General features: G+C 41.2%; 1 protein-coding gene across 2 annotated transcripts; it reads left to right on the top strand.

The window, feature by feature from the left end:
* The first annotated feature begins 119,828 nt into the window (after positions 1-119,828).
* On the top strand, positions 119,829-370,523 carry KLF12 (KLF transcription factor 12). 2 transcript variants are annotated; one of them, XM_050904115.1, is made up of 8 exons: positions 119,829-119,904; positions 191,476-191,539; positions 219,700-219,789; positions 278,199-278,742; positions 294,665-294,800; positions 307,430-307,489; positions 348,838-348,995; positions 365,992-370,523. In XM_050904115.1, the coding sequence occupies exons 2-8, from the start codon at positions 191,519-191,521 to the stop codon at positions 366,171-366,173; spliced, it is 1,191 nt and encodes a 396-aa protein (XP_050760072.1). In that variant the 5' UTR covers positions 119,829-119,904; positions 191,476-191,518; the 3' UTR covers positions 366,174-370,523. The 2 variants fall into 2 exon arrangements, with proteins under 2 accessions (XP_050760072.1, XP_050760081.1); XM_050904124.1 differs by lacking the exon at positions 307,430-307,489.
* Positions 370,524-576,716: the final 206,193 nt, after the last annotated feature.

The raw sequence follows: 576,716 nt of genomic DNA, 5'->3' as shown, positions 1-576,716 counted from the left end.
TCACTAAAAACAGATTCAAAAGCCTGAGTGCTTTGTAGGAAATCCTCCCCAGGCGGAGGTGACTGGAAGAGCATTTTGGAAAGCATTAAGCTGCCCCTGTGTATGAGCGCAACTTTCTCTGCAGCAGGAAAGGCAAGGATGCTCAGGTGAGAGCAGACACCTGAGCGTGAGGCAGACTTGTCACCTCAGTCCCTGCTCAGGGGTCTTCGCCACCGCCGGTGAATCTGTAGCCGGAGAAAGCAGGGTGCTCCCATCTTTGCCTTGCTATGAGATGGGTGCCAGGGCTGATGCATCTCTGCTGGCATACACAGAAACACAGTGCGTGGCTTTCCAACGGTACTACTCTGAGATCATCGTCAGTCCTCCTCCAGCCTCCCACAGAGCTGGATGTGTGCAGCTGCACTAGAAAGCCTTTCACAGCTGCTAGGGAGAGCCAGTGCCCTCCCCTCCATCCTTTCCCGGAACCCCTAGAAAAACAGCAAGATCTGGCCCTGGATAGCACTGGCTGCCTTGTCTGCTGGATCGAACTGGAGAGTAGGAAATGAGAATTTGGGTAAGCTGTGAGCTTGTAAGTAGCAATACCTCTCTTCTCCATCACACGCTTCCATAGGGATTTCAAAGGTAAGCATGTATAATACCAGCTCATGCAGCAGTACTGTTATACACAGCTGAAGTAATGAGCCAAAGGAAAAATTACATGCTGCTACTCAATCTTTATAGGAAGATTTGTACATGTAAAGCAGCTAGGTGGCAGCTGTTGAGATGGAGTTGGGAAAATGTGCCTTAGCTTGAATTTAGATCCTTGACTTAATACTCTGCAGCTATGTAGTAGACCTCCCAGCCTCCTCTTTTCCCAAATAATGGTCCAAATGTCTGCCCAAACTCCACATTATTTATTGTTGGTTAGTAGAAGGGATCAGCTATCTGTTATTGAACAGAAGAAATCCCAGTTCTTCAGTGGTTTTTGCAGGGGACTTGAAATCTTTGAGAGGTTTTCAGGGCTTTACTCCTCACATCCTTTCACACAGCGAGCAGCAAGAGCAAGTTAATTCTTGTGAGCTCAGTCAGCCAGATATTGAAAAGAAAGTTAGCGAGCACCTGGCTGCAGCTGGACCAGAGTTTTCTGAAGACAAAACTCATCCAACCCTGTTTGAAATCAGAGACTGCTCCAGCAAAAGCTGTCCTGCCAGTGCTGCTGGCATGAAATAAACAGTGCTGTGTCAGGGATATGTTGAAGAATGTCACACATTTTACTGTGGAAAACATTGCATTTTTGGAAGCTCCATAAAATCATGAAGATTAAGGAGAATGCTTTACATTTCACAAAGCTCTGCTCTGTTGGAACATCTAGACTGCTAAGTGGGATTTGTCTTACTAACCTCCTTTTTATGTGGGAGAGTATACAAATCACGGTGTGCATTTCACCTGATGCAGTGGTTTTTGATGTATTGTTCCACAGAACAGTATGGAAATGAAAATCTTTTGGCACAAAAATTATTGTCCTTAGTATTCAGGGTTTTCCTATTCCTCTATTGCTTGAAAATAAAATGCTACTGGGGGATAAAGCGGAAGCTGGATATTCATGAGAGTGCAGAAGAAATTTTTCTGCCATCTCACTTATCTGAAAGACCATGTTTCCCACTATCGGTGATGTAAGGCAACTCTGATTGCCTTAGGTCCTAAAGTTGTCGTAGTTACCTTACAGCAAAGATAAGATAAGGTCTCAAACAGCTAAGGAGTCCATCTGCATGAAAATCAACAGTCTCCACTAAATTCTTATCAGGCAAAAAAATCTGACTTCAAAATCAGTAAGTCCATTCACACTATGAATAATTTTGATCTCTTACGGTGTGATGAGTAGCAAGCCTTGCTTCACTGTGGGAAAACTACCAGCGTTTTGTTTCAGGTGCAAGTTCCTACTGTGACCACAATAAAATCAGATTTTAAGTACTACAGCTTCAGAAGCAATGGAGTCTGTACTGAGTGCGGGAAGGAAGCAAGTCTGAACTACCAGCGTGATGGTGGAAGGCTTTCACAAATTTGGGACCACAGAAGCACTGTATAAGTAAAGCAGCCCTGAAGAGAGTACAAGGGGATTTTAAGCTGACTTTAACTAATTTTCGTTTGGAACCTGCATTTGGGAAGGATGTTTTTTTAATGTTTCATTGATTGATTATACCACAAAAAATTAAAAGATCTGATATAACAATTCAATCTTAAATTGTTGCAGCAGCCCTGTAATAAGGGTGTAGGCTTAAAAAAGTGACATAGCAGTAGCTGGATTCTGTATGTACCATTAAACTGCATGAAGCATCCTTATTTCTCAGCCTCTTTTGAAAGATTTTGACCTCTCTTTCTGTTTCCTGCCTGTATTATACTGTCTTCCAGAGCACAGTTTAAAATTTAATGCATTAATAAATGCCATCAATAAAAATATCCTGATAATTCACATTAGGTGCCATGAATAATTATAAAATCAATCATCAAAATGATCTTCCCTAAAATTATGCATTTTTCCTTTTCATTGCATCATTAATTGGAGGCCTAATCCTGTATACTTTGGCCTTCCAATGCTCCTGCTGATGTCAAGCAGAGCCTCATTAAATTCAGATATTCTGCCCTGATGGTTCGAATTCCAGCTTCAGAGCCTAATTTTTCAGTTCCTCAGACTTCCTTTCTGTTTGTTAAGAAGGTCTGAGGCAACCTAGTTTACCTCATCTAACACAAAATAATCTTGCAGGCTTTTTATCTACAGAAAACTCACTGTTGCTGATTCTGGAACATGCCTCTTCACGAGCACCTCTGGGACGACAGGGAGCAGATGTGTCTTTTTTCACCAGTATTGCCTTCTGCTATTAGTAGAGGTACACGGTGAAATGATGGCCTTCTGTGCAGAAGTAAATTCTTTGAAATACGTGAATATTTTTCAGACCCTTCCTTGCCACTTTGCTGCGGATGCATGAGTCTTTGTTCAAGAATCTTCACATTCAGCAAGGATCAACACAGCACGTGTCACGTGGAAATTTTGAATTCCCAATAACCTCCTCATTTAAAATGACCAGATTTTGGCCTTTTCCTCAGGGGGGAGGGAGGGAGGGCAATAGGTGACAAAACTCTTTCATTTTATGCAGTGTACTTTCCCTCCCTGACAGAGTGGAAAGTTGGTACCAACCCAGGTTTCTCCTGGCAGTTTCAGTAAATAGACCGATGGGCCCCATTGACCACTAGATTAAGGGATCTTCTATAGTTCTTGCTCACTGATTAACTATTTTCCCTGCCCCTAAGTTGCTCTCTGTGTAGCATCAAACCATCCACTGCTTTAAAGCTGAAACAAGAGGTACTGTCAAGTCAAACAAAGACATGCCATGTAAGTTCATTATTAGGTAGATGGGTGTTTTATTTATTTTTGTCAACAAGAACTTCCTAAGAATTATTCTTAATTATGGTATAGGTGGGTCAGAGGGCTCTAATCCTCCATCACAAATTTAGTGCCTATGCTGCTCTCACCCATCCTGCCTCTGAACCACTATTAGCAGTGTTACCCTTCCTTACAAATAACTCGTATAATGTTTTGTTCACCACTCCACAGGGAAACACCAGCAGCTTTTTGGACTTGCTTTATATTCCAGATGACTTCATCTAACTCGAGAGCTGCACTGAAGTCTTCACACATGAGCATTCATGCCAGAAAACCAGAAGAGTCTCTCGAAGAAATGCAGAGAAAAAGCATGCAATTCCCTGCACTGTTATACGAAATACCTGTGTGACTTTATATGACACTTGCATTATCATAGAAATCCTCACTCCTACTGATAAAAATTATTCTGGCCAACAATGGTGAATTAAAATGTAAGCCTTATACAAGAATAACTGTGTTGCTTTTTATACAGAAAGAATCCAACAAAAAATCCATTCTTCATTTGCTTATGGGTGGGACTCATAAATAATGTGAGTTTAGTCATTGATTTAAGAGAGAAGTATTTCTCCCTATTAATACAAAAATGTCATTTTCCAGGTTTTGATATATGATGGTTGGTATATTCCAGCAAGAAAGATTGAGGCCATATTTCTTTAGTGGTTTTCTAGCTATGATTTCAATGATTGAACTGAGTTTGAATCCCCATTTCTGGCACATATGCTAGTTTTTTGGACTTCTCAGGGTGGTTCTGCACCTGTATGTCTCAAGAATAAGACTGTAATAAAATTCAAGAAATAAGCATTTTTTTCTTATATTGATATCACCATAAAAAAAGTTTCTGGTGACCCTTGTTCTGTGTTACAGAAGTATTAATTCTTCAATATTGAGGCTGATTTTACCAGCTTACTACACCACATTAAATGTTTTGCTCTTGCTTGCTCAGCCTGACTTGTAGCTGGCCAGATTCACTGCTTTTACCTGCCGTTCCATCTGTCTGGACGTTTATAAATGTTAATCATGACAGTCCTGTGCTTTGTATCCTCCATGACTAAATGGAGAAATATAACTGGCAGAGCTGTCAGACTGCCACACTCACACATATATTCTATGAAAAATTACACCATAAAATGCACTTTCATTTTTTTTAATCCTTCTAGGACACCAAGTAGATAGTCAGACATCTTCATGATTGTGGTCAATGTAAGATCCTTTATGGATATATTCCCTATTTTAGTTATCTTCTCTAATTTTATTCAGCTGCTTCTCTTGTAATTACAGTAAAATGAACACCAGTATGTTTTCCTTCTTTATTTCTGTTTAGTAATACCTGGATTTATTTTATTAAATAGTTCTCTTGATACCTTAAAAAGATACTCTGCAAAATCCAAGGTCCCCCTCCCCACATACATATCATCAACACAGTATATTGTCCAGAAGTTATGTTTTACAGTTGATCTTTTTACAACTGAAGCATGTTTTCTCTTACATTCAGAGGGTAAAACCCCTTTGTTGTAACTTTTACCATTTTTTAAAAAATAGTAATTTAAAATCATTCTGTGCTGAAGATGATCCCTTTCCCAGTGTCTCCTACCCATATTATTATCTGCATTCTCCTGCTAATGCTCAATCATAAAAGAATGAGTTTCAAAGAGGCACCAGGCAACATCCCTGGTAGAAGTTCCTCTGTCAAGACAATATCAGGCTGATGTTTTTATCACAACAACTCAATTCCCTCAATTTTGAGGCAAACTAATAAGACTGATAAACCCCTAAACTGTTGTACAGCAAGTAGGAATTGCCACGCTAAGGAATACTTCTGTTCCTCCCCACCTGCAAATAACACAAATGAGAGTGTCCTCTTGATTCTTTGTGCCTAATGTTTCTGATAGACAAAGAATTGTCATCTTTCCATTTTGGCCTATTTCTCACTCGTAGAATAGGCCAGGAAATGAAGAATATTACGCAAGGCTTATGATTCCTGGCTTTCTCTGCTGGCAGCGCTTTCTTGGCAGTTGTCATTTATGTCAGAGTCTGATCCCATAGTATTGTCCCAGTGGGGGACAGGCTGGTACCAGCTGAAAGGAGTCCCAGTTGTAGGTTTGGGAAACATCAGATCCAGGCTGCCTTTGAAGCACAGAAGACCCCAGTTCTCTGAATCAAGTTGAGAATAAGGTGACATCTTCACCGGTCTAAAGGTGCATATTGACAAAAAGGTAATGAACATACACCAGCTGCCTCACTGCAAAATCCCGGGGGAAACAGAGGCTTCTAGCTTCCGTTACAACATAATGAGCTACGGGAAGGCTCATAGCATTGACCTCAGCTAGACCTGCCATGTGAAAGGTTTCTGGGCCTTGCCTGTGCTAGTGTTTTGCATGACAGTAACCAGATTGTTAGCTGCTGTATTAAAAACCTCTGCAAGTAGGAAAAACACTCTAAAAATCTACCAGAAGATACTCTCTGTCCCTGTAAAAGCCAGGTTTCTGCAGAACATGGTACCACCGCATGTGGCTGCATTTCTTTTATAACACGTTCACAGTCCTTTCTTCTTTTAGTAAGACTGGTCTTTCCTCCCTCTGGACTTTGGTTGGGTACCATACAACTGACATACATAAAATTAATCTTTATCCTATACCTGGTATCTGTATCATATCTACTTCCCCTGATCTGAAGGGACTTTTCTGGGGGGAAAAATAGCATGGTAGGGAAACTATATTCATATTTAACTCATGGAAAAATAGCTTCATGTGTTGTGCTTCCAGACTTCATAAAAACAGAGGAAAGAGCAACCTAAGTAATGAGTTGTTCCAGTAGGATTATTTATCTTCATCTTCTGCTTTTGTTGTGGATACCCTTTTTTTGTGTGCAGTTGTGTGCATAAGTATGTGCATCCATATACATACAAATATGTGCCAATCTGATATTTTAGACTAATTTTGAGGGGACTACCACGTGCTTTTAAAGGAGACCCCACAACTGCTCTCCTCAGGGAGCTGAAACCGTTTCCTTCTTTCAGTGTGCTATAATGTGCACTACTACATAACCATGCTTGGAATTCACTGCTGCCTGTTCTTGAAGGTATTTCTATCATGTAGAGATACCTTTAGTTCAAAAGTTATTCAGGGATAGTTCTTGAACCTCAAATTCACATGAGACAAGCTCTTAGCAGATTCTCTTCACATGTAATTCATATAATTCATATAGCACAGGAGATATAATAGCCAGCTGTGCGCTTCTGCATTTTCAAGTAGGTGCTTAACCCTATGAAAAATCACATCCTGCTCTTTTTCCTACTTTGCCAATTTTTTTCTGACATTCCTTAAGCACTATTTTTCCAAAACAAAGAAAGAAAAAAATGGGTAAACAATAAGCTCTCCCTGTGTTATAACCCACCACACCCAGCTCCTCTTTTTGCAAAACAAGAACTTGAAGAGACTGTTCCATTCTTTATTAACATGAAACAAACCCACCAAATAAATATTTTAAGGCATTTCAGCTAATTTCATTGGCAAACTCCAAATTCTGAACATATTTTTACCAAGCTTTCCTCCTGAGATGACAGCCTGAACTCGTTTTCTCTCACTCCTTCCCTCGACTCCCCACATTACCTCCCCTGGAGAGGCTGAATGCCGCTGATTGTGCAAATTCAAGCCCATCAGCACTTGTCATCTCTCATGGAATTTACCCTTTGACATTCAGCTTCCACTTCCCACTTGGAGGCAGAAGTTTTATGTTTGCAAAGCACAGAAGTTGTTTCCTTTGAAAAAGCAAGAAACATGTTCTTCTGCAGGGGAAAAAAAGACTCACTTCACCATGGAGATCTTAGGGAGAAAATCCCTACATTATATTTAATTCATGTATTTTTTTGATGGGGAATCTTTTCTTTTTTTTCTAATTTTCTGATAAACTGAACGGCCAATGTCACTATTTTGTCTGGGTCTCCTTGCCCCAGAATCCAAACTTGCAAACCTTAAATAGTGACCTTGCCTTTTAACCCCAAATTACAACCAGTCACCTTTACAAAAAATCATTCCTTGTTTAGTATGTATGGTGATGATATTATCTCACAATAGTAGCCTCTCTCCTGCCTTTAACAGCAGCCAGTCCTGCACATATATACGTTAAAAAAATTTACTACGAGAAGAAGATAGAAAGTTGCAAGGACTTTTCATTCTTGTTTTATCTGACATGAGGAACTCTCAGGTAGGGGCAAGTCTGTTCTCATTTACACCTGTTAAGCCTCATTGAAATCAGTAGGGTTGAGCTAATGTAGCTGATTACAGAGCTTGGCTCATAACCTGTCTCCTGTTAACTCACAACGCTACGTCCTGCAGGTGGAACAAGATGAGATCTGCTATCTGCAGTGCTCCATTTATAGGAATAGTAGCATACCCATTACTTCTCTGCAGATCATAACGTCGGCTGCTTAGCCTGACAAGGAACATATCTCTCAAGATACCAAAATTAGCAGAAATCCTTTTCCTCCTTGTAAATGTGATTGTTTAGTGACATTGTCTACTAATGGATATGGGTACATGAATTTTGGACCTCATTTGCAATTTTTATTTTACTCAGCAAACAGCAGGATACAATTATACTATAAATCTGTGTTAACAGGTTAGCTTTATTACACTTCATTTTCTGTATTGGATGAAATTATTTTGCCTTCTAATCTATAGTTTCTTTATAGAGCTTATTATTTGTTGGGGTTAATGCTTCAAGGGTATATTTGGGTCATATTGTTAATATTATACATTTATCCATGAACATGTAACAGCACTTCTTTTAGTGTGCACTCATAGCCAGGCACTGCCTGAATTGTCACACAATCTGGATAAAATTTTGCTTCAGATCCTGATACAAAAAGTCAATTATCTCCTCCACGTCCGGACAAAAATGCTAAATTCTCAGCATCTCTCTTTCTTGTTGCTATGTTGGACAGCAGAAGCAAGAAGTCGAAAGCAGACCGTTAATGTGAGATCGTTTCTTCTTCTGATGCCAGTCTGGGTAAAGGATGACAGCATTAGGTTCATGTTGTGCCACTGGAGTCTTAAAACCATAACTGCTGCTGACTCTAGAGGCTAGTGGAGAGGCTCAAAATATGCCCAGCTTTGGGTTGCCTTTAGTTTCATTATCCTTCTTATATTAGCATTGCTAAGGATTGCTTAGCACATTGAATTCAAATAACGGGATATACCTGATACTTAGACCTTTGTAGCCTGGTTTTCTAATAAAATAAGGCTTATGCATTCTGTGCAGAGAGAGACCATAGGTTCCTGTAGTCCTGAACCACAAGTTCCTGACTCTTGAACCTGTGAGATACCTCTACATGTCATGGTTATAGTGAGCTGGGCAGGGGAGTGAGCTCAGTCCTCGTTCCCTCAGCCTCAGCTGGGTCTCGTGCACACTGGAGAAGGCATCCGTGAGGCACAAAGCCACGGCAAACCAGACCTCATTAGTTCTACTGTCACTAAACTACCTGTGATTTGGTGCATACCTCATGGACTGGATAAACAAACCTTTCCAGAGTTTAGTTATCTCTTCAGTCTTTGCCACATTACCTGTGGTTGTCTGGCATAATTATGCATCACAGCAGGGGAGTTCAGTGGAGGCAAGTCATAGGAATGCCATGTTCTTCTCTAGGATTTTTTTTCCCAATTTTTTTTCCCCAGAGTTTAATTCAGTCATACTGATTATCCAAACTGCCTTGCAGTTTTTCTTGGAAAATCACAACCGTAATTGCCATGCTGTGCACACCTTTTTGATCACTATGTTCTTGAGCACAATTTGAAAGATAGATTACAGAGAGACTAAGCATTTTTTATGCTTACAACTCAAAGTGGCACTAATAAATAACCATAAAATAGGAGTCTCGCATCTATAATTTTTCATGGCAGATCCTTATGAAATCATTATGTAGTTAATTTCTTTATCAGCCATGTGTAAGTCCAGGTAGGGAAACTGGATGATGAAATATAAGACCAGCTGAAATTGTAACCAACCAAATCTTTTAGAGATACATGCATAAATTTTTTTACTCCTCTAGTTTCCATGTTGTTCTGCCATTATAGATGAGTTCTCCAAATATGAAAGTGGGTCCAAAAATCATGATGTTGAACTTCAAACACTGCAGAAGCTCTGTGGCAGAGTACATTAGCAAGCAGGAAGACATATAATGAAGAATTTCTCATTTTAAAACTGCTAATATTCATTAAGAACTAAATTTTTCTTCATTTGCTGTGTTTCTATCCTTTTGCACAAAACTTTGCATCGGTACTATCAGGCACCAAAATCAGGATTTACTGAACTTAATTTTAGCCATGTAAATCTCAGCTATCCAGCCGAAGTACGGTGTTCAGGTTTCACCCTATAATAAATGGAAAAAGAAGGTAAATCAATGGCATTCTGGTGCCATCTCTCTCTTCCCCACTGCCTGTTGAAGGAACACGGCCATCTGCATTACAGCACCCAGAATGCATACACCAGTGGGCATGATAACGGGGCATAAAGGAGATAGGACACACAGTGACATGTTTGGGTTTTTTTAAATACGCATTTAAGTACAGCTAGATAGATACATATCAAATATCTTAAGTTCGGCCCAGGTATTACCTGGATCAGTTTTTTTCTCTTTTTTTTGGTCTCCCTAAAATCAGAAGCACCACCAATCTTGAAAGAGAATTGTTTTGGTATGTTCTTTGTAGAACATACACATTTATTTAGAGTTATAAATTTCACCGGGGAAGAGTATACAAGGCAATAAAATATCGTGAATGATTAAAAGCTCATGCCGTCTTTTAATAACATTTCCTTCTCCTTTTTTTTTTGCCTTAGGCAGCTTTGAAAGTTCTGCAGTTTCCAGTAGAATTACTTTGATAAAAATAATTTGAACAAATATTTTGCTTCTTAATCTGACCCTGAACTATCTAAATAGATAAAGAAAAATATGCTCAGCTATGGAGAGGCTTGGACTTAACTTGACCCTTGCTTTGGAGTAAGCAGAACAGCAAGGCAAAAGATATGTAGAAATAGGAACAACTTTCATTGGCAAGAGCACTGTCCTCACGCTTTTCCATAGGATAAGCTCACACTGTAATACCAGTGCTTGTTTATGGACTACTGTCTTTACAGAGCTGTGCAGGCAACTCCCCCCACTCATTTGCAACTGTGTAATTATGCAATGCCACATGCAATGTCAGCAATAGGCAAGTAAAATTACTTACTATAGATCTGGCTTTAGCATAATCTAGCAAGAGGTGGAGCCTCTTCAACCCAGTCCTCTGCAGGCAGACAGAAAGTGCTGTATGATCAGTTGAGGAACCATAAATCAGTTTGGAAACCTCAAGAGCTGGACCAAAAGGAATTGCTCATCTTCTGTTTCTGTCATTTCTAAACACTGATATGGAACAGACTAAAAAAAGGTGTTTTTATGGCCATTTGCCATTATGTTCACTCATGAAACTTACCAAAATCAACTAAGGGCAGAACAGGGCCTTTGGATATGTCCTGGCTTGAAATCTGTGTCAGCTGGAAATGCTACCTTCACCACTCCTTTGAGGATCTAGCGGTCCTTGCCGTTCTCAGATTTGGGAATTACGCTGCTGGCATCCCGAATGCTTTACCTGGCTCTTCCATCTCTTTTTCCAGATGTTACAGCCATCATTGCCATTTGTGTCACTTTTCCCCCAGCTTTGCACTAGCCTGTTCTTATGTCAGTGGTAATATTTCTCCATTATTCATACGACATTGAGGTTAGAATTTTTCTCCTTTTTCTCTTTCACTCTTTTATAACATGCAGTTCACCTTCTAGTGCCACCTTTGCTTATACCTTGCTATTGATGCATGACCTAGCTGGCTACAAGAGTCATTTTTTCTGCTGATACTTTAATTCAAATCTGCCCATGGGTGGTGGATAATTTTAATTGCTACCAGCAGGAAGCTGGGCGTATTCCGACCCAGACACCTCTGTCAAGAAATGAGTGGTCATTTGTGACATACTGGAAAATAAAAGTAGCCGAGGGCATTATCTGACTTGAACTGAGCTGACAGATTTTTACAGTGTTATGTCTGGAGCCTAGTAACCTATGTTTAGAAAAATACATAGAATATTACGGGTGAGAAGGGAAAAGGCAAGGAAAGTCACTATATAGAATAAAATGTACCACGTGACCTCCAAATCTCAGGTGCAAAGGGGACATAAAAGCTACATTGTGCCTATGCTTTAGAGATGTATGGTATTTTTAACCCTGAGTAACACCTTTCTTGCATTTACACGTTACTGCATAAACATTTGTAAGCTTGTAATAAGTGACTTGGGATGTGAACTTCATTGTCTTTCACAATAACACTTAGCTTTCTTAAAATGCCTATTTCCAACATAAATGAGCATGTTCTATCAGTCTTTTGGAGTACTATAATCAATGGACCATTCAAATGTAGAGGCTAATTAGGATGAATAAAGATTATGGAATCTAGCCGTAACTAAATCTTTATACACATTTCTCATCAGTGTATACATGCAAGTTAATAATAGTAAGTGCTTTCACTTCTAAAGAGCTCTTCACTGAATCTCGGGAGTCTAAAAGTGGGGGAGAAAACTCATCAATGGAGGATCTGGCAATTTGCCTAAGGTCAGGCAGTAAAGTGGTGTTAAAGGAAGGATATTAGATAAACTTCACGGCTTGACATGGTTTGACATATAAGCAAGTCAAACTCTCACGTGCAGTAAGCTTGTTTGAAATACTTGCTGTAAAACATACACACCACTATGTTACTGTTGTTACAGGGAAGTGTCAAAGAAAGATGACAAGACCTACAGAAGACCTATCCAGATAGACCCATGTGCTGTGAATAGGCTTATCATCTTACAGGTGCAGCATATGTAGAAATAAGCACTGGGCTAAGCCTTGAGGTGTTATTAAAAAGCCAGTCTGGCAGGTGTAAACTACATAAATGAACCCAGGACAGCTCTATGCACTTGCTGGTAAATTAATGTCACAACGATCCCTGATGTAGTGGTACTAGTTTAGTAAAACAGTATAGCCACATTAATACAGTGCTGTATCCAAGCAAATTAGGTCTGCTTCTCATCAGGGCTTTTTAGCTTGGGTCCACCTCTAGTCTGAACAAGTGCTACATGGGCCCCCATGATAAGTATTTGCCACTTTCACATTTCCCCAGCAAAGGCACAGGTTTTCCTGGGCCATCAAAACAGGCTTAGCAGCTGAGTTTTGTCAATATGTTGCACAAGCCAGCTATCCTGCCTCTGAAGCATTCTGCTTGAATATATGGATGTTATTATATCCTGAACCTGGCTCCCCTGACAATTTTGGATGTTGACAGTTTCATAAAATCTTCCCTCCAACCAGTGGTGATATAAAACAATAATAAAAACAAATCCAAACCCTGATTGTATTGCAGCCTAGAGTAATATTGCAGCAGGACCATATTTTCTACACTTAATAAAAACATCCTTTCAACAGACTTTTGTACATCTTAAATGGATAACGTTCAGAAGTATACAGAGTGTTATATGTGTCAAAATCCTCACTGGATGATATTTCTTCTTGTCAGAATGGCAAGAACATCAATGCAGAGAAATCTTTAAAGCCAAGTGGGGCACTGTTTGCTCAGCTACAAACCCACTTTCATCTCTCATAAGCACTCAATGCAAAATATTCTATTGATCTATCAGGGTTTATATGGGTTGCCAAAGGAAAATAAGGGTCGGAAGATAGGGTGTTTGTCAGAGACAGGTAGAACGAGATCAAGATACTCTGCCAGTAGCTGACAAGGCAAAAGATTGTAGGTCAGCACTAATAGTATGCAATTTAGCTCTAAGAAGCCACTTGTCATATAGCTGCAGCCTGAACATTGTCTCTTAATCGCTCATTCTTTGCAACAGGCCCATTTTAGCCATGGTGATTTGAGCGGATGCTCATGCATCAGGCCTGTTAACTGAACTACTGACAAAGCCTCTAACCTCTAACCAGTAAATCATCCAGTTAGCTGAAACAGAATCAGGTTGCTGTTAACAGGGTTTCATTTTCCATTTTGTTATTTACTAGTACAGCTGGAGGGGATTTTTCATGCCATTAAGTTGCAATCTTTGCTAAAGTTAGCCGAGTTGTTTTGGCAAAGAAGATCGTTGCCATTGCTTGCCCTGCTAGACCCTTACATGGACATACAAACCTCTCCCTGCTTAGCTGACCTAATATAACAATGCTGTATCTAGTTCCCCAGGGAACTATTTGTCAGCAGCTATTCCCACATACTCATACTGTGAACTCCTAAATACAAATGAGGAGGGGTTTTTATGCTGCCTGCTCGATTACTAATTTCTTTTTTGTTCTCAGCATGTCCCATCATTCATGAAGTAGACATGTATGTGTACAAACTTCCTAAAAAGATATGAATGGATTACTTAATTTTTTTTTTTTCTGGCATCTTTCCAGTGCTCTGCCATGTTTTAATCAAAATGGGTGGAACACATATTGCACTTGCTCACACCACACTAAATCACTTTAATAAACTCACTACAGAATTCAGTCAAATGTTGCAAAACTTAACTTAATACTGACAATCTGTCAACACTCTAAGGCATTTTGCTCAACAGGATGTGTTACTAAGTACTCTGCCCATTCAGTTTCATTTCTGAATTCCTGAAGAAAAAAAAAATTCCCCTTGTTGCTCTCCTGAGAATCCTCACATATGTCAGTCTAATTAAAAAAAAGTTGTAGCATTATCAAGTGTATGTTGTCCATGTTTTCTCAAGGATCAGTACAGTTGCAAACCCGTTCTGCTCATTTACAGTACCATTTTTTTCTTAGAACAAAAGTCTACCATTCTGCCAAGAAAGGAGAAGTTATCTTCTGAAATAAAAACATGTTAAATGGGAAAGGTATTTTAAGGAAGGGCAGCTCTTCCCCTCAAATTCTAAATTTAAAACCTTGTCAGCTAAAAGGTTCTTGACTGAAGCTGTGTGGATGCAATAGGCGAATTAGTGTGAACACACACGCAGTGACTGGCGAGTTCCCTCTGTAATGTTGACGTTATCTTTGCATTCATTTTCAATGCTGGTTTATTCTAGCAAATTCATTGCCATCCATACTTTTAAAAAACTCAAAGTTTTTCCCATGAGTACTCACTGCAAGATTAGTGTCCCCTTTTGTTTTAACTACAGCTCAATAAACTGGGAAGACAACTGCTGGGATCTGGATGTGAGCCTCGGGGAGTGACAATTACATAGTGTTAGTCTCTCATCTTGCTGTAGACAATTGATCAACACAACTCCAATCATGTCTGCTAAGTTGCATGCAGAAACTGTACATGATCTTCTGAGTATGACATATTCTGAGAAATTACAATCTTTCCACAAATATTAGGTCAGCAGAAAAAGACGTCAAATTTGCCAGATAAACTGCAAAGTGTGAAATATTAAATCAGCTTAACTTAATATGTATATACCATATATAAACTATTGCTGTCATTCAAGCTGCGAGTGGATCCTGGCACCCAGGCAGACTCCCACAGAAGTGAATGGGACTATACACAGGGATATTACTTGTAGGATAAGATTTTTTTTTTGGTATTTTCTAGCATCCTCAGTATCAGCATGGCGACTAGCAAGATATTAGAAGAATAAATCACTTACTTAAAGAAAACCTTGTTCCAAATTACCATAGCAGTCTTAAAATATTAGTCTGTTCACATGCTTGCTCTTTCAGAAGTCTACTGAAATGGATATTACTGTTCATTTCTCCAAACCAGGAATATTCACTTCCTTATGACATCCTCTAAGAACAATAGCCTACCCTGCAAATTACTTCAGATAATTTTTTCCTAGGAGGCTACTCAGTGCAAACACCCCAGAACACGGTGTTTCTTGTTGATGTAGACTTACACAGTTCAGCAGCTCTTATAAATTATAGGATTTAATTATGTGCATTAAAACTACTTGAGGACCTAATAAGGGGGCACCAACTAGACCTCCATGGTTACACCTGTTGTTGCAAAAGGCCAGGGTCCACTTTACATTCATTCACATCTCACAGCCCCGTTTGCAGAAAATCACCTGTCTATGTAAGAGATATACGCCTGAAGAGGTCCACTGGCCTCTCTAGTGAAATGGCTGTGGAAAATGCAGTGTTTGCAGAAAACAAAACAAGGTCCATTTATTTCTCTTTTAAAGTCAGTGGGAGTCTTGAATCTAAAATCTCCAGCAGTGTGGAAAATGTGACTTGCATAGAGACAGTTGCCATATGGTTACTTCTACATTTACCTGCTGTTGCAGTACGCTGTGGCTGCCCTCTCAGCTGTGCATTTGAGCATCCTTCCCATGGAGGTAAGGGCAAGGGCTGAGGCCACCCTAGGTATCACATTCACGTGTGGCTACGGTACACAGCTGGTACTGCTCAGACCACAGTTGTATCCTCAACATTCTTTGTTATGTTTGTGGGCCTTTTTCTTTAGGATTTCTTGGACACTTCCTGCCCACAACGCAGCGCTGGCAAGATGGATGCCATCCTCCAGCCCAGGGTGTGGTACTGCTGGCTGGCTCCTGCCCCACTCAACCCCCCTGCCTGTGCCTGACCGCCAAGCTGCAGGATGCTCAAGGGAACATGGTCTCTCTCAGACCTCCCCTCTCCCCAGTTGGCACCAGCAGCCCCACCTAGCAGCTTTAGAGACTACCACAAAACTGACAGATTCTCCTTTCAACGTTCCCTGGATGCTAAATGAATTAGCCAGGACACCATGCTTGGGTATTCAGACCCTCCTGTCCAATTTTTTCAGTGGCACGAGTGAAAGCAAATGCACGAACTTCTTGCAGGCTGACCTGGGTCTTGCTGCTTCTTAAACACATAGGCACTATGCATGCCCCTATCCACAGTTTCCTAGAGGCCTTCCTCCCATTGCACTGGAGTGCTCTTTTAGGTCTCTAGCTCCCAGGGTCTTTCTCCTGAGGCTCAGGACTTCTCTCCAAAATTGCAAAACTTCTTAGGTCAGCTATTTAGTCTAACTTTACTTCACCCTAAATGTAAATCCAAGCTTCAGATTTCCCTGTGAAAGCAAACCCACCTAATTCTTTCTCCACCTCAGAGCTGACTCTGTGTCTTTCCAGGTTTATATTTCACCTAACTCACATATGGCTTCATTTTGCTGTGTCTGGGAATTTGCCGCTCCCAAGCCACCACACCCAGCAGAAAGGCTTTTCAGGAAAACTTTTTGTAGGCTTCAGCTTCCCTGATGTGTTTTTCTTCAGTCATTAATGTTTTACAATTGATTTTTAACCCAAAAGTTGTCAAAGAATGGTGAATTTGTATCCATTAAGAAAGTTAATTATACTTTTTTTGCATTGATTTGTAGTATCAGCCAAATCCTTAGATTATACATAGACAGATTTGCCAAATCATCACGCAGATATGACTGTGGGAATCATGTCAGCCACCTGGGGCTTTCTTAAGAACCAGATTCTGATTTTTTGTGGTATTAAGAAGATCTAAGAAAGCTCAGAGCAAGGAAAGTGCCCTTCTTAATTCTGATGGGGCATGTGAGGCATTTGGCTACAGACTACTCACTACTTTCATAAGCAAGTTTAAAAGTCAGCCTAAGCAACGAATCAATGTTTTGGGCACTCACATAATTTTCTGCCTCATTATCAGTGTCTGTTCTCTGCTAAAGACAACACTGTTTAGAGGTCTTCACTTATGTGTAACAAATTACATTGTATTAAACAAAAAGATGATTTATTCAATGACAAAGACTTTAAAAAATAATCCTGAGAGCTGTACATTTAAGTTAAATTAGCCCATGTTTTGGGTTTGTTTGGTGTTGTTTTCCAACAGCATATAGCATGGCTCAGATACAAGACCCTGAGCTCCATTTTGGATCTGCCTTTCAGGCTCTGTTAGACATAAAGGGAAGTAATTACAGTAGAGGACATTGCAGAGACTAGAAAAAGGATCAATACATGTATTCCCCTAAGAGTGTTCAGCCATTAAACCAAAGCAGGAATTTCCTGAGAGTTAATAAAGGCTTTCTGTTTTTACCTAAGAATACTTCTAATTTTCCTGTGTTTCCTCCCAGCTCGCTAGCACAAACCTTTTTCATCATCATGTTCAGTAACTCCTAATATTAAAGGCACAATTTGGCTTCCCTTTTCTGTATTCAAGGTATTGCTTCTATGTCACAGAATCATAGAATCATAGAATGGTTTGGGTTGGAAGAGACCTTAAAGATCATCTAGTTCCAACCCCACTGCCATGGGCAGGGACACCTTCCACTAGACCAGGTTGCTCAAAGCCCCATCCAACCTGGCCTTCAACACTTCCAGGCACGGGGCATCCACAACCTCTCTGGGCAACCTGTTCCAGTGCCTCACCACCCTCACAGTAAAGAATTTCTTCCTAATATCTAATCTAAATCTACCCTCTTTCAGTTTAAAGCCATTACCCCTTGCCCTATCACTACATGCCCTTGTAAAAAGTCCCTCTCTGGCTTTCTTGTAGGCCCCCTTTAGGTACTGGAAGGCTGCGAGTAAGGTCTCCCTGGAGCCTTCTCTGCTCCAGGCTGAACACCACCAACTCTCTCAGCCTGTCTTCATAGGAGAGGTGCACCAGCCCTCTGATCATCTTTGTGGCCCTCCTCTGGACTCACTCCAACAGGTCCATGTCCTTCTTATGTTGGGGCCCCAGAGCTGAATGCAGTACTCCAAGTGGGGTCTCACGAGAGCAGAGCAGAGGGCAGAAACACCTCCCTCAACCTGCTGCTCACGCTTCTTTTGATGCAGCCCAGGATACAGTTTGCTTTCTGGGCTGCAAGCGCGCATTGCCAGGTCATGTTGAGCTTCTCGCCAACTGACACCCCCAAGTCCTTCTCCGCACGGCTGCTCTCAATCCACCCTCCGCCCAGCCTGTATTTGTGCTTAGGATTGCCCCGACCCATGTGCAGGACCTTGCATTTGGCCTTATTGAATTTCATGAGGTTCGCATGAGCCAACCTCTCAAGCCTGTCAAGGTCCCTCTGGATGGCATCCCTTCCCTCCAGTGTGTCGACCACACCACACAGCTTGGTGTTGTCGGCAAACTTGCTGAAGGTGCACTCAATCCCACTGTCCATGTCACCGACAAAGATGTTAAGCAGCCCCAGAACCAATAGCGACCCCTGAGGAGCACCACTCATCACTGCTCTCCACTTGGACATCGAGCCGTTGACCACAACTCTTTGAGCACGACCATCCAGCTAATTCCTCATCCACCAAGTGGTCCATCCGTCAAATCCATGTGTCTCCAACTTAGAGACAAGGATGTTGTGTGGGACAGTGCCAAATTCTTTGGACAAGTCCGGGTAGATGACGTCACTTGCTCTTCCCTTATCCACCAAGGCTGTGACCCCATCGTAGAAGGCCACCAAATTTGTCAGGCACGATTTGCCCTTAGTGAAGCCATGTTGGCTGTCACCCATCACCTCCTTATTTTCCATGTGCCTTAGCATACTTTCCAGGAGAATCTGCTCCATGATCTTGCCAGGCACAGAGGGGAGACTGACTGGCCTGTAGTTCCCCGGGTCTTCCTCTTTTCCCTTTTCAAAAATGGGGGTTATGTTTCCTCTTCTCCAGCCAGTGGGAACTTCCCTGGACTGCCATGACTCCTCAAATATGATTGATAGTGGCTTAGCCACTTTGTCCGCCAGTTCACTCAGGATCCGTGGATGCATCTCATCAGGTCCCATGGACTTGTGCATCTTCAGGTTCCTTAGATGGTCTCGAACCTGATCTTCTCCTACGGTGGGAGGTTCTTCATTCTCCCAGTCCGTGCCTTTGCCTTCTGCGCCTTGGGCGGTGTGTCTGGAGCACTTGCCAGTGAAGTCTGAGGCAAAAAAGTCATTAAGTACCTCAGCCTTCTCCATGTTGCGGGTAACCAGGTCTCCCGTTTCCTTCCGGAGAGGGCCCACATTTTCCCTAGTCTTCCTTTTATCACCAACGTACCTATAGAAGCTTTTCTTGTTGTCCTTGATGTCCCTGGCCAGATTGAATTCTATCAGGGCTCTACCTTTCCTAACCTGATCCCTGGCTGCTCGGACAATTTCTCTGTATTCCTCCCAGGCTACCTGTCCTTGCTTCTACCCTCTGTTAGGCTTCCTTTTTGTGTTTGAGTTTGTCCAGGAGCTCCTTGTTTGTCCATGCAGGCCTCCTGGCATTTTTGCCTGACTTCCTCTTTGTTGGGATGCATCACTCCTGAGCTGGGAGGAGGTGATCCTTGAATATTACCCAGCTTTCTTGGGCCCCTCTTCCCTCCAGGGCTGTATCCCATGCTACTCTACCAAGCAGATCCCTGAAGAGGCCAAAGCTTGCTCTCCTGACGTCCAGGGTAGCGAGCTTGCTGTGCGTCCTCCTCGCTGCCCTAAGGATCTTGAACTCCACCATTTCATGGTCCCTGCAGCCAAGGCTGCTCTTGAGCTTCACATTCCCCACCAGCCCCTCCTTGTTGGTGAAAACGAGGTCCAGCATAGCATCTCTCCTTGCTGGCTTCTCTATCGCTTGGAGAAGGAAGTTGTCATCAACGTATTGTAGGAACCTCCTGGATTGCTTATGCCCTGCTGCGTCGTCCCTTCAACAGATATCGGGGTGGTTGAAGTCCCCCATGAGGACCAGGGCTTGTGAACGTGAGGCTGCTCCTATCTGTCTATAGAGGGCCTCATCCACTCAGTCTTCCTGCTCGGGTGGCCTGCAGCAGATCCCCGCTATAATGTCACCTGTCCCTGCCCTCCCTTTAATCCTGACCCATAAGCTCTCGGTCGGCTCCTCATCCCTCCCCAGGCGGAGCCCCATGCACTCCAGCTGGTCATTGACACAGAGGGCGACACCCCCTCCTCATCTCCCCTGCCTGTCCTTCCTAAAGAGCCTGTATCCTTCCATTCCAACACTCCAGTCACAGGCGCCATCCCACCATGTCTCCATGACACCAATAAGATCATAGCCCTGCAGGTGTGCACATGCCTCTAACGCCTCTTGCTTATTCCCCATGCTACATGTGTTTGCATAGAGGCATTTAAGTTGGGCCTCCGATGAAGCCTATAGAGCTTGACTCCTGACTAGCCTCACTATTGCCAGCAAAGGCTACCAACTAATTTCTCCAATTAAATTTGGAGTTCCTGGTGACTTGCCATGCTTTGGAAAGATGCAGACCTCAGGCAAAGAGTAGTTATAAAATCAACAATTCTTGAGCAACAATTCTTTAACAGATTTCCTTGGTTTTATATATAAAAAAGGCCATGTCCAAGTCAGGGAATCAAACATAACCATGGTTCCTCCCCAGCTTTTTGGATGCTTAATCTGGATGTCTCTAACATGGTATACATGCCAAAAAAAGCCCCCTAAAATATTTAATTCAAATCCAGACATTTCTGTTGTGGCTGCCAGCCCAATTGTGCTAACGTTAGGTTTAGCCATGATTAGACACTGATTTACGCATTCTAATGCCTTCTTTTTACAATAGCATCATGAACCAAGTGACTTGGGAGGAGTTTTCAGAGGGGAAATTGCACTGGGAATATCAGTTATTACTGAAAATGTAATGAGGAAGTCTAGCAAGAATGCACTCTCAGCTCTGAGGCTACAATAGGCTCATTAAAAGTAAAAAATAACTTAGCATTTAATGATGTTTTGAAACTGTTACATTTAATCTTCAGTAGAAACATGGCCATGGAAATAGTAATGTATTTCTGTCAGGCAGTCTACTGAACACTGCCTGCATACTGCTGTTTCCCTAGTTTGGGTAGGAAACCTTTTACAATATTGCTCTATTTTTGATGAGTTGTGTTCATGGAAAATTTATGTCTCCAGCATTCTGTATCCCTGGCACACTCATTCTTCCACTTTTTTGTTTATCCCAATGTTATTTATTCTATCAAATTAAACGATGATTAAGGCAAAACATTTTGAAAGAAATACTTCCCTTTGTATACTATTGGTTTAGTTCCACATATAGCTCTATAGGGACCTAGTGGCATAGTAGTTCAAGCAACTTGCTCCACATCCATAGAAAGAGTAAGTAAGTAAAAGTCTGAGGTTTGGGATGAATGCTTATGGTTGCTTGCAGTCAATCCAGATGAAGAGAGGTTATCTGGGCATTTGGACTGGAAAGCTATAGGTGTCCAAACACAGTGCCATGCATACCATTCAGCGGTGTTTAAGATGAGCTGGACTTTTGGTTTTGAAAAGGCCTCATTAAATCAGTGAAGGTCATGTGAAGAAGGCTGAATCTGTTGGGCTCACACCGTCAAAGGTGCTGTGGTAGCCCTGGGGTCCTGCCAGCCACTGCAGGAGGCCGCTCCCTCTGGACCAGGCATTCCCACTTCTGTGGAGACTAGGACGTGAGACCGGTGATCCTGGTCCCAAGGGTAGAGATCTGTCTGAGATGCACATGTGCCTACAGACATAGTCTCAGAGCACCAGGAAATGAGAGAAGAAGAGCAAACAGCTTTAAAACCCCCAGCATGTCTCTGTAAAAAAACAACAGGAGAACAGGGACTAGCCATGGGTCTTGCAGTATTTCGGGGCAGGTTTCCATTTCTCAGCTAACCCTCATCTTTACCCACAGCTGAAGAGACAGAAGTGACAAAGGGATATCAAGATGGGATTCAGTTGCAAATTCAGAGACCTAAATAGGAATCCAAAACTTACAAGTGTCCACGTTATCCTAGTATCTAAGCTCTTAGAATCAATGGAGATCTGGTCAAAAGAGCCAGCTGAGGTCTGTTCGGCTGACCAGACACAAGTGTCTACTGCAGCATGCAGTGAATAGCTCCCCATAGTCCACTGGCTGTACTGACTAGATCTTCATCGCCTATAACAGCATTGGACCCTGACTCACAGTTGGATCCCTGAGTCTGGAACTGACACCCTCAAGGCTCAGACTAACAGAGGCAACTTGGAAAATCTTGACCAAAGCAGAGTCAAGTGTCGCTGCTGGGCTGGGCAGACCAGGCTATCAGCTTGCTAGAAATATTCTAAAGGATGAGTTGAGAGAAGATGGCTTTGGGTTGCAGCCTGCTGGAAGCAGTCATGCTGCAAAATTCATCACTGGAGCTGGTTTTTTTAAGAAGTTGAATACTGTTTTATCTAATAATAACACCGTCACGTGTGCTAAGATAAAACTACTCAAATCTCATGCTTCGTAAAATTAAATTTTTGCTGCTGGGATCAAGAACTATATTTTTTAAAATCATAAAATAGGTCTGTATAGTTGGTCATATGAATTAGAGATGTTTTTATCTTTCTTTATACTGTAGTCACACACATTGAGGCAGGATATAAGGTTTGACAGCCTCTAGTAGTAAAGAACCTTCTTGGATGTTGATGTTTGTATTCTGGCACATGAATAAAGTAACAAGGCAGTTAAATCAAAATCATAATTTTTCCACAAAATTCCCCAAAACTAAGTATCTTATATATGTGTTTGCTTACCAACATTAAATTATTTAATCTCTATATCAGAGTCAAAGATCGATTGCTATCAATAAGAGTAATAAGATATTTTTAGCACTGAGGGTGTGCAGTAGAGTATGTGATAAGATCACTGGAATGATGAGTGTCTCAAGACAATGCTTCACTATTAAGTGCATACTGGTATCCCCTGTTATTTAATTCCCATTAAAGTGAGATGCAAGTAAGCTAATAATGCCTAATTTTGCAACATACCTAGATTTCTTTCTTCAAGACCAACTTTTGTTAAAAAAAACTATGAATATGATATGAAATTCTAGTTTCTTTTATACCAAGAATACAAAGCCATAAGGGTGAAATGCAAAGAATTATCATGGACTGGAAATTTAAAAAAAAAGAATAAACAAAGAGCAGGAAAAAACTAACTGAGGTTATCGAAAAACTCCACCAAAACAGGATTGTATGTGAGAAAAACACAGAGAAATTTTAAAATAAATAATTCTAAACACTTTTAAATTGTATATTTATAAAATACACATTCAGCTGAAGTATCAAGTATTAGTTTAGTACCTAAACAATAATGTCAAATTTCCAACTAGGAAAATTTATTTTAACCAGAAAGATCTCTAGAAAGGTGCTGAAAGTAAAAAAACAAGTGTTGGTTTCTCTGGTGAAAACATGACACATTGTCATTTAAAATTTAAAACTTTGGTGGGGAGGAAGCTGAGAGGGTAGATCCCTTAAGAATTTAGTAGGCTTTTGTGTTGGGTTTGTGTAGCGGGGGAGGGGCTACAGGGGCAGCTCCTTTGAGAAGCTGCTAGAAGCTTCCCTGGCCCCAACCCGGACCCACCTCTGGCCAAGGCTGAGCCAATCAGCAACGGTGGTTGCAGTTCTGTGATAGCATATTTAAGAAGGGAGGAAAAAAAAACTCTGGAGGTGGTATGAGGAGGAGGAGAAGAAGAAGAAGAAGAAGAAGAAGAAGAAGAAGAAGGAGAAGAAGAAGAAGAAGAAGAAGAAGGAGAAGAAGAAGAAGAAGGAGAAGAAGAAGAAGAAGGAGAAGAAGAAGAAGAAGAAGAAGAAGGAGAAGAAGAAGAAGAAGAAGAAGAAGGAGAAGAAGAAGAAGAAGGAGAAGAAGAAGAAGAAGGAGAAGAAGAAGAAGAAGAACAGCAGCAGCAGCAGCAGCAGCAGCAGCAGCAGCAGCAGCTGTTACAGTAAAGAGAGCAGGAGAGGAAGAAGAAGATGGAAGAAGAAGAGGAGCTCCAGTGAGGAGAGGAGTGGGATGTGAGAGAAACAACCATGCAGACACCAAGGTCAGTGAAGATGGAGGAGAGGGAGGAGATGCGCCAGAGCAGAGATTCCCCTGCAGCCCGTGGTGAGATGGCAGGCTGTCCCCCTGAGCCCATGGAGGTTAACAGTGGAGCAGAGATTCCCCTGCAGCCCATGGAGGACCCCACGCCGGAGCAGGTGGCTGGGCCCGGAGAAGGCCGTGACTCTGTGGGAAAGCCCACACTGGAGCAGTTTGTGGAGTACTGCAGTGCGTGGAAAAGACTTGCTTTGGAGAAGCTCGTGGAGGGCTGACCCCCATGGGAGGGACCCCACGCTGGAGCAGGGGAAGAGCGTGAGGAGTCCTCCTCCTGAGGAGGAAGGAGCGGCAGAGACAATGTGGGATGAACCGACTGCAACCCCCATTCCCCGTCCCCCGTGCCGGTGGGGGGGGAGGAGGTAGAGGTATTGGGAGCAAAGCTGAGCCTGGGAAGAAAGGAGGGGCTGGGGGAAAAGTGTGTTTTTAAGATATGGTACTATTTCTCATCATTCTACTCAGATTTGGTTGTTAACAAATTAAATTAGTTTATTTTTCCCCACAGTTGAGTCTGTTTTGCCTGTGACCATAACTGGTGAGTGATCCCTCCCTGTCCTTGTCTTGACCCACGAGCTTTTTTTGCTGTATTTTCTCCTCCCCATCCTACTGGGGTGAGGAGTGAGTGAGCAGCTGCGTGGTGCTTTGCTGTTGGCTGGGCTTAAACCACGACAGCTTTGAATTAGGCTTAAGGGGAAGCAAAGATTTTTTTATTTTATTTTATTTTTTACCAAAGACTAGAGTAAGATACAGAAATGGGAAGGAGTAAAGTCATGAATCAATAACATGTTCTCATCTTGAACAATGCATTTGGTTCTGGTCAACCTACACCTAGAAGTGTAGAGCAGAAGCTCAGGGGCTCTGAGATGGGTGATGAGTGTGACCATAGATGCATGCTATGGGAAAAGATACCACTTTCCAGAAAAACTCCAAAGATTGGGGCCATTACTTCAGAGGAAAGGCAAGGCAAAGTCTGACTGATGCCTGAGCATCGGGCATCTGGCCCAATGCTGATCAGCATCTGGCCCGCTGACTGATGCCCAAGCAGCGATCCGCACCTCCTGGCCAACTCCCCCCTGTTTATATACTGGGCATGACGTTCTAAGGTATGGAATATCCCTTTGGCTAGTTCAGGTCAGCTGTCCTGGCTATGCTCCCTCCCAGCTTCTTGTACACCTGCTTGCTGGCAGAGCATGGGAAACTGAAAAGTCCTTGACTTTGCATAAGCACTACTTAGCAACAACTAAAACATCAGCATGTTATCAACGTTATTCTCACACTAAATCCAAAACACAGCACTGTACCAGCTACTAAGAAGACAGTTAACTCCATCCCAGCCAAAACCAGGACAATATCCACCCCTTATTCTATACCATTTACGTCATGCCCCGATCCCACACTTTCTGATACAATTCCAACTGATCATCACCACTTTTCGTGTCTTTTAATATATACACACCGATATCATTCCCGCAGCCTATGGGCCATCTCTATCAACTGTCTGTTGAGTTCATTCAGTCCATGACTTTGGGCTCCATTGCTCATACTAGTCTGTCTGGGCAGGAGGGATGGTGTGTAGTGTTGGATTGTTGCATGCTGAAGTCAGTCCTGGTTCCATCATGACTGCACTTCGCTCAGTTTTATCAAAGTTCATTCTTCATTAATCTAATTCTTACTGTAATATCATCTGGGGGTTCATCCGGGATCTGAACCCAGGACCTCTCACAGGGAAGTCAGGGAAAAGACAACCTTAGAGAAGGTGACACATGTAAGTGACACAGAGACTACACTACGGTATTCAGCAGAGCACAATAAAATACTCCTACAAGACTATACAAGGATAAAGGGAATGCCAGTAAAATCAAAAGACAACAACATTTAGTGGACTTACTTTGAGCTAAATATTGTTTTCCCAGCTGTGAGGAGCCAATTAGCACAACATGTATTTGAATCCAAAGCACAGAGTGTGCTCTTATGGATAATTAAAACATGCTGAGCTCTAAGTTCAAAATTTTAGGTATGGTATCAGTCCCTCACACATCGAGGTACATGCAGATATCGAAGTGGCAAGAGAAAGCAATTTAGCCTCCTGGCAGATAGTTAAATAGCTGCTTGTTGACTGTTGTTTGAAAATACGCTCGCAAAATCCAGCACTGGTAGGTGGGAGAGTGCCCCCTGAGCTTGCTGGGTTACTGGCCCGATCTGGTACTGCAGTTTCTACAACCCGCTGCCCCACAAGGGCACAACAACTGCTGGAGCAGCTGCACTGCAGCCAGGGGCTTGGGCAGCCTCCACCATTTAAAAACTGCTGAAAATGTGATCAAGAGCTAAACTCAAAGTACAGGGAATTAGGTCCCCTTAATCCACTTGTTTTATAGGCCATAATGAATCATTAAAAACATGAAAGAAATTTTTGGAATGAACATAATTGCCAACATATCCTCACATGAAATGTGAACAACAACTTGTTAATCCTAAGACCCTATTCAAAAGTGAAACTCTAGTGCACTTGTTCAATTAAAAATAAATATTGCAGTACCATTGGCAAATCCTTGCTTCATTCTTTGTATGTAGTGGCTTAAATGCTCTTGGTCTACATTTTACCCAGGGTAAAGTAGTCAATAAAGTATATTCTGCCTATGGAGCAACTTCTTTCCACAATATGGTCAACAAATTATTAACAAATGATGTGACTACTCATGCATATATGAACGGTTGTAAGTATTTAACATTGTCCACTGCCCTAGTGAATCATTTCAATGGACCCAATTCTCATCTACTATAAATTGGTATAGTCTCACAAAAAATCATGATGTAAGTGTATAAGGAGATGTGAATAAAACAATTTTGTATGCAGAGATAGGGAAATGCACTTTATATTGCAGAAAAATATGTGCCCAGGAAAACATAAGCATTATCAAACATGCAGAGAAACATACAGTTGTTTAATTCGTGAACTGTTGAGGCTTTAATAACAAACAGTATATTTTTGTCATAATTCAAGTTTTATTGCAACTCTTTTGAACTCCAGACAGCTGTAATTTCCTTTTGTCTATCAGCCAAAAGGAGTTTTACCTCAGTTTGGTATTTTGCAAGGAGTAAAAGAAAGAATGACTCAGATAATTGTATTTGAAGCTGCTGGGTAAGGCTATTTTCACTCCCTAGAGGTAATGTTTTTTATGCCAAGCTTGAAGTTTTGAACTACAAAATAAAAAGTGTGCTAAATACTGATTTTATTAGCCCTTTAACCATTTCACTTTGAAATAATGGAAGGAAAGATCATAATACTTTTATATGTGTAATAAATCAGTTCTAGAAAGGGAGATGCAATGCAATGCAATTATTTAATATTAGTAGTTCTCTTGGCCTTCTTGGAACTTGTTTCTATGGGAATAGTTTGTGTTGCTGCCATCCTATGTACTGTTAGATCGCAAAAGTTCATATCACCCCCATCAACACAGTTTTAGAAAAGTCAGCAGACTGCAGAGGCAGAGTCAAGGAACTGAGAGTCTCTTTCAGTGATCTTTATATCAGAAACATATTCCCACCCTATGATAAATGTTCTATATTCCATGAACAAGAACAGCCTATTCATCTGCACACCCCAACAGGAGCGGCACAAAGAAGGGGTAACGTAAAAGAAGGTGAGAGCTCCCTAAATCTTTTTTAAACCCCAAAAAATTTGCCCTGCCATCTAAAGATGAACAAGGCTCCTGGCCAGTTCTTACTTAACTGAGCTAGTTTGTCCATGCCTATTAGGTACTGAAGATTAGGAAGAGCCCTTTCAGTTCACAGAGTTATTAGAGAATAAAATAGGCTGCCAAGGGAAGTAGTTGCAGCAACAAGCACCAGAGCCTGGAACTGATGAGCATCTAGGGACTCTTACAATGCTGGATGTATCTCCTGAAAGGGAAGGGATGAACCAGATGAATGGCTCTCACCATCCAAAAATCCCATGCTCCACACCTCTCAGCCAGCATGGCATCTTTCCTAAACAACTCTCCTCCCTACTCACTTCCATAAGCTGTTTTAAAGCCTGACAGTCTCACCAATAGGGCTAATTATCCCAGTGAAGCAAGAATACCTGCACACTGTGTCAATTCAGTGTGTCTTTACAGTGAGGAAAACTAAATTTTTCAGCTGGAGATGGTTACACAGAAAATATATACACTGTGCAATAGTGTATGTAAGTTTATACCTGTGTGTTTGTTCACATACATGCATCCATGGACACCCTCACACAATTTATTTCTACCAAAGGTAAATTTTAATCCTTTTGTTGACTGTATTTGTATTGAGTGTGTCTCTGCTAATGTGATTCTTGCAAAGCACCTGTCACTGCATTTTTTTTGGGTCGTTTACGTGACAGGGTGGCTTCAAAATGAAATTCTGGCAGTGCTGCAACTACTCAGCCGCCCACAGTCTTTGCAGGTGCAGAGGTAATTGTGGCTCCTTTGGCCCACCTCAAGCAGCCTTTTTGTTCTTACTTATTAAGGAGTGGCACATCTCATTTCAAAAGGTCTGCTTAGCACTTATCTTCCCCGCAGTGTTAGCTCAAGTTATTTACATGCAGGTTAATTCCTTGAATCAAATCAGCCGAGTTGTAAAACACCACTTGAAGAACACAGAACAACACGGTGCTGCTGGAACCTGACTGCATGCTGGCATAACTTCACCTTGAACTCATAGCCCCTGACCAGCTGGCCAAGTTCAGACTAGACTGTGAACAAGATATCTGGGAGGAGAGTGGGGAAGATCTCAGGGAAATGTAGGAATTGTGCAAGGGCCACCACTGCAAGAATACGGTTGCATTTAGTATTTGATCAAACACAGCAACAAGCTTTAAGAATACATCTAATTAGATGGTTTTTTTCCCCCCCTGTTGAGATAAGATTTTTTAAGGGAGTTCAGGCGTAGAATGAAATAGTCATATTCTTTCGCACACCTCTAACCTTCCTACTCCTTGGTTGCCCCTCAGGGGAACAGCAGTTTCTTGTATTTTGCCTTTGACCCAGTGTCCCAGATCTGGAAGGTTTTAGCCCAGTTTGCCTCCTACCATTAGTTTGTTTTTCTTGTGCTTTAAAAGTAGTTGATGGGGAATTTCCTACAAACTCTTGCTGCTAAAACTGCCGTAGTAATAATACTAATAAGATGCAAGACAGCCAAATAATGCTTCAGAGACTCATGAAGCTTTCCTCTACAAAATATTGGAATACAATATGTGGAAAGCATTATACATCAAATTGATTTTTCATAGAAAAGCTTAGTGAATCAATCCCCTACTCATAAATAAGATGGGATAAAAGAGCTGGAACTGCTCCTAGAAAGTCCAGAATTTTTCCTGAGCAGGTAATTGGTGCTGCTTCCCATAATGCATCTGTTGGGCAGATTCAGCTGCAGCTGTTAAAAAATGCACCCTAAGAAGACCATGCAGGAGCCATTAATTTGTGATGGTCTGGTTATGTCTATCCTTGGGCATGCTCGATAGTTCCCAAGAGTGCTTCAGCCTCCCAGATTGACCTGAAGGTCACAACTCCAGAAAAGTTTAATGTGTCATATACTTTCTTGGTGACATCAGATAGTTGAAGGGAAACATCAAGAAGATGATGCCATGGAGAGGAAAGAGACTAATAATCAAATACCACAGCTTAGAGCCTGGGACAGAAGGGGCTTAACTAACCATGTAAGTAACTTGATTAAATGCACAGGTGATTTTAACATTCATTTTCACTTGTTACTCAGTATTGTTAATCTTAAACAATAATTTGTTTTAAGAAGGTTACATGAAGTTGTATTTACTACTGGTTACAGCTGTAGAAGAACCCACCTGGACACACTTCGCAACTATAATTTCTGCACAGTGGACTGGAAGCCCAAAGCCCAGGCTAAAGTAGAAAAATCAGCTATTTAACCCCAGTGCATTAAAGACTTTGGCCATATGAGATCCCACAACAATTGAAGAAAGACTAAAAAGGTCTAACTAATTGTGCAATAGTGACAGTGGTTTTAGGTGAATCTTCTCAGCAGCAGAAACAATTTTAAAAGCCCTCTGAATCAAGTCATTGATCTGATTCAAGCTGGTGTATCGTTCTATAAAGAAACAAAAGGGACAGATGCAAAGGTGGATAAAGGGGGTAAAGCTAAATTATATTTTTCCTTAGTTCAGGTGGGATTAAGATTTTATCTTGTAATTCACTGGCTGTTAGGACTCACCATTCTATAATTCACAGCTTTATTACATAATTTTTTCATGCATGTGTCCAATGTAGGAGATGGCATGTTTCAATCAGTTACAATCGTTCCCACTTTTTGGGAGATGCCATGAACTCATCTGAAACACTGACTTCTTTGAGCTTAAGTACTTTCCATGAGTTTCAGGCCCCTAATTAACTAACCCTTGAAGTTCATATTTGATATTTGCTCATTCTCGTAAGCTTACAAAGTCTGTACTGCGGAAAACACTTCTGAGAAAACATGTGGCAATAGCTACAGTAAGGAGGAAACAAAATCCAGACTGGTAGAACTAAAATCTTTCAGTATTTAGAAACCCTAGTGTAGAAAAGCTTCCACGCAGTCTGATACCAGTATGTCTTCTAATATTTATCAGGGAAAGTATACATGATGGTTCTGAGAGCGGGTAAACAGCCAATAAAGGGTTTTAATATTTAACCATTGTTAGCAACTGTTGGGAAAATTACAAACATTTCTGTAGTGTAAGAAACCACTGTTTATAGACTAAACATGTTAATCACTGCAGGTACAAGAGAGATCGCTTCATCCATGAAAACTTGCTCCGTGCTTAGCAGTTACGCTGCTACACTGCTTTTGCAGGAGAGTACTGCCCACCACGCTCCATCCACTCCCTCTTTCTCTCCCCTTGCATCCAGCCTACATTACAGGTGGCTCAGAGATCAATGCCCTAGGTTTGCAAAGGTTTTTTTCCAACATACAGCTAACGGAATGACTGGCAAAGCTGTCAATAACAGTACCTTCTGAAAGAGAAGATTTCATGCAATTAGAAGAACTCACAGCTCCTTAGATGTGTTTGCTCAATTCCTTTTGACTTCTTTAATTTGCTTTCCTCAACCAGTTTTACTAGTATCGATTGCACTACAGCATGATAGTATGAAAGATTATCTGCCAGTAGACTCGCAATTTAAGAGGCTATACGAAAGGTGTACTTACTTTAGCATTTTACATTCTTAGGCCTCCATTTTTGTTCATTTTTATTGGGAAGTATTACAGTAGTAGCTCTGTAAGTCCCTCTTTGAGAAATGCTCTAAAAATTTAAACTGATAACTAGAGACCAGCTAGAGCTATCAGGCAGCTAAAACTGTGACAGTAAAATTGTTCTGATAACTAGTGCAAATAAAACCAGTGTGCTGGTTTTGGCTGGGGTAGAGTTAATTTGCTTCATAGTAGCTGGGATGGGGCTATGATGTTTTGGATTTGTGCTGGAAACAGTGTTGATAATACAGGGATGTTTTAGTTACTGCTGAGCAGTGCTTACACAGAGTCAAGGTCTTTGCTGCTTCTCACACCACCCCACCAGCGAGGAGGCTGGGGGTGCACAAGAAGTTGGGAGGGGACACAGCCGGGACAGCTGACCCCAACTGACCAAAGGGATATTCCATACCATATGATGTCATGCTCAGCATATAAAGCTGGGGGAAGAAGAAGGAAGGGGGGGATGTTCAGAGTGATGGCGTTTGGCTTCCCAAGTAACGGTTACGCGTGATGGAGCCCTGCTTTCCTGGAGATGGCTGAACACCTGCCTGCCGATGGGAAGTGGTGAATGAATTCCTCTTTTTGCTTTTTTTGCGCACACAGCTTTTGCTTTACCTATTAAACTGTCTTTATCTCAATCCACAAGTTTTCTCACTTTTACTCTTCTGATTCTCTCCTCCATCCTGACACAGGGGGAATGAGCGAGCAGCTGTGTGGTGCTTAGTTGGCGGCTGCGGTTAAACCACGACAATCAGACAGGAGAACTTTTGTGCCACCCTAGCCTGGCCTGACCAAAGCTTTAAAGCTCTGAATCTTCAAACTGCTTGAAAGCATAGTGTGATACCCTCCCTTTGGCCCTTATAGAAAGTACCCCAATATCTGACTGCATGTTAGAGAAACTCCAATATCACCTGTAGTGACTAGAAGAGACTTCCATCTCCCTGTATCGTTGTCGTGCCAGATCTACACATTCCCGTAGAGTTCAGACAGCTCTGTTACCATCTGGGTATAGCAGAAGATGTAGTGGGAGGCAGAGCTCTTATTAAAGTGTCCCAAGACTTTGGTGTATAGATATGCTCCATCCAAGAGGAGGAATGCTTTGATGTTGTGTCCTTCAGTGCTTATGGCCCTAAGTCAGCTTTAAACCAGACTAAGGTAAAATGCAAATACAAGCCTTTATTCATTTCATTCAAAAGAGCACAGTTACAAATGTCTATAAAACATGCAGGTGAATAAATGAAAGAAAAACTATGCTTTATTCACTCATGCTAAGGTTATTTCTAAAAAATCTCTGTTGCTCTTCTTTATTCAGCTGACTTGCTCTCCCTCTTTTGAAATGCTAATAGTCTGGATTTTAAGCCTTGCCCATCCTTTTTGTCTTTTGAGTGAAGCAGCCTGTCGCTGCTAGGAAACAGCACTCCCCCAAAAAGCACTCTCAGATAGATTCAGATCTTAGATGACCCCTCTCTCCTGATTCTCTCTAGATGGACTGTATACCATAGCCCATATGCCAATGGCCTGTTGAAGTCTTCTAGAAGAACAGGTTTAATCTTCTCTCTGGAAACTCTTATTTCCTCCTTAACTGACTACTCTCTCAAGTCAGATAAATGTTGTTTCCCTTCTTTATGCACGAAAATGTCTCTTTGTTAGATTAAAAAGGCATCTCTGGCACTTAATTACAACTCTTTCTACAAGAGAGAAAACTCTTCCACCCTCCGCCCTTCTTGGTATTTATTTGGCACAGTTCCGTGAGGAATCTGCCTTTCACTGTACCCACAATCTATATCAATCTGTACATTAAAAATATACATAAAACAAACATGCAAAGTAGGAGCACAGAAATTTGGGGTGAAAGGGATCTCTGGAGGTCTGGTCCAATATTGCCTTCAATGCTGCATGAGGTCAGCCATAGATAACTGTGCTTTGCACACTGAGGGCTCTTGACTTTTATCAGACTTTTATCGGGCAACTTTAAAGTAAATACTTTAAGAACAGTTTCAGGGAAACTGACCCACAACACTTTCCTCTTAGGCTTACCATAGTTTGAAGTTTTGGATTCAATTTCACAAGCATTGAGCACCAAAAGCTTTGATGGAAATAAATGGGCTGTATACTATCACAGAGTATTTGAAAGTTGTTTTTTTCCAGTGAGACTTTTTTACCTATGAGTATCTGATGCTTTACAGTGCTACTGATAAAATGACATTCTACCCTTGTTGTAGGCATGGGTAGGCATAAATTGAAGAGAGATGGAGAAGACTTTTGCATTTCCTATTGTCCGACTTTCAATAGCCAGTGGGAGTGATCTCCAGGAAAACAAATAACCATGAAATCGGTCTTTGAAATGGGTGTAAATAGAAGTATTTTCTTTGAAAAACATTGAAATGTTTACTGCTCAGCAGCAGCAGATTAGGTACTAGATGCCCGAAGTCTAGTACAACTTCTTTTCTTTATACCTGGAAAGATTCAGTTTGGTTGAAGGGTATTACCAGGTTACTTTATATGCCTGAGTTTGATATGAGTCACGGAAGACTTTAGGTATATCATGACTTAGAGCCATGGAATTTAAAGCCATTGGTTTCATTAGGATTATTTCTGACTGTGTTTGTGTCTCCCTCGGAGGCTGCAAAGTATTAGAAAAAGCAATGTATATCAAAACCACTTCACTTTTTCCTGAGGGTTGGGAGGGCATGGAGAATCTGCTGTAACTACAGGATGAATCAGGATAGCTGCTAACTGCCTGCAATTGCTGGTTGATGTTACCTTCACAGCAGGAACAAATGTTGGCACCTCCAACAAGATCTTAGTCTCCATTCCTAAAGAAGAGTTGAGCTGCTGCAGTCTCCAAGGATTGCAAAGATGAGTTAGGATAAAGACACTTTCAAAAGAGGTCAGGGAATAAGTACAGAGCCTTACAAAACACTGGCAGGACACAATGATTTCTGAATTTAGCCTAGAATTTTATTTACTTTTCCTTTGTCTTTTTGAAATAAATCCTCTTCTATTAGAAGTGTGAAGTGATGAAAAATTTACCATGTTCCAAATCTGAAAGCTCCTACGTTAATCAGTGGCTTCTGGTAGGACAACCATTGGCATATGATGGGTAAGATAAGCTTTCGGAATGCATCTTCAATGCAACAATAACTTAATGTGCTCTGTAACAAATTGTTTATATATGGATGATGGAAATTGTATTCTTTGGTATCTCATCACTAGTATACCTCTTAAACTACATCCATACTTTATATTTACTGTGAATAAACTTATAAACTCATGGCAAATGAAAGTGAAGTCTATGTATTACTGTTATTTATTCATTAGTCTTCTACGGATTTAATACCCAGAGACAGTAGATACTTTACACAGTAAGACAAATGCCTGTCGGAAGACTTTAGCATCTAAATAAGTAGCAAACAGAGAGAAAGGCAGTAATAATATATTCCTGTTTTCTACTTCATACTATGCATAATAGGTTTGTATATCTTATTGCAAATCTAAAGCATAATAGGTTGGTACATGACACCAGGGTGCTAAAATGAAAATACAGCTTAATTATATATAAGGTTTCAAACAATTTGTTAAGGTGGAGTAGCACAGGCTGACACAGCAGTCACAGTAGCTCTGCAGCAGTGTTATACTGTCAACAAGGGCTAACAATTTATTCCAGCATCTCTGTGCTTTTCTGTGCATTTCTGAAGGTTCTCTCATCAGCCTCTTTGTAACTCCTATCATGTTTCTATCACATACTGTCTACAAGTAAACATGTGGGATCTTCGGAAAATATCTCTTGCAGTCCCTCATGAAAATTTAAATCCAGGTAACCTTTTTCTCACCTAATAATTCAAAGTCTTTTTAAACAAAGGCTTTAAAGTATGATATAATGTATAAAACATGTGACAAAGTCGGTTTTTTTTTTTCTGCTTAGCACAGAGGTTGGGTCTTAACATAGTTTTAAAATGTTGGTTTTGCTTTTGCTTTAACTGTTGTTTTCTTCCTGCAGTGAGGCTACAATGACAGAGGTACGAGCTTCAAAGTGTTAGTACACGCCTAAGGAGTGGCTTGAGTTACTGCCAGCAGATGAAGAAGTCACAGAAACCTGTGCCTTGTGCTCTGTCTTTTTAAGCAAGTTAATTTGTTCCTTGTACCTCCATAATGAATTTCATCTCATTTGCTTTTTCAGGAGACAGATGTTTGGCTATGAAACTTGCCTACCTATGTCAAGCAGTTATAGGTACATAGCAGAATTATTACACTTTTAAACCTTAAACCTGATAAATATATGCACTTTATAAAGAACTGTAGGGCTGGGAAATGAGCTAGTCCTTAGTTAAATTATCTGGAGAGGGAGGGGGAATGACTCTTTTTCTCTGCTTCAAGTTAATGCTGAAAGAATCCATTTCCTTCGAGAAAAGTGGCAACAGAACTTTTTCTGCATAGGAGAGATTTCTGAAGTGAATATTTAGCACTTAATGCAGAAATATTTCCAGTCCTTTAAGTGCTCTGTTAAAAGGTCTGTAGATAAACTTCCTGAAGAATTTTAGTAAGAGTTCAACAATTCACTTCCATAACAATTATTCTAAAAAGCTGCAGAGTATAAAATGTGATTTCCTTTCTGTGGGAAGAAAATTCAGTGGTATAAAATACCTTACAGAGGATGCACTAACACAATCTTACAAAATGTTACACAAAAAATACAGCAAAATTATAATTTCCCATTATATCTTACAGGCCTTCTGTTTCCAGAAGAGCTATATTTTATAATGTTAGCTTCAAACACAGTGGAAAGCCTGCAGAATGGGAAAGTGATTTGCTTAGTCTGAAGGAATGAAAACATTTCTAGATCAGTTGGTAGCATCTGCCACTAATAGAGAATTAGGGAGCTAATTTCCTCAAGGACAGATTACTTCCTAATTGTCCATTTTAAAGGTTCTTCTTTATGGTTGGCATTTATGCTGTGGTAGTTCCTACAGATCGAACTAGTACTGCATGCTGAGCAGACACACAAGAAATAACTAGTGGCAAAAATAACAAATAATCAAAATAACAGGGTACTGGATGACAAGGAAAAATGTTCAGATCTATGGTATAATTTCCATCACATTTATTTCTGCTGTAAAGTATGAATGGAGCCAGCTAAATGACTGTTAGTAAACACTGGCATTCTCTATAGCTTTTCATTAACTGCTATACTAGAGCCTCAGTCACATGAGTTTTTAAGAGCTTCCAGCTTTCCTCAGTGCCTCAAATAATGTGTGAATTATTTTGGAATAAAATATCACTTTCTCCTTTTTAAGTCAAAATTTCCAAGAAAGAGGGGAAATACCCACTCTCCATCAGATGAAGAATATTTTATGCTTAAATCTCATATCAGAATTTCTTTTCTCCTACTACACCTTCTTTGCAAAAATCCATCAGAGGGAAAATTTTGAGTCACTCTACATGGAAATAAATACTTCTTTTCTTTCAGTGTTATTTATGATCTTGTTCTGATCCAGGAGCAAATGATGGAACAAACATAATAAACTAGGTCAGCTAATTATATAATCACACAAATAACTATAAAAAGTAACAAACAAGAAGCATAAGGGTAAAGGGTTATGTACGCATTGGTGCATTAGGCCATAAAAGGTATTTTCCACTATGCCAGCCAGCAATACTGCAAGTGTCTCTTCAGACTGATCATATTAAACTGAAGCTAATACGCAAAATGAGAGAGGAATAGAAGAATTTCTCTACATAGCCTACAACTGGAGAGTGTAAAAACTATAAACACAAAGTTTAACCCCAAAAATGTTCTGACAGTGTGTTAAGAATGGACAGTCTACGTAAAAAGGAACAATCAAAAGAGAAAGTGTGTTGCTTATTTTTCTGCAGAGCAGTATTTAAGAACAAAGGGTGAATGCTATGAAACAAGAGAACAGTTCGTTGTTGCTGTTACTAAATTTCCTGGGTAATTTTTACTTTGCCTCATGAAACATCACTGTAGCTCTGGGCTTTTTCTTTGTAGTGGCCGTGCTATTTTGAATGCCTGATCTTGTTCTTTTTCTTGGGCCCTTCTCCTTTGCTTGCGGGAGTTTTATTATAAAGGGAGATGCACAGGAAAGATTCAAAGAGGGAAATGCTGACGTTCCCAGAAAGAGTGGTGAGTACATGCCACAGGAACATCATTTTCTCAGCGGATCATACATCATATCCTTGCTCATTTACAGCGATGTGCTATAATGCCCAGTGTGTTAGGCTGACTTGCAATGGGTTTGTCACTCCTGCACAGCTCTGTTCGAGTATTCAGGTTTCCATTTAGTATCTTTGTTAAACCTAACTTTAAGCCTGTGTTTTACTTTGCCTTTATTAAGAAAAAGGCTTCAGCGTGTGTCAGTATTGTGCTGAATCTATACTTCAGTGCATGCCTAAAAGTGTTTCTTTTTTTTCCTTTTTTGAATTAGGGTTGCCTCAGACTTCCTGCAGATGGCACAGGTTCTCATTTCAGTTACCTCAAGGCATAGCAAAACATGTTGTTCTATATTTTTTCTCATATATCATACTAATGTTAAATAATCACTACTATACTTTGATCCAGAGCCTGCCAAGCTTCTCATGGGGGTGCAGAAAGGAGAGCAAGCAAACTTCCTTCACATCCTTCAAAGTCTACGTAAAGACAAGGGAATGCAAGATCTGATACTGTCTCCCGTCTGTGCTTCTGTCAATATTTTAGTAAATGATGCAGTGAAAGTATTTTATAACTGTCCTGGGAATATTAATGCTATTTACTCCTGGGCACGGAGCGTGGCATAAAAGTAGCATTTTAAGACTTTTGGTTCAATACACTGTATTTTACTGAGACGACTTCAAAGTGCTGGGGCATGGTACTCACCTTCTGTTGAGCTAATAATAAAAATACTCCTTTGACTAGCTCATTTCTTCAGTTTTTACTGCCAGGGATTGAGCCTTGTTTCTAGTGTATGTTCCTCCTTCCCACTGAGTTCAGTGTTATCCACCAAATCAGAAGCGTCCCTGCCAAAATTTCTTTGCGTCTCTTCTAATGCCAACATTTTCTTTCCGATTCTCACCTTCATTAGTTCCACACAGCTTTTCAGTCTTCAGAAACGATAGGCAATGGGTGTGACTTGAAACTTTATCTGAGCTGGAAAGGATGATCAACAGATCTGTTTCCTTTCGGCTCCCATGTATTCTGACAACTGTTGTATGTTTTGTTTGATTTTTCTTTTTTCTTTCTGGCCTTCTGACTGAATTGCTCATAATATAGTATTCAGAGATCTTCACACTGCAGGTTAGGTGCTTTTCAGAAGCTCCTGCACAGCCTGCTTGATTGCTCATTCTTCATGATCTCTGTCCTCTGCTTTTGGGGTTTTTGTTTTGTTTTTAAAAAAGGCATTAACTCCTTCTGAGGATTTGCTTTCTGATATTAAGTTTTCGTTGTCCAAGCTCAGCTGTCAGGCTGGCACGTAAAAGCTGTCCAATAATTCTTTTCTTCCTTTCTTCAGATCGCTTAATTTCAATTATATAATTCTCCCTAACTGCATATAGGTGTAATATATTAGAATATTGCCATAGAATCTCACTTTTCATTCATTCCATTTTGCTTGCTGCTTACAATCAGGGCACTCAGAATTCTTTTAATGTACTTATTCTGTATGCAAAACTGCATGTGGTGAACAAATTGCAGTAATTGTATCACAAGTTTCAGGAAGGACTATGCAAAATCGCTTTTTTCCCCTGATATCTGAAAGGATTTGATTTCCACTCAGAATATTTAACCTTCCTAAGCCATGTCTGCATGTTTTACATAATGATTATAATTCTGTAATGTTATTTTTGTGTAGACATTATACACACCACATGTTCTAATAAAAAACACTGGCTGTAGCTGAATATCTGCACCACTTAATTTTTCTGCTCTTGTAGGAACAATGCTTGCACTGTTTTACTACATTTTTTGTGTGTGTTATGGTTTAACGTCTTTGACATGAAACATGTATTGCTGTTGTTTTCCATTAGAAGCTTTCTTTTTCCATTGGCTATTTCTTCAATCTTCTTATCCTTTACTATTCAGGGTTAAATACAGGCAAAACAAAAAAAGAATTCAATATGTTGAAACTGGAAGAGTGTAGACTATCCTTTTTGGGGGGGCAAATGCTTTTCCCCACACCTATCAAAGCCTATTGGTTTACACGGACTAAAAACCAGGTAGCTACAAAAGCTCTGTTGCCAGGTGAGAACTTTCCCCCTTGTGAGAGTGTAAACATCCTTTGATGACTCAGGACAACCTAGAGAGATGTTGTGCCCTCCCTGACCCAGTGAGGTGACCCAGGGAAATGGAGGGGTGTAGATTTCCTCGTCAACAGCCAACCCCTTTCCTACTGCGGGCTGATCTCACACCACCAAGCCCCTCTCCGTAGCAGCCTTTTTCTGCCGTAGTTGTGTCTGGGTGCTGATGGGATGTTCAGGCTCCTCGCACTTTCAGTAGGTCAACACTGTGAAACGAGGAGGCGATGGGACCAGTTTCTAGCCCTTAGGAGCCGTGGCACAACCAGCTCTCTCCACAACATCTAGTACAGCAGGTTTGTCTTGGGGTGAGCTGGTCTGCAGCACCACCCGGGAGTGGGCTCGCCATGAGGATCAGGGTTCAGTGCTTGAGCTCCAGCTCCTCTGTTCAGCAGTGCAAATACTTCCATCTGAAATGGAGACAAAATGGGGACTGTGTTATGCAACCTGGAGCTAGAGAGGCTGGGAGGTATCATCTCCTGTTTCTCATATGTAAAGTCAGTGTTGTAATGATATCTGTCCAACTCATCAGGAGATGACAGAGAGACTGCAGGGATAATTTTTATTTTTCAGTGAAAAATTGGAGGTTCAACATTTTCAGTCACACCCCAGAAATGTACAGATTTCACCCAGAACTTGTCATGACTTGATGGAAAGATAACATTTCCTGGCAACAGATCTGCTTGATACGAAATTTAACTATTCAAATTTTCACTGAGACTTTACTGAAATTTTTCAGATAGTGTTTGTTTTTAGATCTACAACTCTATTCAAGGTGAATTAAGAAGACATTCTTAAGAAAATACTGCATGAGTTGCTTTTTTTTAAATATTACTTGGGTTTACCTAAAAGGAGCTAACGGCTTTATAAAGTAATTCTTTGTGACTTGATGCTATTTAAACATTTGAATTTGAATTTAAATTTGGGATCTTACTGCAGTTCAGTTGCTCAGCCTTTGGCAGGTCAGTGGAGGAAAAGCTCTGTTTCATCCAGCTTAACTTCTCATTTAGAGGTGAAAAGAGACTGGATTCTCTCAGTCTGGCCTTTGTGACACCAGGCAAAAAGAGTTTGGGGCTGGGAAATGAAACTCTTTACATCAGTAAAAAAAGCCTAAGGAAAAAGTGTGTGTATTTTCTAATAGGAAGGGTGCTGTACCCCAAACAGTTTCACAGTATTTTTTAAAAAAACAAACACTGGTTTGGAGCAAACACATTCGTTAACCGTCAGCTTCTGGAATAGGTAGATTAACAGGCTGCAGCTCCTACAGAGACGTCATTAGAACTGTGTCTGCTTCAGAGGTCCAAACTCTTAAGTCAATTTTTGCAAGCTAAAATTTTACCTGATATAACCCTATGGTTCATTTTTTGTGTAACATATAAGATGAATTTTTCAGAAGAGGAATAACGTTGGGGGAGAGAAGGGAGAAAGGAAAGTGTCTTTGCTGTCACAAATTCCTTTGGACATCAGCAAACAGAGGTGAGGAAAGGAAAAAGACAGGAGCATTGATCATGCAAGTCTTCGGCTGTACAGCTGAAGAACCAACCAGAGACTGATGAGCACTAGAAACCAGCTAAGGAAGCCTTGCCATTAACTCCAATGTGTTTCTAGATCTTCATGGTACTGCTCTGCCATACATTTGTTGAAGGATACTTAACTCCAAAATATCTTGGGTAACATATACTCTATATTGTCATCTATTTCCATGAAGCTAAAAACCACCAACCTTTTGTTTGTGCAAATTATTTCTGAAATCCAGAATCACATGGCGAGACTTATAAAAATATCCTATGACTTACTTAATGGAATAACAACTGAATCCAAATAATTTCTTTGGCCTACAGTTCAGAAAATGAGTGTATCTGGTGTACACCCAGGACTCACCGTAACAACTATGTCCACCTTTGGAACTACAGAAACAAATGGCAACTTAACAATGCAGTTGCTCATTTTTAATCAGAAAATATTTGGTTGGGGGTTGTTTTCTTGGATCTGGTTTTTTTGTGGTTTTTTTTCTTTTGCTTTAGGCCTTTCTTTTTCATTTAACTCTTGCAAATCATACTGCATCCTCTTTTATTTCAAGCCTCATTTCACTTCTTTATGCACAAGGTCAAAGAGTGTAAGGCTAATAAGTATAGTAGTGGTTTGCCCTGTGGATATGGAATACGTGCACTTGTGCTCTTGTCTTCCACCCCTCAGCTTGCTTTCCAAATGGCACCCAAGAGATTAATATCCATTTGAGTTAATGCTTAAGTTAAAACTCCAGTTCTGGCTTCTGTACAATAGAACTGTGTGTGATACCATGGAAGCTGATAGTCCAAGCATTAAAGATTTTTATTAGCTTTCACACATGGATTGTTTGCTATATGGGGTTCTTAAAAGATTGGTTTTATTTTCTTACTCGATTCTGATAAAAGAGCATAAAATATTTCATAGTTCAGAACAAATCAGCAAATGGCTTTCAGTGGTTATATTCTGTACAGTAATTACATGGAAAGCACAGTACACTGAAAACCTAAAGAATATCATGATAAATAAAAAAATGCCAAAGTTAAGATGAGAAAAAATCCTTTCTTTGCTCACTTTAAATATTACATGATTATACACTACTGTGCTGATTATCTATCTGGTACTCCATGTGTATGCTTTGCAGGACTCTGGGTAATGGGTTAAATGCCTGTGGGGGCACTGTGTCTACTTAATGTCATGCAGAAGACAATAGGACAAGAAGAGGAAAGGATGTAGTGATGTTAAGCTATATTTCATCCCTTTATGATCCTGGGCTACCTATAGAACCAAACATATTTTTGCAGCCCTTGGCTGAAGTGTCCATTGCTGGGGGATCTGCGGGAAGCCTTAAGGCTACAGAGAATTTCACCAGTGGCATATGCTACACCTCCAGTCTCACGTAGCCTTCAAATGCCCACTCCTACATCCGATCAACAGAGTTATTCTTTATAAACAAACAAAAAAATTATTTACAATAACTAGGTTTGGTGGTTACAAAACAGCAATGCTTATTACCCCACTTCCAGAATAGAAATAGGAGAGCTTTGCAAAAAAAAAGACAATTTTTTTTCTGAAACAGTGTATGAAATATGATTGAAAAGGGATCCAAATTTTAATAAAATAAAGAGAAATTTGGGGTTGGATCAGCTCCTCCAATACCATAAATGGAAGGTTTTCCCTCAGGTGGAGGAGGTACCTAGAGACAGTGATCCCTCTAAGTAGGCCACAAGAAAGAACAGGCATATGAAGCTGAGCTTAGTTTAGGGAGAGGGAGAGAAGTCCTGAAGGGAAATGAAGGCTGAAGTAGACAAGTAGAAAGAGAAACTTGATTTCTAGAGACTTGGCACTAAACGTAAAGGATTTTTTGCATACATATATTTAACTGCTAGACATATGAATCCTAAAAAAAGTAACTATGCAAGGTATCTTAGAGGAGTCCTTACATTTATCCATATTAAAAGCATAGCATAGATGCAAATGATTTTTTCGCACTTTGCAGTGGGGGATTGGTTTTGTTTGCAACATTCAGTGGTGACCATTAGTGGGCTAAATGGTTGCTTCCCCAGTTTCCTCCTTTCCCATTAAACTTATGCTAATACTGCTTTATCTGCATTAGAAACTCTGGTAGGAGTTGGCTAAAAAAACAGTTTGTGGGCTAGCACTGTACAGTGGGCCAGGTATTAGCTTATGGCAAGAAAAGAACTTCTTCCTTTCCCCTCCTGAGGGCCAAATAATCTCCCTGTGCCCGTCCTGTGTGCTTTGGGGTATGGTTAGTAAGATAGTTTTCAAAGAAACATTTTTTCACCTCTAGGTGCTGATTCGCAGAAACCTCTATGTTCACAGTAAAGAACTGGCTTCAAGAAATTTCCCAGTTTATAAAAATGCTGGAAAAAAGATCAAAACTCTCAAAATGGAATGTATTAACAACTGCAAGACAAAAGGTTCTTTTCAGTTCAAGCCAAATTTTTGCTTTCAAATGTACATTAATTTAGAGGAATAAGCACATTAAAGCTCAGACTGGAACAAAAATGTCAAATTATTGAACCAAAATTTTTCAGATTACTAGATTTTTATTTGAAAATTGAAATTTTCATGACTAATTTTCACTCCAGTTCAAGACTGGATCTGCTTTTCTATCTGTCTAATAGAAGGAGAAAAAAAATCTTCTTTCTTCTCTAGCTGTATTATCCAAATCACCTTTTTTTAATAGCTCTTTGTAATTAGGCATCACAGAAATTAATTATTTTCTGGCATTGCTTCTTTTTTCAAAGTAGCTTTTAGTTTTTATATTCAGTATGAACTCTACCTCCATTGGGTCATGGGATATTTCAGCTTTTACTTAAAAGCACATACTGTACGTCTTTGCTCTTACTAACAAAGTTTCACTGTACTTTGTAAGTGAACATTATAATCACTGAAGACAATACAACTCAACAACCAACAACTAATACAACTTTACAAACAGTATACAGGCCATGCTGCACAGTATATTTGTATGGTAGCATTCAAATGAAAACCCCCACCTTTTCCTCCTACACAAGTATTACATTGTGCAGTGGAGCCATGACTCCAATTATTGTAAGAGGAAACCAAGGTATTCACCTCTCAAAAAAGATTAATTTGTTAATAACTTTCACTGTTTTACTTTTACTTTATTTTTATCTCATTTTTCAGTAAAGCCAGATATATGGATCAAAAGGCTTACAGCTGCCTGTTTTGCTTAATGCCCTGCAACAAATGCCCTGCTTGCCTTTATCAATTTACTGCACATTGTAGAAGACTTCTCTTTTTAAAAATAATTAGGCAAAAAAAAAAGAAAAATGGCCCCAACTGAACATGCTAACATGCCTCCTATTGAGTCTATCTTCAAGCAGCTTGCATAATTACTTTCATTCAAGCTCTTAGAGTATTTTAGAACAGAATGGTTCATTTGAAATATGTGTCTGTTGATGGATCTTGAACCTCCAAGTTGCACCAGGTGAGAGAAGAGAGTGCTTAGCACCTCGCTGAGTGAGGCTGCACTACTGAAGCAGTCATTCAAACTGTTCATTTTCACTCAGCCATGTATTCTTGATATTATTATTACTGTTATGTATTTATTATTTCATTATCAGTTATTAAGAGGAGAACAGAATGGACCGTATTTCTATTTCCCTGCCATTGGGCATAAGTGTGCTTCTAATCCCACAGCTACCTGAAGCAGCCGAAGTTTTCTCTGTATAGACTCCCTTGCTTCTTTTTTTGAGGGTGGGAGTTTTGGTTTTGTTTTCTCTCCCTGATGAGTTATCACTGGTTTACAGCCAGTGTATGCTGGAGTCTGACATTTAATTGACATGAGATGTAAAGAAAGTGGTGCTGTACCCCATCTCAATGTGTAGTAGAAATCTCATCTTCATCATCTAATGTTAAAACTTTCTAGGGCTAAAGTAAATGAAAGCAGATGTCTGGATTTCACTAACTTACTATTAGCAGCATTTTGGTTATTTTCATTGCAATAGTTACAGGAGGCCCCCTTGTTGAAAGCCCAGTGATACTAGCTGCTCTAAAACCTTAGAGTGAGGGACTGAGCAGTTCTAAATACATTACAATCTCCAAAGATAAGACAAACAAATGTGGTTTTAGCCCCTATAGATTGGTGATTTGGGCATCCTGTTGAGAAATCCCATTATCTGCACTGGTACTCTCCATGCAACTATTTCTCTCCTCTAGGAAACCATGTCGATGGCTAAATATTACACTAGACTTAGAGATAATGCATCATCTACATCTCTTTTTTGTGGACCATTCTGTAAGTAACTTATCAAAACTCAGAGAAGACTCCGTAAAAAAGCCAAGATTTAATCTCAGCGTCCTAAACGCCAGTTCACTGTCCTACCAAATAACAGCTTCCATGTTTACAAGAAAGAGAGCTAATACATTAGGTTTTAATTCTACCATATGTTTATTTAAACTGCAGAGATAGCTGTGCCATGTGATATAAATCTCAAGTGTAGGCACAAAAAGCATTAAAAGTATCTAGGTGCATTTTTATGTACAGAATTTGCCATGGCCCCATGAAAGGCTGACCTGGGAGCAGCTACAAGTAAGCATGTAATTAATGAGGACAAACATAAAAATTTACCTGTACTTCAAGTGAGCTAATTATAAATACACCATACATGCAGTAACAATGACTGAATCTTCCTTTTCAGCCTTTAGTTTAATTAAAGAGGTATCTGTGTTATAAACACACTCTAGTTCGGTACTTTACTTTATGAATCCATTTTTGAAGGTGAGAGTAACACAATATGGTCCAAATGTATCACATTTTCAGTGACATAACAATACCTCTTTCCTTCACCAGATAAGAAAGTGAATAAAATGTGAAGTGAAAGGTGAGATGGACTCATGGATCCACAGTGGACAGTTTTTCAGCAACACGTCCACAGAAAATGTGAAGAGTCCCCGCAGACAGACAATCAGAAAACAACCATAGGGCAGCAGTGCTTAAACTCAAGATATTTCAGTCTTGGTCTGAGCTTCCTTAACACTAATATGATGAGCAATAGTGTGAAGAGAAGATGCAATTCTGAAAATTAAAAATTGTTCTCCTTTTGTCGCTTATCAACAGACATTTCCTTAAGCAGCCTTTTTAATGGAGGTAGATGTATTGGGTTTGCATGGAAAGGTTTTGGTAGTGGGGGGTCTACAGGAGTGGCTTCTGTGAGAAGCTGCTAGAAGCTTCCCCTATGTCCGATAAAGTCAATGCCAGAGGGTTCCAAGATGGACCCGTCGCTGGCCAAGGCCGAGCCCATCAGCGATGGTGGTAGCGCCTCTGGGATAACATATGTAAGAAGGGGAAAAAAAGTTACTGCACAGCAGCAATTGCAGCTGGAGAGAGGAGTGAGAAGATGTGAGAGGAACAACTCTGCAGCCACCAAGGTCAGTGAAGAAGGAGGGGGAGGAGGTGCTCCAGGCGCCGGAGCAGAGATTCCCCTGCAGCCCGTGGGGAAGACCATGGTGAGACAGCAGGCTGTCCCCCTGCAGCCCATGGAGGTCCACGGTGGAGCAGATATCCACCTGCAGCCCATGGAGGACCCCATGCCGGAGCAGGTGGATGCCCGAAGGAGGCTGTGACCCCATGGGAAGCCTGAGCTGGAGCAGGCTCCTGGCAGGACCTGTGGACCCGTGGAGAGAGGAGCCCACGCTGGAGCAGGTTTGCTGGCAGGACTTGTGACCCCGCGGGGGACCCACGCTGGAGCAGTCTGTTCCTGAAGGACTGCACCCTGTGGGAAGGACTCACATAGAAGTTAGTGGAGGACTGTCTCCCGTGGGAGGGACCCCACGCTGGAGCAGGGAAGGAGTGTGAGGAGTCCTCCCCCTGAGGAGGAAGGAGTGGCAGAAACAACATGTGATGAACTGACCGCAACCCCCATTCCCTGTCCCCCTGCACTGCTCGGGGGCAGGAGGTAGAGAATTCAGGACTAAAGTTGAGCCTGGGAGGAAGGGAGGGGTAGGGGGAAGGTGTTTTAAGATTTAGTTTTTATTTTCTCATTACCCTACTCTGATTTTGATTGGCAATAAATTAAACTAATTTTCCCCAAGACGAGTCTGTTTTGCCCATGATGGTAATTGGTGAATGATCTCTCCCTGTCTTAATCTTGACCCACAAGCTTTTCGTTGTATTTTCTCTCCTCTGTCCAGCTGAGCAGGGGAGTCATAGAGTGGCGTCCAGCCAGGGTCAACCCACCACAGTAGAGTATGTGCCCAGTTCAAAAGACTCCTCCACACACTCTGGATGAAAACTTGTTATGAGTTTCCAGTTCACCTTCCTTCATATGCCGTTCCCAAGAATGGGACACCTCAGACACCTTGTGGTATGAGATAACTCAGAATGAGATTAATTTCATGTAACTTTGGATATCTACAACATAGAAAGCTGGATATGAACTAGTTATTTGTGATCCTGTAGCGACAACAGAGAAATAAACACTACAGCATGATTCTGCTATTGAAAATGTCTAGTTTAGGATGAAATAAATAGCATGCCCTAAAGGGCTTGTATCTCTTCAACGACTCTATGGGGGGTCACCAATGACGAGCTTAGATGCAGACATCTACTTCTGCGCAATTGAATTCCACCCCTGCATAGGTTGAAGGAGAAAATCTAACCTTACTCTCTCCAGTTAAAAATTAAAATGTGCTCTTGCAGTAATGGAAGGTATTATTAATAGATGAAACGATTACCAGAATCTTCCTTTATTTCATTAGTTAGGTTGCAAGGTTGCCTAATCTACAAGCTACCTCAGAGCTGGCATATTCTGAAAAGCTCTTGAGAAACAAGTTTCTTCATCCTGTTACTGAAAGCAGCAACTCTATGGTCTGGAGCTGAGGTTCTGAGTATTTTTTCCTTTTCTAGTTAAACTGCAAACCCCCCCTCACAGATTAAGAGTGTTCCTCCTGTTAATCATTTAAATGCCTGGCCTCTCTCCCCAGTTTAATGTTACTCATCAACTATAAAATGTGTATAGCAATATTCACCCTAGTCTTATTGTGAATATTAAGAAGAAAATCTTAATATGTAGACATGTTAATTCTTAGCACATCTACATTCTCAAAAAAGTGCTTGAATAAATGTGAATGAAACAGTCAGAGAGGAGAGTTAGTGGATCCAGTGGTAAGAGCCATCATTTATTAGACTCTTTCTGAGACAGGATTTTGTCATCTGGAGTAGGCTACCTTTAAGGCGTAGACATCTTATTTTGAACCCACCTAACTAAATGCATCCTTCCATTTTCCTTCACCTAAAACCATTACAGTTTGTCTTTCTTAATCTCTAATACGCTGTGTAACTGTCAAACTTCTTCTACCTTCACGTTATACCAACCAACCACTCTCCCTTCAATCTCTCTCCCCTTTGCTGCCAGCCTTTCCAGCTGGAATTCCTTGTTGTATGTTCACTTGTCTTTCGATCCCTTCTGCAAAGGTCAAAATCATCATCTGACTTCACAAAGTCAACACAGATTAGTATAAAAAACTCAGATATCTTTCACAGTCAGTTACTTTCCACACCATTATACATCTTTATTTGTTTAAAAAGAAAACATCCCCAGCATGTCACGATGCCCCTCCAGAAGAGTACTGTAAGAGCCTGAAGTGTGCAACCCACTCTCTCCTGGACTGATGAGGGGCAGCATGTTCTCATCATTCATCAGCCTCCTCTGCTCAGTGCACTAACTCTACCTGTGAAATGTGCTACCATGCACTCTCTGCTGCACACCAGAGAGAGCAGGACACCATGCTCAGGCACCATGCACGCAGTACTGTGAAATCTTCTCCGTCAGCTTTCATTTCTGCAGCTTTAAATGGGTTAGTATCATCAGCAAGCTTTGTCATATCGTAAGTATGTTTCGTCATTTCTGCCTTTTCTCAGTTATTTATGGATGGATATTTATGCAGACCATGAAAGAGATCTTTCCTTGTGACCTCCCACACTAAGAAACTGGAAGAACTGAAAACTGGCAATTTATTTCAACTTTCAACTTCTGATCTTTTAACCATTATTTACCTATCAGATGACCGTCATCATCCTCTATCTTCTTTAAATGCCTTTGCTGAGGGCATTTAACAAAAGCCTTTTTGGAAATCCCACTATATCTACCCAAGCTCCCATATGTTTGTAATTCCTTTAGAAAACTGATTGATAGATTTCCAATGCCTGACCACATCTTCCACCTCTGCTCTTTATGAGAGCCTCCACCAGCCTGCCCCGTACAGACACCAGATGTTGTTCTCTGCAGTTCCACAGATCTTGCCCAGACTTCTTCTCTCACATTTGCACATTCCTCTGGCAGTTTTAAACAATTAATGGTTAAATATTTCATCCTTGAATTCTTTTAGGGATCTAAGGTGAATATGGTAATGCCTTGGTTATCTGTGAACAGCAGTTCATTTGTTGTTCTGTTCAAAATTTCTTCTACAGACATTTCGACATGACAGAGATTTTTGAACTATCTGCCATAAGGATGGTTTTCTTTGTGTGAAACAAACTTTTTCAGCTCCCCCATGGCAAACACAAATGTCAAGAGTTCATTCATTTGTTCGGTCTTCTCCAGGATAAGTGGTCTACAAGCACACCGTTTACACTTTGGCCATCTATTAGCCTTGCAGCCAACAGCTTCTTGGAAGCTTCCTGTACATCATGTGTTTCCAAATGATTTATTTATTAAATTGCATTTATTTATTAATTCTCAAGCAAGTCATTACTCAAAATCTTTTTCTTTTGATCTGACTGCATTTTTATATTTAATTTGCCATATTTTATGTTCTTCTATAGTTCCTTATTTGGAGAGGACATCATTCAGTCTTTGAATGATGAATGATTCATTCTTTGCATGAGAATATATCATTCCTGGAATGATATATAGTTATTTTGAATAGTCTTTTTACCTTTTAAGTCACTCCTTACTCACAGTGGCTTGGATTTTATTGGATTTTATCTTTTCTTCATTGCTTTAACAGGATATTTTTTAAAGTATTATGTGCATTTCCTCTGAGACTCCAAGATGATATTTTTAAACAAAGCATACCTGTACATATATATCCTTTTGCTGCGTCTTTTAATTTCTTTTAAGCAAGATTCCTTTTTTTTTTTTTTTTTAATTTGCTAGTTTTGGAAATTACAACACTATGATGGTGTTTGAGGGGCTTCGTTTTATTTTCTTTTGGTTTTGTTTTTTTTACGTTTGTTGTTCCTGCAGTGATGTGCCTTATAGTCACTGGTACAAAGTAGCCCTTGGACAACACTGCTTTGAACCAGGACCTGCATGCAGATCAGGATGACCAGTTGTGCATTTCCTCACTAGCTGCCATTTGCTGCAGTCATTAACGAACATTTGGCTAAGAATTTAGTCTCAGCATCACACTCCAAAGAAAGATTTATCCAGATCATACAGCGGTAATTAGCATCTTTCATTATTACTGTCTTTCTGTCCTGAGAGACCCTCTGATCTCCTAAAACATGTCACATGTCACAATCAGGGTTGAGAGGTACAGGGATCAGCGAAACAGTTCAAATGCAAGACATTTCCCAGTTTCACCTTGGAGCTTCAATCCATGCAGATTCTGTGCTATTTACTGGAAGTCAGAAGTTAGCATAAATTATGCAGTCTTTCAGATAGTTGGCTATGAAGAGCTGCCTCTATTAATTCTTCATTCATCTTGCCATATGTACGATTTTTTGCTAATTCAATCTTCTCGTATTTACGCTAGTGAAATTAAGCCCGTTCAAAAATCATACAGCAACATGGCACAAAATCTTTAACAAATTCTTCTTTTTCAAGAGTATCTGAGAGATCTTGGATCATTAATGGATCCAGTTTCCCACATTGCATGACAATTACAGAGACCAAAGATACTCCAATTAAATCAATATAAGGCTGTCACAATTTTTGTAAAAAGAAATTTCCCACCTTCTATATGCCATCTTGAGATCAGCTACTGTGTTAACAACTAACATCAACATGACTTTGCTCATGAAAAAAATGTGGCAGACAGAGAATTTGCTTAGCACAGGGAAACAGGAGAGAGCTGTCTCTATTTTCAGGGACAGCTATTTGATTCATCCAAGGACAGGCCACACAAATCATCTGGCTTTTCCAAAATATTGCGTGCAGATATCCATGTAGATTTAATCAAAGCTTGATGCTCAGTGTCAAAGTAGTAGAGAATGAGCAATTCAATAAGAATTGTGGAAGAGTCCTCCCATTTTACATATTAATCTAAGTCTAGTAGAAAACAATTTCTAAGAGATACTTCTGCTGCAAAAAGATTAATTTTAATGGCAGGAAAAATTTCATCACTCCTAAATCTATTCTAGTTACCAGAATAACAGGCTGTTAGAAATAGCTAAATATAAATAATAATAATAATAAAAAACTAACAACAAACCAAACCAAAACTCAATCAATGTAAAACACATATAGAAGATTTTATGAAACCACTTTATGAAAAAATACGGCCACCATTTGGTGAATGATATGCAAAATATTCATATAGGACTCCTCAAAATGAATTGTTTTGAGACCATTACTGCTGCACACAGCTTTAATTGAACTATTTTATTAACTTTCTCTTCTACAATGCCTCTTATAAGCAACATACAGATAGGTCTCCTGCATCATGACGTGTTTTGCAATTACAAATATACATAGTAAATATACAAAGCCATACTGCTTTTCTTGCCTTGTCATACACACATCTTTTTGTCTTTTTATGGATCTGCTTTTGTTGCATTTATTGTAAAATCAAATTTGTTAAAGGTCATTATATTTAAAATAACAACACTTCTCAATATATTCATTTAAATCCTCCTTAAGTATAGAAATGAATGAGAGACATCTGGTTCCAACCGAGACAGGAAATGTCTTTTTGCTGATGTGGGATCATATTCATTTCAAAGAAGTCTAAGGGTGATCTTGGGAACTACAGATGAATATATTTAATAAAGTATCAGACAAACTGGTAAAAAGCTACAATAAACAACAGAATAGTAGGAAAACAGATAAATATGGTATATTGGGGAATAATTCTCTTGCTTGTTTTCTTTCCCCAAACATCTCTGGTTGTACAATGGCCTAAGTAGATGGGTAACATGCTGTTTCAACAGCAGCAGAAGCTAGCAAAGCCTGGTTTCCTACGGATTTGTGTCCTGTGTGTCCATATTCTCCTCTACCCATTTCCTAATCTCCTCCCTCACACCCCATATCCTAGCTGCTATCCGTGACATAGACCACCAGAGCTCTGCAGCTGAAGCCACAGGGTATGTCCCTGCTGGCTGGCCACTCAGCAGGTGAAACAGAGCCGTTCACTGCCGAGCTTGGGCTGAAGCACTTTCCTGGGGCTGTCCTTCAGCAGTCTTTCTGAACAGCATCAGGTGGCCCTGCCACTAGAAGAAGCAGGACCTTCTTCCTTGCTACTGCCCTCTTCACATGTGCCCGTGTAAGCTCTGATGTATTTTTTCCCATTTTTTTGTCCATTTATTTTTTTTTTAGTTGGCTTGGTTCCCCAGTCTAGTTCACTACTAGTTCAAATGGAGGGAAGGAAGGCTTTCAGTGATATTGTCAGCTAATGTCAGCTTAAAATGAAAATGCCTGTCAAAGTAGAGGCTCAGTTTAAGTGTCTACCAAAAGTCAACCACCAATAGTTGTGAAATGCATAACTTTTCTGAGATCATCACCCCTGTGTCAAATTTGGTAGTGCTCAATCAATTTAAACATTTAAAAGTTATCAAGAAGAAACTAACAGATGGATGAATTGGCAATTACAGCACATAAGCCCACTTCTTTAGGAAAGTAAGCTATAAATTATATATATTATGTGTATATACATACATATATATGCACGCAAACATGAAGACACATCTATCTGTATGTCTATACATACACTTAATGATAGGCTGGAAGGCTGTGGCTAGAAGGTGGGTATGCTTCATGGCACACCATGTAGCTGTGGTGCCCAGCCTGTCCTAAGCAGCAGTTCAGCTGGAGCTCCCTCCTGGAGCTCCTTGTCTACCTAAGTCATGTCTGGGAGAAGGGACACAGGACCAGGGCATACACTGGGCCCAGTGACTGACTGGGAACCTTCTGATTCCTTGGTATAGCTATAACCTGAAGATTTTTTCATACTTAATAAAGAAATTTTTGGAACAATTTTGGACAGCTGACTAAAAATACCAGCACAGTACCAAATAACGCTGGGGAACTATTAGGGATATACACATTCCAGGTACAGCTGTCTCCTGAACAGTACATGAAACTCTAAATCCCTTCCTCAGTGAGGATACAGCAGAATGTGAAAAGTATAGATAAAGCTAACAAGGATGACTGGGGGCAGGAGAAAGCTTACATATGGAGTAGGACTGATAAAGATTAGGATGCTTCAGCTTCAAAAAGAGCCATCTGAAGGTGACACACAGTAAAGGGCCTTATTTACAGTGCTGGAAAATGTTTTGCTGCCTGTGGTGTGTGGGGACACGTCAGACTGAATTCCCGCGTTCCCTGGTGTACTAAAACACTCTTGCGGTCACCTCCAATAGCAGGATGCTCAACGCAAATACCAACCAGCTGGTTTCTTCCAGCCTTAAGTTCTACGTAATGAGGCAACAAGCTGAAACCAAAGAAAAGGGTGCCCACATAGTTACATTGTGGAATTTGCTCCCTCAAGAAGGCTGGATGCTAAAGCTATGACAGATTCCAAAGAGCATCAGACATACTCATGCTTCCACCAGTGACAATTAGGTGCAATGGGCTTGACACATAGCCTGCCTCAGGATATTCCTAAAACACTGGTGAGACACCACACTCAAGATGGTTCACTCTCATTCATTTTTAAAAATTATTTCCCTAAACCTCTGGAAGAAGCAGTATACTGGGTGACATGTACCTAAGGTCTGACTTTGGTATGACCATTGTCATTTTCCTACAGTTGTGTTGAGGAGTGGGAAACAGAGAGGTTTGTCTCTGGTGCACACTGGTGAATGGTGTGTCATGAAGGAGACAGATATAAATGGTCTACATTATCACTCTCCAGTGCTGGCTACATAAGAGAAATGCACTGCCACTTTGCCCCTAGGAAAGAGCAAGAACCCCACTGTGGTTTTCAGAATTACTCAATTACTGGATTTGACACTCCAGTTCCTTTCTCTCTCTGCTTCCATAAGGAATAATACACACAAAGGGCTTAACGGCCCACGCTAGACATCCTTTCTGCTGTCTCAGATAGGATCACCGTTTTCAGAGAGTCTGGACAAGACCTAAGCCTTCCCCTTTCTCCCTGTAGCCCTTGTAGCATTGGGACTCAGCTGCACTGAACAAGGCGGTGGAAAGAGGAGGTTTCCCTTTTGCGTACATGGCAGGGTAGGCAGATGATTCAAAATTTAATCATGTATATAAATATGTACATATATATGTACGTATAAATATATATACACACTTTATGCAGAAGATCTATTAAAATAATGTTAAGGTTATGAAGAAAGGCTCTTAAAAGTTAGAAAATTCCATCATTAATTCTGCACAATGTTTACATTGTTCAGTCCTTCACAGGAATTAAAGATAGGTTCATGGGTTTTTTCCACAGGATCTTGCCCCATTAAAGCAGATGGTTGCTTTAAAATTAATAAGCAGTTATTTGTTCAATACTTACAGTTCAGTCTCTTGCCCTGGGCTTTATTTATGGCACACTACACAAGCACTGCCCTGAAAATTTATTAACTTCCTTCTGGGTAGAAGCAGTTGAAAATCTTCCAATAAAAAAATACCCTTTTGTCAAAAGAAAAACTTTCTATGGCAGACTTTCAGCATAAAGAAATTTCATTCTGAAAAAAGAGAGAAAGAAAGACAAAAGGAGAGAAGGAAAGAAGGGAAGAAAGGAAAAGAAGGGAGGAAGGGAGGAAGGGAGGCAGGAAGCCCTGTTTTAAAAGCATTTTGATTATGTTGTGATTTTTTTATATTTTCAAATGGAACATACTGTCTTTTGTCATTAAAGACAAAAAGTACTCTTGTATACATATACTTATAAATTAAATCCATCTCCAAAGATTTGACTTTTACGACAGAAAGAACACTTTAAGCTTAAAATTTTTTTTTCAAAACATTTGTTTCACCAGAAGATCAAAATTATTTTATTTTTTTCTAAATTGCAGTGGGGTGAAGCTAACTTCCAATTTTTATTTTTTTTCCCACGAACCAGTAATTCCCATAGACCTTTATTTCTTGGTTTTATGGTGCTTATTGCCATAGATCCTGAGTGTTTCACCCTATTAATTAATTTCCACAGTGCTTCTATAGGAGACAGGGATTTTTTGAAGCCTATTATTTTATAAAGGGTCAAGTAAATGAAGGTGACAAGGGATTGAGATACAACCTGAGTGTGTAGGATGAAAGAGAAGCTTGTAAATGTGAAGACTATTTAAAATTACCTCATAATAACCAACATGAACATTTTCCTAACTGTAATCACTTTTCACATACTGGCTTCAATGATAGCCAATGAAGCCAGCACCAGCTAGAAAGAGAATTTATTATTCCCCCCACTCCCTCCATGGACTACAGCATCATTAAGAGAAGAAATAGTGCAGAGAAATGTGAGGCAGTATTTCTGCATTAGGTCACAGCAGAACAGCAATGCTCCTCTTGCAAAATCAAAATGGTAACACTTTGGTATTTGTATTCAGTAAATCCAGTTTGAAGAACAAATGGAAATATAAACTGGAACAAGCTCTGTGATTGGCCTTATTTTGATATGAAATAAACTCTCAACTTTTCATGCAGTTTGCTGCAATGTTTGGCAGTGGATTGTGAACTGCATTTGAAGAGAAGTGACATTACTGTTAGATCTGCTGAAAAGCTTCATCAAACCTAGCGCTTTCCCCTTCTACAACTCTGCAGTGCCATACACCTTTAAGCTGCACAGCTAGTTTGTTTAAGTAGCTTTTCAACAGCACTTTTGCAACAGAAATACATAAATGTTCACATAACACTGAGTTTCATTGGAATGCTGTAGTTAAAGGGGTATGCAAAATGGGTGTTCGGTCCCATCGACTTGACATAAACAATGACAATACCACAAGGACAAACATGTTAACGTGGAAATCGTGGCTTAGTGAACCAGGAGCAAACTGCTTGCAAATGGATTTATTATGAAACAGTAGCACTGATTGCTTCATAGATTACTCTGTGTAGCTGTGTTTTACTTCGGATAAGCACTGCTGTCTGGAAAAGCGATTAAGGATTGCTGGATTTTAAACTGTTAATCTATCAACAGGAGACACATCCGCTTATAGTACCATGCATTCAGAACATCTACTGAAGTCTACGGGATCAGGCATAGAAGCTGAGGGCAAAATATTGTCCTACTTGCAACCGGTGGAGAAAGAGAAGCCTTGTTAGATGTTGTAGCAGAGGTTAGAAAACAGCTTCCTTGCCTGGGAAACATGCTTTGCAGTGGTGACCTGTTACAGTGCACACTGCGGCAAATGAAGCAGACAAAACTGCAGATATATTAAAATGTCTTTTCCAGCTACAAAAGAAAGTTCCACAGCGAATCTGGTAAAAGTTTTCACAGGATGGTGGCGGATGTTTAATTGCCAAGAGCCGCAAAGGCGCTGGGAAGCCATCTCATCGCTACGATTAGTCACTCTGAATCAATTGTGACTGACAGGCACAAAGAGGATGGAAACCAATGAAGCAAGAAGTTTACGTGGTTTGCTGAAGAAGTCGGGGGGAAAAAAATTGTTTCCTCTCATTTCACATAGATTACCTTTCAGCCACTGGGAGATCATCCAAATCTTTCCAGTCAAACAGTCTTTATGTAACCTGGATCATCACCAAACCAAAAGCAGAAAGCAATTACAGACTGAGAGATGTGAAGGCCAAATCAAAGGAAATGTAACATACAATGCTCGGCCTATATGGTGTCACTGCTTCCTTGCTCTTGCTGAAGTTGTCGATATAAAACATTCCCTCTGCGGCATCTGTGGCCGAAGAGAAATTTTACCAGATGATGTTGTCTGACTAGAGGCCTGTTATCAAGTTACATACAATTCCTGGTATAGCACAGATGACTTGTTTTGATACACTGCTATCATGGAGAAAAACGTAAGATATGCCAGGAACAATTTCCAGCTGATTCCTCACATGCCCATTGCCTTGATAATTTTTATGAGTCCCTGAAGTGTTAGAAATGTCGACCTCCATCCTCCCACCAGGAATAAAATCAGGAACGTATGAGCATGGGTTTCTCAAGGCCAGTTTATTTAGCTAAAGGACACAAAACACCCCGTTTCTGTGGTGACTGTAATCCTTTGCAGTGTTGTTCTCTCCTTGGTTCTTGGAATTTGCATTCTCAAAACAGGAGAATAGCACAATGGTAAAAAGTTGAGTATTGTACAATATCTATATTGTAATACTAAGACGACATAAGGAAGGAGACGGTCATTCAAACACGTTAGAAAGAAAGATTTCTAGGTAATACCACAGAAAGAAATAAATAGCAGGAGCAATAAAAATAATAGTTGTTTATCATTACGGATGAATGCCATTACTAGCCCAAAGCTAGTCTACATTTTTCATGAAGTTGTTGAAGGCATTAAAAAAATCCAAGATTTTCAAGCAGATACAGATGTAATTTCAGTATGACAGAAATTACTGATCCATTGGTTTTCCCTCTCTTAATGAGGGAGCTTGCTTTACAACTTCCTAAAACTCAATGAACTTTGTAAGAGCCTGAAAGACTTCTATTAATAGCTAAGATGTCTTCAGGTACAAGGTTACGATATTCATATCTGCACACAAAGCTTGTGGGGAAAATTCACCCGGGGTATATGCTTGGGTATATATCAATTGTGGGCGCACTGTTTGATCAGCCAAGTGAGTCGTGAGATACAGCAGAACTCAATTACAAGCAATTGATTCCCATCCCCACAATTCCCCGGCCTCCTGAACATACCTCGCAATCTAGTATGAAAATGGCCTGGAATTCAGCAGGGCCCGGGATCAGTGCCAGAAACCACAGGATACCCATCCATATGGAAATGTGCAGCCACCAATGCAGCACAGAGCGGTATAGATGCCTGGCATAAATCATAGGTAACATCTAACAGTGCAGGCACAACAGTGGGAGCGGGCAAAGCAGAGATACATCGGTACAGATACACTGATGTAATTATTATTCCAGAGAGGATTCTGAATGTAAGCAAGCCATTAGATGTGATGACAGCTTCTTTGTTTTTTCTTACAGAATTTCACCATAATATACAGGCTAAATTTGATTGGAAATGGCAGGATATTTTTTTCTGACGATCCCAGGCGTTAAATCATCGTCCTCTGCGTGTGTGTGTGGTTTCTTCTACATCATTTTTGTGGATACTAAAGAAAGATATGGATAAATTCTGAGTTAAAATGTAGGAATATATTTCTTTTTTCTTCTTCATCAGATTTTTTTTTATTTACAGCACAACAAACTGTAAGTTACGTTTGATTTTTGTGGAAATTTCTATGCATGTTGATCACAGTATGATTTAGTAACGGTCTTTTCTTTCTTGTTTAAAATACTAATTTTCTGTTTTGTATTAAAGTTTTAGGGTCTTTTCAACAATTCTCTACAGCTTTCATGAATATGGGTTCCAAGACTATTATCTACAGGCATCCTCAGATATTAAACAAACACTGTGAAAGTAACATAGATGACTATGTATACACTTAAAATTTAAGAAGTTCTTCCAGCTAACAAATTAACTTTTAAGTAAAATTTTCCTAATTGTTTTCACTTATTGTCTAATGTGCTAACATAGTATCAACATTTAATAGGTGAATCAAGTACCTTTTAATACTGTTTCTGAATTTCAGCAATGGAAAACTGTAGTAAGTAGAAAATGGAAAAAACTGCACTAAATGTATTATGATGAAACTGCAGTGATTCACCTGTCCATTCCCCAAATAGTCCCTAAAATCCTTCTTTAAAAATTAAAGACTCTGGTGTTTAATTTGCCCATAAAGTATTGGGGGGGGGGGGGGGGGGCAGTTTTCACTCAGAAATTCTATAAAGTTATTTAAATAGGTTCGTTCTGCCTGTGGCATGGAAGCCTTCCTCTTTTGTGTTCAGACCAAACTTCATTCTTCCAAGCCTGCCTATGTGGATAAATCATAATATGGGTTATCTGTTTCCTTATGAACTTTTCCAACTTCATAGCATTCTTCCTCTCTTCGTCTTTGTAACAGTATTTTTCCTGTATGAATTCCTCCACATTTTACATTTTAATATCTGTATTTCCTCCTGTAATCAGTTACCTTCTGATCTTTAAACTTGGCTGCAACTACATTTGATTCATCTTTATTTTCAACTTCTTAAAACCATCTTAATCTCGCCTTTCCTCTTTTTTTTTCAAAATAGAAGTGCAACTTTATTATGATTATTTATGTTGAAGTCCCAGTAAAAATGCAACCTTGCATTGCATAAATATAGAATACAAAACAGTATTTCCTTATCTCAGTGTCCTCCACTGAACATATCCAAGACTCTTATCCAAGACTACTTAAATTTGTACGTTCTTCTTTTAGTGGGAAAAAAAACTTCATCAAATGTTTAATTTCTTAAAGCAGCCTGCATTTTTAATCCCCCCCTTCTGCAACTTTAGCCTCGTTTCTCTCACTTAAAAGTCTCTTCTGTTCCCCACATGGACATTTAGCATCACTTGAGTACTCACCTAGCCTCCAGCTGCTGGACCAGAAGGGGCAGGGGGCTCCTCTAGGTCCTATCTATCTTATATATACCACTCCTACATGGGTGGCTCAGATAACCTAAACAATCTCAATTAGCTCTAGTCACCTATGTTCAGGCAACTGGGCATAAGCTCCTACAGTCAATGAAACCTGGGGAGCAGTTCAGTCTTGGGGAAGTCTTGGGGAGCCTCAACTGGCGGCTCAGTTCAGTCTCCTGGCCTGGTGTCTATTGTCATTTGAAATGTCTTATGTTACTCTGCCTGGCCTCCAACTGCCATTCAAAAGAGTGGCCATCTCTAGTAGGTCCCATGCCACACCTGCTGGCTCCATGAGAATGTCTCAGGCACCCTAGTGCATCTCAACATTCACCAGTGTTTGGGCCAGCTGAATCAAGCTCTACACATCACCTTTAGGCTTCATTCACTGCACTGAATAGACTTCACCTTCCTCAGTTAGAGCTTAGATACCTTGGGCTCAATTCAGTCTCTTAAAAAAAGGCATCTAGCGCCTTTTGAGATGTCCTGGAGTATCTGAGGCATTCTCGCAAGGCTGGCAAGTATGGCACGGGACCTATGGGAGAAGACCCACATGCTTCTGGAAAAGATACTGGAGGCCAGACAGGTCATCTCAAACGGCTGTAAATGCCTATGTTTAGGTGACTGAACCAAAGAACAGTTCACATGAAGACATACGATTCTAGGATCTGTGATCTGAATCTCACGTCTAGAATGGGATTCATTCATTTCTTAACTTCACATACAACATCATATCTGAGGTAATCACCTACAGTTCTTTCTGCTAAAAAGAAACCAGTGCTTTTTGGACAGCTATTTTCTCATCCTTAGGTGAGAAAATAAATTAGGTGAATCATGTCATAGAATTACAACTTCTGGTTCAGGAATTCCCTGCTCTGGAATATCCTGGACATTAATAAAGTATTATTTAAAGATTTCTACCATGCATTTGACATCTCTTTTACTTTCCCCAAGACATCTGGTACTCACCACTGCTGGAGACAAGATATTGGACAATTCAGGTTTCTGGTCTAACCCAGCACAACGTTTGTATGCTCTTACATTAACTTTTATCTCTGTAAATCTGCTCATTTCCACCCCTGAAACACTGTCATCTCTAATCCTTCTGGAAGCCTGCTCTAGTTCCTATGACTTCTGCCATGAGTATTGCATCCTTTTCCTGTTGCAAGCAATGGCTTTCTACAGCATAAGAAAAGAAACAGTCCCTTCCTCAAAGAGGCAACATATATGGGTTGTAAAGAGTAAGTATATTGGGTAGGCATAGCTCTTGAGAATACTTTACTCTGTAAGACAAACACACACTTTCATGGTTTGTTTTACAACACTGCAGAAAGTGGTTATGAACTGGAAAAGGCTAGCAACATCAATTCCAGCAACACTTGTATATGTATTTTTTTTCTTGGTTAAGGAGATGGTATTATGAAAATAATACATAGTACACAATGCAAGAAGCATCTGCACTTGGATTAAGAACTTCAGCAACCTGATCTCTGCACTGATGGAACCAGTTAATTTCAGCAAACCTCTAAAGTAATCCAAGGTATCTTAGTAACCATGTAATTACTTAAGCACTCAAAATACCACAATGATGAGTGCTGTGGTGAGTTAAATGGTTGAGGTGACCCTTGTTGTGGACCCTTCACACACTGACATCTAGAAAAACATTGCCCTAATTTTCAGCCATGCTGAGATACCGTACTGTGAACTGAAAACCATGAGAACTGTAAATTCTCAGCAGCTCTAAAAAACACCCCCAGGTGAAACAACTTGTGAATCTCTCTCTATATAGCATTAAGGATGCTATGTCAGAATACAAATTATTTGAATGTGGATTGTGTTTAGAATCCCTGCTATCTTTTGCCCTGCTACTGATTTAAAACCTAGAGAGCTGGACAAGAGACATTCTAGCATAAGGCTAACAATCAACAGCTGCTCAACTGTGATTATCCTATCAGCACAGAAAAAGTTCGCTATCATTCAGGCAAACACCAGTTTTTCCAGTCTGAACTCGAAGGGACTGGCAATTTACAAACAGGTGATAGACTTCAATCACCTGTAAAGAAAATGTTATGGCTGGGCATTTGACAAAGAGAATTACTGCCTATAAGAAAAGGGATAACTGGTAATTTTAATGAGTGAATGAATGAACATACTGCATGAATGGTAAAGGACCCAAATTACCAGCAGATGTATGGAGTTACTCCATGATGTAGGTAGGTAGGCATCTCATGGAAGGAAATTTACCGTACACTGGAGGATGTTGATCAAATCCTCCAAAGAATGCCCACGAGTGGTAACAAAATTAAGTCAAAATGGCATACATTAATCTTATTGTTTTATCTGAGTCCATATAACCCTTGTGCTTTCTAATTAAGGGCAAATAGGCTCTCAACTTTTTTAAAATTTGTTTTATGTACTTAACTTTTCCCTTGAGAGGTAAATTATGCCCACCAGATTAAAGTTCAGAGAAAGGATGTGATTAAATGCTTGAGGCACTATAAAGTGTCAGTACTGGTGCTAATGCCAAGGAAAGATAGATCGTAAGTATCCACTTTAATGAAGAAATAACACAGAGTTTGAATCCAGCAAATGGACCAGAAGGGACAAAGGAAAAAGTCAGTGCTGGAATCTATTCAGACTCAGGAAGTTGAAAAGCACACGCAAGTTGAGATTAAAGTAACCCTTTTAAAAAATCCAGTTATTGCATAATTAAAATAAACACTTTGGGGTCACATTAAACTTTTTGACTGACCCTGAGTTATCACTCTAATTACAGGCATTTCTAACAAAGGGAAGTGCGATATCCTCAAGAGCTTGCATTCATACGACACAGCTTTAAGTATCTGGACACATACATTAGAAACCTATTTCAGCTGCACTTCCTCTAAGGCTGGTGGAGCAGCTCAGCAAGAATCTGACCAACCAAGAAAAGCTGAATAGAATGATCCTGACTGAGACTATACACATCATTTACAAAATTTATAAAAGTAATGACACCCTTATACTGCATACCCTGTCTAAGAGCTATAGAGATAAGGACGTTAACACCTTTCATGCCTGATTCAGAGCAGCCATTTGAACCTCCTGGGAAATATCCTGACTGGTCTTCTTGATGGCTTTCCGGCTTAGACTTTCTAGTTCTCTCCGTTGAACATTTCACTGTGCACAAATTAAGCATTTACGGGCGTGTCAGCACTCAAAAAGGCTAGGAGTGCCCTCAGATCAAGCAGACCTTTGGTTTGTTTTACAAACCTTACAGCACATTTTAGCTCCATCGTTATAAAAACTTAAATAGTTCAATTTTTAATTATCTAAGCGATGAGGTGCAACTCCTTGATTTTGTGAATGGTAGGTATTTAATTTTTTTGATCTGGCTTGAAAAGACAAAATGTATAGAAAATATACTCTTTTCATATGTTTGCCATTTTTAACATGAATTCACAAATATCTAAGGACATCCCATTGTTGTCTTTCCTTTGAAGGATAAACAAGTAAGCCTTCAGCAGGGCTATAAGGGTCATAACAAGTCTTTGGTTTAAAAAGAAGCCCTTCGCACTAAAGTAGTATGGTGTGAGGGATATACAGGCTGTATACACAAATCTACGTATGATAGGAACTCTCAGAAACTTTCAATGTTTTTTAGTCCAGCTACTCCAAAACAAATATTAAGACCATGAAATACAGGATTCGAGAAAATAGCGAATGAATCCACTGTGCTATTTGCAGCATCAGGTTTGAAAGCTGCTCGCCTCTAGATCTCTAAGCTCTGTATCTGTTGTGTCAGATGGGAATACAACAGACTATGCAGTAAAAGGAGTGGTCATACAGGCACAGTATGTACTTCCCACTTACTAGGCCTGTTCACTGCACTCTTCCCATCTGAACACAATAGTATAGAAAATATTTATGGGGCGGTAAGTAATTTTTGTGGATTCTTCCCATTCCACATAGCCCAGAATACTCTGAACCAGCTCCAGGAAAACAGGAGCTTGCCAAAACATTAGTTCAAGCAGGTGGTTCCAATTCATAGGACCTTTACCTTCTCTATGCTTCAGAGGTTCCTGGAACAACAAAAAACCTCACATCCCTGTGTTGGCAAGCATAAGATTTGAAAGGCAGATGTTATTCTCACATCCACCCATCGGAATCCTTTTGCCAGATTAGCTAGTATCAGAAGTATTGCTTAGCTTTTGAACTGGCCACATGGGAGGGCTGCTATAATAGGGCAGCTACAAGCCATGTGCTGCCACTTATCTTTATGCCTCTTACTGCGAAAGAAAGAAAAAAAAACAGGAAAAAAAGAACGGAGTCTGAAGAACGGTAATTTCTTACCTGCTAATTTGTTTCTCCACATGCCCTAATATGCAAACCCAAATGCTAGCTAAAACTCCTCCTGTCAGCAGATGGACACAGGGAAAACATAAAGCCCCTGGGGTGTCGGATTTGAAATGCAGAGGGATGATCTGTCTGGCTAAGTTCAGATTCAAATTTCTATAACAATAAAGGGGAAAATGCCATTTCAGAATGTGCAGTAGAAAATTTTCAGAAAGATAAATTCTTCAGAGAGAGAAAACAACAGTTAACCAGTTGAAAAGATACTACAATTTTACAGGTTATTACTAATTCCAAAAGCAGTATCAGCTGAAGTGATTACTTAAGTAAACCGTGGACAATTGATAAATATTTTTCTTCTGTTTTCTGTGTGTCTGCAAACATTTGGATTACAAGGTTGGTCTGTGCCCCTCCAGCTGGGACTGATATAGGGCTAACAGTGGAGGATTGTTATCCCTTGATAATTTCTTATTCAGATGGATGCACATGACATGCCCAGCCCACCCAAGTAGGACTGGTAACCAAACAGCTGACCACCTTGTAACATGATTAAAGCTTATCACAAAGTCACATGGCAATGAAAGATGACTGGCCATCTATGACATGATCAAGCCTGATCAAAGCAATATCTCCTTTCATTGATTTGAAGGAGAGAAGCATGTGCTGGAAGAGGAAAAACTAGGGCAACATTTCTAACAAAAACAGTTTAAGAAGGAGTAGATACAATGTGGTTTGGCCACTTCATACTTACATGCAGCAGCATGTCCATGCTTTTGCCCTCAAAACCTACGTTAAGCTCCTACTCCCCAGGCAGGAATCCTTAGGAACCTCTCACCGATGATCTCAAACAGCCAGCACACTGAGTGAGGAGCTACTGAGAGCCAGAGAGTAAGAAATACTGACAACATGAGCCTACCTTACATCCATCCCTACATAGAATTTAGATTAGTCAGGACTATAGAAAAGTTCCTCTGTCTTTTGAAGACGCGATATCCTGATTTTTTCTTGAAGAAACATAACAGAACTCATGCTTTTTTGTTCCTGTTGTTAAAATGCAACCAGAAGTGGTGCCAACACCCACTTTTAACATAAGGTGTAGTGTCCACACCTCAATTGGAAGGTTCAGGTTCCATGTCCTCCCAGCAAATGGTTCAGCTCACATCTCCCCCCTGACAAATAAGGGTCCTAATAATCAGCCACATAACTAACTAGGATGGGCGGACTTTCTGTCCCTCTGTACAGTAAAGGAGGGGAGAACATTGATAGATCATGACATTGTAATCCAGAGGCTATGGTGATCAGCAGGAAAGCGACATTTGTAGGCTTTGGTCCTTGCTTCTAGCAGAACTCTAATATTAAATGAGTTAAAGGTAGTCAATGTCCATTGAGTTTTTCAGGCTGAGAAGAGTGTTACATTCCCCATTTCTGGGGGTGAGAGTGCCTTGAAAATTTGGTGCTGTATCTGGTGTGCATGCGGGCGCGTATGTGTATTTGGCATGGAAGCACTACTGCCTCCTCTTCAGCTGTGTTTCAGGGGAAAGCATCCATTGCATTTTTGTGAGGCCCAATCCATTAGGCATGCTCCAAAAATATCTAACAGATTGAGTCCCTCAAGCGTTTGTAGATGGAGCATAGCCTGCTTTCCCAACCTTCCCCTTACTTTAGACAAATGAAAGGTATTGAGTTCTTTAATTTGGCTGTAAGTGTCTCAAGAACTCCACAGTCCTCCAGGAAGGCATGTAATCAAGCCAGGCAGCAGAGGAACAGCTGGCTTTTGGATCATCAGTCCAGGCTCAGGCAATGCAATTCCACTTAAGTCCTCCTGTGGATGCTTTAACTCTTTTATTGGCTTCAGCCCCGTGATGGTATCTATAGCAGCTGTGACTTCAAGTTGATATTGATGTGAAAAGGTGAAAAGGTTGGAGGATGTTCAAGTGGCTGGCTTAAACATTTCACCAGGAAAAGTGCATTCTCTCTTGGCACAAGAGCATAAGGTTGAGTCGCTTCTCTCTCAGTCCTAAAACTTAAAGAATCTCTAAAGCCTGCCAAGCTTCTCCGAAAATATTGAAAAGAATAAAAAGATGACCTGACTTTCTGTCACATAAAAAAGTCCTCTGAAGGCAGAGGAAGTCTTTTCATTTTCAGAGGAAAAAAAGATGGAAGAATAAGAGAAATTCTGGAGCTAACTGTGAGAATGTTTCTCTGAGGGAACAGAAATAAAGAAGTGGTAGGGGATCTCTGCAACTGGGGATGGGTCTTCTCCCACCCTTCTATTCAAATGAATGTTAAGCTCAATAGTGAGTAATCTCTGAGAGATGTGTCCAATGTGTATCAGATTTTCTTTCTCTGCATTGCCACCTTAGAAAAGCGTGTTTGCTTGTTATTTTTCCTGGACTTCTTCCCAATGTTTGTATACTTGTTTGGTTTTGCTGTTACTCACCTATGTATTACACCAGTTTTCCTTTACCCTTCTTCACTTCCAGTCCTTTCCTGAACGAAATCACTCAAGTTGAATGCTTTCAGCCCTCTGTCTTGTAAAGGTGTTCATCAACCTTTAACTTCACAGAACAGCAAGTTTTCAGCCACTCACACTTTCCAGTTTCTTAAATGGCACCCAGGTTCCCTTCCCCACCCTTTTTTCCCATCTAACAAGGGTCTGCTTTCCATAGCAATAAAGATTCTGGAAAAGAAAGGTCTTGTTTTATTTCATTAATACTTAGGCTTAGACAGCTCTGAATTTCTAGAGAAGATTGAGGCTGTATATAAAACTTCTTTGTGGGCAGAAAAAAGGAAACTTAAAGAGAAAGGTATTTTCTCAGAAAACGTTTGAAGAATTGAGTTTTCAGAGGTGAGTTTTCGCAGAAAAAGAGCTTCAGACAAGCTGAATGCATGGACTGGCTGCCACTCCAAAAGATGCAGGTCTTCCTTAGGTCCTATGTGATAACTGACAGTGCTGTACAGCTGTCTCAAACAATGCTGGTCACAAGCATTTAGTCAAGTAAATTAAGCCCGCAGGGATAGGATTCAACACCCAAATTTAAGATCCGGAGCACAGACACCTTGGTGTGAGCTAGGTGTCCAAGTCACTATCATGGCCATTACAGGTCTTGTCAGTGCAGCCAGTGGAGTATGCAGACTTACTCAGCTGACCAAATGGAAGTACCTAGGTTAGGGTGCAAAACCCTTTGAATGTATTGGGTTAACTTCAGTCGCCCAAATAGGCATCTTGTGCCATTTAAGATGTGCTGGCTAATCCTGCCTGCCCTCCAGTTGTCTGTCCAGAAGTCACATTGTGCTGTATCCGAAGGCCCCCTTTCAGTGTACAAAAGCACAAGGTTCAAATGGCTCCCGTGGAGGAACCTGAATCCCACCCCCACTGTCTGCAATGGAAAGTTAAGATACCTCACTCACATTCTCATAGCTAAATTTCTGTGCTTGAAGCCAAAGCTGAACTTCACTCTAGGGGACTGCCTTTGAAATGCAGTGTACAGAGAAAAGAACTAACCCCCTTTTAGAGTGGAAACATTAAAGACACTCTCAAATACCTTGGGAACCAGAGAGTATAGATAATTCATTTTTTTACTTATTTCTCAGACTTAAAACCCCATTTTGAAATGTTGGGGATAAGCAGTAGGTCTCTGGTAAGGCTTCTAGATTCTTTCTCACTTCTGTTTCTCTTACAACCCCATCAGCATCCTGGCTGGACCTTCTCTGAGTTTCTCTGAAACTTCTTCTCCAGGCAGTGCTCCCCCTCCCCACCACACCCACACATATTCCTATTACTCCCCACGGTAATATCCCCTTTTTACAAAGCGTCATGGAAAAAAATTACAGGCATGGCAGGTCACGATTCGCTTGACAAAAAGACGTGCTTTTAACAAGTACCTGTTCCACAAAGGAAGACTACCCCAGCTTCATGAATACTGACTGAATACTTACTCGGTGTTTTTTTTCAAATATGCTTAGCTCTTAGGTGGATACTCCACGCTACACTTCAGATACTGTTGTTGGCCAAGAAAGTGGTGAGAACAACTGCATTTATTCAAACATCAAAGATCACTTTGTTTTATGGGTGCCTTACTAAAGCAGCATGCCTTACTAAACACTGGCTCCACCTGCACAACTTGGTTTACCTACAGCAGTTGTTTAAGCTGTTGGAGAGAATACGGTGAGAGAAATGGCAGTGCAGAACTGAAAGTCTTTTAAAATTCCCAGTGCCCTTCTTCAATCTTTGCCTTTTGCCGTCTTTCATTCATTTTGTACGATAGCAACCTTGTGAAGTACAATAGGGATACATTGCTAAGTACAACCAGAAAGCCAGCTGAGAGTAGTTTTTTTGAATACAAATGATCCCTGAAATCATTTACTTAGGAAATCAGACAGTGAGGATTAGCCGGTATCACCCTCCGTAAATGCTTAGGATCACGTATTTAAACAAACAGCAATCTCTTAAGAGAATTAGTATTTTGGGGTCCTTTATGTATTACGTAATGTAAATGACATGATACACTAAGTCACAAATACAATAAAAGCACACAGGAAAGCAACGCCACTCTTCCAAGTGTCAGGACTTCACTTTAATTTATGACTGCACGTACATAACACGATTCTTTCAAAGGGTTAATAGCCCACTCTTAGACTAAACTGTTTATTGCTTTTACAGTAGCACAATTCCTAAAGAAATTAATTTATGCTATTTAGCCTAAGTCTTATTTTTGCTGACTTTCAGCTTTTAAAAAAAGTACTGTTTAATCTCCTATAGTCTTTTATTTTTCTCTCCAATTTCATGTTAACTAGCTTACCAAATCAAAACCTATCCCACAAAGGATCTCATGGGAGTGGAGAATCCAGTTCATAAGTGGAGTTCAGCCCAGATATTTTTCTGCTCCCTCCTGCTTTATTTTTGGTCTGTCATGACAAATCTTAAAGGAGAGAAAAAAAAAAACCCCACACAAAACCCAGCAAATATTATATAACTGTATAAAGCTGGCAATTTAACTCTTTCCAGCAGAAAATTGTTTCTAAATACACTGTGTCTGGAGCTGAAAAACCTCAGTATGGCAATCCAGCTCCAGGACTTCTCAACGGAGAGTGCAGCAGCTCTCCGAGCAGATGTCCACACACAGTGAGTCACTGGCAAGGGCTCAACCTGGGATCATCGGCACCCAAGGACAGCCGCCCTCGGTTTTCAGCTGAAAGAGCAACTCTGCTGCTCGTCCCTTACTCCGCGTGCAGGGCACTCAGCTAACCTGAGTAAGCTGGGGAAGAGCATCGAGGTGGTGCAAAAACGTCTGGAGATGTGATTTTTCTGTCAGTCCTCCAGTCGCATTAGTGAAGTGGCGTTCAGCAGCATTCAGCTGGGGAAAGGGGCAGCAAGGTTCTCATCGCTTTAACCTAGAGCGGGTACAGAAATGGACACATGCAGGGAGCGGCCTGCTGCCTGGCCCCCGCTGCCTTCCCCGGGGCTGGGCCGCAGCCTCGGGGCGGAGGGGACGCCTGAGCCTTCCCCGATTTCAGAGAGCTCAAGCGAACAGCTCGCAGATGCTGGGGCTGCAGGTTTCGACAGGCGAACCGGAGAACGGCACTGAGCACATTTAGTTTCATCGGGGGGGGTGGGTGGTGGTGGTGGCGGGGGTGCTCCCAGGGCTTCCCTTCCCGACGGGGCTGGGCAGGCAGGGCAGGGCGGCAAGCCGCCCCGCAGGCCCCGCCGTTGCCAGGGCAACCCGCGGGCGGGCCGCCTCAGGCCCAACGGCTGCCTGGGGTCTCCGGGCGGGCCTGAGGGAGGAGGCGGGAAGGGAGGAGGAGGAGGAGGAGGAGGAGGGGTCGTTGATATGCGCGGCGCCTCTCCGCCGCGCCGGGGGTGCGAGGGCGGACAAAGGCGGGCTTCATCCGCCAGCGGGGCCGCGCACACAAGTCGCTCTTGTGCCGGGGTGCAGATGTTCGGCGGGGCGAGGCGAGGGGTCGCGCCGCGGGCGAGCGGCCGGGAGAGGAAGTTAGGGAAGCGGCCGCCCTCCCGTCTGCTGGAGGGAGGGAGGAAGGAAGGAACGCAGCGCGGCGGCCCTAGCGCGTTTCGCTGAAGCCCCGCGCCCCGGGCGGGAAGGCCGCTTCCCCCCGGGAGGGAGGGAAGGAAGGAGGGGAGGGAGGGAGGGAGGGAGGGAGGGAGGGAAGAAGCGAGCTCCTGCGCGGTGGCCCTGGGCTCGGCGCTGCGAAGGGGCCCGTCGTGGCACGAAAGCCGGCGGCACATGGGCTGCCCTCTCGCCAGCAGGTGTCACCGGGGATGTAGGGGAGTGCCCGCCTCCTGGGGTTGGGGGACGATTTAAAAAAAAACAAAAACAAAACTAAGAGTATTAGCTGTACTTAATTTAGAAGCAACATGAGGTGGTTTGGTGATTTTTTTTCCTTTTCTTTTTCCCAGTGGCCAGAAGCCAGAACTCTCCTAGTGAACGCCTCTCGCTGAATGGGAAAAGCTGCCTTGTTTAATTAATGTTAGTCCTTTTCCCCAAGAAGAAAGGAAAAATATTATTTTAGCTCTGGAGAAACCTCAGATCTTTAAAGAGTCACGGAAGACATACTGAGCCCAACCCTCTTTTCTTCCTCCCCTCCTCCCTCCATTACCACCGCACATAGAGGCACACAGATACACACAAAAGGAAAAGGGGGAACAGAAAAAAAACCTGAGCAGTTACCTGAGAAACTGGATACAGTGCTATAGGGCACCACGGCTACACCTATACTGCGAGGAATTAAAATTGCAGAAGTAACCTCTGCTGTAACCTCTCTCTGAACCACGCCTCGTTTAGTACACTAATCCACCCAACACTGAAATATATTTGTCCAGAGCATGCACAGAACAGTTTTGGTAGCATTTGTAACACGGTGGAATCCCGTATTCAGAAAATCACATGGTTGTGCATAAAGATGTTAAAATCTCACTGTAACGTAGATTATATATCATTCTCTCTAAATGCACAAAAATAGTGATAGCTATAAACCAGATAGTAGGTCAACCCTTTTTTCAGATGTCTGCTTTCCTGTTTCCTGTTCCTACACTGTTTTAAAAATAATAGTTTGCTGTAAGGAAAATACACAAAGCTCTGTTAGACTGATGTAAACATATCAACGTTCCCACCGATGTTTGGAAGCACAGCAAATGTGTTTGTACTAATTGTAGTCGTGAAAGCATTCTGATGAATAGTGTATAGCCATTTCGATGTTTTAGGGCATTACTTTTTCGTTCACTACTAAGATACGAGTTCTGTCTTTCCTTTAAAAATACTCAGTTTTACTGTACCCTTGCTTAGGTGCAGATTTGTGGTGTGACTGAGAGCCTGTTTTTAAAAGAATTATTTTTCATGTTTGGGAAAAAGTCTGCTGCAAGTTGTAAAAAGACGTCACACTTCTTTTTTGACCTTTGTTCCATTTACACCTTTCTATGCACAGATCCTGTGATTGTAATCTATTATTCTGATCAAATTTGTCTTAGATTTACAATGAAGCTAGACGTGCGTTTAGAAAATGTTCTAGCAATGTATTAACATGGAGATGTGGTTCCAAGTAGTAGGAACACAGTGATCACACGCAATACTTGGTGAAGGAAATCACTGTGTTAAACAGTATTGAGACCCGGACCATGTCTTAATTTCACAGTCCCTGCTTAAGTGTTAGGAATTTTCAGACTGAATTATTTAATAGACTACCAGGTCTGAAGATGAAGTCAGAATTTGTAAGGGAGGATGCACTGTTCGCAGCACAGCACTTTTATTTGACACTTAATTATGAAGCTGTGCACAGAGAAGCCTTTGAGATTGTTGCCATTAGAAACTGAGCCCTAGTCGCTCGGGTTATGGTCAGGCTGCCATCTCCACCCCCGCCTTCCTCCTCTGCCCTCCTGCTCCGCTGACTGACCTTGCCACGCTTGGCTGAGCTGAACCTTGAGGTGCTGCGGTGTTTTACATTGCTGCACGGTAAGGTTTAAGGTGCGAGCATGCAAGGGGTGGTGCCATCCTCAGGGACAGGAGTATTTTCCTTTGCTGAAAACCTACCAGCTGTCATTTAATATCACTGAGTATCATATAACAAGTATAAAAGCTACATGACAGTGCGGACGTCTCTTTTGCTACTCGTCTAGGCTGGAACACAGCAAAGTTTCCATTTACTTCTAGCTATTGTGAAAGGAAAGCTCTGTTGACCTATTCTGACACTCAGCCGGGGAAGTGACTACATCAGTCAGAAGCTGACAATTTTTGTTTCCCAACTCACCCACCAGAATTTTAATCCTATGCTTTGTTTGAACTGAAAGGCTGTCATTTCAGTGCTTTTACTCACCATTGATCTCAGCATTATGTATTTTACATGGTATTTTGGAGATATACTATTAGCCATCATTATAATATTCTCTGTATAAAATTATTGTGTGTGTAAGCCTGAAGAAAATCTCCAGTGAATTTTCATGTTACACAGTGGCACTGAGCAATCTTTTGTGCAAAGATATCACAAGTTTGCTCGTTTGTATCCTCTTCTTCCCAGGGAGACTCTGATCCTTCACTGCACAAGGCATTTGAAGTTCTGCAGTTGATTTTTGCGAGACCAGGAGCCGGCCTTGAGGTCTCCTAATTCTACCTGTCACTGAGCATCTCCCAAGTTGGGAGCCAAGAGCATGCAGGACGTGGCGGGATCAGATCCTGAATTAATTCTCCTGGGAGTAATTGATCCTCAGAATGATTTCCACAGGCACAGCTTCCAAAGGTGCCGAGTGCTGATACACGGCAGCACAATACCGGCTTTGCAGACCAGCAAAGGAGTGGTCACTCTAAGCAACAAAGCATAGGAAAATGTTTTGTAGAGAACAATGCATTAGCAGGACATTGCAGCCTTTAATCTGGATTGTCGATAGGTCAAACTGGATCATTGCTGGCACACTGAGGGACTGCCTGAGTTTTCTATGCATCATTTCTGCCAGACGGGATTCCTTCAGGTGGACCTAGCGGCATTTTTGCTATTGTTGTGAAGAGAGAAATTTGAGCCAGGTTGTCGACAATACTGACAGCAGGGGATTTTTTTCCCAAAAGGTATAAACATCAATTAGGCACTGAAGCTCCACTCGCTATCAATCATTCGAAAATCTCCCGCTGCGTGATGCTGCCTGGCCTCAGGGCTAGAGCAACAGCTGGGCACCGCCTTGTGCTTTGGTGGCACTGTGGTCCCTTCGCCCAGAAACCTCCACTGAGATTACCTCGTCAGGGAGGGAGCTCTTTAAACCTTCCATTCATTACCCTTTTTGAGAACCGTACCGCATTCAATTTGAATATGTAACTAAGTCTTGGATTAGAGGACGGGCATAAACTTTGTGCATGGAGTCTTTTTCAAACATAAGTGAATGTCTCAACTGGGATGGGCAGCAGAACCTATAGTCTCTGCCTTCAGTACCTAGAAGAACATAATTTGTGGCTGATGCAGATGTATGTTAAGCAAAGCATGAAAAATAGAATTTATTTTTAAGTTGAATCAGTTACTGAGCAGTGTGAGATAACAGTAATTATTTTTAACATTACTTAAAAACCTGTACTTTAAAGAAAATGTAGGAGTTCAAATATGTTTGACATTTGTGAAAGTCAGAAGAAATACTGCAGATTGATTGACAAAACCAGCAGTTTTACAAAATAATCTTCAAGCACAGTATCTAAAAAATGCTGTGATTATCTGAAATAAATCTAAGCAGAGGGTTATAAAGTTAAAGACTGAAAAGAACTTTCATGGAGATGTGGTGAACATATCCACTGATGTAACTTCTGGTGAGATAAAAGATGGTAAAAAGAATAAGAAAATGCTTACAATTTCAGATATCCCTTTTTCTGTAGCAAACTCACAATCTGTATATTGCCTTTTGCTTTCATGGTCAGAACTGGTATTTTTTCAAAAGAACATCTTTGCACTACAGGCACTGTGTTTACAATAAACGTCTTCCACACATTAACTGTAGCCGTTTGCAATGTGATTTTAAACAAGTAAAACTTTTGCAGTGCTTTGATGTTTCGGCAGACTGTGAAGGCCCATGGTTACATCCCTCCCTTTATCTGAAGAAACTGCAAGCAAGGCACATTAAATTTATGTCCATCTTCTTCATAAGCTTTGTCCTTGGCTATTTAACATACACTGACCAGTATGTTGGAGATATCTCAGATATATTATAGAAATCAACAGTATTATCAGAGCTGCGGTTCACAACTCTGGAAACACTTGGAACCCAATCTGTTAATTTTTTTCAAAGAGATGGCAAGCACATTCTTATCACTTCAGATTGCCCTGCAGTACTTTAAAGTGTAACCCTTTAACATGACTGACAGTTAAGCTTTCTAAGCTCGTAGGATGTCATTGCGTGTTTAATTCATACAATAATCATTAACATACCTCATTTTAAGAGCAAAAACTTGTCCGGTGGAGAGAAATTCAAATATGTGTTTTCCTGGCAGTCCTATCTTTAGGGCACTTGGACTGCCGGCAGTTGGCACCTTCTTCCCTTCGTCATGAAACCGGGCCTTCTCGTAGAATCAGACTCCCGGTTCATCAAGAGCTTTGTCTGGCTGTTCACAGAGGCAACTGAGCATCTCGCTGTCTTCAGGCTCATATTCAATCTGCATTTGAAGAACCAGAGAGCAAAAGAAAGATTTGCTTCCTCTCTCCAAAGAAGATGCAAAATTGCTTGTTCAATGCCGGCTTGTTGAAGTACCTATTTATATGTTTAATGCAGAACTTGTCTTCCCTAGCTTACATATTCTCCAAACAGGATTTCTTGCTTTAAACCCTGTTAAAAGCCTTTCCGGAGCAGTTTACCTACATATCATGACCCAAATGGAGATAAGGAAAGATAGTGACCATACTTCCTCTCCCTATGAGCAAGCAAGGCTGGACGGCTACAAAAAGAGAGAGCTCCATCATCAGCATTTTGTAGCACATATCAGCATGTGCCCACTCAATATTCATAACAGCATTCTTTTTCCAGAGCTCTTGCTAGAGTGTTTAAATGCCCATCGCAGTTTTGTGTCTCTCAAATACAACTAAACCTTCAGAAATAAGTTTTTTGATTATAACAGTAACCGGGAAGTTGACAGGAAAGTAATGGAGCTTGCAAAGGTTAATTTGGATGAAAAAAACTTGTCACGAATCCATGGTACAGAGCAATATTTTCTAATCTGTGAGACTCGCATATAGTGGGCATGTGGTAGGAGGAAGGAAACTAAGAAAGGATGTCTTTCAAGCTGACAGATTTGATCATGAGAAATCTTCGGCTGCAAGTTTAGGTTTTGTTTAAAGTAAATATCTTCCTGGCAAGGCAAGTTTCACAAATGAGGAAGTAATTTTCAGACACTACGCTAATGTAATTTTCTGACACTAATGAATCTGCATCTCTAACATACACCCTGCTCAAATTCTCCTTTACAATACTCAAGACTAGAGGAAGCCTACTGAAAGGTGTGAAATTATTAGGATTTTGCTGGAATACATGAGAACATAACTTGGCCAGCTTAATTACCTGTACCTGCATCAGTCAGTGTGTGCACTATGTATTTTCTGTCTTTGGAGTACAGAACCGCTGTAATAGCCTCATACCTTTTGTTACAGGTGTTCTGAAAGTGCTTGTGAGACACGCTGGAAATTTCTCCATACAGTCCTAAGTTTCATGTTATAGGAGCTTGTCTTTCATTCTATGAGAAGGATCTGCCAAAAGCCTGCAATAAATTATTAACCATGTCAGTGAGCCAGGTTTTACATAGCTTAATTTATATCGAGTACATCTCTATCCAGAGGTGGTATCATTGAAATAAATGGGGCTTGCTCTTCTGCAAGGAGACACAGAGCTTTGAGTAAAACTATCAGAAGCAGGTGCAGGCTGCGCGATTTTTGGAGAGAGATACTATAGAAAGCATGGGATACATTCATGACACAAGATGAGCCAATCAGGAGTCACGCTGGTTGTTTTTTTGTGTTTTTTTTTAATAGGAAGCAGTATTGAATATTAGCTTACACATTTACATAATCAGCTACATGAGTAAAACAAACCATATAAAATAATTTAAAAAAAAATCTCAGAACTGAGATTTAGCTGAAGTGAAAGCTGCAGCTTCTGTAAACTACGACAAGGTAACATGTGGGCCAGTTGTTACCTACAACTGTGAGAGTTAGCCAGGCTCTTCCTCGGCATCAGTCATATATCCTCCAGACAGGAATGCAAAGGTATCGTTGCTCCTCTTTAAAGCAGTCAAGATCTCAGAATGGTCTTTCCCAAGACCCTTTACTTTTGGGAGGGAGAGGGGTGATTTGGCTGAATTAACATGGACATGCCCCTCTGACACCCTTCTTGCCAAGACAATTTCTGAAACACCAAGATGAGAAATTAAACTGGGGTTCAGCAGATTAAGGGACATATTATTATATAAACACCCACAACAGGCAAGAAAAATGTGATTCGATTAGTTTTTGTGATTTACATTAGCTGCCAGATTGTACTTGACAATCTACACTCATTCCTAGTGTCAGCCTGATCTTAATGTTGTGTTTTTATCGCGAGTTCTTGTTGACAACATAAACCACCTGCACAGTAAAACACTGTTATTGTCCACAATCACAAACGGTGATTTTACAGTACATACAGTAGATTGAATGTCATTTGGTACTAGTATGGGTTTTTGTGAAAAAGCTTCATATTTTACAGTTGCTTGTAGTAACTGCCATATTCTGGATCATGAAATTTTGCAAAAGTGTGTTTCAGAAATAATATTATTGTGAATTGCAGTGGAGAAGGCACTTGCTAGCTTTTGTAATAATCAAGCATGAGAATAATTTCTGTTATTGTAATGGATATAGCAATGTACCTAAAAATGTACTTCCCTTTACATACAAACCTTCCTTTATTTTAAAGGGCTTGCTTACTTCCATGCACATATACATGTGCCCTGTGTTGGCTGGAAAAATTATGAATTGTAGGATCAGTATCCTGACTTCCAAAATATCTGAACAATCAGAACTTTAAATTGAAATAGTGAGGACTGTGGGCAGCCAGCACCATCAAAAAGCCGAGTCCTGAAGGATCAAGGAAAAGGATGGGAGAAGGCCTGAATTCAGCCAGGCTGCCAGAAGGTGAGAACAAGACCGGCAGGTTTATAGGAATGCCCAGGAGTAGTTGTTCTCGATAGCAACATATAGACAGAGCGGGAAGCATTTATCACCCTTGATAAGCTGAGGGTAGATTTCATGGGGTTAGTGAAATAATCTTAGGAGAAAGCAGCTGGCTTGCTTGTTGAAGCAAACAGCAAGCAGAAGTAAAGGCCAAGGAGCTGGGCAAGTAATTGGAGATTGACCAGGTGTTGTAAGAGTTAAAGAAGAGAGCCCACATAAGCAACTACAAACAATGAAGGAGTAGAGAGACTAAAACAGAGAGAGAGAGATAACAAGAAACACCAGCTTTGCCAACTTTTTTCCTGCCTTATGTAACAAGGAGGTGTCTGAGGCAGAATTAAAAACAAATACACATAGATTTGGAGCAGAAAGAAAAAAAACAATATCAAGAAATTCGTATCTGACCCATAAAATCTCGACTGACCCCTGAGAGAGAAAAAAATGTGTTGTATTTAGGCCTGTGGTGCTTACCTGAAAGAAAAATACTGTCTGAAACTTTAATATTATTGTTTAACATTCTGGAGAATGTAAATAATTTTAAAAGAAATTTTAAAACATGGGAATTTGTTTCTCCTGCAATAAAAGATAGTGCAACATAGCAATATATATATTGTCTTATAATGTTGTACCTGTAGGTATAAATACTACTGAGCTTCAGAAGAGAAACTTAGATCTGTATCCATTATTGCTAGTAAAAGCTTTTTTTGCCGTTAGATTTTAAATCTCTCTGCAATGATCTATGTATAGACTTAAATTCCTGAATCATCTTGAATGGCTCCAGTTACGTTGCTATAGCAGTGTGTGTGATATCAAGCCAGCTCTATCCTTGGGGGCCTTGGATGGCCCCCAGCTCAGTGCAAACTCTCCCCTTTGTAGAGGTATCCACCTCTCATGGGACTTTTTCCAGCAAGCCTCTCTGTAGCTGCTTCTTAGGGATTCTCAAATGCTTACTGCTCTACAGTAAGCATTTTATTACTTATCGTCTTTCAGCTGTAGGGATCTTTTCCTTTTCTCACTGATAAAAGGTAGCCCATCTCCACAGCTGTTATTCCAGCTGCCTTACGTAGAAGTGAGGAGCACCAAGCTGCAGATAAGACCCATGTTCATACCTTGAGATTAGACACTGGCCCCACGTATATAACCACACACTTAAATTTAGATGCCATAATCTGGAGCTGAGTCCCACCAGTGCTAATTTCACTGTTACTCTGTAGCCTCTGTTTTCCATCTCAGTTGGTGCCTGCCAGCATCAATCGATGGTGATGTGCTGATAATGCTGACAGCTTCTCAATGAAGTGCTCTGGCACGTGATACCATGCTAATGGCCTACCATTTCCCCCCAGTACCACAAAAGCTCAGACATCTGCTCCCAGACCTGCTGAACTCTACATCTCTGCAACAGTAAGGATCAGGGGATGGACCTGCATGGGCAATGTTGTAGTAGATATCCCTACAGATAACTTGATCAAGAAGAGAAGCTAGATGAATCCTTCTTTAGGCAGCTGAAGAAAGCCTCAAAATCACAGACCCTGGTGATTGTAGATGACTCTGACCACCCCAGTATCTGCTGGAAAGGCAATATGGCACAAACAATCCATGAGATTTCTGGACTGTATTGAAAACTGTTTCTTGATGCAGGTGATCAGTTAACCAACGAGGAGATGTTGGACCTGGTACTCAAAAACCAAGGAAGAACTGATTGAAGATCTGAAGGTCGAGGGCAGCCTTGGCTGCAGCAACTGTGAGACTGTGGAGTTTAAGATCCTGAGAGAAGTGAGCAAGACAAATAGCAGAATTACAGCCCTGGACTTCAGAAGAGCAGATTTAGGTCTGTTCAGGGAGGCTTTCATGGGAAACTGTGCTGCAGGGCAAAAGGCCCCAGGAGAGCTGGCTGATCTTCAAGGACAGCCTCCTCAGAACACAAGAACAGCGCACAATGTTCAGAAAGTTGAGCAAGCATGGCAGAAGGCCAGTATGGATGAACATGGAGCTCCTGCCTGAGCTCAAACACAAGAAGTACACAGAAGGTGGAAGCAGGGACAGACTACTTGGGAGGAATGAACAGATGCTGTTTGAGCGTGTAGGAATACAGTCAGGAAAGCCAAAGTGCAACTCGAGTTGAAAGTAGCAAGGGAGGCAAAGGGCAACAAGAAAAGTTTCTGTAAGTACATCAGTAGCAGAAAGAAGACTAATAAGAATGTGGGCTTATTGCTCAGTGGAGCAGGGAATCTTGTGACAAGGGACATGGAAAAGGCTCCGGTACTCAATGCATTTTTTCCTCAGTTTTCATTGGTAAGGTCTGCCCTCTGGCCTCCCAGGTCCCTGAGCCTCCTAGCAGTCTGCAGGTGTGAAGCAGTACCCACAGTAGGAGAAGACAGAAGAATCGGGGAGCACTTAACCCACTTAGACATTCACATGGGACCAGATGGGATGCACCCGAGGGTACTGGAGGAGCTGGCTGATGTCATTGCGATGCTGCTAACACTTTTGAAAGGTCATGGCCATTTCAAAGTGGGGAGGTTCCTGATGGCTACAAAAAGGCAAACATTGCACCCATCTTCAGGAAGGGCAAGAAGGAGCATCTAGGTAGCTACAGACTGCTTAGCCTCACCTCAGTCCCTGAGACAGTTATGGAGCAAATCCTCCTGGAAGCCATGTCTAAACATACGAAGGACAAGAAGGTGATTGCGAGCCGCCAGCATGGGTTTATCAAGGACAAACCATGCCTGACCAGCCTCATTTCTTTTCTGTGATGATGTTGTGCACAAGGGGAGGGCAGTGTGTGCTGTATGCCTTGACTTCAGCAAGCCTTTGACACAATCTCCCATAGTCTTCTTATCACCAAACTGGTGAGATACGGGCTAGATAAATGGATGATAAGGTGAGTGGAAAATTTGCTGTACTGTTGGGCTCAACAGGTTGTGATCAGTGACGCAAAGTAACTTGTATGGTGGCCAGTAACTAGTGGTGTCCCTCAGGGATCAATACTGGGACCAGCACTGTTTAATCTCTTCATTGATGACCTGGCTGATGGGACAGACTGCATTCTCAGCAAGTGTGCAGATGACACCAAACTGGGGGGAGCAGTCAACACACTGGAGGGCAGGGCTGCTATTCAGAGGGACTTTGACAGGCTGGAGAAATGGGCTGACAGGAATTTCAGGCAGTTCAACAAAGGCAAACACAAAGTCTTGCATCTGGGATGGAATAAACTCATGCAACAATGCAGGCTGAGGGTTGGCTGTCTGGGAAACAGCTTTTCTGAAAAGGACCTGGTGATCCTGGAGGACAAGAAGTTGAACATGAGCCAGCAATGTGACCTTGTGGCCGGGAAAGCCAACAGCATCCTGGGCTGTATTAGCAAGACTGCAGCAAACAGCTCTGGGGAAGTGATCCTCCTCTATTTGGCGTTTGTGAGACTGCATCTGGAATAGTGTGTCCAGTTTGGGGATCTCCAGTACATGAAAGACATGGACATACTGGATTGAGTCCTGAGGAGGCCAATAAGCTGCTCTGGAGCTGAAGCACATGGTCTATGAGGAAAGGCTGCAAGTGCTGGACCTGTTTAGCCTGGAAAAGAGACATTTAAGGGGAGGTCTGCAACAAAAAGTTGTGTCTGCAACTACCTGATTGGGGGACGTAAAGAAGACAGAGCCAGACTCTTCCTGGAGGTGCAACTGGATGAGAGGTAGTGGCTACAAGGGGGAACATGGGAGATTTCAATTAGATATAAGATTTTTTTTTTACCGTGAGGTTGGTCCAGTACTGGAAGAGACCCAGAGACACTGTGGGACACACACTCCATCCTTGGAGGTGTTCAAGACTCAACTGGACACAGGTCTGAGCAACCTGATCTGATTAGCCCTGCCCTGAGCAGGGGCGGGGTGGATGGGATGTCTCCCAGAGGTGCCTTCTGGCCTACCTGATTCTGCAAATCCATGATTCTGTGTCACCTGGTCTAATGCTCCTACTATAAAATGCATAATGTGAGGAAGGAATAGGTTTTAAAAACTTGATTTCAAAATTCTCAAGTGTAGATGAAGATATATGTACAACAGCAACATCCAGAAGTCAGCATAGATGGTTACACAGGGTCACAAACCGTAATACTCTAGAAACAGATCCCAAATAGTAGTAGAGGGAGTTCCCACCATGTCATGTAAATCTAATGTTGTCCTACAATTTTTAGTGTTGTGTCCATTGCTGGAATTGTTCCGGCAAACACCTGTGACAAATTACAGACCCTATTTTTATCTGGGTAGCCGGAGGCTCAGAATCCAGTTTCAGCCTCTGAAAATGATTGATACTGAGCCAAAGAGCAGAGATAGCCAACCTGTATATGGCAAATATGCTTATTAATAATGGAACATGAAACTGAACTAAAATAATAACCATAATGATATGCCTGGTCAGTCAAGAAATGCAGAATTTTTTGTGCCATCAGCAATGTTTCAGCCAAAGTATGTAAGAGCAAAACAAAAAAGTGAAGCGTGTCACAAAATTGGGACATTCCTCACATGAGTATAACCCATCTGAAAAGAAATATCAACAATTAAATACTGGGAAAGGCTCAAAACTTGTAACTGTACACAGTGTAGATGATGCATGCTAATTCAATCCTCTGTGAACTGGCATTTCTAGCGAGGCTCTTCCAAAATGTTATTAAGGGCACTGCAGCATATTGCAGAATGTGTTGGCAATGCCAAAAACAGAGGGAAATCAGGAACAGCAAAAACATAAGACAGCTGCCAAACATTGATTTTCTTTAAAGGTGGGAAGCAAAGATACTGGGGCTTTTTTAAGAGTGAGGAAAAAATGTTGGAGTGTTTTTTGCATGTCTGTTCACAAGAGCAGAGGAGGCTAAACGTAGTGGTTGAAATGGGTTTAATGTATTCACGTTCTGTGCATAATTACACTTCAGGGAACACATTTGACAAGAAACCAATAGTAATATATCAGTGCCTGTCTAGGAGAATCTCAGTTGTTACCATACAGCAACTCATGAGCCCTCAGATCTCCACAGTGACTGTCAACAGAACTTATACTTCTGTCCTCCAAAAGCATAAGGCCCTGCCACCTGAAATTTTAAAAAAAAAAGTCCCATGAACTGCAACATGTCAAAGGTAACTCAGAAAAGTGGTAAGTCAAATCCTAGTTTCACTTTTACTGTTGCAACATGATAGTTTTCAGAAACTTTGTCAATGAATGCAAATACTGTGAAGTGAAAAATGTGGGAACCATATTTTATAAGGTTCTTATGCATGATCCAGTTGGGTCACTGGTCACAGAAACTGTACAGAGGATTGTGGCAAGTACTGAAGAGTTAAAATTCAGATGCTGAATGAAGCAAATCTCTGTCAGAGTATTTGGTGCTGAGTAACCACTGAATCACACATGTTATCGGCAATAAAATGAACTAAAAAATTCCCGTAGGGAGAAATGGACCAGCCAGCAGAAAGTCCCACTGGAGTTAAAGCTCTATGAATGTGCAAGACAACTAGGAAAGATTTAAGTAGCTCTTCTCCATTGACAAGTAGTGCTTGGAAGAAAGAAGAGTCAGAAATTAACTTTACTTCTGACAGGAGCTAGCTCAGAATCATTTTATGTTTTTAATTCTTTTCAGTTAACGTTAGTAGAGGAGGCTGACCATGAAAGTACTGTAGAAATTTGAGGAAAATATTACTCCATATAAAAATGAAAAATATGAGTGATATGTTTTTAAACCGAGAATAAAATAAAAAAATGAATGTATAGGCACTTGTGACTGATTTAAGGGCTTTCATTTAGCTTTGCTTAGCAAACAGTTCAGGTACTTCAAGATGTTACTGCTTCCCAGCTGTTTGTTATGGTCTCTTTGTAACAGGTTATCACTCTTTAGCAGAATTGACAGGAGGAAATGTATGCCCATGCGCAACCCCTACTTCAGTACAGGAATTGTATCTTATTCAAGCCCCACTTTGTTGGTGATTTAAGGCTGGCTGTTAGCCTTTGCGTTAGCACAGCAGAGGCACAAGCACACGTTCCCTTGTGCCCGCCCCGCACCGGTGATGGTAATGGAGGTATGAGAAAACTTTTCAACCGCTGCAGCAAGATTTGCTGGATTTTATCTGTCAAAGTCTTAAGTGCACCAAGACAGTCTTGCACTTTTAGAGTTTTTTTTTTCTCTTATTTTGTGTGGGAAGAGAAGTCGAGGGGCTAAGTTACAGGGCTGAGGGGCTAAGTGAAAGGGTAAGTGTTAAATGAGCAACACATGATTAAGATCTAGGACTTAACACTCATACAGAGACTACGTTGGAAAGAAAGGGACAAAAGCATTGGAGTAGGTCTTCCAAGGACTATGGAAGATCTCAGTGGGTTTCAGAACACAGATGAGAAAACCACATTGCCTTCCTTTTGCCACTCTCCTGTGCCCTCCTGTTCAAATTCCTAGGAGAACACCCTTCATCTTCAAATAGAAACTACTTTGGAACAGGACAGAGTTACGGCTCTGCAGGAGGAAAGCAAGTGAAACAGCAGGTAGCATGGGTGCAACTTCCTGGCCAGGGCAGGAAGCACAGTGGAAAAAAGGGTGGAACCTTTCACTTCTGTATAGGTCCAAAACCTGTAAAGTGGGAATGTTTTGCACCAGATTCCTGTAGAGAAGAGTTGGAAATATTTTTCTGCACTTGATGCAAAAGGAAGATAAAGTAGCTTTTTGACCATTTCCCTCCCTATTGGGAAACATTGTTTTTGAAGATCACCACCTGAGTTGTTTTTAATAGATGTTTCACATGAAAATACACCTTTCTGACAGTCTAGAGGTTGTTAAGGTGTACATAGATGAAATTTTGATGTGAGAAAAACAGTAGGTTGACAAGTGACCCCTGGCAGCTTTGAAAAGAGTTAGAGCTTCTGAAATAAAGCAAAAGGAAACAAAAATATAAATTTCATATGGTGGAAATAGCATACCTCATTCAGAAGCTAAACCAACAATTTGTACAGGGAGATGAAGGTGCAGCTGAGGCCATCACCTACCTGCCTTAACAAGCCGAAGGTACTTTCTTTTTTATTTTCATGTTTCTCATAACTGTATTGTCAAAACTAGAGATCACTGCCTCAGAGACGCTAACAAATGCCAAATGGTGATGAGAGCAAATGGAGAGGGACTCTTTGGCTTTAGTAATTAGGTGTAGAAAGTTTTTGTCTTTATTAGCGAGAATGTTATTTATGAGGTGTAGATGGAAGCTAACCGTAAACCACTTCTTGCCATTGCCAAAAGCACTTCACAAACACCCTTTCTACACCTTGGAGAACAGATACTTCTTTTTTTCAGCTATACATATATGATTTCAGATTGAATTCACATCTGGGGAAAAATGCATTGGTTGGTACATTCGCAATAGCAGGGCTCTGCAACTGACAATTTAATCTGGCCCAAAAAGTATTTTTAACATTTCTGAAATGCATTTACGCATTACCAGATATTTAGTCCTGTGAGCTGCTACTGCATCCATAAGACACAGGAAAGTATCGTGAGAGAGCAAATTACAGAGGTTTCCAGAACAGGTATCCAGCCCTGATTCAAAAGGTCAGACATCCCTGGCCTGGAGGTTTGGCAAAAGTGCAACAGAGCAAAGTCTAAAGGCAGACTATGTGTCTGTTCACCTGATAAAGAAAAAATATCAAACTGTCTGATCTCAGATGCAATTTGGATTACTGGTGGGGGTGAGATACTAAGGAAAGTACTAATACTACTGTTGTATTACAATATCTGAAATAAAAATATAAAATAATAATGATATAATAATAGCGAATTCCCAGCTATTGCTATTGATTTATGGATGATCCTTACAATACTAGATGAGATTTTCTCTAAATACGCTAAAATAATGCTTTCAAGATGTTGCACAAAAACTATTTCAAAAGCTACAAGAAGGGAACTTAGGTATTGGCAATATAAGAAATGAAAAGGAAGTATTTTTAAGTTGTTGCATATGCCAAAAATACAGGCCAAGTCAAATGAAAGAGCTCGTATTGGCACCACAGAAATTGTTGGACCCCTGGAGCAAGGTAGGCATAGGTTTGTTTGTGCTGGCTGAAGAAGACTAATATTTGTCCTAGCTTGCTATTTTCACTTTCTTATGATAGCTTTACTAGAAAATATTGCAAGTAAGTAGGCAATTAGGCATAACAAATTATTTTCTGGTGTAGAAAGAATGAAACGCAAGCCACAAAAATTAGTAGATAACTTAAAGAATTTTGTGGGGAGTGGAGTCATGTAACTGCCAAGCCTTGTTATCTCAAATCTAAAGTGTAGTTAGAAAACAATACCAAAATAATAAAGCACTGTAAAATAACCTGCAGAACCAGACTGATCTGTATTTGGATTAAATTACAGAAGGCCAATGATTAAATTTAGGTTGTCATCCATTGACATTTTACTCGACAGGATGCTGAAAACTACTAAAACCCGATGTCTGCTGTATAAAGAAAGGAGTACAGCAGGATAAAAAGCCTGATATGATCTCATGACCCAAGAGCTGCCATCACTTCATAAACTGGTGCTATGCATCAGGGAATAATGGTCTCAGACGACAATGTCATGCTTGTATGAGAGCATCACTCTTCATATATACTGTGAAAGGATGGGTGACCCCTTTTCACAAATGGTAGTAAGAGATACGGATTAGCAATCATCTTGCCCGAAAATGCCATCATGCTGAGGACATCTTTCCTGAGAAGGTCTCTGGCATAAACCAAAACAAATGTTATTTGCTGAGCTTTATGAGGCTGCCGTCCCGGCCCCAAAGGGCCTTACTGGCCTTGACCAGCCTTGCCTGGGGCCTCCCCCCACACCCTGCCCATGGCCCAGGGGCCCCATTTCAGCTCAGCCCCAGGCACCCAGCCCTGCCCTGAGAAACGCTGGAGGTGTCCCTCTGCCCAAACTGTTGCTTAGGCATCCTGGACTGACCTCGCACCTGGCCGGTCACCTCGCAAATGCCTGATGGTCACTGGACTGTCATCTCAACCTGACACTGCTGACTAACACAAAGAAACACTTCACGTGTCAGGTTCGTTTCTCCACTGGGGACTTGGTGTACATGACAAATATATTTGAGCATTTTATGTTTCAAGGCCTCACTCTCATTTCGGTTTCTTTGAATGGTCTGACTTCAAAAGTTCCTATGAATTAATCCATTTCAACATCCAGCTGAGATGCTCTAACTGTGCTTCTGTAAGAAGTATCCGAGTTCCAATATAATAGCCTGCTCATAAGGTTTTTCCCTTTTGCAGTTGAAAGAACCATGTCCTTCTCACTACAGTCAGGTACCTCATGCATGAAAATCATCAGTCGTCATAAGGGATGGGAGCCTTTTCTTGAAGACCCCAAAACTGATGAAATTTCCATCCTATCACTTTTAATTCTGACCATATCTCTGCCACTCCAGTGGAACAGAAAACCTTGCCCTTCTGAAATCAGTGAAAACAGCCCTTTTGAGTCTTCAGAATGTCACACCTTTATTCGTAAGATCAAAGAGCCCATTATTACTGAATTCCTGTTCTTCAGGTAAGTACTTAAGTAATTTTTCACCTGTCTTCAATGTCTTAGTAGTTTATTCCATGAGTTCCATGAAGAAGAATTTCCATTTTAATCATCCTTGAGGACCTTGTCTGTAATGTCTTTGGTTTTTCAAAATCCTTATCAAATTGTAGACACCAGAGCTGGGCTTATTATTCCAGCAGGATGACACACAGCAGTATGTAACCTTCCTACACTTTCTGAGTATAAATTCCTGGGTTACATGTAAGCATTGCATTACCATGGGAGAGCCTGTTCACCTGATTTATTTCTCACAAGCTTCTTCAGATTCATTTCTTCCCCCATTATTTGTAGATGAATGAGTTTTCCTGTCACCATGTTGAAATACAAGTACTTTTATTAAACTGTTTACCAAGTTGTACAAAGTTCTCCATGATACTGACTGGTCACTCCTCTAATATTTTAGTCTTCTACAAACTTTAGGGGCAGTATTTTTGTCTTTTCTTTAGGGGTCTGTGATAACAATTTCAACAGCATAGGGGCCAAAGCCATCTAGGAATGTACCTATTCAGTGAAGAATACTCTCTTACAGTTACTGTTTTGGTCCCATGAAGTAACCATGTTTCATATTGATTTTGAGTTGGTTTTGGTTCTCAGTCAATATTATGTCTTCCAGTCAATTATGATCTTGAAATGTCTTCTACTGTATTATTATACCAAAAAATCTGCCTCAAAATGCAATAATTAAAGCTTCAGTTAGCAAAGGTGAATTTATATGACTACAAATAATCCCAGCTTTACCAGTGACAATTAAGTTTAATGGCAATGTTTTGCAGAGTCATGCAAGATTCCCGGAGTTGATCTTCAGTTCTTGTCTCTTACTCATTCAGGCAAGGGAAAAAAAAAAAAAAGAAAAGAAAAGTGCATCATACTTTGCTCCCAAGGTAGAAATATTTCCCATCATTCAGGGAATGTTTATTACAAACAGCTAAATGTAGCACTGTTGGTCATCTGCCACTGCACTGATGCAATGCAGTCCGTCTCACATGGTGGAAGAAGAGGAGGGAAGAAAGGGAAGAACTGGAAAGCACAGAAGAATGTAGAACAGTTTCCAGGCCCTATCTATCTCACTTCAGCTCCTTAAAACCTTTTCATTAAAATGCATTGTGCAGTATCAGGAAAACAAAGTCAAATTTTGGTGAAAGAAAATGAGATTTGTTTGTGCCTGTTTAGTATCAGCCATGAACATTGGCCATTCCAGAACAGCCAGCCACCGATCCAGAAGAAAAATCTTCAAATAAGAGAATGGTTAATCTCAGCATGAGACATCCCACAATGATAGTGTTTTGATTCGAGACCCTATATTGTAAGGCACAACTGAGAAATATTTAGTGACTTAACTGACCCTGAGGAAGCTGAGAAACGAGTCACTGAAACTAGAACACCTGTTATTTATGCACTCTGTTCGTAGCCCAGCTGCAGGTAGAATAAAAAGGCTCAATTCTAGTTGCAAATGCAAAGTATTTAAACATCTACTTACACATGCATTAAGTAGAGCATAAGCAGTAATCAAATCTATTTATTTATTTTTCAAAATCCTTGGATGCATTTAAAATTATAATTAATTATTCTCCTACAGTACTGTCGCACTGTACTACTTACAAACAAGTCTGAATCAAAAAGTGTTGACACTATAATGTTAATAAGCAGATCCCTGGAAAAGAGATTATAGATTTTTTTGAAAGTAATTAAAGTGCAAGAATCTATGGATACCATTTTAAAAGCCTATAGAATTTATTAAAAAACACATGTCCATAGAGTTTGAAACTAGTTCGTAGAATATAATAGAAAATTTTCTCTTTTGCTGTTTGGAGTAGAGGCCATATACCTTTCTTTGTGTTGGCATTGCATCTATCAAGCTGTGGAATGTTAAAAGAAAATAAAAAAATGGTGCAACTGCAGCCTCGAGTAGTCAAAAGGGCTGTTTTCACTGATTTAAAAAGAGTAAAGTTTTCTGTTCTGTTTTTCTAGTTCTATAGAAGTGTTATACTCAAATGCTAAATGAGTTTTCCAGAAGGCCTATTTTAATATCATAAAAACATATCCAAAATTATACTGGCACATTTATTACAGAAATAAGTATGGGTAGGAAGCAGTTAAAAAAAACGGGCAAGCCAACTCAGAAAAGCTTAAGCCACTGAGCCCCTCTTATGAATAATCTAAGTTTCAGATACCTTTTACTTGTATACCCCTTTTGCTTTAACAAAGAGGATAAATTTAAACTACAGAGCTGGGCTGTATTCCATTTCCCCTCTACTGTTTTAAATAAGATATCCAAATTCTTTCCATTTGTCATGGAGCATTAAGGGCATATTTTCATCGTGGATTATATAGTATCAATTGGTAATACGCCATGTTGTGATGGACCACAAAACATCGTATAACCTGGAGCATATTTCAGATGTATGAAAGAAATTCTAGTTGAACAACAAACCATGAAAATCTAGGGGAAGCTAGGCCTCTTTGACTACAATTAAAGCATGCAGCAAATTTGTTCCACCAACAGGTTTTCTTGTGTTCGATGATAGACAAGGTTTGTTCAACTTCTACAGCACTCTGCGTACTAAAGTTTGTGCATGAAATTATTACCACATGGATTATACAGCTGCTCTGCAGACTGAGAATACAAAAGCAATTAAGCAAATGAGGCAAAACCCAAGGATATAGTTTACATCCCTTTATGTTTATATTTATATTCCTCTCCTTAGCAGGATACAGTACTTTTTTGACCTCCAAATCAGTATTTGATTGAATGAATGTAGTATTAGTCCCTTTGATAAGTCTCAGAGAGAAGTCTTCCATCGACAGGAGATGCACCTTCTTACACTGCCCTGCCACCAGCAGCACCAGACAGTGTCCCTAGCTTTTCCCCAGCTTGATGGCAATGACCAGTTTCTTCTGGGTATTCAGTTCCTTCACCTTTTCTGAGGATCCAGAAGAGTCCTAGGGATGGTTGTGGTTTTTTAATTGTCCTGGTTTCAGCTGGGATAGAGTTAATTTTCTTCTTAGTAGCTGGTACAGTGCTGTGTTTTGGATTTAGTGTGAGAATAACGTTGATAACATGCTGATGTTTTAGTTGTTGCTAAGTAGTGCTTATGCAAAGTCAAGGACTTTTCAGTTTCCCATGCTCTGCCAGCAAGCAGGTGTGCAAGAAGCTGGGAGGGAGCATAGCCGGGGCAGCTGACCTGAACTAGCCAAAGAGATATTCCATACCGTAGAAAGTCATGCCCAGTATATAAACTGGGGGAAGTTGGCCAGGAGGGGTGGATCACTGCTCGAGTATCAGTCAGCGGGTGGTGAGCAATTGCATTGTGCATCACTGGTTTTTTTCTTGAGTTTTACTTCTCCCCCCCCCCTTTTTTTTGTTATATTCTTTTTCATTATTATTATTATTATTATTAAATTTTATTATTATTGTTAGTAGTGTGTTTTATTTTACTTTAGTTATTAAACTGTTCTTATCTCAACCCACGAGTTTTACTTTTTTCCGATTCTCCTCCCCATCCCACTGGGAGGTGGGGAGGAGTGAGCGAGCGGCTGCGTGGTGCTTCGTTGCTGGCTGGGGTTAAACCACAACAGTAATGAAGACTTTCATCCTTAGGGTTTTCACTAAAACTACTGACTTATTTCAAATCAGCAATTAAATTAGAATAATTTTCTTGGTCAGATTGGCTCAGGCCAGACTTTGAATCAGTAGTCTCCGTCTGAAAGGTGAAATGTTATTACCAGCTCACTGGTAGTAGGTTTTCAAACCATCCTAGATACTGCTAAGTCACTTACTCATGGTACTGTCTGTAATGACACAGGAGATGTAAAAAGATGTGCTTTAAGTAGTTGGTTTCTGAATATTTTGTAGCAACCATCTGTTTCTCTCTGCAAGTTTTATGTACATCTAATACCCTCACAAAGTCATGTCTGATGACTTGTATACATCAATGTTGCAGTAGCTGGGGGGGGAAAAATAACTATAGGCCAGTTTCACGGCCAGATTAGTTTTTACTGCAGCCTTGAATTTTTACTGCACTTTGATGATGGAGGACCATAATAATCTGTCACAAGTATCATCAGATGTCAGTATCACTGTATGTAGAGTGCTGGATTGAATTTGGTACAGTGGCTATTATTTTTACCATGAAACAAGCTTACTGCTTCGTTATTAAGAAGCAAGGGAAGAGCAGCATGTGCCTGACCTTTGAACAGCATAGGTGCTTTCAAAAGACACATTCATTTTCAGATTTTCTTTCAGATGGTCCCTTCATCCAGAGTTCCTTCCTATTGCTAGTAATGGCTATTTTTAGACTTTTTTTTTGCCAAAAGGATAAATACAGCTAGGGTACATGTGTAAATTGGTGATCAACTGAAGTAAAAAAATCACTTTCCTGTGTTACACTTATTATACCTTCACTGTATTTGGGCCTATAGGCTGGTATCTACTCAGAAATACAGTGATTTGAGGACAATTGATCTAGAGAAATGCTGAAGAATGGCACAAAACCAATGTGTAGCAGTGCTGCTGAAAATTTGGCCCAATATTTCTGCAGTTGACACATTCAGCATGTAATTAGCCCCAAATATTTCACCTGTTTCTTCCTGCTTTTTATTATATACATAGGCTACACCTTGATCTTACGTGTAGTACAACAGATAACAGGTTCTGAGAGGAATTATAATGATTATAACCATTGTGTCTATCAGCTTTTTTTTCCTGATTCTTGCTGTCATTTTAGTCAGTGGAAGTAGTCCCAGGTCCTATATTTCCCTAACTCAGAAAAATGACGATAACGGAAACCAACTCAGTCCATTTCTATACCTTGAAAGTTCTATTGGTAGCATGCAGCCACCAGCATTGATGCAAACAGTGTGCTCACTGCCTATGCTAATGACATGCATCTTCACAAAACGTCCAAGACATTATGGACAAGTATCACCATTCACTTCCTCGCAATGCCCTGTCTGAGGCATTTTTGTAATGAGCTGTGAAATACCAGTAGTGCACTAAGAGAATTATGAGAACTCAGAGCCAAGTTTGCACAGGCACTTTTATTTTATCTGATAGAATTCAATTTTTCTTGGGTTTTTTTTAGACATTTTAGATATTTCCCTGCACCTCCTCACTCCTCCTAGCATCTCACATGGAGCTCCTCAGCAGACCAGCAGAATTCTTTTGAGACACAGCAGCTGAATGGGACATACCAGGAGAAATTCAGTAACTGCAGCAGCTGTTTGAATAGTGATCAGAATAGGGCAACCTAAGAAAAGTAGATAATACAGATAATACCTGAAAATCACCAGATCTTGTAGGTATTTATTATCCAGAAAGACTACCATGCTAGGTGTGACTGAGCAATGAATAACTATATTTGTGGAATGAACATTGAAAAAAAGGTGTTGTTTATGATAGGGATATGCCCTGACTTCTATTTTTGAGTCTATAAATACTTTTTGAGCACTGTTATGGAGTTTTATGAGCATTAATGGATTAGTGAGATTGTGTCACTAACGTGAACACTGACTGCTCAGAGGAAGGAAGTAAAGCCCATATCTTTAGAGAGACAGGACTTAAGAAAAAAATGTTATGTTTGGGGTTTTTTTTTCTTGGTTTTTTTTTTTTTTTTGGCAGATGATTAACACACTAGCAGTTATTCCTGAGGGGCAAGACTACAGCCTCATAAATCCCTATTCCGGATATCAGGACTACTGCTAGGAAAGATCTGTTTGCTGTACAAGCAAGTACAGGATGCTTTTCTTATGATAAAAGACAAGAAGAGTGATGGGGTGCATCACGACAAAGTTGGCTCTCAGTAAAGAAAATATTACCTTTTTTTTCCTTTTGTGTGTTAAATATGGCATAATATATGTGTGAAGCAAAGAGAGAAACCTGATTACCAAGGTAAAGAGTGAGGTTAAACACTTGATTTTGAACAGCCTGTCAAGATGCTATATAGTTGAAAGCTTCTTTATGGTTTGTCACAATATAGCAATATGTCTTGTACATACTTCTCCCTCTATTTGACTTGCATAGGGATTTGAAATCACTTCTCAAATGCATGTTCTGAATTCTGTAGGAGTTTGCTGGCTTGCTGTCTGATATTTCTGATTTTTGAACATAGATGCATAAATCATTACCCTTTAAAGCCTCTTCTAAAATTTATTGGATTATAATTAACAAGGATCAATTTAATTAAAGCAGGAACACTTTTTAAAACACATTAAATCTAACCAAAATTATTATGACATTTAAGAGCAAAGTGCAAGGTGCTTACTGTTCCAACATTAATCATGTGCCAGTATGGATGGGATTCATTTCACCTCACTATAGCCATCTAAAAATAAGTCATTGTACCTCATCTACTCACCTAAATTCCTATTAAATCAATGGATAGAGACAGGAATCCCCAGGGGGCACACCAGCCCATTCTCAGATAGGTGAGATAAACAGACACCTATTTCTTATCAGTAAATATAGATGGAGCTAGATGATGTGAGATAGGAGCTGCATTTATTTGTCCACAGATAAGGATCTCGTGCCATTTGAGATCACTTATGGTACCCAAGATATCCATGTGGAGGTGGCAGATGTGACCCAGGACTGACCCACAGAAGACCCTTGCACAGTGGCAGCTGGAGGCTAGACAGGTAGACAGAACTGTGGATACTTTGCCATTCCTAAAAGTGCACTAAATATGTGACTGTTGCCTCTGAATCATGTCCAATGAATGTAAAGGGAGCTCAGGAACATCTAAGTACCAACATTTATCTGAAAATATGTATCAGTGCCACACTATCTAAAACTGTTGGGTTTACAGAAGGAAGGAAAACTCAAAACTGAGTGAAAGTTTCCCCGTAAAGATACTCAGAAAAGTAAGGAGGCCGGCATCAAGAGAGGATGGTGCAGGGCCTCTCTTCATCCCATCTGCCTGCTCTGGGACACGTAATGTTGAGCTGGAGATCTATAACCACCAGCTGAAATTATTCCTAGGGAATGAGTGCAAGGATGGTGCAGGGAAGATTGAAAAAAATGTATTATAAGCAGTGGTTACTACTCTTGGTATAGGCTGATGAAGGCAGATTAGCAAAGGAGCTTGAAATCACCCTCGCTTGCATGATCCCAGCAATGGCATCAAAAGAGAGCACCACAAAGTAGTTTTGGAAGAACAGCATCCTGCTGCCTCAGTTGGCTTCCGTTCCTAGTCCAGAAAAGGGTCAAAGACTGTCTTCCTAAACACAAAAATGGGATTGTTAGAGGACAAAAGGGACATTCATGCTTAGAGCAACAGAAAGTCTACAAGCAAAGAACTGTTGTGGCTTTCTAGCTTCCCAGGCCAAAGCAAAGTGAACACTGTGAACCACCCACACTGCCTTTACCACGTCCCTCTGCCTCGGTCCAAGTACCGCAGGAGAGTAAATTGTTCTTGACTTGAGCAATGGGACTTGAAAACCAAACCTCTGCTTTCTGCAATCTTTAATTTACATGCTTATCTGACAAGTTTATCCTTAATGTAGGCTGACTTGGCCCTGGATTGTTTGCAACAATAACTTTAAAATTTTTTGTGTTTTTATATTTATTCTCAGGTATGAGTTGCACCAAAGGTTCTCTTTATACTTATGCCCCCTGCCTCCCACCACCCTTGCCCTGCTCCCCAAGTACATTTTTTCTGGCCATGGCTGAGATTCCTTCCTCCTCGCCGCCGACAGCTCTCCATGACATTTGGGACTACTCCATTGATACAGAAAGTGGCGTTCAGTCACATGCGTGGTCCTGGACTTTCTCCTGTCTTCTCATGTATTCTGGAGGAATGGGTCATATGTCTGTCACTCAGTGTTGCTAGCAATCTCTGTGGTAACCCAGCTTTACAAGTCCTCTGATTATCCAAATGAACATCCCTGTTTACTTGCTTATTCCGAAGTTGCACAGCCCCTGTTAGGAGGCCGAGGACTGGTACCAGAGACTGGCCTCAAATTCAGCCTGAATGTTCTGTCTCCCAGCTGTGCCTGTTTGTTTGCAGAGGTGGCAACTGTGCTCACAAGGGTGGGCTAGCAGGAAGGAAAGCCCATTTCTAGATCATGCCAGCCATTTGAAAGCTGTTCCAGGAATTCCAGGGACAATGACACCCTGGGCAGTAGGACTTAAACTTCTGACAAGGGTAATCCCTGTAGTATATACCCACGGGACTGTGTATTGTTGCTGAAGAGCCATTTTGGGCAACACATGCAAGGCAACGTTTAACGAAGGGTTGACCATGCCTACATGTTGACCCATCTTACAAGTGGACTTCTTGTCTCTTTGAGAACCCAATAAGATAATCTCTCTAGCACCCCTACAACAAGAGCAGGAAGAATAGGAAGCTCCCACAACCTCTGTGATTTCGTGCTACACATCAAGAATAAATTACTCTTGAAGAATCAATTTTTCCCGATAGGCAATACTACTGAGGATTTTGCAATCTTCCCTTTGAGGTATTCCCAAAGGTTGTATTCCAGTGCAGTGCCCACCCCAGCAATGGGCACAGGTAACACTGGGAGTTCTGGTTTTCAGATAAGGGTAAAGCCAGGCTTCTAAATAAACAGTTTATAACCTCAAAGGCATTTTTTTCAGGAAAAAATAATATTCACTTAGTTGCCTTCTCATCTTCCAGCTCAAATTTCATTTTTACCCTCTGTAATATAGTCTTCATATTTAAGTTCTCCAAGTCTGTCTTCCTTTTAGTTTCAGTATCTTAATAGGCGTATACACATTAAATGTGCTTTTATTTTTTGCTTTATCCTTACCAGAGCTGTAAGTGGGAAAAATTATTCCTGTCCATGTCCAAACCTCAAATACTGTTTATTAAACATATGCTGTGTCCCAGTCTGGAGGTAGCTGCACTTCCCTGAGAGGTCAAGTGACAACTGCATGTCTGATTTAAGTACACTTGGGATGAGAAGTGCTGTATATATGTTGTAGTGTTACAAAATGTTAGTTTATACTTGCCTTTTTTTTTTTTTTATTGTAGACTCATATATCAGTATTAGAAGTTGTAAAACAGTTCAGCATACATAAGAAGAAAAATACATTGCCAGTATTACCTCCCTCTCTGGTATTTGATTGTTGAAACAAAGAGGTCCAGTGGAATGTTTGGCTTTTAACATTATGCAGCTATGTCCCGCAGAAGCTTAGCAGTTATGGCAGGGCAGTAATTGTATTTTGCCTGGGAGTTTTTTAAATTATCCGGGCACCAAAAAAATAATGAATTTTTTAAAGTGGTGGATTCAGTTGGGGCTACGCAGGTATGAGCAGTCTCTCTTCGTTAGTGTTTATATCATGTCAGTGCTGAGGGACATCAGCAGTGAGCAGGGCCTGATTGTGCTTGGCACTGTGCGAACAAGATAGTTTGCCCCAAAGAGGTTGTAACCTAAATACATGAGTACCAAGAGGCAAGGAGAGCAGCCCCACATCACGCAGGAGGTCGGGAGCTGAGGCGAGAGCCCCCTTCTCCCAAAGCTGAACCCCTCTAAACCCAATTGCTTCTCTCCTGAAGCTCTTGTCTTCATCTCACAGGTGCCTTTCTAGCCAGCCCAGGGTTTTTTTTGCTGCAAAACCTTTAATGTTCTGCCTGCGAGGTAGACAATATTGATTTAAAAAACAAAACCAGAAAAAGAGCAAGAAGGGTCTGCTTAGAGCTGTCAAGGTTAAACTTTGAAATGATTAGTCACTTGCCATTGCAGTCAGTGCAAACTACCAGCATTTCTTAAACATTTCTTTTAGCAGTCACTTACTTGAATAATTAACTCCCATGACCCTGCCTTGTCATTTACTCGTTAACATGGTCAAATGCTATCATTAACTTTCAGCATTAGATGTGCTTTCTCATACTTTCCACCCGCTGATGCAAATGCCCAGGCTTGAAGCTCACATTTCTAAATGTAGAAGTGCGCGAACTCTTCAGAGGCCTCCTCCTGCGCAGGCAGTTGGCTCTGGTGCCGCGGTCTCCATGTTTGCCTTGTCTTCTCGGGTCCCTTGTTTCTGGGCAGCCGCAGAGGAAGCGTGTCGGGGAGAGAGCAGAGGTTTACCTCGCGGTGGCCCTTCTTTATCAGCAAAGCCAGGAAGCTGCACAAATCCCTGGCACGCATCCACCTTCGGCTTTCTGAGAAGCAGATAGCGTGTCCCAGCCTGTGCTTCATTTAAAGAGGCAGACCGTTTGGGATGAATAGTTAAGAGTACGGAGCACTGGGGCATCGTATTTGCCCGGACTTTTTTTCCCCCATCCAGGGAAAAATGCAGCCAAAGCGATGGTGGGGACTTTGCAGCTGATTGTGGCTAACAAAGTGATAAGGGCTCCTCAGGATGTTACTGAGAACTCCCGAGTTCTTCCCTACAGGACCAAATTTTGCAGGTCTTAATCTGATGGGAAATTTTGTCCTGGAGACAAATACAAGATTTGATCTGAGTGTAAAGTTTTCATTTTGCACTCCTATTAGGAGTAGGGTGGGAAATTGCAACACAGCAAGCTCCCTCCGTCCTCTTGACGCACAGGCAATGGCAAAATGTCATCAATCTCAAAGAAAGATTTATGTTCTTGTCCTTTTAAATCCTTACCTTGCATTACACCATTATCACAATACATAAGGTAGTGGCAAGAGTTGAATGAGTCATGGGATACTTTCACTTAGATTTAATCCAAACTTTAAAAGCTGCCTACTCTGCATTGCCACAGCATGGCATGTTTTTAAGCTACAGGAAATATGCTGCATTCAGCAACATCACATAATGTTAATTGCTGAATAATCTATCCTGTGGTCCTCAGTGTCAGCGCTGTAGGTGATAGGCAGGGTTAAAAACCAAAACTCTGATTATTAATTTTGTCTGTCACTAGCAAAGATAATTCTTTGATTATGGAGTTTATTATGGAGCTTGATTCAGGGACAAAAAAAATGCTTTTAAACTCATCGTAGTGGAAAGTCTTTAAACTGCTCTTTGGTACATTTAAGAATTCCTGTGCTCCCTCTGGGAACAAAATCTAACCCAAAATCTAACATGAAGGGAACAGGTTTGCTCCAATGCCAGGAGTGCTCTAATTAATGTATCTGGTTTTCATGGTGATAGATGGGGTCTGTCAGAGGGTAATAATTAATTCTTAATAATGTGAACTTCTCAAGGTCATTTTGCCCTTAGGTTTTTGAAGAGTTCTCCATAACCAAAACTGATACTGTAAATACACAAATCTTGATTTGCTACACATGTGGTACAGGTATGTATTTGTATTAGTGAGCTCGGCTTCCCTCAAGAAGCAGACATTTCATTTTTGATGCTCTGGCTACTGCCCTCCCACCCTTTGTTTGCACTTACTTATCTGTCTTTGCAAATGGCCGTGTTGACTCGTACTGTCACTGCGAAGCTACCCAGCCTCTTCATAGCCAGGGCTGATCCACAGTCCGGGTTTCATGCCGGCAGCCATTGCGTGGGTGAAACGCGCCCGTTCCTCTGCTTTAATATTCTCACCTCTAAAATTAGGGTCTACTTTGTTGCTGGAAGGGCCTACAAAAAGGACATGAAATGTTAAAATGAGGGGGCGTTTTTTAAAAGCGATTGTAACACCAGGAAGAGAAAAAAAAATTTTTTTTTTTTTTTTTTTGTCCTAAAACACTAATCTCTGTTCTGCATCTGTCTATGCATTTACCCTCTGGTAACACTGTCGGCTCCCCCTTTCCCAACAGTCCTCTCTCCCTCATGGAAAAACTGGGCAGGAAGAGGTCATTGAAAACATTCTTGGGGATTGAGGCTACCAGGGCTTGCTGCTGCACAATTACGCAAGCAGATCCTTTTGAAAACAACTTTTAAGAAGGAAATAGGGAGCTTATAGTGAACAAGTGAGAACAGTACTTATTGTAACTGCGTGCCTAGTACTGACTTTCCGGCCTTATACTGTAAATTCGGCTGTGCTAAGGCGTAGCTGAAGGACATGAAACTGAAGAGAGAAAAAAAAATCAGATGGGTATTTTATGTTCATCATTTTAGCCTTTATTCTATAATTTAAACTCTTAGTAGAGAAAGCTTGGCATTCTATAAAATATGCATTTAATAGTAAAGAAAGCGTAGCTGTGTGAGCATAGGTGGCAGACCCCAAACTTCCACTTGTCATTACACAAGTCATTTTCCTGTGAACACTTTGCACTTTTTTGGTTTAGTTTTTGTTTTTAACATGGGGGTTTTTTGAGGGTTTTGGTACAGTGAACTTAAAGCTGAGCAAGGTAAACACAGCTATGGATCCTGAGTAATCTTTCATTGCCAGTAATGACTTCCTTTCGCTTGCCCTTTTTCTTTCTCTCTCTCACTTTGATTTATACCCTGGAGTTTTGCTCAGTGATTTTTCAGAAGCTTCAGAGAAGTTAAAATAAACATGTTTAGTGCTGAACAGATTCATCTTCTCTTCATATTTTCCCTCCAGTTCTTTGCCACATTCACAGAGCTGCCATGCAGAATCTCTGCCTCTGGATGACAGCCCCTGCCATCCTCTGAAACCGCGGCTGTCCCGTGCAGACACGTCCTTTTGGGGCAAGTTTCTCCTGTGGAGGGGAGGCAGTAATGTGCCCTTAAAATTGCTGCCCTCTGGGTTAGGAAACGTGTCTTATCTAGGTCGCTGGTCAAGTTATCATATCTGTATGCACAACCACCTAGGCTTGGCTGGGGATAGCAGGAGGCTGTGCAGGGACAGGGTCCAGCTGCAAGGTCAGGGGCCGAGTTTGGGAAATACCTCCGCTATTGACTCTGCACGTCACAGATGCACTTCAGGGGAAAAGGATGTGAAATTGATAGCTCTTGGCTCTAGCACGTATTTATTAAATTCTCCTCTCCTTTTTCAAACTCTATTTTTTGGTTTCATGTTTTACCTGTTCAACGCAAGTTCACCAAGCTGGCTGAAAATAATATTACATGTGTTGGATCTTTCACACTGTTCAAATATATGTATAGGAACACTGAAATTTTAAGAAGAACTATCTCATGTTTGCCACTGATGGCTACAATTGCAGCCCACCTTACTGTAATAAACACATTTAAGTCAGAGGGGCTACTTAGCATAAATGAGGGCAGAATTTTAAGATAAAAGCTTAAAATGATCACATTTCTTTTTAAATGCTGTTATCTTTGTTAAGTTTTATTACAAAAATCCAGGGCTAACATTTAATAGACAGAGGGTGCAACCTGCAAGAGTGGAACCATTATTATACTGCGTTTATTGAGGTCCCTGTAAACTGATTTTAGTTTAAGTTTATTTTTACACCACTGCCACTGTGGAAAGCAGGACTTGGAAAAAACAAAACAAAACCAAACTCCTCAGCTACTCACAGCTGTGCAGATGTCCCTAACCAATGCTGCTTTTACGCTAATGACTTTAGATATTAGTACCAGGGAAATCTCCAATAATTGGGTAGCTGCCATGCACCCACATCTGTGGATGCCTCTCTCCTCCTTTTGCTTTGTCTGGTTTATGGCTTCTTCACATTGTTGCTCTTTATCATTAACAGAGCAGTGGCATATTGCACTCCCAGCTGGTACTGTGCTTTCCTGTTTATATGCCTTCATGTAAAAAAACCCACTGAATCGATGCCTTGCCAACGTGTCTAAAGGTTGAAAAAATAACTTAAAAAATGCTGACATGTGTTTGTTTTCTCAAAACAAACCTTGTGCCTGTAATGTTAGAAGCTCTAATTGCCTAGGGAATTTCTTCCTCTGACTGTTTGAAAGTTGACAATAAAAAGAAATCTTCTTACAGGGAAGTCTTTTTCTTCCTCTTCGCCAAATTGTTTCACTATGAATCAAGGTTATAACTAGAATTACGAAGCAGCAAAAGGAGCTGGGGCTTTCATTCAGGCCCTCTTTCACGCTGAGTCCTCAGGGTCTGGCCCACCTCTCTGTTTCCTGGGACATTCCCGCTGCTGCAGAGGCGGTGACAGCTCTGCCTCTGGCTGGGAGGAATCCCCAGGGCCCAGGGCCGACAAGGGTAGGACTCTGGGACAACAAGGATAGGACCGGAGAAGCTGCTGCTGTAGGACAAGGCTGCTGGGGTTAGAAGTGCCTGGAAGGCTTGGGGGAAGATGCCTCCTTCCTTTTCCGTGGGTCCAAAGCAGATGCTGGGGCTTGATGCCAAGCAGGTGTCACTGCAGTAGGACAGAGGGGGAAAAAAGCCTTCATCTAATGCTCCTGTATCAACTAACCCTGCACTGGAATGAAATATTTTCATAAAATCATGGAATCATTTAGATTGGAAAAGACCCTTAAGATCATCAAGTTCAACTGTAAACCTAACACTGCAAAGTCCACCACTAAACCATGTCCCTAAGCGCCACATCTACACGTCTTTTAAATACCTCCAGGGATGGTGACTCAACCACTTCCCTGGGCAGCCTGTTCCAGTGCTTGAAAACCCTTTTGGTGAAGAAATTTTTCCTAATATCCAATCTAAACCTCCTCTGGTGCAACTTTGAGGCTGTTTCCTCTTGTCCTATCACTTGTTACTTGGGAGAAGAGACCCACACCCACCTTGCTACAACCTCCTTTCAGGTAGCTGTAGAGAGTGATAAGGTCTCCCCTCAGCCTCCTTTTCTCCAGACTAAACTTGTCAACTTGTCTTAATCTAAAACAAAAAAAAAAAAAGTAGGTCTTAGAAAGATTTAACTTTCTGGATTGCATCAGAGGAAAGATTGAGACTAAGTGCATATTGGTATCACATTATGCCAATAGCTATATACTGAAATATATACTGAAGCTTGAAAACTGGGCAGCAGGGTCCTCTCCCAGCAGCGTGACTGTGCAGAGGGGGCTGTGCTGCAGTACCACCCTGACCGTAGGCCAGCTCTGGGGGCTGCTGGGAGCCAAAGGGCTTGGCAGCAAGTGATACAGGCAGTGCTGCCACCCCGGGATCACCCCAGCCACTGAACCGAAGCCAGCATGGAAAATGTCCTGCAGGCTTTGGGGAGCCGCTCCTCTGGCATGTATACAGAGTCCCTCCCTTCCGCAGGGCGTTGCATCTGTACCAGTGCTGGCCGGGCAGCTCGGGGTGCCACAGAGAGCTGCCAGTTAGAGCGGGGACTCGGTCTCAGCTGCTGGGTAATAGTGTCTCAGGCCAAAAAGTTACTGGTATTTTATGGAAAGCACATGTGACTTCTTGTGATTTCATCTGAACCCTTGCCGTGCAAGGTCTGAGGTGGAAGCTTCTGTTATTGCTGGTACTGTTCCCATAGGGTCTGACATAAATCAAGAACTGAAAATGAGGTGGGGTACCCAAGGCTTCTAACTCGCTTTGCAAAAACAGGGTGTAATGTGCTGAAGAGGGAGTGTCAGGCTTTGGCTTTCTTAAATTTCCTGGCTATTGTTGATTTATATCAGATCCTTAAAGCTATTTAAACACAGTGTTTTGTTGGTATTTCCTTAGTATAAATGAGTGAAAGGGGTGACATATTTCATGGAAGCTTATGTATGTATTCTTCTAGAAAGACCCAAAGGGTTCTTTTGGCATCAGCACATCCATTAGGCAATTGTTGTTAAGATGCGTAATACGTACCAGGTAGACTTTGTGGCTCCTAGAGGTTTGTCATGCTGTCTTCCCTTAAACAGAAACCTATAGTATTTTGTGTATGGGATATATACAAAATTGTATGTATTTATACTGTATACCAAACCACGCTCCATAAAACTCTCTGGTCTCTCTTATAAAACACTTACTTAGGTTATATGCCATGTGTGGAAAAATTCTGAACCAAATTAGATGTTACGAGTTTTCATGCACGCTCATTTAGATGATTTATCAACCTCACTATCAGGATCTTTTAAGAAAAAAAGATCTTTCAAAGCTACCAAAAGGAAGCATATACCATATGTTTACTGCCAGTGCTTACTTTTAATTAAAACTGCCCTGAAATAAAACAACAATAAAAAATATATGAAAATAAGTACCTTCAGAGTCATTATGCTAATTCTTGTATTTCTTTGTTCTTACTAGAGGCCAGTGACAATTCTGGGAGCAATTCGCAAGGACATCCCTTTTTATCAGTTCACACTTGGTCTAAACTAATGGTCCTTCCACTTTTTTTTTTCAAAGTGATGATAAAAGCACAGAGATCTGCAGGTGAGAGCTGAGTTCAAAGCTCTGCCTCGGTGGCTGGAGACAGCAGAAGCTGGGCAGCAGCCTGGGGCCACGGGGAGTCCCCCCCTCGCCACTCCTGGTGACGGTGATGCTCCTCACGCCACACCGATTTGGCCAGGGGTCAGCCAGGAGCTCAGTCCAACAGCAGGGGCTCAAAAGTGGGGAGGGCAAACCACAGCAAGCGGCTCGGACGGACAGAAAATAGACCACAGGAAGGCTTCTTTTGACTTCTGTCTCGCTCACCTGCAAAACCTTCTTTTCCAGAAAATTCCCCGGGAAAGCACTGCGTTGGCATCATCCTTTGAAGTCCTCGCGAGCAGATTCTCCCTCTGAAGAGCACCAGCCTTCAGCTCAGCTCCTCACATGTGTAGCTTAAAAATGTCCCCATCAAATTACAAGCAGCATTTACAGGGACAGCAACGCGCTGATGCTGTGCAGAGCATCCTCCCCGGCTGCCTCCAAGGGCTGCAATGAAGACTATAAATTCTGGGAGTATTGCTGATTTAAAGAGTACAGCAACCAGACTTCTAAACACAGATTGTCCCTTTACCGCTCACTGGTGCCATCGTCAAATCACTAAGCCCGTGTTACGCTGTGTTTCTTAAACCCAAGCCATGTGCAATGGTAACTCAAAAAAAAAAAGTCCAGAAACAGTAACATGCCAAAAATGTGGGAAAAGGCTCTGTATTTCAGACATCTTTGTTCTTATACTGTTTTTTTTTCCTTCCTCATAATACTAAAAATGAGATTTTTCTCACCAATTAATTCTATTTTTTTCAGGACATGCAACTAAATTATTAGAAATATTATAATAGTCATTTCTCACAGTCTAAAAGAAGTAAAATCCAAGCCATTACATAATACATCCAGCAGCTAGAAAGAAGATGCTGTTTTGACTTGGAGGAGCAACAAAAATATTGTTTCCCACTGAAAAATGATGGCAAAGGCTAACCAGCTAGGAAAAAAAAAATTAAAAATTACTTGAATTATATGGAAACATTGCTCTCTTATTTTAAAATGCACATGCACACACACAGGAGTGGGGAGCTAGGGTGTACCATTTTTGTACATGAGGAAGATTTACCTTTCTCTAAATTGAACAGTATGAATCCCCAATCATATGTCATAGCCTAAATCTCAAATAAAAGTTGCATGGGTTAAATTGATAAGTTATTACAAGTTAAATAACCAGAGAATATTAGTCAAAAGGTTGCTCCCACCAAAGATTTGATATATAGTTTCTGAGAAAAAAAGAGACTGCTCGGTTCTGAAACGGGCCCTGGAGACATTTGGATATTATTTAATAGGAAGAGAGTTTATCCTGGAACAGACCACGATGCGTGAGAGTGACTGTGCAGGATGAAAGACTCCAACAGCAGAAGCACAAGGTGGTATCTATCACTCCAACCTTTTCATTTACCAGCCAGACATATGGCTGAATCTTGTAATTTAAATGCAGATTATCTGTCCCAGCAGGAGTGCCTGAACATCCTGGAACCAGTGTCACATTTCAGTAGGGGTGTCAGTGACTGTTTTGTGTTGCATCGTTTCAAAATATTTTGTTCTCTGCCGAATTTAAATATTTTTCATGCTTTTAAAGGATGGGTCTTCCTTCTACAGATGCTTTTTACTTTTTTAAGGGGAAAAGCATTCATTTTTCTGTGCTACCTGAAAGCTAGTTTGTCTCCTATTTACACAGGAGGAATGAATCTCCCCATTTACGGTACCAAGATGGCTGAACTTCAGAGTGTTTGGCACCTCGGCCTGGGACAGAGTTGCAGTGTACAATGCACAGTGGCGAGCTGTATGCCAAGGGCCTTTTGATGCAGACACGTCATTTAGTCATGCAAATAAATATACGGGTTTCATTAAAAATCAAAGTCGGTAGGTATATGGGTATAGGTGTATAGGTATATAGGTATTAGCACATGCAATTTTGGGCCAGATTTTTTTGAGGAGCAGGAATTAGGAGCAACACATGCACCTTTCAGAATTATACTGGGACTTGGACAAAATCCACGTGCCTAAATCCCAGGGATCCAGACTGCCTACTCTCCAGCACTGCCTAACCCACTAGATGTTTATTCTCCAGAAACATCCTGGTCTGCTGTCAAATCCCTCAAAGAAAAGTTTTGTGCCAGCTCAGATGCAGCCCAGTGTCAGGAAATGCCCCGTGTCTTTTACCTAAGACCTGTCGTGCTCCAGACTGACCAGACAAGATGCCCAACCTCTTCTGAAATTCCCAGAGGGGCCTTAACCTACTGGACTCAGCTTTCAGGGTCTTCCGTGTTATCCATCTCACTTTGGAAATGGGACAGTTTTTGAACTGTCAGGGGTTTAGGCTGCAGCTCCTAAATACCAAAAGAACGCTTAAATCACTGTGCTGGGGATATTTGTAGAGGGAGTAAGCTCTGCTGCTGCTCAAGTTAAGCCACTGTGTAGGTGGCACAGGAAAGGTCACATGGACAGAAGGAGAGCAGGGAAGAGAAAGCCTCTACCTCAGCAGCTGTAACAGAGGGGTGGAAGAGGGGAATGAGATGGATAATGTGGACGTGGGACAGTGGTTGCTCTCGGGGGGGGTATGGATGCTACAGGTGGCACAAAAGGCTGTGTCTGATGTGAAGCTCATGTAGAAAGACACAGGCATCCCCAAAGGCACAGTAACGGTATGGCCCAACAGGTACTTGTTCTCGAGTCACATCCATGCCAGCAACCGGGGTACAGGTCCAAACACTAGCGTGTGATTAGCCACATAGCTAAATTGTTAGTGTGGTCTTCTGGCGTTGTATTAGCAATTGTCACCTGGGGTAAGACCACATCAGGTCTAGGACTGATGTGAAAAATACAGTTGTTGACATGGCAAGGACAAGGAAGTCCCAGCTGCTAGGACTTATTTCCCAAGTGAAGGAGAAATGCCATAAAAAGGCTACTTTTTAAACTGGAAGTAGGCAGCAAATTACAATGCAGGACCCAGGAGAAGTGACTGGATAACACAGCAGAGTGACAGAACAGGATTTAACCTGAGCACTGTAGAGGAAGCCACACTACACACTTGATCTTAATAATCTTTGTATTATGAAATGGTGGACAGAGGAGATAGATAGATAGAAACACACTCTGAGCTTACCTTGATGGAATACCATTACCTGGTATGTCCAATCAATGAAACTTCTTTCTTAGCTCATGGGCAATGAAATAATTAATTTAGATAGAACTGAATCAAATGGGACATATCCCAGCATAAGAAATATTCAAGCTACAGTAAATATATGTGCAGGGTAAAAGATACATCCCTCAGGAAGGTTGTTACTACATTTATTATCTAGATTAGTATGTGTGCTCTGTGGAGGGCAATTGCATGTGTGAAGAATTTACATCCCTAAGAGGTACACAGAAATGACACACTGAGAAGCCCATCAAGACTTATTTCAAGCAGTTGTTGTGATGTCTGTGTGAAGGTGCTTTGTTTCTTCTTCCATTGCATGCTAGAAGAGCTAAATCCTTCCTAAAGACTTGCATGCAGACTGATTAGTGAGCAAAACTGGAGACAAAGGAGAGACAGGACAATGTAGGCTTTTTTTTTTTTGCATTACTGTTCTTCCCACTGAATGTCCAAATGTCTCTTTAGCAAAAAGTATTCGACAGGTTAGGAATCAAGGAGTGTTTCCACATTTTCTGATGCTCATTAGCAATTGGTAGGAGAGAGAGCGGATCAATGTTTGAAAGCCTTCTTTCAGAAGCATAATCCTAAAATATCTGTGTTTTAGAGAGAGATTTTGACGTGCTCATTCTCCAAACCCCTGGCTTTTAGGTTTGTCTTTGCATATTTCGGTTTAAAATCCCAACCAAGAAAATCATCACTTTCTACGCCTTGTAGGCTTTGATCCTTTGAAAATCTGATTTAATGAATTCTGCCTTTTGCCTCTCACCTAGATAAAGTCTTTTTTTTAAAAAAAAAACTAATGCCATCAACAACACTAACAAATGTCCTGTCTCTGAGCGCAATTAGTAAGAAAATAGCCTTAGTGGTGTTTAGCCTGCAGACACTCGGTGGAACTCCACAACCATAGATTCTAATTAAGGGATTGACTTTTCAAGAAAGATTAAAATAACGAAATGCATTTAGCTTTGCTAAATGATGACAGGGAGGGAATAGGAGAACCCTCAGCAACAATAAGAAGATTGTAAACACCAACAATGGACAAGAGCTGTTTAAAGGAACAGAAAGAACACTTTCTTAGGCACCAAGAATAATAAGGAATAATGGATGCGTAAAATAAAATAAATAAGTTCAATGTTGATTATTGGTATTCTTATTATATTACAACTTTTGAATGAACACAGGGATGTTACTTGTCAAGGACAGATTTATTCATGACCAAGGGAAATGGAAGGGCTCTGATTACCTTATTAGCACTGCCAAATGTAATATCTACTTTCCTGTGAGAGGCTGTACCACTGTATGTCTCCCTCATGATGAAAATGTTTGCATCAGGTCTGCTTTCTAGGCGGCCTTTGTAGAAACGTTCACCAGAAATAACATTTACAGAACTGCAAACCCACTTTATCCTTCAAAGGGGCAGTGGTGGAGCCACCACCTTCACACTGCAGAGAGAGGGAAGGAGCGATCAGGAACACAGCGGGGAGCATACAGCACGGTGTGCCTGTGGTTTTGACACTGCATCCAGGGGCAGGAGGTGTTCTGTTTCTAGCATGAACTTGAGCGGTTCCTTGGCTCCAGCATCGGGATTGCCTTTTCAAGTGTCTAACCAGCTTGGTGGAGAAGACTGAAATAAAGCTGAAGTCTTTATAATCTGCTAGTGCTATTCAACCCTGCTGAAGGGATTTCTCCTACTTGCTTCAGAGAGAGACACATTTTGGGGTTAGAATAGCTCCAAAGCCTCTAAGAAAACATAGCTTTTAACTCATATTTAAAAAGCCAGACTCCACATTGTTAAGCATTTCTAGGTTATCAAGATTCAGGCTCAGCCAGAAGTCTAGTTGCAGTAAATGCTAAAGCTAAAAACTCTCATTAAAAACACTGTAGTGTAACCCATCGTGTTTTCTGGGTCTTGATAGTGGAAGTGTATGCTATTATTGCTGAGAGAAGTAGGGTCTTCTAGTTAACCTGGACTGTGTCCATTAAAGCTCTTGTAGAAAAGCATAACCACCTCCACTGAAGTCTTGGGATCCAGAGATGGATACGGAGCCAATACACAGTTCTGGGTGTCCAGTCAGAGGTGAATCCAGCAAGGCTCCGAGATTGCCTTCTTCCTTGGTCACCTGGGGACAGTTTCTGATGGTGCCTCAGAGTGTTTCTTTTCAAACAGAAAAATAATCACTTTTGCCCCTCCCTACTAACATTAAATGCCCTGCTCTTCCTCCGGCACAGGGGCTCACTACGTGAGCACCTTCCCTCCATTCCACGATGTGGACAGAGCTGGGGACGTGTACTATGACATGTCATTCTGATGTGATGTTTTTATCAGCATTTCCCAGCAGTTATTCAGACAGATAGAAAGATAACTGGGGGTTATTTTTTTGTTCCACTGTAGAGGATGCACGCGAGTGTAGCATTACAGTGCCTACCATGCAATTGTGATGGCATGTGATGGCAATGTTTCAAAATAGTCTATCCCACAACAAAAGGTCAGCAAGTAACCACTCAGACAGACACAATGACAGACTTCTTTCTACCTGACATGCAATCTTCCCAGAAAATTAAGACAGAAATTACCAAGTACATTTGTAAAACATAGAATGAGAGGTGTGTGTACAAAACCAATTAAGGAAAGAATTGCTTTTTGCTGCTTTTTTCCTGGTGCACTCTTTTGGAAATTTACCTCCATATACTAATTAACCTCTGGGTGACTTTATGTAAATTAGATGGCATTCTTTGCAGTACTGCTGTGGTAGTGTAAGTGATTTAAAGTGATATAAAGTGCTTTAAAGGTAGCCAACAAAGTTTCTTTTTAATGTATTACACTATAAAGATGTTGGAATGATCAGGCTTTCTTGGAATGAGAGACAGATGAGGAGAAGGAGAAAAGGTGAAAAGTGATGTGAAAGATACTGGGAAGATACACAGAGTTCATGGGCCACATCCTCAGCTTGATAAACATGCCCAGGACCACTAACTCCATGTAGATGTTCATATTGACATCATCTCAGGACCTGGTCTCATACATTGAAAATAGATACTAAGGATGTTAACTGGAGTCCTAGAGCCCTTGGCGATCTCGGAGAAGTAATTTCAACAGATCAGAGAGTGTCACTTAGGAAGCCAGGTGACTGGCTTCCCTTATGATGGCTTGCTGTGCAATTAGTTTTCCTGTGTGTCTGAGACATCAGGGACAAAGAGTCTTGTGAGGAAATTTAACTAAGGAAACAGTGGCCAGATTTATAAAGATCTGTTGTTACACCTAAAAGATTTCAGAGCAGAATTAGCCTTGGTGACCTGGTGTTACCCACAAACACCCAAAGCACTTGGGACAGCAAAGACATGAGGAGTGACCAAATCAGTGTCAAAAGAGCTGGAGTCCACGCTGAAGCCAAGTGTGCTCCTGATGGCCACTGAAGCGTTTGGCACGACAAAGATGTCTGGCGATGCCAGTAAAATTTAGAAACCTATTTTAGGATGAGATGAGTCAGACCCTAAAGGTGAGTATCTTTCTCCATTAGAGAGGGTGCAGGGGTGGTTGGTTCTGATGTAAGTGCCTACAGTCCACATTTAGTCAGAAATATCCCAGTCCCTCAGGCAAGCACAGCTAATACAAGGAGTGGTGCTGGGAGATGAGAGAGGTAGGAGATACATCACCTAGGTGCCTGCTGTGTATTATTATTCATAACATATATATTAAAGCATTATACATTAAAATGTGCTTATTACATACAGTATTACATGTCATATATATATTATTGTCAGGGTTCTGACACATCATTTAAAAAGAAAAAGTGAGCTGATTCAGCCCCTGGAAAAGATGGCTAAGGTGCTCAGCTCGAGAGAGTACCAGGCTGTGACTCCCAGCCCCATAAAGCTACCGAGTTGCAGCCCACACTTAGGCTCCTTAGGTGCCGAGACAGGGGAAATTCTACTACATAACTGGTTTCAGTCATTCTTCTTGGTTAGTTTAAGAGGCTCCCTGCCCAGTACTCTGGTTGTGGCGAATCCCAGGCACCTGATTCTCCCCGTGACATATACAGAACGGGTATTGCACACTGCACAGTATGAATTCAGTACTGGGAGCCTACAAGCCATGTGCGGCGAAACTCGGTATTGTCATGTTGTCTGTGGATGTAAAGTCAGGTGTCTAGAAGTTAAGCACAGTAGCAGCTAGCCTGTAGGCTCACAAATTTTGCTGGATTTAGCCTGTTGTCTGTGAAACGCTCGAACACTTGGAACAATGCCAAACAGCTACCTGGTTCACTGTCTGCATCGAACAGTGGATAGTCAGGCTAGGAGATTTACTTCAAGGCAGTCTGGGGAAAAAAAAGGAAAATTTCAGAGAAATATTAAGGGAAATTATATCATCAATTATATCATAATGGCATTAGGCAACTTTGCATGCTGCTATTAGATGGGGGAGTGAGTTTTCAGTATGATGGAAAGGCAGGCACAGTGATGATGAGGGATTTCCTCCTCAGGGCATCCTGACCATCAAAGTCTCCCCAGTTACTCTGCTGGGAGAGCAACCTGCTTAACATCTCCCCTCTACCCACCCTTTTCCCAATAAGCCTGTTCCTGGGCAAAGTGGGGGCACGTAAAATTCTGAAAGACATCAAAGGAAATTTCTAAGATGCTGTTTCTCTTTGCTACCTCCTTTTTGCTGAAAAGAGGCGTTCAGTCTGCAGGACCTTCGGCACAGCAGCACCAAGGCTGCCGGCAGGGCACTCTCCACAAGAGCCCCTCACTCCACAGTGCGCTTTCAAACCTCCACCCACTGCAGCTGGCGTTTATTCATGTCTCGGTTGCAGAGGCAGGTTCCCCTCCTGGCTCCAGCGTGTAAAAAAGAGGAGTGGAGGTCCCTAATGCTGGGGCTGTGAGATGGTGACGCCTTGCCATCAGCCCCAGGTTTTCCAGATTCAGGGTAACTTTGCATTGCTACAAGAGACATACCAAAGACACAGTGGCATAGGAGGAGCGCTCCTAATAACGCTTTAAAAATGAAAAGAAAGCTTGTTCAGGGAAAAAAACGCGGCAGACTAAGGAAAAGGACGGAGCTGCCTTTTCTCGCTACCCCACGACTGGCCTCATGCTCCGGTGTGTTTCCATGGAGGCTGTTGCTGTCACTGCATGGCTCACGCTGGAGTGTCACATTGGATGGGAGCCAGCTCAACAAGAAAAATAAAGTGAGTTTTTAAGAGGTAATGTGGTAAATGTTCTTCTCAGTCTGGCTACCAATATGTGCTGTCTAGCCCGAGGCACGCAGCACATATGGGTGAAGCTACTGAAGTTTGGTACTTTTAACTTCTTGAGTTACTTTTTACAAAACCAAAGGAGACACATTAGACTAATTGAGAAATAAAAAAAAGATAGGTAAGGACAGGCAAGGCCGAGCGACCTGATCTCAGCAGACTGCCACCGCCCATTTCTCAGTTCTTATTCTGGGGCTTAGAGGCTTTTCCACATACCGGGGGATTTTCCCTGCTGCTTGGGCACCGGCAGAGCGGGCGGCTGTTCACAGCAGCAGGCGGCCGGGGTAGCAAAGAACCCCGGCCATGCTGATGGTGCCCAGGCAGGTGACAGTGTCCAGGGCAGCAGCAGATGCTGGCATTTGGGCCACCTGCTTGGGGCAGCTGTAATGGTAACCCTGCCCTCCCGCTCTCCCAGCAGCTGCTGGAGTAGGCAGCCTGGCTCCAGCTCCTCCTTCCTTCGTGGAAATTCAATTTTACCTCCACTGCTGAGGCACGAATGGGCTCTGGTGCTAGCTGCTCCGCAGAGAATTTGGTCAGCCTGTTTAGGGGGGGCTGTGCTAGAAGAGCAACTTTTAAAGCAAAATACAGGTGATGTCTGCTCTTTGGAAATCTGCTCCTCTCTCACTTAACGGTCTTTCAAGACACTTCAGCAGTCATTTTGCGGTGTGCCCCTGGGCTTCTGGGAGAGCATCACAACCTCCTCCTCTTTTTCCCATCTGTCAGCTCAGTAGCGACAATAGGGCAGACTGGAGTTTCTTTCAGCTCATTCGATTTCTATGGCTAGCATTTGCCAAGTGCTCAACCATTTGTAAAAATCATGTCATCAGTTGTCATTAGAAAGAGAATTGATAACTGGTATTTACTGAGCTTTGCAGTCACTCAAATTAATTCATTCTCTTAGTTTAAAAAACAAAAACCACACAAACAAGCCCAGACATTAAGTAAGCAATTGCTACAATACGATGCTTAGGTTTTTCAGCTGTTCGATTGATACCCAGTGGCACAACTATGGTTAATAATCTGTGAAATTCCCCATTTTAAAAAAAAACTATAACTTATTAAGAAAAAATAATGTACTCATCTGAAATGTGCTATGTACAACTGCGTCCAGATGAAGCCTCTTAATGCTTGTGAGCCATCAACTTTTGATCCAGAAAGCATACGATCCAGAAATCACCACAACCACGGATATGTCCATGATGCCCAGGTGCAAACCCAGGCATTTCAAGCCAACCTAATGAAATAACAGAAGTGTTGAAAAGAACCATTTTCAATGTGTCTCATTTCCAAACTGATTCTGAATCTTTTCCATTCTTGAGGCCAGGTAAATATCTCCCGAATCCAAGAGATTCTGGTACTGGAAAAGCCAAGTTGCGTGGCCTTGAAATCAAAACAAAAGTTATCAACATGAATGCCTTAGTAACACAGGAAAGCATCTGTAAGACAGGGTGGAAGATGGGAAAGGAGGAATGCTGTCTGAGTAAAGAAAAAGCATCTAAGTGCTTATTTGTTTGGAGATTTATTCTGTTGTAATTTATTTAACACCTCCATGGAGAACAAAGAACTTTGCTGATTTAAAAATAACTGGGAAAAAACAGAATTTCTTGAAAATATTTGTTATTTTCAAGAATAACACCTAAAACGTGTCAAGAAAAGCGTGAAAGATTGCTATGATAATATCTGCAAAGAAGACATCCCAAATGTTTTTGGCTGCCTACTAGGTATGAAATCAGGTCCATGAACACCAGAATCAGGTGTTCCTTTGCTAACCTGCCTGCAGAACACTTCTCAGTCCCGTGCACAAACCCCAAGCATTTCTGAAACATTTCTTCTGGCTTTGAAACTGCTCCTCCAGGTCTTTCATGTGCAGAACTTCTTTTGTAGCCTGTGAAACCCATGCACAGGGAACAAATTAGATATCACCAATTTTACAAAGACACAGTGGAGTGCAAAATAACCAGGAGTCACAGAGAACACAACGCAGTGGGAGTTACAGGGAAAATTTGGAAAGATTGTCCCACACCATGTCTCTATCTTACCAAGAGATGTAGTAGCTTTAATGTTCATATGAGAATACAGTATGCCTCTCTTTATAAAGCCCTGTTTAAGAGATCTCTTTTTTTTTTGTCTCCTAAACAACCAAACAACACAGTATTCAATATGAGGAGCTGAGATAATGGAATTGAACATGGAGCTTAAAATGATGTAAGAAATTTTCTCAGGGTGATGTTTAGGTCCATAAATTCAGCTACAGAGTTTTGAAATGAAAATCCAGAGCAACCTGTTCCATTCCTGGGTGTCGAATTGACACAGTGTCCAGAGCCAGGAAGTGCTTGTCTCCATTTTTTTTCTTACAAAAACATTAACCAAACATTGGAGAGATGCAAAAACCAAAACCTCCTTCTTTCCCAGAACATATTCCTTGATGATTTCCTACTCCCTATTAACTTTTGCCAATGTCGTGTTATACTAAATAAGGAACTGTCCCTCCTGTTCTTCTGCCTCTTAAATAAGATCATAACCCTTCAAGAGCTCTTGCTAAAAGAAGGCAAGTTTAAAATTAAAAAAAAATAGTGCATGATCTCAATCCAAGGTTATAGAAAGGGCACAGAGCTTTCGGATTGAGGGAGTGAAGCATTAATACTGTGTGGCCCCACTTTCCTAGAATATGTGTCTTGGCAACATTGCGAGTCTAAATCTGGCAAACTGAATATTTTGATCTCTGTCCCTGGAGAAAAACATGCACCTATTATATCAGATTATAATTTTCATCTTTTGTGCAGTGTAACTGAACTATTCTCCATTGTATGCTTTATTGTATCAGAGAGGATGCATTGTGTACATTAACACTGCCATTTATGCACTGAGCTAGGTTGGTTTTGTTGGGTTTTTTTAAGGAGAGTGGGCTGAAGGGAAGAAGATTTCCTGATTGTCTAAGAACGAACAATTGGTTTATACAAAGTACAGAAAAAATACATGTGGTGTACAAAAGCTCCGATGTTCATACCCAAGGAATATTACTGCTGATGTTTCAGTGAGTCACATAAAATACGATAGTGCTACTTGTTAGTTGTACTTCCACATTTTAGATTGACCATTTTGGTTAATGGCCACCTAGCAGTTGACTATAAACCCTAGCTTTTGATGGCAGAGTGCCGTGCACGTTGAAACACTTTATAAATACATTCAAAGAAACAGAAGCTGACGTCCTTGCCCAAAGAAGTCTGCAACCTCAGGCTTGATGGCAGCTGTCGGATAAATGGGCAAGGCCCATGTTTTCATGTTGAGCTTAACACCAGTTTGAGTGGAGGAGTGGAGGAAGCACTTGGCAGATGATCACAGGCTGGATTGCAAGACAGCAGCCATAGCCGAAAGGCTGTATCTGCTGATGTGGTCAATTCCTTGGCAAAGAAAACCCGTTTATTTGCCTGTATCCAAAAGGGAAGGCTTGTGAAAGGAATTAGTAACACAATCCCTCAACTGCAGGTATTTGAATTGATTATCTGTCAACCCAAAGGTTTCCCCAAGTTCAGCAAATGAACACAATCTGTCTTCTAAAATATATCATGCAATTTGTTAAAGCTTTTGTCTAACCATACATCCCAAATAAAAATGCATTTAGTTTTTGGTTTGGGTAGTAAGGTTGATTTTTCTTTTTCTTAGTTTATTTGAGTTAGAAAATTGAATAAAAGTTGAAATGGAATAAACAATAGATAAGAGTGATTTTTTTGTAACTGGTGTTAATTTAAAAGACAAAATCTCTCAATATTCAGCACATTACTGATTTATTTCAGATGTATCTTTATGTGTTTCAGGCTCGCATTGTTAAAATATGCTATTGATTTTCTGTTTTCTTTTGTTCTGAGGTTCCAGTGTGCTCTCTGCTGGTGATGCCATTCCCCATTTTGAAAAATGATTGATTCATTATGATTAAATAAAAAATAAAACCAAAAGCCAAGACTTAAAACATGCTTAAGTTAAAGGTAGAAGTCGCTAAATTGCTTTCAAGAGTATTATTTATTTGCACATTTGCTGGATTAGGATCTAAGACAAAGTGCAAATAGGACAATGGATATTGAGGAAGAATGTTGAAGGAAATTCTGTATCAGTGGAGGACAAATGTAGAGGAGGTGAGAGGCTGAGGAACATTACGGGGAGATTTTATAGGACCTTCTTTTTGGTAAGTTTTAGGAAACTCCATTAGGGGAAGAACAGCTATAGGAAGACTGGAAAGAGCCATCTGGGATTGTAAGTGATGGGACTCGATAAAAGTGAATTAGTAGTAATGCTTTGTAGGCAATATGGCAGAAGTGGAGAAGGATTATGGAAAAAAGTCTAAAATACACATGTAAACACACTTGTCGGGCTTATGAAAAAGTAAGTAACCAAAAATGTTCTGTGGGCTGATTTGTTCTCCTGGTTTCCAAAAGTATGTTTTTCTATTTTTAGAATTGTATATGGCAATACACTGTTAAGGTTGCTGTTTCAAAGTTTAAGACTCTTGTTTCTGAAAAAATGGCATGCTGAAAAGTCCCATTGATGAATAGGAAATGTGATTAAAGTTCCTTCTTTCAAGAAAAAGATGAAGAAAAAAGAGAACTTTCTAAATCTTTAGACATACTAAATGTTTTCAAAGTATTTCTGTGTTAAAATGTAAGCCAGAACATTTTCACACAGACGATGTATGCTCAGCTTTGTTAAGCTGGATAAGAATGGAAACAGAGGGGTCATGTATATGGAGTGAGCCAAGACGGTGATTTAGTAGGACAGGTTTTCCATAAAAGCATGTGATTGAGAACTACATTTCTCTATAAATCTGTGATATATATCAAATACTAATGTGTAATATCCCTACTTCTGTATCAATCTATTGATATATAATCATGTAATACATTTCTTCTGCGAATGTAGCTACATATTTTTTGCTTTAGATACTGCTCTGCAAATTCATGCATATGGGTAATAGTTCTTAGTAGCAGGCAATAGACCATGTAAACAGCCAACATAGCACATAATGAAGCTCACGGAGAACAAATTTTATCACCAAATGTCAGTCAGCCAACCCCTCTTCTAGATGATTTCCTTAGATATATTAGATAAATGAATAAAATATTTCTAAGTATGACAAAATAAATATTGATGTTTTTAAATATTTTATCTGAAATTCAAGGGAAATGAGCTTCATCTGCTTCTCAGGGCACAGCAATGTGTGTAACATGATGTTTCTCTGTTACGCACCTTATCACACTGCCTACATGCAATCTTCTTCCCGCTATCACTATTCATTTTTCATGTGCCAAGTATTCATTAATCCTTTAACCTCAGGAGGTAGAAACCAGTTTTTCTGTGCAGAACACTCAGCGCTGGGAAATCGTTGCTCCCTGTTCCAAGTGGTTAAGAAGGATGAATGTGAATACTCATGTTTTTTATTGATAAATCTGAATATAAGCTATGCATCTATCCAGTGAATGTTTCCAGCGGTGTTCTGGATATATAGTAGCCTGCTTCCTACGGGATTGCATATTTTATCTTTTAAAACAAGTGTTACAACGTTAACTTTTGACTTGGGTAAAATCTTCTGAAATCTAATGAATCACATATGTAACTTATGGTGAGTTGTTGGAACTGGTTCTGTATCTAAAGCAATAATATAAGGAAATACGCTGCTTGGGTCATTAGACTGTATTTTAACTCTACGCTCACTTTTCTCCAAAGGAAATGATTACACTAGAGGCAAAATTATAATAGCAAATCATGCCTAATCCCCTTTATAGCTTGCGGAGACATATATTTATACAGACTGCGAGGTAGACTTCTGTTTATATCCATTTTAACATTTCTTATTTGGTATTCTGCCTTTTTTTTTTAACCTTGTGCAAATAGAGGTAAGATGCAGGGACAAATAGTGAGGGGGTTATGTTACCTAGACCGTTTATGCCAAAACGTGGCAGAGGACCAGTTACAGGGAGAACACACGAAGCGATGCATAGATGTATTTCAGGCAGCTGGCATGAAATCCTCTAAGGAAACAAACATTGGTTCTGGTTCTTCTGGCTTCCTTGGTAAATACTGTGTAGAGCAGCAAACATTAGTTTGTATTTACTGAAAGTAATAGCGTTTTAGCAGTGATTATTTACCCGAGCTCAGCCTGGCTTTCTGTGTAAATATGCAAGCTATACAGGCTTTTACAAACACACTCACATGACGGGCCAACCTACTAGACAAGGGATCCCTCTTTTTGCATTTTATTTAACAAGTTATTGTTACGAGTGGGATCCTCTGGAGCTCTTGAGCTGAGCTTGAATTTGAGGAGGGGAAGGGGTGGGGACTCATAAAGAACTTGCCATTTTCTACCTGCTCTGACCATGGCTTTTGCCAGGGTCCAGCACGGCACCCTGACTATTCACAAGGCTATTAAGCTTCCTTAAATTGAATCCCCCCCGACCATTGCCCAGAAACCATCTTAGCAGCCAGGGCTGGTCAAAGCTCACCTGCACTCTGGCCACACTCTGTTTACTTCATGCAACAGGAACCGTAGGGGAGGAGGCAGAAAATGTCCACATCAGCTTTACATTAACAAAAGGCTCTCTGAGGCAAGGGAATCCCTAGGTAACCTGTCAGGCCAGCTTAATAGCTTTGACACTGGTCAGGCATGGGCCAGGATCTTTCCACCAAAATATTTCACTGTCTGTTTACACAGGTACGTGTAAGAATGCTTTTGAAAAGAAATAGAGATTTGCTTCTTAAAGTTTAAAATCGACTCTCAGGATTTATATTTTTGTTTCCTAAGGTTTTGAAAGCTCTTCTTTTAAAACATCCATGCAATAAAAAGAGTTTATGTTTTAAACAAACTTTAAGATTTTGGAAACTGTTTCTCTGTATATTGCTATTAAAGCCTTTACAACCCAGCATCTGCAGCCCTTACGTGTGAAATATCTTCCCTTAAAGGAAGTTCTACAGTTCGCAGAGGCGTGACTCAGACTTACGTGCTGACCTCCATGCAAAAAACCCACCTCACATACTTCTCACAAGCTGCAGTGTGCCTATGTGAAGAAGGAAGGAAAAAGAAAAAAAGGAAAAAAAAAAAAAAAAAGAGAAAGGTTTGCAGAGGTCAGCCCCTGCCAGCCCGCCAGGTAACTGCGAGGGCCCGGCCCGGCCAGCCCCACATACGCAGAGAAGCGAAGGCCGCCCCCGCCGCCCGCCCTCCCGTGCCCCGCCGGCAGCGCGGCCCCGGGACGGCGCCGCCTGCTCCGCGCCTCACACCCCCCCCGGCCCGCCCGCCGCCCCCGCCCACTCCCCGGGGGCTCCCCGCAGCCGCCCGTGCCCTGACCCCCCCCCGCGTCCCCCCTGCCCCGCGGCTCCCCTCAGCGTCCCTATCGTCCTGCGTGTCGTCCCCCCGGGACGCCCCTCAGTGTCGCGACCGCCACGTCCCGTCCCCCCCCACCCGCCCGGGGCCCCCTCAGCGCCGCCACCGCCATGTCCCGTCCCCCCTGGAGTTCCCCTCAGCGCCCCCATCGCCTTGTCCCCCCAGGGCTCCTCTCAGGGCCGCCACCGCCCCGCCCCCCTCGGGCCTCCCCTCCGCGCCCCCATTGCCCCGTGCCCCCCCCACCCCCCGGTCTCTCCCATCGCCCCGCACCCCGCCGAGCCTCCCACGGCACCCCCTCAACCTGTCCCCTCCCCCGCCCCGCCTCGCCTGCCCTCAGCATCCCCCGCCCCGGGCCTCACCCCGGCGCCCCCGCTGCCGGCCCCGCCCTGCCCCTCCCCGCGGCGCCCCCGGAGGCCCCGCCGCCCTGCCCCTCCCCACGGCGCCCCGCTGCCCTGCCCCCCGCGGCCGGGCGGGGCTGGCTGGGGCCGGGACCGGGGCCGGGGCCGGGGCCGGGGCCGGGCAGGGGGCGGCGCGGCCGGGCGTTCCCGTCCCCACCCCCCCGGGGCGGGGCGGGGCGGGCGGTGCACCGGGCGCCGGGGCGGCCGAGGGGCGGGGGCGCGGCCCCTCCCCTCCCCCGCCCGGCTGCCGCTGGGGGCGGGGACGCGCCGCATGCCAGCGACGCCACCGGCGCCCGCCGCGGCCGGACCAGGGGCCGGGAGCTGAGGAGGGGGACACCGGTCTGGACCGGACCCTTTGTCTGAGCGGCCGGTGGGCTGTCGCGGCGGCGGCCCCGCCGTGAGGTGAGGTGAGGTGAGGTGAGGCGAGGCGAGGCGGCGCCGGGAGCCTCCACCCCCGGCCCACCCTGCCCCGGGCTCATCATGTGACGCGGGTAAGTCGGCAGCGAGCGCCGCGGTTTCCCGGGCTGCCCCCATTCATTTCCCGGGGACGGCGGCGACCCGGCCGCCGGCTGCCTCCGCCTGTGCTCTGTGTGTGTGTGTGTGTGTGTGAGGGTGTGCGTGCGAGCGACGCTGCCCGCGGAGAGCGGGGCGGACAGACAGACAGACAGACAGAGCGCGGGGACCCTGTGTCAGGGGAAGGAAACAGTTTCTCCTGCTCTGCCGCTTCTGCTCAGGTCTGTGCCGATTCCCTTTCTTATCAGAATAAACGGCTAACGTGTATCTTTTTTGCTGCTGCTGTCCCAATCGGCTTTTTTTTTTTTTTTTAAATAATCCCTCCTATACTGAAGTTAAATAATTTTAAAGAAAAGCGGGGGCAGGGCGCGCCCCCCCCCCCCCTCCTCTTTCCCCAGCGCCACGGGAGCGGGCTCCGCCGCCGGGGCGAGCCGGGGGTTAACGGCGGTGCCGTCCCTCCCTCCGTCCCTCCCGGTGCCCCGGCGGCAGCGATGCCGGGGGCGTGTGTGTGTGTGTGTGTGCAGGGTGCTGGGGGCCGCCCCCGCCGCCGGCCCGAACTTTTCCCCCAACTTTCCCGCTGAGGTTTTAGGGGGGGGCGGTGAAAAAAGCGGGGGGGGGGGGGGGGGGGGGGAATAAAAAGCGATAAGCGAGGAGTGATGAGCAGCGAGCTGGGAGCGCCCAGCCCTTTGTGCTGCCGTCCCCGGGCGGGGGTTTCGGGCGGCCGCGGTGCCCCTGTGCCTTTTGGGGGGGGGGGGTCGGGGAAAAAACTACTATATAAAAATGAATATAAAAAAAAAAAAATCGGAGTGTAACGCTGTATGGGGGAAAAAATAAAAATCACGAGTGTAACGCTGCATTACCTTCTACGAAAATAATTTGTCTTCTATAAAATAAATACTTGCTCTTCCAGAAGTCGGCCGGCATTGCTTGGGGAGCAAACCGCTGGTATTCACGTTAAAAGCCTGTGCCCGGAGCGGCTGCGGGAGATGCGTGCCCCATGGCATCGGCGTCACCCCGTGAAGCCCACTGAAAGCTTTCCGCTGCTGGTGCAGCCGGGTAAATGCGCTGGGGTGGAATTTGGGCTCCTATCCGCCTCCCCCAAATTCCCGCACCACCCTAACGGGCGGTGCGGGAATTTGGGGGAGGCCGATAGGAGCAACCAGATAGGTTATTTTATACTTCTCCCCCCCCACCACCCCCTCGGTTTGCAGGGATGTGATGCTCCACTCCAGACAGCGGGTTTGTGGGGGTTTTTTTTCGGATCTTGGCGTGGCGTTCGCTCCCGCGAACGGGCTTGCGTGGAAAAATAAGAGGTTTTACGCACTTAGGGAGCAGGTACGAGCGGTTTGGTAGGAGGCACCGAAGACAAGTTCACTTGCATCGGGTTTTATATCGAGCTTGTAAAATCCTGCTAGCTTTTGGCAGTCCCCTTCCCCCCTGAATAAGTAAGTAAACCAATTTATTTTTTTTTTAATTATCCATCATGAAATAAATGGTGGTATTCTCCTTCCGTGGTTTTTTTTTTTTTTGCTTTTTCCTTTTTGTCTCGCCGCGGCAGGTAGACATTCGCAGCAACTTTGCGAGGCCGCTTTATATAGCGCTGGCATATGGGCTCCATTTTCTGCTTTCTGGTTGGTCTACAACTCTGAAATGTACAGGAACAGCAAAGTGGTCTTAGCGTGGGATTAGTAACTGTGCTGAATAGGTCACAGATGGGGCGATAGGAGCATTTTATTAATGACGTAAGGCTGCATAAACCGAGTCTTGCTTTTTTTTTTTTTTTTTGGTAATATATTATTCGTGCCGGGGGAGGGGGAGTATCTTTCTAATGGGACGTAATCAACTTGAAACCGCTGTCTGCAAGCCAGCGTCTCACCTATCGTCACAAACCAACCACGCATAGCGAAGGGAACATTGCATGCGGATTTTTTTAAAATTTTTTTTAATGTTTCCCCCCCCGCCCCCCCTTCCCCATGCTGCCTGAGGCTTTGGCAGCCGGTTGGAGCTGCCGCCGCTGCGCTGCCGGCAGGTGCCCGGGCTGGAGCCTGGTGGGATGACATCACCCCCTTGGCGGCCGGGGAGCAGCACCCATGCGCACCCCTCCCCGGGCCAGCACCCCCACCCGGTCGCCCCCGCTGCGTCCAGAGCAACACTGGTGGTATTTTCCTTCTTTTTTTTTCTTTTTTTTTTTTTTTTTCCCCTTTTATTATTTTTTTTCTGCTCTTTCTTTTCCTGTGTCTGGTACCTGGAACTGAGGCGGGGGGGGGGGGGGCAGTCTGGGGAGCACCTTTCTTTAGGCAAACCTTTTCATTAGGATACTGGCAGCTTTACAAGGTGGCTTGGGCTCCCCCCCCCCTTTTTTTTCTCTCTCCCCCCCCCACCCCCCAGCTCATGGAGTAGTGAATAGCATTTAAAGAGGGCTGCGAAAAAATCATACTTCCTCTTCTGTCCCCCAGCTGTGGGGGAAAAAGAGACTTTTTGAGGAGGAGATATGCCATGAGGCATTTGATGAGTGATTACACATGTGCTGGAGGGGCTGGGAAGGAGTTTAGGATGTGGGAGATACAGTTTGGTTTCTGCTTCTGATAGTGAGGCAATATCAGACGTGTAAAGAAGGGGGGATGGGAAATGAGATATTTTTAATTATTTTTTTTCCCCAGCAATACTTAGTGGTAATATTTCCAGGCCTTCCTGCGCTCTCTTGTAGAAAAATCTTTGCTGGAAAGGCCCCTGAGAGCCCAAGAAGACTGTGTGTAACAACTTTTAAAAATAAACTTTAAGATTCCAGGACAGGCTAATCATGGAGTCCTCTGCCAGCTGTTTCTGTCGGGATGAGCCAGACCTGAACGTGCGTGAGCAGAGTTCTACTTCAGACGAGAGGAGGCTGAAACGCGGCGGGGCTGAACCAGCTTTTCTTCCCCCAGGAGATGGTAGAGCGCGGTCAGTGAAGGGCTTGGGCTGCAAAGCCCCGTGGTAGCGACCGTCTTCCTCTTCACCCAGACCAAGGTGGTGCGTGATGGTATCCACCATAATTAAATAGAAACACAGACCATGTTTTTGAGGAAAATGGGTGATGCCTCTCCTGGGTGCTTGGGGAGCTCTCTGCCACACCGTGGGGTTGCAGAAGGCCTGTGTAATTCGGTGCAGGTTTCAGCGCCAGAAGGGTGTCCTGTTGTTTAGATTTTGGGTAGTTTATGAAATAAAGGGAAGGTGTGTGCCTTTTCTCATCACTGGGTGGATGATGCCCACTTACACTAGCCTTCCCAAAGTTGTAGTGCTGTAGCCTCCGTGCTTCAGGCTGCTGGATCACCTCTGTGAGCCTTGCATGGCTGCTGGCGCTACTTTTCAGGATGGCCAACCTCCTTGCTCGTTCCTTCAGTGTCATTTGCGTTGTGTAACAGGTCTCGTCAGTACAAGGTTGGTTTTGACCAAGTCTTTGTTCGAATCAAGTAAAATACGAGACTGTGAACGAGGTATTTATATATTAATAAAGCTGGGGAAATACTTATTTTTACTGAAGTGTTTTGCTTGTGGCTTTCGAAGTATCATATCTTGATTTATTTTGTTGGAGGATGATTGTGGTTTGCCTTTCCTTGACGTAACTACAAAATGAAACAAAAAAATGAATTTCTTGAAATGGAAATTTCATTTTTAGAAAAGCTGAAATGGATGTAGCACCGAGACTTTGACCTTCTCAGCTCCTGACTAGTGGTTGTTTACTACAGCTGCAGCTGTGCGTCTTTGAAAGAGGAGGAGCTGCAAACACAGGCATGCTCACTTTCCCCAGCTAAGAGGAAAACATAATGAGCATGTTGTTTCAAAGTGAGATGTAAAGAAAAGTATTGAGCAGTCAGGTTGTGGCTTTTCCTTTCCTTTTGTGCAAGGTGTGCTGTGCTGTATCTGTAAGATAAATTTTGAGTCTTGGAAGTGCAAATGTGAAAGCATGAAATGACTATGCTTCCTATGCAGTGAAAAAGAAATTACTTTTTTTAAAATTAAATGCATGCTTACGCTAGAAAAGAGAAATGATTTTGCACTATAGTACTAAGGACACTTTCGACATTGATTGTCAGTGGAAAAAGCTCCATGTAATCTTACCCTGCATTCAGTAACTCAGCTTAAGACAGTCCTCTTGCTTCAACTGAATGATTTTTTTTTAAGTTGGTACTAAATGCGGCGAAAAAAAAAAGAGCAACAAGAGTTATATTTGAGGATTCAGTGTCAAAATGATTGTTTTAGTTTATAGCTAGGCATAGAGCTATGTTGACAAACTTGACTGGAGTATTGACTAGACCTAATATATGTATGTGGCACTGTTGCTAAAGTGGGTAAAATTGGGCCAATGTGTGGATAGTTGTGCAGTCTCTTGTGGTTTATATATATTAAAAAAAACCCAAACTGTGCTAGTGGTGCTGTGTTTGCATTTGGAAGCTCTTTTCTGTGCAGAAGGTCTGCTTAGACTCAGTGCCCTAAAATCTGTGAACTTTCTCATAGTTCCGCAAAGTTTGGTGTGACCTGTAGGTTTGAAGTTTATTCTGAGCCTGTGCTCTCATGTTTGCTCTCAAGCAATAACTATAATACAGAAATGGTAGAGTATTCTTTAATTAGTTTTAGTTACCTTTTGGTGGCAGAAAATTCTTAAAATAATACTGAGAGACAGAAGGAAGAGGAAAAATTAACATGGCTTTGCCAAAAAGTCAGTATATCGACGCTGTATGTAACACTGAGCTTGTGTGGAGTTTCCGTTCTTGAGTTCAGTGTAGAATCTCGTGGTATTAATCAGAAAGCATGATCTAGACGTTGGTCTAAACCAAAATCAAATTATAATATACAAATATTTTTTGCATTTATGTCTACTGCAGAATGATGTGTTTTGATTTGGAGAAGACAACTTTAAATTATGGTGTGCCTTGGTCCTGTAACTATTTCTGTCATTTCCTGCATTTTTGGGAAGGGATGGTGGCATGAGCCATCCCAGTGTTTCTCAACTGAAATATACGGTAAAACTTGGGAGTAAATATATGAAGTCATGTGAAATATATTCAGGAACTGTATGCTTCATACTGACTATGTTTCTTCATGCACTCCACATCTGTGCACATCAGCTCCTGTGTCAGAGGAGCCCCTTCAGCTGCAGGTACAAGGGTAGGAGTTGTCTAAGGTGTTGGTTTGCTGATTATTCCTTTTTTTTTAATTTTTAATTTTTTTTTTTAAAGTTCAGTAAAATCACAAGAATGCAAAAGCTAAGGTATGTCAGAACTAAAATTGTGTGTGTTAGGATCAAGGGAGATTTCAAGATTAAAGACTATTAAAAGTGATACTTTTTGTATCAGTGATACTGAATAAAGTTTGTCAAGACCGTTCCACACTGGCATTTCCTACCCTCTGAATGCAATCCTAGCAATGTCTATTTTTTTCAATCTCCTGGTTTGTTTATTTGTTCATAGGGTTTTTTTGTTTGTTTGTTTTTTTCCCCCCTTGAAACAAATGCCTTCATGTGCAATGGTGTTAATCCTGTTGTGGGTTGCTGGTAGTGCTGGCGTTGACAGACTTTGGAGTTGCAGCACAGACCAGCACCACTTGAGTTAAGGAATGTCTGGTTAGCAGTAGCAAGCTTTTGTCCTCTCTGTGAACCAGCCTCCAGGACGGGAATGAAGCATGCTCTTTGCTAATGGCTGGCACAGTATTTGCTACATAGCAGAGTAATGATGGGACTCAAAAATCCGGAGCTTTGTTACTGGCTGTGGGGCGAGTGTGTTCTCGTCGTTTAAACGTAGAACAATCAAATGCATGACCTTGGACATCGGCGCCACAAAGGGGATAATTAATCAGATGATTTGTCGTGTTGGGAGACCTGAGTTCTGGTCTCGGTTTTGTCAGATGTCACCTAGAACAAGCACTGTTACCCTCTCTGTAAGGTGGTAAGCAGAGACCCTAATTCCTAATTGGTGTGGGGCGTTGTCCTGTGGTCAGAGCTGCGAAGAGCAGAAGGTTATGCATGCTAACGCTGATCCTCCCGCTGACTACCTAAATAGTTTCTTTTTCTCTGCCTTGGCCAAGAAGGGCTTTGCCAGTGGTGGTGTTGCATCTCTTTCTGGAGCCTTATGGGTCCCTGGTGGCAATGCGGGAAGCACAGTGATGCTGGCTGGCTGGGTCGGTGCAGGTGATGTGCAGAGAACTCAGACCAGCTGGAAATAAGTTCAGGTCCATTAGCGGAATCAGAGGTGGTACCAGTGAGCTCTGGAAGCCTTCTTGAGCATGGGCGAACTGTAATTCTTGGATATTTTGTTCAAGTCTCGACAGACTGGCATTGACATGGGTAAAGGCAACTATGTAACCCCAGCAGTTTCTGTCTTTTTCTGTGGATCCCGAGGGAGAATCTTTCCAAACAAAATATTCTTAATTATTTTTTAGCTTTTTTTTTTCCACTACCAAAATTGTCAGAAGTGACTGGTGTGTTCTCAAAAACTTTCAAATCAAACTTTGCAAAAGCAGTCACTGAGAATTTAAGCTGAAGTGATTGAAGTTTGTTAAATGGAATAATGCAATATTAGAAATTTGTAACATGAATTTCAAAGAATAACTGTGACTGTTGTCATTTGCCGTGGATGTTAGTCCTTTTTTTCCATGGGACCAGCATTTTCAGATGGTCTGCTAAAAATTGAGGACACCTTTTATAGCAGATGTGATAACACGTCATCATCCGAGGTAGCCACTGAGATATTTAGGATTAATGGTATCAGTTGCCAGTTCTTGCTAGGAAAAAAAAAAAGATAATGGCTGTGAGTATTATGTAGTAACATCTGATATGAATCTGAGCAGGACTTGACTTAAAATCAGAATAATATAGAACTATTTTTGTTTGTGTCTGTCTTTTTTTATTTTGAGTGTGCAATGCTGGCATAAAACAGTCTTCAAGTATTGGTTGGCAGTGCTCTAGAAGAGCATGTAAAGAGCTGTGATTGATGACACTTTAAAATCTTTTTAAGTGTTGGACAGTAGTTGGAGCTCTTCCAGTTCCTTTTTCAGAGAATCTTTCAGTTGCAAGAAAACTTGGGTTAAGTGGGAAATGAAAAGATTTCTCTTAAAAAAACAACAACAAAACCCAAAACCAAAACACAAAGGTGGGGAAAAACAGTCCTTTCCAGTTTCTATAAATCGGTAGCAGTTACAAGGTGACTTTATTTTTCACTGGTTCCATCTAACCAAGGGAATCTTTTGTATATACAGTGCCCTACAGAATTTTGAAAGGAAAAAATGAGCAAAGTGGGTTATTTTTCCCATTTTGAAAGGGAGAGCATGCAAACTCAGTCTAGTTAGCAGGCATATTTGGAGGCTTCTATTTCGGAAAGCATTGCCATTTTCACTTTTACTTTCCAGATCTACATTCAGCTAAATCAACATTTTGCTAAAATGTCTTTGACATTTGTCTAAAGAGTATGTATCAATAATTATGGACCTTCTATTTTGAGCAGGTGATACATTTGTAATTTTTGGTTGTGACTCTACTGGGATAAATTTTACAATAGTCGCATCGAACAATTAAATATAAACATAGCACAAATTAAAAAATATCATGAGATTTAGTACACTTTTTCTTCTTTGCGTCCCAGCCAGTATCCAAGATGGATTTATTTTGTGCTTGCCAGAGATGTGCTCTCCTTTAGGTTTCACATGTTGCTGGATTTAGGAAGGCAATATTTCTTTTTTATTGCGATGCTGAAGAAGCATGTGGGCTAGGCAGGAATGAGAGGCTTGAGTCTATGCATAGCAATCACAGACACTTGCCTAAGTCAGTTCTGGTGGGTAGCTTGAATAAAATATGTTCCTTTCTCAAAAAGAGAAGCCTAGCTCATCCTCACCTCAGAGGCCTGTACTAAAATCACGACACCAGAATCATTCTCATGGTCAAAAGACTATCAGAAAACCTCTCCGTTGGCTGACAGTAGAGGAAGTCTCAGATGTTTAGCTCACACGTAGATGGGTGCACTGTACTTGTTTAAAGATAGGTGAGAGGAGACCCGCTCTGCTGAAATCCTGGGAGAAGCATTCCTGGCCCTGCAGGATTTGGTGGTGGTGAGGAAGGAATAGCAGTTTCCGTGGGCCCTTCTAGTGGCTTTTGTTATTCAGTGTTTAACTTACCCGTTGTGTTGTAAGAGCAGGCACCCCTAGCCAGGCTGTGGTTTCCTACAGTAGGGACAGCACTGGGAGCTTAGTGGTTTAGTACCCAAGTCCTCTTGTGGGTGTAGCCTGAAGTCCATCAGCAGAAATAAAAAATACTTGTACCTTCAGATCCCTCTCAAATATTATGGAAGTTCCACGTATGTGTGGCTTTCATTGACACATCTTTTTCCTTGCCTTAAAAAAAAAAAAAAAAGAGAAAAAAGGGGAATTAAAGTAAAAGGAGAAAGTTTCTTCTTGTGATGAATTCTGACCGCAGTCAATGTTCCACGTTCTCATCCCTGTGCGTTTAGCTATTGCACTGCCTTCTGCCTCTTGCCAGCAGCACTGCCCTGCCGCTCTTTGGGTGAGGAGTGCTGTTCTCTGACATCCTCTTCATCTTGTTGTAAATCTTCTGCTGATGACCTGAATGGAACAGTGTCTTGTCATTAAAAAGCTTCTTTAATTGTTATTTCCAGCCACATTTTCTGGATCCTCAATTACTTTAAAGCTGCCTTCATTTTATGAAAAGTGTAGCAACTTTAACTAGTCTTCCCCCTCCTGCCCCTGCTTTTTCTTAAAAACGTTTCTACTTGTACTGTTGTGCTTTCAACCCATCCGACCGAAGAAGCCAGTGGCCCTTAATGCTATTTATAGCATATATACATATATGCTTAAAATTGCTACTTGCTCTGCATAAGGGATATTTTCTTAGTTGTTCAGTGCCTAACTGGCAAGCCCTCTGAGCAGGGCTGCCTTCCTGAGAGCGTGGCTTTCTGTGGTGGCTTCTGCCTGGCCAGAGAGCAGGGCAGGTGGGGTGAGGATGCTCCCCTGCCTTTGGCCGTGGGTGGTGGAGTGTCTTTCAGCAGACCCAGAGCGAGCCAGGGTCAGTCTCGTGTCCAGGCTGGCTCCTTGGATATTACTGTGATAGCATAAATAGAAACATGAGGGTAGCACGAGAAATCTTCTTTTCGTATTGGTTAAATATTAGAAATATGAAAATAGTCAGTGGAAATATTCTCCTTGTGTTATACAATGTTAAAACTAATTCAGCAAACCTGAAAATTTTTATCTGTATAAAATAATCTGTAAAAGTAATTTTTGTAGGAGGGAGCAGAAATGAGACGCATGCTACGGCAATCATTTGATATGATCTAAAACAGTAATTCCAGTCAGCGTTCGTCAGACATTATAGTGTTTTCAGTTTAAAAGTTGAACGACTAGACCGCAGCTTTTATGAAGCTTGAGGATTGGCAACCGTGTCAAGTACAGGAATTGTGTCCTAAAAGCATCTTGACAGCGCTGCAAGTGCCGTAGAAGAAGCGAAGCCACGAAGCCACATTTAACCAACGTACAAGTTGCAAAGACTTTTAAGGATTTCTGCCTGGATGAACAAGTTTGAATTTAGCCACAGATGCTGAATTCAATTCGTTCTCCCAGTTTGTAATATGAACCCTGTTTTTGGAGACCTGTCTAGTGCTGTATGTCTAGTAGGAGGCTTCCAGCTTGAAACTGAGCTCTTAGTTCAGTGGTTTAGGAGTACTTCTAGGCTGTTTTGCTTTAAAACTGTCATCCTTGCTCTTGGTGCCTGATGCAGGCTTTCCTAGCTCTCTGTACAGCAATCTTCTGCCTAAAGATGAAGACCCATGTTGAGAGGGGGATTTAATTCCCTGTGTTGTAGGCTAAAGAACATATTAGGTACCCCCATAGAATAGCGGGTAAAATACAGTTTAAGTCTGCAATGACTTAGTGAAAAGGCTTTGAAAAGTGTGTGTTTGAGGTCTTAATTGAAGAGTGAAGCTCCATTTTGAGTTCAGTGCCATCCTGAAGGATGGTTTCACGTGATGGCTGGGTCTGTTCAAAGTCTTTAGTTGGTGGTGGACGTGTTGGCATTTAAGTAGACAGCAGAAGGAATGTACTGTAAAGTCAAATGAAGTTATACTCACTGGGGGCAGGACTTAGTGAAGTGAGAAGTAGTACAAGATCTCAACATGGGATCGAATTGTAGATTTATTGATTTGAAGATCAGAAAAGACCATTATGGTCATATAAGTCAATTTAAATAATGCCGTCAGTAGAGTATCACCTTGGCCTGCATGAAGCACGCATGGTCTCTTGGAGCTGGAACATTTTGTGTATACACAGTTGTAATGTAAAAAACTTCATGCGATGGAGAATCAACTGTCATCTTTGGTAAGCTGTTCCAGTGGTTATAATTACTCTAATCTCTATACGTTATTTGTACCCTGAATTTATCCATATATTTGGCTTCCAGCTGCTTAACCTTGTGATACCTCTGTCTCTTTAAGTGAGTGGTCAACGAGTCTCCTGTCAATTCCTTCTCCGTCTTCATTTTCAGAGTTTACATAATTGAACAGTGTTTTAATTTGCGACTGTTGAAGAGGATGAATTGATTTAAATCACTTTGACTTTAAAGTAGCAGGCAGGAAAACTTGATTTAAACAATCAGTTTAAATCTTGTTTTGGTTCTGCAGTTCTTACTGATTTTCCGTTCCCAGTGACGTCTGTTGGGTAAGTGATGTTTAAGCGTGCTGATACGCAGCAGAAGAAATAGTCTTTATGCAGAGTATACTTGAATTTTTAGCTGAGAAATACATGCATTGTATGTATACCTATATATTTAAAAAATTTGTGGAGTTAATGTTCATTTACTGAGTTTTAATTTTTGCATGTTTAGTATTACAAAATGACTGATGATGTGTTTCTTATTTACTAGATGGTTTAATTTTACTATTTGTCAGCTATACTTAGAAAAGGGAACTCATATAAACTGTAGAAAACATCATTGAAATTATTTTTATTAATATTTTGATTTGTTTTTAATGTGCCAGGTTACTTTAAAAATCTTATTAAAAAGTATTTGTGTTTAAAACTAACTTTTATATTAAATAAAGGAAAAATAATACTTGGTTATTAAGAGAAACTCATAGTTTCTGTTTAAAATATCCTTGAGAGTTTTAGAACTAGTAGGCATCACCCTTCAGCATATTGTTTATATTGAAAAACTGGAAGAGAAAAACACATTTACCTAGTTTCTTTTGCTCCCGGTAGATTTTTCAGCTTTTGAATGAGCTATTTATTGGTCTGTGGTGGTTGAATAAGCTGTGAGAAAGAAGATATTCTGTTATGCACCTGCTTATTGATTAGTTTACTACATTTCAGTTTTGTTTAATCTGTGATTTTTATCAGGTTAGTAGTTTGTTTGAAACTTCAGCAGCAAATGACTGCTGCTTGAGCATTGATGAAAGAAGGAATGTAAATTGGTTTCATAATTTCAAATGTAATTTTGTTGAATAATTTAAATAAGAGTCAGAATTTTTCATTAGAACATACAATGTTACAGAAAAAAGCCATTTCTTTACCAGACAGGTTTTGGAGCACTGTTGGTTAGCCTACTTCTTCTACGAGTATTATTGTCAAAAGATAGGAATAGCCATCTATTCTCATTTTGTGAAGCTGCCTATGAAAATAACTTTTTCAAATATTTCACTTGTTCTCAGCTGATGACACTGACACCCCATTTCTCAGGTGCCTTTTCAGACACGTCTATTCAGTGTATTTTATCTAAAGTATGAAATAGGATGCTCGTTGGCTAGAGGTACCAGCTGAGCAGAATCGCCCCGGCTCAGTGTTTGGTGTGCTTACGTTGTGCTGCGCTTCTCAGACCTTTCGTTCTCTTACTGTTTTTTCTTCCTATGTTTTTCCAGGATCACTTCAAATTTAATAATGCTCTTATTTAGTTACTCCATTTTTTTTCCACAATAACTGCAGTTCATCAATCATACCAGTTTTAAAAGAGTGAGTAAGAATACCAGGTGATTTTGCTGAGCTCTGTTCAACTTGGGGAAGTTGTGCTCTTTCACAGTGATCTTATCATTAAGTCCTACTGGTACTCAAACTGGAGCTCTTCCCTGTAATTATTTCATCCTTTTTGGAGACTTTCTTCCATGCTTACGTATATACTGCTCTATTTCCTCAGTCTTCTCAAGGAGATATAATTATGTAAATAAAGCTTAATTTCTACATATTCTGACTTTAAAACTGTGATCATAGGTAACCTTATTTTATAAGGAAACCAAACTAAAGATGGGCCTTTCTCCTTTTTTTTTCTCTGCCTTCTCCCTAACTTCTTGAAATAGCAACTCGAGGCCAAAGCAAAATTTTTTTTTTTTGCCAGCTTTTTCGTTGTATAGTTCAGTGTGATAACTCCATTTCTACTTGTATTTCTCATGGAGCCAGGCAAAATGATGTAGGATGCAGAGTTATCAAAAAATAATGCAATTGGAAATGTAATTCCCTTCCTCCTTCTCGAAGAGGGAAAAGGAAGTTTGTTGGCTGTGTTACTTTCTTTTTGCAAGTTGACGTAACTAGTGCAGATCCTGTGAGAAGGATCGGGGTTGGGAATGAGGACCATTGTGCGGTGTAGCCCTGTGCAGCAAGTCAGAAAACTGAAAAGTGGTGGTCAGAGTAAAGGTTTTATTAATGCTTCAAGTTGCCAGAGAGGAAAGTGGACCAGGTGAAGAGCACTAGAAATACCTCCAGGCACGATGGAGACTCTCTGCCAAAAGAATATCTCCTTACGCTCTTGAGAGAAGTCCAAATGGATGTTTACTTATCTGTGTTTTAAAAAAGGAAAGTGAAATACATTGTAAAGCTAATTTTATACACACCTCATACACCACTACTACAAAACTAATTGGTCTGTGGAGAAACATCACCTTCCTAAAATCCAGTCAACCTCTGGTCACTTGTTACAGTCCCAGCATTTGGTGCAGTTCCTCCTCCTGACAGACTCTTCTCCAGTGCACACTACAGTGTCTTGGTTTAGGCTTCCAGTGGGGTGCTTGAAGTAGGCTTGTGCTTTCCTGCATTGGGCTTACTACTATTCATGATTTTTATGTTCTTTATGAACCACAAGTTTATTAAGAAATAGCCGCTTACAGTCCAGCAGTGGTGTGTGAGGCTCGTGAACAGCTCTCCATGGAGCTTTTGAACTTTGTCTTCCGAGTACAGCTCTTCACATGGCAAAGGAGAAATATGGGCCTAAAGCGTTTGTAGTCATTAGCTTAAAATCCTTTCTCTGTAAAGGCTAATAATGATTTAATTTTTTACTGAAGTGAAATTTTTAGATGTTGTTTGTTGTTCTTCACTAGTAATGTTGCTCTTGTTTTCTCCACACCATGTCTGTTAGCCTTTTTATCTTTTTTTACTTTCAAGTTGTTTTTTTTTAATGCAGAATTAGTTTCCGTTACGCACAATTCTAAATGTAAAAAACAGCCATCCCTGAATTTATATTTTCATGTTGTAGATGACATAGCATGTTATAGGTCCCTGGAGCCCTGAAGTTCTGCTGAAGATTTATTGCAGCGGTTCCTGAAAACACTGCGGTGAAGCAGTAACCCCTTGGTTTCTGGGTCGGTGCAGTAGACAGCTGGAGCTGCACGTGGCGTCTCGGTGCTGGTGTCTTGCATTACCTTTGGGAAACCTTGTGGTACCTCACAAGTTGCTATGTGGAAAGTGACTCCATTTCTTCCGTTTAGGTTAGGCTGTCAGGTGCCTTTCGTGTCCTGCTCTTCTGCAACTGGGACATCTGAGGTTCGAGGTGACCATGACTTCACTTGCAGTCCAGCAGGAGGGTCCCTTGGGCCTTTTCCTCTCCTTGCACTCTGGGTGAGGGCTGCCTTTGGTACGTGTCCTCGTGTTTGTTCTGGCTCCAGGATCTTGGGAGAGTATTTCTGCTCTTTCCCATCTGTTTCCCAGTTGTGCTGTTGGACTCACCCTTCTCTGGGATGAAGGCAGGTTGCAGGGGAGAGAAACTACTAAATTAAGGGGTGGGGGGAGGACACAAATGGTCCAAGAAAAGTAAACGTGTGTGTGTGTGTTTCATTAGTAAATGGTGGCAAAAAGAAAGCCCGTTGTTGCTCAGTGGTGACTTAAGATCTTTTGAAAACTATTTGCTGCTGAATATACTTTCCATGCAATATGGATTTCTCTTATTGCAGCACTAGTTATTATCCACTGAAGATCTTGTCCATTACTAGTATCTCAGTCATCAGCTCTGGAATGACATTTCTTATACTGCAGACAACTTTGAGACGTTTTGTAAGACAGAAATTGGTTTTCACTGCTCACCACAGAAGTTTATGTAGCTAATGTGATGCCTGGTACATTGTGTAAAGTGATTCTGTTGTAACGGGTTCATTTTTGTTGTTTGAACCATCCTCTGTTGTAATGTCAAAAGAGTCTCCTGGCTGCTCCTTCTAGGCTTGTTGAGAAGCTGCAGGTTTATTTCGTGTGTTTTTCTTGAATGTGGATCTTTGTAGGCTGCAGATTCCTGCTGTGTGCAGTAAATTTTGTTACAGCCAAAGTCCGTGAATTTGGCTCGATGCCTGTTACGTCAGAAGGAGGTTGAGGTGCTTTCTTGAAGGGCTGATGTTTCTATTGTTACCCTGAGCCGCCAAAGAGCATCCGTGTCTTAGCCAATGTTCGGTTTCTCTGAGCGAACAAAATGCAACATCCTGAGGAACTTTGTATATGTGTTCTGTGTATTAAACAGTTGTCAAGGGCGTCTTGTAGGTAGATGCAAGCAGATGTGAGAGTGCCATGTGTATTTTTGTAGTCTGGGTTCTTCTGGTGAAATTTCAGAGTCTTTGTTTTTCAGCAAGGATGTTTGGACACATAATGCTTACGTATATAATTTAAAAGCACATTACCCAGCTTTTTGGAAACAGAAGTGTTACAGAACTTCTAACAGACAGGAAAATGGATTTCTGTGTTGCTTTGATCTGTCTTCAGTGTACAAGAGCACAAAAATACTGTTGCAGGCATTTTGTTTTAAAGTTTTAAGTCTTCACATTAATCAAAGTGGAATTCATAGATTTGTTATTTCTACTTAATGTCAGGTTTTACTTTTTCCTCCTCTCTTCTTCAGATAGAGATATTATGTCATTGCTGCTTCGCTGATAATCTTGCTTTTTCCAAAGATCCCATCAACAAAATTACTTCAAGTGTATTTTGTGCTCCTCACCATTTATTTTATGTCTGCAGGATGCAGTAAGCTAGTCATGCCTTAAATTGATTTAAATATCTGTCAAATAAGAAAAATAATAGAAAAAAATCAAGTAAGCAGCATTCTATTATAACATGCTACTCTATCCCTAGATTTGGTCTCTATGTTCATTAACATTTGAACTTTACAATGAGATGCATAATAGATTTTTAGAGAGGGTGGTGAGGTACATTCAGACCTCCATAGCTGGTGTACTGGCTGATAATTTGGAATTTTGGTCATTTAAGAAGTGCCTCATTTTTGCATGTGCAAAATGAATGTAATGCTGTTTACCCTTGTATTGGGTTTGCATGGCAAGGTTTTGGTAGCGGGTGGGCTACAGGGGTGGCTTCTGTGAGAAGCTGCTAGAAGCTTCCCCTATGTCCGACAGAGCCAATGCCAGCCGTCTCCAAGACGGACCCGCCGCTGGCCAAGGCCGAGCCCATCAGCAACAGTGGTAGCGCCTCTGTGATAACGTATTTAAGAAGGGGAAAAAGTTATTGCACAGCAGCAATTGCAGCTGGAGAGAGGAGTGAGAAGATGTGAGAGGAACAACTCTGCAGACACCAAGGTCAGTGAAGAAGGAGGGGGAGGAGGTGCTCCAGGTGCCGGAGCAGAGATTCCCCTGCAGCCCGTGGTGAAGACCACGGTGAGGCAGGCTGTCCCCCTGCAGCCCATGGAGGTCCACGGTGGAGCAGATATCCACCTGCAGCCCATGGAGGACCCCATGCCGGAGCAGGTGGGTGCCCAAAGGAGGCTGTGACCCCATGGGAAGCCCATGCTGGAGCAGGCTCCTGGCAGGACCTGTGGCCCCGTGGAGAGAGGAGCTCACGCTGGAGCAGGTTTGCTGGCAGGACTTGTGACCCCGTGGGGGACCCACACTGGAGCAGTCTGTTCCTGAAGGACTGCACCCTGTGGATGGGACCCACGCTGGAGCAGTTCGTGAAGAACTGTAGCCCGTGGGAAGGACTCACATTGGAGAAGTTCATGGAGGACTGTCTCCCGTGGGAGGGACCCCACGCTGGAGCAGGGGAAGAGTGTGAGGAGTCCTCCCCCTGAGGAGGAAGGAGCGGCAGAGACAATGTGTGATGAACTGACCGCAACCCCCATTCCCCGCTCCCCTGCTGCTGGGGGGGGGAGGTAGAAAATTTGGGAGTAAAGTTAAGCCCAGGAAGAAGGGAGGGGTGGGGCAAAGGTGTTTTTAAGATTTGATTTTATTTCTCATTACTCTACTCTGATTTGACTAGTCATAAATTAAATTAATTTTTTTCCCAAGTCGAGCCTGTTTTGCCCGTGACGGTAATTGGTGAGTGATCTCCCTGTCCTTATCTCGACCCATGAACCTTTCGTTATATTTTCTCTCCCCTGTCCAGCTGAGGAGGGGAGTGATAGAGCGGCTTTGGTGGGCACCTGGCATCCAGCCAGGGTCAACCCACCACAACCCTGGACACTTTTAGATCTACCATTGGGAAAAATAGGTAGAAAAGCTGAGTAATACAAGGGTGGTTATACATGTGCTTCAGATGGCAAAGTCCACGGGGATTTCTGTAGATGCTTGCTACATACGTTGCTTCAGTTGCTTCTGCAGGCTGATGGGTTTTTTGGAAGAAGGAAGGAAAAGTGTAACTTCTTTCCTTTGTCAGACTGAAAATAACTTCTATGAGCCCTGTAGCTGTGAAAAGTATATTGAAGGAGGCTGTTTGCAAGAGGTATTACCCACTTGGTTTCCTTGGAAACGTGAAACATGATTTACAAATATTGACTTGAGAAAGCTGCAGCTTAGAGGAAATCCTAAACTGTTAGTTCAGGCTTTTAAATTCATATCTCTGAAGAGTTTAGGCCATATTGAAAGTCACTGCATGTCCATGAAATGATATTTATAATAATTCTGGATTTCTGTGTTTCATGGTGTAATAGCTAATTCTGGATGCTGGAGGACTGGAGAGAATCTGTGAGAGTTTTGCTGGATAAGGAGTGCTGAACTGGGATCCCTGGCTCCAGTTGCACCTGTGTTAAACAACCCAGCTCCTGCTGGAGTTAACAAATTAATGCTCCTAAAAATCAGGTTGTTAGTGCCTTACTCACAACTGATGGACTGCAACCTGGAATGTTTTCTTCTTGGTGGAGTTAGGCACTGTACATCATCATTCATGTCTTGTAAATGTTTCTAAACTCCATGGAGGGTGGTTTGAATGCTCTTTGTTATGTTTATGCAAGAGACTGTGTGATAAGCCTAAGTAAATTACATTTACCAGATAACTTATTTTTGTTGCACAGGAATTTTCATATACATTTATTTTTAAAGGCTGCTGAGCATAATTTGGTCTTGCTGGGCTTGTTAAGGTTTTCAAAACGAAAGCTCCTTTATCCCTGGAGCATGGTGTTGGATTATCCTGAAGTTGGTGTTAGATTCATGCTGGCGGGATGGAAAGGGGCATCCGTACGGGAGAAAAAGCATACACAGCAGAGTGTTGCGTACATGTTGCGTACATGTTACGAGTGCTGAGTTGTATACAGAGTGGATAGAGATTGCTTCTGTGTGCTCATTAGCGAGGAACAGTTCTTGGTTCAGTCAATCTCACCGAGGTGCTGCTGGCTGTGGTTTTATTTGTGCTTCTCTTAGTGTCAGTGCTGGCTGATGCAGTCCCTGTTGCCGCCCATCTCCTGTGGTGCCTGTCCCTCCATCACTCATACTGCTTCTGCTGTCAGCGGACTGGATTGGATCAAGAAACGGCCCTAATTTCTTGGGGTTTACTGATTCATTCTTAACTTGGGTTATCTTCCCAGTTCATCTCCCAAAACAGCTATGGCTGCAGGAGCGGACCAGGTGGTTGGAGGCCACCAGTGCTGCTGGCAGGAAAGCACCTCTAGCTGTTCCCAAAGTTAGGAGTGTGATGGTGTTATGGTCCCCAGTGTTTTTAATTCAGAGGAACGCCTCCAGATCAGAGATGAGATCTTGGATTTCTCTGGGGAAAAGCCCATCCCATGTGTGTTTGTCTGCTGGCTGTAGTGCTAGTTGTTTCATGGCCATGAGAAGGTGGCAAGGCACACTGTTTAAGGAGGTATGATGTATTATGGTGAACAAATGATGTACTTGGGAAGAACATGAGCATGCAAGCCTGTGCTTCTGTTTTAGACCTGGATAAGACTTGGTGTGTCTCAAACTGTTGGATTTTTCCCCCAAAATGCATTACATGTTTTATGCAAAATATTATTACTCCTTACAAACCGTGCCTTGCTTGGTGATTATAAAAGTGTTTATGGTGACTGGCATTTATGGTGAGTGGCCTAAGGTAGCCTTATGTGGCTACATTAATTAAGGCAGGATGAATCTAGGTCTACCTACATCTGAGGCTGCAGGAGGATTTTACACTGGAAGTAGGAGGTGGGATGCAGGCAGGCAGCTGCGCGGGTGCTTGTAGGGATCACGTCCTAAATGTCCAGAGGCATTGGTAGTGTAGGCGAGCAAGGACCACTGAAAACTGTAGGTCAGCATGTCACAGATAAGACAGCTATATCTATGGGCTATACGTCTTATGGGACTTAAGAGCAAATAGGAGACCACAAAAGCCCTCTGTGCATGGGCAAAGCAATGCTGCTTTTCTCATCAAGCCAGTTTAACTGGGGAGAAAGGCTTTGTTTAATGCTTCTGTAAATAATGCTTAACATCCTGAAGATTACAAGGATGTTTGTCTCTGATGTGGGTGCTAAGGAAGGATTCGTTTTTGATGTATTGTTTTTGTCAGTGGCTGGTTCTAGCAGGTGAAGGCAGCTTGCTCTTGACTTGCCACCTGCAATGGCTATGGATTTCAGTGGCAGAGGCTGTGAGATGGCAGAATGATTAATGAATGGGAGGAGGGAATCGGGGACCTATGGAAAGAGAGGAAGTGCATATATAGAAAAGACGTAGTGGAAAATGGCAGTGATGCAGAATCCCATGGAGACTCCTGCTGTTGGCAACTCGCGTACAGAAGCATTAAGCTGAAGGGGAGGTCAGTAAATCAGAAAAAAAGGTTTCTTGGTTGGTGTTTGCAGAAGGAAGGCTGAGAAAGGGAAGTGCTTGATGAGTCTTAGGGTGGGGTGGTTTTTTGTTTGTTTGCTTGTTTTAAAGTCCGCAGATAATCAAAGCAGAAGGTAGAATTTTGTATGGCTGAAGGCAGAACAGCAGGTATACAGAGTCATTCGTTGAGGATCGTGAACATGCATGAAAAAAAGTGAGTATGGCCATTTAGGATGCCAAACATAGATACTAACAGAAAAGATAATTATGTCAAATGAACTGTGGTTCTTTGTGTAACCAAATAAACTACATGGATTACTGCAAAGTCAGTTAAGACGGGAAGAAGGATTTGCAGCATAAGAATTCTGCTAAAACTATGATTGTTTTTATGTGAAGCCATTGTGCCAATACAAACTGAATTTCATACTGAAGGATTGATTGTAAGATAAATGCCTCCAGATGAAAGCTGGAGAGAAGTCACTGCTCTTTACTTACACTTAGAAGTAAGAAGGGATAACTGCAGTGAAGGTGTATAGAGAATTCTCAGAATATGAAAATAAAAGATGGAAAAGTATGAGATGGCAGAGTGATATTGCTTTTATGTGAAGAGAGAGGATTATTCTGAGTTCTTTCATTTCGTAATATGATGAGCGTCTTCTGAATATCACTTACTTTAAGTCATTAGAATAGTAGCCATATAAGTAAGGTATGCAGCCTCTAATGCAGCAGTCGGGAAAAAATATAACCTTAGACCTATTGCTCTTTTCCAATTTCTTTTGATTTTCTAGGGTGTCACCAGTAAATTGGTAGTTGCAAAAACTCAGTCCTGTAGAAACATCAGGGGACCTTTAAATGTTCAGTGTTTTTCTGGCAGAATATTGATACTATTTTCAGCTTTAGAGTCCTCGTTGTTTCTAGCAAGTATAGGTAGATTTTAGAAATAGTTATGTGATATTTATTTAGCTATTGCTTGTATAATACTGGAGGCTCAGAGCATCTCTCAGCTTTGTGGTGGCTCCAAAGCAGCTCCAACGCAACATGAATGTCAGTCCTAAGATATGTTGGCTCAGATAGGTTGTATTGACTTCTGGGAGTAAGGTGATGAAAGAAGTGAGAGATGACATTAGTCACAGATAAAGAGAAATATCAATTCAAGTAGAAAGTAAATATCTCTTTCTTACTTACCTTCAGCCTGTAATGTGTGTGAATCTCTGACTATCAGCCAGTTCTCTGACCGGGCGTGAGAGCTACGAGGTGTTAAAGCTTTCTGCACAGAGCACTTGAATTCTCTGTAGCCTGATGTGATGAAAGAAAGAGCTATTTCTGCTAAATGAAAGATGGAGACTTCTGTTTTCAGGTCCATGACAAGATGTTCTTCACGGTGATGCTGAAATCACCATTGGAAGTGTTCAAGGTCAGGTTGGACGGGGCTTTGAGCAACCTGATCTAGTGGAAGATGTCCCTCCATGGCAGGGGGGCTGGACTAGATGATCTTCAAAGGTCCCTTCCAACCCACCCTATTCTGTGATTCTAAATGAGAGAAGTTAGTTTGGAGGTAAGTTGGAGATGTCATCTCCTTCGAATCAGAAGCAGCTCTTTCATGTCTTCCACTCTGTGTTTGTCACAAAGCTGCAGGCTGCCTGGGGAGGTTAGAGCCAGTGGGCAAATGGCTTCCTCTAGGAAGAGGAAAGGGCGAGGAAGACAACTAATGGTGGAATTGGCAAGGCCCATGGAGACCTCCTCACTGACTAAAAGGAACTAATTATTCTGGACTTGTGTGTCGGATTTACTTGGCCTGGATTCAAATCTGTACGCTGTATGACTTGAAAATAAATTCACCAAACAGCAATGTAATAGACTGGGCATATATAAATGGTGAAGTTGCTGAGAGAATAGGAAATACTGGGTTTAAGAGAGAAAGATTCATGTGGCAAATGGAGTCTCGTGGAAAAAGCCTGATTTTAATGTACTCTAAAAAAAAATTAAAAATCTGAGATACTGGCAGGCATCCTCTTCAGTTAGCAAACTGCAGAAGCGTGTCTGTGCAAAATGAGAAATATGTTTGCTTGGCCAGCTTTTCTGAACTGAAACATTAAAGGTGTTGTGAAATACTGTAGAATGTACAAATGAGCATGTTGTTAAGAAAATTGCTTTGCAACACGTGAAGGTTGCATATAGAATGCAGCTGGGGTGGCCATATGAAAACCAAGAGTGAAGCTGATTAAGAGCAGTTGGCCCTGTTTCCAAGAAAGATGACTTTCCTGTATACATAAGAACTTACACCATTCTCCAGGCTTGCTGGAGGCAGTTTATACACCACGGTGCACCTCACTTAGTCATAGTGACAGTCCCAAACTTATGAATGTTGAGATTTTGCGGACAAGATTTAGGAATGGGGACAAGACGTAGGAATCTGGTCTTAATTGCATTGTTATAAGTATTTCTCTGTGTGTGGTGGGGTGAGATGGAGGTGGGAATGGAGAGGAGGGAGGGGGAGCATCTGCTTCTTACTGAGCTAAAGTTGTTCTGTTTGGTTTTTTTTTTTTTTTTCTGAACTGAATCAGTCATTGAACTAAAGCAGGGAAGAGTTAGGGAAAGAGCAAGTCCTTGGAAAGAGATGAGCAAGCAAGAAAGGGGAGCTGCAGGAATTGATGGAGGATCAAAGGAGTGGCTTTTGGTGTGGGGCTAATGGGAGGTAGAGTGGACCACGGCGTCTGGAGGCTTCCTAGTGAATGTGAGAACTGGTTGGGTTCCCACTTGCCAACAGGCTATTCAGGAGAATAACAAATAATAACAGAGAAGACCCAAGGACAGCAAGACCCAGGTGCACTCACATAATATGAGGGAATAAGGTTGCGCTTCTCAGAAGAGTTAAACTATTGCAAGTGCTGTGGTGGCAGTGCCAGGGTACCGCCTGCCTTCTCTGCACGGGGAATACCGAAAATAAACATCGGTGGGTTTCGTAATTCACAACTGAAGAGTCTGTGCCTCTGCAGGGGTATGCCTGTTTTGCTTGGGTGTAAGAGCAGCTCTTTGCCCAGAGCTTGCACCTGTGCAGCATCTGGCCCTTTTCTCCTGGCTCTGTCTCCTTTCCTGCTCAGTAGCAGAAGTAGCTCCATCCTTGTGGAGGTCTGGAGAGCACAGCTCTCTGAACCAGAGGTTCTCAGGCGCTGGAGTGGAGGTGCCGTACAAACAGATAAAAAATTGTGGCATGGGGGAAAAAAAAAAGTGTGTTAGTCTTGGATTTACTGGAAGTTTAAACAGTGAAGCTCTCACTGTTTACACAGTAGATAGAGGAGTATCTATTAAAGGAAATAAACCACTGCATGTCAAAATCTAAAACAGCCATTGAGGGATTTTTTTGAAACAGCTGTGCTTTAAAAAAGTCAGGTCCTTTAATTTGCGAGCAGCAGGGACATTGCATAGTGGAGTTTCACTCTCGATACAAGTGGATATCCACTTCTGTCACTAGCAGCTTTTTGCTTGGGGAGTGTGTTATTTCAGTCAGCGTGTCCTGAATGTCGCTGTAGCTAAACTGAAGTTATTCCTTCACAGTTTCATCATATTGTTTGGATTTATAATAGTGAAAAATCCTGTAGTTTGTAGATATTCTGGGGGCCTTCTTTACTGACTTATTTTCTTAGATACTTAAAGCTAACTTTCCTTCAGGGTTTTAAAGACTTGGTGCTTAGTTAATTGTAGTAAAGATGGCTGTACACATACAAATTGCTGATTTTCATGGTTTGTTAATGTGTCTGGGCTTCAAGTTAAAAAAAGTTGATCATCCCCCCCCCCCCTCTTTGACATACTTGAAAATTTGAGCTGAGATTGCTTCCTCATCAGTAATAAAAGCACAGCAGGTCAATAGAGGCCTCCATTCATGTGTGTAACTGCATTGTCTTAAAAAATGCAGGTGATACCAAAGGAATGAAATACAGACTCTGGTGCGTTGTCTGCTTTCATTTCGCTGTGTAAGAGAATAGGTAACTTCAATGGGAAGAAAAAAAATCCTGCAAAACAGGGAAAACATAGGAACTCAGCATTGTTCATCTTGCCCAAGTATAATATGTAGAAGAAACTATTGATTCAAGCTTACGCTTGCATTCTCTATAACACTTAGAAGTTCCTTCTGTCTTGTTGCCAGCTCTTCCCTTTTAATTAGTCTCTGTGCGTGTAATTTCTTTCTCCTTTTTTTTTGTGGCCTTGTTACACTGTCCTTTCTTGTTTGGGATTTGAAATCTAACCAGGTAATTGGGCAACAGCCTTCTCCAAATTCACTTAACAGTGACAGACTTCTCCTGTAGCCTCTCTTTCCCATCTCCGGTATAAATTAATGATGCAATAGCGTGCAGAGGAAGATAAAAGGCTGGGGAACGTGGGAGTGTAGACGGGGGCTTTCCCTTTCCCTCCCTGGTACAGGTTGTCTGTATGAATCTGGGAAATGGTCTTAGCATTCGTGCTTCTCTTACTCAAATACTGATGATAATACATGAGGGAGAAGAGCATTCTCGTAAAGGTACTAAAACTGGAGGTTATATTAGATTGACGTGCGACAGTCTAGGTGCGGTCTACAGGTGCAGAGTTGTTTCAGCTCATTTACTGAAATAGTAAAGTCAGCCTGAAAATATACCCACAGAGTATCTGAAGTTGGGTACCGAAAATGTGTGTCTGCTTTTGAAACAGTTCAGCTACTGGTATTAATTTTCATATCGAGACATTGAAAAATGGTGTGCATATATTTGTAAATAGACATAGGATAGTTATGAGAAGCATTCTTTATAGATGGCTATCCTTAAAAGTTCTTGCATAAGTAAGTAACTGGAGACAGTTACTACCCTTCCACATCTGGGAGTGAACTGAGAGGCAACCAAAGAAATTATTAGCTTTGCATCCTTTGCCTTTTTACTCACAGGCATGAAGCTTGATTTAATGTCAGTGCCAAGGAGATAGTAGTCATCCTTTTTCAAAAAGTGCTCCCTTCATTATCATCTGTACAAACTGTGAGTGGTATGAGATGTACCTCACATCATGTCACTTTGAAGAATTATGAATTTTACCTGGATAATGGTTTCAAACAGATGAAAATGCGATTCAGGTTTTAACTCTTGCAAATTGTAGCATAGCAGTGACAAGGAGCTGAAATCATGATCAACCTGTTCGCCGAGATCTTTCATAGACGTTTGTTATAATTAAATCAGTACCCAAGCACACTTCAATTTCGTTAACAGTAGGGCCTGATCAGAAGGCCATGGAGAATAACACAGAGTACATGGGTGGTCCCTTCGAAGAGAAGCTGATCTCGTCATTTGGGTCTATCCAAAGACTCAGTGACTGTAAATTGTTTAATCTGCTTGGAGAGCACAAAAGCTATTCAGTTATGTTAATCAGTGGTTCTGCATCATCACAGAGTTGAGCTGTGCTTTTCTTGTTCTGTTGAGAATGTTGCCCATAAATGCATGATAAATGTGTCATTTTCAAATAACTTGTTTGTTTATTTGTACAAGCCCTGGTCATAGGTCAGGATCCCCTTATGGTAGGTGGTCCACAAAAAAACTCCTAAGAATCTTAAGAGTAAGGCAGCTGGCAGCAGATGGACACAAGCAGACTAATAGGAGAGCAATGAGGGGGATACTTACCACAAAGAAAAAACCACCAAAAAACCCCCAAACAAGTCAAAACAAGTGGAAAAACAACTCAAGTCTCAGCACATCAGCATCATGGAAAAGGAAGTTTGAAGGTGGACAGATCCCTCTTGTAAGTGACTACAAAATGCACTATATCATGTATGTGTGTATATATATTAAAAAAACCTATATATATTATACTTTTTAAAATATATATATAAAAATACAGTCTTTTCTGTGTGTTTTACCCATCCTTCATTTGTTTGTCGCTGTGCTGTACAAGAACTGCCTTGCTCTTTCCTGGGTGTTTATGTCATTTCAGTACAACTGGTGCTTGCACAGCAAACGAGCCCAAAGCAGTGATGGTTCACCGCTCTCGCTGGCTCTTTGCTCTTCTTGACCTACTCTTGTTTCTTCTTTCTGCTCAGAAAGCAGCTCCTTGCGTCAAATCTACCTGAGATGCATCAAGATAATTTTTTCCTTACCTTTTAAAACCTTTTATGGTTGGGTGGGGTTTTTTGGTTGTGTCCTGTGTGTCGTGTCCCCCCCTGTCCCCCCCCACCTCCCCATCTTGTCCTTGTTCGTTATGGCCGTTCATTTTCCTCCTATTTCACCTTACTGGTTGGTATCCAGCCCAAAGGATACATGCATACAAATCCGTCATCTTTGCTCCAACTTCTTGTTTTTCAAGGAGATAACTTTTTCCCTTATTGTGTGATGAGTATCTTCTGGTCTCTGTGTCTCTCTGCTGTGCCTGTCTTTGTAGACTTTGAGTCCTCCTGGGTAAGAACTTAATCTGGAGTTGGGCTTAATGATGGATGCTCAAAAAAAAAAAACCCCAAACCCCAGCAACCTGCTAACTAACCCATCAGTAAAAGCTGAAAAAGATTGAAGGCTGGGCGAGGAGGGGAGAGGTGAGGGGGATACAGGAGGCACTGAGGTAAGGACTTCGCTCCCCAGGTCCACTGAAAGTAGGAGAGCACATCAGCTACGCTGATGGCAGCCGCTGTGTTTTCGGCATGCTTCTCGTGCTGGTGCTGTAGCCTGCTCTGTAGACGGGGGCAATGCTTGGAGGCAGGATTGGCCCTGCTGGGTTTGCAGCCCTGTGGGCAGGAGGGGAGGTTTTTGGGCGGCTGTGTCACGTGGAGGAGAGGGCTCCCAGCGCAGCACTGCAGTGCAGCAGCAGCGAGAGCGGGAAAGGCAAAATGCAACGCTGTCTGGTTGACAGCTGAGATAAAAAAAAAAAAAAGGGGGGTGGGGGGGGAAGACAGTGTTAACAGTTTAATGGCAGCCGTGAGGTTTTTGCAGAAGTCTGGAAAGTTTATGATGATGTTGATAATAGCATGCAAATCCTCATGCTTAACAAAGCTTTAGTAGGCTATCAAGTGACATTAGCTACTGACACGGTGCTTAACTCTTATGCCATAACAAGTATAGCTGAACAAGAAATGTAAAAAGTAGGCTTCTTCAAGTCACATTTTTGGCTGAAAATGCCATCAAAGAGGTTAAATGCTTGCCTTTTTTTTTTTTTTTTTTTTTTTGTCTGCATTACTGCATGTGTAAGGCTGTCTTGAGGCAAGACTGACTTGCCCAGGACTGATTCCACGGCCGAGGCGTTTTCTGTGATGTGCTGTAATGGTTTGGTCCCTGTGGTTCTGTGGTGCTGGAGCTCCCGGCATCCCGCGAGGCGGCCTCTGCACGGCCGAGCTTCAAAGCTTGCTCCTTCCCGTCTGATTCATGCAGCAGCTGGGGCACTGAAATTGAATCCCACTATGTTGGAATTAAAAAAGAAAGTGTCGGTTGTGGGCTGTTTTTAGAAAAAACATCATGGACAAAGAATTTCCTCAAGGAGCCCTGAACAGGATTTGGTACTTCCGTGCATCTTTGGCGGTGGGAGAGGGGAGGCAGCATCGGGCATGCGAGGGCCAGCATGTATTTCAGGAATCACTTATATTTTCACTCACGGTAACGGATAGCTTTGTTTTTCAGATGCATAATGTGAAAACGGGGCAAAAAAATTCCTAAAATTGCTCAGATAGTTTCAGAAGCAAAACTTGTTCTGGGGTCGGTGGTGGCTCTGCTGCACCTCTGATTTTCACCTCCATTTTTCTGTGCCATTCAATTGCCCTATGCATGTGTGTAACTTCAGTGGGAATTAGAAACTTGGAAAAGTTCAAAGTCGAAGTTTCCCAGAACATGACCTCCACCATCTCAGGCATGAGCAGGCTCTGGCAGATAGGTATCTTACTTGGCAATTACTTCTGCTCAGCAGTAACAAATGTAGCAAGGTACTAAAGAGCTTTTAATGCTCACTTTGAACAAGTTGATAAAATGTGATGGAAAGAAGCCAGAGGAGATGAATCGAGTGCGGTTTGTTAAAGGTACTGCAGCAAATCACGGTAGTTTGAGTGTTGCACATCAGCCTTGTTCTTCCCTCTTCTACTCAAAGGTACCCCTGCCATGCTGCAGAGGAGTGGAAATACTTTGAGAGTCAGATGGTATGTATTTCTCCTTTACCTTCCTTTATGCAGTCTCTACCAATCTTCATCATCCTGTTACCTGAGTTTTTGGCAGCATTCTCCGAAGGTTCATGTCGTCAGTGGGACATTGGACAGTTGGAGCTAAGTCCCCCAGTCGCTCCTGTGCAGACCGCGGGAAGGTGTGCTGGTGGTGGCAGATGTCCCTCACTGTGCTCTGTGCTCGTAAACGTCAGAAAAGATGTTAAGTGCCAAGCACACTTCGCCAGGAAACTATCGAACCTCTTTGGTTTTTACTTAATTTTGACTTGAAGAACGGGCCTTAGATGTAAATATTAAAGATCCTTCTGCTAGCAGTCCTTGACCTGTGTCTGCATCCCCCTCTTTGTCCCCTGAGGAATTAAAGTCCTAAGTATTCTGTGCAAATGATATTTTCTCTAGGTGGTTCTCTTCCAAGTGCCAAGTAGTTCTGTCACCTTGCAGACTGCGAGGGTGAAAGTCCTTTCCCCTGCATTCAGTCACTGCAGTTAGGCATCTGGTTTAGCCTAGTTGCCTAGATGTCCTCTGTCAGCAGTGGTAGACAGAGACACCTCCAAAGGGTACTTCCTCCCGTCAGTCACAAAAATGGATCTTAAAAGAGGATAAATTGCTGCCTGGAGGTGGTTGTCTTTTTCCTTGACTAGAGAGGGAGCCTTGGACCGTTAGCTTTAGTTAAATGTGTTTAGATAGCTAACGTTAGGTGAGCTGAAATCCACCCTTAGTTTATAGCACAAGCTGAGTAGTTGAGGTAGTGTTTTTCCTGCATTATCCTCCTCTTGGTTGAGGAGGATAATGCAGAAAATGTTGAATTAAAAAAACCCAAGAGAGTGCTATAGTTCTGGTGTTTGATGTATCCCCACAACAAGGCCTGAGTAAAGGATAAAGGTTTCTTGAAAACTCTATTTGCATAATATGCAAGGGGTGGTTATCAAATCAATCAGGTACTGAGGTAGTAGCATGTGAACATGCATGTGTAAATCTTCTCTTTAGTCACCCTTTTCTTTCCTTTTGCTCTGAATTCCTGTCCTTCTGTTCCATGGTTTAGTGGAGTTATTCAACAAAATACTTAATTATTTTTTTCCTTTCTTTTTTCTCTGAATTTCTGATCCATCTCTTTCTAAATCAGGTTTATTCCATCACGTTTTCCCTTCATCCACCCATAAGTGTATTCAGTCTTGACTGGGAAAGGGGCATGAAATGGTCATCTTCCTCTCCTCCCTCTGAAAATTTTATCTGGCAAGTTCATGAATTTCCTTTATTCCCAAGAGCAGCTCATAAAACATAGATTTCTTCTCCCATGTGCAATGAATGTGAGGTGATTGCCAGAGCATTGTTCTTCTAAATAGCTTATTTTTCTCTGTGGATGGACCCTCCCCCCCAACTATTTTTAGAGCACTGATTAAGTGATAATTTATGTTCAGGCTTCCCTGAAGTACCCAGTAAGGTAATCCAGTACCAACTGGTTGGTGGGTTTGATATTCTGGGCAGAGCACCAGCAAACTCATGCGCTGAAGCTCAGATGAAAAATGTAACCGAGTTTTTCTCGGAGACCGCAGGAAGGCCCTGTCCTTCCCTTCCTCTGTGCAATGTCACCAGTTTTCAGCTGGGCTGTTTCAGGTGGCAAGGAGAAGACAGATCACTATGCTGAAGTGATTGGATCAGTATACATGGTTCATGTGCAACTTCTGCGAGGCAACCGCATCACATGTCCAGAAGCAGGGCTGTGCTGGCTCAGGGGTTTTGGGTGATCTGAGCACACAGCTGTAGGAGGAGGCAAGCCAGCAGGCTCTGCCGAGGCTGACATTGCTGGACACCCTCGCACAGAGCGCTGTGTCCAGCGCGGGAGAAATGAGACCTCCAGAGATCCATTGTCGTCTCCCCCCAGCTCCTCCAAGGCGTGAGGTACGTGTTTTGTGCTTGTCAAAGCACGTGGAGATTTTGGTTTGTAGGCTTGGCAAGGTTGGCCAGCCTGACTTGCTGCCTCCCCAAGGAACTCCTTTCCCTCTCCTGAGCGCTCTCACTCATTGCAGCTGCGTTGCTTCCCAGCTGCTGCCTCTGTGTCTCTCTTCCCTGCTGTGAAAGGCTTGTAAACCTTGCCGCTGACCTGTCTCCTTTGCTAGGAGGTTGATGTATCTCCAGCAGAGTCTCTGTGCCCTCAGAAGAAGTGTTACTTGCTTTCCCTGGCTAGTAGCTCTGCATTCAGTGGCCCAGGTGCAATGTCAGACTGGGATTGTATCACTGGCATCACTTGTGCCACTGAGCCATTTCAGTGGGCTATGGGCGTGACTGGTGTGGAATGACTCCTTAGGGGGCAGTTCCCAGCACCTTTGCAGTATTTAATTGCTGGTATCCCCATGTGTGTGTTCCTTTAGTAATAGTTTCGAGGTGATGTACAAAGCTTGCTTCACCTTAGTCTTGCAGTGATCCGGTGCTGCTCTGGCAGCCCATGTGGCCGGAGACACCCGGGCAGTTCTGTTGCGTTCTGGGCTGCGGTGATCCTGACTCTGGGTAGCACTCATCTGCAAACAATGTACCAAATGAATTGCTGCTGAAATTTCCACCTATGCTGTTGGGCTGTCAGCTTGGGATTAGTTTCTTTTGCAGCACAAAACTCTCAGAAGTATTCACAGAAGAGGTACAGCCTGTGAAAGTGTTCACAGAAGTCAGTTAGCAGCTATGCAGAAGACTGCTTTCACAGGGTGACCCTGAAGCATTAGGGTAAGTAATGGTTGTTTTGTTAAAAGTAGAAATATCTCCTTAGGAATCCCTTCTTGCGAAGGCTTACTTGTAAGCACGTGTTGAGATGGTTGCTCTGTTCAGTTGGGTTTGTCTCTTTGCTGTGTGCAGGCCAGACACTTCAAAATACTAAAAAAGGAGTTCTTCCCACAAGTTCTTCCAGGTACGTTGGGGTTGTACTGAGTCTAAGGGCTCCATCTGCTTTTCATTCATGCATTGGGCTATCTCCAATTTGCAGTTCTGTACTTGAGGATCTTCCTGTTGCTTTTCTGGTGATCTGTCTACTGAGTTTTCCTTGTCATGTGGCAACTTGTCTGCTTTATTTGGTTTATTTTTGTCAGAGATCTGCAAATGGCTCATCTAGGGTAGCACAGACCCCTTTGTTGTGGCTCTTAGCAGTCAGCAGCAACAGGCTTGGAAGATGGCCCAGATCCCAGCTGGTCAGGCCCTGATGTGGCCAGCTTCCATGTATGCGGCACCCCACTAGTCTTCTGCAGACAGATGGCTTCCACCACAGTTTCAGCTCAGTGCTGGTAGACCCAGACCCTTATCCATGTCTTACAATGGTCACTAGCTCTGTCATGGTTATGTGTAGTCCTTCAGCGTGAGAAGGGATGTCACAAACAATTTTTGCTAGTGTGGGGGCCAGGACCTCTGAGCTGCTTATGGTCAAGTTGTTATTGGATCAATATGCCCAGTCTCCATAACAAAAGAGGAGGAAGAAAGTGCTGTCCACAGTTGTCTTAGTCCCGCTTCCTTTATAAGATGAGAATAGTTTAAGGGTTCTTTTTGTTAGGAAGGAATATGAAGGCCTATGCAGCCATGAGATAGCAGGGTGTCCTGGTCACCTATGCCACTGTGGTGATGACTTTCTGGCATGAATGTCACAGTTGCTCTTCAGACCGGTTCCATGTCCAGTTCCTTCGTACTTCCTGGCTTCTCCCAATGGATCTAGGACTCGCGTGGCTTCTTGGTCTTTCAGTGGTGCATTCCCTCAGTCCTTCACCCTGAGGAGCTCCTGCTTTCTCTTATAGCCCCCTCCCAAATGCCTTGATTCCCTCTACAAGGAGGTTTCTGAAGGCTAAAGGATGAAAAACTTGGAACACCGTGTTACCAAATAAGGGACGCAGGCAGAAAGCTCTTTCCCAAATGAGTTATACTCCCTTTCAGTGGCCACAGGAAAGCTTCAGAGAGTAAACACCTAAAGATCAGACAGGAGATGGGAATTACTGATGGAATTGGACTCCAGGTCTGTCCAAGTCCAATAAATATGTTCAGCTTCCTCTCCATAGCAAAATTGCTGTCTCCATGTGACATATGTTGGATTTTGGTCCACTACATCTATGTAACAAATAACTCTATCTTAAAAATGAACAAAGCACAAACCACAAAAAAAAGCATTTGGAGCTGATGCTTTTTCTTTCCTTCTCTGTCCATCACCATTCCTCCTTTTAGTGTAATTCCCCCCTTTTCTTCACAAGGCTCTTTGCAACTTCAGACCATCGATGGCAGAAAAGTAGGCTATGTTTCTGCATCGTGACAGCCCACAGACATGCAGTACCATCTGCTGAAGGGATGTGCTGGGAACATGCTACCCCTGAGATGCTGCTAGTAGATGTCCGTTTGGGGGAAGCAGGTTGGTCCTCTTACCTTCCAGAAGTGCCTTTCAGAAGTGGTCTCTTGTGTATGACCTCCGTGCTAAGCATTTATGTGCTGTTGTACCAACAGTTTGAGGAGGGCTGTCATAAATAAGTAGATTTGTCTGCTCAAACAACCCGTGTCTTTATTTCTGGACATAAATCGTGAGTTAAAATTTCTGAAAGCCTCTTAGTCATTTTGACTTTGAATGAGAAATAGGCTCCAAAACCTAGCAGCTTTAGCAACAGCTTTGAAGCATCTGAAGTGGAAGATGATTTGGAAAACGACCTGTGTGGTACTGAGATGGTTAATTTAGGTTTCTCACATAAATTCAGTTCAAACTTCTTTGCCTTATGAAACCTCCTCTTTTATTGGCACCGATGACCACTGCCAGAGCAGTGATGTTTTCTGTCTGCATCAAGACTACACCTGGGCCCCGGGTTGAAATCTTACACGGGTGACTCAGTCCTTGGTAATCTGATCCCGAAAAGGTGTGGAGTGGTCATGGGCCAAAAAAGTGTGTTGACCGTGCCACCTGATCCGTAAACGCAATTCCAGGTCGCTCCTTTCTGGCTTGGCGTGCACAAGTGAGGTGCTGCAGTCCCCCAAAACACAGCTCCGCAAGCTTGGGCGGTTGGGGTGGGGATGCAGCCGTGGCAGCATTGCTCGTCGCATTTTGTCCGGAGGCAGGGCTTTGAAGTTGTGATGCATCACAGGCGCTTGCACTCTGCGCTGATTTGTGCATTGAGGTGTAAAGCATCGATTGTAAAATATCCCCCAGTGATTTATGGTCTTGTTAGAGCAAAGCTTACCAACACAGATGTTCTTATTAAGTTTATTTAAGAAAGTTTATTTAACTTAAGTCATCTTTTTGAGTATTTTGTACTGTTTAGCAGGCTGAATCTCCAGCTTCTCCCAGCTACCGGGTGCGTCACAGGTGTTTTGGGTGCTTCCACTCTTGCAGGTTTTTCTTAACTTTTGGATCTGTTCGATCCAACAGCTTTTCTTTCTGTTGGATTTTGGCGTGCCCCATAGCTCTTTACATCTCTCTTGCTAGTCTGCCTCTCTAGAATCTCTCTGCGTTATGGAAAAATAGCAGCAGTGTGAAAATTAGGCTTGCTTGTTAGTTTTGGGGTTGTCCCCAGGTTTTCTGGACAGGAGCGCTTTTGCTCTGAAGCAGCGTAGTGAGGTACGACAGCAGCACTGGGAGCGTTTCTGTGGCTCATTGCCTCACTATACACTTGCTTCTGTTTGGAAGGTTATCTCTGCAGTTGTAACTTTTAGGTTTTCTTTTTTCTCATAGGGAAGATTAGGTTCTGCAAAACCAGGTGATGCTCGTGAAGGTTTTCTACTCACCAGGCGTGGGCAGATGTGTGGATTTTTCAGATTTTGTGTTCAAAAGAGATTGTTTTTTTCTTTTTTTTTCCCCTGTAGTCAAAATGAAAGTGAACATTCAGACTTGGGGGGGAAGAAATAATAAACCCACCCTTTTCTACCCGGGAGCAGGCTGCTGCTTCTGCCAACTGGCCTCTTTGAGAGAGCCAGCGAAGTCGTCAAGCCCGTCTATTTTCATCCACTGACACAGTGCACCGAGGCAGCTGGAGGTGCAGGCACACAGCAAGCAAGCGAGGGAGAGAGGGTGGGTTTTATTTTTCCATCCTTTGCTCCTCCAGCAGCAGCAGTTCTTTCTTGCTGATTGACAGCATCACCATTTCAACCCTGTTGAGGTTTGGGTAGATGGAGTGATCTGAAGGGGCTGGAAACATCTCAGCCAGAAGTGTTGAAGGGGCACCTCAGCATTTGTCATCTCAAGAAGCTGGTCTCAGCCTCACATGCGCGTGGTGTGGTGTCAGGCTGCTGTGATGCCATTGTTGAACTGACTAGGTCACTGTGGGTAGGTGAGATGGTGACCATTGGGGGCTGCAGGCAGGATCCTTGATTTAAACAACAAAATGGAAATTTTTTGACCAAGTAAAGGTCAGAAATGCCAAAGCTGCTATTAGCTGACTCGGTCCTGCAAGAGATGATCAGAAAAATGGTACTACCAAAAGTAGGACTGTCCTGGTTTCGACACAAGGACACGCATAATTTATAATTTATCAGTATATAGGAAAACACATTTAATGTCCTGCTGTGCAAGAAATGTATCCACTACAGGATCACCAAAGAGCGATAAGATGCTCTGCTTTTTTTTAATTCACCTCTTTTCACCTAGTTAAAAAAAGTCGCTTTTGTTCTTTATTGTTCACTTAATCAAGAGCTTTATCTCATGTGCTTTTATCTGCACGGTTAGAAGAGTGAATGACGCATAGGATTTTGCCTTAAGGATTACATATTTGCCACCACAGTGTATTTAAAGGTGTACCATGAACTTCATATTGTGAGCAATTAGTGAAAACTGTTATTTCTGAAACATGAAAATACTGACTACTAACTGTACGCAGCCTGAAGGAGCGTGCTGGCAGCCTCTCAGCTGGCTTAGGGAAGAGGCAGGCTGTTTTGGAGGTAGGCAGAGAAGCGCTATCTCACTGTAAAGTGTAGTTAATGGAACTAGACAGAGTTGTGGCATGACTGTGTTTGGGGGTCACGATGGTGAAGGATGCCATGATTCATCCTGATGTAGCAGGGGAGCCTTGGCAGAAAGCCGCCGTGTTTATAAGAAGCGGGGTAACCACAACTGCTGGCGGCCCTGAAAGGTTCCACCATGGCTTTCGTTATGAATAGCAGGCACGGCTGCTGAAAACTCGGGTTAAAAAAAATTTAAATACCAGCAGGAGATAGAGTGTGAAGGAGACATGACTTCTGTCTCCCAATAACAATAAAAATTTCTGGTTCTGCATGTGTCGCGGTTGTTGCAAGACAGAAAAGGGTGAAAGATCAAATAATTCCAAAACACCAATTAATTTTTTTTAATATGAAATTGATGTTGGGGAGAAGTGGGGAAAGAGGAAGGCCACTGTTGTTTTGGTTTGTTTCAGTGGAAATAGAGAGGATGGGCTCCTTGCAGTCTGCTGCTGACTTCATTGGGTTAAAAGACCTCTCCTGTCAGTTGTTTTGTTCTGTTGCAGAAATCAAGTGGTTTTGCTTTTGTTTTAAAATGCTTTCTGAAAATGATAGGCTGCATTAGCCTGACTGTTGAAATAATTTCTCGTCGTAATCATTTGAATGCCACACAAATACATCTCACTTGCAGCCTGACCTGGAATTTAGATCGAAACTGGTAAAGAAATTCCAAGTTTTGCAGTAATTTTTATTTTGTACAAGGGATGCATTTTTCTGTCTAAGTGCAGGGAAATCTCTGGAAGTTACACACCTCAGTCAAGGTTGAATTTATCCCAATGTGATGTGTGTTTTCCTGTGTAGGTAGATTATATTTATGCATAAAGCATCAGAAGTGAAGTTCCCAGTCTTTGGCTATGATAACAAATGAGGCATATGAGCCAGGATTTTTGGCTGACGTGTTATTGTGAAACAAAGTGTCAGTCAGTTTTGCCTTTTCAACATAATTTATGTGAAAATGGTTTAAATTGCCAAAGATAAATTAAGAATTTTTAGCCAAGCTTTTCCCCTGCAAATCTGTTTCTCTACCCTGATGGAGGCGTGGATTTTGCTTTTAACCTGCTGTATTATTCCACGTAAGAGGTGGTATTAAGCAACTTTGAAAAGAAGTTTTGTTTTCTTTGTTGGCTTTTCATTCTGCAGCCTATTAATCTCTTTACTCTTTCTAGTCTTGGGTATCTTTTTCTGGTGCATTACTGCGAGTGCTTAAAAGGATGCTGAGCCGTTGTGGTACCAGGCTCAGTCCTGCCTCTTGTTTCTTCCATGCAAGTACTGACTTTTATGAGATCTCTGCCATTTTGTAGCTCTGGGCTGGGCTTGCCTTGATCCTTGTAGGGCTGGGTACCTGGTTGCCAAAGCTCAGTGCCCTGCTCTGCTTCTGCTTTTTCTATGGCATCGCTCCTCCTCTGCTTGCCCCTCCCGGGGAGTCAGAAAAAGGGCAGCCTGACCCTGCTGCCCTTTGCTAACCTGCCACAAGCTCAGCTGATGAATTGCATAAGCACTGTGTGTGAAATCAGTGCAGAAAGGAAAGCATGGGGGCGGGGGGAGCGCAGGGTAAGTTGCTGCACGTTTATAGTTTGGTTCTTACTTGGTGCTTCTTGGCATCCCATGTCGGAGGGAAATTTGACGAAACTTAGCAGACAGTTAATTCTGAACTTGACTGATGTTATCTGCTTCCTCAGAGGTCAGGAAAGTGCAGACTTGAGCTTGTTTTGGTCACCACTGGGGTTGAATTACAAGCATGGCATGTGGGTTGAGCGGATGGTGAACTCTCCAGCTGGGGAGGGAGGAACAAAGAGCTTGAATCTGGCTGGTCTGCACCTCGTTTTGTAACTGAGTAACTAGATTAGCTCCTTTTTCTATCATACCTTGCTCTTGTGCAGCATTTACACATAACGTGCAGTTATGGGTGATCTAGATTCATGTTGACTTGGTTAAATGTAGCGGTTGCTTTCATGAAATGTCTTGATGGGTTACGGAGGTGATGATGGCAGTCTCCCGTCTTGTGATGTCTTTGTAGAGAACATGGAATTCCCTTACATACTTTTTTTTTTAATGTGGCTTTGTTTGGCATATCGTGTAGTAAATCTCATGGGATCAACATGTCTAAGAACCCCTTTCTCTTCCTCTTTGATGCCTCTGCTGTTGTGATGAGAGAAATTACTCGAGCTGGAGTCCTTGTTACATTAAAAGACAGTTATTAGCAACACATTTTCCATGGGGAGCTTTGGACTTTCTGAATTTGCCCAGATCTCTGTTTACTGTAGAGCACAGCACAAGCCCCTTGTCCCTAGCTGTCTTATGAACAGAGGTGTTCACTGAGCATTGTAATTTGTGTGCTAAGAAATGAATTTTGCAGCTGAACTGGTTTTTGTCTTTTAGGGAGTTCAGTGAACAGTTTCTAGCTGCCTTCTTGTGTTTGTAAATCTACCAGACAGGGGAAGTGCCTAAAACCGTGGGTTCCCCCCCTGCCCCCAATACAGATCTGAAGCTGCTGGGTTGGAAAACTTCGATATTGCAGAGCAGTGCAGATATGTAGGGGGCTGTGATACCGTTAAATCTATTACAACAAATTAGTCTTGTAATGTCTGTATGGAAGAATTAAAGTTCAGAGTGCCATTTTGCATTGACACCCACGCCTCCTGAAAGCCACAAGAGTCTTTTAGGTTTCTCGATTATGTGCTTCCCAGCCTTAAAGATGAGCTTTAAGAGAGCAGTAGCACATGTAAAATCTAACTGCTTTAAGACGTCTCGAGTTGGACGCTTAACTTCTGAGAAGCCCAGCCTCCTCTGAAAATCCTGGCTGACAGTGCAGGTTTTGTTTTATTTTTTTATGGGTTTTTTTTTGTCTGTAGACTCCAGCAGCTGACAAAGTTAAGCCCAGAGGATTCACAGCGGCCCGAGAGAGCCCTGCAAGGGAGGTAGGGGTGCATTGGGGATCGGACCCCCTTTCTCCTCCATGCCTATGTCTGTCTGACCCCCAGCACCAGGGTTTTGGTGGAGCACCTCGTCTAGGTGAAGAAGCCTGGGTTTGCTTTCTTGTTGCTGTGGCACGAGTCAAGCAACGTGCAGTTGAGTGCAAAGACCTGGTGGGCGTTCGTCTGGATCAGGGGAGATCAGAAATCAGCAGGCCCGGAGGATGGATCCGTTTGGGAGATGGGGGTGTGAGTGGGTGTGGGAAATAGGTGGTGGGGAGGGATGGGCACGCCACGTGGCGCGAGGGTCTTGCACCCTGTCACATCTCTAGAGATCCTCCAGTGGGAAGGAAGAGGTTTGCAGTCCCTGCGTGTTGCTGGTCCCACCAGAGCAGGTGACAGCTGCCTGTGAGAGCACGAGCTGGTGTTTTTTAGAAGTAGCAGACACCCATGAGAGGTTTTTTTTTCCTCCTAAGCAAAATTTGTCAGGTTCTCTCAAACTTCTCTTTCGACTGCTCCCACCTACCTGTCCAGAGCTTCCCGTTTTGGTATTTAGCTTCAAAAGGCATTTGGGGGCTGTTTGGGCTTGGGCTCAGAGATCTAGAACTTAAAAACAGGCTGATAGACCAGAACAGGACTTGATTTTTGGAAGGCCAAAGTGACGACATCTACCTGCCCTGAAGGCTGAGGGCAGAAACATGCTGCATCTTAAGAGCCTGTGTACAGACGAGAAAGGTACAATCAGTTTGCCAAATCAAAGAGCAGATGGTGGGAAGACAGACAGAAATACCAGTAAGGAAAGCTCTGGGATGTGCATATAGTGATGCAAGAAGGTTTACCAGTGCAGATTGTTATGTGAAATGTGATTTTTTTAGGAAAGAAAAAAAAAAACCAAAACATCGTTGAGGGTGTTTTGGTGGTGATGGTGACAGTCATGATGGAGAAGAGGAATTCAGTTCTGGACATGGTTACCTTTTTGCCTCTTCCTATGCTTCAAAACTGAGTGGAAAGCTGTAATCTTTGTCCTGTCCAAACCGAGCGCTGCTTTCCAGGCACAGCCCAAGCGTGGAAAATCTGATGCTGAATGGTAGGAGCTTCCTTCTGGAGGTGACCATGAGACAGTTAGCGTGGCAATGCTTGTGTGACCCTACAGTTCAGACTGTCCGATTTAACACCCTGTCATGAATCATATTTCCCACTTTCCTTTTTGAGTGTCTTCTGTTCTGAAGACAGGGAGATTGAACTTAATATTACTTGGTGACCATAAATATCTCCTCTCTGAGTGTTTGGATCTGTTGTAGGATAGCCAATTAACACTTGTGTTATTTTAAAATTACCTGCATTGCCTGAAAGACGAAATGAAGCCCAAGTGACCCCCTCAGGGGGTGCTGGTGGTTGTTAGCAAATACGTTGCGGTTGTGTCTTCCTGTTTGGGGCTGTTTCCTGTTTGAACGTGGTGGGGTTGCAGCAAGAGACTTCTCTGACTTTTTTTGTTGGTTCACAGATCCCGAAGAGTGGGAATTTTGGACTATTTCGGGGATGGCAAGAACACGGGAGGGAGACAGAGCATTCCCTGTACAGTATGTGGAAAAGAGTTTAGAAGCTCAGAGCTATGTTTCCAGATACTCAGGTTATGATTGCCTTAAAAGACTAATGAAAAAATAAGGGGAACTGGTTTTATGGTGAGAGATGGTTGAAATGAAAGGAGCGTGTTCAGGAGACCTTTAGCAAAGCCTGGAAAAGCTGGATCTCCCTGAATACATTCCTTTTTCCTAGCCTTTTAGAAAACTTGAGATGCACATAGTGTGTGTTAATTTTTACATAGCAGGACATCTTGGATAAGATGAGCTGTATCTCCTTTTCTCCTCCTTTTTGACTTTTCTCTGTTTCTTGCTACAGACCATCTATTTCCTTAATGATGCTCAGATTTTTCTAGATCTTGCTGCTCCATCCTTCTTCCCCGAGGTCATTCTCAAATCATCCATGTTCTCATGACTAAGGATAAACAAATGTGCAGATGCATGTGGGGAAAAAAAGAAGAATGAAATAACTCCAAATCCCCCAAAAACTGTGGTGCACATGTGGCTTTTCCCAGGAAAGATCCGAGAGAGACTAAGCTTAAGATGACAGATATTAGTTATGTTTCTTTACGTCCTTTTGGAAGATGCTCAGATACTACAGAGCAATGGACTTCAATTAATTCCATTTGTTTAAATATCCTCATACCTCTTACATTTTGCTTTCTTTGTTTGGCGGACTTGAGATTGTTTATAACTGCGTGATCTTTTTTCCTGCCTGGGGCAAGCAATTAAATATACTAATAATTCGCGTAACCCTTTTTGAGGCTCACATACTTTTTCTTATCTAGGAACACCCAAGCAAAAAAAAAAAAAAAAAAAAAAGGGCACCAGAATGTTTTAAGAGAGGCTTTCCTCTTAGTACATTGGTCTATGCAGTTGTGAAACTCTTTACAAAATAATCACCTAAAATTTCTGTGACAAAGATTTGGCTTCTTAATGCCAAAGCATTTCCGTATTTAGTTGTTACCTAGTCTTTGTCGAGACAGTGGCATTTGTTTTGATTTCAAAGCAACTCAGTTTTCAGCTGGAAGAAGTCTGAAGCTGTATTTTTGATTCAGGACAAGAAGCTGGAAGGCTGGTGGTGCATTCTTCCTTCTGCAGCAGGCTTTCTATAGGAAGCTACTGAACTGCTCAACTCCTCTGCACCTCACCGTGTGCTTTAGTCATTTGAAATGTTAATGCTCTGGAAATGATTGCTTTGGAAATTAATTAAATTTGGAGATTGCATGAAGGTGGTCTCATGCAGACTTTATATTTTTTATATACATATGTATATAAATATATAATATTTATATAATAAATATTACATTATATATAAACAATATATATATTTAACGCCTCATACTTTTAAAAACTATTTTGGCAATGAAGGGTACTATCCAGAAGAGAAGGATTTTTAATTTTTAAAATTAAAAAACAATCTTACAAGAGCAGCTTACAATTTGCTCTTGATATATTTTATGTCTTGGCTTTTGGAATTCAACATACATTAGTTGCGGTTCTTTTTATTCTCAGCCATTATTGAGGGATGCGATACATACTTCAGGGCAGGGAGGTGATGAATAAGAGGTGGTCAGGCAGGAGCAAGTCTGAAGTCTTGTTTTTAAAGCTTCTCGTGGATTATAAATAATCTTGGTCAGAACGTTCTAAATACTCTGTTTTGTTCTGCCTGTTGGATAAAATAAAATGAGTTAAAGCAAAGAGCATCTTCAGACCGTGAAGGTATAAGTTTCTGTAGTTAAATTCACAAAATAATAACGAGAAAGAGCTTGCATTTGGCAATAGATATTTTAAGAGGTAGGTTCTATGTATTGCTCCATATAAATTCCAGATATATAGTGGAGGAGGTAAATGGAAAATAGAAAATGCTTTAAAGGTAGATGAGAAATAAAAGGAATATAGGATGTTGTCCTTTTAAGTAAGATGATTTAATCAATAAATCTATAGGAAACCAGTGTATATTAGTGCTGTAGCCATAAAGCAAATACTATTATTTAAGTATTAATCTTGCAAGTGGGAAAAGTATCTTGCATAGTGTAATCCGGTACTCTTCGTGGTGGTACTTGATGCTTGTGCAAGGGCCACCTACCTGCAATGACCTGACCCAAATTCCTTTTGGGGCTAGTCCTTTTACCAATCACACCTGGAAGATTGCCATTGAGATTTGTGCTCAGCTCTAGAAGCCTCTCTTCTCCCTCTTTGACGGTAAGGGGAGCCTTGGGTGATGGCTTCAGATGTGCTGCTGCCCAAAGGTACCACTGATCAGATGCCTGCATTTTTGATCAGAGGTTGTCCGTGAAGTCTAGCAATGTCCTCCTTATATGTTCCCAGGACATCTACTGTTACTTCCCAGGGGCAAAGCTGCCAAATTCTTCAGCTTCGGTACTTCAGCCTTTCCCATGATTTTGTAATTATTTGTAAACATACTTAAATGTTCTGCCCACATGGAAAAATAGGGGAGGGTGGTTCAAAGAAGCAGCAGGAGTCAAGGAGAGTAAAGGGAACCATAAAATATCCAACAAATACTGATTTGGTAATATTAGCAAAACATATGTCTTATGTCATGCAGTGTGAGTTTATTTTAAACGGGATTCAAAGCAGTTGCAGAATCTAGAAACTACCAGATTTAGACTCGTCTCACCTAGCTATGTGCTGGAGGCTACATCTACACGAGCAGGTGATCTGGAGCCGCAGAAGCAGATGGAAACGATGAGAGCACTTGTTATTGCGGACCCTTATGACCCCGTTGGGGGTTGGAGTGCATTTGGTGTGCAGCTGGAGAGGGGATTCTGGTTTAGCTTCCTCCAAAAGCAACCTGGTTTGCGTGTACCACGGCTCGGCTGGGAACCAGGGTAAGCTGATAGTGGAAGCCAACATGCTGGTACAGAGGTGGCCTCCGTGTTACAAGGTCTCTCCAGAGAGGGACACATCTGCAGGGGCAGTTCAGCTCTTCTGTCTGTCTTCATTTGACTATATTTGAAACTTAGGGTCACCAAACTCCTAATTAGGGTAGTTCGGCATTTAGAGCTTATGTGGAGTAAAGCTCAACTTAACTGCTTGAAGAGTAGAAGATTGCTCGTTTTGCCGCAGAGTTTGTGGTCCTGTGTTATAACTCTCTGTTCTCAGTTATTGCTTCAACGAAAGATTTGTTGCACACTAAACTTTCTGAAGTTTAGAGCAGACCCAAATTCACAGAAAAATGCTGCTGCTTCTCAGAAAGGGAAGAGGTCTCATTTTATTTATTTACTCTGCACTTGTTTTGTGGAGTGATTGTCTCTTTATCTGGCGTCCTCATTTGGCCTGGATATTCCTCAGGGCACAACGATGAATCATTCATCTCTGCACGGGGCGAGACAGTTTCTTTTTTAATGAATAATATTGTGGCAGAACTTGCGCTTTTTTTATTTCCTTGGGAATTGCTGCTGCGTAGAAAATCAACCAAATAGGACATAGCTACGTAAAAGACAAATCGCCCCTCGTCATGTACTGGAGGATGTTACTGTGGGAGTCACACTGCAATGTGCCAAGCAGATGCTGTCCATTTAGAATGTAATGGTATAGAGGACCATCGCCCCAGGTCCCCTCACTTGGGGGCTTTGTCCCTTTGACATCTGGAGGGTCACTTAATTTCCTTCTTTAATTTTCCCATAGCCTACAAGCAGGATGTGTTGCCTTATAGTGAATCCTGAATAGATGATTAGGGTTTTTAGATGTGTTTCGTAATTTGTGTATCTGTTGATTGTGTCATGATCACTCGATCTCCTTTCTTTTGCCTTAAGATTCAGTTGTCTGTTACATGCAAATTACTATTTTTGTGTGCTACGTGCAGTTTTTTAGTGCGAAAGAGATTGATTGCCAAAGTGGATTAATGCCTTTCACATCTGCAAGTCTTAGTTCAGATCAAAAGTGAAATAAGCCATATGTGTCCAGAGTGGACATGTGCGCACATCATAAATACCGCCACACAGGCTGGCCTGGTTTGAGAATTAAGAGCTCCTTTTTTTTGTAGGAGGGATTCAGTGCTAAAATATTAGTATTTCATAAGCACCACAGATTTAGCGTCAATTTTTTTTTTTAATTATTATTTGGATTAACCCCCAAATCATTCTCATTGGAAAATTCTCAGTCAAACTTTTTTTTTACATACATACATAAATGTATGTTACAATTTTGAAGTTCTATAGCCGTGGGATTTGAAAGACTGGAGTTGTTTGGCATTCTTCCAGCTAGTCCAGCTGTCTTCAGAGGAACTGAGTAGGTCGGCAAAGTGTGGTGTGGGCTTCTTTGTTAAATCCATCACTGAGAGCGCAAGAGAAATGGGCAGTAGCTGTAGTGAGGGCTTTATTGTGTGAGTACTTCCCGCCTTTTCATCTTGACCTCCCAAAATGCTCTCTTCTTCCAGGGTTTTCCTCTTTTGTGCCAGGTTTCCTGAGGGTGTTCAGGCAAGGCAAGCCTGGGGTGGTTACTCTCCTTCTTTCCTGGGAGCTGCCGGGGGAGCGTGAGCTCCTGTTGCATCTTCCTCGGGTGTCTGTCGGTGCTGCTCTGAGATGGCCTTCTGCAAAAATGCGTGACATGGGCTTTGTCCTGAGGTTCTCTGGCTACTGCAGGGTCCTCTGAGCGTCCTCTGGGAAGGCAGGAGCAGCCTCCTCATCTCCTCCTGGTCATAGCGCAGGAGGGATAGGATTTCTGAGACTTGATAAGACCACTGGTGAGGGTGGGACAGGGGCTCCTAGGTGCTTATTTGACATGGCTTACTTGGAGGTATGGATGAACAAATACAAAGATTAAAGCAAACAGTGAGCTGCAGGTGTGGACACTTCAGCAAACACAGGCGAGAAAAATCAATTTTTCACAAATGAAAGAGGAGGAAAAAAATCAATAGGGAAAGGACTGTTATTTTCAATTTAAAGCCGGAGGAGTTGGGGTTTGATCTCTGAGTTCATGCTTTCCTGTTCTCATTCACATGTTGCACGACTCTGTTATTGGAGAACTGTAGGCTGTGTCATATAGAGATCATTAAATATAAATGGCTGAAAGAATGCAAAATGCTCCCCATCCTTATTTATTTATTTACTTGTCTGCTTGCAGATATTTCTGCCTCTGTAGTTAACTCCTGTGGATGCTAGTGCCCTGTACGGGAGTACTGGAGTGCATCGAGTTTTCACTGTGAAGTCCACCAGCCTTTTCCTCATGCATGTTTTGACAATATTTAAAGCACACGAATCAGACTGTAGTTATTGATTTGTGTTTGTTTCTTTTCAACAGACTGTGATTCCATCTGGCTACCTGATGGTGAGAGTGCCCTGCAAAAACATGACCAATTTTTTAAGTAGAAATATAGAATTTGACTTTGCAGTACTATCTGCATGAGGTCTGGTAAATATGGTATGAGGGGACCCAGGTAGGATGCAGAGGACCCTCTCATCTCCTCTCGGTGCAGCCTGCTGTAATGGCAGGGCAGAGTGCCAGTTTTTTATGTTAAAACCAAAATATTTTTGGCCGATTCCTATTGCTAGATTCCACATTGCCAAACACATGCTTACTAGTGTGAACTGTGAGAGAGCTGCGCTACCTTGCAAATCTATTCGTGTGGAGACTTAGCCTGGTAGGTAGTAGGCAAAACTGAGTACTGATGCAAAGATTCTTTCCTTATTAAAGCTCCGCAAAAGTGGAGGGCTCGCTTGCAAACAGGCACTTGCTAGGTCTTGGCTCTGTTGGCATCTCAGGAGAGCAAGCAGAAGTGATCATTAGGAAGGTACTGCCAAGTTCATGAGTGATCTGCAAAACTGCACGTCTTTATTGCTCTCTTCAATCTATAGTAACTATTTTTTCTAGTACTTGTTTTTTTTTAAACTTAATTGGATTAATTTTGCTGCTATGTATGACTCCAGCTATGCCAGTACGAAAGTGTGTCGGGACATGCACCCAAACCCACTAAAGACTTAGAGGTTCTGTAAAGGTGGATGGGAGAAATAACAGTCTGTCCTGACTTGGATCAGTTAATTTCTTTGCAAGAGCAGCTTACTGCTTGAGTGCAAGCATACCAAGTGCAGTTGTGCTGAAGAACGCTTAAGTGCATGTGTTTATATATGCATGTCTGTTATGTACATGTGTATATGTATTTGTGTGTATTTATACATGGATATGTATGTGTGTGTATAAATGGATATGAAATACAACAATAAGGGAAGGTGACCTAGGCTTATTTCATTTAACTTTGGCACCTGATGGAGGCACTGTGCTCAGGTAAAGGTGCAGTCAGCACAATGCCCCTGCTATGGTCAAGGGAGAGGTAAAAAGCCCTTCTAGATCTCAGGTGGGCTGTGGTGACCTCCAGAGATGCCTGTCCCCGTGTAAACTGTGTGTAGGGAAAGTCTAGGACACCTCGGGTCCCCATCTGGGTACTTTGATTAGATGCCTAACATTAGAGGGAGGCGGACATAGACCACGATGGCAAAAAATAATGTAAAAGGTAGGATTTTCAAATCATCTGAATGACTGAGACAACTAAATGTGACTCTGGCTCTCAATGGGATGCGTCTGAATGGCTGAGATGCTCTTGAAAATGCCTCTCAAGCTAATACGTGAGGACTTTTGAACTAAACCAATAAGAGGCGTGCAAACTGCAAACCAATTACCACGTGAGGCAGCGTGTTCCCGTGTTCCAGGAGCTCCATAATAGGATTGTGCAAGCCAGGCAAGGCAACTTTGGGTTTCACCACACGTTCTCTTTCAGCTACTACCCCAAAAACCTGCTTCCCCAACCTCACCCTGTCATAGGTTGCTACCTGCTCAAGTGTGTTGTGTATTTGAGTGCATTATTGTTCCCTAATGGGTAATACCAGGTCTGAAAGGAGGGTAACCACTGGCTGGGGCAGTTTCAGCAGCAGCGGGCAGCATCTTCTTCAGCGGTGGTGGTTGGAGGAGGAGATGTGCTCAAACCCTCAGTCATTTACACGTTGTGTTGCTGCGTGGAGAGTAGGTGGAAGTGGCAATTCAGTCTTGTGTTTCTCTCCCTTCCCTGGCAGTGTCTTGAGGCTGTGCAACTTTTCTGTCCCTGCAACTTCTGATGTGAAGCTGGTGCATCTAATGAGGGGGGGCTGTTGCAGGAAGAATCCTTGCCATGCAGTTCGAGGAAAGGTTGTGTTACAGTTCTGAAACTTTTTTTTGGCGGAGACTGCAGGTGGATGAGAAACAAACAGGGAGGGGGAAAAAATAATTCTTCATGGATAGTCAGGCTAACGTTTTTAGGGGATTCTTTTATTATATACATATGCGCCTGGGTGGGAAAACAGCCGAAGAGATTGGAAGAAACCACGATGTTAGCTAGCTGGAGAGCAGAAAAAATATGAATGTGCTGGACCCAGAGCACTGCTCCAGTTCTAGGTGAGGTAAATAGCAGAGAAAATAAAACTAGCCCTAGGCTTTAAAAGCAATCCCCCAGCATTAATTGGCTGTGGTCAGGTAGGGATTGGAGAAAGCAGGAAAATCTCTAGGATGGTGCGAATCTCTCTTGCTGTGGAGTTTGACTCCTTCCTCTGAGGTTGCTGTAATTGCCAACAACTGAAAGTGCTTTCAAGAAATTGTTCAAGTACAGCAGAAGCCTGCATGGCGGGAGGGCTCCTGTGCCTCTGCAGAGCAAGAGGTTATTTCCTCTTTCTGTCTTGCTATTGGTTTGCTAAAATTCAGAATAGCCAGAAATACTAATATAATGAAAATACTCCTACCAGTCCTGTCACCTTTTTATTACGCTCATAAATATACGACATTGCCAGATATGTATACTGTAAAAGTAAGGAAAGCACAAGCATTACAACTGAGTAGCTTGAAATTTGCATTTTTCTGAAATTTTTCCATCCTCTCATTTCTTTGAACACATTTTTTAGCTGTTTCCGTATCTGACTCATCTTCATACTAGTGTCTCAATCACGTTTGTCTAGTGTTTTCTGTTTACGGCTCACTCACCTTTTTGTGTCTCTTTCCATTCTGGTCTCTTGCTCATGAGTATGCATATGCAAGATGCTTTTTTCTCGATGACTTTGCTTTACTTCCTGACAGTGGTCAACTCATTCAGATTTCTGATCCAACAGTTTCTATAAAAACTGAGAAGAAGGAAAACAAAAACCAACTACCATACCCAACCAACAACAAAAAAGACATTATTCCCTCAGAGGAGTATTCTGAAGCTTCTTAAAGTACTTACAATTTTCATACTGAAAGAGCTCTAGAAGTTTACACTGTTTCTTTTGTATTTCCACTCTCCATCGCTTACTCTGTTCTTCCTTCTTTTGCCCACCATTTTTTACTTTGTGTGCTCTGTTCTCTTCCTCATGTTCATCTTTCTACTGCTCTTTTTCCTTCCTTTGGCCATCCTTTTCCTTTCCCAGGAGGAGGTTATACCTCTGCTGTTCCTCCTGTCCCTAAAGGTAACTGCTGCCATTTGCTGTGTCCCTCTCTTTGCCTCCCTCTGCCAGTGGAAGACTTGGAGCAGACTCCTCAGCTCTAGTGCAGCTACGTTCCTTGTTGCATGGTTGATGTGCTTGGTCTGTTCATCATCTTCCTTCAGGGAGAAAGTTTGGGAGTGCCTAAATCCTATTGAAAATCAGTGTATTCTTACATACTGCTGAAATTAGTGCCCAAGTGGCTGTTTTTGGAGCTCCAGAGAAGGATCTGGTCTAATTGCAGAGAAAGGCGAGGCCACCTGTGAATGATGGTCACATGAGGCATGCGTGGGGCTGGACCTGAATGAGGGAGTTCAGTGACTTTCTTCAGGGAGTATCCAAATGTGTAAAACAGCTCTGGGAAGGTGGGAGCCCCCTTGGTACAAGACTGGTCATGCTACCTCTTACTTCTCACTGCCTTCTGGAGAGCAAACCTCTTGTTCCTGGCTGGGAGAAGCTGAGCGTGGATTTGGGCTCTGCTGATGCAGGAGGAGCAGCTTAGCCCTCTCTGCCACTCCTGATGGGTGTGGAGACTGGTACTGACCCCCTGTTGCTGCTGCTCTGTTTTAGCCAAGAAGAGTGAAACATTGTCAGCTCTTCTCAAGTGAATAACGTTTGTTCTCCAGATGCGGGAGCTGCAGATCTGGTATGTCATGCAGAGAGTTTGGGTTTAAGATCGGCCTTTTTTGGTGCATTAGCAGTTCGCTAATCCTGGTCAGCTCTTAAAAGTGTGGGTGAAGGCTTCGATCCTGCTGTGAAGTGCCTCTCTCTTCCCATGCACAAAGTCCCCATCACGTGCTTCTGGGTGCTGGAGCTTGAGGACCAGGTGCCTGTGAGCTCAGAGCTGCAGTGGGGGACGTGTGGACGCTGCTGTGTACTGGATCTGATCTTCAGGTCTGTTTGTAGGTGCCAAATAACACTCAGCTTCCACAAACTGAGTAGCTGTCCCTTCTGAACATCGGAGTTTATGGTACCTTTTTGTTTGTGATTCTGATATTAGAAGATAGTTGGGATTGTGAATAGCTGGTGGTGAAAAATCATTGGGACAAAGTCAAAATCAAGCAGTTTGATCTGTAGTTTGAAGGGTACTTCATTGCAAGAAGTTTAAAAAAAGAAGCTTTTAAAATGAAAGCTGAGATAAGCACTATCAGTGAAGGGACCTTAAAAAGGTTGCAGCTAGCAGTCATAAAGATAGGACAAGTATGGAGGCGATTGTAGATAATGTTTTACCTTGAACTGTCCATTTCTTTTTATATTCTTACAGTAGAGGTTTTTGATAAGTAGCTGAAAACCCATATTTCTTTTACCATCTCTAGTTAAATATGTTCATACTTTCACTGGAAATCTATATCTTCAGGGGCTGATAATTCTCAGCTGTAAAAATGTGTTCTGAGCAGAAACTTAGCATAGGATATCTCAACAAAAATAAAATCAAAGTCATTTCAGGTATAAATTATCTGCTGTCTGTAAAAAAACAAGTTAACAGGGCTGGAGAAGATACCTTGTACTGTACTGCAAAGAAGTCTGCTATATAATAGAAATAGCATATTGTCCAGAAAAGAAAGCTAATGGTCTGTGTATGACTGGAGTTAAGGTGTTGCCCGGTAATAGTGGTAGCTTTGAATTACCTTGGAGGGATCAGTTTTCTTAAAGTGTCATCTGTAGAGACTATGCTGAAGTATTCCTAGATGAACATAGGAACGTGTGCTCCATTGGCTTTGCAGCTGGGTCCAGGATGCTTTTCTCTTTTGCTGGACCTAAAAGCAAATCTTGGAGGTTTCACTGTAATTTTATTTTCTTTTGCCTCTATAAACAAACACATAATTTAAATATGCCTTTTGTGCTGCCTGCTGAGACACCGTGCACCAAATCGCAAAGATTCACACGTGTTCACTGGTACGGAAGCAAAGTACAGAAAGTCACCGCAGCGTATCCTACCTCTTGTCTCTGACTGTCTGGTCTTTGTTAAAGTGCCCATTGGCATCATAGCTGACAGTTAAATAGCACTCATGGGTTAATTTAATTTTCTTTTGAAGCATGTCTGTAACGTAAAGAGAAAGAGTGTTGAGAAATAAAAATACTCCTGTGGACTCTTCATCTCGTTTTTATGGAGAGTTCTCTTTATGTTTCGCTCACTGTTTCGGGACTGCAATTACATTAAGGATTGGTCCCACTGAAGTTTAATGAGAAAATGTATAGCTCTGTCAACAGGAGATGAGTCCTGAGACGATTCCAGAATTACAGCAAAAATGAAGTGATTATGGGGCCACAGAACATGATTCTACCAGCTCTTCCTGATGAATTCCTGACATCTCTCTATCTTGATACACCAATCAAAAGTATGTGTTGTCTTACATTATTTAAAAATTCTGTGCAAAATTCATGCTGTTATTGAAGAATGTAAAAATTCTGGAAAGCGTTTCAGTTCTGCAGTAACAGTCAGCAGTTGGTGTGTTGTCCCATTTATTCACCAGATATGGTTTTGATGAGACAGACTTAGCAAACCCTGCACCTCACTATGCCAGAAGCAGTGGTCTCCATCTCCCCTTCTCCTTCCATTTGTACTCCCTTGCACGTGCTGGCTCCAGTACTGATTTGGCCTCTGGGCCAGCAGATTCAGTTCACTAATCTGGCTGAAAATTAATTATTTTTAAAAGTCAGTTGTAGTTTTGCCCGTTTGACCTTGGTTCTCCAAAGTATTCAGATGAACATCAGAGGTGGTGACCCTCTCGTGAACCAAGAGTCAATGAGGTGAATCCAGAGTGGGGAGGGAGGAGGAAAGAGGTGGTGGCACCATGCTTTTAGGTGGGTTCGTCTGTTTTGATTAACTATACCCTCCACCAAGAAACGTGACTGTCTTCTCCTGGTAGAGCTACTGTTCTGCTTTACAGCTGAGGAAGCTGTGGCTGGGGTGCACAAAGGGTTTCCAGGTGGTACAGCATGAAAAACAGGACTGCTGTTGGGGACTACTTGCACTGGGTCTGGATTATTCCTTAGAAGGACATTGCACTGCTTGATGTGCTTTGATTTTTAATTTGATAAAAAGAAATAGGGTATTAAATTAAGTATGAATTAAGGAATGCAAGAAGTAAGATAAATAATTAAATGTAAACCATAGTTATTTTTCTAAAGTACATCTTTTATTTATTAGATACACCTCAGTCTATGTCAAGATCTAGAAACTGTTACTGCCACAGTCAAAACCTATTTTTGGGTAAATTGCATGACAGCAGTTATTTTAATAAGGGACCTGATGCTCGGAGACCGTGAGTAAGCCTTTGCTGGGCTCTGAAACAACCCATGCTCCCGACTTAAGTGGGTGTCCCAGGCACCTTGCACAGTTGAGTCACATGTTTGTGTACGGAAAAAGGAAACACTGGGTCTGTAGCATTACTAATACATTATCTTCAAGGATTAGCTACAAATTTATGGTATTAAAAATTTGAGCTAGACTGATGTGGGTTTTTTCCCTGCCTCAGGCTATATTTATACCGTGTAGTCGTAATCAAAAGTGTCATAAATCTGTAGTTTTTTTCTCGTATTTTCAGTGAAAGCTAAAATGTAAAACTGTGCTTGCCATACTTCTCTTAATACTTTTATAACCTGCCAGTATAATAATTAACTTAAACCCCCTGTGTTTCCCACTTCAAAATCCATGATGGTGAAACAGGTTTTGTATTTTATGAACAACAGTATAACAGTGAATCTGGATTGTTAAACCTTCTTAAGCAATGTGCATTTATCCTCCCTCCTTCTATCCCTCCCCTGGAGAATGTGGGTTAAAAATTAAAACATCTACGTCTTGTGACTATATTTTGAGAAAGAGGATGCTTTGCTTTCATGGTTGGGTTTTTTCTTGTTCTTTTTCTTGGTGGGGTAGGTTGGTTGTTTTTTTGTTGTGGGTTTTTTTTCCTCCAGAGCTGTGTATTCTCTTTAGCATGTGACTTGATCATTTAAGAGATAATATGGTGTTTCTCTTTGAAATTACAGTTACAGTGCAAAGATGGTTATGGGACAGAGAGCTAGATATGTGGTGTGAACTGTTGGAGGGTTTTTTTTATTATTATTCATTGAGTACCACTGCCAGTTGCTCGGCTGCTGCTTGCTTTCACAAAAATGTTGAATGCTGAGTACCCCTGGTGTGATACAACACAGGGAGGAAGGTACGGTCGCTTACCCTTGGGCTTTTGCTGTGGGCACCTGATGGTGTAGTTCATGGAGAGCTGTGCTGGTGAGCATCCATTGCTGAAGGTGGTGGGGGCTCTGGAGAGATTCCCGGAGGCACTGTGCGTGTAGTGAGCCAGACCAAGGCAGAGCTCCCTCCCTCTCTTCCAGATATTTCCCAAGGATAGATATGTCCCACGACCCGAAACCAAGCGTGACCTTCATGATTTACGGTTGAAATGCAGGCAGAATTTTCCACAGTCTGCTTTGTGTTCTTTCTCTGTGCTTTTATATGAAATCAGTTACACCACTGCGAAAAAATTATTACAGATGTTGCTGAAAAACACTGTTTTAGTGCGGCGTTATTAAGTATTTTGGAACTGAGACACAACCTGGACACTGCATTATTTTTCTAGAAGGGAGAAACAATATTATCTGAGGTTGCACCAGTTTTGAAGGGAAAAGTGAACTGAACGTGTCCTCTGAGCCCTCGGTACTGAGCGCAGTCTAACTTTAGCATCAAAGTATAATAATAATTGTGGATTCCATATGTAATTCTGCTGATGCAATCTGTGGAGTCCTGGGTGATTAATATCATGTATGCGTCCTGGTGCTTCGTTCACAGATGATAGAGAGCTACAGAAATCTGTTCCTCCTTCTGTTTCATCATGTGATTCATATTCTTAGTTTGTACATAAAAATTCAAAACTTGAAATTTCCTTTTGGAAGGTATTTTATATCTCAGATGGATTATAACATGCTTACATAAACATACCATGTGTGCATAGAAGAAGAAAAAAAAACCAAAACAACTGGTGGAATTATTATTACTTTGCTTTTCACATCTTGAAAGTTTACGAAGTCTTTCTCAGAGCAGTTGATCTGAGCTACTGAAGTCCCCTAGATGTAGTCTAATAGTATGTGTTAGTAATGACACGTGATTTGGCACTCAAGTAATGCGGGTCTATCTTTTCAGCTGAAAACTTATTGTCACTTTTCTGGTGTCTGTGTAAGCTGTGGCTGTAGCTGTTGTTACGCTAGTGGGCATCACATGGGAAGAATAGGAAAACTGTGACACAGGAACTGTGTTTTAAAATACAGCTTGTGTTATGGGAAAGCTGGAATATCCCTAAACAGTGAGAATTAACTATGTGAACTGGATTTCTGTGGTATAGTACTTCAACATGAAGCTGCTGGGTTTTTTACCTCTTTGGAATGCCATGAACAAATTGGAGGTTTCAAGATGTGTTAGCAAATATATATAAATACACACTATATATCTTTACAGACACACATGCATGCATATTCACGATTAGGAGTTCTGAAGAAAAATTGCATTTATTTTTGAATAGCTTAGAAGGAAAATAGGGTTTGGAGTTTTTTTCTTTCCAGTTGTGAGAATGCTAAAACTTGTGTGAAGCTCCCTAGTTCAGATTTTTTCCCAGAATTCTGGGTCTTAAAAATTTGTGTCACTGGAATGGAATCTTCCTGTATTCTCAAAAAAACTGTATTGCCAAAGTCTTAATGGTTGGAGAAGCGTGATATACACAGGAGAAGACCCAGAATGGTAGGCTAATGTAGGTTGGAGGGGATTTCTGGAGGTCATTCATTTGGTCCAGTCCCTGCTCAAAGCAGGGCCAAATTCAAAGTTGGTTCCAACTTCAAAGTTTGGCTCCGACCCTTGTGTAATCAAGTGTTGAACATCACCAAGGATGGAGATTCTGTGACCTTTCTAGACACTCTGTTGCACTGTTTGATGACCTTTATCATAAAAACCTTTTCCTTTTCTGAGTTTCTTAAATCAGAATTTCACTTGCTGCAGTTGTGTCCTTTGCCTCCTGTCCTGTTTCTGCACAGCTCTGAGAGGAGCTGGGCTCTGTTGTCTTTGCACCGTATTAGGTAGTTGCAGGCAGCAGTAAGTTCCTGCCTCAGGCTTTCTCTTCTCCAGGCTGAACAGCCCCAGCTCTCATAGCCTGTCCACAAGCACCATGTGCTCCAGTCCTTGACTGGCTTGGTGGCCTGTCCTGGACTCCCTCTGGTGTGTTCATGTCTGTCCTGTACTGGGAAGCCCAGCACTGGACCCAGCACTGCAGATGGCTCACTAGTGCTGAGCAGAGAGGAAGGATCACCTCCCTCAACCTGCTGGTGATGCTCTTCCTAATGCAGCCCAGGATGCTGTTGGCCTTCTTTGCCCCAAGGGCCCATTTCTGGCTCATGGTCAGCTTTTTGTCCACCGAGACCCCAGCTCCTTCTCTGCCAAGCTGCTTTCCAGCTGGTCAGCCCCCAGCATGTACTGGTGCATGGAGTTATGCCTCCCCAAGTGCAGGACCTGCCGTTTGCTTTTGCTGAATTTCACATGTTCCTGCCAAACCATTTCTCCAGCTTGCTGAGATCCCTCTGAATGGCAGTGTTGCCCTTGAGCGTGCTCAGTGCTTCCCCAAATTTTGTTACCTGCAAACCTGCTGAGGGTGTGCTCTGTCTCATCATACTGGTTTTAATGAAGCTGTTTTACACTATTGGCACCTAGAAATTGGCTACTAGTAGGACTTTGAGTAGCTGGTGAATATATTTTGAGGCCAGTGGTCCATCTGGTTTTCCACCTACTTTGTAGTCCAATAATTGGAGGTGAAGGACAATTTATCTGGTGTACGTAGTAAATCATAGGGGTTTCATCGTAGTAATATTTCTCTCTTGTAAATCTTCCAGATTTTTTTTAGGTATAGTCAGAAGAATTATTTCATTCCAGCACCTTCTGATTCCCTTGGTCCTAAGGGTTTTACTTCAATCACTCTGCTTCTGTCAACCATCTGCAAGGTGCTTGTTCAGCTCATATTTTCATAACTCCCCACAGACCTTCGTCCCCTGTATTTCACATACAGAAAACCTGCATGTGGGGTAGTTATGGGAGGCAGTCCTTGCTTTTGAAGGTCGTGGTATTTTGCTTCCTTTTACTGATGCTTTGTCCTGTCCTCCTCTTGTTCCACCATGTGCTGAGACTTCTCCTTCTTTGCCATTATCTCCTCTTCGCTTTACTCTAGATAGCAATTATAACCCTTTCTCTTCTGACTTTGCATCTATTATCTTATTTTTCTGGTTTTCTTTTTAAATATAAATTAATATGAAAATTTCTGTCTTCGTCATGCTGCTTCCTTGCACCTCTCCCCGTGCATCGTTTGCAACTTTGGTGGCAGGGCTTCCTGTCGGCGTGTGAAAGAAAACGCGATGCTCGAGCTCGTTCACACAGGAAGGAATCGCTAAAAGTGGCAAAGCCGGGGCACTGGAGTGTGAGCAAGCAAGCCAAAATTCACAAATACACCTGTTTTAAAGTCAATAGGAGCGCACAGTCACAAAACAGCAGTCAGTTGCTAGACTCATCTGTTACTTCCATAAAAAGGATCTCATTTAAAAATATTAGACTTACATTGAGAAATAAATGTAAAGCATAGTTTTCCACTTGCTGTATTTTGCAGAGTTGTTTAGTCTTTTTAAAGAGATACTGTGTATAACCCTACTTTTACACTCTAGGGTTTGATGATTTCTTCCATGGTGGCAGTAAGCTAGATGGTCTGCACTATCATTAGTACTCCTCCATTTCCATTTCTGAGAAGCAGAGAAAATGCAAATGCAGTAGGGTGAGTTGCAGTAAATGTACTCATTTCCCTTCTCCACTTTTCAGTGGCGTTTGAGTCTGTCTTCTTTTTCCCTTCCTGCTATTTCCTTTCCATTCCTGTTAGTCTGCCCTTGTCTTTCACAAGTGTGTATTGATGTCTGTTACTGCTTTTAGCAGCATTGTTTTCTTCTGTGACTAACATATAAGGGAAGATAATTAAAAGTTACATAATTGCTCCATATAGGTGAACGCTTACGATAACAGATTTATTAGTATCTTTTTCAGACAGTGCATCCCTATGGCACAGTACAGGAGTGAAGCATTCTGCCTGACCATTACCCATTGGAGCATATCTAAATGTCCAGGATCCTTATAGCTAAAACTATATTAACGTTGTATGATCAAATTCTAATTAAAAAAAAAGTAGTTTGCAAGGTTTTGTGTATGCAATAGAAAAAAAAAAATCCTGGTATTATTTGTGGTGACTCTCTGGGTGTGACTAATCGGATGTAACCAAATCCTAAGAGATCAGAGGTATTTAGAAGTGTCTGTACATAGTAATAACACCTTCTGCATGTGGTTACCTTGAGCATGTCTACATTTCCATGTGTCCTTTTACTGTACTAAAAAGATTTTTATTTTAGTGGTGAGAATGGTGTTATTTTGAGGGCATTCACTACTGTTCATTACTAACATATAGCCTGTGTACAGATTTACACTTGCAGATTTACAGTTATGTCTTTATGTACCTTGAGTTGAGATGCATGGAAATAAAAAAATATATATACATGGACCAAGTACTGACTTCTGTATTTCACTAGGGATCACAACCAATTAGATCATCAGCTCCAAGGACCTTTGTAATGACCTAGATGTGCCAGTATTACAGAGTTCAGTGGTATCTGGAAACTTCATCTGACTAGGGTTAGCCATAGCCTTGCCTCTCTCAGAAAATAAATTTAGCCAGGGGAACATGGACTTCTGCATGAAGGAACTGCCTTTTGCCACTCCTGTTGTTGTTTTGGGGGGGCACAGATCATAAAGCTTGTGTACAAAATCAGTATTTGAGAAACTGGAGGACTGATTGCTATTGTGTATGGGTTGGTTTTTTCCATTTAAAAGACTACTGTACTATTTCATATCATACTGAGGAATGAAAATGTATTTTTCTTACGTTCCCTCTTGTTCTTGACAGCTAAAACTTTGTGATAATTCATATTGCTTTTCATCTTTAAAACATTTTGCAGACATCCTCTGTGATAGTTGATCTGCAAAACATCCTTAAAAGGCATAGAATTTATTGGAATTAGTCATATTTTGTGGGGGGTTTAATCCTAATTTGCTGTTGAAAAATATTTACTTTATAGATGTCTATAGGAACAATTGAAGTAAATATCAGAGCTCTTGGCAAACTCCCAGCCCACATACACTGACTATTTTTGTTCTATTTGTGGTCCTGGTGGTAAGTTAAAGCAGATGTTTTGTCTTCAGAGTGAATCAGGATGAATCTTGGTGCTACAGGCAGTTTTTCTTTGCAGGTCCAGTAATTCTGTTCTTGAAGCTTGTCTATAATGGATATAATAAAGATGTAATGATTTTTGAGGTGCAAATTGCTAGGGAGAGACTAGGTGATCTCTTGAGGTTTCCTCCATCCTAGTTTTTACAATTTGTGTGAATTTTCTGTTGATGGCTCTTTAGGTGGCAACAGAGAAAATGAAGCTGTGAAAGCAGGGGAGGGCCAGGTGATGAGGCTCCTGATCTGGCACACCCCTAGCAGGAGTGGAGGAGGAGGACAGATGCTCTCCTAGCTACGCCGCCCCCTCTTGCTAAATTCTTTCAGTTTGGGAACAGCTCAGAAAAAGCCACCGTCTTGCGGGGTCTTGCCTCCAGGGTGGTCGTAGCTTAAGCTCAAGCTCATGTTGATTGGCTGCTTGAAGCTTAGTATTAGTTTAATTTAGTGTTAATGCCCTTCACTTTTATGGAGGAGGTGTTTTGTCTTGGTCTAGCTTGGGAGATGGGAGGGGAGGTGAAGGAAGAGGATGACTCAGGCAGGAAGCTGAGCCCTGGAGATGGAGCACAGCAGTGGTCTCCTGCTGAGGTCCGTAGCAAGCCTTCTCCAGCACAGGGTCCTGTCTTGCTTTCCAAGGCCTACAGGAGACTTTTATGATCTCCTGTATGGAGGTTTGTGTTGCTCCGTCCTTCTTACCACCTACTGCTCCAAACCTGCAATAGAACTCAACACGGCTACGTGTTGTCTTTGTTGCCCTCCTCAAGAGGAGGGGAGGGCATGTTATGACTGACTGCTCAGTCTTTTATCTTGAGAATTTATTCTCCTTTTCTTCCCTGAACCCAGAAATGGTGCTTGTCTGAGAGCGCTGGGTACAAAGCATGAAAAAGCTCAGAAGACACAGCTGGTGCTGCTGTTGCCATTGTGGGCGTGCTGGTCTTCAGGAAACTTCTCAAGAGCAGCTTCTGTGAAACTTTTGCATCCCTGGTACAGCATAGAGATGTTTGTCTATTTTGAAGGCATTTACAGGATAGTAACAAGATGTTTGTGAATGTCATCCCTGGATATTAGTACAAATGTGCTTCTGTATTTAGATCATATGGTCCTCCTGAAATCATTCAACATAGTATTTCCTTGTGGGCTCTTTCAAACCCTGATAAAAACAACATGGAAAAAGATACGACATTATTTCTTTCAGTATGTGTTTAAAAGAGCGTACTTTGTATTTGCTGACATACTGCAGGTTAAGATGTTTCCAGTTAAGCCTGTGGCTTTTTAGTGAATTTGCTTGTTAGGAAGCCAGACCTTTCTGCTTTTTCATTTTGAGATGGTTGCTGGCTTGTTCTAATCCTTCTCCACATGCCAAAGCCCTTTAAACCTCTGGCCCCAGTCCATGAGATTTTTCCATACAAGAGGATGACTTACCATATTTGATACCCTAAAGATTAGGGGCCTGTCAAGATTTCCTGACTGCTTGACACTTGTATTTTAGCATGCCTGCTGTGAGCAGCGGGACGTGAAAGCGGACGGGCGGATGAATCGCCGGACTGATCTCGCGTTACTGTCACTCGGTCAGTTGATAAGGGAAAGAGAGATGAGAAAAGTGGGTTTCCTCCGTATGTTAGATTGGAAAATGCAGCTGGAAAAGCAGAATAATCTGACTGTAATGCATCAGTGGGACTAAGAATAGAAGTGATGCAGCTGGTGAAAATGGTCCTTAAATGCAAGAAACCTTCCCCTGTTTGCCCTCCCCAGCTGTAAGCCTTCAGTTGGTTACCAAGACCTAATGGGCCAGGGAGGGGTGAATATAGCTGAATATATATTCAGCTGTGCTGAATATAGCCCTGGTGGGAGCAGTTTGGGTTTTAACCCTTTGACATGCAATTTTTTTTTTTTTTTTTGAAACTAACTCTTGAAGGATATAGAAGAGCCTGATCCAATATGTAGACATTGTTTTCACTTCCCTATTTTTTCTGGTAGTAACTTCAAGGCTGTGACACTGATTTTTGTGTTTTTTTGGGGTTTTTTTTAAACTGTAAGTGTACACTTCTGGGGGTTTTATTTTCAGTGGTTTACTTTTTATTATCTATAAAACTTGGTCTATGTAACAAAAATTTATGATTTTTATTTTTATTTGATTTTTTATTGATTTTTATTTTTATTGACTTATATTACTTTCTCCTGTGTATATTAAAATTGGTTTGATTTCCTTCTTCCCCCCAAGAGACTAACATTTGTTTTGTTTTCTAATCTTTAATTCATTGTCTTATAAAAATCAGCAAGTTATAACCTGCTTCATATTATAAGGCTGAATTATAGTTAATTAAAAATAGATATTTGTAATGGGCATTTTAACAGAATCTTAATTGTGATAACTCAATGGGATGCAACTCTGTAGGGGTTTTCATTAGGATGATGACATTTGCCACTTGTGGGAGTGTTAGTTGTTTGCAGTATTCCTTATGTTTATTACAAAGACTATTGCATCTACCTCTGCTTTTAATAAAACCGTTCTCAGAACGTCTTAATATTGCAACATACAGTGATATTTGCTGTTTGCCTCTGGACTGCTGCCAGTACTTCTGATTGTGTGTGGTGGTGTTATTAACTGAAGTTTGCTCCTGTAGTGTTGCTTTTATAATTGCTTTGTCTTTGGTAACAAAATGTTTTCAGTAGGAGAGCATCATGTGAGACAGGTTCTGTTTCGGTGGCATCTTGGAGTAGGTAGCACCAGTCACCTGTGCTGCTAGCAGTGAATTCAGAATATTGAAAGCTCAAAGTATGGAGAACAGAGAATCATAGAATCATGAGAATGTTTATATCTAGTGAATAATCAGGAGCACAATTTAGGATATAGAAGAAATAATTATTTTTTGTATTAAAAAAACCCAACCTTGAAATCTTTCATAGTTAGTGGTGGATTAAACAGCAGGATGGAGCCAGAATTTGTCTTTTTAATGGAATAAAGCCAGTCTCAGTGAAACTATGAGATGGTTGTTGTTGGAATAGTGCCAGTGAATGAGTGGTCCGCAAAAGAAGGAAGCTGAGGGAAGAGGATGAAGTGAGAGCTGTGGTAAAAGGAGTGATGAGGGTAGGTGGGACAAGTCACGGAGGAGTGTTGGGTTCACAAACTCTTCATCGCCTTGTTTCAGGTTTTAATTTTAAACTGTTTTGAAGCTGCTCAATGTAAGGCAGTGGAGCATGAGACTGCTCGCTCCCTGGGGTAAGAACAGGGTGTTCTGGTTAACAGCCCCACACCCCTGAAGTTTGTGGCTGGAGGTGCCAGTTGCGGCCCCAACGCCTGGGTGTGTGCACGGGGGACAAGCGCGCTTGAGCTGGAGGGGCTACTGCCTTGCAATGCCGACTCACCTACCAGAAGTCTGCCCTGGCAGTGAGGGAGGTGGAAAGGGAGATCCAGCAGTCAAGAGGGGAGGATTTCCCTGCCTGGGTCAAGTGTCAATGGGAGCAGGGTCTGGTGGTGGCTGTGTTTCAAGAGTGGCTGTAGGGATCGTGAACCTGAGAGAGATGGGAGGACACTTGAGGCTTGAGATCTGGACAACTGCAATGTTTCTGTGTTGGGTAACGTGGAAAGAAGAACCGGTGTAACCGAAGGGAATAGTTGGGAGAAAGGGCTGGGGGAACTCTGTGACGCTGATGGTAGATGAGGGGCAACCACTTGAAATCAGTATAATTGTAACAGCAAAAGCTGTGTTCACTATCTCTTAATCAAATTACAGGAATATTTTTCAATAGTTAATGTAATTTAGGAGCTTCCTCATAATTTCAAAATACCAGGTAGGTGTATTCCTAGCGTTAAACTGAGGATGGGTATTAGCCCCAGGTGCATCCTCAGCTAATGCATTTCTCCTACTGCCAGTTAGTTCAACTGCTTTGTTAAGCAGTTTAAGTCATGTACCGTGTCAGGTGTTACCCGCAAATCAAAAAAGTAATCAAAGGGAATTGATAGAAAAACAAAAGCTTTGATTGTCGAGGGGTTGCTGAACTTGATCCTCAGGGAAGTGGTGGGTGTAATTGTTCATGTCATTCATGATGTTCTGAGTCAGGATGGCTTGTAGGGGTTACAGATCGTGGTAGTTAGCCTGGAATGTTTTTGGGCGTCTTGGGTAGAAGTCTTTGAGCCTTGCCAGAGGCATGCTTCATTCAAAACAGTGTCCATACTGTCATGTCTACGTTGTTTTTCTGTTACACCTGGAATATTGGGGGGGTGGGGGGGGAGGTTCTCCTCAGTGGTAATCTCCTCGGGTATTTGTGTCTTCTATTGTTACTAAATTATTTATTAATACTGTTTATTAATTTATTTGTTGCACCCTCTTCCCTGAAAGATAATTAAATACGATGAGTCCACTTGCTAGCTTGTAATGGGAATGGCGGGAGCGTAAATTCGGGATTGATTGGTTTCGCTGGGGTGACACTGAGTACGGGACTAGCCAGCCTGGCCGGGCTCCAGGGTGAAAATCCTTGGTCTTTAAAGTTGTGTTTTCCTCCATGCAATACAGGATTGTTTCTTTGGAGTGCTTTCCTCTCTAGTTTAATAAACCAAGCAATGCGACCTCCTTATCATCCTTATTTTCTGATTTTGGAATAATTTTTTTATGGTGGTGTCCATGTAACTGATGAGCAGTGTACTTGTATTAACTTTTATGTATCACCTCGGTATGCTGGAAGCTTAGCATGGGCGGTGTTGCCAATTCCTGCTTGACAGTAGTATTTAACCATCTCAAGTTACTTTTTTTTTTTCTTTTTTTTCTCCAAGCTCTATTAAAAATGGGATGCCTTTCCAAGTCTGCCTGGCTCCACTGAAAATGACGACTTTCAAAGTCTTAAAAACTGGAGATTTTGATCGGGAGAACAAAGGAACCCAAGACTTGTTTAAAAAAGCAAAGCTCTTAAAACTTGTAGTACCCTTCACTCTGAAGACAACTATGTGCCATTTTATTTAAAACACTTTCTGGTCAAGAGCAGTTGCTGGACTGACTGCAATGACAGTGACTCAGGCCCTTGCGCTGCCTCTTTCTCTCCTTTAACTACAGAGCCATGAAGGGCAGCTAGCGCAGGTGTAGGTGTCTGTAGGTAGGTGAGATGAAGCCGCCAACTGGCAAGAACTTTATCTGCTAAAGTTATTCTGCAGGTTATAGTTTCTGGGCTGTGAATGTGAATAATTGCCGAGCCACAGTTAAGGGGGTTGTTTGTCCATGTTGGTCTGCGAAATGAAATGGCACTGGCTTACTGCACGCAGATGGTGAGTCCTGCAGGCTGCTGCAGTGACCTCAGTAGGAGACTGGAAAGTACAAATTACCTTTGGAAATCAGGCTAATTCTGGTTTTTGCACTTAAATATGTAGTCAGAGTTGCAGATTAATTCCCCGCCCGGAATACTGAATGAAGTAGTACCTTGAATTACTCCCCAACACCCCCCTGTCCCCCAAAAAAGTCTTAGCTGATGGAGGAGCTGTCAGATAGGGGAGAAGCAAATACATTTCTGTTGAAGCAAGGACAGGAAAATAAGCAGAGCAACTATGTCTCCTGTCAAAAATACAAGGGCTATTAGAACAAGGAGAGAAATGACAAGGGCTAGTGAGCTGGGTGGAATATGACCAGGTATGTATCAGGTAGATCTCCAAACAGATGCACCTTTTCCTAAGGTTAAACATGGCTTGCGCTGAGCTTTGCAGTGTGTTGGGAAGTTTGAAATGCTGGAATGGAGAGTTTCCAGTGGAAATTCTCCAGGAGCAGTACTGGAGACAATTTTACTCTCCTTGCTCCTCCCAAATACATCAAGAGCACAAGTATGCTTCAGTGACTTTCTCTAGATTTCAAATTATTATTAAAAATTTGTAGCTACTGAATCTGGTAGTGGAGCTGTTTCAGGCTGGTCAATGCCTGATGGGAACGTTGTATACTTAGATGTGGGATTTCTCCCTTTTCTGAGCTTTTTACCTACAATATGCTGAGGGATAATTGTTAGTAACTATGCTATTCTGCACTTTCAAGAAAGGGCAGGCTAGGAGAAAAGACATTAAAAATTATTAATGGAAACACTCGTGGTCAATTGATCAATTTTAGAGAGTGTACCTTGCTATTAAAATACACTCATCAGCCACATTTGTAGAATTCCGGCCAAATAGGCTCCTTAAACTGATGAATAGCATCACTGCTGTCACATAGTGCCCCCGGTTTAGAGCCTGAGTATGTACCCACACCTTCATGTACATAGATATCATGCTGTTTTCTTGAAAAAGCATTTTATTGGTACATTTCTAACAGAAAGCAAAAGAAGGGGCCCAAATTGTAATGAATGCAGTGATGAAATTTATTGTGGGTTGAGCAAAGGCAGGAGTAGGAGCTGAACATAACTACCCGCTATGTAGAGCAGAGTGCATTCAGCTGTTGACTTTCTTTTTTCTTGGAAGCATAACTCTGAGCCTGGAAATTGGACGGTTGGGTTTCTTTGGTGTATATCACAACTTGGAACAGCATTTGCTTGGTTTTCTTTGCTCGTTTTTCCCAACTTTGGGGTAAATTGTGGAAGCCTGTCCTCTCTTAGCTGCTGTGGATGTGCTAGTGAGAGAGGTCAACGCCGCCTCGTGCTTATTGCCACCTGTGTTTTGGAGGAGCAAAATAGGTTTGTTTGAGCAGTTTGGGTTTTTGCTAACTTATCTTGTGCTGATTGATGTGGTGAGGTGGGACTTGCACATGTAGCTCAGTGGGCAGTTCTGAGGAGGTGACCATCTCCAGGCTGGGGCTTGGTGAAACAAGGTCTCGGCTCTTGCTGCCTGTGCCAGCCGCGGGGGCATCAACACCCATTTTACAGACACCTTCTGGTGATGTATACAGTTACAGCTTGTTTGGCTTTCTCTGCTGCTTCTGGGAACGATTTTGTTCCCTCTTAAAAGAAGTTTAATGGGCACAGCTTATTCTGTTCTTGCTTATTCTTTAAGTGGTTTTGCTGTGAAAGTTGGCACAGCACGCTCGACACTGTGGTAAGGGGAAAGCCGCACGGTATTTCATCCGCAGTGGGATGATGGTTAGTGCCGTTCTCTAACTTCTTTAAAACATCTTGCACAGCGTAAAAGGAGAAGACATGCTAGGGTTTATATAAGCTACTACATATAAACAGTGTTATGTTTTTTTCTTCCTACTCTGATTTTTCCATTGTCCTGGTATTCACTCTGAAGGCAGCTATGAGGAGATTCTCTACAAAGTTTTGAGCCGTGTAAGGGTAGTATTTGCCACCTGAGGCAGAATTAATCTGTTTCAGACATTCACGTGTTTCAGACTTTCTTCCAGGCTAAATCTCCGGTACCTGTGCTTGTTACCAAATCATGGGATGCTCACTAGAGCTGGGTCGACCGAGAACAGATTTTGGCACAAGTGTGCAGCGAAGTTGTGCTCTTTCCTTTGGACTCGTAGCACAGGGCCTTAGGTGTTCAGCCACCCTCCCTTAGATCAGGTAGTTGGAGGGTTGCCATCACCACGAGAAACATCAGATGCATGGTCCACACAAACCGATGCTCTACTGGGTGTCCTAAGGAAACTGGTGACCTCGTCCTTAAGCTCTCAGTATTTCATTTATAACTGCATACAAGTGCGAGGATTGTTTGTTCTTCTGATGGTCTCTGGGATTCAGCAGCCTCTTAACAGGAAATAAAGAAAATCCTTGTTTTATTTTTGAATGGGTTAGAATATAAAGAAGATTATCTTGCAACTTTGAGAAGAGAGTGTAAGTACTGCTGCCTGTACTGCAAGTAGAGCTGGCTTGATTCTGGGCTGAGGGTAAACCTCGTTTGAGTACAAGTATTAAACCAGAAGAGGGGGAGTGGATGATAGCATTTGGTAATGCTAATCCTTATTAGCAGGGCAAAATAAGAATATGAAACCTGTATGGCTGAGTCTTTTTCTGTGCAACCTCTATAGTCAGTCTAGCCTCTTGATGACAGATCTGCAGGAGAGGTTGGTCTTTATCCCTTTCCCCACTGTGATGATACGGAAGAATCACTGACAAGTCTCTTCCCTCTTATCCTACTTGAAGCACGAGCAATTTTCCTGTGGGATACCTTCCTTCTGGATTTCACACTTTGACTTCATTTTTAGTACACTTAATCACATTTGTTTTATCTGAAGTGCAAACAAAGTGTAGAAACACAACATACATGATTCCAACCTGAAATTAGGAATAACCAGTTTTTAAATATTACTGTTTTATAATTTCTTTCAGATGCTTATAAGCTCTTATGAGTAGAAATCTTGGATAGTCATTATCTGAAGAGTAATACATACTGTTTTGCTGAAGAAAGTCTGAAAATAAGGGGGAAAAGAAAGTCTGAAGATAAGGGGAAAAGATCACTTTTCTTAAATTCCAGTCCTTTATGGGTTCAGAAACATAGTTACATTTTACAGCCATGCTGAAAATCCTGTGTTGTTTTGATGACATATTAGAAAGTATGCTTTCGGCAGATTCTTTAAGACAATTATTTACAAAAAATATTTAATCAATTCACCAAAAGTTTGTGGCTCTGTGTGTGCATGTTTTTATATTCATATACATATATGCGTGTGTGTATGTATAAATATATGTATGTATAAAGCTGTAATTCTTGTAACAAGAAAAGGCCCACTAAGTCCTTTGACTTTGTGCACAGGCTGGTTAATAAAATTTTGACTCTAATGTGGAGTTTGAACTGTGTGCGAGGATAAGGTGGTGAACTAAGAGACCTTGCGCTGAGTGTGGTAACATGAACATTTCCTTATGTCAGAGAAGCTGTCCAAAGTGATGTGTGACTGTGTTTATCAAAATTTTATTTTATTTAGATCTAACAAAAACCAATGTCATTCTATTTAAACTAGAGTTGTGAAGGGAGTATCAAGGTTTCAGAGCTATCCATTCAAACAACTGAGAGTGTCAAAGATAACTACTTTTAGAATAAAAACTCAAGGGGGATGTAGTATTTTGCTGCGTTTTCCTCTGCTCTCTGCAATTTATTGCACTCTTCTAGACTGACCACTGATTATTGCCTAAATCCAGGCATTTGAGGACCCCATTACTTCTCCAGATTTTAACTAAGTTTTTTTTTTTCCTTTACAATATAACAGTGTGCAGACACACTTTCTAATTTCATTTGTGTACATTGATACAGTTGCAGAGTTTTTTAAGTATTACTGAAACACATCCTCTTTCCCAGAGTAATAATTCTCTGAAATTATGAAATGTAGCATATTTATATATAATTATTTTTGTCAAACCAGGCCCTTAAGTTCTAGGGAGAACAAAGAGTTCTTGAAATTCATCTTTAAGTCCCAGAAGGTCTGGGAGTTATCCTTGAAGCTGTTCAATTAAAAATAATTCATTAATGTCTAATAAAAGACCCTGTAAAGAATAATGTTTGTTCCTCTAAGCCTCTACTGAAAGACTGCGTAAGCAATCCTTGAAAGTTTAATCATTGAATAAACCTTTTAAAGGGAGGAGGGGGAAGAGCATGGTGTGAAGATTGTATGCTTGGTTAATGAATCGTTCATCCACATCTGGCCAGCTGCATGCTTTTTTCTATGGAAGCCTGTTATCAGAGTATGATGATTTGGGGGGGAAAAAAATCCCAACAACAGAAAACCAACACAGCTATACAGTCAGGTGAGCGAAGGATACATTTTCTTGCGCTGCCAAGAGCCCAATGGCATTGAGATCATTCTGGTTTGGTGTAAAAGTGTTGGAGGCATCACCCCATAAGGCTCAGGTGAAATCAGGGTAGACATTCAGGAGGAGCTGCATCACTCCCCCCCATCCCAGACTGCAGCCTCCTTGGCTTAGGTACCCCAGGGACCGAGCTGATGGCAGAGCTGCTGCTTCTTACCTTGAATCATGATGTACTTCAGTAAGCGTGTGCATCTCTTCTTTCTCTATGCTAGATGTCATTCTTCGTGGGAGTCTGGATAAATATTTCAATCTGTAGGAGTTCAGGAGAGCTAGGTATCGCCTAGCAACAAGCATCCCACTCTCTGCCTCCTGCTTCTCTTTACTTTTATTAAAATACCAGTGAAAGCCAGAAGTTGAAGCATTAAGTTAATTTTCAGAAATATTTTGAGCAGCTTAAGATATTTTTGTTATGACACTACGTCAGAGCAACAGAGATGTTGGCGGGGGGGGCTGGCATCTTAAAGCAAGTAACTCTGCTTGCCTTGTTTGAACAGAAATCACAATCAAAGACTAGCAAAAACTTCAGCTGAGGACAGAATAAATGTTATGTTTACAGTTGTTTAGTGAGTAACAAGGCGTAGCAAGTGCTCCTTTGGTCCTGTGAGGTCTATAAAATATATAGCAGTTACACTTCACCTAAACTGAATGCATTTTAAGCTGTATTACCTGGTTCATCTTGCAGCTTGTGATGGCTGCTGGTGGGACAGTGGCTTATGTTGGAATTTAAAGTTTTTGTAACTTTTTCACAGATGACTGTGGCAAAGTGTTTTGGCTAGTTTCAGTTAGTGGTACAGAACTCAGTTTACAAAGATCCTAGGGGCTAGGCCCAAGGCAAGAAGGGCAGGCACTTGAAGTGCAATTTAGGTAGATTTTTGGGTATGCTGATTCAGTGCAATATTGCACTGAATTTCAGGTTCTCCTGTCCCTTATCAATTTTAAATGTTGAGGACTGTTGCAAATCTGCAGCTCGTGGTTAATGTATATTTTATCTGTAGTTTCTGCAGAATGTCTGTTTTATGGAGTTTACGAATTTCCCTGCAAGTATCAGAAACATAGGAAAAGAGAGCAAGTATGTGGCTACTATTAATATAAAGGTAGCCATCCTCAACATTGGGTTGAGGATAATCTGTGTTCCTTCGTCTCTGAACGCTGCTGAAACCGTGCTTTCTGTGATCCTGCCTTACCTGATGTTCAGGGTGGCCTTCATGAGTTTGGGAGAAGTCACACTCCGTCTTCGGGGAAGTTTGGTGTGACTCAGGGCCTTTGAAAGGGATTGCGGAAGTGTAAGTGCACATATAAGGGCTTTCAAGAGGAAAGGTGCATACTTTTAAAGTAAAATAAATGATGCAAGCAGGTGATTAAGAAACACGATTATGCCCAAATATGAGGTTTGCTTTGTAGAGGGAAAAGTTAATAAATCCTGAATCAGCACATGACTTCACTTTGAGAATGAGTTGGTCTTTTCCAAATGTATGTTCCTGTCATGGTTTAACCCCAGCCGGCAACTAAGCACCACACAGCCGCTCGCTCACTCCTCCCTGGTGGGATGGGGGAGAGAATCAGAAGAGTAAAAGTGAGAAAACTCGTGGCTTGAGATAAAGACAGGTTAACAGGTAAAGCAGAAGCCGCATGCACAAGCAAAGCAAACAAGGAATTCATTCACTGCTTCCCATTGGCAGGCAGGTGTTCAGCCATCTCCAGGAAAGCAGGGCTCCATCATGCCTAACAGTGACTTGGGAAGACAAATGCCATCACTCTGAATGTCCCCCCCTTCCTCCTCCTTCCCCCAGCTTTATATGCTGAGCATGACATCATATGGTATGGAATATCCCTTTGGTCAGTTGGGGTCAGCTGTCCCGGCTGTGTCCCCTCCCAGCTTCTTGTGCACCCCCAGCCTCCTCGCTGGTGGGGTGGGGTGAGAAGCAGAAAAGGCCTTGACGCTGTGTAAGCACTGCTCAGCAATAACTAAAACATCCCTGGGTTATCAACACTGTTTTCAGCACAAATCCAAAACATAGCCCCATACTAGCTACTATGAAGAAAATTAACTCTATCCCAGCCAAAACCAGCACAGTTCCCATATCTATCTGAATTAGAAAGGGTGGAAAATATCACGAGGAATAATTTGTAACTGTATCAGTGGGAATTTACTTAAAAGTTAGCATTATGTAAAAGAGATGTGAAAGTGATACCAGTATGAACTTGTTTTTTGATGAATTAATGTGGGTTTATATGTTCAAAAATGTTCTGTTTGTAGAGACAAGGGCACCTCTACACACAGTGGTCTCTGTCTAGAAATATGCTCAGCATGATTGTCCTGAAACCCTTCTCATGTTCCTTACTCTGGTCTATGATTCCTGCTCAGCTCTGCCGGTGGGTGGGGATGCTGGCCAGGGTGGGACTATCAGGGCGTTTATTCTGATCAAGACAGGTTTTCAAAATGGACTAGGTGTTGTAATTTCTGTTTGTTTTTTTCTTGCTGTAGGAGAAGGACTCTACTGTTTGGTGGCATTCATGAGCTTTATAAACTCCTGGGGTCTGAAAACATGGTTTTAAGATGATGGTTAGCCTTTGGCTGGAAGTGGACATAATTCTGTGTTTGCTACTTAAATTTCTTTCTTTTGGTTGAAACTGGTGGTTTGTTAGGTGCTTTGCTCTATGATTGCTTAAAGAGCCCTTCTGATATAAAGGTTTCGAATCAGGAATATTGTGTAGTTGTCAGGTAGATTTTCTTCTGGTATAAAAACCACTTGATACAAATGGAAGATGCTTCTATTTGGACTTTCATGTCTGTTTTCATATTTCTGGTAGTAGAAACTGAGATTTCACAGTAAGCTGCTGAAAACCGAAGTCCAGAGCAGGTTTCACAGCGGTGACACACATGGCAAAATGGCTGCACTAGATCTCTAAGGATGGATAGTCCTATTTTTCATATGCATTTCAAAGTCATTTCATCTGAAGCCAAAGCTTTTCAGCTCTTCTGAAAACCAGGCAACAGATTTCTGGAGTTACTAGTTAAACGCTGTTTTCAGATGAATGATTTGCTCTTTGTCTTCTCCCCAAATGCAGCCTAAAGTAGTTGCAATGAAGAGGCCTGTGGCCTGTATGGGTAGCACGTGTGGCAAGTGTGCATTGGCCACCAAAATCAATACTCTTGGTCAGCCTGGTGGTGAGTGCTAGGGGATAACCCCTGTCCTACCCCCACACTGCGTGTATCACGGTGGAGCAGCGTTGTGGGACAGTGGCACTGCTGGAGCTTGTGGTGTGCCCTGCTTGTGCTTGGCGAAGAGGACAAGCAAAAGCCCTTCCATGGAGGAGAGGACCGCAGTGGTACATGGACGTGGGCAATTCAGCGCTTGATAAATTGTGCAGACCTGAAGAGAATTAATAAGCAAACCCCATTATTTGTTGTTGCTAATGAAGTAGCTTTTTCATGGGGAGGGCTGTTGTACATGATTTAATAACGCAAAACCAGCTGCGGCTATGGCTAGTTGGACAGCGGTGTGTTAGCAGTTTTGAAACACATACCCGTGTTTGCTCTATCACCATACCCATGGTAACCTAATAGGCCTTCAGTGTTCGTGTGTAACTTGAAGCTAAGTTGCGTTGTGGAGCGTGTGTGTCTGTGTGCGTGTAGGGAGGACTAATGATGAGAAAACTTGGAGAACTGGAAACAATTACGGGTCAAACTCTGTCTTCCTCTGACAGAGACCCCATGAAGCTTTTGAATACATTACATTTAACTTTAAAGAACTTGATGACTAAGTCATTTCCTGCTCAGGTTAGGTAACCGCATCATGTAAGTCCAGGATATGGAAAACTTGGTCCGCTTGTCCCATTTTTGGACATTAGCACAGAGAAAGAGCAGCTAGAAACTCAAAGGTGGTTCTTGAAGTGTGCAATTTAAAAAAAACAAAACAAAACAACCCAGAAAATCTGCTTCATGAAATGGAAATTTTGAAGCAATCCAAATAATGCCAAGCGAGATTAAACAAGAAAAAGGAAGGGGAGTCTACAAGATGCATGGGAGATGAGGCAAATGGTCTACAATAGTTAGCATGCTCTAAGCCTACAGTATTTAGTTACATTTAGTTAGGTCAGTGTTTGTGGTGATTTTGCAACCTTTTACAATTCATATGAATATTTGGAACTTACTTTTTTCTATTAACCTTAGTATTTTCTTAGAAATAAAATTAAATGCATGGTGTTCAGTCAGTATAATAGTAGCACAGTATATGGATATTTACTAATTTTACGTGCTTAAGGGAGCTTCTTATCTTGTCTTCAGTGCAAAAGTTTGCTTAGTGTTTGGAAACCTGTTAGCCATGTTGTCGTATATACAGCTGTAATGAAATACTGGGTTGTGGTTTTAAAGTGGGCAGGTGATGCTCCACTGCTGTTTGAAGGATGACCTTATTTTGAATGATATAAAAATAACAGCAGATTGTTTATAATAACTCTGACAGCAGATTTAGATTCTTGACTTCACACCATTTCCATTATTAAAAGAGACATATGTAAGTAGCATTTGCTTCCAGATATATGCACGTATTCTGGCAAGAGGTTTAAGACATACTGTCTATTATTTAAATTTTGGACATCTGAAGCTTTCCCCCCCCCCAAGGCTTTAAAAAAGTTAGACTACTGGATTAGTATATCTTCTTAAACGTGAAGGAGCCTCCCAAAAGTATAATATAGTATTTAAATCTCTCTATGTATTTTTCTTTTATAGATTGACATGGAAACATAACTAAAATAATCATGTATCCATAGGAAACCTTTCAAGAAATAAGTATTCAAATTTTATAATGGTCTTGCACAGTTATTTCCTGTGGCTGGACTATTGACTGAGCTCACTAATAAATGTATTTTGGCTTTTAATGTGTTATTGTCCAGATCTCACATAGTGTTTCTAGAAAAAACATTTTGAAATACCAGTGAAGAATATTTGCACTTGGTAACTGCTGGAAAGTTTACCTGCACAAACCCAGGGTACTGATATATAATGGGCCCTGAAGACTAATTAAAGCAGTTGGGATTTAGTGTGCTCAAGTAGCACCTCAGAAATTAAAGACACTGAAAGCGTTGACTAAAGTCATTAGTTAAGAGGAAACATAAGGCTTTCTCCAATATGCTTTTTGTCATATTTATCCACTTTCATTTAAAGTGCTTATAAACTTACTGTTCTTCTGACCTCTGTTTTACTGTGGAACAGACGTCTGTGGTTAAGGTTTTTTTATTTACATATACAATAATATTTGAGAAATTAATGAGCCTCTAAGAAAATACATCAATTAAATTATTTCATCTTTTCTTTTTCAGGATTGAAGTGGATCTAGGGACGAATAGATGACTGAATATTCATATGAAGAGGAAAGCCATAAAAGTTGGTTGACATTTTTACAGCCGTATGCATTATACATATTACTGCTATTATCAAAAATTTATATTGTGTTACAAAACATAATAGATGAAATAACCGCTCTAAGCTTCATAGGCCGTATTGTCTTTCAGGCAGGGGAATACTGTAGCTTAACACAGCTGTAGCTTAACGCAACAGTTTTTGACCAAACCTGAATGTTCAAAGGAAAACCTAGTAGTACGTTAAGGAAATAGGTAATTCCTTTGAAGCCAGGTGTTTGAATGGGCTGATGCATAGTGGTGTTCATTATTTTTATGTGCAAGGATGAAGGGAGAATGAGAGAGGCGTTGTCTTCCATTACAGCTACTGGCTATGAAGCTTAATACGTTGTGGAGCGGCACTCAGACGCCACGTTGACAAATGCTGTTTAAGAAGTCAAATAGGATATGATATCTTTGAAAGTATCTTGGTGCTTTGTTCTCTTATCATAGAGAGATGGCTGTCTTACAGCATGCATTTTCTGCGCTAGTTAAAAAGGAAGAAGCTGTTAGTGGACCTGCGTGCTTTACTGACTTTATTGTTATGCTTTGTAAGATGATAAAATTCAGTAGGCCTTGACATCTGTCAATCTGACTTGTTGGTGACTGTGAACTATAGGCTTTTGCTGCATTAACTGATTCCTGCCAAGGCTGTTTAAAGAAAGCTGACTGTGCCTGTGGGTTTGCACCAGAGCAAATGAATTGTAATGACAAATGCAGAGTGTGGTCCAGCGGGATACAGGGTGTGGTCCAGCGGGATGCTGCGCAGCAGCTCAGTTAAATAAGGCATTCTGGAAACTCTACTAGTCAAGGAGGGATATGTTATGGTGGAAAACCTCTTTCCTAGAGAGCTTTCTTCAACCCCTGAATCCGAGTCAGGAGTGGGAACAATCAAAAAAACAGCAAAACCTCCAGATTTTTTCAAAAGCACAGTTTCAGTTCAGTACCAGAAATGTAAGTCTATAGTTCTATTAACATGAGCAAAGTAGTTCAGGAGGACAATGATTCTTGTTTATCTCAGTGATAATTTGGTTTTATCAATCTTTTAGTGGTTCAGAAAATTTACAGTTTTATCAACAACTGACTTGGATTCAGAAGAGTTTACTTTAATTCCTTCTTGGGTATGCTTTTTTAGTGTTTACAACAGGTAGTGGACATGCTGATCCTAGTTATCTCCGGATTCACAAGCAGCATAAAACTTGAGGGAATCATCTGTATCCTTGAATCCAGTCTCCCGAAATAACAGCCAGCTAAACAATCTTTAGATCAGAAGCATCCATAGAACATCTGCTTTATATACCACAGGTCCCCGAAAACACCTCCAGCCTCCAGGAGCCAAATTTAAACCCTAATAGAGACAGCGAGTGATATTAGTAGCTCTGTAGTAATGTACATAATTTCTCTGTGGGATCAGGGACCCGTATGCCCAGATATGAACCAGCAGTTGTTGCCTGCTAAAACCAGTGCACAAAGTCCTAAGGAATTTCTCTTTGGTTTGATTGCTGACGTGTCGGTGGCTGCTGTCCATACCGATGTCTGATAGTTCGGGACGGGCTCGCATCGTGGGGGAGCAAACACTTCCCTGCTCAGATCTGGCTATGGATAGCAGAGTGAAAAACTGATACCGTCCAAACCTTGCTTGCATCTCCCAGAACTGCAGTGATAAAATCCTGTATGTACAAAGTCGGGGAGGCTCTTTACTGGCAGAAAGTGTGAGAGGATGCAAGGACCAAACTAATTCTCTGTAAGCTATCTCTGGATATCATTGTTACAGTGGACTCCTCATGCTATCCAGAAGACAGAACAGAGCAGTACTACCATAGCGTGGTAACGTTTTGCATTGACTTGAGGAGAAACTGGGCCAGACTAGAGGACTCTTAGGTATTTGGCTTGGGAAGTGACACCAGGGCAGTAGTAGTTAAGGATTTGTCAGATCCTTGAGAGGGGCTGTTGTAACCAGAGTCTGCGCAGAGGAGGGAGGGCTTCCAGATCAGGCAAATGCAAAAGACTCTTGAACTCAGGTGGCCTTTTCCCGAGTTTCTTGGGAAAGACTGTAGTTGCATGAGAGATGCAGTACTGCTAGCTCTATATATTTCTGTTCCTCTCTCTGCTTTTGCCTTTCTGGTTCAACACAGAGTGGTGGCAGAAGACAGGAGAACAGGGTGACCTCTTTCTTGTCAAGCCAGAGTTCCACTCTCTCATGCCCTTCTGATGACATCCTGCAGTAATCGTGGGGAAGCTGTGCAAAATATGTGCAGATAAGGAAGGGGATACTGAGTTATTTCTTTACATGCTTTCTGTTTGGCAGCCTTTGCAAATGTAGGGCTCTGAATGCAGCTGTTCATCTTTTATATTAGGAAAGTACCATGATTAAATCATATCACTGAACGAGAAAAAAAATGTGGTTTTGTGGAGGAATTCAAAGTCTGAGGCTAAAAATTCCTTTTCTGGGAAGACTGATTCCAGAAAACTTAAGCAATAGAGGTGGAGAGGGCTCCTCTGTGGTCACTGTTAAGATCAGTTGATAAAGTTCTGGCTCCAACAGGAAAGAGATTGGATTTCACCCAGCACCCTGCCTCAGCCTTTCATTTTATTGCTGCTTTGCTAACCAAGTTTTGAAAGCTTTCTATTGCTAACATGAGTATGTTGGTATATCATTGGGGGTGTAAACAACTTGGGTTGCATCATCTGTATGTTATATTGGTATATTTTAGGTCTTCGTTGGTCTGCTTCAGACCATATCATAATATATGTAAATGTGGTTTTATATAAATAACTGACATCTAAGCATATATGCAACTAATGAAGGAAATATGAGCATAAATTTTCCTGTCTCATAAAACGAGGTCAGATGAATCTTTCCCAGAAAAATGAGAAATATGCAAAATAAACCTGATAGCATACATGTATATTGAATGCACGCAGTTTACAATGCTTCTACGTTTTCCATAGTAACGGCGACTGAATCCAGAGGTTCAGTTCCCTGTTGAATCTGACATTTAAAGTTTACGTTTTTCAGTCTACAGTGATTGAATGCGGATGTATGGAGATGAGAGACCAGGGTAGGAGCTGGTAAGGAAGTGGGTAACAGACAGGGAAGAACTAAAGCTGAAAAAGTCCCGAGCAAAATAAAGATCAAGACTTTAAACCAAAAACAAGTGGGCAGGACTGAAAGGAGGTCAGAGCGCAAAATTAAAGGGGAGAAGAGGTTGCTCAGATTGGAAAGGCAGGTCTGAGGTGTACTTAACAAAGCGGTCTTGGGTGTGGTCTCCCACTCACACTGTGGTTTCGTGAACAGCTTGCAGAAATACTACTGGGCAGTTTGTTTGATCAGGCTTAATGATGTTCTAGGTTATTTAATGCTCAAAAAATGATAACACAGAGCTGTATTGAATTCAGTGGTGTTAGGAGATGACTGCTTATTTTCTAAGGAGGCCTTTAGAAAGAGAGAAGTATTGCTGTCTCACGAATGTAACCTGTGTGTCATCTCTTAAAAGAAAACCAACAAAACGAGCAAACTTTGGCTCAGCTGTTTAGAGGGAGGAACTCAATACAAGGGGGTGTTTCTTGAACTCTCCAGAGCTCACCCCATCTCAGCAATCTCCCAACCTCTGATGTGCCCTTGCCTCACCACCTCTGACTCCTGTGCGGAGCAGGGCGTAGGAGGGTGCAGGTCCTCTGAGCTGCTGGCTACGTGCGTGGTGCTGCGCAATGATACCCAGCTGATGCAATGAGGGCCGGGCTGCCGTTCAGGGTGACCTCAGGAGGCTGGAGAAATGGGCTGGCAGGGACCTCAGCAAGCTCAGCAAAGGGAAAAGTCCTGCACCTGGGGAGGAACAACCCCATGCTCCACTGCAGGCTGGGCAAGCCCCTGAGTTGCCTCATCTGGCTCTGGAGCTACCCTGGTTTTGGATGGAATTTGGACTCATTGGACTTTCAGTCTTTACTTTTTTTGTGATTTTTAAAGTCTGGTCATGATAAAAATGATTGATTTTTCTTTTTTTTTTTTTTAAATGTATTTGAGGGTGTTTTGAGGAAGTTTTATGTTTTTATTTGCATAGTCAGAATATTAGTAGCAGTGTGGTGATATGTTTGGGGTTTTTTGTCAGCTGTCCCCTTCATACCTATTACAAACAAATGCAGTTTTCCTAGGAAGTAAGTGACTGCTCTTAAGTGGTCTTTCACATCTAATGTCATTCAGTGGATTCTTGGAGTATAATTATGACTGGAAGCATGAACAGGATAAAATATATTAATCTCAAGGGAGTTATTTTGTACTCACCATCAATCTATCCTTTCTGTCATGTGCTTTTCAGTTTAGGTGACTCTCAGGCAAAGAGGCTGTAGTTTGATGGTTTGTCTCAATTCATTATGATTATAAATATCTTGGATAAAACAATGTAACAAATGGCCACTTAAAAATGACTGATGGCCCCATTCAGCAAGGCAGGGAGACTGTGAAGTTCTTTTGGTTTCATCTGTTATCTAGCATTTATCAAGATGGGTCCCTTAACAGTCGATTGGTGGTTGATATTTAATGAGTATTTCACGGTGTAAATAGATAGCAGGCAGTTTGTTGTCTGGAGCCCAGTCATATTCATAGGACAGATCTGCTTTTAGTTACTGTCACTGAAAAATGTAAAACTTATGCCCAAACCTTATATTCAGGGAAGTGAGGAGCAGCAGAGATTTTCTTTTTCTGTTCCTTACATCGACTGCCGCATATTGTGCTGTGTCTCTTGCTCCCATCCTTTCCCGCCGGGTGCCGGCACGGCTGATGGGCTGCTGGACTGTAAGCGGTGTAGCCCCCAGGTTTGTTCACTGCCTTGCTCAGCCCTGCTGGGAGTGGGGTGAGGTAGACTTGGAACTGATCCCCATGGCTGAAAAATTGCTGGGGGCATTTCCAACACTGATCTTTTCCAAGGAGAAAAAGGCATTTAAGATGCCTGCAACGAACCCCTTCAACTTGATGCGTTTGTATTGCATATGAGCTCGTTCCTCTTCCCTTTGCCTTTGGAAAGTTAATGAATGATTTCTGGGAAGACCTTGGTGTTCCTATTAGGCTTTCCTTACGGACACCAGTACAAAATTTGTTCTACACTGCTTCTTTCTTAATTTCTGCTGGGCAGTTGCTTTCATAGCCTAAATGGTTTCTTGTTTATGGATCCTGCGTCTTGGCTCCATTCCATTTATTTCCCAACTATTTTGGTGTGTTTACACAGTGCTCTTCAGCAGCTGGCTTGGGGCGGGTATCCAGAGCGCACACACATATACACACGCACACAAAATCAGTTCACTGCAGTTAGGGCCAAATCGTGTTTAGTGCTTGGCTTGTAATCTGACCTTGCTTAAATCAAGTTGGATTATGATTTTGAGGGTTTTGTCCTTGTATTTCGTACCTGCCAGTGTGGATCAGGGGGCAGACATCTACAGAGGATCATAACCGTTGCGTTTAAGTTTCATATATCAAAAATACAATATATTTTAGAAGTGTTATTTTAGTGGTTTAAGATAGCGATGGTCTTTCTGCGCCCTCGCACTTCGGAAAGGCAATGGAAGTAGGCATGGGGTGGGTTAGACTTTCCCTGTCAAAGCCTGGCCTACTGCAAAAGCCTCAAGCTTTGCTTTAAAATCAATAAATACAGAGATCTTTTATATATATAAATATGGTTGTATTTTCATGTAGTCAGCACAGAGCTGCCCAAGAGGCTTTTGGTCAGAACTGGGAGAAAAGTCTCTGACCCAGCAGCCGCTCAGCAGCGGTGTGCAGGGTTTGCATCCTGGTGGCTGCACAGATTTCTGCTCTGCTTGGAGCTGCTGTGGGATGTTTCAGGTGCATGGATTTTGCAGTAGTTCTTGAATTAAAATGCTATTTATTAAACAATTTTTTGAAACAGGAAGAATGGAGAATTGCATAAAAAAGGATGGCAGCAACCTTCATGTGAGGTGGTGTGTGTGGGGGGGTAAGGCAGCCCACATTGTAGTGCAGCTCACAGGAGAGTAATTAGTCTAGAATTGACAAAATGTGACAAAAACATGGAATATTTAAAATACCGGAGTTCTTTTCACAGTTCACATCATTAAAATTACTAAATGTCATTGTAAAGCAAAGGTAGATCTTGCTGGTGTTGCCTAGATCACTCCTCCATGAAGAGATAGGTGGTGATGATGAGTCTGTGGTTAGTAAATTGTGGACAAAAGTGAAAGCTGTGTTTAAGGGCCTGCTTCAGCATCTGTTGACATAACTCAGTGCAGTAGAGTGCTTGTTAAACTACTTCTGAAGGTTAATAGATATTCCCTTACAATTTTAGTTAGTAAATGTGTTGGCATCTAACATTTGTATTACTTACGGCTGTTGATTGTAAGGCTTGGTGTGTGATTACTTTACTTTTTTTGATTAAGTCATACAGAGCTTAAACTCTTCCTGTAATGAGTGTCCTCCTGTAACTGTTGCTTTGGTTTTTAAAGTTTGGGGATTGTTTTGGGGGTTTTTTGTGTGTTTTTTTTAATTTGTTTTGGGAGTGAAAACCAAAAAACTTCACCTTGAAAAGTTTACCCAGAGCTGAGAACAGAGATAGCAAAAACTAGCCTGTGAGCATAAAATGACAAATTGCTTTTTAATGCAGGCACAGACACCTTTGGTTCCCATTTCTGGTATTTGAAATGCGTGGTGTGTTGGTGTTCCCATGCTGGGAGGGAGAGGAGATGCACTACAAACAGAGTTCCTGCTTCTCGGGAGGAGCAGAAACGGATGCCGCTACCTCTTGTAGTCTCCAAAATGCATGTTGTAGACTATATGAAATAAAATGATGGAAGCAGCCCGAAGATCTAGGTGAGAAATTTTGACCTGAGCATTTCCTCGGTTCTGGTTGCAGCTGCCTTTAGTAGCTCAGGACTGGCAAGCCTAAATGTAGGACCTGCTATATCTGCCTTGCTGAGTGCATCCACTTCAGGGAGCAAACTGGCCGTGGTGCGAGCGATGTCAGGCCCCTGCATGCCCACCAGCCAGGGTTAGCTTCCTCAGTACTGCGCTTGCTGCAGATGTGCTACTGCCTTTTGGAATTTGGGCGTCCTCCCATACCTTTGCGGTGCTCCTGTTGCTCATTATTGTTGTTGTTGGAAATAATTGGAGGCCTATCAGTGTTGTGTTTCCATGGCATGAAAGTATCCGTTGCATGTTGTGGGCTCTGGTGTGAGGCCGTGCACAAAGGTCTGAGGGGGCAGGCTTGGAGGGCTTGGTAGGACCAGTCAAACTTGTAGAGGTTTGTCCATACTGTTACTAGAAAAGCCTGGAAGGATCAGTCCCCCAAACCACAGCCTGGTTTCGATTTTGGAGGAGGCTGGCTGGAGCAGTCCTGACTAGAGCTGCGAAGTGAGCCAAATGTATTGCTGGTTTAGCTTAGATCAGGAAATGCTTCCATGAATGTCGTGGCATGGTGTGCTTCGGTTCGCCTCTTAGCATGGCCTTGGGCTGTGCAAGCTAGGTGGCTTTTTGAAGAAACCAAAATGGGAGGTGTGCTCCAAAAAGCTTACCTAACATGCTCTGATTTCTCATGGGCTGTTGAAAGACATAGGCTGTGGATATCTTCAGCTAAACTGAGAAGATCCCTTCCTGTTGCAACAACACTGCTTGCTGGGGGAGATGCAGACTCGTGGTTCTGCTAGGTGAACGCTCAGGGACCTCTGAGTTGAGATTGTGCAATGTCCCTCTTTTAGTGGTGTTTTCAAACCAGTTTCTGTTTCAAACCAGCTTCTTCGGTTCCTCTTTCGGCCTCGATACCCCTGCTGAGGACTAGTCGTAAGTGATGGGACATAGTCCATAGGGAGCTAGATCTCAAAGGCCTGGATCCGTTCCTTTCAACTTCAGCCATTTTGCTGAAGGCTCCCGTCTTCCACTAGTCAGCAGGCAGCAGTTGGCATCTCCCGAGGGCAGTTCTTCCCATGGAATTTCTGTGTTCTCCCTGGAAGAACAGACATCTCCTCTGTCTGTAAGCTATGCTGGCACAGACATGGTGAGTACATCAGGCTCCACTTTGCTGGACTCATTCTCCAGTCCTTGGGTTTTCAAAGCAACTCTGAGCTTCCCTGCTCTTGCAGCCTGACTTCTCTGCTGCGGCACGTTCTCGTGGGAATGAAAGAGCAGTCACCGAGCTGATTTCACCTTTTCTTCCTAGAGCACTTAGAGAACAATTATACTAATTCTAATAATGACTAAATTTATACTACTCCAGAGAGGGAAGCACAAGGCATTTAATTTCAAAGCTGTTTGACAAGACCATTTTGATGTGTGTATTTTCAGAAGTATGACACAAGTTTCCAAAGTGCCTAATGGGGAGAAAAATGTTTAAATTCATACTCTCAGGTTTTTGGTTTCCAAGAAGCTGAATACTGTTCAGTTCTGTTGGGCATGATCCATCAAATAAAACAAGTTTAAACCAGAGATTTACAGGACTTACTACTTCTGCTTGTTTCTTAATGACCTGTTTCTGGTCATTACTTATCATGATGTAAGTGTCTACATGGGAAAAAAGGATACTTCTGTTGTGAGAGGTATTAATTCTCAGTATCATGAAGCAGCACAGCTAACTGCATTTTAGAGTTAATCTTTACTTCTCAATGAGAAGGGAAAAACCCATGGTTCTTGGTCTGCACAGTGGTGCTGATTAAGATACATTGAACCAGAAATTGAAATACTACATACACTTTCTTGTTTTCCTTTTTGTACATATCTGACAATAAACATTTAGTGCTAGAAATAAATGCATTTGGATTTTAGTATTTTTGACATGCTGTGGAGAGAATAATGTCAAACAATGGCAATTTGTCACTTCTCATATGAAGGCGTAGAAGAAAGTGTTAGAATGCAGTAGCTAGCACATAAGGAGAAAGCAGTTACTTTAATACTGATATCCACTGCTAACAGACCTGAATAATGATTCCACTGGATACGGTATTTCATATACCCAAGGACATGTGTCTAAAAGAGAAAATAAGCTCCTGGTATTAATCTAAATCTTGACCTGCTCTTACGCTTCCCACATGGTGCTTCATGTGTATTCCTGGTGATTCATTCAGACTTTCTTGTGCAGAGGTTCGGTGATGAGTCAGGAAAGGGCAAGTTTTCTGCTTTGAGGCTGTCACCTTCTTTTGAACTTTGCTATTTACTTAGGGGTTTTTGTTGTTGTTTCAGTTCAGTTTTATAGCAGTCCACTACAGCTGTGATTGCTGCAGTCAGCTGTGATGGACATGTGGGCATAGCTCAAGTGAAAACAAAAGCCTTGGCTTTCAAACATTATAGGTAAACATCCACTGAGTTTCCACCTTAATTTCTAAGTAATAACGGAATTGTTTCAGTATTTGTATTAGCAAAAAAAAAAAAACCAAAACCAACCCCAACAAAAAAGATGTCCTAGAAATACTGAGATTCAAAACATTATTTTTCCTTGGCTTTATTTTCCTGTTTTTAGAGGAGATGGTGCAACCCCCAAACCCCAAACATTTGGAGTTAAGTCTGAGTTTCATTTAAAACTGTATGAGCTTGGGCTTTGGTGGTTATGAAGAGAGATGACAGTGAGAATCTCTCTTGCAAATTAAGAACTAAGGAGTTTCTGTTGGTCTTAGGAAGATGAAAATTAACTTAGATGTGTAGGTCGTCTTAAGTGCAGTGGAACTGAGATGATGTTTGCTGAATTAGTCTTTGGAGATTTACATAATGGATGAGATACAGGAGCTCCAGGCAGCATGACAGTGGGGTTTATTTTATCACAGAATGTAAAACAAGTGAATTGCCTTAATAATCTCTGCAGAAAGCAAGGACAATCTTTTTTTATATGCAGAAAGAGAGCCAGAGAGTTCATAATATCCTGGCTATTCATGTACAAGGAGCCAAACCTTTCTTTTAAATAATCTGGATCCCTTTAACTATCATACTGTCTTATTCAGGACTTTTAAAGCTCTTCAGGAACGGCAAGCAATGTGCATGTCTCTGAAAATACCGCTTTTTACACAGTAAAAATATACTATCTGCTGATAATTCATGGCTTGATAAAAGAGGATCATAAGAGGCTGGATAATTATCCTAACTGCTATGTATTTAAGTGTATGGAAAGCATTTATAAACCAAGGTCACCTGCTATTTATTTCTATAGTGGTAATAATAGTAATTTCAAAAGTTTTAGAACCTTCATAATTTCAAAGTGGGTGTATGTTGGAAAGAAGGTTTAGTATTAATATTAAGAGGTTTCAGGCTTTAATTTACTCAAACCAGTTCACCCACTTTGGTTGTTGTGGGTGGTTTTTTCTGCCTCAGAAGATGATATCTTTTCATGCATGGAAAATGGACAAAGAAACACTGGAAAAGTAGAATAGTTAAATGTAGACCATAATAACAACACCCAACTCCTGTTGTGTGCTTCTCAACTGTGTATTCGGCTTCAAGCAAGAGTTTGGCTATTACTTTACTCTGAGTATAAATGTGCCATTACTCTTTGATCTGTAGCAACAGTTTGTTATGATCAAGGCTACTTACCACTTTTGCCTGAAGGAAAAGATTTACTGTTGGGCATAGCAGGTTTCCAAAAGAGTGAATGATGGTCTTAGTTTCTGGCTTCTGTGAGCTATATGCAGCTTAAAAATTTGCATTAACCTGATGTCAGTTGCTACTTCTTTTAGAAAAGTCTGGGCAAGTAATTCATCATACAGTGTTGCACAGAAACATAGGCATTTATTTGCCTAATATGAAACACAGGTTACTGGAAAAAAGGGATAGTTTCATGAACGTAGTATTCCATGAGCAGGGTTAGTTTCTGCTTTTGTTCATGAAAAAACTTAAAATATTTCCAGTGATTTCAGTAGTGATGGACAATACCTAGTCAGTCTACTAAATATGCTGTGCTCCACTCTTAATTCCAGGATGCAGGCTGGGATTAGTTCTGCCAAATTTACTCTGGATACTGGATAGCAATTATTATTTATCAGTTGATGTACAAAGTATAGATTTTTCTTTTTACCAGTTTCTTTTTCTGGCTGGGTTTCTAGTAAACTAGTTATTTTTGTCTAGTCGTAAGTCTGTATCAGTAACAGTTACTGCAGTATGCAAGGGAGGGCACCAAAGTAATAACCCATTTGCTTATATTTGCTGGGGTCTGTCCACATCACGGCCTGGTGGGATCAGAGGCCGAGGAATGTTTTATAAGGACAGAGTTGTTTTCATCAGAAAGTGTTTTAAAACATTGAAATTCTTCCACTGTGGTGACTCGGAACTCTCCCACGTGGGGATCTTTAGAGTAAATAAATAAAAGATCACACCAGGCAAATGTGATTTAAAGTGTCTGTAACTGTTCCCCAAATGGCGCTAAAATCCTGAATAAGATATGAGCAAGGCAAGCGAGGGGAAGAGTTCACTTCAACCTCCAGACTTTCCAACGCACTATGTAGCTACGTAACACCAGACCCTAAGGACACAGAAGAGGATCCTGAAGAGTCATGGTATCCGAAGGAGCCCCCTGGTTAGGACAGCTTCCTCACGCCCTGCTTCTCCACAGCTTACCCTACTTTGGGATGTATGCACATTCATCTCAGAGAGAAGTGTCTCATTTCTAATCCAAACATAAGTGACCTACAAGTATTTGCCTACGTGCATATCTAGTAAGTCAGAAAAAAAAGGTGTTTCTCCATGTGTGGCTGAAATAACGTTGCATTTGCAAAGGAACCTAAGTGCTGGCTCACATGGCTGTGGTTGTTTTGTTAAACTGTTTAGTTAAAAATCCTGAAGCTTTCCATTGGAAAATTTTACAAGTTATAAAAATTTTAAAGGGAGAAAAGAGTAAGGATCTACTGCTTGTTGTGTTGTCGTAGCATGGAAGTGTCTGCCTCCTTCACTTCTTTCTGAGATGGCAGCTCAGGAATGCTTATTACACTTAAAGTGATGATCCCGTATTCCTTGCTAGTGAGGAGTGAAGCTGTGCATTTCCATCCTGCATCAGCCTGGACTGCTTTGAACCCTGGCGTTCGTTCCAGCTAGCCAGCCAAGATTTCGCTCTGCACGGTTGCTTGTTACTAACCTCTTTGTAGGCCATTCAACATGATAAGCATGTGAAGTACTTAACTAGTATCTGCCTTGCAAAATTTCAACAAAACTTATCCGATCCAGGCATAAACCTTGACGTCTGACCCTAGACCAGGTGTATGGCAGCTGATGATGGTAAAAACATGAAGGATTATTTGGTAACCTATTTTAAAAGGCTTGCTTTGCCTGAGTAGGGTTCTACAGGGCTTGATAATCAGGTGTAGTCATAACAGTATTAACAGTGATCTCTTGAATTAGTCTAGTAGTTCCTCAGAGCTGACCAGCAGTATGACTTCTTTTTTTTCTTCCCAGTTTTAGTGTATTCAGGTTCATACTTAATTTTGTGTTTTAGAATAATAAACATAATCCGTTGATCTTGCGAGTATTCTTTCAGGTTGAAAAAAAATTCAGAGCTCTGCTGTTTTTCAGGCAAATGGCCACTCACAGAGAGCTGTCATTACTTTAAAACAAACGACAAAAACAAACCAAAAAAACCCACCTGAATGTTTTGGAGACTATTTTAAACTTAAGAATAAATCATGATAGACTTTCACAATTTTTGCTTAAGAGTGGATAATTTATTATTCCTGGCACCAAACAGGCGATAGAGTTACCGTGTTTTTTTTTCCCTGTAATTCTTGAAATGCAGAATTTATTAATGTCTTCAGACAATACAAAGTATACCTCCACATACATGGTGCATAGACACGCACACAAAAGTTGAATGGAGGCTCTGTGTTGATTGCACTGAGCCAGGGGATGGACATCTGAAGAAACAGCACCAACAATAACATAGTTTTGGTGCTTTTCGTCGCAAAACATGAGTTGGGTAGCTAACATAAGCTTTAAGCTGAAGTCCAGTGAGGAGTGATTTTTAAGAAAAGGTATATTTTCCTGAAAGAATTCTTAGAATTCTTTTTTACTTTACATGTGAACTGGTGACTTGGCATGAGCTTTCAATGTGAAAAGCATTCTTGTGAATCATCTACATTGATTGAGGGAATTACTCTCCAGATTTGTGTCCAGCATCATTCAGTGTCTGATAAACACTGCTCTTGAAACCACTGTGGCTGTGATTTTAGTGGTTAGAATATTTTAGTAATGTTTATTGAATTTCAGCATCCAGAATGATGATGGAGGCAGTTTGTCACGTTATTAATGTTAGCGGTCCAGATCTCTTCAGAAAGATGCAGTACACACAACACTCTATGTCTGTGCAGAAATCGTTGCTTAAAAATATGAGCAGCTTAACCCATCCAGTTCTTGTGGTGCAAAGTAAATCTAATAAAAGCGTTTTATTCTATGTGAGACATAGCTAGTGTGGACAGGAAATCGTTTTCATCATTTTACACAGTGTAACTAAGCCACATGTTGGGAATAAATATGTGATTTATAAAGGCACAATTTCTTATTATGTCCTAATGAGAAACGTTAAATATATTACTATGACTCAGGGCTTGACACACACTGTAAAGGCTATGTATGATGCCAAACAACCAATTATCTCAGTGCATTATTTCTTGAAAGCCTTGACATGGGTAAGGTCACTATACATTTTTTAATGGGAGCATGATGCTAGGTTATAAAAAGATAATACAAATAACAATACTTTGTTAGATCTTCCTGCTGTGCAATGTATAATCAGGTGCACTGACTTAAAGAACACTAATGAGGATTTAAAGACCCAGCAGGGGCACATTTAGCAGTCACACACAATTCTGTCAAATGCTTTTGCATAGGGCACCTCTGATGCAAGGTAGAGTTCAACAGCAGGTAGGAATGTATAGTTTTATTGTATAGCTTGGTGTAATACTTCTGTATATTCCAGTGAGAATAACAATAACTTGCAGTGTTCTGGTGCTTTGCCAGGCACTATCGTTTGGCTGTGATTTTTACCATTCATGAAATCAGCCAGGAATGGTGGTACGCATGCACGGACTGTATTGCTGCATTTTCAGCGATCAAGTGATGACTGAGGGAAGCAAAGGAAGAGGGCTCTGAAGGTATCATTTGAAGTCCATGCTAAGCTGTAGATGCTATGTGTTGACCATCTCATTTATCTCTGGAATAAATCATAGGGAGTGAAAGGCTGCAGAAGAATAGACAGTGGCCCACCTAGCTAAAGCTCCCTTTTTGGCAGTGATCTGTACCAGGTACTTGGCAGAAGAATGTCAATTTATTCTTGAGTGCAAGTCTTGAGACTGGAATCCTGTGGTTTAGAGCTGGTTTAACTTTCATGTTTTTGGCATGTATTGTACTTAAAGAAAAGACATAGGAATATAAACGTGGCCGTTTTCTGTTAGAGCAAAGGACCATCTACCTTGTGTGCTTCCTCTAACAACAGTCAATAACGGATGCTTAGGGAAACGATGTAGCAAGGTTGCATGTGAGTGATGGTATTGCCCTGGTACATCTTCCAAGTTTGCAAAAAATCTAGGCCACACATACTTTCATAACTGTATTTTTGTGCTTGATAGCTCTTGATAAACAAATCTGTAGAAAAGTCCAGTTGTTTTTGAACCAATTTCCAGCTCATCAGACAAGTGGATTTGTCAGGACACCAGCTTCTCTAAGCGGGGAGGTCACGGCTTCCAGTGCAAAACCCATGGATTCCAGTGCAAAAAGGCAGTATATAGCAGGAGGTGGAAGCAGGGACAGGCTACAAAGGATGAACACAGAAATACCATGCAGGCACGCAGGGATGGTGTCAGGAAGACCAAAGCTCAGCTGGGGTTCAGACTTGCAGAGAATATCAAAGACAACAAGAGCTTTTGTCACTCATCAGCAGTAAAAGGCTGGACAAGGAAAATGTTGGTCCATGGTTGAATGGGGTGGGTGAATACCCATAAGGCTGAGGTACTCCATTGCCACCTTCTGCCTCAGCCTTCACCTGCGTCGCCTTCTCACAGGCCTCTCTGCTTACAGACAAGGTTCAAGGCGCAGAACCACCAGTCATGAATGAGGACCAAGTCCCGAGGATTATCTGAGAGGACTCAACCCCCACAAGCCCATGGGACCCACCTGGCTGCATCCATGGGTGCTGAGAGAGCTGGCCTGTGTCCTTGTGGCACCCTTCTCTACAATGCTTGAAAGGTCCTGGAGGCCATGGGAGATCCCTGATGACTAGAAGAAGGCAAATGGTGCACTCCTCTTCAGACAAGTGCAGAAGGGTGATCTGGGGCATTACAGACCAGTCAGCCTCCCTTCAGTCCATGGAAAAAAAAAAAAATCATACAGTGAGCCCTCTGGGAACAGACCTCTGGGCACCATGAAGGAGGGGAAGGTGACTGGGAACAGTCAGCATGGATTCAACCAGGATAAAGCATGCCTGACCCACCCGATTGCCATCTGCAGTATAAAGTGACTGGAATAGTGGGTGAGGAGAGAGGAGTGAACACCGTTCACCTCAGCTTCTGCAAGGCTTTCAACAGTGTCTCCAACAATGTTCTTGTATCTGAATTATGGTTATTTACAGCCTGGATGGGTGCACAGTCAGATGGGCAAAGACTGGTAGGATGTGTGGGCTCAGGGAATCTTGGTCAGTTCATAGTCATGCATGACGGGAGAATGAGAGACAATGCATTGAAAACAAGAGACGTTCAGGCTGGGTGTGAGGATGTCCTGGTTTCGGCTGAGATAGTTAATTTTCTTCTTAGTAGCTGGTACAGTGCTGTGTTTTGGATTTAGTGTGAGAATGATGTTGATAACACACTGATGTTTTAGTTGTTGCTAAGTAGTGCTTATCTTAAGGATTTTTTTTTTTCAGTTTCCCATGCTCTGCCAGCAAGCAGGTGTGCAAGAAGCTGGGAGGGAGCATAGCTGGGACAGCTGACCCAAACTAGCCAAAGGGATATTCCATACCGTAGAACGTCATGCCCAGTATATGAACAGGGGGGAGTTGGCCGGGAGGAGCAGATCACTGCTTGGGCATCGGTCAGCGAGTGGTGAGCAGTTGCATTGTGCATCACTGGTTTTTGTTTTTTTTTTTTTCCTTCCCTCCCCCTCCTTCTTTTTTTGTTATATTCCTTGTCATTACTATTATTATTATTTTTATATTTCATTATTATTATTGTTAGTATTTAGTTACTATACAGTTAGGTATTAAACCGTTCTTATCTCAACTCACGAGTTTCACCTTCTCTCCCGATTCTCCTCCCCATCCCATGGGAGCGGGCGGGGAGTGAGGGAGCAGCTGCGTGGTGCTTAGCTGCTGGCTGGGGTTAAACCATGACAGAGGAAAACCTTCCCCCCCCCCCCCCCCCCCCAATGGGGGCTGTCTTCCAGTTGAGCAGGTTGTCCAGAGACATTGTGCCATTTCCATCCTTCCAGGCTGTTAAGACTTGACTGGACATAACCCTGAGCAACCTGGTCTGACCTCTAAGCTGCACATGCTTTGAGCAGGAGGTTGGACTGGAGATCTCCTGAGGCACCTTCCCACCTGAATTATCCTGGGATCCTAAGAAAAAAAAAAAAAAAAGAAAACATTGGCTGTAGTATTCATTGCTCCCTGAATTTTTCCAGGATTACACAATGTTTCGTGCTGTAAACTGCTATGTTATAAATGAATTACTTGTTTATCTTGTCTTTCCCCTAGGCACACACTCATGGAATTTCTTTATACTCTTAAATTTATTATATATGCCCAGTTTGATTGGCTCTATATAGCAAATTTGGTATCTGAATTTTAGGGATGGTATAAGGAAAGTTCAAACCATCTGTTATTGTAGTGCTATATGTGCTACTTGTATATATCTCTGATTTTTTTTCTGTCGTTTTTATGGCTATACCCATAGTTACTTAAAATACTCTTTAATCTTGAAGTTATGTAGTTATTTCAGTTATTGGCAGTAATTTTATTCATGTGCAGTACACTTTTTTCCAAACATGTTTGGGCAATCACAACTTCTCTGAGAATCTGTGTCGTGCTGGCGACGTCAAACTTGTTAATTAGAAATTCTCAACACTTAATTAGAATTGCCTTTAAAGTGGACCCTTGTTCCACAATAATTTATTGCTTGTGGAATCTAATTTGACAGTTTTGTACATAAGCATTTAGGTCATCCTGTCTTGAGTAAGAAAACACCTCATGAGTGATCAGGTATCAGCTTCTGTCTAGAAGTTGATGTGAGTAGTCTGAGAGCGATACGTTATTTTAGACAATTTTTTTTCACATATTTGGTGGATACTTCTCAACTCATGAATGAGAATTTGTGTGCTTTATAACTCATTCACTAAGTGAATAAAAGTCAGAGTTTGCCATGTTTTTGAAATGTACTGAGTACTACTCGCCAGCTTTATTATTAATATTTTCCTGGGAGTTTGCACTGAAGCCTGTGGGGAGTGGGAAAACCTCAAACTGATGTTAAATAGAACAGAGATTGGGTTGCGACAGGATGTTAAACATTTGCAGTTTGGGAGTTTCATCAGAGCATACGGCCTTTCTTTTAAAATGTCAGAATAAGCAGTTTGTTTGCTCCATGGCAAGAAGTGTATAAAGCAGTTACCATTCCTCCACGCGCATGTAAGGTGCTGTGCAAAAGGTGCAGGGAAAGGTGACGGAGTAATGCTTAGCTTCTGGCAAATAGTCTGACTTTTTCATCTGAGCATGCAATCATTCAGCTTTATTTAATTATTCCTGTGTTATTTTGACACGTGCATGAATCAAACTATCTTTACGCGCAGTTTTGCAAACACTGCACCGGTGGAGCTGCTGGGGTGAAGGTTGCAGTTACAGCTCTTCCTAGCAGCTGGAATTGGGCTGTTGAAAGAACACTTTTGGTTTCATCGCTTATTGCCTATCGTATCTATGATTTTGTACGTGAACCATGGCAGGCGGCTTTTGAGGTCCTGTGAGAACCAGCTATGCTCCTTGCAGGTGTGTCCTACGATATCTGGCGTTGGAGGGTGCAGCTGCACACAGGCATGTTCTCCTTCTCCTCCTCCTCTCAAGGCTGCAGTGAATTTGTTCTGTCCCTGTAGCTGGCAGTGCAACAAGCCGAGCTGGAAATGAGCAACTGACTTCTGGGAACAAGGCGTTCTCTTATGAGAGTCATATAGTGCTCTGTCTTTAATAGTAAAAAAAAAAAAAAAACACCAAAGTTTTTAAAAATTGCTTGTGAACAAAGTAAATCTGAAATAAAAATAAGGCTTAACTAAATTTCCTAAATTTTAGCGGTTACATTTTTAACGTAAAGTGGGAAAGCTGGCTTATCCTGGTTTCCTTTTAGTTCTACCTATACATTTGAGCCCTCAGATAAGTGAGAAACACTTCTGCTGGCTAAGAGCAATATCAGCTGCTTAACATCTCTGTGGCCCAGCTGCTAGAAGGGAGCTAGGCATATTTAATGACAGCATTACCCTATATTGCTCTTACTCAGAGGATGCAGTTTGCAGTGTCAATGATTTATAAGAAGTCGGCTTCTGACCTTGACAATCAATTTATCACTATATTTTATGCTAGGGGAGGGAACACGGCACCTGGAGGAGCAACAGTTTTCTCCCTGATCTAAAGGGTGGGGATGATCCGCCGGCCAGTCGTGCTCCAGCAGGGCATACAGTATTGTTGGTAGCGTGTTTGCTTTCTTTGAAACCCAGGATGGAAAGGGCCAGCATAATTTACGGAGGAGGCAATGATGTCCAGGGCTGTGAAACCTCCTATGCGGTTGTTTCACTGCTCCCTCTGGGGCTTTGCGATCGCAGAGCTGAAGGCACTGTCGCTTTGAGGTGATGGTCCCTTTGGGCTGCAGGGAGTGATGAAGCCAGGCAGATCCTGTAGATGGCATCTTGTCGTCTTGGCAAAGAGCAGCCATGTTTGGCCATTTGGCCTGCCACACGACATCTCGGACAAAAATTTTGGACTGAACCGTGGCTACTGCTACATGCTAAACGCTCCCTTTATTCTCCAGCGTGCAGGGCCCATGTTGTATCTGTCTTCATGGAAGCAGGCTTTGCACGTTGACAGGTGGGAGGAAAGTGTGCCAACCAGCTCCCCATGCTTTCAGCAGCTCATTTTTCTACCAGAGCAGGTAAGGGCAGAATTCAGAGTAGAATTTTGGTCACTGTGTATTTGTTGGTAGGCTCCTGGGCAATGCCATTCAGCACTCATTTGCTCAGCAAATACAAAATAGTCACAATTTAGACAATTAACAGATACAGGAAAATTTTGTCAGATGGCAGAATTATTCCCCTGACACTCTATTGATGTCACGTACTCTTTCTAGCACCAGAAGTTAATTAAAAACATGTTGTGACCTGAGACTCACTTTTTGGTTATCTAAACTTTGATACTAGTTTTTGGTAAAGGCAAAAGACGGGAGACCTCTTGAATGAAAACCTGACCTGAAACTGTTCTCACCAGCTGTTTGTGTAATTTTTTTCCTCAAGTTTAGTAATTAAGGCAACAACGCACCTAATAGTAAAGGTAACCTTTAAGTAGTGTATGTTTTAGTAAATTTGATCAATATAATATTTGTAGGACTATGAAAATTCTTTTATATTTCCCATTGCAATTTTTTTGGGGGTGGTGGTGATGTTTATTTTTAATTTTAAGCCTCATATTTCTCAAACTCTTCTCCAAACTCAAGGACAGTTGACATAAGATAGCAGAAAACTACTTTGGAAATTAAGTAGTAGGTTTTTTAAACCACTTCACTTGTAACTGTGGTCAAGGAAAAGTGGCAATCTAGGTCAATTACTAGTTGTTTAGGGTTTTTTTTTTGTGAAAAAGTCATGAATTCCCACTTGACAGCAGTCTTCACTACTTGTCTGTGCTTTAAAAACCCAAAGGAAACAATCAAGAGTTTATTTTACTATTATGCATCATGAAGTGTTATGAAAAAGGTTTGGTTTTTTTTTTAATTAATTCTCGTGTAAATATAAATGCAGTGCATGCTTTTTTGAAACTTACCATTTCTTAAGTTATATGTCTTTCCTAAATGATGGCTCGTTTCCGGCTCTTCTTCTGTTGGTTTTTTTTTTTGGGGGGGGTGTTAAGCAGGACTTTTAAGTGTAAGATAAAGAAAATCCACAAATACTTAATGAATCCATTGTTATTCACAAAAATCTTATCAAATATTCTGTGAATGTTGTATCAGAAGGAAAACAATGAAGCCATTAATGTTGATAAAAGTTAAATGTATGGCTCTGGTGTAATTACTGTTACTTGTAACATATTGTGTCTGAATTACATACTATAGGAATGATCAGTAATTCTTTGTAGAGACAGCTAAAAGTGGCAGGAGAGCAGAGCTGATGTAAAGGGATTTTAAGCAGTCTAAGCTGACAGGGTTGCCTGCTGAGTCTGAGAAATAGCAGATTGGCCTCTAGTTGCCAATGCACTTGATGCTCCTCTGTCACCTGGAAGCTGACCACATCTCTTCAGTTCTATTTATATTTGCTAAAACTAATTTAAACCCAAACAAACCAAAAAGACTTTAGAAGCAAAACATGAGATCTTTGTTCTCTTCACTGAATATTGTCTGGACTTGAACTTTTTCCCTGGAGACAGATTTGTAGAAAATATATAGCAAATTAAAACATAGCTACATCCTTAGGGATTTGGCTACTTAACAACTTTTGGAAACCCACTGTCTGCAAAATTAGTATTTTTTTCTTTTTCCTAAGGGATCTAGGTACCGGAATAGGAATTCAAGAAGCTTGTGTTGCGTGTGTACGTCTTTGTACTGGTAGCAGTGGGATACAGCTGGACATGGTCTGGTACATCAGATGAGGATCTCGGCAGGACAACATGAGCTGAAGGCCAGCCATTGCACGTGCTTCTCAGGCATTGACAGTATCGAGTCACAGCTGCTGATGAGGTCTTGGCTCTACCCGACATGCGTGGTTGTAATAAGAGACCACACTCAGAGGCCTTCATGGAAAGCTTAGAGCTATGATGCCTCTGTGATCACTGGATGCCATGCAGATGCATGCCCATGATATATATACCTATACCTAGATTGCCCTCCTTCCACAGCCTCCTATGGCATGAGATGATGTATGGGTTTTCATGCACTGCATTTGGGTCCACCCTGAACTCTGTTCAGGGCTAACGAGCAGACCAGAGAGAGGTATGTAGATCAGTGAGAAATAACCTTGTTGTTAGCTTTAGTTAATAATTCTTCATACTCATGTGCTGAGCTGCTGTCCTAGCATACTTCCAGGAAGTCCATTGCTGTGGTGTTTTAAGCTTTTGGTTTTTGGATAAGACATAAACCGCAGCTTGTATGTCTATATTGTTCACCCAGACTTCTGCAAACTGTGTGTTCTCTTCTCACTAAAGAAATTTCATTTTGAATTGGAACAAACTCCAGTCAACCCCACCCAGTTTCACATGAAAACAATATGAAGTTTAAGGCTTCACTCTACTTTTTTCTGAAGAAATTGTTTTGGTTTTCCTTGAAGGATCAATAAATGCAAATGATCCTTTTCTTTTCTAGTGAATTTGACTGGAAATTCAAGTTCAGAGTAAAATGCACAAGTACCAGAATCTCTGCTTTCATTATGAACATTTCACACAGCTATAGCTATAATTACATATGATGAAGGTCTTATGGCAAGACATGGGCTGTTAACCCCGATTCCCTGGCAGAACTCCCAGTTGAGTGATTATCTTCTAGCCACGTGAATTTATTTCCTATGGGATAGTTGTTTCCTTCACTTTTTGGAACGAACTGCTCTTACACGTACTGTGGCAATGTTAACTGGTATGCTTCACCCTAGAGATAACTACATTTAAGTGACTAACAAATCTCATTGTATGGTATATAAAGGACTTATTTGGAAATGAAAGTCTTCAGGAGATTGAGGTAGTAGACAATTGAGTGATTCTTCCCTGTGAGAATTTGGAAAGAAGGCATTCTCCTTGGCTTCCTCTCCCTATGGAGATAGTTATATTTGAGAAGAGATGGTAATCTTCCATTCTTCTATTATCCCTTCCAACAAAGAGAAAAAACTATTTCAAACTTTGGAAATCTTATCTAGTCATATCCTTAAAAGGATCTGTCATATCTTCAAAAGCTTTTCCTTGAGTGGATCACTTCAGATTTTTTGCCCTGAGGTGTTACGCTGCCTGTTGCTTTGACTGATGGATAACTTCAGTATAGTAATGTAAGTAACGAGAATAATATGAATTTAGGTATTCATGTTCAGAAAATCAACAAGGTAATCTTATTGCTAGGGCATATAAGTGACACGGGCTACTCCATGGTTAGTTCAGTGATGTTTCTAAGATAGCCGTATAGAAAGGGCAAACTTAAAAATTCATGTTTCTGAGCTATGAAGAACACTGTTTTCACAAAAATTACTCAAAATTTTGGAACCATAAAATGAGAATATAATGATGAATTAAGAAATTACTGCATGTGCAGAAAACTTGTGTAAAAATAACTAGAAGATGAGGCAGGGAAAGTTGTAAGTCGTAGCTTTGAGACGGAAAGACTGCTTAAGGGCTGCTCTCGGCTCTCAGCTATTCAAACATACTCCTCTTAAACTTGAAACTTTTTACTGTAGCTTGAACGTTGAATTTGAGACTGCTCTTCCCCCAACTCATACTTCATTTCTCAAAAATGAGTGTGTCATGTTAGAAGTTAAGTTTCTACAGAAAAGTAAAGGAAGAGTTGGAATGAAGGAATGAAGTTGGGCCTGGGAAGAAGGGAGGGGTGGGGGGAGGTGTTTTAGTTTTTGTCTTTGTTTCTCGCCATCCAACTCTATTTTAATTGGCAATAAATGAAATTAATTTACCCCAAATCAAGTCTGTTTTGCCCATGACGGTACCTCATAAATGCTCTCCCAGTCTTTATTTCAACCCATGAGCTCTTCGATCTTATTTTCTTCCCGTCCTGTTGAGGAGGAGTGCGAGAGCGGCTGGGTGGGCAGCTGGCAGCTGGCCAAGGTGAACCCACCAGAGTTATGAAGTATTGAATTGTCAGCTGAATATTTTCAGTGTCTCATGGAAAAGTTCAGAACCATCAGTGGCTTTGTCTTGCCAGTGTGCAGCTTTGCTTCAGCGTGACTAAGCAAGCCTGTTACCTTCATTAGTGACAGCAGTAACTAGCATCATCCACCTTGCTTCTGTATATCTCTTGTTTCATCTCATGAACTCAAGAGGAGGAGACTGTCTTGCCCAGGAATGTAAATGTTTGTCAGTCCATGCAGGAAATGTAAGATCTGGGTTCTGGGTGCTCTGAAGCCTGAGCTCACTGCTTTCTTCCTGGGGTTGTGTGGGGTTGTGCCCATCACAGTCTGGCCAGGTCTGGGAGAGCATCGTTTCATTTCTAATGCTTTAGTACTGAGCAGCTAGACATGCAAATCTTGGAGACTGGGAGAGACAACAACTGTGGCGTAGGATGGGGATGTGCAGTTTCTGTCATCTTGTGCTTAGAAGAAATTATGGAGGGGGTTTAGGGGTGTCTTTGGTGGTGTCTCAGGACAGGAGGTTGGTTGTGGCACCAGCTCCCCTGTTGTTAAAAGCTTGCAACGTGATTCTCAAACGTATGGCTTGGCCGAATTAAAAACTTGGCTACAAAACCACAGGCCTTCTCATGGATGGAGCCAAATTTCTTAATAGTGTAATTCATAATTACGTAAGTACTACAGGATGCTGGGGGTTTTTGTACCAGGATGAGATACGAGTTTTTGTTTTGTTTTCTCTTCCTCTAAAGTAGCCAAAGATAATTTGATTAAAACTTGCAACAGAAAGTCATCTGCATGAAGAAGATGCCAGCTGTAGTTGCAGCGGTGCTGTACTGAAAACATAGGCCTTTTAGGAGGAAGGAGAGTCTTGTTATTAGGCTGATTGCCATAACTTCTCAGAAGAGCTTGTAAGCCCGAAAGCTTGTCTGTCTTCTCTAACAACTGGTCTAATAGCAGTTGCCCATACGGACTTGGGCATGATTTGTGGTTTTAATTAATCTTTCAGGGGAATAAATGTCCAAAAGTGATTAGTGAAAGGCTTCAACGGATGGCACCGAGAAAGAGAGGTTGATCCCTCTTAGGATGAGTTAGTTTATTGATCCAAGAGAACAGATGTTTTGGTAAGGTCATGCAGTGTTTGGCTTGATTATATGCCCAGTTTAGGAACATCTACTATGTGTTTTACCTGGGTGGGTGACTGGAGTCCACCAGGTGGGTTGGGGTGGGAGGTAGGAGAATAGAGAAGGAAGGGCTGTCACACCAATTCAGGTCACCTTCACCTGGGCAATTTTGGGAGTCGGAAGTTAGCTGCCACAGTCAATGAAGAGAGTTGAGTGAGCCAGGAGGGGCCTGTGGCCTGAAAAATGCGTTGACTCAATACATCATGTTGGCAGTCGCTGCTCGTGGGTCTCCTGAGTGTCATCAATTAACGTAGGGTGCTGGAGCAGCCTGGCCTCACGCAGGTGTGGATGCTCCATCTGCCTGGCCTACCGGAGAGGCTCTGGGGGGAACTCACTTCACACCCCCAGCCCCTGCAGGGATGAGTCAAGCCCCTTTGCCTTAGATGACTGCCCCCGTATGCAAACCTCGGCAATTACGTCCGATTTGCTGAATGGCTTTGAACATACTGTAGCGCAAACGCTGGTTATGGCAGGAGAGCGCAGTTTGGAAAGATCAGCTCTCTGGGCGACCATTGGGCTAAACATGTCATCCATATGTATAGCACACAGACTGGATGTACTCGGCTATTACCAGGCAGTGGCCCCCCCAGGATGTGTCACGCAATGTCCTTCCAGTTATAAATGCAGAAGGGATCAAATAGTTTGGAAAGAATCTACTTCTGTGATTATTGCTACTCTGAATTATAAATGACCCAAAAGCCAGAGCTATTCACTGCATTCACTCTTCAGACCAGCGCTCAAAAGGCAGAGCACTGCTTTTAAGAAATACGATTTTAGAGAACGAAAGGGGAAGCAAGCACTATGAAAATTTAGTTAAATGTAAATCTGTTAAATGGTACATGAACTAGTCAGGTTTTCATGATTTATCAGTTTTAAACTTCAAAGGCTCTGGTTAGCTTGCATTTTTAAAACTAATGAGTTTATCACAGCCAGTGGGGAAAAATGGTTCAAGTATATCAGCTGTAAATTGGTACAAAGCACTAAAAGGGACATTAGCCTCTAATCAGATTCTAACAGTTCATTAAACCTGCCTTTCCTCGGTGGCGCTTTGTCTTCCCCCCCTCCCCTGCCTGCGCCTACTGCGCAAGCCAGCCTTGTCCCTTCGTTCAGGCGGGTAAGACCCCCTCAGGGACACGAAGCAGTATCAGCTCATCCTTCTTTGTCTATGAGCTAAACAGCCTAAGGGATGCTTGATGATGGTATATTCCTGATCTTGCTGTAAAACTCAGCTGTGCTGCGTATAAATCAAGAGGGAGAGGGACCTCTCTGCTTGCAGAATAGGCGCTGGGGGAGCCAGGAATGCCAGGCTGGCTCCTGCTCTTGCTCCACCCCAAACCACATTCAAACCACTGGAGCTCAGTGACACCCGAGACCCGCTTCTGATAAGTAAACAGTTCACTGCTCTTGCTGGGAAGAGGGATATAAAGCCTGGAATAATTGCAGCCAGCTGTTTTGTGGCATTGGAGTCCCTCCTGCTCTTTCCCCACCTGTCCTGGTTTTGGCTGGGACAGAGTTAACTCTCTTCTTAGTAGCTGGTACAGTGCTGTGTTTTGGATTTAACACTCTGATGTTTTAGTTGTTGCTAAGTAGCCTTATCCTAAGTTAGAGTATTTTTCAGTTTCCCATGCTCTGCCAGCAAGCAGGTGTGCAAGAAGCTGGGATGAAGCATGGCCAGGACAGCTGACCCGAACTAGCCAAAGGGATATTCCATACCATAGGACATCATGCCCAGTATATAAACAGGTGGGAGTTGGCCGGGAGGGGTAGATCGCTGCTTGGGCATCGGTCAGCAAGTGGTGAGCAATTGCATTGTGCATCACTTGTCTTTTCCTGGGTTTTCACTTTTTTTTGTTATATTCCTTTTCATTACAATTATTGTTATATTTTTTAATTATTATTGTTAGCATTATATTTTATTTTACTTATTAAACTGTTCTTATCTCAACCCATGAGTTTTACTTTTTTTTTCCTGATCTTCCTCCCCACCCCACTGGGAGGGGGGAGGGAGGAGCAGCTGTGTGATGCTTAGTTGCTGACTGGGGTTAAACCACGACACCACCTCATGCCTCAAATGCTGAATAAAGATCAAGGTGCACAAAATAAATAGCTGAGAAGACATAGGAAGAGCTTTTATTTTTTTTTCTTCTTCCTGTTGTGTCAAGCTTAAAATACAGTAGATGCACAGCGGTAGCATAGCATGGACCAGGATGCCTCAAGAGCTTGACTTGTCTTCATTCACACAGGTTTGAATGTGGAGGTGTTCTGCTGAAAATTACTTGTTTGATCTGAAATTTTGTAACTTAAGCATTTAGAGGTTTTTATGAACTATCTAAATCTGCTTTTTAAGGAAGAAAATAGAGATTGCATTTGCTGTTGCATTTGCTTATCTGCTTTACCATCAAGTTCCTGTCTGTCCTGTAGTATCAAACTGCAGCTCTGTGTGCTGTAACACATGGGGTTCAAAGTGAGTGCGATGGGGATTTTAAGCAGGTCATTTGCTCTGCCTGTGGCACCGTGTTAGAGCATGGGCCTATCGGTTTCCCTGCTTTTCAGCATGTTATTTAAATTACAGTAAAGTAAAAGAGTATAGAAAAATAAATAGTTGCTGCAATATTTATATCCCTGAAAATGAAGATCCTGGGATGAGGTGTATTAATTGGAAAAAAGAAAATGTTTAAAATAATTTAAGTTTTTAAAATGTATTTTGGAAGTTCCATTAGGGCAGACCATTTTTCTTAAAATTCCCCTGAAGTGGCCATGATAAGAAACAGGGCTATGAATATTCCTTATGAATAACGGCACCACACAGTACTGAACAGATCTGCTGCCCATGAAACACAGGGAAAGCGTTTTTTCCATTGCAGTGCGGTTATTGAGGACTACAAGGTAACAGTTAGAGCAAAGGTGAGTTTCCAGTCTCGAGTGCTGCCTTCCAGATGGGGCTGCAGATAAGTAAGTGGCTGCGAATGAGTCACTTATAAGCGATACATGCTGTAGTTTTGCTATTTGAAAAATAGCTGTGATGCCTTCATATTTCTGCACCACTGACCAAGGTGTCTGGATTTGTAAGGTCAGATTCTAGCTTGAGGGATAAAATGTCTTTTATTCTCTCGATGTTGTCCAAACTAAATGGCAGCTGAAGGGGCTAGCTTTCAAACACCAGCCTTGAGCCTTGGCTGGAATAGAAGATTGACTCAAGTTGAGGTAGTGTTTGAACTGAAGGCACAAGAGGTTGTTTTGCATGTCTCCATAAACTGCTCCAGCAACAGCGGGATGAGACATTCGGAGCAGGGATGTTGATTCAGGGAAGCACAGTTCTGCAAATCTCACTTCAGATTGAAGCTCTCGGCATATATTGCCCATTACTACAAGGACAGTGCATGTTTTTAACAGGCATTTTTACTTCTTTTGTGTCAGAAGTGAGTGCATGGAGATTTTCATTGACACATGCTGATAACTTTCCAAGATAATGAATGATATGAAATCTGAGGAGTTGTTGATGTGTGTTAATTTGGGGGGTGGGGTGGGGGGTGTACAGGCCCTCACTATAACTTCTCTGAATTCAAGCATATGCTTTCTCTAGGTAATACAGAAATACAAATGTTTTGATTGAAATCAAATATACCTAAGTATACTGCCAAAAACCTGAAGCTATTTGACATCACTGCTCTCCTTTCCAGTTCTAAAGCAAGGAATTTATATATGTGCACCTGTGTGATTAATTTCAAATTAAAAAACAGTAGTTGGAGATGATTTTCCCTTGTTGCTTACGAAGACTTAGTTCTCTTTTAAGGATAACTGATATAATTTACTATTTTAACGGAAGTCGTAACTTGGTAGCTACTCCTTGAAATTAATATTACCTCTTTGTTAACTTCATTTCTGCTAAAAGAAACTTACTTCTACAATATTGTAGAACTAAAGCAGTGAATTAAACCAAGTGTTTTTCATCACTTTTTTGATTAACCTTGTCCTTTTTTGCCTTAGGACATCAGCGCCTTTGATAACAGAATGTTAATGCTTGATGGGATGCCGGCAGTCAGAGTCAAAACAGAGCTGCTGGAATCCGAGCAAGGGGTAAGCAGAGGTTTCTGTGCGGCCTCACTCCGCAGCGCGCTGGTGATCCTTCCCGAGCTTCTCTGTGGTTAGCTGTCCCTCCTGTTGTATTGTCATTTTCTTTTCTAAGTTTTTCTTCATTTCTGCCGTTTTGGAGCTCATTTTCTTGGGAGACGTACCGGTGAGCATCTAGTCTCATCTGCTGGGAGCACAAAACAAAACTCTGCAGAAGACTTACTGAAATTGTCTGGGATAGCCGAGATGCTGTTGGTGTAACTTGACGATTATAAAAAAAGGTGCAGTTTAGAAAAAAAACAAGAAAGAATAATGGATTTTACGGTAAAGAAGCCAAATTCATATGTCTGAAAAGCCCATACATATGTCTTCTATTCTGCCTTCTTGGGATGTTTGCCTTACTGTGGTGGTTTCGTCCTTTATATGCTTGTCCTACTCTGTTCTGTTTGTGCAAACTTGCGCTCTCTTTCTGGTGGAATACACTTGTTTATCATTATGATAAGAGGGCTAGAAGCTCTGGATGGTTAAAGCTGGTATCACGTCAACTGCTGAACACAGGACAGAGATCATGAGTAGGATTTTGAATTTTTTGCAGAACAAGTGTTTGGCATTGGAGTGGTAGATTTTACAAAAATGAAAGACTACATTTTTGGACATATTAAGGGTATTTGCTTACATATGTGGTAATAATTACATCAGGGATTGTAGATTACTATGAGGGCATCTGTATTTAATGAATTTTGTGTTATCATGAATCTTTATTTCCTTGTGTGCATCTTACATTATCCCAAAGAATCCAAGCCACCTTGCTGCTCTGAAGACAGATGCCCACAACAAGCAGAGAGCATAATAGAAGCAGCAATGCTATTGCCACGTAGGGATGGGCTTTTGCCTCCTTCTGTTAGTTGGCTTTTTCCCTTCCTGCTATTTTCTCAATTATTTAATTGAGAATTTAAATGATATGGAAGAGAGGGAATTAACTTGCAGGATGACTTGATTTGAAAGACTTGCAAGGAGATATCAGTTATTCAGGATGTTTTTGAGGCTTTAAGTTTGAGAGAAAAAAAACTTGACATTTAGTGGAGTTCTTGCTCATCTTTGCTTTCTTGAGAGCAAGTACCTTCAGAAAATACTCCAATACAGTGTAGTTTGAGGGAACATAAAAGTTGGACTATTGTATGAGCCACGATGATGAAAAGACACATCCATTAGAGGTAATTTTTAATACCTTCTGGATGCTTTGCATTATGTCTTTGTATGTAACATAAACCTTTCTCTATATTGTTCAGAAGACAAATGTTTTATTGATATTTGCCTTTGTCTAGTTTAAAATAAATTCTATGCATGATGCATATTGCTGGGTCCTTTATGAAGCATACTTCCTTTAGTAAAGTGTGATTTGATTCTGGAAGTTCTATTTGGTGTCTTAGGAACTGGAAGGAAATGAACAATTTATATAGTTTTTTAATTTCCTTAGGGTTTTTTTAATAAAATTTTACAGACTTCTGTGTAAGCAGAAAATGATGTCATCTTTTTCTTTTCCAGTGACTGAGCCGTTGGACAAAGAGCTCAGTTTGATTTGGGATTTTATGTGCTTTGGTGCTAATTAACTAGTGTCTGGTCAAGAGTCTCTGGCACCTTTATGACTCTTCATTAGGGAACAATCAATAAATACAAAATGAATTCTCCAGTTCACTAACAGAGGAGCTAGCCATTAGGATGGCAATTTTCCAGCAAACAGCTTAAACTCTAAAGAGAAAGGTGGTTGAAACAGATGTTCAGCATGTGCTTCAGAGACTGTTTTGAATATGTAGATGTTGGTAGACATAACAGGGACAAGTGTTTGAAGGATGTGATTACCGAAAGCAGCACGTGGAGCTGTTTGGGAAGATGAATATCATAGCTGGGAAGCATGGAGTGGGAACTAAAGTGTGATCCAAGTAGTATGAATTTGAAATTGCATTGTCTGTTTGTGTTGTTACAGTGCCCAAAGTCCCTAGAGTTGCGCCTCCATCTCAGTGTATGCGTGTACAGGGAGATGTGATTTGTACTTTGAAAATTTGCAACCTAAGACGGCATTTTGGGTCTTCTGAAGGTAGTGGCCAAAGCTTCGTCACTTAGGATGCTGAACACCAGACAAGACTAGGCAAACTTTTCCAAAACCTGTATGAAGACAGCTGGGTGTTTTGCTGTTCCTGCTTGGTATCTGCTGTTGGCTCTAGGTTTGCTGCAAGGGTAAAAGTGAGACATGGTTAAAGGTTATGAAAAGAAAGCTTCATCGGTGGTTAGAGGATCCTGAAGGCTATGTCAGTTGTGGAGGAGTGAAACCAACAGAGTCTGGAGCACCAGTGGCCCTTGACCAGAGTGGTGAGCGCTGAGCAATCAGACCAGAGAGCACTGACTTGCCATGACTCGCTGATGAGGCTTTGGAGGAGCTGGGATAATATCATCTGATGTTTGGTCTGAGAAGGACTACGGGAGCACTTTGAATTGTCTCCTGTTTAAGTCTGAGCCCATATTTCAAATAAACATCTTGATTTTAAAAGCAGTTGTGGTGAAGAACCTCCCACAGCTATGCTAGTAGTTACCCCTTCTTGTTGTGAAAGCATGCACCTAATTTTTAATCTGAATTTATCTAGCATCAGCTTCCAACCCTTTCCAGCGGCAACAGAAAAATTCCCTCGTGGTTTTGTGTGATGATCTTGCTTAGCCCTTTCGAGGCCAGGCCATACAATGCGTGGTGAAGCGAGGGGGGTTGCTCCTCAGGTTGCTGTTGCAGTGGGGGAGGCTGCCACATGTGATAGCTAAGCAGCCCGGTCTTGGCGGGTCCTCCGTGTTAATAGTGATGGGTGTTTACCAGGCAAATAATGCAAAACTTTATTGAAATTAAGATTAAATTAATTGTGGGTTCCAAGGATATGTGCCTACTTCTTGTAGGGATATTGAACGCTTTCCTGCAGGGCACATGAATATGTCAGCCAGAAAAGGTGTTTTCTTGGTAGTTGTGCCTTGATTAGCTTGTCCCTTGTGGTTCATGACCTCCAAGGTGGGATTCACAAAGGACCTTGCTGGGGAAATGTGGATATCATTTGGCCATGCATGCATGCAGTGCTGTGTGGGACACCCAGCCAGTCCTCCCCACTGTCCTGGTTCTTGCAGTGTTGGCCTGATGAGAGAGTAGCCAGTAGAGGAGAGTCTAATCACACCCTGGGCAGTTGTTGCGTGGAGACAAGTCTGTGTGCTTGGAGGGATGGCAGGCTGGTGCTGGGTCGAATCCCACTCGGGTGCCGGTGTGCCTCGTTGCCTTCGTGTTCCCAGGGTGTCCTGTGCGTTACTGCTGTAGGTGAGGCAAAGGTGCGGAGATTTTCTCATGAGTCGCTTGGTGCCGGTGCTGAATTACTGGCAAAGAGCAGGGGCCGGAAGGAACCCCTGTGATTCTGAGTTTGGCTCCAAGACCACAAGGAGATGAGCGAAATGCCTACATCCCTGCTTCAAATGGGAATTGTCGTAATGATGTTGTGTGTACAATGCTGGCTTGTTGGATGTCGTGGTTTAACCCCAGCTGGCAACTAAGCACCACACAGCCACTCACTCCCCTCCGGTGGGTTGAGGGAGAGAATCAGAAGAGTAAAAGTGAGAAAACTCGTGGGTTGAGATAAAGGCAGGTTAACAGGTAAAGCAGAAGCCGCATGCACAAGCAAAGCAAACAAGGAATTCATTCACTGCTTCCCATTGGCAGGCAGGTGTTCAGCCATCTCCAGGAAAGCAGGGCTCCATCACGCGTAACAGATACTGGGGAAGACAAATGCCATCACTCTGAATGTCCCCCCCTTCCTCCTTCTTCCCCCAGCTTTATATGCTGAGCATGACACCATATGGTATGGAATATCCCTTTGGTCAGTTGGGGTCAGCTGTCCCGGCTGTGTCCCCTCCCAGCTTCTTGTGCACCCCCAGCCTACTTGCTGGTGGGTTGGAGTGAGAAGCAGCAAAGGCCTTGACTCTGTGTAAGCACTGCTCAGCAATAACTAAAACATCCCTGTGTTATCAACACTGTTTTCAGCACAAATCCAAAACATAGCCCCTGTCCTGGTTTCGGCTGGGACAGAGTTAACTCTCTTCTTAGTAGCTGGTACAGTGCTGTGTTTTGGATTTAGTGTGAGAATGATGTTGATAACACTCTGATGTTTTAGTTGTTGCTAAGTAGTGCTTATCTTAAGCCAAGGACTTTTCAGTTTCCCATGCTCTGCCAGCAAGCAGGTGTGCAAGAAGCTGGGATGAAGCATGGCCAGGACAGCTGACCTGAACTAGCCAAAGGAGTATTCCATACCATGGAACGTCATGCCCAGTATATAAACGGGGGAGTTGGCAGGGAGGCGCGGATCGCGGCTCGGGAACTAACTGGGCATCGGTCAGCGAGTGGTGAGCAATTGCATTGTGAATCACTGTTTTGGTTTTTTTTTTTCTCCACCCCTTCTTTTTTTTTGTTATATTCCTTTTCATTACTATTATTATTATTATATTTCATTATTACCATTGTTAGTATTATATTTTACTTTAGTTATTAAACTGTTCTTATCTCAACCCACGAGTTTTACTTTTTTTTTTCCCTTTCCTCCTCCTCATCCCACTGGAAGGGGGGACGGGGAAGCGGCTGCGTGGTGCTTGGTTGCTGGCTGGGGTTAAACCACAACAGCCCCATACCAGCCGCTATGAAGAAAATTGACTCTATCCCAGCCAAAACCAGCACAGTGGATTACTTCAGCAGATGACATGATCACAGTGTTTGAGTCCATTTTTACTCCAAGGTTTCAATTTATTTCACAATTTGATGAGTTTAATGATTAAACAATACATGTTTATCCTAGGACTTTATTAAAAGCCTTTTTTTGAAATTCATGTGTCTCCTTATAGTTTGTGAACCAGTAACCCACCAACCTATTGACTTGAGCAGTAGAAAATACCACCACTGAGCAACCTTGGTAAAGTGAACAATGATCGCTGCAGTAACTTGACAACATAGAAATAAAAGGCTCAGAAAGAAGTAACATTCCCCTTCCTTTTACACCTACTCCACCGAAATGGAAGCACAATAGGACAAAAAAAAAAAAAAATCATACAAACAGCAGCAGCTTTTAACCTTAAGTTGGTTCTTCACTTACCTTTTGTGGCAGACAGCTTCGGTGAAATCGGCACCATCTGGCTACGTGCATTTAATTCATCAGAAACTCATCTTCCCCGTGCTGCTCTGGGTAAACTGGTCTTCACCAAGTGTTGTCTCTTGACTACATGTGGTGGTGGTGGTAGTAGAATTCACCCATGATCTAGATGAGAACCAAGACGGAGCAAATCATTGAGCCAAGACTAGCGTTTTCTGCTGTATTTGGATACCAAGCCAGGCAATCAATCCATTATATTCCTGTGTTGCTTTTGGTTTTCCTATTGGAGTCCTTGGTCTTTTTGCAGGAGAGATTAAGTATAATGTAAGGTGGTTCTTTACCATCTGTGCATGACCTCCAGGATCTTTAACTTTCTTGTTAGGAAATGTTTTGTTTTGTTTCATGATTCGTCTGTTTCTTGCACTGTGTTTGCATATTCTGTGTCCAAACCTGGGCTGATATCTCTGAAAAGTTTTTGAGAAGTATTCTTAAATAGCATCTCAGTCCTTACACTGCAGAAGTGTTACATATCTAGAGGAAGCGAAGGTGGATTTAAAATGCAATACAGCAGAAGGAGTAAGTGAACGAAGAAAGTGTAGTCCAGCTGAAGTTTTAGGGTAGCCCTGGGAGAATGAAGCTGTGCGAGCTACTCCCACTGCAAACCAGCCCAGTCACTAGCTGAGGCTGAAAGGAAATTGGAGCTGACGCCTGTGTTTCAGCTATGCTCCATGCACCAGTTCCTTTGAGCCTGTGACTGGAGGACAGGTGGGCAGGACTCAGGAGCTACAGCCTGCGTCGATGCAGTGAAGAAAAACCTTTACCAACCTGGGTTTAAAAGACACCAAATTCAAGCTAGATGATTGTGGGAGGATGGGATTTAGGCAGCCTGTAAGGGAGACATGCCTTATGAGATATAGATTACTAGGCAAATTTAGAACAAAGAAGTATTTACAAGGGAAATGGATTTTCTCTTTGCTTTGGAAAAAGTTAAAACAGTTCTGCTTTGTTTTATCGTCGCCAATTTAGAATAGTTTAATGATTTTTAGAAGGCCATCAGCATTAGCAAGAACAGATGCTTATTCTTCCAGTGAACTACTGTCCTTAATTTTGCACAGGAGATTTAATACAGACTATTGTTTGAGACTTCAAGAAGACACAGTGCTGCTTTAATGACTTTATCACAAATGAAAAAAAAGACATTACATAAAAGATATCGCATTGCCCTTTAACAAGGCTTCGTTATTATCTCTCCTACTGTGGAACAGGAGCTAACATTGCTAATAAATTGGTAGAATTACTTTAGAAATGTGAATTTGCTTATCATTTAATATCCTCTAGTGACCTACAGCTTTAGATCTTTTGGTCTTCAGTAAAACCTTTGTGTGTCAGTAACCAGCTTCAGAGAAGGACGTGAAGAAGGTGGTCCCTCCCCATGTAGGTGAAGATGTGGGGTACTTCAGCAGGAAAAAAATATTCATTCTTTGGCTGTGCCAAAAGCTGTTTTGAAAAGTAATAGTCCTCATTGTAAAAATGTACGGAGGCTGGATTAATTTAAATGGTAATACAGACTGGGCAGTGAATTTTTTAGTTGGTGGCTGCTATCGAGAAGTTAGGATGGATAGTGTTGACTGGCTTCAGTGTGAAGTCTGAAAGTCCTGCTGGTCATTGCAGAGTGTGGCCCAGTTTCTAAAAACTGGTATGTGTGTCTGACTTAGACACATGAAGTTACAATTTCTCAAGTATTTGCAGAGTCGGGCCATAAGCTTTTGTTAAAAAGAGATATGAATGTGGGACTTAGGTCCCACAATTAATCTTCAAATACAGAGAATAACGAACCTCTAATTTTCATCAGCCTTTTTGTTTCCAGATCTGCAATCTCATCCATTCTTGTGCCTGCATTTTGTCCCTTCAAATCATTATTGAAGATTATATATCTTATTCTGAATTCACTTCCTAATTCTGCTTGATCCGTTGCCATTCCCATGCCTTATCATGGCTGAATTATGAAAAGAATGACTAAAATGACAAAACCCTTTAACAAGCCAATATTCTTCTCTGTGTCTTTCATCTCCAGCCAAATTACCTTGTTGTCTCATGTCTGAAGAATGTCATCCATGCCTATGTTGTTATATACATAAACATGTTCTACCTCAGCCTGGATAATAGTAACAGTAATCTGTTTTATTTTCAAAGATTTCCAAAAAATACCTGTTGAAATTCAGTTGAGAATAGTCTCAATAGCAAAGCTTGCTTCTTGGCTATATGGGGAACTATTTTATGTTGATTCATTCAGCTTATGTGTGTTCTTTGTATTGTTAGAAGAAAGAGCACTTTTAGTATTTGCTGTTGTAATTTATGAATCTTTGCTTCATTGAAATAATTACTTTTTTTCTGAATTACTTAATGTTTTGCATGACTGATTTGGGGAAAAAAGCGGCATATGGACAGTGCACATGTATCAATCTCTTCTGCAAAGAAACTAGCCCTTCTTACTTTCTGTTGGTTTTCTCCATCTTGCAATAGATAATACTCGGAGTGTTATTGAGGTGTTAGAAACACAGCTGATACGATTCATTAGTGGCTTTACAGTGCCATAAATATATGACATTGTTCAGAAAGAGATCAAGATCTGATGCCAAAGACCAGTAAGGACATAGCCTACAGGGCATGGTGCAAAGCCATGTGAGATGTACCTAAGGAGATACAGCTATATTCCCCGAGCACTGCTGAAGGATATACTTGCAACCCAGAAGGGTACAAGACACATCCCAGAAGGGTGCACCATAGCTACATCAGTTGGATTATTTAAGCCAAGCGAAGCACTGCAAGCTGATAAATACTGTGGGTGCTGTTTCGTGTTAAATGGAAGCTCGCATGAAGAATAAAAGGTAGCCAGCTCCTACAACTTTGCTCTCAACCTGGCATTCCAACTGTATCCATTGCCAGTGACTGAATGACATCAGGGAGAGCTGGGTCAACTGATCACTGATCCAAGAAAACCCAACCCAACAAGAGAAAGGGAATGGCTGTATACATCCTGCAGTCACGCTGTTAGGAAATCATGGATATCTTGTATCCTATGGAGAGGGGAAGGATGGGAAGAAGATTGCGAGTACTGCTTTTGACAAAGGCCTGTAGTTAGAGCTGGTTAGCTGTATCTGAAACTACATCCTGAGGCACCTTTACTGTTTCTGGGACCCAAACTACCTACTTTGGGCATGTCTCTGCACTGCTGCCTTGCCAAATACTGAGTATTTACAGTGTTGCACATGTTCCTTACTCCGTTTGAAGTCAGCCCTCGTACAGAATGGAGAGCTAAGTGATTTTTGCACCATGGTTGTAGGTGTGGTTTATTTATTTGGGATTTTTTTTCCCCAGGGATCAGACACAAAAGTGCAATAGAAAGGTAATAGTTTTAAGACTAACAGGAAATGATAGCTTAACCAGCTCAGTCAGCACACTCACTGTCATGCTTGCCAGGCAGTCTTTTTGCCAAGTTAACCAAGTTTACAGATAGAAAATGCAGGTGAGGTTGTAAGATGTATGATGCTGTCTGAAATTCTCACTAAGAGAAGGATCCCAGATCCTCTGAGACTTAATTTACTGACCGCTGTCTGCCATTGCTTTCCTTTCCTAGGCAGTTAAGTTGGCTGTTATAGAGCACTGCAGGGAATGTACTCCTTATTCTGTCTGGTATTGTTTGTTGTATGTATGGTAGGAACAGGGAGATTTTTCAGTTGTGGGTGAGGACTTATTGCGGTAGGCACTATACAAATAAAGGACGGTCCCTGGATATCTTGGTTTAATTAATCAGAAGTTGTGTTTAGATGCTTTTAATGGGCATCTTCAGATAATAATGATCGTGTGTATTAGGAATGTAGTAGCCAAGTCTAAAAGGAGTGAAGTAGAGAAAGATCTCTGCTCCAAACAGCTCGTGTTTAGCTAACAGTGCCATGCCAGAAAGAGGTTTCCTGTATCTGTAGTGATAGAAGGGCAGCAAGAAGATGATTTCACTTACTAAAAAATTAGATTTTTTTGAGGATGTATTTGGTAGAGAAGACGGATAATATTTTATCTGCAAGACTGGAAAGAGTTTCAAAGAGAATGTGTGATATTACCCAGAAATTAACATAACTTAGTATTGTTACAGTTCCGTAGAAAAATCATAGTTACGCAATATATCGTATGTTAAATACATGAATTGGTAACAGTTTTGTGTGCTTATATGGGCTGAAAAAATAATGTTGGATTTGGGAGAAGGAAAGTCAACCCTTTGATTTGAGCACAGTGCTGAAGTGTGTTGTGAGATTATAGTTTAGTTGCCTTCTATCCCCAGTCAATTATTTCGTGAGCTCACCTTGAAGCCAGTCTGCTTTTTTGATGATGTATGACCTCTCAGCTCGCTCTGCTACCACAGCTTATGATGGGAATCTCATGGAAGATTTATTCAGCTGAGAAACTCTAGCCATAAAGAAAAACAAGCATGGTACATACAAGCTGTATATCTGTCGGTTACTGTGAATTTCTAAATCCATATTTTGGGTTGAAAATCGTTTGTTTTATAGAGATGTGAAAGGTCAACATTTCCTTTACTGCATTAAAAAATAGTTGAAAATGTAAAAAAATGTGTAAGAAAAATTTTCAACTATCCTAATATCTACACTTACGTCATTCCCCCTGATAACCCCAGTTCCAATGACTCTTGTTTGTGCTCCATGTTCTGTTTCTTTTGGGAATCCAATAGTCACAGCTTAACTGTAATTTTGATCTAGTTTGCAATTCTAATTGAGGAACCAGTGAGGTATGGATTTTTGCTCTTTGCATCCTGCCAGAAAGGTATTAATGCTATAGTCACGGGAGCGCAGAGCATGCCATATATCAGCTGGTATACAGCACTGTAGCCTAAAATCCTGTTGCACTTCTGCATTGAAACTCAACACAGATCTCTCTTGTTTCGTGTCACAGTGCAATGCAATTCTAAGATACAGTGATGTGAGTTTTAGACTTCATGCAAAACAATTATTGGCACCTAAAAAGCAGTTACTTTTCTGATCTGGTGACTTACCTGGTAGGGCATCTGAAGTTTAATTCAGGTTGCAACTGCAGTGAAATTCAATAGGTTCCAAGCGAACGTAGTGCCTCTGTTCCTATGGAGAAACTGATGAAGGTGAGCTAGGTAATCCTGCTTTTATTAACAAGAAAGCTACCTTGAATTACCTCACATTTACCTCCACGTGTGATTATGTATATGGATGGGTAGTGCAGACCTGCTGATGCACGGTAACTTCTTCATGGTACGGAGTTCCTTATTTAAAATGTTTTCCATTGAAATGTCTCAGTGAAATAGTTGTGAATCACAAAATCTTTAAATTATTGCGCTAGGAGAAAAGTTAATCATTACGTTTCATCTTGTTCTACTCACTGGTGAGTTTAATGGATTTATTTTTTTTTAAAATGCTCATTAGAGTAGTCAGTTCATTATGGTGGTCTGTATTTTGTTCAACAGGGCATGTTGGTATGTTCAGAATGAAAGAGAAATGGAAGTGACTGGGCTCTCGTCCTTTCCCTTTGTTTTGGCTCAGGGTGAAGTGAAATCTTTCTATATTCCTTGTTCTCACTTGGATAATTGCTATACTTTATTTCTTTAAGGATACTGAGATACTTGAAGTGAGAAGTATTGTGTAAGTGTGTGTTGTTATTATATTTTTATTATATACTGGCTAGCTTAAGGAAAATAAGCGTAAGCTGATATAACTCAATAATTTACAGTATCACAGAACACTTCAGCAGCATGAGACAAATGCCACTATGTTATGATAGTACCAAAATTATTTTAATCTTTGTTGTTTGTTATGAGAAGGGATTACTTCTAGTTTTCACTTGTTTGTTGATGTTCTCTTAACTCTTCTTTTCTATTTGAGGTTGCCTTATAAATAGTCTTTTTAATGTATATTTTACTATTCTTCTGTATCCTGCTGGGAAGTACTGAGAGCTGTATATTTTTTAGCATTATTGGCTTTTTTCCTTATTTCTCCCTGCGGAGATGAGCCCTTACATAAATTACTTTAAGGATCCTGTTTTCCTGATTTTTTTAATTTTTTTCTTTTAATTCCCTTTCTTCACCCCCTTCTCCCCTCTTTGTTTCACACTGAGAGGGTGAGTATTTAATAAACTGTTATTTAAGGGGCATCTGCTTTCACAGACATCCTTTTATAAATGTTGTTATTGCTTGGTTGCATCGCTTAAACACACCAGAAAATCATAGGAACCACAGGCAAAAAAGACAACAGCAACGAAACATGGTGTTCATCCTCCCCTGTCTGCACAGGTTGCTGCCCGTGCCTGCCATTGCCTGAGGATGGAGCCCAGGCAGACGAGGACAGTGAGGCTCGTGACAGCTCCATGCAGGCCACCCTTGCGATGGAGCCCCAGCTCATTGGGGTGGGCAGGGAGTGAGGGACTGGCGGAGGAGGAGAGGCGCTGGGGATGCAACGGAGGGAGGACAGCATGTCTTCCCAAGCGAGGCTTGTTTGCAGAAGGGCTCATGTCAGATCAGCCTCCCCAGCCTCCAAATGCCTCCACTCCCCTTGTTCCTTGGGGGGACACCAGCCGTGCGGGTATCACCTGCATCCTGCCTCCTTAGGCTGCTCCAGTGGCATTTGTAGCCTGTTTCCCACTTTCATAATTTATACTAGAGATCAATATTGATACCGAGGCATTGACTTTGGCTTTGATATTCATCTGTGATGCTGTGTGTGGAGCTTATGTCATTGTGGTAAGTGAGTTACTGGAAATTCCCTAGCAGTCATGTCAGTTTGTCCTTGGAAGACAGCAGCATCACTCTCTCCTGTCTGGGTTACAAATACGCTCAGTTATGTTTTTAATACTGTAGGTGCCCTTCCATGACATTTGCCACTTTCTTTGATAGCTTTTTGCCAGATAGATGGTTTGAATACAGCCTGGTCATATTCTGGCTTGGTAGTTCTCAAGTACTGGGAGCCTGGTGGCTGCGAATGTTTTCCTGTCCCCTTTGCTGGATTTCTCTGATGGTTTTGCTCTTTTAATACTGAACAGCTGTTTGTGAACAGGAAGGTGTAAACTGATAAAAGATCAATTACGGGCTTCTGTTTTGCGCTGTGGAACAGGGAATTCTTGGTGAGGACGGATGACTGTTGACTGAGGAAGGAAAGGTAGGATCAGATACCATTAGCAATATCAAATGCTTCGCCCTGGGTGAATCCATGCTGACCGTTCCCAGTCACATTCTCTTTCATGGTGCCCAGAGGTCTGTTCCCGGAGGACTCACTGTATGATTTTTCCGTGGACCAAAAGGAGGCTGACTGGTCTGTGGTGCCCCAGATCACCCTTCTGGACTTGTCTGAAGAGGAGTGCACCATTTGCTTTCTTCTAGTCATCAGGGATCTCCCATGGCCTCCAGGACCTTTCAAGCATTGTAGAGGAGGGTGCTGCAAGGACATTGGCTAGCTGTCCCAGCGCCTGTGCATGCAGGCAGGTGGGTACCATGGGCTTGTGGGGGTTGAGTCTTCTCAGGTAATCCCCGGGACTTGGTCCTCATTCATGACTGGTGGTTCTGCTCCTTGAACCCTGTCTCTAAGCCTGAAGGCTGTGCTGGTGAAGGCTGAGGCAGAGAAGGCAATGGAGTACCTTGGGCTCATTGGTGTTCACTGTCAATAGCTCACCCACCTCATTCTGCCACCAACCCACGTTTTCCTTGTCTAGCCTTTTACTGCTGATGTAGTGGTAGAAGTTCTTGTTGTTGCCTTTGATATTCCCTGCAAGTCTGAACCCCAGCTGAGCTTTGGCTTTCCTGACACCACCCCTGCGTGCCTGTGAGATATTTCTGTGTTCATACTTCGTTGCTCCTGCTTGCTTCTCCTGCTATACTGCCTTTCTGTACTGGAGCTCTGTCATGTGTTCTACGTCTGCCAAACTGGTCTCCTGATACTTCTTGCTTTTCTGAGTATTGGGATGCACTAGTCTTGCACTTCATTGTCCGTCAAGATCTTCCAGTTTTCCTGTGCTCTTTGGCCCTTTTAGAGCTACCGCCTGTGGGATCCCACTTAGTTCGCTGAAAACTGCTGCTCTCCTATAGTCGAGGGTCTAGATCGATCTGGACTAGGTCTCTGTTACTGTCTTGCTTTCCTCACTCTCCTCAGAGTCTCAAACTCCATTACTTAAAGGTCGTTACACCAAAGCCACTACTGATTACCACAGCTCCAGCCTGTTCTTCCTTCCACACAAACAGTGGTCATTTTGGTTTTGTCCATGTGGGACTTTATGAGAACACCAGAGCGACCACAGTGGATCAGATGAAAGGTTCTTCTTACCCGTAACAATGGCAGCTCATAGCATGTGCCTACAGAAGGCACAAGCAAAAAGCAAGCATACAGCAATACTACCCTGGTACACTCTCCAGTATCTGTCAGTGTGCAGACTGGGGACCACGTGAGCAGATATTGACCTTTAGTATTGCAAGTTGTCATTGCTGTTTGAGCTCCACGGAGATTTTCCTGATAACCAGAGGTTGTAGTGTTGGTTTTGACCTGTAAAACCTTAAACTGTCTTGCACCTGCCTGCTGCCATCCTGAGACTACAGTAAGAGCTTAAGATTTAATGATATAGAAGGCAGTGGCAAAGAGAGCATTTCCTGTGATAGACTCTTGATTTGTTTTCCCATTAGTCGTAGCAGAACAGAGTTGTGGATTTTTAGGGAGTCCATGCGATGAGGTTTCTGGGGAGGGCAGAAGCTATGGTGTTGCGAACATTGTGACATGCAAAACATTTTTTGTTCCTTTGGCTACTGGATATTGTGGAACAATGCTGTGTAATAACTTCATGGGACTATAAACCTTATGTTTAATAGGGTACTTGGGGCTTGTATACTAATACGTTGTTGTATTGTTGAATAAAAAGCAGATAAAGTACTAATTTCAGTAACAGCTTTCAACAAAAAAAGCCCCCTGTGGAAGTAGTAGTGGTCTGGACTGTGGTTTTTATGGCAGAACATTGTTTTGGGAAGCTCCTGTCCACTGTTAACTCTTCTGCGGTTATGCCGGTTCAGACATGTGCAGGGATGTGCTCTAAACCAGAAAAAGAAGGAAAAAAGCTAAAATGCCTTAAAGAGTTTTTCTCTCTAAATTCAGGTTATTTCACAGATCCAGGTTAGGGTGTAGGTATAAACTGATTAAAATGTTAAATCCACAACATCCACAGTTCTGTGTGGTCCGCAAGTTAAAACATGCTGTGCAAATGTGGCACAGAAAACATTTTTGATTTTCATGATAGAAAACTTGGAAAATAGTGGATAGAAATAGAGTAGAAGCCAAAGCTATTCCGGTTGGCTTCTGAATAGTATTCATTTTTACAGAATAAACTAAAAAAATCCAGAGTGGAAAGGTAAGTATTACTTACCTCTGCTCTTGGAAAACAGTTCATAGTTTGGCTTATTTAAGCTTGAGTTTGTTTCCTTTATTGCTATACATGTTAGTTTTCATGAATGGATTTAGGCTGAATGACTTGTCTGGAACATGAAATACACTTAATTTTTTTTCCTGAATAACCATTCAGAGTATTGATGGGATAAAGTGGCAATTTAAGACAGCTGTTAGCATAAAATAAATACGCATGTTGTTAGTATTGAATACACAAGCATTAATTTCTTCCTGGTTTAAAATTCCATAAATGCTTCTAGCCTACCCAAGAGTACTACTTGAGTATCATCCGACTTTCACTGCCTAGATTGGAACCTTACTGTTGTCAGAAAAGGATCAAATATTTATCACAGGCTGAACAATAAAATAGCTGGCTTACCTAGAAATTCGGTAGCTTTAAATGGATTATGGAGAACCACTTGCAGCTTCCCGTAAATTGATATTTGCAAATTCCTGTCTGCAAACCCCAAGTTAAAAAGAAATAAACGGTGCTCAAAATAAAGTAAATCCAAGTCACATATGCAGAGTATGAAATATCTGGTCCACAGTGGAAAGCATGCTGTGGGCTTGTTCTTGAAAGGTACTGAATATTCAGCATCCAGCAGAGAATGTAAATATCTGCTTAGTTTTTAAGAACAGAAGGAGTTCTGTTACTTACTCATGGCACGAACATGGGGCCAGGGTACCATGCAGGAACCTTAAATCTATAAAAACTGCTACAATAATCTCTAGAACCATTGAGGTGTATAAAAGTCTTTAAAATAATTGGAAGAAATCAACTAGATTAAATTTCCTTGCTTCTTAAGGCAGAGTAATGTATTACGTGTCAGGTATGATGCTTGTTCTTAATTTTGTTTTAACTCTACTATTAAACTAATCCATTTCCAATACATCCTACAACAAGAGACGTTTTTGTGAAGAAGTGACTTTTAAATATTCTTTATGGACTAATTTTGTTCATATCAAATGGAGGGATGTCATGAAGCGTGTATGAGACAGGATTTATTGTTGATTGTGTACTCTGATTATTTTTAATATGTTCCTTGATTCCATTCAAATGATTTCTAGAACCGTATAATCTCTAAAAAGACACGTTTTTTGTTGCTATCCAGCAGTTAACGGTGAGTGCAAATGACATCAGCAAATGTCGCTGGAGTGCACGCTATGCTAAAATAACTTGCTGTTAAAAATTTTGCATGTAGATGGATTTGCCTTACTCATTTTAAAATAAGGGAAAAAATCTTTTTCTCCTAAACAGTAATTTTTTTCAGCTAAAAGATGTGTGACATAGGCCAGTAACTGAGCCCTGACCTCTTCTCCTGTATGTTTAGGAGTTGCTCTTTCCATTGAGCATGTGTTCCTGAACTGCAGCTCAGTCCCCAGCTCCACTGCAGAAGGTGTTTGCCAGAGAACAAGATGACTGTGCGTGCCTATGGATGCCAGATGCAATTTAATTAAAAGCCTGTGTGAATGAGTAGGGTATGGACAGTAATGGCATGAAAGGGTGAAGAGGGACTGGTGATGCTTGCAGTCCTCGGGAGCTGAAAGGAGGCACGGGGATAGAAATTCAGGGTGGGAATATGTTGTCATGCCAACCAAGTAATTTCTCTAACAGGAGGAAACTGGTAATGAATAACTGCTGAGTGGGAATTTTAAGAGAAAAATACGCCCTGTGAAAAACCAAAACGTTACATTTTTGATAACTGACCTTCGCCATCCCCCCTGTGAAGTCCTGCGCTGGCAATCCCTGTCGGAGCTTCCTGCAGTCCTGTACCAGACCCTGCTGTGCCCATCTGCTGACCTGGGAAGTGCTCGCCCGCGGTGTGGGGATGGGTGCCAGTGCCGAGCCCGCAGCCGCAGGCTGTCCCGAGCCCTGTGTAGATCGTTCCTCGAGCAGCTGCAAAAGCCAGATGAGGGTTTCACAAGTCTGTCTTCCCTAGTAACTGTTTTGAGTCTTCCCTTTAAATCGCTGACTAGCATATTTACTTTTTGTTTTCCTTGTCTCTTCTAACACAGTGTGAAAAAGCTTAGGAGAAGAACTTTTAACACTGGCATTTCTTACAAATACTTATTTCTAAACCCTGATTAGCCAGGTGTCCTGGAAGTTGGACATGTGCTGTTTGCGTTTGGTCTGTAGCTCTGTAAAACCTTCTGACTTTAAAAAAGGAGAGGAAAAAAAGAATTCAGTGAAGCTTTATCTGAAATGCGGAATTTTTGTCTTGCTCATGCATTGCAGAAAGAATTAGCAGTGCAAGGCAGTTGCATTGCTTTACCTCCAGTGCCCTTAAGGCAGTGTTCAACTTGGACTGTGAGCTATGTTCAGAGCAGTACTCCCACCCTTAGGGTTTGTGCACTTAGGGTATGAGCCACCTCCTGGGATCGGAAGCAGCCAAATGGTGTTAGTAGGGAGTATCTCTGGATAAATCAGCCCCTGCTGAGTTCTGTGCTGCTGCAGCTGGGCTGCTGCCGGGCCCTGGCGTGGCCAGGTAGCTCTGCCATGCATCGCCGGGCCCCTGCCCTTGTGCGGCTTGTGCTCCTCTGCTGCCTTCTCTCGATTCCTCACTCCTTCTGTTGCTTCTCTTGCAGACATGCAAACCTCAGGGCAGCAACTAACAAGGTTCTTCCACCCGTGTGTGCTGATGTTTTAAATGATGACCTCTGCTTTTTCTGGCAGGGTAGGGCATTGTTTTAGCAAACTGGCTGAACACAAGAGTGTGGTGGCTTCTCTAGACTTGTGCTACCAGAAGGGCAAGATGAATGCTCACCAGTCTTAACAAGATCTAATACTCCTTGTAGTAATAATCTTACCATTAGTTGTATTGGAGGCTGGGTCAGGCATTGGAAGAGGTTGTCCCATTCCTTTGCTCTTCCCACCCCCTCCCTTCCCCGACTCCTCAACCACCATCCCTGAGCTGACGCTGGTACCCATGGGATCACTCGGTGAGCCGGTTCAGCTTGCTAGTCTGGCATAAAAGTAGCCTGGGGAAAAAAAATGGCAATAGTTTTGGCTTTCTGAGGAGTCAAGCAAATGCCAAAGCAGACTTGAAGCAGAAGGGGCGTGCAGGGAAGGGGAAGAGTGGCAATAAATGCTTGGATATGTGCTACCCTAACTCATGGGTCATGCTTTTAGTCATGCCACGTGGATGAAACATGCGATTTAGGCTTCGCCATGCAGTTTGCAGGTGCTAAACGACTGAACAAGGCAGGCGTCTTGACTCTAGCAAAGGACAGCTAAGTGACATTACATGAAATAACAGAGCCGCACGACAGCGCAGCCTGCCCTGGTTAAGATGATACAGAGATTTCCCTGCAACCCTATTTTTCTGACAGAATCTGCTGCTGTTTTGTTTAGTTTTGTTTTTAAAGCTGTTTTTCTGAGCATGAGGGATCGCGCATGCAAAAGAATGGCAGTTTTCAAACACCGTGGAGAGCTATGTCTGAGGCTCATCCTTTATAGCGCCTCTGTGTAGCCTGCGCTGTTTCTGGTAATGGAGTACATCAACCTTTTGAGCCACACAAGGACTCACAGGATCAAGGCCTTTCTTTATGAGGGCGATGTATCTGCATGCTAGAAATCTTGGGAGCATGTCATTAAAAAAAAAAAAAAAAAAAAAAGAATGCAGTGGCACAGATCTGTTAAGATTTATTGCGTCATTATCTCACATGAAACAGTAAGATTGTCCTGGCATGACTGAGCAAAAACAATGGTATTAGAGTATCATTATTTATTTTGACGCCCTGCTGATTGCCCCTAGACATTTCCGGGAGCCAAGGCATCCTCAGCAGTGAGGTCTTTTGTTTCACATAGTTTCAAAGATAGTAATTTCAAGGAAGGAAGCTTGATCTACATCATGTTTCCTTCTTCAGAATATTCCATAGATGGGATGTGTTCATCTGTGAGTTAGTGAGACTCTGTAAGTGGGAATGGTTTCTCCTCCTGGCTTCTCTTTGCTCCTGTAAAACCTGACAGGAAAGCCCCTGAGCAGATGACTTGCAAGTTTACACTGAAGAAACATAAAGACCGATCCCTTTCCTTACAGACCTGGAGGAAAAACAAACTCCATGCAATATATTCCCTCTCTTCTGAGTGTAACGAATCAGCAGTTACTGCTGTCTGCAGGAACAACAGGAGACTGCACAGCTCAAGCTCAAGGTACAACGCATGACATAATTCTATTTGGTCTACAGTCATAGGATTATTTTTGGGGAGCATTATTAATGAGTAGTAATACAGTGTTAATGTAATCTTAATATGTATCCCGAGAAAAGAACTTGAAATAAATAAGCTCCCCATTTTTGTATGAGGACTTTCATAACCTGGAAGTGATGCACCAAACATGAAATTGTGATGTTTTAACTTGGGTAGAGCCTGATGCTAGTGGAGTGGCTTAAAAATGAAGGTCGTTGGCTAATAGCGGGAGGTACTTGATCAGATCAGCTTTTAAAAATCAGTGATCAATATGGATAATACTATTATTGGTTAGACATTGTTACTGTTTCACACAGCATAAAAGTTTTGAAGCATTTGCAGCATCCAGGGTTTTCAGTATGAGCTTCAGTGTCCATAAGACAGTTCCCATTATGCATTATGTTTCTTGTTCTCAGTATTTCGTTCATCTGTAGCACGTTGGTATATTTCTATAGATATTTCTTAAAATTCACTTATCAATTTGCTCTAGGCAAAAAGTGCCTAAACTGAAGCTTTCAAAAAAACCCCTCTTCATATGAGATACAGATCAATGTGTTCATTACGGTCCAGCTTCAGTTAAAGGCTCAGTCTAATTTTGAATTCAGAGTGTGTCTCCTCCCAAGTAAATTATTTAGTTCACTGCTACCCACCACTTCAAGCCTGACCTTGAGGAAGTAAAAGAACTTCTCATCATTCTCATATGCTCAGGAGGGGAAAAGAAAAAAGAAGGTTGGGCTCTGCTGGGCCAAGGAAAGCACTCTTGTCACGAATGCCCTGAACTACTTAATCTGGTCAGATTTTAGCTGGAGAACCTTATCTGAGTTCAGTTGTCAGGGAAGAATGTATGGAGGAGAGTTTATCTGGGCTAACCAGCCTCTAAGTCAGTAAAGAATTCATAGATGGAAAACAACTGCTTCCATTGTGCCCTGATAAGAACAAGAAGTCTGTGCCTTTTGCAAAACACGGGTATTTGTTTTGTTGCTTGTTTTGGGGGGTGAGATGAATGCTGCACTAGATGGTGTTCAAATGAACTTTGTCACTAATAGGAAAAATTAGCTTTACATCTAGTATGTGTGGTCTCATCTTTACCGTGTTGTACTGACCCCCGTGTCATGTTTCCTCAGTCTAAAAATAAAAACATGCTCAAAATCTAACCATCAATCCCGTGTATTTCACTACGCTTCTTAAATCCAAGTGCAGCTCTTATCTTTTAATACCTCAGCCCCAGAATAAAAGTTCTATAGATCTGTTACCGTGGTTGATGCCTTGGGTAACTTCAACGGCAAAGTATTGGATAGCCTCATTGGGAGGCAGTGGGGCAAATGGTGAGAGGGAGTGACCTTGGTCTCCAAAGTTAGTGTTGCTGTGTGGTAACTGCTGAACTCTCAGCCACTGGGAAAGCCTCACCTTCAGCCTGTGGAGGCTGAGCGGTGTGAGCCCTGCCCTCACGCTGCTGGAAGCTCAGGGTAACTGGGGAAAAATACAAGCCTGTATTAAAGGAAGAAACTATTCCTTCATCTCATACTTCATTTATCAAACCATCTCTTTTGTGGTTTTGTTATGGAGAACATGACAACGTAGATGTTTCACACGTATTCATTAGATTTGTATCCAAATGGCATCTGACTGAGGACGCGGCATGACATTTTGAGTGGTAATATCCACAAAGGAGCTACGTTGACACTTAACAAAAAAACAACCCAAAACCTTCGTTATGTGGGCATGTGGTGAAACATACTGTGCATTAAAGCAGTTTATGGTTTAAGTCTGGTTGTGTGGAGTGAGGTGGTAGTGGGCTGATTTATTCAGAACCACTGTAACCACCACGGCAAGTCAAGCTAGAGGTCCATTTGGCCACACACTCCAGCAGGGTCTCCAACAGGTGTGGAAAACAGGGAAGATGAAAAAGGTCCGTGTTGTGTGTTCCTTCCTTGGACATAACTTCGATCAGTCAGCAGTTTTTAGATGATTTTAAGCCCGTTGCTATACTTGGACCATTGTGTTTAATAGCCACTGATGAACTCTTCCCAGTGAAACTGTTTAATCCATCTTTTAACTAATTTATGCTTCTGGTCTCCAGAATACCTGTGGCAATGTGGTGGTAAATGTAGGTAAATGAAAGGCTACTTATTTTCAGTTATTTTACAGCTGTTGTCTGCCAATTGCACTTGTTCTTATGTTGTGAGGAACAGTTTCCATGTCTATCAGGATTTTGATGTTTACCATAGGACTTCAGTCATCATTTTCCAAAACCAAAGCATATTATCTGCTTTATATAACCTTGAATGTTCATTTCTCAGATCGTCCTTGTAGCCTGTTTTGTATTTTTTTTCAGTGCTGACATACCGTTTTAAGTAACAGATGCAGGATTCTTCTTCAGTAAGTTAGGTATTTAAATGTTAAGTAGCAGTGTCTGAGCTAATCATCCTTCGTCTCTAGGACAGGCAAGACAAATTATCCTCTGGCCCCCGATTTTTCTCCACTGGGTAGAATGGGTGCATGGATCACCAGCACAGATTAAGGTGTCAAATATGCATCTGAAGCTAGAGGAGGCGAGTCCGTGGGAGGAACCAGAGCTACATGGTGCATGTTGGATTTGTTCAGTTGTGCGGTGGCGTTTTCTGTTTTTCTCCCTCCCTGCTTATTCCTTGCGTGTGATAACATGCCCAAACACAGTTGAGCTGATGTTCTCAGACAAGTGTTCACAGTAGCGTCAAGGTCTCTTGAGGCATTTGTGTTGTTGTTCATTATATATGTAGGATACAGATTTACAATGAGTTTTCACGCTTTAGGTTGTGGTTGGCTTAAAATAAAAATGTTACCTAACCCCGCCCCCCGCCCCTGCCCAAAACAGGAAGGCAATTTAATCAAAGTCCTCAATGTAAGTGAAGTTCATTCTTGAAAGATAGGAGGTCTTTACCACTTTGCCCATGTCTATTTTCCATGCAGCATTTAAAGGGATGTGTTACACATCTTACTCCATAACGTGGCATCTTCTTTAAGGAAATGTCTTGTTTCCCAAGAGAACTACTGTAATACAACCCATTACCACCAGAACGGCTACATTTACGTGTGCAACCAGTTTACAGGTCATCATTGTATATGCACAGTAAGGGTTAGTTTTCCCACATGCATTACTTGTTATTATTGCCTTGTCACTCAGTATTGCAAGTTCATTCTGCAAGTCTTTGTAGACAGAGATCTGATGTAACAAATATGAGAAAAGTCTCTGAAATGTGACTTAAAAAAAGGGAAGTGCCATATGTTAAGTGTTCTTTAAAGGCCCAAGAATACCGCATATTAAATAACATGACCTTTCGTGGCAATCTCTTGATTTAATTAGCATTGGCCTTCTCACTTACGCAACTGCTGTATGTCAAGTGGCAAGTTCTTTCTTGGCACTGCGCCACTGAGTGCAAAGCCCTCTTGCCTAGGAAATGACACTCTCTCCATGCACATCGTGCTTTGGCTGCTACCTGCTTCTACTTTTTCGTTGACTCGGGGTTTGAGTAGATGGAAAGTATATTTTAAAAAATCTTCCTTTCTATGTCTACTTTGAAATGTAAAAAAAAAAATCTCAGAAATCACAGGATTATATGTTTTATATATGGAAAGTGCTAGTGGGATTATTGGTTAGTTCTTTAAATAAGTGCGTTGTTCTTGGCAAATACATTGTTTGTGAAGCCAGTAATGCTACCAGAGATCACTTGCTGTACAGCTAAATGCTGCTAGATTGTTTGTTGTTATCTCATTGTTCTTAATTGGAACTGTATTGAACTTAGGATCTGCAGAGGTCTTCGTTTTTCTCTTTTAATTAAAAAATAATACTACTTTTTCTGACCTGCTTATTGTGCCTGCTGTTCATCAGGTATCGTTTGTATGTAATGCAGCTTAAATTAAGCCTTGTGATTGACTTCCCACTGTTACTCAGCTGTTTGACTTCAACTTCTTCAGCTTCTGAGGTGTAGAGGGGAGGATGCTCAGTGCCTATCTCCATCGTCCTCCTTTTCTTCCACCCGCAGTTTATCATTGGCATTATTGCCCCATCTGCTTTGGGTCCGTTTAGTTTGGTGGACGTGTTTTTCACATCCATGGAGCCTCACCCCTGTGGCATTTTCATGTGGGGGAGGATTTCTGGAGAGAAAGGCTGGCAGGACAAATAGCACAGATCTCCTGCGCCCTGCTGGGAACAGAAGTGGAGCTCATAGAGGCACAGAGTCCTCTACGCTGCAGGGTCTCAGCTTCTCACAGTGTTGAGGCCTGGCTCGTGGGTCTGTACAGCATTGGGGAATTCAGTAAACCTTGAACTCGGATTGTGTCTTCTACGACATGAATGAGAAGGCTTTAATATTACTTAAAGTGGCTGAGTGGCATCTTCCAAATGAAACAGAGCGTCGAGCAGTCATTGGTGACAGCGGAACAACAAGTACGACCTGTTGTCTCATTCACCGATGGCCATTTACCATGAGCGCTAAACGAATGGAGAGCTTTGCACAAATGGTAGTGTGCGATCACATAAATTAAACATTTCAGGGACAATGGCACAACAGAGTTGTCCATGTGTGGTCCCGCTGATCCCAGTGGAATTACTGACTGAAGAAGGCACCACTGGATGTGAGTTTATTATACAGGACTCTGACCGCTCGGGCAGATGTCAATGTCCCTTTTGCATTGCCCTCAGACCCCCACTTGATTTCATCGTCACCATCCCATGGCGTAAGCCAGTACTGCTGCCAGCACACAGCATCCTCCCACCTTGTCTTCTTGGCCGCACGTGTTTGACCCCAAGCTCTTTCCGCATCACCAACAGAAATGTTTCTAGCGCATCGGACTGAGGAATGGATATACAATAAAAATGAATAATTTGGGGGGAGGAAGAGGTTATTTTCAACCCGCCAGTTCCCTGGTGCTGCTGTGCAAGTCCCTATGGCAGCATGAGGGAGGAGGCAAGTTGAGGGCAGGAGGGAGGTGGGATTGCTGCTTCTCATAACATCAAGGTTTAATGTCAGTTTACACTGACCTTGGGATGGTGGTGTAGTGCAAATGCTGCTCTGGGTTAGAAAGACCAAAGTGACGAGTTAATTCCTTAGCTGTGGTGCTGCCTGTTTGGTACTGGTGATAGCTAGGCCACTTGCTGTTCTTATATGAAGGTTTTCAGCCTGAAGGCCTGTTACGTATTTATAATTTTACAGTTTGCATAAAACCACATCCCTTTTGCTTACTAAAAGAGTAATTTTTTTCGTTGGAGGGAGTAAGATCAAGCAGAAACAAAATGAAGATTGAAAGAAAGATGTAAGGAAGAAGAGGGAAAACTCGGCTTTTATTATGAAAATAAATGGTTTTAATTGTTAACTGAATTTAATGTCACTTCTGAGCAACAATCACAGATTTTCTGGGGTCCATGGATGGATTTCTGTGAACTTTGAGTCAGCAGTTCAAAAATAGATCCTAAATTGCTGTTCACACTCTGGACAGCCTGATAAAAATCTTTTTTTTCATTTTGCGGTTATAAAGTATTAGAAAAATGTAGAAAAAACCCTATTAGAAAATAATTTTGTTATGAATTTCTTTATCTGGGAAACTCCATTTACAGCCTTTTCACTAGCAGATGCAATTCATGCTAGGTAAGCACCGGCAGCCTTAGCTTTGTATTTCCTGGCATTCTCTTTAAGTCTGTTTTTCATGGGTTTCAAATTATGTATTTGGTTCCTGCTTAAGAGGTTGCCTGTGCTTCTTTGGACAGCAATCTTAATGATAGTCTTCAAAAGTCTACTATCAAATACTTGTTGAAAAAATTTAGTGTCGCAACTGAAGCCAGTAGGGAAAACTTCTGATTGATTGATTTTCTGTTTAAAAGTTATTGACAGTATGAAATACCATCAGAGTAAGGAACATTTTCAATTATGTCCTATTTAATTTTAGAGAAGCAGTCAAAATGTCATAGTTAATTATGAAAAATCTAATTTTCAAGCTTGGATCCCTCAGTCTTCTTGAGACCAATGGTTCATATCTTGGCAGAGGTTAATTTCTTTCTTCATTTATATGAAATAAGTAAATTGAATACCATGCACTTGGCTGTGTGGGTGTGTTTTGGATGAGATCTTAAAAATTGAGATCCTGTTTATTCTGTGTGGGTGTTAAAGATCTCACTGTTATGCTATATGCTGTTTGCAAGTTGCTTAATACCTTGTACCCTTTGAGATGACTACATTTCAGCAGTGTTATGTGTACATAGTTGCAAAATGTTTTGGGGTCCTTCAAAGTGAAAGGTCCTCCATGTGAGAGCGTCTGTTGTACACATTTATTGTGCCTATCGCTATAGCGTTCTGCACCATTTGTTATTGTTGTTTATTGCATTCATGATTATTACTGCATTAATCAGTCTCAAAAAGTAATCATCTATTTAATATTTTGAGCTGGCACGACTTAAGTTTCATCCAAACTTTTACGATGGTACAAAAAAAATGTAGTTGTGAATTGCTCACTAGCCTTCAGCAAGTGCAGCGGTGGTTGTGGGGCTCAGTTCCTTGCTGGGAGCCCTGACTTACCCCAATTACTGGTGGAAGCTGAAAATATTCAGGACCTCATGGAATAAAATCTGTGCAACATCAGGCAAGTATTCAGTTTGTCTGGAAGTCCAGGAATTTACCCTTTTCTGTAGCATTTGTGACTCCTTGTTCTTTGGAATCCCTCAGTCAGACATAATGTCATTTATAATAATCCAATTGGGGTGAGTTAGTCCATAATTTGTACTAATACCCAAAGAAAAGCATAATAATAGGTTAATATGGAGGTAATGTGTGGAGCTAAAGACAGCTTGGCCTGAAGATATTTCCATGGCAACAGAAAGGTCCCTACAGATGTCTTCCTTCTAAACTTGATGCAGTTTATTAAAGGCTGTCTGTAGTACAATCTGTAATTATCATTAGGTAAAGAAAGGTTGTGAACGTGAGTGGACTGCTTGGTTGATGCTCTCTGACTGATTTGTTTAGCACAGCTTCAAAATACAGTTACAAAAGAATATTAAAAACCTGAGATCATTTAGCAGTTTCTCTCTGCAGGTAAGCTGAGACTTAATTTGAGACTGTTGGGTAATAAGAGTGCAATATCCGAACAACAGTATGGGGGGGATAGCGAGAAATGTTTTCAAACTCTTTCGGCACAATGACTATTAAAGGTAAAAGAACATCAAAAGCATGCTGGACAAACTAAAAAACGTAGAGCTACAGACAGGTAGGTACTGCACAATAAAATAAGGTTTTGTAAATAGCAAAAAACTTCTATAAGTAGAGGGAGACAAAGGAAACTCTAAGACTGTTATCTAAAGGAGAAGATGAGAAAATAATGGATGACAGAAGAAGTTGGAATATGGATCGACCTTTCTTGCTTCTGTCTTTACAAAGAAGGTTAATTGGGATCAGCTGCTCAGCACGGTTGAAGCTAACAGCAAGGTGGTAGGATCACAGAGCAGAAAAAGGAAAGAACAGGTTAAAGAACACTTTCATGAGTTAGATGTGTTCAGGTTTGTAAGCTTAGGGTGGACTTTATTCTGGTCTATGCAAGCAACTAATTGAAGCAGTTTCAAATCCATGAGCAATTACCATGTAAAAAACGTAAAGGACAGGTGAGATCCCATAAGAGGGCACACAGAGAGTATGTTCTTAAAACAGAGAAAGAAGGAAGATCTTGGAATTGCAGACTGGTCAACCAAATTTGGTACCATGAAAGATGCTCAAATGCGTAACTCTTCAAAAGCAAGTGGCCATGAGTAAGTGTAAGCTGGAAGTTTTAAGACAGTTTTGCAATAGAGCACATAGATTTTAAGTCTCCTAGTTACAGTACTGAGGACAAAAACAAATGTAATGGTGGAATATAATGAGCTTGTGAAATGGATTTTATGAAATGACTGCTTGAGATAAAGTGATTTGATGACACTGAAGCTCAGCTGGGATGGAAGAACAGTCCAAGTGTTTCTTCTAGACTTCAGTAAGGCTTTGATTAGGGTGATATATGACATCTCAGAAACAATCTGGAGATTTATAGTGTATGTAAGTTGATTACTATGAGGATGACTGCAAACATACACAAGCATGCTATGTGGATGACCGCAAACACACAGAGTAAATGGTGATGGTAGGCTGTCTGGCAGAAGGATATATCTAGTGGGGTTATCAACTGGTGGATGGTAGGATGCAGTTGAACAGAGCCACAGGATCACAGGGTGGCTGGGGGAGGCAGGTGCTTCTGGAGGTCGTCTGGTCCAACCCCCTGGTCAAGCAGGACCACCCAGAGCAGGTTGCTCAAGGCTGTATCCAGTCCACGTTTGCATATCTCCAAGCATGGAGGCTACACAACCTGTCTGGGCAACTTGTTCCAGTGTTTGACCATCCTTGCAGTACAGAAGTTTTATGTTTAAATAGAATTTTCTGTATTTCAGTTTGTGCCATTGCTTCTTTGTCTGTTCACTGGGCACCACTGAGAAGGGTCTGGCTCCATCTTCTCTACTCCCTCCCATCAGATATTTATTATAAACATTGATAAGATCCCCCGAGCCCTATCTTTTTGTGGCTAAACGAAGCCTGTAAACTTCAAGCTGGACTGCAAGCACTATAGAAGACCGGATTAAAATCAGTAAACTGGAGGTGAGATCCAGAATCATTAAGAGGAGGATCGATACAGAAAAGTGACAAATAATTTTAGAATGGAAAATCAAGTTAAATGTATAGCATGAAATAAATGGATAGAAGAAGCATTGATGGATAAACATTTGTTTAGTCTAGAAAGGAGAAAAAAGGATAGCGTTCAAATTTTTGAAAAGGTTGTTTATAGGCAGCACAATAAACATTTGTTCTTCATATTCTCTGAGGCTATGATGAGAAGGTTTAGTTTTCCAAGGAAAAAACATGTAACTTTAATGATAGCACTCTAACAGGCCGCCTCCCGAGGTTGTAAGCCCCTCGTTTTTAAAGTTTTAACAATAAATTGAACAAACCTTTCTAAATCTATCTGGTTCAATTTTTAGGACAACAAAATTAATTAGTTTCTACCTTAATATCACGTGCAGCCTTACATTTCTGTGCCACTGTGATCTACAAAGGGATTTTTCTTTGTTGCAGGGGACAGGCATCCTTTGAATACGTTTTAGGATGTAGTCTGTCATCATTACCATAGAATATGTTTCTTTCATGTTTTGCCTGGTTTTTGGTTAAGAACTGAAGCAAATGTGAAAACCTGAATCAGCTGGCAGAATTAGGGTGATCCTCTAACTCCCTGTAGTGTGTGCACGTCTGATTAGGGGCCAACTCTGTTATTACTAGAGGAAAAAATTTAGCAGCAGTCCATTTTACAGTGTTAATAAATTATGCCCTCATGAGTTTTGCTCTCTTGTTTGCCTGGAACTGACATTTTAAATTGTAGCTCAGTCAGAAGATGTTAGTTGATATTCATGGTAAGGTTCACGTCTGCATTTGAAATGTAGTGATTTCGGCAGCTAAATAAACAGTGAGTAAGAGGGGAGGAGAAATGTAGCAAATAGATTTGTGAAATAATTTTTTGATAATATCTTGCATGAATAATATGGTACAGTGCTCTTCTGTTAATATTGGTAGTGAGGCATTTTGCATATTACTGTGTGATACGTTATCTCAGCTGAGACGGGAACAAGAATACACCAGCCCAATAATAGAAAATCTGGTAAAAAAGAGGGACGTCTCTGTGTACCTCAAGACAAGAGCAAATCAACCTTTGATTTATTGCTAGCCTGCCTCTGCAGAACTTTGCCAATCCCTAATCAATGTCTGAAACTTGACCAAAATTAAAAAGCGGTGTTGACTACTTCTACAGCATTTTATGTAAATCAGAAAGACATAGAAGACAGGTAGTAGCTACATACAGTTGACCAAATACTTTTGCTTTCCTTTTTTTTTTGGTCATCATTTTAGCTCTCCTGCAGAAGACCTTTTTATTGTTCATAAAGTTAATCCCTAATTGTATCTGGGTTAGTGTCTGTGGGGAGAAGAGAAAGGCAGTGGCCTTGCAAACAGTTGGGGCATTTCCCTGAGCCTTGTGAACCTGAGCATTTTCTTTCACTTACTTTGTTGGAGCCTTACAACTGTTTTGTGCTTACCGGCAGCTTGCCCCAGGAGGATTTGGGGGGGGCGGGGGGGGTGTGTGTGTGTCTATTTTATTTGAATTAGACAGTGATGGTTGCTCAGTTCTACAAGTGAGAAGAGAGAGATCCTGAGGTACTTGTTCAAGGCTAGTCAGTCTCCAAGTTGGATGATAAGCTGAGTTACTTACTTTTTAGCCATGTCTCATGCTGAATACACTTTTTTAATGTTGTAAGGGCTGAGTCATCTACTAGTTTTTCATAGAAATGAAAAAAAAAAAGAACCCAAAACTTTTCTTTATAAACTAGGTGGAGAAGGAAGGAGGCACCTGCCTCACTCTCTGTGCTTTATGCAAGCATGGAGTAAATAACTGATGCTGCTATAACCTCTGGCATCTCTGGTGAGGTGAGTAACGTCATGCAGCCATACAGTCCTTCCTCCCTTAGCTGTGTTCACGATGGAGGTTTAGGTTTGTATTGCATTGGGATGTAGAAAGTTCTGTCACACGACAGGAGCCCCTTCTTGTAGGAGCTGATCCTGTTTCCAACCCCCCTACCCCCTCAAAAAAGCCAACTGAGTTATTTCTCCTGTAGACTAATCAGTGCAAAAACATGTTTGTATTTGAGAACATGGGGTTTTTTGTTTATTTTCCAAGTATTCTTCAGCAGAAGAATGGCTGAATCCATATTTATTTAAACTCTCCATACCTCCCTACCATTGGGCGGAGAAGGATGCAGGAGAGCTTTTCTGAAGGATTTTGATGTCTAGAAGTTGTGCATAACCAAAGCCAAGGCATCTGAACGTAACGCTACATGGTGCATTGCTTACTCGCTTGTACTTCATGGGTGTTAGAGAAATACACTTGTTTTTCATGCCCTGTTGGTATGTCCAGGTCATAATTATAATCAAAAAAAGGGGCAGTGATTTGGTGTGCTTATTAATGTCAACGTGGAGTTTGCATTTTCAGCTCTCTAGGAGTTATGAACATGTAGCAGTGTTACTGTTGGAGTAGTGCTGGAGTAAATGGGGGAGCCTGGGACATGTCTGTGGACCCTTAAGTCTTTTCTTAAATAGTCTTTGAAAACAAACGTGCTGTGAGAGGTATCCTGTTTCACCAAACTCTGATCTGCTGTGGTGTTTTAGATGCTTAAAGCAATGTGGTCACTGCTTGCAACTCAAAAAAAAAAAAAAAAGTTTTTCTTTCAAGTGCCATGTCCTGCCCTTGCTGTTTTGCACTCTCTCTGTGCTGGCTGTGCATGCCCAGTTCAGAGCGATGCTGCTTGGCATTTTCCTCTTCACTGGGTCAGTTAAGGTAACTGCTCGGCTTCAAGTGTTACAAAGAAAATGAGCTTCATACACTCACATTTAAAAGCTTAGATAGTTTCAAAGTCCATTGGAGACTAGCCTGATTTTAAGCTATTTTCCTGTAGCAGTCATTGTAATAGGTTTTTGAACACAGTGTCAAGCTGAAAGACAGCTGTTACCTGAAAGAACTGTGTTTATTACTGCTGGAAATTAGTAGTGAAAAGGACTTTGAAAGGAAAATGCAGGCTTAGTCTGCAAAGGATCAGAGTTGAAAGTGCCTGAACAGTGACCGATGCTCTGGAAAAAATGCAATTTTTAAAAGAGATACAGGGAGATAACACATCAGCGGGCTTTGCTGTACCATGTGAGTCTGAGTTCACAATATAGTTTTTGCAAGGATGCCAACTTTGCAAAGAATGGCATCCAAGTGTCAAAAATCAGCTATATCTGTTTGCAGGATTGTAGCTATACTATGAGAAAAATTTAGTTTAACAGTAGTTAAAAAAAAAAACAACAACAAAAAAACCCCAACGTTGCCTAATGGGAGGTATTAGAAAAATACTGAACCAGTATGTTTCACTTACAAAGACCCTGTGTAAGCTTCTTATGCCATGTCAGGGAGGGAAAAAAAGTGGGGGAGCCCTAAAAGAAGAAATCTGAGGAGTACGTGTCACGACACTGCTTGCTTTTTGAAAGAAACTCTGCTTGCTGCTGTATACAGAAAAGATGTCTGTGTTTTTTTGTTTGCTTGATTGATTGTATTTTTTCAAACTTTTCTACATTCGTGAACATACTGTTACAGGAACACTTTCTCCCCTTTTTCTATACAGCACCTTTGACATAGAAAAGGTGTGAGAAACTAAACAACAAGCATGGTCCATGGAAGTTTTTTGGGTTTGGATTGCCTTTACAGAAAAGCTTTTGGATTCTTGGTGCATAGACTTGCTTGGATCCACTCACCAGGACTCAGAGCATATCTGAAGATGTTTGCTGTTGAATCTTCAGTGTTTACATTGTATACTTTCTGACTTAAATATGGAAATTTATAATCTTCATCCCCTGACCATGACTGCGGATAGAACATTTGATTATGCATGAAAAAAATCCACCAAGAATGTCCTCCAATTTTTGTAAAGTTTTCAGTTTCAGACTAATAGCTCTTTTTCCTAGCTGTGACTGCAGCCGAGATCAGAATAGAACCCTGTTGCCCACAGAGTGTTGGTAGTGATTAAAAACAGCTCCTAATTTAAAAAATTGGCTTCTCCTTGGTGGAGACGTTCTGGTATCAAATTTAATCTCCCTCCTGCTGTTCCAGTGGTCGGACTAGCATGTCTGGGAAGAAAGTCAAAGTAAGTTTTGGAAGACATTGCATAACAGCATAAATCAGAAATTCTGGAAGAGAAGGTAGTTTCAGGGGCAGGGGGTGGGGAACTGCCGAGAAGAAGATGCTTTTATTATGGGTTGCTTAAGTATGGAGTGCAAAGTAGAGCGTGGAAAGGCTGCGCCCCATGATCTCTGTGGGTGGCAGGAGATAATGTTTAGTGTGTGGGAATGGCCTTTCGGGACATTGTCTTTATAATGCTATCTGATTTAAAACTAAAAATAAGACTAGATGCAGCCCTCTAAGATATCTTGTAATACTGTGCCCTCAAGTCTACTGTAAGAGGCACATGATGATGTTTGATAGAATAGGATTTAGATGCTGTTGTAACTGGTAATGCCGTATCTGTTACTTGTCTCACGTTCTCTTTCTTCTTTGATCTTTGTGTCCCCAAATGTCTTTCTGTGGCATCTCCTATGAGTGCAGCTCCTGTTCCTCTGTAACTGCAAACCAGAAGGAAATGGCTGTAATTCCCACTACTTCTGTTGTGGTTTAACCCCAGCCGGCAACTAAGCCCCACACAGCCGCTCGCTCACTCTCCCCAGTGGGATGGGGGAGAGAATCAGAAGAGCAAAAGTGAGAAAACTTGTGGATTGAGATAAAGACAGGTTAACAGGTAAAGCAAAAGCTGCACACACAAGCAAAGCAAAACAAGGAACTCATTCACTACTTCCCATCAGCAGGCAGGTGTTCAGCCATCTCCAGGAAAGCAGGGCTCCATCACGTGTAACGGTTACTTGAGAAGACAAACGCCATCACTCTGAATGTCCCCCCCTTCCTTCTTCTTCCCCCAGCTTTATATGCTGAGCATGATGTCCTATGGTATGGAAATATCCCTCTGGTCAGTTGGGGTCAGCTGTCCCAGCTGTGTCCCCTCCCAGCTTCTTGCGCACCCCCAGCCTCCTCGCTGGTGGGGTGGTGTGAGAAGCAGCAAAGGCCTTGACTCTGTGTAAGCACTGCTCAGCAATAACTAAAACATCCCTGTATTATCAACACTGTTTCCAGCACAAATCCAAAACATAGCCCCATACCAGCTACTATGAAGAAAATTAACTCTGCCCCAGCCAAAACCAGTACACTAGTGATGATGTTCTCTCCAGAAACTTTGTTACATTTCCTCAAAGCAAATTAAATATTTCAGTTACTTTTGGAACTTTTTTACTGGGCTTTTAATACCAAGTTGGGTATCGAAGAAATATAAAGCCAGTAAAAATAGGCTATGTCAGGAAAGGAGATAATTAGATCAGATCAAGTTCTGTATGAACAATGAAAAATAAAGACCATGCTTCTTTCAGAAGGACCTCCAGATGATTACATTGAAGTGACTGACGGTTCACTAGAGAACTAACGGTGGTCCCAGTACTCCTCAGGCCTTTGCTGAGGGACGTATCCTGTTGGACAAAAACACATACGTGGGCTGACTCCTAGGAAGAAATGTATGAACCTGCATTAATTACTGACACATTCTCTTTGAAGAATATGGGAATACCCAAAGGAGCAAACTGATGTAAAATTCATGCTGGAGTTTTCTTTAAATGGATCCTTTCCTAATAAGACTGTAAATTCAGTGAATTATGAATGTCCTGCATGGAGGAGGCACATGGATGTGGCACAGAGGGGATACAGCCAAGGTGAGGGCATGTCCGTATCTCTTACAAGCCTCTTTGGCCAGTGACATCAAGGAAGCAGCACAGGAGTAGTTAACTCATGGTTGAGATTGCCCTAGGACCTCTGTTTTTGTTAGTTTGATAATTTTTAGGAATGGTTTGGATTTATTGTCTCGAACTTGCACATTGTAAAAAGAACGATTAATGAAATTTGCAAGTATAAAAAGCTTTTGCAAACCAAGATGGCTTATTTCTGAGAGCTCTTTACTTCTTCAGCTGCAGTGATTTCAATATCTGTCTGAAGATTAAACTTCTTTACTTTCTCTGGGGAATAAATCAATGACAGGATCAAAACACTGAAAAGCAGGATCAGGAACTGTTTGACCTGTCTTGAAGACTGAGACCGAACAAAGCTGCTTAGATTTCTTCTGTTTGCATACATTTTCCCTGTTATTTTTTGTGTACCTTTTAATTTCCCTGTTACCAGAAATTCCTGTGCCTTGAGTACCGACTAGCTCTAGAAGTTGGGAACTCAGATGTGTCCTATAAACCTAAGAATTTGCCCTGGAAATGCAAGCAATTGGTAACCTTGGAAGATTTGTCTAAGGTGGACCTCATTTCAACACAGAAGCTTTGCAAAAATACGTTGTGTTTTGTTTTCAAGTCTTTCAAGCCTTTCAAGAATCTTGGCAGTGCTGTGCCTCTGAGGTTAGCTGGGTCTGAGATGAGATCATATTTGGGGAAATCTGAAGAATGAGAAATGGGTTTGGTTTGGGGGACAGACTGTTTCAGCTGGCTACAATTTTCCTGAATTTGAAATGAGCACTGAATTCACTCTGGGTCATACCCATAGGTTCTGGCAAAGGCCATTTTGCCCAAGTCAGTTCATTCACCCCCAGTGCAAAACACATGCAAAAGGTTTCCTGGGAAGTATGTGCCTCCGATTCTTTCCCCCTCTGGTAATTTATGCTGCAGCAGTTGGGAGACTGGAGCAGAATAACCTTCCCTGGTTAACTGACGGAGAAGAAAGAAATGGAAGGAACCATTATTTTCCTGTCAAGATTTCCCTGAAACAAAGAGGTGCAGAATTATGCATGCTGAGGGGTGTCTTTGGTCCTTTGATTAACAGCGGAGGCCCAATTTCGCCATCAAAAGCGTTCTTAATTATAAGCCCCGTTGAAAAGGCTCCCTTGAATGCTGTAGAAATGATATCACAGGAGCACGTCTGTCTTTGCTTAGGTGATCTGCAGGCATTTTGTGGGATCGTTTTATTAAAATCATCGGAAATACACTGAGAATACAAGAGCAAACTGGAAATATCTGTTATTTGTTTCAGTTTAATCGCAGCAGAAGGCGTTGCATCAGTGAGGAACTCAAATAGCTGGTCGTGGCTTGAGTGTGAGAAAGCTTCCCGCTTTGCTACCTTAGCAAAGCCTCATATTCTGCCCGTGCAGCTGGTGACCTAATGTGTATCACGAGGTCTTCCTCAAATAAAAGACATCCGTCTTGGTTATTTTATGAGTCTGCTGATTAAAGAGATTTTATTGTAATTACTATGACTAAAAGGCTACAGCAGAAGATGGAAATGTTAATTTACAATCTGCTTGCTGACCAAGTGTCATGTGATAATGGATTGGGACAGACTGTGGTTTGCAAATGGACCTGAATTTTCGGAGCCACTAATTTGAAGTGGCAGATAAAGTACCAGCATGTACGTTTCAAGAGGGACGCGTTTGATTAACCAGCTACGGCGCAGCGGTGGTTGTTTTGACAGGTTGGTTGAGAAATGATCACCTTTGGTTTTACACTGGTGGCGGTGATGTACGTGGTAGAGGAGGAGAGGGAAGTAGCAGAAAGACAGATGGACAGAGCTTGAAGGTGTAAATCTCTGCTTTGTAGTAAGCAGACTGTGCTCCAGACCCACCACAGCACTTACGTTCCCAATTTCCAATTAAACAAAGGGGATTTAGGTACCTAACTAGATATGTGGATCAGGTCTTTAATTCTGTCAGTCTCTTAAAGATGTGTATATAGTCACAGATGCAGCTAATTCATCTAAAAAAAAAAAAAAAAGCTATTTTTCCAGCCATAGCATTGGCTCTGCTCTTTTTTTTCAGAGGCTTTGTAGCTCAGAACGCAAAGTGTCCGGCACCCTCACTCTGATATGATGCCAAAGGATTTGAAGGAGTTCCATAGATCGGGGCTCAGGTGTTTGAAACAACACTAGTGATGGTAGCCTGATAGCATTTCAAAAGGGTTTTAATGTTTCTATGCAAATTTTGAAATAGAAGATTCCATAGCAGAAGGATAATCCTTTCTGAAATCCCACATCTTGGTCTACATGTCCTATTTAAAAGATTATCCTAATGTGTAAAATTACAAAATAATTTCTGCAAATTCTGGTTCCTCATGTATGTTACTGCAATCTCCTGTATGGGTAAATTTATATACAACACTGCTGAGTCTTATTATGAGCTCTTAATAGATCACTGTGCTGAAACGTTAATTGTAACTGTCTTGAACTAACAATAAACTAAGAGAATATTGATTGTTTAAGTTCTTATTATGGAAAGTGATATGTTACTGTAAAAATAGTTTGCGGTGCGGAACACCTGACTGTATCTGTATTGTGGCTTCGAAGAAAAGGGTTTGTATTAGTCACTCTAAAAACATTGATGTATCCTATAGCATCATGCAGAACTTTGTTTTTTGAAAAATTTGTTACAGTTGTGTATGATAATTGAAAAATAAGAATAGAGCTTAAATGCAGATTCATTACAATTGACAAACAGGTTTTTAGGTAGACATCATTGCTTTACAGAGTGGTGTATGACACATTGCTGTGATATCCTTTAAATTATACATGAATTGCAAACAATAGATTACAATTGTGCTCCAGAGGTGACAGTGGAAATGAGGAGTAGAAATAGCCTTGTGGCTTTAGATCTGTTTTGCACAGTGAAGGATTGCAAGTTGGAAGCAACACGTGTGTGTGCAGTGTATATTAGGGATCTGTTTCTGGGCAGTAGTCACCGCAATATATTGTATATACATTACAAAAATATTCATTGCTGAATGTCATGAGTGGCTACTGAATTTCTGAAGAAGATATAAAAAATAAGAAGCCAGAGCTGAAAGAGGCATTTTGGTGATTGGTCCCCAAGGAGCAGATTCATAAGCACAGCTTGAAGTCTAATGGAATTAGAGCTGATTTTATTAGAATTCACTCTCTTCTTTGATCTTTGATAGGATGATACTAGGGTTGTGCTGGTGTAAAACCAACTGTCATAAGCAGAAATGAGTTGGAAATTCTCAAACTGAAATGTTCATTAGGATATTCAGGGGAATCATAATAAAAACTAACTGGCTAAAAAGGAAGAACTGATGTTCGTTGTTTTTTTCTAAAGAGTTTGCAAAGGGGAAAAAAAAGAGAAAAAGAGATACTCAAGTGAAGTCAATGTCTTATGCTGATTTTTCAGCTATTCTGCAGGTCAGTGAGTAGAAGCTCAGTGGTGCAAAGAATAGCCCTGATCTCAAAAAGTTGTATGTCTTTATAATATATGTGTTTATAGTTATGTCTTTATACGTATAGATAAATAAATTATTATATAATATGAATATATACACAAACATATACTATATAACTTTATAGCTATAGAATTCTATATTTAAATATTTTTATATATTTTACTTTTTGTGTGTGTATCTATTTATAAATAATTATTATTATTCCACTGTTCTTGATGGATCCCAAAATTAATGGATTTGGGGTGGATATTAATATAGACAGATGCATTCTCAGGCTTGAGGTTGTATAAAAGCCTTGGTGCTTGTTGATGCCAATTTAAAGGCAGAATGAAAAAGATGGAATAACTTGGTGCTGTAGGCAATGCTAAAAGGCAGGTGTTTGAACTATGAGATGCCTGTTTTGGGGTGGCAAAAGGAAATCTTCTGCTGAGTTTGCTGGGGATTCTGGATTCCACCAAAGTTAATACTAAAGCAAAAGCACTGGTCTGACCTGTTTACTACCCTGAAGCATGTGTGATGCATTCATTGACTTTGTCATATCTCTTAACGTTGAGACAAAATGTCAGTGGATCTGTTGTCATTTTATTGGGATGTCATTTGCGATAGAGCTGATATGCCGTAGAAAGTAGTTGCGGACCTATGTGTAATTATACTGTGACCATGAGTGCTGCTGTGATGGAAATCTGTGTTCAAGAGACCATGGAGGAAGTACCAAAAGCTGGGTCAGACCTTGAACTAGTCCCAAATTCTGAATGAGAGGCAAGGGGAGGAGGGCGAATAAATCTTGACAACCTACAGCACCACTAAAGAGCACTTGCACTGTAGTACTAAATAAAGCTGCTTCACCTCGCTGTCACCTTGGTGGGCTTTGAAGGTAGCTCGGGTGAAATTTATAGCCCATGATGACATTGGGTAGGTCTCCTGGCCCTGGTCCCGGGCAGCCTGTGGTGAGGCTGCCAGGGGCTTTGCGGAGAGGGGGATTTCGGAGACGTGCTTCAGCTGAGTGTATCAAAATGTTGATTAGTCAGTTTTTTTCCAATTTTCCAATTTTTGTGAATTCATTCAAGATTCTGACAGAGCTTGAAGTATTACTGTTGTGGTGTGACATCAGTTTAATGCAAGTGGGCTACAAGGGAGTAGATCCAGCTTTTGCCCTGGGTGCCGCCGTTGACAAGTTGCATGACTTCATTGCATCCTCAATCTTGTTTTCACTGTCTATGAAAGAAAAGGTGATCCTTATTGACTATAAACAAACTTTTGGAGATCTCCAGACAAGTAGTCCCGTATTCCCAGAGCACAGTGTGTGGCTGGCGAATAACAGAGAGCAGTATTGCACACAGCCACCTTTGACTGTAAGATCTTCTGGTTTGTCCAAAGCAGTCTCTTGACGTGGCTGTACCAAGAGCGATGTTCGTTGCCCTTCCACCAGCCCCATCCATAGAAGAGGTTTTCTGTGCACTGAATGTACCAGCACCGTGTGGCTGGGATAAAAGTGGTGATTCATCACCCAAAAATAAGTGCTGTGCTGATTGTAGCTGCCAAATACTCAGTCATCAGTTTCCTCCCCGTTAAGCATTTACCGCCTCTCTGACTGTGGTGTAAGCAGATGGCGGGCGGAGAGAGTTAACCATTGATGAAGTTAGTCATTGTTGGAGCGCAGTGGTGGTCTTGTAGCTGCCCAAGGCTTTAGAGACACGTGAGGCCAGGTCTGCAGTCCTCACATTAATGCCTGTTCTTACATTGATGGTAATCTTGGTAGTTTAAGCAAGCAAAAAGCTATAGCTTATAGTTCTTGGAGATCAGTTGAATTTAGTCGCTATTAATGGAAAATAAAATTTGGTTTTCATGTTTGCAGTCTACTTCATCAGAAATTGTTATTCCATGAGGTGAAATGATTTAGTACATCAAACTCAGCTGCAAACTGAACTTGGTCACAGGCATCTGTGCCATTTAGTAACCACACAAGTGTTGTGTTTATTATCTTTCCATTTGTTTTATATGTATACTAATAGCATGTAAATCAAAAATTGTATCAGGTTACATTGTGACTTCAGTAATACAAGCTCAGATTAAATATCTTAATTTTCAATAGTTTTATGATGCACTGTAAAACAGAAAAGACAGCAATTCACATATGCCCTACTAATTCTTCCTAATCTCCTATGTATTGTTAATTTTCCCATTCAAAAATGTCTCTGTCATGAATGCGAACAATGAATCTTACTCCATTTTATCGAAGTCATTCATTACTATATAGATATTTTCATTGTGTTGGTCACTTCAGAGTTTTCTGTTGGGAATAAATTGAACTGCTTCACTGGTTTCTGGTAATAAATATTCTTAATACCTGTGATTCTCTTCATTGCCCTAAAGGTATTAATACCCTTCCTGGGAAAACCAGGCTGAAGTTAAAATTCAGTATTCTGGACGTCCTTTAAGTCTAGTGCCTTCTAAAAACCTATAAATGGTGCCTTGTTTAAAGAAGAAGAAAAAAAGTCTTTCTGGAGCATCCTGTAGCCAGCTCTGGTTTAGTTTGGATGAGTAACATTGTGCTATTTCTGCTTCTACTGTGGTCTTTATATTTTTACTTCAGCTTCGTTCTGACCATGCGTATCTTTGGCCGAAGGTTAATCTGGACAAACCAAAGAGGATATTGGCAGATGGAGGAAATCAGAATTTCTGAACAAGACTATCCCTTTTATTGAGGCACTTTACATCCCTTTTCATTACTTACCCATGTTGCAGCTTGGGGTCTACAGTTAGGAATTACAAAGGGCTGAGTGTACAGCTCCCAACCTGAAATCTTGCTTATCCTTTTGTATGTTGTAATTAGGGCAAGAGTTGCCTTCTTCCATTATACAGGTGAAATATTAGAAAAATCACCAAGTGATGTGTTTTCTTACCTTAGCCTTAGCCCATTTCAGTGCCTATACGTAGGTTAATAAGGGGAATACCTGGTTAATAAGGGGAAGCTTTTTTGCTGGAAACCTAGAGGGCTGATCTTGACCTCGGGGAGACAGCAGCTCTGCTTAGCCCAGGAGCTCTCTGGCCTCTCTTGGCTCTACTGACTATAGGCAAAGATTAAATTCCTATAGCTCATGTGCAAACATTTACATTGTAGACATCCAAATGCAGGAGCAGGGAATATTATCCCTACCTGAAACCTGTTTGTGGTACACCATTATCATGGCAAGTGTCAGTGCTTTTTTTACAATATTCAAAGTACACTCTCTTCAAATATTCATAAAGGCTACTTAAGTCTAACACGCATTTTGTTGTTTTATTGTCATAATAAAAGCAGTTTGACATGCTACTTTCACCATCAGTAAATTTTCTGGATTTTATTCTGTGTAATGTATGTTGGTTCATTGGCTTCAGCTGTAGTGTTTTATCGAGTTTATTTGGTGGTTAAGTTAACTTAAAGTGAACTAAAAACCAGCTCTCAAAACTCACAGCAAGATTTCAAGAGGCACGTTGACCCATGAGTACCATAAGCAGAATAATATTTGATAACTAAGTGCCTCTCAAATTTCATAAGCTACTTATCTGTTAAGGAAGGGGTTTTGTCTAGATTAATTTATCAATAGCAGTAACATATCAGAAATACCATGTTATGATATTTTAAACAGATGATATATTCTGGGTTTTAAGCCGTTGTATTCTAGTTTGGGAGAACTTTTATTTGCATATATCCTTTTGTTTGAGGAAATAAAGTTTAGTGCTAGTTGTGGTTTCGAGATCATCTTGCCCAGCGATGTTCTCTTTCCCTGTTTATACGTGTGCACACACCTGTACAGGGGAGATGCAAGACTCTGGGAATTTAAAACAGAGGGCTTGCTTTTCCTAATTTTTTTTTCCTAGATCCTCTAGTTATAACTTAGATGAAGTAAATGGGTTAATCTATTCAAATTTCTCTCTGTTTCCTGTCATATTTTGGATTTTTTTCTTGTTCCTTAATTTTTACAGTGTTCTGTGTCATTACCAAAAATGTATGTGGAGGGAAAATGAGTGGCATACTTCTTACTATCTATATACCGAAGATTTGGCCTTTCTGCCAGATCTGAAAGATTGAAGGCAAGACCCAAAGACGTCTGTTCCCCAGGAGGATTTGACTGCTTGTTTGAGAATAGCCGGACTAATTCTTTTACTGGACGAAGCTGATCTGTAAGGGTAATACTGGAAAAAGTGTCTTGCATCATTCACAACCTTTCAAGCAGGAGAGGCTTATTGAACTCAACATGAACTTAACGATACCTTTCCAAGAACCACCAGTTACCGTATGTATCGTCTTTGTTGTACACAATTGCTACTGCAAGTGCTGCATTATCTTCTTAAGACGTATTTCTGTATCTTGAAAGAGTTACAGAGTAAACTAATTTTCCAGAGATAACTGGCTTAGCCTCACAATGATAAACATATCCCTCTATGATAGTATTCTATTATTTCAGGATGTAAGGAAGATGTGATTTGAAATGTCATGATTTTGGTGTGTAATCAATATTTCTAAGATCAATTGTACCATGTGCGTTAATATTGTTCTGTATACAGAAGTCTTTGGAGACAGGTAGGATGAAGGCAAAGCATGAATTAGGTTTTACTTGCCAAATTTCTTCTTCTTCCTAGATCTATATCGTATGTAATACTATAAAAAGTTTGGTTGTTTTGTCTTATTAAGGTTCCTTAATCTTTCACATTTAGGTACATCAAGGCCAGCATTTTGAAACAGCATCGATGCCTGAAGCAGGACACAGTCTGCAAATTCAGGCTGAAACAGATGTTCTTTCTCTTTTGAGATGCTGAGTATGAATAAATAACCTGAGATTTCCCTCAATAGATTCCCACATTTTGTAATTTTTTTTGGCAGCCAGCCAGCCCTACTGTTGTAACTATCAGCCCTGTTGGGACATATTTTTAATAGTCAGAGTGGATCAATTGGTAAGTGGCTTTCTTGGCCGTTTGGAAAGCTGTTCCCTCAGAACAGGAGTCATTAGTTGGTTCAGCAACAGCCCTGGTCACTCTAAGCAATGCATGCATCCCACGGGACTGGTGTCTGGGCTGATCCACTGTCTAATGTTATGCTGAACACATAATACATCATCAAATGAAATAAGCAAATTTTAGAGGATGATCTGTTCACATACAAAACAAAATTAAAATTTGGGAAGCAAAATCTGCTTCCTTTAATCTACGAGTGTATTGGATTTGTTGTATTCCTCCACATAGCACAGCCACTTAGTTAGTCTTTGAACTAACACAGCTGGCTTTGTAAAGTCCAAGTGATGACCTTTCAGTATGATTGTTAACTTACTTTAAATTTAATAAAATTGCAATATCTGTGACAGACAGTAAAATATAACTGTTATTTTCCTTCCATATAAGAAGAACTCGCTTTTTAAAAGGGAGGGAAGGGAAGAAAACGGTGATAAAGCTTGTCATTACATTTCAGGGTAATAAAGCAATAAAGCTATCAATTATATCCTATGCAGGCCCTAGATTAGTTAATAGTTGAATATGAATTGCTGTCTAAGCTGTAGAGTCATTGGATTTGAAGTTAAACAGAATCCTCAGAAATGCTCAGTGCACTTGAGGAATAGGCCCTTGTATATCTAAGTTCTTGTTACCATGTAATATGATGAAGTACCTCATCTGTCTGTGAAGACCACCTGGTTTTATATTAACTGTGAGTCATTCTATTAAAGTCTTGTAATGGGATTATAAACAGTCTTTTCACAGCACTGTTGTCGTGTTAAATGATGTCCATGTCAGCTAGTCGCTTGGACACCTAGTCATACGCAAGTGTGAATCTGACTCTCCTTTTCTCCTGATTCTCTACACAGCAAAATAAATGGTTATTTAGCCTGATCTGTTCCTGAAGTGGAACGTCAATAGGGATTTCGGTGCCAGAATTCAAAACTGAAATCCTTAAATCTTCTGTTTGAACACAAAAATTTGGAGGAATGTAATATATATATATTTTTAATAATATGTTACATTTCTTGGGGCCTAAAATCTTGTTTATGTGTATGTGGTCCTTTTAAAAGGCAGAGCAGCTCAGTGATGTGTGCATCTAATCAGGACTAGGAAGAGAGGTGATCTGTATATCTCCTGTTGAGGATATCTGACCTGGCAGTTGAGATGTTAAAACTTTTACTGCTCTGGCTCAGACTCTGCTTTAGATGCCCTGAAACCTTGTATTTTAAAACACAGAAATAACAGGTAATATTCCTGCCCTCTTCTTTACCTAGAAGCATGGATCACTTAACCACTAATGATGTGGAAGACCTGGGTTCAGTTTGCACCGGTGCCTGAAGAGATTCAAATCTGTCTCCCACACTTGCATGGAGAGCTCTATTTATGAGCCTTTTTATGGTTTACGAGATGCAGTTATGAAGCTGTTCTGAGATGGGATCCTTCTGATGCATCCTTTTCAAACTGGTCTGCTTTACAGGTTTTAAGATTTACAGGACAGGGAAGAGAGAGAGAGAATATTTTGATCGCTGTTTACTTGCTAGGCAAATTTTCAAGACTGTTGTTCTCAATGGGATTTTTCTCTTAACTGGACATGTATTACCAGACAGGTAATTCACGACATCTTGATTCTGAGAGAGACAGACAATTTTAGCATCTAATTCCTGCTGTGTGCTATTCGCAATCTACCCACATGCCACATTTGGCACGCAGGCCAGAGGTTGCTGACAGCTGTGCTAGAGGAAGGCGGGCCCACACCATCTCACGCGTTGCTTACAAAATACCCTTCATTGATTTCTAGTGATTAGCTAAAATAACATGGGACCAGAACTCAAGACTCCCTCTTCAATGTCTCCTCATTGAGGAGTAGTCATTATTTTCCTATAAAATGCAAAACAAAGGTCGATGTGGGACTCAGGTCTCCCAAATGCACCTTCCTTGTTTTCAGGAAGGACTTCAGGGCTGTAGAAGAGGACTCCGGTGCTGGAGTCTGGTGGCAGGTGGTGAGGATGCTGGGTGGCTTAGCCCAGCACCAGCAGGACAGGCAGTGGGATGTTCTGCTGCTTTGAGAGACCACTTCCCTGCTAGCTAAGTTAGGTGGGTTTCTGTTCAGTGTGATGGGTTTTATTTGTTGGTTTGGGGTTTTTTTTTCCTTACAAAGTTAATCTGAAGTGCTTAACTCTCTCTAGTCTATAATTAATGAGGGCATAGGAAACCTTCCTTGTCATCAGAATTTTCCGTATTTGCTCATTTTCATAGCTGCTTCAACCTTTCTTTGGAAAACTGGCCTGTTCAGAGTTGGAGATGCAAGCGGTAGACCCGTTGTTCTTTGCTGGTGCGGCGGTTGCTGTGAAGTTTGTTGCTTGGGAAGTACGCACAAGATGAGCTCCTTGCCATGGCCAGCGTATCTGTAAAGATGAGCACTATCTGGCAAATTTGCTCCTGTGTAATGAATTGCAAATCATGGACTAGACAAGCTGTTGAAGCAGCAAGGAGAGTACTGCAAAAGTGTGTTATATATGCCGTCAGAGCATGATTTTCATTTATACCATCACTGTGCCTCTAAAATATTTTTTGGCGGGTGAGGGAGTGGTTGGCTCCGTACCAACCAAGAAGGGTAACCTCTATTGTGGAATGACAATACCATAGGGAGGACATTTAGAGCTGGTCCAGAGGAGGGCCACAAAAGTGATCAGAGGACTGGAACAACTCTCCTGTGCAGAAAGACTGAGAGAGTTGGGGTGGTTCAGCCTGGAGAAGAGAAGGCTCCAGGGAGACCTTACTGCAGCCTTTCAGTACTTAAACAGGGCTTATAAGAAAGACAGAGAAAGACTTTTTTACCAAGGCCTGTAGTGGCAGCACAAGGGGCAATGGATTTAAACTGAAAGAGGGTAGATACAGATTGGACATAAGGAAGAAATTTTTTACGATGAGAGTGGTGAGACTCTGGAACAGGTTGCCCAGAGAAGCTGTGGATGCCCCATCATTGCAAGTGCTCAAGGTCATGTTGGATGGGGCTTTGAGCAACCTGATCTAGTGAAAGATGTCCCTGCCCATGGCAGGGGGGGTGGACTAAATGATCTTTAAAGGTGCCTTCCAACTCAAACCATTCTACAATTCTATGATACATTTGTGCATAGATGTGAAGGATAGTAGAGGTGAAATGGAGCAAAAATGGTGAGTGTACTGACATTTGGAAGGGGGTACCTGAGCTAATCAGCACAATTACACTGTGGCTTTGCCCCAGGTAGCACCACAGAGGAACCACGACCCTATCTGCTCAAGTGTTGCTCTGTGTCAGAAGCTGTCTTCTGTATTGCTTGAATGCAGAAGTCTTGAATTATTGAAGCAAACTTGTGAGACGCTAAGCCATTTATGAAACAGCTGCACTTTACAGCTTTTAGTTTTCTCATGTTAGATTTTCATGGCTGTAACATGCATTTATGTATATATTAAAGCTAGAGATACTCTTTTTAATTCAGTGGGGAAAAAAACCCCTAAACCTAAGTGTGAATTCTCCTATTTAATTTGTAATATATTAAGAGTTGTCAGTACTAATTAGTGCTGTAAAATAGCTTAAACATAAGACCCACGTGTCAACAAGAGTAATAGTGTCTGTGTCTCAGGAGAAACAGAAACTTGAGCATGTCTACTCAGAGATGTATTTGGTGTGCTCATCTTCATTTGGTTGTGCACGGTTACGATGATTAGTGGAAAAACAGAACGATTCAATTTATACTTCTTTTAAAGTTACCTCATGCACCACTCCCAAAGTAAATTAACACGTCAGTTTTGCATGTAACTCAAGTCTTCCTTCTGAGTCAGAGCAGCAAAGCAGCACATGTGCAGGGATCAACTCCTGCACCTTAAACCATGGTGCTCCCTGGAAAAGTAAGGAAGAATATTTGGAAATGCTCAGTAGCTTTGGATCCTTCACGTAAGCTTTGGCTGTTGAGTAGGGCGAATCCATGTGTCTGTGTATGCATCTAAAAATGCGACAATAAATTTTCAGAGTCAATGGACACACACAGTTAAGGACCTTCTTTCTTTGACCGTAACGATAATTTTCACTCAAATACGGGGAGTGATTTCAATGATGTGGCAAAACATCAGCTCCATAGCCAGTACCAGGTGTCATGTCCTGTTGCATCTAATGTGGGTATGTGTGACAGTGGTTACCCTGACATCACTGTTACGATGTTACACAGCATCACGCAGCAGGCAGCCTGTTTATTTCTGTATTAAAAATGAAATAAAGCGTTACAGAAGCTTTTTACCAGCACGAAGCAAAGCACGAACTTTTTTGTTCTGGCCCCTCTGTGCTTGCAAGAGGTGCTTGTATGTGTCTTTTGCTGGCGTTTGCGTAGGCGGCAAATAGCCAGCATCATCACCTTGTGCCCTCGGAGGTGTGCTGGCATACCCCAGCCGCTGCCAGCGCCTCCCCGTGAGGGTGCCAGAGCCTGTCCCCCAGCTCCATGCCATCTTCCGTGCTCCGGGAGGTCTCAAATGGCACCACGTGCCTATGCCTGGGCATCCAAATTGAGCCCAAATCCTTTGGCTTAGTGAAAGAGCCAAGGGTAAACTTTCTACAAAATGTTGTGTTGTTAACAAAGGAAAGGGGTGGGGAGGAGGCAGGGAAAAGGGATTTAGGTCAACCAAAAACTTTTGGGAATTGATTTCAAATTCACTAGCTTGTTATAATCAGTAAAAAAATAACAAAAAGATCAGAAAATAACTGGTGTGTGTTCTTTGACTGCCTAAATATTAAATAGGTCAACGTGCATCATTAATGATGGTTCATTTTAGCATTTATCTCCCACCCCACCCCCTTTCTTTTTTTTTAAACAGAAACTTCTAAAGAGCTTGAAAATAAAATAAAACTTTTCATTCCGTTGAAAAATAATTTGTGGACCAAAATAAAAGGGTTCTTTTCTCCTTTTCCATTTCTTCCACTTTTTCTTTGGACAAGCAAGAGAAATAGTTTGTGCCTTGTTGCCCCCATCACCATGGGGAGCATATAGGAAGTTTCCATTAAATTAAAATATGTATCTCTTAAGGGGACTCAAGAGAATTGTTTTACCTACAGTTTAGCTTCAGATGTCTAATCTGGTATTTTATATGTATTGCTTGTTGTCAAAAACCAACAATTTTGTCTCTGACAGAATTTAATTTTAAGGACTGTCATATATTCCGAAGTTGATGTAAGCTTAGGAAACAAAAAGTTATTAAGCTGCTGTTACGAACACTTTCTTTGAAAATTGATGTTTCTTCTGTTTAAAAACAATTAGTCCTCTGGAACAAACTTAGAGTGATGTCATCCATAACTAATAGCACAGTGATCATATTAGTTTTGTATTACTCTGTTCTGAGAAAAACAAGTAAATACCCAGTTTCTTCTGCTGTGCAATAAAAATCACTGTGGTGTTGTTAGCTATTAAAAAAATAATAATTTTAGTTTAGTTGCTGAGATATATATTAAGATTAAAAGTATAAAGAAATAAGAATATGAGTGTGTACAGTTGTCTCAGATTTCAGATGTGATAGTTTCAGATAATGAGAGTTGTTATAGATACACACTGCAGGCTTTACTTTAGAGCAGGAAAATTATTGTGAATAATGATAGATTTTGTTCTATGCTATTTATATTCAGTACCCTTAAAAATCAGAAAGAATAAAATGATATAAATATGTTGTTATTATTATATTTAAAAAATCCCCCTGCATTTTGCCTTCTGTAAAGTGGAAGTAGGCTGTATTATCCCCATCTAAAGGAGATTTCTGAAGACTAATCAGCTTGCAATAATCAGTAAGTGGTTAGTATTGCCATAGGATAGGAACTGAAACAAGGAAGTCTTCACAGTCAGCTCCAGAGTATTGCATTAAATGGCCTGTACCTGAGTGTTTGTCTGCTGATCCACGTATGGTGTCAATAGGTTGTCCATCTCATGATTCATAGCCTATCATCTTATTTATCCTTTAACTGTTATTTTTATAATATATATAAAGACTCAGAGAAGGTGGGTTAGGTTTTTATTCTTGGTCTTTTCTTCTGTAGCAGTAAGTACTGTGATGTACCAGGTCAGTGAGTTGAATCAAAATCCATTCCAGAGGCATTAAAAACTAATTTTCCAAATATACATATTCATAGTTTATATAAGAGCACATTCACTTTTGGGAGAAAAAGTCAGAAATAGCCATCCCAATTCTCCCTGCCCAAAAGCTACGTTAAAAGAACATTAGTAAGCCTGAACGATGAAGCAATCTGCCTTTGGGCAGTGTTAGGAGGAGGGCTGTCTGTGCTAACTTTGATCAGACCCTGTAGCGGGCAATTACTGCAATACGCACTTCTTGTCTTCATTTTTTGTGGACGGGTGTTGCGGAGGGACTGGATGTTTCACCAGCGGGTTTCAGGGATATCTGCTGACAGCAGAGGAATGGTGAACCTCAGTGGCTTCGGGTCCCGTGCCAGGCGCAGGCAGGGCGTTTTGCTTTACTTGGCACAAACCCTTTTGTCTGGTCACTCCAGGCTTGACCCGTCTCCTCTCCTCTGGGCTGGGACACTCTTCCTCACATCCAGCGAGCCCCGCGGCCTTCCCAGCCAACCCCACCACCCAGGGAGATGAGCACCATTTCCTTCCCGCCCTCATCTTCATCTCGTAGTCCTCCTAGTTGCATCTGAGGTGACATTAGGTCACCTAATGGCTTGCTTAGGATTTAAAATGACTAATTTCCTTAATTCGCAGACTTGCCTTGCATGACCCCTTGGAGCCCCAGTCTCTTTGCTAACGGTATCCCAGTCTTCCCAGCCAGGACTCGCTATCAGTTTCCTCTCTGAGACAGCGCCAGACCCAATATCTGCGTTTTGTCTGCCTCTGTAGGGCTTTTTTCCAGCCAGTGTTATTCTTCTCCTCCCAAATTTGGCTCTTTTTCCTTCTTTGAGGTCAGCTGATGTCCTCCTCAGTGCTGCCCGGTCCCAGAGGAAGGGTGGCAGTGGGAAGCAGGAGGAGGAGTTCAAGGGGATTAGAGGCGAGATTGTTGCACCCAGTTTAACGAGCCTGGGGTAGAGCCACCCGCACTCGGAGGATGAGAGGTTTTGGCTATACAAATTCAGGCCATGGACCCTCAGTACCAGCGAACAGTACTGGGCGTATTTGTTTTACTAGGACCAATAGCTAGTTCTGGGGGAGGTGGTCCTGGAAGTCTGTTTGAGGAACAGACACTGGAAAGTGCTAGTTTTAGTAAAAATTCTTTGAATTTTTTCTCTCTGAAGTGAACCTTTTTTTTTTCCTACCCCCAAACCACTGAAAGGCTTAATTTCGGTCAAATACAACTATAGTTAGTTCTACTCAATGTATTTATTTTAGTAAAGAAAAGTGTGTCGAAATTGAGTTGCAATCTCAATTGAGATGTCAGAAGAACAAAATGAACTTAAACTTCGGCTTGAAGGACAGTAAACAGAAGAAGGAGGTTCATTTGGGAAAATGAATCCTTCTGGTGGAAATTAAGATGAACAAAGACAAGCAGAGAGAGACAGAGAGAAACCTAGTTGCAGTGTATGGATAACATATTAGATGTGAGTTTCAAGCATGGCACCTCCACCACCAGTCCTGATGTATTTGTCAGATAGGTGTAGAATTGTTGAAGTAGTTCATGGGTATCTGCATACCTCAGAGGACATGTGAGGAAGACTGAGTAATGAGGAATAATTGAAAAGAATTAACTGCCCAGTCTTTTATGCCTTTTTCACATCAGCTGTATTTAGTGGGCGCACGCAGTCCTCTTGCGGTATCTGGCAGTGCTTGCCCAAGGAAGAATGACTTGGAAGTGCAAGACCAGTTTGTGAGTGCTGAGCTCCAAGGCTGGTGGGGACATGGCTGTGTTTTGTCTGGAGCTGGGCAACAGCTTGCAGGTGGTTGAAGAGTATAAATAATAGTTTCATGCATTATTTGTCATAGTCCTTTTTTGCTAATACATTTATGAATATTTTGTGATGATGTGCAGAGTAGGAAAATATTTACCAAATCTTTGTATCAAAATTTTAACTTGTGGATCTTTAGCAAGTTGTTGGCTGCAAATTTTTCTTCAGGCTTTCATTGTTTTTCAGTGCAAGTTGGTTTGTATGGAAACATTGAATGCTTCCATGTTAGATAAAAATAAATCTTAGAATAAAATTTGAATGTTTTCACCTAGAAATGTAAATGCTGCTGAGTACTTTTTTCAAAAATGACTTTCACTAAGCCTTGCTAATTTGGTGGAGCTCTCTATCAGCTAACCTGCTTGTAGGTACTTGTGGAAAGTTCCTGATGTATTCCATGTCAGGCTAAGTAACTAGTCTAGATTGACAAAACAAAATTCATTTAAAAATCCCAATGTATGTCTAGTACAATTTTTCTTATTATTTTCTAATCTAAACATCAGGGACTCAAATTTATTAACTCAAGTTTTTGGATAAACTAAATGGAAAGATTCTGATTTAAAATTGGACTAGAGAACAAACTAAGTGAAATCAAAAAGGGGAAGAATTACCCCAAAAACATGGGGGGAAACTTAGGAGGAGAGTTGCTAAGTGGATGTATGAAATTCTTGTTGTCTGGGATTTTATCAACTAACATTTTCCTAAATCCCAAAAGTAATTCTGAATTGGGGGCAATATGATATTTTTTCATGGTATTTTACCTCCCCTTTAACAATTATTTGGGCATCTGCCATTTGTTCAGAAATTATTCTCAAATCTAAAATGGATTAGTACAAGGAATGCTAATATACTATCAATATTCTTTATATGCTTAAGCAAGTAATATTGCAAGCAACGTCTTACACTGCTGTTGTTCCACACCTTTGTTAGACTCGTTTCTCTTGAAGAGTTGTGTCATAGCAATGGGCATAAATTAGTTTCTTTCAACAGATTCTTCCTTTGATAGAGCATTCTAGTAACACTGCTCAAATATAAATAATACATCTAAACTGAACATCTAGTTTTCTGAATGCATAAATGATTTAGCGATTGAGGGGGTAGGTTTTGTTGCTTTTCAAAAAAATGGCGACAGGCCCATGTAGAGTTTGAGATACTGAGAATTTGGCCTCATGTTTAAGAAATGTATAATTTTTACATTTAATGTACCAGATAATACAGAGGCTGATTACTTTATTGGGCTGTAGAAGTCTGTAATCACTTGTTCTCCTTCTGTGCCATTGGAGAAACCCTTTGGTAAACCTGTCAGTTTTGGGACAGAAGAGTTAAATGCCAAGTAACCTTAATACTTACTCTGTCTTTGCAAATGTATTATTTAAAAATAAGTCATTTCACACTAGATGTATTTGCGTTCATTGTTAAACATGTTTAAAAATTAATGCTGTTTGCATAGGGATCTCCCTTCATTTTGAAGCACATTTCCCCAGTCCTAGATTGAGCTGTTACTAAAGGTTGCAGCACACGGTATTTTTTTGTTGTTGAAGTATTGTGGAATAACACCGTAGTGTGACTGTTCAGGAAAAGTTAAAAGATAATTTTTACAGTCTTGGAGCTTGAATTTTGCTTGTCTTTTTATGAATAGTTGATTTGAATTTGGTCTCCCCAGCTCTTAGTTAATTCTCTTTTATTTTGGGCCATCTTCTGTAGGTTCTACACATTTAGCAACACTCTGCTAACAAAGGCCACCTGTGCCTCATAGTGTGTGCTGAGTTTCTTTTGCCTCTTCAGACTCACAAAGAGAATAGAAATTTTATTTTTAGGCCTTGAGGGTTGGAAACATCCACTTCGAAATCAAACATCCAAGTGTTATGCAGAGATAATACTTTAAGTGAATCACGAGTACTTTAAAGTGGGTATCTCTCAGTCTGTCGTGTTGAATTGATTCCAATTTGTTTAAATGCATTTCCATTGAATACCTTTTTATTTTAATAATTCCTGGACTCTACCCTCTGTGTTTCTCGGTGCCAACTGGTGCTTTTTACAAAAGCTTCAATGGGAGTTGCTGTAACAGAGTCTGACTGAACCTTACTTGGGAGTGCCATCTCTTGGGGATCTCTTTTCTTCCTTGGAACACAAATTTAACCTTGACCCTGAGCAACCATTTCTTGAAAAATAATAGTAAGCCAGTTTTTAATTTATGCTTCCAGAAAAAAAGCAGAAAGATCCAGCTGTCTTGCATTTTGCTCTCTTCTTCAGCATGACCTCCTGCATTTGTCCAACGCATCCGAGCTGAGCAGTTCTGTCAGCCTGGGAAAGCCTGCAGCAGCAGCCTCGAGCAAAAAGGCATAAATGCCTGTTTGCTTGGTGCTTTTGCATTTGGAAACAAATTTTTAAGTATTTTGCTCAGTTTTAGTTTTCGGCTGTCTATGTGTTCGCCCTTCTGATTTTATACAGCTGTCTGTCACCACTGTACTGGTGTACCCCTCATGTACAGATTAATAATGATAGCTGCATCTCAAAGTGAGCATAGTTGAGTCTTGGATGTGTCTTCTTTTCAGGGGGATAGCAGAGTGTTTCAAGTAGAGGTTGTAGAGGTTGTTTAGTTCACTTGTTTGCAGGTTGTATTACTTCTTCCTTTTCTTAGAGTATTTCGTTGCTTTGGTTGAAGTGGAGATTTTCAGGCAGAAACGTGAGTGTTGTGAATGTAATTTCTCATGATGGGAAGGTGTTTTCAAAAACATTTTTTCCTAGTATTTTAAAGAGAGTTCACTCCTAGATTAGCAAGATAAACCAAAAAAGACTCTGAGTAAAGCACTGGGTACTTGAGCCATAACTTACAGGGCTCTTTGAAGTGCCCAAGCTGCTGCTTACCTCAGCTAGCCATGTGCCAACCTTTCAGACTCTGCAAGTGCCTAGTTGGGGCCTGACAGGACAAAACCCGATACAGGCAGGTACACTTCATGGCAAGCACCTACAGAACTGCAGTTTTGGGGGGATGAGCTTTCTACCCTTGTCTACAGAAAAGATTAGGAAAATATTCCATTTTAATTTGAAAAAAACAAATTGTATACCAAAGGTGAACATACCATATCCTAAACCCAATCCACCTGCACATCTCATGGCGTTAGAGTTGTAAGCACATCTGTGTGCTATGCAGAAGCAAAATTACTTCTGCTAGAGCAAGTGCTTTTTGTCATTTCAAACCTAGCATGAGTTTCTTTTACTGTCAAGTGTTAGAAAATCGGTAACCTGCAGAATATTCCTCATTATTTAGATTTCACCCTCCAAGTGTGATGATCAGAGCTGAAAGCTGCTCTAGCTGGGCGCGGTTCTGCACTGCCTGCCCAGAAGACTGCATGCCTGCACTGCCCGAGCCTTGGCGTTTTGGTATGGCAGTGGCAACGACATGGTTAAAATTGTGGGTAGCTTTTCAGAAGGATTTTCTCATCTCACTCTCCTTTAACTCTGACAAAACAAAATCATCCTGCCTGAAATTTCTCCTGCCAGAGCAGAATGAGGTGGGGCAGCACGATAACAACCAAGGAGGGGTTTTGTGTGATTTGACTGAAGAGTTAAACACTTAGCAATTTATTTTTTAACTTCCTGTCCTCAAAGCCAGCTTATTTTATAAATGCTAAATTTAGTCTGTTCGGTTTCCGTCATCAAGGACAGCTTTTTTGGTATGCTTTCTTACAAATTGTTTGACCTTGGGAGATTGCTGCCAAAAAGGAAGAACACTTTAAAAGCTGACAACTGATTGTTGGAGGTTTGTAAACTCTCTTGTGTGGGAGCAATAAAACTGCACAAAGGCATGAAGGCTCACTGAAGCTTAGTACCTTGTGAAGTTGATGAACTGCAAGGCATCAGGATGAGTTGCTGAAAACAAAATGATCTTTGCTTTTTCAATGTTTTTAACCTCCGCTGTGTGGAAACTGAGCTCTTCTTGGCTTGGTCATGGGTGATAGACAATGCTGGTACACAGAGAAGATTGCCATGAGTAGAATAAGAGAGTGGAAAGGGGCTGTTGCAAAATTTCCTCCCAAGTAAGTTAAGAGGAGGTGGAGTTCAGGAGGCTGGAAAGAAGATGAAGTAGAACTGTGCAGGAAAGGATGGCCATCCAGCACATAAGACATTATCAGCCATAACTTCACCATGCTTCGCTGAGGGTCTTGTGGTTGGTTGTGTGGCTGACTGGTTGTTTTTCCATAATGGTCGGGGAAAAGGGCAGTAAGGAATGCTTTTTTACACAGCCAAAAAAAGCTTTGTGAATAGGGAAATCACGTGTTATGTTCCTGGCGGCGTTTATTAACGGCAAGCTAATGAAACAGAGCACTGCAGAGAATACTGGTGTACAGCTTTAAAGGGCAGGCGCAAAAAGTATGAGCCAAGAGGACTGACTAATAGAGGCTGCAGCTTTATTAAAAAGCCTTTTCTAGCAGGGTGCCATCCTAACGTGCCTTCCAGTTCTGTTTCAGCCTGGATTTGAGTGGATGGTGAACAGCGTAAGGATGTGACGGCAGTGTTGCAGAGACAGGCATTGCTGAGATTTGTCTCTGAGTCCCAGCTGGAGGTAGGGCTGAAGTTGTCCCTCTCCTTTGTACCAGCAGGCAGGAGCAGTGAGATGAGGGAAGCCGCGTGGAGCTGTACCCCTTCATGTTGAATTTCCACAGTCTGGGCTGGCATCGAGGGCAGCCCACTGGGTTACAGGGACCGCAGGCTGAACCCTTTCTAACCCACCAAATGCTCTGGAAGCTGCCAAACTCTCAACAACAGAGTTAGACCCCTGAAACCAAAACGAATTTTGCAAAACCAACACAGACACTTTTGGGAGCCAGACGGGGAAAACCTGTTTCAGATGCCCAAACTAGCAATCAGCTGAGCCCACACCATCACAAGAAGCCCAGTTCACTAGATGAGGATGGAAAAGGAGGAACAGAGAGGCAGAAGTAAAAAACACGCAACCATTTGTTTTTCATCCAGTTGACTTTATGAGCTGACAGAATGGCTGAAGGTATACCTCTGAATATCGCAGCCATAGTGTTATGACCTTCTCAATTAGAAAAGATGCGGCTCCATTAAATAAAACCAACAGCAACACTCATCGTCTAGGGAAATGAACAGTTAATTCTCAGTTAATAACATTCTGGGGAGATGCTAAGAAATAGTGTGCTGAGAATTCAGCCATCCCTTTTGGTTCATTGCTACTCTTCGTCCCGTAGTTCCTAACTGTGGAATAGTCATCGTCATTGGGAAAGATTTGCTTATACCATCCATTTTCAGAAAATAATGATAATTTAATGTTCAAAGTTTTGATTCAAATACAATTTAAATAGAGCTTTGGCAGCTTAGATAAAATCTGAGATCGTGGAGAAACATCTATACTGCTCGTAGGTCACTATAAAGGAGCGTGAGTTGTTGGGGTAGATCTCTTTGTTCACCACCACCAGAACAAAATATAACACTTGTTTACAATTTTTATCTTAAGTACAGGATGTACAAACCTGTTTTGATAAGGATCCTGCTGTCTTTTGTAATGTTGACTGACATCAGTTACAGCCTGAATTTACCAAAGAAAAGGCATTCTTAGTCTTAGAGTTTTGGCAGTGAAAGGAGGTCATTGAAGGGCATACCAGTTTTCATCCTGTTTGGAGAAATTCATGAAGGGATTGTAAAAGTTTTGAGTTTATTTTCACCACTGAAGACTGAAATAATAATATCAACTGTATTACCATAGTACATAGAGACTGCATGGCCCCTCCAGCAGCTCTGGACAAGAAGAGGGTACCTACCAAAAGGTAGATGCAATATAAGGAATGTACAGTACAAAAGTAAATGCAGAAGAGCTATTAAAACAGAAAGTGATTTGTATGATAGACTGCAGTTACCTGTTACTTTTTTCCTTTTTTTTTAATTCCCAAAAGACTAGGTGTAATTACTATAGTAAAACAAAGGCCTGTTCTTAGCACAATCTAGACAAATCTGTAAGTCATGACCTGTGCTTTGTCTGAAAGACAATTGACTCTATCCATGGAACAAGTACTTTGTGTGGCATCAGCTACATAAGGGTTTGGTGTTCTTCCTTACTCTTCCTGTAAGGGACCTGATGCTGCTTGCTGCAAAGGCAGGTGGGACTTTGGGGAAGACTGCACCCGGTTTGGTGATGGACTGCTTTCGAGGTCCGTGTGGATCCCTTGTGTCCAGTCTCAGAAGTATCCCAGAAGTCAGAAGACTCCTGGGAGCAGTTTGACATGCATATGCTGGGTATATCAAGTCCCCAGTGCCCTCAGAGCACTTCAGGGCACTCTGAAGAGCAATGGAAGACAGCAGCAGTGGGGTAATCCATCCTTCAGCTCACAGAGTAACAAGTTGTGCTGCTGAGGCAGGCGGCATTGGGTCAACCTGAAAGCTACCTCTGGCACCCAGGGGAAGCCTGGAAGTACGTCAACATGTAGGATTTTCTCCGTGGCACATTTATCTGCCCTGTGGATGGAGCTGGCGATTCGTACTGCTTCTAGGTGACCCTTGCCCAGCCATGTGCACAAGGGGATCCCTCATCTCCCTTGTACACGAGTTGATCCCATTTATCCCCCTTCTCTCAAACATTTAAGATAGAAGATGTTGCCTTTGGCCTTACGAAGATTTGGGTATAGCCTGTGCAGGGTGTCCCTCTCTGCCTTGCCTTCACTCTCCCACCAATCTGTTTAGTTCAGCAGAACCAGTCTGTTTGCCCATTACATGTATAAGACTTGTCAAGATTTGGCAAATGAACTACTTGTGCCGTGTATGTTTATGGTTTTGTCTTTATCATGGCACATATGGTATGCCTAATGCGGAATCTCATTACTGACAACAGCCAGGATAAGGTGTTTCAGAGGAAGTTACCAGGAATCATCCCTGGGCAATTCCCATTGTCTCTATAAAGGGATTTTTTGCTTTTGTTATTTGTATTACAGCAGAACAGCAGGGTCCAGGGGCCGGATGAATTGGGGTCCCTTTGTTTTAAGTTGATTTGTGTATGAATAGAGGAAGAGACTCACTGTTCCAGAGATGTTCTTGCTTTCAAATGGAGGAAAATGTCAGATCCAAGAACCAGTCTAAATCATCTGAATAGATGGGATCTACTAGAACCTGTCATCTTTCAGCATGCCAGGGATAATATCCACTTAGGCTGTTATTATTACAATTTTTAATATTAGTGTTTCTATTTGCCTTTTGCAATAGAACTCCATTCTGTGATGAAATTTGGCTCTGACTCAAAACCAGGAGGGTTCTCCATGAAAATATTTAACATAGCTGACTATAAAAATCCCAAAGTGAATTCATAGCTTGCTTGATTGTTAGCTTATTTGGAGTAGACGAACTAAAATATTTGTGGCTTAAATTTTTCTGACTTAATGTTTTTAGATACTTAGCAAGTACTATAATCTAGAGATAGAGAGAATGCATTTAGAGCTGCTTAGGTACCATAAAAAGATTGCTTGTTAGATCTGTATGTGGAATAATTGCTTTGGGTCAAGTGAGATTTGAAGTTGCTTGGCAAATGTTTTTTATTGAGGTTGGTTTTCTGTCCTACAGCACATAACAGCGTGTGTGTGCCTGTAGAGAAGCTCTACTGCAGCGCAGTGCCATGGAGGTACTTAGCTGAGGAGCTGAGAGCTGTGCTTTGTCTTACTACCAGGTTATCGATGGGCATTTCCTTCCTTGCTCTGCCTATTGAAAATTACTTGAAAAAACATTTTTAAAGAGTAGTTATTAATGATGCACTGTCAAAAAGGAAAGATATATCAAATGAGTTTCTCCAGGGATCTATCTTTGGCCTAGCATTATTCAAAAATTCTATTAACCTCTTTGATGATGGAAATAAGGAATAAAACTATAAAAATAGCAGATGGCACTAGTCTAGAATAAATTTAGACCAACCGGCTTTGAAAGAGTTGGTCTAGAGCATAAAATTATTTTGCGAAGTCAGGAAAATGGTTCTTAATTAGTATGGAAAAATAAAAAAAATTAAAATTATAACAATGGGGAAGGCTATCTAATGTGCTAATTCAGAATAATGAATTGCTGTAGCCATTGCTGCCTGTAACAGGGCAACCATTCAAGTATGGGTCTTTGTACTGACCTGTAAGTTCATTATCAGTAACCATGCAGAATGCAAAAAGTCAAACATTGAACTGAAGGACTGTGTTTAGTGTAAGGCACCACCTTCTGAAAAGCGGTGTGGTCAAAACTGCAAAGATCGCTGCAAAGAGCAACCAAGAGTGTTAAGGCTTGTTCTTTTAAAGCTGAGTTATGACAGAAAGAAGAAGCAAGGTCTGCCTACTCTAGAAGAAGGTAGACAAGTACGGGGAAATTACAGTCTTCAAGTATGCAGAAAGTTGTTTGAAAAATGACGGTGACCGGTTTCTCTTCGTGTCCGTTGGAGATGACAAAAGAGAGTAACGCTGTAGCTTAAAGTTAGATGTTGGGAAGAAATGTCCTGTCAATATAATAGCGGTTACCTGTGGAGATATTAAAATTTCTGTCACTGATGACTTTGCGTAGTGCAAAGAAACAGGGTGATTTTGTACAGTTAATCCTGCCACCTTCTAAGAAATGGGAGTAGAACTTTTTTTTAATATTCTGTTTAAACTGAACATGTCTGTGCTTTCTAGCATGATTTCTCCTTTTAAATTATGAGCTGACACAAGAAAAGGAAACAAATCCTGTGGCTTTCATGACCAAGTTGTGTGATGTGCCTTAGCAATTGAGTGTGCAAGTCATCTTTAGCCACATATGTAACCATGTCCCTTTGTCCTTCCTCAACAGTCTCCAAACGTCCACAACTACCCAGATATGGAAGCTGTACCCTTGTTACTAAACAACATGAAGGCAGACCCCGCGGAGGATTCATTATCTACAGACCATTTCCAAACACAGACTGAACCAGTGGACTTGTCAATAAACAAAGCCAGGTCATCCCCTACAGCAGCTTCATCTTCACCAGTTTCCATGACAGCATCAGCCTCCTCCCCTTCTTCTACTTCTACTTCTTCTTCTTCTAGTCGGCCAGCTTCATCACCCACAGTAATAACATCGGTATCCTCAGCGGCATCTGTACCGTCAGTATTAACTCCAGGTCCTCTTGTGGCCTCTGCATCTGGTGTTGGAGGCCAGCAGTTTTTGCACATTATCCATCCAGTACCACCTTCAAGCCCCATGAACTTGCAGTCCAACAAAATGAGTCATGTGCACCGTATCCCTGTGGTGGTACAGTCGGTACCTGTTGTCTATACAGCTGTGAGATCACCTGGGAATATGAACAACACTATAGTAGTACCACTGTTGGAGGATGGGAGAAGCCACGTCAAAGGTAAGGTGGAACCAGTTTTGTGCATCTGTGGCATCTCTAAAACTGCTCTTGTATGAGGAAAATGTAACAACGTTATAAAGCTATTAGTTTCCAAACTTATTGTGTCATTTGCTGAAAAGACCTATAACTTACACTATCAGGAGGAACCTTTAAAAGTCTTATCCCAGATGCTCTTTAAAATAAATAAATGTTTTTATAAAGATTGAGGTCAGCAGTGGTGTTAATGCTCGGACAACTCGTGGCAAGTTTTGTCCTGAGAGGAATAAATTCTCCCCAGAAGCTGAAGAAGTAGGACAACAGAAAAGTGACAATATATAAAAAACCATAGATGAACATGGAAAACTCACGAGGTGATACAGATTTGGCAAGAGAAGGAATGTCAGAGAGATTGTTTCCATGCAAAGAGAAAGCAATCGTTGGGCTGTAGGAACGTGCAAGGGAAAGGCTTTTGGACCAACGAGTGGTAGCAGATGCAGAGAAGTAGGTTTTATTAAGCTCAAGGAGTGGCAGTGCAATACTTTGAATTTGGTTTCTTCTTCCAGATTAAACAGCAGAAGGGAAGGAAGCCACACGGAGTGTATATGTTGGGAATGAGTTTTGCAGACACAGGACCTGAGAGACACATGGAGGTGTGAAGGGAGGAAGAAAGCATATGCCAGAAGGACAGATACACTCGTGGAGAGGTGTCCAAAGAACACAGAAAGGGGAGCTGGAGAGCAAGAAAAAATGAGAACATAACAGTTACTAAGGGAGCAAAAACTTGTTAGAGATGGTGACATGATGGGTGGAGGAAGAAAAGAGAAAACAGATGTGCCCAGATACTTTGAAAAGCGTAGCTTTATAAAGAAGGCATTAGTGACAGAGAAGGGAACATGAGGAAAGGAATGGGAGAGACTCATTTCAAGGTTCATCGCGTGTTAGTGAATAAAATATGGCTAATTCTTCCCTGAAAGGAGGTATTGCTTGAGGCGGAAAGGGAGGGTACTGACAGATAACCTTACTTTAAGGCTTACGAGACTACAGGGCATTTAGTAATACATCTTATAGCATCTCTTGTGTACCTAATTGCATACTGAACTGGTCTCTATGACTGAAAGACCTTTTTTCTTCAACTCTCATGTCTGTTTTTGATATACTGGCAACTGTGTATTATTGTACAGGACTACAGTGATGGGTCATTCTGATGTTTAGTAGTATCCTATTGTCTTTGGTTCTCCTCCCATTGCCTCAGTATGCGAGTGTGGACTATGCCCTCTCAACAGGCTTGGATATAGGAAACGAGCTCACAGCTGATCTGGGTTTTGTTTTAAGCCTCAAAATGGTGGTTTAAGAAGTTCTATTGCACTTCATACAGTGACGTAATTTTAGGACTTTGTGCCGTTATGTCAAGAAATGATGAATGAAAGCAGAACTTTTCACCATGTTGTCTGGGAAAAAAAGAAAAAGGAAAGTTTTAGTCTGTATTTTGATTTTGGAGCTTTGAGCCGCACCTGACCTTGAGCTCATGCAGAATTTTTCCCGTTTGTTTTCTTTTCGAAGGTGCTAGTTGGCTCTGGTAGTAGTCTCCTCTATAGGAAGCACCTCCTGATCTTGTAAAACTGGAACTTCGCTACCCCAGTTTCGTCAACAAAATTCCAGAATTTAATGTGCCATAGGGATTTCAGCCCATGAGCTCCAGGCCTCCTGAGCTGCCCTGACAATACTGCCTTTGTGCTATTATTGGCAGAGATCATTAACCAGCCCTGCAGCACCTGTTAATGTACAGCTAAAGAAAAAGAAGGGATTAAGCGTTCTTTATTTTTTTTTTTCTCATCAGTTGTACCCATTTTGCTATCACTAATTCTTTTGATGTAAATATTCAGGTGAAGTTGAATAAATACAATAGAAGAATAATGGGAAACGGCCCACTCTAGGTAGTCATCTTCTGTCAGGTTTTGCTGGAGTGTGTTTTTCTTTCTTTAATGTAAAACAATATGAATAATAAAATGCAATGATATTACACAAATTAACCAATTAAATAAATTTCATATGTGCGCAAACTAACTTCCCTTCAGTGGTCAACTCTCGTGCTGAAAACAAGAAATAAATGTACACAGGTGCTAAGAGGACATTGTTGTCAAATTGAATTGGTTGCTAATCCTCTACCAGCTGAAGGAGAAATGCAGGTTCGGAATCATCTAGAATCACAACTTTCAACTTTTACATGAACTTTGATCATTTTCAGAAACAAAAAAATACGCATGCTGAAACAAAGTCGATCCACAGATAGCATCAGCAGCATTTGTCACATAATCTCTGTGTTGTTGCTGCTTTGGTGCTAAATTGGAGACCATGTTGATGATCCAGGGGTGTGGTTGGGAAGCACTTAAAAGTTACATTTTACATTAGCCTGTATCGTAAGTCCTTTTCACTCGAATGAGACTTAGGTGCTTTCCTGAACACAAATACTTTCAATGCTAAAATTAATGAAAATTACATCAGACTTAAGTTCAGACCTTTCCTGTTCTTCTAGATACAGGTACTTAGGGGGCAAATGCAAGTAACAGGATATAGAAAAAGGGTTTTTTCCTTGTTATTCCCAGTTTTATTTTCCTCTTGCTGAATTTTCCTTTTCCTTCCAGGTTTGACTAGAACTGTTTCATTTTTAATTTTATTGCAAAACCTTCTCAGGCCACCACCTAATCCTGCCTCCAGGTGTTTTGTTTGGGTGGCTTTCTGCTTCCCCTGATGCTTCCCAGTCCACCTTCCTCTCTCTCGGACAAAACTGTTCTGCCAGTGGCTGCTTTTCTAGGCAGTTCAAGCAAACACTTCTTTCTTCATGTTTTGTTTGAATTCTCTCTTCCCTCCAGCACAAGAAATCACTACCTCCTCTTCTGTTTCCCCATCTTTTTCTATTTTTCCATTTTTTCTGGTACTTCCCATCTTGCTGACTGTTCTTTGAGTGCCAGTTTCAGCAGCTCTGCTTCATCTCTCCCTCCTTATCTGTTAATATTTCTAAACCGTACTGTCATCTCCTCCTCTGCTGCTGTGCATCCTTCTTCGTGGCGTCATTCATCCTGGCGTTCTCCGTCGCACCTTTCTTCAGGAGAGTCTCAGATCTCCTTTTCTGCCTGCCAGTGTGCTGCTCGTTTCTGCTCTCTGTCCTGCCTCCTCTCTCCTGTTTTTTTACTTGCAAGTTAAATCAATTTACTTCCCGTTAAATCAAACCCTTTCTGCAGCATTGAAAACCAGATGGGTTTGCAGAGAATTAGCTCTTGTATATATGAGCTGCCGGCAGCATCCTGTCAGGTCCTGTGCCACATGCTACACCCCAAGGGGGGGCAATGGGAGCCAGGGGTATCATGCTACAAAAGCACCCTTCTGTCAGATTGATGCTTTTTGCAGGGTAAAAACCTCTCAGTTCACCTAGTATAAATCATAATCAGGATTGAAGCATTTTTAGGAATTTATTAACAACACATAATTAGAAGGTAATCAGTGGATGATATGTTCAGTATCAGTAATACAACACTAGCCATTTACAAAATCTTACTAAATTCCTACAAATTTCTAACACTGTTCGGCAGTCCCACAGCACTCACATACGTGCACATACACACACAGTTACATTCAGACTCCCCTGCCGACCGTGGACCTTCCCCTCCTGAGATCCCCTTGATGCACCTGCTGGGGAGGAGGCACCCCAGGGAGACCCCCAAAATGGGGGTCTCTGTGTGCTGCCCCTGCGCTGCCAGCCCAGCTGTGCAAGTTGCCCCCTACAACCTAATTCTCATGTTATTTCATATGCACAAAGTGTAGTAATGTGTTAGGGCTGTCGGGGCACGGAGGGATGGAAGCCAGGCACAAATCCCTGTAGGCACCACGGGTCCAGGCTGCACCCTCTGCCACCCCCTGCACCGTGGCAGAGACGAAGCTCACTTCCTTCAGCAGTCACCACTATTGTCTTGTCATCCAAAGCCTTAAAAAGCGCTTGGAGATTTTTTTCTGCATGGAGTAGTTGGTGACCACTAGACATTATTATACATTAATGTATTCCAGAGCGTTAAAATCCCGTGAAAAACTCTTTCCTCCCCCTTTTTTCTCCCTGTTCAGCAATGGTGAGGATTGCTAAAAGGTGTAATTAGAGGCACAGCAGGTAGCAGCACCTATAGGTAAGGTTGCCTGATGGTTTCCTTAAAACCCTGTCTTCAGTTGCTCCAAGTCTGTCTATACGTTAACCATTTAGGCTAACATTTTCCATGCCGCATGTCTGCCTCAGGCTGTTTCTTTTTTCTTTTTTTCTTTTTGAGGAAAGTTTCAAGAAGAAACTATTCCATGCTTTCTGAGACTGAGTGTAGAGAAAAAAAAATGTGGCATTTTCCATGTCGAAAAATTTATTCCAGCTTTTTTTGGTGAAAAACTCTAGAACCTCTGTGGTTTGGACCTCAAGTTTGGTTTGGACCATTGTCCTTTTTTTTGTCTTTATAAGCATTTGCGGAAACCAAGCCAGGCTGGGAGATCTGAAAAAAATATGAGTCCTCTTAAAGGGTAAAGCAAAAAAAATTGTGGCTGGGAAAAGGCAAGGAGGAGGATGGAAGGGGCTGGGCAGTGGGGAGAGGGGCAGGATGGAAGGGAGGCGGGGAGAAAAGGAGAGGTGGTGAGATGGCTATGGATGTGTGAACATGTTCAGGAGGAAAAGTGGGAAAGCACTGGCGATAGAAGAAGGGTGAAGAAGCAAAAGGAGGGTAGAAAAGAGATCTGGGCAGAGTGAAGGGGAACAACGAGAGGCTTGGACAGACAGGAGTGAAAGGGCCCGCCATGGCAGCAACATGTTCCCCTACAAACTCTGGTCCCATTAGCCTGAGTCTTTCCACTGCTTTGCTTTCAGAAGATATCCGTGAATACTACTGGCAAATCGTGTCCCTCTAGCAGCAGGTTTTGCCAAAGATGAAAAATTGTGTTCTGTAGTTCAGAAGAGTTACTCCATTCATTGAAAGGCCTTTTAGAAGCTCCCTCCTGATGATGGTGCACCCAGGATGTGTGTGACTTTGATATTGCTGGGTTTTTGGGTTCTCACTCTTACAGATTTTAAAGTTTTCAGAAGACACAACCACTTGCAAAATCCAGCAGTCAGAACATTATAAATTTAAATTTGCCAACTGAACTTCATCCGCTTCCCGTGTACGTAAACATCTGTAACAATATTGGTGCGTACTATTTTTATGTTACTATGTCTGTGTATAGGCCTAGAAGAAATACACAGATTGTGTTTTTTCACAGTTTACACATGCCATATTCCTCACTGTGGATACATTAATAAGTAGTAAATGCAGTACCTTTTGCTACAGATTTTTCTGTGACTTAAAACAGGTAATACCACTAGATTACATGATCCACTGCCCTTGTTTTTTTTTTTTTTTAAGTACAGCCTGTTATTTCTGCCTATTGTAAAGTTTATTCCACAAAAGTAAACGCAATTTTTAGTACAAAGTTAGAAATTTAGAGAACCATTCCATATGTTTAAAGGTCAGATTATATGGTCTGTTTGTATAAATTATGCTATGGAAGAGACTTTTAATTAAAACCAGTAGTGTTGCCTTTTTTATTTCATGTGAAGCAATTATCCTTTCTACATTTTAGTAGATGGTTATCTTGGATTTGAGTTGCATTGAGGCAGAGAGTTTCTACTTTAGCTGTAATTTTTTTGCTGTTACACACAAAAATCTTTTGCAGCTGTAAGTATTTCGACCTGTCCACCTCCACCCTTCTGTCCCCTAATATGTTGAATCTGTCTCCCCCTGTTTGCTTGGTTCGTTTGGAAGAAATATTAGTGGTTCTTGGAAAGGAGAAGCAGGTTGGCAATGGCTAGCCAGGAAGAGAAGCAGGCAGAGGAGAGGCTTGCGTTCAGGGTGGGACCTGTGTTACTGGAGATGGTGCATATATTTAAGAACTAGAGTAAATAGTAATTCTTGCCAGGAGGGAGAGTTAAAACACAGGTTACAAGATAGGCTGTGGTATTTGAAATTGAGAAGGAGGTTGCTTGAAGACAAAGTAGCTTGGGTTAACTATGGGGAGTCCCATAAACAGTCTTCTACTTAAATCTCCAGAAAAATCATATTTCTGGTGACTCACTAGTGACATGCTTAGGTTTTTCCACTGTAAATGCACATGCTCTTCTAAGATTTATCAACAGTGGATTTAACAACATGTATGTTTTTAACTAGGAGCAGGTTTGGAAAAGGGAATGAGGTAGATGTGTATTCCAACTTTATTTGTGAAGCCCAGCATGAGGAGGATGAGGAAGTCCATTTTGACATATCCTGAGTCCCTGTACCTTTTGGAAGCTGTTAATTCCTTGTCTTCCACGCCAAGAATGCCTGTGGTCCTTCAGCTCTGTACTCTCACCAGGGCTGAGCTTTGATCTAGTTGCTTTTATCCCACAAATTTGGATCCAGCGGAAACACATGCATAAAACTTCTCATTTATTTTATCCCTGCCTTGGGTTTTATTGTGCCTTGGACCAACCTGCTGGAAACTTTCTGGTGTCTAAAATATCTCTAGAGTGTTGCAGTGTATAGGTTGCAGTCTGCTACCATTTTGTAGTGGCTTTGCAATATTTTATTTAAAATTAAATATATTCTGTCCTTATTGTTTTCCCGGTTTACTTTTGATGATAGAGTTTTTGTATATTGGATGCTCAGTGAGATATAAATCTCAGTAGTCTCAGTAGTTTGTTTTTTGTGTAGATGAGGTCTCGTGGCATTCAAATAGCTTAGAAAGAGAGAAGTCTTTTGCTTAAAAAACTGGTGTTGTATGTTTATGTATACAACCCAATGACAGAGATGCTTAAATATGTGCATATATTACATCCATGCAATCACTCTCGCCTCTGTATTTCTCCACACAGCTATTCTTTTACAGGTTTATGGCAAATTATTTGACTGGTGAAATGATTTTAAATATTGCCTTAGATTGAATCATAGCAATTAATATTCTCTGGTAGATTAGTTACGCTGTGCCTTCAGTGCCAATTCCCATTCTCTGTGAACCATAGCTATGCTGGGTGCAGTTAACTGCTGTAGCCATATAGTCCCATAAAATCTCAATAAAATCTGAAAACTGTGGAGTATGGGTAATCTTGCTATAAATTGTAATAAAAATTACCCCTGTAGACTCTATATTCTGACCATTACGTTCATGGATACTGCTGCTTTGTACATAAAGTTTTATGAAATAAATCGACCAGTTCTGCTGCCCCTACCAGACACCAAGCTGTTTTGATTGAAAATCTGATAGGTGCGCTTAGAGCATTTTCCAATGCATAAAGCGCTTACAGTGAACTTTAAATAGGAAGAAAAATGCTGTATATGTGCTTCATATAGTATGGACCAGCTTAGGAGGAGAAAATCATGAATACCATAATTCCCGTGCATTTGTTAGGTCCATAAAGCCAGGATTCGGTTTCCTAAAACACGTTAAGTAAACCTGAGTATAACACTTAATCTCTGAGGGCATAATTTCAAATAGCTCATGTACATCTGCATCTGGAAGTGTTGCTTCCACTGTTAAAAACACACAGCGGTGTCTGTGATGTTCTCCTTTGATGTTCTCCTGCTGGGGAAATCCATGCTGGGCTCCTGTTCTCTAAAAAAACTGCCAGGAAGGGGGATGTTCAGTTGCTTCAGACATCAAGCTATGATGTGAGGCTGGGCTTGCACAGTTGTAGAACCTATTTTCCAAGAGTAACCGAGAAGGATGGAGATGAGTCGGTCCCTCTACTTGGCATTTGATCCACTCAGACACATTTTTTTATCAGAGGTATTTGAAACAGTGGCAGTTTAAGAAAGAGCAAAAGAAGTCACTGTTGGCCAGCAGTTTCCTTCTTGCAATATTTCAGGTACTGAACTATGCCGTATGCCAAATGAAGAGACCAAAGTTATGGTTTAGACACTACAGTATTCATAACTGTTGGCAGATTATTGGTTTTAACAATGATTACTGTGTCCCCCTGTGCATTACTTCTCTTCCAAATTTGCCCACTAGGGCCCTGAGGCCAAAGATCATTTTCTTCAGCGTTGCTGCTGGAGACCAAGGCACCTCTTTGGCGTTAAGTGAACGGTGGCAGGCAGGGAGAGAGTGGGAGCAATTGAGGCCACGCAGTGCTGTTGCCATTGTCCCATCTTCAGACGCTTACTGAGATCCCCCAGACACTTTTGCTCCTACAAACCAAGGCATGACAGAGTCACGTGGCAAAGGCTACTCCTTTTCCCAGCAAGGAACGGGTCCGCAGCGGCTCAAGAGGGCACCGAGCCACTTTCCTCTGCCAGGGCTGGTGCCCCAGCACCCAGCAAGAGGAGGGCTCACACCGCTGAATTGCCCGTGCAGTCCACGGAGGCAGGTGAGCTCAGCACCCCTGGAGGCACCCGTCTCCCTCCGCTGGCTGTATGGGAGGATTGGGGTGGTTGTATTTGCAATGCAGGTGCCTGAAGACAGGAGGTAAGAGGCTCTTCCCTCCCCTTCCAGTGTCACCCAGCTCCTGAGGTCCAGGGCTCTGAGAGAGTATGGGGGCTGATGGAAACGTACTGTTAGGTGCTGTTGAGTCATGGGGTCATTGCGAGTGGCAGACTATTATTATTATTAGGTTCAAACTACTTCTTTCGCAGTGTTTCTGACTCTGGCAGATTAATAGTGTATTGTGCTTAAGCATGAGTGCCATATAATTTTCTTAACTGTATTTTCCGATACCATCCTTCTAGGAGTTTGGCAGCAAATGTTGCTTTGTTACTTCAGTCCTTCATGCTCTGCAGACACATGGACACACATGTGTGTAAAACAGCAGTACTAATGAGATTCTTGTAGATGTTAATTTTGGGGTGTGGGGTACTATTTTATTTTCCATTCCTAATGGAGGTAAGTGCAAAGCAACCATTGCTTACAGCTAGAGATAATCTTCTTTTACCTGCTGTATGCCAGCACGCACTGGACGCAACTGGAGAGGAGTTTCTAAGAAAGATATTTGGCAACAGCAAACATGACTCGTTCTGGTTTGTTTGAGGTACCTCATGTTTCTGCATAATTTAAACTTACATTGCAATAAAAAGCTGTGGCTATGTTTGCGAGAGCAAACTTGTCACCTGGGCATGGATCAGAACTAGCAAGGCCAGAGGGCCCTCCCCACCATCCAGGCTGATGTCTCACCTAGCACAGGTCTTGGCGTTACTCTCCCCGCTGCAGACCTGTGTAACCCTGCTCGTGGCTAGCAAGTCTAGTGGGTGGATGTCAGGGCCACTTGGAAATCCCATCATGAGCAATCATTTTGATTAGTGGGTTGAATATTAAGCATCCTTCAGAGAAAGCAGGGTGGGGAGTTTAATATGTGAAACAAAAGCAAACGGACTCTGAATTTGGAAATCCTTTCAAAAAGCAGAGATAGATTTTTAATTATTTTAGGAGAGCAACTAAGCGTCATTCAGTTTTTATTATGTTGTGGTGTATCAGCAGGCCTACATGTATGTATGTTTACAAAGTTATTAGCAGAGAAGTTAATTTAATGTAGAAAACTGAGGTATTAAGATAAAATGAGCCGGAGGCTTCAGTATTTCACGATTCTGAAATTTTCTCTCTCTGTGTTCACACCAGCAAGGATCATCTCATAATGAGTCATTTCAGCATTAGTTAATACTATGTGGCTTAGCTATAAAGAAAGGCAAAACTCCTGATGGTTACTTAGTTTTCTCCTGCTCTTAAATATTTAATTAATCTTCAAGGTTCAGATTTGCCTTTAAATCAAAGATAGGGTGTAGATGTGAAATTACTTCTAGTGAGTCTTCGTGAGCCTACTGATGGGATGAGTTTTCATCCCTTTCACTCACAGGAAATTTGGATAAAAAAAATCAGGTTGTGGTAAGTGGTGATAACAGTATGTTAGTGTATGGCCCTTTTCACCCCTGAGAGGGCCCAGATTCAGACCACCTACTACAGGCATCCAGCTGCAGGATTTTTGATGGCACTTGGCCTTGCCCGGCCAGGTCAGAGCACTTGAGTAAATAATTGCTGGAAAGAAGCAAAGCGATTAGGACATATTTGGGTGGAGCCCGAATATGACAGACAGGATTGCATTTACCCAACAGCCTAGTAACACCAGCACTTGTGTAAGAAGTGAGGGGCGACATGCTGGGCTCTTCTCAGCCTGGAGACATGTAAATCTGCAGTCCCCCCTCCCCAAGAGATACCCCAATGCAGACAGGAGCACGAGTTTAGAGAGCGGAGAAGGAGAAAAATACCCTGATGGCGTGGCCCTGTGCTCAGGTTATTCCTCTGGGAAGGTGGAGGCTGTGTCCTGTCCTGAGGGGTTCATCTGCCTTTAGCAGGTAGCAGGCTGGATTCTTCCTGGAGATTTTGCTTCCATGACATGGCTAATCCTGTACGATGTCAAAAATGACGTAGCCATGTGCCAGAAAGCACAAATTCAATCAGTGCTCATTAGAAAGTTGCTGTGCAAGTTTAAATCTGTTCCAGCATTATAGAAGGGGCAATTTTGTCCTGAGAAACGGGATCAGGTATTGTCTGGTCCCCACAGCCAGCATAAATTTGAAAGCCAAGAAACTGTTTAGTTCAATAGAAATAGAAGCAAGCTTATATCTGATCCAGATCAGATTTTTTCTTTCTGGCAACCAACAGTCGGCAGATACAATATTAATAATAGTAGACCAAATTCTGGAGTATTTACAGGCTGGTATGCATCTTACATGAGACCCATTTGCACATCTTGCCTTAAAACAAGTACAGAGAGCAAATTTGCTCGTACCGCCCAAAGGGAAACTCCTTTTTGGTAGTTTGGCAAAGTGGGCATTGAGAAGTGATTGCATATATGTACATGCACCAAGAGCAATTCTCTGTACTTCCTTTAGCAAAAAGGATCATTGTTTCTTGAGGCTAACAAGGATGGAAAGCGATGTGGCTGCTTGCAGCCGTCAACACTTGCAGACGTTCTTAAATTACTCCCCTGGCTCGCCAGTCTTTTCAGCATGGAGTGCTAACAGCTTGCTTCTGTGGCTCCTGTGCACTCTTTCAATGACACCTTTGTCCCACGAAAGCAGTCTCTGACTTGTTTCTTTTTGCTTCTCTCGCCTTAGCCTCATTCACACTTCACAAAACCACTGGATAGCTCTGTTGGACCAGTCTTGCCTTTCAAGAGGAGTAGCAAGGGCAAGAAAACCAGCTCATTTTTAAGGCCTGAGCTTTATTGATTAAATGTGTCTGCCTGTGATAGGGAGGACTTGATTCAGTGACCCAGCTGGGTCCCTTCTGGACCCATGGTCTTAAGTTCAAGGAAAAGCTTGGTCGTCAGAGCAAGGTACAGCACAAAGTGAGGTTAAAATGCACTGGCAGGTTTTGTGGGATCTCCTCCGCCTTGCTTGCCAATTGCATTCCATTACTCACTTGTCCTCCACCTTTTTCATTTCATTTGCTGAATTATCTCTTGCCTGCATCTCTTCATTCTTTCCAGTTTGATGTTCGTTAGGCCAATAATTGCTCTTAATTCAGTGTTTATGAACTGCCGCTGGTATTTATAAAGCTTGGTGCCAGCAGTTGGACAGTTGTTCTTAAATGTCCAAGAGAAAGTCAAAGCTGTTGACGTAAGTAGGAGTCATGAACTCTGAATGTATAAAAATCCTGTACTGCAGTTTGCACACTGTAGTGAGTGGTGAGGAGGAGATATCTGTTAGGCTTTCGGCCAGTTGGTTATTCACATGGCTCATTTTGGGGGAGGAGAATAGCTTTAAAGGCTGTTTTTCCCCGCAGCAGCTGCAGCCATGCTGATGAGAAAACAGGGCAGTTTACACCAGCTGGCAGCAGCAAAGTTCAGCCTCCTGGTTAGTCACCTTGGCTCCCCAACGCCTCAGCCACCCAAGTCTGCAAGCTGAGAAGAGGTCACAAATGGAGAGGGAGACAAAAAAGGATGTATATGTGGGCCGACGTTAAAAAATAAGGGAATAATCCCTAAATCATTCTCTAATTTAATTATCATCTTTAGTTAGGTTCGCTGCAAAAATATAAGAAAAAATGTCCTTGAATTGCCCGCCTTTGAATTTGCCCACTGATACGTTTCCGTTCCTCGCCTTTTGTTCTCACCATGCTCACGTGTTGCAGCACCTCGTGATGTGCGGAAACATTGGCGTCTGGTTGGGCAAACTGTGCCCAGTGGGCCAAATGATCTGTAGGTGCAAAAGCACAACCCCATTGGCAACTTCGTGACTGTGTTAGGAGTATACAGAGTAGGATTTACCTCACCGAGCAGAAACAAAAAGAAGGTAATTGAGAGTTTTCACCCTAACACATTCCTCTGGTAATCTAAAAATGCCACCAAATATCATAGGAGTCTCAATAATATCTTAAGAGCTGGCAATCTGCAACAATAATGAAACAACGTGGCTTATAAGGAACAAAAGTACGTAAGATTTTTTATATACATTTATACTGTCTCTTTTTATGTAGGTGTATTCACGCTTAAGTGATCAAAATTGGTGTATAATAACTGTATTACAGACTAAATTATGTAACAACTTTCGTGATTTCAGGTTAGGCTTAGGTTTAAACATTAAGAAAGTCTCTGAGCTAGCTACTTCAAACTTTTGCTGTAGTGCAAGTCAGATTAAGCCACAGTTAATACGAAGTCTCGCATACATAGTTTTTTGTTACAATTTTAATTTTATCTACAAACACTAGCTTTCATAAAAGCATCACATATAGCAGCATTTAAATATTGGGCAGATACAAACATATAACTTCTTGTAACGAGATACACTTTAAGAAGAACTGAAGGAGTAATGAAATAAGTAATAATGATCTCATACTCAAAGTTGCTTTTAAGAAGGAACATTAGGGAACAAGGCAGAAGTAGCACTTCTTTCCAAATAGTTTTCTGGGGCTAAATCAGCTGACTAGATGGTTCAGTTGCTCTTAAATCAAATACTGGATTATCCCTCATGCTCAAGTATGCATTGAATACGATCATGTGTAAGTCGTGATTTTAAGAAGCACAGTCAGAATGGTGCTCATTCTAGAACAATTAAATGTTTTGAACAATTTCTAAGTTGCTGTATGTTTGTCTCATGCAGGTCATTGTTCATTGTCAACAGTCTTTGCTTTGATAAGCAAAAGGTGTTTTCTTTACCATACATGAAGAAATAATAAGCAGTCCAAATGTAGCCAGTATTACTGAGGCATCTAAACTGTGCTAGTAGAAAGCTACTAGAAGTCGTATTGTGCATCTGTAAATGCACTGTGCTTGCAGAAGGGGTTGTTGCATCATCTTACTGAACATATTTTAACAGTATTTTCTCTCTGAAGTTCTTTAACCTTAAAAAAATGCAGCTGAAGGGTAGTTATGATCTCTCACTGTTCTTTTACTCAGAGGTGGTTCACAGCTAAGACATAAATGAAAATTTAAGACCAACTTTCCCTTGAGTCATCACTCCTATGGGGAGTGGTTTCTTTTCAAGAGCCCAGCTATCCATCAGTGCTACTGTTACGGCTGCACAGCTGCTGGAGTATGTACAGCCCTCCCATTTTTCAGCGTAACTCAGTCCCTTTTCTAGAGTCAGTGAACATGGTAACATAAGAAACATGGCAAAATGGGAAATTTAACTGTGGTTTTTGGAGCTGCTCTCTAGCTGTAGGCCCGCTGAACTGTTCGTGATCTCTAAAGGGAGCCTGTGATACCTGTTGTCCAGGGCTGTGGTTAGCCAGAGTTGAGTAGGAATGACAGCTACCTTTCTTGAAAAGCATGTCGCAAGACCCAGAAAGTGTCCTCTCTCTGACCCTGCAATACAGGAGAGCACAAGCTAACAAACTCCAACAGTTAGCTCTTTAAATAAATAATCTTGGATTCCACTATTTCACCTGACCAAACAAAATAAACACATTTTTAAACAAATCTCTTTGCCTGTCTTTCCCCTTCCCGCGCCTCCCTTGCAGGGTCAGGCATCGCTCCAGTTTTGCTTTTTACTCCAGCTGCTTTCGGTGTCTCTCAGCACTTACTAATCCTACGTGGTATTTCATGAGTGGGGAGGAATGTCTCTTGCTCTACATCACCTCTGAAGTCTGTCTCTGGGTCTGTCCCCTGACACAAGCAACCCCCAGTTCCTCTCGGGACTATCCCAGGTCACACTTGTGCCCCATAGTCCCCCCCACACCCGTCTCTTTGTTTCCTCCCCCTGCCCATATGCGGGTTGTGCTTTCTTCCCAGTGGAGGGCAGCAGCCAAGATAAGAGGGAAGGCAGGTAGCCTACCTTTCTCCTCTCCTCTCCTCTCCTCTCCTCTCCTCTCCTCTCCTCTCCTCTCCTCTCCTCTCCTCTCCTCTCCTCTCCTCTCCCTCTCCCTCTCCCTCTCCCTCTCCCTCTCCTCCCCTCCCCTCCCTCTTTTTGGCACAAAACATAAGTCTGGTGGGTTGATCATGGCCGGCTGCCAGATGCCCACCCAGCCGCTCTTGCACTCCCCCTCCTCAACAGGACAGGGGGAGAAAAGAAGGTGGAAGAGCTCATGGGTCGAGATAAAGACAAGGAGAGCACTTACCAGTTACCTTCACAGGCAAACCAGACTCAACATGGAGAAAATTAATATAATTTATTGCTAATTAAAAGTAGATTAGGATGGTGAGAACCACCACCCCCCAACCCCCTTTTCCTGGGCTCAACTTCACTCCTTCATTCGCAGCTCCTCTGCCTCCCCCTCCTAGAGCAGCGCAGGGGGATGGGGAATGGGGGTTGGGGTCAGTCCATAACAGCTCCTCTCTGCCTCTCCTTCCTCCTCACACTTTTCCCCTGCTCCAGTGTGGGTCCCCCACAGGCTGCAGTTCCTGTCAGGAGAGCCTGCTCCACTGTGGTCCCTCCAGGGGCTGCAGGGGAATCTCTGCTCCACCATGGAGAACCTCCTCCCCTCCGTCTCCTCTCACCTTGGTGTCTGCAGGGCTGTTTCTCACGCTTTCTTCCTCGCTCTGCCTATGTGGCATTTTTTTTGCCCTTTCTTAAATATGTTTTCCCTGAGGCACCACCATCTTGGCTGCTGGGCTCAGCCATGTCCTGTGGTGGGTCCGTTGGAGCTGGCTGGAACCGGCTGTGTCCGGCACGGGACAGCCCCGGCCTCTCCTCACAGAGGCTGCCCCTGCAGTGCCCCACTGCCAGCACCTCGACACCTACACTGTTGCCATACAGTATGGATACTGTAAGCTGTGGATGGACAAAACAATCCTGCACTTCCTGATCTTCAGATATTCGTAAGACCTGAGACTACGTGACTTTTCAAAAAAATCTGACTAGGCCTACCCGACATCAGTCACCTGAAAGTTAGTTGCCTGTGTGAAGTTACGTGCAGCAGCTTTGCCACGTGTAATGTGGAGGCAAGGCTCCTTCAGAGGTTGACAATGGTGTTGAATTGAGTCAGAAATCAGGACAACTGGTTTTTTTCAGATGCCTAAATTTTAGTTGACTGGAGTGACATGGGTCCCAGCCTGGTATCTCATGATGAACACTCAGAATCAAAGATTGCTCCTGAAATTTTGCTGTAAAATTTACTCTCGAGAGTGCTGCGTTGTACAAAGCAGATGTAGCCCTTTCTCTTCACTTTCTGAAGACAGGCAGAGTAAGTAACTTGAGGGTAAACTGAGTTTTTGACAGATACTATATGTGCAGTTTTATTTCAGGTCCACCAAATGCGTTGGCGTAGCCTGTGTGTGTTTGCACGCCTGCATGCCGCTGGAAATGCTTGCGCCTAGCCGTAGCACCGCCAGGTGACTTTGCCAATCCATCACCTGGTTTGGGAAGCTCAGTGCAAGCGGTGCCATCCAGCCCGAGCAAGCGGATGTGTTGTGCACCCTGATGTTGTTCTGGGACGAGATTAATTTCAGCACGCTCATATTAATCCATTATATGTCTCTTTCCAGCACAAATGGACCCCCGAGGCCTATCTCCCAGACAAATTAAAAGTGACAGTGATGATGACGACCTGCCAAATGTGACCTTAGATAGCGTTAATGAAACTGGATCTACAGCGCTCTCCATAGCCAGAGCAGTACAAGAGTAAGTATCACATTCCCAGAGCGAGATGAGTGTTGCCGAGGTGTTCCCGGGCCGATGGAGGCACTGGCCCTCTGCGGCGCCTCAGGGGTGTCCCCCCAGCTGCGGGCTGGCATACCTGGCAGCATCTCTTCTGTGTAGCTTTGTTCCCTTTAGGAAGAGATGGCTGTATCTCTCGTCTCTCTCTGATTCTCCTTTCCTTTCTTTCTCTCTGCCCTCATTATTAGGTAAAGTTTCAAACTGAAATTGTTTCTTCCCCTTTATTTACTTGCAAATCTTGCAGTGTTTTTATATCCTCTCCAAAGGGAGACCAGGTTAGACTTTCACTCAAAAAACATGCAATTTTTTCTTGACTGAAAGCAGCATCAGGAAGTTCATTCTAGTTGCTGTCAAATAGGAGCTACCTACATTTCTCCTGAAGGACAGTGTCATTGAAAGGAAATTAGTGAGGGGCTTTGAACAGTTTTTCCATTGCTGTTATTTTTCTGTGTACTTTTCCTCACTGGACGGACAAATAAGTTCTTAATTTAATGTCTGTATTGCTTGTTTGAAAAAAAAGAAACAGTTTATCATGAACATTACCAATTCTGTAGATGCATGAGCTTGCTCAGTCACTGTAGCAGCTGGAAGGGAACCAACTGTGAGGTAAATAAGTATTAATATCCCCATTTTATAGGTGAGGAAAATGAGGTTATGCGTAAAGGTCACCCTGTAGGTCTGAAGCAGAGCTGGAAATAGAACTAGAGCCTCCAGGCACTGAAGCCTGTGCTAGACCCACAAAACACGTTAATTTATCTGAGAGGTTCAAAATATGGGCATTCTGGACATTATTAAATAGGAAGGGATATAATAAAGGCCATTAGACATTATTATTATATAATTTATTATAGATGCATTTTAAATGTTTTAGCGTGGTATCTAAAAGTACTTAATGTTTTGCTTTGTTTTCCTGGCCATCAATAGCCAAAAGAGCTGACGTTTCTAAGCCATGTTTGAGGAGAAACTACTTTTTTTGCATTTTCACCAGACATCTGCTAATTCATCTTCTAGTCAAGCACAGTAACTGTGATCCTCAAACCTATATTCCCCTTAAGCAGAGAGGGAGGTCTCTGTGGGCAAGGCAAGGCGTTGGCTCTCACTGTAATTAGCATGCTCCCCTTCTGACGGTGATAAAGGAAGGGAAGGTTTCTTCACCAGTGACACTATTGCTTGATAGACAGGCCTCGCATGTGTTTTGAATTCGTTAGTTACAACACCAGGCCCTGAAGTGCTAAGTATTTTTTTCTCAGTTTATAGCACACATAATAAGCCAGAAAAATAAAACAACCCGTCATGATTTTGCACTAAATAGTTCAGTCTAATTACTGAAAAGAGGAAGCGTGGGGCGCTAGCAAATACTTCTAATATATAACTGGCAGGCAGATACTGTTCTCTGTGATTGATATTGCTTGAACACTTAGAGAACTGGTCAAACCATGAAAAGCTTTTTTAGCTTTTCCACAATGCATTCCACAGTTTGTGAAGGTGAATGTGTTGAATATTACTTGGCCGGCTCTGGAGCTTAAGAATTAAATTAAGAAATTTAATAATATAACATCAACTCATCCTTGTTACAGGTTTTATTTAAACAGTAATCTGTTAGTTTATTTCAAAAGCCCCATTAGGAAAATCTAATTTGACTGTGATCTGCAATTTGTCATCTTCTTCACTTCATTCTCAGTCACAGACACCACACATACAGCTGCTGAGCTGAAAAGAGATGTTAGCACATTCTACCGACTTCGCTTAATCCATTCCTTTCTTGGTCTGTAATACAGTGCCTTACAGGCAGGCTCTATTCTGAATTTAGGCATCTAACATACCTTAATATTAGACGTTTAGCAAAGCAGTCCACTGAAAATAAAAGCCCGCATTCTACGTACCCTTGTTGCAGAGAGGAAAGTGCCTTTGAAGCCTTCCAAAGGGAGATCCTGTGTGCTCAATTTCAGCATCTAAACTTAGCAGACAGGAATTTCCTCTGAGGACGTGGAAAGGCACCTACTGTTCTGCTGAATAACCGGGCAGCGTAGGGGTATGCATAGAAAGACTGCTTCAGTAGGCAGCAAAGCGTAGGTCTAAGCTCAGTGCCTAAGCGAGGCAAGCTGGACCTCAGAGTCTAGGATACTGTCCCACAGAGTGTGTTCTTTCTTAAGTGAGCTTGTAAGCTCGCTCTCGTGAATAGTTATACAGTTAACAACAAAAAATAACTTCCTGCATATACTGGCTGGGAAGTACAGCATGGCACCTCCAAAGGGATGGCAGCACCCTCTCCTTCAGTACCAGATTGCTGTTGTGCAATCTTGTCTTTGTTAAACAAAATACCAAGCCTAGTTTGTAGATGCTGGTGGCACGTGCAAGACAACAGTTGACCTTTTCCTGGTTGGTTTTCAGACATGTTTTAAATTATTCTGCATAAGGATTATAAGTATATATATATGTATGTATATATATTTGCCTATTGCCACCTATTCTCCAGGAGCAAGGGGATTTAAAATACCCTGTGGTGGGTATTTGCTTTGGGTCGGTCCTGTGCAGCCCCTCACGCAATGTGTGGGGCTGTGGGGTATTGCCTTGGTGAGGCTCCTGACTTTCCCTGTGTGCTGTCTGTGGGCTTCAGGATTTGTCTTGCCTAGTTAGACATCTGCAACGTAGGTATCTGCATCCAAGCTAGTTATCTCAACTCCCTGCATACAGGCTGGATAGCAGTTGGTGTGCCCAGGCGGTAATTCTTTTGACCTATTCTAGCTGTCTAATTTAGGGAGAGACAGGCACTCAAGCCCACAAGCACCCGTTCCTCTCCATTGACTGCAGGCGATGCAGACAGTTGCCTGGGACACACGTGTCAGCACTGCAGATCTGTGGTGTGAGGTGAGGGTACGGCAATCCACGCCGCCTGGCTGGGGAGTCAGCGTGCCAGAAGCTGGGAGTGACAGGACGATACTGAATGCTCCAGCATCTTCCCTTGGATCTAAATCTGCCAGGTGGGGTTAGCAGTGCCAAGGTTTTAACCACGAGCTGAAGGAAATCAACTAGTCAGTGTTTGGGGAGGAACTGTTGTTTCAATACAGCCATTTTTAAGCTGCTTGTCTTGGAAATTACCCTTATGTGGCTGGGTCACAGGACAGTTTGGAATGCTATATGAAAGCTTTGCTTTTCATGTCCTGTGAAACTGGAAGGCATCTGCCTGTGTTGCTGCTTTGTTTCATGTCCACGATAGTCTTAGAAGAAAAAAATTCTTACCAGTAAAAATTGTGACAATCAGACACTAAAAGCCACATGTTTGGCATTAGTTCTTATTTACTTAAACAGAATGTAATTTGCTTGAATTTTTGTAAAATAACCAAGTATGATTACTTTTTCTCAGGGAAATTGCCTTCTTGCTGCTGGCTTTATATTGGCTGAGCTTCCAGACTTCTCAGTAGTTCTTTTGGAATGACTTCATAGTCCTTCTTCAGTTCAGCAAACCCAATCAATATTGTAAAGTTATAGATAAACAAAGTCATTATTTCAAGCAGGGCACTTTGGTGAAATTTCTTTATGTGACAGTGCTGCTTTATGGCAGTTGCTATGCCTTACCATAATACAGACTAAGAATAATTTATTAATCTCAGATAATGTGCTCTGGCTGATAATAAATATTGCAGCAATATGTAGATTTCAGTGGGCTTTGCGTTGTAAGCAGCATTTCATCCTTTTTGTAGCGTGTTTTACAAACTCATTTTGACATGTAGCTCTCTAACAAAGAGCAGATTTGCCTCTATACGCCTGACACCACTGATGCTTATTACGCAGCAAGAATAGCATCATATATTCACGGTCAAATCTCAGATATGCTCTAGAAATCTTTATGAAGCCCTAGAAGACCAGTAAAACTTTTTAAGGGCCCCCCTCAGAGGCAACATGCTGTTCCCTCAGCCTGGCAGCCCTTCCATCTGTAGGCAGCCCCAATGCAGTGGGGCTCAGGAGCCATCTCCATGGTACATAGTAATGCAAACCCTGAGCAGGGCATTCAACTCCTTCTTTCCCTGCACACTCGCGCAGTAAAATACATTGTTTTACAGCATGCAGCTCTCTCCCTGAACACGCACAACATAAGATCTCCTACTTGAAGAGGCTGAGGGTAGAAGCAGGAGAGGCAGAGGGTGATTTTTAGCATGAACTTTTGATCAGTGTATTGGTAACACTCCAAAGATCCAGAAATTCCTCCTTCTCTCTCTAGACTTTTTCTCCTTAGGGGTTGTAGGCAGAGGGAACCCATTTGACAAAACCATTTTTTCTTTAAAATAATGTCAAGGAAAAGATGGATTGTGCATATAAACTGATGATGCTTAAGATAGCTTCTTGTTTTTCTAGGGTAATGGAGAGACAGAAAATTCAGAGAGGAAATCCTGAATACTTGTAGTTACAGCTGCAGTTAATTCATAGAAATGTGATTTGTCATTTGGATGTGACCATGGTGACCTTCAGTGTGAACTCTTCTTTGCGCTGAGCTGGGTGCCACTGAGTGCTTGTATGAAAATGAGATTAGGAGCTTTGACCCTACCCCTGTTCTCTTTGGCTACATTATGTGATTGATACATTGATGCTAATGTGATCATCTTACTTTATTTTTAAATTCTGCTGGCTTTTATTATTGCAATGCAGTAGAAGATAGTTTTGGGTACTGCACTAGCAAAAAAGAAATTCCACAGCAGACAGCCAGCATAGCCACAGTGCCAATGTACTCCCTTAAATTGGTTTGTATTTTTCAAGTCTGAATTTTTCTCCTTAGATCTCTTTTTTTCCTCCCTCCTCTTCTTCAATGTAAATCAACTTCTGTGGTTGATTTTTATCTCTTTTGAGGTTTATAACTGTGTTCCCATCAGCCATTCATTTTCTACACTGATATTGTCTGTTTTCCTGCTTCAGCTGCAATCATTACTACCATTGTGCTATTCATTATAGGGAACTTTCACCTCAGTTTTTTCTTCTACTTGCAGACAAAATACTTGGTCCTGAGTCTCCAAGAAACATAAGCGAGGGTGTTTTGGCAGTACTTGTGTGAACTTTGCTTCTCTCTCCTCTGGTACATCCGCCCTCCGTGAACAAATGCTCATTTTAAAACTGGCACACAATTGGATGGTGATTTTACAGATGGAGAACTGACTAGTGCTGGTCCAGAATTTCTCAATAAAGCATTTTTTTTCACTGGAGAATGCTAATTGGTCTAAAGCAAAATCATGGGAATACGTCAGTTTCAATTTTACTTTTCTCATTAAGATTTCCCAAGTCTGGGATGCGTTTTTCCATTGCAGTAAGGCTTTAGAGCAGAAGATCACACTGTTGCTGCAACGGTCCTGGGGGCAAATTGGACCCCACACTCAGAAAGCAGAACTGCCCGTGGGCCTCCCACCTCCCCACAAGCTGTTATGCAGTGGGGCTTCTCCTCAGCCTCCTCCAGAGTCACTCTACAAACTGAACTGACTTATTAAACATGAATAGACGTGTGTATGCAGATACGTAAGTGAAACACATTGGTGATGTAGAGCCCTGTAAGGCAGGCAGTCATCTGCATTATGGTTGATTCCCCCACAGTGTCATAATTTCAGGGATGTTTCTGCTCTAGTTTTGTTTTATTTTTTGTCAGCAGTCTCAGGTATGTATCCTGTGGCAGAAAAGAAAAGATTTCTGCAGTGAACAGTGTTACTGGGTTGGAAGCTGGCTAATGACCCAAGGGCACCATTGAGCTGGCAGAGGTGTGCTGTGTCTCAGCTAGCTTAGGGAACTTCTGGGCAGTACTGGACTGTCCAGTTTGGACATATCCTTGCAGCAAGGTTCATCTCTCACAATGTAATTATTTAAAAGTTAGGCTCAAGTATTTTGGATTTCCTCAGTGGAGAGATGTGCATACTTCTAGGTCCAATCATCTCATCAGTTGTGATCATCTACCTTTTGGAGGTGCCTGCCTTCCCCAATGGTTATAAAGGAGCCTGGACGAACGGCTTAGGGAGAGTCATAAAACTTAACATTGCTGAAGGAATGTTCAAACATATGAGGAATCCCCCTCTACGTGATTTTCTAAGGCCATGCTGGAAGTCTGTGACTCAAGAAGAAACTGAACCAGTACATCTAAACTTTGGGCCTATGCAACTACTATAGGTGTGATTTCTCCTACCTACATGCAGTTCAGATAACTCACTAAAGAAGTACTGACTTCTTCTGCACTGTATTTATATGGCACTTTACAAACTTTCTTCTAGTAGAATTTGAATTCTCAGAATCCTCTGTTTGTATATAAAAACTGTGCCTAAAGCTGTACTAAGGACTTCTACTGCAAGAGCTTGAAAGCGCTATATACCTTTGGGAATTGCTCTTTAAGCACTAACTATGAGCCTTTGGTTTCAGTAATCCAAATGGACCTATACTATTCTAAAAAGGTTCTTTTTCTTTTTTTTTTTTTTTTTTTTTTTTGCATATGTGATGTTTTACCAAAAAAAAAGTTTAATAATTTGACAGTTGGGCAGTAAAATCAAAGGATGTCATTCTGTGCATGCACAGAGATTCTAGGATTTTTGGTGTGGAAATTTGCCGGTATATGTCCCAGAGCCTTTTGCCAGGATAACAGATTTCCCATCAGCCAGCGATCATTAGGAACAAGTGCCAGGTGGACAGCAATTGTAAATCAAAAGCAAGCTTCTACAAAGAAATTGACATTGCTGCCTGCTTTGAAAGGACAGTATTGCTTAAGTGACAGTGTATTAGGAGATAGGGATATTGTCAAATTGTTCCCTGAAGAAAGCTAATTTGAAAATAAAAGTGCTTTTAGCTTGGTCTACACAAAATTATGTTTTCCTATCTCCCCTATAACAGTAAGTTGCCATGACTGTTGAGTAGATGAATCTAGAGCAAGGACACGTTGCCATTAGGGTGTCTGTTCTCTTCTTTTGAATCACTTTGAAGTGCTAGACATTGCTCTTCAATACGTATTTTATCACACCATTGCTAGGAGTAATATTTTCCTTTTAAGAGAAATATTTAAATTAAGTGCATAATAAGCTGGAGGAATCAAGGAATCCTGGCTCTGCTAAAGTCCAGAGGAGTTTTACCATTAACTTCATTAGGTCTAATGATTAATCTTAAAACTGTAACAGAACTCGATGCTAAAAAGAAAAAAAGTAACTCAACACTTAGGCTATTTTGGGGACCAGCATGGTGCAGCAAGAGAGGTATTTGTAACATGTATGGATTCACAGATACTTTCTGTATGTCTCTTTCATTACCTTTATCCATCACAAGCAAACTTTCAAAGATCTTGTTTCCCAGCTTCAGTTCAGTGTCTGTATTGAATTGTCTCATATAATTGTCTTCTCAAAAATAGATTAAATTTAATTAATTCAAATTTTAGTCTAAGAAGTGCCAATCACTTCAAGGTAGTTACTAAACTTTGCCGTTATTGGGATTTTACATTACTAAACATGTTTACACAAATGTGCTTTGGAATAAAATGCCCCAAAACAATAGTGTATGATTATAATTCATGTAGCACTTTTTATCTTTGGAGAGCTTTACAAACATTAACTAATTAAATTGTACAGGTCCCCTGTGTGTTCAAATATTATAATTATCCGCAGGTTAGTGACTTGCTCAAGGCCATGCAGCAAAGCAGAGGATGGTCTGGGATCAGGAATGTCTGCCTTCTAGTCCCATGCTTAATCCACTACAATGTGTTGCTCCAGAGTGAAGCCTGAGTCATTAGTGGTTAGATATGTGAAATGCATTTTATTGATAGGGAGGCAGGCATTGTGTAATTGCTTGAAGAGCATGACACCGAAGAATGAATTATAAATATCATTATGCATTACAGCTACCCAGTTAGCAGTTTGTACACCTATTTGGCAGCTGTTTCCCCAGTGATTCGTTATTCAGCTTTTTCTGTTTCTTCTTTCTAAATCAGCACAGAAAGCAGAGGCAGAGCTGAGTGCAGTAAGAAATTGAGAGCTGTAGCAAATACTCATCAGTGCGGATTAGATAGCAGAACACTGCCAGAAAAAGCCACAATAAAACTACCTCAGTGAACCGCTACCTTGACTTACTGATAAGAAAAAGAAAGAGCATTGTCCTCTGCTGTCACTTGAGCCAAAATTACTTCTTTTTTCATTATCTAGATCAGATAAGTTTTTATCTTTCCTCTTCCATAAGGCAGTTCCTGTGATTTTGTGACAGACAAACATGCAGCACAATTAAATCTTAATAGCAGTGCTTGTTCTGATTTATGGAAAAATGTTTCCTGAGTGTTTAGATCAATGCATGCAAAAACACAAAAAAAGTTGTATAGGTCACAGGTATGTAAACTGCATGCAAAGGAGGGCACTATTAAGAGGGGAACAATGTTTAGCAAGGCATAATTGAGTGAGCATGTGAATACAGGGATCTGGAAAAAAAAAACAAACACTTTTTTTCTGCCATTTTCCTTTTTCCTGCACAGTGGGAAAAGATTGTGCTAGGTTTTCCCCTTTATTAGTTCAATCCTCTTTCACTAGTAGTGACTCCACTGCAACCTCATTTCTCACAGCAAGTTCTTTTTAGGCTGGAGATAAAGAGGAGTGAAAGGAAGTTCCTGGATGATGGATATGGAAGAGTTTTTTGTGCTGAGCCCATGTGCCAAGAAGGTGTCTTTCTCCATGTGTATGTGACTGAGGACATGAGTGTTACTATTTTGGACACATCAAGAAAAGGATAATTGGAGCTTAAAGCCACCACACGTATGAAGTTACTGTAGCCAAAATGAAAGGAATTGAAGGCTGAAACAAGGAGTAAAGCAACGCAATGGCTGAGATAATAGCATCTAACCTGAGGTGTGTCAGAAGTAACGATAGTCACAGGTTTCAGAGTCAAGCTGAGCACGGTCATTGTTATAGCTGTGACAAACAAAAGATGTGTCAAGAATGAAGTTTTGGGTCACGTTTTTATTTATTTCCCCTTCTGGGATATACTGAGTTGCCACAGGGTACAACGGTGCAAGGAAATATGAAAACTGAGGCAGGCAGAAAATAAGGAAGAGACCAGGGTGGATCAGAGGAGGCAGCAATGGCCAAACTACTCTTGCCTCGCATGTATTGCTAAGCTCAGGCAGTGTAGAGCAGGCTGGCAGGTACTTGGGTCAGAGGCTGCCCTAAGAAGTGCTCATCCTGAGGCCTGCCTACAGTATCTGCTGCTGGCAGAAATCTCCAGCGTTGCAAACAGAGCCTGAAAAATGAAATAACCTGGAAATGAACAGAACCTGCCAGCAGGCACAAAAAGAAATACTTGCATTTATGTACTCATTAAAAGTCAGCAGGAGTCTCAATCTTGTCAAAATATCTCCCTCAATTATTTGCATTGAAAATACGATATTTAGCATAGGGCTGGGATACTGCATGATAGATCAGGGACACACAATGCTGTCAGACAGACAGATGACTTCACATAGAAGTCACCATGGTGTTTCTCTTAAGAACTGATGACCACTGCTGTTTCTGTGATCAGTTGCTTATCAGGGCCAAACAGTCAAACCATTTGTAAATAAGTTCACAGGAGGAACTGGAATAATGACCAAAATCTCAGTCATAAAAGTTTCAAAAGTAGAGTAACAGGATAATGTTGTATAATAAATTACTTGCTGAAAATTATTTACTCAGCTGAACAGGTTGATTCCCTTTGCACTCAGTATTTCCACTTCCGAACTATTTGCTCTCTGTATCACCACATCGTTTCTGAGATTCTTAGCCACTACTAAGGCATAGTCAAAATAAAATGTGTTTTTCCTCTTGCTTGAGAGGAACTACCAAGTACATGCAGTTCTGTAACAGGTACATCCTTGTCAATATACTGCATGGCATAGAGGTACCGCTATCCCCATATGCTCGCAACACGTGGGAAATAGTGCAAGTACCCAGAACCAAGGTGAACCATAACAGCACAGGCACTTGAGACGAAATGCAGATTGCCTGCTTTGAGGCATTGTGAGGTTATAAAATAGGTGATTGGCTCCAGCAGTGTTCCAGAGCACCTACACAAGGCATCAAGACACCTACACATACCACAGTATAGTCAACACAGAGTTAAATGCTCTGAAGTTCAACAGGCAGAGCAACCAGCTTTCTAGAGCCGGGCTGCTGTTACCTGCTAGGTACTTGGCTATGAGTCATGTCTGCTCTCTTTGGAGCTTGGGCTTCTGACCTTTAGTTATTCATTAAAATATAGTTTGGGGAAAAAAAAAAAAAACCAGCATATGTTCCCATCTTCACATTGTGGAAAGTAAGAGATCGAGTACTTTGTTCTGAGCTTACCTGTTTCTACCTGTTTTAAAACCCAGAGCATGGTGTCCTCTTCCTACCAGCCTTCACTCTGTTTAAAAATGTGACGGCCAGCAGCAGCAGTGGTGCAGCCAGCCACATGTGGCATAAAACCTAGTGGTTAGAACACTGACTCAGGAAGCCAGATATCTACGTTTGCCAATTCTGGAACGCAAGGCTAGGATGCAAAAGATATTCAGCAATGGTCCTACAGCGACATCCTTTTCCTCTTATTTTTCCTCCTACACTTGTATTTTGGATTGGGAATTGACTATTACAGATCCCTTTTATGCTGAATCCGTGTTGTCAGGTGTGTTTTAGCCATTTTCATAGCACAGATAAGGTTCAAGCCCCAGAGGCAAGGGTTGGGCATTTCTCCCTACAGTTTCTGGATCAGAGCAGAGGCTGGGTGGGAGGCCACAGCCATTTGGCTTTCAGGCCAAACAGAGAGGAACATAGTAAGTTTTAGGTGTCTGTGAGGCTGGTTTGAGGATGTCTGGGTGTCTTTCGCTTCAGTGCCTGGATACTGTAGGTTCTAACCAGAGTTTTAGTTATCTGCTAAATTTCCCACTGACAAAAATTCAGCATGCAAATACTTACCATCCTCACCAACTGTATTTTTGCCTGTCCTATTGCTTAGTTGTTAAAAAGGGACCTTTATGAAAAGAAGTGTACAAAATTTAGTCATGACTTCTGGGTAATGTATTGCTGTTTGTATCAGCTATAGGAATAAATATTTTTCCAATAAGACACAGAGATGATTATAAATTAATTGACATGGGAGACAACAGTCAATGTTATGGTTTCCAGTTGCCATTTTTCCAGTGCATATTGATTTCAGTTGAGGGCTAATGGGGTAGGGGAGATTTTGTCCCAGTGCCCTTTGATTAGGTACTGACGCAACTGTGAAATAAAATCGGTACCTAGTGATACCATGGGACAGGTACCTGAGATGTGTTTCTGAAAAAGGAAGAGACTCTACATGGAGAGTGGAAAAAGAGGGTGGAAAAAAACAGTGTCAGGCTGTGATAGAGCTAATAACTTAGACTTTGAAAATGCTTTACATCATTTTGTCGTCTTGATAGCAGGTTTCTGTCACTATCAGAAATTTAACATTTAACAAATGGCAAAATCAAGCAAACAGTAAAGAAGACCAATATTTACTGTATGCTTGAAGCAAGGAAATGTGAGCGGTTCGAAAGATGCAGTGCAAAACCTTGGGATAAAATAGATTATTTGTAGGTTTCCAAGGGCCAATGGAAAGTGCAATTATATAAATCAAGAGAAGTTGCTTTGAAAATTTCCTTTTCACTTTCAACAATTACTATGCCAACCTGGACATCTTAATTGAGCAGTATAAAAGATCCAAAATGTTTCCAGTTTCCAATGCAAATGCATTCAACTGCTAGTGTGCTAGAACATTTTTATGATTCATGTTGTTATTCTAATATTTTTGCTAGTTTCTTGGGCGTTGGCCTCAGACTAATTTCATAGTACATTTGAGGTCTAAACCACAGAGAGGACTGAAGGGGGTTATTCATGGACTTGGCTTTCTACAGGTTTTTCTTTTTTTTTTTTCCCCTGACATGGTAGAACTGTTTCCAAAAGCCAGCTGTATGATGCTTCTTGTTTGAGCACATGCAGTGTGCAGTGGATCAGAATTTGTCAGTGAAAAGGAGCATTCCACGTAGTCCATATCCCAACATAGGAGTTTATACAGCTATGACATCATGTATTTGTGTTGTTCAATATTCCAAATAATATTCTAGAAGATTATCTATTTTCCCTGGAGTCTCAGTTTTAAATAAAAAGCGTTAAAGGCTAGGTTTTTCAGTGATGTGTTGGGAATAATATTACTTAAGCAGCAGAATTCTGGGAGCAGACGTTTGCTTCAGCCTCTATTTCCTCTTCGTGCAATGTCTGCCTGCTCTAGATTCTTGTTAATGTTTTCCTTTTGGTCACTGATTATTTTTTAATAAGAAAATATGATCCCCCATGATCCAGAATTACCACTAAGTGACACCTGGGCCCTTAAGCTTTGACTCTGCTCCCATGCAAACTAATGGCAGAGCTCCTAATGACTTGCTTAGCATTAGCTGGGACCTCTACAGAGCAATTTCAGTTTAAGAAGGAGTTTTAAGCGAATGGGAAAATCCTAAAGTCCCTTCCACACTGAGGCTATGTGCTTACTTTGCAGTAAGTGTTCCTCAAGCTTGTCTAAGTCCCCTACAATTGTTTGGGGTAACTTAAAATTCCTAATTGTCTGTGTTCAATTTCCAGAGAGAGCATGTGGGGCTGTGCCAGGTCAGCTGTTAACCCTTTTCGTTTTTTCAACTCCAGGTATGAAGCATTTTATTGTGTATTATATAATGTTCTGTTTTATTGACAAAGTCTAGTAGCAGTGCTTTTCAGCTTTCTTTCCCTCTTTATGTCATGGCTGGGGGATATGTGGGGCTGGCGAAGGTCCAAAGTTGTTTTTTGCTATTGCTTTTTGTATTTTGGGGCTGGGAGGGTGGTGGTGTGCATCACGGGAAAGCTGCAATTTTTTTTCCAAATCCCAATGACTAAAATAAGAGAATAGAAAAAAAATATCCTGTCTGATGTTTGATAATGCAGTTTAAAATGTTCAAAATAGTCTACTGAAATTGAGTAACAAAGTTAATGTGAATCAACATAGCTCATGTTATAATGGGTCATTGCCAGTTACCATGAAACAGTCGACAAGCGAAGCTGTAAAATGTAGGAAGAGGTCTTTGCAAACCTTGCTTTTTTTTCAAGGAGGCCAAAATTTTAAAACCTTACTGTGTGATGCGCCTAGTAGATGCCCTGCTTTAGAGTGCAGAGTTTATGTACAAATCCAGTGGGGGGTGACTAGGAGGTTTCAGCGACCGTTGTGATGCAATAAGGTGCCTTGGGTTCACCTCACTTGCCCAAGTAGAAATGATGTCATATGACAGAAGGGATGTACCAATGCTGATAGGGTTCCTGTTTTTGTTGGATTCGTTGCTGTTGTTTTATTGGGTTTTAAAATAGAGTGCAATGAAATGTCCACTCTTAGTGTGCTTGCTTGCTTGTTTGTCCTCCCCCCTCGGGGAGGTTGGTTTTAGGGGCCCCTAAAAAGATTCCTTTGGAGTCGTGTTCATCGTGTGACAAGTGTGTAAACCCATCAACTCACTACTTTATCAGCTCTTAGTAATCTATGGGCCCTCTGTCTGTGGAGTACAGAAGGAAAAACAATGTCATACGTTCAGTATAAGCAAATAAGTTGCAGAATAAATCTAATTCTTCACATTTATAAGTAGATCTAAGCTTCATAATAAAATTAAGAAGACAGTATGTTTAAGAGCAATTACACTTTCAAATTGCTAATGAGTACTCAAATACAGAAATTGTTCCTCAAATCTAGTCCTATCTCCAATTTGCAGTTAATTGCATTACAACTGTTGTATTTATATTAAAAATTTGCAGGATCTTATTACTCAAACATTTTCAAAGTAGCAGCAGCAGCAGCAACTTCTCTGTTAAAGCCCATACAAAGCTTTTAAAGTTTCCTTGGGTACAAAAATGTAACAATATTAGCAGAATTTGAGAATTTGATGCATTGAGAAGATATGTTTGTTTTAAAAAAATCCTTAGAATTTTCTTTGATCTGATTGAAATTATCAGTGCAACTTCAGAAATTATTCTGAAGAGCCTACTAGTCTCCCAAAATGTTGTGTTTCTAAAATAAATGTGTATTTTAGATACAATTTTGGCTCCTTGAGCCAAAATCAGCAATAATATTCTATATAATCACCAATTGTATTTGCTTCTATTCTACAGGAAGCATTTTCACGGAAGAGGCTTATGTTGTCAATTTTTTTGCTCTTTTTTTTATGTTGTTAATATTTTGCTCAAAAAATGGCTTGTGGATTTATACGTAGAGTTTACCCATACCATAACAATGAATATGAGATCCTACTAATGAGGCCCCCTGAACAACATACATGGTTAGATGTAGATGAAGATGGCATAAGTCATTTCATGTACCACTTCTAAACCACTGAAAGTTTATTGGCTCTGACTGGAGTGAGATGAGACTGAAATGTAATATTTTAGTGAGCCAAATGACTGCTAATAAAACCAGAAACTTGGAAGAGAGATATAGGGTCTTCTATGTCTTTTTAAAATAAAGGACCAAATTGTTCAAGAAAGTCACATCTGTCAAACCTCGTTTAGGCCATGTGGACCTGTCTGTAGAGTGAAAGGTGGAAATGGGACCAATGAGTTGAGTATTTAAGTCAGTGTATCATTTGAAAGTATGAATTCTTATGGTGCACTTAAAACTGCTCACACTGCTAGGAGTATTCATCACAGCTGGTCTTGCTTCTTGGAGTACGGAGCTATTGCCGTTTAGGAACAGTAACTGCTTGTCAGAAGTGAATTCTGCTACAATTAAATACAGCTATGTGAGTGTATATATTTTACATCTGAATGAAATTTCATGCATGCCCCGTTTTGGGGTTTTTTTTCAATTTTGCATTACTAAAGTTATGTTTTTCCACTAAATTTCAAGAAAGTTATTCTTCCATAAAATTACACTCAAAATTGTGGTATTCTAGTTATGAAAGTACGGAAACATTCTTAGATATTTGATTTTCTTTGTGGTGGCAGGGGAACAGAATGGATCACGAAGTCTTGAAGAAACATTTTTTGTAGGCTCTTTTCCCCTTTTTTTATTGGGCTCATGAAATCTACTAAAAGCTGTTAAGTTTTACTCAAAACCGATCCCACACAAATGTTCTGCATCTGCTGACCTCTGTGGATGGCCACAGGCTGCGACTGTTGCTCCAGTTCATACATGTCTAACTGTTCTTTTCCTGTAAAATGTTGAGCATTTTGTCCATACTGCCTCCCCTGATCCAGAAGTGCCCTGATCCACCATTTCACTGGTGACAAAGTGATAGTATGTGTGAGCTTCAGATGTTGGCGGGCACAACGTGCCTCTTCATCCTTGGTGTCTCGCAAACGGTACTGCTTTTGCTCTTGTATAATTTACCCCTGTTCTTCTTTTTAACACCTCGTTCCACAGGCTCAGCCAGATGGGAGATGTTTGGCAGCTGGAGGACCCAGATGCCAAATTCTGGAATATAGCTTTCCTGCATTGGCATGTGGGTTCATGGCTGGCTTCTTGGCTTGCACCTCTGCTAGCTTCTTGGCTAGCTGTCTAGCTGGCAGCTGTAGCACTGCCTCTGGGGCTATGTTAGGGTCAAGCTGCTATGGAGTTGGATGACTTTCCTGATCTGAATTACCGTGCCGGACACCATTTTCACCTTAGTTTGCTTTGACTCTCCACTATTCAAAGATGAACGTTTGCACTGTTCTGTTTTATTCCTGCCATTTGTAAGACTAACTCGAAGCAGTAGTTCTCATTTGTCACCAGTTCAAAAAGAAAATAAGCATTGCAGAATACACTGTTTCACTTGTTAGGATTCCCATTCAGTCAGTAGGAATGTAAGGCCCAAGTCTGTACTTGCAATTCATCTCCAGGACCAAATTGTAACTACAGAGCACAGGCTTTAAAAAAAAGTATTTCTTATGTCTAAACTTTGATTGCTTTCAGCCATGACTGAATCTAGCCTCTGTCAAACAGAAAAGAAATACACATTTGGGGAGATGATCTGGATCATTTTTAAAGAAAAAGGATAAAGAATAATGATGATGATAACAAATAGGACATTACCGGTAATAATTAAGAGCGCTGCCAGAGGAAGATGCTTGATCTTCTCTTTGCCTGATTTGGAATGTCCTCATTACATACTTTAGTTTTACCTCAGGTTTTGGGGTTTTTTTTTTCATAAATGAGATAATGAAAAATTAATGCATCTAGGATAGCTGAAGCATTTGAAGTTATTCCCTAATCTACGCCTTTTCCTCCATGCAGCTCAGTGCATAAACATTACTTTCACTGGGAAAAACTACAAAATCAGGAGGTCACTAAGACTTCAGATACTTACAGTAAAGTACAGATTAGTCATACCTGCTATGAAATTTTCATTCCCTCACTCAGCTGTAGTGAGAGCACGTTGTGCTACACTGGAGGCAGTGGTATCTTTATTACATACTCACAAAACTTTTTTAACACTTGACCAAAAATCACTTGTGCCTAACTTGACAATGAACTTCCACCTGTATGTCAAGATTAAGCATTTCAGGGTGATCTGACTTCTGAGGAAAAGCACTTGAATTCCCCATTATAATCACTGGAGAGAGTTGCATGTCTCAGGAGCGACCAAAAAGGAGACCCTACCCATCTGGTTTAGGTGTATACTCCTCTTCACTGACTGCCTAGGGAACGTTAAGTGCTTCCATAGGAATACAGCCTAGTTACATTAGATAAGTCCTTACGAACTGTATAGGGAATCAGTAGGAACTAAAAGCATCTGTTTCACACAGAGGTAGTCCACATAGCCCTTTCTGGATGATAACAGAGCAGGGATGATTCTTTTGAAAAACAAGCTGGCAACAGCAATATTCCTACCTTTTGCACGAAAACTTCGTTAACTAGCTTGTCAACAAAGTAGGAGACCTGAGGTTTAGGTTCTCACCACAAACATCGCAGGGGTGTTTTAATCATTAGAATCCTTGGCACAGGCCTAATCAGATGAGATACTTGGGGAGCAGTGGAGTATCTCATCTCACTTCTTACTGAATATGGGCCGTGATATAGACAGGAGCACAGAACTCATGGGATGAGGAGAGTGGGGGTAAGAAGAACCTGAATCCTACCTGAGCGTGCACAGGACTGAGGCCGTAGGCTGCACTCCCTGAAGCAACATTAGGACAGAAACAGTTGTGGATACTGAAATAGAGCTTTCACCGTTCCCTTCTTGGAGCTGAGTGTCCAGATTTCTAGTATGGAGCCAGGATCCCCCTTTTCTACCCAACCTTTTAGCCTCGTGGTTCTTGCATTCCTGGTTGCAGAGTAGCCTTGCTTCCATGGACGCTCATGCAGAAGACCCTGAGTCCTTACAGCCAGGTTATTCCTGGGATGGTGGAGATGCTGAATCCACCCTTCTGTCTGAAGAGGACCTGCTACCAAAGTCCTTCCTTCCCTGGGCGAATTACCTGACCACAAGGCTACAATACAGCACCTTGCCAGTGCCACCGCCGTCAAAACTCTGCCTGCCTTTTGGGGCTGTTTCACAAGACATAGGCAAAGGTCAGGATGTTGCCCTGCCTGTAGGTGGAAAATGGGCACCTGCCAAAAAGAGCATGTGTGAACACACGCCTTGTGGTAGGTACCCAAAGAAGCTCCAGTTTAACAGTGAAGGACCTCATGAGTTTAGGGACATGCTGGGTAGGACTGTTCATGGGACAGTGGGTAGGAATGCAGTCATGGACCTAGGAAGGTTTTTGGGTGCCTGCTTCCCAAATCAGAGTTTCAGCACACCGGTTTCCACACTTCTCCATGTATTTCACTTTCCAAACTATATTTTCTCCTTTCAAATGAGCAAGCTTTCAGTGCTTTTTAATGTAGTAGAATTAAAGATATTATTCCATTATCTAGAGTATTCCTTTTCCGTGTTTACCTGTTTCTGCCCTTTTGCCTATCAAAGGATGGAGCTGGCTGTCCTTAGTTTTTACATCTCAGCCATGATTTCTACCCCATTAAATTCTTGTCACTTTCTGTATCACAGTGGCTTTGGAAATCATATATAAGTTGAAGCAAATTATCTTCTTTTTTTTTTTAAAAAGCGACTATGATTGTTGTCCCTTATGCATTCTTTTCAAGCAGAGAAACAATGTGTGCTGTTAAAAAAGGAAAATAAACAACTGCAAAGATGTTTTTCCCTTCCCTTGCACCTCCAGTACATTCTGTAACCCAGTTACTGTAATTGTTTTTAAACTTTTTTAAACATGCGTACTGTCAAGAGGTTGCGGTAAAACAAGTGTATTTCTCATAAGGCCAATGTGACCGCAAGGGATGAAAAAAGATGACAGAGCAAACAGAAAATCCCGTGTTTTGTTTATCAACATCTTTTTTTACCTAATGGCAGATACTTGGAGAGAGAATCTGTTTACTTCAATGAAAGACTAGCTTAGAGTTTGCTGATTCCCATGGCAAAAAGAAGGCGTAGTTTCCAACTTGCAAGCTATTCAGTGTGTGTGATGAGCTAAAGTCATTTGTGGATTTGTATGTTGCATTTTGACGTGATTAAATGTTTTAAGTCTATTGATTTCATGCTGGGGATTAATGATGCTGAATGAAAGAGCATCAAAGAATAAGACATGTTTACATGCCTGATTAAAATACCTTAAAAAAGAGCCAGAGTACCTATTATTGGATAGGAATGAGCGTAGGACCAATCATGCATTCTGCATCGAACGGAAAATGAATTAACTTCTTTAGGCATAGAAAGAAGAAGAGCGAAGATTTGATAAGGATTGACTGTACCTTTCTGAATGCTTAACACTTGTGTTTGACTCGTTATTTTGGAAGAAGGGATTAAAGAGGTTTCATTATCAGTTGCCACAGATCTGTTTTACTGAATCAATCAAAGCATGATGCTTAGCTGCTTGGGATTAATGAGACGATCTTTTAACTGGAGAACTTGTTGATGACGGCATGTTAATAAAGGACAAGACCCAAAGATATTCAGTGCAACTGTGGACATGAGATACAGTAAAGATGGTGTTTGCTGCTTTCAATTTGCATAATACTTTTAGATCTGTCTGCCTTAGCATATTAACTCAAAAAAATACCGTTATCTTAAAGTGTTCATAGTGCTAATTGGTTTGTATCTGCTCTCTGCAAATGTTCCTAATGGCTGTCTACATTCATGGGTCATATCTGCATTTGCAGTTAGGTGTCACATTCTGTTTACCAAGATAATAGTAGATGAAGATGGAAAAGACCTATTTCCTCGTTAAATCCATCCTGTTGAAAGCACGATACAGGCTCTTCCAATAGTATTAAACTGTTAGTACCCCTGATGTTAGCCAGAATGCCAGGGAGAGAATTTATTTGTTCTGTATCTGTGGAGAAGGATGCCTTAATGATCAAGTTAGCATGTGAAATACTTGATGCACATGAAATACTCCCTGCTGAGCTAGGGAGAAGTTTAAACGTGCAATCTAATACAGCTGAGTAAATATCTGATGAGACCAGCTCGTGCACACATTCGTTTTTTCTCTGCTGATGCTCTGATCCGGATTAGCATATGTGAGATGAATTCAGTAGTCTGATACACACTACAATTTGTCTCAGAAGGGGTTGAATTATTATCCTGGGTTAGGGGCAGCGGAGGGTGGGGTGGACAATGTGACGTTATTTTTTTTCCCCCACTTCTACTGCTTAATACAAGACCTGAAGCCCTTGGTTACAGAACAAAGTGTCTGAGCAGTAACTGAGCTTGTGCAAACCCAAGAGAAGAGTAATGACTGTTCCTCGCAAGCTTCCTGCCTCGGTGCAGGTGCAGGAATCAGGAGGGCCTGAATAATTCATAAGGTGCAAATTAGCCCCAGCTTGCTCCCACTGCTCGAATTTTGCTTCTGCTTACCTACCTAGTTGCTAGAAAGAACAGAAATAAAGGAAGCTTGGGAAACTGGGGAGGGCAAGGCAAAAAGTGTTACAGTTTAAAGGCCAGAGTCACAGAGATTGCTGAATACTGGGTGTGTTTCAAGGCTTGGTGCTTATTGAGAAATTGGCCTGTGCATTGATTATTCATGAAGTGTTTTCTCAGGAAAAAGTAAGCTCTGGGGACCCATTCCATTGCTCTCGGAGAGGGAAAAACTTCCTTTTAAGAATTAGGTTTTTCCCACTTTTATTGTTACTGTTTCTAAAAATTATTGGTTAAAAAGATACCTTAAAAGCTCATTTAAAGCCTACTAAGCTATTTGAGAGAGTATGCATTTATTGTGTCACTAAACTCAAGGGTCCAGAGAAATTTCACGAGAAATTTTGGATGTTAGGATGCTTACTGCTTCAAGTAAACGTGAATTCCAAGAACTTGTATTAAACTAGTTGTATATGGAAATGCAATACATAATTAGCTTGTATTTTTATCATTAAAAGGCAGCATTCCTCTCTTTTAAATACTGTTAGTGATGGTTACCTTTTCTGTTGGGTTACTTATCTGCTTTTCTGCCCAGAAGAATGAAATGAGAGGCAAGTGGTGCTTAATCCTTCTGCTGCACAACATTGCAGCTCACCCAAATATCAAGTAAGAGGTTTTGCTGAGCCCTGTTGTTATGGGAGAAGGGAATTCCTGACACAGATCTTTGAACAGTTCGTGTGTCGCTGTGCAATACAGAGAGGAGCCAATCTGAAAAAGGCAGATTGTTTCTGCCGCGTACCTGAATATCCCTTTGACGTCTCTCGTATGGGAGATGGAAACATCCGACATCCCCAGCAGGAGGAGGAACAAGGTAGTTAGTTTTCCCTGTTGGCAGATGTTTGTATGGAGAAAAATTCTCCTAATGGTTTTGCTGTGCTGAATATGAAAAGAGACGAACAGCAGGAAAAAAGCTTCTTTTTAGTGGTTTGGGTTTTTTTTGGTTTTTTTGTTTGTTTTTTTCAACGTATACCCTTTCTCTCTCCATTCCCTTCTACCCCACCCCCTCTTGGCTCCCGCGTGCAGCAGCTAGATCACATCGCCATCATCTGTTTTTGTATTTCCCTCATTTGGGTGGCTGGAATAGGAGCTGGCTCTCATTTCTAGCTGATTCTGTCATTTCCGCTAGGCCCCAGCTTGGGCGAGCGCCAAGACCAACAGGTGATCCTTGTAGCTGCAAAACAGCAGGAAGGAGGCTGTACATGTAGGAGACAGTGCACCAGAGGGGCTACCTGGCCCCGCTCCATCTTTCTGTATAATTAACGCCCCCCTCCCCAACCCCCCATACCGAGCAGAAAATCTGTGCCGAACAGCTCAGCTGCGGCAGCCGTCATAGGGAAAATGTTAATAAAGAATCCTGGAAGAATATCGGCGGTGCGAGCGCAGAGGTGCGGTCCGTCTTAGAGAGAAACCATGGTTGGTCCTTTATAGGAACAGGGGCAAAATTCTATTAGCTGCTGAAAAGTAATACACGCTCTGTCAAGCATTTCAGGAAAATAAGCATTTCAATAAATTTCCGTGCTATGTTTACAGGCTTTCTTATTTGTATAGGAACTAGTTTGGAATGAGGTGATAATTCAGTTAAGCTTTTCTCTACAAGAAGTAGCTTGCAAAGTCACGTGGAAATTATTTGGGCAGAGCGTTAGCTCTGGTCAGGAAGGGCCATCTCAAGCTGTAGAGCTGGGGGCAGCCAGTGCAGGAGCAGTGCAGGCTCTGCATTCTCTGGGCATCTGCGCCAGGGAGGCATGACTGTGTGGGGCTTTACAGGGGTAATTCTTAGAACACACGAAAAACTTCCAGGAATGCTCAAGACAGCCTCAAAGAACTATTTTTTTTCAGAGGAAACTCCTAAAGGATTTTTTTTTTTTTTTAAATGAAAACCAAGTTATATTCAGGATATGACAGTGGCTTAACAAAACCAGTTTCAAAACATATCTCCAAGGCTTAGGTTAACCCCTTGGCATATACCATAATGTGAGATAATGTGTCCCTGGAAACCCTAACTGCATGTTTGTATTTGTGAGACAGGCTGATGTTTTAAGATAGACACTTGGTAGCCTTAATCCTCTGCAAAATAGATGATATCTCAAATTCTTTCTGCTCCGTACACATGGAAGCCAAATTACTTCTCCTACCTGTGGAGTCAGTGCTAGTGGTTTGAAAGCTGAAGGTTGTATATAGACAAGGTATAACTTTTCTGTATGCATTTCTGTAGGGAGCTGGGCTCTCTCTCAATGCAACACAGCACATCTCCGCAGCAAGGGTAGGCTGCCGGAAGAAATGAACTGGGAAGCCTTGATCAGCTCCGCCGGTGAAAATGAGGTATTGCAGCAGATCTGCACAACAGCAAGCATTCGCCCTGCCTGACTGTTCCTGCTATACGCAAACCAGAAACACAAGCAGCAATGAGAGTAAACTCGGTTATGAAACATCAACATATTTAGTAATGCTTCTAGCAGCTAGCCGTCTGCAATCCTTTTAGCTAAGCCAGCAATCGTTTCTCTGTGCATTGTTCTAGTTTGTCAGCCATGTGAAGGGGGAGGAAGCGCCCTAGCAGGGACACACTGCATCTCAGGGGTACGTCATGTGTGTGGAAACCTAAAGGTGATCCAAGACCTGAACTGGCATCAGGTTGTTAATGAATACACACTTTACTTCTGTTGGACATGTCTCCCCATGCTAAATGGTGCACTGATGGACACTAGCATCTCAGGGTTTTTTTTCCTTTGTGCCCCTTCCTTTCTCGGTGCTGGTTTACTGCCTTTGCTCCCTTCCAAAACCTCTGGTATATGAGGCTGTTAGCAGGGAGTGAGGTGTTTCCATCAAAACATTCTAAATTTTTCTCTTCTCTCCTCTGTATCTTGTGAGACCGTCCTAATCCCTACATTTGCAGTGGGTTCTGGACAAACCTGAATAGTCCCTCTGGCAGGCTCTGCTGTCCCTCTTGCTTCCCCTTGGGTTAAGGGGCTAGTGGGAATGAGTTCTTTCTCAGATGCTCACCACTGCCTCCAGTGACCTCTGTAAACCCCCACGGGCATGGCAGGATGAAGCAGCAGCTTTTATCTGTAGGGTGGTCGGGGAGCCCAGTGACTCCATTTCATCAGGAGGCAGCAGTACCAGTTGGGGAGGTTGGAGAGCAAGCAGGAATACTTCCCGCCTGCATTTGGCTCAGTGCAACCTGGTCTGGGCAAAAGCCCTCTGAAGAGTACTACAGGCGGGAGAAAAGCATCCTTCAGTGGCCCCTGGAAAGTCAAGTTTTCCAGTGCATTTGGCAGGCAGCCTGGAGCAGATCCATTCCTTATGCCAGCCCTGTGGAGCACCACCCCTCGCGGTTCTCCCTCCCGCTGCAGCACATACCTTACTATTATTAATAGTCCGGAGGCGCCAACAGCATGCTTTGTTCTGGATGGTATGCGGTTGCCCAAAGAGCAGGGAGCTGTGTGGCAATTGTTTTTGTACTGGTAGATGGATTTGGTAATGAGTGCTGTAGTTTTTCCTGGTCTGTTTTTTTAATGCACCTTCCTCTCTTCTGCCTCGCCCCCCCGGGCTGTCCCCAATGCTCTCAGCAGGTGAAGGATGCTGTAATCCCTCTGGCAGAAGAGAGGGAAGTGCTGTCGGGACACGGAGGTGCATGGGAGCGGCAGGCTTACACGGCATCATAGCACTTCAGCAGGAGTAGATCAGCTACACCAAGTGGGCTGCGCAGTTCCCTAATCAGCGAGCCCTAAAACTCAAATGAAGAGTGAGCAAGAGAAACAAGTCAGTTTCAAGTTCTTCTAACTTGCGCTGCGAGCATACAGAGTCCCATGGTGTGGCTTGTTGGTGCATTATGTAGTGTGTAGGGAAGCAAGCAGCTCCTGTGCATTTGGCCTGGTGCGTCTTGGCCCAAAGTCACAGACTTTGTCGTGCCGTCACTGTGGCTTCAAAATCTGTGGCTGCTGTTTGTTGAACCATAAATCCTTAATAGTCATATTTACTTTGGAACTGACAAAACTTTCAAATATATCTGCTTTCAGGCTGCAAAACCTAAGTGAAAAAAGGTGTGGATTAGCATGCGAGCAAACGGCACTTTTGGAAAAAAGAGTGCATTTGGAAAGCGTGCTAACAAAATGTCCAGTCACGGGGATTCCTCTGAACTCAGTGTGGAATAAGAATAGGCAGCATGCACTGAACCTCATGTCCCCCAGATTAGTAACTGTTTAATGTTACTCCTGTAACCTGTATACTTCCTCTTGTTACACCACCTCCTCCTTTTTTCCACCCTGTGTAGTTCTACTGTTTCACCGAGTATTAGCTCACTGCGGCACATAGTTTGTCTTTTTAACTACTTTGTGAAATACCTAGTGCTCTTTTGGGTGCCATAGAAGTAATAATAATAATAATAATTTGCCAGATGTACTGTGTCAAGTTGTTCTTGTATTGTTTGTTGCGCAGACACAAAGTAAGGGTGACTGCTGAATGCTGATAACTCAGCTGTAAGGTAAACCCCTAACACAGGAAGGGGAATGGTCTGGTTTATTTATGAATACACTCAGAAGCAATGTCTGCCTTCCACTATACCTGCGCTTTTTTAGGATAGCGCATTTTACTTGGATGCGGTATCGCCAAAGGTCAATAATAATCAGGGCTAAATTGCTTACAATGCAAAGGTAATGAAATGCTCTCATTACGCCGGTCATCATTTTCATTGTTAATTCAATGTTGTTTAACTTTTCACTGGTTTCTCCATTACGAATGTGGCAGTGAGACAGCCAGGCTGAGCCATCCGCTGCTGGTGCTTGAAAGGTACAAAGAGGCACTGCAAAGAAAATTGATTGACTGCAGTTGACCGTATTAGGGAGAGACCTTACTTGAACCAGCAGTAACTGGAGGGAAGTGTAAAGTGGCTTTAATTCTCTAGCAGACCTCTGAATATTAAGGATGGACACAGCAGCTGGGAGGACACATTCAGAGTCCAGTCATGTTCGGGATCACATCCCCTCGGCTTTCTTGTGGTCGCTGTGGTTATTTGCAGCCAAAGGGAATTCTCTAGATTTTGGACTTAATGTTAGATATGTAATTGGGTGGAGAATTAATGTAACCTTAAAATAATTCAGTTTCACAGTCATTATACTCCGTAGCTTTAAATTATTTAGCTTTGTGTCTCCGGTATCTCCCAAAAGCCCTGCCATTACCGATCGTCTGACTCTCTTTATTAGCTTATATTTTTCCCTAAAAGCAAGGCCTCATGTACAGTGTAATTATCCAGCAGCGTCGATTAACTGCATAATTCTCTTTTCTGTAAAACTGCTGTGTAAATTACTTTTCATTTCACAAAAATGACTCGTCAGGCAATTTTGTGGAGGGTTTTTTGTTGAGGTTTTTTTTTTTTAGGTTTCCCCTTTCCCAGCCACCCTCTCCATCACTGTGTCATGGTAATATCATTAAATACTGTTGTGTATGATCTTGGTGCAAGCGCTAAGCCCTACAGTGATTTCAATGGGGAAAATTAAAGTGGTTTCCATGGTATTGTTACTTCTACCACCAGACCTGATGAGCAAAAGTTGCTAAGATATCCTGCTCTTAGAGTAGGGAGGTTTTTAGAGAAAATTGTCTTAACAAGAAGATCACGGAGACTTGTTTGGTTGAGCTAGCTGTTGAAATCTCTAGCACTTCGCAGCCTTTCAGACTGCCCGTTGCTGATTCCAGTATGCTTCAGTCACCTCGGCAGCCTGCATGTCCTGTTCTTTTTTGCTGTTGTCCCATCCCCGTTTGCCTTGGCAATGGCTCCTCACCCTTCCTCCAGCCTCTAGCACCGAGACCGAGAAGCCCACCCACCACCTTCCTATGCCCTTAGGTATTTCTTCATGCTCCCTACACCTGCTTCCTGGGCTAGATGATACTGAGAAGATGGCATGTCCTTATGGGACTATAAAATACTCTTGAATAGGAAATGGTACTATGCTCATCAGCTTGTCATCTGGATTTGAACTGAACAAAACAATGGACAATGTACAGCAAAGAGCCCTGCGTTGTTGGACTGAAGAATAGCCTAGATATTGCAAATTGAACATTTTCCTTTCTGATGAGCATGATTCCTTGGGTCTGCCATTTTTAAAGCTGTCATTTGTTGCACGCGCCATGTATTTGTAAACGCCCCAAGCAATGTGGAGTTTGGAGGTCATCCTAGTCCGGCTGGCATAAGAACTAGCCTACCTACTCCTCTGATATGGAAGTCCTTCACTAAAGCTGGCATTTGGTTTCAAAAGGGCATGTTTCACTAGTGTGTGTGTAGAAACACCTGACCAAAGTCTAAAATCCTTCCTACTGAGTCAGTCCAAGCGGACCCAGTAACCTCGCTAGTGTTTAGCAAAAGAGCAGAAAAACAAGGTTGGTGTAGAGTGATTCTTCCTCTGGAATACCTACATCCCCTCCCTCTATCCATCTTCTACTTTATAGCTTAAAAAAATCAGTAGTTTATGCACTTTCAGCCTCTGAGGCTGTTTCTTGACCTTAATGTTTAATATCCTTATATGTCCCTGCCCTTTGTGAACTTGTCTAATCCTCCTTTGAGCCCATTTATTCTCTTGCCCTCTGCAGTATGCAGTGGCAATGAGTTCCAAGTATGTGTTACATGAAAAAAAAAAGTTCTTCCCTCTGTTCAGTTTAAGCCTCCAGTTCTTAGAAAAAATAGTGAATAATCACTTCCTATCATTACATTCTTGGCTGTGCAGAGCTCTACTATCTCCCCTCGGTTATCTCACAAATTTGGCATTCCCAGGGTAACATGGTTGTGGGCCAGCTGTCAAAGCTGTAGCTGAAATAATTTTCACAGGGAGAGTTTTCACTCTGTGCTCTCTTCTTGAGACCAAATTAATCCTAGATCTGCCATCATTTGAATCTGTTACTGAGAATAGGATAAATTAAAGAAACATGCTTCCTGTGAACTATTCTATCACTCTTTACATTCAGAACATCACTACAAATCATTTCTCGTTGCACAAATAGTTGCAAAGAGTAAAACTGCTGAAATGCCAGTCATTTAGCTGCTCTCACCATTTGCTTCTAATGAGTCAGTAGCTTGTTCAACCCTCTTTTTTTTAAGTATGACAAAATAATGCTTGTTGCTGTTCTGCTGCTTGAGCTATTGGCGTATCCCTGTAGAGCTCCTCATTTCTGCAGTGCCAGGAAGAACTAGGATTACTGTACCAATTGTTGTAATTATTTCCAAATTTCTCTCTCTAGCTTGTATTTCTGGAGCTAATTTGTTGTCTTTTTACATTGTTTTATGTCTTTTTTTTGTTTAATCCCATGCACCTGCGCTTTTAGACTATATGTCCCTTCACAAATGTTCTGTGTGCTGCTGTGAGTTACAGCAATGAGCAGATGGAGTCAGACAAATAATTATCTTTTACGATTAAAAAAAAAGTTGATTTAATATGTATTTTTTGCATTACATATTTTCCTGAGTTTTAGACTTTAACCACTTGTGTTAAAAATAATCCTGATATAGTTATTTCCCTGGTTCTTCTAGTCTCAGTGACCTTAACAACCAGTATTTTTGTTGACACATGGCTTGGCAAATAAAGGCTGAAATAGTAAATGGACTATCCTCTTTGATGTGTTTCATAACTGTTTTCCATCAGGCATTTGCAATACTGTTTTTAAATGTTTAATTATACTCAAAGTCATTAGAAATCTATTACATATGTCTGACTTTGAAGGGAGAGAAGTAACCACTTCAATACACTCCTCCCCCCACCCCTAATTCCACTGCAACATTGTGACTGATATTTTTTCCTATTAATTAGTTTTATTATCACAACATAGAGATCACTGTCTTCAAATCTCCATAGGCCTTCAACTAGAGTGGCTGTCGATACCGAGGACAGATTTTTGTGGGACGTTAGGGGACATTATTGTTCAGAGCACCATAAACCCTGTGTTTTCCCCTACTGTGTTTCAGTACACCTCTGTACTGCAGAAGGGATTTACGTCAGTATGTGTACTAAAGAGTTGCTCTATGTTAGCAGTCCCTTTCTTATAATTGGGAGAAAAAGACACAGAAGTGTGCTTTGCAGCAAGGATCTGCTTAATTGTAACAGAGGTAGGTCTGTAAACCATGCTAAGTCATAAAGGTCACAGCTTCTGTGAAAAGTTTCTCTATTAATAGTCTATAAGTATTTTGTTTCTGCCAAGCTAGTGCTTAGAACCAAATTAGTCCCTCATTACAAGTCTGATACATTAAAGTCAAAGAGTGTATCAGCATGCCTCCAGACACCCTCCATGGTCCCTCGCTCAGACTGCATTTTCGTAAGTGTACGCGTGTGGCAAATATGACCTGACAAATGACTAAGCAATTTGTTGGGCAATCAAATAACTTGTAAAACAAATGAGTCTTTTTTTCTTTCCTTTTTCTCTGCTCTTAAATACATTTCGCAAACCACCACCTTTTTTTATCAGCTGTATGGAAATAGTTGCCTTGATTTCTCAGTGTCACCTGTTGCCTTCAGTGTAACAGCTAAAGATATTGCCGTGGATAAATAAATATTCAGTGTTTCTCTTGGTATGACTCCTTTCACCAGTTAAGTAGATGGGTAGAGTTCATTCTGCATTTAATGGAGAGAGGTGGACATCTCCATCCCATTTTGAAACATATATGTGTAAGATACATGAGGTGAATTATCCCAAGAATTGCCAGTTTCTCCCTATGCCTGTCTTTCCTTTGGCCATCAAAGGAGTCCAAGCAAACCACTTCACTAAGAACAGAGAAAGAGAAGGAGTTTTGAAAAGGACATAACAAATGTAGAGGAGATGTAAGGTGAAAATACCATCCTGGAGAAAAAAATCCTTCTTTGAATATTAGTATGTGAGTTCTAATCCTAAATGCCATAAAATGAGCACCCAGTGAAAGCCAGGAAAGTGGAGTTTGAAGGATGAGTTATCTGGAATCACATACACCTTTGCATTCAGTAGGTATATGGGACCATGACTCAGGAATTCTTATCTGCCATATGCCATCCCTGTTATCTTAGATTTCTTATGCCCTGATTTTTAAGGATGCCCCAATCACCCATATTTTCTATTCCAGATCATACCTATTGTAAAAAAAGAGAAAAGAAAAAAAAACTGGACAGTTAATTACTCTGTGTGTCATTCCTTTGTCTGAAAAATGGTAGTAACATTGTCCATCAGCCTCACTTGGGTGTTGAGAGAATAAATTCATAAATCTGAACTCTGTACAGATTTTATGTTGATTCTCATAGTAAAACCTATGAATTATAGATAAACCTGATAATAATTGAGAAGAAAGGAAGAGGAAGGTTTACTGCTTTGTTTGCTCTCTTTTTGCTCCTTCTAGCAGCACAAAAATGAATTGTTCATTACTGTAGTCCTAAGGGTGAGACCACTGGTGATTTCTGATGCTCTCATAAATTGTGTTGGGCCCTTGAGATACAGTTTTTAAAGTGGCTGTGGTTCACGTGTCATTTCTGAGTCGTAATTGTGTTAGACCCAAAAGTAAAGATTTTGATCCCAGTCGTGCAAGTGCACTCATGCAAGCAAGCCTTTGCACCTTCAGGGAATGTCTTTAACTTCCATGGGGCCTCACGTGGACACAGGTTCAGCCATCTGGATCCAATTGGAGGATTTAACATTTCGCTTCCACCAGTTTCAGTTTTTTACCCACACACACAACACAGAACTATGTATGTCACTGTTGGGTAGTCGAGGCTTTCTCCTTAAAAAGCATCGGGATAGTGTTAGTGTGGTCTTCTAGAAGACACTTTATGTCTGGGATGCTTCAGTTGTGATGTGACAAGGAAGTTAAGTTTTGGAGTGTATGTGGGTGGAAGTCTTCATTTGTGGACTTAGTGTTTGAGTCCTTTAGCAATGACGTGACTTGGTGATATTACTTACGTTTCCAAAAGTAGCAGGGATAACTTGATTGCACAGATGAATGGGCGAATCTAATGGGCAGAGTCCAGTCCCCCTTCCTAGCCATGGGTTTTGGCCACTTCTCTTGTGTGGGTACCAAAGTTCAGCTGAGTGCTGGTGAATCAAGCCAAGGAGGGCAGTGGCACGTGTTAGCTCCCTAACCTGCTACTCCATAGGGTTAGAGGTGCCTATAGCTTGGGATGGAGGGGGAAGAAAGCAAAACTCCTGCCTTTATTAGATGCCTGTGGTTACATCATTTCAGGTGTATGGTAAAACCACACTGTGAGAAATGTCATGTAATGATCATGCAATTAGTACTGGTGGTCAAGTAGAGTCTAGTAGCAGGCCTGGTCTGTATTCAGACATCTTAAAGTTGTCTGATCTTGCAGGAGAGTGAGTCAGAGATTAATTCAGAAGTTGAACTTGATATTTTTTGTTTCTTATGTGTTCAAATGTTTCTTACGGTACTTTGTGTCAGTCTGCTAGTCTTAAATCCTTGGTTCTCAGAATCCTTGTTTCTCTTGTTTCTGTGCTTCTCATAGAAAAATGTGTTTCCTGATTGCAACTGGAGAAAGGTGAGGATGAAGATATCCATTGGAGTTTTCTGTATTTTTATAGCCTTTATCATTCCACAAGACCATGCATATGCCTCACAGCCAGGTAGCTAGGTCCACACTTCTTAACTTCAGCTTCACCAGCCTTTGGATTTTTGGGGCCTCAAAGTGGCATGTAGGGGTCTGAACTGTGTGGGTTTTATACAGAAAAAAGAAGTCCATGAGTTGTGAAGATAGCACAAACATAATCCTAGGATATAGCGCTAACATGTTGATGTGTTAGAGCACTGCAATAAGTACCCCTCAGCAGTAACTATTCCAAAAGGCAGTTTCCTGAGTGGTCTCCAATGTCCCTATGTGTCCTTACCAGTAGAAATAAGAACATGACAACATGTGTATGTGGGAATCCTCGAAATACTGACAGTAAATGTGAACTTAAAAGTCTAATAGCTTGGTTTTGAAAACACATTTATGGGAAACTGCACAGAGGGGACTGATCCAGCTGAACTGGAATTGTTTGCCCAAATAAAATAACTTGCGTGCTTGAGGGCTCACAGAATCGGCCTCTAACTGCAAGTTTACAGATGTTAAGGAATTATGCATGCATGGACTTTTAGAAGTCTCTGTTAAAGATATTTCTGTATTTCCATTTGATTGACATGAATGCCAGAGATGTGATCATGTCAAAGAGCGTGTGAGAAACGCTGGAGTTGGAGGAGATACGGTACCCTACCTAATACCCATTACGGAGGAAGACACTAGCAACAGGGTGGGGGAAGGACATACGTAGAAAAATACAGAGACTTGCCAAGACTGGTGGCTGAGTGGCAAAACTAAATGCAAACATTAGGAGAAGGGAAAAAGAAAAGGAGTTCAGACAAGGTGTTTTAGCTTGAGCAATAGCTTTCCTTGTGTTAAGTTTTACGATACGTAAAGTAGCCTCAGCTCATCTAATAAACTCCACCAGCATAGTGTCAGTATACTGTGCCGAAAGAGAGAGATTTGTAAAATTGTTCAGTGCTTTAAAGCCGTATTCTTTAGGTAGACTTTTTTCCCGGTTCAAAGTCATAATGAAATGGCACCTTTTTGTTCCATTTCTTCTGTGTCTCTTTCTTTTCTCTGTCCTTTGCCCCCTCCCTTTCTATCCGAGAGGCTGTTGTTAGATGAAAAGAAGCACTATTTTTCTAACGTTTCTCCAGGTGACTGATAGGGGAAGGGGGAGGGGAAAAATCTTCCTTTCTTTTTTCCCCACTTCAGGCCTCAATTATTCTGTACGCTTTGAAGAACCATGTAGCTTAACGGCAGGAATGGCCTGATTTCTTCTAGTGAAAATGCCTTCCAGTCATCTTCCCCAAACTGTGCGGCTTGGAGCACTGAAGTCTTTATTTTGGGGGAAGAGAAGGAAGTATAGAATTGTTTGGAGGGTTAAGGAACAAAGACCAGGAAGCTAAGGAAGGAGAAAACTAAAAACTAAAGGAGGCTGCTGCCATCTAGAGTCGAGATTTCACGTTGATTACGTTTTCAAGAGTGGCATTCAATTAATGTATATGTGAAAACAATAGTAGAGGAAAACCCCTCAGAGCAATAGAATTACTTTCTTTTCATTTCAGTGGGAATAATGGTAACTTCTAAAAGTATTTTGGATTTTTAGTAAGTACTTTTTTGTGCATGGGTAATCTAGGCATATTAATTCTGATTAAAATTTTCTAATCACATATAAAAATTGAGAAATAACATAGACAGTGCTAAAAGGAGGACCACAATTTACATGTAAGTACACGTTTAGAGGAGGCAACAAAAAGTGGCAACAAAGCTGGGTACAGATAACAGACTGAAAACATTCACTTCAATGTTGTACTCAATACGATGCAATTTTCATTCATTTCTATCATATTGCTAGGATATGCTGTAATATTAAGCAGCAAGACGTAAGTTCTACTTTTTTCATCTTTTAAAAATCTTTACTTTTATAATATAATGTTATTAAATCCCGATCTTCACCTGATGGTCAAGTTGTAGAGGGGCTTTGAGCTTTCTTTAAAATATTAATTTGGAGCACAAACTATGTAACTTGAAGATTAGCCTGAAAAAGTATGTGTGTAGAAGCTAACCAAGCTGGTTAGAAGCTAAGCTTTCTCTCCAGAGAGAAAGAAAACAGATTAGTCGGTTTTCATGAGTTCAAACCCTTGAGAAACTTAGAAGGACAGTAAACTACTAATTGAATAAAAATAAGTTTCATTTTTAAAATTCTCCATTTTTGTAGCGTAAGCAGGTACCTTTTTAAGATAGCTTCCAAATGTGAACAAGTCACTCTGGCATGCTACTTTGGTTTTAGACTTTAAAAATTAATTACATTTTTGGAGTGACATGGCGTCTCCGTAACTTTCCAACCAACTTAACATTTAACCTGAATTTTAAACCCTTCTGTGCCACTTCGTGGCTGTATTCCTGCAAGTAGTTGCACTGAAAGCAAATTGGATTTAGAAGAGTACATGTAAAGATGCTGTCAGAATTGTGGTCTGTATTAGGACTTGTTAACTGATAAGCATCTTTTTGTTTGTTTTTGCTTGATTTAAAAAGTCTGCTCAATATTTTCCAAGTTGATTGCATTCTTCTTTGCAAGAGCTTGCAGAGTATCCTGGGAGTACGGACAGAAAAGCAGCCTGTGTGTAGAAGGGCACATACAGAGGGGCTATTCCCACTGCAGTGTCACAGGGCTTTTCTCATCTCCCTTGTCTCCTTTCCCTCAGGTGTTTCTGCAGCTCCAGCTGCTCAGTCCTTTGTGTAACACCGTACTGGGAAGTTAGCACTCAGACCAAGTGGTAGCATACTGGGGAGGACTGGGAGCAGGGCAGGTGCACGAAGAAGATCCAGTGCAGAGTTGATTGGAGTAAGGCTGTGACTTTTGACTTAGAAATCACAAATAAGAACTGCTTGTTTGTTTGTTTGTTTGTTTGTTTTATACTTTCTCCCCTTCTGATTACAATTAGAAATCAGAATTAGTGACCTTAGTCTGGACGACTTGAAGACTTGTAGCACCTTGAACTGGGACAGTGGCAGACACCTTTTGTCCTGTGTCACATTTGGTGCCCTCACTTGTCTGGTCCTCCTTTGCTGCTGCTTCTGCTCCTGGTTGTCCAGTTTCACAGTCCCAAGGGAAGACCCAGCAATGGGTCCTTCTGGGATGAGAACCTCTCTTATGCAAGGCCACTCTCATCTCTCCCAGCAAGGGAACACCCTTCCAAAGTCTGAGTTTGCAGGAACAAGCAAACACTGTTGATGAGACCAGGTACCTCTGATCTCCTGCTCTGGGGCAAGCAGAAGCTCCCGCTCTCGTATTTTCCTTAGAACTGTGAAGCAGGCTGCCTCACAGCATAGCCTCTGCATAGAGCAGCACGTCCCCTCCAGTTCCTGAAGGTGTTAGAAATCCCGTTGCATGCTTGAAGGAGCAGAGGTATGGCATTTGATGCAGACAGGGTAACAGACTGTCCCGACTTCAATCTATGAGAGTGTCCCATCCCTCATGTACAGCTTGCAGGGTGGTGGAACGGCCTCATTTCCCTTGCTGGGTTGCAGATAGGGGCAGGGGAAGGGGGATAACCATCAGATGGAGCAGAACAGGGCTGGGCTCAGCATGGCATACACAAGCTCAAAATATTGTGCCCTAATACTTGGTACTGGGTGTGCTTTCAGAATAGATACCTATTGCCATTACAGCATCCTTATGTCTTTTCATCACTGGTGCATCCTACTTCCAGAGCCTTGATGTAACTGTTAATTAGCAAAAACATTTGAAGTAAGTTTACGTATTTCCATTCTCTGTCTAAAAGACTATGTTTCAGTGAGCCTCCTTTTCACTTGTGTCATTTGATACTATTTTAATTTTCAGCTATTCAGATTTTGATCTCTTGGTTTTAGTCAATTAAGTGTGTAATCACACTTTGTGTTTGGGAACTGCCTTTTAGCTACATATATAGAGACATTTGTGTCTATATATGCAGCACTCCCTAATTTAAAATCGGAAAGTGCTCTTTGTCCTTTTCTTTGGCTCTGGCAGCGTTTCTCTGACCTCTGAACAGAAAGGAATATGATTCTGTTTTCATGGAAGTTCAGCTTAGGATCAAACATTTCACACACTTTAATAAATCTGCTCAGCCACTTTTTAAAAAGAAGGCTGTCAAAAAGCGCTTTATAGTTTTACTCTTCCTTTTTGTTCTCAGTTCTTTGAATTATCCTATTCCGAGTCTTGAAAATAACTTCACATTTGTTAGTAGTTTTGTCTTTTTCCATTTTGCCCCAGTATGCTCTTGTCTTGTTATTGCAGCCTAGACGCAACTATTAAGAAGTTAAATTCACAAAGTATGTGAACTCTTTTTTCCTTCATCTCCTTTGAACTACTTGATCTCTGTATATTTTTCTGAGGTCTAAAATGAAACCCTGGCACTGTATCTTTCTCTCTACCTTGCTCAATTCTCCACAGCTCTGAAAGGAGAATGAGACTTATGACAGATTACTCCTACTGTTTTTCTTTGTAGTTGCTGCAATTAAGAAGATTCACCAAAAACATTTTGAGGGTTTTGGGGCAGATTAAAATTCTCTGCTTGCTGGTCTAACATGATTACCTCCTCCAATCTTCTTTTCCCTCTTCTGGTTTAATAGAGTTTTAAACGAACACAATATTTGTGTTTACTTTCTTATTTGGGCATAAGCATCTCAGAATTTATAAGCAGGATCTGGGTTTAAAAAAAAAAGGTAGACTAGTTTGCTTGTATTCTCTGAAAGATTGGGCATTTAGTCATTAATAAATTCATTGCATTCTTCAAAGTAGAGTTTTACATGGAAGAAAATGTGGAAGGGAAGAATATTCTGCACAGGAGGTATTTACCCGGTTTTTAGATTTCTGCATGCTTGCTTCGTTCTTTATGCTGGCAGTTCCACCCACCATCATTTACAATGGCTTTTCATTTATGGCATCCACACAGCATAACATCATTGGATTACACATACAGCATATGGGTCTCATACTGCAAATGCTATTGTCATGCTTCTTCACTGAGAACATAGCATTATTTCAGGGAACTGTGCTGCATTCAGTACATTTACAAATCTGAACAAGACCTGAGAGGAGCAGCAAACTGCTTAGATTGCTGGAGGGGGTAGCTAAGAGGACAGAGTAAAAGAGTAAAATATGTATGGCTTGGCTAAACAGCAGTTCAGGGCAGTGTAGCATCATGTCTTGGAAATGTAGAGGAGAGAAGATGGAACAGGAAAGAATCAATTAAGACTGTACATGAAAGTATTAGGTAAAAGCAGCAGCTGCAGATTAATTTAATCTATTTAACCCTCAGTTTAAAAACTTTCTGCCAGCACCTTTCCTTTGCATCACAACATATGGTAGAAAAAACCCTTTAGAATATTTAAATGAAGCAAAAAAGCCCAAGGATCCTTTATGAGTGGGAACCAGAAGAAAGTATGACAGTGGGCTCTCAGTTTGTTGGGTGTTAAATTTTGGAGGAATCTCCTAGTCCTGCTGTAAGGAGTAGTTTGCATGGCTGCTGCTTCTTTGGATGGTTTTTATTACCTCCCCCTTTCTCCTGTCAACACATCCTGTAGGACCTTTGTTATTAGTGGTGATGTCCCCATGCAGTTGCCTCCAGGAGAGAGGATGAGGTGTCAGGTGAAGCATATGTAATTCAAAATTCTGCTACGCTGCAATTTGTCTTGTCTGTGTAGGGAAAAAGAGCGTGACCCATGCTCTGTGTGTGTGCCTCCCTGTACTCCCTTCATGTTAATCCATATTCCTATATCAGCTGTCATGCTGATAGTCTGGGCAGTGTTAGTAGTAGGCCTAAACCCAGGCAGAGCTGCAAATGGAGTAGGGAGGGATGGGTGAAATTATGGCTCCAGGGAAATCAGTAGGAGGTTGCTAGCCAGTGTGACCAGAATTTCCCCCCGAGATAGTGATGTGTTAGTAGAGTTATCTTCTTGTAAGTTGGCTCTTCTGCATGTCATAATTTGAGCCATTAGAGATTTTACTCTTTTAAAAGAATTCTTTTTTTTTTTCCCCAGATATTTACTGGACAGCTCTTCACCAAGGTGCCCTGTTATATTTTGGTTAGCTCAAGTAAAAAAATATTTATATTACCATGTCTCCATTTAAATAGGCACTACTGTCCTTGAAATGTCAAATATAATATGACATGTCAATTATGGTATGTCAAGCACATGATGTATTTTCAACCCCTGTTGATTTAGATGGGTTTTGACGTGTGCTTGACGTATTCTAATGGTGCTTCTTCAGTTCAGTGAATGTCTTGAAAACAACATTGAATGGCACATAAATCACAGCACCACCTTTTGCAGCGATGTTTGCCAGAACATGAAGTAGCGACTTTGCGTTCCTGCAAGCGTTTGGTCAATAATGGCTCTCTTGTCCCAGAGCTGGGAGCCTGCAGTTTCTGGCAGGTTTGCCAGCAGGGCAGAAGCGGTCTCATCACAAACCTGTTTTATGCAATGATTTTTTTAATCATTACTTTAGAAAAAGAAAATCTAGCATTTTCTTAAGAGATCTTTTAAAAATCCTGTACCACTATTTGGCTCACATTTTGTCTGGCGATGCGTACATGATACAAAAGCATGAGGTAGGACCATAGGCCTGATCACCATATAATGTTAGTAAGGATTTCTTCCTAACCATATTCACCTAAAATATGCACCTACAGTAAGGATGAAACACTATCTAACCATCGTTGCAAACAGTAAGTAGCATTCACTGACTGTTAGCAGGGTCAGAAATGAGGAGAGATTACATTTTGATCTTTTATACTATATACTTTCAGAATTTGTTAGTTGTGTTTAGTGCTAGCATTGACTCTTCTGCCTGGAAAACATGTGTGTTCATACAAGCGTGTGATTCAGCCACTTCCCAAAAAGATGATACCCCTAAGCTGGTGGGAGGAAGAGAGAGAGAAGGAGGAAGGGTAGTATCCCCACACTTTTCAAATCAGGAACTAAACCACAAAAAGAACAAGGGACAGTACTGAGGATACCCAGGAAATCAGTTGCAGCACTCTGGAGCCCCAAGCCATGTTATCCTCCTTTCCTGATTTTCACTACTGTTTGAATGTAACACATAGCTTTAATGAGAAGCTGTGCATTTAATTCGGGTATACTTCCAAATGGTGTTGTTGAGTAAGACGGGCTCTGAAATAACGTGAGACTTCATAACAGAGTTGTCCTTCAAAACAGCTTTTAAATCCAGTGCTTTCAAATGGGTAGAGTTAGGCTTCAGCCCTTCAGAAAAACACTTTCACCCATGGCACATCTATGTAAACCACATCTCTGCTCTTTGAACTCCAGAGACTGAAATGAAAGCAGCCTGTCACAAAAACAGGTGAATACTGCGCCATTTTTTGTTGTTGCTCAATTTTTTGTCACAGGAATGAGATGGTAGGATTTACCATCCCAGTGTTAAATAGAGAGTAGTGCAGTATGCGCTACTGGTTTGGCTAATATTCTGTAATTTTACATACCATCTCCCTGGCTGCCTTGCCTTCTGCAGAAGGGGTTTGTCAGACTTTTAGTATGAAAAAGCGCAAGAGATGCGCCTGCCAGGCCACTGGCCACTGAAAAGGTTAAAGATGTTTTGAAAACGACTATAATTTACTGAACACAAAACACATTGAAATTCCGACATCTCATTTTTGTAGGAAAGACCATAACAAGAGCTACCTCGAACGAGTATGTGGGCAGAAGCGCTACAGCTTGATTCTGTGGCTGCTGCGGGGCAAGCGGTGGGGTGGGTATCCCCCTCCACATCCTCCACCTACCTCCTGTATGGCAGGAGAGGGACTTTGTTGTGCCACAAGATGCTTCTACATCACATTTAATTAACATTTTTACTATTATAAAATCTATTATGTCAGTATTCAAGACTTCTCTACCTCCATTTGTGTAACAAGCTGGGTTGTGTTTGAGTAGCCAAATGTGAGACTTAAATGAGAAATGGATTTTGTGGCTGCTGTTACAGCTAATGCGAAACTCAGAAGGGACCTCCACTTATCCAGGCAGAGGAGGGAAGAGGTGGACTTGGAAATGGGAGTTTCCAAAGAGGATTCAGGGGTGTAATTGAAGTGAATGGCTTCCCTACAGCTATATTTCTGAAAAAAATGGATACGGGCACATCAAGTTGGGTTTTGTGTGTCCAAGTTGTGATCTTGTGTCAAACTTGATTTCAGTCTGCGATGACAGTCCTCATCCCTCCATCCCTCCTGTATGGGATAAAAGTATATAACAGGGGCAAAGAAATGAGAACTGCGGGAGGGAAGAGCCCTGCTCTCTCCTCCCCTCTGAAAAGTGTTTCTTCACCTCTGGGTGGGTGTCATGAGGTGCCTTGAGCAACGTCCCTCACGTCCCAGGCGTGTTGACAGGGACGCCTGCCCAAAGCGGCGGGTGGCTCCGCAGTGTGCATGGGGCACGGCACCCCATTTCCAGGGTGAGATGTCTAGCTTGTCTTATTCAGGCAGTCGCTTGCGATGATCATGGTTGTCTCATCTGACCTTGTGCCAAATGCCGCTCTGATGTCTCCCTCCACCTGCCTAACCCTTTTTCTTATTTACTGTACTTACAGCAATATCATTGTGTTGGGCTGGGCGATTTGGATTTGGGTTTTTTTCTGTGCCTCTTCCAAATGAACAATTGTGACAGCAAAATGCTTTGATAATTATCCCTTTTTACTGCATGTGAAGGCTCCAAATGTTTTAGGAAATTATGGGGGTTTTTTGATCTTCAGAGTTCTGGTATGTTCCATTCCAGTTAACAAAACAAAACAAAACAACATACGTGCATAGCAACATAGTTTTGGTAGATTTTAACAGACTCATGTCTCCAGTAAAAGCTTGAGTGTAAGCGTGCCAGTTGTTCTTAATTACTATATTGGCAGTACTAGTTGGTGCTTTATTTGGTGACTGATACTGTTTGTAAGATCTCAGGTAGTAAACAAGCAGAGATTTTAATAGATTAGGAAGGGAAAAATATCCAGAAGTGTGTGGGGGGATTTTTCTTCCCCCCCCCCCCCCCCCGAAAAGGAAATTTTAAAAATACAACTAAAGAAGTCCTGATGTGGATTTAAGTTATTAAGCCAAACATCCTGTTGGTGAAGATTAGGGAGACTGGTGTTTTCAGGGAAGCAGTAGAAATTCCAGAGACGAATGAGCGAGATCCTGGGTCAGCACAACTGGCTTTGGGCTAATATACGCAGGAAACCTGTGGCAAACCAAGGGACCGCTGGGTCCTAGACCAGTAATTCTGACCGCATGCTTTTAAGATGCTTGAAATTCAGAGCACTCTCTTGTAGCCACTCAGATCTGTTGACCTACCTTCGGGACTTAAAAACTACGCTTGGCAGAGCGCTAATGAGCAACATGCATAAATTAGCAAGGTGAACAGAGTGGCCCGTTGTTATCATTCCTTGATTCTCAGCGTTGTAGGAGATGCAGTCGGGAGGGATGCACCAGCTTCAGAGAGAGCAGCTAGATAGATCCGCTTTGCTTCTTTGCAAGGTTTCCTTTGTAATGTGAGTGTGCTTCCAAGTGTAAAAATAAATTATAGTGATGGTAGTGTAAAAAATAAATAGAAGTAATAACAAGGCCGTAGAAATATTCTTTAGCACTAAGTAGGACAAGGAGTATCGTGCAGATTAAGGAGGTCTGATGCATTTCTAAGGCATCTGCAAGAAATCCTGCTGGTGATTGGGTGATGTTTCTTTGTGGATGGAAACTGAGTTCCTTCCCTCCTCCCTGAGACATTTTCGAATCAAAGGAAAAAGTGTGCTAATCTGAAAATGATGGCTATTTAACCCCCTGTGAAAAAGTGTTCATTTAACTACAATACTATATGACTATGAATTCTCTTTCTTTTGTTGGGCAGGATTGTTTCTAAATATTTATCTAAATAATTCTTGTGGGATGAAGCTAAATAAAATTTATTTCATAAAGCCTACAAACATGCAGTTTTGCCTGTTGCTAGTGTTTAGGGAAGGGCTGGGTCAAAAATCTGACAGTTGCAAAGCTTGTTCAACTTCGTATGCTTTTATCCTTTTCTGAACAAAATATTCAATGTCTGTTGGAAGTAGCGGAATAATTTTCCTCAAATAATTGAAGGGACGTCCCAAAGGGAGACATACGCCCTTTAGCCAGTGGGAAAACATTTCTTATCAGGAGAACGCATTGTGTTACATTTCAAAAAACCTGAAGAGGCAACTTCATTTAAAGCTTACCCAATTTAAATCCTTGCATGAGAACTTTCCTATAAATTCACATACAAAGTGGTAGTTAATATAACCAGCCAAGTCCTCAGTCCAATTTTGCCTTAGCGGGGCTGGGGCATGCATAGGGTGAAATCTTGACCCTTTATTTTGATGGCAAAAAGTCGTCAGGATTTTGTTCTTACCTTTCTAAAGAAGAATATTGTTATCCTGAAGGCATCTGTAGTTTTTCCTGACTGGGGAGTAGCCACAGTGAGGACTGCCTAGTTGTTCAAGTGGAGGAGCGTGAGAGCAAGCCCATGCAGCCACCTCGACCAAGTGAAGCCCATAGGAGTGGAGCTGCTTGGCCACCAGCCTAATCAATGCTCTTGAAAAAGTGTTATGGGGTATTTATTGTGAAGAATAGAGACTTTGTACTCTGAGTGCAAATGGAGCAATTTCTGATGTGACAAAACCAGATCTGTTAAAGATGTATTTCCTTAGATTTCTCAGCACAAAATGTACCTTATGGCCATATGCAGTCTGCCTATAGAAGAAATTTTGCTCTTAATCAAACCTTGCCCTGCTCATGGGCATCTGAGATCATAAACGCAGTGCTGCCTTGGTGAGAAAGTGTTAAGAGGACCAATTCATGAAAACCACAATACTCTGGTTTCCTCTTTCTGTTGGGAGAGCGTATGTCTGACTCCACTGAAGACAATGGCAGCTTTGCCGGACTTCTCCAAGGCCCGCATCGAAGCTGGATATCTTTCTGACTGCTGAACTGCTGTAATGATTAACAAGGAATTGTTGAAATTTGCCTTTTTGATATGTGTGAGAAGTAAGTAAGTGCTCTCTTGCCTAATTAATTACAAGTGGAAAGACTCTACCTATCTGCAGTTACTCAGAGTGCAGACTGAGTATTCGATGGATGGAAATCAGGTTGATTTCAGTGATGGAGAGAAGAAAAGGAATGGTTGTCCACATGGTCCAACCAATCTGTGCAAGGCCAGTAAAAAGATATGATAACTCTTCCAGCTCGTAGATGGTAGTTATGGGTTCCTCTTTCTCAGAAATTATATGTCCGAGTGATTTCTACAACTTTCAGGGACGCTTTCTATCCCAGTGTGCAGATGAAGCCACTAGAAATCTTTCAGATACTAGCAAATATGGTGAAACTGCAGCTATATAGATTTCTGCCTATGTAAATATCTTACTCAGTGACAAAAGCTGGCCCTGTGATTCTCTAGAGAGGCAGTTCCCAGCTGGGGAGTTGGCAGCAAGTCTGGGGGAAGAGGGAGGGAAAATAAAGGGCAGGAAGAGAAAAGAAATGGCAGTCCCTGGGAAAGGAGGCTGAGGAGCTGGACGCGGTGAAGCCCAGAACATTGCTTAGGTTTTGGGTGAGACTATATTATAAATAGGTGTGGAAAACCACAGATGCAAGGAGAGGTAGTGGGGTTTCTTCATATTGCAGTAGTGTATTAGTACTCTTTTCATGGATTTGGACCTCACTGTACTTATTTTGCTTTACAAATGCAAAACAGCAAAAAAGGTTTAGCAAGGATCTCGTAACCTAAATGAAGAGACACTTCATTGGCATGCATGACTGTAAAGCCAGGTACAAGGTAGCATATTGAATAGAAAAGCTAGCTTCTTGTATAACATAAATACATCAGGATTTCTCATTGTTAACAAAAATGCTTGGGAACACAGTCTGTATGGCCTCTGGGGTGTAGTAACAATTTTGATTTCTAGAATATTTTCTCATGTTCTTTTATAAAAAATTCCTTTCAATAGGAGAGGGTGCTCTGGAAGGAGAAAAAAACCTGTAAATCTCAAACTTAATCAATTAGAAAGTAGTTTTAGAAAAAGAAACCCAGATTGCTGAAGTATGATCTTGTGCTCAGTAACTTTTTTGTCCCCAAATGAATTAAATTATTTAGTCCCTTTTTTCCTAGCCAGATCAAATAGGTATGATACTTATTTTATCTCTGCAATGGATGAATTCTTTGCAATATATATTCTCAGACAGGAGCTTGTAGAGGGCTGTGGGGCATGACATTCTATTGGGGGTGGCAGGTTATCTTTACATATATACAAGCACCGAAGTATATACTTCAATGGAGTCAACTATTTAGTAGTTACCAAAATCTGCTTGATGACACAGAGTATGACAGATGACCACCCATAATTGCATTATACATAGGTATCCAGGGTAATCAAATATTTAACTTACCAATAATAAGCCTTCTGAACAGGAAGGAAGAAAAGATCATTCACATGAGCTTCAATCCCAGTGGACGCAATGTCCTCATTTATTGTCACTGACCTGGCAAAACATTACATGACAATTTTGTCAGGTAAGGATACAGAAGAGAGAATTTTTAATCACCACTGCGGTGATCAGTTCCACATTTGTTAGTCTGACCAACAAGAGGAGGTGGATGCCCAGGCAAGAGTCATCATTGTACAGAAGTCGGGACTGACTACTGTGCTGCATAGGTGTGAGAATTCAGAATTAGAGATATGAGAAGAAAGTGAAATCTGGAGAGCAAGGTACAACGTGCAGGGAGTCCTGCACTAAAAAGTGGAGCGTCTGCACTATTTCGACAAGTAACCAGAACAAAGGTGAAAGACGTGAATATGTACATACTCATCTGATTTCCATGCTGGATATTTCAGCTCAGCCCATGTCTCCAACAGAGTAGTCTTTATTTCCCTTTTTTAATTTCCTCTGCTGAGAATACCAGTATTGCCGTAGCTTGTTTGCATATGTGTTGCCAGAAAAACATGAAGGAAAAGTATGAATCAGAAAGGAACAGGAAAGGTAAAAAGCAGGGCCCTGTGCTCTCAGAGCTGAGTTGGAGGTGCTCAGTTACCCAATTTTCTGCTCTTTTTAGAAGGGGACAAAAAAGAACAGACTCGGCATTGATGCAGCCTCCGTCTGGAAGGAGTGTTAGGATGGCTGGTGCGTTAGAGATCCTGTGAATGATCACTGCTGTTCTGCCGGCTCTGAAAGGAGGGGATGAAATAAGATGCTCTTTCTCTGCTAGACCAGGTTCAGCTCCCAGGCCTGAACTAGCGTACATCAAACATGTTTGGCATACAGGATTTCCTGCTTTCAGGAAGACGTACAATGCTTTGTCTTCGGATCCAAAGAACAGACCTTTGCTCATGCACTTTATTCCACCTGCAAGTTCATTGTGAAGATACATTTTCCCCACTGCTTGAGGTTTCCTTATTTTCATGGATTTCCACTTCAGCTCAGAAGAACATTGGGCTAAAGCAAAGTAAGCTAATTTTTTTTAAAAAAGAAAGAAATTCAGGCTTGCGTTAGCTCATAGTCACTCAGTTATCTTTCATTATAATGTGTAGATATATATATTTATAAATATAAACATTTATGTAGGGTCTATTTAGAAAAAGCGAGCATTCATTATAAACTCCCTTTAGAACATGAGTGTGGCTGAGCACTGGAACACGATGCCCACGGAGATGCGTTTTTTTCTATCTTCAAACATTTTCAGACTTCAACAGGACAAGGCCATGAGCAATGTGATCTAGCTCTGAAGTTAACCCTCCTGAGCAGAAAATTGATAGGTCCCTCCCCAGCTGAGTTTTTCTATTACTCTTTATTCCATGGTAATGCAGCATGTTACAAAAAGAGGTGTTAACCTGGGCTTCAGCATCCAGAGCAGTCTTTGCACTGTGTTCAGCCACCCTGACGAGCTGGAATTGTCGATGATACAGCCATGCATCTTCTGTATGTTGCACGTGTTAGAAAAAAAGATCTCCTAAACAGATTTAAACAACTGCCATCATTTGTCACCTCCAAATCTATGGCAAAGTCTAAGGACAGGTGTCTCACCTAATGTGAGTCCATCTATCCAAACCAAGGGAAAGACAGAGAGCAATGAAGTGGAATTATGTTTACAATTACTGAAGTATTTTGTCTGTATGTAAAACATCATAGCCTTACTGTCAAATGTTTCTAAAACTTCTACAGATAGAAACAAGCTCTGTATGTCCTGCCATGTTAGGAGAAATGTGAAATTTGTCTTTGTTAAGTAGCAGCCCAGTAATTCGTTAGGGTTGTCACTGGTCCCGGAGCTGCTGTTGCCCATGCTTGGCTACAGCTGGATGTAGTTGTGCAGGAATAAGTTTGTCTCTGCTTAGAGGCTGGCCTAGGTTCTCGTTCTTACAGCAGGATCTGCAGGTGGTGCAAGTTGTCATACAGCCGTGAACTTTCCCAAAACCAGGAATAAACATTTTAATTATGTAGGCAATGCTTACGTGCAAGATAGTTAACATGTAATTCTTTTGCCTTTTTACACAGTAACTCTGTAGGGTAAAATTTTCTTGGTTAATGATCAGGGTAAAATAGATGGAAAGTTTTGGTGTGTTTTATTTTTTAGTGACATTTCAGAGTTCATCATAGGCTTGATTTATAGGTTTTCTCTATCGGAAGTGTGCTTTGCAGTCCCAGTCCTCCAGTCATCAGATCTGGGAGACATGCTGGAGCATGTTGTAGATACTTTCTGGCCCAGCTTCCTTTCCTTAGAAACCCAGCACAGAGGAACAGCATGAAAGAGGAGAATATGGTGTGTACTCGGTCTCAGCCCAGTGTGGAGCTGGGATACACCCCAGGACAGCACTGTCCTAGGAGCTGGGAAGTGCTCCTGGATCCCACAGCACGAACACAGATCAGGAGGATCAGGCAATTGTCTCATTCTCATGTCTCAGCTTAACACAGCTGATAATGGAGGTGATGGATAATTTTGGTAAGGCGTGCCATGGTTGACATTAGTGCTTTTCCTAGTTGACCCCAAAGCTCTTTCCCTCTGCCAGAAGTTTGTTTCATGTATAGTCGTGCTTTCAGTTCCACCACAGCCAGAGAGACGTTGTAACACACTTAGGTATTGCAAGGCAGCTCAACAGTTCAAGTAACTTCAGCTAGTCTCAGTGGGAGTAAATGCTGCAGATAAAGTCGTGGTCAGAGATGTGCAGGGTATTTTGTTTGCTGACTGCCCAGGACAGGGATGTAAGAGCACGGGAATGGCTGTATGGAGCCGGAGCAGAGGATCCTCTTGCCCAGGGCTCTGCCTCTGGCAGCAGCCAGCAGTGGACACCTAGGACAGAGCATAACAGGGCAAACTTACCGTGCTCCTACTCCCATCTGCTCCCAGAGCGATTTCCCACCATCTCCAGCTCAGGCACCTTCTGAACCAAATGTATTCACATCATCTCTTATCTGTGTCTTGTTTACCCATGTGATTTTCACATTTAATATGTGTACTGTTTGTGCATGCTGCCAAATTCCTCCTTTCTTTCTTGACAAAAAGTATAATTTCCAGTATAACATCACCTTAAAGTACACTGATTGAAGTAACTACTGCTAATAAAAGAGTAGTACATATTTTCCTTTTATGATCGCCTTAAGTGCTGCTTGGTATGTTTTAATGTCTAACATTCCTAAGGCAGATGTTTGCCTTTCATGAAACATTAATTAGAATCTAAGAATCAAAGAGGAGAAAAAATACATATGTATATATGCATGTGCATCTGTTTGTCTCTGAACAGGAGACAGTAGAAACTTTGTATTGAAAAAAAGCAGTAAGTAAATATTTGAGGGGGAGACTTTATCAGGAAATTACACTGCTATTTAAGCATATTAAAGCAAAAAAACTACTGTGTTTTTATATAGTGTGATTCTGGCATCTCACTACTGGGTGAAGTTTTATAAACTGTAATGAAAAACAATCCATATCATATTTCTTCACAGTTTAATATGTAGTGTTTATAAGGATACTTTAACCAATATCCTGAGTGGGAAGGTAACATTATACGAGCTATCAGAAAATGAAATTACATTATGTGAAAAGCTACTACAAAAGAAAGTAATTGAGAGCTGGAAACTGGGAAATGCAGTTCAATTCCCCTTTTCAAAAACACATGGAGTACCCATATCATGCCTGTTAGCACCTGAAACTTGAAGGTCTTAACAGAAAGAGGATACCTTATCTTAAGTGAGATTAGCTCCCTGAATGAGTGGTGTGCTGCTGTGCACGTGTTCACTCGATTCAGAAATGTGCCAGAGGAGCCAAGCAAAGGCATTGGGACCGTGGTCGTCTCTGCTTCCAACTGTCCTTGGCAGGGAGCTGCTCTGTGAGCCGTGTGCGGTCGCTCCTGCCCCGCTTCACCCGAAGGAGGACCGACAGCTGCCATGGGTTTGCATGAGCACGCTGCTCGCTGTGCTCAGGGGGTGCTGTCCCACCACTGGATCCAAAGGCCAAGATTTTCAAAAATAATGCAGAAAGCTTGACTTCTGCCCATAGTTATTCACTTAAGAGCTCTAGTTTCTGTAAATGCTAAGCGGCCAAAACCCATGATGTTTCTTTCTGCAGCCCAGGTTCCCTTTGAATGCCGAGCAAATGCTACAGATCCGAGGATTTACTTCAACTGCTCATTACCATCTGAATGTAGACATGTTCTATTCTAGTTTTCTGCTTTTATTTCATTTGCCTGCACTTTCAGTTACTACGGCTGACAGGTTGGCCCAGAAGCTTTGCATGTCTCATAAAGTAAAGATTCACATTGCTAAGTTTATACACTATTTGTATGTTTGAATGTTGTATATTTATATCTTTTTTTCCCTTTAAAAACAAAGAGAACCTGTAGATATCTGGATGTCCAAAATTGGCCTGAGGGTGAGCTATGAATGTTTGCCTGTTGATTCTATCCTGTATGGCCAAGGCACATTGTCACCTCCTAAGTATTTAGCATGGTAATATCTCCCAATTTTTGTTTTCAGCCTATCTGTTTATGTGTTTATTTTTGTGTGTGTGTTATATACACAAAGATCACAAGAAGAAGCTTCATTGTGGAGCAAGAGGTGGATTTTCCAGTTGTTCCTTGTGTTGATTGCTTATGTCCGTGTTCTTGATTTCTTTATACAAATTCTAAATTTCCATGGAATTTGTGACATTGGTGGTAATTACAGCTAGTTGCCACTGAAAGGGGTGATGACACTCCCCTAACCCTTGGCCACAGGTTCCCATCCTCTCCCATGCGTCAGTGCAGGTACTTGGCAGACTCCACTATTTGGGGAGTTAAACCAGCAAAAGCAAGAAAGCTGCTCAGGTTTTTTTTGCAGAATTGACTTTTTGTCATTGTGAGTCCCTGAACTGGCTCGCTGCAGGATCAGACAAGTGCCAGTGCTGACACAAGGGAAAGCAACTGGAGCAGGACTGTCCTGGTATGCCATCTTAGCCAAATCACATCCTTCAACAGCCCAGAGCCTGAGAAACACAATAGGACCATGGCTCACATTGTGCCCACCTTGTGGGGCTTGCTCTGGCCTGCCAAGCCCCTCATCTGGGCTTAGCAGATGCCTCATGGGGCTGAGCCCATGAAGGTTCTGGATCTCCTTCTCACGGTAGCTAGAGTGGAGGGGACACAGCTGATATGTGCCTGGGTCTCACCCCAAAGTGAAGTTAGCGTCTGTTTTTAGCAGCTATGGACTATTGTTAAGGTGCAGCCAGAAGTCTCTCATTTAACTATTGCGTTTGTGTGGCAAGGTTTTGGTAGCAGGGGGGCTACAGGGGTTGCTTCTGTGAGAAGCTGCTAGAAGCTTCCCCTATGTCCGACAGAGCCAGGGCCAGCCAGCTCCAGGTCGGACCCGCCGCTGGCCAAGGCCGAGCCCATCAGCGACGGTGGTAGCACCTCTGGGATAACATATTTAAGAAGGGGGAAAAAAGTTACTGTGCAGCAGCAATTGCAGCTGGAGAGAGGAGTGAGAAGATGTGAGAGAAACAACTCTGCAGACACCAAGGTCAGTGAAGAAGGAGGGGGAGGAGGTGCTCCAGGCACCGGAGCAGAGATTCCCCTGCAGCCCATGGTGAAGACCACGATGAGGCAGGCTGTCCCCCTGCAGCCCATGGAGGTTAATGGTGGAGCAGATATCCACCTGCAGCCCGTGGAGGACCCCACGCCGGAGCAGGTGGATGCCCAAAGGATGCTGTGACCCCGTGGGAAGCCGTGCTGGAGCAGGCTCCTGGCAGGACCTGTGGACCTGTGGAGAGAGGAGCCCATGCTGGAGCAGGTTTGCTGGCAGGACTTGTGACCCCATGGGGGACCCACGCTGGAGCAGTCTGTTCCAAAGGACTGCACCATGTGGAAGGGACCCACGCTGGAGCAGTTCGTGAAGAACTGTAGCCCGTGGGAAGGACTCACATTGGAGAAGTTCATGGAGGACTGTCTCCTGTGGGAGGGACCCCAAGCTGGAGCAGGGGAAGAGTGTGGGGAGTCCTCCCCGTGAGGAGGAAGGAGCGGCAGAAACAACATGTGATGAACTGACTGCAAGCCCCATTCCCTGTCCCCCTGTGCCACTCGGGGGGAGGAGGTAGAGAAAATCAGGAGTAAAGTTAAACCCAGGAAGAAGGGAGGGGTGGGGGGGGAGGTGTTTTTAAGATTTAGTTTTTATTTTCTCATTATCCTACTCTGATTTGACTGGTAATAAATCAACTTAATTTTTTTTTCCCCAAGTCGAGTCTGTTTTGCCCGTGATGGTAATTGGTGAATGATCTCCCTGTCCTTATCTCGACCCATGAGCCTTTCATTGTATTTACTCTCCCTTGTCCAGCTGAGGAGAGGAGTGATAGAGCAGCTTTGGTGGACACCTGGCATCCAGCCAGGGCCAACCCACCACACAGGGCCAGCTAGGGAGGAAGGTAATACAGTCTGAATACTGTAAAGGAGAGACGTATGGTAAGGTGGGAGGGACTTCGGACACAAGCTGGCCTATACCTGTTGGCCCTGGGTCAGTGTGTTTTCCATGAGGTTTTTTGCGAGGGAGGCAGGAGACATAGCCAAAAAGCCTGAGCTCATAGCGGAGGGGCCAAGGAAGAGTAAAGGTGGCAATCACAAGGATGAAAACGCAACACTTGGACACTGTTTGGGTTTGTACGGCAAAGAGCAAAGCATTGCTTGCTGCACGTCACCGGCTCCATGCTGGCTGTGTCAGCAGCTCTTACCCTGCTTGCTGGGAGGCCGGCAGCACCAGGAAGCTCGGATTTTGGTGGCCGAAGGTAGCACTGCACGTTTGCCGCAGGGTGAGAGCACGTGAGGAGGCTGTTTGTGGGGAGCAGCCAGTGTGCAGCGACTTGTCACCGCATGGCATGTTGTTGCTGTGTTGCAGCACTGAACACTGTTCAAGGCTTTAATAAACATACCATGCTCCCCGGGCAGCTCTGCTCTGCATATTGCTCAGAAAACACAGGATTGGTATAAAAGACCCACTATGTGTGTTTTTAACAGTGTTACTGCATATGCCAAGGGCCTTTCATAGTCTGTATGTAGAATGGAGGCAAAAACCTAGGAGGTCATGGGCAGCATTTGTAGAAAGGAAAAATAATCCTGCGTTACCAGGGTTGTTCCAATCTCTGTCGCATGTAGCGCAGAGCACGTTCAGCAGAACTTGATGGCCATCTACTGGCGAAGCCACAGTCTTTATTTTATTTTGCAGATTTTTTTGCATCAGAGAGACAAGCACTTGGCATGTGTGAGTTGCAGAGATGCATGTTTTCACTTCTAGCTGGAAGTAACGCAGCTGAAGTTTTGTAAATTGCCCTAAATGCTCACATTGGTTTCATTCATTTTCCCCCTATGGGTGGTACTGACTACAGGTGTTGCAGATGCTTATGGAGGCAACCAGCAGTCTCCCAGGATTTCTGCTAGTATAACAGTTTCTACACTAATATAGAATTTACACAGTTTTTAGAAATAACAAACTACAAATAAATAAACGTCAAGCTGACAGGTCAGAACCTGGTTTTCTTCTGTGTTAATTTATCTTTGAAACTTGATGCATCAGCAGTAATTTGATACATCCTGCACTTTTGCTGGGATGTTACGTACGGTGTCAGTCCTGTTGCTAAACCCCGCCTTAAGCCTTAAAGGCTGCCTGAGACCTTGGCCATTAACAGGAGAACTGGCAACTCCTCGTCTGGGCACCCTGGCAGCTCTCGGCTGCTGATGTGTTTCCAGGTCTTTACTCTGGGCAGTCTGTGAGGGACACTTACGGTCAAGAAAGGCTGCTATCATATGGGAGGGAGTTCATTTTTTTTTATTTATTTGTTTGTTTTACATGATTTTAAAACATTGTAAACAAAAAGAAAAAAACTCAATTAAAAAAAAAATACCTGTCAGTTCCCTGTCATGTCCATTCTCAAAGTCTTTGTCCACCGTGGTGCCATCAAACAGAAGTTTCTGGAGCCCTGTGCTGACCACAGCCACCTGGCAGAACCCCCATGGCCTTTAAAAGGCACAAAACATGGTTTTGAGGACTTTTTTTATGTCTGTGTGGTCGTTGAGGGTATTTTGTAGAAATTGGTTGAGAAAGACGAGGGTGTCCCTTTACTGCTGCATGGCCAAGGGAAAGAACATCAGCAGATCAACTGAAAGTTACTGTGAGAGGGACTAACCTCAGGAAGCTCAAAAAAGCACCTTGTGCTCTTTTTAGGGGTTCCTGTGGTATCTCCATTTTAAAAAAATCACACAGCTTTTGTAAGGCTAAAACAAAGCTGGTGGTATCAAGTAGGATTTGGCTCCTTTTCCACCAGTGAGCATGTCTGCATTGTGGGGTCCCCGTGTGCCACAGCAGTTAGAGTGGCAGAGGAAGATCACCTTGGAGGTGTGCTCTCACTTGCCACGTGAGTCTCTTCTGCTGGTTAGTTTGTCATTTAGCCTGCACTGCTGCAAAGGCAAGGCATGAGGTTACATTTGCTGGTTCCAGCTGACAGTAACCTTTCTGCTCGGCGCGCTGAGCAAGCGATGGCTGTGAAGCTCTCAGGGGACTGTGTCAATGCACGTCACCTTCTGTGGCTTATTTGGTTATTTTCCCTGGTGTAGAATGCTTCGCCTTTTAGAAAGAGGGAGCAATCCAGTTGAGAAGCAGCAGTGTTGATCATGTGCCACCTTCATGGTACTGCTTTATGCCACCCTCTCCTGTATAAATACCTGGGAAAGCAGAGAGCAGTTCCCAGCAGTGAGGTCACTTTCTTGTACGTGACAGATAGCTTTCTGCAAGGTGCTGACTCTGCTCAAGGTTCGTTTTGTCTCGGGGCTGGAAATTGCAGCGGCATTGTAAGCTTGATCCTCCTCCCATTTAAATGAGCTGTACTCTCCAGGATCTGAACGCCCTGTTACAAAATAGGCTTTTAAGATGGCTCGTAAATCACATGCATACAAAAATGATGCACAAATATTTATTTTTAAAGATAAAGATTTTCTGCTCTTGAGCACTGGATTTTGTACGTTCAGTATTGAGCTTTAACAGTTGATTTACATGTTTGCTTTTTATTTTAGCCAGTGGGATGTTTTAAAAAAAAAAAACTGGAGTAGCAAGACTGTTCTCAGTGAATCATCTAACCCAAGACTTTTTTTTGCTCTGAGATGCAGATGTTTAAATGCAATTCCTAAGCCATTTCTGTGACAGCTAAACATATCTGTATTCTTGTCACATAGTTAAAGTGCTGATGTATCTTACTCTCTTGGGGACTTCTTTTTGCTAGTTAAACTTGATATTACAGCCCTCTGTCCATTTCTTTCTCCATTTCAGAAATTCCCCGCACATCCGTTTACACACATCGTATTATAGGCAAAAATAATTAATCTGGAAAATCTCTTTGCCCGAAGGTGAAATACGAATATGTATCAAGTGTTAAGAGAAAAAGAAGTCTGTCAGAAAGAGAGTACTCCATTTTTTTTAAATAGTGCTTTAAATTAGGATTGTACTGTAAAAATATTTAAACAAAAAGAAAAATGCGTAATTTGGATTACCATTAATTCAAAGCTTAAAGATTTGTAATGCATAGAATTGGAACATCGGTGAAATCACATGCTAACAGTGCGAGATGCTTTATGCAAAGTTTTAACCCAATATAAATAGTCCTCTGCAAATTCTGGAAATCTCTAAAAGTGACATTTATGCCAGAACAGCTATAGCTGTAACAGCAGTGGCTATTGTAACAGAAGGTTGCAGATTGGTGTTGACACAGGAGCTTCTCAACAGATGCATCAACATCAGTGCTTCTTTCAAATGCCTTTCTTAGTATCTTAGCTTCCCCAAAGGTTCGTGATTACTTCTTTTCGTGATCAGATTCAGTTTCTTTTCCTCCGATTCATTTTCATTTGACAGTCACAAATTCTTTCAGGAGAACCGGGATCTTTCATCTTAAGAGTTTAAAAGAGCTGGCTGACGAATCTCTAGATCATTTACCTTCAATGTCAGCAAACCCAGGAATGTGGGGGAAGCCCCAGAAACTTGATGAAGGCCAATGTTGTTCCAGTACTTAAAGTAGCTAAACAGGCTAGTATAACTGTAGGTGAACGTGACTGCTGTGCAGTATAACCATAAATGGGTTGATAAGGTGATCAATTAATAATGATTTATAGCTGGGTAATATAATTAATGGAAATCAATGAGAGTTTCGATCTTGGCATACCAGCTTGATAATAGTTTATGACGCAAGTTTATCTAACCAAGGCAAGTGCATTGTTGTAGCAGGCTTTCTTCAAGAATTAGACTCGGTATGCACTGTATTTAGAAACTCAAGCAACATGACTTCAACACTATATTTTTAATTGCTTAAAATTGGGATAACTGATAGGCCTTAGGATATTGCTGTAAATGGAGTGTCTTCGATAAGCATTCGTGTTTCTGTGGGGATTGTTTGCTGGCCCTGTGCTAATAAACTTTTTATTTATCAGTGGTCTGAAAGGAAATAAAATTCATTGACTTGCAGGTGATAGATTGAGAATTGTTAAATAAGGAAATGGAAAAATCGCTGCTGCAGGGTGATATGGATCTATTAGCAATCTGTATGCAAGCAAACAACAGGTGTTTGGCCAAATGTGAGGATCCATAGTCCAGATCTCGGTACTGGAAATACTTTTTCATAAAAGGTTTCAGGATTTTTACCTATGTAAACTTGTCAAAGAGAAATTATGGAGGCTATATAAAGTTGTTTAGAATGCAGTGTTCGGTGAGCTTGAATCTGGGCACGTGTAAAATAAATAGAAATAAAGCTCGGATAAAGTCCAGCTACTTCATTATTGGAGCAGTATTTCAAGGATCGTGGTGTTTTCTGTGGCAATAAGCACTTCTAAATCAAGACTTGAATTATTTCATACTGCAAAATACGCTCTAGTTCAAGCACAAATTGTTTCAAATATGTGCTGTGGACTACGTTGTAGAAAAGGAAATATTTAATTAATTGTTAAGGTCACTTCTGGCACAGTGATATGTTAAGCTGATCTTTTGGGGCCCAGGATATACACCATGCTCTTGCTTCATTTTTTTGCTTCTGTTCTGTTTTTTAGTTCAATTTCACCATTCAGTATTGAGAGCACAAGGCGTCAGAGAAGGTCTGAGTCTCCAGACTCCAGGAAGCGGCGCATCCATCGGTGTGACTTTGAGGGATGCAACAAAGTATACACAAAAAGTTCCCACCTGAAGGCTCACCGGAGGACGCACACAGGTAAGACTTTGCTGGCACTGTGTACCACAGTTAAGACAAGCAGGTTCCTTTCTGTCTAATTCAGGACATATTGAACTCATCATCCTACACTAAGAGCCAAAGGCCTGTACCTAAATAACAGAGATATCTGCGAGTGCATCAGCATTGGCATTCTGGTGCCGATCAAGAGCGTGCTTTTGAATTGAACTTCCCTGTCATCCCCACTTCGCAGCACACGAGTGGTGTCAGCACAAACCAGACTCCTTTCAGATGAAACTAAACAGAAAAGTGGCCTCCAGGGACACACCTACTGTGCTTCAATGAACAATGAGTGGTCATTGCTTGGGACCAACCAGAGCTAGTCCAAAGAAAACCCTCAAGAAGGGCATATAGTGTGGACATGGATCTTCAGCACCATTTTTTTCACTCTACAGACCTGCTCCTGTTGAGCTATTACTTGCTTTTACAGATAGAGCCTTTGAATGCTAGGTGCCACTAAATGCCTTCAGTTCAATTCAAGCGTAAACTCAAGACCTCCGTATGTCTTTCTGGAGGCTTTCAGAGGCACCCACCTACCACATACTGCAGAGGGAAGTCAGTCACTTTATGAGAATAGGCTGCACTAGGTCCCTACAACAAAGACGGAAGAGAGGTGCCTAGATGAGCTGGGTCCCATTCAGTGATGATAATACTTAACACTTAATCAATACCTGGTGTCCTTATTAACTTTATGGGCTGTTACTAGTCTACGTGACAAGCATGTAAGGGTAGCTGAAGCAATGATGTGTAATTGTTGTAATTTTATTGTGCATAAACTCGGGAGCAGCAATTTGAATTCATCAAGAACAATTTAAAAGGGGATCGCTTGGATGGCTAGAAAGGCAGTGGACAGAATGCTCTGAGTTTCAGTGCTGTTCCTTACTCTGCTGCTGATTTGCTTAAATTTATTGATCTCTCTGCTCTTAATGTACTTCAGCATTCTTGTAACTCCTTGGAGAAAAGATGGTGTTTATCCAGCGTGTAGCACAATGTTGTTCTTTGCTGAGAATCTGCTGGCGCTTTCTGTGGTGTGATGTACTCTAAAGAGTATGAGATATTATTTTAAAAAATTAAGTGATGGCTTCTCCATTTCAAATGAGGCCACGTCTCCATCACTCTTTCCAATATGTCTTTTGGTTGGTAGGACTTTTGTTGAGAGGAATACTGAACAAGGCTCCATCCTAATACCCCCTACTAAACCAATTTCTGTAAGGTAAGAGTCCCTTCCTTAAACAGCAGAAATGTTCTGGTAATCTGGGAATTTCATTACATTTCCCTTCAGGCCAATTATTCTAGTTTCTTCATATCTTCCCATTAATGCTTGTGCCTTCTCCTCTCTCTTGACTTAGTATGTCTTGTCTTAATTCTTTTTTCCTCTTCTCTATTCTTTCCCGTCCTTAGTGTGGTCTTTCATCCCTACCCTTCCAATATATTTTATATACCTTTACCCTTTCACCTTGTTCTCTGTCATTCTTGTTTTACTTCTTTTATCCCAAGCTAACCCTACTCTGTCCCTTTCCTTCTCCCTGCCCTCATTTCTAAGTTGTTTCCCTATTCTTGCCTGTATCACCCTTTGAACATTATATGGCTGTAGCAGATTAGAAGGCAGAGAGCCCAGCAGAGGCATGAAAACAGTTGACTGTTTGGTTTGAACCAAAAATACCACTTACGTGCTTATACCACAGGGAGGTCACTCTTTTCTAGCCTGCAAGACTGGCGTCCAGCCCAGGAGTACAAGCAAGCATCGTGTAAGGAACTGAGTTACAAAACCAGATGTGAACAACCTCAGAAATATCACACCCAAGTTAGCCCAGAAATACAGAAGGCTCTTCTCTGCCCTGACATTTTAAAATGCTGAGAATCACATTTGTCATGAGTCTGTAATTCATTAGCGAGCTCATGGCAGACCAGCGCTTGCAGGTAATGCACCCAAATCAGTGTTAGATAGTCTGCACCACCGAATCTCAGGCTGTGCACTTAGGGTGCTCAAAACTAGGCACTGAAGGCTTGAAATGGTGTTGGTAATTAACAGCTTTTGCAGCTGTAACTCCAGCAGAGTGAAGGGAGTTTCTGTACCTGCCGTAATCATAGGATACATCTCCCCAGCCTTGGTTCCCTGGCAGCTGGGTGTCTAGGCTATGCTATCTGTCTGGGATCTCTGGGTAGTCAGAGAAGAGGGATTGGCACCTCTGGGGCACATTATTCCCTCTTCAGGTAGACCCAGGAACTGGCTTGCAAAGGTGCTTCTCTTTCACTGCTGAATACAGAGAAAGCCCAGATACCTTACCAGGCTGTTAGCTTGCTGAAATGAATCCCCACCCCAAAAGGCAGCTGCCTGAAATATTTTGCAGTCATGTTGGATGTTGGTTTATTCCTTCAGGGAGAAAAGAAAAATAACATCAAATCGAAAACCTTCATTAAATGGTCAGCTGTTAACTGCTTTATATTGTCATGTCTTCATGCCTGCTGCAATGTAAGAAGTAAAGTGTAGTCTAGAGAGAAGGTGAGAGCTGAATTTAGCCAATGGATCCAGTGAAAAAATCTGTATTGTGCTGTTAAAATGAAATGTGTTTTACAGAACATTTCTCAGGTCTTGGTAAGAAGTTGATATATTCAGACTTACGTGTAGCATTGGCCATGAGCGTACTCTGTGTATTAATCTCATCTTACATTTTTTATCTTGGCCTTTACTTTTGCTTCAGGCAAAAGAAGTTAATTATTCACGTATGACCCACAGTAATTAGTGCAGTCTTGGATAAGTATAAATGAAGTATGACAGCTATGCACGCAAGGGTGAGCAAGTTTCAGTAGGAAACTTTCTGAGAAAAGATCACAGAAACTCAGCATTGCATAATCTGGATTTTTTTTCTTTTTTTTTTTTTTAGGCAGGCTGATCTTGCTGACAATTGTTTACCTAAGCAGGATGTGTTTGAGAACTATTTTTTTTTTTTCATTTACTATATATGCATAGCCACTAAAACATTCACAGTCATTTGGATACAAGAGGAAAAACAATGCGGTATTTTGACAGGATGAACAACTTTGTTGGTTGGAAGGTATACTGCTTTTAATCTTAATTAAAAACGGAAACAACATATTATAGACGGTAACAGTTGCATTTAATTCTCTTTGAGTAACTCCTAGTTTTAAGTATGCTATCGTCTAGCTCCCCAATACTTCTCACCAGTGTCCTCAAAACTTAGCGTACTAGTGTGGGCATGGAGTCCACTGGGGGGCGAGCTTGAATTACGTATCATCTCTCCAACTAGAAAAACTGCAAGTGAAACCTGTAATAGTTAGAGCATTTCATAAATCACAAGCACTGGTATTAAATTTCTCTTTCTAGTATCAGCTTCTTGTTGTTGTTTTGCCAAATCATCAAATAAAGCTATCAGGAGGTATCGGGTGTGATGGAGAGCCTTCGGGGCTCGCGGGCAATCTTGCAGCTCAGGTTTATCAACTCTTTCCGCAAGGAGAAACTGAGAAATTGGCTCACTGGAGTTGTGTTGAGTTAGTTTCTGCTTCAGTGAACTTAAAGAAAATTACTAATGTGTGACTCTACAAATGAGTAATCTTTAAAAATGGGAAAACCAGCAGCCCTGAGTTTCATTCCCGGTCTGCGTATGTCTGTGTTGCGCTCAGCATAGGTGCTGGTGTCAGCCCCAGGAATGGGGAGAGCCGTTAAATGCTGTTCCCCCTGAGGTCTGCGCCCATGCAGGCCTGGTGGGACTCACCTTCTTCAGTTTGCTGCTTTTACTTTGAAGATGGAGAGGGAAACAACCATAGCATTATTTTATGATATGTAATGGCTATTTCAGGCCTTTCAGGTGGTACTAAAGTTGCCATTGATGCTTCCAGTAGGACTGCTGAGCATTGCAGCCTAAGTAATACTGGTTCCTTCCACTGTGTTTTTTTTCCCCCATCAAAATTTCATTCTAAAAATATTTAAATTTATCTTAATGAACTGCTGTTTCCTTTTCTACCAGCCCTGGTTTGTGAAAGATCTTACAGACTCTGTTCCCTCTGAAGAGAGATGATTAAAATCTGATATGTTTTATGTAGATCAAAGAGTCAAATCATGCCTTCTGTTGAGAGGCTGATATGGGTTATAAAAATCAGACTTTAATAACTGATCTGTGAAGTTGGTGAAACTGGAAAGCATGGGTCCGTGAAAACTGTAAAATGCATTAAATAATTCCATTATTTTGGCAAAAAACAGGCAGATATTTTCATGCCATAAAATTGAGGACATACGTCTTGACTTCCTCTCTAGTTGGCTGGACGTTTCTGAATGTCAGTGGAAAGCTGCGAAGTAGTAAAAAATGTTTGCAATTTCCCTGCAAAATTTCACTCATTGTTTTTCAGTCATCTGTAACTATAATGAAAATAGGTTTGTAAGCTAGATACGGTGAAGGCAGCAGGACGAAGCCTTATGATCACGCCATTTATCAGGTCAAATGCAAGGCAGTAAAGTCTCTGGTGAAATAATACGTTTCATTATAGCCTCAATCAACATAATAGTCGTGGATAAAGTGTGTGTATGGAAAGATGAGAGGGCAGGGGAGTCTGTTTTAGGGAGAGAGAAGAGGGAAAACAAGAACAAACATTCAGGACCCTTTGGGCTAGTTGCCGTAACAGTGCAAAGGAGACATTAGAAAGTGAAAACACCTTTTGGATAGATGACAGTGATCACACAAAAAACACACAAACCCTTTTTTATTCATACTGATTTCAGTTGCCTTGTTAATGCATTAAGTAATGAAATCATGAAAGCATGATTATCAAAAGATGGCAGGTTCAGGCTGCCAACGGAGACACTGCAGGGCAGTGGCTGCTGGCTGTGGGCGATGTCCCAGGGCACTCATGTGGTGGTGCACCTGGTCATGGACAAACTGTCCCACTGGCTGACGAGGTGGCTAAAAGCTACTTTCACTTTTCATCCACAGGCTACTTAGTCTGCAAATCCTAGTGTGCAATATTCTGTTTTAACCTGAATCGCGGGCCTATTGGTACCAAAGCTAACCTTTGCATATCATGACCTAGTTTTCATAGGCATCATCTGTCTCCTCTTAAATAGGGAGAGCATGTAAATTTGAGGCATATTATGTAAATTGAAGAGGCAAATTACTCTGTCTGTTAGGGGGCCTGGTAAAGAACAGAGAGACTTGAAACATGTATAATGGATAGTACGTGTGGAGGAGATTTAAAGCTTTTCCCTTTTTTTCTAAGCATGCAGAGTACACTGGGTGGTGTGAATGTGTCCCAAAGCAGTGCCTAGCATGGGGACTGTGACCTGAGAAATCTAACCAACTACATAGTCATTTAAAGGGAAATTTGATTTGTCTTGGATTTCACATCTAAAGTTGCTTACAGCTAAATCCAGTTCTAGCTCATTGTGGCTACCCCCTTACCATACAGAGAAGCCCAAGGAGTTTAAAACATTGTGTGAATCATCCTGAAGAAGTCAATAAAGAAAGAAGATGCCTGCTTTAAGGTTATGTGGGACATAATTTTACAACATCTGATACAGAAGAGATTGCTCCCTGTCTATCGCTTCCGTAGGATTTTCTTTTATTGTAGGAGTAATAAGCATTCTGTATTTCTGTGCAATCTTATTTCAGTCATTAGTTAGAAATTTCTGGAGGAACATGGCAGAGTGGCTTTCTGGGGTCAATGGCAGCAAAAGCCTGGGACTTTCCGGTTGGCGTGAAGTGGGAATGGATTTAGTCCATGAGTGTAGGGCATCATATAGCCACAGCCGTGGCTTTGCTCCTGCCTCGGAGGGGTGGAGGAGGGCAAGGGCTGTAACCACCTTCTGTGGGGCTCAGATACTGGGCTGCCACTGCTGCTTTTCATCCGTGAGCCCCAACCAGCACCAAGTCTGAATCACTCTTCTCAGTGCCACTGCTGCAGAAGATGAGGCTGCTTCATTAGGCACTTACAGAGGCAGGCTGAATATAGCCCCCAGGCCAAATGAATTTTTTAGTGTTTGGCGCTTTGTCCTTGATCAACGCCTATATCATTCCTGAGAGATGAGAGCAAATACCTTTGCCACAGACGTAAGGAAGCCTATTTGTCAGTGTCAGGGGGTCTTCAGCGGCATTACACGGAGACAGTAAACATCTCAGAAATACGGTTTTGTACCTGAGAAAATGACAGCATTTCCTCCCCGAGATATTCCTTTATAGCTGGGTTGAGACACCACCCTAGAAGAGAGAGGGCTAGTGAGGACATGGGTGTTTTATTTAGTCTGTGCTTTTTCAAACGTTGCATTCCTCTCACTCACTGTTGCTCCATATATTATTTTAATATGAAAGGGCCCCTGTCATGAGTCTTTGTTCACATTTTCCTTTGAGCAATTTCAGAGTGGACTTAAGAAGTCAGAGGCACCAAAAAAGTTATTTTTGCTCTGTAGGTTTTAAAACTCCATTCATTGCCTGTTGTTTTCTTAAGGTCTGTTTAATGCCTTTTGCTAGCTATAAGTTCCAGAGAGATATTTACAGGTTTGTAATCACTTCTTTAGGGAAATATTGGGGGGAAGCAACATTCTTTAAATAATCCTTCTGGATTTGACTTGAACTGCGTAGATTTTTGGCCTACTTTAGAATTAACACCTCTTTGTCACGTACCCTCCAGACTTGCTCTTCAAAAGCCCAGCTTTTCTTTCTTATGTCCTACGTGCTCCCTAGGCCCTTATCCCAGAGCTCTCCCTCCTCCACGTAAATCTGTCGGGTGAAAAAAGCTGCAACAGCAGGTTCACATGCTGTTCCAGAAACTGGGAATTTAGATAAACAAAGCCAATTTAAAAATTAATTTTCTTTAAATAAAATAGGAGGTTCTATTTGTATTGGGTGATGCTTTTATTTTTTACGAAATACTTTCTTTTAGTGTTTAAAATTTACTGCCAGTTTCAATAAACAGTAGAGCTTTCCAATGTGGAAACCAGTATATTTCATGGAAGTTTTCACTTCTAGCTTTTCTGCTCTTTCTTCATGCAGTTTCTATTTAGAAGATAAACAGATTATTTAATAAATGGGACTGCTGAAGCCTCAGCTGAAGCCTCAGCCTATTCCTATTGATGTGACGGGGTTCACATTTCAGGACAGAAATATTTTTAAAAGCAGATGTCAGCTGGTGCAATATGTACCAGGGTATAAAGGCAGGCTCACCAATGCCACCACAGCCTAGTAAGGTGATGTTCAGAAATGGGAACCTCTGGATGTAGTGAGATAATTGTCTGAGTCCAGCTACTTACGGGCAGGTGTCCATACCACAAGGAGCTTGTACATCCAGTTCTCTTCCAATAGCCGCTCTGTGGAAAGTTAAATGATTTCATTTCTGGCACATTTTGTGAGCTCTGAATTCACCTTACACACGGGGAGTCATTCCTCTGCATTGTAGGTCTGATGCTGTGCCGATATGGAAGAGTGCCCACGTGGTTATTCCAAGGCACTTTGATGGGAAAGCAAGTCTAATTGCGTCTGTGATTGCTTTCAGTCTCTAGGTTATGAAAAATATTTGCAACAGTGACCCTTGACTTTGTAAATATGGGGTGCATATGTGTTTTGTCTGTGTGTGGCACGAGGGAATAATGATAATTTCATTATGCAGAATAAAATTTTCTCTAAGCAAACCATTTAGTACTTAATACTCTACCTCCAAAGAACTGCAGTTCATCTAAGGTCTCAGGCATGATTGTGGTCTACCATGTGTAGCCCTGCAGTGGCATGAAGGCAAGAAAGACCTCTCTACTCCCATTCCCTCCAAAATGCTTTCCCAGATGTTGCACCCAGACCTAGAGGAGTAAATACACAGTACAGGGTTTCCAAGGATGTTAACTCTTGCAGCCCACTCAGTCCCCGACAGAGGGAACAGGATAGCAACTTGCTACTGAAATGCCCATTACTGGTGATACCCTGTGTCTTTTGGGAAGTGTGTCTGGAGTTGCTCGTGCCCTCCCTGTCCGTTTCAGGGCAGCCTTCAATCGGAAACACGGTCTTTGAGAGTGGAGCATGCTCAAAACTGCAAGTAAGCTTCACAAAAGCCTTTGTTTTAATGTTTTATTCAGGTTTTCTTTTTTTCTGCTTTCTTTTTTGCATGGCTAAAAGGAAACAAGAGGTAGAGCCTGAAAGCTAGTGTTCTCAATCTTCACTTTTTGCAGATAAGTAGGTAGAAAGCTAGGGAAATTTTACAAAACTCCTTGTTTCTTGGGAAAGGAAAAAGATCAGATTACACCTGTGTAGGACGAGGGGTTATTTTCTGCACTTCAATGTTTTGTCCACATAGGATATGAAATGTAGTGGTGTCTTGGTCACATTAACTTTTAATGATCTTTTCCCTTGTCATGTGTATTTTTGTCAGTTAATATTTTTGTTTAGTATCGTATATATTTATTCTGCTTTTTATGGTGATAAAAATTGGTATCTCTTCATTTGGGAAGTTTAATTCCATTCACAATTCATTTACTTAAATTGGAGGTGGATTTTTTAATACTGTTTCTGCAGACAGCCCAGCACACCAGGGTCCCAGCCCCTGCTTGAGCCTGCCTTCTAGCACAGTGCAAACAACAAATAATTGGTTGTGCAAAACTGAGTGAGACAAAGCTCATCCCTTGGAGCCTTTTTGTTGTTTTTTGCTTGTTTGTTTATTTCTTTGGGGGGTTGTTTGTTGTTTTGTTTTTTACAGGTAGTGGAGGGTTTAACTTTTATACCGAGAAACATCAGTATTGCTCTTGATGAACATGGTGGAGCAAACCCTGGAGCATCCAGGAGGAGTGACGGTAGCAGAATCATAGGCAGATGGAAAGGGAAGTGTCACTTGTTTGGCATCTCCCTTGCAGCTATAGACCACAATGAAGGAAAGGTGTTTTATTTGGGGAGGCCAGACTAAAACTCAGGCCTGCAGCACCCCGGTTAAAGAGAGTTAGTGTGCAGGTCTGCTGGCACCCTCCATGCAGTTGGCTGCTGATGGAAGTACGGATCTGTTGCATCACCTTTCCCAAGTACTTTTGTGAGTGAAGGCTGCCGTAAAAGGAAAAATCTCAGCCATCCCCACAGCACTGGAAGTTTGATAGTCCCATATATTTGCTGTGGCTGGAGGGAAGGAGATAACTTCATGCCATCTTCCACTACATGTATATATATAAAATATATGTTAAGTGTATATATATGCACTTAACATATACTTAAATATTTATATATCTACCACATCATGCAGGAAAAAATTATCAGGAAGGGTAATAAAATGCTATTTGTCATCTACTGTTAAGATTTGGTGTGGCTCCTGGATTCAGGTGCACAGGTGCACTTTTACATTTCCAAAAATTTTATTTTTTCTGTTTTTACAGGAATTAAAATTTATCATTTTACATCAGCAATGCCCTTGGCAATGTATGTAACTAATCCTTGTCCCAGAGCTTTAATTCATTTGTATCTCACATAGTACTAGTGTCGTGGTTTAACCCCAGCCAGCAACTAAACACTGTGCAGCCGCTCCCCCCTCCCAGTGGAATGAGGAGGAGGATCGGAAAAAAAAAGGTAAAACTCGTGGGTTGAGATAAGCACAGTTAATAACTAAGGTAAAATAAAATATAATACTAACTAAGAATAATAATATAATAATAATAATAATAATTGTAATGAAAAGGAATATAACAAAAAAAAAAAGATAAAACCCAGGAAAAGACAAGTGATGCACAATGCAATTGCTCACCACCCGCTGACCGATGCCCAAGCAGCAATCCGCCCCTCCTGGCCAACTCCCCCCTGTTTATATACTGAGCATGACGTTCCATGGTATGGAATATCCCTTTGGCTAGTTCAGGTCAGCTGTCCTGGCTATGCTCCCTCCCAGCTTCTTGTACACCTGCTTGCTGGCAGAGCATGGGAAACTGAAAAATCCTTAACTTAAGTGCTACTTAGCAGCAACTGAAACATCAGCATGTTACCAACATTATTTTCACACCAAATCCAAAACACAGCACTGTGCCAGCTACTAAGAAGAGAGTTAACTCTGTCCCAGCCAAAACAAAGACAGCTAGGTATGTCCCATGTGAGGCAAAGTCTGCAGAAGCCCAAAAAGAGAAAATGTGGAAGAGAAGTTTCTTGGATTCCCCCTCTTCATTTCTCTCCTGTGCAAGCAGTGACAGAACAGGGCTGAGACCAATGTAATGGATTTGCCTTCTTAAATTACAGAGCATTGAATTTTGTGCTTTTTTGCTGGGTTTTGTATTAAAATAGTGGCAAACTGAGGCAGCTGTATACCTAGAGGGGCATCTGGGACAATAGCAGGAGAAGGAAGGAGATAAGGTTGCTGAACTAGTACTGGTCTTGCAGAGGGAGTGAGAAGAAGGGCCAGGATGGCAAACAGGACCCAAGCTCAGCAGTGCAGTGAAATGAAAAGACAGTTGTGTGTTGCGATGTGGGAAAAGGACTCGCGCTTGCATTATCAGAAGTGGAGCTTGTAAATAATCAGTTCAAGAGCTGCCAAAAGCATCTCTTGTTTTAGAGTGGAGGTTGTCACTGTATTTTTTAATTGAAGAAATTGTTTTGTTCCCAGTTTTCACATGAAGAAACCATGTCCCTGTGCTTTGCCTAAGTCAGACTGAGAACAAGGAATAAAAAACCTGAATTTCAAGACATGTCACAGGCAGCACAGTATGTTCCTGTTCTGCTCGTAGAAATTGTTTTCCCAGACTTGCTCAACTGATACAAAACTTTAATCTCTTCCCGGAAAGATATTTACATATTTTGACAATACTGAAACACAAAAGTCAAATTCACTGTGTTCACCAAAGAGACATAGTGAATCACTAACTTGGAAACAGAGATCCGAAATGACCTTTTGAAAGACATCTAAATAATTGAATTGGATTTTTGCATCAAAATGATTGAAAATATTTCAAACTTTTAAAGGGATGAAACTGAGATCTAACAGTTTCATTACAGAAAGTAAGGTGTTCCTAATATGTGAGTCATAGCATTGCTGTTCACTTTCTCTGCAGTTTTGGGAAGGTTGCTGATGCTCGCCGTGTTGGTTTTCCTACCTGCATAATGGACACAATATTTGTTACACAGTACTATTACGAAGACAGACTTTTATGAAGGATTACATTTTAAAAAAAGCTTTATAAGGCACTTTGAAGTCAGAAAGTGCTTTATAAGTGCTCTGATGTTTTTTCATTAAAAAATTATACTAATAAAAATATCACACAAAACGTAAGGGTTGTCATTTTTCCCTTTCCCTTGTGTCTAAAAGCTAAGCTGCCCTCTTCCTCTGGGAGTGCCTGAGGATGCTCATTATCAGATAGTGGTTTTGCTGTAAAAAGATTCTTTTCTGCCTGAAATTGCGTATTTTTAGTAGAAATGCAAAATCTAATTAGCCGTCATTTGTGGTTTTCAATTTATGATTTCCCCTTCCAGAGTCCTATCAGTATGGGTGCAGTGTGACTGTCTCATACGTTTCAGAACAGTTCTGGTGTTTACGTGGGAGCTGAAACCAGCTGACATAAATACTATGCCTTATATATAAGGCATAATATCCTGTAGCAGAAACCAAACCAGGAATCACCAGGAGATGTCCTCAACCCTGCAAAGCTGCAGATCTGTTGACTTTGACTAGAAAATTTAACATCATCAAATATAGGCAGAGGCACGCTTGCTGGATTATTTATTTTCTTTCGACTTGTTATGGGCTAAATCCTTAGGACCTCACTCTGTTTTTATGTGGGGAATACTCCTCCAAGAGTAATGGCAGTAGAAACTGAGTGTATAAAGATGTAGCTGTAGATATCAGGGCTGGGCAGGTGCCACCTATTAAACCATGCAAGTTTGACTCGAACCCATTGTATTTTGTGAATGGAGTGAGGGACAGCATCTCGGCTATGCTCCCACCCTCCCAGTCTGGAAACACTACACAAACCTATAAACCAAGTTTCATTTCCAAGTGCTTTTCTAACTTTGTCCTTCTCAAAAGTGGAATTTCAGCATGTGGCTCTTTCACAGGGTGATGAAAGCTTAAATACAGAAAAATCTGACTAGGTGGCTAAGCCTGTACCCCTGAACAGTCCCTTATGTTTATTTTCTAGTTGACTCTTATTTGGAATAAAAATGTTACCAGTGTTTCAAAATGCTGAGTACCATTGCAGGAAAGGGCTACATAGAAGTGATGTAGTAACTCGGAGTCATGGTGACAATTCCATGTGCAGAAAAACTGGATAGATGGGAATGTCTGAAGAGGACACAAATAAGAAGGGACATGGCACTCACCTGTAATACCAGAGAGAGGTGAGTTTATGCCAGAGAAAGAAATCAGTTTAGAACTTGATCACTGGGATGTTTTCTGTCCTGGTAGTAGATGGTGTTACCTCATTGTTACTTAATGACATGGTTGCCAAGAGCCTGCTAAACTGATGAATAAATGAAGCTTAAATAATACACAAATGAAAGGAACTGCAAGTGCGCAGGGAGTGCAGAGGGCATCTGCAATTGCGGTAAATAAAGTTCCTTGCCTAGGGAACATAAGCCTGGCTGTGTTTCCTGGAGCTCCAGAGCAGTTTCCCTGCTGGCAGAATAACCCATAACTATTTACATGGTGGTTTTGTGGTGCCTGTCTTTGAAGCATCTGGCATCAAATACCATGATACCAGCTAGCTGATGGGCAAAGGATAACTGCCAAGGAACGTACCACGTGGGAAATTCTGCCCAGGGTAGAACAGACCCTGGACCCTTCATCTGTTACATGGCATGGTCTCCTGCTGGTACTTTTTTTTAAGGAATATGTGAATGTCATCGGGTTGTAAAGTAAAAGTTTGAGAGGGATTTATTTCCTTGGGTGAATGATCTTCCGGATGTTAGAGTACATGAATAAGGATATGGGAAGACAGATGTTGGGCTGCGGGGAGGACGGAAAATTTTGGAAGGATTGGCTGAACAGTGGTCATTATTCAGCATTATTAATTCATTATTTGCTTGAGTTTAGGGAGATTTAATAAGTAACCGTTGTAACTATGTTCTTAAGTGCTTAAGTGAGAGGAGTCATGGTAGGGTAGGAAAAATAATATGGTGAAAGTAATTAAACTAATTTGGATTGTGGCATCTGGACTACAAAAGGCAAGGTTTTGGAGGGCTCTTAGAAATAGATGTTTTGTTAATAGAAGATTAAAAAAATTACTAGTTCCATTTGGGGCATTGAGTCATACCTTTAAAGTTTCATAATCAACTTCCCCAAACAATAGAAAATACTCATTTTCTACAGGGAACTGTCTAGAAGAACTTTTTCATGCTCCAGGATCCCACTTGATCCATGTAAATGCCTGTTGTGGCATACTGTTCACTATCCATATATTGCAAGACAAAGCTGCAGAATAGCATCAGAATACAATTTCTCTGTGTTTTGGGATCTTTTTGTCAGGTTTCGGGGCAAAACAATAGAGCTCTCAAGACAGGTTCGAAAAGTAGAGGGTCAGCTCATGTGAAAATGTTCACAGCTTCAGGCATTTATGTTTAAATGGGTAGCTTCTTTAAGTCCAAAACTTTACGAATTCAGAAGATTGAACTAACTAACAGGGTTTTATCTTTTTCCAGTTTTCTTTTTCTCCTCGTGTTAATTGCTGCAGGTTCTTAGTCTCTTTCTGCAGCTCTCTTTACTACCGTTTTCCAAAAACTGTCCACTGTTTTGTCTTCTCCTTCATTCCCGTGTTTCCACTACCCTGGGCAAGACTCACACCGCCTGCTTTTGCTCCTTAGAGCTGAATGAGAATTTGAGTGTCTGGGTGTGTGACAGTAACTCTGCACCCTTGCCTCCAGTGGCTGCCAAGCCATCGAAGGAGCCGAAACGTGCCCACACTTTGAACCCGAGAGTTTCTCAGACACTTAAGCTCAAGTGCTTGCACAGAGGCAAAATGGTTGAGTATTTGACTTCACTGCAATCCAGTCTTGAAATGGAGATAGATATATAGATATATATAAGCACTGGGGCTAGTTTCTTCCCATTAACACGCTAGTTTTGTCCACCTCCTCACTCACAGCTTTCTGGGTTGCCCTGCTGAGGTCCAGCTTCTCTCTGTTGATTGTACTGAGAATTTCAGCTATGAGCGCTCCAGCTCATCGGCCAAAGCTGGTGTGTGATACCTGACACCAGCTTCCCATACTCTTGCAATTCTGCTCCTTCTGGTCCTTTCTCCATCCTTTGAACTCCTGGGTCTTCTGTTTTTGACAAACTCAGTGGTCAGTCTTCATGTCTGGGATGTTACCAAACAAAAGGTTAAGAGTTAGTATAGTATTGCCTATGAAGAACATTTTTTTCCTAGCACCTGTCCATCCACAGATAATGTAGGTGTTTAACAGAAAAGTAATATTATTATTCTTCCCCTAAAAATTAGGTTTGCGTAAAATGTTGTTGATTAATCTTAATGAAAAATTGTATCTTTCACAGTTTTCTTTACAGTGGCTTTTTTAAGATGCATATGAGTGAATGTCTTCAGAGTAATGCTACTTTGCGTGTTTTTTTCCTTCTTATACGCATATATTTAATTGAAAATAATGAAAGGTCTTCTTAGGTTGAGGTTGTAAGAGTGATTTTCCTTCAGTGGTGTAAATAGCTTGAGAGGAATGTGGTTAGTCCTGTCTCTTTCACGTAGCTCTATAGGGGCTGGGTAAGCAGGACTCATTGAGGAGGGAGGGTGGAAGCAACACCTGGGAACTCCAGCCAAGTGACCTGCACTCACGCCCTTCCATCAGCTGACTTTTGTTTCTTACCCAAAGTGATACTGTTTTAATGGACGAACAAACTATTTCTGGTATTTGTTTTTCACCAACCATCCCTTCCTGCATCGGGTTCTCCATTTGTCTTCTACCAAGAGAAAGAAGATCTAGGATTTTGTGTACCGAAGAGGCTATTGCAGGGGAAGTATCTTGTGGTAGGAGAGACTTAGAATTTCAGATGCTTTTAAATAAGAATCTAAAGCTTAAGAAATAACCCCACACTTTGCTCTGGAAGTCTCTGTGATCAAAGAAACCAACGGGGGCAGTATCCAGAGTCTAAACAAAAAGAGAGTTTAAAAGTATGTTGAGGATGGATGGGGCAAGCAATCCACTTGGAAACTGTTGATGTGGTGTGATGAGACCGTTAGGATAGACCTGCCAAGTTGGATGGGAGTGCTGCTATATTTGTACAGTGCTCTGCACCAACTGTTTGTGGCAAGGATATCTATTTAAGACAGTTTGGTGGCGAATCTGAGCACATTTTGTAGCACTGTGTCATTGTCAAGAGCGTGCAACCCACCATCTGCCGTGTAGCTTGTGCCCGTCCAGCTCGCAGCAGCTGCCGGATTCCAGGCACCCAACGCTGCAGCCACCCAGGGGCAATGAACACTATTTAGTGCTTTGTGCTTGGCTGAGGACTATGAAATTATCTAGGCTAAGTTGCTGCTGGTGTGGCTATGGGCTGTGGTCACCTCAGAGCCTGGATTGCTGGGTTCTCCTCACAGCAACTGTTTCCCACCCCCGTCTGACATCAAAACTGCAGCACAGCCCAGATGGTGCACAGAAGGTACCAACCCAAGGAGCTCAAATGTTGCTGACAACCCTACTGACATGCCTGTACAGCATCTGATTTCCTTACAGAGGCACTCATGGCCATTTCAGCTGGACTTTCAAGGGCTGTTTGAACTTTGTGATGATATTCTTACTCGGGAATTTTCTTTTGAAACCGAGGGCTCTCAGCAAAGCATTTATTGACTTTTGAAGAGATGCATGGAGGGATATGCTGCCTGCGACAAAGCAAGTGTTGCGTCACTGGTTCATGTAATTGGAATAGTTTCATGATTCATAAGCGATAATAAATAACTGAGGAATGATTGTGCCTGATGAAGGAAACAGTTGCAGAGGTGCTTTTTTGTTGTTCTAGTTGTGATTAGCTGGTTTCAGAAGGAGAGGTAAAAAGTCATTTTTGACACACCAAAGAAGGATACATACAGACCTCACACAGTTTCTCTTCCTCAGTTTTGGTGCATGCTCGACTGTGGGATCAAGGTAACTGCCAGGAGCATTTAACATGTAGACATTGAGGACTGGTGATAGAAATCACAAATAAGTATAGCCTACAAACATGGCAAAAATGGAGTTTTATAAGTTTGCTTTATGAAAGCACAAAATCCAGTTTTGTTGTATTAATCTTCTCCTCTGACATGATATGACACAGAACATGGGGCATGCATCATGCTTACCTTTAAATAAAATGCAGAGGGTGGGATTTTCCAAAAATCAACACTTAGCCCAAGTCTGATCTCATTGAAGTAAATAGGTATTTATCAACAGTGTTGTGCAAGTCACATGGCTGAGTACATTTAAAAATTGTACATCGTTCCTGGTAACATCTTACATGCAAAATTAATTTTACTGAAAGTAAGTGCAGTAAATAAAGAGGACGTTTTGCAGATTGAATTTTTATGTTTATTTGGGAAATCGTCTTTCATTTTTACCAGCTTGCTAAGAAATGTCCTGCAGTGTTGTTTACACAAATAATTAGAAACCTCCATAAACTTCATAAAAATAATTGGAAATCTGTGGCAGCCTGTGATAAATTGCTGAAATATCGGGTAATCTGGCCATTTTGGGAGAAAGTGTAGCCTGACAAGATGGGGGTAGCAAACTCGTACGGTAATCATGAGAATAATTACACAGCCCTTTGTCCTGATGTTAATCCCTGCATCACCCCTGCAAGGTAGGATCTATATTGTTGCCTTAATCCTGTTGATTTTCTTAGTCATGTGAACGCCACAGGAATGATAAATCTCAAGGCCCTTTCCTTATATTCAGCAGATTCAGTACCTCGTAATTGTGTAATTTGGCCTAAAGCAACCCCTAGGCAGTGGGTGTTCATGGGAAGCGTGCAGAGGGGGTTGCGGGGATTAAGAGAAACAAGGGGAAAGTCACCACCTGTTTTTCCCCCCTTCCCCTCTTTCTTTTGTCTCTCCCAGGAGAAAAACCTTACAAATGTACCTGGGAAGGCTGCACCTGGAAGTTTGCTCGCTCCGACGAACTGACGAGGCATTACCGCAAGCACACGGGAGTGAAGCCATTCAAGTGTGCAGACTGTGACCGCAGCTTTTCCCGCTCAGATCACTTGGCGCTCCACCGCCGCAGGCACATGCTGGTTTGAGAAACGCTACCTGTTCCAGATGAGTTTAAGAGCTGGGTCTCTTAACTACCCGGAGTGAATTCAGCAGGGCTGAATCCCCCTCTACAGTGTTAACAGGCAGGGCTTTCCCTGATGTCCGTAACAAAAAATAAGAACAGAAATTTAAAAAAGCAGGAAAAGAAGTGCCACTCTTCTCCTCGCCCTCTGAAGTTAACCCCGTCTGCCCCTCAGCATGGCTACCCCCTGAAAGTGTCATCACAATCACCTGGGAAATAGCAGCCAAAATGCTACAGGAATGGGCATTATTTTACATGCTGCATCCTTTGACAAAAAATGTTTATAGCTTGTATGTTTTCTCAGCTGTTGGACATTTTGTTCCTGAAAAATCACTGCTGATTGGAGGATTAGATACCACAAACCGATGATGATGATGATGATGATGACGATGATGATGATGATGAGAGCAAGACCGCTAGACCTTTATTATCCCATCTTTTCCCCTTGTTTTGAATACCATCTGGCCGGTGTCAGCATTACGCCCAAGCTGTGCTACAGACAAGCTGCATGTGAGTAGGCAAGAAGATTCTGCTGGAGAAGTCCCGCTGTTGGAGCTGAAGGGTCGCTTGAGCAGACTTTTGCAATAACAATGGTGGCATTTTAATATTGTACCACAATTTGTCATTATGCCCTAGAGCACACCAGCCATTTAACCTTTTTCTTTTATCTTTTTTTTTTCCTTTCTTTTCCTTTGTTGTTGTTGTTGTTGAAGTCTGTAAAATAAACAAGGGGCAGCAGCATCTCTGCTGAAAGTACAATATTAATTATCTGTATTTTACCAGGGACTTATTTAGAACCGTTTTCTGATTTGTATAGAAAGAGCCCATCTAAAAACTACTACCCCATTCTCAACGTGCAGTTTTCTTTCACGCAGGTATCGTCTTCCCCACGACCATTATTTGAACACAAGGAAATAGTCAGATCTTATACTCGCTGGTACCAAGGTTAGTGGTGTAGCCATTCATGAAATGGAATTGAATGTACCAACAAAACAAAACAGAGAAGAAACGGCTGCATCTCTTGCAGAGAAAAAGCAATAATGAATAAAATGGCTCTTGAGACAATAATTTACTCCACACCAACAGAAGGGGGGGTATGCAGAAATAGCATGTAAGATCATTTAAGTTAATCTTTCTGATGGTTTCACTGACCTGCTAGGTACCACAATTAAGTACTTTCATTTCCTTCAACATAGTACTTGTGTCTGGAAAGCAAGAAAGATAAAGGAAGGAGCTGATTGTTGAGGAGTCAGTGGATGAACTGTAAGTAGGAAGGAGAAATGTTTCTGCAGTGGTGCTCTGCAAGACATTAGGTTTCTCCCTGGGAGTTAGAGAATAACAAGATTTTGCCAGCTGTCTAGTGTGATATAAATGGCCCTTTATATGGGTACCAGTGGCTGCCTCTGCTGGGATTTTCAATCCAAGCCTTTTCAGATTAAATAAAAGGAAATTCTTGATCATTCCCATACAGCCCTATAATTGTGAACCAATTTGTATTAATTGAATTATGTAGGAAAGGGAGAAACTCTTAGTCATCAGTTGTTCATGCAAATGGAATAGTGTTTTTTTGTTTTCTTTCCTCACAAGGATCTGCCTATTCAGCTAAATTTGACAAAGAGGAGGCTTGGCAAGATTTTTTAAGTGTTGAGATTTTTATAGCTTAGAGATGAAAGATGTATACATAAAGGTCTTTTGCAATGCATTTAATTATGAATATTTGGTTCCAGGAATTGCACAGATTAAACTTGTGATGCCACTTGTTCATTTTTAAATGTTTGACCAGTCTGAATTAATTTCTGATTCCTGAAGTAACCGTAGTAATGCTGAGGGGATTCTGAAATTGAGGTAATCTTTAAGAAAAACGAGCACAGAGTACCCATACAGATACTAAAAGCAATTACAGTTAATTGAGGATTAATGTGACTGGGATAATATTTTATAACAGCATTCACAGGCCCCAGAGTTTGATTGTCTTTGAGTATGTTCTTAATATTCCCCAGTACCGGATAGTTTATCAGCTCTCTGACAGAAGAACTTCAATACTGTTAAAGCTCAGGCTCCCCTCTGCTGAGTGGTCAGCAGAGAAACCCAAGACAAATTATTCGCAGACATTGTGGGAAAAATGCCTCTGTCAGTTCCCATTAACTGCGTTGGTAATCAACTTCCACCAAAATCAGCAACTTTTTAGTATCCAGCTCCAAATCAGGACTGAAGCAGAGGTGCTAAGTGTCCGTGCAAAGCGTGAAAACGCTGTGACAGATCAGGGCTTCTGGATAGGCCATGAGGCATTGCGGGGCAGCAGAACTGGATCTTTACCAGCAGCTTTACTGCTGTTGGTTTAAAAAACTGGTTGTCAGTGTTGTGCGTGAGATGGTTCATGGATTACGTCTGAGGTCTGTCTTTTATGTACTTCAATATCATCCCCTTAAATGGGTCTGTCATTCTCAGCGTTTAGGGAAAGAAGTCAGGTCAGGTAGAAGTCAATTGATAAAATTATTTTCCTGCCCAAGAACATTTTACCAACTAATTACTTGAGTAGCAGTAATTCAATTGAAGAACCAATGGCATACAGAATTCCTTTCAGAATCTGTGGGTTTTTTCTCCCATAGAAAATTAAGTTTATTTGACCAGAAACTCTTAAGGCCATTCTGTTAGCGTACAAGAGGAGCAGTGAGAGAGATCGTTTCTGATGTTATTCACAAAGGCAGGGTATAACTGGGAGAGACCAGTGTCCTCTTTAGGCTTCCCCCGTAGTCAATGAAGAGAGAAAAACTCCTCCGAGAGAAATTGAGAGGCCTTAAATTTCAGCATTCGGCTCTGAACTGCCCCAAGGAGGAGCATATGTATCACAGACCCTGGGGAGGCTCATCTCCCGAGGCGGAGGTTGGTCTGTGTGAATCCCTTGTCTTTCAGCTGCTTGCCCATTACTTTACGCATAGGAAACACTGCAACAGAAAGAGGGTCTGGTTTTATTTAAGGAACCCCAAAGTGATACAGGGTTAAAGCAGCACTCACGCCAAGGGACACAGGCACAGAGCGTGTCAGTGGTAACAGAATGAAGCCAAAAGGTAAAGCAGTGTACACTAAATTTTCTTACTTCACAGGCAGGAAGTATATCCTCAGCCTTTCCAGCACACATGTAAGGGCTTTTTGGGCTGCTGTTACCTCTAGACAACTTGCACAACCAGCAGCAGTCCACCACTGGGTTTCAAGTACCCAGTATGGTTCTTGGCAAGTTTCTTACTCGCACCAGCACCCGCAGGCTTTGACCCCAAATACTCTGTGAGGTGGTTTTCTGGTTTGTTTTCCCCTTCAGAAGTATTTTAAGAGAAGTTACTCTGTGGGAGGGGGGTGTTCGGATGTGGAGCTGATGTCCCCCAGATTCTCAGGTTGTCCTTCCCTCAGTGGCTGCAGTTCAGGCCCGCCAAACTTCTGGGCTTGTGCAAAGACCAAGGGCAATTGCTCCAGGGTGGTTTCCTCAAAAATCCTGGTATCCCACCACAGGTCCATGACATTTCATAACCATGGCGAAGGCTTACATCATATGTAGCACGCAGAAAGACCAGATCTCGTCTTGACAAAACACGTTAGGTCCACCTTAATTGAGCAGTTGGGAGAGACAAATACACAGTGTCCCATTCTTTCAGAAAGACAGAGATTTATGCTTTTAAGTGTGAGTAAAGGACGGGTAATATCCACCGTGCCCATTACAGCTTACAAGGGAAACTATACCACAGTGTGTCAGATTTCGTATGTTTTCAAAAGGATTCAATGGATTTGTCAGGAAATCTCAGTAGCCAGCATTATAGGAAAACGTAACGAGCAAGCAGCTTTGATACAGAACTTTTTAAATTTTAAATGGTCATTATTTTTTGAGCACCTGTTTTATTCAGCACTGTAAAATTGGCTCATTGCAACAGCAGTTTATACTTGGGTATGAAGATGCAGTATTCCTTATTCTCTATCATGCTTACACAATTAATTAAATAGATTTAGACTGACTTGTATATATGATTATTTGCTGGAGTAATGTATAACAAAATTAACAGTGTTGAAAATTACATCAGTGATGTTGATGTTTGGGGTAAACTCACAGTGCAGAGCATGGACAAATAGCTGGACAACATTTCTCCCCTTTAATAATGGGAATAACATTGATCATAAGTCTCGTTTTCCATTAGCCACATTGAAAATGTATTCTAGTTGCCATTTATAAATTTATCTTCTGATAATAAATGCTGTTTAATGGAAAAAATCTCTTTCTTCTTTATTGAAGGTGGGTACCTCAAAATCGGAGTAAGTTTCACTATTACTATCCTGCTTATTTTTTAGTTTGAACTTTGGTTTGGAAAGGTCAGTGTGTGAAACTGCATCTTCCACAGCAGACAAGTCTTAAGATCATTCAGTAAATCCGCCCTACTCCCACATGCTTATCCATACACTCGTGCATATAAACCCCAGCACTTCCATGTGCCTCCACCCATGTGCAGGTAATAAACAAGTTTATTTAAAAAAAAAAAAAATCAGAAAAGGAAGAATTGGAAATAAACACTGTAAAAGAAAATACTACCTTCTTAAGAAACCAGCTCATGTTATTGTATTATGCCTTTGCCTGTGATTTATAACTGGAGAAGTGCACAAAGAAATTTAAAGATTGTTGTATTTTCACAGTTCCGCTATAGCGTAACAGTTGCTGTGTAATGTATGCTTATGAAGTCATGCCCAGTGGTACCTTGAAAAGGCTTAAATTCTGATCAATTTCCGCAGTAAATGAGGTTTTAGTACAAAAATGTAACTATAAGGATACTGCATCTTTAGAAATCAAAATACCTTGAAAGTATTTTACTATACTTGTAACAGTTTAAATATTCTGTAATATATGTGATAGTGGAAAAGTATTTTCAAACTCACAATTTTACATGGGGTGTAAATAGGTTAAATGAAGTACATTTTTAAAAATCCTTTAGTTTTCATCAGGAAAACTGGTAAGATAATGCCTTGCAAAGCTTAAACACAAAACGTAAGAAGTAAATTGTTCTGTTTTGTCAGAGCATGTTTTCTCTGCAAAATGGAGTGGCCACTTCTTTGCTGTTTCACAGATGGCGTGCAATATAGCGAAGTCATACTGAGTCCTTCAGTGTCGAATAAGTCAACGCTCAGAATGTCTTTGACTGAATAAAGGAAAAAAACACTTAATCAAAATGAAAACCATATGAAAGGTTTTGGGGTTTTTGTGGGTGGGTTTTTTTTTTTTCCTCCTGGCATTTTACAGTGAACTGCAGATACAGCAACGGCAGACTCTCATTTGATTTTATTTCTTCTTGTATTTCCCTGACTACAATGCATCTTGAATAAAGGTTGCAGAGCTGAAATAGGCAGCTGCTCTTTGCTAATTCCAGGGGAGTTTAGTCTTCTAGGTGCAGTAGCATGTCAACAAAATCAATTGTAGCAGGACAGTTGTGACATTTAAAATGCACATACACTTCAGCAAGATAGCCTAAAATCTATTTTAAGAGATGAAACAGAAACTGAAAGTGCCTGTAATTAGAACTGATGGGATGTTCCTATACTTTTACACAGCAATAACTTACGGGATTCTGTTAACAATAAGGTGAAAATGAAATCTTACTCTGAGAACAATAATGCAGCACAGAAACAAACACAAAGTGCCATTTGTATTTTCACATGTTGAGATATTGTGTTAGAGGTTTTAGTTATTTTCTCAGACAACATCTGTCATGTACTTGTAAGAAGAAAATGAATCTTAGTTTACAAATGACTCATATCCATATCAATTCTCAGCAAGTGTGAATGGAGGTCATTGTCAAGCAGTGTGTTAGGGGATTTCTTCCTAATTTGTGTCTGATGTGCCCGTGTATCCAGGGTATTCTCTAGTGAAATAATCCAAAAACCAGCACTAAGCCCAATGGAGCTTTTTTAGGGTATAGGGTAGAATGGGGATTCTCTTGAAAAATCCTCTGCATCGAACTCTGGAAACAGAGAGTTCACCTTATGTCTCCTTTCTGTTTGTCATGTGATGCTCATAGTATTTACTATCATCTTAGAATTGGTTGACTTCAGGAGTGGACAAAATATATCACTTTTCTTTCTTTTGGGGACAAATGAGTGAAAAATTGGGGACTGTCAGTCTAGAGACTATTTGAATAGCAAATAAGAAGTCAATATTCCTAAAATGGAGTAAGGAGATTTTTATATTGAGTGGCCTAAACATTTGCATCGATAGGCTAATTGATCTTACAAGAAAATGGCCAGCTGTGACTCTTCCACCCTTTTTTTTCTCAATTATTATTTTTTTTAATCTCGTAGGTTTCTGTAAAAAAAAAAAAAATTAACTGCTGCTAATGGATTCTTAAAATAGCAGTGTAATGCCATCACTCATGCTTTTTCTGTTTCTAAAAATGAATTTATTGGAGATCAAAATGTAACTTGTTGTCCTAATACCTTTGCCAAGGAAGACTGCTTTCCATCCTCTAAATTTGTAGCTGTCATTTATCCAGGCAGAATTTTGTATTTGAAAAATTCTGCATTTTGCCTAGACTTTTGCTGCCGTCGGTGGGTTGCTGCTGGAGTGGGAGGATGAGTGCTTGGGGTTTATTCACTGAGGCAGGATTGGGTGTGCACGAAGATGCTCATATACAGAAGAAAGTGCAGGTGCAAAAAAAAAAGCACATGGACTTGCATGTAAAAATGAGACGTTTATGCACGTCAGATGATGTGAAAAGACTGCTAATTTAGTAACAACTTATTTTTAAGTATTAGCCACCCATGGAAATAATCCCATCAGAACATGCATACACTTATTCTGTCATCCTGAGCTTAATCTCCAGATATTAAGCACATAAAAGAACACAATTCATGCTGGGGATTTTAGGAGGGCACCAGGGAATGTGTCATCAGAAGGACAAAGGAAACATTAGTTTCTTACCTCGTACCTGAGCCGGTGTTGGAGAGAAGCGTTTGGTTCTTTGTTCTGGAGCAGCAACACTACAGGGAGGCACCCTTAGAAACTTGCGGTGTGGGGAGGTTTGGCTGGCTCCAGCCCTACGTGTGGTAGTTCCCGTGTAGGAAAGGGCACCTTGTCTTCACCATCCCAAAATGAGCCAGGCTTTTTTTCCTTCATTCTGGAAAATTGGAGTTGTTTTTTTTTCTCAATTTTATTGATTTGCCAGCATACTTCTGTAGCAGCTTGTGCTTACCGACTTTGAATTATGAAGTAAAAACTGAGTTGCCCTTGTAGTAATTTTTAGATTATTCAGTACACAGTTCTTCAGTCCTCCAGACAAGCAAAACTGGACATGTAAATTTTAGCTATTACGAAAAAAAGAATAGAAAACGTTATTTGAGGTCCTGTTGTCCATATGTGTGACCTGCAACATCTTCCCCAGTTCAGTCTCAAAAGTTTCAGTGAGCCAAGATGCTGTCAGTTATAACAGAAGAGGTGAATGGTGGTTCCCACATTGACTTGCTAAACCTTGCTCCATGCTGTGACCTCTGCATTTAAAAAACAATAGTTCAGTGTCTGGTAGGGGACCAAGGTGATGGCTTTGATGGATTGTCGTAAACATGAAACATGAAATACAGAAATAGGTTCAGATACTGCTTTTCTCCCTGTCCCTGCCTTTCTAGATGTAAAGAGCTTCTTTGGAAAGACAGTTTGAGCCATAATTTTTGCGGCTGAACTAATCTTTTTCACAATTCAGAGTTCATGTTGTCATTTCTGGTTTCAAACTATTTTTCACTGCTACATTTGCATCTTATTTTTCATTAAAAAAACCCCACAGCTTATTTCTTTCCTTATCGCCTTATACATTGCTTCCTTGGTAATGCAAGTAAGTTCTCCACTGAACACCTACACAGTATGCTCTCTTGACCTGCTGTCTGTCCCTAAAAAGTTCTGTCTCCCATTTGCACTTGCAATAGAATATACACAGAGGTAGTAATGAATTACTTAAGTTTCATGCACCATCAGCCTTAAGACCTTCAACCCACGCACACAGACACACGCATTCATATGCTTCAAGTGAGAGAGAGATTTGGACACTGCTATCAACATGTGGGGTCAAAAATACCGTTAAATTGGAAAGTTCTTTCAGCTGTGTTTAGGAAGAAACAACAATAATGAAAAATACCATTCTTGGCCAAGTCACTTATGGAAGAAGCAAATTCCCCTATGGCATTAGTTGAATGAAATCCTAAGGATGGGGTTGCATTTGGCCCCAAATTGTTCCTTCTAATCAGGTCGTTATCGTTGTATGTACCAATGAGTGTTCATTTGATCCTCCTGTGTAAAAATACAAAAACATCCCTTAGTTTACAAAGTGATTAATTCGGGACTGAAGCTTCACAGCAATGGAATTAGTATGTACGGCACCTCAATCTTTTTCCTAGATAAGATGCAAAAGGGAGGGTCATTATCGGTAACCCCATAGAGATAGTAGTGTCAATAGAGGTCCTACACTTAAAAGGAATAAAAATACCAGTGCTAGCAAGCAAACATATTAGTTCCTTAAGTCTTTCTTTTGCCTTCTTTTCAAAAGCTTTTAAATGCAAAAATTACTTTTCTTCAAAAATAAAAGTAAACACCTGAAGATCTAATTTCCCAATAGTTTCCTCTGCATTTATATACTATGTAGTGTTTAGGCAACACCTATGTTATAAGTTTATTAATATTACGTAAGTGTTGTTCTTGTATTTATGTATAGTGTATGTATTGTAAATATACGCAGAGCTTTTTTTCCTCTTACTGTAAAATGGTGATTTTTGCCCTATGATAATGTAAAGGGAGTCCCCTAATGAAATTGTCAGAGGATGATTATTCCACTCTATTCTCAAAGATTTAAATGAACAAGTGTTATCGTTTTTAATGGTGTCTCAGACATATTTTGTTGGTGCATTGCTTTTCTGTATTCAACTTTCCTATGAATTGAGCTGTGAATTGAAATAGAGTTTAAACCTTTAAATGTATGCATTTGTATAATTATCTGAATGGAGGCATGAAGGTTAAATAAAGCATTTTGTATGGAACAAAACCCCTAATTATTACTGTGGATGACTCAAACCTTCTGGAATACCCAGTGATTAACTTTTTAAAATTAAACCTTTGTTACAAAATCTTTTCTATAAACATATAGTGATTTTTTTAATGGAATGTTTTCTTAAGAAGTGGATTTTACTTGCTTTTCTGATTTTTTAAAAGCCATCATATAGAGTAGACGTTCTTTCTCCTTTCACAGTGTTTGTGCATCTGTGGCAAAGCTGGAACAAATAAAATAGCACTCAGCAGTATAAACAAAAATGTCCTGGGATGATATAAAAATATTTTGCATTACTATATAATCTGAGTTCCTTAAGTACTTTAAAATGGAGTTGTGCGTCTGCCTCTCTCTGCTTCTTTCCCTCTCCTTTCCCCGTGTGTGGGGAAGCTGGCCCAGTTAATGTGCAGCACGCTTAAGGTCCCTGTGCAGCCAAGAGGGGATTCGTTCGCTCTGTGCCCGTGAAGTAAAGGAACAGCCACGGAAGGAGGGCAATGGCGCACTGGAAACATGGGCTTCATACTTAATTGAAGAGGGCTGGTATTTGTGGTTGCCCTAGGGACATTTCGAGGCCCGTGGGCTTCTCCCTCGTGTCTGACCATTCCACAAAGAAGCTTCCTTTATGTTTGAGCCAGTCTAGGACAACTGTGGATATCAAGTCAGAGGATTGGAGCTGCACTTTGCCCTTACCGGTGGAATTTCTCCTTAAATGTGAATTTTCCCTTTCCCTTGCATTTCCATCCACTTGCTTTTAACCAATATGATCATTTATCTAATAAAAACCATAGTGTTACATGGTTACAGGCAGAGAAACAAGTAAACAAAGTGATTTGATTTGGAGACCTCTGAGCCTTACCAAGAGATGTGTCTAAACCAAAGCCGTGCTAGAACAAATCTTGAATCTCTCAAACCGCTGATGAATTTAAAAATCAGATAGTCCTACAGGCCCTTCCAAAGCACTTTTGCTTTCCACACAATAAGTTGTTTGTTCTTCCTCAGTGTCCTGCGTGTGTTTAATATCATTTTTTCTCCCAACAGTGCCATCAGTATAAAACGCATCACTGCCTGTTTAGTCTGACTTCTCCAGCAAACGCCCACACCGTCCACTGCCCTGACCCATGGTCTGTTCCTGAAAAGTTATTTCTTCCACTTGCACAAACAACAGCTCAATTGTCATCCAATCCCTCCCCCCCCTTTTTTTCCTTTGTTATTGAACGGTCCGTTTGGAGTGAAAAGTTGATGCGTGGTGCTTCGTACACTGTACCAGGCACGTCTGGCTCTCTGCGAACGTGATGAGGAGCAGCCGCTGGTAACCACCTTCAACTTTACACATTGAGTTGCTGGATCAGATAAGCACGGTCCCCTCTCTGCGTGCAGAAAACAATCACATCGGCATCGTCCTTGAACCTGGGGAGACCGCCCGCCTCCCGGACGGAGCTCTGGCGACGCAGACTTTCACCCGTGGGTTTACAATGCTGTTCCTCCTCGCCAGCCTGCAATAGGGAAGCACACCCGTATGGGAGGTTTGGCTGAAAGACCTGCTGGCTGTAGTCCGGCCTGCTGCACTGTGACCCGGTGGCACGAGGTTTTGGTTGGGAGTTGAAAGGGCGAGGGTAGGGGAGCCAAATTTTGGTGGCCACTGAGTATTTGTCCTTTCCGAAGAGGAGCCAGCTCTGTGGGGCAGACTGCTCCTGGACATAACCGGTCTCTTCAGCAATGCCTGTGGTGCACACTGTGGAAACGTGTCCCTTACCAAACCCTCCCAGCCTTGCAAATTAGGCAAAGTTATACCCTTTTAATAGACAAAGAGCCAAAGGCAATCAACTGAAGCTGGAGTGACTCAGTAGTTGAGCAAGAAATGACAGAATCGCAGAATGGTTGAAGTTGGAAGGGAGCTGTGGAGGTCATCTGGTCCAACCCCCTTGCTCAAGCAGGGACACCTAGGGCCAGTTGCCAGGACTGTGTCCAGATGGCTTGTGAATATCTCCAAGGATGGAGACTCCACAGCCTCTCTGGGCAACCTGTGCCAGGGCTCAGTCACCCTCACAGTAAAAAGTGTTTCCTGACGTTCAGAATAGTACCTAATCGTTTCAGGTCCCTACTCTCTCGCTTTAGCCATTACGCAGAACGGTCTCCCTGGTTAAGGTTTTGACCCAGTCCGTAACTGGCCATGTTTTTTTTACCCATGGGTATTTTCCCTGAGAGGCCCCAAATAGCAGCGGTAGCCACTACCCTTCCTGTTGAAGCATACTAACAAAGGCATTTACTGCCTCACATATTTGTCTTACCAAAAATATATAGCCCATAATAACTAGGACTGCCACTTACGGAGGAATGAATAACCAGATTTAGCCAGTGAGCTCAAACATGTCAATATATTTTATCCTTCATGTTTTTGTTTATATCTTTGCACAACCTCACTCACAGGTGTACTGTGCCCTTTCCTGGTTATCTTTCTCATTTGCTGGAGATGATATTGATCTATAAAATCTCCTTGTAAAGTATTTCAAATAATTCCTTTTTTTTTTCCTGGAGTGACTTCTTTACGCCTGTATTTTTGGGCCTGTACAGAATATTAACAGACAGAAACTAACAATAAAGTCCAGAAATGACTACAAAAGCAAACAGTGAAACCAAGACACTTGCAAAGCTCTATAAATCTCTGCTGAGCTCAAGTTGCTGTTTAATCTTTATATACAGGTACGTCTCAAGGTTATCTGCTCCTGAGGGGTTCACTGGAGGCTTATGTGATTTGTCATCTGCTCAGCTCCTTATCAGTTGAAGGTATTTCCCCTTGTAACATTTATTATGGGCTCCCCTCTGTGTTCTTACTAATGCGATGCCGTGAAGAGGCTCTGGTATGCAGTCTGTAAGGAGTTATTAAATTTTCCTCTCTTGTGATCAATGGGATCATAAATGTGACACATGTGGCGTAGCGTACGCGGCACTGCTGATGGCTGAATGCCGTCACTGGGTACTGAATGAAAACAAGGAAGCCTGCAGCTCTGGAAAGGAGTTTTCTGTCTCCGTCCAGCAGTCTCTGACTGGAAAAGAAGTGTAGTTAAATACACTCACACTGAAACTTAATGTATATATAAAGAAACTACTGCAAATAGCATAAATAAAATAGCCATTGTAGCACCTTTGCTAACACACAGGGTCTCATTTTCAGGTGGAAAAATCTCAACTGTTTCCACCAGCACGAGCGTGGCCATCCTGCTGTGCCATTTCATTTCAGCAGAGGTGAATCTGGCCCTGGCTGATGCAACCACGTGTCGCCATGTCCGAGGAACTGGCAGACGTGGGAGAGGAGCACGCCAAAATTGCTTCATTGCCAGGATGGCACAAAGCCCATCTGCGTGTGGCTGAGGCCGGGACGGCAGGGGATTTCCTGGGAAACGGCTTCCTCTCCTGCCTCCGCAGCCTGGTGGAAACGTGTCGGAGCCGCCGAGAGGGCTGGCTGCTGCGGGAAGCGGGATGCAACTGTTCCCCAGCTATCGCTTTATCCAGCAGATAAAGCTGCTTTAATTCCTCATTTGTTCTTAAATACTGGCTATGTCTACATTGACGTCAGAGGTCTGACTGGTAGCACGTATAGGCATGCAAGTACATATATATATCTGCTTAGTACATACATATATATATATTTATATACACACACACACCTACTTGTGCATGCACTGTATATATATATATGCATGTATGTACTGACTAGCTCTTTCTAAAGGTAGTTGGAGTACCTCTACGAATTCATGCAGGAGCATTACTGGGAATATCTTAGGAGCCAGGTGTCCACGTACCTATGCAAAAGCTGCATAGCCGTTTTGAAACCCTTTATTTTAAGATGTTAGAACCAAAAGGCCAAGGGGAGGAAACGAATGCTCAGACTCCTTCTATACCTGTCCCCGACACCTGAGCTGGTGCTTCAAGGGGTGCCCAAAGCCCCAGGTGCCCCCCAGACCTGACCTGTTCTCATCTCCCCCACAGGCAGCACGGGTTCAGCCCGAGCCCGGACTGCAAAGTGCGTCTGGTAGGGGTCGGTACGGCCCCCCCATAGAGGGGCCCAAGGTCACCCGGACAGCCCGGGGTCCTGCATGCAGCACCGCCACCACGGCACCCAGGCATGGACAGAGGCAGACGAGGAAGACACAGAGCCCCCGGGGACAGCAGGGATACGAAGCGGAGGTTTTAGCCTCGGCTGTACTAGGGGGCTCGTCTCGCATTCAGGCTGGCGGATGGGTTCGCAGGTAAGTGATGTGAGCGGGAAACTGGGGGCTGCTCCTCGGGTGCCTCCTCTCTCCTCTGGCAAGCGGAGGTCTGGTACATCCCTGCTTCCAGGGGGAGTCACAGCGCGGGGAAGGAGCTTCATGGAAATCGAAAACCTGGGATTAGCTGTAATGAAATTGATCTCTGTACGCGCAAATTGGTAACATCACTGTTTCAGTCGGCTGGTGAAGTACGCAATCTGTTTCTGAGGCGTTTTATAAAAAATTAGAAAAGGCTGGTAGAGGGTTTCTGCGGAGCTTTTTGGTTCTGATTACTCATTTATTTACAAATGATCATTTATACCATCTGGGGCTTTTCAGTGTAACTGAGAGTAAACTGAGCTTCCCAGGACTCTACGAATGTGCCAAGAAGGGAAGACTGCAAATGCTTTTAGAGCAAATAAAACAAAGGCAGAAAAGTGGCTCGTTGTGACGAGGCGGGAGGAGGAGAATGCAGGGACGGGGCCCTTTTCCTTCCTCAGCCTTGCTTTGTTTCCCATTTTGTTTAACATTTGTAATCAAAGCCTCAGCACCTTTGCTTTAGTTATAGTAACTTTGCTGTAGTTATTACATGAGCCTCCGCAGATGTACACACAACCCAAGTTTCTAGCCTCCGGCACTGACCACTCCCCAGACAAGATGCTTGTTCCTGTACCACGGTACGTGTGATTCTGCAAGTTTCATTTATCACAAAGCAGCAGTACAGACACAAGAAAAGTACAGCGGGAGCCAGGGGCTCAAGATGAGGTTTGGCACACAGTACATCAACAGCAGAAAAGGCTTATTCCTTGAGCTTTCATCACTAACAACATCTGGGAAGATGAATGTAACTCAGTCACGGTTACTGCAAATTAAAATAAATGAATAACCTGCCAAGTGTGGGACAGAAGTGCTACATTCATGTTTTTTTGTGGGAAGACTAATGTGGCCCTTTGGGACTGTCAGCTTTAGTTTGATTCACATTGATGGCCATGTACCCATAAACCTTAAGGAGGTTTCAGGGCTCAAAATATTTTCCTTGACTATCCTAGCAGGAAGGTTATTGGTAGGAAGTAGGGACAGCATTGCCAGCAATTTCAAGCTTGAATTCAGCTCAGAGCAGTAGTGACCAAACGTTAGTTCACTGGCCATAACTTGCAGGAGTGGTGGTGATATACCCAGTAGAGGATAGTCACTTATCAAAGACACAGTGGAAGGTGACACTTTGCTTTAGGAGGCAGGAAGGGCTTAAATGTATGAAACCAAGTGGTATTTTCTCTTTGTTATTCCTTTTTTATTTCTGATTGGGGCTGCTGCTGGTAGATTGAAAGACCGTGTCTCTGCAGCTCAGCGCAGCAGGGCTGGGGTGCAGCCCCTGGTCCTGAAGGCACGGGGTGAAGGCTGGCCCACGTCCACACCGCTTGGTGCCAGCCCCTATTAAAGACTGGCCGTGTTCCATGCTGCGTAACACATGGAGCTCTTTTGGGCGTACTCCTGTGCCACAGATTATTTGCTATGTGTTTTCCCGCATTCAGAGGGTCTGGGGCAGAGGCTGGGCTCTGCTGCGGTCCACTGCAGTCCCAGATTTATAGCTGCAAGAGGAGGAAGGCTGTGCATGCTCCAAGGTATGACAGCAGGGTACGGAGCCTGCGGGGATGGTGTGGGAGGGCGGCGGAGGCAGTCAGGCTCCATGCTCTGCAGTGTCTGCTCCTCCGTGTGAGTGGTGCCGGACAGGAGGTCTCCCGAGAGCCCGGGATGACCCTTTTCCCAGGGGAGCAGAGGCTTTGGAGTCCCCCATGCACTCCCACCAGAGAGGGCAGCAGAGTTACCACCTGATTCAGTGCTGAAGGATTGATCATTTAACCTGTTTAGCAGAAATAATGAGCATGAGTGACAGAAACCATAACATTGTAGTGTGCTCTCAAGGTGAATCTCCTCTAAAACGTGACTCGCTGATTCCTGTTCCTAGGTGTCTCCAGGGAGTCCTCTGTCACTCATGATGGAAGTCCTTGTCCCAAATCCTTGTCCCAAATCTGCCTCAGAATCTAATATGTTTTTCTACCAGAATCAATTTATATAAAGTAGCAGATTTGGAGCCATTTGGCTCACTTCTTGCCAAAGCCAAAGGCCATCAAACACATCTTGTTCCCCAGCATAATGTCTAACACATCTCTTATCTCAGGAGTACACGTACTATGCTGACTGCAGTGGCATCTGCATCGGACAATGTAAGCTTAATTAAAATTGACAAAGGACTCATATGGGAAGTATTTAATAACTCTCATGTAATATATTTAGTTATGATGATAATAATATAGTAGCTAGAGTCTGAGCTGGTGCTTTTATATGTCAGAGGAGCACAGGATGCAGAACTCAGGGTTTCTCAGCATCCTTTTGCAAACAGCTGCCTTAGTCACAACCACAAAAAGCACCACCGGGTAATACAAGTCACCGGTTCCCGCCGGGGGAGGCAAGTCTCACACCATGCTTTTTAGCCCAAGTCGACAGGTTTTCTGGCCTTTGTGCAGGCCTGGTGTTACAGAGATTCAGCTGGGTCTATTTGAGGTTGTTGTCTTTAATTCCTACCTAGCAGAGGGTGGTGGGCCTGGGGGGAGAAGAAAGAGGTAACGGCAGTATGAAGAGGTGGTAAGGCACCTGTAGCGTGAACCAAGGACTAAGACAGAAGTGGGATATGAAGTCAGGAAAAGGGATGAAAGGACACAGGGCAGTATCAATAACCCTGGGGCTGAGATGAGGGTGAAGGATGATTATACAGTGATCCTAGGGGTCAGGGTTAGGAGGAAAGAGGATGGTGGCAGCACTAAGATTTGGAAATAATTAGGCTGTGAAACACTGAATCAGGTGGTGCCAAACATAACCATTTATACCTTCATGACACCTTTATCTGTACATCCCACGTAAAGGTTTTTAGAAATGTCTTTGCGAGCTTTGTAAGAATTATTGATGCTGGTGTATTTCTCCTCTTTTAAAATATGATTCCCTACCCCCAAGATTCAAACTAAACAAATACAGAAAGACATATTTCAAAAACTATTACAATCTTATCTGAAGTGTTAGTTGTATCAGATTTATCTCCAGCTTTATTAGAGAAAGACCAAGCATTTTGTATCCCATGTGAAAATCTAGGTCTTCCCATTCTTTTGTAGTATAAAAACAATATTTCTAATCCTTGTGGGCAAGACCATGAGCCACAGGCTTAAAGGTTCAAATCAACATCAAGTGAAGCAAATACTGTGAAAGAGACATTTATTTCTTTATGACAGGTGTTTTAAGTTTATTAAGAGATTGAAAGTTGGGCTAATTCTTGAAAAGCCTGTATGAAATTACTTTAGGTACACAAGGAATGTTTTCTTATTTGAAATTATATTCTAGTCCAGTTTTAACTCAAACCATAAATTTTAGACATTTCTAATGAACTTTAAGGAAGCTTCCTCTGCATCTGCCTGGAGATACTGAGCTTTTCTTGTTTTCACTGCTGACAGAAAATGGTGAAAGATGACAAGAGTGTGTATTCGCTAAGAAGCTGCCAGAGATTCATAGGGTCCAAATAATTGATACCTGTTAGGGATCTGAAAACCTACATGGGCTCATTAAGTAGGTATTGAAATGTCTTGGCTGGATCAGTGGAGCTCAGTGAACCAACACATTTTCAAAAGAAACTCTCTTGTGGTGAAAAACTGTTGACCAATGCTCATCTTAATGTGAACGAGTAGATTATACAGTCCAAGACTGGCAAAAAAACAGGGATTAGATTCAGCCTAATTGTACGACTTTCTGTTCCTCTCCTGGGCATCCTGTCTGCATGAGGGGCAAAGATGCCACAGATTGAACCCACAAGACTGAGAAGTGTATGTATCATGTTTTTATTCTGTGTTTCCACGTAGAGGTACCGTATCATATTTTAAACTGTGCAACAACAATAAAGCTTGCAACAGAAAGAAAAGTGGTGGCCCCAGTGCTTGACTGTAGCATGAGCTTGAACTCTGGTGGACTTACCGTGTATGCTTAACCACAACACCAGTGACATGTCAGCAGTTTATGGACTGGAAAACAAAGCCATTAAGTTCTTTTGGCATTGTGTTTCTCACAACGAAAGAAGGTCTGAAGAAAGGGAGTTACAAAAATGTGTTTTACACTGGAGGCCCATTAGCTCTATTGGTCAGAGAAACTGCTCTGCAGCCTCCACCTGCAGTATTGTGTGTGAGGGATTTATTTCATGCTCTGTTCATCACAACAAACAGACCTCCCGAGTAGCAATGTGTGTTCTTATATAAAAGATAATTTGGGGGCTCTGAAGACTTGGAACTCAAATTTGGTCATAATTATTAGAAGGTCACCTAGGAATTCTGGAGCAGTTTGTTTATCCTGATTCCAGCCTGCTAGGTCCAAGAAAATACACTTAATTCAATCCAGGTGACTCTCCATTAAATATAATCTTGTCTTAATTGGTGCCACCTTGACCTCTACTTGTGAAGTCTGTTTTGTAGTCTACAAGTCTAGCTTTAAGTGCTCAAACACATATTTTTCCATCTGATTCCCCATGATTTCATTATGACAACAACACACTTCATACCAGGCGCTCCATGTGTGTGTGAAATGCAGGGAAGGTTTAGCAATGAGACCGCGTCCGAGCGGGATGGTGGTTGATTCCTCAGGCTGCCGGCCGTGATGGGCTCTGTTATTCGCTCCCAGCTTAGTTATCACAGCCTTTAAGAAGTCCAAGATCAAGAGATCAGTAAGTGATTCAAAGGCACTGCTCTCTGGGGCTGCCAGATCCTGGCTGCTTCTACAGCCCGTGCCACTCACTCCCCCCAGCAGAGAGGTCTCAATGTCTAATTTATGTGACCACTGAGTAGTCTGCATGCGCCCCGTGAGTTTCAGTTTACGTCTCCACCGGTGTGCCTTCCTCCTTGAGGTAACCCTCTTAGCCTGGCGGCCCTATAGCAGGCTTGAATTTGCCCTAGTGGGGCTACTTCCAGAAGACCTCAGCCTCTGTTAATGATTTGACACTTTAGCACTGCTCTAATGAGGGGAGTAACAGGAAGGTTGAGGTGCTCCTGCAAAGTGGTGGACCAAAGAGCATTAAGAACTACAGTTCAAAGCAGTGCATCAGATGCCCTCCTCTTGGCATCAGGGCTTTTAATCTGATCTGGCATTTCAAGCTGATGAAAAGATTGCTCTGAATTTCCATTTCTGACAGTGGCAGAGAAACAGAAGCTCCTTTATTTCACCAAAAGCCGCAGTTTCCATTCTGGGAAGGAATACAGGAGTTAAGTAGCCCGCATCACGGGCAATAGCCAAGAGGGAGCTTGTCATGTTTGATCAATTGCTGGTGGTAGGAGATTTTCTGTGAAATGCGGTAAAAAAAAAAAAAAAAAATTGGACTCAACCACTGACATAAATTAATACACTAATGATATTAATCCTTGGCTCCAATGCTGGCTGCTGCTTCAGAGGGCTTGAAAAACTGAACTTCTGAATTATGTACCAAACCCAGGCCACCAATTCATCTGGCAACGTTTACAAATGTCATATCAATGCTTTGCCAGCGAAGAACAAAGTAGAAACACTGACAGGTCCCAGCAAGCTTGGAATAGATAGAAATTGGATAGAAATTCATGTGGAGTGCTTAAAACAGGTACGATCTGGATTGAGCTGTATGTTGGTGTCTCAGGTACTTTACAGAAGCAGGAGGTTTGAAAGCTTTCAGGTAAATTAGATGAAAATCAGTACTATTAATAAAACTCCACCATATGGCATAAGGAAGCCAAGCACTGCTTGATACAATGCACAAACATATTCATTGTCAAGATAATATAAAGTGTATTTTATATGCAGCGTTTGAATAACATCCACATTTTGCACAGCAGAAAGCAGGTATTTTGGCTTTCTTTCAAAGCCACAGCTTCTGGAGTCACGTGGCACTGTGAGACGCAGCTCCCATTTGAGCTGGGGGCAGGAAATGGTCATTCTTGGGGCGGCAGAGAAAATCGAAAAATTGAAATTGTTCAAGAACAGAGAAGGCAAATAGAAGGAACAGATTTCTACAGTGTTATTGTTTTTAAGCCAAGTTCAAAGTTTGAACCCTAACATGAATATTTTTATAATTGTATTGATAATGCTATGTGACGCTTTGGACTAACCTGAGTAATTAATATCCTAATGTACTTTATTACAGAAAAGGTTTTCATATTGCTGCCCAAGAGCCACATGCAGTTCCTGAAGCAAAATCTAGGATCTTCAGCTTCCCGGTGGTGTTGTGGGATTCAGCATGTGCCACCTTAAGGCACCCAGGTGGGATCTTATTAGAGGAAAGGAAGACCTGAGTGTCAGAGATGGGTGGGGAGAAATGTGAGACCAGTTAAATCTACCTAAAAAGAGATTAAGAGAGGTTGCAAGGTCCTGGAACAAAGGTCTCCTGAGCAATGGTGGTGCAGGACGGCAGCACAGGGGACCCTGTTTTTTAGGGTATGTTTAAAGGAATCAGTTTAGAGGCCAACCAGTGTTTTATGAATGTGTGCTGTGACTTAAATTTCTTTTTGGAAAGCTTAGGCAGGATGAAGGGGTGATGGGTAGAGTGAAGGGGTGGATCAGTACTGCCATACATCATGTTGACAAGACATGGCCAGGGCTCCTCTGTGGCCTGCAGATTGTGCCAGTCTGGTATTTTGGTGTTTTACACAGATACCCAGAAACTCATCTGTGCCAATGGATCTCACTACAAGCCAGGCTTCAGTCCCGCCATGACTGTCTCTGTTGGTTTAGGAGGAATAGGTCACCATTTCACCTGGGAGTGCCCCCAAAGTTTGCCCCCAAAACCCATGTGGACATGCTGACCTCACGGGGTTGCAGCTATGGAGTGTGGCAGCAGTACTAAATCAGGATCTGGGGCCAGAGGAGGCCAGGCATGACTCCCCACTGGAGAAAAGGTAGGAAAGAAGCTCATACAGGCAACTAGTTCAACAGGGTCCTATTTTGTGCTGGGTCCAATCCAGCCACATGCTCATGCCATGGTGACCCCCAAGTTACTCCAGAACTGCTTTAGCTAAGCTGAAATAGTTAACAAACTATTGCCAGATCCCTCAAATACATGGTTTTTTTTTTCTTTTTATATTCAACTGACCGTGGTTTTCAAAGCACGTTATGAACACAGAAAAGCATCATTCATTAGGTAGGTGTATTGTTCCCTGTTTAACAGAGGTATTTCCAAAGGAGTTGAAATTCACCTGGCTGGTGTTTTCTTTCACAGTAGCTTTGGCTTCCATGGTACTATGCCAAGAAAGACATCTTTATTTGTGCCCTTAACTGTCAGTGGTGTCAGCAAATTACTGGCAACAGCACATATTAGTGTCTTCATCAGAGTGAGGATTTATGATGTCACCACTAAATCCATCAGGGACATCCTTATAATTCATAGCTGACTCTTGAACACATGAAAGGAATGGCGATGTGCCAGCTAACAAAGAATAATTGTGTTACTTACCTCAGCCATGATAATTTGCTTAAATAATAAAAATATGCTGGTGTAACATGGAAAAATTAATGCACTGATAAACACAAAGGAGAAAAACAGGGAAGTACTGAGCAGTATATTAAACACTCATCTTTTGGGCAGCACTATTTTCAATATCTGATATTTTAAGCTGATGGAAGCTTTGATCAATATTTAAACTTCATTCAGTCAAGAGGAACATGGCAGCATTATTTAAATTTAATTTTATAACCAAAAGGATGGCAATACTGTATGGCAGGAAAAAATTGTACAGGCAGCAAGTTGCAGTCATTCCATATTTTTAATGCAAAATTGATCGACTGTGCCTGAGAAAGGATATTAAGTGGGTATTCCAGAAGCCTAATTTCATCTGGGAAGGAAGCTGAGCTCACTGATGAAAGGAATTGCTAAAAACAGGCCCCCAGTGTAGATTTCTGGATTCTTCACTGCTCATGTCAGGCTCACCTTTTCTTTGAACTTTTTCTCAATGAGAAAAGATGCACAAAGATGGGAATAGTAGAGCTAACCAGAAAATGGGATTTCTTTTCCTATCAACATATTATTATTATCACCATTATTATTATGATGATCATAATTGCTGTTAAAAGGTCCATTGCAAAAGCAGAGTTTTGTTTCAAAACTGCAAAATGTTGACTGGAAAGTACCATCTTCTATATGGAAAAGGTGTCAAGGTGCCTTATGGGAAGTGTAACCAGAGGGCTTCTATAAGCTGAACACTGTGGAGAACGTCACTCATGCAGCGCTGTTTCTTTCTTGCTGAACTGCCTCATGGGCCTCCTGGTTATTGCGAATGATGGGAAATGTAGTCCAAGCAACACACTTGGCTCACAGAGGAGAATTAGGGCATAAAAAGATTTCTGTGGGATATAGAAGCAGTCATCTTGGGATCTACACATTGAAGATTTTTAATTTGGAAAGTATCCATTATTGAATCAAAATACCTTTGCTTTTTAGCACCAAAAAAAAGCCTTTTCCCCTCTTTCTCTACTCTCTACCCTGAAAACTCTCTTTAAAAAAACCTTTTCATTAAAAGTCAGCCTCAGTGGAACACTTTCAGTCAATTCAAATGAATGTGTTTTTGGTAAAGCAAACTGAAAAGAAGGAGCATATACCAAAGACATTTGCCATATTAACCCATGCCTAATTTATTAAATGCTAGAAAGGACTCTGTAGTCAAATAGCTTTGCTTTTCAAAACATCACACTTAAACTCAGAGGGACGGGGGAGAGAGGGAGAAAGGAAGGGGAAGCTTGGTGTAAGAAATCATCTATACAAGCTACAAAGGCTGCCAGACAAAATATTAGTCTTCTGTTAAATTATACAGTGTGATATGGAAACACTTGCATTCCTCTCTTCATTTCTGAAAGGCAGCAAGAGAGAAAAATACTGACAAAGAAACTGAACCTCAAAAGCCAAAGTCAGGGATGGTATTCTCCACTCCATGGTAATCCCCAGCTTACACCAGCTCTCAGTTTGGTCCCCAGTGCCAAGGGATGGTAAGCTCCAGTGATTTCACCACCACTATCCTGCGGCCTATGAATCAGAGACATTATATTACCGCCAGGAAAAAGGAACCTGTTGAAAGAGATGTGCTCTGTAACCATGGCAGTCATCAAGAGGGTTACAAATTTTAACCACATGAGTGAGTAAAGTAAAGCAAAGCAAACTGTCAGCATAAGCATGTAAAGGGGAAAAATCCAGAGGGAAGCAAACTACTGCGGTGATGATATTTCCGTGATTATGTGAGACTGGAGAACAGTGCATACCTTGTTATACGACTTATGAAAGCAGTTATAATTCATGCTCCTTACATTTTGGAAGATGTTTACTAGCATAGATCATGTCATTAATGGTAAGAAAAGTTGTCTATGCTTACTGCAGTAAGATTAACGTGCAGCCAGCCCAGACGTTTCTAGTTTCTTATCCAAAACTTGTGAAGTGCAGTTTCTCCTGCAACTCCTATTAGCCAGCCAGAAATATTAGTATAATTGCTCTACAATATGTCATTGGTTACCTGGAATACCTGAGTCACTTTGTATTCTACATACCTCTAGTTCTTTTAGTGTTCAGTCTGAATGTTATCATGTTGAGATGGGATTTATTGCTATAAATATTTTTCTTATGACTCTTTCCCAGTGCTTGTTTGACAGTGATAAAAACCAAACTGACATATGTCCATTGTGTGGTAATGCACTTAATCCATGCCTTGTCTCTTGAGTCTTATAACCTGTAGGCTGCATTGCATAAAGGAACGGCTTTTACAGTACTTCAGTCTTTATAAAGCAAACATTTGTGGATTAAGGGTGCATTTCCCTACTGATACATGTTGGCACACCTACTTCTAATTTCCATTGTATAAGCCAAGAGAGAATTCTGCTTGGTAAGAACATGTAGGTGTATTGATGCAGGTGCACTGCATCTCAAGGGTTACCTGAGGCCATCCGAAAGCCAAATCTGCTCTTGACCATCTGGGAGGCCACAAGGTTGGTGCAATGGGAGACTTTCCTCTGGAGTATTTTAGTGCTTTATGTGTTCAGACATGTCCAGCACGTTCGTAAGCTGTCATCATGCCATGAGAAGGTCAGGGTGCACACAAGGAGGTCAGGCCAAGTAGAGCTGGACAGACTTTTTGCAGGTTGCATATGAGGACCTCAGGTGGACAGGAGGTGGGATTGTGTATTCACAGCTACAGATGCAGCTGTAGCATGCCTTGGCCAAAGAATGCTGAGCACATGTACGTACGGCTAACTCGGGGGGAAGCAAAATCTATGGCACCTTTATTTAAATAAAAATGACCCATGGAATTGGAACTAAATAACATCTTGCTCCACAAGCATGAACCTACAGACACAGAACACATTCACTGAAGCAGCTGAAGAAAATACCATACCAAGGAACCATCTCCATCGCAGGCCAGTGCTTTGGAGTGCTGAGGTATGACATATTACTCACTGGACCTGCTGTGTCAAAACGTACATGTTTATGAATAACCTTCCCCCAAAATGTGGCTTGTGTCAATCAATCTGTCCTTAAGATGGTACCGGATTCAAAACTGTCATGATCCTGGTTTTTGGATTTGATTCAGATGTGGTCAGAAATACAAGAAGTGAATTATTTCTATATTTGGAAGTAAAATTTCTAAAGGCCCATGCATCAACACTGCATCCAACTGAGTTCCCCGTATTTGTGTGCACATTTTGAATCCTGAAACAAACACAGCCTACGCCCTCTCCCATGTCTCAAAGGTAACACATTCATACCTAAAGCACTCTTTTGTTGTGAGACTTGCAAGAAGCCCCACAATTTATGTATGACATAAAAAACATTTATGGTCTTTAACAGGTCAGCTTAAGCAACAAATGAAAAAGGCAGCAACTTCCTCATAACCCACTGTGAGTAAAGAGGGTGGAGTCCGTTTAAAAGGTGGAGGTGCTTTTGAGAGCCTTTCAGCAACCTATTCAGGAATCATCCAAAGGCAAGATCAAACCTGTTGATTTGCAGGCCAAATGGTTCATACCTGTGACACATGCTGCAAGTGGGAGATTATTGCAGCAGAACAGCTATGATCTCATGATCGCTGACTACGTGTAGATCTCATTGCTATCATCCTAGTCCTATATGGACTAGATGATAGACTGCACACTCTGTATGGGGCTGTGAGTCAAGGGGACTGCGAGACTTTTGAGTAAAATAGGATGATGAGAGAATATCCCACTTCATCACTAGAGGAAGTATCATGAGGTGATCACCACATGAGCAAGAGACCAGGCGATGAGGACTGTCTTCTCTGTGCCACCAATGCTCTTTCAGTGAGCTGCAGCAACAGGGGTAGAAGGAAGTCTGGGTGTGGTGTTACAGAGGACAGATAATTGCTACCTTAGCAGTTCTTCCTTCTGGTAGAAACACATCTAAACCTGAGCTTCTCCGTGTTCAGCAGGGGACTGAAGACCCATGTCTTTGTTCAGGCTTTTAGCCAACTTCCCTCTCTGATAAAAATAACCAATAGCGAATGCGGAGTTCTTGGCAGTTTCGCAGCAAACTGGCAAAAGTTTCTACTTGTTTTTCGTTCAAAACTGAAGTGCTTCAGGAGTTCACGAGATGTTTGTTTCTCAAATCAGGGAATGGCACTTCTTTTTAATTGAAGGTTTGTGAGTACCTCAAATACTTGGAATAAATAAAAAACCAAATAAAAGAAGTAAGAATAATGCCACTCTTTGCGTTGAGGAATGCCATTGATGCCCTAGACTGCTTTCACCACAGTGATGTCTGTCTGCCTGTTGCTGTACCCCTCTCAGCATAGTTGTACCCCAATCCTGAAGCAAGTCTATGCCGCTCTGAGAGCTTCCCAGAGAACCTGAAGAGCCTCCCTATGAACCTGGTAGAGGTCTTTGTTCTTAAACACAGATAAATTAGTTGTGCTATTTTCTTACAAGAACTTGATTATCAGTCAAAATGGTGACATCCATGTCTGTCCAGGACTAACACTTTGCTCAGCAAGAATTGTTATGTGAAGGGAAGGGAGAGGAAGGAACACATTTTTGAGTTTTCTTCATTTTAATGAAAAAACAAACTCTGGAGAAAGGTTTATATGCATGTTCCCACACCTCCACACATGTTTGGTTTATGTAGACAGCATGTTGTAATCAGCATCTCTTCTATTCCTTCTCCCCCCCCATTCTTTCTCTGCAAAGCAACCAGAGGAGTATCTGCATTTCTAATTCTTCAGTATGCAGTTTCATTCACAAAAGCATCGCTTCTGTCATGCAGGAAGGCTGGTTTGAAGATACTTATGCAGCCTGTTTGCACTGGGCCGGATGTTCAGCACACTGTTAGTTTCAAGTTTGGCAATAAAATCCTACTTTGGATAAGGAGTTGCAGCTCACAAAGACCAGAACTGCAGTTGCACCTCGGTATTAAAAGGCCCTTCTTTCTTGGTGACCTTCCACATAATTGAAAATGAGGTATATCTTTCTTTATGAGGGGGACTCTGTATTGTATGAAAGTAATCTCCTTGAGATCTTTTCCAATATCTGCTTGATTATAATGTTCTCTTTAAACAAACTAGCAAGCCTGTCAGAAATGGTACTTATTGCAGGGCAAGAGGCTTTTGACCTTCTGTGTAATTATTCCCAGCTCACCCTTGGAAGTCTGCATTACTCTGAACTAAATTTGTGGCATTGTGTGGTGCAAAAAGGAACTGAATTGTATCCATTAGTAAATTTGAACTGGAATGCACAGTAAATGTCAAGACTCTTAATTGCGCTTTCTATAATGGCTTCCAAGCTTACTAAGGGACAATCAAAAGCTATTAGTTATGACTAGGTAAACATTTTAAGGATATTTTTTTGCCAGAAGACTCTTTACTTCTATTTGATGAGTCTTTGTACATGACTTAATGTAAAGTTACGAAAGAGTAGATGTGTTTGTGATAAAATTAGTGTGGGGACTTTTATGAGAACATTCAGGCCTAAATACTCATGGTTTCAAAGTTTTAACTGTAAATCTTTCTGCATTAGTCTATATTATAGCAAAGTCTTTTTTTATGCTGAAGTATCTGAGATGCCTTCTTACCTATCAGTCTACCTTCTGTCTGCCAGACTTTATCCTGTTAGATGTTATCTCTTCCCTGCTCAGCAGTATGAAGCTGACCACGGAAGTGATCTTCCTTTTTATGTGAAATCAGTGATAGAGAATCTGCTGTTTTCTTTTCTAGAGTAACATTTTTTCCCAAAGCTATACAGCAGTCTTGCGACAAATCTGGTCAAGAACAACATAAAGAAAATTTCTTCCTTTGGAAATCTCTTACCCAACATTTGACTGAAAGCTAGGCAGAGGGCAAAGACTGTAGCTGCTTGCAACAGCTCCTCAAAAGCCAGTGTTATCTGACCGACAGTAACACATCGTTATCCAAGACTAAGAATCTGTTCAAAGACGAAGATAAAGCAGTTGGCTGCTGCAGCAAGATTGGTTAAGATACAATGCTTCTGTAGCCAGCAGCACAAAAGGGAACAATATGTGTTTAGCATCAGATCTAGGTCAGATCTCAGCTCACATAACCACATATGCATTTAAGTTGCACAGAGTAGAAGCAGCTTTCAGCAGGAGAAAGAGTTGAAGTCCAGAGCAAGACTTGAAATCTTATCAGCGAAGCCCTAGTTCTGCCACCATTACCCACAATCTTACTTAGATACCCAGAAAAAGTGCATATGCGGCTAAGTCCCATGGCACTTCAGGTGATTTCTGAACTCTGATATATAGCAATAAGCAGCAGCAAAAAAAAAACCCTGAAGTATCACATGAGGCACCAGTAAGCAAATTTGTAAAAGTCACTTGCTGACAAGTAGCTGAATAACTTGAGAGGCATTTGTCACTGTTACATCTGGACACCAAAGTACAGCGTCAGACAGTGAAAACTTGATTTATAGTCCCTGTGCTTAGTGTGCCCTGTGTCCCTGAAGACGTAGGGACAACCAAAAGGAGACACAAGGTATAGGGAAGGAGATGGAATTTAGACTGTCTTAATCTAGGCTGAAGTGCTTTAAAGTCCACTATCCTAAAAATTTCTTCATTCACTGTTCTTAACAAAAGCTGCCTCTGATTAACCATGAAATGAATTCATGCTGATTAACCTTTAGAAAATTATGCAGATTTTAGTAGAAGATAAGTGTAAAATCATTAAGAGAGAGTTGCTTGGAACTGGCTCCTTTTTTCCCCAAATGGAAGCATCTGTTAAAGCTATACAGTTCATCTACACAGGGACTGCAAAATTAGAGACATTGGTGTCTACAGTGACTATGTGTGAGAACAAGGATGCTTTTAACAATGCAGTGAAAGAGGAATTATAAACTTTCTCAGAAGAAATCCAGAAAGCAAGTTCTTCACAAGCAGTTTTCAAAAAGATTACCCAGGATAAAATGTCAAAAGCAGCTGACAGTCAACAAGAAACTTATTTTTTACATCTTGATTTTTATATAGTCTCAAATAATAGTGTCATAGGAAACTGGAATGTGTACTCAAGAGGAAGTCATTATAAGAAATATTAGTAAAAAAGACGCTACCACTGCTCATTGTCATATAGTTTCTTCACAGAATTAATTCAGGTTGTGGGTTTATTGATATGAAGAGGTAGACTTCAAGTAGAGAAGAGGAAGGATGAAAGATAATGACAGTAAAGGAGAAGGGATAACTAACTCTATGCCACTAGAAAAGTGAGAAGGCAGAGATAAACAGAAGCAGTGTAAGATGATGCCAGTGATGATCTATTTCTTTTTCCAAAGAGCAACACTGACCCATTAATTCTTCTGCCAGTGCCCTATCTACATGCAATCAAACTGTCCCAGTGCTATGCAACACAGCTTGCTTATCTCTTATGAGGAGGTGCTGCATTAGAGTGGGATTCGCCTGCCCTATCTCAGGTAGCTGGGCTGCTTCAGGCACCCCAATGTTTGTCATTGGGTCATCTCATCCCCATGCTACCACCACTCTCCTGGTTTTATGTCCAGTAAGTGACTAAATTCAGGTGCTTGAAAATCCTCACACATCCGTGGCAGCATTTACAGTACACGCATCCATGACAACATATATCCCTAAGTCATGGTAAAACCTATTCCTTACTGGAAGCCATTGTACTGTTGATGGGCAAATGAGGTCAAAAGGGCAGCCTGAAAACAAAGCAGCAAGACAGTGTGAAAAGCATCAAGGCCACACAGGGTCTCCCTGACATTTAGGCAGCTGCAGAGGAGTGAGACAGCAGATCTACTGAGAGCAGGGTCCTTTTTGTGGGTCCTTGAGTCTTCATGAGCACAGACTAGCCAGGAGGGACTAGTGGGAGATGAGGGTGGTTTTAGCTTTAGGTCAGTGTCTGATCTAACACAGGTTTCAAAGCCATAGTCAGAATGAATGAGATGAGGGACAGGGGGCTTTTTGGTAAGTGCGTAACACTGGGACCCTACTGCTCTTTGGGTATCTGTCTCACCTGGTGCTTGGCTTGATCTCAGCTACTATGGTGTGTGTTGAACAATACCTCAAAACCATCCATTGTTTTGGGGTTTTGTACTTTCTCCAGAGAAGCCAATGCCTGTCTTCCTTGTCTCTGACACCAGACCTGCTTGAAGCACACCTAAACCCATTCTGAGGAGCAATGTGATTGTTCTCATGGTAATAGACCTGGTCTTCAGTAAACGCCTGACAGTGAGGTGACACCACCACCTCTGGACTGGGAGTGCGCTTCATTACACCCTGGAGAGAGGTGAAATGATGCACAGCTTGCTCCTCTACCTCTAGGAGCCATGGCAAAGAGAAGCTGGGGTGGGGGTGGTGGATAAGGAAAGGCTTTGTGGAGGCCTGAGGGACATGAGAAAGAAGTGAACTCCAGCAGCCTGAAAAGGAAAGTAGTAAGACTGCAGTGCTGAGTGCCTGGAGAGTCCCTGGATACTCTGACTGTGGCAAACAGCCACATCTTTAACCAATCATGGTTGATTCTAAAAGGGAGGACATGTGCCCACACTATGTTGTATTTATGAAAAACCCACAGGATTTGAGATAGAAAATGCAGAAAATGCAACAGAAGGATGGAGTGAATATATATTAAAAACCCCTGGACTTATGTTGCCTAATGTGTGCCCACTGACACACTGAGCAGCATGAAGCTTTGAATATAGCTCCCCCACCTGCTCAGGACCCTCATTTGGTTTGGGATAGTTTCCCCTGAGCAGCAACCAAGGGACTAATCACCTCTCCATGGAAGACTGCAGATACCTACCTTCCTAGTGAACCCTTGGTGTTTCAGAGGACTGCTGAAAGCTGTTGAGTATCACATCCATGCCTCCTTTTAGGTCAAAAGAGCTGACCACCTCACAGTCAGAAACCTGACTGTCAGTGTTATGGCCAGGCATTGCAGAAGTTCATCTGTCTTACCTGGGTGGATACTGATTTCCATGGGGCCTGCAGAGCAGGTAGCTATCACCCATCACACCCACAGCCTTGCCTGAGGCTGCTGAGTAGGTTGGACACACACTGCTTATAGATGAGTGCCAGCTGCTGAGTGGCCTCCCTCATCTGTGTGTGGTCTGTCAGGAGCTCACTCCGTTAGGTGACCTGAGATTTACAAGAACCCAGGGAATCACATGCCCTACACTGTTCATGAGACATGAGTATGACTTGCAAAAACAAAAAAAAAGGAGGTTGAGAATGAAGCCTGAGAGGAATTTGTGTTTTATTTACTGAATTTGTCCTCCCTGCAAAGGAAAGCATCAGTCCCGTGAACCCAAGCACTGAGCACGGCTGGCTACTCTGACTACAATTATACCTGTAAATTAAGCAGTGGTGGGAAACATTCACGAGCACTGCAACGCAATTGCCAGTACTGTTGTATCATTGGAGTGGCCTCTGGCCTGAGCTAGCATTCTTCCAAACAGCACCCAAGCATCCTTAAGGAGTTAGTATGGCCCAGAGACCCTTCCCAACAGGCAGCTGGATGCTGCTAACCTATTTTGGAGACCAAGAGAGTTGAACAGTGGTGTCCCATGCCAGCTGGCATCAGTGCCAGAAAATGGTTTCAGGGTGGTTTTTTTAATGTATTGATGTGCCATTAGGCAGTAGGGTAACTCCTCTGTTCTTGCAGCTTAGTGGCCCAGGCCTTCAGCACCAGGTTCATCCACATGTCTTTTAAGAACTTGAAGCAGTTTCTGTTTTATCCCACTTTATTGAAAGCTAGGGGCCTGCTAAGGGCTTGGAGTCAGTGATTTAGGATATATTAAGACATACATGAAAGGTCTTACACAGCTATGAAGGGAGACCACAGAGCTGAGAGGTTTTGTTTTTGTTTCCTGTGCAATTCAAAATTAAACCCATTAGCTACTTTTGTGGTGGGCAGAGAGCTGTTCACAGCTATCCACAGGCTGGGTGAGGTACAACTTGTCAGCAAGTGGTTGTGGGCAGGAGAAGTGATAAGACATTTAAGTCTCAATTCATTTATCTAAATGCGTGTATCTAGTATAATCAGAGATGTCCTAGAGTATTGTACCTGGCCTCAGCTGCCTCTCCATGACGACAAGGGTCACCAACAGGGCCAGGCTTCATAGCTCCCAATTCCACATGGGCCATCTACTTGCCTACGTTTAAAGTACTGACTTGAGTCTTGCAGGAGTCTTTATCTGGGGTAGCTGGAAAGTCTGCCATCCTGACTGAGGAAGCCACTGAGGATGAAGACCTTGACATCTAGGTGGTTGGTAGTGGGTCTATGGAAGAATTAACTGCTGCCTGCGGGCAACTATTGCAGCTAAGTGCAAATACCTAACTGGGAGAGACGTCTACATGTACTTTGGATGCATAGCTTAGGGCAGACAAATTGCAGTGAAGGAGTCTAATAAATTGCTTTGTCACAAGCATAACCAAAGCAGTAATGTGCTCTCATTCAGTGGAGGCAATAAAGTTCTATGGAAACCAGCCAGTATCATTTAGCACTGGCTTTAGAAGTTCCCTAATGTTATTTGCTAATGGTGCAATTGTACTTTTGGAAGGCCTTTACAGGGAAGAGCAATCACACTGTCTTGCAAAGAGGCTGAAAAACAAACAGATTTATAAATGACTCAGTGAAGAACTCAAAAATGGCCAGACTAAACAGCCCTCGTGGCCATCTGCTCTCCTTCCCAGTGGAAGTGTGGGAGGGTAGATCAGGCAGACAGTGATACTTCCTTCAGAGTTTAAAAGCCTGGCCTAAGGCTTCTCACTGTTTTCCCTATACTAGTATCTAAAATTAATTTAGAGGACTCTCAGAAAGTCCATATTTAACTTCAAGCACACAGACTCTTCAGCACAGCGGCGGGTTGGTGGCAAGGAACCACAGTGGTGCTCGAGGCAAGGATTTCCTGGGGCAGAGTGTTTGAGCATCCAGAGCCACTGAAATGTCATGGGGAAATTGCTGCGGTCCCTGTGACAGACTTCTACTAGCTGGTGTGGAGGCGGTGAATGTTTCAAGAGAGGAAACCTTTCCTCTCATTAAAACTGCCGCTCTGGCAATTGAAGGTGGCATTTCCAGAAGTCCTCACCAGAGCTCAAACTGCTTCCATTAGAGCCAGCTGGAGTTTCACCACTGACATCTGTAAGATCAGTGTCAGTCCAGCTCTCTCTAAACCAAATTAAAGTAACTGTGTAGTATTATACAGCAAACACAGAAGATCTTCAAATATGTCATGTTTTTTTTCCTGTAAACAGTTGGAATAGAAAGTGACTGATAATTAGTTGAGCACTGTGTCATTGATTTTGAATTCACTCTACTACCTGGGTGAGCTTATAAATACGAGAAGAAGCTATAAAAACAAATAGGTCCTATTCACGTACACAAGGCAATCCCAGAGGATACTGCTAAAATGAAACAGAGAGCTAAATAATTTAAAAAGCTGGATTTTATTTATTTGGGTATAGCAGGCTAAACAAGGTGGAGAATGTATTGTTCTGAATCTCAAAATTGCATCACAGGAGCAATAATCAGCCTTTTAATTACTTTCCTCTGTAGTCAGCTTAGATCAATATCAGCTTCTCTGTTTGCTTTATTCAAATCCTATTATTTTTCTGGGTTTTTTGAGGGAGGACATTGCGTGACTGTGCAGGTACTGGAACAGAGAAAAGATCTTAAGGGTTTGGCAGGTGAAAGCTGAATGCCTGTTGGAAGTGACACATATGCACCTCCCCCCCAGTGTTTCTGAAATAAAGAGGAGATTTGCGGTGTATATATTTTTGACAGGACAACAAAAAATAAGACCTGAATAAACGAATCTGTGACTTGTTTCCACCTGCAAAGGGGGCCTCCCCAGACTGAGCAAACTGGAAGTGACTCATATTCACAATCAAGGAATAATAAGGTTCTTTTATAAGAGTTGCCTATCATCTAATCATCAGGGATCTGGACTTGACAACCCAGGCCTGCATTCCTAAAATAGGTTTTATATGCCAATGATGTCAAGAGTATAAAAAAAGGAAAAAGAGAACCATCTAAAAGATACTTTAGCATAGGCCTCTTCTTTGTCCCCATTAGCTAATTCCACCTTCTAATTTGGTGGCAGCATGCAATAGACCAGAAATTTCTGCTGTATGCCTCATTTTCCTAAGTACTGATGGCATTTAACTGGATGACCGGGTTCTCCTCCCAGGGACATGCTTAGCATCCCATTCATGTAAGTGACTTTGATTAACCTCCACAAATTAAAAACAAAAGGACAGAGAAGTCTAAGGAGAGGAATGAACTTTAGGTGCATCTGATCCAAAAGCCAAACAAACAAAAACCTCATGCTTGGTCAGCCTAACCTTACTGAGCTCACTAGACTTGCTGAACTGATTTGCTGTTTGACCTGAGAGTTGCCTTGGTGCCCGCATGCCCGAGCATGCCCCAAAACACTGGTCTGAGTAGTTTTGGGGCTTAGCTCCAGTCTACAACATGCTGAGATTCAGAGTTTGACAGAGCAGTATGGCCTGATCCAGAGGTTTCAAAGGGTGCTGCCACATACAAATCTAAGACATGGGTTGCAGACAGGAAGCACTCGTTTTCACACCGCCTAGACGAGCATTTACAAGGCTGGCAGAATGAATCCTAGACCCTGGTGCCTACAACTGAAGCATTCAAGAGCTACACTTGGAAGCGTCATCTAAGACCTCAGCTGGATCTGTCCCATTGTGCCACTATAAATTAATTATTTTATTTACAATAGGAATATGCATATAGAAAATGTAAATTTTAAGCAGCTGGGTCATATTGGCAATTTATTCAGACAGCTGCAAGCAAATGAAAAAAAAGTCAAGACTTACTTTCTGCTCTATTAAAATAAGTTAGCTGTACTGTATGGAGATGTCCTGTTTTGCAACACTGTATGCAAAACGCTCTTTCTTATATAGGACTTCTGGCTGGAGAACAAGTGCAACAGGAAAAACAGCAATGTAAACAATTCCATTTAACTACATTTATCTGGGCAAACACACAGAAAAGTCTGGACAAGCTTTGGCTCTCGGAGAGATTCTCAAGCTGAGGGCCAGAGCGCCAAGATTTCATTACTCTTATGTTGAAAGAGTTGTTGCTATGCCGAAAAAAAGTTGGAAACCTGCATCCAAATATTGAAGATGAATTTGTACTTACTATTACAGTCCTCCATTGGCAAAGAGAGAATGAACTGGGTGATGTAATAACTATTTTCCATCTCAAAGTTCTACCAGGCTGTATATTTTCTTTGATAATTATTGTGATTTCTTTTAACGCCTTGAAGAGTGCCTCAAGCTTTGGCAGAGAAGTGCCTTTTGTTAATAGCGGTATTATTAATTATAATAATTGCATATTTCAATGAATGTTTTTTGCAATGGTATATTTTGCTGTTTCTTCATGAAATCTCCAGCAGTTCCTATTTTAAACTTGGTGAGAAATTGCTCAAGACTATATCTTTTCCCAACATTCTGTGAAGACCTGAATGGGCAGTAGCACACAAAATGGAAGTCAAATTTTGTCTCAAAACTTGACATCTGCTCAAAATGCAGGCTATCTGCTACTTGGGAAGTTCATTTTTTGTTTGGTTTCAAAATAGAGTTCTGAATCAGATCTAACTTCAGTTTCAGATTTTCGAAAATTTTTTGCAAACTGGAAATTCCAGGAGAATAATTAAATAAATACATAATAACTAATTAACTAAATAAAAAAGCTGGCAAGAAAGCTGAGGTTTTGCTCACTGTACTTCTTCTTCCTCATAGGATCAAGTATGGACAAAAGCAGAAGTGTTCTAGCCTCCTCAAATAGGTCAGACACAGCTTTAGTGACTGAGTCTTGTTATACTGAGCTAAAGGATGAAAGAATACCAGTCTGAAAACAGCCAAACGATCTTAAGTATCTGCAATGACAACTAGGTGAGAAAGCAGGAAGGACTGTTGTAAATACTGTAGTAGATAGGGGATGCCCCATGCAAGCATCCAAAATCTAGTGGCAGTGAGACTTGCTTTGTACAGCTCTGGTAGTGTCATTTAGAGCTTTTGATTGCGGATAGATATTTGCCATACTATTAAACATGAAATGCAAATGTGATAACTCCCTTCTTCTGTTTTATCCTGTGAAATACAAGGAAGCAGAAACTGTGCCATGATTCTGCATTCTTCTTATGGGTAATCATAAGAAACACAAATTAACAGAGCAATAATTATTCTGTTTCACTGCTGAACTGTAATACAGGATTTAATGGAACTTATGCCTTATATGCCTGTTATGGAGAGATTTGTAACACAACTCAGAAAACCCATAGAAAAGATACCATTCTAAGAGTAAAGTATTCTGATTCTGAGATAATAGGTTCAAAGACAAGAAAATAAATGTTTGTGAAAAGAAGAATCCCTATGTCAGATATGATAGCTATATGCAGATAACGAAGCTGCGACTCATGGATGAAAGAGGTTAGATGTGCTCAACAGCTGTTTTTCTTCTGTATTTGAAAAGAGTCTGGAAGTTGTGTCCAGCACATACCATGTCGTGGATGGAATAGAGAGGTTACCATCTGTAACTGCAGAAGAGGGAAGGCAACATCTGCTGGCAAACTTACATCTAAAAGTCATAAGGAAATTAGCCAAGATCTTTGAAGGCCCATGGCAAATTTTTAGCAAAGCTTGGAAAACTGAAGGAATTCCTGAGGATTTAAAAACTCTTGGTACTGGTCTGGTGTTTGAAAATGATGAAAGGAATGACACAGGTAGCTATCAGATAATTATCCTGACAGCATTGGTTAGAAAATACAGGGTCATGGGTTTTGGACTGCAGAACAAAGAATTAGAAGCTGTAAGTATTTTGGTTGGAAGGTAGGGTTTGTTTGTTGTCTTTTGTTCTGAAGCTGGCAGACAATGGTAACTATACTGATGTCATATGCTTGGATTTCTCCAAGGCATTTGACTTTCTATCAATTACATTTAGACTAAGAAACATGAATTGTATAAAATTAATGCAGCACAACACATAACAAGTATGTCGCAAAGTGGCTCCTGGAGAGATCTCAAGCAGTTGTTACAAAGGAAGAGCACATCTGTTTCCAGCACTGACTCTTAAGCTGGCACTGTTCAGTATTTTCATTAACAACATCGATGACCATACAAAGTGTTTTCAGGTAGGGTTCTTAGGCAACACAAAGTTTGTTGGGTTAAAAAATATAGAAGGGAACACAATACAGGCAGCATCAACATAATTGCCTGCTTAAACAGTCACAATCCCATAAAATGTGTTTTAGTACAAACATGCACGAGACCTCTAGAAACAAAGACGCAAAGAAACAATTCCTTCCACAGCATGGTGGGCTTCACCCTGGATACATTCTGCCTTGTGTTCGACCCTTAACAGAGCCTTACTGTCCTGGATACTTTCCACAGTCAGTGGGGACAGACAGGCATCTCCTGAGGCTCTTTCCAAATACAATCAAGTTCTGACCAGTGTTTATTAACTTTTCGATTATAAGCCTTTTATACACCTTTGACTATTTAGCCTTTTAGTCTTATACTACTAACTTAGATACAATCAGGGGCTGTAGTTGGGGGGTATAAAGGTAGATGCGATGTGTGTAGTTCTGGGCCCCACAATTTAAGAAGGATGTTAAGGTACTCAAATGTGTCCAGAGGAGGGCAACAAAGCTGGTGAAAGGGCTGGAAGGCATGTCCTATGAGAAGCAGCTAAGGACTTTGGGTTTGTCTAGTTTGGAGAAAAGGAGGCTGAGGGGCGACCTCATTGCTCTCTACAGCTTCCTGAGGAGGGGAGGTGCAGAGGGAGGTGCTGAGCTCTTCTCCCTGGGATCCAGTGACAGGACATGTGGGAATGGCTCAAAGCTGCATCAGGGGAGGTTCAGACTTGACATTAGGAACCATTTCTTTACTGAGAGGGTGGTCAAACACTGGAACAGGCTTCCTGGAGAGGTGGTCGACGCCCCATGCCTGTCAGTGTTTAAGAGGCATTTGGACCATGCCCTTAATAACATGCTTTAACTTTTGGTCAGCCCTGAAGTGGTCAGGCAGTTGGACTAGATGATCACTGTAGGTCCCTTCCAACTGAAGTATTTTATTCTCTCTTCTCTTCTCTTCTCTTCTCTTCTCTTCTCTTGACCATTCTCCATGGAAAAAGCAGCTATAAGAAATATTCAATAATTTTGAAAAATTGAATCTCAGAATAGTGCAGTGACAAAATAGCACCTGTGATCTTGGGAAATAAAAAAGAGAATATCCCATAAGGACTGGGAAATGCCATGGCTGTCCACAGAGCTTTGACAAGGCTGTTACTGTGATACAGATATCAAGCCTGGTCTGAAGTCCACATTTCAAGAAGAATGTGGAAATGTCAGTGTGGCTATAAATGGGACCTAAGTGTCAGGAAACAAACCTTTCCTAATGGTTAAGGTGTACAGCTTTCTAAATTCATTGAAGAGAAGAGCAGAGGTCATTCATCCCATATGCTAGTGTGTATGATGAGACCTGATAGTGGGATGCTTTCCAATCTTGTTGCCAAAGGCTTAACGAGAGGTAATGGCTTGGAGTTCAATTTAGGCAAACTTGGCCTTGACTTTAGATGCATTTTCCTAGCGTAAGGATAGTTAAGCACTAGAAAAGCTTAACTAGGATGACAGTGGATTTAAAGTCTCTTAAATATGGTCAGAAATACTGCTAAGGATGTGCTTTAATACAGAAACTGGATTCAAGTGTGAGGGTTAGGCTAGTGACTTCCTGAGGCTAGAACCAGCAGATCTATGGACTGTGGTTTTTCTTTCTCTCCTTTAAGAGCCATGGTGAAAACAGGAAACTAGGCATTTAACTCAACATAAAATAGCATAGAATAGAATAGAATAGAATAGAATAGAATAGAATAGAATAGAATAGAATATTTTCAGTTGGAATGGGCCTACAATGATCATCTAGTCCAACTGCCTGACCACTTCAGGGCTGACCAAAAGTTAAAGCATGTTATTAAGGGCATGGTCCAAATGCCTCTCAAACACTGACAGGCATGGGGCATCGACCACCTCTCCAGGAAGCCTGTTCCAGTGTTTGACCACCCTCTCGGTAAAGAAATGGTTCCTAATGTCAAGTCTGAACCTCCCCTGATGCAGCTTTGAACCGTTCCCACATGTCCTGTCACTGGATCCCAGGGAGAAGAGCTCAGCACCTCCCTCTGCACCTCCCCTCCTCAGGAAGCTGTAGAGAGCAATGAGGTCGCCCCTCAGCCTCCTTTTCTCCAAACTAGACAAACCCAAAGTCCTTAGCTGCTTCTCATAGGACATGCCTTCCAGCCCCTTCACCAGCTTTGTTGCCCTCCTCTGGATGCACTCAAGGACCTTAACACTGTGGGGCCCAGAACTGCACACAGTACTCAAGGTGGGGCTGCACCAACGCTGAATACAGCAGGATAATCTCCTCTTTTGACCAGCTGGTTATGCTGTGTTTGATGCACCCCAGGATGCAGTTTGCCCTCTTGGTTGCCTGGGCACACTGCTGACTCCTATTGAACTTACCACCAACCAGCACCCCCAAACATGCTTGTTAACTTCCACATTTTGACAGAGACTTGTAGTGTATCTCATATGTCACATCTTCAGTAGGTTGCTGGGGAGGATTTCCCACTCCTTCTTTGTGTTCAATGTCCAGATATATTTGTATACTTATGTACTTTTTCCTCCCTCTGAATCATTGTAGGTTTGTCCCAGCTGGAGGAAGGGCTGCACATCAATGTTCTCAGGAGGAGCAGATGCAAGCTTGGTCTCTCCTGCTTGCATGCTCATGAGTCAACTGATCACTAATTTGAGTCAGTGCAGGCATCAGTAGGGCTTTCCTGTTCTGTACCAGTGGCATTTATAACTCTGCTTGATTCAACCCTAGCACATTTAAAATAATATTTTTTTATTATTTTTGTCCCTCATTTGGTACAGGACATGAGGAGTAGGGTCTTTAATAAAAACAACTTGAACAAAATTGCCAACAAATTAATACCATCATTCTGTAATCATCTGCCATGTTGTCTGCCAGCTACTTCCAATTAAGAATATTTCATAGTCAACAAATTATGATGAACTACAGTGCACAGCTGCACTCTGACTCTAATATAGGCCTGTTCTGCTATGCTGCTTCAACCATGCAAAACTGAATAAAGAACAGAGACCCACAGGTGGTGGTGGAAATAAGTGAATTAATTCATGTTGTAATTTAGAGGGCATAATCTTCAATGCACTGGTGCTGGAGTCCTCTGAATGTCACTTTAGTAAACATATACTGTCATTATGAGTGATTTTTGGCTCACGAGTGTTTTGTGAGGTAATGGTCTGCGTAATGGTTACACATGAGCAATCATGATAAAGGAAAACACTTAATACGTCACCTTACATTACCCACAATCTATGGCTGAACATTAGCTCATCTCATCCAATCTGATGCACCTGGGATTCTGAATTACTATTGGAAAGAGCTTGAGTGAGTATTTTGGAAGCCCCAAAAGATCTGCTCTCTGAACTCATACCGTACTCTGAATTCTCTCCTACTGGACATCCATTGCATTGTCCAAACTTAGTACACTTTAACTGTTATTAACAAGTGGAGCAGATCTTAAATTGAGAAGAGCGTTTGCACAAAGTGAAGATCGAGAGGTTTACTACAGGTCTCTCCTGGCTGTCACAAAATATTTACTTCAATTTAGGCAATATTGGGCAAGAAGCTGGCAGCAGTGAAAAGGCCAGCAAGGCCAGCTCCACTTGACTGAATTTCTGAAATAATGGATTTCTTTATTTGTTTGTTTGTTTGTTTGTTTATTTTAAATCTGGGCTTGGGATGTGAAAAAACACAGCTCTACTGAAGCCAGCTGAGCTCCTGCAGGCTGCGTCAGCAGAGGACCTGGTCAAAGGACAATAGAGATGGTCCTTCTGAGAGCCACCAGCTGCTGCTCAGGTAACAAGTCCCTCTGCTGCAAGGTGACAGTAAAGCAGGGACAGGCTTTGTGTTAAAGCTGGCATGTTCCATACACATGTGGAACATCTCTCTGTAATGGTAGCTTGTTAAATTTTATTTTTCATAAACTATAGCAACTCACTTCAATTGCATAGTTTTTCTTTAATTTTTTATTAATTGAGTCATGTCCACCTGCTGGACTATTTTGCCTGGTATTGACATCAGGATGACATATTGTGCTGGTTTTGGCTGGGATAGAGTTAATTTTCTTCATAGTAGCTGGTATGGGGCTGTGTTTTGGATTTGTGCTGAAAACAGTGTTGATAACACAGGTATGTTTTAGTTATTGCTGAGCAGTGTTTACCCAGAGTCAAGGCCTTTTCTGCTTCTCACTCCACCCCACCAGCAAGTAGGCTGGGGGTGCACAAGAAGTTGGGAGGGGACACAGCCAGGACAGCTGACCCCAACTGGCCAAAGGGATATTCCATACCATATGATGTCATGCTCAGCATACAAAGCTGGGGACAGAAGGAAGGGGGGGATGTTCAGAGTGATAGTGTTTGTCTTCCCAAGTAACCGTTATGCGTGATGGAGCCCTGCTTTCCTGGAGATGGCTGAACACCTGCCTGCCGATGGGAAGCAGTGAATGAATTCCTTGTTTGCTTTGCTTGTGCATGCGGCTTTTGCTTTACCTATTAACCCGTCTTTATTTCAACCCACGAGTTTTCTCACTTTTACTCTTCTGATTCTCTCCCTCAACCCAGTGGGGGGGAGTGAGTGAGTGGCTGTGTGGTGCTTAGTTGCTGGCTGGGGTTAAACCATGACACACATCTATAATTATCGAAGTCACTCCAATTACCCTTTTGAAGTGTTGGCAGAATGCTTGGGTGGATGGGGGAGAGTGTATTAATTCTGTTGCTGTTAAAATGTGGCAGATATTTCAGATTACTCCTCAACTTTTCATTTTACTACTCTATTGTTCAAGAGATCTATGTCTGTAAATTAAGAAATGCTGTTTGTTAGGTTTCTTAATTACTGATATGGTAGAAAGCATTTCATCCTCAGAGAGTGCTATGATAATATAATGGAAGAAGAGGATTTAATGACTTTTACTCTGTTTTTTCGTGCATTATGAATAAGTTCAAGTAAGATGTTCAGACACTTCTATAAGGTATAGTTGTTCCAAATCTACTGGAAAGCCAGAGATCTTAAAAATTTACTTCCCCTCTATTTTTATTCTGTATTCTCAGTGATTATCCAAGGTGTGGGGATTTCAGCAGTCCAAAAGATAACATGACAGCGTTAGATGTTGAGTGAGGATGTACAAGGAATACTCTTGAGTGATGGTAGATCATCTCAGGGCATTTTTAGAAAGTGTTAAAATTAATTTGTATTTCAACTTCAGTCTTCCAAAATGGCTGGGTTATAGCTACAATACTTAACATCTCTTATGTATCATTACCAGTCATTAGCAAATGTCACCTGTCATGTTTTCCAGTTCCCGCATTACAATGTGCGTTTCTGCTTCTCGATGACTGTGAATTGCCCCTGTTCGATCCTGAACTGTTGAGACAGCTGGCGGGAACATCCAAGATGTCAATTATCTCATATTTTTGGCAGATGGACAAGACTTTTTCCAGAAGACCTTTCTGACAGACTCTTACTGAAGCTGTCATATCCCCCGCCTGACCCTCATCCTTACTACATTTGCTTCTGTCAGAGGACTTTGCTACGTATTTTCGTAATTACTTTCCACAACTTATCATATAACTCATATTCTTAGTGATGAACTGTGAAATGTAACAGATGGGATTGCAAACCCCTAAAATACCAGGAAGTAGACATTTTCCATGGTTGCTATATAATCATGCAGGGATGTTAGTGACATGTGAAATTGCTTGAGACTTGCAAATCTTTCAAGAACACCTGCAAAAGGGGTGCTGATTTTTTGTTTAAAAAGTAACGTGAATCTCTACAACTGTTACCCATATTGGGCTGTAAATTCAACCCTTTGATTTTAAAAAACGACCTTAGGGAGAACTGACCACCCGAAAACTTCTGAGCCATGTAAAGGACAAACTTGAAACAAAAAAATTCTAAAATAAAAGTCACTGATGGTTCTGCATCAGCTTTCACACCCAGTGAGAAGAAACAATCAAGTCCTACCACTCTTGATTATTATACTTGTGCTTGCAGAGGTGCTAGTTTTGTGCCTTTCCTTTGGGCATGTCCCAGTAATGATCAGCATGACTAACGGCACAGAAATTTCACCTTTTTGAAAAGCCTTGAGGTCACGCCAAGCTCTCCTTTGCACCAAATATCATTGGTGTGCACAGCATCTATCCTGCACTTAACTCTATGCGAAATATTCTAGGCGCCTAGAGAGACTATATACATTTGAGACAAGTTTTAAAAGCTCATTAGAATAATATCCAATTCCTGTTTTTAAAAGGTATGTTTACCTGAGGCTCCTGGCCAAATTCCAATCCCACTAATTATGTTTTACTGAAATGAATTATCACCTGCAGTTTTACTTGGACAGAGTATAGTTTTTTGGTTCTTGCTCCATTTGGGTAAGTAGTGTTGCTTTGAGGTGTTAGCCCTTGCTATATTTCGCTGATAGGTATAAATCAGGGATGATTTTGCAGGGAAACACAGACCAGGATACTTCAGACCTTGATCACATCTGGATGGGATATTCAGGCTGTTTTGCAGTTGAGCAGGCAGAACAGGTCCCCCGCGGACTGACTCTGGCCACAGTGATTGGTGTATTCAGCAGGGTAAGGCCCCAGTCCCAAATCATGTTCTGCTCTGCAGATTCTTAGGCATATATCATTTCTGCTTAGGACCTGCTCCTGATGAGAGTTACGTGTGGAATCACTTATATCTACATGCTTTCTCCTGTTAACTAAATGGAATTAATCACGAGTGAAGTTACGCCTGGGTTTGAAGTATGGGCTTCTATGTTTCTAAAGTGACTTGGGATGCATTCTTCGTGCTTTCATTTTTTAGCGTAAGTAGTGTAAAAATCATGCTTCTTCAGCAATACTTTAATGCCTCTTAGAAGGAGTCTGTTCTGATGTTTTCCATTGCAGAAAACAGTTTTTATTATGATTTCTGAAGACCAGACCTAAACATATATTTAATTTCACTTACAAGTTCCCAAACACTATAAAACTGTAGAAAATTCACTAAGAAAATATTTATATTCACATATTGGCTGTATAACACAAATATTTTGTCACCATTAACATTCCATGGCAGCTTAAAAATGAAAATGCATACAATATATTTATTTCCAAAGTGCTGAATGTATTTCTTTTCAAAATATTTTCAAAGACATTATAATTATTAGGATGAATCACAGAATTTCTTTGTCTTTTGGGTTAGCCAGAACCACTATATTTATTCTCTCTTGCTTATACTGGTAATCAAATTGTTGGCTGTTCTCCAGAAATGTTCACTAGTCTGAAGAGAGAGCAGTGAACAGGACAGCAGAAAACCGGCGTCTCGGAGTATTTCTACTTGAGTGGTTGTTAAACACCATCATTCAGCTTATGGCCAGATATGACTGTGAGCCAGTCCTGAAGCTCTGCAGGCCTCTCAGCATAGCTCTGGGCATCATCTAATACAACTTATACTAACTATGACCCAGTGTTGTGCTAATATGGCTCCTATAATGTGTGAACTCAGAGGCTGTTTCTCACCACCTTAGAGCAGAGTACAGCCATTCTTTCTGCACCCACCTGGAGAGAAACCCCACCAGACCTCCCGTAGCCAAAAGGGAGCTTGTACTCATTTCTCCCAAAATGTCTCCTTTGCCATAACTTTCAAACAATGATAATATGAGAACACCTGCACCGAAGCAGTCGTAGGCTAGAATTTGGCACATGGACTAGGTGTCAGGACATGTGGGTTTTGCCTCTGCCGTCCTGATGGTCCCGGGCAAGCCGTGCCTCATTTGTGCCTTGGTTTCTTTGGCTTTGCATTGAGGCTAATTACACTTCACGTTTGTTCTCATCTCTGAGATCTACAGTCTTCTGCCAGCAAGTCATATAGTGCAGTGATGAGTGCGAGGAAGTCCTTGGACAGCCAACCATGGGACACTTTCCTTTCCCACCCTTCTGCCTGTGAAGGAGCTCTTTTCTATGCCACGGCCATATCTTTGCCCTCTCCAATGAGCTGCATGTGATTGACTGTTGCCCGTAACAAATCCAAACCACCTGCTGAGGACTGGTTATTTTCCACAATCTGCAGCCCAGTAGTCAGAATCTAGTTACAGCTAGGGGTAGGATAAAAGCATCCTAAATGCTGTTTAGCTTAGGTCATTATTGCCTAAACCCTAGTTTGATTCGAGATGAAAGTTCAGCTTGCCTGCTTTCCAAAACTGCTAAATACTGTATGTGCTTAGGTGTGCTAGATTCCTCCCTAATTAACCTGAAAGGTCTCCAAGCATTTAGGTTTAGCCACCCACATGTGGTCAGGAGCATCTGTTCCTGGTGAATTACTTCTACCTGTCAGTAAACAGACACCTGAATGCTGTTGGTATTCCCTGGAAAAGTGTCCAGGCTCACTTATTCTAAAAATTGCAGTCAGTGTCGTTAGTAAGGGTCATTCTTGCTGTTTTGTATAAATGTCAGGTAGTTTCACCTCTTTGCAAGAATTCTTCCTCCTCTTTACAAGGAGGGGGAGATTTCAGTTTTAAGCATAAAAGAGGATTTAGGCTTATCGAGTAAGTTCCCGAGGCTTGCAGACAGTGAGATATTCTTGCTGAGCCCAGTATCTGGTTTTCCGCTTCTGCACAGAAGCCAGGTCACTGCAAAATCAGGCATCCAAGAGTCTTGGAGCTGCGAAAGCGGTTATGTCAGAGCCTACTTCTAGTCTAGAGACTAAGTTGCTCAGCTGAAGCTGCTAGAAATTTGTTCTTGAATTTTTAGGAGTTATTGTTCCTTTCCAAGCAAGACTTTGTTCTTCATCCAATATCTTTTGTGACAAGCACATGCATCCAAGGGACTTGGAGTGAAGCTCCAGCTCTGCAGCACATATGTTGCTTGTAGACATACAGAGAGCCATTCTTACCAAAAGTGTCTGCACAAGCACTCCGAGCAGGGCTATCGGGGTTCACCACAGGTGATGCCATCACTATGCTGCTGCTGCTGCTGCTGCTGCTGCTATCATCCTCTTTCTTCCTGGAGTTTTAGGAAAAAAATCAGAGCAGCAAGAAACTGTCATAATCAATAAGGATGGCAGAGAAGCTCTGAAGGATACAAGTACAAGAGTAATAAATTTCAGGCAACTCTCAGTTATCTGCACATGTTGTATCCAGATTGAGGATTACATGGGTCAGGACCACAGGGTCGTATAAGCTGATTCAAGGTTGAGTCTGCTTTAGTAGCTCAGTATCGGCAATCCCTGAACACAAATATGCTGCTTCTTAGGACAGCTCATATTCAGAAGCATCATAGCCGCTTCAGTGTGTCCTACAGTCCAAACTAACAAAACTTGCTGAACGTGTACTAATTCGGGGTAGAACCGGCTCAGCTGCCCCTGCTTTGTATCCTTGGGATCCAAACAGGTACAAAATATGACGCATGCTACCCAACCAGCTCAGATCTAGCAGGGTTTATTAGCCTTCCCTGACCCGAGTTACCTTTGTGTACTCATGTGATTCTGTAGCCAGTTTAAGAACCTCTCCTGGTCCTCAGGGTGCTGGAAAACATGGATACAGAGGCACCAGAGAAGTTCTCCAGCAGGTCTCTTGGGACATCAGTACCATGTATTCAATAACTCAGGCATTAGGTTATCCAAGTTCTTCTTCCATCCTCAGTAGCCCAGATAATGAGGAGCTGCTGGTGCAATTCTTACAAAATCACGTTTGAGATAATCTTCAGATTGATGTTCCTATGGCTGTTATACATCATGTCAAAAATACAAACTGTAACTTAGAGAGCAACTGCTCCCAGGACAGGCTGAGACTTGCAGCTTCACACCAGAGGGAGCCATTTGTGGAGGGTCTTTGTTTGGAGCGTGCCCCAACTCTGGATTTCTGACAGCAAGAAAGATTACCGGGTCCTCAGAGCCATTTAAAAGCAGACTGAAAAAAAAAATCTTAATTTGCACAGTCTCACAGTTGGAAAGCCTCAGCTGACTTCTTCAGGGTAATTTTCTTTCTTTCTTTTTTTTTTTCATGTACATTTCTTTGAAGTGTTTTGCATGAAAGTGTTATTGCATATTTTGGGAAGTGTTATTGTCCCTGTGTGTTTTCTTCCAATGTAACTATAAATTTCTATCCAAATATGCTCAGAAGCTGTTCGCTGTCAGAACATGAAATCGACTAGTAGATAAGCATACATGAAGGTGGTTATTTCCATAGAGAAATCAAAGGCACGAAACAAATTAACAACATTCTTTGAGTTTTAAACACAAGCAGCTATATGGGTGGCAGGATAGGTGGTTTTGCTTTTTAAAGTGTATTTCCTTAAGTATGAGCTTGAGTTTAAATGTCACCAACATGAATTTGCATCTGACTATTGATGTTCTTATCTTTTTTTATTACAGTTCGCTCATGAAACTCCACTTCACATCTCAAACTGTGATAGATCATTAAGTTTAACTGCCTAGAAGTTAGACAGGTAGTATGAGGTAGGTCATTTACCTGCATTGATAGCCATGGAGGAAGAGATGCAGCTCCCAAAGATCATCATCCCATACCTTAAATATGCAATATCCCATATCCTGTATCAGTCTTCAAATTGAAAGAATTGAAAGCCCTGACCTGGTTTCAGCAGTTTCCAGGTCTGACTGGAAAGTCAGACTTTCCAGACAGACTACAGTGAGAGTGGAGACCAGCTAGCTTGGATGAAGTGCATGACTTTTAGATGGCTAAAATTAATTATGTTAAAACCTGTCCAAAAAGCATAGGTGATGTCTAACTGAGACTAGGTTTACACTAACAACACAAGTAATTCACCACAACAAGAGCAGATCAGTGCTTCACAGCAAAGGCCTTACAACCTTGCTTGCCTCAGACTAGGTTAAGCCTGGTGCTCTGGACCGAACATCCCCACAAATCCTGTGGTTCAAAGCTGTGTGAAGGGCCAGTCGTTGGTTTTAACCTTTATGTCCCGCCTTGGAGTCAGAGAGCATTGGTGTGCAGCTGGAGCAGAGCTTCTGGTTTAGTTTCCTTTGGAAGGAATCTAGTTTATCTTCCCCCAAAACTGCCTTGCAATTGAACCAACACATGGGACACTTGGGGAACTGGGCTACCACTCCAATCCAAGATGCTCGAGTACGGCCTCAGTTCTTTATTAATGTCTGCTAACAGAGGCTGCTGTTGAGAATTAAATCTCAGTGAAATCAATGAAACTCAGCAGGGACTGAAAAGTTACCATGGGCAGATCCGTGTCTCAGTTACAAACCTCCATGAACATATCGATAGGAGTTTTATACCAAACTGGGTCCTTATGTAAGATTGTGATCTAAAAGAGAACTTACAAGCAAATCACAGGACAAGAAATAAACCAAACAAGCAGACAAGGTAAGGACAGGCCAAAATCTTCTGCTATCTCTTTTAATTTATTTTTCACTACTCATTTCCTATGCACTCATTTATATTTAAAAAGCAATTTCCCCAATCATTTATTAAACCCAGCTATTGATAAGCTGCCGCTATGATAGTTTTTCTATGCAGCAATTCAAAATATGTTTTCTCTTCTTATGCCTTATACTGTCATACCTTTAATCCCTCCACCCCATGATTTTTGAGGGACTTTTTTTTACAACTGTAGCAAGAAAGAAGACCAGAAGAAATAGTTCACCTCATTTAAAATAAAAAGATGAGAATTTTTTGGGCTGATTCATCTGCCTGAGCTCTGGATTTCCTTTTGGACATGAGACAGTTCAATTCAATATCAGGATTTTAATGAGTGGTAATTGTAGTTACCACCTGTTACCAGGCTTTCTTATGCACACCTGGTCCATGTGATAAGTGAGTTGCTTTTTAGTCAATGTCCATATTACATGAATAAGGCCCTGCAATTACTTTGACTTGGTGTACCAGTAGTTAACAGACTGAATAAAAAGGGTAAGTGCTACATGAATCAAATACTGCAAAGGCAGCAGAGAAATATTTGCCTCCTGCCAGCAGCAAAAGAATCCAACTGGGAGGAGGTCAGAGTGGTACAGCAGAGGCAAGACCAATATATAAAGGAAAGTCGATAGAAAATTTTATTATGGCAAATTTGCTAGTGGTTTGGAACCAACTATGCTGGTAGAATAATTGGGGAATGCACATATTGAATAATATTCAATGAGCTTTTGGCTCATGCTCTGTTTTTCAAATTATCCCTGAGCTATTAGAAAATTTAAAGATACATGATTTAATCAAAAGTATTTCATGTATGGTTGAGAAGATAATGGGGAGATGTGGGGAAACACTGACCACTTTGCTATCTCCAGGCAAAGCGGGTGACATCTCTGAAAGTTTTCTAAACAAGTTGTATGTACCACATCACATAGTATATGTGTAAAAAAACGTTGCCTAGTTTCCCTTAGTGATACAGGCAGAATAGATTTCTGGCTATTATGTAGCTATAAAAGAATTCCACAATTAATTTTGGATTTCAAAATGCATTTTTGATTAACATTCTAAAAACATACAGTTTCAGTGACTATCCTGCACTGAAATAATTTACTGCTCTTTTGTCACAGGCAAGTGGAACGCTTACAAAATTTACATTTTGTTTTGCATGCTGGGAGGCTGTTTTTGCAAAATATCCTCAGGGCTAATTACCTAATTATTAAATTATTAAAAGAACATTATATAAAATCAGACAGAACATACCAGTACGTAATTGAACTGTGGTCAATATTTTGGATCACGTTCTCAGCTGCTCTAAGGCACATAGGGTATGCAAGCATATCTCTGTTTACATCGCTGAGCCTGGACCTTTGTATTCTTTAGCAGTTCTGAGTCACCAGGCGCAAAACCCTCTTCTCCTCTCTGCAGAACTGTGCTCCAGACTATCAGATACGTCCCGGACACTGAAATATGTGAAATAAGTGAAAGTTCTGCTGAGCGATTGGTCCGATAACAGCGAGGAATGTTTTAAGAAGAAAAAGCTCATAGCTGGAATTGCAATCATTGCAGTTACTGTGAGCTGGTCTTAAAGCAGATAGATTGAACTTTAATCAATCAGTATGTTTTTCCAGATGGCCGTAAGTATGTGTTTTATAATCTGCGTTTTAAGGAGTGTTTGTTTCTTAACTCCTGAGGTAAGAGTAAATTAAGACATAATCCTGAAATCAGTTTAAAGAGTACCACAAACACTAAAGACTATTTTTCTTCCCAATATATACATAAGATATCGCTGAGAGACAGCGATAGCCTGCTTTTCTCTGCTTCTCTCACAGGGTCATGTACAGGTGCCTGTGAACACCATGCTGCCAGCACCTTCATTACTTATTCATAAGCAGAAAAGCCACTAGGCTCTCAGGTCTAAAGTTAATCAGCATTGCTCCAAACTTTTGCCTCTGTGTGCTGGATGTTAGACAAGGAAACTAACTATTATCAGAGCACTAGTAGAGACCTCGGACTCCAGGGATCTCTGCTGGCCCTCGCTCTACCATTAACCCAACTTTCAGTAAACCCTGTCTGTGCCACGGGTGGATTTCTCTGATCTGTATTTCCCACTTGATCAACCTAGACAGACCCTTGAGATCCCACGAAACCTCTCCCCTCGGGAACAAGCTTGTCCAGAAGCCAGCTGGGCACTTAGCTTCACTTTCCACCAGGGCAGAGCGCTTCCACGTAGCCCTTCGGTCTCTAAATCTTTCGTGATGCTGGGTTGGCCACAGAGCATCTCTGGTAGCCCAGTCTGCCTTCCCAGTCCCCGCGCAGCAGATTGCTCCAGAGGGTGGATCTCGGCTGTGAACTTCAGGATCAGGCCCCGGCAGCTGGAGCAGGCAGGCGGCAGCTCAGACCCTGCGAAATGCACGTCTGTCCGAGCAACTTCTATTATCCGCCCTTAGAAAGAAGCAGATCTGGAGGAAGCTTCAATTGTGTAACGCCGGTATTAGCAGTGGGATCAGAAATGCCCCAATTCCTAGAGTAATTTGGAGTTGTGTAACGCGGCGAATGAGCTTTGCTTTAGCACGTGCTCCGGAGCGGGAAGGAGGCACTTGGAGGAATGGGATGAAATACGCTGCGACTCGGATGGAGGCGGTGGATTAAGTGGGATTTTAAAACAACACAAGCATTAGTCGCAGTAGCAGCAGAGCGTACCAGAAGGTACTGCCTCTCCATCTCTGCGGGAAAAATAAACAGAGCAAAAATCCACCACAAGAGTGCAGGACAGAGGGAAGCTTCCGAGCACCGAGAACATGGCGTTTGAGGATTACAAAGCCTGCAAACTCCCTTTTTACGAGGTTGAGCCTTTCACTATTGCTACCACTAAGTGCCTTATCCCCAATGGCTCCCCCACAAAATTAGTGTACTGCTTAACATTTTATTATTCAGTATCTCACTAAGTGGAGCTGTTTCCTTTATGCCCCACTTGCTGTGGGAAGCAATAGACTTAAAAGGAGGGGAGCAAGGAAAATAATACAAAGGAAAGCTTAAAAGAAGCATTTTTTCCAGTATGAATTTAGAACATCTAGCAGGGTGCCCTTCAAAAATCTTATAAGTAAAACAAACTGACAGTAGAAAGAAAAAAATGAAACTAGCTTATCCTCAGTGTGCCAGGAGCTCTTCTAGGGACATTTTAGGTAAGAGACCCCTGCTGAACAAGATTCAGACCTTGGTTTGAGTCATCTTCTGGAAATTCCTCCCTCTCCACCGGCTGTACAGAGAGGATAAGGTAGGTCTGCTCCTAACACAGGCTTTTGTTTAGGGACCTAAAGTAAGGTGGGATGAATCTGCAGCTGGATGATTATGTGTTCGCCCGGGTGAATCCTATGTAATTTGCCTCTGAGGACTATAAAACAAAAAGCAGCGTAGCAGGTCAAGACGTAGCTGCAACTGTAGCTACAACTCTCCAGAGAGCTCTTTATGTTTCTCTTATTTGGCAATAAATGTGTGGGAACAACTTGCTTCCCTTCTGCTACAGTTCCACCTTTTGATTTTGTTTTCTTCAAAGCATAGTCAAAAGATGTTCCTTCAGGACAGATCTGCGCCACAAGCACTGCCAGGCGTGGAAAAATAAGACCTACAGGAAATTTAAAATCTGATTTGAGAACAGCCTACCAGATATATATTTCAAACGCAACTCACCGGACTCTTGCAAAATACATCCTGGGAGTTTCAATGTATAAACTGAAAGGCTCAGTGTTGTTTTGGGTTTTTTAAGATCTCTAAGAAACGTATAAAACATTAACTTATGTACTGGGCTGCCAATACACAAAACCTGCATATATAGTACTTAGGATGGAAACATCCATGTAACGTTCATGCAGTATGACTGGTATTGTTCCCTTTCTCTAAGTTGCTATGGAAAATCTTTGGGAGTGAGCAAATTCTTCCTCAGACCACCACATTCTGAAACTCAATATTAGAGAAATTCAAAGGCCGTGAATGGAAACAAGACTTGTTTGCTGTACTTAATGTCCTGCATCATGTGGCCACTCGCATGCATTTGTGGAAGAATATTTGTATGCACAGAAATAGCACCACAAGGAATCTTGGCAGTGCTCTTGAAGGTTTTTTAAACATATATATACACATACATGTATTTGTTTCTTGCTTCTTTAAATTGCTACTGAGTTGAACTAGGAATGACTTTTGTCCACTTTCCTTCTTCTCAACTCTTCCTGGGTATATTATTACCTCATTTGGCTTATTATTGTACCTTGTGTTCTTTTCCTTCTTCATTACAGTTCTGTAAAAAGCTTTTGGGCTTATTGTTAATTTTCTCTCTCTTTTTTTTTCCCCCCAGTCTTAATTGTATATCTCTGAAAATGTGTTTCTGAGGTTTTTGCTTTGGCTGGGAGCACAGTAGTTATATTTATGGGTCTACCATCAGTTTGCTACAGTTCAAGTGATTTTCTGCTTTTTGCTTGTTATGTTTTTGCCTGGACTTGATATACTTTATGAGGTTTTCTGCGATATTGGCTTGTATATCTGGCATAGATAATATTTTGCCTTTCTGCTAATATCCTATCAGAGACCCAAAGAGTAATAATTTTTTCTTCCTGTGTAATGTTGGGAGATTATTTTTTTTAAATGAGCTGGAAAGCTTTATTAGTTTACCAGAAATGAAAGCTTGTAATGAATCCACATGGAATTCTTTAATCATATCTTTGCTATTTTATAACTGTACCTTCAAATGGAATGTGTTTATATTTGCTGAGGAAAAAAAAAGTTCTCTTCTTTAGCATTTCGGTATTATGCAGGAATTTTCAGTGCATGGGGTTGCTCATCATTTTTTCAAGAGTACAAGGAGTACTCAGAAGGGAGAGAGGAGAAAGGTGAGAGGTGCTTTTCCAGCCTGAGAAAGGTGAAACAGCGGCTCCTCTTTGCCATCAGAGATTAAACCTCTGGCAAGCTGACTTGTGCGCTGTCATGTAGAGCTGGGTTGTGGTACTACGAATGACACAAACAGCTTAATATTGTACTGACGGTTTTGGTGAATAGTTCTGTTTTATTAAACTTTCTGTGATAGTATTCCAAGAGAACTTTTAGCCTAAGAAGGTTTTTACCTCCAAAAATTAGTAGATATCCACACTTTTAGAGGGTGTTTTGACATGCACAGTATTTCAAACGAATGTAATAGAAAAACACACTTATCCATGCTTGTTTGTACCTGAGATATCTCTCATGGAGATTTTTTTAAGTCAAATGTGAACTAAGCCCAGCCACGTTTGGAACGGCGGCCCCAAGCTGCAACCTCAGACCCATCTAACTGTAGCCCAGGATGCTCTGAGTGGTATGTACAAGGCCATAGGGTCTACTGGGTAAATCTGCTCTCTGTGGGCTTCCCCTATGAGCCCCAGATGGGCTGTAGGCGCTCTCAGGGCAGGATGCTCGTCACCTACTGCCGTGCTGCTTCTTCTACGTGCCTTCCACTGAAGCTTACTGACTGCATAGTCTTCACTAGAGGCAGGTGTTTTTGAAGACCATGCAGATACCTAATGCACTATGAAGGAAGAAATGTCTTTTAGCATTTGTAGCAAAAGCAGCTTAAAATGGCACAATAAAACAGTGAGGAGAAAGGTCCTCTGGAGGGGTCCAGGGAATTTCAGTTCTAAATGTTAGACATCATTTCTTAAGTACTGGATCCTAACTGATGGCAGATCCTGATTACAGGAAGGTGAGCAATGGGCCTGGAGTTTTTCAGCTGATAGTTGCCTTTCATAACAAAGCATTAAAGACTTAGCAAAAGATCTAGGGGCTGTCTGGTTAAAAAATCTAGGATAAACAACCTACATTCTGCCACTTTCTGATGTGCAGAAGAGGTTCCCCTTCTCCCACATTGCTTTCAGCTCTCCTTGCAATTGCTTAACACAGGGAGTAACATTAGAGCATCATATTGTTATGAATGTCTTGCTTACTGTCACAAATAAGATACATTTATTTTTGAAAGCCTCATAAGACCTTCTTTTAAGAGTCCTACTGATTTCCAGATTGCCTGGATTGCTTTCTTAGATTATGGAGAAATGAATCTCTCTGGGATCTTTTAAAAATTGCTGTGTCTCTTTTTATTATGTCAACTGTTTTTTCCCCAATTGTTATATAGCACTCTCATCATTGCCTTTCAATTACTCTGAATTATTTTCTTCCTTCCTAATGCAGTCATACCTACATTGCTTCTTTTTACAATTTAAATGGGATGCTTTTGCTGTCATTCTCTTTGTTTCTGAAAAGCATTTATAAAAATTCATAAATCAAGTTAAAAAAAAAAAAAGAAAAGACAGTTAAGACCAAAGCAGGATCAAATCAGAAAGGGAAAAGAAGCAGCAGCTCCCTGAAAACGCTTATGTATTCCTCTGTTTACTCACACTTCAGACGTCTTGCCAGGAAGGCTCAGTGTAGAGGGCGTGCAAGTGGTAGTAAAGGGAAAGGAGAGAGGGTGGTGTTACACTGAAGCAACGGATACGTTGTGGAGAGCAAGCCAAGTGCCAAGGGCAGCCCTGCACCTGAACGGTGGCCAGAAGATGATGCCTGCAGTTCGCAGAGGTTTTGACGTTCTGTGGTTTGCTTCTGGTGGAGAACAAAAATGAGAGCTCTGGTGGTTTTTTTTGTGTGGGAGGAAACAAACAATAAACAAAACCATCAGAGAGCGCCCGCAGCATGAGTGAGGGCATCTTATGATGAAGTTAAGTTGTGAGGCTCTGCTCCACTCTGAGCAGAGCGAAGACTTCAAGTCTGCGTGCCTACAGCCCAGCCAAGTGCCGCAAGCTTTTGCAGAGTCTGTCTTGCTCCTTAAGGTCCTGAATATTCACCTCTTCCTACAAGCTATACAGATATAGCAGGAGGCAATGGCCATAAGATCTTACTTTAGATAAGGCTTCTAATAGGGGTGTGGTTCATCCAGATTTAAGCTTTCCTCTCCCCCAGAAAGGTACAGAAAGCCTTTAATTTGGGTTCTGTCACATTTCCACATCACCAGGTCAGGGAGGGTTCCTCCTGTGTCTACCTGGAGCCTGAGTAATGGTGCTGAAAACAGGGTTTGACAGAGGGAAAATGTTTCAACCAGCTCAACTGGGCTCCTAATTTGGTCTAATACATACCCTGGGGTCTGTTCTGCATGTATTAAATACATATGTAAATGTCTTTGCATTTTTCTGACTTATATGTCACATTGCACAAGCTGTCTTGAGAAAAAAACAAGAGGTGCAAGTATTTAGTAGGAGCTGCTGACACGCTTCAGAATTCCAAATAAAGTGTTTCTTCAGAGAAGTGTGACAAGTGCGACTTCTGCCCTCCACGGTGTCTTGGTACTTGGTCAGAGACAGTTTTAAAGGACCTTGATTTTCAGGAAGGGTTTTTAGCACCAGGATCTTTTATGATAGTGACTTAAGCAACTTGAAACAGTTAAAAATCCCTATATCTGTTTGAAAATTTAAATCAGAAATTTATTTTTTGATGTCTCTTGATAGTCAAAATGAGTTCTTCATTTCATCTCCTTACAGGAGATTGATGGTGCATTAACATAACATCTAAATCTTGCACAGATTTTTAGACCAACCTCCCTGTGGACATGTTTTTTTATTCATATTGAAAGATTTCATTTATCACGGCATTTGAGATACCAAGCTCTTTGCACCACTCTAGTCAGGGAGAATTGGGTGTCTTAGTACAAAAGGCACACTATGAGGATTTTTCATCTGAAAAAAAAAAAAAAAAGATGATAGTGGAATAAAATGAAGCTTCACTTTTCAGAAGAAATTTAAAAAATACTATAACTTAAAATGTATAACTTCTAGTGCTGTTATCACATATTGAAAAGAGAAGAGATACAGGTCAAGTCATAACACTGCGTGAGAAAGAGAAGGAATTTTCTGATCACTTTTGGAAGTTCATTCAGACCACACTAAGAACTTGTTGTTCCCCAAGGTCTAAGCCATTTCCTTATATATTTTAATACTTGATTAAAAATGAAGAAATGAACATGTGCTGGAGGGATGCAGACATTAGGCTATGAAAATGAGGCAAAGCCAAGATGAGACTAACAGATGGCCAGGCATGAGGTCCCGTTTTAAGACACATACCATCACGTTAAGCTACTGTCCTTCTGGAAATTTAAATGCACTCAGAGAAAGAATAATGCTCCCCTGTTAATTTTTCTTCACTCTTTACATGCAAAGCCTTTTTATTTCCATTTTCATTTCATTTTTATTTCCTTTGCAAAATACGTATTGAAGATAGTCGGATGAACTGTCCTCTGGAGATGCCAATGTATTTCTGTTGTTTCTGTCCACCCATATAGCCTAGAAAAATCCTGAAAACTCACTTCTCTGTGTGTCAACAGAAAGAGAAAAGAGAGAGAAGGGTTGTGGCATCAGTTTGCTACCAAAGCTAGGTGACACATGACTTTCACACCTAACTTTTCCTTCGTCCTCTGCATTCCTGGCTGTACGGGTTCCCTCTCAGTTGTCCTGTCCATGTGGTCCTAAACTTTTCCCCAGACTTTCTCTCTACTTTTAACTTTCTCTTTTCTCTTTCCACAACCCCACCCCACTTCTGTGTTGTGCTCACTGAACTCCAACTTCCCAACCTTCCTTTTCTCCAGAACCAGCACTTTTCCTACTTTTCTTCAAGAATCCCCTATGAGAGAAGAGGAACTACTCTTTGATCTGAACCAAAATGTAGGACCCCACCTTGCCCCCTCCAGCTAGGCAGGCCTTGTGCTCTGCCCAAAGATAAGGGAAGGCAGGAAGGAGCATGAAGCAACCCTAGGAAGAACCTCCTGACTGCCCGTATATAATCACTCCTTCAGCTGTCGCCTTCTCATCCACTGAACTAGTTTTTTCTACCTGCTTCAATTCCCCACCTTCCCCCAGGATAGGAGGGAGTAATGCCACACCTTGTGAGCTACTGTCTCAAACTGATCTCCTCTGTCTGCTACTCACTGTCCCTTTCCCTTGCTATCAGAGGAATAGGTGGAGGTTTTTAGCCTTTAAAAACCCATCAGAAAGCCAGAAATGGATGTGCTTCCTTTGCCTGCAGCCTTATCTTAGATGGCACCCACAACAGAGAAGCAGTGTCCAAAGGTTTTACTTGGTCCTTTAAACAGGAAAAGGCAAGTGGGGTGGAAAGAGCTCCCAAATCTGTCCATGAATTTCCATCTCCCTAACAGTACAGGGTATTTGGAGGGCTGCTACCGGCTTAGCAGTTCATGGTTCAAAAAAAACCAGCAAAAATCTGACTCGAAAGACGTCTGTGCCATGAGATGAAGTCTGATTTCTGTACATGAATTTGCTATTATAAGTAGTTATGACAGTAATATACATTGTAAGTGTGCAGTTTCCCAGTGCTGCTACAATCCCACCGTACTTTTCCTATACAGTCACTAAACTGCAGGTATATATGCCTGCAAAGCGCTGTCTCCTCGCTGCTCCTTCAGTGAGGCTTAGCACAACTTGGGAATGGGGTACAAAGATGCATATCGGTGGGGCCATGTCTATACTACTAAAGGCTCCAGACTGAACCCTGGCCATGTGCCACAGCTTGGTTCCTCTGTGCGCTGCTTAGTGCTGGCTCCCAAGAGCAAATTGTCTTGAGAGGACCTAACTGAACCAAAACCAGGGAATAAGCTACTCTTGTGAGGGGGCTGGATCATCAGGAGACCCGTGCTAGAGCTCAGTCCCTGGCCTCCTTGTTTTTAGCAGTGTCTACATGCCATAAAAACTCAGTCCTGCGCAGAGTCATTTGTGTAAGAGCCATTTAGCCCAGAAGGGATCACAGGCAGTGTGTTCCAGACAGCCTAATACACCACGGTCCCAAAACCATCTCCCCAGTGATGGGGACTCTGCAGAATCAAATCCCCAACTGCTTTACAATTCTGCAATCGTTTTCAGTCTGGTAATCAACATTTTTTCACGGATTTCTCTTCAAATGCACCTCTAATGGTTCTGCACATATTTGTTTCTTCGTAATTGTGGGTTTCTATAAAGCTTAATGTCCTCTCTCTAATTTTTCAGCTGAAATATGTGGAGAAGATCTGACATGGGTAGGGCTGGTAATTTTATAAACTCAGCCTCTAATTTTCACACAGGAATCTGTGAGGTAAGCAGTGTCTATTTAAAAAAAAAAAAAAGAAAACCATGAGCCTCTACTGTTCTTTTAAAAATTGTTCTGTATCTTTGTAGCTATGCTGCAATCGCAAAATCCTCCTTTCACAGTAATTTTAGATAGATTTTGATGTGTTTCAAATGGCCAAAGAAGCTGGCCATTAATAAGTATAAAAGCAAAAAAGTTCATAGATATTCAAAGGGAATTTAATCTTGGAGTTAACTGCAGAGTTGGTTGAAAGTTTATCTTAGGTTGGATGATTCATGAATTTGTTTGTTTTTTTCCTCTATCTATGAACAACTGGTGAAATGTTTACTGCTGATAATAACTAGGTACAGTCAGCCAAAAAGAAGTGTTTCTTGGACAGAAGGTCTTTATGCAATGAAAGAAGGTAAATTTCCGAAATATAAACCAATTCTTTTCCTTACTTAAGATTTTTCTTATTTTTATCAAAATTTCCTCTTATTAGATGCCCTAAGATATACATTTCCTATTCATAATTATAAAAGCTGATTTTCTGTTGTAGTTCTTCTTAAAAGCGCATTTCAATATAATATCCCTCTGATGTGTACAAATATCAACAAACACTAAAATGGTACTGACTGATTATACATTTGACAGGAAATGTAAAAATTGTAAAAATGGAGACTGTACCTAAGAATCTGAATGTATTAGAGAAGCTGTGTAGTACAGACACCTCATGCATTTAGGAAGACCAGAAAAATCAAGTCCCTAGGTAGAGTATTTAAAACATCCTCCCATGCAACAGAGATTACAGAAAAATAACTGCAAATTCTAGAGAAAACTGTAGGCTTTACAAGGCAGGTGTCAGAAATTCTGAAATATTTAGAGTACAGTAAGCTGAAGGAAGAAGTAATGGAGAGGCTATAACACATACAAGACTGTCTGCGGTAATACAAAAAATGCAATACTGATGAAGATTTGATCACCTCTGATATACCCCTAAGCAGACCAAATAGATGCTATCTAAAGAGGCATTTCTTCAGTGCCAGCAATGACAAGAGACGGAGCAAGCTAAAAGTATACTCTGTACTAAAAAAAACCAGCTGAAGTGGCACAATTTCTACAGAAAATAAGAGACCTGGAAAAATGAGACTGTGGTGGGAATGACTGCTGTCGTCTGCCTTCTGCTTAATGGATATGGTGAGAAAGGAGGGAGGAGGTTAAGGTTTAACAGTGCTTTTATCCGAATCCACAGGGCATGCCTAACACAGAGGATAATGAAACTTTAATATCACAGGACACCTATCCAGTTGGTGAAATCTGGGAACTATAAGTACTGTTTCCCATCCCATCAAAACTGCTCAGGTGTTTTTCTAGGTATAATATAGTGTCAAAATTTGAGGTAACCTGGTAAATTGTAAAATTTAGTACAGATTCATATGGATTTCTCACGCTTACAGCTCATGCAGAAAATGGTAGCGCAGTACCTTTAATACCATTTCAGGTGCAGATTCAGAACCGTGTAAAAGAATATTAATAGTCCCTGCTTATAGGATCTGGTTCTGAATAACGAGTTCTCCACTCCTCTACTGTCTCACTGCTGACAAGGGACATCTCATACTGCAAACCCATTATAATTTTAAGCCCCCCACCACATATTTTAGTAAACATTATATGAAGTTAGGAAAAATAAGTCTTTCTAACTGAATTTTATTTTCTGCACAGGAATTAGCAAAAATTCCCCTGAAATCAAGGTGTGATTATTCGCCCTGTTTTGCAAACTATAAGTAAATATTAAGCAATCAGCATCTCCTTTTTGTTTCTATAAGCCTTGCATTGAGTAATGCTTAGTACTCTACTGGATCACATCAGCAGACATGACATGATGTACTGTACGTGTCAGATGTATTTAATTTTGCCATGCATTCTGTGGGTGGCTGAGGAACAAGCACATTCCAGGACCTTGAAAATCCTTCTTGTTCTGCAGAAAGGGAGGGCATTTTTTTTTTTTTTTACAAAAACTTTTTCCAGTTATCTTATAGTATTCACCCTGAAGGACAAGAAGAATTTTAAAGGGACCAGACAGTAAATCAGCCAAATGGTCAGAACAGAAGAAAATATACCAGCTCCACCCATTGCTTGAATGATAAGCTCACCTCATGAGATATATAGAACAGGTTAAAATTTTTTCGGAAAGTAGTTGCGTTGGCACAGTAAAGAAAGACGCACAGGCACGTTCTAGTCATTACACTTTTGCTAGCAAAATACCATATAATTCTATAGCTGAAGCTTCACATTCAGCTTAATCTGCAATACCTTTTTTTAGCTACAGAATCAGCTGCCTTGGTCACACAAGGTCAGGACTATAAGTAGCTCCAATGAACTCTGGAATGTATTTTCCAGTAACAACATCTGGCTATTGAAAACTCCACTGACAGCTGCATTGGTGGCTGCGAGAGGCTATCTTCAGGTCAAACTGCTGTAGGGCTGGCTGAGCCCTCCTTTTCACCAACGAGATTTACTTTTTCCATCCCTTTCCCTTTGAATCTGGATGATATCAAGTTTTCAACCTTTCCTTGGACTCATGAAAAACACACTCATCATGTTAAGCTATGAACTGATGTAAGAATATAGTTGAGCAATAATATAGTTGAGCTTGAACAGTTGAATTTAGTGGAGCTCCCAAAAAATAATTTTTGCCAGCTTTCTCTTGCAAAAATAAGTCCAATAGCCAGATCTATACTATCTTATGAATCAGATAAAGTGGCTTGCCCTGCTATCCCACCAGCAGATCCTGTAATAATGCTGCCTCCTCTGAGAATTACAACTCTTTCCTCATTTCTCCCTCTTCCAGGAGGAAATAAGTTATCTCAGTGCCTCACGATGTGAGGTTTGACCTCAGTATATATGTCCCCAGAACACAAGGAGGGCCTAAGCCACATCTTCTCTGAGTTTGCCACCTTCTTCCTCTAAGCCACTACCATTTACTTGTGATAAGATGCCTTGTGTATATTGCCCTGCTCTTCTCCCCATAGCAGTCACAGCAGAAGAGGACCCAAGTGGAGGAGTCAGGCCAGCCTCCCTCCAAGGCATAGCTGAAGACAGGATATGACAATGAAGCCTCTGAAGTGTCCTCAAAGAAACTGACTGCTTAATGGTTGGTTTGGTTGGTTGGTTGTTTTTTCTGTCCACAAACCCAGTTGAATTTTACTGATTTCAGCTGTCCATTACTTCAGAGCTTCAGTCCATTTCTCTAACCTGGCAGAAACCACTGAATTTTACTAAGCCCAAGCCACAAGCAATAAAGCATAAAGTAAAAGGGGAGAAGCTACAAGTAAGGGTGTGCAGGTAGATAGAGCCTGTACACTCCAGGTAGTTTTTCAAAAGTGGAGATGCTACTGGGACACCAGCTGACATGTATAGAGAGTCCAATTAAATCTGAAATAGTTATTTCTCTGATGTGTTTAAAATGAGAATCCTGGTCATTGCCTGGAAAGATGTCAGTCCTTTTCTAAGAAATTGATTTGCTTTGACTTTGGCAAAAAGTCAACCAGGAAAGAGATTTCACATCTTTCTGTTTATTTGGTTCTGTTTATTTCTAAATTTCTGTTTAATTGCTCTGACGTAATCATCTCATTGGAGATGATGATTTCCAGAGAATGCAAACCGAACTGGTGGGTACCACAATAAAAGCTCTTTCCAACAGGAATTAGGAAAGATCATTGGAAATGTTAGCAGTTGCGTTTCTAGGAGAGACTGAAACTTAGACAACTTTTTTCCAGTTTGCTTTAAGGTATGATTAAATTGTTTTGCATAGCTGAGAACTGCAGGAAGACTGCTGCTTGTGAATACTTTACTAGGAAATTGGTTTAGCTAGAACATTATTTTTGAAAATATTCATTTGCCATTAATTCTGGAAATGCTCACGCCCAGCCCTCAGTGGGTTTTAGTATTTGCAAAGGGCTCAATCAAACTCCTACTGAAATTAATGGAAAAATCTGAGTAGTGGAAAAGTCTCTAAATATAATCAAGTGTACCCTTCTCTGCTTGCTCAGAGGACTTAACTGCAATGATTCTTAAATGAACCACAGACAAGAAGTGCAACAGATAAAATCCTGTCCTATCTGAAATCAATGACAGCTTTGCCTTTGACTATACCAAAATCAGACTATCAATCAGCTAAAAGGCAGAAATGACACCGATAATGTAGCCTTTACTTGCTTCCCTTTATTCTTCTCTACTTCTGTCATCCTTCCCAAAACTAATGTGCATTGCAAATTAGATTTTAACTCTGAATAATAACTCAGCATTAGCAAGGCCTAATTATAATCTCACTTTATATTTACTATTGATTTTGTGTAATCTTGATATACAGAGAGATAAGAATTGGATCATTTCAACCCAGTTAGATATTGTACTGTTGAAATCAGTGGGAGCAGGAGTTGGCCCTAATCCAAAGCCTATTGAAGGAAACTGGGATCTTTTAGTTTGTTTGGATGGGTTTCATTTCAGATTCTCATTGAGGACCAAAAGGAAACTGTTGCTGAAATACAGAAACTTTTTTCCACCTTTCTGAATTAACATTAAAACCCTATCTGGCTAAAGGTTTACTTTTTCTTTCCTTTAAACTCAACAAAGTCTTTTAAAAATAGAGTTGCAGTTTAATATTTCCAATGATAATCTCTTTCATACAAATAAAAATAGTTGTGTTGTATAAATGACCTTGGGTTATTAAGGAAAGATGCCTGCAAATGGAAAAAAAAATTTCCATTTGCAATACTGAACGTAGGCAGCCTTTGTATCTGGCAAAAACATTTTGTATGCTACTATATTGGCTTTGAACTTATTTCCCATGGGAGTAGATGTTGCTCAAGAAAACAGGTGTTTCAGTATAATACCTGGAGGGCATTATTTAAGTAAGTTTAATATTATTTGTTTAAGGAATCCACTCAAGGTATCTTGCACTTTGTTTTGACACAGTTCAGCAGAAGATATTTATTAGGATTTAAATAGACCGTGGTTCCTAATTGTAAATGCCCATGACTGCTACATAAATCTGTTTAGACCTGCTAACAATTTAAAACCGTACCAGGACATCACATTTTCCAAGCTCTAGTTTTTGTATACTCCATGTCTCAAAGCTCTGAAAACAACGGCATTAACCCTTTGGTTGATCCTGTCTGGAACATCAGACCGAGGTAGCTGCAGTCACGTTGACCGGTGTCCCACTGCTGATTCCTGAGAGCTGTGCCCACTCTGTGGAAGGTGCTTGCAATCTTGCCCCTGGGGGATCAGATTCCTCTTACCTAACTCCAACATCTCAAAGATAGACAGAAGTCTAAGGTAATCGCTGCAGTTCCCTTAGAGAATAAAAAAGGGGGACGTTTTCAAAGGGAGGTTCATCACACTATCTTCTGGTGCGATGAACTGCCACTTGAGCTGCCCAGCTCTCCATTGCTGACAGAGAGAGCCTCTGCACCCAGCAGGCTTTCTGCAGCCAGCTTTTACATGGATAGTGTTAGGGGAGTTAATCTCACGGCTGTGACTAATGCTTTATGGAGCGTGCCTGCACAGGTGGGTACATACAGCCCTGAGTTCATCCCGTCCACACTCCTGCTCAGTCAGCTAGCTCTGAGGAAAGGCAAAATGAGCTCAGGTCTGCCTGCACCTGCCTGGGTAAATCACGCCCTTGCAAGAAGAGATGTAAGTGGCCATTTGCTGCTTTCAGCTGCGCCCATGCAGATCTGCTAAGGTCGTCCCTGGGGGGAAAGAAAAAAAATCAATAGGAAAAGATAACTGAATGATGTCAAAAAATGCCCTCTTTCTGACCCTGAGTGTGAAAAGAAGAAATGGAGAAGAGAGGAGCTGTGTCCCAGGAGATATATTTAATAAATATGTGAGACTAGGATTTCTTTTTAAAGGCCATTAGGCTCTAATTGCTCTGAAAGAAGCCAAGTTCCATAAAATCAGCTTCTGCACAGTAGCAAGTGCTCTTCTTCCCATGCACAGACCGCTCTGCTCTGAGTGTAGAGCAGATTCAGAGGTGTCTAGGACATGAGTTAAAATACTTATTTTTGAAACTCTCTTCATCTTCTCTGAGTGTTGGGAGTTCTATTTTTATGGTGAAAGTAAGCACAGTAACATATGAGTGCTAGTTTTTAAATGGCATACTTGATGCACTTTAACAAATTAAGCATATTGAAAGTGTCTGGTAGTGAAATTTGCAAAGAAAAATACAGAAAATATTTTTTGTTTGTGCTTAAACATATGGTTTTAAAGCTGGCATGTGTGCATTTTAAAAATGTTATGTTTTGCTTCTGAGTATAAATCTTTTCCTTTTTTCCATTGGAGATTAGATGAAGATGAATCAATTCTGGAGGCAGATGTCTTATCATTAGGTTGTCTACCATTAGACTTTTGGGTGTCCTAACAGAGAAAATCATTCACTAGGTTAAATAAATCTTGATAACACTACACCTCCTTACAAATTTCCCACCTCCTTTCAATGTTGTCACTTAATTGGATAGATAACACTAATGAGGTCTCAGATGCACGAGGTATCTGTTCAGTCATCTGTTGTAAAACTATTTAGGAATATAAAAGTTGATTCTAAAGTATGTGTCGATAAATATGACTTTATATTTTTATTCCAAATATGCACTCTGAAAGCAATGCATTGTTGACATAAAGATGTCAGTCAAGAACTACAGTGCTGTGCGAAGGAGTGAATTTCCTCCAGGAGAAATGGCCTGGTGTGTAGCTGTTACATACTGCTTGGTTTACAACAACACTCAGCTGAGGCAGAAACCCCATTTTAAGCATACAGGTAATAAGGCATAATCACCACAATCTGTGTGACTTGAGAAAGAAGAAGGTAGATAAGGAAACATTGGCGCGGAAGCATGGAGGAAGCAGTCCAAATGCAGAACCTCTCTGCCATAGCTCCAATACTCCGGATTAACACCTGGGTCCCACTGCATCGCTTTGCAGACTGCTATCAAACTTAGGACCATTGGTATCTATGCTGTTATGAGGCACCAGCTGGCTTTGAATTGTTGTTTTATTCAGCTAGAGAAGCCATTCTGAGATCTTATTTTCTTTCTGGACCCAGAAGACTATTGTTGGTATTTTACTCATGTATGTTTAGACAGGTAATACAGCAAGACAGTCTCAATGAACAAAAACTCCCACAATGAAAAATTACTTTGATAAAAAATGGTTTTATTTTGAACTTTTCACCTTGTTCTTTACGTACACATTTTTTGAGTGTTTGGAGCTTGGTATCACATCTATCTTTCTCTCTCTTTTCTTTGCATATCTACAGATTTATGTACCCGTGTCTAGGACAGACCTCACTGTAGCATGTAGACAGAAATCAATATATGATTAATCTTGTCCAAGAAGAGTTCTCTTCAGTTGCTCTTTTCTTCTACTATGTCGATCTTCTTGTGTCATCATCAGACAGAGATGTCAGTGCAAAAGGTAGTCCTGCTTGTCTAGCTTACACATCTAACTTGCTTCTAATTTTAGGTTCTTAGTGAACTTTTTCTATAAAAGTAGGTCCTTATAAAGTCAAAGGAAAAATGTAGGTGTTTTCAAAGTCATCCGAAAAGAATTACTGCCCATTAAGTTTTAGGTATCTAAGTTAGGCACCTACTTTTCTTCTTTTACTATACAGAGAACTTTGGTGCTTACTGTAATGCTTCCCTAGATCCCTAAAAATTAGGTGCTTAATCTAGGCAGAGGCAATCCCTATTAGTGGAGTTTACATGACCTGTGCTTAAATATCTGCAATGTAAATATTTGCATTTGAACTAGTTATATTCTTAAACATCTGATCTTTTTCAGAAATCTTCCTCAAGAAACTGAGAATTGCATGACAGGAGCGTCTATTTCTTTTCACTGATTATAACAAAGGCTGATTATCTCAGAAGCAGGTACAAACAGAGTGTGGGCATTGAAATTTGGAAAGATTAATTCCACTGTTTGTAACTGTCTCTACGGGAAAGACTTCAGAAAAAGATGGACTGTCCATTAAATTAGGAATCATCCCTGATTCATGCTGAATGCAACTTCTTGTGAGAGACATTATGTGACCAAAAAAATACAGTTTAAGAGGTACTAAAATATTTGAAATATACATTCCAAATTCAGCAAATAGTTTGAGCCAAAAACTGCTGTGGGATCCATCATAATTTCCACCGCATTCATATCCTTGCTAGTTACAGCTGTCTTGTTAGATTTCTTTATTTTTATTATTCACTGCATCTTTATCTTACTGTTACCTGAAAGGATCTGGTTTTGTAAAGTAAGAAAAACATCCGAAGAACTGTTATATATCCTCAGCTTCTTCAGTTTTACTGGAAGATAAAGGTACTCCAAGCGGATTCAGGATCTTACCAGATAAAGTCCACACAAAGAACGAGAGGTACTTTGTGTCTTTATCATAAATGTCAACAAACACTTTAAAATAAGATAGGAGATCCTCAGCCTCATGTGACTTAAAATTCTGTATTACTAATTAACATTACTGAGTATGAAGACCATGTGAGGAGCAGATCACAACATCACATACAGTTTCTTGTTATCATGGGCAAATGGCCTACAGAATGCCTTTCATAAACTGATCAAAGCCATTTTAAAATGGCTAGGTTTCTTCCTCCTGATAATTTTCTTGTAAGACTCACAACTTTATTTCATAGAAACATAGCGTTATATAACAGTTTGAGTTGGAAGTGACCTTAAAGATTATCTAGTTCCAACCCTCCTGCATGGACAGGGATATCTTCCACTAGACCAGGTTGCTCAAAGCCCTATCCAAACTTGCCTTGAACACTTCCAGGGAGAAGGCGTTTATTTGTTAGAATCTTTCTTTTATTTTCTACTCTGAACTGTGTTTGTTACTAATTTTTAACTATCTATCTGGTCTATTCCAACATGGTATTTTAGCTTAAATTAGTTCTTTTGCTTTCTTATGTTTATCCCCTGAGTTTAAAGAGAGACCAGCCATTTCTCCTCTCAGCCTTCAGTTTGCCTAGTTAAGGAACCAAAGACCAGTTCCACAGTGAGGCCACACAAATTTTGGTCTTTGGACACAAGAGTGGAAATCACAATGCCAAGTAATACATTTAAATTCTTTGTCCGAGGATTTGGTACAGCCCGGTGCTTATGAATGGAATTCACTCACAAGAGCCAACATGCCGACACCTAAACTAAGCCCATAGGAAATGCCAGAGAGACGAATGTGTCTGAGATACTTGCCATGGCCTCTACCATCATATTCATATTTCTGTTTTTTTTCTACTTGAAATACCTTGTCTGATACATCCTAAGAATAACAAGCTAACCTGCTGTCTCTGGAGATCTGAGTTCCTAGTTTAATACAGAATCTAGCCAGGGTATACTGGAGCATTTATGCATTTAGTGGAAGTTCAGACTTGAAATAGCAAATATGAATTGATGTGACTGGTAGAGCTATCCCTGAAACTGTTCACAATGGCTGTGGATTATTTTGAGATACGCTGGTGTATTGGTGTGGTCCAAAATCTACAATTTCAAAACCAACAAAACAAAAAATGCAAAAATTAACTGAGTTAACACCATCAATGTGCCATTATTTTAGTGGTATCATGTTATTACATTTAGTTTGTTAGGAAAAAGTATTTACAATGTCTTTATTTAAAAGTAAAAGTAGGGAGAATTATCACCCACATAAATTTTATGTTGCAAAAGCATCAGAGTGCATTAAGAAAGAAAGCGCACAAAAATAAAACAGACCAAAAGTGACATAAAATAAGTAATAAATAGACATTCTGTTATTAGAAAAGTTTAGTTTCATACAGACAAGGTGTTCTCAAAAGTTCATTTGTTAATCTATTACAACAGTAAATCTTTCAGTTTCTCTTAGATCTTTCAGTCTTTCTCAGTCACATTTCCATAGGCTACTAAGAGAATATACTTAGCTTTTTGCACAAAATGTGAAGGCTGTTGTCATCCGGATTTTGAAACTCCATGAAATCATAGTTGCAATCATAGAGCAAATATAACCTTGTTATTAAGCAAATAACTAGTTCAAGCCTCCCTGAAATCTTCTCCACCCGTCAGTGTAGGATAGATCAAGTTTTTCACATTTTTTGTCAGATTTATTTGGTTGTCAGCTCAGTTACTGATGCAATTAAAAGGCTCTATGTAAGTATTACATTTATGACAGAAAAAAACCTATTTGTGGACTTCACTCATTCATCACTGTTTTAAAGACACTTTTTGGAGTTCGCTTACATAGCAACATTCCATTCGAACATCCCCATCGGCAAATTTGCTATACTTGCCAGAAATGTATCATTCAGCAGGTGATGGTGGCAGTTAGATTGGGTGTTCTGGTAAAATAATTTTGTTTCAGTGAGCTAAACATTCATGCACACGCAAATAAAAAATTTAAGACCTTAAATTACTGGCAAATTAATATAACATGCCTTTATCAGTTTGCTTATTAAAAAATTGTTTCTTTAAAAAGAAAATCTTTTTTCTCATCATAAAGATCCATTTTGTATCTATGAACGTCCAAGTAATGTTGGTATGGATCTGTAGAGATTGCATTCAATTGGGTTAAAATAATTGCATAGGAATGCTGAAAATAGAATGAATCCCTCAATAATTAGTCAAGACATCTTTATTTTTTCTTTTGAAATCCATGTACAAGCAGGATCAATTTATCTTACCTGTCTTCAGGGCGTCAGCTCAGTAGATGAGTCTAGTGACATCTTAGATTCCTTAGGTTAGTCCACCATGCCTTCAGCTACCTCCCCAGAAGAGGGCAAGATGTTTGGATCCTGTCTAATGTCAGATCAATACAGATTTTTTAAACCATCTAGGATATTATGAGTGATGCTGGATGCCTATGTTTAGGCAACTGACTTGAGCCCCCAGATGCTTAAATTGTCTTTTGGGGTGACATTCATGCATCAGCATGAAGGTGTCTACACATGAGCAAAGTCTCTAACCTGTGAAAGCAATTCAAGCTCTAGTCAGTACAGTGAATGGAGTATGGAGTATTCAGCTGACCAAATGTAGGCATCTACTGTAGAGAGAGTTCAATAACTCTCTAGATTTTATTGGCTCTGTTAAGAGTCAGCTCAGCTGTGTAAATGTAGAAATTCAGTTCCATATAAGCTGATATTCTAGGATATTCAGACTGGCTTCCAGCTGCCAGTCCAGAAGGGTTTGGGTTTCTCATACACGTGTCCCATCTGCCAGCCCCAAGTAATGTCCCGGGTACCTAGAATAATCTCCTCAGCACCCCTGTGAAGATATGCGAATCAACGCCTGAATCGCTGTTTGCTATGAGAACGTACATATCTATCATCTCACATGTAGACACTTACACTTGTACATATTAAATGTCTACAACTTGGATTGATTCCTGACATAATTAGCCAAGCCTAACCTTGTTGTCTAGTATGCCTCTAGAACCAGCAACAGCAACAGGCACCTCCAATGGGAAATTCAGACCTTTCTAAGATCAGAGACAGCAAGGATGAGATGCCTATTTCTCTCACTGGACAGTCCTTCACAGTTAATGAAGATGACTGAAGATCCATGTTATTCTATGTATGTTATGGGCACTGTAGATGAACAAAGGTGATACTGAGGTAAGGACCTGTGTGATGCCTGTGGACAGCAGAACTTGCCCATAATTGTCTTTAAGAATCTGGGAAGAAACAAGCAATAATACATGCCACTAGGGGTAAGCAACAAGAACTTAAAAATCAGGATTCACATGGAAGTCACAAAAAAGTCATTATTTTGGGGTCAAACTCATGAGGTTTTTGTACCTCAGATATTATCAGTATCGAGGCGAGGTGCATTGGTATTTGATTTTATGCCCGTGTCGTAAGTTCAAAGACGTATGAAGCTTTTGTCAGATATTTTATTTCTTTTGCTTTCAGCTAGTCAATGATTGAATAAGGCACACTTACAAAAGAACCCATAATCCTAGCATAGAACTATCTTTTGGTGTATGTTTTGCAAAGAAAAAAGAAAGACTCTGGGAATTCACATTTTGAGAGCTTCCTTCTGTGTGGGCCGAACAATACAAAACAGATAGTTTCCTTTCATTACTGTGCGGGACTGTCATTTAAGGCACTATCTGAATGGGTATGGAGCAGCTGTTCTTTAGTTCTCCGGAGTTTAGAGTCTGACAGCTTAAATTCAGTAAATCAAGAGCTCCAATGAAGTTAGGAAAAGGCTTCTGTGCCTGCTGCTTTTACTAGGTTTAGCAGTTCATAATAGGGTATCATGCCACTGCCCAATGTATAAGGAGATGCAGAGACAAAGCCTTGATTTAAGATGATGATTTCATGGGCTTTGGCCTGTATCTCTTAAAAAGATTAGAAGTTCTTAACCCATTATCTGCAATCCTGTCAGAATCAATCTAAGGTTAACAACATGGTACAATTTAAGTAGGTTCTTATCTTCTTTTATCAAAAATAGAGAGACAATGGTAATACACAACTCTTCTGCTGGACATCAGCTGTCACTTTGGATTTTAGAGATAGTGGGAGCCGGGACAGGTCAGGAAATAAATGCTGTAGAATTAGTGAATATCTAGGATCCACATCTATGGATCCTTTGGCTCCCTTAGTACACAGTCTTTTTAAGTTACCCCTTTGTTTCCTCCTACAGATCTGAAGCCTTTCCTACCCATTCTTTAGGTCTCATCTGAAAGTGAAAGTGGAATTAGTAAAAGGACTTCTCTAGACTTTGCTGTGCCTTAGACTAGCACCAAACAGTCACTCATCTTCATCCAGATACGTTTGACCTCTAAAGCCTGTCACTGTTGCTCTAGCAGTAATAAATGGGAGCTATGACTATTATATGTACACGCATACATACGCACAGGTCTTTGCCCTTTGAAGATGTGCTGGCTGTTTTGCATTCCAATTTGTTTTTGCAACTACACTGAGCAGCGTATCCAACTTTCTTTCCAATGTAGAGTCCTTCCTTCACACATAACTATAATATTTAGTAGATGTAAAAGCTCTCTGGAATCCTTGCACTGGAACCCTTGTAGTGCAGCCTTCCTCCTACAGCACCTCAAAGGTATGTATACACAAATTATGCAGACACATCCATTGCCATGAAATCCATGCTTGGTGAAGAGTGGTTACCTGGCCAATGCAGTAATGGAAGGAAAGTGTCTGTCCTTATGACAGAACTATATGTTGACTTAATAAAATCCTATGAAAAATATTGTAAGGATTTTAGGTTATCTAATCCTGAAGGTTATCTAATCCTGAAGGTTAGATTCTTCCTGAAGAAAAAAGGATCTGAAGAGATTCAGATGCTAATTACAGCAAGCATGACTTTTTAGACCACTGAAAAAGTTTCAAAGTTTCGTCCTTGAATACATTTTTAAGTACATGTAGTATTTGTATTTACAAAACAGGAGAGGAACTTCTAGCCAAATTCTCCTTCCTGTGCCATCTTCTCCAATGCCTCTAAACTGTACTTCCTGCAGCTGTGGAGGAACATGGGTGACACTCTTTTTCCGCAATGCAGTGGACTATCTCAGCTTTTTTTGTAGTAACACCCTACAGCATTGACAGGAATCACCCAAACACAAAACATCAGAGCCAGGATGCACCATCCAGCATGCACCATCCACACTCTTCTTTCCTCTAGCAGCAGATGAAGTGTTTTGGTTTAAGGGGAAATCATAGGTTGGACTGCAAAAGCCACTGATTCTAGGCACTACTTTAATGAAGCTTTGTACATCAGTGGATGAGCAGAAAGGGAACTTTGGGACCCAAAATGTCACCCTTTGGATTAAGTGAGAGCCAACTGGTTTAAAATTCTATGCATAATCTGCTGAAAACATAGAAATGGGCTTAGTTCTTTCTATATAGCTCTATTCAATAAGGTAGGTAGATGCCTATATTCACATGGGCACATAAGCATATCTGGACAAGCTTTTTAATTAATAGCTATTTAATTTGCAAAGAATGTTACCATTATTAGAGACATGTTAATACCAATGGATAAGCTAGTTAATCTCCTTTTATAAACTGCCAACATGTAGTGACATTTTCTGGTGTTTTTTTTATGAGTTTCATCACAGTGAAGTGCTGGTTCTGCTATATAATTCAATTCATTTTACTGACTCAGAAAGGGTGGAGTAAAATGACAAAGTCTTTTGGTCCTTCAGTTAGAACTTTTCATAATACTGAGCGATTATACATTTATCTGCTTATTAACATCACGTACAGCACTATGTGAACTCTTGATCCGTAATTACCATTGTAAAACTAACTTTAAAGTACAACAGAACCACCCTGACATGTAAAGAGATAGAGAAGTATGCTGAATCTGAGGATATACAAATAAAACCCTAGCATGTCATGAAGAAGTTGGCGGGGGAACCCCAACCATCAAGTCATGAAGACTGGAATCTTGGTCAGAGGTCAAGGGCTCTGTGTAGCAGGTAGTACAAAGAAGTCAAAGAGATATTAAATAATGCTTGTGTGCCGTAATACAAGAGTACCTGTATTAAGTGTTTTGGGGCAGAGAGGAAAGGGATCATGTGTGTGTGCAAGTCTGCTTTCTCCCATGTTCATTCACGGAAGTGAGGAACTTCAGTTAAAACATTAAAATTGGGTTAGTTGGATTAATAATACACATTGCTTTATTTGTTGGCAAAAAAACAAAAAAAAATACACTGTATTTCATGTGTTTTTGACATTCATGTCATGTAAAGAAAGTGTTCTTATTTTGTGTAGGAATGAAACAGAAGACTTTCGTAGTTAATAAATGAAAAATGAGAAAGCCCTGCTTCCAAAGAAGTTGGTTGTTATATCACTCAGCTTTGGAGTACTTTCCTGTCCTGCCATTTCACACATCTCTGGCATGGACCCTTACCACCAAGCTACTACTCAGTATTTTATGACGAATCTTCTCTATCACTCCTTATGCAATTGTTAGTAGTAAACTTATGTTAGCATGTAAATATTAATTGGACAAGGGACTTTAATGAGGGACTTACTCATCTGAGGTAACTGTACTATGCATTGGACCAAAACTACTGTAATAATGTATTTGATTTTTCTCACTGGAACCAAGTGGATTAACAATCTCAATTACAGCAGGATAGTGAGGAAAAGAAGAGAACAAGGAAGAAAAAACAGAAATTTAGGCTTGATCCTGTCATATTCCAATTTTTGGCAAGGAAAAACTGTCATAAAAATTTCTAAGTGACTTAGGAACCCAAACCTTCTATTTCAAAGAGGCAGATTCTTAAAGCCAGCTAGACAGCTAAAGATTCAGGTAGAGTCATCAGGGAAAGGTTTTTTTAAAGCATTGAGCAGCCAGCAGAATATAATTATTGAAATCAGTAGGAGTTTGTTCTGGGAATAATGCATTGTTTAGAAATCATCCAGAGCCGGGATGTCTCAATTCACAGAGTTTTTTCATTGTCCATGTTCTGACTGATCAGCATGGTGTAGCAACAAGCTCCAATGATTTGTGCTCAACCATTTTCAAGGTGCAATGCTCATACCTAGGGTTATTGTTTTCCTACAGCCCATTTTTTAATTATTCCAGAGAAACTGAAAAAGCCTAAATGGGAAATAATGAAAGACCTGTTCTGTCAGAATAGCTGTTAGCTTGGCACTAAGATACTCTTTTGGGAGATCAAAGTGAATTAAATACCAATGGTGAGTCCTGAACCTAAGTCTTTCTGAGTGGTCAGGTAATTCAACCACTGTGCTATGGACTGAAACTGCAAAATCATTCTGGCCTTTTCAGACTTCTTAGTCTTCTTTTTTCCTTATGTATGGGGGTTGATTTTGTGAAAAGGTCTTGTGAATTGAAGCCACCGAGTGTGATAAGTGGGGAACAATTTAGGTCATCCTAGCTTTTGTTGCCTAATGTGTCTAGATGCAAGGTAGGTATCTAAATTTCTAGTAGGGAACAATTTGGTGGAGTTTTGGAAACAATTCAGCTGACCAGATGTAGGTGTCTTCTTGCGAGTGACCCAGACTGACTAGGTCTCAGAAGACTTCAGCAAGATTGTAGAATCACTCGTGTAGATGCCTACACTGTACATACCCTATTTTAGGCCATGTGCTTTGAGAAGCCCAGTACTGTTTTGTCTCAAATAAATACAAAGCCACCCTACATTCAGCAAATGTGTTTCTGAGTGTGTAACACTTTGAATATCTAGGCCTCCCTTCAGTGAAGAGACAAACACCATCAGAGCACAGCTTAATTCTGGAGTGAGCCAAATCACCCTCCGGAGATATGTGTCTCCTTTGACAAGGAGGAAGGTTATGGTGAATAGGCGCCTAACTTAAGTAGTATGAAACCAGCCTTTCCAGTCTGGAGCTTCTGTGTTGTTGCATGCTTTTGACAACTCTTCTTAATGGTTACCTTTGGCTCAAGTGATCTGTGTTTATGTTTCTGTGTTGCTGTGTATACACAGTATGTACGCATGTGTGTACAGGTATAAAATACAAATGTGCTGTTGATGAATCTATTGGCTTCAGAAAGCGTAACTATCAAGAAAAATGAAACTCATGATCTGAATTGCATAGTTTTTAAAAGTTTACACAGTGGGACTGAAATGACAATTCTAGCCATTCTCATTAGTGACTATGAAAGCCTAGGTTTATTGACACGACATGCCAATCATGAAAGGGACATAATCTGTGATTCGGAAGAGGGTGTATCCCATGGTCACAATTGTTTACATTAATAAACATCAACTCCAACACCTGATTGATTTCTAATTGTTCTGTTATCCAGACTTCCAGAACAAACTTTGTAGTCCATTTAGCCCAAGCTCTTAGGCCAGCAAGCAAACCCAAGAACTTCATACAGTCACCACAGAAACAGAGGTAAGCAGTCTAAATTCTTCAAGACTGTAAGAATACAGAATGAAACCTTTAATGAGGAGGTCAAAACTTCTAACAGCACCAGCTCAAAGAGGACACTGTGGGTAAGCCTACATAGTAATTAAGAGCAGTCCTGAAAAGCCAGGATCTGAGATCCTTCCATTTATATTATTCCCTCAAGGACTGACTGAACTGGCCCTGCCTGAATTCCTAATGTGGAGGAACCTGGGTGAGAGGAGAGAGAAGTCAACATGCCAGGCATGGGGAGGCATGCTTGCCCTGGCAGATCTGGGAGGTCACGGTTTGTCCAAGCCTCAGGCTACTACTGCATGCCTGCAAAATGGACAGAAGATGAGTCTGGTTTTCAGGGTGACTGCGTGGAGATAGACACCTTGCTGTAAACAAATTTAAAGTAGTTCCTTGGAAGACTTTAAAACCAGGGTTGAGACCTAATATTAGGATCACAGCATTGCTATCTCACATGACAAGTCCCACATTATTTGATGTTTCATTAAAGTCCAAATTCCTGAGACAAACGGTTATGTAAAGATCTCAGCTTTTTTTTTTTTTAATGAAAATTTAAGTCTGAGTGAGACACGTTGGCCTTTTTGTATACAGTAGATGTAGAGAAAGAGACACCTCCAGAAGGTGATTCATCTCATCCTGAGATAGGCATCTAAGATAGGTCATACAATTTGCCTCTGGTAGTGGTTATTTTCTCCTACATTAACTATAAAAGAAGTCTTGGTTGACTAGCTCACACTTAGATGTCCGATTTTCAGACATCTGGAAGCCATCTGAAGGCAGTGTTTGAGAGCTCCATCAATAAGGCCAGTTAGCCTGGGCTTCGCATTGTGTTAATGGGATGCACATGGCTTTTGGCTTTCTTAAGAGACTGGGCAGAGCTCACTCAGTGCCTGCAAAAGACTGTATAGACACACCCTGTGAGAGATTATCTGAGGGAATTCCCTGAAGACACAATTTTTTATTCTACCTGCAGCAAACCTTGAGCAATAGTGGCAAAAATGCTGTAAAGCACTGGGGAGAAGTGGTGAATACACGAAGAAAACTAGAAAGATAGCTCCCAAGGAACGGAATTTCTTTATCTGCCCTGACCTCAGTATGGGGAATGGCCACAGGCAATAGGAATTCCTCCATACATCTACCACCCTGAAAAATGTGAAACCAGTGACAATGAAATATCTGCAATTTCCAGGCACATTTGGCCTAGGGGTTCAAGTGGTCACAGCAGGTTTCCTTCATCACGCCAGTTTTTACAACATGCATAACAGACCTTTATTCTTCCACTTTAGTTTATGGCTTCTTGTACATGACAATGGATACTAATTGTTAGCCATGTTTATGACAGTAGTGTCCCCAGCAATTCGAAAGATGAATGGACTATCATCTCAGACTTCACAAGCCACTTCTGTGTTTCTTGACTTTTACAGCTAAGATATATGACTCTCATATTAACTGGAAGATGCACTTGCTTTCCCAGGCTTTGACTGAGTAGAGAAAGAGTGGACGGACTGAATGAATGATGGCTTTTGAGCAGACTCATATGGAGATGGTAAAAGATTCTCTAGTGGAGGCTGTGCAGCATAACTGGATAGCTTAGTGGTCACCATGCTATTCAGAAAGAGTTGGTCTGGATGATCCAATGCACTTTAATTCACTGTTTTCATATTTCAGTCCATAAATTCTTCAATATGTGCAGACTAAGAGATAACCACAATAAAAAACTAGACAAATAAATAATGTGAAATAAACTTGTAATCATCGTCTGGAAAAGATGAGCTTCCTCGACTGGTCAAACATGAATAGGATAAATGGTCTAGCATTTCTGTTTAGCTGCACATTTGGGAGCTTGAAACCCAACTTGATAGTGCTGTCATATGAAATAATAATTGCTGGAAAGAGATGCACCACATAATTAGCTAATCTATTGAACCTGGGTGCAGCAGAAGACAATGAATGCCTCATACATCTCCCTCATGTACAAGGAGAGCATGCACTGCTTTGTGTATAATCATTCAGCACAGTTTCACTCAGTCATTCATTTAATGCAGACCAGAAATGCTGGATTCTGCATGTACCATGCAATAAGTCTGGATGCACACCATGCACGGTCACACTGGTAGGTCTGATAGATTGCATTTATTGTTTCATAGCTATGTGCATGCTTAGTGCCCAGATGTCCAGAACCCTTCAAACAGTCCTGCCTAATCTTAGCTGGAGCTATCATGAGATTTTTCTTCACAATGTTCTTTGACTAATTGTAGCCCAAATTAACCCTGAGTAATTTTAAAGGTATCTGAGACAGCTGCACTAGATGTGTAGGTGACCTAGATGCTGCCAACAGTAAATAGGGAGAACCAGACACTTCTCAGGGTGCTGAATCACCTTCCAGATGTCTTTCTTTCTCCGTTGACTCCCCAGGGGCCTGGCGCAATGAAGCTTCTGGCTTGCATGCTTCAGCTAAAGGTGTTTGGGGGAGGAATTCAGGCCTACAAGATCCCTGGCAGAAGAGCACAGAACAGGCCAGACTGCATTCCCTTGAGCAGCTTTCTCATGGAGCCCCATGGGGACCTGGCTACATGGTCTCTACCAACAAATAGAAGAGAACTGGGACCTGGTCCCAAGGCAAGTGATGCTAATTGCCTTGCATCCCCACTGCTTCAGGCTTGCTGCCTCTATAGCAGATTTATTCTGGGCAGAAACAACTGGAGCAGCCCAAGCAGAGACCGGTAGCAATTAAACTGTGTGAACCATCAATGCTCAAGCTTGCTCTGTGGTCCTGGCTGACTTTTCCAGTCTTATTATTGCCCTGTACACTAATATTTAGATTTCTGAGAAGTACCAAAAATAGCAACCCATTACGTACCCAGTCTCTGCCAATATTAGTCAAAGATGGATTTACACCAACACGGATTTATGCTTCAAGATCTTTAGCAAAATACCTATCAAGCCTTCCCATCCACTCCTCAGTTACTAGCTACAGGTAATTAGTCTAATTCGGAAACTGATTGGGTATTTGGACAACAAGCTTTTACATGCTGCCTTCAGCTGGACATCTTAACCACTGTAGCATGGGAAGCTACTTAACTCCCCCTCTGACTGTTTTTTGTCTGTTTTAATTAGCATTTTGTCTGTATACCTCTCTGTATTAACTGTAATTTTAAGAATATTTTTAGAATTCTTTGGAAAAATCCAAGTTTGGCATAGAAAAGTGACCAAGAGACTGTTTTGAGAAATCCTGCCCTTATGCTTTAGACCAGCGTTACTCATTCTGCAGTCACTGGCAGATGGTTCATGAAATATTTATTGAGAAATTAAAAACAACAACAACAACATTGACAACAACAACATTGACAACAACAGCTTATACGTACACATTTTCCCACAAGCTATTGAATGAAAACCTTTTCCCCTGTGAGGACAGTCAGACAGGGTGCAGGCTGTCCGGAGACTTTGTGCAGTGTCTGTCCTTGGAGGTTTTCGAGACCCAACAGACCACAGGCCTGAGCAACTTGGTCTGATCGCAGAGCTGCCTCTGCTTTGAGCAGGAGGTTGGGCTAGAGGGGTCCTCCAATCCTATGATCCTGTGATCCTGTGAAACCGGTGTGAGTGAGAATATAAAACAAAGAATATGTCTCCTGACATTTAGTCCAATATTGACTTGATTGTAAACGAAAATTACTGGAGTAACACAGCACAAGATGATTCTTGGATTTAATTCAAGAGATGAGGTGGTTAGTGAAAGAAAAAGTTTTTGTAGAAAATCTAATCTTAGTAGTTAAAACTATTGGATTTTTTTTCAGTCTAACTCATGATTTTGCATACTTTGAGTGCTGTTTGTGAATTGGTAAGAATTCTGGTCAGAATCTTCAAAAAAAGTAAAGCAGCTTCATCTGGATACATAAGTTTGTTGTGGGTTTCAGTAACTCCATTAGAGCAGTTTCTAATGGAGTCAGCCAACTTCAGTTTATTTCCACATCAGATGTGCTATCTATATTCCTTTATTTTCAACACAAGAGCATGGCCTGTATCCCATAAACGTTTGGTTTTTACTGTTTACTTACAGACTTGTTGCATTGAAGTGGTTCCATGTTTTGTTCTATGGTTCAGTGCTTGAGTCATTAGAAATGGTCCATTTGTTTCAGATTTTTTAGTCGATTGTTTAACTGGAAAGTACTCTTTGACACCTTTTCCCATAGTTTTTCTGAGAATGGAAAATATTTAAAAGGAATAATCACAGGACCGCTGTGTACTCATCTGCTTAATCTCTACACATAGATAAGAATCACACATTCAAAAAGCTACAGATAGTGAACATGACTGTTATAGCTAAACATGGTGTTTTGAGATCAAAGGTGAAGTATGTATGTCACCTGGAAGAGACTGTTTTATAATTGCATGGATAAAGACTCTTGAAAGAATTCCTGCTTATACTGGTATACTGTTATTGATCTCTTTTATTGTAAACGAGTCCTGTGGGGATAGGCAAATTACCCAGGAACATGGGGGAAGAAATGTGCTTCCTTTATCTCTTTGTCTTTATCTCTTTTACTTGTGCAACTGATAAAATTTAATTCCTGATCCGTGGAGCCTGGTGAATCAAGTGATCTACAAGAGCAGAGTCAGCTCTGCTCAATCCCCAGAGCGCAGCACAGGGAGATATTCTGAATGCCAAGATTTTGTAAATAGCAGTAAAAATTAAAAGTTGTGTAATGACATGCTGCCCACCTGTATTCACTAATGTCGGTGACAGAAATCTCTGTCCTTTCTCTTTCTGTCCTGAACTGCTGCTTGGTGCTGCTATACGCACACCAAAAGTTTTTCAACCTAGAGATATTTCCAGATGGTTTGACAGCAGAAGCAGAAAGTCTGAAACTCACACAGCACTTTGTGACCATTGTGTTCAGCAGCAAATCTGTATTAATGGGGACACTATCAATCATTTTACAACACTGGCACAGACCATCAAGCTCACAGAAGCTGAACGCAGAGCAGGAACTCTCAGTATCCCACTGCATCTGTAAAATGCCTCGCATCAGGACCCTGATCTTTAGTGGCCCTTCAGTGTGCTGCCCGTGCAGGATTAAGAGGATTAGCATCACAGAAAATCATACCACAGCAATTTAGATGTTTCCATATTGTTTCAAGTATTTTCCACGGCATATCAGATTCAGAGAAATCTGGAATTAAGACTGACACTGGCATCAGAGAGACCCAGTCAGCGTTTTCTACTAACTCCTCAATTCGATAAAAAACATCATGGTTCAGTCTAAGCAAAGAGTGAACAAGAAGTCCTGAGTCATCCCCTGCAGTGTTAGCTGTCAAGCCATCAATGAAATATTTCAGTCTGTGCCTCTGGTGCTTAACCACTTATGAACTAACAGTTCAAATACACTTTTTTTATTTCTCATGGGCCAATTCTCCTCATCCCTTACTTATGGTCTAGTTGGAAAAAGTTAGTGAAAAGGAGTTTGAACTTGTACAATTGAACTGTTTTTGCATTATGAGTAGGCCAAAGTGACTTGTACTTATAACAGTGAGAAGTGTAATAAATAATCACTCTGCTGGTGTGCTGTTCAAAAATGACTTGGCAAATACTTTTCCAAATTTTTCTAAAACTAAGCAACAAACTTTCCAAAGTCAAGAAAAAATGTTTACTCATTTGCTGTCTCTAAAACAAAGGTAAAAACGAAGAGGCAAGAATATAGCAAGTGTTGAATAGAAAATAAATCATATGGCAGGAGTCTGGTTGTGACCTCAATGTGTGGTTCTCCTTTGAAAAAGGATTCTCTAAAGTTTTTCCAGTTCCCATCCTGCACTCCAAGCTTTGTCCTTCTCTTTGCTCATCATTCCCCGTTTTAAAGATTGTGTGGGCTAACTTAAAAAATTAAAGAAATCTTTTTAAAATGGGCATTTTTTTTTCCCTGACCATAGTCCAATGGAAAACATCTATAGGCCTCCCCAGTCTGTTTCCCAGCTCCAGAAACATCTTTGCCAAATTGCAATTTATGTAATTTGCACTTCAAAATGTGGGCACATAACCTCAATGCTCTCAGAGTTGTGAGAATAAACAGAATTTCTCCACAAATCTTTGGGGGAACTTTTAATCAAAAGTCTGCCTGGGGCCGGATGTTATCATGCAACATGAAGAAGCAGGATTGTGATAGATCTACTCCCAGAAAGGTTTAATCAAATCTGTTCAGTCAGAGTACTCTGCCCTTGAGTCACTGATGGGCATAGGCAATGCAGGAGTGATGCAAGAATGTCCTTAAAGAAGCACGGCACTCTCTTGTCCCTTGCGCTAAACGTGGACAGCATAGAGCACTGAGCCCTGCCTGCTTCTCGCTCCTTGGGTGATGTGAACTTACTCCCCTTTCTAGCACTAGGATAAACACAGTGGAGTGAATTCAATGATGTCCTTTAAAATCACATGCATTTGTATGTGTCTCTGGAAAGTGTTTTCAAAACTCCGTAATCCACAAATGAAGAATAATAAAAATATTTATCACCATCAAAAGAACAACCCCAAGGAAAAATCAGGCAGAAATAAGGCACTGACAGTACAATTTATTTATTTGTAAGTTTATGTAGAACTGCATATGAAGTTGACATTTTGAGTATTAACTAATCATTTATTAATACTACAGAGATCTAATTTGAATCTCAGTTATGCTGGTGTTATTCTGAAATAACTCCACCAAGTTAATGCTTTTGAATCCAGCAATCCATTAGCACCTTTAGTCTGGAATTTCCTCAAGTTTACACTATTTTATCTGAGACTGTGGAATGAAGACTCATGTCTGGAATAGAGGCTAAAACAACCACTAGCGATTTGCTTAGGATGCCAAGGCATCAGAAAGAGATCATCAGTGAAAAGTGACTTAAGGATTTACTCCTCAGAGCAAAGAGAGTGGGGCAGCTTATCTGTGGTACTGAAAAACACAAATATCTTTTTTTCAGATATCTGGGTTCAGCAGGCAGAAATGAAGGGACATTTTATACGAGGCGCAAAGTCACAGAGTGAGGCCCTAAATCTCTGTCACCAGCTTCACCAGGAGCTGGATTCACCCTGTGCAGTAGGACCCATGGTATTGATCACACCATGCCCTCGTTCAGCAGGGCCAAATAGCCCTAAAATTAAAAGGAAGTTCATTTTCACCACCTGGTTGTAAAATTAATTAAGTGCACTGGCTGGGCAATGATTGGAACAATATTTATTTTAACATTTTCCACTATTTCTTAAACCAAAACATCTTCTGCTTAAAATACATGGGACATTGAACTTTTAATAAATATGACTGTGTTGGAATGTGGTTTCACTACTTCATGTGTATAAGGTAGGGGATTATTTTGAAGAAATAAGAGGACTCAGGGTATTACAAATGATTTCTCAGTTGAGTAAAAGAAAACATAACTTTTAGGAAAATGATTCCCAGTAACTCAGGTTTTGGTTTTCCTCCTACAGGAAAAGTACAGGGTAAGTAGGGATAGAGCTGAGTAGGAATGTTCAACAATTCAGACTTTCAGCTGAAAATAACGATTCAGTCAAGGGAAACCTTTGCTTGGAAAAGATTTGGTTTTCACAGGTTTTTTTCTACCTACATGCTTTTAGGAATTATTTTCAAAATTTGTTTTTCTGTTGCTAATAGCATTGGAATCAGTAGTAAAGTTAAATTTCTTTTTAAAAGAATTAAAAATGAATTCACAACAATTTCTAGAAGACAGATGCTCTATAGGAATGTTGCTAGGAATTGAATATGTTCTTCTTGTTGACCCTATATGTATTTCTTTTAAAATTGTTATTCAGATATATACAAGTATTTTTAGAGAGCCCTTTGGAATACCAGGAGTGTCGGTACGGTCCCCGCTGCCCCCTTAGCACAAAAAGCCCCGATAACAGTAGGAAGCACTTGACACAGGAAAAACGCAGCCGTCCCAAGCCATACGGTGTAACTGTGAGACGCTCCGTTTGGTTCTTGCCTCTACCTCTCTGTGCTCAGACATCGAGCCCCCACAGAGAGCCTGGGAGAAGGCAAAGGGGAGGCAGTTTCACCTGCAGAATTTTAAATCATTCTGAGAGGGATAGATTTACAGTACCCCTTCAGGCCAGTGTAAAGGAGATGTACAATTCTGCAAACAGAGACTAGAGATGTTTTACAAATTGTAAAGACATGGAGACAAAGACACAGAGCAAAGCCAGGAGTGAAATCTAGCCAATCTTGCAAACTGCTTGATTATTCAGGCTCCGAGTAGGAGCTGAGACTTTATCCCCCGAGTGAGCAACCTTTGAACTCATCTTATGCTAAATTTCAGATTGTGTTGATGACTGCGTTCCTAAGGAGTACAGGTTCCATCAAAGGTCTGAGAGCGCACATGAAAGCACAGCAATTGCAGAGGACAGGAATGAAAGGAAAAGCATTGACTTGCTGTGTGAATATGAAACAGATCTCGTATCTTTTATAAATATTTACAAACTAATTAGAAAAAAGGAAAGAAATTACACATCAAGAAATGAGGCACATCAAAACACTGTCACTAAAGCTTGCATTTCAAAAAAAGTTAGGAGGAAGAGAAGGGCAGCTGTAGTCTATAGAAAACTTCATTAATGTTTTCAAATCACTCATAGGATTTAGGTGCTGAAAGGCATGCTAAATTGGGATTTATACATAATCAGATCATTGAAAAACATACAAATGGCTGCCAGAGTAAAGTACAATGTTCACTTTTGAAATTACAAAAAATCCTTTGTTTCAGAGAGTGAATTGACTAAAGTTTAGTTTCAGTGAAGCATGTTTTTGCTTTGGGTGTCATTATTTAGTTTGGCCTCCTTGCCAGAGAACCTTTTTACTGACTGCAGTTCCTTCAACTGTTGTTTTTATTCTCCAGCAACTAAAAAAAAAAAAAAAGAAAGAAAAAAAAGAAAAGAAAAATCAAGGCTGTATCAGATGCTTCATATTTAAATGAGAACTGCTCAGTGTTTACCTTTAATTTTGAGATAGCAGTGGGGGAGAATTGCAGGGGGCTTGATTGCTTGCCAGGATTTCTCAAACAGATGGATTTGAGCCTCCTCACTTAAATAATCTGGAAAATCAAGTTGGACTGGTTGAATCAAAACGCTTGCAAGTGGGTAAAGAAAACATCCATCCATCTATCTATCTAGGCACCTATATCACTCCCATCGCCATGGTATCTGTGCACCTTCAACAGCAATGTCATGCAGCAGCCTCAGATTCCACACATCACCAAACATGCCCTTGGCAAAAACCCAGCAGCTTTGCCAGAGATAAAGGATTATGTATGTTATGCCTGTGCATACTAAAGAAAGGATTTTTGCACTTTAACAGCAGTTTCTGAGGTTTCTATGGCTAAGAAAGACATTCAAGCACACACATATCCTAAATCTTAGGACTTAGCGATGATGAATAGCTCTGAATGTACTCTTACAGTATGTTCATCGAAACCTTGTGATTAGAGAAGGAATAGAACACATATTTCCTTTTATAGTTAGATGGAGGTAGGAGGTAGTGTTTCCAAATGGTTACTAGGTAAACTCGTTTGTCATCATTTTGTTTTCCTTTTTTTCTTCTCTCTCTGTTTTTTTTTTTTTCCCCCATGTGAGAACTGCCTGTCTCAACACCTGTAGAGACAGGAATTATTTAGATAGGAATTCATTCAGAGGAGGGGGGAGGAAGTGGGGGCAGAGCTGAACTGTCTGTTTGGACATCCACCCTTGCTGAAGGTAGTTCCCATGGATACAATAGAGAAATACATTTCTCTGCAAGGGAAGAACGAAGTTCCAGTAGATAAGGGGCACAATGTGTCCTGTACAGTGAGAACAAACTCTGATCCTCCTGAGCTGCACAGTCCATAAAGGATATTTGAGAACAATACAGAGGGTAACTGCAACCTGTGTCCAGGAGTAGCATGACATGAAAAGGTCTGAATAAGGACCTTGAACCATTTCTCCCCCTTCCTGGCCCAAACTTGGCAGATTGCACTGGCATTAAGCTAGTTTACAGGTACAGAAACAAGCAGATGAATTAAATGGGCCACATACTTCATGGGATTATGTATTGCACGTACTTTGTAATGATTTAAGAATTGATTTGTTGCCAAGAATCAGAGTAGGAAAAAAGAACGTGTATCAAGCTTTTCTGTATTATGTGTTTATAAAGATGTACATAGTCTGAAGGGTTAGTCCTTTGCATCAGGGCACTGCTGTCTGAGCAACCACTATTTGTATCACAGTTCCCATCTTCCTTAGTGTTCTACCAGGTCAAGAGACTCCCTCCCTTTTCTTCCCATTGAACTACTCTATACAGTTAAGCTGTGGAAGTCCTTCCCACAAGATGCTGCAGATGTGAGATCTTAAATTTGTTCACACAAGATTGAACGCATGATATACAAACACTCTGAGGGCTCTTAAACACAAGGCCACCACCTCTGGCTCAGGAAACACCTCCTGCCTGCACGAGGTGGGCAGGACCAGTTCTTGCTGGCCGCTGTGGAGGCAAGATATGGGGAGAAGGACTTTGGTCTGACCACTACAGAAGTTCCTACCCTCTGCTCCTTTTCATGACTTCGCAGAGCCATAAACGTACAACGGCTTTCCTAAATTTAATCACTTTCTTAACTGAGATTCTTCAGTTAGGAAACGAGATGCACCAAGGTGCCCCCATAGCCCCTGGAGAAGGGATGAGAGGGAGGCACCCACTACACCCACCTAACACCTGAATTGCCCTGTAGAGATGCTTCTCTCTCCATTGCCTAGAGACTGCCAGGCAGCCAGAGTTCTCAATTCCCTCAAAGCTTAATTGCTTAAATTTAGATAGGATAAATCTAGGCCTATGCTTTCATATGAGCATTTACACGGTAAATGCTCACCAGATAATTGTTGAGAATGGTTGTCTAGAAGTTGTCTAGAATAATAAATGTAAATGTGTACCGTAGAGGAACCAGGTTCATTCCAAACTGTAGAACTCAATCCTGCAGATCTAGCTGGAAAACTCTAATTTCTGAGCATTTTTTTTAAATGTTTTTAATACCTTTTTAATTTGTTTATTTCTTCAAGGAACTTTAAAGCTGAAAAGTGTTTTCAAAAAAGCATTTCAAGAGAAAAAAATAGCTTGTTTTCTTTTGAAAGTCCCCAAAGGTCACTAGGGAAAAGCTTTAGTTTGCAGATTTCCTGTTAAAAAGAAAAAAAAATAGAATAGAAAATGTCAGACAGAATAGGCTGTCTAAAAATTGTTATTGTGGTCAAAAGCCACTTTTCAATTAAAAAAATGCCAGTGACACAATGTCTCCAAGTTCTAATCTCCAGTTTAGAAGTGCTTACTGATATAAATGGTATCACTGACTTCATTAAAGCTACTTATAAATAAAAACAATTGTTATTTAAAGGCATGTATAATATACCCTAAAATTATGGTTTCAAAAATGATACCATGTGTTTCATTCAAGTCGATGCAATTTGAAGTCTCTCAGCATCTTGCAAAACTCAGATCCCTTAGCTGTTATTGGCAGCGATGTTTCATACATCATTGTTATACTGTTATTGTTTTATATTGAAATAACATCTAGACCCCAAGCCAGAGCATTAGCGTAATGCATACAGGTAAAAGGAAAAGACAGTTTGTAAAAGGTTTTAGAAAAATCACCATAACATGCTGCAATGCAAACGTAAACAGTTTTCAGCTTGGCTGAGTATTAATGCAGCTATGTGGCCAAGGTTGGGGCATAGGAGCTTTTGTGCACACTTACTTAATTTGGGCTGGATTTTGTTAGCTTTATTTATATGGAGTAGCAGTGGAACCCCTGTATGAATCAATGAAATATTTATAGAGCATGAGGCTGACCATGACTAAGGACATGTTTACAACCAGAATGAAAGGTGATGCAAAGAGCCCAAAGCCAGTTCTGAGACTGGTATTATCTCTGAAAAACAGTACAATAAAGTCAGACCAGTGTGACACTGTGACTACAACAGTGTAGGACAGCAGAACTGGAAATTCACAGTCCCTGAAAAATGCAGAGCGCTTGTCCTAGGTGGAGCAGCCAGAGCCCATACTACGAAGCACATGGCTCCAGCTCTCTTCCAAGCTGCCTCTATGGCTCTAACACACAACTGTTCATTTCTGTGTGGTTTTTTTCAGCTGCACAGTATATTGTGAGGGCTGTATTGTAGCCCACAAAAGCAGTGTTTCTATACCACAAAAGTAGGAGTGTATGTCGCATACTCCCTGGTGTGGCGTGACGGGAGGTGGGTAGTGTTTAAGGATACAGAGGACAGTGGAGGCAGGCAAGCCCGGTGCCATTTAATGTAGTTATACTCTTCTGGAGCAAATTATCCCAGAGCAGTGCCCAGGCTTTATTGCAGTGGAGAATCAGGACCAGTGCCCAGGAGCACCCTGGAGATCTAAGCTGTTTGGTAATGTATCTATAGCCGCTGCCGAGCCCTGCTCCTCACCAGACACAAAGAGCCTGTCAGGGAGGATCCCCTGCCTGGCTCTAGCCTCATCCTCCACCCAGCAAGCCCTAAAGACACCTGACAGGAGGCAGTATCCAGCTGTCAGGCTGATGGGGACACAAAGCAGAGAGCTCAGTGTGCCGCTCTCCACGGTGGAGGAGCCGTGGAGGAACCTAAACTCACACATGCTGGTCCCTAAAGAGTTAAACAATCTCCTTTTCCCTCCACTTTTTTCCTCTCCCCTAAAAAATGTCTCCATTTTGTTCCTAAACCCATCTGGGTTTGAGGGTCTCCTCTATATCTCCCTCTTCATGCTGGAAATTTGTAGCTGCTGTATGGATTGTTGGGTCTGTGCACAGGTCCCTGACATCTTGTTACTAAGATTTAGGTCACAAATCTTGAGACTAAACAGAGAAAATGTATAAATTAGTTCAAAACTAAAAGTATTTTCTTATTGTGTCTGCATTTTTTCTGCAAAAAGGTGTATGTTTTTAATGTCCCTGGTTACATATTCTAATGTTGTTCTGTAATTCAAATACTGTGTAAAAATATGTATTCGTGCCTCATCTCTACTAGATATAAAATAACCAGTGGGGAAAAAAAAAAAAATTGATCTGAAAAGCAAAATATTCAGATGATTTTACCCAATGTCAGATGCTATTCAGTCACTGGAAGGTTCCTTATGCTCAATACAGTAGAATAAGTAATGGACAGGATGTTATTCATCTCACCCTGGTGTATATGTGAAAGAGGCTAGACGAACAGGCTCCCTGCAAGTGTTTGTTTCTCTACCCTGACAATAAAGGGAGTATAGAGCAATGCAGATGTCTATATTATAGATGTTTGAAGTTAGGTGTAAACAAAATATTTACTTCTGGACTAGGATGTCTTGGTGCCATAAATGCTCAAAACTCTTCTTTCATACCTGCTAATAATTATGAACTTGGCCATAATATCAAAGATATTTAGAGATGAAACATATTTTAGCCTTTTTTTTTTAATTTACCTTTTATGTTGTGGGGGGAGGTTCAGCCTTCAAGGCACATTTCGGTCACATATTTAAGCTCTCCCTTATAAGGAAGGCTACAGCTGAAGTCTAAAAGTCTCATGTAATCAAATGACTCTGGAAAGTGGGGTTTCAATATTCCTCTTACCTTTGCTAAGAGTTAATAAGAATGACTGGGTTTATAACGTAAGAATTTGAAAGATGTTTTCTAGAAAAATATAAATTACTTCTCTTAAAAGATTACTAATCATGTCTCTCTTTTTGATAGCGAGTGCCGTGAGATGAATAACTTCAGGAAAAAGGAGAGGTGGTTGCACAGCTACAAATACTTACACAATGTAATGCCTTTGAATGACACGTAGTCATTGTGGATCCTGTATGAAGAAAATGTTGCTAGGTGGTTGATAAATAAAAACAAAGTGGGTTGGATGCGTAGCCGAGTCTGAACATGAATTTTCAGAACTAGCAAATGAATATGACATGAACAAAGGAGTCAGCAAGGAAACAAGAAAGAGTTTCAGAGTAATGCTGGAGTTACTTGCATTGCTTTCCAGAGATAATTAGGCACAGTCAGGTGCAGCAGCCGCCCCTGTTATGTGGCTGCAAAAATTAAGGCAATAAAGACAAAAGCAAGTTAACTTTAAGGTGGAACTAAGGCAGCTTTCTAACACAGAACTACAAATTCAGCCAGTGCAAATGGTGGCCTCTGAATGGGCAGAAGAGTTAACTTAGGTAAGGGATGAAACAAGGTACAAAAAAATCAAACAAGATACACAGTAAGAAATAACATTTGAAATTATTTATTCTGAGAATTAAGTGCGGCCTAATTCTATACAGCTATGTGACACAAATGATATATAAATATTATTTTAAAGTGATAACCTGCAAAATTCTGTGAATTTGGGAGATCTTACAGATGTAAAACTTGAACTGACAAGTTTAGCAAACTGAGGCAGGTTTTGATTTGTTTCATAGAAAATAATTAAAAGTTGGTAAGCACCACCTCAAAGTTATTATTTTGTTACTCTAACCACAACTCCATATTATTTTCCTGTAACCTACTAAAAAATGGGATCAGGCCATGCCTCCAATATCATGACTATCATTTGTTTGTATTGAGAAGTTTCCAATTTTCTCTTTTTAACCATAGTTCAGCACAATATACCTAGAGACCTCAAGATTAAAACATGGACAGACTTTCCCTCTTAAAATGGCAAATGTAACTTCCTGACTTTTGAATTTCACTATTCTAACAGTACAGCAGTATCCATTTTAAAGAAAGTGAAAAACATTTCCTTCTTTCCCTTGAAATTGGAATTTCCCCTCAAAGTGATGGCAGAGCAAAAGGAAGGTTCAGAATAGGTGATATTCAGCCATATGGAGGGGTGAATTTAAAAGGCATCTTATGCAAAACACATGTTCAATAACTATTTTTTAAAAAATGTTCAACCCTGCAGGGCTAGAAACAAGAACTTAATACTATTGCTTCTAGCTGAAAAGGTCCTACAATAAATATTAGCTCTCAAAATTGTGACATTTTTATGCTTTGGAGTAGAGATTTTTGAAGATTTTTATGGTTCTTCTTGACCCCTGAAAGGTTGGATTCATGGTAAGTAGGGCATGTGGCTTTTCAAGGCTACATAGCACAGCCTCAGTAAAAACAGGCAAAACTCCCTCACTGCTCTGATGGTTACAAACCTCCTTCTAATTTCCAGCTTCAATTTATTCATGGTGAGTTTATACCATTTGTTCTTGTGCCAACCTTATCCTTTATTTTTAATAGCTTTTCAACCTCCCTGTATTTACCTCCCTAATGTATTTATAGAGAACGATCACATGTCCTCTCAGATCTTTGCTAACTTTTTCAGTGTCCTTTGGTAAAATACATTAAAAGATTCTGCTCTAACATACACAGCACATGTAGAATACATATTATGCTATAAATTTTTCTACCACTTAGACGGAACGATCTCCACTGTTTACCCACAGCTTTCCACTGCTGAATACAGCAGTCATCCCAAGCTTGGGTGTGTATTTCCTTCTTAATATAGTTTCCTTTACATCCACATATATGTATACTATGCATCTTATTCTTGAAGAAATTACATTTTACTCAGGCTGTAGATGAATGAGTATATGAATATATGGTTTATTATTTTTAATTAATCATCTACACTGCTGTTGACCTGAAAGTAATGCACATTTCAAGGGCTCAGCACAAAGTAAACTGATGTAACACAGAGTCATCTCATGAAAACAGGTAGCATGTTGATGAGACAGTATAAGCATTCAAAAATTATGAGCCAGAATCCCAAATTACGGAGACAGCCATAAAAGCCATGAAATTGAAAATATTTCTTGAGGTTTTCATGTAGCTTTTGACTTTCTAAAATTTTCATGGCCCAGATCTTTCTCTGCAACTGTAAGGATTATGTATCAATGTCATAAAAAATGAGACGGAATTTTCTTGTAATTAGCTGACTTCAGTGGAGGTTTAGATAAAAAATACAAAATATTATGAGACTTGTGATAAAATCTTAAGAGTCAGCAGCACTGAGTTATAGAAACAGAAAGCTGTAGGTGGTAGGAGCCAAGGGAGCAAAACAGGCATCACTCGGCTGTTGATGGATTACCTGGAGGTCCAGAGAAGAACATGACTTTAGAAAAAACGGGGAATTTAGAAGGAAAAATTGAAAGTCTTAGCAGTGTTCACATTACACTTTTGAGAATTGCTGTGAAGGGGATCCCTTCTCATGAAAAATTGCTTCACGTAGCACCTATCATAGCTCTGCGTCACGAAAGAGACTTTCGGCTTCTGAACGTGCCATCTTCTGCATACTTAGAAGTCCTGCGGCTGCTTAAAAGTGTGCTGGATAGTAGCCTCTCTCAAATGGGAATTGCACAGCAGAGATCACTAGAGAACAGCTTGCTCTGGTCACAACCCCTCCAGCTGGGAGAGTGGTTAGCTGCGCGCTTCAGGCAATTTTCCAGCCTCTTTGTGTAGCCAGGAGTGGATCTAGCCCAAGATATATGAGGTACAATAGGTTGGAGCAAGTGCCTGAAAAGTCCGTAAAACCAGGGGAGTTATTTTGAACTGGATCTTGAAATCAAAAAGAAACTATTACAGTTGCTTCAATGTGGGGGTGATGTGTCTGCACTTCTTTGTACTTGTGAAAAGGCGCCAGCAGCACTCTGCACCAGTTCTAGTCTGGAGGTCTGGGACTTCTGGAGGCCAAAGAGAAGCAATTGCATTGATGCCAATAAAAAGTATATGGTATGCTGAATTTTAGTTCAAAAGCAACATGACTAGCACACCTTCCAAGGGAATAAATAACCACAAAAAAGAAAATCAAACCATGGAAATTGTTTAAAGAAGAAAACTCACATTTAATTGAGAATTGCTTCATGTGAGGCAAGGGAGCCAAACCCACTGAGTGTTTCAGCTATGCTTGATTTATTGAGCACAGTGGGCTTGTCTCTATCACCTGACATAGTAATTTTAAACTATCTTTGAATTATCTTTTTTAATTAAATTTCTAAGGGATGATTGGATTTGCTGTTTGAGCGATTATTTGTTTGCTTAGAAAACACACTAGACATCTTACTGTTTGACCTTTCTTTTACTTCAGATGAGGGCTTAGAAACACTGAATAGCTGGCCACTTTGTTAACAGTCAGTTGATTGTACCTCCAAAGCTGGTACATCCTTCCCTAGCAGGAGTCCCTCCACCGCACAAGAATTATCTGGTAACATAGACCTCAGGTAGCAGCCCGCATGTTTCCCACCAGCTTTTGCTGCTGATGTACGATATTTCATGTCCATCTGTTCCGTTAGCCATACTGAACACCCCTGTAGCCTTTTCTGTGGCTACAGCTTGGCCACAGCTGAGAATACCAGGGAAGGTGTTGAAGAAACCTTAACACGTTAGGTGTACATGTGAGAGGTGCAGAAAAGGAGAAGACAGGTGGTGGGGGATGAGGCTGTAGATGAAGCTCAGCCTTAACCAGTGTTTTGTATCAATACATAAATAGTAATTGTTATACCTAGAAATAAACAGAAGAGTTTAACCTTCTATAAATCAAAGAAGAGTACGGCCAGAAATGGGCATTTCACTGTAATTTCAATCATAGCAGAGTTAAGCGAAGCTGAATGCTTATGACTAGTCTCATCCCATATCTCATATCACAGAATCAGAGGCACAGTATCACCAGCAGTTTTGGTTGGTAAAAACTAAAGAGAGGATTAAGCTACTTGGCTACATTAACACTAGAAAAGCATGCCCTAATAGAGACTGAACAGGCAGCAATCATTCTAATGTGAATGCTGGAATTAGCCCAGAAACAAATTTTAAAAGAATGACCTTTTCAACCACTCATAGCCACACTTAACCCTGGGATTTAGGCACAGCTCAGATTAACACTGATCTATGGAGTCCTTAGATTTTATCCCAAACAATGCATGAATTATCAGACCAGTGGCCATTACACTGTTGGGTTTTTTCCTTTCTCTGAGGGAAAGATAAACATTACTGCTGTTAGAAATTTTAATAAAAAGGATCACAGACAGACCTGGCTCCTCTGACAGTTTGCCATACTCAGCTCCCGCTTTCCTTAGAAGCTCCTAAGCAAATTTCACAGAGTTGGCTAGGGATCTAGTGAGCCATTTGGGGAAGGAGTCTTCTCAGCTAATTTTGCACTTGTACCATGTAGACATCTACATCTGATCTAGTCATGCTAGTTATCGTTGATGAAAGGAGTAAGCACACAGGACACATTTCATCTGAACTGGTTTAGATGTTTCTGTTATGATAGAGATGCATCACACGCTACAAGCATCTTTTTCTCTCCAGTGAGTATTAAGGAAGACCACACTGATTAACTCAGAAGTAAACAACTATTCTATAGACTATATGTAGACAACTACATACAGTTAATATACTCTACCCTTTCTTACTCTTATGACATAACATTACACATGATCCTAACTCTTTCTGTTTTGCCTACTTAATATTTGTTTGCTTGTTTGTTTATTTATAATGCATAGAATATTTGTGCTTTATCACCTTTGCACATATCGTAACTTTTTCATATAGACATACCAAATTTCTGACCACACAAGGTCTGAACCATTCATTTTGGCGCATACAAACATACAACTGCTTGCTCATGCCCAAGTAGAAAGCATATTATGCTAGTTGATCTCATAATACCAACAAAAAATAGTGATTGTTCTGTGCTAAATGACCTCAGTCATGACCTGCAGATTATCTGCAGATGATATATCCTCTGTGACTCCCTGACTGTTCCTCAGGCTGTTCTGCTTCACAGTTATGACTGGCTGTGATGAACTGAGACAAATTACTCAATTTCTTAGTATCTCTGATTAAAATATTATGCTTTCAAAATCATCATTTAATTCTAAAACTGGGCTTTGTTTCTGATGGGAAAAAAGGTTTATTTTTGCTTTATTTAGAATTTTCCATTTTAATGTTTCTGTCTCTCCCTGTTATTTTGGGGGTGGGTTTTTTATGCTCTTTCACTGGAAAGATCATCGGAGATTTTTTTTTAATGGTTGGAAAACATATTTCTCAACTTTTGAATCCTTTTACACTTTGTGTTAGAAAAAGTCTTGGTACGAGAACACTATTCGTTCTGTTTAGTCCCTTTCCCCTTGCATTCTCCATGTTTTCAGTGGGAGAAAATGAAGGGAAAGAGGAAAAGACAATGAGTGAAAGCTGATGCATTATTGAAGGAACAGGGTCATATTTTTTGTTTTTACATCCTTTGAAAAATTAAACATATGACCAAATGAATTTTTTTCACAATTTTTTGTGTCAATTCATTTTTTTATATAAACACAACCTTTCTTCAAGAAAAATGACAATAAATTATAATTAGTAACTCAGATTCTTTTAAGATAGACTTGTATTTCCTTGGTGTCTCAGACAAAAAACCCAGATCTTCTCTGCTTTAAAAATGGCTTATTTCTTGAGCATCTTTGGCTAGCCTACACAGACGTCTCATCCAGCTCTCGTGTTTACTTTTCATTTTCAAGCAAGCTAAATTTGCATCCACACTATAAAAGTTTTTGCCCATTAGTACTGTCCCCAGGAGAGATGATTTTCAACTGCTACACCAAACCAGCCAGACAATACGATTTCAGAGGGAAGGAAGGCAAAAAGTCTCTGCAGGTATTTATACTCCACCAGACTTCCTAAGCACTTCATGCATGAAGTTTTAACTAGATTTATATGGAAAGCACCCTTCCCTCCTATTCCTTGTTCCAAACGTTAGCTTACTTGCATAGCATTGCATCCAAAATCACTGAGGACACAGAGACAAAAGAGCCCATGTAGGTTTCTGGAAAGTTTCTGAAAGTTTCAGCCAGCTCCTGACTTCCCCGGTCACCCCCAACAGATTTACATGCTGGCATAATGAGCATGAATGATGAGCTGCTCTTTGTCATGAGCCACCTTATGGGTCTGTCTGCAGAGAAAGAGTTAAGCAGCAGATAACCTTTGCATTGTCAGTTCAGAGCCGAACGGGCAGATGAGAAGAAAATAGCTCTCAGTAGATGTAAAGCTAGAGATAGTCGAATAGAAAAGAAAGAAAGTAGAGCTCTGGAAAGTCTCTGCAAGCATAGTGGGGAGTTTGGGACATTCATGCAGCAAAGAAAGGCATATAGTGTTGGTGAATAATTTGTCTAAATGATTTGACTTTTGAGACTGACTTTCATGTGGATATAACATGATCATAAAATGGTCCTTCTCAGCATTTTTATTCTCCTCTGTCATGATGTGGAGCAACAGGACACTAACCAAAAAAGTTAACTAGACCAACAATGTCAGCTCAAGCACTGAAACCCAAGTTTTTAGCAAGCTACAGACTTTTACATGTGTACTCAAGCTGTGATATATACACACCATTTCAGAGTTTAGACTGAGACGTAGTCTAGGTGTAGTGAAGACAATACAGGTGGGAGAATAAAGAGTCAAGTTTTTTTCCAGCATTCACTGAATAAAAGTAAAACATCCATTTTGATCCATGTTTTTAAATATTTCTCACAGAGATGAAAACAAGCAATTGTTTTCTCTTAATTCGTACTATGAAGTGTCAAAGTAGTATTAATTTGCTGTTATTTGGTGTAACAAGAGTATTGCTGAGAAACAAAAGTCTCAAGCCAATGTGTAAATATGACCTAGATTTTTAAAGGTGTTAAAAGGTATGAATTAATGGATTTTTCAAAGGTAAGTATTTAAGTGCTTACCCATCTTTAATCCCATTAAAGAGCTATCTGCATCTAACATTTCTTACATGCTGTTTTAAAAACTGACCCTCTGTTTTAAAGAAAAGTTTTTGGACAGTCATGTTGAAATCACTTGTATTCCTCTTGTTTTATAAAAATGTCAGTTATTCTATGAGGTAGCAGATATTAATGTACTACACAACCAGTCAAACACCATAAACAGTTTCTAGCAAATAGTTTGAGGTGTGTACAGTTTAAGTAGTTTATGGATAACCTATATGCTCAACTGACTTACATGGAAGCTTTCTCAGAAATATTTTAGAGATATTTCACAGAGAGAGAAAAAGAAATTTTTTTGATTATTTTCTAGGAGTTGTTCTCCCAGCTCTACAAGACATTAATCGGAGTTCCCCAAATGAGGGGTTTTTTTGGTTTTGGGTTTGTTGGGGTTTTTTTAACATAAACTGTGCTTTCCCCTCCCCAAGGTTACCTCCTGTATTTTGCAAAAATAAAGCATGTAGGTGCCTACTTTAGAAACTGGAACAGGGAATTAAAATGATATTCAAAAGGAGCTGAATTCATCTAAAACTAAAGTACATTGTCAACCACCTCCACTTGCTCCAGGCACTGATGCCATGATTAGCTATGCAAGAAGCTACCTGCTGGTTTAGAATTATATGAAGTCACCTCAGGGTATCTACAAGCTTCTCACGCACAAGATACTGACAGTTTTTTTACTTGGCTTGAAACACAGTTGTTGCTACATCCAAGTACTATATCATAGATTGTTATTTCACAAGCTGTCATTAAGGTAGCTTGCCTTATTCTCACCAAACAATTAGTCTGCAAACAGTAATGGTTTGTTCCAAATACCCTCAAAGACTACAAGACCTCTAGCATTTTTCAGGTAACAACTTCTCATCTGAAGTATGAACGTGCACTGTTTTTTAATAATAGAGAATTAGGAAAAAAAAAGTATTATAGTCTACCTTTGCAAAGCAACTTAAACTGGGGCGTGGTGGCAGGAAAGAGGAGACTTATCATGGTACAAAGATGCCTGGTAACAAAGATACCTGCGAATCTGAACAGTAATATGTACGTACAGGAGTTTGGAGCTGAAAGTGTTTTTACCTGAACTGGCCAACTTTCTTTGGAGAACCAATATTTTAATTCTTATTGTCAGTTACTGTGTACATGAAAAGCAAATCCTGGCAGCGCTGTGGATTAGATATAAGAACACTATAGTTAAGCGGTTTCAAGATGAGCAGCATAAATGTTGTTTATTCTGTTTGAAGTCAGTAAGAATACTTCAGTCAGAAGGCGCTTGACCTACATTCGGTGGTCTTTTTGCACCCTTTGCCTGATGATTCTCGGTTATCACCAACTCATACCGCACAAGGAAAGGATGAACAGTTCCAATTAGATCAGATGTTTTGTACCCATCCTTAAGCAAATGCATCAATAAAACTTGACGTGAACAATCAGCTCTTTGCCCTTCTGCGTTAAGGTTTCTCCTAGGCTGAAGTCAACAAACTCTGCTGCATTTTGCAGCTCTTCTCTGACATGAACAAACATTTCCTTAAAAAGGTGCTTCAGTAATTGCGCACTTCATTATTCAAGATTTAATTTGGATCAACTGACTCATTTTTACTTGTAGTCTAACCAGATCTTCATTGCCATAAAAAATCAAGCCTAACAATCAGTCTTCGCTCTGATCTTCCCAGCTTCTGTGCTTACTTACTCATTCCCCCTGAAGTGCGTCCATACAACCTTCCTCATCCTGGTCCTTTTACGTTTGCAGATGGCATTCATGATATTTACATGTGTTTGCATGTCAGGAATCTCTGCTTGGCACAGCACAGCATGAAGGTGCCTGTTAATAATTCTACCAAGGAAGATGGGAATAGATGCTGTCAGCGCCAGTCTGGAGTAATCTGCACCTTTGAAAATGAAACCGTTTATATATAGATACATAAATATAGACTGAAGAATCTAAATTTAATTCTTAGGTTGAAAATGTTGACCTCAATGAACAGACCCCTCTGGCGAAAGCTGCAGAGGAATGGTATTATCAAACAGTTGAAGAGGATGATCTGAACTCTTTGCTGCATTCATCTCCTGGTACAACTCTGTGGCCCTTAAGCAAACACTTCCTTGAAAACTACCTTGATCTCAGCTAGCACACAGGATTCGCATTTTAACGTAACTGGCATTAAACCAAAATGCAGCCCCTGAGCAATAAACAAAACTATTTTTATAACTGAGGAACTATAAGACATACTGTCACCAGGACCATATAGCTGCGCTTTGGGAAATTCATGCACAGGAGCGTGCAAAGGGCTCAGAACAGATGAGATGTCACGTACAGAAACACAGGCACACAGACACATATATATATGTGTATACATAAGTAGACAGTCTTCCTGTCTCAAAGAGCTTATAGTGTAATCACAGACAAGACGTAACATCAGAAAACCACAAAAAGAGGAAGCAGAGGGAAGGAGGAAGAATGGAAAATAGTCACCCTAATGCTAATGTATTTACGGCTTCAGCTGAGATTTCACACTATATGTTATTCAAAAACATACTCATTAGTGACTTCAAAGCACACGGAAGTCAACATAAAGGCTCCTATTTGTCTGCCATAGACATTGAAGCAGGTCTTTGAGAACACATGGCTACCTGCTTTGTGTCAGATGATGTTAACCAATGCAAAATGTCACTCACCGAAACAAACAATCCGCATGAATAGCTTTTCTGTTTCTTCCATATTTTGCTGTCAGCTTGTCATACGCAAATTGCTTCACAATAATAAACAGACCATGGCAGGTTTGATTAATATCAGTTTTTATTACAGCAGTTGCAACTATTAATTATCTGGCTAATGATAAGATGTGATGTGGTTCTTATCTAATAGCCAAGGGTATCAAGTTCATTAAATTTTATCAAATATAAAACTAAAAAAATTGGATGTTGCAACTTTTCTAGAAGTCTCATAAGAGCAAAATTCTCCAGCATGCACATTCACATGACTTTTTTTTCCTGTTGTGGTATAAAACTCAAGATGCATTAAACAAGAAGAGCAAATGAAAATTAGTTGGAAGAGTATTTCAAGTTGCTCCCATCTTAAAATTATTTGTTCTTCCCAAAAAAAATATTTAGTAGCTTCCTTAGTGGGTGTTTTCTGTTATGATTTAAAATTATATCTCATAAACCCCTTGAAGAATTATCCTAAAAATACAGGGTGAAACACAGGCCTATTGAAGTCAATGCCAAAACTCCCATTGACTGCAGCAGAGCCAGGATTCCACCCACATTAAGATTCAAAACAAGAAATTACAAAATGTCCTTTTTTGTAAATGTTTAATATCATTGTTCAATGCCCAGTTCTTCAGTGTTTTTAGTCTTCACTTTTACCTTGTCTTTGAATGAGGTTTTAAATCCTAACTCAGCTTACAAATGACCTTTGAGTGTGCTTTTCATGCATTTATGCTCGTATTTATAAAAATATTCACCGTGTGCTTACACAATATGTAGAAAGAAATACAGTATGTGCACTTATTTCTTGCCTTTGTGTATCCAAACATTTTGCTGCTACAATTTGCATGTATATTAAAAAGCTTGATTAAGGCAACCGAAAAAATCTACTTGTAAATGACTTCAGCGATAACTGTTTGCCTTAGAGAAAAAGCACAATTTCTGTAACACAAGATAAGAGTCTTTCTTAAATGTACTACATCTTGAATCTTAAGTGCTTGGCATCCAGATGACATTTTAAGAATTAAATGTTAATATCCAGGAAATAATAAAGTTGCTATAATTAATACACAGAAATCTTGCTTGTGAAGCTCATGGGACTAGTACATATGCAGCGTAACCTAATCAAGGCTAAAAAGCAAGGAAATGAAACCATAAGCTACATGAAAGCATGCAGATTCTACTTTTCCTTTCAAAACTTGCTTACTACTGTCAGAGCACTAGATGCTACACTCCTAAGGCAGCTTCCTTAAGAGCACCAAACTCCTGCCACCCATTTAACCACTTTTCCCAAATAGTCATTTAACCAGACTTTGCTCTCAAAATGTAAAAGCCACGGGATGAATATAGGGAGTGACCCGCGTTGAGAGACAGTCACCTGGCAAACACAAAACCAGACCAGGAGGGAGAAGAAATCTCGCACGAACACAGTGGATGTGTGAGCATGGCAGGATAGGTGCATCCGTCTCCAGCACTGCTCCACGCAGAGCTGTCCAGGCAGCCTGAGCCAGTCGGTGCCTCCTTCCAGAGAGGTTCAGATTCGAGGGTCTGATCTCCGTTAATGAGAAATAAATAACTGAGGTTGCCATACAATTCAGTTCCGTCTGCAAAAGTTTTAATGAGATTAAGAATTGCAATGAAAATGTATAATTAATTTGCCATTTTCATTCTAGCTCTTTGTATTTGCTTGCCAGATGAAAATGATAATAGGATGATATGGTCTCTCAAGCAAGAACCTAACTGCCTCTAGCTTCAGGGTATTAGATGACTTGTTCTCACAAAAGGAGATATTAATAGTACTCATTAGCAACAGACTGACTTTCTCTCTACTGGCTTATAATAACTCAGAAAGGCAAGAGTCTATTACTGGGGCCTGGGCAGTGCTTATTCAGCACACTCAGAACACGTGTCAGTGAGTCTGAGTTTTTCAGGCAGAAAAAGGAACCTTTTACCCTGAAGAGCTCTGACGCGGTCCTGGGTGGCTGGGAAAGCATGACAGACAAGTGAAGCAGCTCGTCAGCATCTTCAGCGGGACGCTCGTCAGAGTGAAAATTACTTGATGACACCCAGGAGTGCATAGCCTGCCGCTGGTCTAAATTTTGCAAGAAACAAAGGCAGGATAACTGCTTTCAGTTCTAGGTGGCATCGTGTTCTGAGTTAACATAAGACCTGAATTCTGCACCTGACCAACCTTCGCTCTTGCAGATGCAGTGAAGAAGGCGGTGACTTTCTAGAGAGCTGTAAAAGCTCTCTACTCTTTGCAGCCGTCTCACCCACAATGTCCCATACTGTCTTTCTCTGGTCAATTATGAGAATCACCGTTGCTCTGTGTCCCCAAGCTGAGAAAGAGGCAGCAGCACATTCCTCGCAGAAGCCTCACAGGACTAGAAATAACTTGCTCCTGTGACCTCTCAGAGCCAAGCCTGCTGATTTTTTCGAAGGTGGAGCAGACCTCTTATTAGTTCTGGCATTTCCTCCATGTAGACCTGTAATCACAACTTCCTTGTTTCAGACTGACAGTGTTGTTTCTGACCTATAAACTCCTGAAAGGCTTGACAAGTGTTTACCTCGAGGATTACCTCTTTCACTGCTCTGTGCTGCTGCAGCTGAGAAAAGGCAGCTGAACCAATACTCCCAGAAGACAAGAAGCTGTTGGTGTACCATGGAGATGAAACAAGTTTGGTTGGATATCTGGAGGATAAAGGTTATTACTTTGCTGTTAATGTGAGCTGGACTGTACTTTTAAGGATCTGTACAGGGTACCTGAACCCCATTACAATGAAGCGATACATTTATGATACCACTGTTGGACTCATTAGCTCCAGTGCAATGCAGAATGAGGAGCACGGAAAATGAGCGGCAAAATGGTACGGACCCCATGTGCTGTTAACTCATCAGGGGAACATCACAGAGCCTTCCAGTAGGATTCACACAACGCTTGGTCCCTGCTGCTGCTCTCTCCCAGGAGCAAAGTATTACCCCCTTTTATGCAACCAGGCATTTCCAACTCTGCACCTACAGGCTGGGAGTTGCTTAGTTTCTTGCTGACCCACAAATGTTTTTGAGGGTCCTTCATACCTGTAGCAGTTGGACAACCCTGGCTCAACTGTGCCCAGAAGAAAGCATCACCAAGACTGTCTCAGTCCCTCTTTCCTCCTTGGGTGCTTCCCTTTTCTTCTCTGGATATCTGGTCACATGAAACCATGGTAGCCAGCATGAAGGCAGCTACAGGTACATGTATGATAGTTTTAGCCTCTCTCTCTGTAGGAGACAATTTAACTCGCTCCTCTCTGCTGGGGATAGTCTAGATCCTTTCCCCAGAAATATGTGAAACAGCTGTTGTGGAGCTTGCACTGGCACTTCCAGTAGTGTGTGGAGAATCTCACAGGTATTTCAAGCATCCCTACACTCACTAGTCTGTAGGCACGTAAGATCCTACAGGCCCTGTCATGGTGAGATAGTACCTTCTCTCATTTAGATATAGGATAGCCATAGCTCTGCTTATGTAGCCATTTGAAATTGTTTAAAGGATTAATTGATAAGAATATGCTTTCATGTCAAAGCTGTGATTGCTCCTTCTCAGCACATGTAATGAGACTGTCAAGAAAAACAGGGTGTAGTAAAGGATTGTTCCAGGTAAAGCTGTGAGGACTGGATGGTATCTAGTGATGGGACTGCTGCACAGGGATATAAAAGCAGCACACAGATACGCTAACTTTAGTCTAACGAGGTTCACCACTCCTCCGGGACTGGTTCAGGGCACTTAAAGTTAGGCTTCTGCTCTGCTTTATCTACGAAGGCAGACTGTCAAAACTGTCCTCCCCATTCTGAAGTCCACCTTTGGAAGCACAAGTGCTTACAACCATAGTCCCACCACCGGGGGACAGAGAAGACTATTGCCCTTCCTTCTTCTGTCACCACCCAGCTGAGCTGCCTGCCTGCCAGGGACTCTGCACAATACACATAAACTGAGGAGGGGACGCACAGAGGATAACTCTCAGAGGCTAAATCTCAGGTAAACATACCAGAGCTGCTCATTAGCTCAGGCAAAGCTAGCAATGTAGCTGTGGCAACAGAGAATTGGGGCAAGGTGCAAAGGCTGATTAAAAAGCTGACAAAATACTTGGGTAGTTAGCTCATGCTGTGTTATGTGCTATAAGGGTATGGTTGCTATCAGTACCTGGGGGGAAGGAGGCACAGATCGAAGCTGACAGAGGGACATCTGCACAAGATGAAGTCATTGCATGAAGCTACACAAGGCAACAAGCTCCCAGTCAGAGATGCGTGGTGGGGATGGAGCAGCTCAGTTACCAGAAGACGCTACTTTTACCTTATACACTGTACACACAGAAGTCCTCCATACTCAGCAGAAGAATATCTAAGAGAGACCAATATTGTACAAGTGCTTGCATGTTAAACCTATTTGTGTCCTTCTACTAGGGACTTTATTCCACTAGACTTTTCCTCTGGGCTTTCTGGAAGGTCAGAAAAGGTAAGCGTACTTCTCAGTCCTCATTTTGTCTGCCAATATTACTCACAGGGGGTCAGAAACCCCCTTACATCATCTTAAACGCTTGTTGCCTTCAAAGGAATGCTCCTGTGTCTAAGGAAAGCTCAGCTGTGTAGACCATGACCAGACTGATTGTGTTTCACAACACAGAGTTCAAGTTGGAGGGGAAACAAAGCAAAGTGCATGTGCTCCCGTCCTACCCACTGCCTCTGACAGAGATGGTATTTCAGAAACAGGGTAAAAATACAAACATTTTCAAACAGTGGTAAGTGCAGTTGGACTTTAAACCTGTATTCTGGCATCTACAGTGCATAATTAGCTTTAATATCAGAGCTGGTGAGGAGTTATAGCCCCTGTTAAGAGACAGGCCCCAAGACTGTTAAGGGAGCTGGGGCTATCTGTAAATCAAGACAGTGGCCTCAGGCCTACATTTGTAATAAAAAGTTTTTACAGCACCAAAGCCCAGATCTGCAAAGACATTCAGATGCTAAATTCCCATTGACCTCTCTTTAAGGTTTCAGGCTTCAAATTTCAGCAATTTGGAACCAAGTACATAAACATGTTCCTCAGGTCTCTCTAAAATCAACATTAACCTTCCATTTGGTTCCAGCTTATATCAAACAGTGATGACAGAATTCAAGGCAGAGTATTTGACAGGTAATAATAATATCGTGTCCGCTTTGTGTTTCTGGATGAAAATCCAACAAGAACAACTAGCATCAAATTCTTTTGCTGTATTGTAGTCTTTGATCATACTCCTATGACTGCTGAAACAAATTGCACCTACAAATGCTAAAGCCATATGTGAACTACATGAGACAAGCAAATTTAAATTGGAATTGCATTTACAGAAATACATTAATAGAAAAATAGATATTGGAGCTACAGAATGAAGAAAGTATTCAACTCTATCTGCTTTTCAAAATAGTGTCTAATTTGAATAAGTTTTTATCTGTCCTTGTTTTCCTCAGTATGCTGGATCCAGGATGCCCTAAGAATCACAATTCCATAGCATGGAAATGTTGAAAAGTCCAAAAAGCTTAAAAAATAATTTGTTTTGATAACTTGTAAAAATTAACAGTAAATGTACATTATATTAAAAAAAAACCCCAACCAAAACCCAAGTGGTATAATGCTTTGAACAATAAGTTGTATGTATTTAATGTTATAAATAATTTATAACTTGTTTTTTAAAGGGATTTCAAAATCAGTGGGGCTATTTCATTTTAAAAGATTGTAGAGATATAATGGCGAAGAGTACCTCAGAACCTAAAATGTCTTGTTATGCTGATCTTGTCAGTTCATATACACTGATCATGTGGATACGTATAATATTACGTGTAATGGAGAATGAGAAATTTGCTGAAATCCATGCTTGAGGAGGGAGGCAATACCAATTTTCAAGAAGCGCCTGCTAAATGCTGAGTACAAATGTCTGAAATACTATTTTAAAAGGAAGAAAGGTTATTAAATTAAAAAAAAAAAAATCTCAATTCCTGACTGAACCAAAACTATAGTCTTTAAGTGGAAGATCACCCAAAACTTTTTGCTTGCCCACTGGCCAATGAGTTGTCCATTAATATTTTTGGCATTAAGTAGTTTAAATTAAAACCACAGTGCTCTATTTCATCACAATTTTTTTGATACCCAATGCCAGACACCATAAGGTTTGAATGACAGAGCCACATCGCAGTTTTTAATTCCAAGTGTAACCTGCGGAGAGGCGCGAGTGTGTGAGCAAGAGCATTCCAACTGTGTCTAGAGTATCTGGATTGCCAGACTTCAAATCCCCAGTAAACAGCCTGTTGCAAACCTAAAAATAGCTGGACATGTGCAGGACCTGATGCAGCAGCTTTTAGAAGGAAGATTCCCAAGCAGGGGGACAAACAGAAGGCATTCGGAGTTCAGTGAGTTATTATAGCTGATTTTCATTTTACATTTTTCTTCATTGCTGTCTACCTCGTTATCACGCTATAAACACTACTCTGAGTCAGGACATCATAATTTAGATACTTAGAGGACTCTGGAACATATTTTTTTCAGCCTTTTCCAGCCACATGGTCAAATTTAATATAAATTGGTTTTTTTGCTACCTAAATATTAGCAAAACTGTCATTATAGAGAAGGTCTCCATGTCTGGACCTTGCTTTTTGGCAGCCGAACTCCAGTTATTTCAGGAATAGAAGGATTTGGTATTTTTCCCCTCACTCTTGTGAACTGGTCTCTTGGCATCTAAGAATACCTCAGTTTCAGAGTCTCCAGAAGTCACTCCCCAAATTTTGAAGAATTCTCTTAGCATATATGGAATTAATTTATGCTATTGACATGTTTTGGCTTGCATGAAAGTCTTCCAGAAAAAAGCAAATTGCCACAGGCCATCTTAAATATTCCCTTGCAACAGCTGGCCTAACTGTATGGCATACGTGGCTTCCATCAGACTTGGAAATAAAACGAGTATACTTTAGTCATGATCTGGCATACAAGGGAAACGTTGAGAGCACTGCTAGCAGTATCTGCAAAGTGTGTACACCTTTAAGCACCCGTCTATGAAATGTCGGAGGCCTCCTCAAGAAATGCTTTTCCATAGCACTACACTTCCTCAGTAAAGGTCTCAGTATCAGTACGTCTTTCCCCTCAGTGCTGCAACACAATGTGATAATTAGCACAAACTGATAAAAAGCGGGATAGCAAAATACTCACTCACTGGCCCGGGAGCCAAGTGCAAACAATTACAGCTCTGTCAAACTTACATGCATTTATCCTTTATCAAGTAAGTGCATTTGAAATATGATTTATATATAAAGCTCATGGTGTTCTTTTCTGACTATTGCTTTGCTGGAATTGCAGTGTAAACATGTTATATAAAATGTTTTGAAGTCTTAAAATAAAGAAGGCCTGGCACTTGTTATGTATGCCGAGGATTTATATTGCAAATATACATGCGTGCTGAAATAGTCATATTTCAGCATCTTATAGCGCCTTACATATGTAGTTCATCCTTTCCAAAGAATTTCATTGCACGGATGTTTTGAGCACTGCTCTATTTATATTCATCCTGCAGCAAAGTACATTCAGAAACTACTTCCATGACTTCAGTACCTATTTTGAAAGAACTCTGTTCTGGTGCATTTATGTCTTACATACATACTTAAATCCAATATAATGACTGTGGGTAGTTACCGTAAGGGTGTGTATACCAGAGACATTATCCATAACATAGACGGACTCCATCAGTCATTTCACCCCACACAGAGCCAGAGGAGATTTACTATTACTGTATGATACAGACATTAAAGGATCATCTGTCAGTATATGTCATAGAAATTTTAGTATGTTCAGCTGTGAATAACAAGCATAAAAGTTCACACTGAATTTTCAAACATGCAAAATCTCAAACCAAAGCAGAAGCAATATTCTTTTGTTTTATTTTTTGCAGGGGAAAGTAGTTCCTCTTTGCACTGAAGGAAATCAAGGTGCTACAAACAGCATAACCTACATTTTCACAATGGCTCATTCCGACATGATAATCCATTTTTAACATTTACATATGTGAATATTTTTTTCTTTTAAGTTTATGTAACTGTAAATACAATGGACAAATTTCAGTACCCTTTGATACCATCATTTCTTCTTTGTAAGTCACGAATACTCCATTTTTCTATTTTGAATTGAAATGTGGCCTGAAGCATGAAATTAGTATCACTGCTCAGGGTGGGTCAAACCCAAAGATTCAAATCTGGGCTCATTTGAAACTTACAGGAACTTCAATGGATTCCAAAACCAAACTGGGGTCAAAAGCCAAGCTCCCATTCAGATGGATATCAAATCTCATCAGAACGATTAATATCTCCTAACTTCTCATTAGCTTTTCCACGATGCCTGTACTTGAAACTTCGCCATAATTGGGTTAAGAACCTAATCTATCCCATATGGATTTGAGAATAATGTTGTGGGTTGTTTTGTGTTTTTTTCCACTCATCTGCTTTACTGAGGGAAAGTACAGGAAAGAAGCACACTACGAAGTTAAAGTGTAGTAAAGCTTAGGATGTGATTCAAGGAAGTCATCATGAAAGTAAATACAGGGAAGTTGTGAAATATGGCACAGAACTGTGCTATTAATTAGCAAATAGCACTTTCTTCAACAACTAAAAAAATAATGAGCAAATGGAATGTCTCCTCCCTTTTTCCTCCCTGTATATATCTCTGCCTTCTAGCAAATTGCCGTCTGACATTCAAACCATGCTACGCCTGGAATTACATAGTGCCCATACTGAACATATATTCCATGCACTGACAGACACGAGCGACACAGGAGACACAGCACCCGCAGGGGCAGGGGAGTCCAGAAGGAGGGGGGAAACAGACCTTCTCTCGAGTGACTCTGGGACAGACCGAAAAACAAGCAGCTATAGCCATTCGCCTAGGAGGCTGTTCTAGCAGGATTTTGAGGACTGCCTAGGCACCTGGGACCCAGCGCAAGCTTGCCACCTAGGCCCACTCCCAGCTGAGGCACCTACATATTCTTGAGAACTTCTGCCAGGAACTGCATTGCAGAACGGTGTCGGACCCAGGTCTTGCAAAGGCTTTGGCTAGCACCCTAACCGCCAGAAAATCTTTCCTCTTGTTGTTCTTTATCATTCAAATGCCGAAGAATGGTCTTGCGGTTTAGCCCCAATTGGGATGAGAAAACATGGAGCCAAGCACCCCAGGCATAGGCAGGTGCAACATGAATTGTAATCGGTTGGAGGCACACCCACCTTAAATCAAAGGTACATTTGCTTCCTGGCTCCTGTTCCTGGCTTGGACCCTGCACAAGTCACTTGAACTGTTGGTGCTTCTGTTTCCTCACCTGTAATTTTAGGATAAGGAAACTGGCCTGCCTCCCAAGGCTACTGTGAAGTTCCACCAACGCAGACTTGTAAAGGACAGTGAGATGGCTGGTCGGGAAGCTGTATATAAATGCGCCATACAGTTATCATCAACGTTTCTCACAGAGGACTCAGATACATAAATATACACACACAATCATTTAGTTTTATTGGTTCATTATGTGCCAGTGAACTAATTGCAGATTACTGTGTCATTAGTCTTAAATAATACTCTTTTCAGAGTTACTGAGTTGCTCAGTCAAGCGTCAAAGCCTGGCTGAATATCTTTAAATAATTTGGGTCATTTTCTCCTTCATATAAATGAGTGGCTGTGGTTTTACACAGCTGAGAATCCAGCTCCCGAATTTTTGTTAGGTAAGGTTTCAATCACTGCCATCAGCCAGTACAAAATGTTCTAAACCGGTTGAAAAATTCATGAAAATGAATAACCTGGACTGTTAGCCATATCCCTTCTTCCGCTCCGGAGCTGCCCATGTGGCATTCCTGGAGGGAGGCTGGGCGGCTGGAAGGGTAAGTACGCTGTGGTTAATTGGTAGGTCTGCAGCCTGGCTCCCCTCCCACTGGCAGCTCTCAGGCATTCCCGTGCAGCCCCGACTGCTGCTGCATCACTGGTGGCATCAGCCCAGCTTTAGATGGGGCTGTGTAGTTTGTTGTTGTTTTGCCGCGCAGCCAGCATATTCCTGAGAAGCTCAATCAGGAGGAAAGTGGGAAATGTTAGTAGTGTACAAGTCAGCCAGTTCTCCAGAAAAGGCATTTCTTTCTCTTGCCAAAAGTCAAAGTCTACTATATACAAAGGAGGCATTATAGCTTCTTATAAAAAGGTCACAAGAATCTTTTGTAATGGAAAGTGGAGTACAGCCTAAATATAGGATCTCTCCCAGAATTCCTATAGCATGTAGATTAAATTCTGTTTATTAGTAATGTGTGGGTTGCTGCTACGCTGTGCCGTACAAAACTCGGCAGTTGAAAGAGAATAAACCCAATCTATTCTGTGTGTAGCTATGTAACTGGAAGGAGATGTCGTTATACATATTTTAAAGCAGAGGAATTTTAATTCATCTGCAGAATATTCCAAGATGAGTCACTGACCTCTCAGCCTCTTATGGAAAATGTGTGTGTCTTGTTTGTCTTCCTTCTTTCATCAGAAGTGTAACCTGTGGCACAAGTGGAAATAATTGTATGTGAGCTTTTAACATATATCATAAAAATCCATATTGTGAGGAGTTCCTGGACAACACATACCATCATGTAAAAATTCCTGAGTATAGAATTACATCACAAGCCATTACTGTGTCAAAATATGTAAAGATTAGCTCTTAATGGCCCCTGGATCAATAATGAACATTTGAAATGTCCCTGAATACATATTCATAACATACAGTTTTGCAGGCTTGACAGAGTTCTTACCCAAAGGTGATGGAAGCTGATTAATTAAAATTAACTATAATCCTGTTTAGAAAGCAGCAGTCGTTCAATAATACATCATATGCTGCCCAGGGAAATGGGAGTGGGGATTTCTCTCCGATCTGTCTTTTGTTGTAATGTTCCTGAAAGCTTCTCAAATCCCAATCCTATGTGGTTGCCACTAAGAAAACCTCATGCTAGAAAAGTACCCTCAAGTCAACTTATCCACTTAGCCAGTGGTTAAAAAAAAAAGTATTTGAAAAAAATGATGGAATTTCCAAACCTTATCTTGGCCCCGCTTAATCTAAAAAACCTGCTTGGCCTTTCAAGTATTGTTGAAAACCTGGCAGGCATCACAAAGAGCAAAGCAGTACATATTAGCTGTGCTGTTAGACATTCACTTCTAGGAAGCTCTGTCCTTTTGACATTACAGATCTTGAAATGGGGAATTACTGGCAATTTTAACATCAGAAAACTGAGCCAGTGTTTTCCATGGAATAGCTTTTCCCCTTTCTGGCTATACTTCTAACTACTCAGAAACAAAACAGTCCTTATCTACCAGTACATTTCCTATTCTGCTCTCAATCATTATTCCAGTAACATCCCCACTCAAAAAGTGTGCAGGTTATTATTAATAAAGATCATTAGAAGAAAAGCAGCTTTTGCTATCTGATTTTTTTAGTGGCAAAGAAACAATCATTAACCTTTATAGTTTCAGCTCATATTACTGCTTACGTGAGATAGGGCAGCAATCACTTCTGCTGCGAACACGGCAAAGCATTTGCAGAAGGCATGTGTCTTTTATTCTTTACATATATATTTATACACACACATATGTATGCACATGCACATTTGAGTTATATCAAATCTGTGAGGGAAAAACTGAACAACGAAAAAATCAAAATAGATTTTCAAAGCATATATTTGTAAATTGCTATACTAGCCATGCTACACAGAAGACTATAGAAAAGTCATACTAAAAAAGATATTAATGTGAAGACCATGTTCTGGATGCCAGCCATGAAACCCCACTGTATGTTCATCCTGCGTTGCTTGAAGCAGTGCACAGTTGGGATACCAGTGATCCTGACATTATCTGACTTACACCAGGAAAAGAAACAAATAATGTCACTGACAACTGAAGAGGCATTTTTTAGAAAAATATATGGTTGCTGGAGGCCATGATTCTGGTGGGGTGAGATTCCTCTCCTTATTTTTGCCATCTAAAAGTGAATTGTCTTATCTAAACTTGTCACCTCGATTCTCTCTGGGGAAGTCAATGGGGAAGTGGCAATTCATCTTATTCTACTATAATTGCCTAAGATAGGTAGATGAGCTGCCCTTTGTAGGCATCTCATTCTTTTCATTGACTGCAGAGAGCCAAGATAAATTATTTAGATTTGGTCTTTAATTTTTAGGTGATTAATGGTCAGTGAGACAAATACCACCTGGCTCCCATGGGAGAAGAGACAAATCTCTCACTGCAAGGCCAGTGGAAGGAACGAGCGATGCAGGACCGGGAGGCTGCAGTCCAGAATGCGGCTTCCTTGCACCGAATCATCAAGTCTGGAGGGAACGAAAATCTCTGAAGTGAAGGGCATGCCTTTATTCAATAGTTAGGGAGAAAGATTTGGGTTTCCCATGCCATCACTCCCTTTGAATCCCTCTTTGCTTCTGTTTCTAGTGACAAAGACTGGCTCTTCAAAGAAAAGGATTAGACTTCCCTTTTTAATAGATCTAACAGCTGGTCTCACAGTGCTGCTAAGTCATAGGCACTATAGATCTGTTTCCAAAAGCATTTTCTGCAAGAGACACTGGTCTTCTGGAGAGTCTTAACGGGTAGGTGATGTGGAGGGGAGATATCCACTAATGATCAATAATTTATTAGTTATTTAGCCCCCCTATGCAAAGTCTCTCTTTGGTCCTGCGTCCTTTGAACTGCCAGTTGATGCTGACCAAGAGCAATTTGTGCAGAGGTGAGTGAGCACTTGGTGGAGATAGCTGACCTTTGCACAGGCAGACAAGGCAGTGGGAGATCACTTACTCTCTCTGACCACTCCATCACACCTCAGGAGAGGGATTCAACAGGGCCATGGGGAGGCCTGAAGAGGCTCTGGCATCACTTGTAACTCCAGCAAACCCAAATCGAGCTACTCTGGCTACCTAGACAGGCTTCCAGGTGAAGCTTATCCAACTCCCTAAGACTTTCCTATGACACTACCAGACCATTGTCTGGAGACAAGCATGGCATCACAGACTGCACACAGGCCTGAAGGAGGAACGCATGCACGCTAATTTGTTTTACGGCAGATTAATTAACAGAACAACCACAGTGTGCAGGGCTGAGCGCTGATCTAATCAGCTTGGTGTGCATGTTTTATTCTACCACCCTCCATCGAATTAATTCCCTCTAAAACAGGTGTCAAAATGAATAACTGAAAGGGGTAACTCCATTGTGATGGTTAGCTAAAAGATTTAAATAATGTGAGTAATCCAATCAGAAATAATTGGTGACATTTTCTTTGGCAAAACTCTCAAAAATACAACTAGCAGGAAGCAGCATAAGTTGAAATAATAGGCTAGTTTCTCTTTGTGGCACCCTCCCAATTCCATTTCAAAATGTTGACCCTGTTGATGAGACAGTTGTGGAAATTTTGCCACTTTGTTGCGCTTAATGAAGAATTGATGATGGACACAACCACCTTTTTTACACATTCCTGTTTCACTCCTGTTTATGGCAAATGCTCAGCCTGCTGTTTCCTACACTCAGGAGGAGTCAGACAAAGGAGAGCAGGTCTGCACCCTGTCCTGAGCCTCTTTTGCCAGCCATCTCCTGGTGCTGCTTCTGGCAGCTTTTCTGGTTTTCTGTATCTCCTCTGTCTCTCTGTGGTATGTCTCACACTCATGCACAGATGCGGTACGCTAATCCCTTTGCCCCTGAGGCATGTCTTCATGATACAAGACAGCAAAGGCCAGCCATATACCCCATGCTTGCTCTGAGCTACAGAGAGCAGCAGAAGGATGTTAACCTGGCTGCACTGCTTAAAACCTGGGTAAGTATCTGTATCGTGCAGTACGTTGTGCACTGCAGACATACTCAGCTAAGCTTTCCATCATACACTAGTGACTTGGAAATGGACTTATTTTGGCTGAAGAGCTTTGCTGTTTCAGCTATGCCTTCCATAAAGAAGCTCAACTGCATCTTAAAATTATCCTGAGTCAAAAAGAACTGTGATACTAAATAATGTCAGTGAGGGTTAGCTTACTAAATAAAAATTTATTGTAGTACATTGATAGAGTCCCTGACCCAATCGAGGTATCACTTATAAATCTCTAGTCTTCAAAGCAATTAAAAAAATAAATACCGTAAAAATCTGCTGCAATCAACTGCAATTTGTACTAAATTCTTGACTATCTTTGTTTATGCAAAAAAGTAGAAAGAATTGTTTTTGATATCTTAATCTCTGTTTTATATCAGCTTTCTGTTTCTGGAATGTAAAGCAAAGATATTAAGTATCCCATAAATCTATAACCAAGCTACTGGGAAAGAATCCATGAAAAGCAAATGCTGTAAGAAATACAAAAGCTGGTTTCTCTGTCTAGTTAAGAAATTTCTAGTCACATCAAAATAGTTTGTCCTAAACAAAGCAGTACTTGCTTGCCATTAATCAATTGTACGCCAAAGGAGTTCAGATTTTTGCCTCGGAAACATGTACACTTGTGGCATGCAAAGCTGCAGGTAGCTGCTTTAATTGGTTTTCCTTTTGAACAAGACACTTATTCCATGGGACAGGAAAAATGCATTTGTCTTAAGCATATAATAATAAATTATTTAAATAATAAATAAAACAAAGGCTAATTAAAAAAGTGCTGAGAAAAGTTGTGCACTCCAAGCACTCTTGAATTGTTTTGAATGACTGTGAAAAAACTTCAGTTATTAGTAATGCAGGCCTAGTGTATCTCATTGACTTCAGTAGTAATTGATTTTGGTTCTTGAAGAGGGTATATGTACATGCAGAGATATTGAAATGATACAGCTTATAAGATTAAAAGCTTAAAAGATTAAAAAACCAAACAAACCTTAAACTGTACCCTCCACATAGTCTCCCCTTGCAAGGAAGAGCTTGAGCATTACGCAGCAGTGCAGGACACTGCATGCTAACTGAAGAAGGGCTCAAGTGAGGGAAATAATTTTCAGAAAAGGAGTGGGACTCACCAGAGCAATCCACACTCAGACTTGGTTTTGCCCTGTTAGGACAAATGTAGTCTTTCCCAAGTGCGATACTTAAAATGAATAAAGTATTCTTTCTTTTCACCTTCTCTTCTGTTTATTTTTTGCTACCTTCTTCCCCAATGAATTGCACAATGCCTGTACTTACCAAATAAAAAACCATGGTATTTTCCAGCAGTATCCAAAGGACCCTTCTCCTGTCTGTCATCATGAATGGCTACCCTGCTCTTTACAATTTTCTTCCAGAATCTTTTTTTTGTTGGCCACTGTCTGTGACAGGATACTGTGCTAGAAGGATCTATGGTCATATTCAGTGTGGTTGTCCTTGTACTATGTTCTTACGAGAGATGCACAGAGCTTTCATACATTGATCTTGTGCAAGTGAGTAAGGCTGTATCCCACAAGTATGGAAGTGACAAATTGGACATGTCTTAATCCATGTTGTTAAAAGTGATTTTTTTTTAATTGAAGTGGGTGGTGGTCAATTTCTAAAGCTGAGCTTTCAATAGAACATCCATCGTAGCCATTACTATAAATAAGTTAATTGTGTTTACAAGCTATTGGCAAACACATTTTGGAGTTCAAAATATAACAAAGACGATCAGAAATTGGTAGCAATTTCATTTGAGCAGGATAAATGAAGATGAAAAGTATATGTTCATTGCTTAAGAGAAATTGAAGTAATGAAAATTCTAAGTAATATAAAGGGTTGCAAGTTCCTCTTTTTAGCTGGGAATTGATAATGACACAAAGATGGAAATATATGTGTTAGCATAATATTAAGTGGAAATTGATTCTGAATACAGGGAAGGAATAATCCAAGCAAAGGACAACCTACTAGGCAGAATTCAGAAGGTAATCTATTGCCCTCAAAAGAACAAGGCCCTGAGCCTTCTAACTTCAGAGCTGGTCCTGCTTTGAGCAGGGGATTGGACCAGAGGACTTCGGACGGTCAAGTCTTGCCCAAATTATCGTGTAATTTTATGTTCCTATGTCTCTCTCACCTAATAATAGGAAGAGGCAAGGAATTGTGAGTAAGGAGAGTGAAATCTCTGTCTTCTCCATTAGGGACTGAGAAGAAAGCAGCAGCCCATATAGTATTCATAAGGGGACATGATGCTACCCAACACATCTGAGGATGTGTATTGGTTGAGGTTTGACTATGGCCTGGGCAAAAGAATGAACAACAAGCAGCAAGCTGCTCTACTCCATCAGGGTTGAGGTATTTTCCACGTCTGTACATAGCTGCAGAACTTTGAAGTAAGCAGAAATTTGAAGGTCACAATCCCTGACCAAAGGGATCTGTGAAGCTTTGGCATACCTGTAAATGGGAAGATGCTGAGTGTAGGCTTTTAAGATGGTAATTTTCAGGATTCAAATACAAGGATCACACTTTCTCTTGAAACATGGCAGCAACTGGTGGTAGTGGTGATGTTGGTGCTGCAATTACTCTTTTTTGTAGGAATGTTATTATTATAGCTCCTACACAAGTTCGAGGAAAACTGCTCTAACACCTGAGCTATAGGATAAAAGAAAAACTGTGTTTTTGTCGTGAGCTATATAACTACCAGTTTGGTATTCTCAGGATCTAGATGGTAAAGGGCTTGTTCAGTGGCTGAAATTAGATGTTTTGAGAACAGAGAGTGTTTTCTAGTGCCTCAGGAATTCAGAGGCAGCTACAAGCAGATAAGTGATGCAAGATGATCCAATACATAAGGCCATGGTTGCAACAATTTCTTCACAGACCACATAGGATGTTCAACATTAGGATCAATTTGACAGTAATATCTCTGTTTTTGATAAAAGAGGAAAAGGAGGCAGAGAAGATAGAATTAAACAGAACAATATTTCAGAATGGAATAATTGAAAGCTTTGAGTATTGACTTTTGGAGGGGGCTGGGGTTGTTTTTTTAGTTGAGTTTAGATTTGCATAGCCTAATTCAAACCTAAATAACCTTGAAATTTATCCTACAGAAAACCTTGTATCTTACTCTTTTAAAATATAGTGTCTATACAATTTCTGGGCAGACACAGTATTTGCTGGTGGCAGCTCTCAGTTTTGCATAACCTCTGTAATGAGCTATGAAAATTAGATAAATACCATGAACTTTGTCTTGCTAATTTTTTTTTTTCCCTAATCAAAACAGAAGATCCTGATTGTGTTTCCTCTGCTCCAAGACACACAACTTAAGAGGAGGGGGTTGTTTTTTCAAGAATATTTTTCCTTCCTTATCCCTTATATAAACTCCTTCTGGATGAAAACAATAGTCTTTCATTCCTGAAGTCAACTGTATATGGAATCTTCGAAACACTCCCCTAGCATAAAAAAAAAAAATAAACAAACTCTTCCCCTTGGTGGAAAGGTACTTATAAAATCAGGTCAAGTAGAAATATGTGACAAATGGGGTAGGCTGAAGAATACACCACCTTGGGTTTCAGCCTTTTATAGAGCACCAGCATCACTTTGTGATTTAAATGGTTAATGAAGATAATAGCTGTATGGAGCCCCTGATAAGGAGTTTGTGGAACCCTTAAAGGGAGTGAAGCAATTGCAAATAAAGGACTTGAGGAGACTTCACCTCCAGATGCTCTCTCTGCCTCCTAAGTTACAAGAAACTATCCACAGGCTGTGCATTGTTATATTAAGTATGAGGAATGCATCCTGAGTAACACCATCAGTTAAGTATCTGAAGGAACTGCTACCAAATACAAACAAAAGCATAACAATCTAATCCTAAATGTGGCAATTCACTTTATCATCCAAATAAGTTTGTTTTCTACAGGAAAAGTTTCTTTACATTGTTTGGATCTTGAAAGTCAGGCGAGTGCCTGGAAGACCATGTCCTCCAGATGGGTTTTGCAGTAAAATTTTGGGGCTATATTGCATAGATCTGCATTGCTCACCACAATATGGCAAACAGCACCAACAAGAACATGTATGTCCGGTGACACAGTGGAGCACTCGGGGGCAGTAACAGGTCAGCACCTGAAAACAGTACAGCTCTGTCAGCACAGTACAGTTAATAAGATTTATCTTTTAAGACTTGACATGGTTGCTTATTTTATTCATATAGGTGAGAGCAAAATTATTTTAATGGAAGTTACATTAAAAGAATTGAGAATCTTAGACTTTCAGATTTAAATATTCATGTGAATGTGTGGGAAAAATTATTTTTCAAGAGATCATAAACAATAAAATTAATTATTTTAATTGTTTCTTGTAAAAGAAAGCAAGCCTTCTATGCTTCTGTAGTTTGTTTGTTTTCTGCTTGGAATTTTCATAAACTCCCGAAGGTGTTTGGAGCCCCCTTGCCACATTATAGCTACAACAAAATCAACCTACACATCTCAAACTTTCTCCAAAGAAAGACACTTCTTTCCTCTGTGTCAGGAAGGAGTGGGAAGAAGGGGAGTTAACCAGATTAATGTTTGTCTAGCTAGCAGAATGCTTGTCATCGTTGATCAGGACTCTAATTTATGTGACCACATGAGAGATAGAGACTCTCAGTCAGCAACTCTCTCGCTCACTACTGGAGGAAGACTTTGGCCAAAATTCAAACCTATTATTTATTTTTGAAAATACAAATACAAGTTCCACTGGGATTTCCCTGATGAATAACAGTGTAGCCAGAGAGGGAGGTAGCACCAAACTAACATAGGTAGAAAGCCACATACCACCAGGAGAGTTACTGTAACCAGTGAAATGTCCGATGAAAACTCATAATGTAAAACAAAAAAAATCAATTATTTCTTATGTATTATGATTTAATATTATGGAACTTTGAAATTCTATAACATTTCATAATATTAAGTGAAGAAATAGATTTTCTTTCTTTGAATTGAAGGTGAGTTAAGAAAAAGAAGAACTTGCCTCAGGAAGCAAACATGAAAAGATGAAATAAAATTTGATATCAGGGCTGAAGTCCTGGGTGATAATAGACAAGGAAGGATGGATAATGGAGTCATCGAGTGTTCAGGGAAAAGAAGACTAGCAAGGCTTGAGGGGTACCTTCCCAGGTGGGAAGAATTGAAATGAAAGCTGGTGACTGGGTTTCATGGGAGAGAGCTGGAAAATGGTAGCAAGCTCTGTGAAGCATCTGGGTGTAAATACGGTGAGAATAACTGCTCAAGGAACAGAAGGGTCATGAAGATGTTGTGCCAGAAGATACGAAGCATGCAGAATGAGTTTCATCTCACCTCACTTTAAAAATCGCTTTAAAAATCGCTTTAAAACTCGCTTTAAAAATCTTTTGAGTTAGTCATTCAGATTCCCTTTATAGTCAATAAGTACTTCCAGGGAGTGAGTCACCTGACCTAAATTAGACATCTATCTTGAGATGGGATGAATCACACACTCAGAGTGTCTATTGATATCTATTGACTATAAAAGGAACCAGGACTTGCTTAGATGCAGACATCTACATTGCAGATGAATCCCATCCTTAGGCATTTTACAGAGTAACTTGATAAACACCAAGAAAATCCATTATTTTGGGTCAAGCTTCGAACACAGAATGTGGGCACAGAGAATCTTGTACCCTCCCCCCCCCAGTATATTTCCCAGATATAACTGGAAATAGGATTATTAGACTGGATTTTAGGATAATCCTTTATTGAGTTGAGAAGGGGAGGCCACAGCAAGGAATGTTGCTTCGCAGAAAACTGCTGTTAATGACAATAATTAGGCTGAATCAGAGGCTCTGCTTAAAAGACACAAGTAAGATATGTGTTGGGCAGAGGAGAGAAGGAGCAAATAGCCTCTCTTCACTTTGGAATGTGGGATGCTGCATCTAATCAGAGACTGATATCAAAGTGTTAAAACTTTATTAAAAGCAGAATCTAAACAAATGCCTTTCTCCCCTGCTCACCCTCCCAAATTCCTTAATGGAGAGTTTAAATGAAAATAAAAGTTCAAAATAAGTTCAGTCACTCTTGAGAAGCCCTTATATCTGAACATTCTGCAATGAGAGTAATTTGTTGTGTATTAACTGGAATCTTTAAGAAGCCATATTTTAGAAAGGTGTTGCTCATGCTAGCAAAATTCACCACATATTTCTAATATCCCATACTTTTAAATATCATATGTTATAATTACACTTACAGGCTATTGAATATAATCTGTGTTTTTAAATCTTCGATTGTTCTCTGCTCTGTATTCTCACCTATGCACAGTGTCCTCACTTGATTGAAGCGGATCAAAATTTTGACATTGACTTCTGTGGGGGCAGGATTTCACCCACTACGTGGGCAATGCCAAATCTGCTGCATCTACAAGAACAAGACTTCCGTCTTCACTAAGATTTTGCCCTGTGTGCAAAAGATCGAGTAGAGGTGTTGATTTTGGCTGCCTTCGTTGGGGACTGACAGTTTGGGAGTCCTGTTGGAACCTCAGGTGCTTCTATATATTTCAATAGTGGAAATAATAGTTAAATATTCAATTTTTACTTTTTGTTCAACCTTTTCTCAGATGTTGAAACACAGCTTCCCTACTTTGCATTTAGGCTGTTGCAATATGCCCTGCCTGGGTTCACCCCTCTTCTTTGTGGAGGTAGCTGTGTTTTCACAAAGCATTCAGCACTTTGTTTATGGGGTTTACTGAGCTGTAAGAATCAGTTTGTTGATCTATGCAAGGTAAACAGAGAACCAATGCAATTGTTGAAGGTATCCATGATGCAAGTTAAAATATAGATATCTAAGTCAAATACTGTTACTAAGCAGATGTTGTCCTCATAAAAAATTATAGTGTCTACAATACAATAAGGTTACATCACTGATGATGGTAACTTTGTTTTCTCTAATACTGTACAGGAATTTTTTTAACAGGATTGTGACTACATTATTGATACATCAGCAGTACAAACCCAGCCAATATGCAATAGGTTAAATGAGGTATATGGTAAAAATCACCCTTTAAAACTCCAAAACTCCAGGGAGGCTGAAACATGGAAAGCTCTACATAAAACTTGCTTGCATAATTCATGGCAAGTTTTAGTATCATCTCCATTAGAGCCAATATAAGGAATACAAAGACAATTTTAAAACAACCAGTGAAACATTTAAATGTGCTCTGAATTCAGACTTAGTGTGGAGATTCCAGTGAATCTTAGAGTGCATTTCTTAGTTTAACATTTGTTTTGCTAATTCCTCCATGTCTCCATGGATTGTATTTACTGTTCGGTTGCTAATGCATTTTAAAGCTTTAAAGCTTTTAACCTTTAATCTCCACTTATTCAAGTGAGGTTAAGTGATCTTTTTCCTTACCTTGTGTCCAAAAACAGGTCTTCAATCAAACGTTCTTCTGAAAAGACCACACTCACACTTACCTACATCCTTATAATCTTCCTTTTAAATGCAGAATCCTTTCTTAATGGTAATTCATAAGAAACATATTAAACAGCTAGCGCAGAATTCAAGAGCAAAATAAACACTGTTTTTTTCCCCTGTCCTTTCACATTTAAAGAGGGAGATACAAAGCACACTTGATGGAGACACATGAACCGGGTGCTTCACAGCAAAAATGATACTACGTTTATTTGAAGTAGTAGTGCAATACTGCTACTGTACTGTAATACATAGATTTTACTGAGATAAAAGCAGAGCTTCAGGGAAAAAACAGAAAATCAGACACTCTGTATCAAGGCGGATATGTTTTTAAACAAATCAACTTCAGAATTAGTTTTGTCAGTGTAAGAACTGAGTTATAATTAACTCAACAAAGACTTCAGGAAATAGCACTTTTTTTAAACATTCAGTCTGTTTTTCCTTTGGCATTCCTCCCTGATTCAATCCCCAACACACTAGTTGTACCTTCTGGAGGTGCCTTCATCTTTCTCTTGATGAAGAGGGAGCCTGGGAGACAAGCTCAGAGCAAATGTCCAGCCTTTAGACAAAGAAAGTTAGGAGTTCATGTTCAGCCACCTCACACTACAAGGAGAGGCACCCAAGTACTTGAAAAATCTGGGTCTAATATACCCCCTTTCAAAAATGGCAGTTTTGCACCTTTGTTCTTGCTGTGCATGGGTAAGATAGGATTCTGACAACAGCAGAAGCAAAAGGCCTGCAGAAGAGGAAATGTGTAGGCAGGAGGCTATATAGCTCCTCTGATGAGTCTCTTAGCGAAAAAAAAAATCACTTCTAGAAATGAGATTCGCAGTGTAGCTAAATCCAATTCTCATTTACTCTTTGACCTCTAGGTTGAAATTCCCAACCAAGTCCCCAGTTAGCTATTCTGAGATTTGCTAATGGGATCTAATTACACAATTTGACCATGAAATCTCTCTGCTAAAATTTTCCGTGTCCTCCAACATTTTATATTAAAACTGTATTTGAAAACTGAGATGACATGGAAGTATCAGTTCAGAGAGATGCTGACATAGTATTTTATCCTATGTGGATTACCGAACCCAGTGTCAGTCTTAAAATGAGGGCAAATAAATGAGAAATCCAGATGTACAAAACCTGAGACTTTCAATTATCAGAGACAGATCCAAAGCTGGTTGTTGTCAGTGGGAATTCTTCTGTTTTTCCCCTGCAATCTTTCAGTCAGTCTCCACACAAATCATACAGCAAAATATCCTTTCGGTATCAAAAGCTCAGGGTTGTTGCTTGCCTATTTTGTTCACATGATAAAAAGTTAGGGGAAATTTGAAACAGAACTAGTTCAGTAACCTGTGGAAAGTGGAAACGCAGTTGACTCTCAGATGATGTAACAACATAAATATCATGCTCAGTGACATTGCATACCAGCAAATACCTTTTTTCAGTGTCCAACAGTATTAAAAAAATCTTTAAAAGAATCTTGCGGCAAGTTTGTTCAAAGATAGTATTCTAGGGTGTTTCTTTTTTCGTTTTGGTTTTAATTATAGCAATTGCCGTAATAAAAGGTTCTGAGGTAAGGACTTGTGCATTCCATTCACTCACTGCCGTGTTTAATTCCTATCACTGTTCAATCACTTGTTACTTTATTTTTAGGGGCAAATTTATAGCAAGCTGCTGGATCACATGTACTCAAGTATTTGAAGTATCTGCAGCTGCTTACATTGCAAGAGATCCAAGCTGCATTCCTGTCATGAATCATAGATTTGTGAGGGCAGAGCCACAAATATATATTAAAAAAATGCAGCTTACACGGCTTGCAATCAGACTTTAAACAACCTTCCTAAAGGATCTATAGTGCCAGAAGAGCTGAGGCAGGTTATGACTTCTTTCCTAGTACAGGGCATCTTTAGGTACTCATTAAGAGCTTCTGCTGGGATGTTTACAGGAGACAAACAATAGTCACCTTGTGACTGTAGGTAGAAAGGATAATTAGCAGGTAATTAACAGAAAATCATTCAGAACCAACTTCCCAGGGGGTTTCCACTTGCAAAAGACGAGGCACAATGGATTTTGCATTGTCATTGATGTAAATTCTTTCCTGCAGGATTTGCTTGTGCAAACAGGACTTGGATCTATAACTTACCTCACTTCGTTATATGTGAGAACGTCATCAAATTGCACTTATAAGTTACTGGTGGTGAAATAGGTGAGACAGGAAAGCTATCATTCGAAAAATCGGTCTGTGGCAAGTAGATCTACATATCAGTGAATATCTGTGTGTGTGAATGGACATGGCCAGTTTAGTTCATTCTCAATCACATTCTCTGTTCTGAGAATGCTGACAATTTCCAGGTTACTCTGAAAATGTTTGGGACTAACGAGTTTCTCAACTGCTATTGTGACTAGATAATAAAAATGAGAGTGATTGCTGTTAGTCACTAATAATTGTTTTGTGATTCAGTTTTAGCTTCCAATTATGAATAAAAAAAAATATCATGTGACACAGATATCAACCCAACCAATACAAATAGAGTTAAACAAACAGTTCATGAACAACATGTAGTCTGAAATTAAAGTTTTCCACCACTCCCTTTGTTTTTCTTTCGTTTACAGATTGGAATAATTCTGAAGGAAAAGAGGCTAAGTTCATATATGAGTCACTAACCAGAGAGGGCTAAACTACTTGCATAGTTTGCAAAGTTCTCTGTATAATAAGATTAAAATAACAATATAAGCATGTTCATTCAACAAGTAATAATTGTAATAATTATAATATGAAAATGAGAATTGGTCAGAATCCCTTGTGCTATATAAAAAATTCTGTAATTTTATTATATAAGACAAGAAGTCTCAAATACTACACACACAAGGCAGGTGAGATATTGTAGAAAGTTCCAACTTAAGCAAAAGCTATGTTTGCAAATCATTTTTCAAACCTCAAGATGCATATATTTTATCCTTCAAAATGGCCACAAAAATATTTGTCCTCAAGTTCTTTCATATTTTCCATATCTTATATCTCGTCCTGTTTTTCCTTCGTAACCTACAATGCCAGTTTAATGATTCAAACTTAATTTTCCTTCCAGGTCTTTTTTCAACAAAAAATAAATGTTCAGTCCCCTGTTAGTTTATAAACAAACTGTGGTCATCTTACTACTTGCATTCAAGAGGAAATAACTATAATTTCTTGAAGCAGGGACAACATCCAAACATTTGTCTCCGATAATAAGAGAATACTGAAGAATAGTAAAGAGGATTTTCACAAAGCAGTATCTTGGGAAGATTAGAGTAATGCTTTCTTTCATTATTTAAAAGTCTCTGATGTGCTTGCCCATGTTCAGTGCTGAAAATACACCACTTTTGACACGTATACATATAATTAAATGAATATGTGTCAGCACTTTTCTAGGATCATGCATTTGAACAAATAGTTACCAGATAGACAGAACAGTAGTAAACCTGATATCAGGAGCACAGTACATGATCACACGGAGTAAAGAGCACCTGAGAGTAACAGTGGACTGGGAAGGAACCTATGCCTTTTTTTTTTTCCTTTTATTTTTTTATGGATGCTTTATCTGCATTACAGAAGGTTGGATAGTTATGAGTTCAAACAAATACCATTTCTGAGCCCCTTCATGCAACTTGTCATCTGAGTTTAACTTCCCTCTAAATCAGCTATTTATGTGATCTCTTAATGTTGGGTTTGGAGATAAGAACAAAATGTAGAATGACTTTTGTTTAAGAATGCCTGTCTTTTTTATTTCTGAATATTATTATAATGTTTTATACCAGGTTTTAAAGGCACAGACATCTGTTCAACGTCCATAAAATGCTATCAAATAATAATGACACATTATTTATAGGTATTGTAAAAGTGCTACCTGTAAAAGGGTTTTCTGAGAGCAACAATATATTACTGTCCAATCCACGCTGACTAGCAGTTCTTCTCGGACAATTTCCCACATTTGGTATGTGTGTGCGTATTTACGTGGACACACGCAAAAGCCCTGAGATTCTTTGCTGATACCGAGAGCAAGCTGAATGCAAGCCAGCTCTGCCTGGAAGCTTTATGGCCCTGTTAGTATGCAGTGCTCCTGAGCTAAAATACCCTTCCTTGCACAACACTCTTTGCCATGGAGATAGGCTCTGTTGTTAAAGAACAATATATGATTCTACAGATTTTCCTAAGGTTATTGTTTTGGATTGATGACAGTGCCTAAAGAAACACATGATATCATTTCCTTCAAATTCCTTATAAAAGTTTGTTCAAATATTTGTCAAAGAATTGCAGGGCAAGCATTTTCACAGCTAATTTGAAATCTCTTTGATTTCTTTTCTCTTCAAAAATGTTGCAGTTAATCAAACAGCAGAAACAGCACCATATGTTTAATCTCAATAAAATTAGAGAATAATTTTGTAGAGAACAAAGAGAACAAAGATGTAGTCAATGGAACTATCCTAATTTAGACTGCAGTGTTACCAGGACAAGAACCTCTTTTCCAATAAGTCTGCAACATACCTATGACACCTTTTCCCCTAGTCTGGCTCAGACCTCTGGCTGCTACTACAATACAGGTTATGTTTGTCAGAAAAAATTCACAAAAATCAGAGCATGTCCCTGTCTAATTCCTTAACAAAAACGTTAATTAAACTAGTTTCTTACTACTACTATTTTGAAATATTTGCAAAAAGTTATAATAAAGGAATAAATTAAATCGCTTATTATGTGAAGTCACAAAAGATTATTTTGCTGTATATGACATTTAGTCAGACTAAAGAACTATGCATTTGCATATCCTTGTTTCAGTCTTTGTATTTAAAGTAAATGATCCATCAGTGCAGAAGAGACTAAAAATCAATAAAGCAAATACATTTTCCTTGTAACTTGTCCAAAGGTTATGATTTAGTTACAGTGCAACTTAAGTTGTTGGTTCAGTTACAGCATGCACAACAGTATAACATCTTTTTATTGAGCACGAACCATGTGGCTCACAAAACAAAGAGAAGAGGGTTTAAAAATGCCAAATCCAAAACCCAATTCTGTGTTAATGGGCTTCAGTACACCCATTTCCCAATACTGCGTCTTGATCTGAAGCCCACAGGAATAAATAACTCTCTTTCCATTGACTGCAGTGAATATTGAAACAGGTTTTTGAAATTTTACATAATTAAAAAATAGTAATAAAACCTACATATGAGAAACATTCATTTGCCAGATGCATTCCTTGTATGGTGCTTCTGTTGATGACAATGACATTTTGCCATACAGAATGCAAGCAGAAGAACCATATAAAGCAGGAATAACTCACTATGAAGAGGTAAAATCCAGATTTTCCTCAATTTGTAAAGCAGACTTACTGCTTCAGTTTTTAAAAAAGTCATCTTTTCATGGAGGACATTCTTGTCCATTCCCTAAATGGAGGACTTTGAAGACCAAGCCCACTTAGGTAATAACCACTGTGCTGTATACAGATTTATATACATGTATACGCAAGTGTATATACACCAAGTGTAGAATGCCCCCTCCTAAAATCAGTTGTAATTCCTGGTCTGGGAAGGCTGGCTAAGGGCAAAGGGAGAGGGAGAGAGATTTTGTTACCACAGGCATAAAAAAATTCTGGCACCCGCGCTTGCAACCGCAGAACAGAACAGAGTAATGATAGTTTACATTTTTTAAATTTCCAGGAGGACATATTTAGCATCCTATGGGCTTACCACTTTAAAATATGTCATCCATTCCTTAAATAAAATTCTTACTTTTAATAACTTCTGCTTTGACCTTGCAAAATAGACAATGCCATAATCAATTATTCCCAAAGCCTCTCTTAAATCTCCTCTAAAATGTTGCCCACTCCAGTGAAAAAAATAAGATCAGGATTTTGAAAAAGTCCCAAGTGAGGCAGTAAGTGACTGACATCCATTAAAATCAGAATGGCTTGGACATGAATTTCCGTGCACCCCCTCACTAATGTCAGTCTCTACCAATAAGACCATTGAATATGCCTTCACTACAGTCTCAAGTGTCCCTGAAGGTCCAGACAAAGCCAGTCTGAGGAAATGGAGAGGTGTATGTGTTCCTGGGATCTGTTTTTACTCTGTAATTCCTTAATACAGAATAGGTTTCATATAGTTAGCCCACCAACCAAAAGACAGCGAGATCCTGGAAATTATTTGAATTGGGAGTCACTTACTGCCTGCTTAAGACCAAAAAAGAAACTGGTTTTCTAAGTAACTGTCGAGAGAATTCACCTAAGGGATGGGACATCCAGGTACAAATCCCCACTTCAGAATACTTTTATACCAAATAAAATAGCTGTGGCAAGAGGAGCTGAAATGAAGGAGCTCAGCAGAAAAGGGCTTTTTGCTAGGCACGTGGGTGGCCTGGATCCAGCCTCTGCCCTCTATCAGGAGAGAGCCTGTGTCACACTCATCTAGCAGAATAGTTTCATTATTAGTGTACAGTACAAAAGCATACCCTGGCTATACGTTTAGCTGTTCTTTGACCATGTTTACAGGATCAGGCCCGTGATACTCCTAATTTGAGAATCCTGCTTTGGCTTGAACTTAAACAGCTTCTGTGCCTGTGGGGATTTGGACTTCAAATAGATTTTCAAGCCAATTACTACTAAATATTTGGTAGGAATACTTATTATTACTTATTAATCTTCATTTGTACATAGTTACTACACTGTTCATTCTTGTCATTAAGGAATTGATAGCTCATTAGGGAGACCTGATCACTAGTATGAGGTGGGGAAAAGAGAACAGGGTATGTGTGCCAAGATAAGTAAAGCAGCTAAATATGGAGCTTCTTATATCCCATCTCTTGCTTTGGCCTTTGTACACTCTGTGATGTTTCAGTGAAATGAGAGACATCATTGGTACATTCTCAAAGCACCTTAATATGGGCCAGCCAAATGTCAAAACAGAGAACAGAGTAACACAGCCATGAATCACATAGGTTGGTAGGGAAGTGTTAAGATTTTGAGTAAAAAGTATGCCAGTGCTCTAAAAACTGGAGTTTGGGCTGCATGATATCTTCTTTTTTTTTTCTTTATTCCTGTATCTGCAGTCTGTAAAAAAACTGTAATGCATTTTGGATCACATCTGTTTACTGTACTACAATGCAGTACTGAATTTGGAAGAAAGCATGGAAGATTTTAAAATTACATGTACCACAGATTCTGCAATGAAAAGACTTGGCATTCCTGGGAGATCATCTGCCAAATCAATTAATGACACTTTGAATGTGGAGGTTGAGCCACTGATGGCATTTCTTCCCAGAAGACAGTATGAAAGAGACATTTAGCGTCTTTGCTGCAAACTTTCTGCTCCACTCTGCCTGGAGCAGAGAGAGAATTGGAAAAGGTGTGTCCCATATATTTAAAGTGTACAGTAAGAAGCTTCTAAAAAGATACTGAAAACAAAAGGCAAACTTTAGGAAAATTTAATAACAAATAAAGATGAAATAAAAGAATAAGACTTGCATGAACTTGGCAGAGGTAAGAGAAAATGGTTATCTGCTGGGGAGTGAAAACATAAGAAGATAAAAGACTTTGAAAATACATCTAAAAGACTTTGAAAATACATCTTTGGTTTATTTGGCTGCTTGGTATCATAGTTTTTTGTCAAATTAGGTTTTTTAGTACAAATAAATTTTGTGAAAGGATCTGTTGCATTAAAACGCTTTGATCATGAACTGACCTGCTGGAACAGTACAAATCTGCTCTCTTTCACATTACCTTGAATTGAATAAATAGCAATCATTTCTTTTCCTTTGAAAAATCACTATTATTCCTCTATTTCAACAGTCCCCTCACTTCCCTGTGTTGCAAGCCATTTTTAGTTATTCTGATGAGTCACAGGGTTGTGCTGCCAGGAGGTTCTGTTGTATAGCCAATGTATTATTCCGCAACATTTCACTTAATTTTCTTTTTGCTAGAACTTTGCCTACAATAACTTTGGCCCACTTAGTCCTAGATTTGTTCCATCCAGGTTTCAAGCACATAACTGACATAGGAGGTTAACAGCTTCCTGAATATGCAATAGGGACCTGCAAAAGTTAAGTTCAGCTTGATTCACCACAATGCTGCCTATTCTCACTTCACTCAATACTGAGAAAGCCTCAAGTGACTGCTAATACAGGCACCTCGGTTAGGTGGGTTTAATTCAGGTACTGAGGTCTTTAAATCACTACTAAACACCTATTTTTAAAAACGCACTATCTTTCGTGCAGATACCATGGCTCTGATACAAAATTTACTGGTGAAACTGTTACACATCGGGCAGATTGGCATAATGGCATCTATGACCTTTAAATCTACGCACTCAGAAGTCATGGCATAAGCTATAAGACTGATGGAAAGTGTCTACAGTTAGCCCGGCTACAAAAATTTTTACTAGGTGAAAAGTATATGAAATGTGTATCAATGGGATCTGCAGCCCTACAATCACCAAATCATGGTGGGATACATACTAGTGGGCTGCAAAATAAAGCTAAGTTTGAACAACCAACTTCAATTTGCAATGTTCTGTATACAGCATAATTCCGAACAAGATATGCCAATATCCTTGTTTTTCTTGAGATAAATTTGGGTTGCAAAGATTTGCTTTCCTTCCCTGTATAACTGCATTTCACTTTGCTATGGAAGATTGTTTCCTGATGAACTGAAAGCTAATGTTCAGCTTATAGCAGAACTCTTTGTTACTGTGTAGATGAGCTCACTATATTTTGGTTGCTGAGATTGTTGCAAAAACTCTTGGTTTCTTCATCAAAGTGGTTTTTTACGTACAAAATCGATGGGAACATTTTCTGAATCTTCAGTACTTCTCTTGTCCCTTTCTTTGTGCTTGTTTGTTTGTTCTTACTCAGTCCCATCATCTTCTGGCATTGTTCTTGACTAATTGTAATGGACTGATTCCTAACATGTGTTGTCAATGGATTGTTTGCTGGCATATCTGACAATATTACCATCTACTTCAGTCTCTTATAAATTTTGGTGTTTTTATACTGTGGAAATTTAATAAACAGACTGGTAATTTAGAAAAAGAAATGTCAGCAAGATGTGTGGGATAGTACAAGACCTACTCTATATCCCATATTCTTCAAATGCAATTGTTTCTTTTCAAAGCAGCACAGCTGTTCAGCAATCAAGGACTATCTGTATGCCATATGCTAAAGCCAGATGTCAATATCACTGTGTGTGAATTTGCAATGCACTGTTCAGAACAGTGAAACCATATTTCAGGGGAGGACATTGTCCAGGGAACTGAAGCAGGAGGGTTTCCAGCACAGCTCCCTGCCAAAGTAGTAATAAATCCTTTCTTTAGGGATTAGGCAAAAGCTTTGCATTATGTGGAAAACTAAGTCTTCTTTCTTAACCAATAAAGCCGCAAAAACACAAACTAATGTTTTAAAAAATGCTCACCTCTCTCCACTGCCTGTGAAAGGCACAGAGTGTGAGCAGCTCAGATGAAAACATCTACTTTTTGTCAAATGAATCCCACCCTCAGTGTATAGTCACATGTGATTATGAAAGCACAGATTTACTATCCTCCTCCCCTACAGTGCATGCTGTATCTTCCCACTCATTCCACCCCCCTCCATGAGATATGTTCATCATATGTGTTTCCCTGTCTGATCCCTTTAAACGTTCTTTGCTCAGCCAGTACTGCTGAGGTAGGTGGAAACCTACCACCACTCCAGCAGCGGCAGCAGCACTGAAGAAGCATTGCTTTCTTGACCACTTTTACTTTCCTGTCTTCTAGTAGGGGCTCAGTCTTCTTCTTGCTCCCTATCTGACTGCTATCACTACAGACCATTTAGCTGGATGGATTCGGGAGGTCATCAACAGGTCCGCTGTCCCTTGGAGCGCAACATCTGCATCAGGGTTGGAGGGGCTGGGTGTTGTAGCAGAGCCCTCTCACATACCAGGATGACTCTAAAGATGATATAAAAAAAATGGAGACTATAATAAATATCCTTACAGAGATCTACAGTTGTGATGCCATGAAACAAATTCTTTCTGGGGTAAACTAAATGTTGGCAATAAGGCATAGAAGTTCCAGACAAAACTAATGAGAAATGAAAAGAGAAGTGATGTGGTATTCAGCCTTCTGAAAGGCAATTCTTAGGCAAAAAAGAAGGGGCAAAAACTTAGAATACATGCTGGATAAAAGGAAATACATTATTGGATTTCCTTTTTTATTGACTGAAACTCTAGGGTCCCATCACATACTGAATTCTCTACAGTTCATTGTAATATAAATCCCACCCATTCTCCATACATAGTGCACCTATTCATCATCAATGAACAACTATCCTTACACCATTAATTTTTGTACATTTACATCTGGGACTATTGCTGGCATGGAAGCCACAAGACCCCCCAAGATGTGCTAGGAGTTTCAGTAGAAAACTGTACACTGAATCATGAGCACTAGAAGTTGCACGAACACAAGTGAATGACCTCACATTTCAAATAGTATGATCCAGGATGGTCTTTTTAAATAAGAGAGACTGCAGGTTTGTTTCTGTGTATGTAAATCAGTGGAGTACACGGAAATGAATTGCATATAAGAATAATTCAAAGAGAATTTTTGCTGTGTGTGTACCATTAATGGTTAAGAAACACAAAGCTTTCACCAAAATTGAAATGACTCTGTTCTTTTTCAGATATCAATATAGCTCCTTTTTTTTTTTTCCCCCTATACCATGCAAAGGACAGATGTAATTTACATTTTTCCTTTCCTGGAAGACACCAGATGGTTAACAGAGTGCTGCAGGAGCTGAATTCAGAGGAAAAGAGATGGATCCTATTTCCAAGAACCGTGTAAGGTTCCGAATTTCTGTTTGAACATTTTTACTGCAGTGTGTTCCCAACAGTTTATTGTATCCTGACTAAAGCAGTTTTGGGATACAGTCCTGTTAGGATAGCTGTGTCCCAATATGTGTTAAAACTACTTCAAACCTTTACCATCTGACTGAAAATGCAAACTTCTCAGGTGTTATCTTTAGCTTTATTAGCCAAAGAACAAAAAAGAATACATATTTGGCAGCACCCAGAAGAGTGACATCAAAATAGCCCCTAAAGAAGAAAGTCAATCTCCTCTTACTGCACAATAAAGCACACTTGAATCTTTAAGAAACTGTATCTAAAGGAAAAATGTTCTAAAGCATCTGAGTAGCTTGACAGCCTAGGTTCCAATTTCAAGGATATGTTTGCCTAATTCCTGAAAATTCTATGTACAACTTCAAGCACCTTAGTACCTCAACAGTTCTAGTTTCCATGAATGGTAACTCTGAGCCTCGTAGGTGTTTGGACACACTCCGAGTAAGAAAACAACCATTCCCGAGGGATTTAGAGAAGCCTGATTGACTTCTGAGTTGATTAATGCAATCAGTGGATAAAATGAGGTGCTTGCACTGCATGAATCAACCCTCCTTCTGACAAGGATATGGTTGGGATCCAGCCAGAAGAAGTCAGCATTGACCTGTCCCTTCTCCAGAGCTTAGGCAGCTAACCCAGGATTTGGGGAGAGGCACTCCTAATTATGTGGGTTTCAGGTTGCTGTATCCAATCTGAGATTAGGCATTGACAAAGGCAGAGCTTGCTTTTCTAAATACAGCCTGTCGTCTGCATAACAGTTTATTGGTTTAAGCACTCATGCAGGATGCAGGAAATTTGGATGCCTGAGCCTTTTTAGCTTGAGGGGAGTCAAATCATATTCGTCCTTTCTAGAGCTGTGCCCTAAACTTCATGCTGTAGACCAGGTTCAGCTAGGCACTCTACTTTCCTCCTGTTAAAGCTTTGTTTTTTAAGCAAGATCCAGATTTAAGACAGATCATTCCCTTACTGCTGGAAGGAGAACAACAAAACAATTCAGGAACCTGTTGGTTAGGTCACTCAACTGGGAGGGGGAGACCTGGTTCAGGTCCTGATCCTAGAGTCTCTTCTTTTTTCTAAATCCCATGTCTATCTCATGCAAACTGCATAAACAGCTCTGGGAGGGGAACCAGGCATCTCCCTGCTCCCTGTAGAGTGCCCTAACTGCGAGGCCTCAGAGCTCCAGGCAAGTTATTGCTCAGCATGTGGGACACTGAATCATCCTCTCAAGATGCCTGACTTTCTTACTTGTCTGACTAGGCTGCCTGAACACCTGATTTAGGTACTTTGACTTATTCCCTGAGCACTGGGCAGAAGCTCTGTAGGCACTGCAAAGATAATGTTCAAAACAGGCGTTATGAAACTAGCTCTAAATCACTTTTCAAAGGTCTTGCAGAAGTCCTAAGTCCACTAAATGCACATGAAAAAAATCACCCTGAGTAGTTTCTGTTTTTACGTATTTGTTTTGCCTCAGTCATTCTTGCATATGTTTAATTGCTGGCAAACTGTGCGCTAGTGCAGTCATTTCCTAACTGGGTATGCTCTCTCCAATTGCAGACACTTATGTTGGCCAGGCAGCTAGGAGAAGACATCATCATCCTTGCCATGAAGGTGTGCAGAAGATGTGGCAAGGCAGAAGACCAGTTAACAGTCTGTATGGCAGCGTGCCTGGCAGGAAGTGCCAATTCCCGACCACAAAGGTTGCCCTCAGATTCTTCTCCTAAGGAGAAAACAAGAGAAATCAAACCATTCATAGGGACACAATGTTGAAGAGGACAAAAAGCAAGCCTAAAGAGAATAGCAGAGTGTAGTATAGCACTGCAAAGAATACAGTATTCATTCTCTGCTCTTGCCTCCCAGTGATTTTGCTGCCCTGCCCTCTGTACTTTATATTCTTTAGCTATTAAAGGAATTAAAAATTCAATAATGCACATTAAAAACTGCATCCTTGACCCGAAGGAATGGAAATAACTGTTGAGGCTCTCTAAACTTTCTCAGAGAAAGCACACAAAAACATTTACAATCCTGCAATTCATCAAAAAGCAGCAAATTGTTTCCTATATATCTTTATTCTACACATCTTCAAGGCTTGTGTTAGTTTTATGCAGAATGTCAAATTAATTCCACATGTAGTTCAACATAGCAAGTGAAGCTGCATTGTGGCTTCATGTGGCCATATAGATTACCTAGACTATTCTTTAAAAAACAACAAATTACCCTAGTTTAAAAGTATTTGTAATAAAACAAATAAGCGTTTCATCATGTTCCTTCCTGTGGCACATTAAAGCTGTGGCTCTTGGTCTTTTACTACTATGTCTTAAATCTGTGACAGGGTATTGGAAGTGTTTTGTGGCCTGTGGTTTGAGGGGGTGTTTGGAGTAGATGTTCTGTGAATCCTTCAGGACCATCCTATCTTTTGCATGCAACTGGAAAGGACTGGGCTTGGTAATCTAGGTGGTCCCTTCTGTCCTATGATCTTAGCCTTTGGTTTTTCAAACTCTTCACCATATACTTCACAATATATGTCTTTTAGACTCTTGGACTAGATTACTACTCTCAAACCACTGATGGAGAAAATTTAACTGTTTATTACAGAAAAAAATGTTTGAAGGCTCAAGGACTTGGACAGTATTCACTTCCAACAGTGGGATATTAATCAGAAAAAATACATCTCACCATAGGTTAAAGAAACATCTTTCTCAGTTCTGTGACTTTAGCTGTATTTTGTTTCTACTGAAACAAAGGTATTTTTCCATGTAAGGCAAGTAGTTACTACTGTGTCTAGCATCTACTTGAAACTCCATCAGGCCATCCTGATTTATCTTTGTCAAATAGTAAGCCCTTTGGCTACAGCCTTATTTTCCCCACAGGTGTAAAAAATGCAAAATTGTAATTTATAAAACAGAAGATGACAGAATCCTATTTGTACAATACATCTAGATGCCAAAAGGTAATCTTATTACAAATAACACAATCTTCTCACAGCACTTGCTGTATTATTTTCCGGGTGGTCTAAAAAGTTGATTCAGAGAATAATGCCACAACAGCAACTTGTAGTTCCTAAGGCCAAATAACCAGATGTGTCAATAATCAGTGCAAACTGGAAACAGATGTAGGTCCTTGTTGAATAATAAATGTAATGAAAATACTTCCTTAGCTCTCTCATGCTTTCACACACACAAGAATTTATGTCTTCCATATTTTTTTAATTGAATTTATTCACCGCTTCATTTTTATGTCACCAGGATCTCTTTCAAAATCTTAGTCACTCTACAATGAACTAATAAAGATTAGTATATCTACAGCAATTGCTTAATATCTGGTCAAATTGGTTCTACCTGATCATTTTATCAGGGAAATTCCTTATCATTGAGATAAGATGAAAACTGTTGAAGGAAGATGTGAAGGCCAAGTCTGGGTAGTCTCCTGTACCTGCATAGTTTCTGCATGTGTATGAAAGTAGACAGTCTATAGAGTTGATAACACGGCTCAGACCACTGCAAAAACCCTGACATGACTAAATAGACTTACGTATTGAGTGAAAGTCAAAACAATCTTTCAGGAATATTTCATGCTATCAGGATCTTTGTGAGACTTTGTATAAAGCCACATGTCCAAACTTGATCTGTAACTTCAGTCTTTGCTTGCAAGTGATGACAGCTCAGTTATGCGAAAAGCTACTTTAAAACAGAATACCGTCTTCAAAACTAAAAGTAAATACCTTGTGAGCTAAGTATCCAGGTACTATTTGCTTAGATTGTGATGTTCAGCACCAATCAAAAAATCCCCACCCCAACTTCTTAAAATGGGAGAAGTAACATTTTTCTTACCTGAAGTAGTTTGAAGATTTTTGAACAATGTTGCACCACAGATTAAGACAACTGTTTTCACTATACAGAAAATACAGCATTAATGTCAGAACTATAAAGCCTTTATACAAAGCTTATATTATGCCTTTAGAGACTAACTGGAACTATCCCCTTATGAAATTAAACAGGAAACTGGGAGAAAAAAGTTATCATCTGCCTTGTTCCCCAGGTGCCAGCATGCACATTGATCTGCATCAAACCTTTACCAGTCAGAGCAGTCATGTCTGCATATGAAAAGGACAAAGAGTAGTGAGGAAGAGCTCAAGAGTGTGAGTCATTGCCACAAACTGAACCGGGGAAAACACTTCACATGCAAAACCCCAGAAAGGGGTTAGAGCACTCATCGCTTTTCCGAAAAATGGGTATGGAAGGATAACCAATGCTGCAGAAAAAAGGGCTGCAAACTGGTTATACTACTGTTTTCCAAGGTGCTTTCATCCTTCAGATCAGGCTGCAGTCCTCAAGCAGACAGATTCAGGGGCAGTGCCAGTTTCGGGAATTCCCACCCCACCCAGCTCCAGCTATTCACTACTCTTCCTCCTCCTCCTCCTTCCTCCCAGTGCTGCAGTGCCAGGTCCCCTCTGCTTTACCAGCACAATTGTTCAAAAGACTGGGCTCTGAATCCCATTTTATCAGAGCTTTTCCTTAACCCAGACCATTTCACCAACTCAGTGCACGCTGTAGCTCTGAGAGCAGTCGGGTCAATGCAAGTGATGGGGTCTCTGCTCTGGGATGAAAGCTGCACAGGGAGGCAGGAAGCAGAAAAGCCAAACTTTTTAAGATGGCATTGCCCCATAGCCACTGTATCCTGAAACTGCAGCTTCAGTAACAATGTTTTGCTCTTCTGAGTTTATTGTTGATGAAATCCCAAGTGGGTCAAATAAACTGTGTTAAGGGTGTACTAATATTTACACATACACAATTTTATTACCTTGCCGTAGGAATGTGACTTACAAGTGATAGCCGTACATCAGCTCCCATGTGTCTCCTTGGACGCTGATAACATGATGGAGAAAGAGAGGGTGGACTGATTTAGGCTAATGGGAATAAAGCTGTGCTCTGATTCTTGTGTTAAATTTATAGTCATTAAGTAACCATATCCATGGGCAATTAGGGATATGTCTAAGTTAAAATATACCCCTTACCCTAGTTTCAAAATCTTTGAACTCAAAATCAAGTGCAACAGAGGGCTAGATTTGATCTAACAACATTAATTGTCATACAGCCATAGGGAAGATGAAAATAAAAAAGGTTAGTCATGTTCACCAGATGACTGCAATTCAGAAAGCAGTGACACTAAAAAGGTCAATGTCCAGAAGCACCTGAACATGATTCCCAATACCTGTTGTTGCGAAACCAAAGAAAGACATTACTCAGATACACAAGTAGATTTTTTTTAAGCTGGAGTTGGCCAGTGGCATTATTGCTGTTTGTGACATTGCAAAGTCATGCTTCCTGTATCTAGTTTTGCTGCCCTCACTGCAATGGATGTTGAAAATGTGGTGAGGATTCATGCAACAGTGATCTGTGGTTTAGAAAATATGCCTTATAAAATCAGATGAAAGCCATGCCCACAATCTCATGGCACTGCTCAGTCTTTGCTGCACAGCTATCAGGGTTGCTCTATAGCACAGCAATACTCAACCACCTGACATGGGCTTCCATTAGGTCTCTAATTAAAAAACTGGAGCTCATTATGAGCTATCGTAGAAGCAGCTGATTTAGAAATTTAGGTCCCTTTTGGAAGCAATCCAGCTGCAGTGTGTGGCTCCCAACTCCTCTCCTGCTCTCCAAGATCCCGGCTCAGGAACGACCGGAGGTTCAGTTCTCTTCCAGCAGGGAAGAGACATCAACTTCACTCTCCCACAAGCTGGGTACACATCATATTTGGGGAATGCTTTGTGAGAAACTTCTATGTCTCACTATGCCTGTTAACTTGGCCAAGAGCCCCTGCTCCTGCGTCACTCTGGAGTATAGACATGCCACTGCTCAGGGAAACATTGTGATGTTGAATCTGAGTAAATCCTAAATATATCTTAAAGACAAGCCATAGCTGTTTGTTGCCTCGTCTGTGAAACGGGTGCAATACCTCTCTGTTTCACAAGGTTGTTAATGAGGATAAACACCTCAGAAGTTGTCAGACATAAAGACAGGATGGTATAGCTACCTTATAGAGGCAGGTGGGTAATAGCAGTCATGTGATAGAGAAATTAAGATAGGTAGATTCTGAAGCTCAAAGAGACCATGACAGCTAGTGTGACCCTCTTCATTACATAGGTCCAAAAGTGCACTGAAATTTTTTTATAACATATTACTAAAGTAGAGACATTCTTCGGAAATACTTCCCACCTTGCCTTAGACTTGGGGATCTGGAGAATTTGTCCTATGCGTGTATATAGTCTGTTACTAACAAGGGTTAATTAGCCTTGTGAAAAACTTCATCTTATTTTCTCCTTAAATTGTGTTGACTTAACTTAGAGCTATTAGTTCATGTAACAGCTTTGATAGATTACAGAATCATTGCAACACTGACTGGAGCAATGCCTAAATACCTTTGAAAAACAGGCTTAAGCTATGTGCCCAAGGAAGCCTGTTGGAAAAGGAACCTTGACTTCTCAAGTCCTGGACTGGCACTGAAATAATTTGCTCAATTTTTTCTACCAGCCCTATGAACACAGAACACTTACCTGCCTTTTGGTATGTACAAATAAATATATAGTATTCAAAATAATAGAGAATAATAAAAAATATAATGTTTCTATGTAGAAACAAGAACTAAAATTGCTGCTTATCATCCCTCAGTAACCTGAAAGCCCTTTGAACATAGGATTTTCTTTCACTGTTATCTTATGATAAATGATGGAGAAGAGGAAGTCTTTTCCAAGAGAAGATGACTCATAGAGAAGACTCTTAGGAGCTCACAACATTCAATACAGCTGGCAGTGAATAAAAAAGCTCTTTTTATAGTTTTTTTTTTAGATCTTCCTTGTTCCAATAGTCACAAAGCACATCACACTAGTCAGTTATTTCCACAGCGTAGTTCAGCACATTAAATTATTATTTCCAGCAGGCTATGCTGATTAGCAAGTTCATATTCTTAATGCTAGCAATCAAAAATCTAATTTCATAGGATAAATTAATTTGCACTGAATTCCATTTTACTGTAGTTACACTACTTCTAGTATTTGAGATAGCTTAGATGAACATTGCAATGTAGATGTATCAGATAGGATGGATATCAGTTAACTTGGGACATTTCTATCTGAGTTGGTCATCCTCATCTTCTCTTAATATCAATCAAGAAAAGTAAGACAATATAAGTAAAAGGTTAATGTCATACTTTTTGTAGATATGTGAACTGGGTCAAAAGAATCATGTTCCTTAGAAGTTCCTGTTTGTCTCCACTGACTACAAAGTGGTAACTAGCTCAGATATTGCTGTCACCTTCATTGTCTAAGGACAAAGGTGAAGCAAAGTTTGTAGGTAGAGGTAATATCTTCTATTTGAACAACTATTAGCATTGGTAAAAGTAGCAAAACTTCTGGACTTTTCAGTCTTTCTGATTTGAAAAAGGCCTTTTAGGTCTGAAGCCTTGTCTTCTTTTCCCAGCTATAACAACTGATATAATAAAGTTTCAACCTTTACCTATAAGTCTGGCCTCAGCTCAGATGGAAACATCTACATCAGAAACATCTCCATTTGGTCAAATTAATCCACTGATGAATGCATTTGTCAAGATGAACCTTTCTTCAGTATCCAGATGAGCAATAATTACTATTTTAGTTGCAAATTAGACGTCTAAATTAAATATAGCCCACTGGGAACACTAATTCCCAAGGTTCTTGTTTACACTTCTCTTATAGTCCTGTACCTTGCTCGCCAAGTTTAATTACCTAATAAATATCTTACTCCCATAAAAGTTAGATATTCAGCACAGACATAACACTTTATGGGTAGAGAGGCATTATCCAAACAAAAAAAAACAAAAAAAAAAAAAGAAAAAGGAAAAAAGAAAAGGAGAAAAGTGCCAAGAAGGCAGATTGACTCATTGCTTCCGAAAGTGTTGTCTTCAGAGACAAATTATTCAATCCAGAGAGACACGGCATCACCCAACGTGTACTCTGGGCAAGCTATCAAAACGCAACCCTTCCCACGTGTAGGCAATTATTCCTAGATCAGTAGGTATAATAATATCTATGGGCACAACTTTAATCTACGTTTTTCACTCTTAGTACAGAATGTTCTCAAATTTGTATCTTCCCTTATTTGAACCTGGCAGTTGTTAACTTCTATTTTTTTTCAAATATCAGGCCTTTCACTTTGTCTAGGACTACGGGAATATTAGTGAAATAGTTTTGCTCTGGAAAATTTGAAACACTGTTCAGTTGTTGCTATGGCCCTGATTAATTAGTGGACTTCTTATTGTAAGCTGTACATTCCTCACCTGTACCTCCCACTGTGCTTGGTAGCCATGTTAAGGAAAATCTTGCAGGGAAGATGGTAGTTGGGATATCTGATGGGAGGAAAAATAGAGAGTAATAAGAAAGCATGGTCTTCCCTCTTTCATTTTTCATACTTTTCAGAATGAAAAGATAGGACATTTTTTACTAAAGAGCTAAGCAAAGAAACCATTAATCCATCTGGTATCGCCTTACTCTTCTGTCAAAACAGGGTTTATTAAGAGCCATCTGAGGTATTTCTGCAAAGCATTGCATAGTGTGACACAGACACATTCACTCCGGAGACTGACAGCAGGATCTTCAGCCAAGTGATGCAAAATGATTGTATCTGCACTGCTTAAGCGTAGCCTCTTTCAGAGAAAGCTCGGCATTTCTGATCTGATGTAGCATACAGCTGTCTCATGGTACTCCCATAGCCCTTAAATACAGTTAGCATTATATATATATATATTTGTATGTAAAAATAGAGTACATACATACATACATACATACATATATATAAGTAGCCAATATAATTTGAGATCTGCTTGGTAATCCACTGAGTTTTTGTTCTTTTAGCATGAGATCGCAAATAGGTGTCATATGTCCTGAGGTGTGGTATGAGGGCACTGGGAGGAGTTTGAAACAGCAGAGCCTGCAGGGATGTTGTTGGAGGGCTGTGTAAGGCAGAGGGAGACAAACCGCAGTCTCAGGTACCACACCGTACTGGGGTTTTGTTTCAGAGGAACTACTTGCCTCATTACAGAGAATGACCTGGCAGAAAATGAAGATTTATGCAACATGGACTGTGAGGGAATATGGATCCAGGAATGAACTGAGGACCTGAGTTATTTGATAGTGTAAAAGCATCCAGAGAGACCTGAGACATGGTTGATGCAGGTTTGACAAATAAGAGTATATGACCTTGCATAGCAAGCATCTCCTTTTTCTACCTATCCTGATCTTGAAAATAATGCATGTAAAAACCACAGTGATGGGCAGTATAGGAACTCCAGAGCTAGATTTCAAATACTGCTTCAGTCTCGGTCTTCATTTGAGCCAAAGTAGGTTATTGCAATGGATAATGCTATTTGGTCTGGCTTTTTTGCATTGTGGAGAAATGGACTTGAATGGAACCATGAAATGCAATTTTTTCAAGACATAAATTATGCTAAAGGTTTCCAGAGAGTACTTCTTTTGAATGTTGTGAGTCGCAATTACTCTACCAAGTCTACTCTGTTTGGCTAAAGCAAAGATTGGAGTTGGCACCTACGTAACTTTACAGTCTTGTTGTCCTAGTTGAGAAAATTTCAGGCAACTTTTTTCCTCATTTCAAAATTTCTCAGCCAAGTCAGATGAATAATCTGTCTTGTTTTTCATGGTTACTTGATAGCAGGTCTATTCCTGTACACATCGTCCCAAACACTCAGTATTCACATAAAATCTGCTGACTCTGCTTTTCAGGGCTCAAGCTGTAGCAGTCTTTTTCCCCTTTCCTACCAGGTTTCTACGGCGTTAACATTACATCTAGTCAGGAGGTTAAAGCACCTCTCTTTGCTTTTTTACATTCTAATACAGGGGGCTAGGTTGAAACAACTTGCTGAATATAGCATAGATATCTTTTAAAAGACCTGATCCAGCAGCAGTTCCTGAATTCCCCTGGATTTCTCAGGTTTTATATCACACAAAGAGAAGTTAAGCTGATTTCCGTGATAAATTAATACTTCCTTTCCTTTCTTCATATCATGTAGATATCTGTTAAATAGTAGGTTTTGAAAATGCCCTGGAAAATGTCAGATGCCCATTCCTAGACATGATATGAAGTGCAGTTGTATGACATTAGCCCACATTATGAAAATGTTGGCAAAATAACTCCTCCATGTTGTTATAACAAACAAAGAACTGGCTGGTTGATTTCATGTCCTACAGATAATTGTGCTGTCTTCATACCACTTGAATAAATTTTCAATGGAGATACAAACTGAATATCATACCAAATCCAAACCTTTGTCTGAGCAGATTGTACCATAAGTAATTGCACACTGGAATAGGTTAGAGAATTGCCAAATAATGTAACTAAACTTCAGCTTCTCTTCTTGCAGGCCAGACTGCAAATCATGTTAATTCTGATAAGTCATGGGCCAAGAGTGTATGTGTAGAGAGTCAGTGAGGTTCATCCAACAAACAATAAGTTGATCATGTATCTGAACATTTCATATCCTCCAAAGTTTGAATTTCAAGTTCAGTTCAGTAGAAAACCATGTAAATCTAGGCCCATCACAATACAATCAGTGCATCTTAGTGTATATGATCATTTCTAACTCAAAGGTTTGGGTCTAGGAGTTAAAACACCATGGAAGTTATTTTTGATTACTGCAATTCCTTCTCAGTTCCACTGGACTTCTTTTCCCCTTTTCTTTCTTTTTTTTTTTTTTTTTGGACGTTCACAGATGACCATGATGTTCACGCAAATTAAGGCTTGTTGCAAAAAAAAAAAAAAAAAAATCTGTATTTTGGAATAGTTGTCGTTCCTTTAGTAGTTTTTGACTGAACTTCTATCACTCAAGAGAGTATCTTATTTCAGTTTAATGAGACATACCCTAAATCTGTTTATTAATGCATTTCCATAAAGAATAGGAATTCTTCTACAACAACAGAGCATTCCTCAGTAATCACTTTATCAGTTGTTCTGTTGAGGTATTTCAGACAACATTTACTCACAATAAGAAGACGACTGACTTTATTCTGTAACGCAGTGAGAAGACTGGAAGGTCTGTCCATCAGAATTACACTTAACAGCTGAATGTTAAGACTCATTAGCAACCTGGAAGACAGAGCTGACAGTTTCAAGTTATCAATGCTTCTCTCCTCTGCTGACAGCAAATATGTTAGCTGGGGGGTTTTGCAGGGTTGGGGAGAGACAAATAGTTTGTTTTTATTTTTTCTTAATTACCTTTTTTAAGCACAACAAGCAATGGGTACTGTTGAGAAAGCTCTGTCTCATTTCAGTGGGCTTAACTCAGTATAAAGGAAATTACAGCTGGCACTATCACAAGGTATGAAATTGCTCCACAGCCATTTTGCTACTAAAGGCCTGAGCCAAAGGAGAGTTCTTCACAAACTAGTTTCTTCATCCATTGAAATTTTCTTCACAGTTAAAAAAAAATCCCATTAGGGATGAGAATGGAAACTTCAAATTTCATAAAATTTTTGAAAGAAAACAAAAGAAGAATTAGTTCAGACACTTTGATATTTTTAGTTTGATAATAAGGAAACATTTGCTTTAAAATCCTATGTGATCAACATTATTTTTATTGTAATCAATATTTCTAAATAAAAAATGAAGACAAGTGGAAAAGCAGAGCTTTTTTTTACATTTCAACAATTCCAAACTTTTCTTTCGAAATGATTTTCAAGACTCTGAATATATCAAAACCAGCTATTTCTCATGAAAAGTTTTGGCTTTGAAGAACTGCCATTTTTTTCCAATTAAAAACATTTCATCATAATTTAGTTCTATTCCAAAGTCCATTGAAGTCATTACAAACTTCCTTTGATTTCAGAAGTTTTTGGATCAGGTCCACAGATGGGATTTATGCGAGCAGGGTAAAAGAAAAAACACAACCATTCCAGTGGTCCAGATTTTAAGCTCAGATCTACACACACAGTTTCCCTTGACTTCAGAGACAAACACACGTAAGGGCAACATTTGGCTCTGAGATGTATTTTCAAAAGTAAATTAAATAGAACCTGAGAGTTACAGCTGAGAAAACAGCTGATTTACTTTTTTAATTATTATTATTTACAACTTATACATTAATGATTACCTATAGTATTACATGAAAAGAAGTTAACAGTCTACAGTGCAGATAATCTTTTTTTTATTAAAGTACAGATTTAAATCTAAGCAATTAATAGATTTCTTGTTCTTGACAGCAGCTTATTAGTCACAACACAATCAGTTTCTGCATAAAATAAACATAATAGAAAGGAATGTTTTAAATCTACATGATTTGGGCACATATTCCAAATAAATTATTTTATGACTAGCACACTCTTATTTTACTTGTCTTTTTCCTGCATTGATGAGGCTCAATCCTCAGCTGTGCTTAGTTTGTTCAAAGTGACATCATCACTGTCCCAGTCCTGGAATGGGACAGCCCTGAAAGCGGTCAATCTCACTGGGAGCACCTGGGCTGTTTTTAAGCTTACATCTCTCTGGGGCTTGGTGGCATGTTCTTTGGCAATGTAATAGGGCAGCATGCAATCTCTCCTGTCTTCTCGTAAACGCCATCTGCAAAGTGAATAGAAAGGGGTTTAGAGCTTGTTACAGTGCCTTTCACCATCTTAGGTCAAGATGTCCTCAGTGAAATCTTCAAGGCTGTTTTCTAGTTGCAAAGTAACATGAACAAGCAATGAAGGATGGGGCAAGTCATACAGGTTTGACACACCAGCAACTACATTGCATATAGGTATATGGAACAACCGACCATAGATATACACAAGTGTACATCTATCTGTTCATCTCTACTATGTCATATAGGTAATATATGTCACACGAAACTTAGTTCAGAACTACTACTATATATACTATAGTACATGTATGTACATGTATGCAATTATATAAAAAAGGAGAGATTTTGAGGGGACTGCATGTAGTGTTATGGCATATCAGTAAATAACACCAAATGTGTATTTGGACTTTAGATGTACACTGTCACAAGACAAATAGGTTTCCATGTTTCCATTTTGACTCCTTTATATGCATATGTATATATATATACAGAAAACTAAAAGAAGTTTTTGTGTGCCTGAAAGTTTGTCACATTTATTCAGCTACAACAGCTAGTTACCTTCACTAACACACCTTAATTTTTTTGTGTACATGAACATATGCACAGGTACACGTAAAGAGCTTTTTTTCATTTTTAATAGCAAGATATATTGCACAAACATGACATCAAAACTCAACATAAAAGCCATTTTAACTTGCACCTGAATTTTATTTCTCCTAATAATACTTGTTCCACTTTATGATCCATAGTCAAATATTTCACAAGTAAACACCTAGGCATGGATTAATCTCATTGAACGTTAAACCTCTAAAAGTTCAGAAGTTAGCTGTTCAGGCTCTGTCTTCAGTGAATGGCAGGAGACAGGAAAATCATCCCTGTGTAAGACAGGAATCTAAGATAGGTAGATGAATCACCAGCTGAACATGCCTATTTCTCTCCACTGAAGGACAAAACAAGTAGACTACATTTAGACAATTAAATATTAGACATTTAAAGTCAGCAGCGCTGAATCACACGCCAGGAGGTATGCATGAAGAAGCAGAGGAAGGTAACTCGGTACCTGAAACTGAACGGCATTAACACATTGGTCTCCTTGCACGCACCTGCAGTTTGGACACAGTCTGGTCTTTCACTCGTGGGTGGTGGGGGAAGTGATGTCCACAAGGTTTCAAGTGTGGCTAAAGTATTTGTTCAGATGACCTAAATGTTAACTCTGCCCTTTCAGCAAAATAGGGTACGTGCGGGACATCATGCTACCAGGCGACAGCGAAGACCTGCTCCAAGGGCTAAGCTGTGGTTTGCCACGGGCTCCCGCATGGAGCAGGGCTTGACTGAGCAGCCTCAGGCACACGCCATGGAGCTGCTTGCTGACAGGATGACCCACAAGATCAAAACATGCTCCTCTTCAGTACCCTTGTTGTGGATGACGATGAGGAAAATTAACCTTGCAGTGACCCTGTACCCACTGTAATGTGTGTTTCCTGGTTAGAGGCTCTGTCTCCTTTTCTTTCCGACTCACTCCTCACCTGCAGGAAGCAAGAGAGGGAGTAGTATTTCTGTGTGTTTTGGCCTATCATGCTGTCCTTAACAACACTTTTAATGCTGACCCCCAAGCGCCTCCATTGAAAAGCATATAGAATAATGATATTCATGAGCACATTTTCTTCTTTCTGCAAAGAGTTCCAGATAATATAGAGGTGAGCAAGGTGCATAACAATGGACTGAACGATTAAAACTGTGGCACAAGGAATATGAAGCCACTCACCCTACGATGTCCCACATCATGATGCTACTGCCTGGGAACCCAGCTTCATTCTTTCATGTTACGCAAACTGATTTCTCTGAGATGATTGAAGTCCAGTTTCAAAGTATTGCGATACTTTCTGAAATCATACTTGGAATACAGGACTACAAAAGCTTCTTACTTATATAATGGTAAAAACTTTCTATGTACAGTAAAAAGCTGTAATTCACTCTTTGAGATTCAGGAATGCCATAAACCTCCAGAGCTGAGTTAACGTAATTAATCACCAGAGCCACAAAATTAATTTCTTTGTATTATTGTGATCTTTGTCTGTTGTTTTATCATACACATTTAAAACATTTCTACCTTGAGATGGTCTCTAAGACATGTTATCTTAGTGTTGTCAGAGTTTAGTTAATGTCCGTCAAAGTTTACGCTTTCTCTCAAAACTAAACAGTCATTATGGGGCTGGAGTAAAAATTAGCGTCATCATGTAAACTACGGGTGAAATGGTGCTCCTAAATATTCAGGAGTCAAGCACCTGACGCCACATTTCCAGGTTACCACATCAGATACCCTTCTCTGTTTCTACTCCTACCTGTTTGCAGTAATGCATCCCAGCTTCAAAGGTAAGTAAGTGCAGGTGCAATGGGACATTATTTCCCAACTGGTAAACAGAAATACGTGCTACATAGCTTGATCTCATCTAATTTTAGTAAATAAAACATGTAAGTCAAGAATATGTTTTCTCCTCCACAACTCCATAGAAAGAGAGAAAGAAGCTTTTTCTTAGGGTAATTAATCCATTAACTGCTTTTAGCAAATGCATCTCAGTCCTAATATCCAGTCCTTTGTGAATCAAGCCCTAATACGACTCACTCAACTGAAATTTTGAACAGCTTTGCCACTCATTCGGGTAGAGATGGTATCGTTCAGGCATTTTGGCAAGAGATTGGGAAAGAACCAGCTCAGGTGAGCCAGTTGGGAGACTGCTGCTGAGACTCCTGATCTCCAAAAGAGACTGTTGCCTGATTTTCTCTGTGAGGGAGTAGGGCAGCATGGCTTGCTCCGTTTATCCAAAACGTTGTGTTTACCTGTTCCCAGTCAACTGTAGGCAGACAGGATAGCTCTGCTGGCTGCAAGCTGCCTCCATCCCAGACTGTGCCAAGGAGTCAGGAGGAGAGTAAGATGCTTTTGCCCTCAACCCCCACTTCTCTCACACAGGGTTGGGCATTGTCTGGCCATAATAAAGACTTCAGCTAATTCGTCTTTGAAGCGGGAAGTTGAGTCACGCCATCTGTGAAATCTTCATTTTTCATCGTTATGAAAATGCATCCCAGTGCCAGGGCATCCCGTTGTTTATTTGCTGTTCTGGCATGGCCGTGCAGGGGGGTGGATGCCAATCACGAAGCAATCTGCGAGAGGCAGACACACGCAGTAGGTGAGACTGGTTAGGAGGTGTAGACTAGACACCTCCCTCGGAAAGGGCCAGTGTGTTGCCAGTATGACTGGGAGCCCTTGGAGGCTTCAGAAATGTGCCCTTCAGTATCTTGGCTTATGAGTCAGATATATGGGAAAACAATACACAATTTTACTATGCCCAGCAACACAGCTCCTGCCTCAAGCAGAATTAGATGGGCTTGCTTTTTGAAAACAATGGAGGAAAACACTTTGAACTAAGAGATTGATTCATGCCTTTGCAGTTATATAAAATGCACGTTTTTGCCAGAGTATCTCATTATGCAGCCACTGTTTTGGCGTGCCAATGTGACAAGCATGCCGGTTAACCACATAATTATGAAGAGCATGCAAATAGGACTGTCTCTTGTACCCTTTTCTTCTTTTAGACTAGCAAGTAAAATTCCACCTCCACCATAGTATATGTAACTTTTGGAATTAAATCAGGATTTCATGCATAACTTCTTGCAGCTGCTGTCAGTGAACAATTCTGCTAATAAATTATTTCCTTTGCTGGCAATAAGTCATTGTATATGTCAATTATTACTAATTCTCTGTCTGAAATCAAGATTCAGTAACTTTTTAACACAAATACCTCCATCAAGTTATTACAGTGTCAAAATCTTACACCGAAATAAATTCTTCCTTTCTCTCTCTTTATGAGAACTACACAAGGCTGTTGAAAAAGTGAATGATATACCTTAATGGTGGTGAAAGTTCCCTTTTACCTAGATCAGCTACATTTGAGTTATACAGAGTTCACATTTTCAAGCATTCCTGCAACCCCACTTAATTTGAAACAAGAGCTGAGATTCTTCTGTAAGTACAATACTTCAGGGAGGTGAAGTTTGAAGAAAAATATTAACTATCATGAGGGTTCATAATAAAATCTTGAGATACAGCAACAAAGAGTCATTTTCAGAAAAGAGGGGAGTAAACAGTCCCCTTTAATTTAAGAGAATACTGACCTGAATCTTCTCTTAGTTACACTATTTTTATATGGTGAAATCCGCAAGTTACTCCCAATTTAAATTTATAGCTGACACTAAAGGTCTATCTGCATGATGCAATGGAGTATTATGCAAAGACCCTCTGATCCTCTACAAGCTCACTCTAGAACTGGAAAATATGTACTAATATAATAATGCAGCCCTGCTTATAAGCTGATAATATTTATTTAGAGGCAGGTTGAATTAGCATGGGTGCCTGTTCCTATTCTTTATGCTAGTTCACTTAGGTAGCTATTAGGTCTCAAGAGTACATGTTCTCAAGATCTCAAGACATGACTTTTGGTGGGAACTGCATCTCTGAAATGTAGTCATTGAGCTTTAGAGATACACCTGAAAATTAACTAGAATAGATTCTTGATTAACTTGCAATATTATATTTTTATGTATAGAAAGAAAAACGCATAAACCCATTATGATTTGGAGGCTAGAAATATATAAATTGTATTATTTATAAAATTATATTTATAAAATGTTATCATTAAGGGCTATGTGGTGCTCTGTTTGATGTGTTTTGTGGTGCTACAGAAATAATCATAGCTATATTTATATAGCAATTCTTCCACACATATATAAGATGATAAGTTTTCCTAAAGCTTTTGAACAGAGAAAATGTTGAAATTGAGAATGAAATACATTAGACATTAATACCTTGAGTCTTTAAAGTAGAAATAAATTTATTACTTTTCTCAGGAGGATGGAAAAAAATGGATTTGCTTGAAACAACATTCTTGTTATGTCCCAGAGGTTCAAAAGTGGTCCAAGTATGGGCTCCATCACAGTCCTGTGAGTATCCATATTGTTTTATGTTTTAAGATGCACCCTAGTCTGCTCTCAGTCCAGACTAGTAACCTGCCAGAAGGAGCCTGGACATTGTTTAGAGGATAGCATGGGCCAAGGACTGTTCCTTTAAGGAAACTGTGGATGCAGTTACACTGTTTTGGGGATGGAGGAGCTTTAAGCTACGTGCTTATGAGCCACATCTTGCCACTTGCCTTCAGGACCAGAGAACAGTCCTGTCTCATCTACCTGTACACAGACATAGCCATTGGGCCTCTAACCATATGAGATGCCCTAGGGTGTTCAAGATATCTGCATGTGACTACAAATGCCCCAGCTGCGAGCAGCCAGACTGAGCTACCTTGACTATAATGGGAACTTAACCACCAGGCTTCCACGTAAACACCTGTGTGAAGACATCTGCCTTCAGTAATCTGAGTTTGTGACAAGAGTCCTGCCCATGGGACTCAAATTAACTGCTTAAACATTGATATTTAGCACCATTCAAACACGGTATTTTATCCTGCCTGATCAACTGCTGCTACTGTAGAACGGCACAGATATCCCATATCTGCTAGTGCCATGCAGGTGTCTTGGATATCCAGATGCCTTAGGTATCTGAGTCTACCTCAGATAGCACTAGGCAGCTATGTTGAGGCAACTGAATCCTATGTATGGTGATCAAATTTTGAGGCAACTTCTAAAAGAAATTACCTTCATATGATTGTTGGCTCAAGATGCTAGAGTAAAACTTTTCAGCTCCAGATCTGCAGATACTTACTCATGACGCAAAGAGTTCTTTGCATCATGAGTACGTGGACTTCCGAGACAGCAGAGTTTTGTACTATAAATGACACTGCTATCTGCCCACAGAATGATGGTTGCATTGAGGTTGAAGAAAGACCTTTCATTGTTTCCCGTAAGTGATAAAACCCACATTGCCCATGGTTTGAAAGAACTAAAAGGCCCAGTCAAGGCTTACCATCTGTGTGGCTCAAACTGTTTAAATACGATCACAATATTGATATTGCTCTAACCTCTGTTATGCCTCTCTCTGCCATCTGCAGAGCTGGGAGAACAGGTTTTCTTTATACTCACCATGACGGACTGTGTGATAGATTGAAGGAAATCATGTTTATATAAATACATAGTGTGTATACAATACATATAAAATAACTTGAACAACTTGTCTGAACACCAAGTGTTCAGGAAAGGACAGTAAGTCACCTCTGTTATCAAAATGCAAACAGAATTTGTCCAACCAGAACCTTTCTGAAACAGGTGGCATGCAATAGTATGTTTGAAGGTTACGTGTTTATGTCAAACTTAGCTACAATAACTGGTAAGAATAGAAAAGTCTACGTAATCTATGTCATCTAGAAGTCCAAGAAATAATGTTGAACTCCACTACTGATACAGTAAGAAATTGTCAAGAAAAGGAGAGGTATTAATTTTATGACTGGCGCTGAAATGGAGAAATAATATTGTCTGTGTTACCATAAAATATTCCTTTATGTGTAGAATGGTAATGAAGGAGTTTATACATTCATTTCAGCAACTGTCAAGCATATAAACACATAAGGAGACATAAATAAAAGAGAGCACCTCACTGGCATTGGAAAGTGTGTCTCAGAAAGAGATGCTGAGAAAACCTAATCAGTGTCTGAACACAAGCCCTGTGTCAGCAGGGCTGCATGGAATGTCAGGGGCAGTCTTTTGCCTAGGTAACATCATTTTGGAGTTAAAGTGTTATTTTAAGGTACTTGCTGCTGGTCTTTTTTTCAAAGATGGCATTGCAGGGTGAAGAAGGCATCTGAGAACTAAAGTGTCTTCCTTTGTCATTTGGCAAAATACTTCAGACCTATACCACAAGCCGCTGAGGTAATTACAGACTTTCGATTGACTCCAACAGTCTTTAAATCAGAGATGTCATGTGAGAACAGTGAGAAAGAGGGCAATTAGTGCTAGGCACTAGGTGACATGACATGATAAAAGAGGAGAGGAAATGAGGACACATAGACAGTGCTCATTTCAAACTGCGGGAGAATTTTAAGGAGGAAAGGCTACATGTAATCCTCAAACTGGGAGTTCACAAGAGCCACAACTCTGAAAAGCACTATGGGATTGACTGTTCACCCAAAAAGTGGCAATTCGACAGCAAATGCACCCTCAGGAGCCTGCCAAGCACCAGCCTGGTTCTGACTCAGAACAAAAAATACAACCTAGTGAGTCATCAGCATCACTTCCTTCTGCACAATTCATTTCCTGAAGAGTTTCCCATCTACTCTTACTTTCCTGTAAGATCTAGCAATGGCACGGCTGAAGATCAACATATGAAATTTCACACTGATAGAATAGTAAGAGGAAGAATGGTTCTTCTGACAGCATGTACGGCGCATTCTATTTACCTACATTTTATGGGAGTGGCAGTAGAAATGGCAAGTTGATTTATAAATTAGGCCTGTTTTCCCAGTGTCATTTTTCAAGTGAATCATCACATTGAGTTGATCACATTTTCTAATTTAAAAAGTTTAAACATGCAGAAAAATGTACTTTTTCTCTCTTTATCTTATCATGTACATCATCAGCACACTACCACCTTCTTCCACTAAAAATATTCTCCATCATGCCAACTATGAACATGCCCCAGGCTTATTTCTTAAGAAACACTAAGCATTACCTCATACAGTGCATTGAAAATGTGTCCAATAACAACACAACATCTAAGAAAAATGCAGAAACCATTATTTGCTGTCAGTGAGGTTAGCAACTAATTTTCGTCTTAGTCTGGAAAAAAAAGGGGCGGTTTTCGCTTTACTTTTTGATTTCCTGATGCAGATTGCACCATTTAAACTTCATGTTCCTTTCAGCAGGCTTACAAGTGAGACCAGACTGGTCAAGTCAGTTGATTTTATTGTATGTCATTGTCAACACCTAGATTTCAAATTCTTATGGCAAACAACAGATAATAAAATCAAAGGTTCACCATGCAATTATTCATTAGAGCTGGCGCAGCTCTCACAAAGTCAAGAAATGATGAAGACTATGGAAAATTTCAGTGAGTAGGATTTCCCTTTGGCAAGCTGAAGTCATTACTTACCCTACAGTAACCATGGCTGTTTCAGATGCATTGTCCATTTGCACTTCACTCTTGGCATGCCTGAATTTCACATACTTATGCTTGGGTTATTTTGGCCAGCCGCACTCACTGAGCCTGCACCTGCACCCTAAAGCTCCTCCACCCATTGCACCAAGACTGAATTTTTTTTTGCCGTTACGGAATTCAGGTGTTATAAAACTCCACGGCAGTGAGAAGGAGAGCTGGTTGGGCAACATCTCAGAGAATCCTCACAGTTACTGCAATCATTTTATTCTGCCAAAGGGAAACCCTAGTAATGGAAATTTCCATAGCTGACATCCTTTCTTGACATCCTTGTGCTTTCTGCCGCCGTGACTCACAAGAAATGACCTGATGTGTAGGAGGTGAGAATACTTGGAGACTACCTTAAATAATGGCTATGGGACAGCTCTGTGAACACAAGCTTCAGATTTTAATTTTTCGACCAAAGAATAATGTTGTGTAAATCTATGGCCTGATCCCCAGTCTCCTCCAGATTTCAGAGATAGACACATTTCTCAGGGAAGCCACAGAGGCTGCCGGCACTCTGGTGGTGGCATGATCTCTAGCCTGAATTGGTAGATCTAATCTGGTTAGCTCATAACAAACTTAATGCAATTAGACACCCACTTAAATAGCCTCTGGCTAACTGTCTGACTTTCCATCCTATCTGTGAAACTGGCAAACAACATTAGGGAAACTGAAAACTTTGGTCCTATCCTGATTTTAAAAAGAGCTCTGTGTATATCCAGAATACACAATCTGGCTTCATTGTGTCAGAGTCAGGTTTTGAAAAAAGAATAATCAAATAAGTAATCTGGTACAAAAGTAAGGATGAGACCATGGTATGTAAAAGCTCTAGTGTGAGACATAAACATGACTCTGTCCTTATGGAATTCAGTGGCCTTGCTGTGCCAGTATTTCCCTATTTCATGGGCAAAGGAAAAGATAAAAATGCGTGAGTTTCATAATAGTTTCTTAACAGTATCTGTTTCAGAGGTTAGTATTACATTTGTCAGCATCCAACACACGTTTCTCACCGGCTTCAATAATCATTTGTTAACCAGCTTAGCCAGGTGAACTAACTGTAGTATGTGAGGATATCCAAGGGTATATGTGAGACAGGGTTCTCTCTGTGTCATCTGTAGGAATTCCTTAGTATCTGTAGGAATTCCTTAGTATCTCCACCTGAAGAAAACAGTCCTGAGATATTTGCTACTTGTCTTGCCAAAATGAGGGTTTCAGGAATTTGAAATTCCTTTGAGGCTAAAAAAAGGATGGTTTAGGGGTTCATGGGACACATCTGCCAAAGACATTCTCTCAAAAGAGAGATCTGTGGCCCACCAGGCCAAGTATTGCAGGGTGCCTCATGGCCATATTGACCTTGACCTCCTTTGCGTCAAGTGGGAACACCACAGCTCCCCTGGAGCTCTAAGGAATACTGTTGTGGTTTAACCCCAGCTGGCAACTAAGCACCACACAGCCACTCGCTCGCTCACTCCCCTGCAGTGGGGTTGGGGGAGAGAATCAAAAGGGTAAAAGTGAGAAAACTTGTGGATTGAGATAAAGACGATTTAATAGGTAAAGCAAAAGCCGTGCATGCAAGCAAAGCAAAATAAGGAATTCATTCACTACTTCCCATCGGCAGGCAGGTGTTCAGCCATCTCCAGGAAAGCAGGGCTCCATCGTGCATAATGGTTACTTGGGAAGACAAAGACATAATGCCAAACGTCCCCCCTTCCTTCTTCTTCCTCCAGCTTTATATGCTGAGCATGACGTCATATGGTATGGAATATCCCTTTGGTCAGTTGGGGTCAGCTGTCCCGGCTGTGTCCCCTCCCAAATTCTTGTGCACCCCCAGCCTACTCGCTGGTGGGGTGGAGTGAGAAGCAGAAAAGGCCTTGACTCTGGGTAAACACTGCTCAGCAATAACTAAAACATACCTGTGTTATCAACACTGTTTTCAGCACAAATCCAAAACACAGCCCCATACCAGCTACTATGAAGAAAATTAACTCTATCCCAGCCAAAACCAGCACACATACTAATCATTTTTGTGTGCATTTTTTCAGTTCAATGTGTCTGATATGAGGGCTGCATTACAGCCAGGGGAACAGTGCTTTCTGAGGGTATGTGTTACGTGTCTTGCAATAAGGCACATATTCACTTGGGGACATTTGGGGCATACTTTTGGAGAACTGTGGACGACAGAGGGAAACAAATTTTGTGGACATGCGTCCATATAGACATCAGTGAACCATCCCCAGAACTGCTTATCATCTCAGAGGAGATAAGTTGGTTCAGTCCAGAAGAGATATTGAAAGTGAATTAACAAGTATATATGACCAACCTGGGTTAAAAACTGGAAGGTAAGTTATTTGACAGTGCAGGTATAACAACAGGGTCATCATTCTGCAGATGCTCCTTGTGATTCCCTTCTTCACTGGAGTTGCTGCTCACCATGATAGAGCTCCCCTTCTAAACTTCGTGATCACCTCAGTGTTGATGGCCTAGCTCTGAAATTTTTATTGCAAGTGGCTTAGTAGGAAAGGGCCATGGCAGCAGTTCTTTATGCTTTTCTGGGGTCTACAAGTATTGCCATCAACAGCAGGAATTAGTTGAGTGGACTGAGAATATTTCACTGTCATGTTTACAAGATGATAAATGTTTCTTTCACAGAAGAGGTAACCTCAGCAGGCTGCATTAGGTGCTCCTTTCAACACTAAGAAAAGGCTCATTACTATAGCTGCATACCACAGGCTGCATACGATAGAAGAGGCAAGTGCAGCTCAGCAAGCATAGCTATATGACCCAGCACTGCAGAGGATGCAAGTGTGAAAGTCTGCCTGGGGGTCAAACTCTTCTGTTAGCAGTCCTAAGCAATGTGTTATCAATGCTCCTCTACGAAAAAACCTGTTCTAGGGGAAGGCTGACACTGCTGCTGCGACTATTTTTGCCTACAGCTGTCCTTCCAAGTATGAGCCATGAGCTACCTTTTGAGAATTACATGAAGCCTCTCCCTTCCCCAGGCCAAGGAATGCAATCCACCCTTTCAGTCCCTTGAGGAAAAATGCTTTTTCCAACCATGGTCAGGACATTGTGTGAAGGAGGACTTGGCTGCTTTTCTGGTGCCCTGAAACCTTCTTAATAGAAGGCACACAGGAGCCTGGTCTGAGCCAAAGCTCACATCAAGACTCCTAAAAAGGACTGGATCTGTGGCAAACTTTGGAGTGGAACATGGACTCCAGCACTCCTAAACTGCAAGGAAATGTTTGCAGCAATATTCTTCAGCTTCCTATGATCTTTCAGGGAAGGAATGGGAGATGGAACATACTTCTGGAACATGCCTCTCCTGAAGGCCAAAAAGTGCTTCTGTGGACCATTGTTTTAGCAACACTGAAAGGTGAGAAAGGCAGTTCTTGAAATCAGAATACTTTGCTTAGTTATAGAACAATCCTCAATACTGGAAACAAACATTTCCCTGACCTAACATTACAAAAACTGCTTTTGCTGGTTTTGAAGCGATGAACAGAATGCTACACACTAACACTATCTATCTCAACTAAATCAACAAATAACTAAATATTTACTAAAAAAAAAATGTTTTCCTGCTGCTTAGAGAAGAGGATTCTGCCAAGGTCGTCTGTCTGGCAATCACAGAGTCATAGGCAAGACTCAAGGGAAAGTTGTTCCTGCTCCATCTCTCGTAACTTTCAGTGAGGTGTAAGGGCAGTCAGAGTGCAGATGTAGTTTTAAAGGCCAACAATGACAATGGGAGGCCAAGCTCACTCTTTTTGGGGACAGGCCCACCAGAATTAGAACATATATGGATCAGTGGAGATCTTTTGTATTAAGGTTGGCAGAATGTTTATAAGGTAAGATATTCTAATGCCTACTTTTAAAAAAAGTACATCATGTAGTTCTGTCACTGGGAAAAAAATAGTATCCCAGGAATGTAAATGCAGCTAAATATGCAAATTTAACTTTACAGTGGATTGTCTCCTGATGACCTAATGGCACAGACTTTGTATTGGCTTCTTTTTAAATAAAATTACATGAAAAAAATAGAAAAAAGACCTGATATTCCAGTGATCTAAATTAATAATTTAGTGTTTCTCGTTCTTGGAGCAGAAGTTATAAAGTCCTATGTTTCTTACATGATGTGTGCAGAAGTTAAGCACCTAGTAATTGCATATGCAGCAGCCACCAATACGACAAACAATACCTCAAACATTAAAAAAAGCATGGAGACATCACTAACCTAAGCGGGTTGGATGTCCCTTTGAAATTCCTCCATAGCCACTGACTCCATAGGCATCTGACTATACAAGAAACGTAAGCCCTTGCTTTGGATTAAGGTCCAGTGTTTGGGTTTAGGTGGACAGGACCACAACACTGAAACCTTGTATAGCCCTCTCTGAATCTGGTTCTCCTATGACAAAAATAGGACCAAGGCACCTAATTGATCTATTTAGGACTAAAGAATTAGCTATTTTTTCTTTAAATGGATGACTAATAGTAGCAATACATACAACATTTAGAGCACTCATCATACTTCCAGTTCCTACGTCTGTATTTATTATATTCTTCTTTATGTTCCTTACCCCTTACTGTAACTACAGAACAAAGGATTCTTCCCGTTGAAGAACAGTTAGTGAAGAAAAGAAATTATACAGATCTCTGTAACTGTGAGTTAGGGAAGCGCTATTCCCACAAAATTCACAAAATGGAGGCCACCTAATTAAGCTACTAGTAGAGGCATCATAGAACTTTTTCATACAATGCCTGACTACATATTCCATGTATATAATGCAGAGGGACAAAAGCATGAATGTGTTCAAAGTGGAATTAGACAAACATGGCAGAAGAGTTCATCAGTGACTGTTAAGTACAATGATTTAGATTCAGCTCCAAACTCTTCTGATCATAAAAATCCAGAAAACTATGTTAAGAATAGATACTTTACTCATGTATAGAAACTTATTCTAAGCAACTGCTCCTGGGTGGTATCAAAGACAGAGCTATGGGGATATTTGTCTTATTTGGCCTAGCATTTCTTATGCTTTTAGCCCCCTGAGGCCACTGACAAAGGTGGATGTGGAAGGAAGGTATTTATATCATAGTCATACCACTGCATAAACAAATGATTTAGGAAGGTTCCTTGCATTACATCTTCTCTGCACTCTTTTAACAGCTTCTTGCACTCTACGTACCTCCCTAATAACCTACAGAACTTCAAACTATTGAATGCATTTGACTGGGACTCCAGGATTTTTTAGCAGTTGTCTCTAGTTGTGTCACTTGGTCACAGCTGGGGAAATTAATTTGCCTTGTCACTACCTATTCCTGGGCTGCTATCATGTCAGGGGTGTGTATATGCTATCACAACCTCCTTCCCATAGAAGCTGTTGTCTGCTGTCCCCATTTTGGTTGTTTCTACAACTGTGTCTACTAGCTGGAGTTTCTGGTTGATATGTTTCTGTTGTTTTCCAGCAAGTTTCCTTCCAAGGAACCCACTGCTAAATGAAAGAGTTACAGTATCAGCTTAGGAAAGGGAAAATCTTCAAAGGGCAGAGGTATATCCAAGACATTTCTTAGCAAAACTCTGGATTCTAGCTCTAGGCTCCTTCCATGAGAATAATCAATAGTAATATTTGATGTAGCTCATTCAGACATAGGCAAATATGAACTATTGGACTCACTGTTCATCTGCTTGCTGATACGCAGTTCTGGGAGAGATGTGAAAAGTTGAACCTCACATTTTATCTTTGAGTAGGATAGGGAACGCCAAGCTCTGAGAGAAATTGTGTGTGGACTTTTGGGAAGGATTGCTTTTTAGTGAACATGTAAAACCTCATCTACTGCCAAATATGCTACAAACATGGAAGAGCAAATTAAAATTTCTGAAAAAAAACCAGTGTGAAATTTCTAGCAAGTAGAATTAAAATGTTCAGAAAGTCCTGTGGGAATTTTCTGAGGGAACATGGAGACATTGTTTCTGTGGAAGAAATGTTGTTCACAGTCAATGATGATAGAAGCAGTTGATTACAGTACTAGACTGGAGATACAGTAATATTTACTGTTTGGCTAACTACAGACAGTATGCTCTCTCTATCCATACGCTTTCTTGTCTTCATTCCCTGATCTTGTATTGATTGAATACAGCTGACAAAAAGGTTGTTTGGCAGAAATACTGTGATTAATTATTTTCTCTAGCCTTTGTATTTCTTATACATTTTCTTTTTAAAGTTATTTGAATATATATATTTAAAATGTGTTTCCTTTTCTTATAAAAACTGTTGATAGGAAACACGTTTTCCCAAGCTTTATGTGAAATGAAAAAAAATGAAAGAAAAGGCTCTATTATATATTATACTGAACATATACATAAGCTCTGCAAAGCTCAAAACTTTCATTTATAGTGAATACCACCGGCACCCTAATCCAGTCATATGTTTTAAAGTGAGCTCATGTTTATGGAATTGTAAAGCCAATAATAAATAACCAATGGTAAAATAAATTAAAATATTTAAGTGGATGCATAGGCACAAATGCATCAGAACTGAGCAGGGCTTGCTGTATTTCAGTTATGGAGACAAGGATGGTGCTCAAGAGTTTGTTTTTCAATTTCCCCCACCCCTTCACAACTACTCATTCATTCAATTGTTAGAGGTAGCACATGGAGACATCACCCTAAGTGAATTTCTCTGATGTCAATAAAAATTGCAGTGTAATGTAAATAATACCTTATCTGTGTTACTAATTGAGGGCCAAATTGAGACCTGAGAGATAGCGAATGGATTGTGAAATAAGGGACTGTTCGATGACAGCAAGAGTGGCAGAATTTGGACCTTGAAGCAAGATTCCTCAAGTGAAGACCTGGAGGCCAAATGCAGTTCGTGATGCCCAGCCAAAGCTCCTGACAAATGAGCCTGCCTGGGGAGCGGCCTCAAGTCCAGATGGGGTGAGTGATAAGAGCCCTGGGATCTTACTCACACATATACATGAGGCATGGAGAAGTGGCTGCAAGTAGCAGCTACAAGGGCACAAGCACATCCCACTCCTCCCGCTCACGTGTGCTTCTGAGCATACTCCTACTTGGGTTTTGATCTGTCTGCTCTTCTTTGTTATTTTATTGTCTCCTTTCAAAAAGGAGTACACATTTCTTTTTTTGTTGTTCCCAACTACTCGTTCTCAGTGGAATGTTAAAAGCAAAGTACTTGAAGATGTTTCAATAGCCCTTCACCTCTTTTTTTTTTAAAAGAAAACAAAATTTGGGCCCTAAAGTACACCAGTGAAGTTAATTCTCCATGCATCTGGCATTTCTGCTTCCTCTTTTCTTAAGCTGGTCCATCCAAAGAAGCGCTTTGGCTTGAATTCTAAAAATATCATAAAATTTTGCACATAAATAAACGTTTCATACATAGTTCCATGTTTGTCAGTTGGTGAATATGTTTTAATGATTGTTATAAAAAGTAGAAACACAGGACTAGAACAGTCAATAGGGTAAGTGTATATGGTACATTTACGTAACATACCTTTTAATAACTAGAATAGGATTATCTGCAATGCCTGTTTACCTATGATAAGTCACAATGGGTACATTTACACAGACAACCTGACAGTGAACTTATTCACCAGATGCTTGATGGTCACATTGTTTGAATCTTACTTAGCTCACTCCTTGGCCCTGTCCTTAAGATTGTCCCTCCATGCAGTCTCCGGGATGAGTCTGCTGTAAAAAGGACTGGCGCTAGGCAGCGTTGATGCAAGCCAGCCAGCGTCACTTGGCCTCCAGGTGAGGGGATGGTCCCCGCCTTTCTTTTAGACATCATTTCATACACATGCACAGATGCTTATGCATGAGATGAACACACTCTTATTATTACCTGGCATTACACACGTCTTTATTTCAACCTGGTAATTATGGCATTAGGTTGACAGGAAGACAGATGGGGTGTCAGCATAGCAATCAAGTTTTCTGTGCCTTTCCCTGAAGTTGTCCCATAAGTGTTGAGACACAAGAAGCATAAAGGCTAAAGAAACTTGATCATCTGCCAACTTCTGCTGGGTTAACCTGTGGGGCATTATTTTGACACTTGTCATTAATATAGAAGATGCAGTGAAAGAAATGAAGTTGTATCTCTTAATATGCCCCTTAATATGTCCCTTAGAACTTATAGGGCAGAGGAAATCCTGTCCCTATTGAGTTCCCCTGGAGAACGTCTTGGGTGATGGATGGGACTCCTAACTTCCACACCTCAGTTCAGAGCCTAAACTTGTGAATGAAGGCCAAAACCCTACTGCTGTCCTTGCAATCAAAGCCTGTCCTGCATAATATACTATCCAATATTATTCCAGCAACACATTTATGTTGCATATACTTGTAAGGCCCACAGCTTTATTATTCTAGCTGTCATCTTTTTTAAAAAATATAGATCTTCTAGTATATTTTTTATGCTACAGTTTCATGATTTGTTCCAGCTTGGCTTCAGCACAACATTTTTCCACCTACATAGAAAAGCATGCCAAGCCTCCAAGGTTTTGCAATATTCTTTTGTAGTATTACTTTTATCAGGCAATCAAGTAAATATTAATATAACTTTTTTTTTTGAAAGAAAAGCAACTTTTGCTGCCAACTGCACAACTTTCCATGTGATAATATGAAGTATCAACATGTATGTTCTGTGAAAAATTCAGCTTATATATTCCTAAACATTTGTAGCTCTAAACTGCTCATGGGTATGAACTTAATATTACAGGTATTTTTACTTTTTCGCCCATATAGATTATTCGTGTTGATCAGGACTCAAAGTGCATTCATTTTATTCACATGAGCATTCCCATTTGACTCAGAGTAGGTAAAACACAGCAGGTTTATGAGCACAGTTATGTGCTCTGGTGCAAACACAGTTATGGTGGCATGTAAGTTTTAATGCTGTTATAGCTTATTGTAGATCCTGAACGGGCATAACCTGCAGCAGTTTCAGTACTTTCAAAACTGTGATAGCATGTTTAGACTGACATATTTTACCGGTTTAAGAATATAATTAAACCAGACAAACTTTCAGGTCTAAATATGATGTCAGAGCATAAGAATCTGCCTTATATACTCTTCAAATGATGGGTTTTGGATGATTATTTTGGAGACGGGTGAACACATAGATATATAAGAGATACTGCCCAGTTTCACAATCTTTTTGCATGATGAATCACTTTTGCTCACTCACATAGGTGAATAAGTATTGTGGCACTTCACGTGAATGCAATCAAGTAAAAGTTGCAGAGTAGAACCCATAAAATATGTAATATAGCAGATAAGCTTTCCAGTTATGCTGTGAAATAAGATTGTTTATTATTTCCTGTCATATCGCTGCATGGTAATTTTCAGTTCATGATCCGGTGGTTCCTGCCCAGCATCCTTTCTAAGCTTCTTAATCCACAGCTACAGGAATATAGCTACCATGCTTAACCCATGGCTACAGGCTACATAGAAATCTAGTTCCTGGTCATTAACAAAACAGCTGAGACACATGTTCCTTTTATATTCATTAACAAACACACACACAAAAAAAATCTATTTCAGGTTAACTGAAAGGAATTTATTGTATAACTTCCAGTTCAACCGCCAAAGCCCAAAATCCATTATTTGCACAGTTCTATTTCTAGCACACGTAAATATGCCATTCCTGTTCATTAATAGTACCGCAACCTACCTCTGTCCTTTCTTCCCTGTGAATAGGGCTATTCTTCACACTGCCAGCACTTGTTTACCACTTCCATTGCATTCATTATAAGATATTTCGTAGAATTCAGCTTGCATGAATTTAAGCTATGCAACACAGGTGTCTATATCTGAGCTTGTCCAAGTTCCCATCAGAGTCAAGGGAAAGCTCAGATCCAGTTCAGTTTCCTAAACATAGATGTCTTATTGATGTGTTAGATGCTGTGTGTTGTCACCCTTAGGCTGCTCCAGAAGAGCATTGGGACACCCCTAGGTCTTGTGTCTTATCTGCAGGCTTCATGCAGATATCTCGTATTCTTGATGGCATCTCAAATGGCACTAGAACACTGTGCTTAGGCAACCTTCAAACTCTCCATTAACTTTAATAGGAGCTTAACACCTAACTGAGGTGCAGATATCTACACTGCAGACACCATATATTAGGCAGAGCTGAATCCTGTGCACTCAGACTTGAGGGAACAGACACTCATCTGTTTTGGGGCTTGTGGAGACTTCTCTGACTAACTTATCCTGACTTATTTAGGACTATTCTGAATTCAGGCATCCTTCTCATGAGATGCTTTTTCCTTTGCAACTATACTTAAAATCCTTACGCACAGACTGAAGAATCCCCTATCATTTGTAGACAGAAAGTGAAAGTAATTTACACCTGTTGTACAGACATTTGCATCAATGTAATCCATTTCTATCTGGCATAATAAAACAACCAACAAAACACAAAGTCAAGTGGATCATCTGGACACACAGTGCTAACTCTGCCCCAAGGAAATCAACTAATGCTCAAGTGTCCGTAGGAAATCTCTCTAAAAGGAAACATACTTTTTTCAGGACCCTTCAATACTCTTACTGCATTTTTAATTCTGAACACCAGCAAGAGCGAAGTAAACCAGGACATAAAAAGAAAAAAAAGGAAAGGAAATCAGGTGCTATGGAGAAAACCACAATCAGCACCATCTGTAGCCTAATTATATTCAATAGTGCATAGGAGAATACTCACCCACAAGTGACCAAAATAAATGGACATTCCTAAAGGCTCTCAGGACTCTAACAACAAAACATTTTTCAGCAGATAAAATTTTAAAGGGCACTGTCCCACTCATATCGCAGACAAATGAAATAGCTGCAAATTGCAATGAGGTGGTTTTGGACCATTTATTGACTCCTCTCAGAGCTCTGCAGTGAGCCTCTCAAAACCTGAGGTATCTAAGGCTACATCTGCGTTAGCAAATACAAAGCAATGGGAGTAGGTGCTGAGGAATGATGTGTACACTGCACACATTTCAGGGGTTTGACATCAGACTAGTTCTAGTTTGGTCCTGTTGACTGAATTTCCATTAGCAATTTGAGCGTGTTAGGTAGTCTTCTGGAGCACATTTTCTAGTTAGTGTCATCCAAAAGGAATCCAGCTTGCATACTTTGAGAGGCTCCATGATGCAAACCAAAGCTTCACTGGCTAGCAGGTTGAGGGAGGTGATTCTGCCCCTCTACTCCGCTCTGGTGAGACCCCACTTGGAGTACTGCATCCAGCTCTGGAGCCCTCAGCACAAGAAAGACATGGACCTGTTGGAGCGGGTCCAGAGGAGGGCCACAAAAATGATCAGAGGGATGGAACACCTCTCCTGTGAGAAAAGGCTGAAAGAGTTGGTTCAGCCTGGAGAAGAGAAGGCTCCGGGGAGACCTTATTGTGGCCTTTCAATACTTAAAGGGGGCTTATAAGAAATATAAGGACAAAATTTTTAGTAGGGCCTGTTGTGATAGGACAAGAGGTTATGATTTTAAACTGAGAGAGGGTAGAGTTAGACTAGACTTAAGGAAGAAATATTTTTACAATGAGGGTGGTGAAACACTGGAACAGATTGCTCAGAGAGGTTGTAGATGCCCCATCCCTGGAAACATTCAAGGTCAGGGGCTCTGAGCAACCTGATCTAGTTGAAGATGTCCCTGGTCATTGCAGGGGGGGCTGGACTAGATGACCTTTAAAGGTCCCTTCCAACCCAAACCATTCTATGATTCTATGACTCTATGATTCTATGATTCTATGATTCTATGATTCTATACTAGGTAGGGGCAGTCAGGAGATTCCCCTCAAAGTAGCACTCCCAATCCAAACTAAAATGCTAATAAAGACCTGTCCTTAAACATCTCCTTCTCCTATCTTCTGATTTTGATAGTATGTTCTGCTTGTGGTTCCTGGGACACCTTTGTACACTGTATACATCCATTAATCTCCAGAGGTATTTCTGTCCTCTAACAGGAGTATTCATTGAGATAGAAAAAAAATTAGAGGTCTGGGTAGAGGCGGATATCAGTGTCTTTATATGATGTGGCTGTGGTTGCCCCAGTCCATTTCCCAAATTACAGATGTACAGCAAAGAAGTTATTGTAATTAACGTTCTTCATGAGAAGTTCAGCACAGTCTCCAGAAAACGAATTGTCAACGATGTAATAAATTAACTAAACAGAGTTATGGTGAGATTTTTGCACTGCACTTGCTCTATGACTGTACTAATGGCTTCTCGTGCCGGGTTTGATTACCTGCCACTGTTTGCCAGTTCTCTGTATAAAGGAGTGTATATATATTTTACCGATTTCATAGTCACTGTCCTCTCGGCACGCTTCATTCATAGCTTCTTTGCATCTTTTCATTTGGTGATGTAGTAAATGGAGCACAAAGAGTTAACCAGTTTCCAAAGGGTGCTGTTTAACAATGGTTGGCCTTCTGAATCATGGATTAGCAAATAATCATTTGTCCTGATGATGTAATATTTGTAACTTACAGTAATGTTACTAAAGGGAGGAGTTCTGTGAAAATTGGTTTGAACTGGTCTCTCTGGTTTATGATCCTTCCTGTTCCCCTGCTCATGCACTGACTTAATCTTACTCGGTAAACACAGTTGTTTCCTAATTCTCCTTCAGACCCTAATTTGCAAACAGCTCAGAGGAATCCTGCTTTCAACCCCAAAAGCATCGAGCAAAAAAAAAGAGTGTCTTAGCACTGAAAAGCAAAAGAAAGTATCTTAGCACTGGAAAATTATTTACTTCCAGTCATTGCATTCTAACTCAGCATAAAATTAACTCCCTGGAGACTGTTGATAAATACATTTGTCTTTCTAAGCTTTCATTTGGCTAAGAATCTGGAGTATATCAAGGGTTTCTTTTTAAGGCAGTTCCTGCAAGTCAATAGTAAATGTTACTTATTGTTATTAGCGGTAAAAAAAAATAAAAATTAGATTATATTAATATATTTGCTACCAGAAGTGTATAATGTTTAAAGCACTTTCAGACATTCAGGTGAAATTTTTTCTGTAGGTGCTACAAATTGCTATTTCATCAGGGCTGCAGACTTTCTCAGGAATACCTAGAGTACTTACTGATAAATCCTGAAATGGAATTCTGCTTTTTTTCCCTATTTCCATCCCTTTTCTACCACAGACAAGTGAGTAGGAGTAAGGATTACCTCATTGTCTTGTACTCATTCACCCCAGCAATGACCATTGTTGAAAAATCAGCAATCATCATCTGTTGTCACACCACAACATTTACCATAACATATAAAATAAATGGTTACTTTCAAGTATCATATGCCAATACAGGGAGTATTTCTGTTAATGAAGACTAATAAATATTTACTTTCTAATGATACCATAGTGTGTATCTGATGATTGTGTACAATAAAATAAAACATATGTGAAAGACTGGATGCATTCAGGATGGAAAATCATGCTTAGACTGTGGAGTGAACAGGAAGGAGGAAGCCATTATTCTGCATGATGGATTGTGATTGTGGATTTGACAGTTGCAGGATGGAGATTCCTGCCACATGCCAAGCCACCTCCTCTGCATGCGGCTGCAACATTTCTCAACTTACAAACCACCTTGATTACATAGTCCTGAGCACAGTCGACTGCTGACTCAAATCTGTTATCTGTAACAGAACCACAACATCTCCTCTTAACATCGCATGAGAGATTTCTTGCTGCTCAGATAAAGTGGACTTTTACAAGAAATTCAGTGATATCAGTACCAGCCCTTTGCCAATGAGAAGCAGCAGATCTGCTTTTTTACTGAGAATCACTGTTTATAAATTGTTTTCCCAGCTGAACATTGAAGATTATGTGTACTATTCAAAAGAAGGGCAAGCTAACTCAAAAAACAAATGCAGTAAGCATACGTATAGGATTATGTGAGAATGTTCCCAAACTGAGAAATAACTCAAATAGATTGGTGTGCACCGATGCATAGGTCAATCAAGTCACAGCATGCTTTTGTTTAGGTTAATAGTAGATACTCTGCAAACAGTCATAACATTTTTAGTTGCACACTGCGTAGTCAAACAATATGGTAATTGGATTTTTTGTGAGTATTCTTCAGCTCGTATTCTATTCAAACCAATGCAAGTTTTTTCTTTTTTGATTTTTTTTTAAGGTTCAATAAGTTTCTGGTGACTTTCTTACTATTGTTAGAAAACGCTTTGGTAAACAGCCATACTTATTGTCCATTTAGAATATGTTGACCTAGAACTTTTCTGAAGAGTATTTATCATATCCTTAAACACTTAGCTTACTTTTGCATCTTAAAGCCAAATGATTTGGGTAGTATCCAGCAGTTTAGTGGTAATGCAGTCCATTGACCCACTACCAACAAAGACTACTGGAATTTCTTATTACTTTCCAACCCTTCACTCAGTCTTAAAGATGAGAATTGATAGCTGAATGGCTCTCCTGTTGCTGGGACGGAAAGGCTGGTTAAAACTGTGAACACAATTAGTGTTAAATATAATTTCAAAATTTGTTTTGGTGCTGAGTCACAACTAAACCAAACGTTTTAAAAATTGCCACAGAATAAAAAGTTTTATATTTTTATTTTAAAAATTAACTTGGAGGGGAATCCTGATTTCAATCCAGCCCAAAATTTCTCATTGTTAGTAATATCATTTATACAGCTACAGTTACAGATATTTACTCAATTTTATGGCTTGATTGTGGAAGTCCATAATAAAACACATGCCATAACATATTAGTTGAAACAGGATTGCAGGATAATGGAAACATACAGTAAACAGCTGGCTTCTCTAATTAGTATGTCGAATGTTTACGTGCTCCTCTTGTTAAGTACCAAACTGTTTCATCAGAACAAAAACATGAGATACTTTGATCTGGAAAATAAGGTAAGATGTTTCAATGATACACTGCAGCCACAATTCATCCTACCTAACGTTAATCACCTATGTGAGGCATGTAAATTAGGGGGTTAGTCACCTCAAACTCCCTCTAATGTCACAGGAGGTGGATGGGCACTTTCTCAGGGTGGCAGGGAGACTTGGTGGCTCCACAAGAGTGGAGGGAGCCGTGGTGGTTGGACTATAACATTGGTGCCTCAGCGGTGCGGCTGAAGCTGGAGGGACCAAGTGCAGGTTCAGGCACTACCTCATACCTCCTGGTTTCCAAAACAAATCAATGAAAAAGTGTAATTGTTCCTACTTTGTCATTTGGTTTGGAGAGGGGTTTTTTTGGTAGGAAACATAAGAAAAATCTTTCTGATTCCACAAAAGCTTCTATGTCATTAGAAAGGAAAGTACATTTGGTCCGAATCATCCCACCAGCTTCAGCTGTGAGCACTGCAAAAGAGCTATATTACCAATTCATACAGGAAAAGGTGTGCTTTTATTCTTCAGCAAACTACATTTATCACCTCAGAAATGGCCTTTAACAGGATCTGGAATGAAGCCAAGTCAACTTGCCCTTTGGCCTACAGGCAGGTCAAGCAGAAATTATGATTTTGAGGGACAAAATGGGGAGATTAGAAGGACACCTGAACTGCAAGATGAATTCAGCAAGAGGCACATAAATCCCCTGGGTGGTCTTCGTTGTATTCTCTGAATTATATTGTTTTCTATTACAGAAATGTGAACTCAGAATACATTATTGCAAGCCTATGGGAACATCAACATTACGGAATAATGCAGATACACGTATCTGTCATCTTCAGCAAAAATAAAGGGAAATGGAATGAGGCTGGTATAGTGTAAGGTGTCAAAGGTAAGGATGCCTCTATGACTAAAAGCTTTCTAGATTCCTAGAACCAGGGACCATGGGAAACCCTGTGGGAAGGGAGGTCTGGAGGTCATTTACAGCAGTCCCCAGCTCAAAGTGGAACTATTGCAAATACTGGATCAGCGCAGCCGGGGCCTTTTCCAGCTGAGTGTTGGAGTCCTCCAGGGATGGAGATGCCACAACTGCTGTAGTTTTTGTACTGGAACAAGTTATCCAGAGACATAAAAGGTTACCCACAAGGTTACTACCATCAAACAGCTCTGTCCTTTCAGAACCAAAGACTGATGCAGGATGGAGGAAGAGGTGGTTGTCCTTTGTATACATCACTGCTCCCATGCAGGCATTTTGAGGACCCTGGAGGTGGAAGCAGTAAGGAGGGGAAGATGCGAGACTGCCTCCATTCCCCTAGTTCCACTCAGTCTGATCTCAGAGCCTCTTTTCCTCCAAAGCATTTGGCTCCTCGTCACTGTATTTCCTCAGAGGCCTCCGCCAACTCCCAATACATCTGATGACCTTTTCCTGAGGGGAAATTTCCTCCCCTGGCACAATTCCCAGATCTTACACTTTGCTCTCTGAAGTGTCAACTATGTCCTTACTTCTCCTAACCCTCCCTCCACTCTTCTGCAGAAAAATCCGTCCCACTTGAACTTCTCACATACCTTTTCTCATCCTTCCAGACTAACCCCCAAATTCCCAGCAACTCAAAGCCCCAGTTTTTCCTGTCCATCCAACTTGACCTCTCACCCATTGTCCCTCACCTGAACTCCCTTGCTCTGAGCTTCCCAGCTCCTGCCAATGCTTTCTATACCCACACAGACACGACCCTCCTGTGCTGTTGTCATCTTCTGCTGTCACCATCACTTCAGAGACAGAGCTTCCACTGGATATCAAAACTCAGGGCACTCTCTGCCTAACCCTTCCTGCTTTCTGGATTTCCCTAGGGCTTCCTCTGCTTTGGCAGGGATCTAAAGACCTCACTCTCTCCACCAAGAATCCACTTCAGTGTTTGCTTAGTAGGCAAGCAAAAAAAAGTACATCCATGAAAAAGAGAAAAGACAGAAGCCATAGATACAGTAGAATATAACCTTCTTGCCATCGTGAATGATTTGAAATCCTTGTCTACAAAACAGATCAAATATAATTAAGGTTAAGTGAGAAATACAGGGGTCCAGAAAGACAAGTGGACCTAGAAACAGCAAAACTATATCACTAAATGAAAGAACTGCTGGGCTGCTGGTTAAGGTGGAAAGGAACTCAAATTTGCATTATTAAGTCTTATCAAGGATAATGAAAACTAAGTACAGTTGTAGCCTATGTGGTTGGCCATTGGAGTGGAAACCAGAACCTATGTATGAGGCTTTACGCACACAGCATAGGAAAGGTCAGGTACCCCAAGACAGGATTCAAATCTACTTTTTCACCATAATCACCATTCAGGCACTTTCAGCTATTTTACAGCAAATACAAAGATCAAGACTTCTTACTTTGCATTCACAGACTAGAACCTCTAAGTAGGTGGCTACATCTCTTTCCAAAAGCATACTTCTGAAATGTGCTGGTGATGGAAATGTTGCTATCTATTTAGTACAAGTAAAGCTGTAGAGGACAAAGTGGGAGACCAAGATTTAACTTCTTCCAGTCTTTCAAGTGTCAAATCTCCTATTTGTCTGAGTTGAATTGGAAGGGTGTTGACCAGAAAGCATATAAACAGGCCTCAAAGGAGGCAGCTCTGCCCAAATCTACTTTGTGCAGGCTACAGAATAATGTACCTCTGTGGACGTGCCTGTCCAGTGACTTACGAATTTTCTGCTACACAGTGAAACAACTTCAAGAGGAAGAGTAGAGAGTGTGCATGAAGCCCCATCTCTCCCCCTCTAAACAATGTCACCCCTGGGGAGGACATTTTCCTTGGAGAAATGTTGCTTTCAACCCCTTCTGTCAGAGCAAAGTGTTGAATCTGAATCTAACTTCCTAAGTGAATGGCTTAATCACCGAGTATTGTATGAAAGGTGGGTGGCAGATCCTCCTCCGCTGTCTGTTCTAAAAAAGCACCCACAAAGCATTTTCCAAGGAGCCTTCTGGGTGTGCATTTGGTGTTTTTTGAGAATGTCTGCAGGTTTGAGCCCCCCAGGAGACTTCAGCAGAGGAATGCCTAGCTTCTTAGGTAGGAGATAGCTATCAGGCTGCTTAAACTGTTCTGGGCATGTGCCAAAGCAGAGCTCTGGACACCCAGAAGAGCTGAAGCTCAGACAGGCAGGTGCCTTCAGCAAGATTCAAATAAAGCACCTAAGTACTTATGGTGCAACCGAGGAGAATTTCATCAAAGAAAGAGAAAAGTGATTTTCCCAATAATGTTTGCCCCACTAAAGTACTCAAAATTTCCATTACAAAATTTACTTTGATGCTTAAAATTACACCACCGACACCTTGACTGAACTAAATATGTAGACTGCCATTTCACCGAGTGCATTTGGGATTTACAAAGTAGGTATTCCATTGCCTAAGGCCCCCAAGGATCCCAGTCTTCTAGGCATGCTTAGATCATGTCTAATGCATATCAGCAGCACTGGGTTCAGCACAGGGCAGAGCTGCCACAGTCACTTTAATTCAAAAACAGTGGTGTAGGAGAAGCAGTGGTGGTGGTGGTGGTATCCAGTTTTTGCATACTAGCCTACAGGATTGACAGCCTACACAGCCGTGGATGACCCAAGTTCATTGAATTCTGGCATTGGACTGCAAGCACAAGAGCAGATAAATCCTTCCTGGTGAAGCCGTGGTGTTATCTGGCAAGACTTTTATAATAAGGTAATTATTGTTTTTTTCATGGTATTCCTAATGAAGTATATTTTGAAGAACTTATGGAAGTTTTTCCTGTCCCAGCTGATGTCTTGCATGAACCAGTTCAGTCCACAGTTAGGTTAATTAACCTTTTCTGTTCAATAAGCTTCCCTGCTCTGTAAAAGAATAACTCAATATCTAATGTGTCATATTCCAAATGGATGGGGACTGCACCACAGCCACCTACCCACGCCTGTGACTAGGATGAATTTAGCCCACTTCCACTGAAAAGGGCAAACAGTGACAGCAGCTGTCTGTTGGGACAAGATGATAACGAAGTGTGAATAACAAGCCTCCCTTTCACATAGATATTATGCAGATTATTCTTATTTGGTAACACTAGGAGTTACTGAGAAACTTAAACACATGCTGTTTGGTTAAGTAAACTATGAAAGAATATGGGAACCCAAAGGCACCGTAAAAAAAAAAAGCCCAATCTCATTGCCAGATTGGATTCAAAATTCTGCAAAGTCGGTGAACGTAGGCTGGAGAAAACAAAAGACAGCAATGCTATCTATGACACAAGAAGAAAAATAGGAAACTCAGCACAGGGTTTAAAGATGTCTGTGGAGGTGGGTGAGTCACTGTTGCTCACACTTTGAAGTGAGTGAGACAAGCCTGTGCGTCATACATTATTTCCTCTTAATCTGCAGAGAACAGGCCATCCCAAGCCATTGATGGAAGCCAAACACTTCGAGCACAAATGAAACGTGACTGGACATGGGTTTCTCTTAGTCAAGCATTCTGGGAGCCTAGAACCGCAAGTCAGACTGTCAGCAGTTGAAATACCTTTGGTTTACAGGTTAACAACCTGGCGATAAAAATGAACTGTGGCTGAAACTAAGCCTACGTGGGCCTAATGTAATTAGGAGCCAAGTTTCATACCGCTATAGGGCTGATACTACACCCACTGAAGTCAATGATAATCTTTCCATGAATAACAGAGGCAGATCCTTTCATCTCTTGATGCCCGTACTTATAAAACAGGGATAACGGTACTTTCTTTCTCCTATGTTTGCAGCCTCAAAAACATTTTGCAGCAAGGACTGTCTCTTTCTAGGCACTCCATGTGGCATTTAACACCTCCAGATTCCTCTCTTGTTTGGAATTTGAAGCTAGAAAAAAACATTAGGACCCGCATGACATTTCCAGCAGATATGATGTTTGTTGCATACAAAGTACCACAGACTTGTGTAGATCGGAAGACATAAGTCCATGGCTACCGCTAGAAACTCTGTAAGTAAGTGCTACTGGCAGTTTTTAAACCCCTGTCTAAAAACTCTGGGGTTTGTATTTTTTCTTCTCGGAACTCCTACAGTAGTATAAAGCTCATGAAGGCAGCATAGCTGTTGAATGTCTAAGAATTTTGTAGGAGTCTACAGGCGCAAGGCTGACTCTCTCAGTGAAGAGAACTGCTAAGTTGAATAATTTGGATATTTATGTATCTTTTATTCATACAGTGCTGCTTAAATGTGTAGCTCAACATACTACATTAAGAACAGTCTCTAGCAGGTACAGGACATATGGCAAAAGAAAGCCTTGCATGATCTATATTGTATCGATCTGTATTGATAATTGAGATGGATCCTTCATTTCATCTTTAAGTTACTTATGTGAACATATGCTTGGTTTGGTTTTTTTTCCCTTTATAGGAAGCAACTATACCTTGCATAGACTGTTATTATTCACTGCTTTGGAAGAGATGCTGACAGACTGGTTAGTTTACATCCTCTGCAGGGCTTAGGTCTTCTTTTTTCTTTTTTTCCTTTTCAAGTAAATATATGTTTACTTGAACATGACATGCTGGAAAAGCATTTTATTACAGTTTTGTACCAAAGTCCCACACCATCAAATGTCATGCAAACGTATACACTACATGAAAGGATATTAATCTTTATTTAGGTTTAAGTAGACAGAGTCATGCCCCTTCTAGGCTCTAAGCACCTTATTAATGAATATGATCAAGTAAAATGGTGTTAACACTCAAGAGGAATCTTTCCTTAGAGTCCTCAAATGTCCTCAGTTAGACCTCCAGATCCTGTCAAACTGCTGCCGTGTCACAGCATACCTGAAAGGTCACAATTTCAGGAGAAAAGCCAGAGGTAACAGCCCGCCAGTCCTTCGTAGTTTGCAGAGCCCTTCCGTCTTGAAAACCTGGTGTCTGTCCTAGTGGAACTGCCCATTTTAAGGCTAGAAAAATCTCTCAGAACGATAGACTCTTTCAAAACTTTTGTAAGCCAAATACTTTGTTGTTGCTCTTGGAAGAAAACAAATCCTTGGGCAACTGAGCATAGAAAATAGGGCTGAACAACCTGTTTAGAAATCCCAGCCTGCCTAAACACAGCAAGTTTCAGCTTGACGAAGACTGATTGTGCTGAGGATGGCCTGAAGCCCACATAATGCAGCTAACTTCCGTGTCAGTTAGTTAGGAGATTCAATGAGCTGGGGGAGACGCTTTCATTTAAAGAGCAGGCTCCACTCAGCTACTTGAATCGGTTTTAGTTTTGCTCACAAATTATAAACAAGAAAAAGAAAAAAAAAAATATTGAAATAACCTGGGTGGCATTTTTTCAGTATTATAGACACCATAATCTCTGAGATGCTTGTCAGGGTTTTACAGATGCCAATATCTTCCACTGCTTACTCAGAAAGCTCCCAGATGTGGAAAAATTCCTTGAATTTTGCCATGGTGGCAGTGGAAAAATGTAGAAGAAAGGAGCAAAAGGGACTAATTCACTACAGTGTTTTATTCCAAAATGACACATGGATGTAATACTGCTGGGATCGATTGAGTCATATGAACACAAAATTGGGTCAAAGAGGTAGTGGATTTGGTTCAAAATATCTGTTAACAGTTTGAGGAAGGGGACGCTGCCTCCTACTACTTCAAAATAGCATGAAATGTTTTTTATGTAAAACAGTAGTGGCTGCCAATAATTCACCAGCCTGGTTGAAAACACTTTCACATGACTGCAGGTAACCATATGTTATAAACTAGCTGAGACCTGGGAAAACACTCTAGGCAGTGGTAGGCAGACAGGTAAACTTAGCCTCATGCTTTGCTTTTAGAAGTTCCAGTACGTACTGCCACAACCAGTTTTTGTTTTGTTTTTTTTCCCAGAGAGCCAGTCTGTAACCACAGACAAATGTTTTTCTCTGTTGAAACTCATCCTTATGGCACGACAGTCTGGCTAATTCTTGGTTATACTGTGTACGTAATAAGAATGCTCAAACATAAAAGGGATGAAAGACCAAAGTGGGAGAAATTTTCCCTCAATTTTATTTTCCAGAAAAGCAAAATCTGGCATACCCAGATCTTTTTGTTGGTTCCCAATGCTCAAACAGTGGAATTGAACAGCAGCCACTGATGCCAGTTAGGTTTCTAAATTTATTTAAGAAATCTTTCTCTTAGGCTTCTCCTTTGTTAATTTTTTCCTATGTATTCTTTCTCTCGTACTCTGGATTGAACTCATTCTGTTCGATAGCCCACAATATACAGACTCTGTCTTCTAGTTTCTGTTGTCTAGAATCTGTCATCTAGTTTCTGTTTTGTTCACCTTTTGTGACTAACCTTATAAATCATCCCTCATCTCACTTTTGTAATTGTGCCAATAAAAATTTCAATAAAATGACATTAAGAGGCCTTATGTTCATGTCCTATGACTGCGTCAAAATACTCTAGTTAGCAGTTCAAGGTGAAAAAAAATTTTGTTCTTTGTTGCCTGCCCTAAAAATTCATCCTTGACATCTGAAAGTCAAACTGCTCTTTCTCCATACATTTAAACAGCTATAAAAAGTCAGCTATGGGAATCTGGGCCCCAGTTCAGCAAAGCACAACTATTTGCTTAATAATGGATGAGACGAGGCTGATCCAGCTCACATTTCCATATATGGGCTGTGCAAGGCCAGCCAGAGCTAAGGAAGTAAGAAAATTATTTTCATAAGCAGCACAGGTGGGCACAACTGAAGGAAAACATATTCATTTCTTATTTGTGCATATTTGTGCTCCCACTTTCCGTTCGATCAGGGATTCTCTGCCCTACGCAGGTGCCACATCCCAGAGAGAGGTTGGAGCTGCCATTATGGACGGAGCTGGGTATCGCCGATGGGATCACGCTCACACAAAGCTGTTGTTCAGCTACACAGCTGCACCGAAGGAGGTAATAGTGTCTTGTTTAGTTGTACTCCAACTATCTTTACTCACAGTGAGTAATTCTTTTGAAGTCAGTGTGTCTACGCAAGTGAGTAATGGCCTCAGGATCCGGCCCTTCAACAGTGTATGACGTGTTATGTTTCAAATGCTTCTGCACTGTTGTTTTTAATACTGCATTGCAATTTACCTGCTGGAATTATCTTCTGAATAGATTCTTTCCATGGATTCCATTATGTATATTCTTTTATTTATTACATTTTCACTTTGATCTGCATGCCAATCAAGATAAGCTCAATAAAGATAGAATTTTAATGAACACAAGGAACTATGTGTAGCTGCAACAGCCAGTTTTACTAGTTTTATGGGTGTGTGCATTTATTTTTACTTGTGTAAAATCCAGGCTGTAAGGTTGCAGTGTGCGAAGCAGTTCATATTCATTTGGTTGCTGTAAAGAATGAGATATCTCTATTATTTTCATGTCTATCATAAATACCTCATTTTATCTGTTTGATTTTTTTTTCTCTATTATATAGAATTAAAGGAGACTGTTAAGAAAAACAAATACTTAATAATAGAATCATGACAAAGATTAATATCTTCCAGAGAGGATACCTAGGAGTCTTTAAGAACAGGGACTGCTAACAGTGAAATGTCTACCACCTGGCTCCAGATAGGTTATAGATGGATGTTTCCAAGGTCAGGATCAAAGAAACTTAAACCTGTTAAACCCCTTTGCCTGGAGTAGAAAGGGTGGGAAAGCAGCAGCACTTGCTGGGTGTCTGTATCTTCCAGTAGAAGAGAAGTGGGACAGGACTGAGGGGAACATATGGAAAACACACAAGGAAAGACTAAGGCTTAGATGAAAATGTGCAAGCCTTTTGACATCTTTCTTTACTGTTATATATCTTTTGATAAGTAATACATGGGTTACCCGAATAAGGCAATCAACAAGCTCTTGGAGACATGTTTCTGTACGTGTGTCAAACCCAGTCAGGGTATGATCAGGAGACAGAGGTAGCCTTCCCCAGTCCAAGGTCCAGCCATAGAGTTGTTAGGGGGACAGTTTCTATCACAGTAGACAGGGGTCAGGAAAAAGAGCAGGTTCCAATTGTGAGAGAGGTTTTAAAAAAAAAAAAACGTAAAGAGGAGAGGTCTGTGGTAGAAAAGGTCTTGCAAGAGGATCTAAAATACAGCTTGTCCTGCAACAATGGAAGGTGCTTTAACAGATAACAATCACCAGAGCTGTGTAGGTACATGAAATTAGTCAAAATGCAAGACTTAGACTTCATTGTCTGTAATGTAACAACATTAATAAAAGTGATCATTGCTTCATAATCAAAGTGGTTATTACCAAAGGGATGATGTTTTCACTACAGTCAAGCATGCACTTTGTGTTCCTTTTCATTTTTCTGGCAACATTGAACTACCCCACCATTGAAACCACCTGTGGGTGTTTGGACTGTGGCACAACATGGACAGTACATTGGACCAAAAAGTATTTCCCAGTGAGTGCACCCATAGTAGCTACTGCTGTGGCCCAAAAAAAGGAACAACCAGGGCTTGACTTGGTGAAATTTGTTATAGTGGAGCCATAATGTTGTGGTGCAATTCATTATAGTAGAGCTATAACGTTGTGGACCTGTTTCACAACACGTTGATTCTGGCAATGAAGTTGATACCAGTTGCCTGTCCAAGGAGCCCATTGCAATGCAGAGTAGATTTCTGTACAGCTATCTCAGATTGCTTTGCCATTACTAATAGAATTTTGCACTTGCATAGAGTGTGAACTGCTGAGGGACATAGGGAAGATGTGCTTTCCCCCTTTTGGAGGTACCTTGCACCACTGTTGATGGAGTGCTCTGGATGGAGCCCTGGAGCCTGGCTTCAGCCTCGACTCCTGGGGTGCACTCACATGTGTGCTGTACAATTCCAAGAACAGACACAAGGCAAATTTGCACCTAAACAATCACTTCTCCAGAGCACTAAATTGCTAACATAGATGCACTGGTTGAGCACCAACCTACCCATCTGAGTGAAAGCTGGCATGAACCAAACTCATTCCCCTTCCAAATTCCAGTGACAAATACCTGTATTGGAAGATATTTATGCTCTTCTTTACCAGATATTTACTACAGTTTAGCAACTGACAACAAAGAGGAATCAGTATCATGTGTCCACCCAGTCCTCAGCGAAACATCAGTGGGGTACAAAGAACCGCCTCAGACTCACCATCATAATTCTTTGCTGTATATTAAAAGCGTTATGATAAACAAGGTCAGATGCAGCTATCATCCAAATGAAGAAAGCAAAAGGCAGATTCTCTTTCCTAAATTTACCCTCACCTTCCAGTACTGTCTCAGAAGCATAAGGTATCATAGCTCAAAGATCACTAAATTTTAACCAGTTTCAAGAGTTCATCTGACCATCTTCTTGATGATATAACTAGAGTGCTTCTCAAGAAAATGACACAGGGATTCCAGCAATGTAGGCAGATGTTGTAGCAGCTCAAGCAATTAGTGCCACAGAGATAATAATAATGTTCAGTGTCCATGAGACAGGGGAAGTGTGGAAAACACATGGCTGTGCCAGAAGGATCAGGAAAAGGAGGATGGAGTACACAAATGGGAATGAAGGATGAGACACAGTATGTTGTTGCCATAGTGGGAAGAGTATGTTATATACATTAGCCAAGGAGCAAGAAGGTACACCTGCCTCTCAGTGATGCAGGATGTTTGACTGTTCATGGTTTGTCAGTGCTTCATCACAGAAATTTTTTATGCTCCACTGTGAATGCAGGTATGAGAGGTTTTGGTCCTTGCCTTAATCTTTCACTCAAATCCCCCATCTCCCCTGTCAAGCTCATTCTCTTTTTTTCAGAGTAGGACTTTTCCTCAACATGTCCTCAGTGCAACATTGTACTTACCTGGACAGTCAGGGCTTGGTCTGTGCTCTGCATTTCTGCTGGGACAGCTCTGTCACTACATGTGGGATTTCCAGGTTTTGAAAAATACAGACATACCAGCAAGAGGCCTGTCTATACTGGCCATAGCCCTGGAAGAAGACCACTCTTACACCAGCTAAGTACTCCAGTGTAGACAGCTTCAAGCACAGACTACATATCTCTCTGTATTTTGTTCAGATGTGACCATAGTCTTCTGCCTTGTTTCAGGGAAAGTATTACTTTGAAAGTAGTGGAAGAATCTCTGTTAATTTTCAAGCAGAAATGATAAAGTACAAATCATTTCTTTCCCTTTACTCAGGTCTGTGGTATAGCAAGGTTTGACTTTAAATCAGTAGCAGAAATCTATTGCTAAAATTTTGGGGTGAACAACTGGATAAATATCCATACAATTAAAAAAACCCGTCTCTTGCTGACTGAAGAAGTGAGTTAATGTCTTATTTGGTCCTGATGCATCCCTTGGTATAACCTGCACAGTTAAGGCATAACATGGTATGAACACAGGTTTGATCCCAACCTCTGCACTTTCAAGAACCAGTCCTGCTTCACTGGCTTCAAAGAAACCTGAAGAATGAGACCAGAATATAGTGCCCTACAGGCTGGGTAAATACATAGGAAAGCTGTGCAGAGTTGCAGGTTCCATCAAGGAAAGCCAACAGCAAGAAAAAGGTGTTTGCCCATTACCACGAGGAAAATGAATGGTATATACCAAGCAAACAATTTCACCTCCCTCGCCTCAAAGGGAAAATAACCGCAGGAGGTGCATCCTTGGTGTACGCACACCTTCCCAGGTGAGCGGGCTGGAATAATGAGCCACTCTCCTGAGATCCCTGCAGGTGTGTGAAACTGCGCGTGAACTCTTCCCAAGAAAGAGTCAAGTTCGGGTTGGTGGAGAGGGAATTTAAGTGGAATCCCTGGTAAAATCTCGCTGGGCAGAGGAAACATCCCATACAGGTCTGCTGACAGCGTGAAGCCGCAAGGCAAGGCAGCACACATACATAATCTATCGGTCGCTTTGACATGTGAGGGGTGGCTTCAGTGAGGTGACTTCATGCCTCAGAGATCTGCTGAGCCACGCTGCCAGACGGCCTGCCTCGCTCATCCCCCAGGGCTGCAACATCTTCTCCACTGCCACATCCCTCCGGGAGCAGGTTTCCCTTTTCAGTCAGGCTGGGAATCCGTGGCCTGTGGGCTGGCCTGGGTCTGGAGCTCCGTTCCAGGGACCTGCAGCCACCCCGGCGGGAGGAAGGTGGACACAGGCGTCTCGTTACTGCACGGAACGTGAACGCTAATTGTGTTTCTAGTTATCATAGGAGAAGCCTATTGTGTGCATTGATGTGCAGCCCACAAAGAATGCACCAAAATCCCAACTAAACCCTAGCTTAAAAAAAAAAAATTCCCATCCTGTGACTGCAGAACCTCCTCTGTCCATGAATCTGTAGCAAATGATACAACAGAGTCGCATCAGGTGCAGCAACGTCCGATCCTTCACGTGCCATAAAGCAGACGGTTTATCACCTAACTCTCCACACAAGAGAGCCTGCATTATTATTATTACAATGAGCATAACCTTGTACTCTGTCAATGATTCATTTATGTGTGTCTCTTCTGCTAATAAATGGATTTTGTAGTGAGTGCTAATGACAGGACACAACTACTTTCGCTGAAAGAAATGTGGACTTAAGTCAAAACATTTTTAAAATTACTGTCACATTCATAACATTTTTCTAAAGCAAAACTGTCTCTCCACTTCCTCCGCCGCAAAAATAAATTAAGCATTTTGGTTTTCTTTTAAGTAGAATGCTAAATTCATTCTGAAATCTGCACAGCACATTTTCTTTTCAATCAATTCAAGATGATTTCTTGAATGACAACAAAATGTTATCAAGATAACAAGAAAGTCAATTATTCTCACAATCTTGTCTCATTCAGTATACTGAGGGCAGCATCCAGAGGTCACTAATTGTAGGCAAGCATATTTTTAAAGGGCAAGTGGTCTGAAACAAAAAACATTGCAAAGTGATGCAAATGAAGCAAATGTGATGCAAATGAATGTCCCTAGTGCCAGTAAAAAAATACTTTGAGATGTGGCTTGGAAACTGAAGAAATTGGATAAGTAAAAAGTATTCAGGATCATGTATTTTACAACTAAATATCAGTATGTACATTAAATACAAATGTTACAATTGTTCTGAGAGAGCGATTAAAACTTTACCCTCTGTGATTAACTATCTGTGAGGAAAGAGACTAAAGAGGTATTTGCCATCTAACAAACACCTAAAACATTACAGTGAAACCTTTTGAAACATAATTCTGATTTAGAAAAGGCCTCCTAAAGCTTCATTGTGAATATTCATGAAAATCATCAAGTACTAAGAAAACACTGACATCAGAATTACAAAATTATCTGTCTGCGGAAAAAAAATAGTAGGGTGCCATGCTAAAAATATACCACTCAAAAAACTCTCTTAATAATCTATTTAAAAATAGATGTTTGATTTCAGATGCAGTTTTATGGGGTGGGTCAATGAATCAAAGCAATATAAGGCTGGAAATACCTTAAGAGGTTGCTGTGTTCCCAGATCATCCCTACAGGCATTTTTCTAGCCCATCCTTAAAAGTCTCCAAAAAAGGATATTTTCAATTCCCTCAAGTGAATCTACCTTTTTATGGTAATCTTCTTACTGTAGTAGACTTTTACATTCCCTCCTCAGTCTTCCCCTTTTAGACCAAGCAATTCTCTTTCTACGGCTTTTCTTTTGTATGTCATGTTTTCTAAACCTCTTACCCTGCTTCTTACCTTCGCCTGGAGTTTGCCTACATCCTTCTTCAAGTGCAGTGCCCAGAAGTGGGCAGAGTCTTCCAGCTGAGGTTTCACCAACACCAAACAGAGCTAAGCAGTCGCCTCCTGTCTCTTACAGATGACATTCTTGATCACATCATGCTGAATTTGTCTTGTTCACAACAGCCTCAGATTGCTGACTTGGTTTGTGCTTCACACGTAATCTCCCAATCCTTTCCTGTTGTGCTGCTGTATCTCTCACTATTCTCCATTTTATTTGTGTGTTTGATTTTTCCCTCTGAACTGCAGTTCTCTGCACTTGCCCCTGCTTAGTTTCATTGTGTGGATTTCAGACCATCTCTCCACTTTGCCCATTTGATTTCTGAAGGTCTCCTCCAAAGTGCTTGGAGCATCATCCCAGCAGTGCCACCTGCAAATTAACTGTGTGTGTATGCTCTCTAGCCTGTTGTCTAGACCCTTAATGAAAACCCAGATTGGGGCTGGGACCAGGACGAAAGCCTGCAAGGACCCTACTTGGAAGGACTTCACAGTTTTGCAGTGAATCTCATGCTTACTCTTTAAGAAAGATGTTTCAGGCTGTCTTCCTTCCCAATTATTTCCTATAGACTGTGTTTCCTTACCTTGCTCACGACATCACGAGAGATGGTGTCAGAAAAGTCTCACCGAAGTATTTATCTGCCGTTCCCCCACCCTTCAGCAGGTTAGTTATCCACTCAAAGAAGGAAAAGGGCAATACTTTCACATTGAATCATGCAACAATCCTTACGTTCTAAACAAAATTCTAAAGTAAAGCAATTTCTAAAATAGATGCCTGAACTTTCCTATCAGTGATTTAACAAACTTCCCATGTTTAAAAAAGAAAAAATAAAATAAAGACACTCATACTACAGGTATGTATAAATATTTCTGATCAGACAGCAAATGAATAAAACTTACGCTTCACTTACTTACAAACTGTTTGCTTTGGCATTTGCCATATAATGTGTCTGTACAAAGAGAAGGCTAGTCATGCAACATAATTATTTTCCCACCTATTCTTGTCACAAAGTTTCCTGAAAGTGCAATTTCTTTCTTCACTCCCTGTACGTAACCTCAAAATAGTATCTCATGGTCACAAAACTCTTATGTTGTGTAAATATCTTTTAGGGCATTTGATCTTTTCCCTCTTCTTTCCTCCTCTTCCATTAGCAGTTTTTATTGCAGCTGCTTGAATACAAGGTAATGAAAGCTCATGTTTCTGTTTACACTAGGTCCATATTGGTACACAGAACAAGAGAGGAAACAAAAAGTCTGGGCATCGTTATAGAGATTGTCATCAAACAACCACTATTTTCTAGTTTGTACTTTAATCAGTGTCTGGAATGACACGTCAGGACCTGGCAGTTAACGCATTAAAGGGACTTTCTCAGGGATTCTTCGCAAAATACTATTTTACTTCTGTGCGCAGTGAAAGGCAGCGTATTTTAACCTGGTAAATAATTTAAATTAGATAATAACTTATGCTTGTTTATGATGCATGGTCATTGAGTGATTTGTGATTGCGTAATGATTTCTGTTCTTCAGACAGGGTATGCGGCTCTGCTCAGCATTACACAGGGATGGGAGGTGAATCAGACTGTTACTTGCATACCCTAGGAGTCCTTTGGACTTTTCCGGGAGAGCAATGGAAAGTCTCCAACACTGGAAACGGTGCTGTTATATCACACAAGGGACAAGGACGATAAGAAAAGCCGAGCAGACAGTGCATCCTCCTTGCGGGTGTGAGGAGCCGCGTCTTTCTACATTACTGTACTAGGGCACACAGCAAGAGAAGAAAATAGCCCAACAACAGCTCTCCCATAAGCCCTCCATTTCTTGCTGAATTCCCTCTGCACAGTGACTGAAGTCCAGTGGCTACTTCATCCACTGGTCCTGTAAGATCTGCAGGCAGCTTTACTGTCACTCTGTGCAATAGAGAAGAAGGATTTCTCTTCTCCTTCACTTCATCTGATCCATTAAACCAATTTCTGTTTTCCTGTCCAGGGGATGGTCTAGGGGATATACGGAATCACTGAGATTCAGGCCTAAAATGTATTTTCTCTGTTTTTGTTACTATTCTTATTAAACACACTACAGCTAGGCTGATTTGAAAACAAGTCAGTCATCTTGTGTCACTGATCCTTTGAACCAGTGTATTTGCAGCAGAAATATGATCATCTTTTGGTATATTTATTACAATCAACACTATTAACCTCAACATTTCTAGAAGACAGTATTCCTAATTCTAAAAATAGTGTTTTAATCATCCAATCCAGTCAGTGCCGGCCCCTCAGTTCTGGGCTAGCAGTTGCTTACCAAACTAGCTCTCCTTGCTCATCAATTAACCTCCAGCTTACCAACAGCTCTTTCTTAGGGGACAGTTGACGATATGATAGCAGCTTTCGCAGCCAGGACAGAGCTAACTGTAAACTACCCAGACCGAGTGAGAGCAACATCAGTATGAAGTTTAGTACAGGCTGCATGTATATCTCAGCCAGGTAAATATTTGTGTGGTCGGCCCAAGCAGAGCCCTATACTGCTGCAGTTACACTATTAGCTAATTTACAGCTAGTGTGGTGATATTAACACTGGCTACAGTGATACCCTTGATTGAAGTATAGATACACCCTAAAAAGGAAGAGATTTACTAGGCTCATTTTCTAGTAATTTTCAATAACAGCCAACAAAGGCTGTCAATCCTTATTTGTTCTTCTAACTCAGTACATTTTGTAATGTTCAGTAAAAAAAGCAAACACCCCAGTAGCAACACCTAAATGCCTTCAAATGTCTACACAAGAACTGAATTGGTCTCATTCAAAACGTGTGAATCCAGCTAAAAACTGGATACGGTAAAAAAACACAGGAATTTAGAAAACTGGAAAACTTACCTATTTGCAAGGAAAAAGAGTCATACTGAATTGCAGTTTCAGTTGTGTCAAACTTGAAGGATCAAACTGACTATCAGTGCATTACTGATATGCAAACTGACCAATGAGAGAAGTGTGTAGAACAAAAATTTTATTGAGAGAATGCCGGTAATATGCATTAAGAATTGAATATGGCAAGGTTTAGATAGATAGATAGATAGATAGACAGACAGACAGACAGACAGACAGATAGATAGATAGATAGATGATAGATAGAGGGACAGATCTGGAATGAGGAACTGTCTACCCTGTACAAAGATAAGTGGTAGGGGAAATGTTCTATTTGTATTCGATCAGTACATAAATATTACTGTTTCCATGGTGTTGGTATTTGTCAAACTACTTTCTAAGGAGAAGTTCAAATACTGAATAGTTAAATGACTAAGAATGTCATTTGTATGTTAGTTACTTCAAAAACTTAGTATGTAACAATATCCACCCAAAGCATTTATAAATTCCAAACCACCACAATTATTTTTGAAATTATAACCCCTCCCATGAAATATGTATAAACAGAACTCTCCCTAGCGAGTGCTTGAAAATCTGGCCCTTTGGCCCCAGTCTTTGGTTCCTCGGTTACTTAATTAATAGGCTTTTCCCAGAAAATAAATTTCATACAAATCCGAACAATGGACAAATTCATGGAAAACACGAACAGCTCATAGGCGAATCATGAACAGAAGAAACAGTTGGAGTTCTTCAAACAACTTGATAGATCATAAGACCTCTTACTTTCCCTAGTACCAGAAAGAGTGGGGTCCTAGTATGTCTGAGAGGCAGTGTGGTAATAAACCTGTAGATGGTTAACGTAATTCTAGAGAGGAAATGACAGTCAAGTATTGCAATCATTTAGTCTTTCTCTATTCCTGGCATTCCTGTTAAATTTAACCTGTTTTTCCTAATTCCCCATACTACAGAAACTGCAGTTTGTTGAAATACATTACTGTACAAGTGGCCTCCACAGTTCCTATTCTCTCATTACTACACGGAGTACTAAAGAAATCATTACAGAGGGAGTGAAGAACATGCTTAAGCATCTTTAAAAATCCCATTACACCGCATCTATATTTTTAGACACCTAAGTACTTATGAAAAGCTAGCTCTTTGCAGATGCATAATTTCAAGCCCACTGATAGCTCATCACAATCAGAGGATACCGTTCACACACTTGAAGTTACACATGTTCCTGAGTGCTTTGCAGAATAAGGGTCTACTTTATCTGTCAAATGGAAGTACAAACAGATGGAAACTCTTTATTAAGTAGCCGGAAGGGAGGGAAATAAAATGAGAATTTAATAAATCATGAAAATGTTCCGATGCCTGGTTTTGCATGAAAAATTCAAGCAAACTCCAAACATTTTTGGATGGAAGTCTCAAAGGCACATCAATGTATTCTGAGTAATAAAAACCCACCCTTGCGCTCACATATTTCCTTTACCCACTTGCTGGCTTCATCCTGCACTTTTGAATAAGACAAACTCTCATTAAAACTAATGGCAGTTTTGCCTAAACATGCACCTGCAGGATCGGGCTTCAATTGCTGAAACTCACATTTACTCCCTGAAACTACCAGCAGATCAGCATGTTGATAAGCACTGAATACATTACCGCAGGAGAACATACAAAGCTGCGTTTGAACAGGTGACATTTCCTTTTCAAGGCAGACCTGTTCAAAAGTTTAGCATTAATCATTTCCAAGCAGGCATAACAGAATTATCTACTATATCTGTCAACTTTCTGCTTCTTATAAAGGTAAACTTCTTCAACCTGTAGAAAGCGACGTCAAAAACAATAAAATAGGGCCACTGATTAACTACTCAGCACAATTTAACAGCAGCATCAGAACTTGCTCCATCAACAGTTGCTACGTCAGCAATATATACGTGTATATATGTATACATACTTATATATTGCTTGAATTAAGAGACAATATTTGGTTTAGTTACCTCAGGCTCAGTTCTGCAGAGCACTACGGTTGCAATTGACTTTTCACATATGAGTGAACACACTGAACACACCGGACTGGACTAGCAATCGGTATCCGTGTATGCTACAAGAGGGTGCAATGGATGCACCTGTGTCCTATTTTGAAGGGCCTCCAAGGGCTTTGTTTCAAGTGCTTGAACCACTACAACCCACTGTTTGCAACAAACAAAGGGGAAAAGCACTTGCATACTTCTAACAGTACCTGTAGCACTCCAGAAATATCTACTAGCACCCACGAGGTTGCTGATGCAGCTGGAAAAGAGGGTTGTCCCCAACCCCCCCAGTTCTTGTTTGCCATGGTGTGCCTGGCAAAGCTGCCTGGTAGGCTGTGGGGTGCATAGCAGGATTGTGAACTGAGACGGAGTCTCTTGGACTCTGCAAAGTGGATTTCAGCCACAGCTGGGGCTGCGCTTGCAGATTTTACTATTTGTGCAGCCCAGCTGCACTTACACTAATGAATGACACTTGCATGGAACCATTCTCCAGCATCAAAACTGGCCAATTCATAGTGTACCATGCCATTAGTATTAAACTCTCTTACTCCCCAAAACAGGGTGGCCACACTCACATGGCCACCTGGAAACAGTCCCTGGCCTCTGCTGAGTCCCCAGTCATGCCAGGGAATTGTTTCGGGGAGTGCTTGATGGCCAAGGCCAAACGCATGTCAGCGACTGCTCTGATGACTTAAGTTCCAGTGCCCTGGCACCGTTTAATTTACTAGTGGAGAGGCAGACTCAGTGCATGTGGTCTTGGGAGCAGCCTCAGGGAGCATCTCAGAGTGAATGTAGAAATATCCCCTGAGGCTATTGATGGGCCAAGTAACTCCTTGATCTGAGAGAGATTATCAACATCTGGCCTGTAATTAACACCACTGTCCAAGCTGGCAATGCACTGATACAGTAATACTTAGCATTGTTGTAGCTTGCTCTGTTTTGATTAATGAGTGTGTATTTAACTAAACAGTATACATTAACTATTATTAACAGCACATTAATTAACTACACATTACCTAGACACTTTATTAGACAATTGCCTCTCTGTTAATACATTAATCAATATGCCTATAGATTAAATGATTTGAAAAAAACTCATCTGTATATCAGAAATACATTTATTAAATTATTACTCTGTGAGGATACTGATTAAAGAATTCTGAGCATTTTAATTCCTTTCCTACTGGGATATTTTTACTAATCTGGCTGTGGAAATACCACTCTACTTGTATGATCACCAAACAGCTACCACATTCCTATAACCTCAGATCTTATCATCATCTCTACAACCTTTGCAGCACCAATTATCAAAGTTTACTCATCAAGAAGCTCCCATTCCACAATAAAAATGAATTTGAGTGCCAGAGTAATACCTGAATAAGGCTTCCTGATAACCCCGAATCTGAGAGTTTTTATTTGGAATTAGACTCTTAGGTTTCCATCTCTATTTTTCTTCAACAGCAGGTTAAGCAAAACTGAGTATGTATGCAGATGCTACTGCCATAGGTGCTAACTTGAAAGACCGAGCTAGACCATGGATGGAGAAGGCCTTGTGTTTGTTGGTGCAGTGCTGAACGTGCTGAACTCTCTGCAATGATAAGTAACTTGGGCCAGGACTGGGAGAAGCCTGCAACATAGGGCTTAACCAGCATGTCAGCACCTACATCCAAGCCTGCTTTCCTGCAACTTCCCAGTACCACCACAGGCCCCTCACTTTCACAAGTTCTTGCCTTTTTGACTCAGGAAGTTCCACACACACCTAGAATCGTGCCCCAGACATATTTCCCCCATGACAGAGCTGAGAAGCTTGGCCCCTGCTCAAGCCTCAGCCTCAGTGGGATCCACAGCCTGAGGAACTTTGGTCCTTTGGTCTTTCCTAAGGCATCCTATACACTGTCTGGATCCATCTGCCTCCATACAACAGAGAGCGGCTCATACCACTTTTTGTAAAACATAGCCAAAGGAAGAGCTGCCAACAACCGCTTTGTATACAACAATTTAGCGGCTAGGGTGTTTGTGAAGGATGGGTGATATGGAGCCTATGGTAGTTTCCCATCTGGAGAGGTTCAGCTACCCATCTTCCAAGTCCCCAGGGAGTGCTCCAGCCACCGCTGTGTTGAAGTTGCCAGGCTGTACAAAAAACAAACACAGGGACCTAGAGAGAGAGAAAGCAAGAAAGGGTATGACTCTGCATCCATCACCAAGGAAAAGAGTCCTAGGTGTTGGTCCTTGTTCCAAGAGTTGTTTGTATATTTTATCTAATGATTACTTCATGTAAACAGTCCTCGTATGAGGGACAGGAATCTCTGGGGCCAATCCAAAGCCCGTTGAAGTCAATGGAAATCAAAGCCAACTGAAGTCAATAGAAAGTTTTCCACAAATTTCAGTAGGCTTTGGATCACTTCAGGAATACTTCTTGGGTGGTAAAGGCTCCATGCCAATGCACTGAAGGCATGCACCAATTGCATACTAACACACACGTTGTTGTGGCTTATTGCTATATTGGAACCAGCCTTTGAAAACTATCATAATATCCTGAGGCAAACTAGAGAGTCAATTATTCAAAATGTTGGTCTTGAATGTTTAAAGGCCCAGTCATGGGCTCCTTAGGCTAAGTTCCCACTGCCTGCAATGAGAACTCTCTCTGAGGAGGACAGGCAGAGTCAAGCTCTGAGACTCACATTTGCAGGGTATTTTGATGCCCTTGGCACAGCCACAACTGCAGTTTAATGCAGAGATAGCCAACCTGACTTGAAACTATGTAATGTGGGTAGCGAACACAATTTAGCCGTATTAGCATAGCACTCCATACGGGTTAATTAGCCCTGCCAAGAGGCAGAGTTCATTAGCCTGAGGAGAAAGCTGCACAAAGATAGACTACTTCCGACTCATTTAGAGGTAGCTTTGCAAAGCAGTGCTTTGTGCCATGTAGACACGCTAACTATCCTCCTATTCCAAACATTACACAACTTCCGCTTCTGCGGCAGCTATGGCAATTGTGCATTTACTGTGGACCCATCTGCCCTCTCCATGGAAGGGTCTGTCATGCAGTTCAGTATTTCAGTTACCAGAGCGTAAACACTGAGGCTTCCCTCTGACCAGGCCAATCAGTCCCAGGATAAAGTTTGGCATGCAAAATTTTAGCAAAAAGATTTTAATTGCTTTCTTTTTCCAGAAAAAGCCCCCAATCAGTTCTTTTAGTGATTTCAGCAGTACAAGGCTTAGATTCCTGGAGACAATTTCCAGCACAAACCAGCATAGTCTCATCACCAAGCCTTGACCACATCCCTCATTCCTGCCTGCAGTGACCATTTCTCTAAGGTTTGATGGGTTGCCTTTTCACACCCAAGGATTCCAGTTCAGATTCCTTTTTCTAAAGACACACCTTCCATTAAAACTGTTTTCCTGGCAACTCTGCAAGTCTAATTTGCCGAATGGAATTTTAAGTTTTATTTATTAATTTGCACAGGGTTCCAGTTAACATACTAGCCACTTCAGTATCCTGACTGTAATAACACCTAAAACTTTACTCCAGGAATAAATTCAGATACAGTACATGATTCTGCAATCCACTTTATGCACTATTTATACTTTGGTGTCTTGATGAATATTGTGCTGGATCTGTCCATGTCTTTGGCTTAGGATCTCCTCATGGCAAGTGTCATGTCCCAGAAGATGTGTAATCTGTGAGAGACCTAAATGAGAACTGAAGTTGCTCAGCTGAGAACCCCACAGGATTTTACCCATAAACGGAGGTAAGATCTTCACCCCATAGAGCTAAAGAGATAAATTAAACACAAGCAGACAGATAGACCAGACACCTGCCGTGTTTCTCAGGTGAGTGGGCATTCATTTTACCAGCTGGTGAGGCGCAAGAAAAGGGAGGGGCACCATTTGATTTGGTGTGATCCACTTTGGTTCTAGGAGCATCTCTACGGCAATCAATTTCATACTAATTGCCTGTCCTAGGCATGTGACACCACACATCTCTACCCAGGAGGCAATGCAAAGTGTATTTCTGTGCAGCCACCCCAGACTGTTTTGAGGTTGCTGGCAGAATCATGCCCTTGTGCAGAATGCAAACTGCTAGAGGACATAAGGAAGAGGTGCTTTCCCCCTTTTGGAGGTACCCTGCACCCACACTGCCAGTGGCGTGCTCTCATGTGTGTGCTGCATGACTCCGATTATAGACACAAAGCAAATTTGCACCTCAGCAATAACTTCCCCTGAGCAATAAGCAGCTAAAGTAGATAGACCCACAGAGTGCAGCAAGGGTCTCCTTACAGAGACCACCAGAGGCTACCAAGGACGCAACTGCAAGGAGGCACTAAGCCCCTCGCAGGTTCTGGCTGTAAATCTGATTTCCTGTCATGGTAATGAAAGAGTCATCCAGTGCTATGGTGAGATCCCAATGCAAAGTCAGTTCTCGACTACTCCTGCTGAAAGTTATGTTTCAAAATCCACCCAGCCAGTTGTACTTAGAAAAATAACTTCTCAAAACAACAAAGTGAGGTTCAGACTTAGAGAGGGGGTAAAGAACGGAGCTGTCCCCATAACGTAGATGTAGCTCTGTACTCAGGAAGGAACTGTGCGTTAGTTTTTGTGAAAAATCTGGATATTTAGAACTGTGAAAGCAAACAAGGGTTTCAACCAGCATTTACAGCATTTGGAATTTTTATCATTTAAAACTTTACAAGAGTCCTCAATGGGCGAACATACTGTGTGCTTGTTGTACATTCATATGCCCAATAGGCTGAATAACTTCAAAGAAATTTACTCTGCTGCTTGCTAAAAAGCCTTTTTAACATTATACACCTTCAGAAATGTTATGGTACCTGGTGCCAAGAGTCTGTACTTTCAAAATTCCCTACTTCAGCCTGAGTTCTGAACTCATTAAACTCAGTGAGAGTTTTGACATTGACTTAAAAGAGTGAAAGATCAAACAATTATCTGACAGACTGTAACAAGACTCACAAAAATTAGGGAGTTTTGAAGCCTATCCATACAGGGGATTTTTCTTTGCTTTTAAATAAGAAATGTAGTCACAAATGTATTTTGGAAATATTAGTTTAAATTTACAAGTGGGAAGATTTAGCATTAAGGCAGATGTTTGACTCAAGTTTTGGGTCTTGTTTCATATATTTTGCACATTTTTGACATCTCTTCTTATCTAAATAAGACTAGGGGAAGCCAGGATGATAGTTAGGTTGGAACTAATGTAATGTTTTATATTTTTATTAGTCAGGGATGGCATCTCACATAGAAGTACACTTTAATTATCCTTTTCAAATCCTTTCTTCCTGCCCCAAAAATTCATCCCTATTCACAGAAGACATCATGAGAACATCGTTACACCGAACTGTGTGGGCTGCAGTAAGACTTTTGGTATCTCTGCAGTTACAGCTTGAGAGCTCTTCAGTGAACCAGCAATTGCAAATTGTTTCCAAAATTGAATTTATCAAATGAAAAATATGTGGATGCATACACAGGTCCCAAGTCATTGATTTCTGCTGAGACTTATTGTCAAAACACAGTGTTTATTAATAGTGCAACCTGCAGCTGTATACAACAAAGCAACCATTTTTGTTATTCTCAGGCCATCAGAAAATTTGTGGAAAAGAGCAGCCACAACCTGGCCCAAACCATTACTCTAGAAAAGGCCAATCTGTTATTAGATTCAACTGCTGATGTGCCTCTCATACTCATCAGTCTCCTAGAGCTGAGTAGTTGTTGGTCCCAATTGTGGATATGTCCATGTCATAGCGTCCTGAGCAACCAGCTGCCTAGACATGGTCTTTCCCAGGTCACACAGATGTGGGAAACTGGGTGTCTCTGGTCCTTGGGAACAATATGACCAGGAAGTACGGAAACACGTGTTAGTGAGAGAACTTTGTGTTTGTGCAGGTATACACACATGCACACTTTACTCTTAAACGAGAGGATGTTAGCATCTCTAAAAAAATCAATAAACTCTTGGGCACTCCTTGAGCATCTTCTGTATTCCTCATGTGGGCTAAAACTTTTAAAAGTGTCAGTAGCTCTCCCAACAACACAGAATGCCTGAGCTTTTCTAAAATGTGCTGTTATTCTTGTCAAACCGACATATAAGAAGTCCTATCTTTTTTATGTTTAATTTGTTTAGTACCTAGATAACAACACAAGCCCTACCACTACATGCAGCCACAAAACCTAGAATAAATAATAAGTAGGAGAATGTTGGATTGTGTTTCATGGTTTGTAAAAGACAAACAGACATGTCTTATTATTGTAACAGGACAAACAAATTTATATTTTGTAGATATTTTCAGGAGCCCATCACCATAGTGCCACATTGCCGTATAAGAGTATCTACTCCTAGTGCTTAAAAGTGAAATTAAAACATGGAATTCGTCAAGGTGTCACATTTCACATACTTATTTCTGGAAAAGGTTCAAACACATCTGCATCAAGCACATAGTTATAGAAGACTACACATGTCAGTTTTCCAACATTTGAAGTCATAGGAAAACTTGGCGTTCAACAGGCCCCCAAAAGTTGTGCCCTGTGGACGTACTGTTTAGTAGAACTATTTAAATAAATTGCATTTTATCGTCTGATAAATTCACTGATCAGTGTTTTCTTTCAGTTTTGACTGGGAATCATAGTCTGATGGCTAACGATGATACCTCTTAATGATTGATGATACCTCTGCCATGACTGCCTAAAGGCATCCGATAGAAGGACCCAAGCAAACCTGACCCTATGCAAAGCTTGAACAGGAAGCAATTTGGAAATCCAGATGACAGAGACACAACCCAAGCATTCATGGATAAACCCACAAGAAATGAATGAGCTGAAAGGCTCCATTTGGTTCCTTTTTGTCATGATTAAGTTGGCAAAGTAAGAAGAAAACCAAGAAGTCTAAATAAAGTAATAACATGGTTTTGAAGCTTTCTTTTTTTTTTCCCCAAGGATAAATTTTATAATTTTTGTTAACAAAATAAAAATTCTATTAGCTACATTGCCTCCTGCATAGGAGGACTGACTTTTGGCGAGGGGAGAAGCGTCAATGAGTAAGGCCCAAGATTCTGCAGCCAAAAGTTAAAGGAATCTTATTTTTTTATTTGGTCCTAGCTGTTAGACCAATTCATTACCTGGTAACCCCAACTATTTCCTTTCATGTAAGGAAAGGGACCAGTAAGAAGATGTGGCTTTGTGTCCTACAGAGAACTTGGACAAGTAGCAGGGAAGCAGAAGATGAGGACTTTTTGACATTTCTTTCCCTCCCCAGTAAATCAGTGTTACTGTTCAGGAGTGAGAACTTAAGTTGCGTGCACCCGTGAGTCAGGTGGAGGGAAACAAGGGGATGAGACTCAATCTGCTGTGCAGGCTTTTGGGGAGGGCAAACTATTGCAAGCTGAATGGGTCCCTACTATGACTAACTAGGTTTTAGTGAAACCAATAAGTGGAAAGACTTTGTTCAGGTGCCATCCACATTCCACAAAAAGATTAAATTAATAGTTCAGTTTCAGCTCGTTAAAAAACAAAAATTGCCTTGGGTTTAGCTCAGTTCCCTGCATAGATAATTGTAGATAATTCCTGGCTTTTTTTTGCAATATTCAGTGTAATCCCAGGCAGTTCATTCAAAACTCTGTATAACCACTCATCTATAAAAACTAGAATATACAGTCAGTTCAGTGGGGTCCAGAAAGCTATTCAGCTCCTAGCAAGAACGACCTATCTACCACATAGGAAGACCTACCACATAGCTCTCTGGACCCCACTAACTGTGTTGGCTAAAACTCCACTGACCATGCTGGTTTCTCAGACACTTGGCTCCCATGTTGTGCCTGCAGTGACACCGAAGTTTAGGTGTCTACAACCTGGAGCTGAATCCCACCCCTTCAAACTGTCATTTAGGGCTCAGTTCGGTTGCCTGGACTCCGATTTCCAGGGATTTCCAAGGTGCTGTGAGGTATCTCACGTGGCCTCCAAAACTTCCCAGCACTCCCATGCCCTATCGGCCAGCCCCATGCAATTGCCCTGGCTGCCCTGAGGAGTCCAACAGCACCACACATCCAGTGCTCATCAAATAGCACAAGACACCTAAGCTCAGGCACCTGACTCAAGCCCTTAGTTTATATAGACACAGCCTACATCAATAAGGCCCTTGTCCTAGCTGGAGGAGATGTCTGAAAGGGGAAATAGCTAGCCAGATTGCATAGTCTCACTTGTTAACTGATATTCTCTCAGCTTTGTGGCCCTTGCTCAGGCAATGTTTTCAAGACCACCCATTTTTTTCCATCAAAATCCTTCAAAAAATGTTAGTTAAACTGTAGTTTGATTTCTTAAACTGTCTAAGGGGGGTCAGCCCACTTTTTCAACCAGTGGTGCAGAAGAAGGTCTCCATGCACCAGCCATGTGCCTCCCCAGCAGCACAGGTCTGGGCTCCACGGCATCCCGCCCCAGGCTCCCACATTCAAGTCTCCGATGGGGAACTCACCAACCTGGATGGAAATGGCAGGAAAGGAATTTATCTCTCCTTCTTACTCCATGCTTTCTTAGATTGAATCACAGCCTGGTGAAGGCAACCGGATGAGAGGGAGGAATGAACAAAAGCAGCAGATGATATCCAACGCATGGTTCAGACACTGAAGCATCCTGTCTTAAGTTGCAGGAGTTTGTTTCCCCTCAGTTGTCAGTGGCCCTTTAAGTAACCCAATCTGTTCTTGCTGCTGTTGAGATGGCTACTTTAAAACAAAAGGCTTTGTCAGATATAATCCTTCCAGTTTAAAATAGAGACAAGTTCAACGAGTTCTATATTTTGCTTCTTTAATCCATTTCCTTATGACCAGCATTTATGGGAAAGCTTTAAACTTTTAAACTTGCAACTCATATGATTTCAAACATCACGGATGCTCGGCTGTCACACTGAAATAAGAACTGTTACTCTGCAACCGTTGCTGGCACTGCAGACAACCCCTTACTGCAGTCTCAAAAACAAATAAAAACATTTTTATTAAGTCAGAATAATGCAATATTTCGCATTATGCCATTCACAATCTTGCAAGTAGTCAAGGACCTGAAGTTTATTTACTTGAGGGGAAGACATTTTTTAGAATTCTAGTACTGGGGACCTGAGTGGCTTCATACGAATACTGATAAGTTTACTCAGTATGTTTTCCAAATGTCTCATTATTTAAAGCCAATGGTTTATATTTATGAGTGTCGTCAGTGGCATATTCATAATTTCCCACTTAATTTACTTACAGGTCTTATTAAGTTTAGGAAACAGAAAAAAAGTGTACAGTGATAGACTTGGGTTTAAATCAAACACACATACACACACTTCCACAAATGAGATCTAAGCAATAACTTGGAAAATTCATCAAAAAATCTGTTTCGATCCCTTTGAATGAACACATTTTCACTAACCGCTGTGTTCAGAGAATAGACACACCTTTTATTTTTTTCAGCTATCAGAGTAATGAATGAGTGGAACAATCTACTAAGGGATCAAGAGGATTCTCCACCTGAGACCCCCTAAATAAAAACTGGATAGCTCTTTGAAAAGACACATCCCAGCTAAACTGCCTGCAATGCTGGAGATTTGCTCATCTCTTTGTTGTATTCTGTTTTCTTTAATCAACTCCTGAGGAAGCTACTATTGCTGTATTCCTATGTTGTGTTCAAATTAAAAGAGATGAGTCAAAATAGATCAAAGTGACTGATGGATAAGTAGTCACAGCATCTCATTTAGAACATTTCTTTTCCTTAAACAAAATTGTGTGGTAAATAAAGTGAGTTCCACACAATCTGCTGTTCCAGAAAGGGTTTTTTTTCAGGGTGACTCCATGGTATTTGAAGTCCTGCCTCCTCCTCCTAGACATCAGTGAATATCATCCTTTCCATGGTCTTTAAGCAAATTTTCCTCTAGAATGCTCCTTTGTAGTTCCTTCTCTCCTGACTGGTTTTTCCTTTTGAATACCGAAATACACCAAATATAGCCAACACCCTTGCTGTATTTAACAGAGGGCTGGCTGCTGGGAAGTGTTAGACATACAGAAATTCCGAGTGCTCCTTGCTTTGCAGAATCAGGCCAAAATTTGTATGCTACTTTGTGATGAACTAGGCACTCTCTTCTTCAGGGAGAAAAGGCTGACCTGAATTAACCATGTAAGATCCCAGAGAGTTGTCAAGTGCTGTCTGTCACTCCTTTCATGATTTAATGAAAAAAGTTAGAAGAAGTAACCAACCGATAGAGCAAATATGCTCTGGTTTCTTGCCAACACAGGGATTTCCATCAGCATTTTAATTCCACTTGGAGCACTTGTACTGTGATGAGAGGGTGAGGGAGCGGGGCTTGTTCAGCCTGGAGAAGAGATGGCTGCTGAGGCACCCAACAGCAGTCCCCAGTACCTACAGGGAGGCCAGCAAGGAGATGGAGCCAGGTCCTTCACAGTGGTGCGTGGCGGGAAAACGAGAGGTGGTGGCCTTAAATTGAAAAAAGGGAAGGTTCAGAGTGGCTATAAGGAAAAAAAAAAATCACTGTGAAGATAACCACCCTTTGGAAGTTTTCAAGACCTGACCAGATAAAGTCCTAACAACCTGGTCTGAGCTTGTGTCTCACCCTGCCTTGGGCAGGAAGTAGGATGAGACCTCCTGAGGTCTCTTCCCACCAGAGTGATTCTGTGATTCTGTATCTTTTAAGAGCACAGTTTCCAGGTTGTATGCACATATGAGTACAGTATATGAGCTACAGACATATCTACCTTTGTCTGAAATCACTGCACTGATTATCACAGGGCATAGAGGAAGACCTTGTATTTTTGTACAGGCAACGTGAGGACAGAAGAAAGCTATATTTGCATCATCTACATTTACTATTTTAGATGTGTAGCACAGGTGCAGTTTAAAATACCTGAAGTGAGGGGCTTGTGATCTTTATATAATCTTGGCAAAGATAGGTGCCTCCAGAAGGTGATCGGAGCATCTATTTTGGATTCATAATGCTAGGGTCATTATCTCCTCTGTCTTCAGGTTGTGGATGTCATTGATTTGGATGTATATACGGATATAGATATAGTTCTCTTACTCCTTTCACACAACTGGTAGCTATATATGGACACTGTTATTTTGACCAGCAACTGGTTCTGAGACGTAATATGTTCCTGTTGGCTGTTATATTTTCAGCTGTATCGGAGAGATGTGAGTAATGTGTTTATTTTGCATGCAGTAATTTGTAGTTTGCATTCCACAGTACTTTCTGCACGTTATTAGATTTCCCTTCCCAGCATCCTAGATGCTTTGTAGAGTGGCCTATCGAGAATTTAACTTTAGGACGAAGATACTTTTTAAAATAAAAAAAAAGCTTTACATGCACAGATAGCTTTAGAAAGTAACCGGTATGTGCATACGTTTGTTTAACCCCCTAATGTAAATACATACATTCTGAAACATATTTTAGTCCTCTAAGAAGCTAAGAGCAGCTCTCAAGATCACATGACAAGCAAAACATTTGTTAATCAGAAAAATTACAGCCTATTCATACTTACTGTTTGATTATTTCCACTCTGACCTCAAAGTTCCCATTGTTGATTGAACTAGTTATAGTAACTTCTATTTATTTTTACAACTAGCTATTATGAGTGCAAACTATCCTTATCTCGAAGTGATTGATAGGCACATTAAGAAGCTGTTCAACAGGTTGCTAGGTTTGAAGAAATGCTTAAATCATGATTAGTTATTCCTTATCAGCCAAGAGTGGGAGCTAAGCTCAGATAAATACATGGTGACGAAAATTAAATTTTCAACGTCAAGTGCTCTCTCACTGTTTTCTGTTTGCTATCGTTAAGCAGAGGTGCTACAGCTTCCTTTCAGTTTTATTTAAGGAGCATTTGGACTTTCTTAGCGAACTCAGTTGTCATGTTAGTGTGCTTAGGAGAGCAAAAAATCTTGTTCAATAATAACTTTCATCAGGGCCTCTATGTAGCTTTAGTGAGTGGAGAACCGTGGGTTATACAAATATATATTCATACTTTCTTCTATTAAAAATTTGAAACAAATAACTTTCATGGGTGAACATTTTTAAATGTGGAGATGTTAGACTCATTTAAATTCTCACATGGGGATTTACAGCTTTATTTGTGCTATTCAGAATAGCGTTTCTATCAGCTGTTCAACCTGAGGACAAAAAAAGGAAGGGCAGCTATAGAAGGTATAGCTCCCTGTGGTTTTATCAAGTCTCCTATATTAATAGTCTACAGATAACTCACGTATTTTGGGTACATTTCTACCTTTATTCTCCAACCCTGGTTACTCCGGGTAACATACAGTGTGATTTGATACAATTTGTGAAGTCAGTATATGGGAAGAAGCACAACTTAAATGACCAGAAAATAAAAAGGAACTCAGCTCATAAATTCCTGTTTTTAGAAAAGGGAGCTGGAAAATTCAAAGTCAGCTGTCTCCAAGGAGGGCTGTTTTAACATATTTGTCAAAACACGCTCTACTCGGCTTCTACTCCTTGAACTGTATTTGTAAATAAAGTCACAAAGCATGAACGGACAACCATGGTGCAGGAGATTTTCTGCATGCAAGGTTTGCCAAAGCAGAATATTTCCTTCTCCAGTTTTAAACCACAACTACTCCAAACAAACCTTTGACACAATTAAAGGGTAGATGAGAGCAGGGACGGAGAACTAAAGTGAAGATATCAATCTAAAAGCTAAAAATGTTTCTGTTTTTTCTATCAACATCCTACAAAGGGTGAAAGGGCTGAGCTTTCACTCCAGTTTACGCTCAGAGCACGTGAAAGGGGGAAGGGAAAGATGTATTTCAGGTGGCTCTAAAGCTATGAGATGCTCCATCAAGCCCTCAAATGCTTTCCATTTTTAAAAAAAACCCCACAAACAAACAAGAGAGGCAAAACCTGAAGGTAACGTGTTTGCATTCAAGGTGATGAGGGCCTCGGGTAGGACTGTGTGAAGCAGCTCAGCAGCAAAGCCTTCACAGGATGCACACACACTGGCCCTGCCTCTCTGCTTTACCTGCCAGGCTCAGGGCACGCAGAGCAGGTAAGACAACGAACACCAAGCCTGGCTGAGAAAGGACACAGTAGCAAATTCTTCTGTACTCAGTACCTCGCAGTTAAAGCATTTGCTCAAGATTTGAGAGACTGCTTCCATCCCTTCGGGTGCCCGAGGAGGTGGAGGGAGGACACGCATCTCATACCTCCTCCAGGACATCCCTGCCATCAGCTGAGGATACCAGAGGTACGCGGCACAGATGGGCTGTCTGAACCTTCCCTCAGAAACGGCCCCATGTTGAACAGAATAAATAAATATTCATTAAGCCAGGGAGAGAAAGATAAACAGAAACAAAAGAAAACACAGTGCTACTACAAGCAAGGGCTGCTGAGCAGGAGAGAGTGAGCTGAATGCCCCCAAAGGTCCTGCATCAGCAAATCTGTCATAAAAAAGCAGTGACAAACTCATTAGAGGTTATGATCACCTCCAGTTATCACAGAACCACAGTTTCCAGGGTTCCCAGATTTTCCCAGGAAGACATATAGCAACAGTACATAGGAACCCTTGCTGTGAGTCAAGCACTGTTCACTAAGTCACCAGAGAGATGCTGCACGGCAAAACTAACATTTACACTGAGGTTAGAGATGTCTCTGTGTGTGGCTGGCCTGTGAGGCTCACGCGATGCAGGTATTTTGGTAGGCAGCCCCCCATCTCCACCTTTCCAGCTCAAATGGCTGGGTGTCCGTACACAGGTGGCTGACTGTAAGTGGCTTTTAACTTCAGCCTGCACCCAGGCTTGCACTCACATCTCCAGCCCCGCAGCAAGATGCCTCAACCATTCTGCCGTTTAACTGGTAAAAAACAAATTATGTGAACAAACTTCCAAATTATCATCTCCTTGGTGTTGTGTATTTATCTTATCGCTTCTCCTTGTTTACAAATGTCGAGTCAAGCATATGTGGGATTGCAGGATCAAGGCAACGCTGGATTCTCCCACTGCGTCCTCAGTTTGCAATTGCTTCCAGCGTTAGCACGGGGTGAATTAATGCTCTCTGTCACACGGTCTGTGCACTTTCCATCCCTCCATCCTGCAGAAGAAAAACATTTGACCCCTGGATTGCAAAAACCTTTTCTATGCTGTCAATCTGCCTACCTTAGAGACATACTACCTTAAAGGAAGGAAGCTTCATAGGGAAATCACAGATGCAAAATCTGCCTTAAGGAAATAAGTGGGTGGCAGCATGTAATTAATAGAAGAAACCCTCCAGAAAATACTTGCTACAGACAGAATCAGTCTTTGCAGGAGACAGCCATGACAAAATCCAAACCGTAATCTAATTTTTGTGGTATGCGCATCTGAAAATAAATAAACAAAAGCAGTCTTAAGAATACCTCTCCCATTCAAGTCAGACTAGAACCTGATACAGCTGTGGAACAAAGAGACTGTGAATTGCTTGGTTTTGATATGACAGATCTAGCTGAAAGTCCCAGCTCTTCTTGGTCGTACTAGCCAAAGGAGTATGAAGGATTGGGGGTTGTTAGGTTTAGGCTGACTTGGATGTGGTATGTACGTGACCTGTGCTGTTTCATGATGTTTTGTGTCGGTCAGCTGGTAGACTTCAATAGCTCCATCAACTTTCATACACACATCAAAGGAGCCAAGGAACCACCAAGAGAATATGAAGTGTAAGAAGACTGAATGCAACGAGCTAGGGGAGACGTGCACCGGGGGAAGGGAAAATACAGGACTGGGAACAATAACACTACACAAAGGGAATGAGACAGCAGTTGGCCCTCAGCAAACATTAGCTGTTTGGCAGGTCCCTGAGAGCGGTGTAAGTGTGCAGCCCCTCTGAGCTCCCGGGTCTGGGCACATGCTCCAGCCACACCCTGACTCCAGAAAGAGGTAAAACACGGGTGCACACCGGCTCCCGGCTGCTCAGGCAGCCCCAGCAGCACCCCAGCAGAGCTCCGTGCGAGAGACCACAGTCCTGGACTGTAACTGCCCCCACAGCAGGCAGTTAAGCGTTGAGGATCAGACCCCAGTGACCTTGCTGAATGCACAGCTAGTGATCCTGAGGGCTCCACCCTCGAGCTGTCCCTTAAAGGCCATGACCAGCTGAGATCAATGTTTAAAGAACTCTTTTAAATATATCCTAGAGATATGGGAAGCTGCGTGCTTACCATGAGCACCCTGTCCCACAGAGTGATCCTATGCTGAGAGGGAAAGCCTTTGTGTCCTAGGTTCACGAAAACACATAGCAACAGACAGTCGTGTCTTTTAGCCTGAACTTGGCTAGTACTACTATAGGCAGTGGTGGTTCTTGGATTAATAGCAGCCGCGGTGCAGCCACAGATCCAGTGGGCAGCTCAGAAATAAGCCTGGTGGTAAGGGCACACGGACTGCCTTCTCCAGCTTCTTCCAGGAGGACACAGTGTAAGGCTGGTGACTGAAGACAGCTGGTGCTTGGGTCTGTCCCTGCAACAGCAAAAGATCAGAGCGCAGAATGGTACAAGTCTCACTGTACCAAAAAAGCGCTGCTCTTTTGAAATCTCTGGGTACTGCTTTATCCACCCTGTTCTTTGCCTTCTGTCTTCTTCTCCCACCCATTTAGAGCTCTTGAGAGCACAAATGTAGGCATTTCCCAGCTGAGGTAGGATTGCTTATAATCTAACAAAATGTAACAATATGGCCTGAAATTTTACAGGTGTCTATCTATCTCCTGCAGGGTTTTCTTTTTATTCCCCTGCTATTTCTGAGATGATTTTGGGGCATTTTGGCATGTAAAACAATTCTTGAGCTTTTCTGTTAAACAGTCCTGGGTTCCCATGTTTTCTAGCCAGTCCACAGAAGTCCAGCAATGATGGCAAACCTAGTTCTGTGCCTTTCCCTGCCCCTATGAAAATCTACCCAAATTCAGGAAATTGAAAAATTTGAAAATTTGATGTCTGCACCTGCTCAGAAATTTGCCCGAGCAGGTGTTCGAGCCTGCTCAGGCTAAAATCCTGCAGCGTCACTGAACATGCTTGAGTTTCTCACAAGTTCCTACACGTGACCGTGCTGCACAAACACGGTCGCAGGCACAGCATGCAAGTCTGCGCAGGTATCTGCTGCTAGATCACCTGTGCAGGACTCTGGTCTCACTGTGTATGTAAAACCAAGTTCTTTGCTCACACTCTGGTCAACACTATGTCCAAGGCGTTTGGCATCAGACCTTTAATGACCAGCCTATAGGATCCTTTTCAGACCAGAGGTGGAAGCACGGCCCCTGTAGACCCAAGCGCTGAGTGTCCCCACGAAGCAACTGAGCTAAAGGAAAGCAGACTTTCTTCGTGACTTAGTGGCTGATAGCAATGGTTAGGAGTGGAAAGGGATCATGTACAAGAACCAAGAGCAAGGAACTTGTCTGTCCTGCATCCTCCAGGAGATCGCTGCTGGAAGCAAGCAGCGGGAAGAGGAAGCAGAGATGTTGTTTGAAGGGTGAGATGATAAAAGCCAGATCAGAGGGTCAGAATGGGATCCACTGGGAGGAGAAGTTTTGTGAGATGGTCCCAAAGCAGGGAACAGAAACCTAGGCTGGCTGGGTGTGGAGAAGGGGAGCGATGACTGAGTACGGAAAATTGGACTGGGACCTAGGACTAGAGAGCCAGCTAGCTGAGAAACAGTGGCTGCATCTGTACTTACTTGCTCTGCAGCATATCTTAGGGCCCTCATTTCCTGGTGATTTGAATTGTCGGGCCTGTTGGGACACGCTGCAGCTCCCATCCAGCACACATGTCCAGGTTTCCATCCCAGCATGGAGCCGGGGCATGACTAAGCACACATCCAGACATGGGAACTGGGAAGCACTCTTGGGTCCAATGGTGTAAACACAGACAGCAAGTCTAGATAAGGAGCTTGAGAAAGAGGAAGAAAACGACTACATGACCATGGTTTGCTAATGGATAGGAGCAGTTTGGGCGTGAGGGAAGACCGGGCAGGATACAAAAAGACAATGAGATAAAGTGTTGGAGCTGGAGGACTCTTGAAGCAAAACTTTGGGAATGAGAAGCAGGCCTGGGGGGAGCGTGGGGGTGGAGTGGACGTGGTGTAGCAGCATGGAAAGACGATGGGCTGGGCATCGGGACAGACCGCCTGACAAGACCAAGAGGCTGGAGCAGTGTGACCAGGCTGGGTTGTACCAAGTCCTGGCAGAGGGCTGGGACCAGCTATGCAGGGAATCAGACATCAGGCGAGAGGCTGAATGCAACTGGTGCCTACTTCTGACATTATCCACTGCCTGTTTAATCCTGTTGTTTAATTCTTGCCCCACTTGTGACACACAATCGGACACTACAATGCACCTTGTCCAGTGAAAAGATACTTGACATGCGTGATGATCTGCCTGGTTGTGGTACTTGCAAGTAGAACTTCCTTGCTAAATTAATGTATGCTTTTGCATCCATCTTAATTATGATTATTTGGGTCAGGGAGCCTGTTTTATTTCTAGTCCTAACCTGAAATAGTAAATACAGATGCTCTCACTTCTTTCTTATGTATCAAAAACACAGGTCAAGCCTTTACAGATTTCTCTGTCTTAGATTGCTTTCCTGCTGCTCACATTATTCTTTAAAACACTTATCTTTATTATAATACTTTAAGGCTCATTCTCCTGACCACTTAAACCAAAATCCTACTAGTCCTAAGAGCTTCTTTTAACACTAATAATAGAAACTGGAAATAGACTTTCCCAGAAACATTATGCTGAAAGCCTCAGCTCCTTTTTGTGGGATCACATCCTTATATATGGCAGTCACACTGCATATTTTGTCTCAGACAGGCTTTTCAATAAAATTGCAATGTAAATAACCTACCTCTGGACCTTATTCCACTGCCTTTTTCCCAGGTGCTCTAGAGGGTCTATCTGCTTCACAAGCCTCACTCAGGCTAGCATACAGTTTGCAATTCTTATATTTGTAACTGAAAAAAAAATATTGTTTCCCAGCAAGATGCTTGCCAGGCCCCTTTTAGCAGTGGCAATAAGTAGTTTATGATCAGTTTCAACTAGCAAAGATTCCAATAAAGCTTTTTTACACTTCATGGCCTGAGACCAAGTCTTCCTTCTCTATTTGAGTGCTGTGACATTTCATTTCTATAAGTACCCATGACACATGATCCACTGTATTGCTACTTGGCTGGTCTCCAACCAGCCAGGCCAGTTTTGCTGTGGCTTGTTAGCTGCTGGTGGAACAATTTAATCCTGGGTTTTCCTTATGGGAGGGGATTGGGGTACTGGTGTGGTAGCAAGAGCAGAGGGAATGCAATGGGCCTGATGTGGCGAGGAAGAAGAGGATGAGTCTCTCTCTTGCTGTCTTGGAAGAGGAAATTACCTTCCTGGTAACAGGATGGTGAGATGACCTCAGTTAGTGTGGACATCCCACCATGCCACCAGCCATACTGTGCCTAGGGCCGCTGTGACCACAGCTCCGACTAGGAGCAGAAAGGAAGGAGGAAAAGGCAGGCCATGAATGACTGGGATAATCTGGTGCCAGGACTGGGAGTAACAGGGGAGGATGAGGGAAAGGGGGTGATTCAGAGCAAGGAAGATGAGGTGATGGGTTTTTAGGTTGCTGCGGAGGTGAAGAGAGATCCATCAAGACTAGATAAAGACATCTTTGTCAAAGGCCCAGGAGACCTGCAGTCCTCAGCCACTTCAGCGCTGAAGGGTGGATGGCTCTGAGAGAGTCTAGCTTTCAGCTAGGGAAACAGGCTTGCACCTCTAGATTGTTAATTTGTTTTTTGGTTTGGGTTGTTTTTGGGTTTTGTTTTTATTTCAAAGATTGCAATCTTATCTGCAAGTTTAATCACGCTGTTGGAAGAGGTCTGAGCCAGTCCTGTCACAGAGATGTCTGTAGACAACTTAATTTTGCATTTAAAATCATAACATGTAGATTTTGGATGTCTACTGTACTTCTATGCACCATAACAGTCATTGGCTTCTGAATTAGTCAGCTGACACAAATCCAGTTGTCCCTTCGTACAGTCTTCCTTTCCAAGGAGTCCTTGTACCCTTCCTTGTCTATCTGGGCAATGCTACTAGGGATGCCATGCTGGTGGTGACCTCAACAGTGGGCTAATGTAAAATGTCTTGTGGACCTCTGAGTCCTTGAGAAAGCAGTCCTCCCACAAGCCTTTTATGCAAAAGCTGGCTACCACAATCATTATTGCTAATAAGCAAAAGGACCACTGGTTTTAGGCTGATTGTAGAGGTACCTTTAGAAGTAGGGCAGTACTAGCACACTGGCCATCTTGACCACTGTCCAGGATTAGGCACATAAAGTCCATTGAAATCCCAATTTTAAATCTTAATCTAGATCTAGGAAATTATTTATAGATAATTACAAGGGTCAGTATTTGCCTCAGAACCCAGACCCACAGATTCTGCTCTCAGCTGGGCCACAGCCATACCATGTCTTTCAATCAAGGTAGCTCTTAATGCTTTTATTTCCTCAGCTAGGATATTGCAGAAATTACTTCACTAACTTTGGAATGTGCAGACTAACAGTTTTACAGAGAATCCCGCTTGAGTACTGTTAAAATGCTGTTGCTGTGTTCTCCTAAAACAATAGGCATCTCAGTCTAATGCAAATATTACTAAAATGGTTCTGATAATTTACAAGTACAGCTGCAGGCAAGCATATTCACACAGATGCCTGCTAAGATGCAATGCAAGCAGCCTGGGCTGCCAAAGGTCTGTGTGGCTATTGCTTATTTACAAGGGCCGTTAAAAGCACTTCTTGGGGACGGGCAGACAGGCAGAGAAATAGCAGAAAAGATTGAAAGGGAAGGCGGGAAGCCACAGGCAGACCTGTCTTTTGGGGAACAGTTTCAAAGGAGGGAATGGAGAAGGTTGAAAACGAGAAGGAACCAAGGCAGTAGAAGGGGGGACCAATTTGGCAGCCCCATCAAGAACGAAGGGAAGGGGCTGCCTGTGCCTGTGAAACGATGAGGTGTTGAACTGCTCTGGCTCAAGCAGAGCCAACCAGCAGATTTAGGAGGAAGGACAAAGGTTGGGAAAACATGGATGTTGGATGTTGCCGGGAAAAGATGCCTTTATCACAGTGTCTTTCTCTACCATTTTGATTACTGAGCCTGCCCCTCCTTTGGGGTATTCTTATTTCAAGGTTTGCCAGTAAATGGGCAATGGCGCTGCTTGATGGGGCTCCTAAAGGACTACAATCCCCAGCATCCTCTGAGGGATGTGTCCTGTCAAAGTCAGCCTGGTGGGGTGCTAGTTAATGGAAAGGTACCACTATGGCCACACTCAGGTATTAGAAATATGCTCTCATTCCTAAAGAAGCCAGGTTGGTTTTTTTCAGCTCTCACCTGTCCAATGGTTTATGGATTCCCAAGGTCAGGAGCAATAAAATATTAACATCTAATCTGTCATACCGCCAATGAAAACTATAATCTGGCCCATGACCTCACGTGAGTACCAGGTTGTTAACTAAAGAAAGGAATCAAATCTTCCTCTAATAAATACTCCAGACTGTGACAGGTAAAATTCAGGTCATACGTCTCCTTTGAAGTTTTAATGGCCACTCCAATTTTATGATAAAGCCACTCACCTTATGTTTGTAGTAATTTTGCAAAGCCCGAAGCGGCTCTAGTTATCTTTGGTGCACAGTTCCCAAGGACAAAGCTCTCATAAAACTGCAAGCTTCAAAGGGATTAGACTTCTTCTTTTCTCTCCTTCTCTCTCTTTTTTTTTTTTAAAAGGAACATTTCCGAACATTTCCTCCCCCATTTTCTACATAGCTCCCTGAGGAGCCTCCCAGTCGAGCCCCCCCAACTAGACTTCTTCCTCAAGCTCTGCCACTCACTAAAATAAAATAAAATAAAATAAAATAAAATAAAATGAAATGAAATAAAATAAAATGAAATAAAATAAAATGAAATAAAATGCCTTTTCCCTTTTCTTAATAGTAAGGCAATTTTCTGGGTCATTTCTGCTTTTTGTCTTTATTCTATTGTCAATGTGAAGTAATTTGAAGCAAATCAATAGAGCCTGTGTATTTGCATATTTCTCAGGCTCTAAGAAGGACCACATGCAGCAGAACTGCTCCCCTGAATGCCATTTTTTTTGTTTGTTTGTTTCCCTCCTTTTAAAGTCGGGGGGAAGCCGAGCTGAATCTGCCAAAGCTTGAACTCCAAAGCTGATGTCCATCTTGGTAAATGAAACAGTGCCGGGGAACGTTCCCAGGCACTGGAAAGCAATTGTCTGTGCTCTTTAATTGTTAGCACAGTGCCTGGCACAGCGGAGCCGGGGCCAACTTTCCCAAACAATTCCCAAGTGCGGGCCAACAGCTGGCATGCGCCGGGGCCACGCTCAACGGGTGGTTTGTGTGCAGGGCATGGAGGGGAGGGGAGGCCAGTAGTATGGATGCAGCCATTTCCATCTCCATCGGCCTCAGCACCAAGGAACGTCCCAATCATGCTTGATTTACTACTACAGGCACAGCCGTGGTTGCTCGAACTTAATGCTTGTACAACTATGCCGTTGCGAGGAGAAAGCTGCTTATCCAACTTCCTGGCATAAACATGTATATTTGCTTGTAGACTGATTTTATGCATTGCCTTGGCTGTAAGATTGATTTGTTTCCATTAATTGCTAAGGGTGTTTGTTCCAGATGTTTATGCTTAAATGCCAAGGATGAGACACTTGGGGGAAAAAAACCCCATTTGTCCATTTTGCTAATTCCCCAGTGGCATTAAGAAGTAAAAGTCTGAGAGGGAGCAGATGGGAACTTTCTGCACTTACACTGAGCGCTGCAAAACGATTCAAATCAGGTGTCTGTCCAGGCATGGGCCAAACCATCCCAAACCACAGTTGTGCAAATAGCATGCAGTTCAAGTTTATTCAGTTTTGTCAGCAAATGCGCCAGCCCCAGTTGTTACTCCAGGCATGGTAAGGTGCACCAACCCACAGACCTTATGGCAGTGGTGGCTGGCAGTATTTGCATGGAAAGAATACTTGCTTGGAAACAAGTTGAAGACTGGTCAGATGGTCATCCTCCTTTCAGCCACCAGACCTCAGCTAACACCCTGTTCCCCACTGCGGGGACAAAGTGAGTAATACTGCAAAGAAACAGCAGGAGCTGCCTCTAAGGGACCATCACAAAACAGCAATGCCAGCCACAAGCAAATGAAGGAACATCTACCAGCCACTATATGCAAGCTAAATAACGTAAATACACAAAATAATCTCACAAAGACGATAAAAGAGGAACATGTGGGTCCCCTGAGCCTAATTTTTCTGCAGATGGTACATGTCAGAAATAGCTGGTATTCAGAACTATCTTTTCAGGGCATGCTTCTTTAAGGTTACTGAAAAGTTCCTTTATTCAAGAAATTAGCTTAAATGTCCTAAGGCACAGTATGTACTCTGAAAATACTCACATTTCATTTGATTGCTGTTGTTAATGTTTCAGAAATGAAGTAAGTTTTCCCCTGGGGACATTTAGCCTGGCTTACCCATTTGTCTGAGCTTCTTCAAAGGAGGAATGATTCTTAGTTCTAGCCTGATAACAGCACAGGAGAAAAACCAAATGCAGTGTTAGGAAAACAGCGATTTATTAATTTTGGGGGTGGAGGGGAAGCCACAGGTAAATTTAGTAATAGCACATAAATATTTGTATAAGAAAACTGCTGCTATTTCATTATTTAGCTGAGAACACTGAGAACAAAAAAACAAGCCAAAACGAATTTCAACTTCAAGCGTATCTGAACACATTACTATTGCTTTTTCTTACCAACACTTTGTGAATTTGAGTGTTCATTTAAGGGATTCATCAGAGAGGGGCTGAGGAGAAAGGTTTGGACCATGTAAGGTTCTTACTGATAATAGGCAACAGAGGAAGTGGTGTTAATCTGGCAAGAATTCTCCCATCTTCAGCAGCAGAAATCTTACGAATTTTGCTCTTGGGAGATCACTGTCTTTGAACAAAACTGGAAAATAAAGCTCTTCTTAAGGATCAAATCTGGACCTGGCCTCAGGAAAGACTGCAGATTAAAAGACTGGAATCCAGAAATTTATTGTGAAAACTCCCCAAGAGCAATACACTCAGACTTTAGGTCTTCTTTTGTGTCATACTTAAATACAGTAGTTTTTCAAATTAAATCCTATTTCACTATATCATTTCAATCAGCAATGGAGGTTCCCAGTCCAGCCTGAAGTGTACAAGCTGCCTAGAGTCACCTACAAGGTGGTGGCAGTGCTCACCCGGCACCAGCTTTGCATCTCACTACCAAGGGAGAAGGCTGCTCCTACAGACCCAGACCTCAAGCACGGCTCTGGTGCCAACGCAGCCCACAGGAACAGATTTCTCAAGCCTTCCCAGTCACGTGAGTTACTGAAGCTGCACATTGCTCTTCTCGCTGAAGCAAAACATCAGGTCTGATCCACCTAAAAGGGATTTAGCACCTAAGGTGGGGTGTAATGTAAGCACATAATCCAGAAAACCTTTGTACTGCTAATGTTTAACCCTACAGTTTAAACTCTGTATGCCAATAAATTTATGAGTTTAAAATTCCTTATGGTCCTACAGCTGTGCTTGTGCAGATATACAGCAGAGCCTCAGGCTTCATGCTGTTAGGGACGCAGGTCATGCTCATTCCTGGTCAGGATCCAGAAATGAGGTATTGCCCTGCCTAAATCCTCTGGGGGTCTTAATGTCAAAGGCACTCTTCTGGTTCACTTTCTGCATGTGTACAGGATGATGCTTCTCACAAGCTGCCGCTGCTTTTCTTTACAAAGCCACTGGCTTGAAGGAATTTGCTGATGGTGCCCCTCTTTAATAGACTAACCTATGAAGCAGGACAATCCTCTGGTGGCCGGGAGATGCGGTACTCGCTCCTCCTGGGCCTGAGAAAGCCAAAAGCCAATGTCCCCGACTTCCCAGGTGACCCACCAGGCCATGGGCTATTCAGAGGCACAGAGAACGCTCATTTCGTCCTCCTCAAGGCCAGGCCAGCAAGCAGCCAAGAGTGTCGGATTCGTGGGACTGGAAAAAGCAAGCCATGAGTCCGCAACCTCGCAGCACGGGTACTGACCTGGGAGACTGGGACTCTGGTCCCTCTGAGGGTGCCTACGTCCTTTTTTTGGTCTAGTGATCCACCCCAATGGGTTGGAAATAATGACAAACCACAATAACAATAGCCAGCTAAACAAAACAAGTATAAACAGAAACAACAACTGAGGCTGGGAAGAGAAATGGCCTTTGGGGATATTATTTAGAAGAGACTTCAGACTTTGATTTCCCAGGCAGAGGAGATGGCAAATCAGCCAATGTGACTCCTCGGTTCTTGAGAAAGAGGCAAACCACATTCTCCTAAAGCTTCCTGTAGCCGAAGCCGTTGAACTGACTCTACTACAGTAAAAAAGAGTAAGGCAGGAAAACAGGGAGGTCAGCACAAAAAGCAAGGTTGGAAACCCCATGACTCCACACTCAACAGCTAAACGTTTCTGAGTTCCTGCCTCAGAAGTGCGAGAATCCCCCTTGGCATCACATGCCTTTGCTCCGTCCCATGGGAAGAAGGCGGCTCTAATTAGCTTCCTGAGCACCGCACGCAAAAAAGATCACACTGGGTGCAAAAGTCATTATGCACGTAGTAATAGCATGTCCTATATATTGACACAAGCACTGTACATAAAGAAAAAAAAGGAAGTTTGCCCCGGTTATACAACACAACACAGGGAGACTGGCAGAAAGTAAACAAGCCACGCTGTTATTCTTCATGCCACGATTTAAAACCTGAGTTAGGTGAGCTGTGTGCCCCAGCCGGGAGCGGCGCAGCAGCGGGGCACATGCAGGCAGAAGCAGGGGCAGGGGCAGCAGTAGCCCAAGCCCGTCACCGGCAGCTGGCTGGTGGGGTGGGAAGGAGCGACAGCAGTACCTGGAGCTGTGGGAGCAATGGGAAACACAAATTAAGCCTGAGACTGAAGGGTGGCAGAGACCGGGCCGGGCAGAGACCGGGAAGGAAAAGTGCAGCTAAGGGAGGAGGAAGTCTGCTTTGACAAGCTACACCTGAGACCTCATTTCAGGATGCTGTCTGCTGCCACCTGCACAGGTTCTCCTGCAGAAATAACTCACATTTTTAACTTGCCTAGCTGAAGAGTTACTCTCCTTTTCAGTGTGAATTAGCTTTGTTTCTGCAATATAACTGCCCTCCCCTTTCCCCACAGCTTTCTCTCTCTCTCTCTCTCTAATTCAGAAGATGACAAAATAAAGAAATAACCTACTCCTTGGAAACAGAAATTCATTGTTGCGTTTCTTCTTCAGTACAGTGCACATAGCAGGGAAAACAGACCTTTAAATTTCCCCAGTTGTTTGGAAATTTGGTGTGGAAACACAGGAGCACCCATTTTCTCCTCCCCCGTCTGCTCCTCAGCTAACCTGTGGAGCTCGCTGCCGTGACATGTCGTCAAAAGCAAGTATTTGCCAGGATTCAGAATTGAACTGAATACGCAAATGAACACGCGTGCACGCACACATGCGCCAATATATATTTGCATACATATTTTCATATAAACAGTAACTATTTTTAAAAAGCACAATAACAAGATCAAAGAAATCTCGGGAACCACGGCACTCTTCGTTTGCCATAGACGGGCCTTTGTTCACCGTAAACAGACTGGACTCTGCCTGGTCTGCCATAGGCTTCTCCAGTGGCCTGTGTCAGCTCAAATCCCAAACAAGCAGCATTGGTGAGGGTGGTAGAAACACAGTAGCTGACAACAATAACCTAATGGTTAGTAGTGAAGGAGAAGAGGAATAAGTAAACATATGCAAAGTATGCGAGTCGCTTTATTAAAAGCATACCCATCGGGCTGCTTCTGCTACTTACAGCGGCCAATAAATTCCCTCTGTCCTAATACACTCGAAGTGCCAGGATGCGTTATTCAGCACATGAGTAATAATTCACCACATTCTTTTGGCTAATAGTCAGTTGTTGAGCCGGACTCTCTTTCATGAAGGTCAACAGCAACACCACTACTGTAGAGCATGGAAGAGCCTCGTGGCACCATACCGACCAGATGAAAACAAGGATCCGTTCAAGGATCCTGTGTAATGAAGGGCACAAGGTTCCCATGTGGGCATAGAGGCGCTTCTGTGGAGGATCAGGCCCTAAGCTCACATCGAAAACCACAGGCAGGAACTCAGCACCCAGTCAAGAGGAGGACTCGGTGTTCACGTGGCCACCAGAA

The sequence above is a fragment of the Gymnogyps californianus genome, chromosome 1 (genome assembly GCF_018139145.2).
Source record: "Gymnogyps californianus isolate 813 chromosome 1, ASM1813914v2, whole genome shotgun sequence".
In the NCBI taxonomy this organism is placed as follows: Eukaryota; Metazoa; Chordata; class Aves; order Accipitriformes; family Cathartidae; genus Gymnogyps; species Gymnogyps californianus.
This window is presented reverse-complemented; position numbering and strand designations above follow the sequence as displayed.

Excerpts from the sequence above, each read along its gene's own strand:
- KLF12 (XM_050904115.1), top strand. The coding sequence starts at position 191,519 with ATGAAGAGGAAAGCCATAAAA. Across the intron at positions 278,743-294,664 it reads TGGGAGAAGCCACGTCAAAG|CACAAATGGACCCCCGAGGC; the intron begins GTAAGGTGGAAC and ends GTCTCTTTCCAG. Across the intron at positions 307,490-348,837 it reads TTTCGTTTTTTCAACTCCAG|TTCAATTTCACCATTCAGTA; the intron begins GTATGAAGCATT and ends TCTGTTTTTTAG.